Source organism: Pan troglodytes, chromosome 4 (assembly GCF_028858775.2).
Source record: "Pan troglodytes isolate AG18354 chromosome 4, NHGRI_mPanTro3-v2.0_pri, whole genome shotgun sequence".
NCBI classification, from domain to species: Eukaryota; Metazoa; Chordata; class Mammalia; order Primates; family Hominidae; genus Pan; species Pan troglodytes.
The window spans coordinates 59,112,303-59,689,018 of record NC_072402.2 but is presented as its reverse complement, the minus strand read 5'-3'; the positions used below and the strand labels follow the sequence as shown (position 1 = coordinate 59,689,018).

At 39.5% G+C, this 576,716-nt stretch overlaps 10 protein-coding genes, 2 long non-coding RNA genes, 3 other non-coding genes and 1 pseudogene across 33 annotated transcripts; 5 read left to right on the top strand and 11 right to left on the bottom strand.

Annotated features, from left to right (window-relative positions):
- Positions 1–5,583: 5,583 nt before the first annotated feature.
- Positions 5,584–13,676, bottom strand: ESM1 (endothelial cell specific molecule 1). Of its 2 annotated transcripts, XR_680185.5 has the most exons (4): positions 12,933–13,592; positions 9,713–9,862; positions 6,907–7,156; positions 5,584–6,531 (listed from the first exon to the last, which is right to left on the bottom strand). XR_680185.5 is itself a non-coding variant. In XM_518187.8 (3 exons), exons 1-3 carry the CDS (start codon positions 13,528–13,530, stop codon positions 7,053–7,055), a joined length of 852 nt encoding a protein of 283 aa, XP_518187.3. In that variant the 5' UTR covers positions 13,531–13,676; the 3' UTR covers positions 5,584–7,052. The 2 variants fall into 2 exon arrangements, 1 of the variants encoding a protein (XP_518187.3); XM_518187.8 differs by having other exon boundaries at positions 5,584–7,156; positions 12,933–13,676.
- A 35,228-nt stretch (positions 13,677–48,904) lies between these two features.
- On the bottom strand, positions 48,905–51,784 carry LOC104006447 (uncharacterized). Its single transcript, XR_680184.5, has 3 exons — positions 51,544–51,784; positions 50,231–50,319; positions 48,905–49,128 (listed from the first exon to the last, which is right to left on the bottom strand). It is a non-coding gene; the product is annotated as an uncharacterized LOC104006447 (long non-coding RNA).
- Positions 51,785–51,861: 77 nt separating this feature from the next.
- Positions 51,862–61,735, top strand: GZMK (granzyme K). The gene is made up of 5 exons (XM_527196.6): positions 51,862–52,001; positions 52,275–52,422; positions 58,034–58,184; positions 58,963–59,232; positions 61,366–61,735. Exons 1-5 carry the CDS (start codon positions 51,938–51,940, stop codon positions 61,525–61,527), a joined length of 795 nt encoding a protein of 264 aa, XP_527196.3. The 5' UTR covers positions 51,862–51,937; the 3' UTR covers positions 61,528–61,735.
- Positions 61,736–130,501: 68,766 nt separating this feature from the next.
- GZMA (granzyme A) lies at positions 130,502–137,797 on the top strand. Its single transcript, XM_001148261.5, has 5 exons — positions 130,502–130,608; positions 133,315–133,459; positions 135,341–135,482; positions 135,671–135,940; positions 137,566–137,797. Exons 1-5 carry the CDS (start codon positions 130,539–130,541, stop codon positions 137,725–137,727), a joined length of 789 nt encoding a protein of 262 aa, XP_001148261.1. The 5' UTR covers positions 130,502–130,538; the 3' UTR covers positions 137,728–137,797.
- A 2,719-nt stretch (positions 137,798–140,516) lies between these two features.
- CDC20B (cell division cycle 20B) lies at positions 140,517–200,397 on the bottom strand. Of its 2 annotated transcripts, XM_009449161.5 has the most exons (12): positions 200,158–200,397; positions 199,818–199,880; positions 173,899–174,127; positions 170,842–170,972; positions 167,649–167,742; positions 160,934–161,050; positions 155,940–156,136; positions 154,778–154,872; positions 152,321–152,546; positions 147,956–148,081; positions 147,333–147,450; positions 141,678–141,864 (listed from the first exon to the last, which is right to left on the bottom strand). In XM_009449161.5, exons 1-12 carry the CDS (start codon positions 200,218–200,220, stop codon positions 141,764–141,766), a joined length of 1,560 nt encoding a protein of 519 aa, XP_009447436.1. In that variant the 5' UTR covers positions 200,221–200,397; the 3' UTR covers positions 141,678–141,763. The 2 variants fall into 2 exon arrangements, with proteins under 2 accessions (XP_001147385.1, XP_009447436.1); XM_001147385.7 differs by lacking the exon at positions 147,956–148,081 and having other exon boundaries at positions 140,517–141,864.
- On the top strand, positions 187,396–192,205 carry GPX8 (glutathione peroxidase 8 (putative)). Of its 2 annotated transcripts, NM_001243871.3 has the most exon segments (3): positions 187,432–187,661; positions 188,255–188,516; positions 191,308–192,205. In NM_001243871.3, coding segments are annotated over 3 exon segments (630 nt in total). In that variant the 5' UTR covers positions 187,432–187,457; the 3' UTR covers positions 191,472–192,205.
- MIR449A (microRNA mir-449a) lies at positions 197,756–197,845 on the bottom strand. The gene has a single exon (NR_035802.1). It is a non-coding gene; the product is annotated as a microRNA mir-449a (primary transcript).
- Positions 197,870–197,965, bottom strand: MIR449B (microRNA mir-449b). The gene has a single exon (NR_035803.1). It is a non-coding gene; the product is annotated as a microRNA mir-449b (primary transcript).
- MIR449C (microRNA mir-449c) lies at positions 199,471–199,581 on the bottom strand. The gene has a single exon (NR_106656.1). It is a non-coding gene; the product is annotated as a microRNA mir-449c (primary transcript).
- A 51,380-nt stretch (positions 200,398–251,777) lies between the features above and the next one.
- MCIDAS (multiciliate differentiation and DNA synthesis associated cell cycle protein) lies at positions 251,778–261,229 on the bottom strand. Of its 3 annotated transcripts, XM_063810476.1 has the most exons (8): positions 260,806–260,907; positions 260,036–260,722; positions 259,852–259,948; positions 259,593–259,684; positions 255,968–256,040; positions 255,193–255,416; positions 254,031–254,141; positions 252,106–253,821 (listed from the first exon to the last, which is right to left on the bottom strand). In XM_063810476.1, the coding sequence occupies exons 2-8, from the start codon at positions 260,150–260,152 to the stop codon at positions 253,381–253,383; spliced, it is 1,155 nt and encodes a 384-aa protein (XP_063666546.1). In that variant the 5' UTR covers positions 260,153–260,722; positions 260,806–260,907; the 3' UTR covers positions 252,106–253,380. The 3 variants fall into 3 exon arrangements, with proteins under 3 accessions (XP_063666547.1, XP_063666546.1, XP_001147303.2); XM_001147303.5 differs by having other exon boundaries at positions 260,036–260,902; XM_063810477.1 differs by lacking the exons at positions 259,593–259,684; positions 260,036–260,722 and having other exon boundaries at positions 251,778–254,141; positions 260,806–261,229.
- Positions 261,230–264,239: 3,010 nt separating this feature from the next.
- On the bottom strand, positions 264,240–267,768 carry CCNO (cyclin O). The gene is made up of 3 exons (XM_001147153.6): positions 266,229–267,768; positions 265,447–265,632; positions 264,240–264,948 (listed from the first exon to the last, which is right to left on the bottom strand). Exons 1-3 carry the CDS (start codon positions 266,607–266,609, stop codon positions 264,463–264,465), a joined length of 1,053 nt encoding a protein of 350 aa, XP_001147153.1. The 5' UTR covers positions 266,610–267,768; the 3' UTR covers positions 264,240–264,462.
- LOC107974739 (uncharacterized) lies at positions 266,934–328,359 on the top strand. Of its 7 annotated transcripts, none has more exons than XR_008547985.2 (8): positions 266,940–267,103; positions 303,653–303,790; positions 306,854–306,990; positions 311,643–311,823; positions 312,588–312,704; positions 316,081–316,205; positions 316,823–316,881; positions 327,897–328,359. It is a non-coding gene; the product is annotated as an uncharacterized LOC107974739 (long non-coding RNA). The 7 variants fall into 7 exon arrangements; XR_008547987.2 differs by having other exon boundaries at positions 311,636–311,823; XR_008547989.2 differs by lacking the exon at positions 266,940–267,103 and adding an exon at positions 289,573–289,643.
- DHX29 (DExH-box helicase 29) lies at positions 289,306–340,497 on the bottom strand. 4 transcript variants are annotated; one of them, XR_010156924.1, is made up of 27 exons: positions 340,116–340,497; positions 331,642–331,715; positions 330,335–330,448; positions 329,278–329,407; positions 328,436–328,581; positions 327,074–327,202; positions 323,281–323,407; positions 322,330–322,488; positions 318,748–318,913; positions 318,345–318,468; positions 316,256–316,864; positions 314,422–314,565; positions 310,163–310,339; positions 309,323–309,463; positions 307,946–308,090; positions 307,694–307,811; positions 306,377–306,461; positions 305,172–305,260; positions 303,666–303,794; positions 303,500–303,575; positions 302,501–302,725; positions 300,756–300,892; positions 300,208–300,301; positions 295,623–296,005; positions 294,439–294,570; positions 292,894–292,990; positions 289,306–289,586 (listed from the first exon to the last, which is right to left on the bottom strand). XR_010156924.1 is itself a non-coding variant. In XM_001147019.5 (27 exons), the coding sequence occupies exons 1-27, from the start codon at positions 340,306–340,308 to the stop codon at positions 289,534–289,536; spliced, it is 4,116 nt and encodes a 1,371-aa protein (XP_001147019.3). In that variant the 5' UTR covers positions 340,309–340,497; the 3' UTR covers positions 289,306–289,533. The 4 variants fall into 4 exon arrangements, 3 of the variants coding, with proteins under 3 accessions (XP_001147019.3, XP_054540336.2, XP_024212376.1); XM_001147019.5 differs by having other exon boundaries at positions 295,703–296,005; XM_054684361.2 differs by lacking the exon at positions 307,694–307,811 and having other exon boundaries at positions 295,703–296,005; positions 306,377–306,510.
- A 22-nt stretch (positions 340,498–340,519) lies between these two features.
- On the top strand, positions 340,520–457,872 carry MTREX (Mtr4 exosome RNA helicase). Of its 4 annotated transcripts, none has more exons than XM_001145794.7 (27): positions 340,520–340,881; positions 355,058–355,195; positions 356,865–356,931; positions 360,417–360,479; positions 361,400–361,512; positions 372,724–372,898; positions 374,396–374,486; positions 376,050–376,174; positions 377,241–377,339; positions 377,813–377,915; positions 379,733–379,864; positions 382,290–382,369; positions 383,641–383,751; positions 385,875–385,976; positions 391,283–391,408; positions 399,450–399,600; positions 411,027–411,199; positions 411,840–411,908; positions 420,696–420,824; positions 430,210–430,320; positions 433,028–433,216; positions 438,206–438,369; positions 443,370–443,475; positions 447,082–447,138; positions 448,866–449,028; positions 455,763–455,867; positions 457,609–457,872. In XM_001145794.7, the coding sequence occupies exons 1-27, from the start codon at positions 340,748–340,750 to the stop codon at positions 457,659–457,661; spliced, it is 3,129 nt and encodes a 1,042-aa protein (XP_001145794.1). In that variant the 5' UTR covers positions 340,520–340,747; the 3' UTR covers positions 457,662–457,872. The 4 variants fall into 4 exon arrangements, with proteins under 4 accessions (XP_001145794.1, XP_054540338.1, XP_063666545.1 ...); XM_054684363.2 differs by having other exon boundaries at positions 340,651–340,881; positions 457,040–457,872; XM_063810475.1 differs by lacking the exons at positions 360,417–360,479; positions 361,400–361,512 and having other exon boundaries at positions 340,651–340,881.
- On the bottom strand, positions 457,743–567,879 carry PLPP1 (phospholipid phosphatase 1). Of its 2 annotated transcripts, none has more exons than XM_517759.8 (6): positions 567,334–567,879; positions 508,113–508,264; positions 500,766–501,046; positions 474,757–474,814; positions 458,752–458,928; positions 457,743–458,223 (listed from the first exon to the last, which is right to left on the bottom strand). In XM_517759.8, the coding sequence occupies exons 1-6, from the start codon at positions 567,389–567,391 to the stop codon at positions 458,095–458,097; spliced, it is 855 nt and encodes a 284-aa protein (XP_517759.2). In that variant the 5' UTR covers positions 567,392–567,879; the 3' UTR covers positions 457,743–458,094. The 2 variants fall into 2 exon arrangements, with proteins under 2 accessions (XP_517759.2, XP_001146001.1); XM_001146001.7 differs by lacking the exon at positions 508,113–508,264 and adding an exon at positions 523,743–523,897 and having other exon boundaries at positions 567,334–567,848.
- LOC104006445 (E3 ubiquitin-protein ligase RNF138-like) lies at positions 562,809–566,163 on the bottom strand (annotated as a pseudogene).
- Positions 567,880–576,716: the final 8,837 nt, after the last annotated feature.

Genomic DNA, 576,716 nt, shown 5'->3' with positions numbered 1-576,716 from the left:
GATCTATACCATGATATATAAAATGTGATATATATGATGATATATATCATGGTATATATCATCATATATATCATGATATGTATCATTACATATACTATGTATACACATTATATATCACATTTTATTTATCCATTCATTCATTGATGGACACTTAGGTTAATTCCATATCTTTGCTATTGTGAACAGTGCTGTAACAAACATTGGGATGCAGGTATCCCTTTGATATATTTTCCTTTGATTTCCTTTCCTTTGGATAAATAAATACCCAGTAGTGGGATTGCTGGATCATATGGTAGTTCTATTTTCAGTTTTTTGAGAAATGTCCATGCTGTTTTCTGTAATGGCCATACAGATTTATATTCCTACCAACAGCTTATAAATTATATTAAGTGAAATAAACCAGGCACATAAAGAAAAATATTGCATGTTCTGACTCATAAGTGGGAGCAAAAAAAAAAAAAAGTTGATCTCATGGAAGTAGACAGTAGAATGAGGGGTGGAGAATGGTTGGGAGCAAGTGGTAGGGACAAAGATTGAGGTCAGTTAATGGGTACAAACATAGAGTTAGACAGAATAAATAAGCCCTAATGTTGGATAGCAGAGTAGGGTGACTGCAGTTAACAATAATGTATTGTATATTTCAAAATAGCTAGAAGAGAGGATTTGAAATGTTCCCAACATATAAATATGATAAACACTCGGGATGATGAATACCCTAAATACTCTGACTCTATCATTACACTTTCTATGCATGTAGCAAAATATCACATGCACCCAACACTCAAGATGATGAATACCCTAAATTCCCTGACTTGATTATTGCACTTCCTACTCATGTAGCAAAATATCACATGCACCCCGTAAAAACGTACAAATACTATGTATCCATTAAAAAAATTTTAAAAGCATACTGAGTCTGCTGCATTTGTTCTCAAACCTGTTTGTGCAGTTATCACTGTTATATAACTTAATTAAATATTACATACATCAGTAAGCTAGCAATGCAAGAGAATTGTTATTTCCATGAATATTAAGGTGAATGTTTTAGGGAAATCTGATAAAAGTATTACTTTAAAAAACAGCTGCTCTCAAATTAGGGAGAGGGGAGTCATGAAAATCTAGGAGTCCACACTCTGATTGTGGTATAGTCAAGAAAGATGATGTGCACTCCTTCTGGCAGCCACACTACCTGACCAATGACCAGAACTCAGTATATGGCCTCTCTCTGCTTTGGAATTAACACATTGTACATCATCAATCATGATATATGTACCTCATGATTTTCAATATCTAAATTATATTCAATTATTGGCTATACTGTCTTTTTTTTTAACCAATGCTGTATCAATGACCTTTTCAGATTATTTGCCAATAGCAATTTTCCAATACTATAAAAAGGTTGTAACTTTTATTGTATATACACTTATGCACACTTTAACAAAGTATTTCCTTAGAATAAAATCATGGAAGTGGAATTTCTACACAAAAGAATGTATACTTTTTGGGCTGAGTGTAGTGGCTCATGCCCGTAATCCCAGCCCTTTGAAAAACCGAGACAGGCAGATCACTGGAGATCAGCAGTTCAAGACCAGCCTGACCAACATGGCAAAACCCCATCTCTATAAAAATACAAAAATTAGCCAGACATGGTGGCACATTCCTGTATTCCCAGCTACTTGGGAGGCTGAGGCACGAGAATCGCTTGAACCCAGGAGACAGAGGTTGCAGTGAGCCAAGATCGTGCCACTGCACTCCAGCCTGGGTGATGGAGTGTGACTCTGTCTCAAAAAAAAAAAAAAAAAAAGAATGTATACTTTTTAAAACCTACATATATGTGTGTATTTTAAGATATAGAATACATAAACTAAAAATGTTTAATATTTTCATTTTTAAAAATTAAATGGCTAAATGTGGGACGATGTTAATTAGTAGAATTTTCACCACCATGTACAAGATTTTATCACTGAATTTATTTGGATCTAGGTGTTTCACCTGTAAAATAAAAGGTTTAAACTAGATTGCCTTGAGGCCTCCTCCTGGAGTCCAATAAGACATTGCCATGCATGCCTATATTCTCTCAGGGGCTGGGAAGTGTATAAATGCATCTATTTTGTGAGTGTTATGTCTCAAAAGTCAATATAAGTGGAATTTTATAAACCAATTCAAGTAAGCAAATCAAACTATATCATCACTTACAGAAAGTCTCTATCTTCATTTCTGACTGATGGTCCTGACCTTAGAATGGTGTCTTTCTAACCATGGGGGTGGGGCTTTGGGGTGAACAGAAAGAAACTCCCTTTGTAACTCCATTTTCTCTCTAATTGCAAACTAAACCTTTGTCCTTCCCAGACAACCTTCTGAAAAAGTGCTCACCTTACATGCAGCATTCACACCCTTGTCTGGCTTTCACCCAATCTCCCCATGGACACTGCTCCACTGTGGTCACAAGGGACTACCTAAGGACTCTGGTTCTGCCTTTTCTTTCCATGACACATGACACCATTCACTCTTCTTGAATGTCTTTTTTTCTGTGAGACTATATTACTTCATTACTTCCCAAGTCTCTGGTTCTTCTACTTCCATCCTCCTTTTGTGTTCTTCCTCTATTTGTCCTCACAAAGTTCCCACAGTTTAGCTTAAAGTTTCTCTGACTTCTCAGCAGCTTAAACAGTTAAGAATCTTCAAACAGGCCAGACATAGTGGTTCATGCCTGCAATCCCAGTGATTTGGGAGATCGAGGCAAGAGGATCATTTGAAGCCAAGCATTCAAGACTAGCCTGGGCAACATAATAAGACCCCATCTCTATAAGAAAAATTTTTTTTAATCAGCTGAGTGTGGTGGTGTGTGCCTGTAGTCCTAGCTACTCAGGAGGCTGATGGGGAAGGATCACTTGAACTCAGGAGTTTGAAGTTAGCATGAGCTATTATTGTGCCACTGCACTCCAGCCTGGGCAACAGAGCAAGACCCTGCCTCCTCCTCTAAAATAAGAGTTTTCAAAAAAATTAAGTATACCAGCTAGTTATGATACATTGCAATGCATTCCTTCATAAGGCCAACAATGATTAGTTTTGATCACCCCTTAGTTTATCTCCTTTCTAGACAAATCTAGATTTTCTTATATCTCAAAATATAAATCCCTAGACCAGCAGCATCTGCACCACCTGAGAACTTGTTAAAATGGGAAATGCTTGGACCCCACTTCAAACCTACTGAATCAGCAATATGTGTTTCAGCAGGGCTTTCAGGTGATTCTGATGCATGCTAAAGTTTGAGAACCACTACCCTATGTCAGACACCCTTTTAATGCTAGCTCTCAGTTTAATGCCTAGGATAACTGATGGGAAATCAGAAATAATCACTTCTCCCTCTAAATTTCTGTATGGTGTTGAATGACATCTATAGATTCGTTACTCCTAGGGAGACCAGGATGAAAGAGGGAATAAAATGCAGGATGCAAAGGCAGTCCTCCCAAATTGCCTTTCACAGGAAATGACAACCTGGTCTGACTATGAGAATTACCTTACTGTTTTTGCTACCACTGGTGATATCCCCAATGCCTGAGGGAGAAGCACTTCCTGTCTTTGTTGTCTTGAACAGCCCTATTTGTCAGATTCACTAACTGTGTAGGCCCCCAACATTTTCAATCACCTCACAACCCAACAGGATGGATAAGTAGCTGGGCAGATGGGGATCTGACAGGTGAAAGGGAAGGAAAGGCTGTCTTCTTGAGCAGCTGCTGCTCTGGTGAAGACACAGGGCCTGTTACAAGCTTTATTTATTAATTCCTTCACCCATCCATCCTTTTACTCATTCACTCATCCATCCATCCCTTCATTCATTCATCCATCCTTCCACCAACCATCCCTTCAGTCATCCATTCATCCAATAGCCATCCATCCCTCTTCCCATCCATCTTTCCTACCTTCATCTATCTACCTATCCACCCATTCATTCATCCAATCATCCATTCATTCCAGAAATATTTATTATGCCTCAGCTTAGTTTCTCTCCAAAATCAAATGAGATTAGGCCCATTGATCTATGGAATTTTCTTGTTTCCCAAGTGTTTTCTGGAATGGTACATTGAAGTGTGGGAAGAAAATTTCAAAACTTCTATTTATATCTCTTATCTCTTCATTTTAATAATGTCTAGTTGGAGTGTATGTTTTATAATGAACGCAATATATTAATACGATAGTGTGTATATAGTTTGAAATTACATGCTCAAAAAAATTTTGCACTAGCAAAGTGTGCAGTCAGGGGTGTACAGATCCAAAGATTTTGGAGACCACAGCTATGAAGATTAGTGGTAAGACTACAGAGCAATTTGGGATAGACAGGTACTAGCTTTTGGGGTGAAAACCATGAAGAGCCCCCAGTACCATAAAGCTGGGCAGCTAGAAAACATGCCTGCCACTCAGAGCAAATGGGCCCACTTTCATCTGATTTTATTGCCCATGATTGCACAGGTGGTTACTGCAGCACCAGAAACAGAGGCCAGTCCTGCTCCAGTCTAGCTCTTTTTCCACACTTCCTCAAAGAAGCATTTGGACTGTGGCCCGGGCTTCAAACCAAGAGGGCAGATCTTTAAATAACCTCACTCCCTACCAGAGTAGCCTCAAACTTTCTTGCCCATAGGTGAAAATAGAGATTTTCAGTTAATGAAAATGTAAATATCTGACATTCATGTAACTTTGTATCTCATTCACACCCAATTTCTATCATCTTACAAAATATATTAATTCGAGCAAACAGGAATTTTTCTTATATAGACTTTTTTTTAGCATTTTTATCAATTCACCTAAAATGTTTCCATAATTTGCCCACAAGGCAGAATGAACATAGACTGTTCTTGAATATGATACTCAAGCTTCAAAGCTGTAAAATACTCTCTTCTTTCATAGGTACTGAAAGGTTTGTCTTTGGCTATGTTTTCTAAAAGCAACCCCCTTCAAAAATATTAGAAAATAAATGAAAATAAAATGCTAGTATTAATTATGAATGAGAAACTTAAACTGATAAAAGTAAAAATTGTTCGACATTTTTAGAGCTGTAATCTTCAGTAAAACAGCTAACAACTGATTGAGAGTTAATTTTAAGGGGTTTCCCCACAGAACATGGAAGAATGCAAAGGAGTACTCAGTAGCTGTTTAATGGCAAAGTTTCTACCATTGAAAATGTCAAAATCCAGGAAGAGAACACAAAACAAAGAAGAAAAAATGCTCTAAGTCTAGGACCTCAAGAACCATACAGGTAGCAAAATAGAAATGGTTATTTCAAGCCTGAGCTCTGCATCTAACTAATGATGTCAACAGAAGTGTTTACCTTTTGTTGTTGTTTTGCAGAATGAGTTAATATATTGGGACGTACTTTTAGGAAACTCTAAAAAATGAGTAGACCAAAAATGTGAGGCAGAGAAGCAAGTATCCTGACCCCCTGTTTTGATAGAAGAGGCTTATCCAGAGCAGAAAATTCTGTTGAAGAGCTTGTCCTTTAATATGAATGAGAGTTCTTATTTATTGAATGAATTGTTAAAATAACATTTAGCAATTTAACAAAATCACAAATCAACACAGAGAAGCTGTATCTTGTTCTTTTTTATTGAACAATAATAAACGTGTCCTTTTAAAACAAAACCTAACAGCTTATGCAGCTTTACATTCAAAGGCCTTCCCACACACATTCACAACTCTGTTGGCCAACTTCAAGAATAAAATACAGGTAAATACTGAAATAATTCTTAAATAAGTTCTTCACTTCAAATAAAATACTTCTGAGTTATTTCCTAACAACATCTAGTACAACAGTCCTGTTTGTGCTAAGATTCTTTCAAATATACTCCTAATTCCACTTATCAACCAAGTTTAAAAGAAAAAAATATGAAAATAAACTATATTTTAAAGTTGACATGTTTTCTGCTGAAAATTGATTCTTCTTTTACAAACCTCCTAAAAACTTATTTTCTACCTTAAATTGAAAATTCACCTAAGTCACAGCACTTATGTTTAAATAAGGACCCTCTGTTGCTCATTTTTTGACATTTTTGAAATCCAGAGTGACTCTGTTTTTCTTATGCTTATTAAGGTTATTATTACTATAATTATGGATAATAAATTTATCATGCCTCAGATGTTTGAAAACCTTATAGAGTCATAGCTTTATTCTAACCATTTTCAACAAATAATACTAGATTTCTTTCCTCAAGAGGATGATAAATATGGGTAGGGAGGATGACTTGCACTAACACATTTATTTATAAAAATATATAAATATTTACCTTCATACACACACAAACCACCAGTGGGTAAAATACTTCTTAGACTTATCTCTGAGGTGGCATACGTTAAAGCTATTTATGGAAGTGTATGTGTTTCCTCTGCCCCAGAACCGTCCTTCAGATACAGGTAACCCGGGAACTACATCAGCAGCCTTTTGAAATTGCTCTCAGTTCAAAGCTGTTTGTTACTCAAATTTCCATAAGCTTCAAACATCTTACTTCCTTCAGGGGTTTTCTGGTTGTTCTAGTTTGACTTTTCCCAAAGCCAAAAAAAAAAAAAAAAAAAAGCACAATTAAATTCTAGAGAAGCTACCTACCAAGGAAGGGCTAAATATTTTATTTCCCACTCCCACCCCCTCCCCATCTTCTCCTGCTCTTAAGTCTTCATTCCGTATCCCAACATTAATGTACATCAAAGTCAAAGAACTAATTTGACTCACTGCGGTCTTCAGCTTTGCCTAGCTCCCTCTTTGGTTGACCTGTCTCCATGTAAGATTACCTAAATTGCATTTTTAGTTCTTCAGTGTTACTATACACACACATTTAACAAATCTATATGCATTCAAATATTTAACAAATACATACAAGTGTTCAGTCATATGGATGTTATGGATTGTAAGTAGCCTACTTTTTGTTTTCTGGATCCACCATGCATCACATTTGGTCTTCAAAAATTACATGTCCTTATGCTATAATCTAGAAAGTTCCTAAAATGTTGGCTGTGTGTTGAACAATCACGAAAATAGAGCCTTCTCTCAGAAATCGCAGCCGGGATCAGCGTGGATTTAACCATTTCCTCATTACGGGAGACCCGGCAGCATTCTCTTTCACAACTTCTTCTCTCACAATATTGCCATCTCCAGATGCCATGTCATGCTCTGAAAGTAGACGGAATACAAATCATGTCCAAACATCTATAGCTCAAAGACAACACAGTTTTGCTTTATTTTTGTTTTACATGGAATTTACAATGAAATCTTTAATCAATTTAAGATTCCATGCTAACTGTATTCACTGCTCTATATCAGTGAGCACCTCTATATACAATAGCACCCCTTGAATTACTTATCTTTGTATACCTATCGTCACCTGACATTATCTTCTACATGTATTTGTCTTTTTTTCCTGTGTATTATTTCACTCCACCACTAGAATTCCAGTTTCACAAAGGTAGGGACTTTATTTTGCTCACTGCTATATCTCCAGCACTTAGGACAGTGCTTGCCACATAGTAGGCACTTAATAAATACTTATGGAATAGGCAAATGTTGTACAAACAGGTCTCAAGTTAGATTCTTACACTAACTGGTATGAAAGACAGATTAACTTTTGCTGCATCCAGAAGGCAAAAGGCAGACCAATGGGTAGAACGTTCATAAAGACACTTCTCACTCTACATATGAGAAAAGTTTGTAATATTTGAAATTTGCTAAAATGAAATTTTCTACTTCAAGGAGTAGTGAGGTGTGCTTGCTTTGGCAGTGCACATTCTGATATGGAATGCTTTAAGAAGATTAGCGTGGCCCAGCAGACGAATGTGTGTAAGTCCATGAAACATTCCAGATCTTACTCCCCCAAGACCCTCGTACACAAAAACTTACTTGTGAATTCCCAACTTGGGAAGCTCACTGCCAAAAAAAAGAACACCAAGTGGAACACTGTGGACAGGAAGCACATTTGACAAGAGTGCTGTAGCCAGCAGGTGGAAAGTTGGAGAAGACCATGCTCTGGGGGTCCTAGTGCTGGTGAAGCTTGCAGCCATTTAGCCTGCTCTCAAAGGCTGGGCCCAAACAGGTTTGTGCAGAGGTGATGTGAAGCCTGTGTCAGGAGTGAAGCCCAAGCCTTCTCCTGTAAACTCCAGTGCATGAACCTGGAAGTCTCATGTAGTCTCAAAGACACATGTAGACTACAAAGACCCCTAGGCAGCCTCCCCAAGAGGTCCTTAGGGTTTTCTGCTCTCCATCCTGAACCTGACTAAGGTTTACCAAGATCACACTAAAAATCATCTTTTGCTGGTTGCACCTTTAGCTAATGAAAGGAAATACCCTAGGTCAGAAAAGAGAGAAACTGACTGCTTTTTTCAAATATTTCTGATAAGAATTTCAATGCCTAACTTTGATGTGGAAATATTTTTGTGTAACCTATAATGTAAGTATTGTTATGGGCATCACCATACTTAAAACTAATAATTCACTTAAAAGCACGATATTTCCGCTTCATTTTAATGTGTTTAGTTGACCCATACGTAAGAAGGAGGCAAAATTAGAAAACAAGCACCTTTGCCAAATAGTTTATATTTTATTAACTTGAAATGCAAAAGACCAAAAGCAAAAACTAAATAAAATGGACTTGAATTGTTTTTTATAGTTGCGGTGGGAAAAAGTATATCATTTGTTGATACTAGCCATCTCTGTGACTATATGTTGGGCTTATTATTTATTTATTTTTTATAATTTTAAATACAGTTTTTAATTGACAAATAATAATTGTATATATTTAGGGTACAATATGATACTTTGATATATATCTCCACTGTGGAATGATGAACTCAAACTAGGTAGCATATCCATCACCTCATATACTTATTTTTTGTGATGGGAACATTTAAAATTTATTATTTTACCAATTTTGAAATATATAAGAATTATTAATTACAATCGCCATTCTGTGCAATGGAGGCCTAAGCTTTAGTGATGCATGTTGCTTTAAATGAGCTACTTTCAGTTTAATGGAACTCTCCTGTACAGGCCAGCTATTCAACAAAATAAACAAATATGTACATAGCACCATCTCATAGGTTGTGTATTCCTCACATTCTAACACCTGTATAAGAAATACACACGGACTAACAAGCAGCACGTATTACTACAGTTTCATTCATTTCCAAAATTTCAATCACATACTATTTCTTATCCTCTCCAAAATCCATAAAAACACACACTTGGAATTATTTCACTTAAATGCTTTCATTTGGTTAAAAAAAAGAAGCGTTCTATATTTTCTATCTTGACTCTTAAAGCTTATCCAATAAATTCCTCACAGTACTTTTTCTATGTGAAGTTGGGAGATAAATAGTTTTGTCTAGTAAATATATAAAACAGATCACTGAAGAATTCAAAGAACTTTATGTATCTCAGTTGGTTATTTTTTATTACAGATTTTTGGTAATCAATCATATTTATCCTCCTATAAATCATATTTAAACCAGGTAAACTTTATGAGAAATTATATGTAAACCTCAAAATTATTGATGGGCTCTTTTTAGAAAACAGCAACAGCAACCAAACTCAGCTACCACCCACCGTTCCCCTGAGTAAAGCAAAGGAAATAAAATCATTCCAATCCACATCTTATTCTACTCACAGATATTTTCTAAGTTATTCACACTGAAATGAGACTATTCTTCCAATGCTTATACCAGAATCAATGCTTACCTGTGAGAGAAACAAATCTGTTGGAAGACTTGGTTACTGAATATTGGAAGAAGGGGAATTTCAGGCATTTTCCCGTCCCCCTGTCACAGATGCCTGACTGGCAGTTGCAGGTCTCTCTGCAATCCATCCCGAAGGTGCCGTAGGGACAGTCTGGGGACAAAGGAAAGGTTGGAGAGGACGCTGCTTGTTGTAAATACGTCTCCATCCTAACAGCCCTGGGTGCATAGCCTTGCGATTTGAACCAACCTCATGAATCTTGACTGTAAAGTAAAATCCAATTCTCCAAACCCAGGATTTGAAAGTTGAAACTTTGAGTCATAAATATGAAATCACACATTAAGAACAGATAATGGATGCCTCGGGCTTAGTGTTGTGATGTAAAGTTAAGTTGAAGACAGCTACACACAGCCAGTCTCCTTGGACCAGTCTTCATTCTGGTGATGTTCTGCTTAGATACCAATAAATTCTCACAGATGACCCCTGTAACAGCTCAGCAAAGGTGGGAAATTGAACAGACATATATGCATCAGCTCCTCAAAGAGTTTTTAAAATGTGATGCTATCTTTGAATCTACTGTATTCACAGATAATTTACTATTTTAAGTGTATAGGAAAGGGCTTCAAACTAACCAGGGAGAAAGCTATCATCCTAGCTCACCATGAAGCAATCAATCTTCCATCTGCTCCAACCCTTATCAAGTTCCTTATTTGTCGAAACGGCATGTCATACAACTTGCCTGACTCCCTCAGTAGTTAAGAGGGCTCCCTAGTAAAATCCTCTGCAAGGCTAACATGCAAGATGCTAAATGAGCAAGAAAGCTCAGGGCTTATACACCCTGAGGGTTTGTACACCTACCAAGAACTAGAAGCTTTTAGACCTCCAGTGCTTACACTTATGCCAAAACATCCTACATTGAAATAAAGAGGACAAAGTTGTTTATTTAAAATGCGTAAAATTATTTAAAATGGTGTTTTTAGGATAAACAGCATCTCAGTAGACTAACCAACCTTTAAAAACCAGCAGAATAGATATAGAATATTCTCTTGTTGTGAAAATACCTTGTAAATGTACAATCACAGGTGGGTAAAGAACAAATTGTGAGCCATCTGAGTCTCTAGCAGTCTAATACTCCACTGACTGACCAAGTAGATCATCAATGAGCTATCTTTTTTTAAAGAGTTCTATGAGTGCTCTTTTCAATATGGTTCAGATCACAGAGGAACCTGGTTTTGAACACTGTTCTCTTTGCTGGGAAGAAGAGATCTTAAAAAGGGATCCTGAAAAGGCCTCTTCCAGAAAAGCACACAGGATTAGGATTTGACTGTGCCTGCAGCGATATTGAAAACTAAAACTTTAGCCAAATTCCCAGAGATACTTCTAGTGTATCCCCTGATGTACTGAACAGTGCTGGGCAGATAGTAAGTGTTCATTAAATATGTGTTGGCTGCTGATTGTTAATCTGGGCAAGATGTTCACAGACATCTGAATATTTAGAAGACATTTGGATACGCAGCTGAAGTTTACAGTTTTCATGTGGATGTTCTTTTAAAAAGCTGAAGAAGGGAGATGATTGCCAAATGTATTATCTCTATCTCGAGTTGCTAAGGCTCACAAAGTCTCCTATTTCCAGCAGAGAGAAAAATGCTTAAAACTAGATTCATCAGCAACCTGAAGAAAGCCAAAAGAAGCAATCTTAAAGATCTTTTTAGTGTCTTGATCATTCAGTAGAATACTACAGTGCTAAAGACTCCAGATGCCACACAGCTTGTTTCTTTGCCCATATGTAATGTACATTTACAATCACATATACAAAGGCATATTATGCCAAGAGAAAAAGCAATCCACTGCATATACATGCTATATCATAAGTATGATTGTGTTAACCACTTCCTCCCTAATTTCCTTATGTGAAGTACTGTTTTCTTGGTCAATAAGCCCCATAATTTACAAAATATACAGATCCTATTCAGTTGAAAGAAACATGCATATGTGTTCACCAAACAAAATATTTTCTCAATATTCTATTTCTTATTGTATATAAACAAAAATAAACTAAGCAAAAAATAAAACTCTCCTAATACTTAAAGAATTTGTTTTTTTAATTTTGTATGTCTTGCAAATTAAAAGATGATTAATTTATACATTATATGTCTAAGAAGTAGGAGAATTAATGAGATTAGCACAATACTGGATAAATATTATTCATAAAAAATATATTAAATACATAAAACATAATAATTATTTAGAAATTTCTCAGTCCTTTTTATAATTTTGAAAGCTTCCTGGTATTACACAACTGATGGATGGGGTTATAGCATGTGTTGCTTCTTAATAATAGCTCTTCATAATAAGATCATGAGATATCTATACGTAGAGTATTTTTAAATCATCATTCTTTTTATTCTAAACATTTTTAAAACGTTAAATATTTTAAACTAGTTACTATGTTTAAAATAAATTCTACAAATACTTAACTACATTATTTAGCTAAAATTTCAACCGACGAAGTTTTTCTTTAAGTGTACAAGTGGTCAACCTCATTCTTTACAGACTTCCAGTTTTTATTTTTCTCTATTGTTATTTTTCCTTGTCTTAACACCATCTGCTATTTTTCCAGATGACCAAAACCTTTATAAAGTCAGATGAGGTTTGTTTTATGCTTCAGGGGACCCTCTTTGAAGAATGAGTTATTTTGTTAGATGACTTAAGCTCACTCTATTCCATAAAGTGCATTTGTGTTTATCAGAAATATTTGATCTTGAGAGTGGCCCTCCATCCTGTGGACCCTTTCAAGATCAAAGAATCACTAAATCTGGGGGCTAGAAACCATTCCAAGAGGTTATCTAGTGCAGACCTTTGTAATCGCTGCCTCGCAGAGGAGAGAGCACCTAAACCATCCTTAACAGATTACCTGTCAAGTTTCTAAAGTTTTCCAGAAAAGGAGCCAACACAATCTTCCATTGCAGCTTTCTTTTTGCGATCTCCTAAGGCAACGAGTAAAATGCCACACTTCTTTCTGTGCCTTCCTGCACACTGGTTTCAGTTGCTACTTGGAGCTATCCTTCAGTCTCTACCCATGACAATACCTGTGTGGTGCCTTGTCAAGAATCCACCTGCCTTTTCCCTCTTACTCTTGAGGAGCAAAGCCACCTCACCTCCCAAGCTGGCTAAAAGCTCTCAGCATGCCCCGGGAGGGGAGAGGTAAGGGGTCACTCTTTACCTTTGCAGATACCAAACTCTTCACCAAAAGGATCCTCCCCATTAGAAGGCTGACACCTCAGCCCCGGGCCACACTTCATGCCATCCATGCCTGAGACTGTGCGGTAGCAAGTTTCTCCCCGCCCTGCAGCGCACACTCGGCAGCAGCCACAGTCGTCGAGCACTGTCCTCTTGCAGCGCGGGCTGCTTTTGCACTCACTGCTGTCACAGTGTTGAGGGCAGTCCACCGCATAATTATTGCTCCAGGCGGCCACCAGGTGTGCAGGCACGAGGAGCGTGGTCAGCAGCAAGACGCTCTTCATGTTTCCCAGCTGCCTCCGGCTCGGCTCCGCAGTCGTGGTCTTTGCTGGTGGGAAGCAGCCGTCCAAACTGGTAGCTGAGCCTCTGCCTACACGTTTATGAGTTTTATACACTGGGTTGCCCGCATGCTTTCCCGTCATCAATTTCCTCAACCCAGCAGCAGCGCTGTCCTCCTGCCAGGCTCTCTTGTTTTGGTTTATGAAATCCAGGATGAAGGCTGGATTAACACGCTGCTGCCATCCAGGAATTGAAAAGCCCAAGCTGATGTCATCTGTTATGTTTAGATGGTTGTTTTGCATGAGGACTGAAAAACTCACTCACATCCGTCTCAAGGGCTCAAGGACGTCTGTGAAGGAGGGATAAAGAAGGTTGCACACCCTCCTTCAGGACGGGAATTGTTCTGACCCTGGCATATCACTTGAGGTGTAGCTTTGTCTCAGAGCCTCTGTAGTCAGGAGGAAAATGATATCAACATGAATCATCAGGACCGAAGAAGCTTCTTCAAAAAAAATAATAAACATTTGGTATTTCCCCTCAACAAATAGCTATGAGATCATTTGAAAGAAGAAAGGGTTATATTGTGTCTTTTCAATACTTAGAAGAAAGAAAATATTTTGATAGGGCTATTTTTTAAGACCCTCTCTTCCTTCCTCTCACCCCTCTCCTCAAATGTTATTTCTAAAGCAATTCATGTCACATATATCTAAGTCTATTGTGGATATAGCTGTGCTTCCAGTACAATGTGGAACTGCCTCTGAGAATTTCTTTTAAAATCAATACAAAAAGCCACAAGAGAGGTAAGATCCTTTCGGCACTGCTTCTGGGTTACTCAATTCTGGAAAAACTTATCGGTTGGACTTCTGATCCAAAACTTCCTCAGGGGAAGGCTCATCCATCACTAAGTCTGCTTGTCCAATGACGGAGTCCACCCAGAGCCCTTCCCCTCACCTCCTGGCATCTATCAGAGCCCTCACTAAAAACTGCCAAGCGCGGCAGCCAGCCCAAGGCAACAAGTGGCTCAGCAGGAAAATCAGAACACAGCCCCCAAGAAACAAGTCACAGGGAAGGGAAACATTACCCCTCAGGAAACAAGGTCTGCATGCTAAGAGGGTTACCGTGCCTAGGTCCCTCTGGGAAAACAGAGTAGCCCTCTTAAAATATCAACTGTGCCAGGGTCTTATTAAGTAAGGTTAAAGAGGAGAGAGGGGAGTTCTTACACCAACCACATGCCGAATTCCATGCCCCCACCTCACTTGTCAAAAGAGATATAGACTCACTGTCACTTAGTAAATAACAACCCAGTAAAGTGGGTAATTCTTGGTCTGTCACAAATGAGCTGTAAGAAATTCACAGGACTTCTCTTGGCCTCAGCTTCCTCTTTTGAGAATTGATGGTGTTAGGCTACCTGACCTCTAAAATTCTTGTTTCCCATAGAAGATGAGGCAGAGCGAGCATTGGATGTAACTTGAAGATCGGCTTTTGCAAATGCAATTTTAGGGGGATACAGGGAGTAAATTCAGAATACAGAGAATTGAGGCAGTAGGAAATGAAAGCAAGCGTTTTAGCTTTCAAATTTTCCAAATTTTTCATGACAATCCAATTTGAAATACTCTATCTCCCCAGAAGCACTTACTTAGCAGGTGGCACACTCTGATGTTTTCAGTAATGGGTAATATTTGTTGAGTTAATAGCTTAAACACTTTACATGCATTAACTCATTTGTACCTCATCACAATATTATGGCTGCTATTATCATGCTTATTTTTTAAAAGAAGAAACCGAGTAAGAAAGAGGTTAATTTGCCTAAGGTCCCTATATTGAAGGGATGGATGTTAGTCTAATGTCAGAGCCACATATTCTATTGCCTATTACAATACATAATTGTGCTTTCATGGCCAATAGTTCCAATGGCCTAGGTCGCAATTTAGGCTGACCCTAGAAAATGTCCCTTGTTACTGAACACCACTTTCTGAGGAGTAGTTAACTGGAATAGTGGTTAATAATAATATCTAACCTTTACAGAGATCTGACTGTGTGCCAGATGCCATGCTAAGCAGTTTATGTAGATTACCACATTTAACTTTAAAAACAACCTCAAGAGCTAGGTGCTATTCTTATCCCCATCTTAGATATGAGAAAACTGAGGCCTAGAGAGGGTAAGTAACTTGTCCATCATCACACAGTTAGCAAATGGTGAAGCCAGGACTCCAGCCCTGAGACCAACAAGCTCTGGAGACTGGATTAAGGATTGTAAAATCAAATACATACAGGTGCCAAACAGGTGCCCAAGGTGGGTGACATGGTAAGCTATACTAGATGTAATACAGAAGGAATGGAGTGGATTTTGTCCTCCTGAATAGCACATAAAGACATGAAACTCTTCCACTATGGAAGATAAAGGGAAACCAAATTGATAATACCTTCAGTAAATGACAACTAAACGAATGTAAGTTGAGAGTACCAAATCCAAATAGTAAACCAAACTACAATGCACAGGTAAGTGCAGAAAATATGCCCAATAGAGTTCACCAGTGGTGGAACTATCTCAATACACAGTGCCTAACAACTCATTTTAGGGGAACCTTCAATCCCTCCAAGACCCAACAAAAACCATTTGTCCCAACACAATCCCTGTAAGATTTTTATCTAGTGATTTCTGTCTTCCCCAGAGCCTTGAGCCCAGATCAATGAATTCCATTAGGAAAGTTAGCAATGACCACAAAGGGTTAGGAAATGGGAGCACGAGCAACCAAGGAGCCAACTCTAAGCTGCATTAAAAAGCAATAAGATGATGGCAGAGCTGTTGATAGTGAGTGCATGAGGTCCACCCATTTCACTTGCTTTGTGCTGGGGACTGGAACATCTCTCATCTTGCTCTGCCTGTATATCAGTTGTCAAGTCACAGTGAGAAAGGGCAAGAGGAATTGCACAAGATTTTCACAACTCCTAAAATGTAAGTTCAAACTAAGGTGGGTCAAACCATACCATCTGTGGATCCAAATGTTACAGCATATGGTGTTTTGCAATGGGGACAGAGAAATGATAAAACCAAATATCTATTTAACCCAGTATACCCTGTATACTTAAAATGCCACTTTGATTTTTTTCTTAAAGCTGGTATTGTGTTAGGAAAATAAGCTTTGGTAATGTGCATTAATATTTTGTGTTTATTTTGTACATTATGATTGCTTCTAACCAAATAACAAGGATTTTTTTCTGGATAGGTAAAAGTAGTCCAGTGGAAAGGCTCTGGGCAGAACCCAGACTCTCAGAAGGTGGTTTATGGTAAAGCGAATTATACTGTACTTACTGTGCCTTCCTAACAAACCAGCTCTACCAGAGAAGTCTGGTTTAAATTGAATTACAAAGGCAGACTTGAGGGCATAAAGTTTGGAGGAGCAAGTGGAGACATTTACATGCAGATTTTAGGTGATTTGGTTTTTAGGTTAGTTTTGGTTGTGGTTTTTGATACCATCTGAAAGTCTTCCTGCTTTGACACTAGCTGATAGCAATTTTGCATGTGCCTACTGCAAGGTCTAGCCCACAGCAGGAGCTTAATACTTAATAAACACATAAAAGGAACCAACTGTTTCCCAGAATCATCTTCAGATGATAGTAAGTTAAACGGGCATCAATGTGTTCCCTTTCTTTCTCTTTCCACCAGGAGAAGCAAAGTGAGGCCCAGATTCTAGGGCAGGCTGGGTTAAGCTGCAGAATGTGTTTACTTCTGGGAATGAGGTAGAGGTGTCAAGAAACAGCAGAAGACATCGAGGATTGGATGGAGCCTGAGCAAAGACTGTAGTCCCATTGCGGCAGTTCCTTCACAGCTAACCAAATTTGTCCTGTTGACCTTGGGCTTGGCAATATCACATCCACCCTGGAAAGTTCATGGGAGCCCCTCATAGCCAATAGAACTTGGTGAAATACTTCTGCCAAACTGGCTGGGATTCACGGCAGTCACAGGTCAGCTGTCAAAGCCCAGGGCCTGAGGAATCTTCCCAGAGCCTCCTGCCCTGAGTACAGTTTGCCTAGAAACAGCTTTACCACTGCCAAGATATGTGATCTTAGGCAAGTCACATGCCACATACCTTAGACCTCTCCTTTCTCCTCAGTACCTCAATAATAAGAGGGCCAAACAGGGCAATAGATATGAAACCATCATGACTATTATTATCAAGAGTCTCATTTCTGAAGATTGGCTTCATTCTTTAAATGTGATCTTATGTCTTGGAGCAAATATTTTCCCAAAAGAAATCTCTCTAATTCTTTACGTTTCTATTTTTAATAAAGACAATTTTAATAGCAAAGTGAAATTGAATGTACCAATATATGATTTACAGGCAATTTTCAAAAACTACACCTGCTTAGAAGAGCAAAGTGAAATGCATCTGCTTTAATTAGGCTTCTTGCCCATATGGGGGCTCTCTGATTTGTCTTGATGAGCAGGTCAACCTCGTAGGCAGCTGGGGTGCCATCACACAGAGCTCTGCAGGAGCCCTGAGTGTGAGGGTGTGTGAGTGACTGCAAGAAGATAAGGACAGGACACCCACAGTGTCTGCTACAAACCCAGAATGTCTGGGCACCTCTCAGAGAACTTGGCACTATATCCAGATTTTTACTCCAATGGAGCCTCTGAGGAAGCAGCCACAGAGTCAGGTTGTTTTTTAACCCTGTTCAAATCTAGAAACTTCAACTTTGGGTTCACGCTGCTAGGAACTTTTTTAGAGCCAGGAAGTCTGGCTTGGAAACATGAAGAACTCTTACTCACTGAGGTGCCTTCTTCTCCTCTTTGCCCCCAGTTCTGGCAGTTTCTAATGTGGGGCATCAAGGCAAGCTTTTCTTTCTAACAGCTAGCTCCTTCTCAAATCAGGTTCTGAATCTCGGACTCCATCAGCAAGAGATTCCTGTTTCACACAGCATCCCTCTAGCTGCAAATATGAACCCACATCCAGAAGCACCATGTGCCACCCTGACATGAGAAGCAATGTGAGTAGCAAAAGTAGCTCTGAACTCAGGACCAGAAGACGTAGGTTGGCATCCCAGTTTCATAATCAGCTATGGGTAAGGCACCAACCAGCCTCCTCATTAACATTAAGTCATTTTCTTTTAATAAAATATAAGGGAGAGAAATGCCTTCCCTTTCTCAAAGAGATGTTGAGCTCAAAGGAGAATGTGGATTAAAAACATGATGCCAACTAAATTACTGTACAGGTGTAAAACATTATTACTTACTCTATAAGACAAATTAAACCATGAGAGAAAATAAACCAGTGGCTCTCTCAGGTCTCACGCATTCCTCCATTCCTCTCACATTCTGCAAGATGGTCTAGTTTCTCATTCACTTAATTCACAGCAAACCATGATGACTGAGTTTCAACATTCTTCCTTAGGAAAACTCCACCACCCCTCCTAGCAGCCTGCCTCACCCCATTCAAGCATGGGATGACTAAACAGCTCACTAAACTTCTCTGCTAAAAGAGTTTTTAAAAGTGTCACCAGTTTCCTACATGACTAAAGAATTACTGTAGGCATTGGAAGTCATTTAGACACTAGAACTAGAGAACATAGATTTTTAAAGTCATATTAGAAGTTATTGCTAAGATATTTGGAATTTCCACTAGGAATTTTAGAAAGATAGAATTTCTCATTAACACAAGAATCATAGGAAATGATTCTGCTACTTTGCTTCTCTAATGACATGAAATTTCCTTTGCCTAACCTTAAACTGACCCCTTTTATAATGTAATAAAATGTTAATCAGGACCACCCTCACCAAACTCATCAGTTTGTCCAGTGATAAATGGCCTTAGCCTTTTATATGACATGTGAGTTGAATAAATGATTGAATGTTCAAAAAAAAGTTAACCACTAGATGAAGAGAAATAAGAAACATAACTTCCAAGCCCCTTATTTAGGACATTTTCAGGATTTGGCAGTTTCAGACTCACTCTAATTTGGCGTCAAAATATTTTGGCTTCTTTCTTCCTAGGCAGTTCCTGATGAAGTCTTTTTTTTTTTTTTTGGCTGCCACAGACTTCATGAAGTCTCCAAGCCTGTGATCTGAGAGCTTAGTGCAGCACAGCTGAGGGTGCCTGTGATGGGTCTCAGCAAGTGTGTCTCAAAACAATTCTCCACACCACCTGCATGAGAGTGTCCTGGGAAGTTTGTCAGAAATGCCACAGCCAGGGATTCCAATCTGATGGGTTGGGGTAGGTCTGGGAGTTAACATTCTTAACAAATAAGCCAGTTGATTCTGACAAATCCAAAAATTTGAGGAACCTCTAAACTAACAGTTTTTCCCAGTCACATCTCTTCAGGTTAGTGAATTAGTACTTAACGTTACTCTGAAGACTTCTGACAGAAAAAGTCTGTCTCTGAGGGATTGACCTAGGATTTTTATTTATATTACACTCATGAATTTTTAGCTTATTTCACTAATACACATCTTCACATGTTAACATCAATGAAGATGAGATGTAATCATCATGATGTAATTGTTGCTGACTACATGTGCACATTAAAATTTGCAGGATGGGTGCCAGTCTCTGGGAAGAGAATCTTAAAGACAATCGTGGAGTTCTCTTTTTAAAAATGTTGTATCATCAATGATTTTGATGACCCAGAAGACAATACTATGTGAAATAAACATGGATGGCATTTACATGTGATTTAGGAGGATCAGATACGAATGTGGAGACATTTTAGGAATATTTTAACCAATTTGTTGAGTTTATATTTTTCTTTCTTTTGAAGGTACAAAAGTTCTAAATTATAAAAATCTATGTCCATATAAGCCCTAAAAGGGTCCTTTCAATAAGTATGAGTAAAAATTCTAGTGCTACACGCATGTTTACAGCTGCACATTTTGCAATTGCAAAAATATGGAATCAGCCCAAATGTGCATCAATCAATGAGTGGATAAAGAAGCTATGGTAGATAGATAGATGATAGGTAGATAGATAGATAGATAGATGATAGATAGATAGATGATAGATAGATAGATGATAGATAGATAGATGATAGATAGATAGATAGATAGATAGATAGATAGATAGATGGATGATAGATAGATAGATGATAGATAGATAGACAGACAGACAATGGAATACTACTCAGCCATAAAAAGGAATGAATTAACAGTATTCGCAGCAACCTGCATGGGATTGAAGACTATTATTCTAAGTGAAGTAATTCAGAAATGGAAAACCAAATATAGGTTCTCACTTATAAGTGAGAGCTAAGCTATGAGGATTCAAAGGCATAAGAATGATACAATGGACTTTGGGGACTCAGGGGAAAGGGTGGGAAGGGGGTGAGGGATAAAAAGCTACAAATTGGGTACAATGTATACTGCTCGGGTGATGGCTGCACCAAAATCTCACAAATCACTGCTAAAGAACTTACTCATGTAACCAAACACCACTTATTCCCCAAAAATCCATGGAAATAAAAAATTAAAATAAAAAAATTCTAGTGCTACAAAAGCATTATATCAGAGATTAATTGGAAGAATTTTTTTCTTTAATGATACACTTAAAATAATGGTACATATCACACTGATGCCATCTTAGATGCAATGAAATATGATAGTTGCCTAAATAGATAGATTTGTTTTTATTTTTGTTGACCCGTCATCAATTTACCTAGTAGTAGAATGTATTCTGTTTTATCAATCTTTAATCTCCTACTAGGACTTTACATGATGAAATCTAAGACCTTACTCTTACAAGCTGCCTAACAAACATCATCCTAACTTGATCTGACTAGAGGTATTTTGTGGTAAGATATATGTGCTGTAAAAATCCAAGTTTAATATTCTACTCTCAGTTTCAAATTGCACAAACACATACTCCCTTCAGCTAACATTTCTAACAGCATATCATGAGTCTGAGCGTACACCACCACTTACAGATAACATGCTGAGCCTGTCTTCCTCTGTAAACATATTTAGGAAGTACTCATTGAATAAAACACCAAACAATGACCCGAAGAATGAAAGGAATCCAAGGTGCTTTGAGCTTTCTCTATTCAGAGTGTTCTCCAGACAGCAAATAAAAATTTCAACCTTCATGTGGCCTAGTCTAGAAAGCTGGTCTATGAGAGATCAGAGTTATTACAAATGGATAATTTGATGACCCAGGCTATTTTTTTAAGCATTAATGTCTTCATTTTACTAATTTAAAATAACAAAACTTTAAATGAGGCCATAAACTTTCAAGTATCCCGTATTTGGACAAGAACCTATGCTAAAAACAAGAAAATGCAGGGCATCTGATCTTACCAGGGAATATTGAAGGACACTTTGAAGGGGCCTGAGGAAAAAAAATCACTGAGTAATGCTATTTGGAAGAGGGGTTAACATGTGTGGCATGCTTCCCATGGTAACCTCTTCCTAATTGCTTGAAATACATACATATACATACACAAACACACACAAACACACACCCATAGAAACAACAGCAGCAACAACAACAACAATAACAGAACTTTGAGGGATTCACTTGATCAAATAATCCTACCCATGGAGAGCCTTCAAAACCGTTCACTTGCAATGTGAAAGCCACACAAGCCTGCTGAAGGAGAGCGCCTTTCCCCTTTGAGGGATAGGATATATACCAGAGCATTTCACATTCAATTAGGAGAGTTCGAGTCTTCAAAACACAGAATAATGCTTCCTTCCACATACAGTCCCACTGCTAGGACAATTATAACATGCAGCTGATCAGAAACCTTCAATACCTGAAAAGAAGAGGTAGAAAGGAGAAGCAGGACCAATAAATGTGGCCCCAGAAAACTCCCCAAGCCCTAAATACACCAGAACTCTGAGCTTAGAGCTAGAAAACATCTAATTTAAGAAGTGGTTCAGGGAGAATTGTTTATTCAACTGACAAAAAAAAAACAGAGTTTTTAAATATTTGATGGCTTAGAATTTTATAATTTATTTTCAAGTAAATATTTTTAAACTTTTTTGTTCTTTTAAAATCTCTCTACAGTAGTATACTGTATTATATTAACATTAGTATTTACAGTCTAATAACTTGCTAAGGATTTCTTTTCATAAGAAAGAAAATGGACCAGAATGTAGGCAAATGTAACCATTCCTTGGTCAGTTTGGACTGCTATACTAAAATACCACAAACTGGGTGGCTTATAAACAACAGAAACTTATGTTTCCGTTTCAGAGGCTCGAAGTGTGAGATAAGGGTGTCAACATGGTCAGGGTCTGGTAAGAAACCTCTTCCGGGCTACAGATTGCCAACTTATCCTTGTATCCTCACATGGTAGAAAGGAAGCAAGAGAGGTCTCTGGGGCCCCTTTTATAAGGGCACTAATTCCATTCATAAGGGTTCCAACTTCATGCCCTAATTACCTGCCAAAGACCCCATCTTGTAATATGATCATTTTGGGGATTATGATTTCAACATATAGATTTGGGAGAAACACAAATATTCCATTCACTGTCATCTATAATTATGATAAATGTGGCCTGGGCCTGGGCCTGCTCCCCTTCATCCACCTGCTTAATCTTCTCCACCCATCAGAACACCTCACCCTTCAAGGGGCAAGGCTGGCATGCCAGTGTCTCTTTGATGTCCTCACCAACTTCCTCCAGGCCCAAATTAATCCCTTGCCCAACCCAAATTTTGCATTTCTGGACTTCTTGCACAGTCTTCTACATGCAGGGGCCCTCTAGTTCGCAATGAGCAAGAACCGTTTTATGATCATTGTGTGGTTTTCACAATGCCTGGCTTAGGTCTTACACATAGTAGATGCTCAATGAATGACATAGTGTCTAGAAAAAATATAAGCCAACTTCAAAGACCAGCCTCATAGAGCCCACCCCTCCATGGGAAAGTGAATGGGATAGTCCTCACCCCCTTCCTTTGGCTTCCTCCCACCTGCCCAAGGTCTCAAGGAGTGGTGTTTAAGGAGGGCTCTCTCTCTTCAACCAATTTTTTTTTGAGACAGACTCTCGCTATGTCACCCAGGCTGGAAGGCAGTGACGCAATCTTGGCTCACTGCAACCTCCACCTCCTGGGTTCAAGCGATTCTCCTACCTCAGCCTCCCGAGTTGCTGGAATTACAGGCGCCCACCACCACGACTGGCTAATTTTTTTGTATTTCTAGCAGAGGCAGGATTTCACCATGTTGGCCAGGCTGGTCTTGAACTCCTGGCCTCAGGCAATCTGCCCACCTTGGCCTCCCAAAATGCTGGGATTACAGGCATGAGCCACCATGCCTGGCCTCTTCAACTACTTTTAAAATTAAAATGCCAGAGGTCGCTGTAACATTGCATCACTAACACATTAGTGGGTGGGAGTTTATCAAGTCACCTTCCTCTCTACCACCCTCTCTTGTACCAAGTGCACCACTCCCTGTGACCCCTGCCTCCTCCATCAGGAATTAAAGGGAGGTGGAAGCAGCAAATTGATTTCACAATATAGAGCATACACTCTGAATGCAGACCATCCGAGTGGGAATCCTGAGTACACAACTTACTAACAGTACAAACTGAGCACAATGTTTAAATCTCTGGACTTCTATTTCCCAAGATGCAAAAAGAGACATACGAGAATACTTACTTCAATGCCTGGTAAGTAGTGAGCACTCAAAATATGTTGATGACAACATGGCCTTTGGCAGGGCCTCCAAGAGACATCCCTGCTGCCCCAGCTCCCCATGACCCCGTGATTCCTGGTCTCCTTAGAGCACCCAAGCAGATACACAATGGTCCCTGGGAATTGACAGAAGTTCAAGCTGTGTTTCCACCCACCAAACCCTTTGATTCAATTTACTTGGGAGCAAGGGAGGGAATGAAGCTTGAATCAACCCGTTGAAAAATCAATTTAACACCAAACAAAGTGGTTTGTTTCTACAGACACGGCCTTACATATTTGGAAAGAGTCCTCAGCATTCGTCCAGGATTCTAGGGGCTTTGAGGTCTGCAGAATCCAGTTGAGAGGCTGAAGTTCAAGACAGCTAGGAGTGGGCTTTATTTATAACAGTCCAACAGTTTCCAAGGGAGTGAAACAACAAAACCTTGTATGAGATGAGTCACACGGACTTGCAGGATCAGAGAAGTCATGGAGGATCAAAGAACGGATGAGCCTTCCAGCTCACTGCCCCTCTGAAACCAAAAGACGCATTTCACAGAGTCCTCTCTAATCTGTTCCAACTAATTTTCAGGGATTGAGTCTAAAGGAAGATTCAACAGGAGACTTAGTTGCTATAGCCACTTGGATCCCTGACAAAGTGGGCTTCAGTGCAATAGAAAAGCCACATTTTCCCCACAATACCTTCCCCCCAAACAAAATGAATGGAAGTCAAAACCTTATTTCCAATGGAGGGATGAAAGACAAAATTGAGCCACTTGCAAAACAGTCAGAAATAAATACGGACATCATTGAGCAACTTGCAGTGCACCATAAATAAATATTACTAATTTATTCAAGGGCAATTATGTAACTGTGTTTTTCATGGGCACGTCTATTTTGCTTTTCCTTTTTAATTTGTCAGCCCATTGTGAAGTCTGCCCACTGAGCCACAGGTGAGGGATTAATGCCAAACATGCTGGGTCACAACATTCAGTATTCATCCCACTGATCATCTCACTTTGCAAAACATCATAGCTGAGTGGTGTGCAGTCGTCTTGGCCCCATGAGCTGGCATGCAGTTGATTAAAGGAGGTGCTGGCTAGAGGTCTGGGGAACAGGAGAACTGTCCATGTCAGCTGTGGGAGCCCTGCTGCCACCCATGCTATCCTGAGCTTCAGCCCCAGCATCTTGCAAACAAGAGCAAATGGCAAAGTAGTCCACACACACAAGATCGGACAAAGCAGTTCCCAGGGGAGACAGGATCAGTTTCCCTGTGACCCACGTAGAGCAATGCACAGGGAGTCAAACAGAACTAGACTTTGGTCTGTACAGCTTTCCAGCTCCTTCCCTGGTGTGATCAGAAATGGGACACAAGACTAACATGACGTGTCAGTACCTAACTCCGGCCCTGTACCATCACTCAGCATGCATGCTTAGGAGAGGCTGCTCTTTCCCGGCACAGTGGGGGCTGAAACTGAGGCTTGCGGCTCCAGGATGTGTAAGCTAGCTGAAGAATACCCCAAGGCAGCATTCGTGGTGGGAGAAGCACCAGCCCCTCTCCTGGCTTGATCATAGGCTGACCAGGATTGTTTGTCATAAGCACTGGCGCATCTAGGCTTCCATGGAGAGGCCCATCTTTTCAGGGGAGAACAGCCAATCACATTTAACAAGCTAACCGTCACCTCTACCAGATGAGGGCCGCTCCATACAGTCACATACCTACCACCCACGTTGCCCACCTAGGCCCTGCCTATGGCCAGAGAAGGGATTTGGACTTTTCTATCTGAGCACAAATAACAAATTTCTAAAGTATCATGTGGGTTTTCTCCATTTGTCCCTACCCACCGCAAATCCAATCTCCACTCTTTCTTGCCCTGCCTTATGCCCTCTATGGACTATATCACCCAGGTACCCCTACCCTCGGCATCTGGCTGGGTTTGGCCTTTAGGAGACACCCACAGAGGATCAGAGGAGGAGACCGGGGCCATGGTATCTCTTCCCTATGCTCTGGCCTTCGTTTCTAGCAGGGCCTGTATCCCTCAGTGCTTACAGATCCTGCTGAGCAGCCCCTCCTCCACAGCTCAGCTCTTGCTGGGCTATCCGGAGCAGCTTCCTGCCTTTGCATGTCACTGGGTGCCTCAAGTCCCTCAGCCCTGCCTGACCGTCTGTGAGTTGTCCCCTTATTAAATCTCTTATCTGAACCACCTGAGTGAGATTCAGTTTTCTGACAGGGGCCGGGCATGGTGGCACACGCCTATAATCCCAGCACTTTGGGAGACTGAGGCAGAAGGATCACTTGAGCCCAGGAGTTTGAGACCAGACTGGGCAATATGGCAAAACTCTGTCTCTACCAGAAATACAAAAATTAATGGGGCATGATGGTACATCCCTGTAGTCTCAGCTGCTCAGAAGGCTGATGTGGGAGGACTGCTTGAGCCCTGAAAATGGAGGTTGCAGTGAGCTGAGATCTCACCACTGTACTCCAGGCAACACAACAAGACCTTGTCTCAAAAAAAAATAATAATAATGCTGACAGGATCTGACTGAAAGAGGAATCACAGTGGTTCTAACACTTGTGATCCATCCAGACATGTTTATGTGCTTTGTTAAAACAACATCCTGAAAGAAGTGTTGTAATGGACTTCCATGCTTAGGAAAAGAAGTGCTATAATTTGCTTCCATACTCAGGTGGGTTTTGTTCTGCCTGGAGAGTCATCCTACATGAGCTATTTCTTTAAATCAAGATGCTAAACAGTAAAAGGACCTATTAATAATAATTTAATCCATTTATATCAAGTTTACTAAACAATTACCTTGAAAAACACATATATAAACATACCCATATGTGTATATATACATACTCCAAAATAGTATAATGGTGCAGGTTCAGATATATACTTTGTATTCACTAACGAATTCGAGAAAACAGAGTTGGTATGGGTTGGCTGTGTCCACATCCAAATCTCATCTTGAATTGTAGCTGCCATAATTCCCACGTGTTGTGGGAGGGATTCAGTGGAAGATAATTGAATCATGGGGGCAGTTTCCCCCATACTCTTCTCGTGGTAGAGAATAAGTCTCACAATGTCTGATGTTTTTATAAGGGGTTTTGTCTTTCCCTTGGCTCTCATTCTCTCTTGGCTGCCACCGTGTAAGACATGCCTTTCACCTTCCGCCATGATTGTGAGGCCTCCCCAGCCACGTGGATCTGTGAGTACATTAAACCTCTTTTTCTTTGCAGATTACCCAGTCTTGTGTATGTCTTTATCAGCAGCATGAAAAAGAACTAATACAAGAATAATCCCTGTTGACTTGAACTCAGCTCTGCACCAAGCAGACCTCATAGACATCTACAGAACTCTCCACCCCAAATCAACAGAATATACATTCTTCTGAGCACCACATCGCACTTATTCCAAAATTGACCACATAGTTGGAAGTAAAGAACTCCTAAGCAAATGTTAAAGAACAGAAATCACAACAAACTGTCTCTCAGACCACAGTGCAATCAAACTAGAACTCAGGATTAACAAACTCACTCAAAACCAAACAACTACATGGAAACTGAACAACCTGCTCCTGAATGACTACTGGGTAAATAATGAAATGAAGGCAGAAATAAAGATGTTCTTTCAAACCAATGAGAACAAAGACACAACATATCAGAATCTCTGGGACACATTTAAATCAGTGTGTAGAGGGAAATTTAAAGCACTAAATGCCCACAAGAGAAAGAAGGCAAGATCTAAAATCAACACCCTAACATTACAATTAAAAGAACTAGAGAAGCAAGAGCAAACACATTCAAAAGCTAACAGAAGGCAAGAAATAACTAAGATCAGAGAAGAACTGAAGGAGATAGAAACACAAAACATCCTTCAAAACATCAATGAATCCAGGAGGTGGTTTTTTGAAAAAATTAGCAAAATAGGCCACTAGCAAGACTAACAAAGAAGAAAAGAGAGAAGAATCAAATAGATGCAATAAAAAATGATAAAGGGGTTATCACCACCGATCCCACAGAAATACAAACTACCATCAGAGAATACTATAAACACCTCTACACAAATAAAATAGAAAATCTAGAAGAAATGGATAAATTCCTGGACACATACACCCTCACAAGACTAAACCAAGAAGAAGTTGAATCCCTGAATAGACCAATAACAGGCTCTGAAATTGAGGCAATAATTAATAGCCTACCAACAAAAAAAAGTCCAGGACCAGATGGATTCACAGCCAAATTCTACCAGAGGTACAAGGAGGAGCTGGTACCATTCTTTCTGAAACTATTCCAATAAATAGAAAAAAAGGGAATCCTCCCTAACTCATTTTATGAGGCCAGCATCATCCTGATACCAAAGCCTGGCAGAGACACAACAAAAAAAGAGAATTTTAGACCAATATCCCTGATGAAAATCGAAGCAAAAATCTTCAATAAAATACTGGCAAGCCGACTCCAGCAGTACATAAAAAAGCTTATCCACCATAATCAAGTTGGCTTCATCCCTGGGATGCAAGTCTGGTTCAACATATGCAAGTCAATAATGTAATTCATCACATAAACAGAACCAAAGACAAAAACCACATGATTATCTCAATAGACACGGAAAAGGCATTTGACAAAATTCAACAGCCCTTCGTGCTAAAAACTCTCAATAAACTAGGTATTGATGGGACATATCTCAAAATAATAAGAGCTATTTATTACAAACCTACAGCCAATATCATACTGAATGGACAAAAACTGGAAGGATTCCCTTTGAAAACTGGCACAAGACAGGGATGCCCTCTCTCACAACTCCTATTCAATATAGTGTTAGAGGTTCTGGCCAGGGCAATCAGGTAGGAGAAGGAAATAAAGGGTATTCAATTAGGAAAAGAGGAAGTCAAATTGTCCCTGTTTGCGGATGACATGATTGTATATCTAGAAAACCCCATCGTCTCAGCCCAAAATCTCCTTAAGCTGATAGGCAACATCAGCAAAGTCTCAGGATACAAAATCAATGTGCAAAAATCACAAGCATTCTTATACACCAATAACAGACAAACAGAGAGCCAAACCATGAGTGAACTCCCATTTACAATTGCTTCAAAGAGAATAAAATATCTAGGAATCCAACTTACAAGGGATGTGAAGGACCTCTTCAAGGAGAATTACAAACCACTGCTCAATGAAATAAAAGAGGACACAAACAAATGGAAGAACATTCCATGCTCATGGATAGGAAGAATCAATATTGTGACAATGGCCATACTGCCCAAGGTAATTTATAGATTCAATGCCATCCCCATCAAGCTACCAATGACTTTCTTCACAGAATTGGAAAAAGCTACTTTAAAATTCATATGGAATGAAAAAAGAGCCTGTATTGTCAAGACAATCCTAAGCAAAAAGAATAAAGCTGGAGGCATCATGATACCTGGCTTCGAACTATACTACAAGGCTACAGTAACCAAAATAGCATGGTACTGGTACCAAAACAGAGATATAGACTAATGGGACAGAACAGAGGCCTCAGAAATAACACTACACATCTACAACCATCTGATCTTTGCTGAACGTGACAAAAACAAGAAATGGGGAAAGGATTCCCTGTTTAATAAATGGTGCTGGGAAAACTGGCTAGCCATATGTAGAAAGCTGAAACTGCATCCCTTCCTTATACCTTATACAAAAATTAACTCAAGATGGATTAAAGACTTAAATATTACACCTATAGCCATAAAACCTGTAGAAGAAAACCTAGGCAATACCATTCAGGACATAGGCATGGGCAAGGACTTCATGACTAAAACACCAAAAGCAGTGGCAACAAAAGCCAAAATAGATCTAATTAATGGGATCTAATTAAACTAAAGAGCTTCTGCACTGCAAAAGAAACTACCATCAGAGTGAACAGGCAACCTACAGAATGAGAGAAAATCTTTGCAATCTACCTATTTGACAAAGGGCTAATAACCAGAATCTACAAAGAACTCAAATAAAGTTACAAGAAAAAATCAAACAACCCCATCAAAAAGTGGGCAAAGGATATGAACAGACACTTCTCAAAAGAAGACATTTATGCAGCCAACAGACACATGGAAAAATGCTCATCATCACTGATCAACAGAGAAATGCAAATGAAAACCACAATGAGATACCATCTCACACAAGTTAGAATGGCAATCATTAGAAAGTCAGGAAACAACAGGTGCTGGAGAGGATGTGGAGAAATAGGAACACTTTTACACTGTTGGTGGGACTGTAAGCTAGTTGAACCATTGCAGAAGACAGTGTGGCGATTCCCCAAGGATCTAGAACTAGAAATACCATTTGACCCAGCCATCCCATTACTGGGTATATACCCACAGGATTATAAATCGTGCTACTATAAATTCACATGCACACGTATGTTTATTGCAACACCATTCACAGTAGCAAAAACTTGGAACCAACCCAAATGTCATTAATGACAGACTGGATTAAGAAAATGTGGTACATATACACCATGGAATACTATGCAGCCATAAAAAAGGATGAGTTCATGTCCTTTGTAGGGACATGGATGAAGCTGGAAACCATCATTCTGAGCAAACTCTTGCAAGGACAGAAAACCAAACACCGCATGTTCTCACTCATAGGTGGGAATTGAACAATGAGAACACATGGACACAGGGCAGGGAACAACACACATCACACATCAGGACCTGTCATGGGATGTGGGGAAGGGGGAGGGATAGCATTAAGAGAAATACCTAATGTAAATAATGAGTTAATGGGTGCAGCACACCGACATGGCACATGTATACATATGTAACAAACCTGCACGTTGTGCACATGTACCCTAGAACTCAAAGTATAATTTAAAAAATAAATAAATAAAAGAATAATCCCTGTTGTAGATTTGTCTGAATTATCTCTCGTCTCTTACTTGCATTGTCCACATTCTGATAATCCTTCTATGTATGTTCCTTGTTGATCTTGTTTTATGTCCGGGACTTACTTGACTCTCTCTCTATAGTATAAATTTCAGCAGGGATTGAGCCTTCATTGCTAAATTGCTACGGAGTCTTGGCTTTGCTCTGATTTACTTGGCAAAATGCTGGCTGCCTGCTTCTTTTATTCCTTGTTTTCCCATCAGAAGAGTAATCTTTATTTAGTAAGTTGAAAATATAGTTCAGGGTGCCAATTGTTGCCAGTGATTGTTATTACTACTTTAAAATTTGAAAATGAAGGGATTTCCCCCAAAAAGTTATTTCTAAAATGGAAGATAGGTTTACCATCTGCTAGTTTTTGACCCAGAGATTTCCCATCAGTTTTCTGACCCTTTTCTGCAAGTGTATTGGTCATTTGGATGCACATAATCTGCCTCATCAGCAGTCTCCCTTCCCTGGATCTCTTCTGACACATTCACAAAACAACATCTGGGAATAAAAGCCTTAAGAATAAACAATGGAAGTGTTCTAGATGTCTGGGATGGAACGTGACTTGTCTGCTAGAAGAGTTTTCCTTCCTCCCTGAATTATGAGTTGTTGAAAACTTCCTTGTCTTATAGAACACTTTGAGCACTTCGGTTTGGATTCCACAACAAGCATTCTCGGCTTTGATTTGGGTTGTTTTTGGTTTTGTTTTTTGCGAATATCAGCCAGTACTGTAACCTGCTGGCTTGGGTCCTTGGGTCCTATTGAGTGAGTCACGAGGACATTTTTCTGACTCTGACTCCAGAAGACTTTGTTCTTAAAGCAAGTTAGGAACATAGGGGAAGTACCACTCTGGGACTAGACCTTCTTCCCTAACATCACGCTATGCTACTGCCCGACTTCCATTAGTCTTATTATTTATTACATTGGAAATGGCTTGTATACCTGTGTGCGCTCATGTGTGCATGTGTATATGTGCATGTGAATGCAATCTGTAGACTGGATGCTCCATCCTCTGCCTGGGGACCTCACTCTTTAGGTTCTTTGCTTCTTCAGAGAGGTGTTTAAAACTGATGTTAGTGAAAATAGTACTTTCTGACTGAAATCCAAACTTTAAAATATTTCTCTACTCATCTTCCACATAACATACATACACATTGGGCAGAAAATGCATTTGCTTAGTCCTTCCAGTGTGACAGTTTTAAATATCCCCGGGCAACAACCACGCAAAGGCTTCTGGCTCATCTGTGACCCAACAACATGCAAAAACAAAACATCATGCCTAATGCCAGACTGTTACATACTCAAAGCAGGTGATGCCCATGTGGTGTGATTTAACAGGAACACGGAATATTCTCAATCCAAACTATCTCCATCCCTGTCATCACTCTGGGCATCTCATCAGTGGAAATCCTTCCTCTGAATTTTCAATTTTTTTAATATTTAAGAAACACTAAATAAAATGAGAATACACTGAAAAGTGACAACACTTTAAATTATTCTTGAGCAGTGAGATGTTGGTGGATATTTGCTGACAATTAAACCCTTGCAGAAGAGGACTGTTCAGAGAAACAGAAACACTGAGAGTGGAGATGGCAGGATTCATGACCTGCTTCCAAATTTGATCTTGAATCGATTTGACCAGTTCTGGTAATTCTGTGTTTTTTGGCAAATTTCAGAAAGCATGGAGGGAACTAAAAGACAGATATTGAAACTTCATTTTGTTTATTAAGAGAGAAATGGGCAGAAGTGGATTTTGAAACATGTTCTTTCCTGTTGACACATGTTCAAAGAATGTCTGGAGGAAATACTAAGTTAAAATACAGACTGATTCAACTATTGGCATCAAATCACTTACAGTGAAATATGGTTGCTATCTTGGACATAAGCAAATAGAAAAGAAGCTTCTCAACATTAAAATTTTGTTGAGGAAAACAATGAAAATCTTAATTTAGAATCTATTTTATGTTATTTTTATTTTATCATTGTGAATTCCCTTGGAGACCTTTATTCAGAATGACTCTATTATAACCCTAGTTCCTGATATTACTGGTGTAAAGAATACAGGGAGAAAAGGCTTTAGTATTTAGAATATACAATTAACAACTATAAATGTTCACCTGTGAATATTTCCACTGTAAGGTAAATTTTTAATCTTCCCCATAGAAAGTCAGGAAAGGTAGTCGACAAATGACAAGTTATAAAATCTTGACTAAATGCATTTGGCACAACCGTTTGTTTACTCACTTAGCAAGTCTATAGAATGTACAGTGTACTCTGTGGAGGCTAAACAGAAGAATATTAAGGTGTAACATATGCTATTCCCAACCTTGCTGATGGAACATTTATTTTGTTCATGTCTGTCTTCCTCAGTGATGATGACCCAAATCCCAACTCGGCTGATATGTCTAAGTCAGTCCAATGGAAAATTCTATTCCCTTGCTGGTGACTGGCTTCAGGAAAGCATGTGATGTTGTTCTGTCCAGTGAGATGTGAGAGGGGAGAGGTGCTTCTTGGGAAAATGTGCAATCCTAAAAGGCACCTATAGGAACAGCTGCTCCCTCCTTCCCTTTATCCTTGTTGTGGCCAGATGTGACACCTGGGACACAAGGTTAGTGAGTATGAGGACTGGGAAAGCACATCAGAGTCTTGATAGCAACATTGAGCACTGTATTGATCAACCCTGGTGCCACCTTCCCTCTGAGCTTCTTATTATGCGATAAAAGGAATTTCCTCATTGTTTAAGTCCATTTCTGTTAGATTCCCTGTTATTTTCAGTTCAGAGTATTTCTTGCTGGTACAAAGTGCATAGATGCAGCCCTCAGGAAGTTACCAATCTCAGAGATGAACAGAGAGATAAATAGGGAAAATATGAAAATATAATAATATTGTGCAAGATGTTGACTCTGTCACTTCTATGGGTCCCTACTACTTTTAGAAAAAGGAAAAAGCACTTCCATCTGGAATGATCAGAAAACACTGTGGAGAAAGTGGCATTTCCCATAACACGTGAGTAATAGGGTAAGTGCTTGACTGGCATGGAGTCAGTGAGTAGAAAATAATCAATTTTTACTTAACAGTAAGGAAGTAAGAGGAGAGCAGTAGAAGAAAAAGTTGTTGGAGCAATATTATGAAGAGAGGTCAAGGGAGAAAAAAAAATCCACAATGCAGTTGATGGTTGACATTCTGGGAGTGGGAAAAATCCTCACAGCGTCTTCCATCCTGAGTTCTGTAGAATCTGTGAAAACTATGCTCTATAAAAAGAACTGTTCTGTGGTCCGGAAAGTCCCAGAAACTTAGCATACCACATAACCCCTTGGTTATTAACAGTACACCTTAGTGTTCAAAGGCCCTTAGAAGTCATATACCAGAACTAAAGCTGGGCAAGATGGTATATGCCTACAGTCCCAGCTACTTGGGAGGCTTAGGCAGAGGATTACTTGAACCCAGGAATTTGAGTTCAGCCTGGACAACATAGTGAGAAACCCCATCTCTTAAAAAAAAAAAAAAAAAAGAGGGCGAGTGATCAAGATGGCCGACTAGAAGCAGCTAGGGTTCGTGGCTCTCACAGAGAGGAATGAAAGGGGCAAGTAAACACAGCACCTTCGACTGAAACATCCAGGTACTCGCATTGGGACTAATCAAGGAAGCAATTCGACCCACAGAGAACAGAGAAAAGCAAGGCAAAATGATGGCCCACCCAGGAGCAACATGGAGCCAAGGGAACTTCCTCCTCCCACGGAAGTGGTGAGTAAATGTGCAACCCCAGGAAATCACGTTTCTCTGACAAATCTTTGCAACCCTCAGCTCAGGAGATCCCTCATGAACCCACTCCACCAGGGCCATCAGTCTGACAAACAGAACTACATGGAGTCTCGGCAGATCAGCCTCTCAGGCATGCACAGAGGCCCAGGAGCTTTACATACTCCAGCTCTGGGCTTCCTGGCAAAAGTACCCGGGAAAAGTAACCCAGCAAAGTGGGAGGTTAGTCCTCTGTGCATACCTTTAGGAAAGAGGCTGAATCCAGGGGGCCAAGCAGTGACATTCTGCAGGCCCCACTTCCACAGTGCCTCACAGGATAAGATTCACCACTTGGAATTCCAGCCAGCCACCCGCAACAGTGTCACAACCACCTGAGATGGATTTCCTGGGGGAAGGGATGGGCCTCCATTTTTCCTGTTTGTGCAACTCAGCCGTTCCATCCTGGAGGCTTTGGAGAGTCCAAAACAACCAGGGATGGAAGGGGACCCCTGGCACAGCACAGCTACTTTACCAAAATGTGGCCAGACTACTTCTTTAAGCAAGTCCCCAATCTGTTCCTCCTCACTCGGCAGGACCTTCCAACTGGGGCCTCCAGCCATCCCTGCCAATGTTCTCTGGCCTACAGTGGTATGAATTCTCCCTAGGACAAAGTTCCTGGGGGTATGGGCAGGCTGTTTGGGAGACTTAGATGTTCCAGCCTGTTCAGAAGTGGTACCCCAGCACAGCACAGCTGCTCTACAAAGGCATGGCCAGACTGCTTCTTTAAGCAGGTTCCCAATCCCATTCCTCCTGACTAGGGCGAGAGGCCCAGCCAGGATCTCCAGCCACCTCCTACAGTTGCATTTGGACCAGCAACAAGTCCATACCTCCCTGGGACAGAGCTCCCAGAGGAAAGGGCAGGCTGCCATCTTTGCTGTTTCACAGCCTTTGCTTGTGATACTTCCAGGTACTGGAAAATCTGAGGTAACTAGGGACTGGAGCAGACCCCAAGCAAACCACAGGAGCCCAATGGAAAAGTGGCCAGACTGTTCAAATAAAATAAAAATAAAACCATCCAAAGGTCAGCAACCTCAAAGATTGAAGATAGATAAGCCCACAATGATGTGAAAAAATCAGCACAAGAATGCTGAAAACTCAAAAAACCAGAGTGCCCTCTTTTGTCCAAATGACTGCAGCCTCTCTCTAGCAAGGGTTCAGAACCAGGCTGAAACTGAGATGGCTCAAATGACAGAAACAGGCTTCAGAATGTGGATACTAATGAAGTTCACTGAGCTAAATGAGCACATTGTAACCCAATGGGGGGAAACTAAAAATCATGATAAAACATTGCAGGAGCTGGCAGAGAAAATAGTCAGTATAGTGAAGAATGTAACTGACCTGATAGAGCTGAAAAACACACTACAAGAATTTCATAATGCAATCACAAGTATTAGTAACAGAATAGACCAAGCAGAGGAAAGAATCTCAGAGCTTGAAGGCTGTCTTTCTGAAATAAGACAGGCATACAAGAATAGAGAAAAAAGAATAAAAAGGACCGAACAAAACCTCAAAAAACAGGAGAATGGGATTATGTAAAAAGACCAAATCTATGACTGATTGGTGTACTTGAAAGAGATGGGGAGAATGGAACCAATTTGGAAAACATATTTCAGGATATCATCCAGTGATTGTATTATGAAATTCTTATAGTGTGTTTTTCAGCTCTATCAGGTCAGTTACATTCTTCCCCAACATAGCTAGACAGGCCAACATTCAAATTCAGGAAATGCAGAGAACCTCATTAAGATACTCCACAAGAAGATCATCCCCAAGACACATAATCATCAGATTCTCCAAGGTCCAAGTGAAAGAAAAAATGTTAAGGGCAGCTAGAGAAGTCCAGGTCACCTACAAAGGAAAGCCCACCAGACTATAATAATGGACCTCTCAGCAGAAACTGTATAAGCCAGAACAGATTGGGGGCCAATATTCAACATTCTTAAAGAAAAGAAATTCCAAACAAGAATTTCATACCCCAAAATAAGCTTCATAAGTGAAGGAGAAGTAAGATCCTTTTCAGACAAGCAAATGCTGAGGGAATTCATCACCACCAGAAATTCCTTAAAAGAGCTCCTGAAGGAAGCACTAAATATGAAAAGGAAAGACCATTACCAGCCACTACAAAAACACACTGAAGCACACAGACCAGTGATGTTACAAAGCAACCACATAAACAAGTCTGCAAAAAGCCAGCTAATATCATGATGAGAAGATCAAATCCACATATATCAATACTAACCTTAAATGTAAATGGGCTAAATGCCCCAACTAAAAGACACAGAGTGGCAAGCGGATAAAGAAGCAAGACCCATTGGTATGCTATCTTCAAAAGACCCATCTCACATGCAGTGACACACATAGGCTCAAAATAAAAGGATGGAGGAAAATCCACCAAGCAAATGGAAAACAGAAAAAAGTAGGGGTTGCAATCCTAGTTTGTGACAAAACAAACTTTAAACCAACAAAGATCAAAAAAGACGAAGAAGGGCATTACATAAAGATAAAGTGTTCAATTGAACAAGAAGATCTAAGTATTCTAAATATATATGTACCCAACACAGGAGCACTCAGATTCATAAAGTAAGTTCTTAAAGACCTTCAAAGAGACTTAGACTTACACAAAATAATAGTGGGAGACTTTAGCATCCCACTGACAATATTAGACAAATATATTTAGGACCTGAACTCAGCTCTGGGTCAAGCAGACTTGATAGACATCTATAGAACTCTCCACCCAAAAACAACAGCATATACATTCTTCTTATGACCTCATGGCGCTTATTCTAAAATTGGTCACATAATCAGAGGTAAAACACTCCTCAGCAAACGCAAAAGAACTGAAATCATAACAAACAGTCTCTCAGACAGCAGTGCAGGCAAATTAGAACTCAAGACTAAGAAATTCACTTAAAACCATACAATTACATAGAAATTGAATAAACTACTCCTGAAAGACATTGGGGTAAATAATGAAATTAAAGCAGGAATCAAGTTCTTTGAAACTAATGATAAAAAAGATTCAACATACCAAAATCTTTGGGACAGCAAACACGGTGTTAATAGGGAAATTTATAGCACTAAATGCCCACATCAAAATGTTAGAAAGATCTCAAGTTAACAACCTAACATCACAACTATAAGAGCTAGAGAACCAAGAGCAAACAAATCTCAAAGCCAGCAGAAGACAAGAAATAACCAAAATCAGAGCTGAACTGAAGGAGATAGAGACATGAAAAAACATTCAAAAGACCAATGAATCAGGAGCCGGTCTTTTGAAAAAAATAATAAAATAGATAGCCCACTAGCTAGACTAATAAAGAAGAAAAGAGAGAAGATTTAAATAAACACAATCAGAAATGAAAAGGGGGATGTTACCCCTGACCCCACAGAAATGCAAACAACTATCCAAGAATATTATAAACACTTCTGGGCACATAAGCCATAAAATCTAGAAGAATTGGATAAATTCCTGGACACATACACCATCCCAAGACTGAACCAGGAAGAAACTGAATCCCTGAACAGACCAATAATGAGTTCTGAAATTGAGGCAGTAATGAATAGCCTACCAACCAAAAAAAGGCCAGGACAAAATGAATTCACAGCTGAATTCCACCAGATGTACAAAGAAGAACTGGTACCATTCCTACTGAAACTATTCTAAAAAATTGAAAAGGAGGAACTCCTCCCCAACTCATTCTACGAGGCCAGCATCATCCTGATACCAAAACTTGACAGAGATGGAAACAAACAAACAAACAAACAAAAACTTCAAGCCAATATCCTTGATGAACACTGATGCAAAAATCCTCAACAAAATACTGACAAACTGAATCCAGCAGCACATCAAAAAGCTTATCCACCACAATCAGGAAGGCTTCATCCCCAGGAAGCAAGGTTGGTTCAACATATGCAAATCAATAAATGTGATTCATCACATAAACAGAACTAAAGACAAAAACCACATGATTATCCCCACAGATACAGAAAAGGCTTTTAATAAAATTCAACATCCATTCATGTTAAAAACTCTCAATAAACTAGGTATTAAAGGAACATACCTCAAAAATGATAACAGCTATATATGAGAAACCCACAGCCAACATCATACTGAATGGGCAAACGCTGGAAGCATTCTCCTTGAAAACCAGCACAAAACAAGGATGTCCTCTCTCACCACTCCTATTCAACATAGTATTGGAAGTTCTGGCCAGGGCAATCAGGCAAGAAAAATAAACAGCATTCAAATAGGAAGAGAGGAAGTCCAACTATCCCTATTTGCAGATAACAGGATCCTATATCTAGAAAACCCCATCATCTCAGCCCAAAAGCTTCTTAAGCAGATAAATAACTTTAGCAAAGTCTCAGGATACAAAACTGATGTGCAAAAATCACTATCATTCCTATACACCAAAAACAAACAAGTCAAGAGCCAAATCACGAACAAACTTTGATTCACAATTGCCACAAAAATAATAAAATACCTAGGAATACAGCTAACCAGGGAGGTGAAGATCTCTACAAGAAGAGCTACAAAATACTGCTCAAATAAATCAGAAATGACAAAAACAAGTGGAAAAATATTCCATGCTCATAAACAAGAAGAATCAATATCATTAAGATGACCATACTGCCATTTATAGATTTAATGTTATAATGCAATTTATAGATTCAATGCTATTCCTGTCAAACTACAAATGACATTCTTCACAGAACTAGAAAAAAACTATTTTAAAATTCATATGGAACCAACAAAGAGCCTGAATTGCCAAGGCAATCTTAAGCAAAAAGAACAAAGCTGGAGGCGTCATGCTATCCAACTTCAAATTATATTACAGGGCTACAGTAACCAAAGCAGCATGGTACTGTTATAAAAACAGACACATAGACAGTGAAATAAAATAGAAAGCCCAGAAATAAGGCTACACACCTACAACCATCTGATCTTCAACAAAGCTGACAAAAACAAACAGTGGGGAAAGGATTCCCTTTTTAATAAATGGTGCTGGGATAACCATTCTACCCAACCATTCCATTACTGGGTATATACCCAAAGAAATATAAATCATTCTGTTATAAAGACATGTGCACACATATGTTTGTTGCAGCACTATTCACAAGAGCAAAGACATGGAGTCAACCTAAATGTCCATCAATGATAGACTGGAAAAATAAAATGTGATATATATACACCATGAAGTACTATGCAGCCATAAAAAAACGAGATCATGTCCTTTGCAAAGACATGGATGGAGCTGGAGGCCATTATTCTTAGCAAACTACAAGAACATAAAACCAAATACCACATGTTCTGATTTGTAAGTGGGAACAAAATGATGAGAACACATGGACACACAGAGGAGAACAACACACACTCAGGCCTTTCAGAGGGTGGAGGGTGGGAGGATCAGGAAAAACAACCAATGAGTTCTAGGCTTAATACCTGGATGATAGGAAGAATCAATATCATTTACCATTAAAAAGCCTATACTGCCCAAAGAAATTTATGGATTCAGTGCTATTCCCATTAAACTGTCATTGACATTCTTCACAGAACTAGTAAAAACTATTTTAAAATTCATATAAAACCAAAAAAAAGAGCCTGAATAGCCAAGGCAACACTAAGCAAAAAGAACAAAGCTGGAGGCATCACACTACCTGACTTCAAACTATGCTACAGGCCTACAGTAACCAAAACAGCATGGTACTGGTACAAGAACAGACATAGAGGAATTTAAACAAAGTTCAGTCTTGTTCTGGTCTTTTTATTCTTTTTTTTAACCTTTATTTTAAGTTCAGGGTTACAAGTGCAGATTTGTTACATAGGTAAACTTCTGTCATAGGGGTTTGTTGTACAGATTATTCAATCAACTGACTCATCAACCAACATTAAAAATTTAGAAGACTGAAGGGCAGTTCCAAGATGGCCAAATAGGAACAGCTCCAGTCTACAGCTCCCAGTGTGAGCAACAAAGAAGATGGGTGATTTCTGCATTTCCAACTGAGGTACTGGGTTCATCTCACTGGGGCTCGTCTGACAGTCAGGGAAGGACAGTGGGTGCAGCCCACTGAGTGTGAGCTGAAGCAGGGTGAGGTATCGCCTCACCCAAGGAGAGCAAGGGGTCAGGGAATTCCCTTTCCTAGCCAAGGGAAGGGGTGACAAACGGCACCTGGAAAATCGGGTCACTCCCACCCTAATATTGCACTTTTCCAATGGTCTTAGCAAATGGCACACCAGGAGATTATATCCCGTACCTGGCTCAGAGGGTCCCACGCCCATGGAGCCTCACTCATTGCTAGCACAGCAGTCTGAGATTGAACTGCAAGGCAGCAGCGAGGCTCAGGGGAGGGGCGCCCACCATTGCTGAGGCTTCAGTAGGTAAACAAAGAGGCCAGGAAGCTCAAACTGGGTGGAGCCCACTGCAGCTCAAGGAGGCCTGCCTGCCTCTGTAGACTCCACCTCTGGGGGCAGGGCATAGCCAAACAAAAGGCAGCAGAAACCTCTGCAGACTTAAATGTCCCTGTCTGACAGCTTTGAAGAGAGTAGTGGTTCTCCCAGTATGGAGTTTGAGATCTGAGAACAGAGAGACTGCCTCCTCAAGTGGGTCCCTGACCCTTGAGTAGCCTGACTTGGAGGCACCCCCCAGTAGGGGCAGATTGACACCTCACACAGCTGGGTACCCCTCTGAGACGAACCTTCCAGAGGAACGATCAGGAAGCAACATTTACTGTTCAGCAATATTTGCTGTTCTGCAGCCTCCGCTGCTGATACCCAGGCAAACAGGGTCTGGAGTGGACCTCCAGCAAACTCCAACAGACTTGCAGCTGAGGATCCTGACTGTAGAAGGAAAACTAACAAACAGAAAGGACATCCACACCAAAACCACATCTGTATGTCACCATCATCAAAGACCAGAGGTAGATAAAACCACAAAGATGGGGAAAAAACAGAGCAGAAAAGCTGAAAATTCTAAAAATCAGAGCACATCTCCCCCTGCAAAGGAACACAGCTCCTCACCAGCAAAGGAATAAAGCTGGATGGAGAATGACTTTGATGAGTTGAGAGAAGAAGGCTTCAGACGATCAAACTTCTCCGAGCTAAAGTAGGAAGTTCAAACCCAATGCAAAGAAGCTAAAAACGTTGAAAAAAGATTAGACAAATGGCTAACTGGAATAACCGGTGTTGAGAAGTCCTTAAATGACCTGATGGAGCTGAAAACCATGGCATGAGAACTACGTGATGAATGCACAAGCTTCAGTAGCTGATTTGATCAACTGGAAGAAAGCATGTAATGTAAAAACATTACAAATTGTAAAGACTTATCAATGCTAGGAAGAAACTGCATCAACTAACGAGCAAAATAACCAGCTAACATCGTAATGACAAGATCAAATTCACACATAACAATATTAACCTTAAATGTAAATGGGCTAAATGCTCCAATTAAAAGACACAGACTGGCAAGTTGGATAAAGAGTCAAGACCCATCAGTGTGCTGTATTCAGGAGACCCATCTCACTTGCAGAGACACACATAGACTCAAAATAAAGGGATGGAGAAAGATCTACCAAGCAAATGGAAAGCAAAAAAAGGCAGGGGTTGCAATCCTAGTCTCAGATAAAACAGACTTTAAACCAACAAAGATCAAAAGAGACAAAGAAGGCCATTACATAATGGTAAAGGGATCATTTCAACAAGAAGAGCTAAATATCTTAAATATATATGCACCCAATAAAGGAGCACCCAGATTCATAAAGCAAGTCCTTAGAGATCTACAAAGAGACTTAGACTCCCACACAATAATAATGAGAGGATTTAACACCCCACTGTCAACATTAGACAGATCAACAAGACAGAAAGTTAACAAGGATATCCAGGAATTGAACTCAGCTCTGCACCAAGTGGACCTAACAGACATCTACAGAACTCTCCACCCCAAATCAACAGAATATACATTTTTCTCAACACCACATTGCTCTTATTCCAAAATTGACCACATAGTTGGAAGTAAAGCATGCCTCAACAAATGTAAAAGAACAGAAATTATAACAAACTGTCTTTCAGACCACAGTGCAATCAAACTAGAACTCAGGATTAACAAACTCACTCAAAACCAAACAACTACATGGAAACTGAACAACCTGCTCCTGAATGACTACTGGGTAAATAACAAAATGAAGGCAGAAATAAAAATGTTCTTTCAAACCAATGAGAACAAAGACACAACATATCAGAATCTCTGGGATACATTTAAATCAGTTTGTAGAGGGAAATTTATAGCACTAAATGCCCACAAGAGAAAGCAGGAAAGATCTAAAATTGACACCCTAGCATCACAATTAAAAGAACTAGAGAAGCAAGAGCAAACACGTTCAGAAGCTAGCAGAAGGCAAGAAATAACTAAGATCAGAGAAGAACTGAAGGAGATAGAAACACAAAAAACCCTTCAAGAAATCAATGAATCTAGGAGCTGGTTTTTTGAAAAGATCAACAAAATTGATAGACCACTAGCAAGACTTATAAAGAAGAAAATAGAGAAGAATCAAATAGATGCAACAAAAAATGATAAAGGGGATATCACCACCGATCCCACAGGAATACAAACTTCCATCAGAGACTACTATAAACACCTCTATGCAAATAAACTAGAAAATCTAGAAGAAATGGATAAATTCCTGGACACATACACCCTCACAAGACTAAATCCGGAAGAAGTTGAATCCCTGAATAGACCAATAACAAGTTCAGAAATTGAGGCAATAATTAATAGCTTACCAATCAAAAAAAGTCCAGGACCAGACGGATTCACAGCCAAATTCTACCAGAGGTACAAGGAGGAGCTGGTACCATTCCTTCTGAAACTATTCCAATCAATAGAAAAAGAGGGAATCCTCCCTAACTCATGTTATGAGGCCAGCATCATCCTGATACCAAAGCCTGGCAGAGACACAACAAAAAAACAATTTTAGACCAATATCCCTGATGAACATCAATGCAAAAATCCTCAATAAAATACTGACAAACCAACTCCAGCAGCACATCAAAAAGCTTACCCACCATGATTAAGTGGGCTTCATCCCTGGGATGCAAGGCTGGTTCAACATACAAAAATCAATAAACATAATCCAGCATATAAACAGAACCAAAGATAAAAACCACATGATTATCTCAATAGATGCAGAAAAGGTCTTTGACAAAATTCAACAGCCATTCATGCTAAAAACTCTCAATAAATTACATATTCATGGGACGTATCTCAAAATAATAAGAGCTATTTATGACAAACCCACAGCCAATATCTTACTGAATGGACAAAAACTGGAAGAATTCCCTTTGAAAACTGGCACAAGACAGGGATGCCCTCTCTCACCACTCCTATTCAACATAGTGTTGGAAGTTCTGCCCAGGGCAATCAGGTAGGAGAAAGAAATAAAGGGTATTCAATTAGGAAAATAGGAAGTCAAATTGTCTCTGTTTGCAGATGACATGATTACATATTTAGAAAACCCCATTGTCTCAGCCCAAAATCTCCTTAAGCTAATGAGCAATGTCAGCAAAGTCTCAGGATACAAAATCAATGTGCAAAAGTCACAAGCGTTCCTATACACCAATAACAGACAAATAGAGAGCCAAATCATGAGTGAACTCCCATTCACAATTGCTTCAAAGAGAATAAAATATCTAGGAATCCAACTTACAACAGATGTGAAGGACCTCTTCAAGGAGAACTACAAACCACTGCTCAATGAAATAAAAGAGGATACAAACAAATGGAAGAACATTCCATGCTCATGGATAGGAAGAATCAATATTGTGAAAATGGCCATACTGCCCAAGGTAATTTATAGATTCAATGCCATCCCCATCAAGCTACCATTGACTTTCTTCACAGAATTGGAAAAAACTACTTTAAAGTTCATATGGAACCAAAAAAGAGCCTGCATTGCCAAGACGGTCCTAAGCCAAAAAAAAAAAGCTGGAGGCATCACGCTACGTGACTTCAAACTATACTACAAGGCTACAGTAACCAAAACAGCATGGTACTGGTACCGAAACAGAGTTATAGACTAATGGGACAGAACAGAGGCCTCAGAAATAATACGACACATCTACAACCATCTGATCTTTGATGAATGTGACAAAAACAAGAAATGGGGAAAGGATTCCCTATTTAATAAATGGTGCTGGGAAAACTGGCTAGTCATATGTAGAAAGCTGAAACTGGATCCCTTCCTTACACCTTATACAAAAATTAATTCTAAATGGATTAAAGACTTAAATGCTAGACCTAAAACCATGAAAACTCTAGAAGAAAACCTAGGCAATACCATTCAAGACATAGGCATGGGCAAGGACTTCATGACTAAAACACCAAAAGCAATGGCAACAAAAGCCAAAATTGACAAATGGGATTTAATTAAACTAAAGAGCTGCACAGCAAAAGAAACTACCATCAGAGTGAACAGGCAACCTACAGAATGGGAGGAAATTTTTGCAACCTACTCATCTGACAAAGGGCTAATATTCAGAATCTACAATGAACTCAAACAAATTTACAAGAAAAAAACAACCCCATCAAAAAGTGGGCAAAGGATATGAACAGACACTTCTCAAAAGAAGACATTTATGCAGCCAAAAGACACATGAAAAAATGCTTATCATCACTGGCCATCAGAGAAATGAAAATCAAAACCACAATGAGATACCATCTCACACCCGTTAGAATGGCGATCATTAGAAAGTCAGGAAACAACAGGTGCTGGAGAGGATGTGGAGAAATAGGAACAGTTTTGCACTGTTGGTGGGACTGTAAACTAGTTCAACCATTGTGGAAGACAGTGTGGCGATTCCCCAAGGATCTAAAATTAGAGATACCATTTGACCCAGCCATCCCATTACTGCATATATACACAAAGGATTATAAATCATGCTGCTATAAAGACACATGCACACATATGTTTATAGCGGCACTATTCACAATAGCAAAGACTTGGAACCAGCCCAAATGTCCATCAATGATAGACCGGATTAAGAAAATGTGGCACATATACACCATGGAATACTATGCAGCCATAAAAAATGGATGAGTTCAGGTCATTTGTAGGGACATGGATGAAGCTGGAAACCATCATTCTCAGCAAACTATCGCAAGGACAGAAAACCAAACACCGCATATTCTCACTCATAGGTGGGAATTGAACAATGAGAACACTTGGACACAGGAAGGGGAACATCACACACAGGGGCCTGTTGTGCGGTGGGGGGAGGGGGAAGGGAAAGCATTAGGAGATATACCTAATGTAAATGACAAGTTAATGGGTGCAGCACACCAACATGGCTCATGTATACATATGTAACAAACCTGCATGTTGTGCACATGTACCCTAGAACTTAAAGTATAATAAAAAAAAATTACAAAAAAAAGAATATAGTTTGGGATTATCTAGTGTAACTAGCAATTCAAATATATGATTGTATTTTCTATAATATTTACTTCAAAGCCTTAATTTTAAACTTATTTGCACATATTTCTGTAACATAACTAATGCACTGAATATTCCCATTCATATTGTCCTTATGTGGTTTTATGGTTAACAACTTAAGTCCTTCATATTTCCTACTGGAGTATGTATAGTCTGTGAACCATCTATGCATCTGGAATTTTTGTAATTCTCAATGTGATTTGCTTATACCTAGTAGAATAAGTTGAATGTGGTATAAATTTATAAACTAACTAATTCATTCATTAATTAAAAATAATAAAGAAGATACTTGGTAACTTCTCAAAAAAAATTTAGAAGATTATGCTTTTGTTGATAATCTCTTCTCAGCCTGCAGCCTTTTTATCAAATACTTGCTATAGCAGTTGTGTCCTTAGCATATCAAACTTATGTTTATTAAGCCTTGCAAAAATGTAAAATGTGCTTCATTATTCATCCTGTAATAGTCATCAAAATTATTTCTAAATATCATTTATATACCAGGTCCCTAGTGAGGTAGTTTAACTAAAATACTGTTTTATTTGTCTTCATATTGATTTGCTCACATTGAGCCCACTTATTGTTAATTTTATTTATAAGGACCCTTCACATATTAAAGATATTGTCTTTGGGGGGAAATGCTTTCAATGTAAGTGACAAGCATTTTGCCATATGTCTTTGGATATTGCCTATGGTATTTTCTACCTTACAAAAGTCTTCTATGCTCTAACTTATTGATAGTTTCCTTTATGCCTTCCCCTCTTAAACATTATTTTTAATTTACCATCTCATTTAGTGTATATAATTATTTCATTTACTAATAGAAAAAAGGGTGGGAGGGGAAGGTTGTGTGTGTGTGTGTGTGTATGTGTGTGTGTTGTTTGGTCACTTTTTGGAAAAAGTATTTATATCATATCTAGATTTCTACTTGAATTGATTCTCAATGGAAAATTAGTGAATACTGAATCAATTGATAACACTTGCTGTGTTCCAGCTTGACCATAGCAATTACTGTGTTTCCCTCATTAATGAATGTGTTCGTTCATTTTGAAATTCCTACTACTTTGCCTGCTGTGACTTCGTTTATTTTGTAAAATCATCCTGACTAGTTTAAACAATTTAATTGCTTTCAGCATGATGAGATTATTTCTTGTAATGTATCTGTTTCTATTGTAAAACAATGATAACATATTTGGCTTTGGGGCACAGTACTGTATCACAGTAGTGTATCTGAGATGTTCAAATATAAATGGAAGTGTTCCATTATAAGGCCTCCCATCCTCAATTGATCATTTTTCCTTCTTTATTCAACAGTATTTATTTTCTTCCCTCCCTTCCTGCCTCCACCTTTCCTCTGGTCTTTATTACCTGGTCCTTCTCTGGTATTTTTCCCTTAACTTGGCCTACATATTTACCCGTTTTCTCCCTATAATACTGGTAGGCTCATATAGTCCTCACCTTCCTCTGTGCAAGGCAAGGGTACCTACGAGCCTGGAGCTGAAAACCTTCCTTTGGCAGTCATTGCTGTTGAAAGGATTTCCACATGTGCAAATCTTTCAGGACAAGTAATTGCGGACAATGTGAGTGATCTGTCTTGAGTCCAGCGACATCACAGGGACCACCCCATGTGGCACTTTCCTCATCCCACCCATAACATTTGAACTTAGTTAAAATGAACATCAAAGCCTGCTCTAAAGAAGAAAAGAAAAAGAAGAGGAGTCATAAAAGGGCAGTGTAAGGCCTGGAGACAAAGTTGAGATAGGGACAGTGTATGACCAGGCAGCCAGCACCAGCAGTGCTGGGACATCCCTATTTGCCAAGTCCTCAAGGTATTTTCCTGATTACTCCATATGTGAGGATCCTGCACTTAAGGCAATTCTCATCCATTCCAGTCATTTCATAGCTGACGTGGAGAGGAGTAAAGGAAAAGGAAGTTGAAGTACTATTGTGTGACTCAATAATGATGGTTTAGAAAACGTATCTTCATATTTATGAAAGGAAGATTTAACATGCAAAATATATTCTGATTTAAAGTTGAGATAGAGGAAGACAAAACAAATTTCCCTCAATCTCACCTTTGCCACCACCATCATTCCACCAAGAAGAGGCCCTAGAGCAGCCCTCTGAAGTATTTACATTTAAGTTGCTTAGGAAAAGGCAGTATTCCGTGTGCCCCAACCCTTGTTACAGCCCCAGCTCTGAGTTGAGGGGTACTTTGCTTTCCTTGCCAACTGCCCTTAAGCTCATTCATTTTAAGGACCTAGTGGGAGGGATGGCTGTAATCTGAGGTGAGATTTACATTTTCTTGAGAACTTTGGACTTAATATCATTATATAGCACCCCAATATCCTTCCCAAGCCCAATTTTCAAATCTGCCATAGTTTCACTATGGGTGTTAGCAGATACATTTACCAAATTAGCTAAGCCATTACTGGACAGAAGTCAAGGCCTGGAGGGTGGTGGGCTACAAGGGAGGGATCCAGTGAAATTCTGCCAAATCCTGATGTCAAGTGCCAAGGGCTGGGGATGGTTGGATAGCCTGGGAAAACTTGATATTGAGAACATTTTTCAAAAGAATGTAAAAGGGAATAAATGGGAAGAGCTTGAAACAAATCTGCTTTGCACTTATGTCTACAGAGCAGTGTTTCTCAGACTACCTGTGGGAAAGACCAGCGTGTTTGGAGTTTTAGTTTGTTAATTTGTTTGTTTTTAGTTTCAGCCCATTGTGAACTGATACGTTTATACAACACAAATAAATAGAAAAAAGTAATTAAATAAAAAACAAAGGCATACAAAATACACACCCAATTTTTATTAGATTGGACAAATTTTATTTCATTAATAAAATAAATTAATACAGTGCCATGTTAAGTCGCTGTTACAGTTTCTAAACTCTGGCTCTCAATTTCTGTCCCCATCTTGCTCCAAATCGGTAACAAAGAGGTTTGGAGACTGGCACAGGTCTGCGGGCCATGCTTTGATTGGCATGGTTCTAGGGGGTGTGGCTTATAAATCTGACAGAGCAGGTGTCTGGGCTGTTGAAGAAAGGCAGTCCAAGGGATAGAACCACACGAGGCCTTTGGAGCAGTGGAACAGCTGTTCTATAAGGGTCTCCTGAAACACAGGAGAGGCAGAAACAACATCTCTAAGAGCAGCAAGAAAGACAGCTAAACACAGCAAAGAAGAGCCACAAGGCTATGACGTGTGAAGCCAGCCCTCCTCTGAGCACAGCCTTGCACTTGCTCAGTCCGGTACAGTTGCTGTAAAGCCATCCAAAGCAAACATGGCCCTCCCTGCAGCAGACTCAACAGAACAAAAACCAACACCCAGAAATAAATTAGATCGCCGAGCTCATCATGTTACACAGCCCACTGTTCTCAAATCCAGAATCCTGAATATAATAACAAATGATACTATTAACTGGCAAATCGGTCTAAAGCCAAAACCAAATAACTCATTACTATTAATCAACATGATTCTCAGAATTTTCTAGGTCAGCTACAAGAAAGAGTTATGAGACTCTTCCCAACTGAACTAAATCTCACCCATGTCTAATTACACGCAGTGTGTATGGCTAAATCCTTTTGTCTTCTGCACAGCCAGCTTGTGTCTCAGAGCCCCTAAACCCCCAGGGACTTCTCAAAGGAGGCAGGCATGTAGTCAGGTTGAAAGGAACATAGAGCCGGGAGCCAGCACATAGGAGCTTAAGGGCCACCTGCTAGCTCGGTAATCTCAAGCAAGTCCCTGAATTTCAGTTTATTTATCCATAAAACAAGACTAATGACAACCACTTCCCTAGAAATACAGCTTAAAACGTTCAGCAATTTGTACAACTCTATGTGGACATTAATCCTTACTACTCAGAAATAAGCAGCTGAGAGATGTTTGTAACCATTCCCATTTCCCCCGCCACACACACACACACACACACACACAAAGCTTCGTCCTTTACAATTTATTTCTTCCTTAGAGTTTGGATCACTTCTACCTGTCACACACCATCTTCCTTATGATCCCAGCATCACTGGAATGTAGCAGGGAACTGACGCCATCCTGTCTGCCTTCCAATGTGGAACAATGGCACACAGTAGAGCATCCAAGGTACATCAACAGTGACAAAGATGACTTGAAAATTCACAGGGACATTTGAGTGGGAGTAATAAGTTTGGTTTATTAAGCTTGTGGCTTTTCTTAATCTGGCTCCTCCTTATCTCACCTTCTGCTCTCTCTGACAGAAAGTCACTGCTCTGCGTTGGTTTTGTTCATTCTGTTTAACATGTAGAAAGCTTTACTGTTGCCACACCCCTGTACAAGGAAAGCAGGTTTTTTATAAAATTCTGTGTTCTGGGAGGGTACTCATTCACATACAACTTAACATACAGGGAGGTCAGGCAGGTGATTTGGTCTAGGTCATAAGCTGTGTTGCCTTGGGCAAATTACTTAGCCTCTTGGAACTTATTTCTTCCATTGTAACATAAATATAATAGTTGTCCTGCTTTCCTCAAAGACATAGACATGAAACCATAAATGATCATATAAAAAGAATTTTGGAAATAAGGTATTTTACTTATATATTATTAAGTTATAATGAATAATACATAATTATAGTATTATTTATTATTATTCCTACTCTTTGTGCTAGAAAACAATTTGAAAGGAGTCTCTTGCAATCTGCCGAGCATAATAGCTCTGGATTTTAATTCTCCTTTCTAAAATGAATGGAAGATAAAATGCATACCTCTTAAAAGAAAGATCTGTTGATTTAATGCAAATTTTGATCAGTGTTACTAGGAAGTGATTGGCATTCTGATGCGTGATCTGTTTGTATTCATTTTATATTTGCACTGCTGATCAGTGTCTGGCACAAACAGAATCTTGTAGAATCTTGAGTCTAATACCTTTTGTATTGAAGGCCTGGCAATGCATTGTCATCTGTTCCTGGGAAGAATTACAAAATGCAGTCCTTTATTTTTAAAAGACATTATTATTAAGTCCCTGGAAAAACACATGGCCATTTTCAATTAAAAATGAGTAAAAGAGAGACTCTGAATCAAAAATAGTTGCCAATGTTCACCTTTAACAACATTATGAAATCTCACAAAAATGTAACTAAAATTTAACCAAATTTGGGCAAACTTAGAGAAACGACATGAGTAGGGATGTTTGCTGCAAAACATATGGTTTTCTCTGGATGGTGCTCAGGCTTTAGCTAAGCCACATTGTGAAGTAACCATAATCTGTGCAAGGTCCATGTCTCTCTTCATCATAAGTCTATGTCCAAATGAAAAAGAGAGAAGAATGAAATATGATAGGCACCATTTTGTGCCAGGAAAAATAGTAAGTATTGCTTGAGAGCAATGGACATCTTTGAACTCTGTCTGCAACTTCATCACATTCTTATGGCATGGATATTTTTCATTTATAAATATTATATACACATATAGTATAAATTTTATTTATAGCATAAGTACTCTGATACAGGTATTAGAGATGGTATCTCCAGATATGAGTTCTTTATGGCATACATACCTCTCCCAAAAAAGTGCTAAAAGCAATTAGCCGGATGTGGTGGTGGGCGCCTCTAGTCCCAGCTACTCGGGAGGCTGAGGCAGGAGAATGGCGTGAACCCGGGAGGCAGAGCTTGCAGTGAGCCGAGATCGCGCCACTGCACTCCAGCCTGGGCGACAGAGGGAGACTCCGTCTCAAAACAAAAGAAAACAAAAAAGTGCTAAAAGCACAGACCTGAAAGTCCCCAAACTGATACATAACGTTTACACCTAGGTGTGAAAAAAAATCTTACCCCTAGAGCACCTGTGGTGAGAAAGTCAAAACTTACAAGAACAAAACTCAGTCTTCAGAATCTTCTTCCTTCATCACAGGATCAACACATTTCATCTGGGCTTCTTAAATCTAAATCTTTAAAATGACTAAGTTTTCTTCCTTTTCTCTGTTTTTCCTAATAGTCGGGGCTTATATGACTCATGTGTGTAAGTATCTCCTATATCTACATGTAAACATTAAATGAATTTCTACTGACTATATTGTTATATTATAGATGAAAATTATTTTCACAATCATTCCTATCTTTCTGAACTGTAATGTATTATACAAATTTTTCATCAGTAAAATTATTGTAGCTTTTAAGTAGGGTTATTGTTGTTTTTTAAGCTTTGAAAATAATATAGTGACTGTCATTGGAAGAATTACATGAAACAGTAGTTTAGATCTTTTGTGTGAAACCTTTTGGTCTACTTTTGTAGGTTTCAATATGGAAATTATTGGAGGGAAAGAAGTGTCACCTCATTCCAGGCCATTTATGGCCTCCATCCAGTATGGCGGACATCACATTTGTGGAGGTGTTCTGATTGATCCACAGTGGGTGCTGACAGCAGCCCACTGCAAATATCGGTGAGTCCTCCACACTTTTCCAGACATGTGTTTTTTCTGAAAGTTATTATAGGTACAAGAGAAGCTTACCTCTCCTGAATGAGAATTTGATCTACTGTTAGCTTCTGTGGTTACTGACCAACTGGTGGCGTTTATTTACCTTCTTCCACATCCATGCTTTCTGTCTTGGGTTTTCCTTTTCAGAGAGAACTGAGCTGCTTTTCCCAGCCAAGACATTAGACAAATTCAAGTCTTCTGTATAATGCAGGGAACACAGCAACAGTAATACTTGAAGCAGCAGTACTCTTGACCTTGTTAGATCACACTGCTCAAAAGGAAATCAGACAACCTGAGCTTGCTCTGTGCTCTGAGCTTCCCCATTTTACAAAGGGGTAATAATCATATCATACCTGCTTTGTGGGTTTTGAGAATTAAATAGTATCTGTTTAAGTATTTTAGCATGCTTGGCACATTTAGTAAGCACAAAAAAATTGCAGCTATTATCATTAGTATTATACGCATGAGAAGCCTACTTTGCCACTCCTAACAGTAGCTACCTAACAGTAGCTACTCAGCACTTACAACTTTCCTAGGTGGAAAAAAACAAGTTATTGATGACTTCTAGAAAAAGAAAGATAATGAGAGAGTTATTTTCTAGGATACTTAGAATGAAAGCTTTTCTGAAGACAGAGTAAAACCTTCCAAAGTCCATTTCAGCCTAGGATTCTCTTACTTCAGCTAATAAAGCACAAAACCCCTCTTGGGATGCTGCAACCATCACAAAAGGAAATGCCAGTAGAAAACTAATTTGGTATTTGTTGTTTTGTTTGTTTGCTTGGGTTTTTGGTTTTGCTTTTTGTTTGTATATATGTTTCCTTCTGTTTCTTACCTAATAAGCTGAGATGGAGCCTTCTCCTTTTCTTTCACTTAAAGATCTCTCTTAGCTGTAATGGTTTGCTCTGCAGGCATTGTCTATATCTAAACAGAACAATTGAATTGATTTGCTTTTCTATGCTTTGGGGGTTTTGTCTGATTACCCCATTTAAATGGAACTGTTTGATCACAAATTGGAAGTTTTGAAGCCTGCAAACTGGGAGATCTTCTGCTATCTCTAAATAGCAAGCCACTGATTTCCAATTTAATATGGTTACTTCATTTACACAGGGTTCTTGCCCTCATAGAAATCACACTCTCATCCCCATCACTTCTCTCTTCTCCAGGGCATTTGCCCCCTCGAGATCAGAGAGACAGAGTGGGGAACTGTCAGCGAATGTTCATTTGATGCAAAATATGCACATCTTCAAATATGCTCATAATACACATTCAAATGGTCTATAACCTCCCCAGACACAGAGCTTGACTTCTAAATGTTCAACAAACTTTGGATGGAAAGAAAGAAATACACTGAAAGATCTTTCTTTCTTTCTTTCTTTGGCTAGGCCTGAAACATGGTGTATGAAAAAGTGCTTCACTAGCCATAAAGTGTTATAGGAAATTAAATAATATCACTAAGTTGAATTTTAAATTTTGTCAAGTGGATTTAACTCACGAGAAGCGGATTCCCAAATTGGGGAAAGAGATTATTGACAAAAGACTGGAGAGAGGTCTTGGAGTTTTTTGTGTTTTTTTTTTTTTTTTTTTCTTAAAACAAACTATTGCTAAATATCATTTTAAATGGCTGGGGTATAAAGAACTCCAAAATATGTAGATCAAATTTCCTCTACAGGACACTTGGGTGTAAAAAGTAGGCAGATCGGTGGTTGGAAAAATATTAAGCTTTATGAAATTCAAAATATTTACAAAATAGCTCAATGGTGGCTTCCCACAAATGTACTCCCCAGTATCCTGTGGGAATAGTTTGCCCCAAGCCTCTCTCTCAGCAAAATTGTGAAGAGGGCCAAACCTGGGAGTGCTCCCTTCTCACCAGCCATCCACACGTCTCCTCCCTCAATATTCTGGCCCCTTTATTAGTTGCCATGTCAAATATAAAAGGAAATTGATAAAAAATGTCCTGTACAAACTTATTTTCAGCATTTTAACTTACCAGAAGCAAAACTCTCACCAGCTGTTGTACCCTGTTCTCCTGATTCTCTCCCAGGCCCCCCTCACAGAGCACTTCCTCCTGCCCCAACCTGCCTAGCAAGTTGTTAGATGGAACCTTCCACAGCCCCTTCCACATGGCCTCACTCCATCTCAAATGCTCAAGGCTCCTGGAACAAAATGGTTCAATGTTCAGGCTCTAGATTCAAGCCAACTGAGCTTTAATCCTGCCCGAATTTGCCTCCTGGAGGCAAAGGTCCTCAAGTTTATTCGTTTACCTGAACCTCACTTTCTTCATCTATAAAATGGGGATTGTCATAATACCTATCTCACCACGCTGTTGTGCGGTTTAAATGAGGGAAGCTTTGTAAAATGCTTAGCACAGAACACAAAGAACTTAATAGATGTTATCGAGTATTGTTATACAATTATCTGTGCCTTCCATGGTAATAACCAAGGAACTAATCTGATGTTGACGAGATAAGACTGGGAAGACCTCCCTCTCTGACAGCCAAGTTCTTCTCCCTCTCTCTTAGGCAAGAGAAATCTCCAAGACATAGGGACCCTGCCTTTGCTGCCAGACCTCAAGGGGCGGGTCTAAGCAGAAGCACTGTTGAGCGTCCAGGCGCGCTGGCAGAGAAAAGAAGAGGCTTGAAGGGGGTTGGCACGGGGTTCAAAGAGGGATTGAGGAAAGAGCACTGGACTGGGAGTCACCAAAAGCCAAATTTGGGTCCTGATTCCCCTATTTATGAGGTGTGTCACCTTGGACCAGTCAGAGAACAATCTTTTACTGGTAAGGAATACACAGCCCGTCAGCTTTACCAACCTTGAGAAAGGTTATTGTTAGGCTCAATGGAGACAATGTTTACAGATGTCTTCAGCAGACCCACTATAAGCCGCACTGTAGTTCTGCTCCATATATGATTCTCTTCCAGGAAAGCTCAGGGTGGGACTCCGGAAACCACATTTTAAACCAACACCTCCAGGTGATTCTGAAGCAAGTCTGAAGACTACATTTGGGGAAATCCTGTGCTGTGCAACTGAAAAACACTGGCATTATTACTTCCTCTTTGTGTGAATTCAGACTTCAGTTTAGCTAAGGAGGTGGCATCCCAGAACTCAAGTAATTCCAGGTATCCCGTGGGCAGAAAATTTGACCTGAGTAGCACAGATTACAGTTGAAGGATATCTAGAAATTGAAAGTTCAGAAGGAATAATGGTCTGCTTGGGTTGTTTTTGGTCTTAACATGTCCCAGTGGAGACAAAAATAACCAAAACATTTCAAAGGCAATAACTAGCCGAGTAAATTAGTAAAAGATGAAAGAAACCCAGACATTTTTTCAGCATCCCTCCCTTAGTGAGAATCCACCCTCCATACCTCTCATTTGTACCTCATAGCCTTCTTTGTGTGAGTCATTTAGGCACGTGCCCACCTTTCTGTTAGAGCATTCATCGTGAAGATTTTTATGTCATCCTTCTCCTACAAAGTTTTGGGTTTAGTGGGTATGTTGAATTTGAATTCAAATCAATCCTAGGAAATCCAGTCCACATCCTATGAGAAATTTCCACCCCGTCCTGACTTTGCAATAGGCAAACTTTTCAACAAATAGAGCTGGAATTCCCAAAATAAATAAAAATAAACTCTTTTGGTAGAAACCAAAAAGTGGTCATTCCAGGCAGTCACAGCTCTGCCATAAGCAAACCCACTCTACCACAGGCATTTGCTCATTTTCAAATCTGAAACAATCATGTCTTCCTTTTTCTGTATGTTTCTGTGCTCTTTGTAACTTTTATTAATCTTTATTAATCTATATGCATGAGTATGTGTGTTTTTACTGCAATCTACTTTGGTAGCTTTTCCAAGTAGCAAAGAAATAGTTACATGTAAACAAACAAATACAATTAAAAGATCTGAGGTGGACTTCATAAAGATAGACACTGTAATGGAATATATCTGTAGTATACAAGTGGCTCTGCGGTACTGCCAAAATCTCCAAAAAATTATTTCTACTTTATCACTGCTGTAAATGTAATTTTATCCAACAAAGAGTAAATCATATCAATTGTGGCGCTGTTGAAACACTGGTACTAGAACTGTGTATGACCAGAGATTTAAAAAGCAAACCTTGCCAGGCACAGAGACTCACGCCTGTAATCCCAGCACTTTGGGAGGCTGAGGCCAGTAGATCACCTGAGGTCAGGAGATTGAGACCACCCTGGCCAACATGATGAAATTCCGTCTTTACTAAAAATACAAAAATTAGCCGGGTGTGGCGGCACAAGCCTGTAGTCCCAGCCTCTCGGGAGGCTGAGGCAGGAGAATCGCTTGATCCTGGGAGGCGGAGGTTGCTGTGAGCCGAGATGGTGCCACTGAACTCCAGCCTGGGAAACAGAGCAAGACTCCGTCTCAAAAAAAAAAAACGTTAAAAAAAAAGCCAAAAAACAAACCTATTTCTTCACCTGACTCACCAGTTCGTATCCTCTAAATCTCCCCGATGGAATGGCTACTAACCTTAAAGTATCTTCATTTTAAATTAGCACTGTTTTCTTACCTTGAGGAAAGTTTTCCTTTCTTGTCCAAATCTTTGTTCTAATTGAGGGGACAGGACATATGGACATATCTGACTGTCATGTAATAGGCCTTACTTCCCCACATTGACCTGAGATGAAGTCTAGGCATGTGGGTGAGCAAGTGTAGGGTGGGGATCTTCATGGTTTTTGTTTGTTTGTTTGTTTTTAAGAGATGGGGCCTTGTTCTGTCACCCAGGCTGTGACACTTCAGCCTCCAGCTCCGGGACTCAAACAATCCCTCCTGCTTCAGCCTCTCAAACAGCTGGGACTGTAGGCATGCACCACCATGCCCAGCATGCACCAGTGTGCCCCTTAATGTTTTTTTAGAGATGGGGGTCTCACTGTATTGCCCAGGTTTCTCTCAAACTCCTGGCCTCAAATGATCCTCCCACCTCAGTCTCCCAAGTGGCTGGGATTATAGGCATGAGCCACCACACCTGGCTACCTTAATTATTAAAACACTTAATGTTGGGAAGATAAAAAAAGTTCTGGGGTTCTGGAGATGATAGTGGTGGATGAACAACAATATACATGTCCTTCATACCACCAAACTGTACATTAAAGAATGGTTAAAATGGTAAATTTTACCATTCTTATACCATTATGTATACTTTACCACAATAAACAAATTTTAATGGTAGTTGGTGTAAATCTCAAACTACAAACTCAAGAAATATAATTTGCTTTATTTTTACATAAATGAACATAATTTTGTTTTAAACTTGATCTAAGTCAATTAGGATTTCACTCCTTTTTCTTCCCCCAGTTGGATACAAGTTCTGATATTCTTTTGCAATGCCAGGGAATTGGTTTAGGGTGGGATTAAGGGCAAGTCATTTGGCCCTTAATATCAATTCATGCTGGGGTCCACTAAGACCTTTGTCACTCCACCTAATCTTAGGCAGGTTACCTTGGAGATAGCCCTTGTTTCTCTGTGTATACAACCCCCTCGACCATCACCACTCCCCACTGGGGGATTTGGAAATCATTCTGCTGCTTTCATTGTCTTTGCTTTTTTTAGGTTTACCAAAGGCCAGTCTCCCACTGTGGTTTTAGGCGCACACTCTCTCTCAAAGAATGAGGCCTCCAAACAAACACTGGAGATCAAAAAATTTATACCATTCTCAAGAGTTACATCAGATCCTCAATCAAATGATATCATGCTGGTTAAGGTAGGTAGTAGCATTGTCTTCCTTCTATTTTGTCAACATTTTTATACAGGATGGCTCAATTAGTTAAATCACCTACAAAATGCATTTTGCTAGCACCCTCCCCATGTTTGAGGTGATTATGATATATTTTATAAGGGCCCATGTTATTCCATATACTGTCTTGAAAGAAACAAGAATTTATCACAAATGCACCAGGGCTGTGTTTATACAAGGAAAAGCAACTCTGATACTCACATATGTAGGAGGGGAACATCTTAACAGGCCCAAGGATCCACACTGAAAGCTTTTCTCCCAAATGCTTTTCTCATTAGCAAGTAAAAAAATACAACAGTTGTTTATACAACAGAGCCAACCAAGTGACTTCAGGGGCTCAGCAGTGAGTTACAACTTAGTCTAGACCACACTTAATTTAGTCCAAACTTGGTCTAGACCATACTCAAGGGTCCTATCCGGCAGGAAGCAGCCCAGCCCTCAAAGTCATGACCTATGGATGTTATTCCACACAAAACCATCCAATGCAGGGCAAAGGCCAGTTTGCTCGAGACTGAACAAATTCCTGCTCTCTATAAGCTCCCGCCCCAAGCCTCAGTGAGCTCCTCGGGGAGTAGAGAGCATGGTCAGAAAAGCAACAACCACAAATGCAGCTGCAGGCCACCACCAAAGTAGATCCCAGAACAGGGACGCCCACCTAAGACAGAGGGACCACACATACAACGCACAGGCTAGCATCAGAATACTACTGGGAAAGAAATAATTCCATCTTTTTTCAATCTGTCAGCTTCAAACAGCCGCAAAACTCAATAAACATGTCAAGATGCTCCACATAAGATCCAAAACCTCTCTTAGATCTGGAACCAAATGCAAGGTTACTGGCTGGGGAGCCACCGATCCAGATTCATTAAGACCTTCTGACACCCTGCGAGAAGTCACTGTTACTGTCCTAAGTCGAAAACTTTGCAACAGCCAAAGTTACTACAACGGCGACCCTTTTATCACCAAAGACATGGTCTGTGCAGGAGATGCCAAAGGCCAGAAGGATTCCTGTAAGGTAAGAATCTCTCTTTCAAACAGGCATCTCGGAGCGCTGTACAGTAGCCAAGCCTCTATTGCTCACTGACACTGAGGAGGAGGGAGGGGCATGGAGAATACAAAACCACAATTCTAAACACTTTCTCTTCATTCCTGCACAGCATTCTCTATTCTTTTTCATCTACCAATGTGGATGGATTGTAAAAACTTCCCCAATACTTTATAAGCACCCACTAAATGTTTGTTAATCAGGATAATAGACCATATCTGACAACTTTTACAGGCTTCCTATGAGAGGTGTTATCCTCCTTACAAAGTCTACCAACCCTGAAGTCACTAGTGGTGATTAGAAGATAACTTATTTAAAGAACCACCTTGCAGATTAATCAATAAGGAGGCCTTATAAGACTCAAATGCAAAAAGCTCAAATATACAGTATGTGTTTCATAAGTAATGCTGACTGACTGTCTTCATCTGTTTGGGCTGCTACCACAAAATACCATAAACTCGGTGGCTTATAAATAACAGAACTTTATTCTGTTCAAGATCAAGATCAAGGCACCAGCACATTTGGTGTCTGGGGAGGGCCTACTTTCTGGTTCATAAACAGCTTCTTTTCACTCTAATCTCACATGGTAGATGGGATGAGGGGTCTCTCTTAGGCCTCTTTAATAAGGGAACTAATCTCATTCATGAAGCCTTCACCTCCATGACCTAATCACTTCCCAAAATCACCACCTCCTAATACTCTCACCTTGGGAGTGAGGATTGCAACATATGAATTCGGAGGAATCAGACTTTCAGACCATACCACTGACTAACAAAAAGGAGCAAAAGGCCGGGCATGGTGGCTCACACCTGTAATCCCAGCACTTTGGGAGGCCAAGGTGGATGGATCTGTTGAACTCAGGAGTTCGAGACCAGCCTGGGCGATATGGTGAAAACCCGTTTCTACAAAAAATACAAAAATTAGCCAGGTGTGGTGGCACACGCCTGTAGTCCCACCTACTCAGGAGGCTGAGGGGGGAGGATCACCTGAGCCCAGGAGGTTGAGGCTGAAGTGAGCCAAGATCTTGCCACTGCATTCCAGTCTGGGTAACAAAATGAGACCCTGTCTTAAAAGAAAAAAAGGAACAAGAGTCATTATGTTTTTCAAAATCATTTGTTTATTGAGATGGTAAGAAAAAAATAGGTGTTCATGTTTGTATGAACTATACTAATATATAGCACAAATGAATTACTAATTTTTAAAAAATTAGAATACAGTATTCATCTCATACTATATTAAGTATAATTGGGGGAGAGGATATGATGACTTCAAATGTCTTGTGCATCTGCAGTACCCAAGACCATCACCCTCCTAAACATCGGTTATCATGGTTGACCAAAGTATAAGGCACTGCAGTTTGCAATGTGAATATTAGCAAAGAGAAAGGCTGGTCTTCAAATGTAGAAGCCAGCTCTTCATCAAAAGGCCATGCCATCCCCTCTATAGCTCTTTCCCTTCACTTGATAGAATTTAGTTACATGTTTTGCTGTTAGAGTGAGTCTTCAAAAATCATTTCATTCACTAAGTATTTACTAAGTATGGTACATATACATAGCACTATGTCCAACCATGTGAGGATGCAAAAAATAAATAAATAACAGAGAACATATAATTCCTGCCATGAAGACATTTACTACAATACATTGCTCTTTTCTGCTAGCCTCAATAACAACTCAATTTTAGGTCTGTGAGCATCAAAATGAAATCTACAATTTTAAAAGATTATTTTATTTCAGTGGATTATTTAAAACTTTATCCATTCTTTAATAAATAGTCAATAGTCATTGATTCCCAGAGGAATGTAGACATAGATAGGGACAAAACAGAGATATAGACATGGACACTGAGACAGAGGCAGAGGCATAGTCATAGTCATAGATAGAGACATAAACAGAGAAGCAAGTAGGCAGAAACATAGTCCTTGACAGAGAAAGGCACATAGACAACCTATAACGAGTAAGAGGCAGTGTCAGACACTCTTCTGGACATAAAGAAAGCAAAGACCCAGATAATAATCCCTTGAGCAATCAGCAGTTGGTGGTTAAAAAACAAAAATATCCCAACAGCTTCTTACCACGTATTTGCCCTTTTTCTTCCTTCCAGGGTGACTCAGGGGGCCCCTTGATCTGTAAAGGTGTGTTCCACGCTATAGTCTCTGGAGGTCATGAATGTGGTGTTGCCACAAAGCCTGGAATCTACACCCTGTTAACCAAGAAATACCAGACTTGGATCAAAAGCAACCTTGTCCCGCCTCATACAAATTAAGTTACAAATAATTTTATTGGATGCACTTGCTTCTTTTTTCCTAATATGCTCGCAGGTTAGAGTTGGGTGTAAGTAAAGCAGAGCACATATGGGGTCCATTTTTGCACTTGTAAGTCATTTTATTAAGGAGTCAAGTTCTTTTTCACTTGTATCACTGATGTATTTCTACCATGCTGGTTTTATTCTAAATAAAATTTAGAAGACTCTCTGTTTGTCTTTTATCACATGAAGTAATATCTGCCCCCATTCCACCCACACTCCCCAAAGGGCAATAAGGTCACTGAATAAAACAGTAATGGTACCACCTTCAACCAGGTGTAACTTCTGCTGGATCATCCTAAGTTGTTGGGTTGTTTTCTTTTCATTGTTGTGAATACATTAAACATGAGATAGGCCCTTTCAACAAATGTTTAAGGGTACGATACATTATTGTTAACTATAGGCATGATCTTGCAGTGCAGATCTCTAGAACTGCTTCATCTCATATAAATGAAACTTTATGCCAGTTGAATAGCAGCTCTCTATTTCCCCACCACCCCCATCCTCTGGCAACCCCATTCTACTCTAAGCTTCTATGAGTTTGTATTTTTTAAATATAAATCATAAATATAAATATCCTAATTCAAGCAAGCAGCTTATACAAATATTTGGACAGTATTTCTTATTTATATATGTCATATTTTGTTCCAGAAAGGATTGAAAGCAATGTACAACAACGTCTGCAATAAAACAAAATGCAGAATTAAAAATAAATTGATGAAGGTATTGGGACAATGGGGAAATGAGAGTAAGAAAGAGAAGATGAAGGCCGGAGTGGTCACATGGTACTGATAGTGCCACAAGTTTCTTTCTGTACATTTGCTAGAAGGATTCACATTTGGCTCTATGCTTTGGCCAATGCAAGAAAGAGCAACACAATCAATTATATGAATTACAGTGTCCAGGAAATAAAAATAAATTGTTTACCCAGAAGTAGGACCCCTGGTGCTGGAACTAAAACTAGAGAGAACTTTTTTCCACGGTCCTCATAAGAAGGACGCTGTGACGGCCGGGCGCAGTGGCTCACTCCTGTAATCCTAGTGCATGGAAGGCCAAGGCGGGTGGATCACAAGGTCAGGAGATCGAGACCATCCTGGCTAACACAGTGAAACCCCGTCTCTACTAAAAAATACAAAAAATTAGCCAGGCTTGGTAGCGAGCACCTGTAGTCCCAGCTACTCAGGGGGCTGAGGCAGAGAATGGCGTGAACCTGGGAGGCAGAGCTTGCAGTGAGCCGAGATCACGCCACTGCACTCCAGCCTGGGCGACACAGCGAGAGTCCATCTCAAAAAAAAAAAGAAGAAGAAGAAGGACACTGTGCCATGTGTCCCATATCCCCACCAACTGCATCAGAACCACCTCTAAGATTATTTGTAATACAGGTTCCCTTGACCCCTTGCCTAGAAATTCAGATTGAATAGGCTTGGGGTGGGCCTGAAAATCTGCGTTTTTTTCAAAGCAACTCAGTTGATGCTGATAAATGGGCAAATCTGAAAGCCACTGATAATGAACATCCTTAGTGACTTCTTATAATAAAGACAACAATTGATGTGAAGGGATTGTTACAAATCTTTCATTGTGAACTGATGGCTTTAGACCAAAGTGCAATTCAGTAAGATCACTGGAGGATCTCAGCTGTCTTGGACTGTGGTCGTCCAGTGATTAGAGAAGTAACAGTTTCTAATTTGGGCGGAGGAACATGGTGGGAGATTGGTGGGGGATGGCGTCAACAGTCAGAAGCCAAAAGATTAATCTCAGCCTCTATATTTAATTTGAGTTTGGGGGGACAAATAGTTCTCGTTTCCAGGCAACATCAAGTTCTCTTACATGCATATAGAAATAGATGCTTTTGGTAGTTTGTTTATTTGCTTATCTTTTGTCATGGTTCTTAGAAACCATTAACCAGCACTACCCCGCACTATGAATACTTAGAGAAATGGAAGCACTGGGTTAAAAAGGCAACCTAACTAAAATTATTGAGAATAATAATTTTTAAATTATTGAGAAAATAGTAAAAGAAGGTTCTTTAAATATCTCATCTTGTGTCATTTTGATTTATTAAAAGTATACTGATTATGAGACTACATTTTACAACAAAAGGAAAAAATTGTAGATTCTCTGGACTTATTAAAAAATAATCCTGTGTCTATTTTCTCTAAATTTCAAATCCATGAAACATACCATTATAAATCTTTTTAACCAAAAGGACTATTGCCATTGTCCCTAATTCCAGCTAATAAGTTATCCTGAAAAGCTGTCACTAAAACTTGAGAGCTGTGTTTTGATTTTAGGCACCCTGTTGTTAATATCCAATAGTCGAACCTGATCAGATTGCCAGAGAAGGTTCTTTCAACAGCTGTGGCAGACCTGGCAACTCTGAAATTGGAAGATAAACAGTTTATTTTGACAAGCAGCTAATGATAGAAACTGCAACTGAAATGCATTCCTTATCCTTCAGGGAAGTAGTATTTTATTAAATGTACCAGTATCTCCCAAACATACCCTAAAAGAATATAGTATTTTATTTGGAAACTTCTGTCTTCGAGAGCCTATTTGATTCTATCTATGGCCTCAAAATGAAGTTGAGAGTCAAACTGAAGCAAATATCCAGATTTTAAAACTGCTCAAAGGTTTTAGAGCAAAGTGGTTTGCTGTTGTCATTCCAATCATTCCATTTCCTCCCTTCTTTGTGGTTGTGGACAGAGTATATTTGCCTTCCACACAGATGCAAAAGAAGGCTTTATGCTTTATTTTATGTCCACCCTGTTATAAGAGAAAGTGACAGCACTAAGTCCAGATATAATACATGAAATACATCAGTATTGATTCAAATAAGCAATTAAACCAGTCTAGAACCAGGTAGCAGAACTAGTCCTACCTTCTGACTCTCTTAGTTCTTGCACATATTAAATCTCAACTCACTCTAAAATGATATGAAGAGCAGTGCTTCAAGCTTGGTTGTTTTTAGAAAACTATCTGATTAAAGGAAGGTGCTGTTGGTCAATCAAAGAAGTGCTTCTTTTTTTACTAAGCTCTTAGTTTGGGAAAGAACACTGCTGTAGACTGAATCACGTCTGCTCCAAATTCATATGATGAAGGCCTAACGCTCAGTGTGACTGTTTGGAGGTGGGGCCTATAAGGAGGTAAATAAGGTAAAATCAGATCATAAGGGCAGGGCCCTGCTTCAATGAGATCCCAGTGTCCTTACAAGAAAAGAACTAGAGAGCTCAATTGCTCCCTCTCTCTGCTATGTGAGGACTTGGTGAGACAGTAGCCATCTACAAGCCAGGAAATGGGCCCTCCCCAGAAAATGCATTGGCCAGCACCATGATCTCGGGCTTCCAAGCCTCTGGAATCATGAGAAATAAATTGCTCTTGTTTAAGCCACTTAATCTGCAGTATTTTGTTATAGCATCCCAAGTTGACTAAGCCAGACACACCTGTGGTGAGGGAGAAAGGACACTGTATGCAACCTGCCCACGGGCAGTGCAGCTGATGTCTCAAAAGCCCTACAATTTCAAAAGATTACTGAGACGTGCCTGAAAAGCTATATGTATGTTGTCTGATGACTTATTTGAGGACCAAACGCATCCTGGCTGAACGGTTGGGCTGCTGTGTCAACTGATTCAGCCCCGCTTTCACGCTTTCACACATTGACTTCCTGTTGACTTCTCCAGTCTTTTTGCTGAATCTTACCAGTCAACTCTAGATTAACAAAATCTCCTCATCACTTCTTATGTTCTACCATGAAAGGATCACATTCTTTTTCTGGTTTTAGCCATAAATGTCTGTGTGACAGCCTGTTAGAGTCAGCATATGGGTTTACACTGAGGCTTTCCCTGAGAACTTACAAATACGTTGAATAAAATTGCTCTCTGAAAGTTAAAATTTAAACTCTATACATATTAGGTCAGAGCAAAGATACATAAAATCACTCTGAAGAGACATGGGACATTCCCAAAACTGCAAGACTACCTGTAATCTGCTTGAAGGTTAGAGACTACCAGTTTGCTACTCAGTCATCTCCTCTTTTTTTCTGGCATCAAAACTCAAATATTATTTGTTACCACAAATGTGCATAGCCAAAACATGGTATTTTCCAACCTCTCTCCTTGCGAGTAGTGGTCAATGAGAAATAAGTGAAAGTGATTGGCTGAGGGCTTCTAGGAAGTGCCTATAAAAGGAGCTGACTCAGCTGGAAGAAGTGCCCTTTCCCCTTTCTTCCTTCCTACTGCCTGGATTGCAGATGTGATGGCTAAAGCTCCAGCAATAATGCTGAACCACGAGGCAAACTTAAATAGAAGCCAAGTGCTACTGAGAGTGAAGTGGAAAGGAGCAGCTGATGACCAAGGAGCCTCCATGCGAATCCTGTACTTTTTCTTTTACACAAAATAAAAATAAAAAATATTTAATCCACTATTATTTGAAGCTTTCTGTTGTATACATCCCACCTAATCCTAATAATAAAATTGGGAACCTAAAACTTCTATGCCTGATATATGCTCCAAACAATGACAAGCATATGCCTTTATCCCCTCATACCCAGACCCTCTCAAATCCTAAATGGCTTTAGCTTTCCACCTTCCCTTATTCATACAAGAATCGATTAAGAAAAACTAACATTTAAATGTTATAATCAATAAACGATTTCCCCCTCACTGTTCATCTATAGCTTACTATGGAGAAACTTCCCTGGCCTACCTGACAAGCTATTTTTATCTTAACCACATACTGCTATATGGCAAACATTTTTGTTTCTATTATAAAAATGATACATAGCACTCAGTAGTCTGTAATACGTTTTACTCCGTTGGTGTTTTTGTGTGTGTGTGTGTGTGTGTTTTTTTTGGGGGGGGGGGTACAGAGTCTAGCTCTGTCACCCAGGCTGGAGTGCAGTGGCGTGATCTCGGCTCACTGCAAGCTCCATCTCCCAGGTTCACACCATTCTCCTGTCTCAGCCTCCGGAGTAGCTGGGACTGCAGGTGCCCATCACCATGCCTGGCTAATTTTTTGTATTTTTAGTACAGACGGGGTTTCACCGTGTTAGCCAGGATGGTCTCGATCTCCTGACCTCGTGATCCACCCGCCTCAGCTTCCCAAAGTGCTAGGATTACAGGCGTGAGCCACCGCGCCCAGCCCCATCCATGTATATTTTGTAAATGGATCTTGTAGAACTGTTTTTTGAAAAGTTGCCATGAAAATAATGTTTTCTGGCATTTCAGGTTATTGTTTGTTTTATTATTTCACAATCATTCGAAGTAATACAGCACTGTTTCCAAATCAAACTACAAAAGCAACTCTATTGGAAGACAGTTGATACAGTAATATCCTGAATATTAGCAGTGTTGTAGGAAATCAAAGAGTCCCATATGTGGTCAGTCAACAGCACATGAGATGGCCATGTTAACAACCAATTCAATAGATTCCAGAATCCCCACCATTTAGCATCTAGAGAGAGAGATATTTATTCATTTATTCATTCACTCACTCACTCACTCAACAAACACATCAAGCACTTCCATTTGCCAGACACTGACCTGGTCACTGGAGCAAGAGGAAAAGATACAATTCCTGCCCTGCAAGAACTCATAGTCTAGACATGTCCATGTTTACATGCAAATAAACATACATATGAAAATAAACAAATATACTATGCTTCAAAATTGGTTACAATGCAGATGTGCACAAAAATTATTATAATACAGATATGCACATGAGACAGAAAACCGACTTACCTCAGGCGTAAGTCAGTCATTCAGAATTCCTGGAGGACAAATAATTGGCCCTACCTGGCTAGACCTATGCAGATGAGACCTGATTCAAAAATTTCCTAAGGTAAAGAGAGGGAAAGATCTAGATCACCAGATTTGTACAAACCACTCCAACCGGATAAAAGAAAACACAAGCTACAGCAATTCCCATCGTAAAACCATGTCAATAAAGGTGAGCACATTTATTCCTTTTAAGAACTCAGCTCTCTCCCACACCTCTGTGGTCTTCCATAGAGACATCCAAGGCAAAACACGTGACCAGCAGAGATGTCTCAGGAGGAACTGTTCCATTTCCCTCAGCAACAGATGATTCAGCTTTTTCCATGAAGCAAGAATGATTATTGCCATGCTCTGTGGCTCACGCCTGTAATCCCAGCACTTTGGGAGGCTGAGACGGGAGGATCACCTGAGGTCAGGAGTTTGAGACCAGCCTGACCAACATGCAGAAACACTATCTTTACTAAAAATGCAAAAATTAGCCAGGTGTGGTGGCACATGCCTATTGTCCCAGCTACTCGGGAGGCTGAGGCATGAGAATTGCTTGAACCCGGGAGGCAGAGGTTGCAGTGAGCCAAACTCGCATCACTGCACTCTAGCCTGGGCCACAGAGCAAGACTCTCTCTCAAAAAAAAAAAAATATTCGTCTGACCTTTTAGAAGCTTTGGAGATTCGGGGAATGAGAAGAATTTGTGAACTCCACAAAGCACGGAAACTCTAAAACATACCTATCCCAAACTTTGCCTACCTGCCACCTCTGTTCTCTTCATTTTTATTTTTTTCAAATAAAGGCAACTCAGCAATATTAAAACAGAAGTGGGCTGATGTACTGGCTTCCATGGGCTGCTGTCCTGCCTTACCATACTGGAGGACTGGTGCTGGAGAGTTTCCCACCTTATAGAGTGATCAAACCGCAGTAACCTGCACAGACTACAGATTAGGGTTTGTCAGATTCAGCCATATTTACACAAGACCTGTGTTCTCTATCCAAGTGCTCTCACTTTCGAATCTACGTCATTAAAAATATTATACCTCAAATTAACTGTTTGAGTTTTAATTAGGAAAAACATATTTCACAAAACATTTTAGGCTGGTCTGAGTGCAATGGTGTTTAAACTAATTGATCACAATGTTATGGATTTCTTTGTTCCTCCTCCACTCCCATTGCTTCACTTGACTAGCCTTCAAAAAATTTTTAGATAGAAATAGTATCATCACAGAAATGTTACTAGAATTTGTGCTGTAGAATTCACTATGCTATTAGCTCCATGAGAGCTGGGGCCCATATCTGTTTTGATCAACACTGTACAGGCAGAACCTAGCAGAGGACCTCATATGCAGTGACTACTTAATAAATATTTGTAAACGGATAGACGGGGGAAGGGATGAATGGATGGATGAATGAAAGAATTTATTGTATCAATTAATGATTGATTTATGATTGAATGAGTGAATGATCAATTAATAACTCTGCTTCTGGAACCATTTAAAGACATATATAATAATTAAAACATCATAACTACTTCATAAAGGCAAGGATTGTGTTGGGCATAAAATAGAAATAATCTCATAATTATTTGATAATGCTTTGAGCTCCATGGTAGGAAAAAAGCACTATATAAACATTGAATATTATTATTATTTATTTGAAGGTTTCAATGAGCCATCTTTTATATAAGACTTAGTAAGTATTGCCATTGCTTTCCAAGGAGGAAAAAAAAAGATTAAGAAAATGATTAGTATGTTTGGTCTGAAAGAGATTACTTTCAAAGTTACTTGTTTTGGCCTTGTCATCGTTGTCTAAATACTACAGTAGTTTAGTCAGCTTTTAGCAATATTGAACTTTAAGCTGTAAATTACCTTATTAATTTTCCTAAAATGTTTGTCCTCTTCAGTTCATTGCATACTTAAAGGATTTAGAAATGTTAACATTTTCCAATTCTGTATAAAATTATACTTTCAGAGAAGTTTGGTGAATTTGCAGTGGTTATAATAATACCATCAGGGTCAGTAAATCTGAAGACAGGTATAAACTGCAAATCTTATAGACAGTGGTATTGATACAAGAGATGTCAGATAACTTACCTCTAGCCCAAATGGAACTCCCTGATGTTGTTTAGGAATTGGTTGTCAAGGGGATTGAAGTCTTGAACTCTGCAGAGAAATGGTGTTTTGACAGTTTTTCCCCTTCCTAAATGTCATTCTATATGGCACTGATAATCATTACTTCTCAATACCCACTTCCTTGCTACCCCAAGTAGAATGCAATAGAAATATTTGAGGACAACAAGGTGTCTGTTTCACACTGAAGTAGTAGCCGAATAATCCCTAAAATAGAAAAATAATATTAGAAAAATAATCTCTAAATTTGAGGATTGGAATTGTGGTTGGAGATGTGGGAAATTCAGAGAGGCAGAAGAAACAAGAGGCTGGGAGACCCCAGCCAAACACTTGGATGAGGCTATCTTGGTTTGGGCTCCCCCAAAAGCACATCCTGAGGTACAGATTTGGTGCAAAGAGTCTCATTGGAAGGCAACACCAGGAAACTGATAGGAAAGTAGGGAAGTGAGAAGGGAGAGAATAAAAAGCCAATAAAAGGTACATTTTCATGCATTTATCACTATGGGCAACTGGAGCACAATCCCACTGGGAACGCCAGGAGACAGTGTGGAATGCTCCTCAGAGCTATTCCAAATGAGGGACTAGGAAGCTGTGATCCTTACCAACCAACCTCCCACCATCATTGCTTGAGAGCCACTCCAGGGTCATTAACTTTCCAGCCCTTCCAGCTTGTCCTGCTCATGGGCTGTCATATGGTTTGGCTGTGTCCCCGCCCAAATCTCATCTAGAATTTTAGCTTCCATAATTCCCACATGTTGTGGTACAGACCCAGTGGGAGATGATTGAATCATACTGTTCTTGTGGTAGTGAATAAGTCTCACAAGATTTGATGGTTTTATAAGGGGAAACTGCTTTTGCATGGTTCTCTTTTCTCTCTTGTCTGCCACCAGGTAAGACGTGCCTTTCACCTTCCACCATTATTGTGAGCCCTCCCCAGTCATGTGGAACTGTGAGTCCATTAAACCTCTTTTCCTTTATAAATTACCCAGTCTCGGGTATGTCTTCATCAGCAGCATGAAAATGGACTAATACAGGCTGAATATACTCCCACAGCTAGGAAGAATACACAAAACATTCTCAGATAGAGCTGCAGGTTTGTTTTTGGTTTTTTGTAGCAAGGAGTTTTTGTTGTGTAGGCAAGTGCCAGAGGCACCAATGGTATCTGCTACACTGCGTTGGAGGCACTCACTACTCCTTGACCATGTTTCCTACCAGAAAGGCTTGACTGCATGACTAGCTCCCTCAGATGATAAGTGAGTTGGCTATGAGACGTGAATGACTTACATGATTACATTTGCTACTTCCAGATAACACACTGGATTGTAACACAGTGAATCCAGGGCTGAGACTTTCAGGCACCGAACTGGCTCTGGAAAGGAGATTTTTAACACCATGAAATCCTACCCTACAAGTAGGTTCAGCAAGTAGACCCTATTTGAAATTCCAAGATACCTACCAGTCTCATGTGTATGTTCTATTGGTCATGCCCATTGACGGCTCTTTGCATCCAGTTTCCCCTCTGAGATCACACACATTTCCTGCATGGTGCCAGATATTGGTTTAAGAATTTTACCTATCTTAACCCATTAAATATACACAATGAGACCATGATGTGAGTGCTGTTATTATCTTCGCTTCATAGATGAGGTACAGAGAGATTGCTAACTTGTCCAAGGTCACACCGTGAGTAAATAGCAGAAGAGCATGGGTTCAAACTCAGGTAATCTGACTCTAGAGCCTGCTTGTCCCATAACTTCCTTCATGGGGTCTGGCAAGCACAAACTCATGCAGCTTTCCTCATATGAAGCAAGAGCCACAATTTACCCTAAGGAGATTCTTTCAGCCAATTATACCAACTATTTTAAAATCACTACTCCCCCACACCCCAACACATGCCTCAATAGCCCCTGTCTCCCCCTTGTACTGAAATAACAGAAAATTCTACATTGCAGTAGCACATTGCTCCAGAGAATTCATGGAATAGATTCTAGAGAGTTCATACTAAAAACAAAGAAACAAATCAAGGTGCACCACCCCAGATGTAATGTGCAGAAAAGAGCACTGAACTCTGGAAATCAGTAAAATATGGGTTCTCGTCCCAAAAATGCTATTAGCTTTGCAACCTTGACCAAGTCACTTCATTTCTCTGAGCTTCCATTTCTTCACCTGCCACATAAGTGATTTGGACTAGACAAAATATAAAGTTCCTAAGAGCACTAAAAATCCATGATCCCGGATTCAAAAATGTTTCTCATTAATTATGCTGCTGGACGGAGGCAACATCTTCCATTCCCCTTTTTTGAGCAATTGACAAAGCCCTGCCTTTGGAGTTCCCTCCTTTTCTGATGCCATATCATTTCCAAGCCACAGCCACAGATGGCTGTTGGATATAAGTACCAGAGACCAAATGCAAGAAGCAGAGCTCTAAAGAGCTAGTCAGCAACCACAGGAGGCTCCTTGTCCCAGTCTCAGTTTCACAGGTTTGGCATCCCCCAATTTTTCTTATATGAGGGGAGTACATGGAAAAAGTATCTCAGCAAAGTAATTTTTCTTTTTATAATAATATTTTTCGGTATCTAAGGAAACAGGAACCACTTGACAGGTCCTAAACAGACTCAGACCAAGCCTAAGTGAAATCAGAGTGTAAACCTTATATTAAACAGGCTGCCTCTTTTTGTAATTAAGCTTTTATTATGAAAAATTTTTAACATATGCTAAAGAGCTTACTCTCATGAGTCCCATGAACCCATCACCTAGCTTCAACAACTTTCAATTCATGGCCAACCTTGTTTCATCTCTACCCCAGCCAGTCCCCTCAACTCTAGATTATTTTGAAGCAAATCCCCACCATTATGTCATGTCACCTGTAAATATTTATTATGTAGCTCTAAAAGACAAGAACTCTTTATGAAAGCATAACCATGATATCATTACTGTGATTGTTTAATCTTATTTAGCATCTTTTCTAAAATTAACATTAGTTATTTGATATCAAACAATATTCAATGTCCAAGTTTCTCCAATTGTCTCGTTTTTTAAACAAGTAATGTATTCAACTCAGTATCCAAACGTGACCCATATATTGAAACATATTAATGTGTCCCTTAAATCTCTTTGAATGTATAGGATTTTTCTGACATCATTTTGTTTCCTTGTAATTTTGTTGTTGAAGAAACTGGCCATTTTTCCTGAAGGGTTTGCCAGAGTGGATTCTGAGTATTACATCTCCATGGTGTCATTTAAAATGTCATCTCTCCATTCAATTTTCTGATAATTGGTAGTGAGTTCTAGAGGCTTGAGCAGATTAAGGTTCAATTTGGGGGCAAGGTAAAGTTTGTATTTCTGTTACGAGTACATTGTATCAGTGTCCGTTGGTGTGATGTTAGCAGCATTGATCACTGCCTAGATCCCTTAATTAATTCATTAGAATGGTCCTAGTTATTGGGTCAGTCATTGTTTCTAGGCCTCTTTGGGGGGTATAGCTAGGAAAGAAATTTTGGTTTTTTGTTTGTTTTTGTTTTGGGGAGCAGGTTGTTTGTTTTTTAAGAAAACATGTAAGTTCATACTGATTCTTCTTGTTGGAAATTGGGTCCACAGAATATTTGTCTAATTTCATTCTCACATTTATATCTCCGTTCTCTCATGTTGAAATCCCAGCTCTTAAGGACAAAAAGCATAATTACTCATTTCTTTTTTCAGAAAATAATACGTAATGGTCTCACAATGATGATATCAATACTATCACCAAAATATGATTACTGAAAACAGTTTAAGGGCATTTTATTATTGGGGGAAGTTTGGTTTGTCTTGCAAGAATTTTTTTTCCTTTAGGGTATGTCCCATTAAGGATTTACAGACAAATTCCTGTGTCACTTAAGTTTCAAATCAAATCCACAAAACAAGAGCTATTCAGAGAACTACAGCTTTGATTAGTCTTTTTCCTTCCCTTTCCACTAGACAATTATGTTTTTACTTTATTAAAAGTTAATTTTATCCTTTTTAAAAATGTTATTAACATTTGTTTTTCATTTAGCTTTCTTATATGATAGCATATTTAACATACTTTACCATCTCACTTTTTGTTCTTTTTCCTTTTTTTTCTTTTTGTTAATATTGTATTCTGAAGATATAACTGCATAGCAGCACAGTTGGCCTTTGAACAACACAGGTTTGAACTGAGCAGGTCCACTTATATGAAGATTTGTTTAAGTAAATGTGGATCAAAAATACAGTATTCATGGGATGTACACCCTGACTTTTAGTATAGGTGGATTCCACAGGGGTGACTACAGAGGTAGGAAGAGGCAGGGTCCTGGAACCAATCCCCCATGTATATGGAGAGATGACTGTTCCTCATCCCTTTTTACAGCTACATGGTATGCAATGTATAGATGTATCAATAATTTATTCAACCAGTCCTCTGGTTGGATGGACGATTGGATTCATTCCAGTGTTTTTCAATCCCAGATAATGCTGCAATAAATATGAGGTCTCATTTTTCTTTTTTTTTTTTTAAGTTTCACACATAAAGAATTGGAAAAATTCTCCTCGCTTCAATTTTCATCGCTTTGTGCCTTCCATATCTTTGTGTCTCTAAGTCTTGGTACAGATTCTGACAAAGAGTAGATGCTCAATACATGTTTGCTGAGTAAAGAACTCAACCATTTATGTGTGCAGTCTACAAGTAGACCAGTTAATTACATGAATGAAAATTGGAAAATGTTGGTGAGGTTAATGCAAATCTTATAACTTAGTGAATATTTTCTACACTCAAAGACTCATTTATCTATAAGGAAGGTAGCCTAATGTACTGTGAGTCCAAAAACTTCTCTGAGCTAATGCATTATGAAAATGCATTTTTAAAAGACACTCTCAGTGAAGCACAGAGTCTTGGGCTTCCTTTCTTGGCTAATTTTTTTACCAAGAGGTTGGAAGTGGTGGCAACCAGTATAAAAGAGAATAGAGTCTAGGTCTTAAGTGTTTGTTTCTCTGTAAGAATGTGGTAGGCACCACTGAAGGGTTAGTGATGATGTGGTTCTCTTATGGAAGTCTGTACTACTTAGTGGCACTGTGATTGTTTCATTGTGCTATAATTCATTCATTTCTGTGAAGTCTATCTCCCCTGCTAGGATGTAAGCTTCATGGGCAGAGACCATGTCTATCTGTGTCTGATGTCCAAATGTCCCACACTGAACCTGGCACGTGGTAGATACTCAATAAACATTTGCTGAATAAATTGATGAATCCAGGGTTTTCACAGGCAACACCTCTTTCCAGTGCAAATGAAAAAGTTACTGTGCAGCAAATCTGACTTTAAACCTGTCTTAGCTGGAATCCCCTGACACCACTCCAGCAAGGGAAAAGGGGACACCACCTACCTCATTACTGCCAGGTGGAAGCCAAAGTCCAGGTTTCCCACTCAGCCTCCATCAACACCCACAGGGAGAAAGTCCTTCATTACTGCTGGGAAGATGGGACAGTTCTGGCTCCCACTAGGCCCCCATGGGTACCTCCCAGAGTGGGAGTTTAGGAGTGCCTCATGACTGCTCCCCCATGTCCTCCAACAGCACCAACTGGGGACAGGCAGCTCACTACCACTCAGTGGGAATGAAGGTCCTAGCCCCCGGAAGAGAGATTGGGGAAGACTTATTACAGGTTGGATAGAAGTCTGGGATCCCCCACGTGGTTTGTGCTGGCATGGTGAGGAGGAGGGTACACAGCTTTATGGTATTTGGATGGAGTAAACTGGTTATTGTCTAAAAGTTTTCTGCCTTGCGAGGCTTCTCTTTTCCTGGCCCTTTGAGTACAAAGATCAGGCTTTCATTGAGGTTTATTTTCTTTGTCCATGAACGTTCCTTTTTCCAGGTTGCCAGCTTCTGAAGCAATAAGTCTGGGATCCATGCAGAAAAAAGAAAACCTGCAGAACTCACCACTGAGTTCCTTAGGCCTCAAGGTCCTATCTAGTCTGCCTTCTTCTCTCCAACTTTCGGAGTCTTTTTATGTTTGTTTTTTATATAATATCCAGGGAAGGAATAGAGAAAAGTATATCCTACTCGAGAAGAAATGAGGAAAAGTATATTTTCTCCAAAAGGAATAGGGAAAGCATCAATCCATCTTCCCAGAAGTTAAAGCCTGACATTGCATTTTTTAATCCCTCTTTTCTAACAGTGATGTCTTAGGCAATGTTTTGTCATTATGACATTGGGTATATCCTCATTCAATTGTTTGTTAATTTAATGAGAATTTATTGAGTTCTTCCCATATCCCCAACTCTGAGCTAGTCCCCAAAGGTACAAGGATGCACAAGATCCCACTTTCACAGTCAAGTATAGGAGACAGTACAAAGTGATACAGACTATAATAGAGATCCATACAAAGAGCTGTAGGAGACAGAGGAGAGAGCAATTCTCAGGGATGGGGTGGAGGTGAGGGTGGAGTAAATGTAGAAAAGTCTCCCCAGAGGAAGAGATATTTAAGCCAGGTTTAAAAATAAGAAGGAGTTTTCCAAGCATAAGGCAGAATGTCATTTTAAGCAAAATGAACAGCATGAACAAAGCCACAGAGGCATTTAAGAGAAGGGAACAGTAAGTAACTCTATGTGGCTGGAGCATGGGATGGGAGAAAACGTGATGAGAGATGAGAATGTAAAGTGATTATGAGACAGATCATATAAGGTCCCTATCACAAAAGGCCACAGCCACCGTTTTCCCTAAGCAAAACTTATGCAGGCTATACTGAATCAATGACATGCACTGCACACTTCCCCTTGGGTTGTGCCAGAAATGAATCTCCTCCCATACCTGGTTGTTAAGAATTACTCTCTTTATCTGGGTAGCTAAAATAGTCAAATGCATAGAATTAAAGAGTAGAATGGTGGTTGCCAGGGGCCAGAGGAGGGAGTAAATGGGGATTTACTAATCAACAAGCATAAAATTTCAGTCAAGCAAAATGAATAAGCTCCAAAGATCTGCTACACAACATGTACCTGTAGTCAACAATAATGTATTATACGCTTAATTTGTTAAGATGGTACATCTCATCTTAAGTGTTTTTACCACAATAGGATTTTTAAAATAAAAAAATTACCCTCTTTATCCAGCCAAAGCACATTTCACTCAACAGTTTGTCAATTCCAGGCTCCCCCAGGCATTGTCACAATCACACCCAAAAAAAGAAGGGACTGCTGCACTTCTCTTAACCAATTAGTGGTCCATTTGGGTCTGTCAGCAATTTAAAGTTCCAGAAACAGTCTGCCATTATGTTTATTTACATTTCTGCTGCCCTGAAAATGAAAATGATAGAAAAAAAGAGTGAGAAAGTAAGAAAATAAAGATAATAAGGCTGGCAGAAATGCCTTAAACTAAAGCTCCATACTAAATCTTATCACAGATGGGAGGCCCACATATGAAAGATGTAGGCCTGAAATTGAACGGGCCTTGGCCAGAAGAGCGTGTTCCTCTGACAGGCCACAGAAGCAACAGCTATAATCACAGGGAGGATCTGGCCCTCCAAAGTCAACCAACATTGCTTTTGGGAATTCTCTTGGACTGGCTGTCCCCCTATTGTGGACAGTTTGAAGACCCTTTGACCCTAAGCAGGACCACAAACTCAGCTCCTATTTGATCTGCTTTATTGCCCATGCTTTGAGGGAGGGGGAAGGGGAAATAACAACAGGACCTAGAGAATGTTTTCCCAGAGCTATAGGCTATACCTCTAACTTATGATGATAGTCACGTAACATCTGTTGAGTGTCCAAGTCATTTAGAAGACTCAAGAGAAGGAAAATCTATTGTACTTAGGCATATTTGGCCTTGCTATGTTCTTTCTTCCTGCCTGACGTTCCAAGATTCCTTCTTTCATCATTTTCTTTCTGTTTAGAGAACTGCATTTAGCCATTCTTTTAGGGTTGGTCTGCTGAAAACAAACTCTCTTAGTTCTCTTTCATCTGAAAATGTCTTGATTTCCTCTTTATCCTTAAAGACTTACTGGATATAGGATTCTGGGCTGACAGTTTTTTCCTTCAGCACTTGAAAAATATTGCACACTTCCAGCTGGCCTCCATGATTTCTGGTGAAAATCAGCTGTGATTTGAATTATTTCTCCCCTAAAAGTAAGGTGTTATTTCTCTCATATGGCTTTCAAGCTATTCCTTTGTCTTGAGTTTTAGAAGTTTGACTATGATGTATCTTAGTATGGGTTTCTCTGGGTGGGAATTTCTCAACTTCTTGAATTTGACCAAATTTGGGGAGTTTTCAGCTATTATTTCTTTGAGTACTTCTTCAGGCCCAACCTCTTCCTTCACTCCTTTTGAAATTCTGATGATACAAATATTAGATCTTTTGCTATAGTTTCACAGGTTCCTGAGGCTCTGTTCATATTTTCTCATCTATTTCTCTCTGTTGTTCAGGTCATAAAATTTCCGGTTCACAGATTCTTCCTCTGTTCCCTCCCTTCTTCTAGTAAGCCTGTCTATTGAGATATTTATTTGTTTATTGTATTTTCCAGTTCAAACATTTTCATTTGGTTCTTCTTTATATCTTCTATTTATTTGCTGAGGCTTTCTATTTATTAATTTGTTTCAAGCGTTTTGTAATTGCTCGAAGAATTTTATGATGGCTGCTTTAAAATTTTTGTCAGATAATTCTAATATCCATCGTCTCAGTGTTGACATTTTTGTAATTTTTCATTCAGTTTGAGCTCTTCCCACTTTTTAGTATAATGAGTTATTTTGGATTGAATCCTGGATATTTTGGGTACAGGTGGTGTTTTAGTGCATTCTCATACTGCTATGGAGAAATACCCAAGACTGGGTAATTTATAAAGAAAAAGAGGTTTAATGGACTCACAGTTCCACCTGGCTGGGGAGGCCTCACAATCATGGCGGAAGGCAAAGGAGGAGCAAAGACGTGTCTTGCATGGTGGCAGGCAAGCGGGCATGTGCAGGGAAACTGCCCTTTATAAAACCATCAGATTTTGTGAGACTTATTCACTATCATAAGAACAGCACAAGAAACTCCCATCCCTATGATTCAATTACTTCCCACTGGGTCCCTCCTATGACACATGGGGATTATGAGAGCTACAATTCAAGATGAGATTCTGGTGGGGACACAGCCAAATAATATCAGGTGAATTTCTCAAGATTGCATTTGATTCCCACTCATAATTGAGACATGAGTGAGACATGAGTACAGGACACATTTCATAATCCATTTATTTCAACTATAAGGAAAACAACAGTATAAGCACAATAATAAATGGTAAGTAGAGATCTCATTATGAAGAGACAACAGAGAGCGGTGGGGACTGTGGCAAACTGGAGGGTAATTGCTTGGTATAGGGTGGTAGCTACTACTTACTTCTTCCTGGTTGTTGATGAAGGAGATTTTAAGTCTAATGTTAAGAATATCTAATAGATATTCTTACCTTTTAGGAGAAGGCAGGCATCCAGATTTTTATATGTAATTTCTGTATTTTAAAATGATGAAAATGAATTTAAATTATTTAAAACAATGTATTGGTACACATCATGAAGACCAAACTAAACACAACAGTGATCAGAATATACTCTAGGTGTAGCCAGTCAACAACCTCCGCTTTAGAAAAATATATTTTCCTAAGCAAAGATATAGTGCCTGAAATTCATTTTCTGTTTTAGAGAAAGATATATGGCCTCATGTGAATTGCTCACAGGAAACTGCAAGTCAAGATATGAATCCTCACTATAGCTGGAACTGGAACTGAACCAATCTAGAAAAAGCTTAGTATTTTTGTCTTATTTGTGGAATTATTTAAGAATAAATTATCTAGCTTTGGCAAAATGAACTGATGAAGGACTCATAAACTGATAGGAGTGCTCTTTGGGGGCCTAAAGGTAAGACCACCTACAACGGGTGGGGGATGGGGTTTTCCCTGAAAGGGGTGTACATTCCCACTGTCAACCATCCTGGGAATGAAAGAGCCCATAAAAACAAATAAGAAGTTGGAGAATGCGCCCTAGACTGAGAATGGGAAAATGTTGCAAACTGACCTAAGCCAATGTGTGCTTTTCACATACATCAGGTTTTAATTGCTAAAAATCTAGTTTTGGAGCCTCTAGTTTTTAGGTGAATGGGAGCTGCATGTCTTCTTTCCTAGAACTTCCTACCAGACAGAATTCTGCCACATCTTTTTCAGTAAGCAGGAACAAAAATATTCAATGTGACTTGGGGGCTCAGAAAATCTCTAGCTGTCCTTTAGAAATTTGGACAAGCCCATTGCATGAAATATTACCTCACAGGCAGATACAACAAAATTTCTGACAGCAGTATTAGGACAAACTCCTGCCATTAAGTGGTACCACATAAGACCACCCAGTTTTAGCCCTGCAGTTCTTTCCTAAAGGTATTAGACTCTCCTGATTCTTATATGCCATTCATTCAAGGGTTAAGGTGTCTACATAATCTTTCTAAACAGTCCTATTACAATCATGTGCCACATAGACCATGTTGTAGATAACGCCAGAATGCATATACCACAATGGTGTGATAAGATTACACAGTAGTACCATAATTTTACTGCACTTTTCTATGTTTAGATGTGCAAATACTTATTGTGTTACAACTGCCTACAGTAACATGCTCTACAGGTTTGTCACCTAAGATCAATAGGATATACAATGTAGCCAAGGTGTGTAGTAGACTATACCATCTTAGTTTGTGTAAATACACCTGTGACATTCACACAACCAGACAATTGCTTAATAAAGCATTTCTCAGAATGTATCTTCATGATTAAGCAATGCATGACCGTATTTTCACATGACTCATTTCATCAATGAAAATGCATTCCCATTATCCTTTCTGCTACCTAACCAGTACGTTGATACAGATTTACATAATGAACTTTGAAGCACATCTGAGTGGTGACAACTCGTCATTAGAGCCCTTCAAAATCTAACTCTCCCTTGAGTGTGAATCGTCCCCAACCAGGATGTGGATGAATGTTAATGCAAACACACATACACTCATACATATGCACATGTACACACACACACACACACACATTCACACACATAAATATACAATATTGCACACACATACATACATGTACATATATGCATGCATGCACTCACACACACAAAAAAATACACATGCACATACACTCTCGTGCATCACATGGCTTCTAGAGCCTACTTTTGAATCTAGATGCACCCTTTAGTCAATGTTTGGCCTTAAATCAGTTACCTACCTTTTCTGTATTTCAGTTTCATCCTCTGTAAAATTGGTATGATAATAGTACCAATCTTACAGGATTGTTATAAGGCTTAAATGAGTTAATATATGGAATGCTTTATATAGTAAACTCTATAGAAGTATAAACTGTGGTTGTCATTATTATTAATGTTAATATTGTTATTGATCGATTTTAAAGTAAATGAATGATAATGTAGCAATAGAGAACTTCTTCCTCTCTGTTGAAGTTGAATGGGCGGCACAGGTCGCAGAGAACCTGATACTGAGGAGTAGAAATAAGTTTGTGGGGAGGGAGACATTGGCTGTTCTCCAGAACAGCAGGCTGGGTCTGACAAGGGACCAAGATAGAGGCTCCTGGGCTTGTGGGCCCCAAGGGCAGCCACATCCAGTAGCCAGTTGATAGTCACTCTTCATAATATAATTCCCTTTGTTTACCCCTGAGTTATTAAAAAATACAACATAGGTGAACAATTCTATAGGGAATTTAGGAGAAAGGATATGTATACACTCGCACTAGAGAAATGAAAGAGGCAGCATTAGCTGAGGATTTGGCAGTGGGGGGAAGGAGAGGCATCCAGAGCTATAGACACAGTGGCCTGTGGCTGAGCAGGGAGAGGCGGTCCACGTCTAAGTGACTGCAAAGGCTCAGATTCAGTGGGAACTGATGAGGCAACATCTGCCTGACCATCCCCCAGAACAGCTGGATAGGGGAGAACCTTGCAAAGAGGGAGTGGGGTCCTGCTCTCACTGAGTGGGAATATTTGCACAGCAGCAGATTTTGAGTTTACCTGCTAATGTAATCCCCTTTATATACTCAAATAAGTGAGAATGTAATCCCCTTTATATACTCAAATAAGTGAGAATGTAATCCCCTTTATATACTCAAATAAATGAGACTTAAGGGCTATTTGCTTCACACCCATTACATAGACAAGTAATATTAGCCCACAAGTGATAACAGTAATAGCAGCCAGTAAATAACAGAGCTGGCATTTGCACCAAGTTGGACTGACCTCAGAATCTATACTGTGTTTACTAAGGGAGAGAGGAAGTTCTGAAAAAAAATGCATGGAGGACTAGGCAGATTTAATTAAACTCTACAAACAGTATGAGAGGAAACTTTAGAAAGTGGACACTCTAATGATGCTACCTAGGAAGAAGACACTAGAAGCCTGCAATTGGAGACCAAGAAGATTAGAAGAGACAGAAATGTTTCTAGCCAGGGAGTGAATGGCCAACCAATCCAGACAGAGCTAAGTCCTATGATTACATAATGAAGCCACGTATGTTGCTTCAAAAACAATGATAGTCTATTAGGCAGCATCCATTGAATGCAGGCAGAGTTCATGATGTTAGAGGAAAAACAGAAAATGAAAAGCACACTCTACAGATGTTACCAGTGGAGGGTGTCCAGATTCTTGGCATTTTAAACAAAGAATTGGAAAAAAATCTCACAAATAAAGCAATGAAAGAAAAGCACAGATTTATTGAAACGAAAGTACACTCCACAGAGCAGGAGTGGGCTTCAGCAAGTAGCTCATGAGCACTGGTTACAGAATTTTCTGCGATTTAAATACTCTCTAGAGATTTCCCATTGGTTACTTGTAAATTACTATGTAAATTAAGTAGTGGCCCTCAATCAGAGGCTGAAGTGAAATTACAAAGTTATACTCCTATTTAGATGAAGACTTGGCCCCGACCAGCCTGATTGGTTGCAAGAGGGGACCAATCAGAGGTACTTTCAATTTTTCATCTGCCACCCAGAAAAGGGGCATGAGGGTTCTAAAGGGAGTAGCCTCTGGTCCTTTTGTCAATTGGGCATGGAAAGCTGGGGTTTTCCTGTTTATGTAGTTCTAGGAAGTCAGTGTGAATCGGCCTTAGGTTCCCTGCCTCCAGACCCTATTCTCCTGACTCACAGAGAGATCACACGAAGCAGGTAGACCCACAAGAATCATGATGGCCAAGTCTCTCAGTCTGACCTACTGGTTATGAACACAGCCTTTGTCATTCCTGACCACAGCTTCAATGTGGAGAGGAAACCTCTCTGAGCCAGCCAGTCAGCACCAAACAGACTATGCCAGTGACCCAGAAGCAAAACCTCTGTGTGTCTTGGTGTCCTGGGATCCCAGTATGCTGAGGTTCACTGCCTTGACCTTCACGATGACCCCCAAAACTCAGTGAAGGTGAGATGGAAGTGCAATGCCCTTGAAAGCATAGCAGTCAGTGGTGAGCTGGTAAAATGGTTAGCAACCAGCTCTTGGAAGAAAAAGCCTTGATTTGTATTGTTTGCTGATTTCCATTGTGTAAATATTGCCACCATAGCCAGTTTCAGGCTACTGATGTGACGTCACTAAATGTGATGCTGGGAAGAGATGCTGAGTAACACACCACTATATAGTGCAGACACAACAGACATAAGTGACCTCAACAGTATAGGTATTAGGAAAATGTGATAAAATAATTAAGAAGTATAGTTGGCCCCTGAATTACATGGGAGTTAGGGGCACCAACTCTCTGCAGAGTCAAAAATCTGTGTATAAATTTCAACTCCCTAAAACCTTAACTACTAATAGCCCACTGTTGACGGGAAGCATCACAGATAACACAAACAGCCAATTAACACATATTTTGTATAATATATATATTATGCACTGTATTGTTAAATAAAGTAAACTTGAGAAAAGAAAATGTTATTAAGAAAATCATAAGGGAGGCCGGGCATGGTGGCTCACGCTTGTAATCTTAGCACTTTGGGAGGTCGAGGCAGGAGGACCACTTGAGATCAGGAGTTTGAAATCAGCCTGGCCAACATGGTGAAACCCCATCTCTACTAAAAAAACAAAAAATTAGCTGGGTGTGGTGGAAGGCACCTGTAATTTCTGCTACTCAGGAGGCTGAGACAGGAGAATTGCTTGAACCCGGGAGGCAGAGGTTGCAGTGAGCTGAGATCATGCCATTGCACTCCAGCCTGGGTGACAGAGCAAGACTCTGTCTCAAAAAAAAAAAAAGAAAAGAAAAGAAAAAGAAAGAAAATCATAAGGGAAAAGAAACGCAGTCCTGCACTGTATTTCTCAATACTGTAAGTTTATATTGTCTGCTTATAAGATGAATCATGTGTCTGAAATGGTGAGCAAATGCAGCTACAGATCTCATCTATGGTACATATTAAGCAATTTAACTTTTTCTTGTAACGTCATGACTTTTCTTTACTAGTTGGGGGCACTTCAACCATCGTTGGTGACACTTTCTATGGGTCTCATCGTGTTATTGAAGGTTTACAGTATTGCATTAAACACATTGAAAAATACAAGAGAACAACAAAAGATCACCTCTTACTGCAATTTGTAATTTACTGGAGAGATGAACTGCTCACAAGAAGATGATGAGTGGCATATGCATTTTAATATTTATTTATTTATTTATTTATTTATTTATTTATTTATTTTGAGATGGAGTCTCATTCTTTTGCCCAGGCTGCAGTGCAGTGATGCAATCTCAGCTCGCTGCAACCTCTGCCTCCCTGGTTCAAGCAATTCTCCTGCCTCAGCCTCCCAAGTAGCTGGGATTACAGGCGCCCACTACCATGCCAAGCTAATTTGTGTATTTTTAGTAGAGACGGGATTTCACCATGTTGGCCATGGCTGGTCTTGAACTCATGACATCAAGTGATCTGCCCGCCTCAGCCTCCCAAAGTGCTGGGATTACAGGCGTGAGCCACCACATCCAGCCAGCACATGCATTTTAAATGGATACTTGCAACAATTGAAATCACTGCAATTGCAACAGGCGGTGACTACAAAATTATTACAGCAGTACAGTGTATAATACAGTTAATTTATGTAGTTATTATTTAATACTGCATCTTTATGTTTGGTGAAATTTCTGTCGACTGCAAATGGCAACATAAACAGTCTATATTTGCATGCATAAGTTTTGATAAATTTTAACTTTTTATAATATATTTGTGTATATTTTATAGTAGTGAGTGATAAAATAGACTAGTATCTACATATATTTTATGAATTCCTGACTTTTTTAAACTTTTCAACATTTCTAGGCTATGCAGTTTATCTTTGGATTCTTTCAAATTGTTGCAAATCTCCAAAAAATTGTCCAGTATATTTATTGAGAAAAATATGTGTATAACTGGACCTGCAAAGTTCAAACGCATGTTGTTCAAGGGTCAACTGTTGTTTTATATGATTTATTTAATTGTAAGTTTATCTAACTTAATTTTCAATATTGGCTAAGTAAACAACTGGCTTTCAAAATCCCTAAAAATTTAACAGTTGGCTCTTGTGAGCTAGGACAAGCCAGCTCCAGCATACCTCTGAGCCAGTGTTTTACTTTACGAAGAATTATTGACTGAAAGGTGAACTAGCAAAGGAATGCGATTTTTACAAAGGGGCAAGTCATCCAAGGAGGTAACACAGAAAAGTAAAGAAGTTTTAAAGCACTCTTAGAGGGCTTTTTCACTTCCACCTTGTCAGTGTAGGTTTGCAAATTTTTATCAAAATTTGCCATCTATTGGTTTCTTCAATGTTAATAATTTGTTGAATTGCAACTTCTCTTGTATAGTCACCCCTCTATAGAATATATTAAAGGTCTAACTCAGTCTTCTACACGTTCCCCTGTAATAAAATATAATAGGTATCATTTTTATAGTTGTATCTTCTCAAAAATAAATTTAGTGGGAGACAGAGGGTGGACGGGGGAAGACTGAAGATGAAGAAGATAAATTGGTGATTTAGCACCACTTCACTGTCCACAAACTCATATTACATTTAATATTGCTCCCCAAGATCAAAGAAACAAATGGATAGGTGAAAATCAACAGGATGCACCTGAGCATTTAGGATCAAAGACACAGATAATCCCTGCTCTTGAAGATTTTGTTCATCAGAGTTCCCCAGAGCCCACCATGGTATTTGGTATGTGTACAATAGATATCAGGTCCTTATTTATTGACTATTGGTTCCCCCAACCTTCAGAAGCAAGCTAAGTGTCCTCGGATGTGGTAAGACCTATCTAAAGAAGGGATTATTAAACAAAATGAATTTACCCTTTCAGAAAATTCAGCTCACCTGCCCAGAGTTCTAAGGAAGAGCCTGTTAGGAATGTTTATCCTGTTGGAAGGTTTACAAGGAGATTTAAGTTGTACACCTCACTTCTAAACAGCCTTGAATTATTAGGGAAGATCAATTTGCTGCCATCTATTTTGTAACAACCAAGTGAACAATGACAGCGAGGTCAGTTTCCCTTAGAATAATAATGATGTCACCTATGATGGGTTTAGTTTCTCTGAGGAAACTTTCATGTTGATTTATAGGATTGCTGGCCACCAACTGAGGCTGCCCAGTGCCTGCCCCCAAAGCTTTGAGGGAAATTGTGTTTTCCCAACAGAAATTACCTCTTTAGAGTCTAATATTTCTCCCTCAGTAAGACCTCTTTCCCTAAGCTCCTGGCTATACATTTCATCTGACATAAATGTTTGTACTGAATCTTCTGTGAAATCTTTAGACTGCCAACAACACTAAAAACTCAAAAACAACTCCTTGCCCACATATTTTTCATATTCCACATAAATCCTCACTTAAGAGATACAGAGAATACAACATATGGTGAGTCCTGTTCTCAAATAACCAGAAGTAACTTGAATAGGATCATTAAACTATCTTCCTTTCAGACACTAGTGAAAGTAACATTTGGGAATAGGAAATACAAAAGAATGATCCATCACAAGAAAACTAAAAATATTTCCTGTTACAATGGCATAGATTTGATTGGGTGAGATTTCCTGAAGTTTTGCAAATGAGATCTATTGGCACAAAAGGAAAAGGACATAAATATTTGTCTACATTTGTAAAGCTAAGAGAGTAGGACTTTAAACCCTATTTACCTTTTAAAATTAAGCATAGCTGGAAATAATAATATACCCAGGAGCGAGCAGGAAGCCATCTTTCCACAGTAAGGCACTGTATGAACCAGAAACATGCCATGTAACTTGAACCATCTGGGAAGGACATGGGTTGTACTCTAAGGATAACAGAGACATGACATTTTCAAATATATGCACAACGATGATCAAAGCCTTGAAATGCTCAAGGAAACTCATTTCTGTTATAATACGTAAATAACTTCACCAGGAAAACACACATAAAATGCCTCCATTGAAAATAAAACCAGTTTACATAAATGTATAGTCAGTTCTGAAGCTTATTTTCACATAAACGTAATTTTAATCTAGATGTAGTCTTTTTTAAATTTAGCATTCTTTTATAAACTCTTTACCATGTAACAAAAAAGTCCACATAGTCATCATCATAACAACTGTCCTGGGTTGGGTCCCTCCAAAAAGCAGGTGCTGAGACATGGATGTGAGTACAAATAGTTCTTTTAGGAGATAATCCCAAGAAACAGTTGCAGAAAACTGGGAAAATGAGGAAACCAGTGAAGGATATGTTATTGGGCAAGTTACCACTGTGAGTCACCAGGGCTCAATCCCCACTGGGGACCCCTGGGAGACAGTGTGGAACACATCTTAGAGTTAACCCAACCAAGGGGTGAAGCAGCTGGGGTATTTATTCACTAACTCCCATTGGCAAATGGCTGAGAGATGCTTCCAGGGGGTGTTAATCCTCAGCATTTTAAGGCTGCTCTGCTAAGGGGCTCAGAGGGCTTTGGCACTCAGAGAAAGCTCATTGGCAAAGATTTGCAGGTGCTTACAGTGGGAAGTGACTGGATAGCAAGCATATGAATGGGAAGTCCTGAGGTTGTGTGGTCATGGCACAAGAGAATCAGGTGAAATAACTGTATAATATTTCATCATATTACTATACTACCATTTTTCTATTTGCTTTGAGAACAGACTTTAATTGTCCAAGTTTTAGAAAGAAGTCAGTTAGTATAACACTCATGTGAAACTTAGAATAGGTACCTAAGAGTTGTATTAAATTGTTTTATAATTAACATTGTAGAAAGATGAATGCATTGTTTTTGTTCAAAAGTTGTTCATTCACTCTACACTCATTAAGATGACTATAATTAAAAGAAAGAAAGTGACAAGTATTGGGGAAGATGTAGACAGATCAGAACCCTTGCCCACTGTTGAGTGGGAGTGTAAATTGTGCAGCCACTGTGGAAAACAGTATGGTAGTTCAGCAAAAAATTTAAATTGAATTAGCATATGATCCAGCAATTCCCCTCCTGGGTATATACTCAAGAGAATTAAAAGCAGGGACTTAAACAGATAAATGTTTGTATTCCCCTGCTAAGAGTAGCTTTATGCACAGTAAACAAAAGATGGAAGCAACCCAAATGTCTATCAATGCGTGAATGGATAAAGTGTGGTATGTACATATAATGGAATATTATTCAGCCATAAAAAGGAAATATGGCATATTCTATTACATAGGTGAGCCTTGAGGATATTATGCTAAGTGAAATAAGCCAGTCTCAAAAGAACAAATACTGTCTGTATAATTCTACTTATATGAGGTACCTAGAGTAGTCAAATTTACAGAGACAGAAAGAAGAAGGGTAGTTTCCAGGGGCTGAGAGAGTGGGGAATGGAGAGTTATTGTTTAATGAGTATACAGTTTCAATTTTGGAAGATGAAAAAAGCTCTGGAGATGGCTGGTAGCAACGGTTGCCCAACAATGTAAATGGACTTAATGCCATCAAACTGTACACTTAAAAATGGTTAAAATGGTAAATTCCATTTGTGTAAGTCTTACTTTAATAAAAAGAATCCTGCAAAAAATTTAAAAATAAAAATAAGCAAATGAACTATTACAGGCCACAACATGAAGTTTTTTAAGCAAAAAAGATGTACATTAATTTCCTCAATATCTGCCATGCTGTACATACTTAGCTTTTTGAAATAGCATCTAGAGCCTGTGAAAATAGCAATAGACATTTTGGGGCTCTCTGATGTTCTTGCCATCCTTACTCTAAATTCATTCACACCCAAAGTCTTCCTCGTGCTAGAATAAAGCCAGCATTCAATCCAAAAATACAACAGTTTGACCTGAGCTCTTCCGCCAAGATACAGTTCACTTGCAGTTGTGTGTTTCTAATGTTGGTGAAGAAAAGCCAGGAGCCTTCAATGTCCAGAAAGAGGTGGCAACACGGGTTGGCCAGTGGTGTCTATGTTGAGAGCTGGTTCACCTGCCCTCTTCAGAATGGTTGTCAAAATCTGTTCAGGAAGCCCTCAAGGAAGGCAGTTTTCAGGCTAGCCTATTGGTCCCCTCCCCCAGAGTACGTTAGTTCAGCATCTTTCTCAGAACAAGAACTCAGTAAATATCTCACAAATTAATGAATAAATAATTAAACCAATGAATAAATAAATGAAATTCTACAAGAAAAGTCCAGCAAGCCTGGAAAAAAGCTGTGCCACCATTAGTTATTCTAATACCCCTGCTCCCCCATCACTGAAGGAAATAGATGCTGCACTGGGAGGACATGTCATCTTCATCAAACCCCTGCCCGGTGGAAACACCAGGCAGGCAATAAGCCCCACAGAGCCCTCTCTCTGCACATTCCCATCGCTGTGCCTCACAGTCCCTTCCAACATAGGAGCCTGAGGATAGATCACAAACTTCCCAGCTGTTCCCTAGAGCCCTATCACCCAAGAAGGAGAAGGAGCTATGAGGAGGAGGCTGGGGTGGTAAGACTTGGGACCCCCACATGTATACACACATACTCAGTCAGAGCAGCTCTGACTTTCGTCTATTTTATATTTTAGTTTTCCACAGAAGATTCAATGAGGGGGGCAAGTTTCCTCTCAAAAAAAAAAAAAAAAGAAAGAAAACACAGGTCTAGCCGCATGTTACATGACTATAATCTCCCAGAGGGCAAGAGACTGGAATTGTACCACCATCCCCTAATACCTGGTACAATGCCATGAACTTGATCGGGAAGTGTCTTGGGGCATCAGGCAAGAAGTGCCAATTACCTGGGTCCTAATCCCAGCTCCAACATAAACCAGCTGGGCAAGCTACATGATAAATACTGTTCCATCTTTACTCTTTAAAATAGTGCCACTCTGGAGATTTTTCTACACTAACATCTCCTCATGAATACCTCCTTCATGATTTTATCAGCTTAGTTGAAATGTTTTATTTTAGCTGAAGACATCTGAATCGAGCCTTCACTTTCACATTCGGTCAGCATCCTGCACACATGCATATGCACACGCTCTCACCCGCTCCATTCCCCAACACCGCAACCCACATCCCACCACACCCCGCAACCCATCCTGCCGCCCAGGGCACCCTGGGACTCCCCTGCATCCCTCTTTAGATGCCAATTAAGAAAATAAATAGTTCTTATTATCCACTTACCCTTAAATACCTTCCTTGAGAAGTACTTACATCGTTTTTAATGAAGTGATCTGGTGGACAAAGCAAAAACTGTAACCCAAATTGCCAAGTGCCCCCAGAAGTCCCAATAATTAGTTCTATTCTATTCTCCCATAATGTAAGATATGGTTTTTAGCCTCTAAATATTTACTATTTATTATAGTAAGATGTGGTGTATCTAACTCACACAGCTAGGGAGCTGCCACTCTGCCCGACAGCTGTGCTTTCAAGTGGTTCAGTACATAACCACAAACACTGTGGCTGTATTGCTCTCTGTAAACACTATAAAAAGTCAAATACGCCTATATGCTTCTCAAGTTCACTCAGACCAAAAAAACCTCACCTGTCCCATATACTATCAATAAAATAACTCCAAAAAGTCCAAATAAATACAGAATAAACATTTAAAATACTCTAGGCTGGATATCTTTTTACATTGTAATTCACTGCAATTAGTCAAATCCTGTCAGAATGTTGATACAGGATATTTGGTGAACTGGTCAAGTTTAATCATCTCTCTAAAATGAATGGCAAGAATATATTAATATATTATAAGGTAACTCTCCTGTCAAAGGTACAATTAATATAGACAGCACAGGTAAGCCACCAAGGACTCCAAAAGTACAGAGAATAATGTAGAAACCTTTCCATATCTGTCAGCCCCTATCACCAGTTAACTATCAAATTTTGCCAATTCAACTACTTTTGAAAGGTCAATTTATAAATGTCTTATACTATAATATTTTGTATGTGTGTTCACAGAAAATCAAACAGGCATGTGGCTGTTTGGGGGCAGAGAAATTAGAAGAGAGCACTATCCCCTCTGACGGGGCAGGTACTGCCTCATATGTTGCTTTGGGCTAAAACCCTGGGTCTCTAGGTGCTGAGAGAAGCTAGAAGGAAGGATGACGAAGTCTGTAATTCCTGGGAAATGAGACAGGCAGCATAGCCCATCCAGGCTCTGACTCACTTGGAGACCTTCTCTCTTCTGGCTCCATCCATCCCCCACGTCAATCGTAACAAAGAGGAAATCAGCTTTGCCCTCGGGGATGCATCTGGCAACAATTATGACTTGGGGGTGAGTCCAGGTTTAGTTAGGGTATAGGAGGTGCACTGACATTTGCTGAGTGCCAACTATGTGCCATGCAACACTTTACCTTAGTACCTCTCTACCCTGACAACCAGTTCATCATCACCTGGAAAACAGGAAGGAAACGTGGGAAGGCCTGGGACCACTCCAAACCAAGTATTTCACAGTCAGAACAATTACTTTACTGTAATCCTCTCAACAGCCTCATAAACTAGGTACTGCTGTGCTCAGATATGACATAGACATTAAACAGCAGGGCCAGAATTTAGATCCATGGCTATCTTCTTTCTAAAGTCCTACTCTTTTCCCTGACCGCAGCACTAGAGACTAGCTAGTCTGGTCCTCATTTAGACCATACAATCAATTCAGAAAGTAACTAGATCCTTCATATGTATTTTAAATGGAATAAATGAATATATCATGTTCTAAAACTTGAATTAGAAAGGTAAGTTTGTCCAAGTAGATCAGATTAATGAAACAAAGAATCAGACTGCAAATGTAGGCCCAGGTTAACAAAGAAGAGTGCAAAGCCTTTCATTCCTTCACTGTGGATAAAATGTTCACTCTATTCATCATCTCTTCAAATATTCTTCAGTCTCCTTGCCTGTTTTCTGACTGGGATTCCAGTTACATTACTGTTAGTTTGATATTGTCCCACAGCTCTTGGATAGTCTGCTCTGAGTTTATTTTTGTTTTGTCTTGGTTTTCACTTTTTTCCTTTGTGCTTCAGTTGGGGCAATTTCTACTGACTTGTCTTCAAGTACCCTACTTCCTCAGCACAGTCACGTCTACTACTGAGAATAACAAAGTTATTAGTCTTTCACTGTGTTTTTCATCTCCAGCATTTCCATTTGGTCCCTTTTTATGGTCTCCATCTCTCTGTCAATACCCTTTTATGTTCATCCATGCTATCCCCCTTTTCCACTGGACACTTTAATATATTAATCATTACTACTTAAATTTTCCTTCTGATAATTCTAACATCAGAGTCATATCTGAGTCTGATTCTTTTGGTGCAGGACAGGGGCAGCCCTACCCCCTGCATCTGGTGAAGGATGTATAGGAACAGGATTTCCCTGAAGTGGGGTGGGTGGGAGAAAGGTAATTGCAACTTGCTTGATTTTCTGACCTGTGGACTTAGAATGAACTTTGTCATGAGAACAGACTTTTATGGGGTTCCCACCAAATCTTTCTGGTTGCAATTTGGTCAGTTAGATGTGGTCTAGGACTGGAGGTTTCTATGTGGTGGGTTTTCTACGTAACGAAGCTGCTATACCATTCTGCCCACCCCTGCTCCCCAGCCCAGTGGAAGGTCTGCATCTCATGTCATCCCACGAGGCCACTCACTGCCTCTCACTATTCTGCGCCTCTCGTGATCACTTGCACAGTCCCCTCATTTCTTTTTTATTAACCACTTTATTGAGATATAATTTCCATACCATAGAATTTACCATTTAAAATGTACAGTTCAATGATTTGGGGTATATTACATTATTAATTTGAAAAATTGTTGTAAATGTAGGTAGCGAACTTTGCCATTTTAACCATTTTTAATTGTTTAATTCAGTGGCATTAATTATATTCACAATGTTATGCAACCATCACTACTATGTATTTCTAAAACTTTTTCATCACCCTAAACAGAAACTCTGTAATCATTAAACAACAACTCCTCATTCCCCTCTCTCTCTAGCCCCTGATAGCTTCCAATCTACTTTCTGTGTCCATGGATTTGCCTATTCTAGGTATATTATGTAACTAGAATCATACAATATTTGTCCCTTGATCTGGCTTATTTCACTTAGCACAATGTCTTCAAGGTTTATCACATTGTAGCATGGATCAAATCTTCATCCTTTCCTATGACTGGGTAATATTCCATTGTTTATCCACTCATCTGTTGAAGGACATTTGGGTTATATCCACCTTTTGGTTATTAAGAATAATGCTGTACAAGAGTCTGTTCTAGTCCTGGCTTTCAGTCTCTTTGAGTGTGTTCCTAGGAGTGAAATTGCTGGGTCATATGGTAATTCTATGCTTAGCTTTTTGAGGAACCCTCTCATTTTTTGATAATTTAAACCCTAGCTTATTGCTACTTTTTCTATCACTATTTTTGTCTTAATAATTGGTGATTTCAATATCCTTTCAGCACCTGGCCTTTCAATTCCTTAAACTCTTCTCCTTCACCTCGATAGCTTGTCCTTCACACTATTTCACTTATCTCCTACTCCCCTCCACCCACTGTGGTCATTCCCTAGACCTGTCATCAGCACTAAGGGCATCTCCGGAATCTCCATTTCAGTCGTCTCTCCAGTACCATGTAGTGCAAATCCTTCAACTCTGCAGGAACTCCAATTCTTTGACCCTACCACCTTTTCACACTTCCTTGGTCTTTTCATGTCTTAACTTCCCCCCACTCACCAAGCTTGAATTCCATAATCACTTATTTTCTTCTTTATTTATTTATTTAGAGATGGAGCCTTGTTCTGTCACCCAGGCTAGAGTGCAGTGGCACAATCTTGGCTCACGGCAACCTCCACCTTCCAGGTTCAAGCGATTCTCCTGCCTCAGCCTCCCAAATAGCTGGGATTACAGGTGCCTGCCGCCACGCCCAGCTAATTTTTGTACATAATCACTTATTTTCAATCACTGCTGTGCCTACACTTTCAATTCCAGGGTCCTTTTATCACTTGGTTGTGTTTGCTTAGAAAACTACCACCCTAGTTAAAATAAACTCTTCACCTGTAACTCATCATAGGCATCTAAGAAAAATCACACAACTCCTTGGCCTTATCTTAATTAATGACCATGAACCTTAAATGGGTCTTGAATGCCTCCTGGCAATCAGTATTACATTTCCTTAGTTCTTTCATTTTCCCTGTTCTTCTAAATGACTGTTTCATACTTTCTCCTCTCTCCACAAACCTGCAATATCCACTCCGCATTCTCACTTTGAGCTGATGACCTGGCTCCCTATGCACTGAGGAAATTGAAGTAGTCAGAATGGGACTTTGGCAGACTCCCTCCACCACATCCACCCACCTACCATGTCTACACTTGCACACTCCACTTCCCATCTATAACTGCAGACAGACTCTCCGCGCTCCCATCCAGGACCCGCTCCTCCACTCTGCACAGGACCCATCCCCCTCGCTTACTGGAACATTATACCACCAATTCTTCCTTTTTGTAAACCTACCTCTGTCAAATTTCCCTTTCTACAGAATCAGTCCCTCTAGCATCAAATACACTATTATTCCTCTCACCTTAAAAATAGCCTCCCCTTGCACTCCAGCCTGGGTGACAGAGCGAGACTCCATCTCAAAAAAAAAAAAAAAAAAAAAAAGAAAGTCTCCCTTGGCCTCACTTTTCTTCCCAATTACTTCCTGCACCATGAGGCAAGACAAGTAGAGAAGCCCATTGCCAGCCCCACACTCCAATCCAGCCCACTCTTTCCTGGCCCTGCCCCCAAATTCCTCTTGTCTCTTTGTGGAAACTCATTATCACTGAACAAACTAATTTTAACCCCTCTTATCTGTTCCTTCCCTTCCATCCCCACAGCCTCTGTTAGTACAGATCTGTTCTATAATTTCCTAACTAATTACCCTGCTCTAGCCTCACTTCCTCCTCCATCACTGGAAACTTTCAGCCTCCCCCTGCTAATATGAGTTTCTGTCATTCCCTCCCACTAAACACTTCCATCCTTAGCATTCACTCTAGGTTAAAATTGGGTATTGCTATGAAAACACTGCTCCAAGATAATTTCCAAATTCCCCCTTCCAACAGATTGCTGCTCCTTAAACCTCCTAGATACAGACATTCCAGAGCTGCCACTGCCTCCACATTGGTGTCAGAGTGGTCTCTCTAATGAAGACAGAATCCTATGCCTGCTTCAAACTCTTCACTGGCTCCCCATTGTCCTGTGAGAGTCTATCTACCTTATTTGCCATGGTGCTGAAATTTCTCCATAATGTTCCTCTCTCTCTAACCTCATCTCTTACTTCTTCCACACGTAGGCTCCTGAAACACTGAGCTAGGTATAGTTCCCAGGTTCTGTATATAATCCAGGTCCTTAGGCCCAGATTTATCTATTCATCCAGCACCGTACCAGCACATAAGAAGCACCTGAGCAAACACATGCTGAGTGAATACACTTATTGAAATCATATTCTATACCAATTCCATATGTTAGGAAAATTATTCCACATCAGCTTCAAGTGCCCAAGATTCATTGTGATAAGGCAACATTTACTTTTCATGCCTTTTGCAGTTTGGAACACAATAGACCATCATTAAAGACTGAGTGAGTGGGTGGATGGATGGATGTATGGATGGATGGATGGATGGATGGATGGAGAACTGTGAGAGAAGATAAGTAACATTAGGAGAACTTCCCCTCTCAATGGTGAGTTCTTGAGTACAGAGAACGTGTCTTAATTCTTTGCATTTTCAATGCTCAAAATACAGTCTAACACAAAAAGTTATTAACAAATATGAGAAGAATAAATGAATGTGAAATTACATGAATTATATACATATTATTTCAATTGTAAACCTTGATTTAACAGATATAGTGTTCGATTAACTATCTTATGTGAAATCACGTTTCAGATATAAAAAGTCCAAATATAGAAATTTCTACTAACTAGAAAAAAATTTCGATCATTAAAATAAATCTTCACATCTGAAACAACATGTAAATATTATAACTGCTACTATCACCTATCTTTAGGGGTATCAATACTCTAAAAAAAGGGTAAAATAAAATATATAGTAGATCATATGTAGGAAAAAATTTCATGATTAATATTTCTTAAAAACAAAGTTCTATTATTTTATTAACAATTTTTGTCCTTTAACACATTCATTGTAAAATGTTAAAGCTATAGAACTATAATTAAATAAAAGGAAGAAAATAAACAATCACCCATAATCACCAGGGATAACTCTTGTTAACATTTGGTATTAAAATATGTTCTGGCATGGACACAGGGAAGGGAAAAAAACACACTGGGGCCTGTCAGCAGGGGCAAGGGGAGGGAGAGCATCAGGATAAGTAGCTAATGCATGCTGGGCTTAGTACCTAGGTGATGGGTTGATAGGTGCAGAAAACCACCATAATACACTTTTACCTATGTAACAAACCTGCGCGTCCTGCATGTTGCACATGTATCCCAGAATTTAAAATAAAATAGACTTTTTTTAAAAAGAAAATAAATATGTTCTAGTATTCTTCTTCCTGTGTGTTTAAATGTATATGTGCATGTACATAATATAAACAAAATGAGAATATTATATAACCCGCTTTTTTTAGCAATTGTTTCTGAAAAGCAAAGCCTGAAGAACAAGCTGAGATGCTACTATTTTATTAAGCACTATGATACCAGAGAAGCAGGGCAAAGAAGGAGAGAGGCAGGGAAGAAGTCTCTAGAGGGTGCACTGCCATTATGGCCACCTCTGGTATTAAGTGCAGCGGATGCCTGAACTCATGGAACCACCCTCTGAACTGAGCTGCCCTGTCTCAGTCTAGTCCACCCAGGCAGGCAAAGGGGAATGTTTACACTAGCTTCTGTCTCTCATTGGTCAGATTTTACCCTGAAGGGCATTTACTGTCCCATCTCCACTTCTGAATTATGTGTGGGCACTAGGAAGACCTTTGGCATCTGACACTCCAGTGGCCATGAGGAAAAGAGGTGGAATATGAGAGATACGTAGTTAGGGCATAAGCTAAGGCGACATTGGGTGGTGTCTATGTGAAGTTGGTTGTAGCCTATGCAGCCCAAGGATTAAGTGGCCTAAGAACAGATGAGGCAGAGATCATCTGGTGTATACTTAAAGATGTGGGACATAGATTCATTAGTGCTGTCCCATTATAACTGACCTCTATAGTAAAATATGACATCTCCATTTTCATGAGAATAGCCTTGTCCTCACTTCTTCCCCACAGAGGTTAGGTTGGGGTGGAGTCAGCGTCCCCTCCAAGTTGGTGGCAAGCCACAATTTCTAAAAAAGCTTAAGGCAAGAGTGTTAATGAAAAAAAGCTACAGTCTCTTCTACCACAGTTATTCCCACATTGAAATATGTCATCTCCTTTCTCTGCCACTCATTCCAGAATTTTCTCAACTTTGGCCAGGAATTTGACTGCTCTTGGATTCTCTCCTGGTATAATCACCCACACTTTCATCCCCAGGGAGCCCAAGCCCTTCATTGCCTTGCCTTTATCAGGTCGTGATCGCTGCAACTGCTCATTTACCATTGTCCTTGGGCACAGAAAGTCCAGGCGATACCCAGTGAATCCTCTGGGTTCCATATATACTCCTCTCTGTTCACAGTGTGTGACAACACCCCTAGCTATCCTCTGCTTTCCTTTTGGTAAACAGGGTCAATTATAATCACCCCATCCCAGTATAATAAGTCTGTTCTTTACTTTCTGGTCCACTGACATGAGGGACCTAAATTGGCCATATTAGTCCCATCTTCCAGTTGGATGGAGCTCTTACTGTCTTACTTTGTCCTGGGAAGAAGCAGTTCTCCACCCTCCCTGATCCTGAACCGAGGCCTCTGTACCCATCAGAACCTAACATTACAGAGATGAAAAGGACAAATTGTACAAAAGAGTCACAGGGAATCTTCGTAAGAGGGACCATTCCTGCTCCTTTGCGCCTGTAGATTTGCATAATCTGGTTTCGGGAGACACAGCCCCATAATATTGGCCATTGCTTCAACATCTCAAACCACCAGAAGTTTTTTCTCAACTGCCACCTTTCCTACGCCTCTGTTAGGCTACTCTGCCCTTCCATTAGGTTGGCTATTTTTTCGGATAATGGATTACATGGGACCCAGTGGTCATTATCCCTGGTTTCACTTCCTCTGGGATAAAATATGTCCCTTGGTCTGAAGCTATGTTGTGTAAACATCATGTCAATGTGTCAATCAATGTGTTCCTAGATGCACTGCTAGCAAGGAAGGTAAACCCACATCTGGAGTAGGAATCAATTATAAGAAATGAGGCCTGGTGTGGTGGCTCACGCCTGTAATCTTAGGCCTTTGGGAGGCCAAGGCAGGAGGATCACTTGTGGCCAGGAGCTAGAGACCAGATAGGGCAACATAGCAAGACTCCATCTCTACAAAAAATAAATTTTTTAAAAATTAGCTGGGGACAGTGACATGTGCCTGTAGTACCAGCAACTCGGGAGGCTGAGGTGTGAGGATCGCTGGACCCCAGGAGTTGAAGGCTGCAGTGAGCTATCATCATACCACTGGAGCTCAGCCTGAGCTACAGAGCAAGATCCCATCTCTAAAATATATATATACAATTTTTAATTTTAGAAAAAAATAGTTGTTGCCCCTGTCAGGGTGTAATTGAAATGGTGCCATACTAAGAGCTGAGCATGAGTTTCTGCTGCCGGCAAGGGGGCACTCAGCAGTGGTGGTAGCTGGATTGCCTTGGTGATAAGGAGCCCCTACCACCAGGCACCTTGGCCTGAGGACAGGTTGTGTAAATATCATTTCAATAGATCAATCCCTCTCTCAAAGCCTCCAGCCCTACTACGTGGACACTTTGGTCATGGCTCATTGTGTCAGCACCAGAATGGCAAGGAAAGCCTGAATGATACCCACTTTATGAGTTTCTCTATTCATACATTGGACAGTGGAGTTTTAAGTTGTGTAAATAGAAGAGAGAGGAGAGAGTGAGAAAGAGTGAAAGGGAGATATGAGCAATGGTTTTGGTGTCCTGGTGGGATCAAAGGATCAGTAGTTGAGGCTACTAAAGAGAGTGAGCTGGAAATAGGGACAGTAATAGAGAAGGATCCATGAAAGTGAGATGAGGGAGGGGGTGCAAATGCTGGAGCTATCAAGGTCTGGGGTATGACCACAGGAATGAGTGGCTGAGGGAGGTTGGATCACCTTGGTCTCAAGGCTAGCACCCTCAAGACGCAATTGCACATGTGTTCTCTCAGTTTGGGCTGGTACAAACCCATCAGGTCCTGTAATTCCTTTGGCATATAAGCTACTTTCTCCCAGAGCAACAACCATAGTTCTCCACTCAGGTTATGCTGAGATTTGACTCCAGTTGTCAGTCTGGAGTCAATAGGGGTGGCAAGGGCAGAGCCTTTCAAAAAGAAAACTCCTCCTTCTGCAGATGCATGCACTGCATTGTCTCCAAGCCAAGGAATGCATACAGCCTCTGGGATCTGGAAAGGGCAAGGAAATGGATTCTCCCCAGAGCCCCTAGGAAGGAACACAACCTTGCCAAGACCTTCATTTTAGCCCAGTGACACCCATGTCAGATTCCTGACCTACTGAACTGTAAAATAATAAATTTGTATTTTTTAAGCCACTAAGTTTGTGGCGATCAACAACAGCAGCCATAGGAAACTAATACTCTTAACTAATTCCTTGTTTGGCGGCATTTTGATTATTTTCTACTTTTTTCTCATTATAAACAATAATACAATGAAACTTCTTATAGCTTAATTCTTTCACATGTCCACAATTTTTCTTAGTTCATAGATATAACTTGTTGGGTCAAAGACTCGATAAAATTTAATAGCCCTTTATATGTATTGCCTTCCAGAAAGACAATAGTAGTCTGAAATACCATCAGCACTTGAAAATTTCCAACAACATAAAGTGTCCTTCTTTTTGGGTTTTTTTCTTAACAATTTGAAAGGCAAAAATAGTACCTAAGTGTTTTAAATTGCATTTTCATTACTGATAAGCTTGTGCTATATGTTTAAGCATTCTTCTATAGAACAGGCACATAGCAGCCATTTTAATTTCTTCTTTTGTAGATTATTTCAAATCCTCCATTCATTTTCTTTTCAGGTGTTCATCTTTTCTTACTGCTTTGTAAAAATATCCATTTATGTCACACATATTGAATATAGCTTCAATTTGATTTTAATGTTTGATATTTTAAGATACAGAAGTTTTAACTTTTTATAATCAAATCTATCAATATTTTCCTTTATAATTTCTGCATTTAATATCACATTTAGAAGTACCTTTCTCATTTCTACATTTGTAAAATGTTCATCCATATCTTCATTTAGTGCTTTTATGGTTGAATGCTGTGAGTTAAGAATCTAACTTCAGTTTTTCCTCAATGATTACCAGTCTCAATAAAGAATGCATCAAATGTCTATCCTTTCTCTACTATAATAGATTTGAAGATGATATTTCAAAACAAATTGATACAGACTTGAATTCTCAGCTTTTAAATAAACTCCTACTTGAAAGTGAAAAAGTTATCAAAGAAGAGCGATTTGTTTTAATGTTTTAGATTCTCAGTCTCACAACTTCACATTTACATTTATGTAGCAGACCTCTAACCCCTGAGGAAATGATCTCACTTGTGAAACAAGTAACCACACCACAGACAAAATGGTTATATTTTCCAGTAATAAAACACCCAAATCTTCAGCAGCACAGCAGAGAAAGAGAAATCCCACATCCTTTGTGTTTCATTGTATATTACTAATGTCATACCTGAAACTGAAAGATCTCCATATGTGGATCACAGAAGCCAGGAAAATTTTTTTTCCCTTCTCTTTCCCTACTACCATGCTTCTCCTTCTGATTCCTGGAGATAAGACATGTTTTCATAGCTCTTCAGTATTGCTCATGAGAAAGTAGAATCCTATATTGGCTTAAATAATGTTTCACATCATGTAAAAAGGCAAAAGTAATCATAACTTAATTTCCAATCATTTTTAATGTTACCATTTGTCTTTCTAAAAGGAACATTGGCTTTTTAAGAAGAAAATATGCCCTATGTGTCTACAGCAAAAATATGAAAGCATCGACTATATCTGGTGGCTCTCATAAATTCATGTCAGATCTACAGAGCAAAACCTTTAAGTGAAAAACTGACAAAGCCATTAAATCAGGGATGTAAAAATTACTCACTAACTGGATCTTCCAGTTATACAAATCCAACTGAATGGTCATAGTCCTCTATAAATCTTTTAACTTTTGGTTTCATGGCTGGGTGCGGTGGCTCAGACCTGTAATCCCAGTACTTTGGGAGGCTGAGGCGGGTGGATCGCTTGAGATCAGAAGTTCAAGACCAGCATGGCCAACATGGTGAAACCCCATCTCTACTAAAAATACAAAAGTTAGCCAGGCATGGTAGCACACACCTGTAATCCTAGCTACTCAGGAGGCTGAGGCAGGAGAGTCGCTTGAACCCAGGAGGCAGAGGTTGCAGTGAACCAAGATCACACCACTGCACTCCAATCTGGGTGACAGAGATTCTGTCTAAAAAAAAAAACTTGGGTTCAGAATTTGTTTTTGACTATTTCCAGTGGTGAAGATGATAAAGAAAATAACATCAATGTGCACATGTACCCTAAAATTTAAAGTATAATACTAATAATAATAAAACAATGAACTATATGTACTATATATATACCTATAAATATTTGCCAACACTTAATAAAACTTTAAAATAGAAGTATTCTAAGTACTTCATATATATTAATTCATTTAATCTTCTTAAGTATTGTTGTTATCAGCCCCATTTCACATGTGAGGAAACTAAGACACAGAGAGGTTAAGTAAATGTAATAAGGTTTATCATCTGGTGAGTAGCAGGATTGGTAAATGAGCCCAGAGCTCATATTCTTAACCACACATTGTGATATAATTCAATGATACCTTCAGAGCCAGGGTTGTTCACATGAGATCCACGTGCTAATTCACAGCCATGGGTGGGCATCAGGAAGTCTGTGAATCTCCCAAAACTGTATGTAAATATTTACATGCACATGTATATCTATACTTCATCAGATTCTCAAAAGGCTCTGTAATTTAAAAAAAAAAAATGTAAAGAGCTACTACTTTAGGAGTCAGTGCTTCATAATGGAAACAGTAGGGGTTTTGCCTGATATGAAACTGGTTAGAACACCACTTTGCCATTTATTAGCTGTGTGAACTAGGACAAGTTAATTGCCCTGTCTAAACTTCATCTTCCTTATCTCTACATGGAAATAATAATACCTACCTTGCATTGTAATAATTAGAGCCAGTGTCTGACACTAACAGGTGCCTGGTAAGTCACAGCTGCTTTCATTAATGTTGTTTCTGTAGTTGTTGATTTTTTCCTTTGATTTTAATATAGCTTACTAAACTATCATCCCACATAATACTCTTGCCATGAAATATTATGAGTTTTTTTTTTTGAGACGGAGCTCAGTCTGTCACCCAGGGTGGAGTGTAGTGGCACACTCTCAGCTCACTGCAACCTCCACCTCCCAGGTTTGAGCAATTCTCCTGCCTCAGCTTCCCAAGTAGCTGGGATTACAGGTATGCACCACCATGCCCATCTCTACTAAAAATACAAATATTATAAGATTTTTAAGGCCCATAACATAGTGTCCAACTGAGACTGAGAAAATCCAGTCTAAAGTAGGAAGTGAATGGGAAGGAGTTAGGAGGAGGGGTCCCTTCCCACTCTACCCTGTGATGGTGGGTCTCTAATCTTTTTCTTTCTTGAGCTTTAAGAAATTTCCTGACATTCCCTAATTCCCAAGGATAAGAAGGAGATATATATTAGAGATATACATCACGTTAAAGGTGCTTTGAACTCTTAGGGCAGAGAAGTACTGTTTAAATTCAAGATACTATTATCCAGAGAGATTATGGAAAATTGTAGAAGCTCGAATAAACTTCACCTGAAAAATTAAAGAATGACAGCAAATCAAGTTGGAGATTTAAAAAATCACTTTGCTAACAGTTAAATTTTATGGACTGGCTGTAAGATACATGTCAAGTCTGCACTTTGAAAGTTTTAAACATAATGAATCATTAAGCTCAATTTAATATTCCTCTGTGGGTGATCCGTTTCATTCTCATAACCCTTGACTATATTGCCTTTTTTTATTATTATACTTTAAGTTTTAGGGTACATGTGCACAATGTGCAAGTTTGTTACATACGTATACATGTGCCATGTTGGTGTGCTGCACCCATTAACTCGTCATTTAACATTAGGTATGTCTCCTAATGCTATCCCTCCCCCTCCCCCCACCCCACACAGTCCCCGGTGTGTGATGTTCCCCTTCCTGTGTCCATGTGTTCTCATTGTTCAATTCCCACCTATGAGTGAGAATATGTGGTGTTTGGTTTTTTTGTCCTTGCCATAGTTTGCTGAGAATTATAGTTTCCAGCTTCATCCATGTCCCCACAAAGGACATGAACTCATCATTTTTTATGGCTGCATAGTATTCCATGGTGTATATGTGCCACATTTTCTTCATCCAGTCTATCATTGTTGGACATTTAGGTTGGTTCCAAGTCTTTGCTATTGTGAATAGTGCCACAATAAACATACGTGTGCATGTGTCTTTCTAGCAGCATGATTTGTAGTCCTTTGGGTATATACACAGTAATCGGATGGCTGGGTCAAATGGTATTTCTAGTTCTAGATCCCTGGGGAATCGCCACACTGACTTCCACAATGGTTGAACTAGTTTACAGTCCCACCAACAGTGTAAAAGTGTTCCTATTTCTCCACATCCTCTCCAGCACCTGTTGTTTCCTTACTTTTTAATGATCGCCATTCTAACTGGTGTGAGATGGTATCTCATTGTGGTTTTGATTTGCATTTCTCTGATAGCTAGTGATGATGAGCATTTTTTCATGTGTTTTTTGGCTGCATAAATGTCTTCTTTTGAGAAGTGTCTGCTCATATCCTTCGCCCACTTTTTGATGGGATTGTTTGTTTTTTTCTTGTAAATTTGTTTGAGTTCATTGTAGATTCTGGATATTAGCCCTTTGTCAGATGAATAGATTGCAAAAATTTTCTCCCATTCTGTAGGTTTCCTGTTCACTCTGATGGTGGTTTCTTTTGCTGTGCAGAAGCTCTTGAGTTTAATTAGATCCCATTTGTCAATTTTGGCTTTTGTTGCTATTGCTTTTGGTGTTTTAGACATGAAGTCTTTGCCCATGCCTATGTCCTGAATGGTATTGCCTAGGTTTTCTTCTAGGATTTTTATGGTTTTAGTTCTAACATGTAAGTCTTTAATCCATCTTGAATTAATTTTTGTATAAGGTGTAAGGAAGGCATCCAGTTTCAGCTTTCTACATATGGCTAGCCAGTTTTCCCAGCACCATTTATTAAATAGGGAATCCTTTCCCCATTTCTTGTTTTTCTCAGATTTGTCAAAGATCAGATAGTTGTAGATATGCGGTGTTATTTCTGAGGGCTCTGTTCTGTTCCATTGGTCTATATCTCTGTTTTGGTACCAGTACCATGCTGTTTTGGTTACTGTAGCCTTGTAGTATAGTTTGAAGCTGGGTAGAGTGATGCCTCCAGCTTTGTTCTTTCGGCTTAGGACTGACTTGGCAATGCAGGCTCTTTTTTGGTTCCATATGAACTTTAAAGTAGTTTTTTCCAATTCTGTGAAGAAAGTCATTGGTAGCTTGATGGGGATGGCATTGAATCTATAAATTACCTTGGGCAGTATGGCCATTTTCACGATATTGATTCTTCCTACCCATGAGCATGGAATGTTCTTCCATTTGTTTGTATCCTCTTTTATTTCATTGAGCAGTGGTTTGTAGTTCTCCTTGAAGAGGTCCTTCACATCCCTTGTAAGTTGGATTCCTAGGTATTTTATTCTCTTTGAAGCAATTGTGAATGGGAGTTCACTCACGATTTGGCTGTCTGTCTGTTATCGGTGTATAAGAATGCTGTGATTTTTGCACATTGATTTTGTATCCTGAGACTTTGCTGACGTTGCCTATCAGCTTAAGGAGATTTTGGGCTGAGACAATGGGGTTTTCTAGATATACAATCATGTCATCTGCAAACAGGGACAATTTGACTTCCTCTTTTCCTAATTGAATACCCTTTATTTCCTTCTCCTGCCTAATTGCCCTGGCCAGAACTTCCAACACTATGTTGAATAGGAGTGGTGAGAGAGGGCAGCCCTGTCTTGTGCCAGTTTTCAAAAGGAATGCTTCCAGTTTTTGTCCATTCAGTATGATATTGGCTGTGGGTTTGTCATAGATAGCTCTTATTATTTTGAGATACATCTCATCAGTACCTAATTTATTGAGAGTTTTTAGCATGAAGGGCTGTTGAATTTTGTGAAAGGCCTTTTCTGCATCTATTGAGATAATCATGTGGTTTTTGTCTTTGGTTCTGTTTATATGCTGGATTACGTTTATTGATTTTCATATGTTGAACCAGCCTTGCATCCCAGTGATGAAGCCCACTTGATCATGGTGGATAAGCTTTTTGATGTGTTGCTGGATTTTGTTTGCCAGTATTTTATTGAGGATTTTTGCATCAATGTTCATCAAGGATATTGGTCTAAAATTCTCTTTTTTTTTTTTTTGTGCCTCTGCCAGGCTTTGGTATCAGGATGATGCTGGCCTCATAAAATGACTTAGGAAGTATTCCCTCTTTTTCTAGTGATTGGAATAGTTTCAGAAGGAATGGTACCAGCACCTCCTTGTACCTCTGGTAAAATTCTGCTGTGGATCCATCTGGTTCTGGACTTTTTTTGGTTGGTAAGCTATTAATTATTGCCTCAATTTCAGAGCCTGTTATTGGTCTATTCAGAGATTCAACTTCTTCCTGGTTTAGTCTTGGGAGAGTGTTTGTGTCAAGGAATTTATCCACTTCTTCTAGATTTTCTAGTTTATTTACGTAGAGGTGTTTATACTATTCTCTGATGGTAGTACGTATTTCTGTGGGATCGGTGGTGATATCCTCTTTGTCATTTGTTATTGCATCTATTTGATTCTTCTCTCTTTTCTTCTTTATTAGTCTTGCTAGCGCTCTATTTTGCTGATTTTTTCAAAAAACCAGCTCATGGATTCATTGATTTATTGAAGGGTATTTTGTGTCTCTATTTCCTTCAGTTCTGCTCTGATCTTAGTTATTTCTTGCCTTCTGCTAGCTTTTGAGTGTGTTTGCTCTTGCTTCTCTATTGCTTTTAATTGTAATGTTAGGGTGTCAATTTTAGATCTTTCCTGCTTTCTCTTGTGGGCATTTAGTGCTATAAATTTCCCTCTACACACTGCTTTGAATGTGTCCCAGAGATTCTGGTATGTTGTGTCTTTGTTCTCGTTGGTCTCAAAGAACATCTTTATTTCTGCCTTCATTTCGTTATGTACCCAGTAGTCATTCAGGAGCAGGTTGTTCAGTTTCCATGTGGTTGAGCAGTTTTGAGTGAGTTTCTTAATCCTGAGTTCTAGTTTGATTGCACTGTGGTCTGAGACACAGTTTGTTATAATTTCTGTTCTTTTACATTTGCTGAGGAGTGCTTTACTTCCAACTATGTGGTCAATTTTGGAATAGGTGTGGTGTGGTGCTGAGAAGAATGTATATTCTGTTGATTTAGGGTGGAGAGTTCTGTAGATGTCTATTAGGTCCACTTGGTGCAGAGCTGAGTTCAATTCCTGGATATCCTTGTTAACTTTCTGTCTTGTTGATCTGTCTAATGTTGACAGTGGGTTGTTAAAGTCTCCCATTATTATTGTGTGGGAGTCTAAGTCTCTTTGTAGGTCACTCAGGACTTGCTTTATGAATCTGGGTGCTCCTGTATTGGGTGGATATATATTTAGGATAGTTAGTTCTTCTTGTTGAATTGATCCCTTTACCATTATGTAATGATCTTCTTTGTCTCTTTTGATCTTTGTTGGTTTAAAGTCTGTTTTATCAGAGACTAGGATTGCAACCCCTGCCTTTTTTTGTTTTCCATTTGCTTGGTAGATCTTCCTCCATCCCTTTATTTTGAACCTATGTGTGTCTCTGCACATGAGATGGGTTTCCTGAATACAGCACACTGATGGGTCTTGACTCTTTATCCAATATGCCAGTCTGTGCCTTTTAATTAGAGCATTTAGCCCATTTACATTTAAGGTTAGTATTGTTGTGTGTGAATTTGATCCTGTCATTATGATGTTAGCTGGTTATTTTGCTCATTAGTTGATGCAGTTTCTTCCTAGCCTCGATGGTCTTTACAATTTGGCATGTTTTTGCAGTGGCTGGTACCTTTCCATGTTTAGTGTTCCTTTCCATGTTTAGTGCTTCCTCCAGGAGCTCTTTTAGGGCAGGCCTGGTGGTGACAAAATCTCTCAGCATTTGCTTGTCTGTAAAGGATTTTATTTCTCCTTCACTTATGAAACTTAATTTGGCTGGATATGAAATTCTGGGTTGAAAATTCTTTTCTTTAAGAATGTTGAATATTGGCCCCCACTCTCTTCTGGCTTGTAGAGTTTCTGCCGAGAGATCAGCTGTTAGTCTGATGGGCTTCCCTTTGTGGGTAACCCGACCTTTCTCTCTGGCTGCCCTTAATATTTTTTCCTTCATTTCGACTTTGGTGAATCTGTCAATTATGTGTCTTGGAGTTGCTCTTCTCAAGAAGTATCTTTATGGCATTCTTTGTATTTCCTGAATTTGAATGTTGGCCTGCCTTGCTAGATTGGGGAAGTTCTCCTGGATAATATCCTGCAGAGTGTTTTCCAACTTGGTTCCATTCTCCCTGTCACTTTCAGGTACACCAATTAGACGTAGATTTGGTCTTTTCACATAGTCCCATATTTCTTGGAGGCTTTGTTTGTTTATTTTTATTATTTTTTCTCTAAACTTCTCTTCACACTTCATTTCATTCATTTCTTCTTCCATCGCTGATACCCTTTCTTCCAGTTGATCGCATCGGTTACTGAGGCTTGTGCATTCATCACGTAGTTCTTGTGCCGTGGTTTTCAGCTCCATCAGGTCCTTTAAAGACTTCTCTGCATTTGTTATTCTAGTTATCCATTCGTCTAATTTTTTTCAAAGTTTTTAACTTCTTTGCCATTGGTTCAAACTTCCTCCTTTAGCTAGGAGTAGTTTGATCTTCTGAAGCCTTCTTCTCTCAACTCATCAAAGTCATTCTCTGTCCAGCTTTTTTCCGTTGCTGGTGAGGAGCTGTGTTCCTTTGGAGGAGGAGAGATGCTCCGATTTTTAGAGTTTCCAGTTTTTCTGCTCTGTTTTTTCCCCATCTTTGTGGTTCTATCTACCTTTGGTCTTTGATGATGGTGACGTACAGATGGTAACATACAGATGGTGTGGATGTCCTTTCTGTTTGTTAGTTTTCCTTCTAACAGTCAGGACCCTCAGCTGCAGGTCTGTTGGAGTTTACTGGAGGTCCACTCCAGACCCTGTTTGCCTGGGTATCAGCAGCGGTGGCTGCAGAACAGCGGATATTGGTGAACCGTAAATGCTGCTGCCTGATCGTTCCTCTGGAAATTTTGTCTCAGAGGAGTACCCGGCCGTGTGAGGTGTCAGTCCACCCCTACTGGGGGGTGCCTCCCAGTTAGGCTACTCAGGGGTCAGGGACCCACTTGAGGAGGCAGTCTGCCCATTCTCAGATCTCAAGCTGAGTGCTGGGAGAACCACTACTCTCTTCAAAGCTGTCAGACAGGGACATTTAAGTCTGCAGAGGTTATTGCTGTCTTTTGTTTGTCTGTGCCCTGCCCCCAGAGGTGGAGCCTACAGAGGCAGGCAGGCCTCCTTGAGCTGTGGTGGGATCCACCCAGTTCGAGTTTCCAGGCCACTTTGTTTACCTACTCAAGCCTGAGCAATGGCACGTGCCCCTCCCCCATCCTCGCAGCTGCCTTGCAGTTTGATCTCAGACTGCTGTGCTAGCAATGAGCGAGGCTCCATGGGCATAGGACCCTCCAAGCCATGTGCAGGATATAATCTCCTGGTGTGCCGTTTGTTAAGCCCATTGGAAAAGTGCAGTATTAGGGTGGGAGTGACCCAATTTTCCAGGTGCCGTCTGTCACCCCTTTCTTTGACTAGGAAAGGGAATTCCCTGACCCCTTGCACTTCCTGGGTGAGGCGGTGCCTCGCTCTGCTCCGGTTCATGCACAGTGAGCTGCACCCACTGTCCTGCACCCACTGTCCAGCACTCCCCAGTGAGATGAACCTGGTACCTCAGTTGGAAATGCAGAAATCTACCGTCTTCTGTGTCACTCACACTGGTAGCTGTAGACTGGAGCTGTTCCTATTCAGCCATCTTGGCTCCACCCCCACCAAACATATTGCCTTTTACTTATACCTAAACTTGAAATCTCCTCTAGCCCCACCTGTTGAAATCTTACATATCCTTCAATCTTTTTCAGGAAAAAAAAGAAATGCCTTCTTCATGAGACTTCATGACCTCCCTGCCAGCAGCATTTTCTCATGTCTCTGAATTCCTACGGTTCCTTATTTATGCCCTCTCAAGGCGCTTAGCACACTGTTGGCCATTGTTATCATTTGTATATCTGTCCACAGCTTTGTTCTTTCTATCTTTCTACTACTAAAGCTCTTTGACAGCAAGAACAATGTTTCATTCATCTGTGCATCCATTTTAACAGTAGTTATTCAAAACTAGTTGTGGGATAATTGCATGGAAAAAATTGAATGAATATATAAGTTTTTTAGGAAAGAGATTCTATAGTAATTTCAGCCTGGAATTAGAAGTGTAAGCAGAAGTGCAGTTAATGAATTTGCTAATTCTCTTTCCCTGTTGGAGACACTCATCAACATTTGTTCTTTAGCTACAACATATACTTTATAGTCTCACCCCCTTTTTTTTGTTTGTTTTTTTGTTGGCTCACTGCAAGCTGTGCCTCCTGGGTTCACGCCACTCTCCTGCCTCAGCCTCTCTGAGTAGCTGGGACTACAGGCACCCGCCACGATGCCTGGGTAATTTTTTGTATTTTTAGTAGAGACAGGGTTTCACTGTGGTCTCAATCTCCTGACCTCTTGATCCGCCCACCTCGGCCTTCTCACCCCTTTTTAAAGCTCATCTACTTTGCCTCACTTTCTGCATAATAACAAAAAACAAAACAAGATAGAAATAAGTAAAAGCCATTAAATACCTACAACTTTAGTATTTATAAGGTGGACCATTGTATTCAGTGCAGATCTAGATAGCTCAGGAAGCTGGACTAACACTGGCTTCATAAAATCAAGAAAATGGGTTGGTTTCTTTATAGACTGATTGCCCCAAAGGACTCTTTCTCTTTTTCAGGTGTTAAGATGCAAAGGTGCCTTTACTTACACAATACATGTTTTACTAATAGGGAATTTTTTCATCTATGACAGTGCAAACAGACTCTCAATGTCCTGTCCTCTGAATCAGAGGGTAGAGAATTAGTACCCATGCAAACTGAGGAGAAAAAGAGTTATATTTGGCAACAAGAGCCAAGTCATGTGTGTTCTGCCAAGAATGCTGCAGCCCCAACCCACCTCATTTCACTGCAGCCCTCGAACCTTTCACCACTTTGTCCTCCTGGCTACCTATTCATACCTCTTACCAAATAACTTACTTCTAGTTTGTAATGCCTGCACAAAGGGGCAAAAGTAGGACAAATCACTGCTTTCCTAGACTTGGTCACTGTCTTACAAATCCCACAGATGTTCTGGGGACCACCTGTATCAGAATCACCTGGGGTGCTTATTTGAAATGCAGGTCTCCAGGTTCTGAACCAGACCCTCTGGAGAAGGGTCTAGGGCATCCGCATTTTAAGTAAGCACTCTGGGTTATTATTATGACACTAAAGTTTAAGAACCATTGCTCAAAAAAAGGAGCATTCCTACAAATTTATCATTGTTTACCCTGACAATTTCAAAGAGAGGAGAAATTCACTTAGACGTGTGGCCAAAAAAAAAAAAAAATCATTCAAAATCTAACATAATAGTAATGTTTGCTTAAAACAAAACTTACCCAAAAACTGAGTACTAAACTCATCATGAGAAAACACCATCAAGCATATAAGTGTTTCAGGGAACATAATTGTACATGAGAATGCTGCAGAATGAGGCACAAACCCTGCACCATCTGGACTGCTTTGAGCTACTCTCCCTTGCACGGAGCGCATGTCTGTGAACTCATGCTGACTCTTTTCATTATAGCCAAACTTTCTCAGTGTAAAACGTGTCTAGGTAAGACAGTATTTCAGTCTGTATCACTCTTTTAGTTTTTCCAGAATCTTGTAGAGGAAATGAAGTGCTACCTCATGCAAGATGCTGCAGGACTCTAACCAAAGGGCTGGAAATCTGTGCAAGGGCCTTTGATGAAATAAAACTGGGTGTTAATGGCTGCTCACTGTGACCTGTAAGTCACTCTCAGCTCCTCTCATTCTCAAGGTTATTTCAGGGAGGTAAAAATGACTACCAAGTCCAAAACCAAAATTAGGTAGGCATGGAAAAGAAAGCAAAAAAAGCACATTCCATGCTATGTTCTAATATGATATTCACCTTATAAGCAAAGGCCAGATCCTATAGAATAAGATTAAAATGCATGATCATTTTCTCATAAAATTTAAAAATCTTTTTCACTATAAATAGCAACATTGTTAACATTTTTAAGAACAGGAAAGGTTAAAAACAAAAAACACTCACAATATCATCAACACCTCACAATCACTGTTAGTATTTTGGTACATTTTGTTCCAGACTTCTTTCATCAGCATATTTTACAAAATCAATCATTTGAGCATCCTCTGTGATTATCACTGGTTTACGTATTATTTTATCAGCAGTATTGTTACATGTTAAATTGTGTCCGGAATTGGTTCCTTCTGGTAGGTTCTTGGTCTCGCTGACTTCAAGAATGAAGCCGCACACCCTCACAGTGAGTGTTACAGTTCTTAAAGATGGTGTGTCTGGAGTTTGTTCCTTCAGATGTTTAGATGTCTCCAGAGTTTCTTCCTTTCAGTGGGTTCGGGGTCTCACTGACTTCAGGAGTGAAGCCGCAGACCTTCGCAGTGAGTGTTACAGCTCTTAAAGGTGGCATGACCGGAGTTGTTTATTCCTCCCGGTGGGTTTGTGGTCTTGCTGACTTCAGGAGTGAAGCTGCAGACCTTCACAGAGAGTGTTACAGCTCATAAAGGTAGTGCGGACCCAAAGAGTGAGCAGCAGCAAGATTTACTGTGAGGAGCAAAAGAACAAAGCTTCCACAGCATGGAAGGGGACCTGAGTGGGTTACTGCTGTGGGCTGGGGTGGCCAGCTTTTATTCTCTTATTTGGCCCCACCCACATCCTGCTGACTGGTCCATTTTACAGAGCCCTGATTGGTCCATTTTACAGAGTGCTGATTGGTGCATTTTTACAGAGTGCGGATTGGTGCATTTACAGTCCTTTAGCTAGGCACTGATTGGTGCATTTACAATCCTCTAGCTAGACAGAAAAGTTCTCCATGTCCCCACTCAACCCAGGAAGTCCAGCTGGCTTCACCTCTCAATCCCCCCTCTAAACAGGACACTCCAACTGCTGTTGGGAATTGGGTGATGACTGCTTTAGCTACTTCCTGCTGGACAGGGGTGAAGAAAGGGCCCTGCAGTTGTAGTGTCCTCCAGAGGGGAACTCTTCAGGCCAGTGAAAGGGCCAGCAGGTCAGTCCAGGGGTCCTTGGTAGAAGTTGTTGAGCTCATTTGAGGTTCCATTTGTAAGACCATCTGTAGCTTGATGGCCTTGATCCTAGAGGAAACAAATTTGACAGGGAGGTCAAAAATACAGGGCCTGAAGGAAAGTAATGGCAAGATGGCTGTCACAGGACCTAGAAAGAGGAGAAGCCATGTCACCCAATTCCAGAGGTTGGTATAAGAGTTTGAAAGGCATTGTGTGATTTCAGAAGCCTTTTCCTGTAAATGCCAGGTGACATCTTGTACTGTCTCTGACTGCTTAGTGTAAAAACAACACTCTTCCCCTAAGAAAGTGCAGAGTCCTCCTTTCTCAGCAGTAAGGAGTTCTAGGCCTTGGCGGTTTTGGAGAGCCACTGCTGCCAAAGAGTCTATTTGGGATTGTAGAGTAAGGATGGATTTCATTATTTTTTGCAAACTGTCTGAGAAATCCTTTGAGAGTGTGTGGTAGTAGGATAGTATATGTTACACTGTTAACTTTTAACAAACTTTACTATTAGGCCTCTGAGCCCAAACTAAGCCATCATATCCCCTGTGACCTGCACATATACATCCAGATGGCCTGAAGTAACTGAAGAATCACAAAAGAAGTGAAAATGGCATGTTCCTGACTTAACTGATGACATTACCTTGTGAAATTCCTTATCTGGCTCATCCTGGCTCAAAAGCTCCCCCACTGAGCACCTTGTGAACCCCACCCCTGCCCACCAAAGAACAACCTCCTTTGACTAATTTTCCTTTACCTACCCAAATCCTATAAAACGGCCCCACCCCTATCTCCCTTCGCTGACTCTCTTTTCGGACTCAGCTTGCCTGCACCCAGGTGAAATAAATAGCCTTGCTGCTAACACAAAGCCTGTTTGGTGGTCTCTTCACATGGATGCGAGTGAAATTTACTTTTGTTGAAAACTTTGGGGATTTTAATTTTTCTTTTCTATTAATAAAACCTCGTTCAGTCCATACTAAGTTAGAATTGGTATAGATGGCTCCTTCCTGATTCTGTAAGTACTTTAAGATTTGGCTGAGTGCTGCAAACTATTGCAAGGACAAAAAACCAAACACCACATGTTCTCACTCATAGGTGGGAATTGAACAATGAGAACACATGGACACAGGAAGGGGAACATCACACTCCGGGGACTGTTGTGGGGTAGGGGGAGGGGGGAGGGATAGCATTAGGAGATATACCTAATGCTAAATTATGAGTTAATGGGTGCAGTACACCAACATGGCACATGTATACATATGTAACAAACCTGCACATTGTGCACATGTACCCTAAAACTTAAAGTATAATAAAAAAAAAAATTTGGCTGAGTGCAAACAGCTACCACTTTAGAGCAGATCAATTATTAGGCAATTTTCCTAACTCTGCTTCTACAAGAGTTTCCTTATCTCTTACTGAATGCCCATTGTGTCTTTTTCCCTTAATCACCTGGGAGGAACCATCTATCTTCCTGTCCTGAAGGGAGTTCCTCCTAGATCTGGTCGGACCTTTGTATGGTAATTAATTAAGATTTAGATCCCCTGTTAGGAAACCTGCTGGGTTAAGGATTTTTGATGGGAAGGCTATGGGTTGTCGGTGGCCTCAGTGCTTTCAGGCTACGCCCTTGTTTACACTGACAACAAGGTGGTATTGGAGTGTTATAGTGTTATAGAGAATACCTTCAATTATCAATTATAGGTTTTAAATTTACCCTGGCTTTTAAAGGACTAGGGTACACTGTTTTTTCTTTACTATTTCTATCTCTCTCTTTCTCTCTCTTTGACTTCTACTTTGTCTGTCTCTCTCTCTCTTTCTCTGTCTCCCTCTTTATCTCTTCCTCTCTTTCCTTTGACTTTCTCTCTGTCTCTTCCTCTCTCTGTCTCTCTCTTTGACTCCTTCTTTATCTCTGTCTCTTCCTCTCTCTTTCCTTTCTGCTGGTCTTTCCCTGCCTCTGCCAGCCGCTTATGCTGCTGTTCTCCCCTCTCCTTCCCCTTTTTGATGGCTTTGGCAGTGTAAGACTGCCACCTCCTTGGGTTTTTGCACTGCATGCAATAACTCCATGATTTCCTTGTGGTATTTAATGGAGGTTCCCCCAGAGGTTAGGAACTCCCTTTCTTTTCATATTGCAGAATGGGCATGTAGGATTAGATAAGCATACTTGCTATCCGTATACACATTTATTCTTCTTCCCTTTCCCAGTTCTAAGGCTCGGGTAAGTGCCATTAGTTCTGCTAATTGGGCACTGGTCCGTGGAGGAAGAGGCTTACTTTCAAGTGTTGTCACTAACTACAGCATAACCTGCCCTTCGTATCCCAGTCTCCACAAACTTTCATTGGTATATAGGTTAAGGTCAGGATTAACTAAGGGGACTTCTAAGAGATCCTCTCGGGCAGCATAAGTTTGGACTATGATTTGTTGGCAGTCATGTTCAATTGGTTCCCCATCCTCTGGGAGAAAAGTGGCAGGGTTGAGGGCTGCACATGTGCATATTTGAAGCACCAGTCCCTCAAGGAGTAGAGCCTGGTGTCTAAGTAGGTTATTGTCTGATAGCCATAAACTTCCATTGGCACCTAGTAAGCCATTTACATCATGAGTAGTCCAGACAGTTAGATCCTTTCCTTGAATTATTTTGATAGCCTCTGGCACTAAGACAGCCACTGCTGCAACTACCTGTAAACAGTGAGGCCAGCCTTTTGCTACTACATCAATTTCCTTACTTAGGTATGCCACTGGTATGGAGTTGTCCCATGAGTCTGAGTAAGGATTCCAAGAGCTATTCCTGCTCTCCCTGTGACATATAAAGAGAAGTTTTGTCCTGTGGGAAGGCTTAAGGCTGGAGCTTGAGTTTGTTCCTTCCAATGCCCAGACTTCGGGGTTGATTCCCTCCTCAAGCAGGGGACAACAAATGGGTAACTTGTTCCCCATATTCATGTAGATAATAACTCCAGGTTTGGCTAATATGTCCCTGGGACTTTCAGGCATAACAAGAAAAGCATGTGAAAAGAGCAAAGTCTCCCAATTACAACTGAGGAGGTGGGAGAAATACCTGGCTACAGGCTGTCCCAGGATTCCTCGGATGGTAACGGACCTTGAGGACTGTCGTCCAGGACAGGAGATTAACACTGAGAAGGCCATTACAGTGTCCAGGAGGAAGTCAATTTCCTGGCCCTCAATGGTTAAATGTACCCGGGGCTCAGTGAGGGCGATGACATGAGCTGGCGCTTGCCCCAGGCACCCTCAGTCCTGTTGTCGGATCATCTGGTTGGGGGCTCCTGGCCCAGAGAACCTTTGTCCTCTGGGGCAGTGTACCTTCCAGTGATTGCCTCAGCATAGTGGACATGGGTTAGGGGGCAGCTTATTTCTTGTTGGACAATCTTTTTTAAGATGTCCTTGCAAACCACACTGATAACAAGCCCTATCAGGTAATTGGCCTGCTCCATTTTCTGTCCTCTCCAAACCACCAAGATTTGTTTGTCTGAGGGCCATGACTAAGGCTGCAGCCTTTCTCTGACCTCACTTTTCCTTTTTGGCCTGGTCCTCTTGGTCCCTATTATAGAACACCAAGGTTGCCAGGTTTAATAATGCCTCCAGATTTTGTTCAGGGCCCAGGGCTCACTTTTGGAGCTTTCTCCTGATATCTGTGACTGACTGGGTAATAAACTTATCTTTTAGGATCAATTGACCCTTGAGGGAGTCAGGTCACAGGGGAGTATATTTCCTTAAGGCCTCCCATAGCCACTCGAGGAAGGCAGAAGCATTTTCTTCCTTTCCCTGAGTTATGGTGGACATCATTAAATAATTTCATGGGCTTTTTCCTAATTCTTCTTAGTCCTTCTAGAACACAGGCCAACAGATGTTTGCGACTCCAGTCCTCATGATCTGAGTTGAGGTCCCAGTGGGGATCCATACTGGGGATGGCTTGCTGACTGGTAGGGAATGTGTCCCTTTCTTTGGCTGTCATTCTATCATTTACTTGACTAAGACACCAGGTATCTCCAAACTCTTGGGCTGCAGCTAAAGCCATATTCTTTTCATTAAAGGCCAGGGTTTGATCTAACAATAGCACGACATCTCTCCAAGAGAGATCAAAGGTTTGCCCTAGACCCTGTAGGACATCTATGTACCTATCAGGATCATCTGAAAACCTCCCCAGGTCTACCTTGATCTGCTTTAAGTGAGAGAGGGAGAAGGGGACATGTACCCAGGTTGGGCCAAATTTCCCTCCCCCTACAGCTTGAAGGGGACATAACTGATAGCCTGGGGGGTTTTGTGGTCCTTTGGAGATTTCTTTGTTTATTTCCTTCTGGGTGGGGGAGATTAAAGGAGGCTTATCATTAATAGGAAGGGGAGCTACAGGGAGGCTAGGATATGGCAGCAAGCTGAGAGGTCCTCCTGTGGGATGTAAATTGCAAACTTTGCATAGTTGTGTATTCTCCTTCAATGAAAAGAAAGCTTAGACATAAGGTATTTCACTTCATTTGCCTTCCCTCTTACAAAAAAAGTCAAGCTGCAGGATAGTATTGTAATTTAAACTTCCCTCAGGTGGTCATTTTTCCCCATCAGAGAGAGAATACTGGGGCCAAGCTGTAGTGCAGAAAAAAATGAGCCACCTCTTTTTCAGGGTTTGTGGGTCAAATTGGTCCCAGTGGCTTAGGATGCACTTCAAGGGTGAGCCTGTTGATACCTGGGTGTTTCCCATCTGAAAGACAAAACCGCCTGCGGTTTTGGTTTGTTTGTTTCTCCCCCAGCCCAAGAACCCACAAGGATCCCTGGACCCTGCTGATCAGAATAGTTGCACTCACTGATGCAGCAGCAGAAACACCTCTTGCCCAAGAACCCACAACAGTCCCTGGACCCTGCCAATCAGAATAGTTGAGCTCACTGATGCAGCAGCAGAAACACCTCTTGCCCAAGAACCTGCAACGGTCCCTGGACCCTGCTGATCAGAATAGTTGCGCTCACTGACACAACAGCAGAAACCCCTCTTGCCCAAGAACCCACAACAGTCCCTGGACCCTGCTGATTGGAATAGTTGTACTCACCAACACAACAGCAGAAACACTAGTTTTCCTCCTAGACCACAAGGAGGACCAAGGAATGTCGGATTTAGTGGCCCTTACTGACACATTCTTGAAAACCTGTGCCCTTGCCTGTCCTCCTAGACCACAAAGAGGACCAAGAAAAATTGGATTTAATGGCCCTAACCGACACATTCTTGAAAACCTGTTAGAGTCCTAAGCATTCTCCTGTTAGTATTGGGACTTTACTCGTGTCCTATAAAGATGTTATGCCCCAAAAATGAAGTGGAGGGCCATACCCTGAGGGAGGGAAGGGATCTCCAGGGTTGGAAGAGTGACACCTTTTGTCCTCACTTGAATAGGAAGGATATCATTTCTGAAGCTCCCCATATCCTAGCTTCAGGAATAGTTTTTGTTAGGCCTGCTAGTCTGAGAAGGGATCCTAAAATTCCAGATAGTCCCCCGCCCCAGTGGGGCTTTGGGCAAAAATTATGTGTTTCTGATTGGTGAGCCTGGGTGCCTAAAGAAGGTAACAGAGTCCTGAAGTTTATACTAGAAATCATTCTTATAGGAGAAACTAGAAAAGCACCAGAGACAGGGAGTGGTTTTTAGAAGCAGGACTAGCCTCAGAGAAAAGAGGCAAGAGGAAGTTTGTCTGACAGGTGCTAGGACCCAGGAGGCAAGGGTCAGGATAGATAGGATAGATAGGTGAGTCTCACTTGGGAGACATGACTTTGAGAGTTCCACTCATGGCCACAGGGTCAACCAACTTGTTGTCAGGACCCCGGAGCTGAATGGCTTTCCTCTCTGTTGACCCTCGGCTCAGCCCAGAAGTACAAGAAAAGTGGAAGCTGGTTCCAGGCAAACCAACGCTCCCAACTCCGAAGAGTCGGGGGTTGTTAGAGAGCCCTTTCCCAGAAAGCCTGACACCCGTGTCTTTAGTCTGGCAGACGCACTAGTCGCTTTTAACTGGCTGAGAGATGCCGGGCATTTAGCCCCCAAATTCTAAGGAAAAATAGGATAGAATAGCAAGCAAAAGGGGTCCAATGGTACTCACCACTTTGCCAAGCATCGATAGGCAATGGTCCCTTTGTGGTCGCCAAAATGTGTCCAGAATTGGTTCCTTCCGGTGGGTTCTTGGTCTTGTTGACTTCAAGAGTGAAGCTGCAGACCTTCGCAGTGAATGTTACAGCTCTTAAAGGTGGTGTGATCGGAGTTGTTTGTTCCTTCTGGTGGGTTTGTGATCTTGCTGACTTCAGGAGTGAAGCTGCAGACCTTCACAGTGAGTGCCACAGCTCATAAAGGTAGTGCAGACCCAAAGAGTGAGCAGCAGCAAGATTTATTGTGAAGAGCAAAAGAACAAAGCTTCCACATCATGGAAGGGGACACAAGTGGGTTACTGCTGTGGGCTGGGGTGGCCAGCTTTTACTCTCTTATTTGGCCCCACCCACAGCCTGCTGATTGGTCCATTTTACGGAATGCTGATTGGTCCATTTTACAGAGTGCTGATTGGTGCTTTTACAAACCTTTAGCTAGACACAGAGCACTGATTGGTGCGTTTTTACAGAGCGCGGATTGGTGCATTTACAATCTTTCAGGTAGACACAGAGCACTGATTGGTGCATTTACAATATTGCTAGCTAGACAGAAAAGTTCTCCAAGTCCCCACTCAACCCAGGAAGTCTCATTATTACATATTCGGTTGATCCATAGGAAATTACTACTATTTCACTTTAAAAATAGCAATTTCTCATGGTTCAAACTAGTGGTTTTCCTAGTTATTATTCAAAAGGCAGAATAATGTTTATCACATGGATATGCTGCTGTTTTCTTAATCAGTACCTGTGGTTAGCAACCAGTACCTATTATTTCCGTATTCACTTTAACACAGATTGCATGAACAAAAGAACAGGCTTAAAAACTACCTTCTCACAAATATTTGAACATATTTACATTATACTGTTATATGAAGTAAGAATTTGTCAAATAAGAACTTCAGCACAATTTGCAGTGAAAATAAAGCTAGCCACCGGGATGATTAATTAATGGAACAGCTCAATGCAGTCTGCCCAACAAATCAGAAAATATTTTGCCCTCCTCTCCTAGAATAGCTACATAAGGTGCATAAACTAGATTCAGGTTTAGCCCTAGTTCATTTGTTTGCACGTGCATGAGTGTGAGTGTGTATGTGTGTGCGTGTGTATGTGTGTATGTAGAACTGGCTTTAAGACTACACTATAAAACCAAGGTTTATTTCTTCATTTCAACTTTTAAAAGCTTAACTGTGGTCAACTTTTCTCATCTTTGGAGACTTCAGCAAGGCACACTGCTTCCCAGAAGCATGGGAAAGTATACCTGCTACTTCTCTAGTTCTCAGGTTTGGTCTCTTCCATTAGGTATCAACAACCGAGAAGGCCACTAGGGAATGGGCTTTACTCCACAAATCCAAAGGAAGTGAAGAAATTGGCAGCTCCCCTTTCAGCAGGTGAATGGCAGAGCCCAGCTCCTCTACCCAGGCAGCCCCAGCTACCACTGGCCCAAGGGAAGCCCCGACTCCAGGTCCCAAGCAGACCTCTCCAGGCCTTTACAAGTCAGTGCTCTTGCCTCTGCCAAAACACCTGGGACTCCCTTTCCGTTGCTTCTTCCTTGAAAAGATGTGGTGAAGTTGAAGCAATGTATCATAACACACATCTTGGGAATTTGGGGTAACAGGTGCTAAAACACCAGAGGAAAAAAAAAGCTCCCTAAGTTCCTTCTGTCTTGCAGTGCTTGTTTATAAATCAGAAGGCATTTGAAAACACTGACCAGACTTGAGTAAATTAAGCCAATAGTTTAGTTTCATCCATTCTCTTACATAAGTTAGGTGGTGTTTCTTTCCAAGAGGGGCAAACTTCAAATTATTCTTGGGGCCCACTCTACATCCCATAAACAGAAACTTGACCAGAAAGTTTCCATTAAAAAGGCGATTTCCTATCCATGCTATGATCCACAGCCATTCATATGGGATCTTTAACTCCTTCAGATAAATATGTGGGGGGGTTTTGATAACTATTTTGAAATAGTAAAAGGTCAGTGCAACCTGAAACTTTTCCTATGTAATTTTTGTCTATATATAAGTAAACCTGCAGAAGTAGCAGGTTTACTTTCCCATGCTTTGGGAAACAGTGTGCCTTGCTGAAGTCTCCAAAGATGAGAAAAGTTGGCCAGAGTCAAGCTTTTAAATGTTGGAATGAAGAAATCAACCTTGATTTTATAGTGTAATCTTAAAGTAGGTTCTACATACACACAGACACACACACGCGTGCACACACACACACACACACATGCACTTGTGCTAATGCACAGAGTGGGCTAATGCCTGAAGTCTGGGGGTAGGAAGTACAGCCAGGCCTAGTACTGCTACCACAGATGTCCCTTCCCCCTTGTGAATTCAGTTCGTCAACAGCTGTTCACAAAAGTCCCTCTTGGCAATCTACAGTGGTGATGCCCGTAAATCCAAGACCACTGGGAATTCACCTGAAGTCAAACAAATTTATGTTCATTGATGCTGGCTTAGCAAGGGAGACTGCTCACTATGTGAAACCATGGGCTGGCTCAGTAAGAGGGTGTTGGTTGGGGCTTTTCACAAGCTTGGAGCTTGTGTCGGGCAGTTTGGGGTAGGATTCAAGGAAGAATGAGTTTGCTGTGAATTGGGTGTTGTCAGCAAGTGGAATAATTCTGTGATTCAGTCTCTTAATAAACGTCAATTATCTAGCAGACAGAAAGAATGGGAAGACTCAAACATGATGCCAGAGAGGACTTGTTTTTTTCTCACTTTATTAGAATCACCTGGTCTGACACTGATGCTCCATGAGAGTGTTTATGAGTAGCCAGAAAATTTGAATGCTTAGCTGTTAGTGCCAGCCTGCCAGAAATCAGGACTTGCTCCCAGACAAATAAATCTCCATCTCTGATCTAATGGTATTTTGTCCATCAGTTACAGAGATAACTAAGAAGAGGGCTCTATCTTGAGTACATGGGGAAGCTTCCTGGAGAAGGACAGAGTCAGCCAGGAGGAAGGGAGGGAGGGTCCTTACCAGCAGGAAGAAGAGTATGTACTGGAGGTGTCTTTCTGGACAATGCTTTTGGAGGAATTGGGGAGAAAAGGGAGTTAGCACAAGATTTGAGAAAGAGGGGTAGGCAGGACACAGACCACAAAGCCAGGCCTTGCAAACCTTGGTAAGAAGCTTGAGCTTTATGGGGAAGGAAATGGTAAAGTGTTTTGAGTAGGGTTGCAACATTATCACCCTTGTTGTTAAATGATCATTCTGGCTGCCATGCTGAAAGTGGAGTAGGGCAAAACAGGTCTGGAAGAAAGAGTGTAAACAGTTCACACTAGCCCTAAAGGGCTGATGATGATGGTCACCAGCAGGAGTTAGGAGGAAGCCTGGCATCCTGGCATGGTAGCTCATGCCTATAATCCCAGCACTTTGGGAGGACAAGGCAGGAGGATCACTTAAGCCTACGAGCTCAGATCAGCCTGAGCAACATAGTGAGACTCCCATCTCTACAAAAAAATTTAAAAATTAGCCAGGCATGGTGGTGCATGCCTTTAGTCCCAGCTTCTCATGAGGCTGAGGTAGGACGATTGCTGGAGCCCAGGAGTTGGAGGCTGCAGTGAGCTGTGATGGTTCCACTGTACTGCATCCTGGATGAGCTGTGATCACACCATAACTCTTCAGCCTAGATGACAGAGTGAGGCCCTAATTCAAAAAAAGAAAAAAGAGAGACAGAGAGAAAGCCCAGGGGTTGGCCCACTCCCATCATTGGGAGTAAAGAAAGGCCTTTAGGGTTCTGTGCACTTCTGGCAAAACCTCCATGCTCCTTGCCCCCTACCACTTACAGCCTGATTCCAACAGGGCGTCCTAGGCCCTGAAGGACACTCCCTTCCCTGCCCCTCAGAGGGCACTCCCTGGCCCACTCCCCTGCTACATTTTCCTCCATGGCATCTAACACACCCTGATATACTTTAGATGGTGTATGTCTGCCTGCCTCCCTCACTGGAACCTAAGCTCCACATAAGAGATACTTTTGTCTACTTACTTCTATGACCTCCAATACCTAGAACAACAGTATGTGATACATAATTAGGCCCTCGATAAATATTTCTTGAATAATTTTGAATAAGAGATGGAATTAAGCCAGACAGTGGCAAATGTAATCAAAAGCAGAGAAGGGATTCTAGACTCTGGTTTCAAGCAAGTGGTAGAAGCCAGGTCTCCTTCAGGACCTGAAAATCCTACCTTTAGAAGGGAATGAGGTGGGTACAGGAGGTGAGGGGCCCATGCTGTTAGAGCTGGGAAACTCCTTCCCACCTTTGACACTATGGCCAATAGTGTGATGCTGCGAGGGAATCCACAAAGAAGGTGTTAAGACTTCACCAGGGATAGTTAACTCTCCAGGGCTAAAACCTAATTGTGCGGCCATGGTAGTCCTATGCAGTTGACCATAAGAGAGCTTGAATGGGGACTGCTCCTTACAAACATGTGCTTCCCAGACTCTGATACATTCATTAAGCCCCAAAGTCCCTTTTGAAGTCTCCCTCCTCCTTGTCCTCAGATAGCAAGCATGCAGGCTGTGAGGAAGCATGAGTGGGTGAGAAGTCGGAAAGTTGCACATGCACATTTCAAGTCCTGTTCTATAGAAAGGCTCTCATCTGTGGCCATTTCACCTCACAATGTTAGCAAGGTGGCGGGCAGGAGCTTCAGTAATCAGAAGGAGCACCGAGGAAGTGGGGACACTCTAATGTCAGGAAGCATCGCCTGAAAGCAATGCAATCATAGCAATGTGACCATTGCTGTGGTGCCGTTGTGTTTTTAGCAGTTCCACAATACCAGAAGCCCCTGCAATTTCAAACTCAGCTTAAGGCAAGAAGAAATAAAAGAACTAGAATCACCTCCCTCTACCCTCTACTCAACCTGAATCATACTCCATACTCTCCCTGCCTTGACTTTGTGGAAAAAGAGAAATCAAGGTGGCGAGCAAAGAAGAGGACTTAGGGAATGAAAGAAAAGGCAAAGTATAGGTGAGCAACTGAAAGCAGGTGAAACCTGCAGGCTGGTTTTCTCATGCTCAAAAGTAGGGAAGACACATTTCTACCAAAATGGAAAATGAGGACACTGGTCCCTTTCCCACCCTGCCCCACTGCACCAGGATCCCGAGTTTTCTTCCACTGGTCACAGTACCAGTCAGTTCACGAATCTAAGACTGCCTGAATAAAAACGTTTGGATTCTCAGCACAGGTTTTCAACCACAGAACTGTCAGCCACCACCATATAATTTTATCACTGACAGGTCAGCTGAACTGAAGCTCACTTAGACTAGCCTAGCAAAGCACTTCTGAAAAAAGTGTCCTGTAACTTTTTAAAAATCAATTACCGATTGTCAATACAGGTTGGCACATGTCTTAAGCCATGTCCCTCATAAGACTACAGAAGCAAGTATATATTTCAATCAGGGCTATTTTGTTGTTTTTGTTACTGTCATACCTGCCCAAAACTCCATTTCCTGTCTGTTTTCTAGCTGGAAGTTAAAGCAACCATGAGCAAAGCTGTAGGAAACTTCATCTACCAAAAACAGGACAGGATGTAAAACTTCACACCAAGTGTCATGTGGCAGGATGGGGAAGCACAAAAAGAGACTCATGCAAAGTTTTGAAAACACCTTGAGAGAAGTGAACAAACATCACTATGATGGACCAAAAAACATGCAATGATGCAGAGCACTATAATTTCAAGCTGGTTGTTGAAAACTGCATGATCTGTGCTAGTGGTAGAAAAGGTGAAGATGCGGGGAGGCTTCCAAGATGGCCAAATAGGAACAGCTCCAGGCTGCAGCTCCCAGTGAGATCAATGCGGAAGACAAGTGATTTCTGCATTTCCAACTCAGGTACCTTGTTCATCTCATTGGGACTGGTTGGACAGGGTGGGCAGCCCAGGAAGGGTCAGACGAAGCAGGACAGGGTGTCGCCTCACTGGGGAAGTGCAAGGGGTCAGGGGAGTTCCCTTTCCTAGCCAAAGGAAGCCAAGACAGTCTGTACGTGGAGGAATGGTACACTCCTGCCCAAATACTGCACTTTTCCCATGGCCTTCGCAACCAGTAGACCAGAAAATTCCCTCCCATACCTGGCTCGGTGGGTCCCACACCCACGGAGCCTTGCTCACTGCTAGAGCAGCAGTCTGAGATCAATCTGCAATGCTACAGCTTGGCAGGGTGAGGGATGTCTGCCATTGCTGAGGCTGGAGTAGGTGGTTTTGTGCTCACAGTGTAAACAAAGAGGCCAGGAAACTCGAACTGGGTGGAGCCCACTGCAGCTCAGCAAGGCCTACTACCTCTCTAGATTCCACTTCTGTGGGCAGGGCATATCAGAACAAAAGGCAGCAGACAGCTTCAGCAGACGTAAATGTCCCTGTCTGACAGCTCTAAAGAGAGCAGTAGTTCTCTCAGCATGACGTTCGAGCTCTGAGAACAGACAGACTGCTTCCTCAAGTGGGCCCCTGACACCCATGTAGCCTGACTGGGAGACACTTCCCAGTAGGGGCTGACAGACACCTCATACAGGCAGGGGGCCCCTCTAGGATGAAGCTTCCAGAGGAAGGATCAGGCAGCAATATTTGCTGTTCTGCAGCCTCCACTAGTGATGCCCAGGCAAACAGGGTCTGGAGTGGACCTCCAGCAAACTCCAACAGACCTGCAGCTGAGGGCCCAACAGTTAGAACGAAAACTAACAAACAGAAGAAATAGCATCAACATCAACAAAAAGCACATCCACACCAAAACCCCATCTGTAGGTCACCAACATCAAAGACCAAAGGTAAATAAAACCACAAAGATGGGGAGAAACTAGAGAGCCTCTTCTCCTCCAAAGGATCACAGCTCCTCACCAGCAACAGAGTAAAACTGGACAGAGAGTGAGTTTGACAAGTTGACAGAAGTAGGCATGAGAAGGTCAGTAATAGCAAACTTCTCTGGGCTAAAGAAGCATGTTCTAACCCATTGCAAGGAAGCTAAAAACCTTGAAAAAAGATTAGACGAATGGCTAACTAGAATAAATAGTGTAGAGAAGATCTTAAATGACCTGAAGGAGCTGAAAACCATACCACGAGAACTTCGTGACACATGCACAAGCTTCAATAGCCAATTCCATCAAGTGGAAGAAAGGATGTCAGTGATTGAAGATCAAATTAATGAAATCAAGCAAGAAGACAAGATTAGAGAAAAAAGAGTGAAAAGAAATGAATAAAGCCTCCAAGAAATATGGGACTATGTGAAAAGACCACTTTGATTTGTGTTCCTGAAAGTGATGGGGAGAATGGATCCAAGTTAGGAAACCTTCAGGATATTATCCAGGAGAATTTCTCCAACCTAGCAAGGTAGGCCAACATTCAAATTCAGGAAATACAGAAAACACCACAAAGATACTCCTTGAGAAGAGCAACCCCAAGATACATAACTGTCAGATTCACCAAGGTTGAAATGAAGGGAAAAATGTTAAGAGCAGCCAGATAGAAAGGTCAGGTTACCCACAAAGGGAAGCCCATCAGACTAACAGCAGCTCTCTCAGCAGAAAGCCTACAAGCCAGAAGAGAGTGGGGGCCAATATTCAACATTCTTAAAGAAAAGAATTTTCAACCCAGAATTTCATATCCAGCCAAACTAAGCTTCACAGGTGAAGGAGAAATAAAAAACCTTTACAGAAAAGCAAATACTGAGAAATTTCATCATCACCAGGCCTGTCTTACAAGAACTCCTGAAGGAAGTACTAAACATGGAAAGGAACAACCGGTACCAGCCACTGCAAAACCATGCCAAATTGTAAAGACCATCAATGCTAGGAAGAAACTGCATCAACTAACGAGCAAAATAACCAGCTAGCATCATAATGACAGGACCAAATTCACACATAACAATATTAATCTTAAGTGTAAATGGGCTAAATGCCCCAATTAAAAGACACAGACTGGCAAATGGGATAAAGAGTCAAGACCGATCAGTGTGCTGTATTCAGGAGACCAATCTCCATTCAAAGACACACATAGGCTCAAAATAAAGGGATGGAGGAAGATCTACCAAGCAAATGGAAAGCAAAAAAAGCAAGGGTTGCAATCCTAGTCTCTGATAAAACAGACTTTAAACCAACAAAGACCAAAAAAGACAAGGCCATTACATAATGGTAAAGGGATCAATGCAACAAGGAGAGCTAACAATCCTAAATATATATGCACACAATTCAGGAGGACCCAGATTCATAAAGCAAGTCCTTGAAGACCTACAAAGAGATTTAGACTCCCACACAATAATAATGGAAGACTTTAACACCCCACTATCAATATTAGACAGATCAACGAGACAGAAGGTTGACAAGGATATCCAGGACTTGAACTCAGTTCTGCACCAAGCAGATCTAATAGACATCTACAAAACTCTCCATCACAAATCAATAGAATATACATTCTTCTCAGCAACACATCACACTTAATCTAAAATTGACCACATAATTGGAAGTAAAGCACTCCTCAGCAAATATAAAAGAACAGAAATCACAACAAACTGTCTCTCAGACCACAGTGCAACCAAATTAGAACTCAGGATTAAGAAACTCACTGAAAACCGCACAACTACATGGAAACTGAACAACCTGCTCCTGAATGACTACTGGGTAAATAACAAAATGAAGTCAGAAATAAAGATGTTCTTTGAAACCAATGAGAACAAAGACACAAGTACCAGAATCTCTGGGACACATTTAAAGGAGTGTGTAGAGAGAAATGTATAGCACTAAATGCCCACAAGAGAAAGCAGGAAAGATCTAAAATCAACACCCTAACATCACAATGCAAAAAACTAGAGAAGCAAGAGCAAACAAATTCAAAAGCTAGCAGAAGGCAAGAAATAATTAAGATCAGAGCAGAACTGAAGGAGCTAGAGACACAAAAAACCCTTCAAAACATCAATGAATCCAGGAGGTGGTTTTTTGAAAAGATCAACAAAAATGACAGACTACTAGCAAGACTAATAAAGAAAAAAAGAGAGAAGAATCAAATACATGCAATAAAAAATGATAAAGGGGATATCACCACCGATCCCACAGAAATACAAACTACCATCAGAGAATACTATAAACACCTCTATGCAAATAAACTAGAAAATCTAGAAGAAATGGATAAATTCCTGGACACATCCACCCTCCCAAGACTAAACCAGGAAGAAGTTGAATCTCTGAATAGACCAATAACAGGTTCTGAAATTGAGGTAATAATTAATAGCCTACCAACCAAAACAAGTCCAGAACCAGATGGATTCACAGCCAAATTCTACCATATGTATAAAGAGGAGCTGGTATCATTCCCTCTGAAACTATTCCAATCTCTAGAAAAAGAGGGAATCCTCCCTAGCTCATTTTATGAGGCCAGCATCATCCTGATACCAAAGCCTGGCAGAGACACAACAAAAAAAAGAGAATTTTAGACCAATATCCCTGATGAACATCGATGCGAAAATCCTCAATAAAATACTGGCAAACCAAATCGAGCAGTACATCAAAAAGCTTATTCGCTTTTTGCGAATTGTGATCAAGTTGGCTTCATCCCTGGGATGCAAGGCTGGTTCAACATATGCAAATCAATAAACATAATCCATCACATAAACAGAACCAACAACAAAAACCACATGATTATCTCAATACATGCAGAAAGGGCCTTCAACAAAATTCAACAACCTTCATGGCAAAAACTCTCAATAAACTAAGTATTGATGGGACGTATCTCAAAATAATAAGAGCTATTTATGACAAACCCACAGCCAATAACATACTGAATGGACAAAAACTGGAAGCATTCCCTTTGAAAACTGGCACAAGACAAGGATGCCCTCTCTCACCACTCTTATTCAACATAGTGTTGGAAGTTCTGGCTACAGCAATCAGGCAAGAAACAGAAATAAAGTGTATTCAATTAGGAAAAGAGGGAGTCAATATGTCTCTGTTTACAGATGACATGATTGTATATCTAGAAAACCCCATCATCTCAGCCCAAAATCTCCTTAAGCTGAAGAGCAACTTCAGCAAAGTCTCAGGATACAAAATCAATGTGCAAAAATCACAAGCATTCCTATACACCAATAACAGACAAACAGAGAGCCAAATCATGAGTGAACTCCCATTCACAATTGCTTCAAAGAGAATAAAATACCTAGGAATCCAACTTACAAGGGATGTGAAGGACCTCTTCAATGAGAGCTACAAACCACTGCTCAACGAAATAAAAGAAGACACAAACAAATGGAAAAACATTCCATGCTCATGGATAGGAAGAATCAATATCATGACAATGGCCATACTGCCCAAAGTTATTTATGGATTCAATGCCATCCCCATCAAGCTTCCAATGACTTTCTTCACAGAATTGGAAAAAACTACTTTAAAGTTCATATGGAACCAAACAAGAGTCCACATTGCCAAGACAATCCTAAGCCAAAAGAACAAAGCTGGAAGCATCATGCTACCTGACTTCAAACTATACTACAAGGCTACAGTAACCAAAACAGCATGGTACTGGTAATGGCTGCACAACTATGCAAATATACTAAAATCCATTGACTCATACATTCTAAATGGGTGACCTTTATGGTGTGTGAATTATGTCTCATAAAGTTGTTAGAAGTCAACATAAATGGAAGAGCAACCATTCACATAAAAATAAACAAAATTGTCAATGTTTTCTTTAAGAATTTTTCAGTAGGTGTAGTTAATTACAATTTGACTTTTTTAAGTCTGCACTAAAATTACTCACCAAAACCAATAGCAGGGTCCTCACTGCTGTTACTGAAAATGATTAACCTTTGATACACTTGTAATATCTGAGGAAAAAGAAACGCAGGGGTCTCAGCAGGGATCCCTTCTAAGGTCACTTGATTTCTAAAGAAGTAACCACTAGGTTTGAAGTCATCAGGATGTTAACTATGGGGATGGTTGGTTCAGTACCCAACATCCTGACAGCACATCTGACCATGTATATTGTATCGGAGACCACATCCTCAGCTCAGAAAAAGAGCTGAACTCATTTCAAATAGAAATCACACTGCATACTGTTCCTCCAGGGACTGAGGTTGACTCTTCTTAGAGTGAGACATTCCCCAACATTGGAACAAAAATGACTCCCACTTCTTTTCTCAGCTAAACCTGTTCAGAAGAAAGTAAGGAAGAAAGGCAGGAAGCAGGGGTCAGGGGGTGCGGGGAGGGAGGGAAACTCAGAGATACTTTCAGTATCTAAAGTTGTGAAACTAGACAATCAGGAACGCACAATCAGAGGGCTGAAAAGGGCCAAGAGCCCCTACCCTCCTCCAGCCCATGTTCCCACACCTGCCACAGACCAGGCAGGAGCACAATAAACACTCACCACAAAGTGGGGAAGGAAAATCCAGGCAGGAGCCTCTATGTAAATAAATCTCCCTCCTGTCCTCAGCTTGCACTTGGCCTACTAATTCTTATATAACCCAAGGAGACAGCTAGAAAGAATTTTGATTGGTGACCAATTTTGAGGACTTTTATTAAAATTCTAATTTAAGTCTTCGAGAGTTTCCAGTCATGGATACTACAGATAATATTGCAGATGATGAAAGCGTCTTCAAAATCATAGCTGAGACACTTTACAGTCTTCCCTGGTGTACTCTGATGGCAACAAGGTCCCTTGCCCCTCTCCCACCCTGTAGAATTCCAGCGCCCCCCTCAGCAGTCCTAGCAAAGGAAAGCCTGCCTGCTGGCAGTGAGCCATCATCCACCATTCTCACTTATTTGGATTTGGTTTCCTAATGCTAAACTTTGAAACTTGAAAAAAAAAAATGAAAGGAAACCACATCCTTTTTACTCTCAGTATATAGATAGAGGCAGTTAAGAACTGAAAACAGATTTTCAGGTTGATTGATGTGGGACAGCAGCCACAATGAGGAACTCCTATAGATTTCTGGCATCCTCTCTCTCAGTTGTCGTTTCTCTCCTGCTAATTCCTGAAGGTAAGGCTGATTCTTCTCATTTCCATTATGACCATGAAGCAAAATGGAGCAGACTTTCAATGAACTTTTGGCAATATTACCTTCCTATACTGAAAGAAGATGTTTTCCCCCAAGCCTTATAATGTTTAGCCAGGCACAATGGCACATGCCTGTAGTCCCAGCTACTAGGAACACTGAGGTGGAAGGATCACTTGGGCGCAGGAGTTTGAGTCCAGGCTGGGCGACATAGTGAGACCCTTTTTTTTTTAAATAGCATTCTTTCTTGGATTTTAAATATGTCTGTATTTTAGAAAAAAAATATCTTTTCTTCTCATAATTATTTTGCAAAGGATAGCAGAACCACCAATGCTTATTGCTGCCAATTTGTAACTTGAAAATTGCCAAAAAGGACAATGTAAAAATGAGTTAACAAAACTCTCTTGTTAGTAAAACAAATAGTACCTTCCAGGAAAGGAATAGTGGCAACTTAGTCAGCTCAGCCTTTCCTGCTGCAGAAAATGCATAGATAAAGACAATTAAGACAAATCTGACCTAGACACCAAAAGTGAATCAGGAATTATTAGAATTTTTATGCTTATTTCTCTGGTCTAGAGACTCTTTGGCAATAAATTAAGGCGTGAGGCCAGTTCCCTCATTAACTCTTTGGGTGTGCTATAGTATTTTTTATTAAGCTAATTTTTTGTCTACCAAATGGTAACCAATATTTCTGCTTTTGTGTGAGTTGCGCATGCATGGGTTAAAATGCTGTATAATTCATGGTATTACCACTGAAAGGGTGACAGCTCTTGGGGAGCTCTAGATTTCCCTTGAAGAACCTGCTAGGAAGTGAGGACTACTCTCAAGCTGTGGCAATATGGAGCCAGCCACGGTTTTTCCCAGGATTCATCAGCTTTTGGAGGCAGGGACTTATGTAATAACCTGCCTTGCCAGGAATTCCCAAAGAACTCTGGTTTATCATATTTAGGTGCATATCTGGTTTATGCACCTAAATATGAGAAGACTTTGGGAGGCTGAGGCGGGTGTTTCACAAGGTCAAGAGATCGAGACCATCTTGGCCAACATGGTGAAACCTTGTCTCCACTAAAAAAACAAAAATTAGCTGGGTATGGTGGCACGTGCCTGTAATCCCAGCTACGCAGGAGGCTGAGGCAGGAGAATTGCTTGAACCAGAGAGTTGGAGGCTGCAGTGAGCTAAGATCGTGCCACTGCACTCCAGCCTGGTGACAGAGCGGAACTCTGTCTCAAAAAAAAAAAAAAAGAGAGAGAGAGAAGAAATATAAAAATAACAAGGCTGCAGGACATTTGGGACAAAGGTTGGCTATGTTATAAGCAGGGCATAGTATGACTATATTCAGGCATGTTAAATCCTCCATAACAGAAAAACACAGGGCAGATAAATCCAGCCATATCTTTTCTTCAAAGGAAAACAACAAAAGCAACCTGCTGTGCTCCTCTTTGTTTCCTGTGTTCAGAGAGGGCAGTGTGGGCCCATATAAGGAACAGACAGCAAAGCAAGGCACAGTTGAAATCTATCTGTACATGAATCACCCTAGGAAAATTGGGATTGGGTGAAGGTCTTTTGTTTCTATAAGCTCTTTACCCTTTTGTTTCTAGAGGCTAGAATTTCTTCCTCCCAGTTTCCTTTTTAAAAGCAGAGACCTCTGCTTTTTCAAATCACACTAGCCACATTTCATGTGGTCACTCTCCTCCTTGCTCTTACCCTCATCAAATCTTACGAAAGGCTTCTATAGCTGTCATTAATACTTGCCTGTGAATTTGGCAATGACTTAGTCCTAATTATGGAACAAGAGGCACTGTGCCCTATTCAAGAAACCATGAGTCTCAGCAAAAGTATTTTGGGAGAATCCAAGAACATCTGGTGCAGGAGGTGGAGCACTCGGAGTGTATCACTAAGACGTAAGGTTCTCTCTATCAGCATGTATGGTTTGCCTTGTGTTTAGTTCTCACTGTTCCTTAACAATGGGTCTCTACTTCTAGACTATCATCAAGGAAATGTCACTTAGGCAGAATTCTTGGCATATGGTATCTTCTCTCTTCTCTTCCCTATCTCATTGGAAAAGACCTTAGATTAAACCCCATGGTTTGGTCTAGAGATTGAAGGGGAGGTGCAATCGATGTTATTTTCTTAACTTATGAGTGAGAACAGTGCAATTTAATAACCAAAAGTCTCATAATGACCAAAGGACTGAGGGGTAGGGTCATAGCTAAACGATGCTAATATCGGTTCATAAGCTGTATTTTTGCAATGGCTTGGGGTTAAAAGGGAAGTTATGAGGCTTCTAAAAGTCTTATCTATTTCCCCCAAATTAATAGTTAGCCAAAAAGGGTGGGAGCACTTGAGGTTGTCACTACCACTGGCATTTCCTGCAGCAACTGTTGATGGTAAAGACCAAGGCAGAGCTTTCTGCCCTGGGGCCTGGTTGCTGGTTTGTGACATCCAGCCTAATGATCCTGGAACAGTCAATGGCCTCGCTTCTGTGGGTGGAAGAACAGGACCCTAGAGTCCAACAGGAATAGGATTTGCATCAGATGTCTGCGGGTCTACATGGAGTAAAAGCAGGGGAAATGCTCTCATCCAGACTTCCTCTCTGAGTGCAAAAAGCATGGCTGGTCTTAGAAACATGACTTTGTGTAGAGCTCTTTGGGGGTGAGCACCAATCTGATTTGTCTTTTTCCATTGAACAGATGTCTGTGAAAAAATTATTGGAGGAAATGAAGTAACTCCTCATTCAAGACCCTACATGGTCCTACTTAGTCTTGACAGAAAAAACATCTGTGCTGGGGCTTTGATTGCAAAAGACTGGGTGTTGACTGCAGCTCACTGTAACTTGTAAGTGCCTGGGTTTTTAAAAAAAAGTTTGTAAAGATACTCTAATTTGGGGAAACATTAATAAAAAGAGTAGGCCGGGCACAGTGGCTTAAGCCTCTAATCCCAGCACTTTGGGAGGCCAAGGCAGGTGGATCACATGAGGTCAGGAGTTTGAGACTAGCCTGGCCAACATGGTGAAACCCCATCTCTATTAAAAATACAAAATTAGCCAGGCATGGTGGCGCATGCCTGTAATCCCAGCTACTTTGGAGGCTGAGGCAGGAGAATTGTTTGAACCTAGGAGGCGGAGGTTGCAGTGAGCCGAGATCGCACCATTGCACTCCAGCCTGGACAACGAGAGTGAGACTCCATCTCAAAATAAAATAAAATAAAATAAAATAAAATAAAATAAAATAAAATAAAATAAAATAAAAAATAAAACAAAATAAAATAAAATAAAGTAGATCCCACTGAAGCCATGGGAGGTTCATATGTATCTTCACATCGCTTAAGTCTTTGGGCACTTGCTTGAGCCTAAAAGGAAGTTAGGCCCACACTTGCCACAAAGAATCAGGCAATGAGGAAGCAGCATCCACAAGCTCTTTCTGTACATCTCCACTGAGCCATTGGGTACAGGTGCTGCAGAGCTTTGCTTCTGTCATGACTGCGTGACCAGGTAGAATTAGCCTCAGCATGGAAGGGTGAAACTTTCAGTGCCCCCTCAGAGCCCTGGGTGCAACCATCAAGTACAGAAAGCTTGTGTCCAATGACCTTCTTGTATGCCTCCGTGAATTCCTCTCACATCTTTGGCCATCTCTTCACTCCTGTCGACCACTACATTCAAACCTCTTCTCAGGCCTGGTCTTTTCCTACTCTCTAAATCAAGCCTCTAAACCTAGGCCATTCAATATGATAGGCACTAGCTACACGTAGCTATGTAAATTTCAATCAATTAAAGTTAAATAAAATCTCAAATTAGTTCCTCAGTTGCACTAGCCACATTTCAAGTCCTCAGTAGCCACATGTGGCTAGTGCAGATTCATAGAACATTTCATCATAAAAATATGCTCTACTGGAAAGCACTGTTCTAAGGTCTTTTTCTTTTATTTTTTAATTATTTACTTTTTATTGACATATAATAGTTGCACATATGTTGGGGATACATGTGATCATTTAAGTGAGACTAATCTCAGCTGATGTAATGGAAAGGAGGCAGTGTGCATAATCTGGTTGGTGTAGTTTATACTAGGTTATGAATGATGGCCTTAATCCAATCATCAGTACATCAGAAAGCATTTTGATTTTGATAACCAAAATGAACGTTTAAGAGAAAAAAAGACTCCTGGACCCCTCCTTCAGACCACCATCCCTTCAACACACTCAATGCCAAGCACACTCAATGCCAAGCAAATAGGGTCCTCCACGGGGCAATCTGTTTCTGAAAGTTTTCCCATTTGAGTTTGTTGTTTTCTTGAAAAGATCCCTTCAGTGCATTACTTTACAACTATTGGCTGCTTTTTGCTTCTGTCTCTGGACTACTGAGATCTTTGCTTCCCATCACAGCTAATAAGTAATTCTCCATCACAGCTAAATAAGGCAGGGGTAGAGGGGCAGATAAGCACAAGACTTGGCTTTGCTGCCATGGAATTCTCTTCTTTTTCAATGAACCTAGTTTAGCTTTTTATAAATAAGCTGGTGATGATGATGATGACGATGAATTCATAAACATTCTTTTATTCGTAAACATTCTTTTATTCTTTAAAGCACACATTTTCTTTCTGAGCCACAAAGAAATCTCCCCACCTCCATATTTACAAATGGGACAATGAAACTGATCAGTATATATGCTCAACTGCTAATACAAAGAATAAATCCAGTAAATAATGTTGTGTCTGTTCTCAGGAACAAAAGGTCCCAGGTCATTCTTGGGGCTCACTCAATAACCAGGGAAGAGCCAACAAAACAGATAATGCTTGTTAAGAAAGAGTTTCCCTATCCATGCTATGACCCAGACACACGCGAAGGTGACCTTAAACTTTTACAGGTACGTATCTTTGATTGTCTTCTCAAAAGTCATAGAACCTTCTACAATCTGGCCGCCGACGTGAAAACCTTTCCTTGGTGACCCTGTTGTAAAAACTCACATAAAGAGGATCCTGAAATTTTGGACTATAATTTAAAATGTAAATATTTATCTTATCCCATTAACACTTTATGTTTTTCTTCCAACAGCTGACGGAAAAAGCAAAAATTAACAAATATGTGACTATCCTTCATCTACCTAAAAAGGGGGATGATGTGAAACCAGGAACCATGTGCCAAGTTGCAGGGTGGGGGAGGACTCACAATAGTGCATCTCGGTCCGATACTCTGAGAGAAGTCAATATCACCATCATAGACAGAAAAGTCTGCAATGATCAAAATCACTATAATTTTAACCCTGTGATTGGAATGAATATGGTTTGTGCTGGAAGCCTCCGAGGTGGAAGAGACTCGTGCAATGTAAGTAAAATAAGATCCCACGTTTCAGCTATTGAATTAAGTCATGCAGACAGAGAAAATGTAATGTCATGTTTGTTTTGTCATGGCACTGGCTTCTACAGGATCCTAGAGCTTTTTGAAATAAGTTTAATAAAACCCCAGTCAAATAAATGAATGCTCGCAGCTCAAGTGAGTCATTAATCAAAAATAAGAAGTTCACTGCTAGTGCATGGGGTGACCTACTACATATTTTTGATTTTTTACAAAAATTACTAAGAAGCAATGTTTGGTCTCATTTTTCATGTTAACATACGTAGATCTAAACTTGAAGATATACAACACTTACGAGAGCTGAAGTCAGGGTTCCTCAAGGCCATTCAGTACTCTTTCCCCATTTCAGTACATTCCCTCTCCTTCCCCACTACGTTCCTCTGCCATTTAACATCGGCATGTCTGAAATGTCTGTCAAGCCTGGCTGAATATTTCCAGCCAGACCCCATAGCTTCCTAGAGCTTAGTTTAATCCGTAGCAAACTTCAAAGCATGACTCATACCAGAAAATGTGTAAGCTTCCATCCTAGAACCCCCTGAGAAGAGGTGGGATAGGGCCATGCTTAAAGATGAGAATAGAAGAAACATTTTGCAGATTTTTAAACTGAGTACTACCTTGCATTTCTCATTTGTCCCAAAGACCCTATAGAGCCTTACCTGAAGAAGGGTGTGCAGTATGCATGGTTTGGCAGTTACCAGAGATTGAGAAATCCAAAGGTCTCTGTCCTTCCCTAGATCTATGTCTTGCCTTCAGAACCAAAGCTTGCCAAATCCCAGGAAAAGAAAACATTTGTCTTCAGTACCTGTCCACTTTCTCTTCTCTGCCCTAGTTCCCCCATTCCCTCCCTTGTCCACCACCCTGGGCTCCCAGGAACCCAGAACCTTCATGCTTTTGGAACCCACATGCAGCATCCTAAGGCCACGGCAGCATCCCAAGACGCTAGTCCCCATCCCACCAGCCACCTGCCACCACCGAAACTTGGCAATCCTTGCCTGTTCTCTCAACACCCTGGAATTGGCTATTGATGAATTAAACCTAAAGGACTAATTCTGCAAATGCCAGTTACTGTAACAGGCAGGGGAAATAAACCTGTTCAGGGAGGATCCCGGGTTCCAACATGGTTCTTTATTTCATATCTTTATAAGGCCAACTTTTGCCTGAAAGGGACTGATTTGGTTTTGTTTCTTTTGGAAGGCAATTATCTGCTAGAAGAACCAGAAAACATAGTGTTTATTCTTTGCTTCAATGTACCATCTGCATTTGACTATTTTGCCCCTTGAGTTATTAAGCATTTTGAGAAAACGACAAATAAACAGGAGACTTTCCTTTCCAAAAGCAGAGCAATAGTCTCAAAATTAGCTGATAACATGTACAAGTTTCACTTCGATTTTCACTGGCTCATAAATAAACCAAGTGAACCAATTCAAAAATGTTAAAATATTTCCAAACATTTTAATTTTTAAAATTAAAGCACTATCTTCAATTAAGTCAAGGTTGGTCTTAACTGCATATTAAATGCTGCAGAATTTCTTCCATTTCACTAGTGGTAATGCTGAACACTGACCCCACACCCCACCCCTCTTGTTTTCCTCCAGGGAGATTCTGGAAGCCCTTTGTTGTGCGAGGGTGTTTTCCGAGGGGTCACTTCCTTTGGCCTTGAAAATAAATGCGGAGACCCTCGTGGGCCTGGTGTCTATACTCTTCTCTCAAAGAAACACCTCAACTGGATAATTATGACTATCAAGGGAGCAGTTTAAATAACCATTTCCTTTCATTTACTGTGGCTTCTTAATCTTTTCACAAATAAAATCAATTTGCATGACTGTACCTGTTTCTCTCTTGTAACCTTAGTGGGCAGATCTGCGCCAGCAAAGTGAAGCAGAGTTACATGGCAGCCTTGTAGATAATGCAAGGATTACGTGATCAATGTCACCAGAGTCATTTGTGAGTCAAGTGACATGGGAATGCTTCCTGAATTATTCATCTCTCTGTCTCCATGAAATCCAGCAAGAACAACCCTAAGATCAGGTCTAATAACAAATGCAGTAAAGGGCTCCACAATTCCACAGGAAACAGAAACAGCCAGTCTGGAACATTTGTGTTAAAAGGAAATATAGGGCATTGTTCCACATTAACACCTGCTTTTCATGTTATACACAAGAACCTGAGTCTATGGGAGAAAAAGAAACAAGCAATGCCTTACGGTATTTTCCAAATTCTAGGGCATACAAATAAAGTGCTTGGGCAGCCAAGAAAATTATACAATAGAGAGTCAGCCTTCTTTCTCAGTGCCTTGCATTTAAGCCTTGGATTACCTAGGTGATTTCTCAGTTCTCTTTGTTCTTGAGACGGGGTAGATCCAATCAACATGGTGGTCACAGTGGCTGCCATCCCATAGTAGGGAGTGAGTGTTGACTTGTATCCAGAAAGTTTTCTTTGGAAAAAAACCCTCATAATATTTTTTCAACATAGTGAATTTAGTAGGTAGTCATCAGCCTGCAGTCATTTCAAGATGTGATTATGTGAACAGATTCTTTCCATTTCTATAGTCCCTTTAGTAATATAAATTTTATATATGTATATTATATATTATGTAATACAAATTTCAATATATACATATATTATATATGTATATACACATACACACATATATATACACATATACACATATACACACACATATATACATGCATAATACATATTCAAACCAATAACATACAGCAACACAAAGAGACAGGCTCTTAAAGTGCAAAAAAAAAAAACCAACAACAAAGGAAGGAGCATAGCTCAAAGACTGGCTAAAATAATAGTACATTGGTTTTCAACCATGGTAGTTCATTAGACTCACCAAGCTCTTTAAAATTACCAATGCCTAGGTCCCACCTCTAGAGATTCTGATTTAATTGGTATTTGGTGGGACCCAGGATGTAGTATTCTTTGTATGAGCTCTCCAGTGATTCTAATATGCAGCCAGGGATAAGAACCCTTATACTAGAAAAGGAGATCTGGTGCTACTATATAAAAGAGAGGCTCTGAGAGAGTAACTACGATGATATTTTAAATACTTGCTACAATCCCTCATTGCTAGTTAGGATTTTAACTGCAAAAAGAGGATGGAATATTCCCTACTGTCAATATGTATTACAGATTTTGAACTCTGTTTAAAAAGTGGTTGTATGGAACCCTTGTTAATTGCTGGTAGAAGTGTAAATTAGTACAACTTCATAGGAAAATTGGCAGTGTCTACTAAAACTCAACATATATATAAACCTATGACCTAGCAATTCCACTCCTGGGTAGATCCCAAACACACATGAGTGCTTTTATCCACCAATGATGTGTTCTGGAATGTACACAGCAGCTTTATTCTTGGAAGTCAAAACTAGAAATAACTCAAATATCCACACACAATAAAATGGATAAACAATGTTACACAGGCATACAATAAAATATTACACAGCAATGAAAAAGAACAAACTTCAGTTTTATGCAACACAAATTTAATGTTGAGGAAAAGTGAGATAAAAAAGAATATGCATGATGAGATTCCATTTATCTGAAAGTTGGCATAAGGAAAAACTAATCCATGGGGATAGCAGTCAGAAAAATGTAGAGCTGCTAACTAGGAGTGGGTACGAGGGATCCCTTTAGGGTACTAGAGATGTTCATATCTTGATCTAGATGTTGGTTACACGCTTATTTATTCATAAATTTAAAACTCATCAAGCTATAAAGACTTATGTGCTTTACTATATGTGAATTATTGTTCTGTGAAAAAATTTTAATTACAAAATTTAAAAATAAATTGTAGCCCAGGCTTTTGTGTGCTATCTGAAAGCTTACCTTTTTCTTTATGAAAACCATATTCCAAATTTCCCAACAAAACTAATCGTAGTAACAGATATATTAATATTTTTCTTAAATGAGAGCCTCTTGTTCACATGCCAGTATTAACTGAGAGAAGTGCCCTTTGTTCATGACATAGTGTCATGAGAGTATTAAAACAGAAGTATCCAGAACAGAATGGCAGGGGACACTGGAAACGGTCTAATCATTTTGCTCATTTTCTTCTAAACATTGTCTTACAGTTAATACCTGGCGTATTAGGAAGATCAAATTAAAACCATTAAAGAAGAGTGTGCATTGCAGAAAACTATCACATCTGTGGCTTTCAGTGGCCTAAAATTTTCTAAGGCAAGAATTACTAACATTACCAAACAGATCGAAATTTAAAAAACAGGGAAAATAGAAATATATATTGACAAATTAACACTAATTTAATAGAAGAGTCCTAAACTCCCCTGGTATATACTATTCTACTTTTGAATTCTTAAAGTTTTTGTTTTGTTGTGTTGATTTTGGGGGCATAGGGAATAGGTATGTATTAGTAAAAAAAATTCATGTCAAAGCAAAAAAAAAAAATCAACCAATATTTGATATCTGGCATATGCAGAACATATGAAGGAGCACCAAAAAATATAACGCATGCTCCCTCAAGCCCTCAATTCAAACTCCTCAGGATGTTAAAACAAAACAACCAACGATTCAAACAGTAATAAAAGATTTTTTTAAACAGCTATAATAGTATAATAATACCAAATAGATGATACAGGCTAATGCCAAGAACTCAAACCCAGGTAACATAATTTCAAAACACTTCCTGGAGAGGTTAGGACTTGTGTGGGTGTGTAAAGGAAAAGGAGAGAGAAGCAAGAATTCAGATTAGAAGAAAAGCTCCAATAAGGCAAGAAATCACAAGACTTAGCCAAAGTCTTAATATAGGAGATGAATGGGAATTAACATTCAAAAGACAGAACAGCGAACTGATCAAGTTTGAAGGAACCTTAGCAGTGATCAAATTCCTATCCTTGCAGATGTTGCAACACATCCAAGGTTACAGGGTGTATTTATGGCAGAGCCAAGGCAAGAACAGATCTCCTAACTTCCAGTCCTGGGCTGAGAACTCCAGAGGTTGAGGTCAAAGGTGTTTGGTAATAGGTTGTCCTTGAGAGTTGATGAGCAGGGGACTGAGAGGATCAGCACAGGACTTTTAGATGTTCAACCTAGCAGTGGTGTGGAGTCAAGAGGATCAGTTCTAAGACAATTACAGCAGACTGGCTGTCAGGCACACAGGATGTGACTAGGTGAAGCAAAAGAAAAGAGAGCAAAGGGTGAACTGAGGAAGCACAGAGCAGAATAATCAGGAGGTTCCCTGAGTGGGAGACCAGGATAAGGATGAGACCATCAGGAGGGGAAAGGGATTCCTACAGAACTGATTTTTAGAGAGAGCAATATGCATGCTTAACATACTGCCTAGCATATAGTGAGATTTTAATAAGTGTTTTTCAAGTGAATGAGTTGTGTTTTCAATGTGTTGAGATTGAGCTAAAGACAGGAAAGTATGTCAAAAGGGAACTATCCTGAGGCAATCAGAAATATGAGGTTTGGAGCTGGGGAGAAAAGTCATACGGGAAAGAAGTAGAAATCTTTGCTATAGATGTTATTCTGAATAAAGTAGTGAAAATGAATCTCTAGAAAGGGGTAAGAATGGGAGGAAGAAGAGGAGGGGGAGGAAGAGGGGCAGAAAGAAGAAAGCAGAGAAGAAAAGAAGCGGATCTCTGGGAAGCAGAGCAAGTAAAGCAATCTGCAAAAGAAGAACAGGAGAACAGGCATTCACATCAAGAAGAGTATTTCAACTTGTTTGATACTCATAAAAACCCCATGGAGAAGACATAGCCAACATCATCATCTTCACTTAGAAATAAGGAAACTGAAACCTAGAGGGGCTGGGTGCTAGTAGCAATTCCATACAGAGGCCGTCCCATCAGCTGCAGCAGAAAACACCCGGGTCTGGTCTGGACTCAAAGCCAGGTGCAGCACTCTGCCCCTGTGGCCTGGGGGAAGAAGGAAAGACAGTTCATACTCCTCCACGTTACATGGGCTGCTGCTCAGGATTGTAGGCAATGTAAGTTGGGGCCATGAGTCCCATCCCAGGATAAAGGGCTTTCCCACACCCACCAGGTTCAGAGCTGCCACCAACTGAGCCATGCTGGGAGACAGCAGTCAGGGCCGACTGGGACAGTTTTCTCCCTCAGTGCTCTTGCCCCTGTATCAGTGTCCTGTGGCTGCCATAACAAATTACCACCCATTGGGTGGCTTAAAACAACAGAAATTGATTCTCACAGTTCTGGAGATGGGAAGTCTGAAATCATGGGGTCACAGGGGCTGTGCTCCCTAGGGAGGCTCTCGAGGGGATTCCATGCTTTGCAGCTATTGGCAGTCATTGATTTGTGGCCACATCACTCCAGGCTCTGCCTCTGAGACCACATCTCCTCCTCTTCTGTGTGTCTTTTCTCCTCTGTGTGTCTCTCACAAGGATACTTGCCATTGGATTTAGGGCCACCTGGATAATCCAGGATGATTTTATTTCCAGATCCTTAATGACATCTCCAAATGCAATATTTCTAAATAGGTCCCAGTCTGAGGTTCCAGAGATTTAGCATGGGTATCCTTTAGGAGACCATTTATCAGCCTACCACACCCTTCATGCCCTATACTGTTGTTAGTTCTGTCTTCTCTAATCCAACCATTCCTACGAATGACAGTGCTATGCTCCTGCCACATATCCCAGCCCTCCCCCAGAAGTATCCCACTGGGCCCCAGGTTTCAATAAACTAATCAGATAAACTGAAGCAGCTTAATGAAAAAGGACTCAAAAAGCTCTCCCACAGAGCATGCATGAGCCACACTTAGGAAATTCTGGAGACAATACTTCTCCTTCTGTTAAATTATTATTTGCCAAAGAACATTCTATGGCACAGTAGTCCTATGGGAGGTTAATAGGTATTAAAAATGAAAAGACTGTTTAATGTTCATACTAATTTGGAAGCTTTGAGTTAAGAAAATTAAACATTTCCTTATTTCAGGATTTCTTCATTTTAGGACTACTAGAAGCATTACAAATGTTTCAGAGATGAGGCAACAATAGGCAGTACTTCTCAGATTTATCTGACCACAGAGTTCTTTTAATTTGAGCATCTCAAGGGCTAGTGCTCCTTGGAAAATGCTTTGCAAAATCTGGCCCAATCCAACAGTGACTTTAATGATCAAAACTTTAGGCCAAAATAGGTGAAGCTGACTCTATGAAAGGAGCCTGAGGCTAGGAGAATGAGGGAGGAAAGGAGGTCAGATATGGTTTTGAGTGGGTAGGTATTTGTGGGCACAGCTGAAATCAAAGTAGATGGGTGGTCACTGCTCAAAGGACCAGTACTGCCTACGACTCAATTGAGAGCTGGAATTTCAGAAATGATCGTGTACTCTGATACAAGGTTCTCAGCAGAAAGGAGTGTGAAAACACTATTCCACTCCCAAGAGAGACATATTTGAGATGCTTATTCTTCTACACACATCACTCCCAACACTCTCCTTTATGCCTGTCCACGTGCATGCGCATGCACACACACACGCACACACACACCACACACACGCGCACCAGTAAAGGATGCCTCCAAGGGGACATGGGCTTGGCCCTGGGTGTGTTGGGACATAAAAAAGTTTACATTTATAACGACAATGCAGGCCCCTTATTTTATAGGTGAGGGAAAAGATTTGGGGATACCAAATGTATTGCCCAAGGTCACACAGCTAATTCATGACAGAGCCAGAACTAGGATCCAATTCAATGCTGTGACTATTCAGACCACACTCCAAACCCTGATGAAAGAATCTCTTTTTTTTTATGGAAGACCACTGTCTATTATTTAAAAAATAATAAGCCATATAAATGAAAAGCAACTTGATTTAGTTGTTTTAAAAGGATAAATATAGGAGACGGACACAGTGGCACACGCCTGCAGTCCCAGCTACTCAGGAGGGTCACCTGAAGCAAGGTGTTTAAGGCTACAGTGCACTATGATCAAGCCTGTGAATAGCCACTGCACTCCAGCCTGGGCAACATAGAAAGATCCAGCCTCCTAAAAAGAAGAGGATAAATATACAATAGAACATTACTCTAATGCTTTTATTTATTTATTTATTTTGAGACAGGGTCTCACTCTGTCACCCAGACTGGAGTGCAGTGGTGCAAACACAGCTCACTGCAGCCTCAACCTCCTGGACTCAAGTGATCCTTCCACCTCAGCCTCTCAAATAGCTGGGACTATAGAGTGTGCCACCATGTCTGGCTAATTTTTGTAATTTTTCTAGAAATGGAGTCTCACTATGTTGCCCAGGCTGCGCTAATGCTTTTAAATTAATAAGAAAGAAGTCTATTCAATAAATGTAATAGGTAATAAATATGCCTTCACTCTTTTGCGTTATGATGAAGAAGAGAAAAAGGGAAAAGGAATAACGGTGGGGGGAAATTCCAATCTTTTCCAAAGCATGTACTGAAAACTATCTTGACTTAAAAACTGGAAAGCTACTTCTAGAATTTGTTAGGAAAATGGCATTTGGACTGGACGCAAAGACATTCTTGAAGTTTTTCTCTCACATCAGTGACAATCTTAATTTACCAGATAGTGAGAAATGTCGTCTTTATCTCAGACAAAGGTCCTTTTTAGGGTTTATTTTCTCAAGTTCTAAGAATACAGACACTGAAAGCATGAAAACGTTGTCTTCTTTCTGCAACTATAGTCATAAATGAGACCACATATTGATACATGGAATGAGGAAACCAAGCCAAAGGCCAGATCTCACCCTATAAGCTAAAAAGCTACCTACTCCTATTTCAAAGCTTAAAAATTACAACTCTTGAGTAGGTGGGAATAATCATAAGTTACCTTTCTTCTGTAGTCAGGTGGATGAGGTCTCTTTAACTGAAATTTTCCCCCCAAAAAAAAATCATGACTATGGTTAACAGGGTACAGCTTAGTAAAGGTGTGACCAGAATCTAGAATAGTTTTGTTCCAAACTTTGTGACCACAATCCACAGCCAAAACTATATTTTATGTAGCAACCCCATACACAGGCATGTACATGTACTACATAAGTTTCATAAAATACTACTTAATTTTCCATTTTCCCATCCTATACTATTCTATTTCACTTTTTATTGCTGATCTTGACTCACTACATTCATAATCCAATGGTCATGACCCCCAGTTTGAAGACCCTGATCCAGATCTCAGTCATCAGGTGTATGTCAAGAGCGCTGTTCTTGACCCACAATGGAAACACAGCCTCACAACGAAAGCCATAAAAATTAAATACCTAGGCCAGGGGACACAGCAGTGCTCCCTCAGTGTGTTCATGGAACAAGTACTTCAAGATGTCCCCCACTACAGATTTCCCAAATGTGTTTGGGAAACAACAAATGCTATCACCTTCTCTTGGTGATGCACAACACACATAATCTATCCAAGCCTTTGGAAGGTCCTTAAGAAAGAAAACAGTGGCCAGGCCTGGTGGCTCATACCTATACTCCCAGCACTTTGGGAGGCCGAGGTGGGTGGATCACCTAAGGTCAGGAGTTCGAGACCAGCCTGGCCAACATGGAGAAACCCCATCTCTACTAAAAATACACACAAAAATTAGCCAGGCGTGGTAGTTGGCGCCTGTAGTCCCAGCTACTTGGGAGGCTGAGGCAGGAGAATCGCTTGAACTTGGGAGGCGGAGGTTGCAGTGAGCCGAGATGGTGCCATTGAACTTCAGCCTAGGCAACAGAGTGAGACTCTGGCTCAAAAAAAATAAATAAAAAGAAAAAGAAAAGAAGAAGAAAAAACTGTTCTAGCTTAACCCCAAATTTCCAAACTTACTGACCATATGGTATGTTTTTGTATTAACAACTTTGTATGTATGTTTTGTATAACTGTTAAACACTTTTGAGAAATACTGTATGTAGAAGAAACTAATGGGTTAGAGATGAAAATGAGTGTCTAAGAGCTCAAAAGTAACCTCATCTCCAACTATAAGCATTTTAAGAGAAAAGGTTAAATGCACTCTTGGAAATTCTAATATTAATGAAAAAATTCGCAAGGAGTTAAAACTAAAGTACTTATAGCTTGTAAGGACCAGAGAAACAAGGAAATACACCTGGTAAGTACATTCTTTATTCTAAGCATCAGCAAATTGATTTGAATATCCTATCACATGCCCCCACCTAGCTGAAGGGCATACCTAGCTGCTGGAATTAGTTTTGTAAACAACCAGGTTTTAAGGCTTGATTTACAATACTTCTCTAATCTGAAAAGGTCCAGGGAATTGCATGTCTTCTGATTAAAAATATGAGGATTGACTCATGCTCTTCCTACACTTGCACCTGATCACCAAAATGGCTCTGCTAAGAGTTCCCTGTATTCTGATCCAGGCCACAGAGTGTGACAGCTGAAGAATACAAAGGTCATTCTGAGGCTGAGGTCCAGTCGGGCTCATCATCAGAGGCAGGAAGTCTATCTGATAAGGCTGTTTCATTGTTGCCCATTAATATTCTCAGAATCTCCAAAGAGAGTCATGGTATTATCACTACCTAACATTGCATATATTTGTTTTCTGCATGTCTCCTCTCACAAAAGCGTAGGCTCCCTGAGGGCAACAACATTGTCTCTCTTGTTCACCTGTGTATCCCCAGCACCCCAAAAAGTACCTCCCACATAATAGATGCTTCATAAATAAATAATCAATAAGTAAATCTCAGGGATTGGCCAGGAGGCCAGGTGAGTGAACAGAGGAAAAAGACGGGATATATAATCAGAGTTCTACAAGAGATTGGATGCCGGTGCCCTGTTCTTGCATCGACCACCAGTTTTGTCTTCCTGTTTCCCTGGGCTGGGTAGAGGAGATATTCTACTCACCCTTGAGCCCCCTTTAACATTCTAGATTGCACAAAAGAGGATTTAAGGCCCAGAGGACAGGGCCTGGGTCTTGCTCCCCATCATGGGGTCTTTCTCTCAAGAAGTACCCAGTAAAAGTTTGTAGAACGAAGCTGAGAAGAGTAGTGGTCTATCTTGAAAGGGCAGATGTTCACAGAGGAAGCTCATGGTCATTAGTGGCCTCCTGACACATAATGTCTTGCCCTTTCAGATCGCTTTATCTTCCACCCATTCTACACCGCTGGTTTTTCTTCAAAATAAGATGATTTGTGATGCTAACTCGAGTTCAAAAACTGCCCAAGATCACCACTCCATCATTCATATACATATGCAAGGAGGAGATGACTTAATTTAAAGTGATGAACAATCTTAGGCAAATTCAGAAACATTCAACTATACGCTCTCTGAGGTAGGGTGGATGTAGGACTTTTTCCTCTGATGAAATATGTACTTAGAAAAACCAGAAGGAGAAAATCTTTCATTCAGGGCTTTTCCCCCCAACAACAGCTCACTTTGCTATAGGTGCATGGCATTTTACTCACCCATTTGCTTACCAAAAAACCCACCTGACCTGGACACAGTGGGACAGGTCCACACAGTCACATCATTCTTGGGAGTACCTTGGCCAGTTGCAATCTCCTTTGTCTTAGGTAGCCAGATTAAGGAACAAATCTGTAATAATGATCAAAAATAGAGAATTCTTGCAATTTCTGATTCCTTATGAATATAGTTAAACTGGTTACAGGCAGTATGCACTGTCCATGACCCAACCTCCAGTACAGCTGGGGTAGGATGTTAAAGAAATTACAACCATTCTAGGAAAGTTTATCCCAAGGCAACAAAGGACCAAGTATACAAATAGGCTTAGGTGCAATAAATTGAAGAATTTAAGTGAACTGTGATCATTGGCCAGGAAGAGCCAGCCTACTCTCAAAGTTCATGGTCAAAGCAGTGATGGGAAAGAAAGGAAATGTGAAAAAAAGAAAACACAAATTTTATTAACTTTGAACTCACAAATGAAGAGGTTTTTACAATAAAAAGAAACTCTTGAGAACTCAAATTCCTTATGGACTCAATAGAGAAAGAGAGCTTGTTGGGGGCATAGGCTCTGTCATAAACTATTTTCACAAGATTCCAGAAGATCAAAATGAAGATGAAGCCCAGAGGAGATATTAACCTGTGAGTTTGTGCTTGGGGTCTGGATGCTCTTCCCAGCATTTATATCCAAGATGTGTAAGCATCCATCCTTCATTCCTCCTCCAATGGCAAGGACCCCAGACTGCCAGGGACACCAATCCATGGCCTTTAAAATTTCACATAATAGCACAGACAGGTCAGCTTCAAAGAAGGTGCACTCATGAATGTGATGCACTTAGGTAAGCAGCAAGTCCCCACGTCTGCACCTGTCACAGCTCTCCTGGGCCTGCTATCTAAAGGCAGGAGCAACTGCACCCTCCAGAGATTACTCCTCAGGGACTAGCAGTCACTTCTGGAAGGGAAGGTACCTAATACGACTCAAATGATGATAACAATTGTGGATTTTTTAACATAGACTATGCAATAACAGTTGAAAAACTACATGCAATACATCCTATGGGGCAAAAATCTGCTGCTGGGATAGTTCACATGTGCCCTTGCAAATTGGCTCTGAAAATGCAGGCTTTCTCTGATTTGTCTACCTGTGTCCTTATGTTCCAGGTGGTGGTCAGATAAGAGAAAAGAGAACTATATGTGATTGCTCACAACTCAACAGTCTCAAGCACTTCAAATCTTAAAGCAGTTCAGAAAATAAAATTGCCTTCTATTTATTTATAATTATAGTTAATTCTAAAAAATAGGATTTAGTATCACACATTTATATTGATAATTGAAATTACTAATAATAATCACTTTAAAGGACATTTTAACAAATACTACAGTTATATGTATCTGTGTATCCTTATCAATCATCTTGGTAACTACCCTCATTTTTGCATCTTCTCTTCTACACATAAAAATATTTTATAAAGTAGCAAACATCGTGTTTATACTATTTGATTATTTTCTGTTGTTTTCACCTATCGTATAAACAGTTTACCACATTTTAATATACTTTTCACAATTATAATTTTTAACAATCCCATAATATTCCATCATGTTGTTATATCCTGATTAATTTTTGTTCTGCTAATGCTGGACCTGTTTTGGTTTTTTGTTGTATTGTGGTTTGATTTGTATTGGGTTGGGTTAATTTTTTTTGGAAAGGAGTATTTTTTTTGTTTTTGTGCGTGTGTTTTATTTGTTGTTTGCTCTCATAAAGTACATTGTAATGAATATATTCTACATGTCTTTTTTTCTAACAAATTTTTTAAGTAAATTCCAAGGTTCAAAAGAGTTGACATAAAGTTTTCCAAGCAGTTATAACTTTTTACAGCACCAGCATCCAATGAGTATACTAATTTCACCCTGGCTAAAGGTTACATGAAGTTAAAAATGTTATTTTACATCTAGTGAAATTAAAATAATTACAAAACAGATTATAAGGGTAATTTATTTTCTTCTTAGCAAGAATGAACTTTTTTCTGTGTATTTATGTTCCTCTAGCACTTCCCACCATGTGAATTTTTTGCCATTTAAGCACCTACATCTTAACGCTTTTCTTACAAGTTTGAGTCCATTTTTTAAAAACATACATCTGAATATACAATAGTTGCTCTCATTCTTCATTTAACCAACTTGCTAAATTTACCAAAGTTCTCCACTCCTTCTGTAAAACATATTTACTCCTACCCATAGCATGCTAGTCTTCTGTTCTCTAGAATGCTCCACACTTCTGCTCCCACTAATTAAGCTGTGGGTTTATAGGGCCCACTGTGTTTTGCCAAACCTGTTTATGACAGGTGAACTTGTTATTATAACTGTGATTTCATCAAATTACATGTAAATGTTTAATTAAATCACCTACTTTATTTGGACTAAAGATGATTGTTACTTCTATGAACTAAATTAAACAATTTGGAAGCCTTTTCTCTTTTTTTTTTTTTTAAGACACAGTCTCACTCTGTTGCCGAGGATGGAGTGCAGTGTTACCACAAAGGGCCAATGAAGCCTCGATCTCCCTGGGGCTCAAGTGATCCACCTACCGCAGCCTCCCAAAGTGCTGGGATTACAGGCATGAGCCACTGCACCTGGCCTCACTCTATTTTAAAGATTCTGCGGCAGATTGTATTTTCCAAAGATAACTACAACACTGTCTTTCATCCACCAAGTCTTTCTAAGCCTCGCCCATTCCCTCCATCAATAGGTACAATCTAATTCCTCTACCTTTGAATGTGGGACTTGTGACTATCCTGGAACCAATAAATGTGACAAAAGTGACACTGCATGAATTGCAAAATTGGGTTATATTAATAAAAGGTGTTACCGCTTTCACCTTGCTCTCTGAAGCACTGGACCTATTGCCCTGAAGCACAAACTCCAACTGGCTTGAGGCAACCATGTTGTGAGGAAACCCAAATCAGCCCACACAACATGAAGATGCTCTGGAATTACAAGAAGGAGCATGCCCAGGCAGCCGGCAAACAAGTGGTCCAGCCTCCCACACTTTTAGCTTCCGATGCTGTCTGACTGCAACCTCATGAGTGATCCTGAGCCAGAACTACTCAGATGACATTTTCCCAGAATCCTTACCCAGGAAACCATAAAAGATAATGAAATGATTATTGTTTTAAGCCACTAAGTTTTTGAGTAATTTGTTGCACAGCAATAGATAACCAGACAGATACCACAAACAGAAACCTTGAACAATGAAATATGGTTATAGTTCATACAAGAAAGACAATGAGGAATTCTCATCAGCCTACCTACACTCAAAGTAGAGGTCTTGGTCTCATATGGTGAATTAATGTACGGTTTAATAAATCTGGTGAATGTAATGTTTTCAGTCAAAATAAAATATCTACAATATATATCATAAGTTAAAGTTCCCTGCTTTAATTGTCTTTTTCAAATAACCATTCTCCACCTCTGATTAGGCTGGAGAAGAGGGCTATTTCACAGAACACAAAATTTTGCAATTTCAAGAGGCTCAGAAATTCCCCTGAGCCCATGGGCCCCAGTTTTACCATATGATGGATAATAATTTTTTATATTTATTAATAATCATTTCCTTAAATATCCTATACTTCCAGATAGCTTTTATAATAAATATTTTGGCAAAACTAGAAGCTACACCATGAGAGGAATCACGCACATGTCAACCTGCAAAGTCTACTCCTGCTCCACCAGTTGGTTAGCTGGTGACTGAAGAGACACGACTGGTGACTGTTCAGTGATTCCCCAGGTGCTGACTGCCAGGAGGCTTGGCTTGCTCTGGTTTCCGGAGACTCTCTCTTAGTGAAAAGGATTCCCATTTAGTAGTTCACTGCATCAGATTTTTGACAACAAGGCATTTAAAAAGGTAACTTGTCTTGCTTGGCTTGGGTTTTCAACTATTTTTTTGTTTTGTTTTTGTATGTTGTTTTCAGACAGCGTATTTTACATATATTTTGCCTACTTTCTTCAAGTCATGAATACTGGGAATTTGGACCGATCATCATTCTCAATATCCTGTAGACATGAAAAACTACAAGCCAGGAATATTGGGCCAGCACAATGTAGTGGCAGCAGTCACTATATATTTCAACCTATATTAGGAAGCCCTGTAATAACTTTTAAATCCTCTTGTAATAAATTTGCTTACTGTTAATAAGGTAGAACCATTTCTTTGCTCTGTGAGTGACATATATTCTGGGACTACGTTGAGGTCAAGACACATCTGCGTCACCAAGTCCTCAAGAAGGAAACTATGGAATTTTTTTACTAGAAATAAGAATTTAAAAGAGAAATAAATAATTATGCAGAACATGGTGGAGCATTGATCTAACTCCACAGCACCCTGCCATCTTCTGACAGTTGATCTCTTTTCTTACGTGTGAGCTTGTGACCCAGGCCCATCAGTGTGCCCATCTCTCTGGCCACAGTTATTAACTGAGAGATGAGAATGTGACCAAAGGCAGACTAGGGTCCTCCCTGGCACATTTCCACCAGAGTTATAAGGAAAAATGGCTTCTTATCCAGCGCCCATCTGGAAGAATCTGAATCTGAAGCTGCCAAGAGCCATCTTGCCCAGAAAATGAAGTCTGAAGGAAGAATGAAACCAGAGATAAGCAGAGCCAAGAGCTAAAAAGATGGGCCCAAATGACATTACTCAAAGCCTTAGATCCAGCTGATATTTAAAACCAGCTGTATGTACCCAGGACTCCAAAGTTACAAGAAAAAAATAGATTTACTTTTTTGCTTAAGCTTAAGTTCGACTTTGGTTTCAGTCACCTACAACTAAAAAATCTGACCAGTGGAAAGTATAAATAGGGTTGTCTTTCAGGAGAGTGATGACAAACTCCAAAGCAAATTCTAGAGAAAGAAAAATCTCAAAATATTGGCTTAATGATTTTCTTTTTATATGTGAAGGATACCCAGTGGCCTCTGCGTAACAGGAAACCTAGAAATCTATTGGGTTTCTTACCTTGACTGCTGTAGACTGGGGTATGACTTTCAGCGGCTGGCCCTGTGCACTGGCACCTGGATCGTGGGGCCATATTGTCAGCAGTCCATCACTGCAGCCACTGGAAAGCAGCCTGCCATCCGGTGACCACTTCAGAGCACACACAGCTTGCTTGTGGCGAAGTGTTCCAACATGATGCTGGGCTACCCGAACATCGTGATGATAAACACGCCCCAGTCTTGACCCACTGCGAGTTTACGTAACAAAAAAATTAAGCCCTGTTGCTACATAAACATTTGAAAACATGGAGGAAAGCATAGTTCAAAGTAAAACTTCTGAAAGACCCCTAGGACAGATTCAAAACACAGGTGGAGATTCCTTGGGTTAATAAGGATGGAGTGTTCTGCCTGGAGTATTCTTTTCACAAGTGAAATTGATTTGTCTGGCAGAGTTTGAAATCTAGATTTTAAAATATCCTTTGATAGATGTTTCTAATGACTTTAATCTGATGTAAGCAGAGATGGAAAAATAAGCTGAGAAGATTACCAGATTTTCCCAAATAGTAGTTTATATACGGGACCTAGGAAATATTAACACTTTTCTGCAACTTTGAATATTTCAGATTATCTCAACAAAATGGCTTCAGTATATATTTATAGTAAAATGTTAGACATAGAAAAAGGAAATAAATATCTAACAGGTAGAGTCCTATTAACCTATAGATCCATTCTTAGTTTTGCTAAAGAACTAAACTTCTTTGTAAAAGAAGTTTAAAACCAATTGAATGTCACAGCAAACTGCAATATGATTCCTAATCAGTGGATAATGTCTCCATTCATGCTCAGTGATGTGAATCTAAACAACTAAAGATCACATCACTTTTTCAAAGATAATGAACGCTTTCTGGATTAATTTAATTTTCTCTAAGGAGTAAGTAAATGATGTTCCACAATTATTTCAGACATTTCTCAAAGTCCAGTGTCGCATTGTTTAAAACTATGCAATGCTGAACAGCATTGTGATTAACAATATAGGCTCTGGAGCCAGACCAGCTGGGTTATTCCAACTCCATCACTTACTAACCATGTGACTTCAGGCTAGTGTCTTAGTTTAATTTGAAAAAACAAAATTGAGGATAAGAGACCACCTTATCATGTTACTGCAGTGATTAAAATGAAATTACACACATAAAAAGTATAGCACAGTGCCTGGCACAGAGTAGTCTGAAAATGTTAGCTGCTATTATTACAAGAAAGGATCTGCTCAGTTTCCTCGTGGATAATGAAACTAAATTTTAACAATGCAGATTAGAAAAGGAGCTTGAGTACATAATTGACTGCAATAACTAAGTTGTTTTAAGACCGGCCAAAAACACAAGATATTCAAGTCTCAAGTTTACATCAAATTACTTAAATACATTTTAAAAGTCTTTGGGATGGCCAGGTGTGGTGGCTCACGCCCGTAATCCCAGCACTTTGGCAGGCCGAGGCAGGTGGATCACAAGGTCAGGAGTTCAAGACCATCCTGGCCACCATAGTGAAACCCCATCTCTACTAAAAATACAAAAATTACCCAGGCATGGTGGTGGGCGCCTGTAGTCCCAGCTACTCGGGAGGCGGAGGTTGCAGTGAGCTGAGATCACGCCACTGAACTCCAGCCTAGGTGACAGAGTGAGATTCTATGTCAAAAAAAAAAAAAAAAAAAAAAAACAGTCTTTGGGATTTATCTAACTTAAGTCTACCTTAACCTTAAGAACTACAATATGAAAATGAATGGCTATGATTAAAAGCTATATACATTTAGACCAGTTATGTAGGCTCACAGGAAAAAGTCCCTTAATTTTTCTGGTTAAAAAGAAGCAGTTAAACTAAATCACTAGTTCTCAAAGGGATGTATCATCAGCATCACTTGGGAAATGAGAAATGCCAATTATCAGCCCCTCAAGACCTAATGAATCTGAAGTCCCTCAAGTGAAGCCAGCAATCTGCATTTTGAGGAGCTCTCCAGGTGATTCTGATACATGTTCGAGTTTGAGAACTACTGAACAGGATAATCTATGAGGTTCCTTCTGCTCCAATTTCTGTGGGTCTATGAATTGGAAATGTGCCCCAGAGAGCTTAACATATTCCATAGTATAGATACTGATAGCAATAAATACTTGATTTCAGCAAAATATCCCTTTAGTACCTATTACTTAGCACAGAGAAACCTTTTGCTTGAAGGGATTTTCACATTTTATCTGAACAATTTAGTGAATCCCATGCAGAAGGCACACATGATACATGTGGCCACCAAGACACTTACATGACCAGCAGATCTGAATACCTGAGAGGGTGGGGTCATACCTGATATTAAGTCCAATGGCCTATTTTGTTTTATTTTTGATTGGTTTAGGTTTTGAATATTACAATTGTTTACTCAGGCCCCATAATCAATTGTTAATACAAACATAACTGTCTCCAACAAGACGCTTCTTACCTGCTGAGGATAAAGTGATTCCAGCTCAGAGCCCCAACTACTGACAAATGACCAAGCATATTTCTCAGCCGCTTTTTAGTTACCACATCCCATAACTGAAAAAATGAACAAGGAGAGTTATGTAGCATTGGAGTTTTCACAGCCCACTGTCTTCTCAAAGGCCTGAGAGCCAATTACTGCTGATATTGTTAGTTTTTGTACTAAGTGAAAACCCAGCACATCTAGCCAGCAGTTCTCAATTCTGACTGTGTATTAGGATCAGCTGGGGAGTCTATAACACTATGGATGCTGATGTAGTTGGTAGAGTAGAGCCTGGGGATATATGGCAGTTGTTTTAAAGCTCCCCAGGTGAATTCAATGTGCAGCCAGGGGTTGAGAATTATTACCACATTTCTAGCTCCTTCTAAATTGTGAGAATTCCAAATCTGGAAATCTACCCACAGTTACCAACAAATGTATTAATAAGATGTGGGTACCCGGACACTTCCTAGAATCAGTAATTCCACTTACTGCTAAGAGACTCCCTTCCTGCCAGCTACAGATAATATTCTGATCCACATGGGGAATGACAACTTTGGTGTAAGAAGAAATCATGACATAGACTTCACAGTATTCATTATCATTGCAGAGATGAGAAAGCAGTGAGAGAGCCATCTGTGGCCCTCCTAAGTCATTTGCACATGAGTGATATTGTTTATTCTATTGGTAATAAACAATAATAATGATACATGAGAAATCAGATAGATTGATGGAAATTTGATAAATCCCCATCTCAAGGAGCCTATCAGAAAAAAAAATTCACTCATTTTCTATAACTGTACTCTTAATCATGGCTTCAGGTGAAAAGGAGAACTGAAAGTATCTTCCTCTCTCCAAAGCTCCAAAACTGGAGATTCTACAAGCCCAACTTTAGTCTCAGAGAAAATATATTTTTAAATATGACAGAAAGATTGTGGTGGGAACTAACCAGAGTATCCTTCCGTTTTCATTAAAAACCATTCAGAAAAAAAAAAAAAAAAAAGCAGAATGTCATCTCCTTTTATTCCCCATACTTCAAGAGCCACACCTAGTTTCTCTATTTTACATTAACTTGTTATTAAAAGTCAATTATAGTGTAATAATACACAGAGAACATGATGAGAAAAAAAAAACTGGCCAGTACTTGCACTTCTCCCTCGCTGGTGCCAACTGCCAGGCAAGTTCCCTCTTTTATCCAGGACACAGAAGAGATATAGTTACAAGTGAGACTTAAGTCTATGTTTTCAATCCCATTGTCGTTCTCCCCATTCCAGATGTATACAGCAGAGCCCAGGGCTATGGCAACAAGATTCTGAAAACTCCAATCTAGGATATTCAGATCTATAAGAAAAGCACTTCAAATTAGTATAAATATACAGCCACATGAAAACATGTTCAAATAAACAACTTTATAGGTAGGGGGAAAAGACTAATACCATCCCCATGGTTAGCTGGAAAATGGAAACATGGAACCAAGAAAATCCTTAAAAGTTCAAAAATGAAAAGTGGAATAGAATCTAGTGTCAACACTCACAGTCTAATAAGCAATAATGCTTATTATTTACACTGAAATATACTTATTTAGAGCCATTTAAAGAACTTGGCAGATTCATCTACCGTTATTAGTACATGTAGACTTCGTTTAACAGATCAGCAAAAGTTAAAAGCATATGATTCTTATGGAGACACTCTTGGACCTAGGATATCTATATGGGAGATGCCACCATCATTTCTAACCAAAAACACCACGCAGCTAGAAGAGGTGGTGGTTCATGTATGATACCTACATGTTCTCAACAGTATTCTATAGCTTATACTAATAAGAAACCTTTGACTGCTAAGAGAAAACATATTTGTATGACCATTTATTAAAATATACCCTATCTTATTTCTTATCAGTCAGAAACTCCTGACTGACACGTATCAGTATAAAAGTAAGTAGCACACCAGTTCCCCTACAGTAGTTTAAACCCCTACAATACATTCCGTCCCCATGATAAATATAAACTCTGAATGAAATATAAAAAACAAACACCTGGAGACCCTGGAAAGTAAGGAAAAGCAGTAAACTAAGTAAGGGAGTCAAAATTTGGAGAAGCAACCTGGCGGAGGGTAAGTTTCCCACTTTTCTTCTTTCACACCTTTGCCCTGAGGACAGGCCCCAGTCATGGAGTGCCAGCGAAGACTCTGACAAAAAGGCCACCATCTTTCTGGTCAGAGAAACCATGGAAAAGAGCCTGAGGCATAGAATTGATACCAGTATGAGGGGAAAGTCCTAGACATGGGAAAGCCAAAAGAAAGAGATCCTCTGAGTGTAAGTATATTAATTCACACACATCTCAGCCTTATCCCTAAATCATCTACATGCAGAAGAGACTCAAATCACCTTAGCAAAGGCTTTAAGAAACGAACTGAGATTTGAAACATCCATACAAGTCTCAGCCTAGGCTCTGATCCACATGTATGAGATATAGACCCAAACCAGCATGGTCAAAGTTTAAGAAACTGATCTAAGATTTGAAACACCACCCACAAATGGCAAGACAAAACTTAAAATGTGAACCTAACTAGAACAAAAACATCAACCAGAACAAAACATCAACATTCTCCACAGGACCCAGTGACTATAACATAACATCTACAATATCCAGACACAATTCAAAATTACTGGATAAATGTAAAGGCAAAACATAACCAATAGATGAAAACTCCAAGGTGACCTAGGTATAGAAATTATCAAACAAAGACTTTAAAGCAGCCATTATATTCTCCATGAAGTGAAGAAAAACACACATGAAATGAATGAAAATTCATATGAAACTTTATATGAAGCTTTAACAGATAAACAGAAAAATCAAAAGTATTTTCTAAGTAAAGAAAATAGAAACCATAAAACAAAGCTCTAAAATGTAAATCAAATATACAAAAACCACAAAATACAAACTTTAAAATGGAAAAATATAATATCTGAAAAATTCCTTGGATACACTGAATAGCAGGATAGAGGTGATAGAGGAAAGAGTAAACTTGAATATAGATAACAGAAATTATTCAATCTAAAGAATGTGGAGAAAAAATTTGTTAAAGAATGAAGCCTCAGCGAATTATGGAATAATATCCAAAAATCTAACATATGTGTAAGTAGAGTCAGGTCCTAGAAGCAGGATAACAAGATGACCATGGGGTTCTCACCAGATACCATGGAGGCCACAGTCAATGGAACAACATCTCTTAAATGCTGGGGGTAGGGGGCAGTGGTGGATCTTTCAACCCAGAATTCTATATCCAGCAAAAATCTCATCAACTGGAAGATGGAAAATCTAACAGAAGTCTGTGCCAACTGACCTGATCTGCAAGAACTGCTAAAGGAAGCTCTTCAGGCTAAAGGGACATTATATGAAAGAGAAACTTGGATCTTCAGAAATGAAGGAGAACACTGAAATTGGTAAATATTTGGGTGAACATAGGAGCCATTTTTTCCTCTTAAGCTATTTAAATACTTTTTAAATTTTAAAACGTTTACAATTGGATGGTTTTCAGTGTATGTAAATATAAAATGCATGACAGGCCAGACACAGTGGCTCACACCTGTAATCCCAGCACTTTGGGAGGCCAAGGTGGGAGGATCACTTGAGCCCAAGGAGTTCAAGACCAGTCTGAGGAGTAAAGTAAGACCCCATCTCTACAAAAAATCAAAAAATTACCTGGGCATGGTGATATGTGCCTGTGGGCCCAGCTACTTGGGAGGCTAAGGCAGGAGGATCACTTGAGCCCAGGAGGTAGAGGCTACAGTAAGCCTCTACAGCCTCCAGCCTGAACCACTGCACTCCAGCCTGTGTGACAGAGTGAAAACCTCCCTCAAAACCTCCCTCAAAAAACAATAACAAACAAACAAACACATGACAACTACAGTAACCTAAAAAGTAGTGGGGAGTTTGAGAGACCTATGTGATTGCAAGATGTTTATATATTGTGTGACGTGTACAATAGTAACTCTACGTAGACTAAGAAAGTTAAAATTACGTTGTAATCCCTAGAAAAATGACGACAAAACACAATACAAAGAGATATAGCCAAAAAGCTAAGATCAATTAAAATAGAACAGAAGTAAAAAAAGAAAAGATGTCCAAGGAATAGGCCTTGGGTACTCCAACATTTAGAGGTCAGGGAAATGAAAGAGAAACACAAATCAGCAAAAAAGGATGAGAAAGAGTGAACAAAAAGACACTCTTGGACAAAACCCAAAAGAGTGGGATATCAAGAAGGAGGGATTGATCAGCTGTCTCAAATATAGTTGTTAGGGTTCGGTATGAAATCTAAGAAGTAACTGTTGGATTTAACAATGAGGAGTTCTTTGGTAATGTTTGGAAGAGTAGTTTCAATTGAATGATGAGACTTAAAACTTGACTAGAGTGGATTTGAGACAATATGGGGAGAGAAATAGAAAATTATAAGTATAAAGATCTTTTGAAAGTTGTACTGTCAAAGGGAGGAAAGAAAGAGGGCTGTGCGTCTGGGCATGGTGGCTCATGCCTGTAATCCCAGCACTTTGGGAGGCCAAGGCAGGCGGATCACTTGAGGTCAGGAGTTCGAGACTAGCCTGGCCAATATGGTGAAACCCCATCTCTACTAAAAATACAAAAATTAGCCAGGCATGGTGCATATGCCTGTAGCTACACGCCCAGCTACTCAAGAGGCTGAGGCATGAGAATTGCTTAAACCCAGGAGGCGGAGGCTGCAGTGAGCCACTGCACTCCAGCCTGGGTGACAAAGCAAGACTCTGTTTCAAAAAAAAGAAGGAAAGAAAAAGGGCTGTGGCTTAAAGGAAAAATGGGAACAAACATTGTTTCTTTTTAATATGAGTATAACAGTTTTTTAACATTTTTTGAAAATGCATCCTTCTTAGTTGGTCATGACAATACATTCTCTTGGAGAAGGAGCTGAAGGAATAGGGAGATAGAGAACTGTTCCCTTCAGGGATTTTTCTTTTTCCAGCTCATGCCTCTTTGTAGATATTCCATGGAGCCCAGACCCCTTCCCTCTGCTCCTCTCTCCCTCATCTAGGGAGCTTACACTGGCTCCTGGATTCAATCATAATCATCTGACCTACGGGCTAGTCCATCCTCTTTCAACTACCAGCATTCGTTTCAAATAATCTGCCAAGCTGCTTCTATGTCTGATTGTCTCCTTTAAAATAATATTCAAGCATAGTCTTTCCTCTCCAAATCACCTCCTCTGCCAATCTGTCTTCTCAGTGACACCACCCTTCTCCCGCTTCAAAAATTTGGAATAATCATGAATTCATTTCTCATCCCATTTCTTTTCTTCATGGAGGAAAAATAAGCCTTTACTCTATGGCAGCTCTTTCCTACTAAGTGCATTCTGCATACTCTGCCATGAATTTTCCTTTGATGTTTCTCTTAGTCAACAACTCCCAAAACAAATCTAAATTTCTGAATTTGAATTTTTCTCCATGATCTGTACCCACCTATTCACCAGTCCCCAATGTATCTTCTTCATTGCCATTAAATATCTTAATTACCAACATCCTGACTTCTTCATGCTGTTAACAATACCAAAAATGGTCCTTCTCCTCTATACCTTTCCAAGTTCTAACGATCTTTCAAGACCCAGCTTAAGTATAAATATCTCCACAACGTCTTTCTGGACAACACCGAAGCTCACTAAGCTCCTTCTAGTCTTTATAGCTCCTTATATCCCATGATTTATTATTTATAATCTACCTTGGCATATGGTATCAGTTCTGTGTCAGTTAGTCCTGTCCTCCAAACTAGACTACAAGCTGGGCACATAACAAGTAGACCCAATGCAGTTGTTTGACTGATTCGATTTACCCATATTTAAAATACATACATAAGAATAGACCATCATTAGTACAATTCTTTCTAATGCAGTAACATAAAATGTATATTTCCCACACCATGCCAACATTAACAATACCATCCCTGAACATGAAAGTTGCACCAGGAAAAAGTATATTAGCCATATTTGGATGCTACACTATTTGGATATGAGACATAAAGGCCATCTGGTTTAATCAAATTTCAAGTTTATACCAGAGCACAGGATGCATTTTGTCATTTCAACTTTTAATTCCCAATCTAAATGATAACTTACAGTAGTCATTTCGAAGACCAGTAATATGAATCTTCACCTCTGGTTGGAGTATGGAATCGTTTATATCACCAGACCTTTTAAGATGGAAGGATTCATCTCTGACTCCATCTTTGCAGCCTACAAGAAACAAACACTTCTACACAGCTCTAAGATCCTGAAAATATAATATTTATTCTTGTGGGAATTAAGAAATAACATTAAGTGGAAAAGCTTAATTAAGTGGAAAATAAGTAGTCATCATGATAAAACTACAGTACAAAGAGCCGGGGAAGGAAGGAAATGAAGAGCACTTCAGTATTAATTTAAACAAGAAGATTAAAATTTTTTTCAATGACACTTCCTACTAAAAAGCACATGCATACAGACCTGAATGTAGAAGATAGATCTTGTGAGGAGTACACAGAGATACTACATCATGCTTTGAATATTTATTCTGTTATTTGGGATTTTAAAACCAAAGTGAATTTTGCTTTTCCACACCAAGACTTACCTGGTACACCTATGCCCTACTCTGAGACTTCATCAATAAATATTTATTGATTCATTGATTTTAGCTCTTTCTCTCAATATTTCAGTATCGGAGCACACAGACTTACTACTTTTGGTTAATTTTACCCATGACTATCTAAGGTCAGTATTCTATCTTTTGTTCAGTTCTCATCAAAAGACCATACTAAGTTCAAACCACAGGCCGCTGTCTTTTCATCTCCAACCACTCAGCTTGTGATCAAACTGAGAATGATAAAATCAAAAGAAACCAAGACCACCCAGGTGACTTGTGGTGTCTATGACCAGATGGCTTCTGATAAAAGCATGAGAGCTTCACAACGCTACACCAAGAAACCAAATTGTTACTCATAAATTCCTGCTTCCGTGTTAGCTATGAAAACCTGCAGTTGAGGGCAAAACTGCAAGATTACTAAAAATACTTAGGCTTGCTGATAAAGTATCAACAAGGTTAAAAAAAAAATCAATACCCAAAGAATGAACAAAAAAACTCCTGGGGCTGGGCACGGTGGCTCATGCCTGTAATCTCAGCACTTTAGGAGCTGAGGCAGGCAGATTGCCTGAGCCCAGGAGTTTGAGACCCACCTGGGCAACACGGCAAAACCCTGTCTCTACAAAAAATGCAGAAATTAGCCAGGCATGCTGGTACATGCCTGTAGTCCCAGCTACTTGGGTGGCTTAGGTGGGAGGATCACTTGAGAGCCAGGAGGTCAATGCTACCATGGCTGCACCACTCCACATCAGCCTGGGTGACAGAGTGAGGTTCTGTCTCTGAAAAAAATAAAAAATAAGACATGAAGAAACCTTAAATGCATATTACTAAGTGAAAGAAGACAATCTGAAAAAACTAAATATTGTATGATTCCAACTATATGACATTCTGGAAAAGGAAAAACTATAGATACAGTAAAAGGGTTTCTATGGGAAGGGGAGAGACGGATGAACAGACAAAGCAGTGAGCATTTTTAGGGAAATGAAACTATTCTGTATACTATAATAGTGATACATGTCATTATACATTGGTCAAACCCATAGAATACATAACATCAAGAATGAACTCTAATGTAAACTATGGACTTTTGGTGACCATGATGTGTCAATGTAGGTTCATTGATTGTAACAAATGTACCACTCTGGTGGGAGATGTTGATAACGGGGGAGGCTGTGCATGTGTGGTGACAAGGGATATAAGGGAACCTGCACCTTCTGCCTAACTTTGCTGTGAACCTAAAACAAATCTAAATAATAAAGTGTATGTGTGTGTGTGTGTGTGTGTCTATATATATATACGTATATATATATATATATACGTATATATATATATATATACGTATATATATATAGACACACACACAGAGAGAGAGAGACTCCTAAAATATCAGAATAATATAGGTACATTATCTCTGGCTTCATAGAACATATATTTTTTATTCTAAGCCAAATACTCAGCACCTTACAAAAACAAAAACTTGTTGCTGTTTAGGACAAAAGAAGATGAGAGAGCTGAGGAAAGACGTGACCCCACATATTTTATTTTGCCTTTAAGAAAATATCATTCTAAGGAAAAGACAAGGTTCACACTCTCATCCCAACCATATATTCCCAAACCCCCAAAAGAACATTTAGAAGGCCTGAAATTTTGTGCCTATTTTTATGCATCTAACTCAATTTTTTTTCCCTTTTTACTGCTGGGAAACAGATGCTTGAGGAATAAACATGCACAAAGTTCTAGATAGAAGCTTGTCCAATCTGCAGCCCACAGGGCACATGCAGCCCAGGAGTGCTTTGAATGCAGCCCAACACAAATCTGTAAACTTTGTAAAAACACTGAGATTTTTTGTGAATTTTTTTTTTTTTTTAGCTCATCAGCTATCTTTAGTATTAGTGTATTCTATATGTGGCCCAAAACAATCCTTCTTCCAATGTGGCCCAGGGAAGCCAAAAGATTGGACACCCCTGTATTTAGAAGTTAAAAGTGTGTATCTATGTGTTATCTACATAATTTTTAAAAGAAAATTTCCAAAAAATATATATATTTTTTTTTTTGAGACAGAGTCTCACTCCGTCACCCAAGCTAGAGAGCAGTGGCACGGTCTCGGCTCACTGCAACTTCCCCCTCCCGGGTTCAAGCAATTCTCCTGCCTCAGCCTACCAAGTAGCTGGGACTACAGGCACCTGCCACCACGCCTGGCTAATTTTTGTGTGTATTTTTAGTAGAGACAGGGTTTCACTATGTTGGCCAGGCTGGTCTTGAACTCCTGACCTCGTGATCCACCTGCCTCGGCCTCCCAAAGTGCTGGGATTATAGGCGTGAACCACCGTGCCCAGCCCCAAAAAATATTTTTAATAAAAAATTGGGACACAACAGGTGCAGTGGTTCACACCTGTAATCCAAGCACTTTGGGAGGCCACGGTGGGCAGATCATTTGTGGCCAGAGTTCAAGACCAGCCTGGGCAACATGGTGAAACCCTGCCTCTACTAAAAGTACAAAAATTGGCCAGGTGTGGTAGCACAGGCCTGTAATCCCCACTATTCAGGAAGCTGAGGCAGGAGAATTGCTTCAACCCGGGAGGTGGAGGTTGCCATGAGCCAAGATCACACTACTGCACTCCAGCCTGGGCGATAGAGCAAGACTTCATCTCAAAAAAAAAAAAAAAAAAATTAGGACAAGCCATAAAAACAGAAGTCTACTTTAGCATTGAGGATTTCTGTCTCCTTGTTCACATTTATATTTGAGACCTTGCCAAAGCACCCCATGGATATGCTTACCAGAACTTATTCCAGAGGGGAAATGTAGCAGGCAAGTTTCCTTGGCATTTGTGAAATGAACCACACTAGTTCTCTCAAGAGGATTCTCACACAGAATTCTGGCTCCCAAACAATTATTTTCCAGCCATGACAATAATCTCATGAATAACACAAAAACGTCCATGATGGCAACAGAAAGTAGGAATGAAAACACGTGGGGCTCAGGGTCAAAAGACTTTGGGAGGCCAAGCACAGTGGCTCATGCCTATAATCTCAGCATTTTGGAAGGCTGAGGCGGGTGGAGCATCTGAGGTCAGGAGTTGGAGACCAGTCTGGCCAACATGGTGAAACCCCTTCTCTACTAAAAATACAAAAATTAGCTGGGCATGGTGGTGTGTGCCTGTAATCCCAAGCTGAGACAGGAGAATCACTTGAACCCGGGAGACAGAGGTTGCAGTGAACTGAGATCGCGCCACTGCACTCCAGCTTGGGCAACAGAACGAGACTCTGTCTCAAAAAAAAAAAGAAAGAAAGAAAGCACTGAGAGCTCCAAATGTAGCATGGAACAGGACCTTCTAGAAATTGCCACAGGCAATTATCTCCCCACTGCATGGCTACAGAGCTTCCCTGATACGCTCACAACACCACCATCCAAAGTTTCCTACCAGCTTTGGGCAAAGAGGTACACCTGAAAGTTTACAGGGGCTGCCTGCTGTAAGGTTTCAGAGTCATTAGATATGGACAAGGCATAAAGAATTACTTTATATACACAGCACCTGGATAACATTTGTCCCCGTGATCCACTGATGAGCAATTACTTGGCTTATGTGGGATCTGTTTCATAGTTTAAGTTCCCTTAAAAGAATCAACAACTGAGCCTTGCATAGAGTATTCAGAGGGCCTCTCAATTAGTCTTTGCCACCAACATCCTCCTGTTCAAATCGTTTCTTCATGCTGCCACTAAAGTGATCTATGGGAAGGGGAGAGACATAGGTAAGTCAAGTCAAATTGGAGGAATGGCCATGTAAGTTTATTTCCTCTGCCTCCTATTTTCAACCTAAGTACAGCAAATGACTTTTTTAAGGGATGAAGACACAAGAACAAACACTATGGGAGTGAATATAGCAGTGGGCAAGAGAGCCCAATAATTTTCTAGACAGTGGATAAAGGATTAATAACTGACCAAGAAGAGCATAAGAAACTACCCCTTAAGTGCCTGCAAAGGGAGACAGTGAAGAGAAACAAGCTGATTTGCCTTGCAAAATCCCACAAGGGCTCCAAGGCACAGAGAAGACTGAGAGGTGGGTTAGTTAAAAGACTGTCAAGTTCCCACACATACACACACACCCTGCCCAACCAAGTAAATACAGACACACATATATGCATATACCAGAAGAAACCAGATGTTTATTCTCTGGATAAATAAAAATGACAATTTTTTAATTCAATAGCACCAGGCACCATGGAGATGTATGAAACAAAAAAATAGATTTTGAGTTAAAAAAAAAAAAAAAAAGACAGAGCTCACTCTGTCGCCCAGGCTGGAGTGCAGTGGTGTGATTTCGGCTCACTACAACCTCCGCCGCCCAGGTTCAAGTGATTCTCCTGCCTCAATCTCCCAAGTAGCTGGGATTACAGGCGTGAGCCACTATGTTCAGCTAATTTTTGTGTTTTTAGTAGAGATGGGGTCTCACCATGTTGGCCAGGCTGGTCTCGAACTCCTGGTTTCAAGTGAACCATCGCCTCGGCCTCCCAAAGTGCTAAGATTGCAGGCTTGACCCACCGCGCCTATACTAATATCTTTATACTGAATTTACCCTGGTACTCTTTAACCTAGGAAAGGAGAACTAAGCTCTTTACCCTAGTACTATTTTTAAAACAGCACACCTTTCAGGAAAGTTTTCACTCTGAAAGAGAGAAGCCAAAGTAAATGCGGGGTTGGAGGGAGAGAAAACCAAAGCAAAGGAAAACAACATAGAGAGCACAGAAGTACTTCCAAAAATCTATAAAATAATATTGTCAGAGATATAGGAGAAGATAGTATATCCATGAAGCATGAACAGGATGCTGTAAAAAAAAAAAAAGGAACAGAGTACAGAAATTGCTTTTAAAAAATTAAAAGTAGGATAGCCAAAATAAAAAGTTTCATAGTGAGGTTGGTGAACAGAGTTGAGGAAATCACTGGGCTTTTGATTTACAATGAGTTTTTTTTTAATGCCAAGCTTTATCATCATGAAATCTTAGAACACTGGTGATAAAAGACTTTTCTAAGAGCATCAAGAGAGAAAAAGCAAAGTTGAAGTCAAATTAACACATGACTTCTCAACAGCAACAGTGGATACTAGAAAACCATGAAGCAATATTGTCAAAATTCTGAGTGAGACTAGAATTTATAGCCAGCCAAACTATGAATCAAGCATAAAAGAAGAATAAGGACATTTTCAGACCAGCAAACCCAGAAAGAGCACAACACAGCTGCCCAAAAATAGTGGATCTAATATTGATGAAAAGTCCCAGAAGACAACTGTGCAACTGGCCAAGAAAGCAGCCTGTTCAGCAGGCTCTGAAAGGGAGGACATCAAGGAAAAGAAAAAACTGGAGTGAGTGAGTGCATGGAAAATGTTATTGACAGCTACGGAATAAAACATTGGAGCATTTAGAGGAAATATTAATAGTGTCATAGTTATCTAGTAAATGAAAAATAAGGCAACTTTTAATACTCAGCAAAATAATTATACTAGAAAAGAAGCATAATTATATTATTTGGCTTGATAGTGAATAATAGTTGTGTAGTAATATGATGTAAACATTAACTACTAATTTTACTTTTTTAAAGTGTGATATAAGCATGTCGAGAAACTGATGAAACTGAATGAGGCAGGAAGAGAACTAAATTCTTATCTACTATGCCTGTAATCCCAGCACTTTGGGAGGCTGAGGCAGGAGGGTCACTTGCGGCCAGGAGTTCAAGACCAGCCATGGCCAACATGGTGAAACCCAACTCTACTAAAAATACAAAAAAATTAACCAGGCATGGTGGGGCATGCCTATAATCCCAGCTACTCAGGAAGCTGAGGCATGAGAGTCCTTTGAACCCGGGAGGCAAAGGTTGCAGTGAGCCGAGATCGCACGACTGCACTCCAGCCTGAGCAACACCAAAAACAAAAAAGTCATGATCAAGTCTAAAATCACAAGAAATAGAAGTTTACCAATATTATTTAGAAAATAGATGTAAATACCAGGAGGACAGCTGGAAGAACTAAAGGTGGTCACCTATAGAGAATGGGACTTGGAGGTAGGGGTAGTTAGAACAGAGGATTATGAGAATTATTCATATTTTACAATTAGGTTGACTTAGTCTAGTAAATATTAAAAATAATATATATTAAGATTAGGAAGAAACGAAGGAGGCAGAGAGAGAGGAGCGCAGGAAAGAAGGACAATGTCTTGATCCTGTACCTTTCCAAACACATTGGGATTGCTCACAGAGCTGCATTTTTCCATTAGCCTGCTGAACCACGTTCTGGGTTACAAAGAGTTGTTTTAGGCATTTCTGAAAATAAACACACATAAGGAGAATATTTCTTTAAAAACATATATGTACAACTAAAATGTAATGTATAATATAGAATTATAACTGGTAATTCACTAAGGAGTTCAAAGATTCCATATTGTCAAAGCCAACACCACAATAATCGCTATTATTTATTAACTAAACAATATATTATGAACAGTGCTGAGCATTTTACATATATTATTTCTCAACTATGGAGTTCAACAACTCCATAGAGCAGGTATTTTTTGGCTAGAATAAAATCTTTTTTTATTCTTCTAGCCTAAAAATCTGTTTAGCCTATACACCATAGGCCAGTGATATCAGCAAAGCCTGCTACAGCTGAATGGCCATCTTAAGGTCCTTTTTTGTTAACACCTTCACAGAGCTCTTAAGTAACTTTACTAAAATTCCATGTGCACAAAAATCTGGGTCCCATCCCTTTGGGCCAATATATAAAGAGCCCTTCTGACACTCTTACATCCAACTTCAATCAAAAATGCCCGGGAAAATTAGTTAATAAGTGGAAAGAAAAATAACTGTTGGAATTTCCTAAAAACATAGTGATAAATGATTCAAGCAGAGAAGATTCTGTTTTGCTTCTTCACAACAAAATATTTGCTCTCCCAAATATGACAAACACTGTGTCAGGTTCACAACTACGCCAAAGGTCATGTTGAGGTCTGGAGGGAGTGGGTGGATGAGCAGAAAGAACACTTTGGGGGGCCGTAGGCAGGTGAATGATTTTATTCAGCAGCAGCTCTCATCAACAGCTTTCTTACACTAGCTCTCTACACTGTTCACCTTTATCTCGGCTGCTTAGTTGATGACCCACACACACAGCTGCAGGACTGGCTCTCCCTTGCCTTCAGGGTCAGCAGCTTAACACTTTCTTTCTCTGGGCACGAGCAAGCCAAGCTGTGTCCTGGCTCCCCTCATCCATCTGCAAAGACAGCTCTGGCTTTCTCTTTCTCCAGGTGCCAGCTTCTGCACAGTGTCAACAGGGCAATTATACCTTTTACGGACAATAGTGGCTTAGAGCCAAGTGATGGCCTTCCCGGTGATAACTATAGTGGTGAGCTTCTCTATGTTGTGTCTACATGGCTATGAGGACAAGTGGAGTTATACGCCTGTGCTCTATACTCACTGAGTCACGAAGAATGTAAACATCCTACCTCGGCCTATCCTTGACCAAAGCACAGCCATGTTCCTTACACTCTGGGTCCCCACAGTTCAGACAGAAGTCTCTCTGACAGACAACATTTTGGTATTTTGTTTTTCTTCCTTGATGTCACATAATTGGCATTGCTGTCAATGAATCGTGGTTTTTAGTTATTCAAGGTAAAACAACTAACTAGAAAGCAGGGTTTCCCAATCTTGGCACTATGGGCAACAGTTCATTGTTGTGGGAGCTGTTCTGTGCATTGTAGGATGTTTAGCAGTAACCCAGGCCTTCACCCACAAGATGCTCTCCCCCTGAGTTGTAACAATGAAATGTCTTTAGATATTGCCAAATGCCCCTTGATGAGTAAAATCACCCTGAGTTGAGAACCGTTAGTATAAAATAATATTCCTAAAATGGCCTGCTCATCAGTAGTTCAATGAACTCTTCACAGACTCACTTCTTTAGAATCCCACAGTTACCACAAAGCTGATCACAGCAAGGTTTAGCAGGCGCTTCTGTTCTGTGGGTGCAGGGGTGCTCTTTCCTAGATGAGATCGACTTACTACTTTAATCAGCAACTTAATATGGAGCTCCTGGAAGATGAATTCTGAAAGTCTCCACAGCTATGCAGGCCCTCGTTGTGGAAACACCCTCCAGATGATCAGTGAGGACCACATGAAGACACACATTTACTCTACAGGGGAAAGACCTCGCTTTGTGTCTTCACCACTCTCGACGCTATTTGACTTCTAACTAATCATGACAAAAAATGCTCTCCTTAACACCATAGAACAGCTTCCATTATCCCCTGCCCAGGTTCTTCAGTGATGCTGGGGTGATGTTCCAGCTGGTATAACAATTGCTAAGGAGTATCTTGCCAACACCATCATGAGCCCACAGATGGAGCCACTAACCTTGCTGCCACCAGTTACCAGAAAGGATAAGAGGAAGGAAAAGGAAGTCTTAAGGGGTAGGGCAGCAAAAACTCCAATCAGCAGTAGAGGGTGGAAAACACAGGAGTGTTAATAATCTGGCCCAGGTTTGAGGCCACCAGTGCACCCTAATTATCTCAGTAGGACTCCCCGGCCATTCCCTATCCCCCAAACCCATATCCAACAATAAAGCACACATCAAAATACCTGCTCTAAAACATTCACTTCCAATTGCATATGAGTTCAGATAACTAAAATTTATATGAACAATATTTTATTATTCTTCTAGCAAAATAGCCAAGCACAGAAAAAGGCATACACTGAATAAGTAATTTTGCCTAAATTGAGAATTTATGACTTTTCTAGTTCAAAGCTTTCGAACTGAAACATGGATTCCTTCAAAGACTCTTCATTGGATTTGATAAATTCAAAAACATGCTGTTGATATTTAATGTGCCCAAAAGATTTACGTCAGACTCCTAAGATCTTAAAACTATAATAAATAAAAGATACCTAAATGTAATAAATGTACTTAACCAAGAAAAAAACAAACAACAAGAAAGGCTTAAGGGAAATATTTAAAAGACCATCATATAGAGCAATAATTCAACTTTTCCTAAGAGACCCCAAAGGACAGATCACATCATCAAATAGTTGGAAATCATGACAGCAAGAGATCCTTAGGCTAAGAGGAAGCATACCGTAATAAGTATAATTTCATTATATTTTTAACCTTTACCTGTTTGTAAAGATAAAATAGTTATTCTCATTTTCACTTTTTTAATTAATCCCAACTCAACATTTTCTCATATATTTGGGGGATATCTTCTTTATTTTACAAAGTGGCTCTATTCATATCCTTCAATTATTCATTTTTTATCAGGAATGCATCATTTTCTTATTGATTGGTAAGAGAACTAAGCAACTCTTCCCTTACATTTGCAACTAAGTTGTCTCAGCTTCTCTAGATGTGGGATCTTCAGTTTTTTTCTCTTTACCTACCTGCCCTTTTGAGGCAACACTTTCTTTCCAGTCTCTGTCCATTGCATGAGGTGCCTTGCAAAAACGGAGAGCAGAGTTACTTGTTTCAGAAATTCCTTTGCTGGGGGTCTTCAGTTGTTCTTTGCAGGATTCTACAAGAAAGACATTTATCTTTGAATTTGGTTTTTAAAACAAGATGATCACTTTGATTGTAGGTCTGGCTGTGGCATCTTTCACAGAAGGACAGAGTGAAAAAGCCCAGGCTCTCGTCGCTCCAAAGTCCATTGCAGAGAGCAGGACAGAATCCAATCCAGACTGCTGACTTCATAAGGTTGTCACTCAATGAGAAAGCTGTCTCAGTGGCCTCTAGAGCGGGGAAGAGGTGCCAAGATTAAAGACCTGACTTCATTTGCTGCTGCAGCAGTGTGAATGCTTTATCTCTGTACGGAAAAAAAAAATCAACCAGATTTGCACATTTGAAGAATGGATAGAAACAGTTCCATAGTTTTAAATGATAGTGGAAAGAGTATCTGGTTTGCCCGAGCTATGGTCATCCTGCAAGGAAAACATTATGGGATGCTTGCTTTGCCAGCATTGACATTCACTACATAATCATGAGCAAATCACTTTGCCTCTCTCCCCCTTTCTATTGCAGAAAGATGTTTTAAAGATAGTTTAAGATGGCGTCAGTGAAATACTTTCTAAGTTAAAGTAATAGAAGGGTCAATGTTACTTGCATCAATATTATTCCTATCTACTCTCTTCTCAAGATTGAGAAAGCCCTTTACCAGACTTTCAACTGCCCTGGAAACCTATCAAGTCATTCTCTAAAACTAAATATCTGCCATATCACTTGTTCATCACAGGAGCCAAGGGACCACTGGAAAATCTTAGCCTTTTGCCATGTGACAATCTCTTCTTCATTTGGACAACCATGGGCTTGATAAATTCTCACTAATGTTCCTAGAGCCTAGTACCTCAAGTACTGGGACATTCAAAATTTAAGCAATATATATTACATTTAGGGAGAAGAAGGATAAAAATATGAAATGCTGGTCAAAGTTTTAGATCTTGCTCTTTGTCCTGAGAAATTATGCATGCTTGCTTTCTCGTGCTATTTGTAAAAGTGTACAGGGGAGAAAAAGCCAGCTCTCAGAACTTCAAATGAGAAAGAAAAAATTGCAGTCAGAGGCTAGTACTGACAATCATCACAGTTATATACAAAGAGGTCAGGTCCATCAGCCTAAGAAAGAAGGGACCTCTCAGGTTCTGTCCACAGAGCATGACTGAAAATGAACCTCTTTGTAAATGTCCCTTTGGAATGGGAGGATCTTCAGTATCCGCTCTTCTAAAACAAAAAGAAAGAAACCCCACCAGCAAAGCACTGAGAAACCAGTAGATCTGATTAATCCCTAGTATTAACTTCAGTAGAAAATAAAATGGTCTTTCTTGTAAAATCCTTTTTGTTAATATCTGATTTCTGAATTTCTCACACAATGTCATACTTCTTTAAAAAATCAATAAATTAATTAAGAACCTAGAAAGTAAAAGGGAGCCCCTAATTTTAGCCAGAAATTCTTCCAAAAACAATCAGCATCAAAACTGTCCCTCAATTGCAATGAGATACAAAAGATTTATTTCAGAAGATAGTCATAACAATGACGTTTTTCACAACCCCTTATCTCCTACTGCTTCCCTCCTCGGTTATTAAATACTTCCAGTATTAAAGCCTGTCGTTACATGGGAATTTCATTGATTTGAAAAAAATCTGGGCTCCCTTTCAATCTGCAGAACTGCAATGCATCATCGTGTCTGATGTCATTGAAAAGAGTTGGCACTTCTATTAACATTTGTCTTAATAAATACGCTGATAGTCAAAAGAATTATGTTGCCTAGGATTCTCAAAAGAAAGAATGGGAATTACATCAGCTGATGATAGGTGGCAAATTTTGCTTCTGAAGGATGGGAATGAAAATGTCTGTGCCCAAATGAGAATTACATATTTCAGAAAGAGAGTTTGTGTTTCGGGGCTCTGGCAGGTTGATCATGGATCCTGCCCATCACACTGGTGGTTTGGAGCCCACTCCCCCATCTCTGCCCCAACATAGGCATCAGACTGTCTCTCACTCTCCTTTCCTTCCCTCTTCTTCTTCCCTACTACTCTTGGAGGTTCTTCTTTCTTCTTTCTTCCTCCTGCTCCTCCTCTGTCTCCTTCTCCTCTCTTCTCTCTTTCTCTTTGTCTCTCTCCCCTCATCCATCCCCTCATCCCTCTCTCTTGCTTCCTTCCTCTTACTTTCTCTTCCTCTCATTCTCTCCTGCTTCTTTTTCTTCTATTTCACATCTGATTATTCCATAACTAATGCATAATTTTTTCTGACTCTGTATACCAGTAACCTTACCAGTCATTAAAATTCTATACTTTGCAAAACAAAAGCACATATATATGTGTGTGTGTGTACATATGCATATATACATATACATTCATACATACAATCTTTACAAACGTAATCATCTAACCAATGCAAGTCTCAAAAACATATTAAAATTAAGCTAAATTTGGCCTGAGGATGTAGGATGAGTCCCTACATCTTAAACTGCAACCTAACTTGGGATGTAAACTAACTGAAAGCCTAACTTAGCTGAGTCTCCGCCAATCACAGAAGCTGAGCTTCAGTCAATCACAGGCGGCCAACTAATCAGACCACGTGCAAATAAGGCGAACTGAGCTGTAGCCAATCAGGCCGGCTCCTACGCACTTCCAGTTCCTATCCATAAATGCTGCCCGCCCCCACATGGAGTGGCTCTCTGGTTGCCCATTGGCCAACGGTTCTTTGCACAATTAACTTTGTAAAATTTAATTTGTCTAAAGTTTTGTTTTTGTTTTTAAACACATACAGTACCTTTCCTTTGTTTTTGTGTCATTTCTCCCCACCTTGGAAATTTCTTATTCAAAGGGAGAAAAAGAGAAAAGAGTTGACTCAATGTGACACTCCTTAGTTCTACAAGACAAAGATTCTCTCAGGAATATATCTTTTATTCACGTTGCAAAACGGGGCTGTGGCGTTTGGGGCACCTCACCTAGAGTCAAGGTCTCTTTCTCAGGCGGTGTCTTCAGCACTGATCCGGAAGCTTCTGGGAGGTAGGTGGTTGACTGCTCTTCCCCAAAGGAATCAGAGGACAGAGCCCTAGTTTGACTTTGCTGCCACCTTGTGGTAATGGGGCTACTCGCAACAGGAACCTCTGCAGACAGCCTCTTCGCAAAGTTGCTCTTAAAGTCAGAATACGTAGCATTAACTGAATCGAGTACCTGTTTAACAACAAAAATAGCTGTAACTCCACTGGCCTCAGTGATGCAAAAGTAAAAATTCCCTATAAGAGAATTACAAATGACTCATCTAGTACAACACCAATAAAATATATATAATGAGATTTTTTTAATTTTTGTAACCCGGATGTTATTTTATATATTTATATATATCTTTGTATATAGTTATACATAAAATGTTATATTTTATAGTTACATATTATATAAACATAAATATGTTATGTTTTATATATTTATATATTATATAAACATAAATATGTTGTTTTATATATTTATATATTATATAAACATAAATATGTTGTTTTATATATTTATATATTATATAAACATAAATATGTTGTTTTATATATTTATATATTATATAAACATAAATATGTTATGTTTTATATATTTATATATTATATAAACATAAATGTTATGTTTTATATATTTATATATTATATAAACATAAGTATGTTATGTTTTATATATTTATATATTATATAAACATAAGTATGTTATGTTTTATATATTTATATTTATATATAAAATATGTTATATTTTATTTTTTTTATATTGATATTTATATACAAAAGTTATATTTTATGTTTATATTTATAAAACATGTTATTTTATATGTATTTATATATAAAAATGTTACATATTTTTATATATTTATGTGTAAACTGTTACATTTTTATATGTATTTATGTGTAAAATGTTATTTTTTTATGTTTATATGTGAAATATATTATTTTATATGTAAAATAGATATATATTTCTTCTATCTAAAGAACACCAAAATGCCACTACTTACTTAGAGCCTCTGCTCAAGGGTCTGTAGGTATACCAATGTAGTTTAGGGAGTAATTACATTTATAAATATTACCATTACATATCAGTGTAAAATATGACATATGATATAACACTATGTACTGAACATGCAAGATGTTTGTATGAAATGATAAAATTTCAAATCTGGATATAAACAGCAATTTTCTAGTCCAAACCCTTCATTTCACAGGTGGGGAAGCTGAGGCCTAGAGAAAGTAAGTGATTTGCTCAACATCTGTCCATCCTCTCTAAGAAACACCAGGAGTTTGATATTTATAGAGCCTGTAGTAGTGAACCATCCCATGTAGCCATGTGAAATTAAAATGCAAGTGACAAACTGGAATTATCTTTTAATAAAATGACAGACAATTTAGATTAAAATCCTAGTCATAAAGAGCTCTTATAGAAATGGACAAGTTTACCAACTCAACAGAAAAACTGGGCCATAGGACATTAAAAAGACAATTCATAAAAGAGATATATAAATGCCCAAAAGATATTTAATCTCACTAGCAATCAAAAAAATGCAAATTTAAAACAGCAATGAGATGTTAGCAATAATTTTTTTGTGACAATCCCTGGTGTTGAAGGTGCCAAAAACAAACACTGGCATACACTGCTGTGGAGGTTAAATTAGTATCTGGAAAGGACTTTTGGACAATGTGCGTCAAAAGCCTTCATATATGTGCATAACTTTTACTGACCCAGCAATATCACCTCTAAGAATTTAAAAAAGAAATCAGCCGGCCGTGGCGGCTCATGCTTGAAATCGTAGCTCTTTGTGAGGCTGAGGCAGGCAGATTGCTTGAGCCCAGGTGTTCGGGACCAGCCTGGGCAACAAGACAAAACCCTGTCTCTACAAAAAATACAAGAATGAGTCGAGCGTGGTGGTGTGTACTTGTAGTCCTAGCTACTTGACGGGGCTGAGGCAGGTGGATTGCTTGCTGCAGTGAGCCGCATTGGCGCTGCTGCACTCCAGCCTGGGTGACAAAGTAAGACCCTGTCTCAAAATAAAAACAAAAAAATAAAAAAGAAATCTAAGATATGAGCCAAGATGGAGAAAACATCCAGCATTTATTGAGTGGTTACTATGTATGAAACCATATGTACAGGGTTTTACACGTTTGTATTTAATCCTAAGAAACATCTGTGAAGCAGATCTTATTTACGCCCATTTTATCAGTGAAGAAACTGAGGCTTAGAGGTCAAGTGAATTGTCCAAGACTACACAGTAAGTGGAGATGCCACACCTGAGGCTCACCTGTCTGACCCCAGAGTCCAGGCTCTCAACTGAGAACATGAGGGTGTGTACTGCATTTTACATGTTTGTAAGTACAAAAAGATGTGAGACAGAGACTAAGTGTTTACCAGTGGAGAACTGACTAGGCAAACTAACAGGACATCTCTAAGAGGGACTGCTCTGCTGCCATCAGAAATGACATATATTAGGGAAATGTAAACTAAACCACACCAAAGCACCACTTCACACCCACGAGGAAGGCTAGAATTTTTTTAATGGAAACTATTAAGCATTGGTAAGGATGCGAAGAAACTGGAATCTTTGTACATTGCAAGCGTACAGAATGTGAAAGGATGCAGTCATTGTGGAAGATTAGTTTGGTGATCCCTCAAAAAGATAAACCTAGAATTACCACATGACCAAGCAAGTCCACTCATAGGTATATGTACTCAAACTCAAATTCATGTGCACATATGTTCATAGTAGCACTAATCACAATAAGAAGGTGCAGACAGCCCAAACACTCATCAACAGATGAATGCATAAACAAATCATGGGACGTATCTACATATGCAAGTGATCTACATATCACTCCCAAGAGGAATGAGTTGCTGATACATGTCATAATGTGCATAAGCCTTGAAAGCATTATGCTAAGTGAAAGAAGCCAGACAGGAAAGGTCACGTATTGTGTGATTCCATCTATATGAAATAGTCAGCACAGGAAAATCCATAGGCAGAGAACACAGATTGGTCATTGTCAGGGATTAGGGGAGGAGGAAATGGGGAGCAACTGCTTAATGGGTATGGAGTTTTCTTCTGAGGTGATGAAAACATTTTGGAACAAGAGAGAAGTGGTGGTTCCGGAACATTGGAAATACACTAAAGACCACTGAATTGGTGACTTAAAAGGTTATTTTTGGCCAGGTGCAGTGGCTCACACCTGTAATCCCAACACTTTGGGAGACTGAGGTGAGTTAATCACCTGAGGTCAGGAGTTCAAGACCAGCCTGACCAATATGATGAAACCCCATCTCTACTAAAAATACAAAAATTAGCCAGCCGTGGTGGCATGTGCCTGTAATCCCAGCTACTTGGGAGGCTGAGACAAGAGAATCACTTGAACCCAGGAGGCAGAGGTTTCAGTGAGCCGAGATCGCACCATTGCACTCCAGCCTGGGCAACAAGAGTGAAACCCCGTCTCAAAAAAATAAATAAAAAATTAAAAAATAAAGGTTTTTTTAAATATGTGCATTTCACTTCAATAAAAGAAATCTTTTTAAAAATGGTAACAGGATAATAGTGAATAAAACATGCAAATGCTTACAATATATTGCTAGCTGTAAAACAGGGACTATAAAAGAGTATTCCAATACAGTCCCACTTCCTAGCTCTAAATGAAAGATAGGAAGGGAATATGCTAGAATGTTGAAGCAGTAAGCATTGGTTCAGTTTGGGTTTTTTACTAAGCGTGTGCGAGGGTGCTGGCCCACCCTGCCTGCAGCTCCCAGGGGGCGAGGCCGGCTCTCTCTCCACTGCTGCTCTGTGCTCTCCCCACCAACTGACCGAAGAGAACTTCTTTCGCAGAAGACAGGAGCCAAGAGGCTGAGGCCACAGCTGTTGTAAGGTGTTGTTGGGGGTCAGTTTTTCTGTCTTGTAGTTCTTGGTTTTTGAGTAGGAATGGGAAGGATGAAAAGAGGCTGTACATGTCAATCAGGCATCTCAATCTCAGAAACCTTGACTAGGGGGCAGCAGGTAAGGTGATGAGTAATGCCAGCCTGGATGAGAAGCATGGCCCACTCTGGCCTTCTTTTTTGTTTTGCTTTGTTATTTTGAGGCAGTCTCACTCTGTCACCTAGGCTGGAGTGCAGCGGCACAATCATGGCTCACCGCAGTCTCGACCTCCCAGAGCTCAAGCGATCCTCCTGCCTCAAGCTCGCCAGTAGCTGGGACTACAGGTGTGCACCACCACACCTGGCTAATTTTTGTGTTTTTTGGAGAGACGGGGTTTCACCATGTTGCCCAGGCTGGTCTTTAACTCCTGGGCTCAAGCAATACTCCCACCTAAGCCCCCAAAAGTGCTAGGATTACAAGTATGAGCCCCCTCACAGGGCCACTCGAACTTTCATTTCCCCACTTTTTTATTTCTCTCCGCTAAGAAAAAAACCGCAGTACCAGCTCAGAGGCTTTGGGGTCTCAGCCCCAGAAACTGAGGGAATCTCTCAAACTTTAATGCTTGTGTTTTAGCCACAGCAAGAACACATTGAGACACATTGTCTCATTTCATAAAAGATATTAGAAATTAAGACTTTTCATATGAATTTTCCCACTTTTTAAAGTGTTCAACTGATTCTAATTTTTCAAAAAGACTGGAGGACTCAACAGAGCATGTCTGTGGGCCACATTCAGTGGGCTACATTTACAACAGCTCCACTATGTCCAGGTAGCCCTTACCCTCACAGGTACCAAGAAAGGGAGGAGACACCGCATTGGAAGATAAACTTAGTTTGCAGAAAACATGGCAGAGGACAGAGACACTTGCTCAAAAGTTTCCTTAGAGCAAAATTCCAAAGAAATTCTAAACTTTAAATATACATTTTTAAAATTCTGGGTTTAAAAGAGGAAATTAAAGAATAATAATTGGATGCTATGTCAGCTATGTCTGCGAAAACAACATGAGAAGTTGCACGTTGACAATATCCTACTGCCTTAGCAGGTCTGAGTTTCTATGATTCGTCTACCGTCACTCTGTCCACCCCAAATGTTTCCCACTTAGGATGTTCATCCCCAGTTTTCTGCCAGGGTAAATCCCAGCCACCTTCACTTCTGGGTTCGGCCATCAACTCCTTCAGGAAGGTGTCTCTGACATTCCCTTCCTCCCGATTCCAAACTAGATTAGGCAGCCAATGGTAGCTAAATAATGGTCCCTAGAGAGATCCAGATCCTAACCCCTGGAACCTATAAATGTTACTTCATATGGCAAAGGGGCTATGCAGATGTAAGTTCAGGATGAAGTTAAGTTGAGGTGAGGAGACTATCGTGAATTGTCAGGATGAGCCCTAAATGCAATCACATGTATCCCTGTAAGAGGAAGGCAGAGGGAGATGTGACTGCACACAGAAAAGGAGCAGCAATGTGACCAAAGAGGCAGTGACCGCAGTGATAGGGCCACAGGCCAAGAAATGCTGGCAGTCACCAGAAACCAGAAGAGGCAAGGAATGGATTCTCCACTAGAGCCTCTGGAGGAGGCCAGGCCCTGCTGACACCCCAGCTTCTGTCCAATGAAACTGAGTTTGGACCTCTGGCCTCCGAAACTAGAAGAGAATATGTGTGTCTAAGCTACAAAGTTTGTGGTAATTTGTTGCAGCAGCCCTAGGGAACAAATACTCAGCCCTGTGCTTCCACACTCACTGTGCATGCTCCAGCATGACCACCTTGTGCTAATAACATTTACCAAACACTTATTCCGTGCCAAGCCCTGGGATATATGAATTAGAGGGAGTGTTTATTTTAGTTTCATCACAACCCTCTGAAAGAGGTACTAGTATTATTTCAGAATACAGAGTTGGAAGACAAATCTTAATGAGGTTAGGTAATTTTAGCAAGGATATAGAGCTAATAGGCAGCTGTATACTACATACAGCTGTATAGATCATTGTCTCTATGAATGGCACCCTCTGGAATATGCAGTGCACAACCCTCACAACCAACCAGAGCAACCCTGCCACGGTTTGAACTCTGACAAATCAGTCTAGTCTAATCCCTATGCTAAAAAGCAGGTCTGCTCATATTCCACTTTTTTACTTTCTCTCCTGCTATATCATACACTCCTTAAGACCAGGGACTTTGTCTTTTTTATCTTACTATCCTCGGGACATTGGTATCTAGGAACCCCATAATGAATAAACAGATGAATCTCTTCCCCTAGAGGCAGATAGTACTAAAAAGGCACAAGGCATTTGAGAAAGAATCCAGAGGCAAGGAAATAAGCTGTTTTCATCCTTCTCCATTAAGGAGAACAATTCTCAGGCCAGGCACGGTGGCTCACGCTTATAATCCCAGCACTTGGGGAGGCCAAGGCAGGTGGATGGCTTGAGCTCAGGAGTTCAAGACCAGCCTCAACAATGTGGCGAAACCCCATCTGAACAAAAAATACAAAAATTAGCCGGGCACGGTGGTGTGTGCCTATAGTCCCAGCTGCTCAGGAGACTGAGGTGGGAGGATGGCTTGAGCCCAGGAGGCAGAGGTTGCAGTGAGCCAAGATCGTGCTACTGCACTCCAACCTGGGCGATATAGCCAGACCTTGTCTCATAAAAAAAAGAAAAGAACAATTTTCAAATTGTACAGAGTAAAATAAACATTTCTGCAGAAATTAGAGAATGAGATAAATGAAACAACAAAAGTGTATCTGGGCTTTTAAAACAAGTTCAAGTCTGTAGGGCCAAATAAATAAAACCCAGAGTAATGACAGCACTTTCAGAACCAATACTTGTTAGTGATCTATGAGCAAAACATGACAAATAAGAAAAATACATGTCCTCTGATAGATATATGTATTATTTTTCATGGTTCTCCAATAGGAGAAGCAAGTAACTAGTAATAAATTTGCTGCCAGTGTCCTAGATGGCATAAGTCAGCAGATCCACATTAGCCTGAATAAATCCCCCCGGGGTGGACTGAAGGGTTTAGTCTCTGGCCTTCTGCTATTCAACTTGTTATCAGCAACTTGAATGGAGATTTATTTATCAAAATTGTTGATTACTCTAAGCTGAAAATATAGTTAAAATACTAAAGGACAGAATAGAATTCAGAATAAAGTCTGGGACAAGGGCCAAAGCAGCAAAATTTAATTCAATAAAGTTGCATGAACAATATTCTTATTTAGATTTTTTTTCTTCATTGCACAGGCATAAGATGGAAGAGAATCGACATGCAGTGAAAAAGATTGGCAGTGTTAGGCAGACCCCACTACAATATGAGCAAAGAGTATGGTGAAATTATTGTAAAAAGTCAGTACGATTTTAGGTCCCATTAACAGAAAAATAGTGTCCAGAACAGGAGCAATCTAAACTCTGTGTCTCTGCACTGCTCAGAACGCATCTGGAGAACCATGTCCAGTCCCAGAACTGTTCTTCAAGAAGGGAGATGGACAAGTCAGGATTCAAACCCTGAGTTCACTTGGAGGAAAGAGACCACAGTGACAGGGGTCAAGGTAAACACCGTAATGGGACAACACCCCAGCACATCCAAGGGTGGAAACCTGGGGTGCTTAGTCTAGGAGAAAGAAGACTCAAAAGGGTCTGGCGCAGTGGCTTACACCTGTACTCTAAGCATTTTGGGGGGCCAGTGCAGAGGGGGAATCACTTGAGGCCGGGAGTTCCAGACCAGCCTGGGCAAGTGAGACCCCATCTCTAAAATAAAAATCAAAAAACTAGCTGGGCATGGTGGCACGCACCTGTGGCCCAGCTACTTGGGAGGCTAAGGTGGGAGGATCGCTTGATCCTGGGAGGTCGACGCTGCAGTGAGCCATGAGCATGCCACTGCACTGCAGCCTGGGTGACAGAGTGAGACCCTGTCTCCCAAAAAAAAAGAAAAAAGAGGAAAACCCAAAAGGAACTGTCTTCAAATATTTAAAGGGATGCAATTTATGAATAAAAGAAAAACTTACTTTATATTGCTCCCTGTGATACAACCAGGACCCATGAAGGGGTAGATTCAATTCAGAGAACTTTGAAAGAGAGCACAGTTTGAATATAAAGTAAGATTCTGTCAGTCCCTGCACTAGGGACATATGGTTCATAGTGGTATAGATGAACACTAATAATTATGTATATAATGTCATTTTATAATTTTTGAGTTTTGATGTAAAGTTTTCCTTAGAAAAATTAATTTTAGAAAAATAAATTGTATTTAAATACTCATTTGTCAGTATGAGTATTAAAATGTTAAGCAAATAAACGATATACAGATATGGCAAAATCACAGAGGTGGTATTCCTTCAATGACTGCAGTGAAGGAAACACTGCTGCAGATTGTGCTATTTCATCTTCAGTATTTTTAAACTTCTGTTCCAGGATCTATCTCCTGCCAAGGAAATGCCTGTGGCATAGTTTTGAATGACTCAAGTATTTATTAATAGAAAGGAAGAGGAAGATAAGAAAAGTAAGACAAAGAAGGGAAAAGGGATGAATGACTCGGTACTCCAAGCACATCAGTTCAGCTTGTTTACCTGTAGAGTTCACATCATAGTGACATTAAACCAGGAGGAATTCAGAGCACCAGTGCCAAAAATAATTAGAAAAGAACCCAGAGGGGTTAAAAATAAGGTCAGGAAGTAGCAGAATGAAACAACTGAGAAAATAGAAACAAATATGTCTACTGACAAATGATTTGACACACAAATATCCAGTGGGTGGGAAAAACCTAGACATCCCAGAAAAGACCTGCTGGCGATGCTAGTCTTGCTAGAAGCTCAAGAGAAAGATAAAAGTAGCAAAGACAGCCCAGGTAGCTCTGAAGCATACCCCAACCCCGTTCCTTAACCTCTGAGTGTGTGCCGCTCCCACCCACCACCAGCCCAATGCAGCAGCATTCTGTCCACAAGATGTTTCAAATGTAGGGTCTCAATACTATTTCAAATTAGTCATGAAGACCAAAATGTTCATCATCTCATGTTTGAACTTTCAATGCCTTCCCATCCTAGTAGGCAATATGACACACACACTGTCAAGGTCATTTTCAGGTAAACATCATCCTTTATCTCTATCGCCAGCAGCTGCCTGCAGGGTCTACAGAGCATCTTTAGCACCCACCCCCTTCCTTCCATCATGCTGGCCAAGGCTACCTTCACTAAGACTCTTCATCTATCATCTGGACCTGCTGCTCTGCAGACCTCCCGTGGCCCCTTCCAGATAACTTCAGTACACACAGATAAGCCTTTTGTTGGTGTTCTCCATGCCTTCCCCTTTTTGGGCGCTTATACAGTGATTTCTTATAAAACAAAATGCCTCCTGACGAATGAAACCCCTTGTATTAGTCTGTTCTCATGCTGCTAATAAAGACATACCTGAGGCTGGGTAATTTATAAAGGAAAGAGATTTAATGGACTCACAGTTCCACATGGCTAGGGAGTCCTCACAATCATGGCAGAAGGTGAATGAGGAGCAAAGGCATGTCTTACATGGCAGCAGGCAAAAGCTTGTGCTGAAGAACTCCCATTTACAAAACCATCAGATCTCGTGAGACTTACTCACTACCACAAGAACAGTATAGGGGAAACTACCCCCATGATTTAGTTATCTCCATCTGGCCCCACCCTTCACATGTGGGGATTATTACAATTCAAGGTGAGATTTGGGTGGGGACACAGCCAAACCATATGACCCCTCCACCAGAGTACTACAGCCATCTCACCTACAATGTTTTCTTCTAAATAAATTTATTTACCTATTACACAGAAACAGTTTCATGAAGTTGAAATAATTTTGGTTATGAAGTCGAAAGTTCAAAACTCTATTCTTCATTGTTCCATTCACTAATTCTGTGATCTTGGCTGAGTTAACTGCTCCCTATTTCAAAGAATTACTGTGAAGAAAGTAATGTGTCTACTAAAGAAGATTGTGTGCAGTATAAGGCTCTCTAAAAACATAAGTCACTGGCCAGGCATGGTGGCTCATGCCTGTAATCCCAGCACTTTGGGAGGCCGAGGCAGGCAGCTCACGAGGTCAGGAGTTCATGACCAGCCTGACTAATATGGTGAAACCCCATCACTACTAAAAATACAAAAATTAGCCGGGCATTTTGGCGCGTGCCTGTAGTCCCAGCTACTCGGGAGGCTGAGGCCGGAGAATCACTCAGACCCAGGAGATGGAGGTTGCAGTGAGCCGAGGTTGCACCATTGCACTCCAGTCTAGCCGATAGAGTGAGATTCTGTCTCAAAAAATAATAAAAATAAATAAATAAATAAGTCATTTATTTAGCACTCAGTTATTTACTGCCTTGTAATCCTTCCGTTTCATGTGTGTTCTCATGTTTCCAAAATTGATTTTACAGTTGCATGAGGCTGGCTCCTTCCCTTGCACCTTATTTGTATCCTTTCCAGTGCTTGAGTTGGTTGATAACTGAGTCAACTACTTTATCCCTTTCTTGACCCAGTAGCTTCCTCTTGACTTCATCATGAACTCATCAATCTCTTCTCCTCCTGTAGAAGCCTTCCTTCATTTACTGAAAGAGCGCTGGTGGTTTTTCTAACATACTACCCCTTATGCAGAGAAATGTGCCATTTTGATATATGTATAGTCTGAGAATAGAGTTAGTATAGACAGAACATGAAAACAATGATGGCGGATCCCCAGAAGGCTGAGAGATGATGACATCAAAATGTGTGCAGAGAAAGACTGCCAAAACAACAAAGAAGAGGTGTGACAGGGCCAAAATCTGTGTTCATCCAATGCTGTCCAGCACACAAGTTCTCCAAAGTGCTATCTGAATGTTTGGTTAATGGGCCAGTATGAAAATTTATATATCATGCCTTCATTATTTGAAGCTCTTAAGCCTTAGGAACATTAAATTAACAAACTGGCTCTGATTTCACCCTTGACAGGAGATATACACGTAAGTTTTCAAAGTTGTATTCATGTAATATGGAATTTTGTGGTCAAACCAACCTCAACATCAGGCCTGCATAATGTTTTATTTCTGGTGTAAAAACTGGCTTATTCAGCAATCACATGCAAGTTTGTAACAGCATAATTTTGGCCTTTTCAAATCCATTCATCTCTGGATCACTTGATAAGAGTTTCTGTACTGATAATACAATGGACTAGAAACTATCACAGTGATTTTATCAAAATAATATCACCCTATGGGGCCCTGCCTAAGCGGTGGTCAGTCAACATCCCTGCCAAAGATAAATCACTCTCTTTCCACCTCAAAACACAGTTATAATGACTTGGGTTTACACGGCTCAAATTATAGCAGGTATTCTATGAATTAATTTTAAAATGCATGTTCCTAAGCCATTTGCTTGTACAGCCTGAGGAGTTAAAATATCTCGTGTATTCATAGAGACATGAAACACATCCACTATGGAAAACAAACACAAACCAAAGACTCTTGTTGCTCTGAAACCAAAAAAAGGTTGAGGTCTAAAGCTTCTCAAACTTAAACGTGTGTATGTGTCATGAGGAGATCCTGTAAAAGTACAGATTCTGACTCGGGAAGTCTGGGGTGGGGCCCAAGATGCTGTGTTTCTAACAAATGCCCAGGTGATGGTACTGTGGAAGGTCCCAGATCCCACTTAGAGAGCAAGGCCAGAGAGCTTAAGCAACATAGCAGTGTTCATGTCATATAAACACAGGGACTTTGACTTTTTAAACAATTCAGCCAGAGAACACCAAAGTAAAATTATGAGGAAGTGATACAACACATCTTACATACATTTTTGTTCTTTACTAGGAATTATGTTTAAAAGGGAGTACTTTCTGCATAATCATTGCTTTTTCTACTGTATCCATTCTTACTGGGCCATGAGAGTAGGAGTTGAGTGGTTCCTCTCACAAGTTTTACACAGTAGGCTATGGGCTTTGCTCAGCCACCCGAAAACACACATGCCACAGAGCGGGCACCAGAAGAGCAGGCAGCACCCTGAGCACCCTCTCTGAAGCTCCACAAGCTAACAGTGACAGGAAGGGCACTCCACAAACATCTCAGCTCATTCCCTGCACTTTCTGGAAACACATCATGATCAAATGGCATAATGCCCCTTCATCCAGATCTTGCCGTGAGTCTTAAACAGAGCAGAATTGAAAGTGAATGGCTTTTAGGATATACAGCCCTCAATTGCCTCCCCATACCCACCCCTAAAATTCATGACCGTTAGCAACAGCAAAGTTAGGCCCCCTGTGCCAGGCAACAGCCAGTGGAGGGAAATAAAGAGAAAAAACGAAGCAATTAGATGACGTGCCCAAGTAGAGGTGGGTTTTGCAGGGTTTGTTTGTTTTCAGGGTTTTTTTTGGTAGAATTGCCTTATTTAACTGTTAAATTACTACTTTATTATGGAGTTCAATTTTTGCTTTTTTCCCTCTTCTTCTTTTGTTCTGATTTTAAGACAGTCTCACTCTGTCACCCAGGCTGCAGTCTACAAACACGACTCACTGCAGCCTCAACCTCCTGGGATCAAGCGATCCTCCCACCTTAGCCACCTGTATAACTGGGACCACAGGCATGCGCCACCACAACCAGCTAATTAAAATTCTTTTTTAGAGACAGGGGTATCGCTTTCTTGCCCAAGTTGGTCTTGAACTCATGGGCTCAAGTGATCCTCCCATCTAGGCCTCCCAAAGTGCTGGGATTACAGGCGTGAGCCACCATGCCCGGCCTCAGTTTTTTCCATCTTCAGGTTGTAGTGCATCGATGAATGATGAAATCATTTTGATAGGTCAGAACTGGGTTGTTTAAAAATGCAACAGGTGGGGGTGCATCACAGTTCAAAGGAGAAGTGTTGTTTCTCAGTTGTGTGTTGTTTGTACCTGGGTACAAACGTTGTAAAGTGCACTGCTGACTGGGGGTCATGAGTAGAAATTTGAAAAACACTGGACTATAGTTTGCTTTACGATAGAGAAGGGTTTCTTTTAACACCTTCACTGTTTTTAACATATTTATTTTGACTGTATTCACCTGGTATTTGATTGCCTTAGCTAGATGAATCAGGGTAAATAGCCTTTTTCAGATATTTCCCTGCTCTTTCCACTACAAATTTCCTGAATTCATATAGCATGTTTAACCCATACATGTAATAGTAACGTCCTTCAGGGTATACATCATATGAGTAGGTCACATTTAATCTACATTCTAAACTATTGCTGAGCATCGTACTCCATCCTCTGCATCCAAACAGTTGCTCAATAAATACACAGCTTAGCATGGGGAAGGAGCCCTCCGTAGCTTTCGAGTTACAAGAGCACCATCTTCTGGCGAAATATTTTCTTTGTAGGGAGAATGTCAAAGACCTACCAAAAATGTCCTGATTTTTCTAGCAAAAATTATAATTACATCACAAATACTTTGAAATTCTGTAGAGCTCCTTGCTTCATTCAGGAGTTTCGCTTCATTTCCCCTCTGAGAAGTGGTCTTTCTGTTCCTTAGCAGTGAAAGCAGTCAGCCTGTCCTTCCTGGTTTTCCGTTAAACTAAGCCGGTTTCAAGTTTCAGCTCCTCCTTGAATTCCAGGCTGCTGAGACTTCCCTCTAGAATCCTCCAACATGGAGCCTCTTGCAGCTTACCCGCTAAAATGTTCCGGGCCCAGAGCAAAGGTATTTGCAGTTTTGCTGTCTATGGTTCTATGCACAGTAACGCTATTTCTTCTACAACTAAAATTCCTCAAACCTAAAATCAACAGCTTTTATGCCTTTGAAGTGAAGGATGCAAAAGGAAGAACCGTTTCTCTGGAAAAGTATAAAGGCAAAGTAAGTTGCATCATCTGATTTTTATTGTTATCATTTTTCCTTGTCTCTGTTTATTCCTCTTAATAAAATCAATTTTTTGCTGTTACATGGTCATAAGTTGGAATTTAGTCTTCAGAGTAATGGTATTAGTACATCACTTTAGTTATTACAGTTCTGATAGTTTGCTTCTAAATAATAAATTCCGATTATCTCGTTTTCTTTAAAATGCTTTAATTTTGTGCTGAATTGACATGTAAAGTTGTTTGGAAAATACAGTTAGTAATGTGAACATGATGACATTTATTAATAAAAGCATTGGTTCTATAATCTAATAACTTTAAAAAGAACTTATCAAGGATCATAGTTTTATCTTTAATTTAAAAATAAACTTTCATGAGTATCTAATGCTTTTTTAATGGCAGTACTATTTCAGGGCCTTAACCCAGGCATCTAGGTTACAGTTTTCAATAGAACTGTGTATGTCCAAAAATATGAAAAAAACATCAATCAGAGGTTATAGTCCCCCCCAAATTGTTTAGGATTTTAACTACTTGCAGAATTTTTAAAAATCTTTTGCTTCACTTTCCGGTTGGATTTTTTTCTTTTTCCGGGAGGTTTCACTAGTTGTAAACGTGGCCAGTGACTGCCAACTCACAGACAGAAATTACTTAGGGCTGAAGGAACTGCACAAAGAGTTTGGACCATCCCACTTCAGCGTGTTGGCTTTTCCCTGCAATCAGTTTGGAGAATCGGAGCCCCGCCCAAGCAAGGAAGTAGAATCTTTTGCAAGAAAAAACTACGGAGTAACATTCCCCATCTTCCACAAGATTAAGATTCTAGGATCTGAAGGAGAACCTGCATTTAGATTTCTTGTTGGTAAATATCTGCCTTGCATATATTGTTTTAAATTGCTTTTCATTTTTAAACAATTATACCAGGACAATACTTTCCTATTTCATTTGAAACGTTGTATCGGGAAAGCTTCATAAAACTATCAAAGAGCCAGAATCTCATCCTTTGTAACTTCTAGGAGTTATGCTCCCCTGAAATCAATGTTTTAGCTTCTCAGATGGTAAAAGAATTCTATTCCAATATATTTGATTCCTTATTACCATCTTCCTGAAGAATTTACTTAAAGTGTGCCCATGGCTATTTTCACAAAATATCTTAATTCTCCTCTCTTGTAACTAGCATCTGGAGAAATGTCCCTTCCCGTCATTATAGCCACACAGCTCTCATGAATAGTGCTGGGCATTATTAGTTAACATATGTTTGTGGCTAATTTTATGTTGTCTTTCTTATCTGAAACAATATTCTCAAAGATGAATATGTCAGCTTACCAGATTTTTGCTAAAATCCAAAAACATATAACTTGGTTTTTTCAGAGGGCAGTAGTGTTAGGGTATTTCTCCAATTAAGCTAGCTACAGAAATCTGTTTAAAGACTTGCCAAGGTCACTTAGCACAAAGGTCATGAGGCATAGAGACAGCATAGGCTTTGGCCTCAAGCTACCTGGGTTCAAACCACTGCTCTTTTGTTTTTGCTATGTGGCTTCTTAACTTCTCTGTGCCTGTTTCTCATTTGTAAAATGGGCTATCAATAGTAAGGACTTCTTAAGATTGTTTGGAATTAAGTCTGTTAATAGTAAAAATAAAGTACTTATACACTGCTTGCTCTGTGCCAGACACTGTTCTAAACCATATTAGTCAAAAAAAAAAAAAAAAAGAGGCCGGACGCGGTGGCTCACGCCTGTAATCCCAGCACTTTGGGAGGCCAAGGCAGGCAGATCACTTGAGGTCAGGAGTTAGAGACTAGCCTGGCCAATATGGTGAAACCCCGTCTCTATTAATAATACAAAAATTAGCCCAGTGTAGTGGTGGGCACCTGTAATCCCAGCTATTCAGGAGGCCGAGGCAGGAGAATCGCTTGAACCCAGAGGCAGAGGTTGCAGTGAGCTGAAATCGCGCCACTGCACTCCAGCCTGGGCGACAGAGCAAGCCTGCATCTTAAATAAATAAATAAAGGACATTAGCTAATATTCTCTCATCTAACTTATTCTGATGACATCTTCAGTCCTATTTTCACTGTAAATAAGTTGAGTTTTGATCAAACTATTACCTCACTCAGGCAATCAAGCTTCTAATCCAACAAACCAAATAGTGATCTATAATATTTCACATAAATGTGAAGTCAGAATCTTCTAAAAACATTATATTTAATTTCTAGGGAAAGTTGATATAATGCCTAACGCCATAAATGGCAACCACAGTGAGGTCTTTATTCCTCTTATTTTGAAGGTCCACTGAGGAAAGAAAAGCCCAAGCACATGCCATTGAACTAATCATTCTTCAGTTACAGCAGCCAGATACGTGGGTGCAATAGCTCATAGGTTATTTCTGTTTATCACTACAAACCTTCTAAAACCCTTCTTAGCCTGTGTAATCAAAAAGGTAACAGTGAGTTAAGGTTTCATTCCACTTAGATAGGAAGGATCATAGAGCCCAAAGGTTAAGAGCATGAGCTCTGGAGTAAAAGGCCCGTATATCAATCCTGGCTCAACCACTCATTAGCCACGTGACCTTGTGTCTAGGCTTCCATTTATCTCATCTGCAAAACGGGGATGATAATAATACCCACCTCATAGGGTCCCTGTAAGATTAAAAGAGAGGATCAATTTGAAGCACAGAGCGTACATTACTAGGCACATAGTAAGCACTTCATAAATTTTAGTTATAATTATTATATTTTTTCTCATGTTAGTCAATAAAATGAACATAAATCTTGAGTGGTATAAATAGAAAAAAAATCTACATTTCTTGCATAAATTAAGATTTATCAAAAGGATATCATGGCTGGGCATGGTAGCTCATGCATGTAATCCCAGCACTTTGGGAGGCCAAGACAGGAGGATCACTTTAGTGCCCAGGAGTTCAAGCCCAGCCCAGGCAACACAGCGAGACCCTGCCAAAAAAAAAGTTATTGCTTTTCAAAATAAGGTGATTATTCACTTTGGGAGGCCAAAACCCTATCTCTACTCAAAATACAAAAATTTGCCTGGTGCGGTGGCACACACCGGTAATCCCAGCAATTTGGGATTACAACTTTGCTTCATTTTTTTTGGCTCTTAATTTTATTTGACACAGAGTTTCACTCTTGTTCCCCAGGCTGGAGGGCAGTGGCGTGGTCTCAGCTCACTGCAACCTCCGCCTCCCAGGTTCAAATGATTCTACTGTCTCAGCGTCCCGAGTAGCCGGGATTACAGGTGCACACCACCACACCCGGCTAATTTTTTGTATTTTTAGTAGAGATGGGGTTTCACCGTGTTGGGCAGGCTGGTCTTAAACTCCTGATCGTAGGTGATCCACCTGCCTCAGCCTCCCAAAGTGCTGGGATTACAGGCTGAGCCATGGCTCCCGGCCTACTTTGCTTCATTTCTTGATACTAAGATCACATACTAGATGAGTAGACTCATAGGTGAAGTCATCAAGTATATTGAAATCTGGTTACTCTAACCTTGAGTTTCACTTTGTTTGGGTGTTTTGTTTTTTATATTATGACAGTCCTAGAACTTGATACTAAAGTTGTCATTTATGCAGATACTAATAGAAGTGAAAATCTTGACAAAGAATAAAATTATGCTCATGAAAATATGTTCTGGATATTTTAGATTCTTCAAAGAAGGAACCAAGGTGGAATTTTTGGAAGTATCTTGTCAACCCTGAGGGTCAAGTTGTGAAGTTCTGGAGGCCAGAGGAGCCCATTGAAGTCATCAGGCCTGACATAGCAGCTCTGGTTAGACAAGTGATCATAAAAAAGAAAGAGGATCTATGAGAATGCCATTGCGTTTCTAATAGAACAGAGAAATGTCTCCATGAGGGTTTGGTCTCATTTTAAACATTTTTTTTTTGGAGACAGTGTCTCACTCTGTCACCCAGGCTGGAGTGCAGTGGTGCGTTCTCAGCTCATTGCAACCTCTGCCTTTTTAAACATGCTATTAAATGTGGCAATGAAGGATTTTTTTTTAATGTTATCTTGCTATTAAGTGGTAATGAATGTTCCCAGGATGAGGATGTTACCCAAAGCAAAAATCAAGAGTAGCCAAAGAATCAACATGAAATATATTAACTACTTCCTCTGACCATACTAAAGAATTCAGAATACACAGTGACCAATGTGCCTCAATATCTTATTGTTCAACTTGACATTTTCTAGGACTGTACTTGATGAAAATGCCAACACACTAGACCACTCTTTGGATTCAAGAGCACTGTGTATGACTGAAATTTCTGGAATAACTGTAAATGGTTATGTTAATGGAATAAAACACAAATGTTGAAAAATGTAAAATATATATACATAGATTCAAATCCTTATATATGTGTGCTTGTTTTGTGTACAGGATTTTGTTTTTTCTTTTTAAGTACAGGTTCCTAGTGTTTTACTATAACTGTCACTACGTATGTAACTGACATATATAAATAGTCATTTATAAATGACCGTATTATAACATTTGAAAAAGTCTTCATCATTTTCAGTATTTCTCTCTGCATTATTTTTTAGAAGCAACTCAAATTCTGTAATCATATTACCAAGTAAGTCAGTCTTTATTTTTGCATGAAAATCCCAAGTGTAGAAAAAAGGACATGAGTATAAGATCATTTAACTTGATTCCTTATAGGCTGATTTGGGTTGCTAATGTATTCATACTAGATTAGCCACTTGGGAGGAATTCAATGCTGCATCATTCTGATAGCTGAAATAGTAAAAGTCAACTCCAAACAGCCTAAATTCTAGTATAAAAAGGGGGTGATCATACAAGTCCTAAAGTGTAGATCAGCAGTCACTGAACCTCTTAGAGTCACAAGGCATTTCTTCTCCCAAAGTCATGACCTTTATATTTTGTTAGCCTTATAATGACTAACAAAGCAACCTGCCAAGTTGGCGAAGGTTAATTACTGCCTCATGAAATATACATTCATCGCATAAAAGAATTAAATAGGAAGATGGCCAAAAATGTTAAAAAGTCATATAAATTTGTCTAAGAAGAAAAAGACCCAATTTAAGTAGTCTGTGACTTGACTCCCAAATTCTGACCTGATGGATGAAAGTGAAGATGTTTCGTATGGCAAATGCAGTAATGCTACCTCAGTATATAGTTCTGTATACGTATTTGGACCAAAGTTATTAGATAAACCAAAAATATTTCATGAAGCATCTTCTGCTTCAGAGTACATATCCAGCCACCCAGCTATGAATGTATTTAGAAAGATATTTGGTGGAGGTGGAATTTCTACCAGAGGTCAAGAGGGATATTTGTAGGGATAGCCTCAAGAATGCCAGAGGAGTGTGTCAGCAAGCATGCTCCTACCTCTCGCCAGCTGCGTGACTTTAGGCAAGTCACTTAAGTACCTTATTTCAGTTTCCTCACCTGTAAATTGAACAGGGGTTGAATGGAATAAAAAGCCCTTTGCAACTCTAAACGTCAATTAACACACTTACTAAGGTGTTTTAAGTGACCAGGAAGGAAATCAGAACTAACCTGGATTGTTAGCGAAGAAAACAGAAGCCACCAACAAGCCTATCTGTCCTTTGCAATTTTGCCCCAAGAGCCTATTAGCAATTTGAATTCTGAGCCTCTAAGAAAACTTTTGCTCAGGCGGCCCCTCCAAGTGTTGCTGCCAGAGCACTCTTGCGTTGTATCCTCACCTACGCCTTCCATGAGCTCATAGCAGTGCTGTGGCACTGCAGGGGTGTTTTATGCATTCACGTTAGGGGCATGAGCAGAACTGCATATGCCAGCACCACATGGGCAGCAGAGACTCCCCACTGCCAGATGGATGACAATGGAGCTGCACTGGGAACAACCAGGACTGTCCCAGTCAACATGATACAGATGAACATCCTGCCTTAAGTCACTAGCTCTCTCCAAAGCCAGATAAAGTGGGTTTCTTCACTTACATCTCTCTAATCTTGGCTGCCTTATTCAACCTACAGACTCTGTCAGTGCTGGATTTTCTCCCCTTGCCCTTTAGGTAAGCAGAGTAGGCAGGAGGAGATTTGAAAGCGTGTCATACATATTGCCTTGAAAGAAAGGACATTCAGGTGTCCCTTCGGGGTTCTGTAACAATTAGGCTATGTGTGCTGAGAGAGGGAATGGAGTCATTTGCTGATGTGCTGCTACCTGTAACTCAAATGCCTCATAGGAATACCAGCAGACAAACACACAGAGGAAAAGTTGAATCTTTCCTATATTGGACAATCTTTCTTCAGTCTTGTTTCTGCATCAAAAAGTCTGGGACACAGAGTGCTACAGGATGCCTGGGCTAAGGACTGTAACAGAAAAATATCAACATCAGAGCCTGGCACAGTGGCTCACACCGGTAATCCCAGCACTTTGGGAGGCCGAGGCGGGTGGATCACTTCAGGTCAGGAGTTCGAGACCATCCTGGGCAACATGTTGAAACCCCCATCTCTACTAAAAATACAAAAATTAGCCGGGCACAGTGGCACGTGCCTGTAATCCCAGCTACTTGGGAGGCTGAGTCAGAAGAATCACTTGAAAACAGGAGGCTGAGGTTGCAATGAGCCAGGATTGCACCACTGCACTCCAACCTGGGCAACAGAGCGAGACCCCATCTTAAAGACCTTGTCTCAAAAAAGAGAGAAAAAGAAAAATATCAGGCATCACATGAAAGAGTATTCAGCTGTTTTTCTTGTGAAAAAGGAAAAGGACAAAATCAAATGCATTTTAACTGTGGTAACTAATTCACTGACTTGAAGTTTGCTTTGTTTGTTTTCTTTGGTGCGTAGAGAAGAATACTTCATACTAACTCCTGATCATCTTACAGCAGACATAACAACAGAGTGTTAGAGACTGGAATAAATATGAATTTGGCTGAAATGTGCCCTGAAAGTTGTATTTCATTTTTTTAAATGTTTAACAATTACACTGTATCAATAGTATATATACATGTACATATATATAATTCTTAATAACTGCAGTGTATCTAGCATATATATAATGGTGGCTGGTACATGTTTAATAGCAGACTCTGGAGGAGGAATCCTGACATACAGCATTTGCCAGCTCAATGTAAATGCTCATGCTCCCTCATGGTCAATTTCAATCTACCACTGGTTTAGTAACTAGGATGCAAAATTTCTAAAAATGGGATAATTGGCGATGGGCATGATGGCTCAGGCCTGTAATATCAGCACTTTAAGCAGCTGAGGTGGGAGGATCACTTGAGCCCAGGAGTTAGAGACCAGCCTGGGGCAACATGGCAAAACCCTGTCTCCACAAAAAAAATCAAAAAATTAGCTGGGTGTAGTGGCACATGCCTCAGGTCCCAGCTACATAGGAGGCTGAGGTGGAAGGATTGCTTGAGCCCAAAGAGGTCAAGGCTGCAGTGAGCCAACATGGCTCCACTGAACTCCAGGCTGGGCAACAGAGCGAGACCCCATCTCTACAAAAAAAAATTTTAAAATTAGCCAGATGCGGTAGCACACACCTGTGGTTCCAGCTACTCAGGAGGCTGAGGTGAGAGGATTGCTTAAGCCCAGGAGGTAGAGGCTGTAGTGAGCCATGATTGCACCACATTGATTTGTGGTGTTCCTTTGAAAGAAAAATGACATGTTTGGGTGGAGCTGATATGAGGACACTCTATCCATATTTAGTCCTCTGCTTGATTTTATCTTTCCCATCAAATAAAGTTCTAATAATTGTTAGGCCTAGAAACTAATCCACCACACTCCTTCCCACTCTTCCCTTCCCCTCATCCAGCTGAACTGTTAAGGCTGTCTCTTGCAGAGCAGTGCAGGGGAATAAAAAGCAGCAGAGAGAGAGAAATTAGAAAGCTATCACTATAATAGTGACAGGTTCAGAGGGCAGCAATTGGAAGTAGTGACATTCCCAGCACCAGTGAACAGCCAAGAGACTGCCCCAAGAGAAAACACCTGGGAGAAAATAATTTACCATCAGCAGAACCTCCCTCCTCTTTTTACCACCCCTTTTCCCTCTGCTTGACCCTTGACATCCCAGTGTGTATCCCTTTCTTTCCCTCTCCCACCTATGGAAACATTTTCTCTTTTAATTTGTATCTTCACTTTCCTCCTAACCCATTCATCTCTTTAACATATTTTTATTTCATTCCATTCCTTCCCCCTTTTCTCATCATCTCAATAATATGAGATTAAACCACAACTTTAAATATCTTCTGTTTATTGAATATAAAGTTGGTTTCCCTACAGAATCAACAGTTCTAAAAAAGAAAACTTAAAAAAATTTAAGTTGGCATTTTCAGAAACAGAAAATCAATTACGGCATGTTCCTCACTTCTAAGTGGGAGCTAAACAATGGGTACACATGGACACGAAGATGGAAACAGTAGACACTGGGGACTCCAGAAGGGGTAGAAGGAAGGAATACAAGGACTGAAAAACTACCTATTGGGTACAATGTTCACTATTTGGGTGATAGGTTCACTAGAAGCCCAAACCCCAGCATCGCCTATTATATTTATGTAACAAACCTGCACATGTGCCCCCTGGATCTAAAATAAAATAAAGTTGGCATTTTATGTCTTGCTCTTTAATTTAAAAAAACTAAAACACAAAAGCCAAAGCTTCTAAATTTAGTAGATTTTATTTTTATCACTAGGTCAGTGATTCTTTATAGAAAATAACATGTTGAAATTTAACCTTAAAAAAGACAAGATGAAAATAATATTTACGTGGAAGATATACTTAAACATAAATCTCCTGAAAGTGAATAACACTGGGCAACATCAAAAAGAGGATGTGATTTGAAAGTAGTAAAATGCGTAAGAATCAAATTATAGATATCTATTTAACCCATGTTCTAGAAATATGTTTAAATAAGGAAAGCATAAAAATTATTTTACCAATAACTTATAATCCAGTACAGTAGAGAATGCGAAATATTTCTTATATCTCATCTATGGCTTAACTAACTGATGGCACCACCAAAGTCAGTTCCACTAACTGGCTGCAAATGTCCGCACGAGAATACTGCATGTCTGGAAGCCAGCACATATCTATGCTGCTTCATGGGTCAAAATGCCTCCAAGGTAATGAGAATATATTTAAGGTCATATCGTATGGTCAGTTCTTCCCACTTCACAAGTTGTTAGATCTCATGCTGTCTTCCAAATATTTCATGAACCTGTGATTTTACAGAAAATGAAGTGAAAGGATTGAGGTAGATCTTCCAAAAAAATTTAAACCATCCCCCACCCAAAAAAATTCCCCAATATTCTTGATATTTCAAGTGAAAAATGTTTTAGTTGACTGACTCATCTGGAAAATTACCTCAACTTTCCCTTCAGCTGGTACACATACAGTCACGGCTATAGAAACCAATTCTAATGCTGTATTTAGAAACTAATGATGCAGAGGCCGGGCGCGGTGGCTCACGCCTGTAATCCCAGCACTTTGGGAGGCCGAGGCGGGGGGATCACGAGGTCAGGAGATCGAGACCATCCCAGCTAACACGGTGAAACTGCGTCTATACTAAAAATACAAAAAAATTAGCCGGGCATGGTAGCAGGCGCCTGTAGTCTCAGCTACTCCGGAGGCTGAGGCAGGAGAATGGCGTGAACCCGGGAGGCGGAGCTTGCAGTGAGCCGAGATCGCGCCACTGTACTCCAGCCTGGGCGACAGAGCGAGACTCCGTCTCAAAAAAAAAAAAAAAAGAAACTAATAATGCAGAAAGAATCCTAAAGACTTCACTGAAAATTTGGGGACACATTGTAGGTCCATTCCACATTGTTATTACATTCTAAACCTTATAGTTAAAAACACGTAATTTCATAAATACTTAAACACTGTCTACTCCGAAAGACTCCAAAGACTCCAAAAATATTTCTCAAAAATTTTTAGTTACGGAAAAGCAGGCATAAGTAAATTTTTCTTAAAAGGAAAAAATTTAAGTAATTATAATACTTTCCTTACCATTATAAAGCTGTCCATTGTAAGTATTACTGTATTATAAGCTAATGGCAATAATATATTATGGTAAATAGTGGCTTGCTTCATAGCAGAAAGTACACATAAACACACACTAATTACAGATTCAGTTACACTCTGATGTTCATTGTATATGCAATAAGACAGCAGTTGCATGTTAGCCGATGCCATTCACATATTCAACGAGCTAACAATACACTGCCAGCTCATCACACACAGGTATCCAGAGCACTTCATTGACAAGAAGAATTTATCCAGAAGCAAGTGGCAGGGTAGTTGTGGCTGCTGACTTGACCCAAGCAGCCAGCTAACAATACACTGCCTACCTGATTCAGGTCACTGCCGATTCTCGTGGCCCAGGCAGTCACTGAGGCTAAATTTGTAACATGAAACATAGTGGCAGAACTCTAATCTTAATAGTCACATTAAAGAAAACTTATACACAAAATGTATTACTTCAAGACTATAAGAAATAAAATCAATATTTGCTTGAATCTAGTCAAAAACATAAAAGTTAAACAAAAACTTTAAAACTTTCAGAATACTTACATTTAGGTTTTCCAAATTAAATGCTTGGATTAAAAATATGTTCTACAGTACAAATGAATTTTAAATGTTACTTAACTGTAGGCTGGGCACAGTGGCTTACGCCTGTAAAGCCAGCTCTTTGGGAGGCCAAGGTTGGCTGATCCCCTAAGGTCACAAGTTCAAGACCAGCCTGGCCAACATGGTGAAACCCCGTCTCTATTAAAAATACAAAAATTAGCCCAGCGTGGTGGTGCTGCCTGTAATCCCAGCTACTCAGGAGGCTGAGACACGAGAATCACTTGAACCCAGGAGCTGGAGTTTGCAGTGAGCCGAGATTGCACCACTGCACTCCAACCTGGGCAACAAAGTGAGACTCTGTCTCAAAAAAATAAATAAAAAGTTACTTAACTATAGCTTTTCAAATCACTTCTGTTTACTGATCCAAAGACTACTTGTCTGTATTAGACAGTAAAATATCTAGGAGTCGTGATAATACATAAGCTGTGCACGACACAAAACTGCAGCAGTGTTTGGGGGAAAAAATCAACATTAAAGTATTTAAGAAATGTAAGGGCTTAAATGCAATTAGTTTTCTCCTACTAGAAATGACATTAGTAATCGAGTTCTGAAAATGCAATTATGTATTCAATATAGGATGTTACCACTTGAATATTGAATTTTTTTTTTTAAGAGGCAGGGTCTGGCTCTGTCCTCCAGGCTGGAGTGCAGTTGTGCAATCATAGCTCACTGCAGCCTTGAACGCCTGGGCTCAAGCGATCCTCCTGCCTCAGGCTCCCAAGTAGCTGGGACTACAGGCACATGTCATCATGCCCAGCTAATTTTTGCAGTTTTTTTATAAAGACAAGGTCTCCCTGTGTTGTCCAGGCTGGTCTTGAAGTCTCGGCCTCAAGTGATCCTCCTGCCTCAGCATCCCAAAGTGCTGGGATTACAGGCATGAGCCACAGTGCCTAGTTGCAAAATTTATATAAGATCTAGAAAAATCTATTAAAATGGTGGTGGATTTGGAACTAGAATCTCTGCGTACAGGTCAAAGGAAGATGAACTATTGAGCCTAGAGAGAAGCATGGTAAATGGTGACAGAGATTTAAAGCAGATGAAGGCTGTTTATGAAACACGTTTATAAAACCATTTAAATTTGTTTCCTTTTACACTGATTACAGGAGACACTAAAGACCTTTGGGTTTGGTCTTTCAAGGAGAACAGGTACTACATTGGATCAACTTTAAATTGCTCATGTTAAGAACCACGGTTTATGCCACTTCTCCACATTGTCCACAAGATGGCACCATTTCCATTTCTTTGGGGGGCGTGCTTCTGAATGCAACAGAGAGGAGTGCAACTAGCAACTGTTAAAATTATTAACAGCCGCTAGCAATACACTGCCTACCTGACACATCCCAGCTTTATCCTTTGCTGTGGAGGCAGAAACTAGAAAGTACGATTCAGATGCAAACGATTGCATTATTTGTCTGGGATCTTCAGTTTCATAAAGAAATTCTTTTTAGTATGTAATAAGATACTGTACTTAAATTCTCATATTTTCAGACCAGCTCAAACTTCCTACAAATACATTATTTACCAAGAATACGTTTGTTCAAGATCAGAATTAAAACAGAGAACAAGAACAAGCCCTGGACTCACGTTGGCGGAGTCTTGACTTCTCTTCTGCTTCAAGTCTTTGGAGAGCACACGCATGATACTTTCCTTTGAAAACACAGATAACATATTGAGAGAGAAACTATTTAGGAAAATCATAATTTCAGGTGTGGAATTTTTCTAGATCTTGTGCTTGTCAGATTACACTTTTTTTTTTTTTTTTCGCAACTAGACACCTTCAGAATATAACTAAATTACATCACTCAAATTTACGACCAGGGCTTAGAGTTTCGTACCACCTCTTGGTCCTAAACAGATATTACGAACGGGGCCTTCGGCCCCGCATTAGAGAGTTAGGGAGAATGCAGAAAAGGGTGTTACTCACCCACAGCACCTCCTCTTCCGTGCGGACCCTCCGAGGCGCGGTGCGCTCCAGTTTCCAGTCCATCTCCGGCTGACTTCGCCCTGCCTGGCGTTTGGCCTCTCTGCTCGACTGCCTCTGGTTTTCTTCCCAGGTCTAAGTCAGTCTTGACGCCCAATCGTCAAACCCCTGGAGTCCCGTCCCCCAGGACCATTCTATTTCACCACCTCCCTCCAGGTCCCCCACTCCTCCCACCGCCGCTGCAAGGTGTTCCCCAGGGTACCATTTAAAAAGCCGGCGGGGCGGCAGTCGGCGCGGGAATCCCCCTCACCGGCTTCTTATTGGCCGGCGCCGCGGTGACGTCAGAGCCCGGGTGGGATTCCCCGGCGCGCGCCGCGGCCCCGCCCCTGCCGGCCCTCTCTGGGCCCCGCCCCGCCACCGCCTCCGGCCGAGGCGCGCACCCGGGCGCCAAGCTTTGCCGCGAGCCGTGGCGGGCCTGCGGCTGGGCCTGGCGCCGGGGGCTGCCACCGCGGCAGGAGGCGGAGGGGTTGGCGGGCGAAGAAGCGGGTTCTGGGAGTTCACGATCTTTCCATTTTCAGAAACAAGAATGTTTCCTTATAACGGCCCTGATCCCTGTTCTCGGCACCCACTTCTCTTTCTCCAACCACACCCTGCCTTTGCAGGATCCGAGCGTGCACAGCTCTCTGGCCTCTGTCCGTTGGTAATCGCTGTGTCACCTATAGATGTGAGGCGTGTTTGTCAGCTCTTCGTTTTCAGACAGGCAAGAAAACGTGGCAAGATTTCTATGCCGATCAAAAGGGAGAGCGTTGACATATTTATGCAATAAATTATTCCCTGCTCTACACATTGGGAAGTGGTCAGGTCCTCTCACTCGGGCTTCTGAGCCCTGTTCCTTAGCAGGAGATAGGTGAGAGAGGTGAAGAGGTAGTGAAAGAACTAGTGACAGGCAGGACCTCATAAGGCGTGAAGAGGGGGCCAGAAAGCTGAGCACACTGGGGACTCCGTGATAAAGGGGGAGAGGAAGATATTGAGGGTTGAGGAAGAGGTCTGGCGGGAAATGACAGGGAACCAGATGGGCTGTGCAGCCTTAGCTGCCCATCTGAGCTGCCAAGAGAGCCGAGTTGTGCCATATGGCAGGAGGGGACACTGCATCTGGGAAGCCTCTGACAGCCTGGCAGCCTGTTTGTCCCTCCCTTGCTAACCCCCCAACCATTTTTGACATTGGATTGTATTTTGCTCTAAGGCAATGTGAGTTTGTGTGTTTTTCTGGGGAAACAGTTCATAGATAGCAGATACTCAAAAGGGTCAGTGATCCAAAAAAAAAAAAACCTAAAACTCACTCCCCTGCTTTCCTTCATACTGAAAGCAAGAAAAAATGGCATTAGAACTAAGACCCAATCTTAGACCAGTTTTCTATGTACAATAATAATGCTGCATAGGGTAACTTAATCTGCAAATGACATATATCAAAATGTTTGATAGTCAAATAACTAGCGGATTAAAAGATCTCTAAGTTTCACCCACAAGAAGTCTATTTTCCTTGCAGTGAAGTACTCATTCCAAATTCCAGTAAATCCTTTCAGCAAACATTAAGACTAAATAAAAGTAAACTATTATTGGATGAGAGTCAGATGCATTGTTAATTTAAATGATCAGTTTTGCAAATGCCAACTAAAACTCAAAGTATATTGGAAATAATATGAAGGACATATTATCTTTGTTCTATTTTTAAATATAGTTTACATTTAACCATTTTGTATAAACACAGAATAAAAGCAATTCAACTAATAAGCTCATAAATCCATGTAAATTGGGATTTTTAGAATCCAATTTCTTACAAGTACTAAGAGTAGTGAATCATTCATTTAGAATGCAATTATCTGTAAAAAATACATTTATAAATTCCATTCTAGCCATTAATTCCACAGCATACATATACACAGCCTCCAAATGTCTTTTTTTCCCCTAGTGTGAAGTAGAGAAAGTATTAGTCAAATATCTTTAGAAAGTAATTATGCCGTTGAATATTCAGATTAAAACTTAACTTCAGAATGATGGAAACAGAAACTCGCCACTTGGCAAATATTACAGTAATAACTGTCAAGAATACTAAAATTACCTTGCATATGATGAGAATACTTTCCCCTATAATTAAACACAAAAAATAAAATCACAACTTTTCACTGGCCAAAACTGGCAGAGACCACCTTAACCAAGTGATCAAAGTTAACATCACCATTAGTGAGACATGTTGACATACTGTGCCTCATGAGAAGGACACATCACTTCTGTGATATTTTTGCCCCACAAAATGCATAACCTTAATAGTGAGAAAATACTAGACAAACCCAAATTAAAAGACTTTCCACAAAATTGGCCAGTACTTTTCAAAAGTATCACAGTCATCAATAAAGAAAGAGTAAGAAACTGTCACAGATTAAAAGAAACAAGACATGCCAACCAAATGCATTGCGAGGTCCTGGATTGAATCCTGGACCACAAAAAAGAAGATATTGGTTAGATAACTGTAGAAATTTGAATTGATCCATATCTGCAGATTAGTTAATAGAGTAGTACTAATGCTGATTTCCTAGTTATGAATATTGTACTATGGCTATGTAAAATGTTAGGATTTGTGAACGCTGAGTGAAGGATATAATGGAATTATTTGTACCATTTTTGTAACTTTTTTCTAAGCCTGAAATTATTTCAAAATGAAAAATATTTAACATCATGTGGTCATTCTATTAAAAAGGACTTTGGTAAGACTGTTTGGGGAAAACAGAAACATCCTGTAAACATATTATCTTAATTTTTATCAAATATGGTTTAGGAACAATGTCCAATTCAAATATTTATGCGCCTGAGAGTAGCTTTACTATCTTTCAAATGTTTCCTCTTTGAGAATGGGTTTTGCAGGGAGGATGTGACAATGAGAAAGGCTGTGAGGAAGACTCCTGGACAAAGGCCAATAAGAAGGATTTTGAGGAAAGAAAGGCGACGGGAGCGAGGGGAGGTGGGACTAGTGGAGGAAGGGAGAGAAAGAATTTGGAAAAGCTTCCCTTAACTCTCAAAGTCGCCGGTGCTCTGAGAATCTGAGTAGGTCCCTATCAATGGGAAGCAAGAGGATATTCAAGCTTCCCAAATGCGATCTCTTTTTTTTTTTCAATTACACTTTCATTCTAAACATCAAGAATGTTAAATATCTCAAAAATATGCCATATACATGGGCTCGCTTCAGCGGCATATGCACTGAATGTGCAGTATACCGAGTACACTCCCTTCAATCCGCTCTCCCAACCTCCTCCTTCCCCGAGCTTCGTCAGACCCTTTTCAATGTATTTGCACGTGCACACATAGAGTCTGGCCCTGTGGATCTTTCCCCACAAATGAGATCTCATTATACTTATCATTTTTCAACTTGTTTTCTCTAATTCACTGTATTCAACTAATTTCCGAGCAGTGCAAACCGGAGAGCTCCCCATTCCCAGCGCCAACGGCAGGTTTGCGCGCCCCTCCGGCCCGCGGTTACTCCCCGCCCGGCTCCAGGCTGGTGCCGCGCCCTCAACCCGCTCGCGCCTGGCTACGCCCGCTCCCGCCCCTAGCTTCTGCGCGCCGCCCTGCAGCCCCTGCGCGCCTACTGGGCCAAAGGGACGGTTGGGAGTTTGCTCCAACTGTCCCTGGGGCACGCCTTCCCCGCCCAGCAGGGGTTGGGGAGCGCGAGCTGGGAGTGTGAGGGAAAGCGCCACGCCAGTGGGGGCTGATACAGCTCCAGCCTGTGCGGGGCAGGCGTTAGACTGCAGAAGGGGAGAGCTTAGGATAACCGCACTCAGGTGGCGCAAGGAAGTCAGCCACGAAGAAAAAGAAAGGGAAGGAAAAACATCGTCCCAGACTGATAAACTCTCTGCTCCCCGGTGTAACGTCGCTCAGTATAGCGAGCGCATGGATGGACGAATGAAGCCCTCTTGATGCAGACTATCCAAAAATTTAATTTACAAAGGGCTCCAAAAATTTAAATTGCAAAGGTTCCAGCAGTGTAAAAGCCTCAGTCAGAAGAGGGTCAATAAAGTAGCACATCACCTCTGGTTACATGGCTCATTACTTATTTTTTCGATTACAAGTGGTTCGTGTATATGCATATTTTTCTATTACTGCCTGATTTCTAAGTACAGTACAGGGTCTTTCCTTTAAAATTATTTCTCCATTCATACCCCAATTAACAAGGATAGAGGGAAAGGTTTGCCCAGCTTCACTGCATGAAAATCTGAAGATCACTTCCAACCACTTATTTCCTTTAAGGCATTTTTCCTTTCACTTCCTCCTTAGGGTCGTTCTTGCATAGGGTAACTGCCCAAATAAGGTAGTTCTCTACCATTTTAAGGCAATGCAAAGAAAATTTTAAAATGAAATTAATTCAAATCTGTATAAAACAATGGATGAAATCAGGCATATGAAAATGATCCCCTCTCAAAGAAAAGCTGGTTCATGAATGCTCTAGATCTGAAAATCTGTTTTCACTAGATATTCTTCCAGAACTTCAAATGCAACATAATCCAAAACAGAATTGAGAATCTTTCCTTATTCCCATTCTGCCCAGACCATCTATCTATTCCTCCCTCTGTGTGCCCTGTTGCCAGTATCACCATCTTCCTGGTGGAGCAGAGGCAAAGTCAGCTTTCCTTAACTCTTTCCCTTCCCCCATATGCCCAAATCCACCTATCAAATACATTTTCCCCTCTGCTGTGTTGATTACACCTGCCCTCTTCTTAAACAATAACGATAACCTGACAATCTCCATCTATTCCTTCTCCAGTCCGTTCATTTAACATATGTCTTTGCACCCAGCAAGTGTCATGCACTATGCAAAGAAGTAGAGATCCAATAATAAAGCCATAAAAGGCAATAAGCTTTATCTTAAGCTGATCATATTTCTCCCCTGCCCCAAGTCCCTTGAAAAGCCTTCTTTTTTTTTTCTTTTCTTTTTCTGAGACGGAGTCTTGCTCTGTCGCCCAGGCTGGAGTGCAGTGGTGCGATCTTGGCTCACGGCAAGCTCCGCCTCCCGGGTTCACGCCATTCTCCTGCCTCAGCCTCCAGAGTAGCTGGGATTACAGGCGCCCGCCACCACGCCCGGCTAATTTTTTGTATTTTTAGTAGAGACGGGGTTTCACCGAGTTAGCCAGGATGGTCTCGATCTCCTGACCTCGTGATCCGCCCGCCTCGGCCTCCCAAAGTGCTGGGATTACAGGCGTGAGCCACCGCGCCCGGCCTTTCAACACTTAGAATTAAGTTCGAAGTTTCTAATTCACATAAAACCCCTTTAGGACTTAACTTCTCTCTGCCTTTCTCTCATAATCTCCCACAACACCACCAACACCTCCTATCTTCAGATGTACTTGATACTAGCACTCTCTTGCCTTCAGGTCTTTGTTGAGGCTGCCTTACTTTTGGATTGTCTTTTTTCTTATCTCTTCCTGGCAAATTCTTATTCTCAAATTTCAGCCACCTTTTCCAAAGAGCCTTCTCAAATCAAATCGTGCTAGTTAGAATTTCTTCATCTTCCCTCTGTTCCCATACCATATTGTTTGTACTTCTAGTCTGCTTACTTCCAGATTTTGTGTGTGTGTTACATACATTCTCCAGTATATTGTAAGCTCCAAGAATACAAGAATCTTGTGTTTTTCATCTTGATTTCCTCTTCAGAGATCGGCTCAGTGCTTTGCGCATAGGAAGTTTTGCACTTGGTTGGTGATCAATAATTTGTTCAGTGAGCCAATTTGTAGATGAGATTAGAACATTTTCCAAATCATGAAAGTGGCAATATAGAATCACAAAAGAAAGACTTTCACATGCCACATTTGGAATGTGATAAACTCAGTTTTAAGAAATATGTGAGTTAAAAAGTATGCAGGTCCTAGGCCTGACACCTGCTAATTGTATAACTTGAAACATGTTATTCTACCCCTTGAAGTCTCAGGTTCCTCAACTGTAAAATAGGATAATTATTATCTACTGTACAGATTTATGATGAGGATCAAGAGAGAAAATACAAAGCTTCTAAAAGTATACATTTCTTTCTTTGAGAATGAAGTGGTGGAACTTAGATGACTAAGTAAAATGAGTATTTGGATAATAAATATGTCTTTATAAAGCACTTCCAGAAGACACTATCCTTAGGTCCAGAGCCATATACTAGGTACGTGGCACATAGTAGGTGGTCAATAAATATAATATGAGTGAATTCTAAACCTCCAACTCAGTTCCTTAACTAGTAATATACTAAATCAAGAGAAATCCATATGGCTAATCTAGTTAGATGGTTATGTCACCAGAGAATAAACATTTGCATTTAAATGTATTCCAATTCTGTGCCCACCAAGCAACCACTTGATTTATGACTTAAGGTTAAGTCTGGGAAGACTTGCTTCTGAAAGGGAAGGGTCCTGATTCTAGATAGCTACATACCTCCAATTGTAAGTGAATTGGATTCTGGCTTACCTACCAGACTCGAGCTTAGTTAATGTAAGTCAGTATCCAATGATTGCTATGTCTTGATAATAGTTCTGGAGAAGTAGATTTGAACCAGAGTGGTGAATTAAACAATGGGGTTCTCTCCGGACCAGATATTCTTGCTCTGCCATTAACTTGCAGTATAATTTTGGTCAAGTTACTCTTCCCCAGAAGTCTGGTTACTTATAAAATGAAGACATTAAACAGAGGAAGCTCTAATATTCTTTCTACCTCTGTATCATAGTTCACGAATTACCAACCAGAGTGACCTCAGCATGGAACTTCCCAACTGGGAAGCTATCTGGAATCACAGCCAATCAGCCTCTCAACATGTCTGATCATGGCAACACTAAAGTCCACAGAAAGAGTACCCACGAACACATAAGAAATTAGTTTTCTAGAGCTTAACATGCAGTGAAGCAGAGCAACACCAAGGGGCAATTTGGAGTTTTAAGCCCTAAAACCCGGGCTCCTTTCCAGAGGGTGAAATGTTGAAGAAACAGTTTAGATAAACTCATACACAAAAAAGTTGACTAATTTAAAGATCAATACTTGTCCTTTTTTAACTTATTTTATGATTGCTCTTATGCCTTCTTTTTCCAAGTTTTCCAGGGACTACTGATACTTTAGATATAAATCTTCTGCTTTTATAGTAAGCAAAAGCAAGGTTGCTTTTTGTCCCAGATCCCCTCAACCTGTAAAATGGCATGCTGCAAACCAATTCTGAGCCCAGATAAAGAGTCATCAAGATTTCACATTCTTAGCATGTCCAGCAAGACATGTAGGAACATGAGAGACCATGGAGGAGTGTCTTCCAAAACAAATGTTAGGGCTTCTGCCCCTAGTGAATTTTACTTTTAGTGATTTTTATCTCCTCTAAACTCAGAATGACATAAAATATGCGCCCTCTTGCCCCTTTGCTTCTTTGTAGCATAGAGCTGTGGGAAGAACACAGGCTTTAGAGTCAGAGAACCTGTTGGAATCCTGGCTTTTCCATCTACTAGCTGTGTGAACTTAGCCAAGTCATTAACACTCCCTTCCAGAGCCTCAGCTTCCTCATCTGCAAAATACTAATAATATCTATTTCATATGTTGCTGTGAAGACCAGATGGAAAAGAAATTGAGGCCAGGAGCGGTGGCTTACGCCTGTAATCTTAGCACTTTGGGAGGCCAAAGCCGGCAGATCACCTGAGGTCAGGAATTCGAAACCAGCCTGGCCAACATGGCAAAATCCCTTCTCTACTGAAAATACAAAAAGTAGCCAGGCGTGGTGGTACACACCTATAATCCCAGCTACTCGGGAGCCTGAGGCACAAGAATCACTTGAACCCAGGAGGTGGAGGTTGCAGTAAGCCGAGATTGCACCACTGCACTCCATCCTAGGTGAGAGCAAGGCTCCATCTCAAAAAAATAAAAAATAAAAAGAAATTGAGAGAAAACTTTGTAAAAGGCAAGAAGCAATCACTAAAAACTGGAAACAACCCATATCCACCAAAATGCCCTTCGTCTGTTGAATGAACAAGCAAACTATAGTAAATCCACACAATGGATTCAACAATACAAAAGAATGAACTATTCATACAAGCAACATCATGGATGTATTGGGAATGCAATATGCTCATTGAAAGAACCAGACTCAAAAGGCTACATATTATATGGTTCAACTTATAGGACAATCTGGAATAGACAAAACTAAGGGGACAGGAAATAGATAAGTGATTGCCAGGGAGGAGCTAACTACAAAGGAGCATAGGGAATTTTTTTAAATGATGGAACTGTTCTATATCTTGATTGTGGGGTGGTTATAGGACTGTAGGCATTACTCTACACTCATAAAACTATTCACTAAAAACGAGTAAATTTTACTCTATGTAAATTGTACCATTATTTTTAAATGGTTTTTTAAAAGGAAGAACCATATCAAAATTTGTTGTGTTTCTGCAACTTCTTACACTCTACACACATGTTCTGTATTCTGATTTTTATTTCAGTATTCAAGACCAATGAATGAAATATTTGGGTCAAGATAGAAGAAAACAACAGCTGAATTGCTGTAAGAATGCCCATGCTAACTTTGCCATATACACTGCTTACTGGTGCCATATTCCAGAACTACGTTGTAAAGCCCCAAGACACATAGACTATTTATAGAGCTCTATATGCAACCACAGAGGGCCATTGCCCCACGTGAGTACATCAGTGGATGATGTTCCCTCCATGTTTCAAGAGACTATTCTCTATGTAATTCTCTCCTTTTACCACATCAACACCCAAATTACACATTGTAGGGAGAAAATTCAATTCAACATACCATGATATAATCAGTTCCCACTTATGTGCTAATAGAGGAAAATTGCTTTAGATATTATATAGAAGCAATCCTGAAATCTCATTTAAGCAATAGTTTCATCCATGTCATCATTCTACCATCATTTGTCAGAATTCCAAATGCAATTGATATCTTTTGTATAATTTTGCTTTTACCTCCTCCCTTGTTCATCTTGTTCATTATTTTTTTGGATGCACCAAGAAACAATAAAACACTAGACAGGAGGCATCAAAAGAGAAGCAGATCTGTATATAGCCCACAATAGATAAACCCACAGGTACTTAAGAATTTACACTAGTAAGTAGACTTCCGAGCTTCAGCACTGCCCTGAACAGATGCCTTCATTTCCTCATGATTCTACAATTTCCCCTCAAGTCAAAAAAGTCAGTGCATGATGTTCTTTTAGTTATTTTTAAATGGGACACTGTTTAAAGAAAAACATACTCAAGAGATTCTCACAAGCCTGGGATTTTTAAATTTAGTGACCAAGGATGAATTTTCTCTCTTTAACTCTTCATATTGTCTTCGTATTCTATTATTGGATATTTGCTAAGTCACCACAATGTACTTAGTAATGTACCAAACATAAAAGCTTTATAATCTAACTTCTGACTTATCAACTCAGTGCAATTTATTATTGACTTTTTTGTTTTTATTTTTTACCTTTTATATTTATTTTCATTTAGACCCATCAGCAGGAGGCAGCTCAGTGCAATTTAATGGAGCAAGTGTAGGCCAGCTGAAGCCCTAACTTTTCCTATATGACTTTAGGCAAGTTTCCTCACCTGCAGGGATTAAATGGCCCATATAGTTATGAAGTTCTGAGACTAACTCTGTCATATGAGGGGTTCGTGAAAGAGGGATAGCCAAGGATTCCAACGTGAATCTCAAGAGTTAAAATAAGTCAGAGTTGAATAGTGGTCTTCAGATTTTCTAAGGTACAAAAGAGGCCACTATTACTTCATTATATTTTAGTCCTTTTATTTTATTTAGTCCTTTCTCAATCCTCATCAAATTGAATCTTTAAAGAAAAGATGCTAGACCATTTGGGGTTCCCATACACCAGTACACAATAATAGTGGCAGCTTCTATACAAGAAAGTGGTATCATTTCTTGCAAATAGTGTAGAAAGTATTTGTGTCAGTGTATCACTAATACGAAGAAATAAGGTTTTATAGGTAAATTGGAAATACTGTATTGTTCATATCTACAGGGAAAATATTTTGCTTTTTTGGTTGATTCCAGGTTTTTAACTCTGTTAAAAAATGATATAAGTAAATATGTACAGAGGCATATATGACATATATATATACACACACATATGTATAAACATCTGTTGCTGGTGTTAATATTACAATGAAAAGGGTGACTTTCAAGATACCTTAGGAATTAGCTCTGATTTTAAGAGATGACAGTTAATTTATTATTTAAATAAATTGGGCAATGCCTATAAATACAAATTTAAACTAAAACTCTGCTTCTTTTGGTGCTTATTAGTCACTTCTGCATCCATAACTAAAATACAAAATAAGAGTAAAGAGATTCATAGGGGTCAAAATGGCTTATTGGAGTTTAATATTAACATTTATTTTGCTCTCAAAGAATCTTTGCCTAATTAGTCTGTTTATGCTACTATAACAAAATACCATAAACAGGGTAGTTTATGAACAACAGAAATATCTTTCTCACAGTCTGGAGCCCAGAAAGCCCAAGATCAAGTTGCCAGCAGATTCAGGGTCTGGTGAGGACATTTCATGGTCTTAGATGGTGCCTTCTTGCTGCATCCTCACATGGTGGAAGTGACAAGGGGCCTCTTTTATAAGGGCACTAATCCCATTCATGAGGGTTCCACCCTCATGACCTAATCATCTCTCAGTGGTCCCACCTCCTAATACTATCACCTTGGGGGTTAGGATTTCAACATGTGAATTTTGGGAGAATCTAAACATTCAGAACATAGCGCTAATGTAACTTTTATTTCAATGCTACTAGAAATATAGTACAATTAAGAATTTTTGACTTATGTGAATGATTCTCTTCCCACACTCCAGTTTGTTAAAAGGAAAACTGAGACACAATGAAATTTTAAAGAGTTTATTTGAACAAATAACAATTAGTGATTGGGATAATCAATATCTCAAATTTCACCTTTGAAAAAGTAAAGGCAGTATTATTATAGAGTCCACTTATTAAAGACTTTCTTCACTAGCCCAATAGCCATTATGGGCTTATCATTTGTATTTTGTAGTTGTATTAGTTGCTTTTAAGATATCTTTCCATCATCTAAAATACTCAAAAGATTTGAAAAAGAGTCAACATATCTGTAAGCATTAATTCCATGGTATCAAAATCCAAAATTACCTCTACAGTTTATAACAATGCATCAATTACCAAAATAATACTTCATTAGACTACATGTAAAAGCTATACATATTCTAAAAGCAAAAACTCACAAACTAACAAAAATCATATCTTCCAAGTAAAGGATGCTTATGGTGGAGAGTGAAAAGTGATGATTAAAAAGGACCACCAGCTGGGTGCAGTGGCTCACCCCTGTAATCCCAGCACTTTGGGAGTCCAAGGCGGGTGGATCACGAGGTCAAGTGATCGAGACCATTCTGGCCAACAGGGTGAAACCCCATCTCTACTAAAAATACAAAAAGTAGCTGGGCATGGTGGCACACGCCTGTAGTCCCAGCTACTCGGGAGGCTGAGGCAGGAGAATCGCTTGAATCCGGGAGGCGAAGGTTGCAGTGAACCAAGATTGTGCCACTGCACTCCAACATGGCGACAGAGCTAGACTCCTTCTCAAAAAATAAATAAATAAATAAAAGGACCACCATAAAATAAAGAATTGGGAGTTTTAATTTATTGCAAGCTAGTATGAGTCAATAGGATGATGTTGATAAAACTACCATAAACATTTTAGACTTTATTAATAGAAATGTAATGTCCCCAAAAGAGAAATGATTTTTCTTCCTTTGTACTGGACAGACCCTAACTGTAGATATTACACTTGAGTATAATACTTTATAATGGATATTGAGAATCTCATCCAGAGAAACCTCACAAGTATATTAAAGTATCTAAAGGTCATGTCAGAAAAAAAAATTACATTAACTAGGAAAAAATCATATTAACTAGAAAGCAAATCTCTCATCCAAGTACTAACCAGGCCCAACCCTGCTTAGCTTCTGAGATCAGATGAGATTGGGCACATTCAGGGTGGTATGGCTGTAGACTAGGAAGCAAATCTGAAGAAAATAAACCCAAGTCTGACTTCTGGGCAACCAAACCTGTAACACCATCCATCTGCACTTCTTCCTCTGCAATAGAGAAGATATCCCTCCTCCTAAGGTTAATTTCTCCAAGAACTTTACCATTTTCTCATGGCCCATGCTGTAGTAGTACCCTCCATCTCTCCTCATCTGCAAGCTCTCCCTCTTTGTTGGATTCTTCCAATAAGCATTTAAATGTTTTCAAATCTCCAACTATTGTTCCAGGCTATCCTTTCCACAGCTAAGATTCTCAAAAGATTTGTCTACATGCACAATCTCAATTTCCTAACTTTAGCTCATCCTCAATCTATTCACCATCATTTCCCCATTGCTACCTTCAAAAGGTCTCATTTTTCATCTTACTTGATGAAAAAGGAATATTGCTCAGGAGAGAAATGATTTTTCTTCCTTTGTACTAGACAGACCCTATCTGTACATATCACAATTGAGTGTCATACTTCATAATGGATATCAAGAATCTCGTCCAGAGAAACATCACAAGTATATTAAAGGAATTCATCATCTTCCTTGATGAAAAGGAATATTGCTTCCTCCAAAGGAGGAATTCACCACTTCTTCCTGCTTAAAATTTTTTCTATTTTTTAAATCAACACTACACATTCCCAGTTTTCCTCCTTCTCAGTAATCATTACTGGTTTATCCTTCTTGCTAGGCTTTGGAAATGTTTAAGTTTTAAATGGTATGCTGGTAAAACAGCTTTGGGGCACCAGGTTAGGCGGGAGGAGGAAGACCTGATTTGAAGCAATTGACAATTTCTGTGGTGTAAATACTCCTACCATAGCTGATTTCAAGCTCCCAACATTATATCACTGAACAGAGTCGGGAAGAGAAGAGCCGAATTGGCTCGTGGAACGGTACAAACCAGCTCCAGCTCAACACTAGAGGGCTTTTTTTTTTTTTTTTTTTTTGAGACGGAGTCTCGCTCTGTCGCCCAGGCTAGAGTGCAGTGGCGCGATCTCGGCTCACTGCAAGCTCCACCTCCCGGGTTCACAGTATTCTCCTGCTTCAGCCTCCCGAGTAGCTGGGACTACAGGCGCCCACCACCGCGCCCGGCTAATTTTTTGTATTTTTAGTACAGAGGGGATTTCACCGTGTTAGCCAGGATGGTCTCGATCTCCTGACCTTGTGATCTGCCCGCCTCGGCCTCCCAAAATGCTGGGATTACAGGCGTGAGCCACCGCGCCCGGCCAGAGGGCTTCTTCTAACACTGTACTCCATAAGCAGTCTCGACCTGGTGCATAGTGTCTGTGATCCATACCTAATCCAGACCAGTAGGCTTCCCAGGCATCTCAAACTTCTATTCACACTGAACCTTCCTCCCAAATCTTGGCCTCTAATGTCATCCAAGCTGGAGTACAGTGGTGTAATCATAACTAACTACAGCCTCGACCTCTTAGGCTCAAGCAATTCTCCAGCCTCTACCTCCTAAAGTGCTGGGATTACAGGCTTGAGCCACTGCATCTGGCCATAAAGCTTTCTTAAGAGCACATAGTACAATACCAGACACGTGGTATGTGCTTAGTAATCTATGATTATCATGGGGGCCGCTTCCACTATAATTTGTATGCCCTAGAGCATAACTGCCCAATAGAAGTATAATGCAAGCCACGTAAGTAATCTTTCAAACTTTCTAGTAGCCACAGTAAGAAAATTTAAAATAAATAGGTAAAATTAATTTAAATAATATATTTAATTTAATGTAACATATATGAAATATTATAATTTCCACATGTAATCAATATAAAAAATATTGAGATATTTTATGATTATTTGGCATTAGGTCTTTAAAATCCTTTATGTGTTCTACATTTATAGCAAATCCCGATTTGTACTAATCTGCATCTCAAGTGCTCAATAGCCACATGTAACTAGTGGCTACCTAAGACAATGTAGCCCTAGAGAGTTCTAGGAGCTCTTCCCCTCCTCTTCCCAAGGTTGTTTAATCTGACCCATGCTGACTTCCTATACCAGTTGTTCATCCATTGGGTACTATTTCAAGCACTAGAATTTATTGTTTAGTCCCATTTTTAATTCAATATAGTGGATAATTTTCTTATAAGATTGGTTAAAAGAACCAATTATCAAAGGAGATTGTTAAACCTCTTGGAGATATATAAAAATTCCATAATTTACATATGATGATCTAAGTATGGTGTTGCAAAACAGAATAAATAGGAAATTATATGTATTTCATTTCTAATCAAATTTTTAATGCCCCATTTCAAAATTTAAAGGCTAGCAGTTTGTCTTCTGCTTTGAACACAACCAGGCAGAAATCAGAGTAAACATGCTCATGACAGTCAAACTTAAACATCGTCATTAACACACCTGATCTTTAGGTACTTGGCCCAACCTTCTCCAATAAAGATGCATTTGCACTAAATTAAAACGAACACTTTCTTTCCTGAAGGTGGCACTGTGAACATGGAAAGTAATTAGCTCTCTTCACATTATCCAGGATTGTGGGCCTATTTTATCAGATTGAAAAAAAAAAATGCAAAATAGGCCAAGCACGGTGGCTCACATCTGTAATCCCAGCACTTTGAGAGGCCAAGGCAGGAGGATGTTTTGAAGCCAGGAGTCAAGACTAGCCTGGGCAACAGAGTGGGACATCATGTCTACGAAAAATTTAAATAAAAAAATTAGCCAGGTGCAGTGGTACATGCCTGTAGTCCCAGCTACTTGGGAGGCTGAGGTGAGAGGATCATGACCCTGTCTCAAAAAAAAGAAAAAAACAAATTATATACATCTCAGTTATTCTGATGTCCTTGATAATTTAAATTGCTATTTTCCTTTCATTTTGATTATTCTTCCTTCCTTTTTGAGATCAAATGTATTGTCTATACTAACTGGGCCCATTGACTTTTTGAGTGAGTTTTTATATTAAGATGTTGTTTTCTTTTTTTAAAAAAAAAACCTAACAGCTAAAATTTATTGAATGCTGTTTTCAACCACAATACTAAGCACTTTAAATACTTTATAGCATTTTTGTACTTCAGTGGCAAAATGAAGGCAGGAACTATTTTAAAAGAGTAGTTAATTCCCACAACTCCAACTGACATGATTTCGCTAGGAAAATTTAGAGTTTATAAACTTGTTTCTCTGCTTTTCTTCTGGGACAGCATATAGGGAGACAAGATATGATGGTTGTCTTTATTAACTAGAGACTTGACTAAGAGCTTTTATTTTGTTACCTGCTACAAAAAAAAAGAAGAAGAAGAAGAAGAAAAAGAAGAAAAGGAAAAGAAAGAAAGAAATGAAGATCTAATTGGGACATTTTCTGTTTTTTTGTTAACAAACACATACCACCAACCCTCACCAGAATCAGATCTAGTTTAGGAAGGCACAAGCCAACTAAAATATTTTGTCATCAACTGTGGGAAGTTATGACTCAAACAACCTAAAAGTTTGCAGTGACCTTACTGCTCAATAGGCTAAAATCTTAAACATCCCTCAAAGGTTGAGCCCGCATAATTTGAATACATGAATTTGGTGTGTGCCAAAAGTGTGCTATCATTCTCAACTTTCCTATAGAGATTCTACAACTTTATCGCCTAAATGTTGAGTAAAAAGCAAAACAAAACAAAATAGAAAACTTGAATCGCATCACTATTATGGAAAACTTACCCATCAGCTTCACCGCCAAATTGTCAGCTCATCATATTTAAATGAAACACTTCCAACTGTGCTTACCCAGTAAGCAAACATACCTGTGTAAATACAGAAGCATTTAGCTAACATTTCATACAGTTCAACTTAGCCAGTGGGACATAATTTCAACACAATTATGTTTACATTTTAGTAATAGGATACACAAGGACCTGATTTACTAGAGTAAGACAGTGAGGAAAAGCCCTTAAATTCTTCTTTATAAGAAGAAGAAACAAACAGTAGCATACTAGTAAAATGGATAGAATCACATGGCTGGTAATCCCTTTAGAAGTTTACAAAAATGAGCATAGTGACTATAGGCAGGACTAAACTATCCCGGTCTGCTCTCTCCTCTTTTGAAATGTCGTGATTATATTCAACTTTAGTTCAGAAAACATTTTTTCTTTAAACAGCACACACGACTGGGGAAATAGATCAATTAGATAACTTCCTCTGGGAGCTCTCAGGCTAGATGGGAAGAGGAGACATACACAATAATGACCCTAACACTGACACACTGTGAGAGCGATATCATGAAAACACAAGGTCCTACAGGATATTCTTTCTATGTAAATAAACATAAATGTAGCCATTCTTAAGCTTTCTCTTCTTAGGGTTAAATAATTTCAATTCCTATTTCCCAATGCTTTGTTTACTGTACACCTCTGAATCCTCAGGTTTCAATATTTATCTTAGATTATAGAACTCAAAACTGTACCACCATTATAAATGCCCAAAGGCTGAATTTGGGAAGAAATGCTTTACTTCCTTTAGTTTCCTCGCATTTTCTTCACTTTTGAAATAATTGTAGGGAAAGTTAATGATCCAGTGCATATTTGTTGAATATCCAACCACGAGGTATTGGTTAAATAAATTACTCCACGTCTATATAATGAAATCAAGTCATTAAAATATTTCAGAAATAAAAATCATAAAAGAATCATAAATACTATTAATTAGAAGAAAAAGGAGGCACATATCAGGTTATAATTCTTATTTTAAGTACATATTTGTCTGTATATATATATATATATGTATATATATGCAAAGGAGCCTGGATGCTCCCATTAAGTGGGAGAAATATGGGTGTTTTATGTACACTTTTGCTTGCAGTTATTCATTTTGTAGCAAGAAAAACAATAAGATGTTTCACTTGTAATATAATTATCAAAATTAAAGCAAATTTTAGAATCTCAGTTTATTAGCATAAGAGATTTTATCTAAGAAATGAAGTATAAATTGTGTGTATGAGAGTATTCTTATATTCTTAGGACTTTTTTTTTTTTTTTTTTTTGAGATGGAGTTTCACTCTTCTTTCCCAGGCTGGAGTGCAATGGTGCAATCTTGGCTTGCTGCAACTTCCGCCTCCCGGGTTCCAGCGATTCTCCTGCCTCAGCCTCCTGAGTAGCTGGGACTACAGGTGCGTGCCACCATGCCCAGCTAATTTTTGTATTTTTTAGTAGAGACGGGGTTTCACTATGTTGGCCAGGCTGGTCACAAACTCCTGACCCCGTGATCTGCCTGCCTCAGCCTCCCAAAGTGCTGGGATTATAGGCGTTAGCCGCCGCACTGGGCCCATTTTTAGGATTTTTAAGCTAATTTTAGAAAAAACAAAATGTACCTGCTACATCATAGGCTACTCGTCACAAAAATCAGAACCTAGTCTATGGAGTAAGAAGGACGGGCTGTCTCCTGAATGGTGTGATTGGAGATTTGCCAGTCCTTTGGATTCTACAGACCCTTTTGGTTTTTAAGATTTCTCTTTTAACATGGACATTTTCTTGGCTGGGTCCCATTTTTAAGTGTTATTTATTGGCATCTTAGCAGAAATTAGGTAAAAGCAAGAATCAAATAATGATAAACCCTGGGTATTATGGAGTGGAGGAGAGGTAGAGAGAGTAACAAATACGAGGAGGGTTTCGAGGGCCAAAAACAAGCTGCTCAAAACTTTACCGAGGCAGAAGGAATGAAAATTTCCCAAGTACTTGTGTTATCAAGTGAGAAAATGTGTGTAAGAGTACTTTAAAAATGTTAGAGCACTCTACAAATAATAGTTAACATTTATTAAACTCTACCCATGAATGTACATGGGCTCATTCACTAATGCAGTTATGCATAAAGCCTATGTACATGTGCCTATGAATGAAGTAGGTTCTGCCAGGATCTTCATTTTCCAAAGAGGAAACTGAGGCACAGAGAGGCTTAATAACATACCCACATCCCACAGCTAGTAGATGGCGGACCTAGCAGGAAAACCCAGTGGTCTGCGCCAGAGCACCTCTTAACCACTCGGATACTTTTTATTGAATGCTGCTGTTAACTAGGTTTTCTTGTCGCTTTCTTCAAAGGCACTAGGTTTTTTAAACAGCTTTATTAAGATGTAATTCACGAAGCATAAAATTCACACTTTTAAAGTGTACATTTTAATTATTTTTAGTACATTCATAGTTATCCAACCACCACCACAATTAATTTTAGAATATTTTGATCACCCTAAAAGGAAACCCCTTACCCTTTAGCAGTCACTCTCCATTCTCCCCTCTCCCTATCCCTAGGCAACCACTAATTTATTTTCTGTCTCTATAAATTTGTCTATTCTGCAACAGTTCACATAAATAGAATTATGCAATATGTGGTCTTTTGTGACTGACTCATTTAGCATAATGTTTCCAAAGTTCGTTCGTGCTGCACCCAATACTTCATTCCTTTTTATTGCTGAGTAACATTCTACTGTATGGACATACTACATTTTATTTATCCATCAGTTGATGAAGATTTTAGTTGTTTCCACCTTTTGGCTAGTATGAATAATCTTCCCATGAATATTGTGCAAAAGCTTTTCTGTGGACTTATGTTTTCATTTCTCTCGGCTAGATACCTAGTAGTAAAATTGCTGGGTCATATGGTGATTCTGTCAACCTGTTATGGAACTGCCAAGCTGTTTTCCAAAGTAGCAGCACCATTTTGTCTTCCCACCAGCAGTGTATGAGGATACTAATTTCCCTGTATCTTGTCAACACTTGTAATTATCTCTTTATTGTAGCCATTCCAGTGAGTATGAAGTGGTATCTTGCTGTGGTTTTGATTTGCGTTTTCCTGATAGCTAATGATGTTGAACATCTGCTGTGGTTTAAATGTGTCCCCAAAATTCATGTGCTGGAAACTTAATCCTCAATCAACGTTATTGGGAGGTGGGGCCTTTTGGGAGGTGTTTAGGGCATGAGGGCTCCACCCTCATGAACGGATTAATGCTGCTTTAAAAAGGGGTTACGGGGGCAGTGAGCTCTCTCTCTCTCTCTCCTCTTTTGCCATGTGAGGACACAATGTTCTTTCTCTCTGAAAGACAGAGAACCAAAGTGGCACCTGTGAGCCAGGGACCAAACCCACTAGCACCTTGATCTTGAACTTCCCCAGCCTCAGAACTGTGAGAGAATAAATTTCTGCCCTTTATAAATTACCCAGTTTGTAGTATTCTGTTAATGCAGCATAAAATGAATGAAAACAGCATCTTTTTCAAAGACACTATGTTTTGGTTATTTCCAAAACATGGCAAACAAAACTTGAACTGATAATAATATGGGAAAGACCCTAACCTAGGAAAGATCAAGTTCCTGACACTAGGATCCTGGTCTCTTTCATCTTGGAGACATTCTCAGCACAAAGCACCATTTGTACACAGTAAAGTTAGTTATTCCATGTTTGTTGAATTACACTCCTGATGTTCTTTCGTAAGTCAATTGCACTTTCCAACACAGTTCATTTTAAGTAGTACTTAACTTCTGAAATTAGTTCACAAAAGCCTTTTTAACCTATAACGTAGCAGAGCCATGGTATTAGTAACACAAGTCTGAGTCCTAGGTCCTATTAACAGAGCAATGCAGTATAGGAGAGTGCAGGAGAAGCAGAACTTTTTCAAACCTCTCCTACCTTGGGCAAAGGGCCAACCCTAGGGGGAAATACTTTGACTTTTTTACTGATGCATAAAATACATAAAGTGCACTAATCTTAAGTGTATAGCCTGGTGAATTTTTCATATGAATACACCTGTGTAATCATCTTCCAAATAAAGACATAGAACATTTCCACCACCCCAGAGAGTTTCCTCATTCTCTTTTCCCAGTCACTACCTCTCACCATAGGTCACGCGACTCTGAGCTCAACACCCCAGCGAAAACTTTATATATCATTTATTTTTGCCACCCTCCCACCTCTGCTTCTGGACCCCTTTCTGTTGTTATCTTGGAGGACAGAATTGTCATGTTTTTCACAGCTCTGTCCCGATTTGTCCTGTCTCCCAAAGTACTTCAGGGGCCAAGTGTCCCGTCTCCCTTCCCTTTAGTCAAAACTCTCACCCTTTTGGTGATACAGTTTTTCCCAAGCAGACTGTGAGCTCCTCAGGGCCAGGGACTCTACTTTCCCTGACTTCAGGCACAAACTTGTTTAGTGTGCCTATCAAATAAATAAACAAATGCATATGACTTTGGGTAGGTAGAAGCAGGAAAGCAAACCAGCATATCAAATTTGCACTGAATCCTGAATGCTACACTGTCCTATATTCATCCCAGAAATCATCAAAGAAGCTGCTTATTCATGGGGAGGGAGTTCATGTTGAATAAGTGGAATAAAGGAGTCAAATGCTATGAACTGGATGATTATAACTATGAGAAAAATTAAACCAAAAATAACCAAAGGTTATAAAAAAGCAGAATAAATCCACCAAAATATGAACAATGGAATATTTGGAAGGTAAAACTACAGGTAATTTCTCATTTTCTAAAACTAAATTAATGAACACTTACAACTGATATAATAGGAAAAAAACATATTGTAAATGAGGCTACTTATTAACCCAAATTATTCTCTAATCAAAGGAAGCTCAGACCATGTATCTAAGTGAAATGAAAAGATTTGGGGGAAGACATAGGAGTAGGGCAGGAGACTTCCCTGGTTTGCATCAGCTGTCCTAATCTAATTCTGTTTTTTACAGTTCTTTGCCCAATTCCATTTTTGAATCTGAAAATGACCAAATGCCCACCTGTTTCTGCACATGAATTCATTTTACAAGTTGAAGATGCCCTGGGCTATAGTAATAATAGAGATATTCTATACTTTTATTTAAAAGATAAAATTAGGGCAGGGCGTGGTGGCTCACGCCTTTAATCCCTACACTTTGGGAGGTTGAGGGGGGCAGATCACATGAGGTCAGGAGTTCAAGACCAGCCTGGCCTACGTGGGGAAACCAGGTCTCTACTAAAAATACGAAAATAAGCCGGGCATGGTGGCGCATGCCTGTAATCCCAGCTACTAGGAAGGCTGAGGCAAGAGAATCGCTTGAACCTAGGAGGCAGAGGTTGTAGTGAGCCGAGATCATGCCACTGCACTCCAGTCTGGGTGACAGCAAGACTCCATCTTAAAAAAAAAAAAAAGAGAGAGAGAGAGAGATAAAATTAGAATAAATAAGTTAAAATCCATTTTTAAATACCTTAGATGTTCTCTTTGTATAGAAAGTTAGAGGGATCACTAAAGCAATTTTCAGAATTTTGTACATCAAAAATTGCTTTTACTGGAAACATCCAGAAAACAAATTGCCTCAATTCTCAATTTCACTTTGCATGCAAATAAATAGTCTTAGTCTGTCCAATTTTACATTTAATTTTTTTTTTCTTAGACAGGGTCTTACTCTGTCACCCAGGTTAGAGTGCAGTGGTGCAATCTCAGCTCACTAAACCCTCGACCTCCCAGACTCAAACGATCCTCCTGCCTCACTTGCTTCCATCAGTTGTTCTAGTGCACAAAAATAAAATTGCCTATTTTGAAAATAATAATAAAATCTTAAAACCAAGATAACCACGTATTTTCAAATGTCTTTTTACTTACTTACTTATAGCGATCATTAGTTTGCTTTGAAAGAAAAAGAAAATGTTTTCTGCTTTCCAATAACCCTACCCTTTTTTAGATTCATAAGGATTTTCTATGAATTTATCTATGATCATAGAAGCTGTAAGCCTAGAAGGGCCCAGCCTCTTTCTGTCCTTTCAGAGGGAACAAACCCAAAGAAGGAGTTTACTAAAGTACATGATCTCCTAAATAATAAAAAAGAATATTTCAGGTAATGTTGAGCCTGAAAGATTCTGTTTTTCTGAACTAAAGCCAAGACAATTTATAAAACTTCTTGTCATGCAGCAGTGATAATATACTAAGGACTGTGTTATAGAAGATATGCATAAATATTAATAAGTACTTCCAAGTAGAATACAATTAAAGGATTGGGATGCTGAGGTGGGAGGATTGCCTAAGCCCAGGAGTTCAAGGCTGCAGTGAGTTATGATGGCACCACTGCACTACAGCCTGGGTGACAGAGCAAGAGTCTGTCTCTGAAAAAAAATTGATTAATTAATTAAAGGAGAATCACGTCACCTAAATGTCCTACATCATACCAATTTACATAATAGAAAGTGAGAACAGAAACAGCCCACATCACGGATTATAACTAATGGAGTCTCCCTAGTTGAGGTGGAAAGTCTGTATTTGAAAGACTGAACCATAGAGCAACTGACCACAGACCAAAAATCCAGCAATTGGCCTATCAATTCAGACACAAATAACTAGTCAATTTCAAATGGTCTATCAGAGAATACAGAAATAGGCCAGGGAATGGTATTGACTAAAGAAATGTTTCAAAGAAGAGGATCGATCAAGATCAGGTGATATTCAGCAGTTCTGGTCCAGGGCTTTGTCATCACCCTCATGGGAAATAACTGGTTAAATAACTGCAAACACACACTGAGGCTATCAGCCCTTCTTCATCTGCTGTATTCATGCATCTACTTGTTTGTAAATTATACATGATTTATTTTATAGAGTGTTATTTTCCAGTCAATCAGCCTTCTTTATAATCTGTCAAGGTAAAACAATCTCTTCGGTATTTTTAAGGAGAAGCATTTGAAATGAGTTGACTCAACAAGTATTCATAGATACTATCCTAGGCAAGACCTTATGTTCGGTCAAAATCTTCCCACTATAACTGTACCTCCAAAAATTAATTAACCTAAGCTGAGAGACTATTAGACCTCTTAATAAACCACTAGTTACCCAATTAATTTAAAAATCACCCGTCAACAATACAGTAGATCCCATAAACTGGTCTGATAAAAATGTGACACCAGTAAATATAATACATTTTGTTTGTTTGTGTTTTGAGACAGGGTCTCCCTCTGTTGCCAAGGCTGGAGTGCAGTGGCGGGATCACGGCTCACTGCAGCTTCAACCTCTCCGGCTCAAGCAATTCTCCCACTTCAGGCTCCCCGGTAGCTGGGGCCACAGATGCATGCCACTACACCCCACTAATTTTTGTGTTTTTTTGTAGAGATGGGGCCTCACTATATTGCCCAGGCTGGTCTCAAACTCCTAGGCTCAAGCGATCCTCCCACCTTGGCCTCTCAAAGTGCTGGGATTATAGGCATGGGCCACTGCACCCAACAAATATAATACATTTACTAGGATAAGGACATTATTGTTTATATAACAAAAACTAGTTCACATTTTTACATTTTGACAGTGTGATAATGATGTTTTAATTTGACATTCTTCTTTGATCTAGTTCCATTTAGTTGATGGTTTTTCAATCTAGCTATAAAATTTTTACCTATTAAATCTTTCTGGGCTGTGCATGGTCGCTCACGCCTGTAATTCCAGAACTCTGGGAGGCCAAGGCAGGCAGATCATGAGGTCAGGAATTCCAGACCAGCCTGGCCAACATGGCAAAACCCTGTCTCTACTAAAAATACAAAAATTAGCCTGGCATGGTGGCACGGGCCTGTAATCCCAGCTACTCGGGAGGCTGAGGCAGGAGAATTGCTTGAACACAGGAGAGGAGGTTGCAGTGAGCCAAGATAGTGCCACTACACTCCAGCCTGGGCAACAGAGCAAGACTCCATCTCAAAAAAAAAAAAAAAAAAAAAAATCTGTGCCTTCACAGATCTAGCTTTAGGGTACTTTACGTTCTTTGTTCAAAAGATAAAATGCTTCTTGGGTAAATAATTTTCTACACTAAATTCAGATACAAATGTCATTCTCCTGTTATACAGGTGGCTTTAGATGTTCAAATTTATTCATATCACAGTTACATAAAACACTTTTTAAAAATGTGTAGGCTGGGCATGGTGGCTTACTCCTGTAATCCCAACACCTTGGGAGGCCAAGGCAGGCTGATCACTTGAGGTCAGGAGTTCGAGAACAGCCTGGCCACATGGTGAAACCCCATCTCTACTAAAAATACAAAAATTGGCCAGGCGTAGTGGCACGTGCCTGTGATCCCAGCTCCTCAGGACGCTGAGACCAGGGAATCATTTGAACCTGGGAGGTGGAGGTTGCAGTGAGCCGAGATCGAGATCGCACCATTGCACTCCAGCCTGGGTGACAGAGCAAGACTCCATCTAAAAAAAAAAAAAAAAAAAAAAAGCTATTTTCATTATTCGTTTAACAACTTTGAATTCATTTAAAATTCCCACAGTAGTAAGTTTAACACATAGCTCCATTTCTTCAACCTTCCGTTTTACCCCAAGCTCCTCTGCCACTTGCACTTTTCTCTCCCTCCTCTCCACGTAGCAGAGTAGATACTCCATTCCTGGTGTACACCTGTTATGGTTAAGCCACTTACTGTGGAGTATTTACTTTTAAGACTAGGTATCAGCAAAACTTTCCAAATTTAAATGCAAACATGTCTTGTTTTCAATCCAGAGAGAAAAGAACTTAAAGCTAAAGTTCCTCTAAGTAGTAACACCTGTACGTTCTCTATTTGTTGTCAGATTTGTAGTTTCCATTTGCTTTGTTCAATACTGGTGCTCATCCTGCTTTCCAACTAACATACTAATTTTACTTTGTAGTTTTTGCTCTTTGGTGGTTTCCTAAGCATTGCAGAAAACCCTAGTTGTAATTTCTCCCCTTCAGTCTAAAGTATGTATAATGTTCATTATGCAAAGACAGGGGAAAGTTTAAACTAGAGATCAAAAACGAGAAACAACTAGGGGGAATATTTTTTCTTAAAAGTCTTACAATTTACAAAGAGATAATTAAATGTAACAAGGCCCAGTGAAGTGGGATCAAAGCTAAGAATCAATTGTAGAGGCAGCTCATCCACTGATCTGCTGTAAGAACTTAGTAAGGGCTCTTAACCACCTTGTTCCTTCATCTGTAAAACAAGGCTAATGGCCGTAGCCCACAGGCTAAACTACTTCTTTATAACAAAGAAGTATAGAGAATTTTGACATTTAAGTAAAAGCCAAATATTAGTCAAAATGAAAGCAAATAAAATGAACATCATTCTGCTTAATTAATTGTGGCATAAAGAAAAGACATATCACTTTAGATTTAGAAATAATATTGAACCTTACAGAGCAAGATCATTTTTACTGCTTTATTGAACCTAAAAAGAAAACAGCAGATATAGAAAGATGACAGATAGATAGATAGACAGTATTACAATATAAATGTTATGGGGAATAAGACACAAATTTCCCTTGCAGAGTGCCAAACAATTTATGTGGACATTCTTCTCCCCACAAATGCAGGGTGCACATAGTGACCTCCTTCCAAAGAGTACAGTATGGGGTGTGGAGAGGAGTATTTTTACGGTGGAAAATCTGACAAATATTATATCACCTATATCACATCAGCCAGGTGATCAAGGTCAGCATCAAGTCATAAATCGTGTTGATGTAACCTTGCTATAATATGATTGTTCTCCAAAAAATATATAATCTCACTCCAATCATGAGAAAACACATCAGACAAATTTTAACAGAGGGGAATCCCACAATATACCTGATCAATACTTTTCAAACTGTCAAGGACAACAACAACAACAAAAAAAAAGTGTTAGAAACTGTCACAACCAAGAGGGTCCAAGGAGACATGACAACTGAATGTAATTGGTATCTTGGGTGAAAACCCAGAATACAAAAGGACATTGGGTAAAGACTGAGGAAATCTGAATAAAGTATGGGCTTCTGTTAATAATAAAGTATAAATATTATTTCATTAATTATACCATACTAATGTAAGATAAGTGTTTATATTAGTACATTACTAATACAATGTAATAATATGGGAAACTGTGTGCAGGGGTATATATGAGAATTCTCTGTGCTTTTTGTCAATTTTTCCATTAATCTAAAACTGCTCTGAAAAATAAAGCCTGTTTAAAAGTATATATAAATGTTACATGTGTCAAACCAAACTAAATTATGTCAAAATGTCATAGTCCAAATTCTACAGATAATGTCTATCTATTCAGCTCATTTATGTCTGTATGTAGTTGATACCAAAGTAAAGTAAGAGAATATTAAGTAAAGCAAAAGATTATTAAGTTAACCATCTCAGTCAGATGCAGGATGTGCACTAAACATCTGTGTGACTGGCTCCTTTTAAAAGTTTTCAAAAGATTTAGCCAGGCACAGTGGCTTGTTCCTGTAATCCCAGCCACTCTGAAGGCTGAGGTGAGAGGTCCTCTTGAGGCCACGATGTTGAGACTAGCCGGGACAACATAGCAAGACAATTGTCTGTAAAAAAAAAAAAAAAAAAAGGTTTCAAAAGATTTAATATTGTGTTTAGAGAAATTAGCTTGGCTGAAATAAGAATAAAACCACATTCACCAGTTTTCTTTCTTCTTCCTTTCTGATCTTTATGACTTTTATTTCTTTTCCTTGCCTTATTAAACTGGCTAGAATTCCAGTATACTGTTGGCTAGAAATGGTGAGCATGGGTATCCTTTCACCATTAGCCACCGTGTTAGCTGTATTTTTTTTGTAAATGCTGTTCATCAGAGTGAGGAAGTTCCCTTCTATAAATAGTTTTCTGAGAATTTGTATGGGGGGGATACCCTGGATTGTTGGGTTTATAACTTACAATGATGAAATATATATGACAACGGTAGCAGAAAGATGATGGGATGATCAATAGAATTATAGTGTTAAAAGTTTTGTAGATTTTGCCTGAAGTCATTCAATATCAACTCTAAGTAGATTGTGAGAAATTGAAGATGCAGATTTTAATCCCTATGTCAGTAACCACTAAAAAAGTGATGCAAAGAGACATAACTGAAAGATATGCATATACAATAGAGAAATTAAAATAGAATACTAAGAAAACATTTTATTAAAACAAAAAAAAAAGGGCAGACAAAAAGAAACCAACCAATTGAAAGCAAATGGCAAAATGGCAGACCTAAATCTACCTATAACAAGTTATATTAAATGTAAATAAACTAAACACTACAATTAAAAGTCTGAGATTGCCAGACTGGATTTAAAAAGCTGTAATCCCAGCACTTTGGGAAGCCAAGCCGGGAGGATAGCTTGGGCCCAGGAGTTTGAGACTAGCCTGGGCAACACAGGGAGACACCCCATCTCCACAAAAAATCAGCCAGCTGTGGTGGAACACACCTGTACTACCACTCCAGAGGCAAAAGCAGGAGGGTCACTTGGAGACTGAAGCCACAGTAAGCTGTGACTGTACCACTGCACTTCAGCAACAAAATGAGATCCTGTCTCAAAAAAAAAAAAAAAAACCTCAGTATCTGCTCTCTGTAGAAGTACTTTAAATACAAAGATAAATTGAAAGTAAAACAAGAGAAAAAGATATATCATACATACAATATGCATAAGAAAGCAGAGATAACTATATTAATACCAGGCAAAATAAACTTTGAGACAAAGATATTACTATAGACTTCATAATAAGAGTCAATATCTTAAAATATATATAACATTTATAAATAAATGTGTGTATAATAATAGACTTTATTACAATACATGAAGTAAAAATTCATAGAACAAAAGAAAGAGACAATTCCACAGTTATAGTTGGGGATCTTAATAGTATTTGATAAGACAAAAAAGTAGTAACAATATAGAAAATTTGGACAATAATATCAACCAGCTTAATCTAATTGACGTTTAAAGATGACTATACCTTGGGCCTGGATGTGGTGGCTTACCCATGTAATCCCAACATTTTGGGAGGCCAAGGTGGAAGAATTGCTTGAAGCTAGAAATTCAATACCAGCCTGGACGATAAAGTGAGAACCTGACTCTATGAAAAAATTTAAAAATAAAAAAATTAGTTGGGTATGGTGGTGGTGGTGGTGGTGGTGGTGTATGCCTGTAGTCCCAGCTACTCAAGAGGTTGAGGTGGGAGAATCACTTGAGCCCAGAGGTTTGAGTTTACGGTGAGCTATGATTACACCACTGCACTCCAGCCTGGATGACAGAGTGAGACCCTGTCTCTAAAAAACAAAACAAAACACAAAAGGCAGAAAAAGAACGGAAGAACAAAGTGGAAACAAAGAAGAAGGGCAACAAATAGAAAACAGTAACAATTACAGTAGCTATTAATCCAACCACATTGATAATCGTTTTAAATGTCAGTGGTCTAAATACACTAATTAAAATATAGATTGTCAGAGTGGATCAAAAAACAAGACCTAACTATATGTTGTCTACATAAACCTACTTTAAATATAAAGACATATATAGATTAAAAGGGGATGGAGAAAGATATACCATGCTACCACAATCAAAAGGGAGAGTATAGTCAACCAATATTTGACAAGGATGCCAAAAATACTCAGTGGAAAAGAATAGCCTCTGCAATAACTAGTGCTGGGAAAACTGAATATCCACATGCAAAAGAATGAAATCAGACTCTTACCTTATACCACTCATAAAAATTAACTCAAAATGGATTAAAGAGTTAAATGTAAGACCTGAAAGTCTAAAAATCCTTTTAAAAATATTGGAAAATCTCCTTGATATTGGTCTTGGCAATGACTTTTTGGATATAACACCAAAAGCACAGGCAACAAAAGCAAAAACAAATAAGCGGGGACTAAAAAGCTTTTGCACAGTAAAGGAAGCAATCAACAAAATGAAAAGGCAACCTATGGAAATGGGAGAAAATCTTTGCAAACCATATATCTGATAAGGGATTAATATCCAAAATATATAAAGAACTCATACAACTCAATAACAAAAACACAAATAATCTGATTTTAAAGTGGGCCAGGGATCTAAAAGGACATTTCTCCTTTTCCTGTCCAACAAGCACAGGAAAAGATGTTCAACATCACTAATCACCAGGGAAATGCAAATCAAAACCACAGTGAGATATTATCAAAAAGAGAAAAGATAACAAATGTTGGTGAGGATGTGAAGAAAAGGGAACCCTTGTACACTGCTGGTGGCAATGTAAATTGGTACAGGAATTATGGAAAACAGTGTGGAGAGGTCCTCAAAAAATTAAAAATAGGCCAGGTGCGGCGGCTCACGCCTGTAATCCCAGCACTTTGGGAGGCCGAGGCAGGCGGATCAGGAGGTCAGGAGATCGAGACCATCCTGGCTAACACAGCGAAACCCCGTCTCTACTAAAAATACAAAAAATTAGCCGGGCATGGTGGTGGGCGCCTGTAGTCCCAGCTACTTGGGAGGCTGAGGCAGGAGAATGGCGTGAACCCGGAAGACGGAGGTTGCAGTGAGCCGAGATTGCGCCACTGTGCTCCAGCCCTGGTGACAGAGCGAGACTCCGTCTCAAAAAAAAAATTAAAAATAGAACTACATGTGATTCAGAAACCCCTTTTCTGGATATATAATCTAAAGGAAAAGAAATCAGTAGCTGGGGCCAGGTGTGGAGGCTCACACTTGTAATCGCAGCACTTTGAGAGGCCGAGGGAGGGTGGGGGCAGGTGGATCACAAGGTCAGGAGTTCAAGACCAGCCTGGCCAACACAGTGAAACCCCAACTCTACTAAAAATACAAAAATTAGCTGGGCATGGTGGCAGGCGCCTGTAATCCCAGCTACTCGGGAAGCTGAGGCCGGAGAATTGCTGGAACCTGGGAGGCGGAGGCTGAAGTGAGCCAAGACTGCACCACTGCACTCCAGCCTGGATGAGAGAGCTAGACTTTGCCAGAAAGAAAGAAGGAGAGAAAGAAAGAAAGAAAGAAAGAAAGAAAGAAAGAAAGAAAGAAAGAAAGAAAGAAAGAAAGAGAGAGAGAGAGAGAAAGAGAGGAAGGAAGGGGGAAAGAAAGAAAGAAGAAAAGAAGAAATCAGTAGCTTGAGAGGATATCGGCACTCCCATGTTCATTGCAACATTATTCACAATACCCAAGGCATGGAAACTACATAAGTGTTCATGGACAAATGAATGGATAAAGAAATTGTGGGGGGGAGGAGCCAAGATGGCCGAATAGGAACAGCTCCGGTCTACAGCTCCCAGCGTGAGCGACGCAGAAGACGGTGATTTCTGCATTTCCATCTGAGGTACCGGGTTCATCTCACTAGGGAGTGCCAGACAGTGGGCACAGGCCAGTGGGTGCGCGCACCGTGCGCGAGCCGAAGCAGGGCGAGGCATTGCCTCACCTGGGAAGCGCAAGGGGTCAGGGACTTCCCTTTCGGAGTCAAAGAAAGGGGTGACGGACGCACCTGGAAAACTCGGGTCACTCCCACCCGAATATTGCGCGTTTCAGACCGGCTTAAAAAACGGCGCACCACGAGACTATATCCCACACCTGGCTCGGAGGGTCCTACGCCCTCGGAATCTCGCTGATTGCTAGCACAGCAGTCTGAGATCAAACTGCAAGGCGGCAGCGAGGCTGGGGGAGGGGCGCCCGCCATTGCCCAGGCTTGCTTAGGTAAACAAAGCAGCCGGGAAGCTCGAACTGGGTGGAGCCCACCACAGCTCAAGGAGGCCTGCCTGCCTCTGTAGGCTCCACCTCTGGGGGCAGGGCACAGACAAACAAAAAGACAGCAGTAACCTCTGCAGACTTAAATGTCCCTGTCTGACAGCTTTGAAGACAGCAGTGGTTCTCCCAGCACGCAGCTGGAGATCTGAGAACGGGCAGACTGCCTCCTCAAGTGGGTCCCTGACCCCTGACCCCCGAGCAGCCTAACTGGGAGGCACCCCCCAGCAGGGGCACACTGACACCTCACACGGCAGGGTATTCCAACAGACCTGCAGCTGAGGGTCCTGTCTGTTAGAAGGAAAACTAACAAACAGAAAGGACATCCACACCGAAAACCCATCTGTACATCACCATCATCAAAGACCAAAAGTAGATAAAACCACAAAGATGGGGAAAAAACAGAACAGAAAAACAGGAAACTCTAAAATGCAGAGCGCCTCTCCTCCTCCAAAGGAACGCAGTTCCTCACCAGCAACGGAACAAAGCTGGATGGAGAATGATTTTGACGAGCTGAGAGAAGAAGGCTTCAGACGATCAAATTACTCTGAGCTACGGGAGGACATTCAAACCAAAGGCAAAGAAGTTGAAAACTTTGAAAAAAATTTAGAAGAATGTATAACTAGAATAACCAATACAGAGAAGTGCTTAAAGGAGCTGATGGAGCTGAAAACCAAGGCTCGAGAACTACGTGAAGAATGCAGAAGCCTCAGGAGCTGATGCGATCAACTGGAAGAAAGGGTATCAGCAATGGAAGATGAAATGAATGAAACTAAGCAAGAAGGGAAGTCTAGAGAAAAAAGAATAAAAAGAAATGAGCAAAGCCTCCAAGAAATATGGGACTATGTGAAAAGACCAAATCTACGTCTGATTGGTGTACCTGAAAGTGATGCGGAGAATGAAACCAAGTTGGAAAACACTCTGCAGGATATTATCCAGGAGAACTTCCCCAATCTAGCAAGGCAGGCCAACGTTCAGATTCAGGAAATACAGAGAATGCCACAAAGATACTCCTCGAGAAGAGCAACTCCAAGACACATAATTGTCAGATTCACCAAAGTTGAAATGAAGGAAAAAATGTTAAGGGCAGCCAGAGAGAAAGGTCGGGTTACCCTCAAAGGGAAGCCCATCAGACTAACAGCGGATCTCTCGGCAGAAACCCTACAAGCGAGAAGAGAGTGGGGGCCAATATTCAACATTCTTAAAGAATTTTCAACCCAGAATTTCATATCCAGCCAAACTAAGCTTCATAAGTGAAGGAGAAATAAAATACTTTACAGACAAGCAAATGCTGACCGATTTTGTCACCACCAGGCCTGCCCTAAAAGAGCTCCTGAAGGAAGCATGAAACATGGAAAGGAACAACCGGTACCAGCCGCTGCAAAATCATGCCAAAATGTAAAGACCATCAAGACTAGGAAGAAACTGCATCAACTAACGAGCAAAATCACCAGCTAACATCATAATGACAGGATCAAATTCACACATAACAATATTAACTTTAAATGTAAATGGACTAAATTCTCCAATTAAAAGACACAGACTGGCAAGTTGGATAAAGAGTCAGGACCCATCAGTGTGCTGTATTCAGGAAACCCATCTCACGTGCAGAGACACACATAGGCTCAAAATAAAAGGATGGAGGAAGATCTACCAAGCAAATGGAAAACAAAAAAAGGCAGGGGTTGCAATCCTAGTCTCTGATAAAACAGACTTTAAACCAACAAAGATCAAAAGAGACAAAGAAGGCCATTACATAATGGTAAAGGGATCAATTCAACAAGAGGAGCTAACTATCCTAAATATTTATGCACCCAATACAGGAGCACCCAGATTCATAAAGCAAGTCCTGAGTGACCTACAAAGAGACTTAGACTCCCACACATTAATAATGGGAGACTTTAACACCCCACTGTCAACATTAGACAGATCAACGAGACAGAAAGTCAACAAGGATACCCAGGAATTGAACTCAGCTCTGCACCAAGCGGACCTAATAGACATCTACAGAACTCTCCACCCCAAATCAACAGAATATACATTTTTTTCAGCACCACACCACACCTATTCCAAAATTGACCACATAGTTGGAAGTAAAGCTCTCCTCAGCAAATGTAAAAGAAAAGAAATGATAACAAACTATCTCTCAGACCACAGTGCAATCAAACTAGAACTCAGGATTAAGAATCTCACTCAAAGCCGCTCAACTACATGGAAACTGAACAACCTGCTCCTGAATGACTGCTGGGTACATAACGAAATGAAGGCAGAAATAAAGATGTTCTTTGAAACCAACGAGAACAAAGACACAACATACCAGAATCTCTGGGACGCATTCAAAGCAGTGTGCAGAGGGAAATTTATAGCACTAAATGCCCACAAGAGAAAGCAGGAAAGATCCAAAATTGACACCCTAACATCACAATTAAAAGAACTAGAAAAGCAAGAGCAAACACATTCAAAAGCTAGCAGAAGGCAAGAAATAACTAAAATCAGAGCAGAACTGAAGGAAATAGAGACACAAAAAACCCTTCAAAAAATTAATGAATCCAGGAGCTGGTTTTTTGAAAGGATCAACAAAATTGATAGACCGCTAGCAAGACTAATAAAGAAAAAAAGAGAGAAGAATCAAATAGATGCAATAAAAAATGATAAAGGGGATATCACCACCGATCCCACAGAAATACAAACTACCATTAGAGAATACTACAAACACCTCTACGCAAATAAACTAGAAAATCTAGAAGAAATGGATACATTCCTCGACACATACACTCTCCCAAGACTAAACCAGGAAGAAGTTGAATCTCTGAATAGACCAATAACAGGAGCTGAAATTGTGGCAATAATCAATAGTTTACCAACCAAAAAGAGTCCAGGACCAGATGGATTCACAGCCGAATTCTACCAGAGGTACAAGGAGGAACTGGTACCATTCCTTCTGAAACTATTCCAATCAATAGAAAAAGAGGGAATCCTCCCTAACTCATTTTATGAGGCCAGCATCATTCTGATACCAAAGCCTGGCGGAGACACAACCAAAAAAGAGAATTTTAGACCAATATCCTTGATGAACATTGATGCAAAAATCCTCAATAAAATACTGGCAAACCGAATCCAGCAGCACATCAAAAAGCTTATCCACCATGATCAAGTGGGCTTCATCCCTGGGATGCAAGGCTGGTTCAACATATGCAAATCAATAAATGTAATCCAGCATATAAACAGAGCCAAAGACAAAAACCACATGATTATCTCAATAGATGCAGAAAAAGCCTTTGACAAAATTCAACAACCCTTCATGCTAAAAACTCTCAATAAATTAGGTATTGATGGGACATATTTCAAAATAATAAGAGCTATCTATGACAAACCCACAGCCAATATCATACTGAATGGGCAAAAACTGGAAGCATTCCCTTTGAAAACTGGCACAAGACAGGGATGCCCTCTCTCACCGCTCCTATTCAACATAGTGTTGGAAGTTCTGGCCAGGGCAATCAGGCAGGAGAAGGAAATAAAGGGTATTCAATTAGGAAAAGAGGAAGTCAAATTGTCCCTGTTTGCAGATGACATGATTGTTTATCTAGAAAACCCCATTGTCTCAGCCCAAAATCTCCTTAAGCTGATAAGCAACTTCAGCAAAGTCTCAGGATACAAAATCAATGTAAAAAATCACAAGCATTCTTATACACCAACAACAGACAAACAGAGAGCCAAATCATGAGTGAACTCCCATTCACAATTGCTTCAAAGAGAATAAAATACCTAGGAATCCAACTTACAAGGGATGTGAAGCACCTCTTCAAGGAGAACTACAAACCACTGCTCAAGGAAATAAAAGAGGATACAAACAAATGGAAGAACATTCCTTGCTCATGGGTAGGAAGAATCAATATCGTGAAAATGGCCATACTGCCCAAGGTAATTTACAGATTCAATGCCATCCCCATCAAGCTACCAATGACTTTCTTCACAGAATTGGAAAAAACTACTTTAAAGTTCATATGGAACCAAAAGAGAGCCCGCATCGCCAAGTCAATCCTAAGCCAAAAGAACAAAGCTGGAGGCATCACACTACCTGACTTCAAACTATACTACAAGGCTACAGTAACCAAAACAGCATGGTACTGGTACCAAAACAGAAATATAGATCAATGGAACAGAACAGAGCCCTCAGAAATAACGCCGCTTACCTACAACTATCTGATCTTTGACAAACCTGAGAAAAACAAGCAATGGGGAAAGGATTCCCTATTTAATAAATGGTGCTGGGAAAACTGGCTAGCCATATGTAGAAAGCTGAAACTGGATCCCTTCCTTACACCTTATACAAAAATCAATTCAAGATGGATTAAAGATTTAAACGTTAGACCTAAAACCATAAAAACCCTAGAAGAAAACCTAGGCATTACCATTCAGGACATAGGCGTGGGCAAGGACTTCATGTCCAAAACACCAAAAGCAATGGCAACAAAAGCCAAAATTGACAAATGGGATCTAATTAAACTAAAGAGCTTCTGCACAGCAAAAGAAACTACCATCAGAGTGAACAGGCAACCTACAACATGGGAGAAAATTTTCGCAACCTACTCATCTGACAAAGGGCTAATATCCAGAATCTACAGTGAACTCAAGCAAATTTACAAGAAAAAAACAAACAACCCCATCAAAAAGTGGGCGAAGGACATGAACAGGCACTTCTCAAAAGAAGACATTTATGCAGCCAAAAAACACATGAAAAAATGCTCATCATCACTGGCCATCAGAGAAATGCAAATCAAAACCACTATGAGATATCATCTCACACCAGTTAGAATGGCAATCATTCAAAAGTCAGGAAACAACAGGTGCTGGAGAGGATGTGGAGAAATAGGAACACTTTTACACTGTTGGTGGGACTGTAAACTAGTTCAACCATTGTGGAAGTCAGTGTGGCGATTCCTCAGGGATCTAGAACTAGAAATACCATTTGACCCAGCCATCCCATTACTGGGTATATACCCAAATGACTATAAATCATGCTGCTATAAAGACACATGCACACGTATGTTTATTGCGGCATTATTCACAATAGCAAAGACTTGGAACCAACCCAAATGTCCAACAATGATAGACTGGATTAAGAAAATGTGGCACATATACACCATGGAATACTATGCAGCCATAAAAAATGATGAGTTCATATCCTTTGTAGGGACATGGATGAAATTGGAAACCATCATTCTCAGTAAACTATCGCAAGAACAAAAAACCAAACACCGCATATTCTCACTCATAGGTGGGAACTGAACAATGAGATCACATGGACACAGGAAGGGGAATATCATACTCTGGGGACTGTGGTGGGGAGGGGGGAGGGGGGAGGGATAGCATTGGGAGATATACCTAATGCTAGATGACGAGTTAGTGGGTGCAGCGCACCAGCATGGCACATGTATACATATGTAACTAACCTGCACAATGTGCACATGTACCCTAAAACTTAAAGTATAATAAAAAATAATAATAAAAAAAAAAAAGAAATTGTGGTGCACATATACAGTGGAATATTATTCAGCTGTAAAAAAGAACATCCTGCCATTTGTGACAACATGGATAAATCTGGAGGACATTATGCTAAGAAATAAGCCAAACAGAGAAAGACAAATACTGCATGATCTCACTTATATGTGGAATCTTTAAAAGTTGAACAAATTAGGGAAGAGGAAACAAAATTGTCTTTGTTTGCAGGTGATAAGATTATCTGTGTAGAAAATCTGAAAGAATTGACCAAAAAAACCCTCTTGCAACCAATAAACAATTATAGCAAGGCTGCAGGATACAAGGTTAATATTCAAAAGTTAATTGCTTTCTAATATACTAGCAATGAACAAGATGCAATAAACAAGTGGAATTTGAAATTAATAACACAATATCATTACTTTAGCACCCAAAATACATACAAGATCTTCAAGAGGAAGACTACAATACTTGGATGAAAGAAATCAATAAAGAACTAAATAAACAGAGAGATATCCTATGTTTAAGGTTAGGAAGACTCAATATTGCCAAGATGTCAGTTCTTCCCAAGTACTGAGAAGATTCAACTATTAACCTATAGATTCAATGCAATTTCAATCAAAATGTCAACAGTTATTTTGTAGATATCAACATACTAATTATAAAGTTTATAAGGATACAAAAGATGCACAACAGGCAACACGATATTGAGGAAGATAAAGTTGGAGGACCAACACTACCCATATTCAAGACTTACTATAATATTACAGTAATCAACAAAACGTGGGCTGGGTGCAGTGGCTCACGCCGGTAATCCTAACACTCTGGGAGGCCAAGGCTGGAGGATTGCCTGAGCCCAGGAGTTCAAGACCAGCCTGGGCAACATGGTGAAACCCCATCTCTACCAAAAATGCAAAAGTTAACCGGGCGTGCTGGCAAGCATGCCTGTAATCCCAGCTACTGGAGAGGCTGAGGTGGGAGAATTGCTTGAACCCAGGAGGTGGAGGTTGCAGTGAGCCAAGATCACGCCCCTGCACTCCAGCCTGGGTGATAGAGTGAGGCTTCATCTCAAAAAAAAAAAAAAAAGACATTGGAGATATTGATTAAAAAAATAGATGAATAGATCAATGGAACAGAATAGAGAACCTAAAAATAGATCCACAGAAATATAGTCAACTGATCTTTGACAAAGGAGCAAAGGCAACACAATGGAGAAAAGACAGTCTTTTCAACCAATGGTGCTGGCACAACTAGACATCTATGCAAAAAAAGTAACCTAGACACAAACTGTATATACTTTACAAAATCAATTCAAAATGGATCATAATTCTAAAGTAAAATGCAAAACTATAAAACTCCTGGAAGATAGCATGGGAGAAAATCTAAATGATATTGAGTTTGGCAATGATGTCTTAGATACAATACCAAAGGGATGGTCCATGAAAGAAAGAATTGGTAGGTTAAACTTCATTAAAATTAAAATTTCTGCCAGGTGCAGTGGCTCACGCCTGTAATCCCAACATTTTGGGAGGCTGAGGCAGATGGATCACTGAAGTCAGGAGTTTGAGACCAGCCTGGCCAAAATGGTGAAGCCCTGTCTCTACTAAAAATACAAAAATTAGGTAAGCAACTGTAATCCCAGCTATTTGGGAGGCTGAGGCAGGAGAATCACTTGAACCTGGGAGGCAGAGGTTGCAGTGAGCCGAGACCGTGCCGTTGCATTCCAGCCTGGGCAACAGAGTGAGACTCTGTCTCAAAAAAAAAAAATTAAAATTAAAATTAAAATTAAAATTTCTGCTCTGTTAAAGACACTGTCTACAGAATAAAAATACAAGTCACAGATTTGGAGAAAATGTTTACAAAGGACATATTGGATAAAGAATTGTTATCCAAAATATAGGTAGAACTCTTAAAACTGAACAATAAGAAACCCTAATTTAAAAATTAGCAGAAGACTTTAACAGACATCTCAGCAAAAAAAAACACAGATGGCAAATAAGCATATAAAAAGATGCTCCACCTCATATGTCATCAGGGAAACACAAATTGAAACAATAATGTGATACAACTACACACCTAGTAGATTGGCTAAAATCCAGAACACTGACAATACCAAATGCTGGAGAGGATGTGGAGCAACAGGAACAACAGGAACACTCATCCATTGCTCGTATGAATGCAAAATTGTAGAGTCATTGTGGAAGACAGCTTGGCACTTTCTTACGAAACTGAATATACTCTTATCATACAATCCAGCAATCACATTTCTTGGTTTTATTCAAAAGAATTGAACACTTATGTCCACACAAAAACATGCACACAGATGTTTATATCAGCTTTATTTGAAATCAAAATTGCCACACTCGGAAGCAACCAAGATATCCTTCATTTGGTGAATCGATAAACTGTGGTATATCTTAATGGGATAATGGGATATTATTCAGCACTAAGGAAATGAGCTATCAAGTCATGAAAAGACATGGAGGAAACATAAATGCATATTACTAAATGGAAGAAATAGGCCAGCTGTGGTGGCTCACGCCTATAATCCCAGCACTTTGGGAGGCCGAGGCAGACAGATCATGAGGTCAAGAGATTGAGACCATCCTGGCCAACATGGTGAAACCCCGTCTCTCCTAAAAATACAAATTAGCCGGGGATGGTGGCAGGCGCCTGTAATCCCAGGTACTTGGGAGGCTGAGACAGAAGAATCACTTGAACCTGGGAGGCGGAGGTTCCAGTGAGTCGAGATCGCGCCATTGCCCTCCAGCCTGGGGAACAAGAGCAAGACTTCGTCTCAAAAGTGAAGAAGAAGAAAGAAGAAAAGAAGAAAAGAAGAAAGAAGAAAGAAGAAGGAGAAGGAGAAGAAGAAGAAGAAGAAGAAGAAGAAGAAGAAGAAGAAGAAGAAGAAGAAGAAGAAGAAGAAGGTCTGAAAAGGCTATATACACTGCATGATTTCAACTACCTGACATTCTGGAAAGGGCACAATTATGGAGATAGTAGAAAGATCAGTGATTACTAGCAGTTAGGCGAGAAAGAAGGCTGGATAAGTGGAGCACAGAAGATTTTTGGGACAGTGAAAATATTCTGTATGATACTGTAATGGTGGGTACATGTCCTAATACGTTTGTCCAAACCAATCAAATGTTCACCACCAAGAGTAAACTCTAATGTAAACTAAGGACTTCAGGTAATAATGATGTGTCAATAGGTTCATCAACTGTAATAAATGTACCACTCTGGTGAGGAATGTTGTTAATGGGGGAGGCTATACATGTGTGGGGTCAGGGAATATATGAGAAAACTTTATACCTTCCACTCAATTTTACTGTGAACCTAAAATGACTCAAACTTAAAGTCTACTTTTCAAATCACAAAATATCTCCAAGCAAAAAGGAATTTGGAAAAAAGCTATAGAAACAATATAGTTAATAACATTATATGGGGGTTCTTTCCGCTCAGAGACCCCTCTCTCTATAGAGAGAGCTGTTTCTCATTCTCTTCTCTTCTGTCTATGAAACCTCTACTCCTAAACTCCCTGTGTGTGTCCGTGTCCTAAATTTTCCTGGCGCGAGATGACAAACCCCAAGGTATACATCCCAGACAACGTAGCCCCTTCATATTGGGCCCTTGTCCGGGATACCAACGTACAACATTCATCCAAACGGTGAGTAGAGCAGCGGACTCCAACTCTGTCATTTCACTTTAAGGTTCTCGGCCTCCATTTCAGAAACAAATCAAACCAAATACTGGGCCCCCTTCAGCCATTTAAAAACGATTAGCATGGCTGCCAGCCTTGAAAGACTTGGGGGACAGGCTTGCTGGGGAGAACATGCAGAATCCCCAGCACCCACGGCTTGCAGGGCGTGTTGGCCATGTTTGAAATAGCTTCCTTTCACGGAGGACTTAGCCCTCGTGTGGGGCTGGAAGTAGTCCTGAGGCAAATGAGGATTTCCGGCGGGGGCTACCCCGTGGCGTTATCCAAAGGCTTCTGGACTGACCTCAGCCTCTGACCGCCCAATGGCGTGTCGGCAACAGGATCTCCAACTTTTCTATATAATTTCCTCCTTTACTGTCCGTGATCTTCGAATAAAACCCAGTGCATCCACTGCCAGCCGATCCTTTCCGCTGCGAGACCCCTCTATACAGAGAGAGCTGTTTCTCTTTCTCTTCTAAAGATCTCCCGTCTCTTTTTACTAGGAAAAAGAAGAGGGGCTGTATGCTCCTTAGTTGTTGGAGTCCTTTTGCCCTATACCCTTCCCCACTTGACAAAATGACTGTTCCTTTGCATGGAGAGTTTTAGTTGCTTCTCTTATACACACGCAGCTCTTCCAAGGTTCAGGGCTCACTTCCCTGATGGTCACTCACCACCTGGAATGCTCCTCCATAGCCCCCACCCTGAATGATGCTTACTTGCAAAGTTTTCATCATGTTTTCAAGTTTTGGATCATCTCCCAGAATTTTGACATTAAAATGACTACAAGTCACTAAACCTCAGTTCCAAGTCAGAGTTTTCCCAGGAAAGGGAATTACTAATTGGTTTATCTTGCATCAAGAATCTCCTGGATCCAAAAATCAATGTAATATAATGATAGCATAAAGGAGAAAAGCAACACGATTATCTCAATAGATGCAAAAAAGTTGGCAAAATCCAACATGCTTTCATGTTTAAAAACACTTAATAAACCAGGAAAAAAAGGAAACTTTCTTAACCTGATAAAGGGTATCCATGAAAAACCCAGAGCAAACATCATACTTGATGGTGAAAGGCTGAATGTTTCCCCGCAAGATGAGAAAAAAGACAAGGATGCCTGCTCACCCCATTGCTACTCAACATTGCACTGTAGGTATGCACATGGGCAATAAGGCAAAGAGAAGAAAGAAAAAGAAGGAAGAGGAGGTGGGCAAGAGGAGGAGAAGGAAAACAAGGAAAAGAAAAAGAAGAAGGAGGAAGAGGAAGAAGAAGAAGAAAGGAGAAAGAGAAGAAGGAGCAGCAGCAGCTATTTAGATTGGAAAGGAAGAAGTAAAATTATTTTGTATACAAAAAATCCTAAGGAATTCATTTAAAAGACTACAAGACTTAATGTACTAATTTAACAAGGTTGAAGGATACAAGATCAATATACAAAAATCAGTTGTATTTCTATGCATTAACAATGAACAATCTGAAAATGAAACTAAGAAAACCATTCCACTTACAATAGCATCAAGAAAAATAAAATGCCTAGATATAAATTTAACAAAAGAGATGTAAGACTTCTACACTGAAAACTACAAAACATTATTGAAAGAAATTAAAGAAAATCTAAATAAAGAGAAAGATATACCAAATTCATGTATTAGAGGACTTAGTATTGTTAAGAAGGCAATATTGCCTACATTGATCTACAGAGTCAATGCAACTCCTACCAAAACCACAGGTGACTTTTTTTTGCAGAAAAGGATATGTTAATCCTAAAATGTATGTGGCACTATGAGGGACCCAAAATTGCTGAATCAATCTTGAAAAAAAGAACAAAGTTGGAGAATTCACACTTCCTAATTTCACATTTTACTATAAATCTGCAATAATCAAGACAACATAGTACTACTTTAGGGATGGATACACAGATCAATTGAGTAGAATTGAGAGCTCAAAAATAAACTCTTACATTTATGTTCAATTGATTTTCAAAATGGGTGTCAAGACAATATGCGGGAAGAATAGTCTCCAACAAACCATCCAATGCAAAAAGATAAAGTCAGACATCCCATGCTATAAACAAAAATTAATTCAAAGTGTATCATAGGCCGGGTGCAGTAGCTCATGCCTGTAATCCCAGCACTTTGGGAGGCCAAGGCGGGTGGATCACTTGAGGTCAAGAGTTTGAGACCAGCCTTGCCAACATGGTGAAACCCCGTCTCTACTAAAAACACAAAAATTAGCTGGGCATGGTGGCAGGCGCCTATAATCCCAGCTACTTGGGAGGCTGAGGCAGGAGAATCACTTGAACCTGGGAGAAAGAGGTTGCAGTGAGCCGAGATTATGCCACTGCACTCCAGCCTGGGCGACAGAGTGAGACTCTGTCTCAAAAAAAAAAAAAAAAAAAGTATCATAGACCTAAATTAACTAATAAAACTATAACATTCTTAAATGAAAGCATAAGAATAAATATTTATGACTTTGAGTGAGGCAATAATTTCTTAGTTATGAGATGAAAGGCATAATTAGCAAAATAAATAAATTGGACTACATCAATATGAAAACATTTTGCTGTAAATGATACCTTCAAGAAAGTGAAGAACAAACCACAGAAAGGCAGAAAGAACACTTAATTCAACAATGAAAAAAAGACAAAAGAAAAAAGAAAAAAACTAAAAACAAGAGAAAAAGGAAAAAAGAAATTTAAAAAAAATTTTAAAGAACAAAAAAAATTCAACAATGAAAAGACAAACTAATTTCTATATGGGCAAAGGATTTGAAAAGACATTTCTCCAAGTAAGATATACAAATGACCAATAAGCACATGAAAAAATATTCAAAATCATTAGCCATTAGGGAAATGGAAATGAAAACCACAATAAGATACCACTTCACACTCACTAGCATGGCTGCAATAAAAAAGACAGACAATAACAAGTGTTGTTAAGGATCTGGAGAAATTGAAGCCCTCATACACTGCTGGTGAGAATGTAAAATGGTGCAGCTGCTTTAAAAAATAGTTTGGCAGTTCCTTAAAATGTTAAACATAGAATTACTATATGATCCAGATATTCCACTCCAAGGTATATAGGAGAGGTATTTTGTTTCCAAGAGAAAAATATATGTCTAAATCCTTAACTGGGGGAGAATATATATATATATATATGCACTCACACACAGACAAAAAAAAAAGCTTATACCAAATGTTCATAGCAGTATTATTCATAATAGTCAAAAAGTGGAAACAACTCAAACATCCATAAACTGATGAATTGGTAAATACCATATGGAACATCCATAGATGAAATATTATTTGGCAATAAAAAGGAATAATGTACTGAAGCAGGCTATAACATGAATGAACCTTGAAAACTTCATGCCAAGTGAAAGAAGTCAGTTACAAAAGATCACGTATTATATGAGCTCATTTATATAAAATGTCTGCAATAGGCAAATCAATAGAGAAAGAAAATAAATTAGTGGTTGCCTAGGGCTACAGGATGGGGAAGGAGAATGAGAAGTGATTGCTAATGGGTACACAAATTTCTTTTTCTTTCTTTCTTTCTTTCTTTCTTTCTTTCTTTCTTTCTCTCTCCTGTCTCTCTCTTTCTTTCTTTCACTTTTATTTTATTTTATTTCATTTTATTTGTCTTACTCTGTCACCAGGCTGGAGTACAGTGGCACAATCATAAATCCCTGTAACCACAAACTCCTGGGCTCAAGTGATCCTCCCACTTCAGCCTCTCGAATAGCTAGGACTACATCTGGATAATTCATTTTTCATTTTTGTAGAAATGGGGTTTCACTATGTTGCCCAGGCTGGTCTTGAACTCCTGGCCTCGAGTGATCCTCCTGCCTGAGCCTCCCAAAGCACTGGGATTATATGCTCACTCCATCCCAACCAGCCCAGGTTTTCTTTTAGGGAGGACAAAAAATTATAAAATTAGATTGTGGATATGGTTGCAAAGCCCTGTGCAAATACTAGAAATCCTTAGGGAGAAAAAAATTGAATTGTACACTTTAAATTGATAAATTATATAGTGTGTGAATTACTTCTCAATAAATCTGTTTTAAAAAGTAATCTCCTGGCTCAATCAGCTATTGGTGGTGATGGGGACGATGGGGAGGTGGTAAGAGGAAGGGGGGTGACAAGTCCAAACCAAACAAACCCAACCCAGAAATGGGGGACTCATTATAAGTTTGGAAGCAATGCCAAGAAGTATCTTCTACATTGGGAACTTTCATTTTAAAGAAATACATGCAATATAAATCTTGAAACCTTAGGAGCTAGGCATGACCTTATGCAAGTGCTCAAAGCTATTATTATCACCCACAGAATATGGTATTCATCTGTATTTGCTTTAAACCATGGCATGGCTTAGAAATAATCGAATTTTCCACATTCTATAACTAAATGCAATTTCTAATTATTACTTGACTGCTCATATAAATCCTAAGTAAATCTGTGGAGTTTCTTTTCCCAGTACAATACAAATAAATGTAAATAACTGTCATGTCTGATTTACCTAGTATTTTGTTAACCAGCTAAAAGTAAATATTGAAAATAGCTGTTAGCTATGCAAGTTTGAACAGGTGTTTTCCTAAGGAAGGTTATACATCTTTAAATTTAGGAATGATTGAATCAAAGCAAATTACTACCCTGTCTAACCATGCTGATTTTCTTACGTTCAATAGTACTCATTTTAAGTGTTTTGTTTCATGTAAATTTTTATTACAAATGGTTTCAGAATTATTTTGGATGTAAGTGGCAATAAAATGTAAACAACTAGATGAAAACAATATACATTGCCTTGATAAATAAATGAGTGAATCCAAGTTCACTCCAGACAAGAATGAGGCACTGGATGAAAATGGCATTCCTTAATATGAGACAGGAGTTTTCAAAGCAAGATCTGTTAGGTAGTTAAGAGGGCAATAAAAAAATTGTTAAACAAATGAGTCAGAAAAAAATGTAAATCTTTTAAATAACATTTTTTAATAGGCTGGTGGTGACATTATAAGAATGCATTTCAGGCCGGGCATGGTGGCTCATACCTGTAATCCCAGCACCTTGGGAGGCCGAGGCGGGTGGATCACTTGAGGTCAGCAGTTCGAGACCAGCCTGGCCTACACGGCAAAAACCCATCTCTACTAAAAATACAAAAATTAGCCCAGTGTGGTGGCAGGTGCCTGTAATCCCAGCTACTAAAGAGGCTGAGGCAGGAGAATCGCTTGAACCTGGGAGGTGGAGGTTGCAGTAAGCCGAGATCTCACCATTGCACTCCAGCCTGGGCAACAGAGCAAGACTCCATCTCAAAAAAAAAAAAAAAAGAATGCATTTATAGACTGGGCACTGTGGTTCATGCTTGTAATCCCAGGACTTTGGGAGGCCAAGGCAGGTGGATCACTTGAGATCAGGAGTTTGAGACCAGCCTGACCAACATGGTGAAACCCGGTCTCCACTTAAAAAAAAAAAAAAGAATGCATTTCTAGGCTTGGTCAGATTTCAAGACATTGAGATGTGCATAAAATACTCTCTTCTCGGCTCAGTGCACCTTTTCCAAAGGTAAAGTTTTACACAGCATCAAGACCAAGATGCCTCCAGGACTCTGGCGTCTTTTCTTCCATAATACAGTCTGAGGTACCTTGAGGCAAGGAATTCCACAGGGAAGCGAAAACTGGATTTACTTCCTTGTTTCTGGGTTTTCTCTCCACAATTGCCTAAGAGTGTTAAACTGTTGTAAATGTCTTCTAGCACTTATAAATAAAGCTACTCTTTGGATTTCCTCCATCTGACAAATAAGCTCCAGAATAGAGCTGTGGGCAAGGACACCACTATTGCTCTCCAGCTAACCCATGTCCATACCTTTGACATTAGACTCATACCTATATTTTTAGTTTTGAGCGATTTTCTCCACTTGGAGGCAAAGGGGAGATATAGCACAAGGAAAAGGAAGTCAGATTCCAGGCCTTAGTAAGATTTGACACACCGCTGCTGGCTTCAGAATACAGAGGCCCATGTGCAAAGACCAGAATGATGTCTCTGGGAGAAAAGACAGGCCCTAGGCTTACAACAAGCAAGGAGATGGAGACCTCAGTACTACAACAGCAGGGAACAGGATTCTACCTACCAATGAATGAGCTTGGAAATGGAGTCTTCCCAGAGCTTCCCAATAAGAGCTCAGCCACACCTTGATTTCCAAGAAACCCAGAGCAGAGAAACCAGCTGAGCCAACATAGGCTTCTGACCTACAAAACTGAGGTAGTAAATTTGTGTTATTTCATACTAAAAAGTTTATGTTAATTTGTTACAGCAGTCCTACAAAGCTGATACAAACAGATAACATGTGTTGAGTCCCAGATAATTAAAGAAAATACACCAAAATGTTAACAGTAGTATCTTCAGATAGTTAAAAAATATATAATAGTTAAAAAACATTGTTACTTTGTTAGACTTTTCTGTTTGTCTGAATTATTTTTACAATGAGCATGTATTGCTTACATAAAATTTGGATTTCCATTTTTAAAATTAAAAGGTCAAAATGACAATGTATCAAGGAGAATGTAATTAGGGTGCCAACCATTTCCTACATCTCATTCCCAGGAGCTCCCACATTCAAAGACTCTCATTACATACACAGGCCTCTGGCTCCAGGCTGCCGTACGTGGCTGTGAGTTCTTCCTTCCCTGTTGGTCTCCCAGGTCGCCAAGGGAGGCCCTGAACCTACCCTGAACCTCTCTAAGGATGAAAGCCCACCTCACTCCCTGCTGGGGAGGCCAAGCTCTAAGAGAAGGCCTCTTGTCTTTTCCCTTCAGGCTTCCATACATATTGAGACCAACTAAACCTCTCTGGCAGACACTGTTAATCGAATAACACAAGAGTTTTTCCCAGTCTCCTTTTATCTTGCCTGCCTCCTATGGTAATGGCAAAAAGAGTGAGACTCTAGATTCCCTGCCCCCCTTGCAGGTAGGGATAAATATGTAACTCATGAGACTGGAGTGAGAGTCCACGGGGGGCTTCCTGGGAAAATGTTTCACTTCCCTATTAAAAGTGACAGAAGGCCAGGCGTGGTGGCTCACGCCTGTAATCCCAACACTTTGGGAGGCTGAGGCGTGTGGATCACGAGGTCAGGAGTTCGAGACCAGCCTGGCCAATATGGTGAAACCCTGTCTCTACTAAAATACAAAAAATTAGCTGGGCGTGGTGGCACATGCCTGTAGTCCCAGCTACTCAGGAGGCTGAGGCAGGGGAATCACTTGAACCCGCGAGGCAGAGGTTGCTGTGAGCCAAGATCGCACCACTGCACTCCAGCCTGGTGACAGATCAAGACTCTGTCTCAAAAAAAAAAAAAAAACAAAAAAAAACGGACAGAAATAGTGCTCAAAGCTCCTTCCCCCTTCTTTCTTCCTACTTTGAATGCAGGCATGATGTCTGAAGGCACAGCACCAATCTTCTGATCATGAACTATTAAGCATGAGGATAAAGGGCTAACAAGGTAAGGGGATAAAGCAGAAAGGTGAAGGCTGGTTCACCGACAGCATCATTAGCAGCTGAATCAAATGTTAGCAACTCGTGTCTCAGTTTACCATTAGACAGGTGTGAAAAATAAGCCCTTATTGTTCTAAAACTCAAGCAAATGCAGTTGCCTCCATCCATACCTCAACTGTCTGGCACAGAATTTCAGAGTACTGGTGCTGTTTTCTGTGAGATGCAGAGATGAAGAAGGGAAAACAGGGGAGGTAGGAGGAGAAAGAAGTATTTGAGAAAACTTGTTTACATGTGTTTTCCGCAGGTACATGCCTTCACATCTCTAATTTTGTCATGTCCCATAAAGCTCTATGCTGAAGCTGAGACATCATCACTTATGACACAGATTTCAGCCCAAAGCATGCACTTCAAGGAGGACACAATAAGATTAACAAGTTATATGCAATCATATGGGGTACAGGATCCCCCAAATGATTCTTCTTACATTTTGCTCCAAATAGCTTTTAATTAACAATTATTTTACTGTCTTAGTTCTCATTTAGGTAAAACATCAGAGCACAAAAGTATCATTAGTTATTATTGTAAATTAATTATTCAACCAAAAGTGTTAAGTATACAGTATTCTTCTTCTTCTTCCCTTTTTTTTTTTTTTTTTTTTTTTTTTTTTTTTTTTGAGATGGAGTCTTACTCTGTCACCCAGGCTGGAGTGCAGCGGTGTGATCTCGGCTCACTGCAACCTCTGCCTCCTGGGTTCAAGCAATTCTCATGCCTCAGCCTCCCGAGTAGCTGGGATTAGCATTACAGGCACCCACCACGCCGAGCTACACTGGCTAATTTTTATATTTTTAGTAGAGACAGCATTTCACCATGTTGGCCAGGCTAGTCTCAAACTCCTGACCTCAAGTGATCTGCCCTGCTTGGCTTCCCAAAGTGCTGGGATTACAGGCGTGAGCCACCCCGCCTGGCCTTACTCTAATCTATGACCTTTCAGTTAATGAGAAGAATTAGAACTAGATCCTAATCTCTTTGGCCGCATATAAAGGTCAGTTGGATTGAGCTTCCTGAACACATTCCATAAATAATTTTATTCAGACTCTTCACATGCATCTTTAATATCAATACTTTCATCATCATTGAAGCCCCTATCAGAGTCATTTAACATCATTTTCAAAGCACACTATTGTCACTTTCAACTGTTTGAAATATAGCTCTTTTTCAGATCACCTAAGGTCAGGAGTTCGAGACCTGCCTGGCCAACATGGTGAAACCCCATATCTACTAAAAATACAAAAATTAGCCGGGCGTAGTAGCAGGCACCTGTAATCACGGCTACTAGGGAGGCTGAGGCAGGAGAATCATTTGAACCCAGGAGGCGGAGGTTGCAGTGAGCCAAGATCGCGTCATTGTACTCCAGCCTGGGCGACAAGAGCAAAACTCCGTCTCAAAAAAAAAAAGGAAAAAGAAAAGAAATAAAAGCCCTTTTTGGATCTGAATATGAGTTTATTATTAAAAACTTAATCCTAAATCACAAGAATATTTGAAGAACATTAGGTCAGTTGGTTTTTGCTTTAATCTTTTTTTGTTTGTTTTGAGATGGAGTCCTGCTCTGTCACCTAGGCTGGAGTTCAGTGGCACAATCTTGGCTCACTGCAACCCCCGCCTCCTGGGTTCAAGTGATTCTCATGCCTCAGCCTCCCCAGCAGCTGGGATTACAGGTGCCCACCATCATGCCTTACTAATTTTTTTTGTATTTTTGGTAGAGATGGGGTTTACGCCATGTTGGCCAAGCTGGTCTCGAACTCCTGACCTCAGGTGATCCACCCGCCTCAGCATCCCAAAGTGCTAAGATTACAGGCATGAGCTACCAGGGCTGGCCTGCTTTAACCTTTTAAAAATAATCTTTAAAAGGCTTCTTTATAACACTGGGTCTCAAAGTGTGGTCCCAGACCCCAGCATCACCTGGGATCTTGTGAGAAATTCACATTCTTAGGCCTTACTGCAAAATTACTGAATCAGGAAATCTGGGGATGGGCCCAGAAAGCTGGGTTTTAATAAGCTCTCCAGGTGATTCTGATACACACAGCAGTTCGAGAGCCACTACTTTACAATAACATCTCACTGTTGCAATTATGAGGCCATGTCATTAATAATAATCTAGTTAAAATGTGTGTACCTCTTTTTTTTTTTTTTTTTTGAGACAGGGTTTTGCTCTTGTCACCCAGGCTGGAGTGCAATGGCGCAATCTCGGCTCACTGCAACCTCTGCCTCCTGGGTTCAAGCAATTCTCTTGCCTCAGCCTCCAGAGCATCTGGGATTACTAGCATGCGCCACCATGCCCAGCTAATTTTTGTACTATTAATAGAGATGGGGATTTACCATGTTGGCCAGGCTGTTTTCTAACTCCTGACCTCAGGTGATCACCCGCCTCGGCCTCCCAAAGTGCTGGGACTACAGGTATGAGCCACTGTGCCTGGCCACTGTACCTCCTTTTTTAAACTGATTTTACTTTCATAGAAACTTCTAGAAATATCCTGTGTTAGCTAAAACAGTAACTCCTGTCACATCTTGTCTCTATACCTTGCTTTATTTTCTTTATAATGTGTTAAATATCAGACATCATCTATCTGTTTAGTATCTGTCTTCCCCTACTAGAATGCATGCTTCATGAGGCAAGCACTTGTTTTTTGTTCCTGGTTGTCTTCGCAACAACTAGAACTGTACCTGGTCCTATTGGAAATGAAGTGATTATTGAGGTAATTTCAGGCTAACACATATTCCTGAACTAGGGTAGACCACATAGGCCCAAAGACTACCTACTATCGCGCTGAGCTATTTTTATTTACAAGATTCTGACACCAAATATGTCGGGGGTTTTTCCACACCAACAACCAGTTCTCCAATTCTCCGGATACAACTGGGTATCCTGTAATTCAATTCAATTCTGACACTACCTAGAGTTATTGTCAGATTCCACACATTTAAGGGCTTAGTCCACAAAACTTCCTTCACTTCAGATGCCAGTCAGGTGCCTAGCATGCCCACATTTCTGACTTGGCTACAAAGTCTAGGGTTCCCATAACACCCCATTAGATTTAATAATTTGCTAGAATGGCTCACAGAACTCAGGAACTCATTTTTTTACTATTATTTGTTTATTATAAAGGTCACAACTCATAAATAGCCAAATAGGAGAAATGCACTTGGCAAAGTATGGTGAGGGGGGCACAGCTTCCATGTCCTCTCTGGGCACACCACCCTCCCAGCACCTAGATAGCTTTACCAACTTGGAAGCTCTCTGAACCTTATCACTTAGGGGATTTTATGGAGGTTTCATATTGATTAAATAAATCATTGGCCATTGGGATAACTCAATCTCTAGCCCCTCCCCTCTGCCCAGAGGTGGGGACAAGAAGCAGAGGCCGAAAGGCTGAAAGTTCCAACCCTCTAATCATGACTTTTTTTGTTTTTTAGATGGAGTCTTGCTCTGTCACCCAGGCGGCTGGTGTGCAGTGGCATGATCTCAGCTCACTGCAACCTCTGCCTCCCAGGTTCAAGTGATTCTCCTGCCTCAGCCTCCCAAGTAGCTGGGACTACAGGAACTCACCACCAAGCCCAGCTAATTTTTGTCTTGCTAATTTTTGTCTTTTTAGTAGAGAAAGTGTTTCGCCATGTTGGCCAGGCTGGTCTCAAACTCCTAGGTGATCTGTCCACCTTGGCCTCCCAAACTGCTGGGATTACAGGCAGCGGCCACCATACCCAGCCATTGCTTGGACTTTCTAAAGACTAGCCCCCATCTTGAAGCTCTCTAGGGGCTCTCAGACACCAGCCATCTCATTAGCACACACAAGACACTCTTAGCTGTGTAGTGGCTCAGGCCCATAACCCCAGCCACTTGGGAGGCTGAGGGGGAAAGGGAGGATCGCTTGAGGCTGGGAGTTCAAAACCAGCCTGGGAAACATAGCGAGATGGCACTCATCACTGGTTAGAGTCCAAGGATTTTAGAAGCCAGAAGCCAGGAACCAGAGACAAAGACCAAATATGTATTTCTTATCATGCCACACACAGAATTCTCTAATTCTCTATCCTTACTCTTCATAGCATGTATATATTTATTTGTTTGGTAGTTATGTCTTCCCAGGAGAAAGTAAGATCCATGAGGGCAAGATTTTTGTGTTTTGTTATTTTGCTGTTTACTTAGTATCTGTATTACTAAGATTCTCGGTAATAATCAATAAATATCTGTTAAATAAACAAATGAATCTAATTTGTAAATTCTACTACTGCTAACTAATTTAGTCACTTGTGCCATTAGTCCACAAGATGACGCCCCGACCTCCAACCTCCCACCCCAACCCCTGCCTCAGAAGTGAAAGATACTTAAGCAGTTCAAGTTACCAATGGCTAACATGACAATTACAGGGATATAATCTTAAAGGCAGGAAGAAATGTAATTTTAAAAACTCCAGTCATAAGACATACAGAAAAAAACCTATATATTGAAAACTTTTTGGTTATTTGTTATTAAAGCATTATAAGAATACTCATTAAGGAGAGAGGAAAAGACATGACAAGCTGATTGTTTTGGGGGACAGGTTAAGAGGTTGGGGGGAAGTGATTTTTTGTTTTTTCTTATCCCGAACTGTGGTGACTTTATATTTGAGCTGATGAAAAAAAATTCTGGGCCATCCACTGTACTTTTTAAGAGTCCATTTGTTAGACAAAATATGAGGAAATATGGTCTATTTTATCAGCTTTTTTTTGGTTTCTAAATGGCTATTTAAATACAGATAGCAGTACATACATGACAAACTGGAAGAGCAGGTTCTGCCACGCTGCCAAGTCACCTGTTACCTGATATCTCCTCTCAGAGGGCAGAACCAGCAATGCAGTGTGGCGTAACACAGCTGGAAACGTGCCCAAGCTGGGCCCCCAAGTGCAAGAAGTAGACCTCATGTTAAGAACTGTGAAGGTCAGGACAAATCACTACTTGACATATGCCACTCATATAATTTCAGAAATGAGTAGGAAAAAGAATCCCAGACAAAAGGGAACAGAAGTCAAGTCAAAGTGAAGGCACACTGACTTTTTATAGTTAAGTTTTTCTTACAAGTTATATAAATCAAGCCAAGAAATGTAAAATATGATTGTGCACCCCAGTTTTATCTGTGCAGTTCAAATAGGTAGTTTTACTTTGATCAAGACTTCCACACTTGATTTCTGGCAAAAAAAAAAAAAAAAAGGAACACTCTTTTTCATGCGGTATATGCTATTTTCTTAAAACAATATATATTTCTCATTAACACTGTTTGCTTGTAGGTGGTTATTCTATTTGCACAAATAGAACTGTATGGATAATGAATATAAACTGTTACCATAAATCTTCTAAATTATATGAATGATCATTACAAACAAATGTGCTTAGCACCTATTTTGTTGATAGCCCATTGCCTCTGAGAATCTGCCTTTTCCTAAGACAACTGTTTGGGTTACCTCTCCCGATTTCGTATTCTGGCCACCAAAATAAAAATTTTCAATAGTAACAAAATTAGGTGTCCTTTTAGGACTGAGGGAAGTTGAGTGACCCAGAAACCAGGCTTCTGGGCCTAGAGTCCTTAAGTGACTAGTTAAAGTGATTGAAAGGTTCCAGTGTTTCCCATTGCAGGAAATTACTTAATCTCTTAGAGCCTTCTTTTCCTTCTTATAATATTAGAGCATTACATAATTATAAAAGTAACTATGGTTTCTAAATCCTTCCCTGCTCTAAAAATACATAATTCAAAGCTGCTAAAAATAAATACTTTTAAAATTGGCTGTGACATATGTGACATATACATATATACACAGAGTTTCACTGTGACAAGGGGAGGGGCTATACAATGTTTTGTAGCAGAAATTTACAATGCATCGGTATCAAGATGCTTTTGTTCCTGAAAAAGTGTTTCAGGGTGGCATTCAACCTGAAGTCAAAGTTCTGGGAAGCCTCCAGGCACTTCAGTGGAAACACAGGGCAGTGTTTTGGGGGACCACATCACAGCTCAACTGGGGACCCAGCGGAACTTGTAACCCCCGTTGGCTGTTCTGATGGTGAAGGCATTGCCCTGGGGGAAGGCGAGGGTTCGGATGGTGCTGTGGCTGCGGATGCGGGTGCTGAAGGAGCGGCCCTCCTCCAGCTCACTGTGGCTCAGGTTCAACGCGCTCCGGCTGCAGTCTGTGCGCAGCCCCCGGAAGGCGCCATGCAGGTTCCCGGGCCTGGTGTCAGTATTCGCGGGCTCTGGCAGCAGTCGGGGCCGCTTGGGATCGCGGCTCTGAAGGGCTTCATCGCAACGCTCGGAAATCTCCCTCAGGATGGCGTCCACTTCCGCGCAATCCTGCCCCGCAGCGCTGACCAACTCCTCCAGGCTCCTTTTGGCCTTCGCCTTGAGCAGGAAGGGCTCGGCCGCCGCCCCACAATCCCGGGACTGTGTGATCATCAGCTTCTACGAAAGACAGGGAAGAGCGCCGCCCTGGGGCCTGCCGGACCCTCCGGGTTCGGAGCGTGCAAAAGGTGACCTAGGCGCGCTACGCACCACGCACTCAGCGGTACTCTCCTCTCCGGGGCCCCCACGGGTCCCGATGCTGGGCGGGGATGCACTGAACTGTTCAGTTCCGACGTGCTGCAGTTCCCACACGCCCGCGCCCCACTTACATCCAGCACCGAGGCCAGGTGCCGGGTTCGGCTGGCGAGTTCCTTCAGCTGCACGTTCCGCTCCTTGAGCGAGGCGATCTCCTCCTGTTTCTGGGTCAATGTCACGTGCAGCTGCAGGAGGAGACCCAAACATTCAGGGGTAGGTACTGTGCTGGGTCTCGTCTGCATATCTGGCATGAATCAAACCCAGATCCTGACGTCTCATCAGGAACTGGGGACGCACAGGCATTTACGCTAGTGAGAATAATAATCAATTTACTTTTTTTTTTTTAAACAAAGCACTTGGACAAAATTTATCTCCATTAATCCTCGGTGTAGCGTGCTGATAAAGAGTACTGACTTGGGCAACAGGCAGATCTAGGTTCTGTCACCGAAGTTCAACAATCCTATGTCTCGATTTCCTTGTAAAACGGGGCTAGTAAGAGTATCTAGCTCAATGATTGTGAGCATTAAGTGGGAAGAAAAAGTATAAATTGGTAAGTCCAGGGCCAGACACATAGAAAGCCTTCAAAAAATATTGGCGTCCCTATTAAAAATCTGGCAGGCACTATGCAATATATGTATGTAACACAACTGCACTTGTACCTCTAAATCCCCCCAAATAAAACTATTTTTAAAAATAAATAAAATGGCCAGGTGCAGTGGCTCACGCCCATAATCTCAGCACTTTGGGGGTTGAGGCAGACGGATCACCTGAGGTCAGGAGTTCCAGACCAGCCTGGCCAACATGGTGAAACCCCGTCTCTACTAAAAATATAAAAATTGGCCAGGTATGGTGGCATGCGCTTGTAATCCCAGCTACTTGGGAGGCTGAGGCACGAGAATGGCTTGAGCCTGGGAGGCGGAGGTTGTAGTGAGCCGAGATCATGCCACTGCACTCCAGCCTGGGCGACAGAGCGAGACTCCGTCTCAAAAAAAAAATGAATAAATAAATAAAAATTAATTAATAAAATAAAATAAAAATCAGGTGGGGTAGAATTATTCCCACTTAATGAATTTGGAAACAGGTGGAGCCACCGGAGCAATGGCAGCTACGTGAACCACCAGTCAGTCCGCTGGTTCCGACTCACAGGACCTCATCCTCTCCCTTGCAAACCCCACTTCCACCCTCTATATCCTGTCCCTGCCCCAGGATTCCTGGTCGCCAGACCGGTGTCCCTACTTGATTATTCTCAACAAGCGCGTCTCCCAACGCTCTCTGGTTCTGGTCCGCCACCTCCTTCCAGTATTGCTCAGGCGGGGGCACGTCTGGAGGGCGCAGCGGTGGTGACTGCAGGGCCCGTGGGTCCAGTGGCGGGGATAGGCAGGGCCCGAATGGTGATATGTCGCAAGGAGAGAAGGGGAAGTCTCCGCTGGCCAGGGTAGGCGACATCATAGAGGATGAGTCTGGAGAAGAGCAGGAGCTGGATTTGCAGCCTCAAATTCATGCCCAGCTAGTTACAGGAGCAAAATGCCACTCTCGGTGTAGGGTGTATGTAGAGATTTTTCTTTATTAAATTAAGCACCCTTACTCCTAAACGCCTGATTACGAGGCCCTTCCTGATAGCCTGTACATACACAGCAGGTATCCAACATATGCCTGTTAAGTTTACCTGAATTCAATCAAGAACACTTCCCTGGGCCTGCACGTCACACAGGCCTTCGATACCCTGCACACTCGTCACTCAACCTCCCCTGCCACACCACAGCATAGGGCTCCCTCTCCCAGAACTCACACCGATCCCAGATAAAGCGCTATGTAGATCCAGCGGTTCGACTTCTCCACGGGGGAGAGAAATGTCCTAAATATGGAAAAGGCTGACTCTTTGATGAGTTGCTGGAGAGTCGTTGACAGTTGGCTGGGTTTACCACCTTCACGACCACGAAATCTGAACTAGTCTGATTTGGGAGTGGGGGACACCCCCGCTGTTATTTAACTGCCAGGAGACTGCACTTGCCTGAAATGAGATCATCCACCGTGTCTCTGAAATCCTGCAGATTGAAGTCTGCTTCCGTTTGGTGGGAATGGTTCTGAAAAAAACCAGAGGTGTACACTGGTTAACGAGTCTGGCGTTAGAAAGCCTTCAATAAATATTGGCGTCCCTGTTAAAAATCTGGCAGGCACTATGCAATATATGCACGTAACACAACTGCACTTGTACCCCTAAGTCCCCCCAAATAAAACAATTTTTGTGGCGGGTCCGGAACCCTTTCTAGACCAACAGACCTCCTCCCGGGCTCGGCGGCGGTCTGCTCGCACTTACGTCGCCAGCCCAGTCTCGTACCCGAAAATTCAAGCCCCATCCGAGACAGGGAACCCAGCAGGCTTGCACTGCCACGGTGGGGAGCGGGACGCACGGAGCACGACACTGACTGGGGGAAGGGGGCAGCAGTTCGCGGCTCCTGCAGAGCAGCTGCGTGGCGGGAATGGGTCCTTCCACCCGCGGTGCGGCGGCCCTGCGCCGGCTCCGGGCAGCCGAGTAGCCCGCCACCCACCAACTAGCTAAGCAGCCGCCTCCGTGAGGCTCGGCGGTTCCCTGTGCGCCTGCGAAATTTTAACTCCGACTCACCAGCGACCGGCCACCGAGCCGCCGCTGTAGGAGCTGAGAGCACGTCTTGAACACCGGATCTTTCCACCCAAGACCCGACAGCCTGCAGGGGCCTCGAGCAGTAATTTGAGGCCGCGTTTCCCGCCAAGGTTTGGCCCCAGCTAACCGCCCCACCCCTGCAACCGAGCGGGAAGAAAGCTGTGATTCGAGGGGCCAGGAGAATATGGGAAATGCTTCTGTTCTGCGCACAGCCAGTGCGGCCTCCATTGCTCTTTCAGTTTCCCAAAAAGTTGGGAGTAGACTTTTCTCGTACAGCCGGTGCACCTCCAACATTATGAACTGTACTCTCCCGGCCTCCTGCAGAGTGTCTGGGTGTGTGAGGGGAAAGGAGACCCTAAGGGGCTGGAGGCGCATGGGCCTTCTTGTTCCCTTAATTCATGGACATTTAGAGTTGATAAAAACGCTTTTACACAGTCTCTCAGTTCATCCTCATACCAGTGTGGGAAGCAGCCGGGGCCTAACTGATTCCTCTTTGAGGAAGAATCTGAAGCTCAGAGAGTTACCCAGTCACCCAGCTCTGAAGTAGTGGAATAGGGCCTCCTGCCTCCATACTTCATTTCCTCTAGCTTTTCTCTCTTTTTAGGAAAGCTGGCTTCCACCGAAGACAGCACTGGGAAGGGGACAGGAGTCTCAAGGGCCATGGTAAGAGAAGATGCATCCAATAGCCCACCAGAAAGACCTTATTATACTGAATGCACTGTTGATTCATTCCTTTGTGCTCATCATACTGTTATCCCCAATGCCCTTCTTTACTATTAAAATATTTCTGGGAAGAGGAACTTACTCTGCCCCTAACTTCAAAGAATGTACAAGTATCAGTTTTCCCTTGGGAGAAAAGAGTCAAGCAGGGAGGCCTCTAGCACCTCTGCCACTAGTTGGATGCTGAGACTATAAGAGAAAGGAGATGAGAAAGGAAGGGCTGAGGGCCCCAGACAAGTCCTGGAGCATGAGTGCTGCCCTGGTTGAAGGGGCTCATTCTTCAATAACTGGAAGGTCTCCTCCTGGGTAGGGATTTGAGAAAAGTCTCATGAGGAGACTGGAGGCCAACTCAGGAACTGGGGCCCTGGAAATGCTACCTCTTATGCCAATCCAGGTGTTGGCCCATTCTGAACCTCAAACATTTCTAGAGCACTTCCTCTCTCTGTCCACCTTTCCCAGCAGGAAAGGAATGGGGAAATGTGATCTGAGTGTCCCAGGGGTCTCCCTGAGTGTTTCTCCCCTGGGGGCCTCTTTCCTCTGAACTAGCTCTGTCTTTCCCAGGAAAAATCCTGGATTTTTTGGTCCATCTGATGTGAGCTCTGTCCTTGAAACTTCGAGGCTGGGCATAGTGGCTCATGCCTGTAATCTCAGCACTTTGGGAGGCTGAGGCAGACAGATCGCTTGAGCACAGGAGTTCAAGACCAGCTTGGGTGACATGGCGAATCCCCATCTGTACAAAAAGTACAGACAAACCAAAAACTAGCTGGCCGTGGTGTGTGCACCTGTAGTCCTGGCTACTTGGGAGGCTGAGGTGGGAGGATCGCCTGAGCCTGGGAGGTCCAGGTTGCAGTGAGCCATGATCATGTCACTGCCCTCCAGTCTGAGTGACAGAGTGAGACCTTGTCTCAAAAAAAGAAAAAGAAAATAAACAAAATGAAACTTTGAATTCTACCTCCCCAATTAGATAAATCTGGCATTTCTCCAACTACAAATGCAAGAAAAAAATTCTAACAAAGAGCATGATGCCAAATGTAGAATCTCTATACTTAGACAAACATCCAATGAGAGCTGCTTGGGTTTTGTTACTTGCACAATAAACATGCTGGGGTAAGGGAGTGACCTAGGCCTCTGGGTCAGTTGGAAGATGCTCAGGCATTATCTTTCCTTATTTGATCATCCAGATCTAAAAAGAACAATTAAATGTCCTCTGCAGTGCAGTGCCCACTCCCAACTCTTGCCTTAACAATCTCTGCTCTCAGCAGCCACCTAAACTGAGTGTCTCTGGGCTCTAGCCCAAGGTTCTAGGAGGCCCTTGGAGGAGGGCTGAGTTTTGCTCCACCAGCACTCCCAGTTCTGGGAGGTGGTCAATTCTTTGTAGAGTTCCATACTGGGCCTGTCTGCGAACCCCAGACCTATTGCCAGCAAGCTGAAACTGGCACTTTTCCTCGGGGTTGCATCTGTTTAAGACCTCCTGTCCCTCTGGGCACTTCGTGTCCTACCCATGAGCCAGGCTTCTGGCCTCCCAGACACCAGTGCTGGGAGGCTCCCTTCTCTGCCTGGGAAGCGTCAGCACCAGCAAGTGGTGGAAGTGGGATGGGAGCAAGAAGACAGGTTTTGGGGAAAAGAAAAAAGTCAAGTGCCTTTTTGCCCCATCACGGCAAGTGACTAGAGCTTTTCGAAGGGCTGAACAGGACTTTGAAAAAGCGCCCAATTGCTGAAGGACTGTCTCTGCAGAGAAGAACATTTTCTGCAAGATTACTTCCAGAGTCCTTTGTCCTTCCTGCTTCTTCCAACTGCAAATTCTCTTGCTCTTTTCCAGTCCTGATAGAGAAGTTATCCATCAACCTCCACTCTTCTTATATACCCACGGAATGAAAATGGCCAGGAAGGGGGTGTTGGGAGAACTGATAGGAATGCAACAGGTTCCCAGTGCGCAACTTTGCTCCCACCCACCCGCCTGGTCTCTCAGTGCGCAATCTTGTCACAGCTCCAAAGAGTAGATGGGGTGGGAAATAGGAGGGGAGGCCTCCAGATGAGCCCGACTGTATCAAGTTGGTCAAATCAGCTCCGGTGGATATGTGGCCTTCATAACATACTAGGATGCAAGTAGAAGTTCTGATCTGGGAGGCTCAGGTGCCTGCACGATGCTTCCCCTCACCAGCTGAGTGTGCCTGCGCTCCCGACCCGAGAGGAGCTTTTGGGGAATTAAAACCACCACCCCGGAGGAGGGTTTGGGTTGCGTGAAACCACGAGGCTCCACGAGAAGGGGAGGTACCTGCGAGGCGGCCAGGTCACCACCAGGCGGCGCGTCGGACCCGAGTAGCGAAGAGCAGTCAGCGAGGTCCTGCAGGTCTATGGTGGTGAGGGCTGCGCGGGGAGACCGGGAGACACGCGCCGGGCGGGCCCTGAGCCTCTCCGCCAGGCTCGCAGCTAGGACGTCAGAGCCCGGGGGAGAGAAGCTCCTCCGAGCTGTGCGCGCCACACCCTCCCGGCGCGGGGAACCCGAGGGATAGCGTGGGTGCCACGGGGCTCACCTGGCAGCGCTGTGGGCTCGGCGTCCGGGGGATCCTCGTACACCGACACCGGGCTCCCGCCTGTGCATCCGGGGAAGAACTTCCGCGGAGGAGCGAACTGGCCGGGCACACAAACGTTGAATGCGGGTCAGCCCTCGGGGCACGGAGCGCGCAGACCCCGCCCGGCCCGAATCAACCGCCCCACCTTCCTCTCCGGCTTCCCCGGCTTGCAGAGCAGCCGGCCCGGCAGTGCCAGCATTCTGTTGGGGCAGATGCTGTCGAAGGCCCGACGGCCGGCCGCGCCGCCCCCGCACGCCTGCATTGTGCCTCCTGCCTCCCGGTGCCGACTGCTCGGAGGCGGCGGCCCGGGCTGGGGCAGCGATCCACACCCTGCACTCCCTTCAGTGCCTGCAGGCTCCGAAGCCAGCCAGAGGTTGGGGCAGGCGCGTGGCCGAGAAGGAGCCGAGGGGCTGCCGAGGAGGTGCTGAGAGACGGCGGGGGAGGGGGAGGACCGCCGCGCGGGAGGGGTGGCTTGCGCCTGAGCGCCAGAGGTGGCGCCTTCAGCCCGGGACAATCTGCGCGCGGGCGGAGGCGTTAAACCCAACCTGGCAACCGGGCTTCCCCCGGGAGCCGCCAGCGCGGGGCCCCGGCCCGCCAGCGCCGTTTCGGCGAGCTTTGGCGCCGCCGCCTCCCGGACGCGCCAGGCGAAGAGAGGGAGAAGGAGGGGCGGGCAAACGCCGGTCTCCCTCGCCCTGGGTACGGTCTTCCCGCTTACGGACAGGGGGAATGGCAAAGTTAACGATTATTTCCTTTTCTTCCCACTCCAGCCACAAGGCGCACGAAATAAACGTGGAGTGACACCCGCCAGCGCTAGACTCCGGCCTTTGCGCTCCTGCAGGATTTAGTAAGGATGTAGAATACCGGCAGGGATGCCCTGGAACAGCCCCCTTATTACAGAAGCCCCTTCCCTCAAACCTGAACCTTATCCTGGGTCCTGACTTATGGATTTCCACGTGGTCTCTTTTGGCCTGACGCCAAGAGCCCGCCCCGCTCCCCAAGCCCCGCACTCTTCTCGGCAGTGGCGCGTGAGCACAGCCTTTAAAAGACCGTCCGTTAAGAAAAAGTGACACTACGAACCCTCCTCCACTTTCTGAAAACGCCACAGTAGAAAGTACCGAATCCCCGAAAACCCTGTTCCTGTCTCTCCTAGTGGCCTCAGCGGCCCATCGCCACGTTTGGCTGGTCTCTTCGCAGTCGTAGTTGCCATTCCCAAGCCAACACCTCTCCAAGGAATGGGCATTTTCCTGAGTCCGAGGCATCTCCTAGGGAGGGGCATCCTTAGGCGAGGGACCTTTCTCAGTACCACTCATATTCATCCAATTTGAACAGTCGTCTGAAATTGGAATCTTTGTGTACCCACCCCCCTATGTTGGGCACCTTGTTTCCCCCTTATACCTAGTAGTCATAGTGAAAGAGCCTCTAGTAAGAAACAAGATACCCTAACAGCGGTGGAAGGTAATCCAATGGTAGAGCTGGAATAGACTGAGAGACCCTCTGACCCACGAGTAGATGCAGAAACTGAATTGATGTGAGGTCAGCCAGCTAGAGTTGGTGTGGTATGGCTCATGGTGAGGAGCTCTGGCTTTAGGGTCAGAGTGCCTGAGGACCAGGTCCATGAGCCCTAGGTCTTTAGGAAAAAAAGTTACACTGGCCTCAATAGAGTTGCTGTGAAGATGAGTGAGATTATTTATGTAAAGTGATTGGTGCTTAGTATGGGTAAATTAGTGATTTTTTAAAAGCCTTTTCAGCTGTATTTCCAGCTTCCCACAACTTGTTCCTAGCTCTGTCTCCTGTTTCCTCTGGTTTCTGAGTAGCACAACCACTAGCCAGTCCATCTCCATCTCCATCCCCATCCTCACCCACTTTCCAGCCTTTAAAATGAGTAGGGAAGCTCTTAGCTGAGTTTTGGGGAGATCTCCACACATGCAGATCGTCACAAAATTTCCAGGATAGGCCCATTTTCCAAATATTCGTCAATGAGTTCTAAGTTGGAGTAGACAAAAATATGGGCATTGCACATTATCTGTTGTAACAGGAACTGGAATAGCATGATTATATGACTCCTAGTGTGGATGATTCTGGAACCAGTAACTCATAGCAGTCTTGGCTGATTAATGGAGCAGATACTGGTGAAGACAACTCCGCGCAAAGTCACTCTTTTGCCTGGGGACCAGACCCCAACCTCTTACAACCAAGCAGAGGGCCCTAATAATTTGTTATTTGAAACAGGTGATATGATCTTCCTCCTCCCTTTTCACCATCACAGAGCAGCTTTTACACAAATAGCTTGGGGATCACCACGTCCTTCTTCCACAGCCAAGGAGGAGAAAGTTCCTAGAAAGTTTAGCATAGCAATATGTCAGAAGAGGCATTCAAGGGGCCCAGAGTAAGGCACTCCTGGCTCCGAGAACACCTGGAAGGCACACTTTGAGAGAAGTGCAAAGAAGTTTCTCTAAATTTGAGTTTGCTTTTTATTTGTATTTGTCATACATTTTGATATACCCTAGGTGCAGGGGAACATGAAAGATTTTCCCCCAAAAAATTATCACTTTTTTCAACCATACAGAAAATTTGAAAAAACAGTACGATGAACAACCATATGTTCAACCCCACAGAAAATTTGAAAAAAACAGTACGATGAACAACCATATGTTCAACCCCACGCAAATTGTTATTTTCCCATATTTGCTCTCGTTTCTTTGCTCCAAGTTTTTCTGCATAGCCCCTGTCCTCCCATCACTGTGCAGGTTACCACTAGCCTTTATTTCTTGAGGGCTTCCTATGTGCTGGGGGACCTGTGCTGGGGGATCAGTATGGACCATCTCATTAGAGCTATACTTCCACCCTACTAAATAGGCCCTATTGATATTCCCATTTTTATTTTTATTTTTTTATTTTGAGACGGAGTCTCGCTCTGTCGCCCAGGCTGGAGTGCAGTGTTGCAATTTCGGCTCACTGCAAGCTCCGCCTCCCGGGTTCACGCTATTCTCCTGCCTCAGCCTCCCGAGTAGCTGGGACTACAGGCACCTGCCACTATGCCCGGCTAATTTTTTGTATTTTTAGTAGAGATGGGGTTTCACCGTGTTAGCCAGGGTGGTCTCGATCTCTTGACCTCGTGATCCGCCCGCCTTGGCCTCCCAAAGTGCTGGGATTACAGGCGTGAGCCACCGCGCCCGACCGATATTCCCATTTTATAGATGAAACGTAGGCATAGATATGTGACTTGCTTAAGGTCACCTGGCAAATTGGATACAGAACCCACTTACTGAATCACTATACTACCTTATAACACGTAAACTTAATCTCATTTAAGCTTTTCAATCTCATTTAGACTGACAACAACCTTGATATCAATTGTAGAGCTCAGAGAGGATATGAAATTTGCTAGAGGTGACAGAGCTGAGAGATTCAGTGCCTACATCAGATTCGTGACAGTGAGACTGAAGACAATATGACAGGCGGAGTCAAAACTCCAGCAAGCCTCTGTCTCATTTCTCAATTTGGTTTTCTCATCTGTAAAACGATTCCTGTAACGTGACTGAGGTACAGACTGCGCTGGCTCTCCAGATGTGTTCTCTATAGTCCCTACTGAATGGGGAGCACTGAGTAAATAACTGCCACCTATCTCAGGAAGAGGGTGTTTTGAGAATTACCAGAAACCTGTAAGTGGGGGACATTTAGCAGTGTGGCTAAGAGTGGGACTCTAGACTCAGATCCCGGCTACTCCACTGTTGTTTAATGGTTCTGTGCTCCAGCATCCTCCTCTGAAAAATGGGATAATAGACTCTGCTCCATAGAGTTGCTGGAAGAATGAAATAAATGCTGAACACAGTACCTAGGACATACTTAATGCTCAATATAGCCATTATGACTATTATGCCAGTTACTTTGGGCTCACATGTCGTAGCATGAACAGTTGGACCACGTGATTGCAGGGTAAATGGGCTCAACCTGCAATGGCTGTGACCACAGTCAAATCCTTGGTTTCCAACACGCTCCATTTGAACACGGGATTCCTCATGCCTGGATATGGCTTTCCCCCACTTCTGCTTGTGTGCCTGTGTGGTCCCCAAAGCTTCCCAGCCCCACATCTGCCTCACCAGCAAGTGCAACCCTCTGGACAGCATAGAGGTTCTATTCGAGGGTCACAGGACCCAAGCCATCAGGTAAGCCTGACTCCACTAATCTCTGGAATTCAGTATCCAGGACCTCACCTGACCTGGTGTTTCCACAGAGATCCCAATTACAGAGTGGACCCAGAGGGAAGGGAAAATCCCGCAAACGTTGCCAACCACCACCATTCCTGAGCTGAATTTACCTTCCCTCCCCGCAGACAGACACTTGCAGGATTTAGACAAACCACAACTGTTTATTGGTGAAAGACTCAGCTTCCTCATGTGCTCGCTGCAAAATAAATAAAATACCAGATGCTAGTATCGTACACTATTTACAACCTGCAGCTGACCAAGCAGGTCCTGAAGCCTTCTCTGTGGACCAGTACTGCACTCTTCTGAGGCTATGGGAGAGGTCCAGCAGCCGGGCCAGGGACTAAAAGGAAACGAAGGATCTGTTTTATTTCGAGCTCGGGGGCAGGCTGCACTTCTCGCAGATCTGAACGGGCAGCATGTGAGTCAAGGAAGTACTGTTTATGGCCACCAGCAGCTGCAACTTGCCCATACAGTCCTCCAGCGCCGCCTCCGGGTGGTCTCCCAGTCGCAAGTCCACGGGCCGCGGGACCCGCAGCATGCGGTCCGCCAGCGCCAGGCAGCAGATCGCCAGGAGGGAAGGGGAGTAGCTGGTGAAGGCATAGTCGGCCAGACTCAGCTCTGCCACCCCCCGCGCCAGGGCTTGCGCTTCCAGAGCTTCGGAGGCCTCAGCCTGCCCCGCCTCCACGCGAGCGTGCGTGAAATGCTCCAGGAAGAAGCTAATGGTGGGCGCACCCAGGGTGAAGTGCAGCTTGTGCAGCACGATGCACTCGAGGTTGCAGAGCTGCTGCCGGGAGAAGGCGCCGCAGCAGAGGGCCAGAAGCTGCTTCACGCGCGGCGGGTGCACCTCCACCTGCAACACAGGGCGCACTCAACCCCGCTTTGCGGCTTCCCGGGCCCCAGGCCCACCCTAGTATGACGCCCGGACTTTCCCCATCCCTTCCAGAGAGACAGCCGGGGCTCTGCCTCTCCACTGCTTCCACGTAAGTGACCTAGAGCGTACTTCCAGCGCAGTTGATCTAACTACTGTCCAACTAAAAAAAAAGCTTGGGAAATTTTGAAGGCTTTTTAGGAGACTAGACTAGAGGTGCCAAAAGAGCTATTTGGGACTGATTACAGCTATTAGTCTATTAGGCTATTTCTTTGGAAGCCGAGTGACAGGATTGTTCGTTTGTGGAGAAATTGTGAAGTTAAGGCTAAGGGATATATGCGTATGCAAATGTCTGATAAAATGAGTTCTGGGAACCCATCACTGAATCGTGCGCGCTGGAAAGACGGGCGGCCAGGGAGTGGCGGGGGAGTTTGGCTGCGTCCCCAGATGCCGCGTGTACCTGTTTGATACCCCAGGTACCTGTTTGCAAGCGATGAGCAAGGAGGTGACCCCAAGCAGCTGGAAGCAGTCTGCAGCCACCGGCGTGGTGGTGAGGAAGCGGTCCAGAGTGTTCACCGTCAGGCACAGCGACTCGAACGAGAGGCCGAATTGGCGGTGCACCGGGATCAGCCAGCTGAGCAGCTTACAGCGGGATTCCGCCGTCACCTGCCGGGAAGGAGGGGGGAGGCGGGCCCGCTGGGCTTAGGGTGGAGAGGGACTGTGGAAGGGAAGGAAGGGCCAAGAAGAATCGGGGAGCTTCCCAGGAGAGGGGCAAGAAGATTTCAGAAAGAGAAACGCAATGGAAACTGGGAAACGCGTGGGCCGTGCTGAGCCGGAACACCGGGATTGGGACCTGGCGCTGTGCAGAGAGCGTCGTACACATTACCTCGCGTAATGGGCTCAGCAATTCAAAGGAAGGGGAGGGGTTCCATTTTGCAGATGAAGAAAGAAGCTCAGGGGTGTTAAATAACTTGCCCGAGTTCGGTAGGAGTCCAGACTCAACCCAGAAACGAATTCCTCTCTACCGTGCCCCAGTAGCCAGCTTGGGACGGGGCAAGTCCCTCAAGCCGTCTACGCCCCACTTTTCTCCATCTGTAAAATGAGGCCGGTGACGCCCCTCCACGGCCCCTTGTGCTTCGACTCGGGGCGGGAGCTGGGCTGTCGCGGGCCCGGGCGCTCGGAGGGCCGAGCCGGCAGGAGAGGAGAGAGCCTGGGAGGAGAGGAAGAGCGGCGGCGTGGAGCTGGCTCTACCAGCACCTCACTTGTGGCTGCCGTGCCAGCGCCTCCCGCGGGTGGAAGTGGCTCTCCCGCGCCTTGCGGAAGGCGTAGCAGCTCTGGCCGTAGTCGCGGAAGGTCTGTAGATCTAGCTGCGCCACGGGCTGGGCCGGGCCGGGCAGGGGGCTACCACCCCGCGCCGCAGAGGGGCTGTCTGCGCCGTCTGAGCCGGAGCTGGGGGACTCGAACAGGTCGCAAATGCCGGAGTCTCCTGGGAGCGGGCACGGGTTCAGGGGATGCAGCGGCTGCTTCCTCCGGAGGCGCGGACGCCTGCTCTTCTTCACCGGGGCGCGAAGGTTCTGGTCGTTGTCCCGCCTCCCCGCTCGGGCGGCGGGGCTCGAGGGGCTGGTGGGACAGGGGGCCACCATGATGCGGCCGGGTGGCCGCTTTACTACCTTCAACGCCCGGGCTGCGGCGGGCAGCAAACGCGCACTCGAAAGTGCGAAGGAGGCCGGGCTCAGAGGCTGGCGCGGTCCTAAGTACCTGGCCGGCTCCTTCTCTCTACCACACCCCCGGCCTCTCACTGGCTGAGCCCAGAGCGGCACCGGAGCCGCGATTTTCCGGCTGGAGAACCACTCGCCTCAGGGCGCAGGCAGCGCGTCGCCTCCGCGGCCCGCCGGGGGGAGGGGGAGCTGCAGCGCGCGCCAGGCACCCGCCTTTCGCGCCTGCGTCCTGCGTTACCTGGGCAACCGGAGCCCGGGTCGCTGCGGCAGCCCGGGTCACTGCGGAGCCCGGCGCACGGAGTAGGGCTGCGGCGGGCGCAGCCAAGCGGCTCCGCTGCGCCGGTTAAAACATTCTCCCAGGGGGCATCTCTCTGTCCTTGGCCAGATGGTCTCGACACGTGCGGGCACCTCTAACCCAGGTCGGTAATTTTGTAAAGGTCTGATCCTGAGTTCCAAACGAAAGTCGGGCTAGAATTCTGTCGACACAGGAAAAGTTTTCTTCAGTGACCCAAACAAGCAATAGTGTTAATTCGGTTGCGTTTGTCGGTTTTGTTTCGGTGGGTACCGGAGTAGCCAGTGCCCTTCCTTCCGCCAGCCTCGGGGAGCAGAGCCTCAGAAGGGCCGTTTGTGCTGCGGAATAGATTGGAGCTCCACCAGCCAGCCACGGCTTTCGCGCTCAAAACAAAACGGAAAACTGCCGGATCAACCTCAGTCGGCAAGCAAGTCTGCAGGCCGTGAAGACTTTCTCCCACACTTTTCACCCCAAGCCAAGCAAGCTGGGGCTACAGCGGTTTAAGAACATTGTTGGAAAGTTGCATTTCGAGTTTGATCGAATTGCTCACAGCCTGTTCCGTTTTAGGTCATTAGCTTCTGGCCTTCTGCCCCGCCGGCAGCCCAGTCCTTGGTTTTTCCCTGCTTCCTGCGTCCGCTCCTTCAGGGTGATAAACTCAGGGAAATTAAAGCTGGAATGGGGACGCCCAGGCCGACCGGGCGTGGCAGTTTCCTCAAGGCGCCTCGGGTTTAGTCCACAGACTCCTGTCCTGGTAGAAGCTGGAGCCCTTCTGTGGCCTGAGTGAATCTTCCTGAGGGTCTCTGACCCTATAGGAGAAGGGGCTGCAGGAGCACAAGTAGCCCATAATCAACCTCACAGGCACTTAGCAACGGCAGAAAGCTCAGGTACCCTCAACCCTGGTGTTTTCCAGAGGCGAGGCTACTGGGTGCCAAACCAAGAGCAGGTTCAGCCACCTAACCTCATTCCAGAAGAAAGCTGATAAATGTGTCTGCTGAAAGTGCAAGTTTCTGTCTATGAAAATTTAGTAGATGGTGGGATGGTGTCTCCTAGAGATGCAGGTGAAAGAAAAGGAATGGATTTTGGGTTCTGACCACTGTTCCTCCTATTTCCCCATAACTCTGAGCAAGCTCTCTATTCTGCCCTAAATAATGTCATTTGGGCCGGGCGTGGTGGCTCACGACTGTAATCCCAGCACTTTGGAAGACCAGGGCAGGTGGATCACATGAGGTCAGGAGTTTGAGACCAGCCTGGCCAACATGGTGAAACCCCATCTCTACTAAAAATACAAAAATTAGCTGGGGGTGATAGCACACACCTGTAATCCCAGCTACTTGGGAGGCTGAGGCACGAGAATCGAGAATCGCCTGAACCTGGGAGGGGGAGGTTATAGTGAGCCAAGATCATGCCACTGCACTCCAGCCTGGGCAACACAGCAACACTCCGTCTCAAAAGAAAAATAAATAAATAAATAATCTCATCTCTAACATGGGAGACGAGCTAAGAAACACTGGGAGTGGTGCCAGGCCTTACTGTCTCTCAGACTATTGTTGGGAGGAGCAACATTATGGGAGGAGCAATTGAACCTGTGGAGAGGACTCAGATACCAGACTTCTTCCTAGAGAAGCTTTCTGGGTGAGAAGAAAGAATCCAGGAATTCTGATTTTTTCATATTGGCCCAGGTGGCTAGTGTGGTAAAGTGAAAAGAGCAGGAAGTCAACTCCTTTTTCCTTTTTTTTCTTTTTAAATTCTAATTATGCTTTCATCTATTTTTTTTTTCTTTTTGAGACAGAGTTTTGCTCTTGTTGCCCAGGCTGGAGTGCAATGGCATGATCTCAGCTCACCGCAACCTCTGCTTCCTGGGTTCAAGCGATTCTCCTGCCTCAGCCTCTCTAGTAGCTGGGATTACAGGCATGCGCCACCGTGCCTGGCTAATTTTGTATTTTTAGTAGAGACGGGGGTTTCTCCATATTAGGCTGGTCTTGAACTCCCAACCTCAGGTGATCCTCCCGCCTTGGCCTCCCAAAGTGCTGGGATTACAGGCGTGAGCCACCGTGCCCAGCCATCTATTTTTTTCTTTTTCTTTTTTTAAGACGGAGTCTCACTCTGTTGCCAGGCTGGAATGCAGTGGTGAGATCTGAGCTCACTGCAACCTCCGCCTCCCGAGTTCAAGTGATTCTTCTGCCTCAGCCTCCTGAGTAGCTGGGACTACAGGTGCACACCACCACACTCGGCTAATTTTTGTATTTTTAGTAGAGACCAGGTTTCACCATGTTGGCCAGGATGGTCTTGATCTCTTGACCTCGTGATCCACCTGCCTCAGCCTCCAGAAGTACTGGAATTACAGGCGTGAGCCACCATGCCTAGCCTATTTTTTCTTTTTTTTGAAAATCTAATTAGTGAAGTCAACTCCTGAGGGCAAAACTGTGGCTCTTTTATTGGTTATCTTAGGCAGGACATTTCCCCCTCTGAGTCTCCATTTCCTCATCTGTTAAATATGGATATTATTTGCCTTGAGGGTCAAGTAAAATAGATGTGAAAATTCAATGTCCTTTTTGAACGTAAAATAGTCGGGTCACCTTAAAGCTGTCATTGGGGAGTCAACAGTATTATCACACTGGAGCTATTCTTTTTGTTTGTTTGAGACGGAGTGTTGCCCTGTCCCCCAGGCTGGAGTGCAGTGGCATGATCTGGGGTCACTGCAACCTCCGCCTCCCAGGTTCAAGCGATCCTCCTGCCTCAGGCTCCTGAGTAGCTGGGATTACAGGCACCTGACATCATCCCTGGCTAATTTTTGTATTTTTGTAGCGACAGGGTCTCACCATGTTGGCCAGGCTGGTCTTGAACTCCTGACCTCAGGTGATCTGCCCGACTCGGTCTCCCAAAATGCTGCGATTACAGGCGTGAGCCACCGCGCCTGGCCACACTGGAGCTATTCTGAAAAAAAAGCACCATCATTTGATCCATCTGTGGACGTGAGACTGTCTTTGCACCACGCTGAAAATGCTTTGCACTCCCAGGGAGTTTGCCTATAGTTAGAGTCAATTCCCAACAGGTGGTGCTTGAGCTTTGGCTTGATGGATGTATTCCTCAGTCTTCTGGAATGCCTGCTGTGCCAGGTGCTGGGTCTAAAACTGTAAGACTGCACGGCCCTGCCCTCACAGAGCTGCATAGTAGTTGGGGGAACAAAGAACCACTTGTTGCACTTGTTTAAATGATTACTGCGTGGTAAAGGATTACTGATAGAGGATTTACTGGATTTAGGGTTGATAGATAAAATACAGGACCCAGGGTTAATTCGAATGTCAAATAAAAAAATGTTGAGCATTGAGTATGTCCCAAATATTGCATGGGACATATTTATAAGAAAAAACTATTCATTAGTTAGTATATAATAGCAGGGAACATATTATACTAAAAGATGATGTGTTGTTTATCTGACATTCAAATTTAACTGGGCATCCTGACATCTGGCAGCCCTGATGTCACAGAAACCCATAGTAGGAGCAATTAGCCTGGCCTGGAAAGGCTTCACAAAGCAAGTCATAGTTAACTACGACTTCCCAAAGCAAGTCTTTTATTTAAAAAATTACTTTAAGGCTGGGTGTCCTGGCTCACACCTATAATCCCAGCACTTTGGGAGGCTGAGGCAGGCCGATTGCTTGTGCTCATGAGTTTGAGACCAGCCTGGGCAACAAGGTGAAACCCTGTCTCTACAAAAATACAAAAATTCGCTGGGAATGGTGGCATGTGCCTCTAGTTCCAGCTATTTGGGAGGCTGAAGTGGGATGGTGACTTGAGCCCAGGAGGCAGAGGTTGCAGTGAGCCAAGATCATATCACTGTACTCCAGCCTAGGCAACACAGCCAAATCTTGCCTAAAAAAAAAAAAAAAAAAAAAAAATCAAACTACTCTAGCTGATATGTGGAAAAGAGATTGGAGAAGCAAAGGTCGAAGCCCAGTTAGGTGCAGTAATTCAGGCAAGAGACAATTGTGGGTAATGAGGATGGAGATAGGATATTAGATTCTAAAGATTTAGGAAATAGATTACAAAGGGGGCTCCATGTTGAAGGTTAGGTGAATTCAAGGAGGTCTGTGAGTCTGGCTTATGTACTTAGGCAAGTGGGTTGGCAGTTAAAACAATGAAATCTGTCAGTCTGTTTAAGGTCAAAAAGAAAGTTCCATGTTTCCATTCAATTAAGTCTTCAATGTAAAGATGGAGCTTAATCAGGATGCAAGTACCAAAAGACATTATTTAAATAATGAATGAACATATGTAAATACCAGTGGTTACCTTTTGTTCTCAAATGTTGCTTAGTTAAAACAATATCCCCAAGATTTTGACTGATTAATGAAAATATTCAATATAAACTTGTATATGGCTCCACTGTGCATCATGGAATTTAGCAAAACAAACCTTGAAAGGAGCTTTTCTTAGTATAGCATCTCAGTTGTAAGCAGTCTTTTAATTCAGGGGATGGTTTTTACATTTTTTTCTAACTCTTAATATTGGATAAAACCTATTTTAATTGATTTAACTTGGATATAAAAGCCTTCTTAAATTTATCTTCAAAGCTCAGGGCTAGGTTTTATATCTAGGACTCCTGTCCACTTCTTCCAAGAAAAGGCATAGTTTATTTCCCCTTGGTCGTTTCTCCTCTATAGATAGAGTAGGAAAGGAAGGAATCTCAGCCATGTCTTCATTAAATGGTCATCATGACATCCTTACCTCTTTCCTCTGCCTTCTGATGTTATAGCTTGTGCTCATTGTTAAAAGCAGTGTTTACTTTTAGTCATTTGTTAATTTATTCATCAAATATTTTTTGAGTTCCTGCTATGTATTAGGCACTTTTCTAGGTGCTGGGAATACCACAGTGAATAAAATAGACCAAAATTCCTTCCCTAATAAACTTTATGTTTTAGTGGGAGGAGACATAATAGTCAAATAAATGTATGTTTATGTTAGATGGTAAAAAAGAGCTAAGAAAATAAAGCAGGAAAGGGGAATGGGAACTTTAGGGCATGGGGTTATAGGAATTTTAAATAGGGAGGTCAGGAAAAGCCTCACTGAGCAGTTGACATTTGAGCAAAGACCTGAAGGAGTTGAGAGAGTGAATCATGCTTATTCTGGGGAAAGGGCATTCCAGGCAAAGGGAAGAGCATGTGCAAAGGCCCTGAAACAGGAGTGTGCCTAGAGCAGAGTAAGGGGGCAGAAGAGTGGGAGATGCAGACAGAGATTCTGACAAGAGGTGTCTAGATTTTATAAATTAAATATATTATTACAATTAACTTCATCTATTTCTTTTCAGTTTTTAAAATGTGATTTCTGGGCCTGGGACAGTGGCTCATGCCTGTAATCCCAGCATTTTGGGAGGCTGAGGTGGGCGGATCCCTTGAGGACAGGAGTTTGAGACCAGCCTGGCCAACATGATGAAACCCCATCTCTACTAAAAATACAAAAATTAGCCAGGCGTGGTGGTGTATGCTTGTAACCCCAGCTAGGGAGGCTGAGGCATGAGAATCACTTGTACCCAGGAGGCGAAGTTTGCACTGAGCTGAGATTGTGCCACTGTACTCCAGCCTGGGGGACAGAACAAGACTCTTTCTTAAAAAAACAAAAAGTGATTTCTGGAAATTTTAAATTTACATACGAACAGCCTGGGCAACATAGTAAGATCCCATCTCTACTAAAAATTTAGAAAAAAATGAGGCATGGTGGCTCATGTCTGTAGTCCTAGCTACTTGGGAGGCTGAAGTGGGAGGATCACTTGAACCCAGGAGTTTAAGGTTATAGTGAGTTATATGATCGTGCCACTGCACTCCAGCCTGGGTGACAGGGTGAGACCCTGTCTCAAAAAATTAAAAAAATTACATATGTGGCTCACATTGTATTTCTGTTGTACAACACTATTTCAGAAGAATTGGGCCGGGCGCGGTGTCCCACGCCTGTAATCCCAGCACTTTGGGAGGCCAAGGCGGGCGGATCATGAGGTCAGGAGTTCAAGACCAGCCTGGCTAAAATGGTGAAACCTGTCTCTACTAAAAATACAAAAATTAGCTGGGCATGGTGGCGGGTGCCTGTAATCCCAGCTACTCGGGAGGCTGAGGCAGAGAATTACTTGAACTCGGGAGGTGGAGGTTGCAGTAAGCCGAGATCATGCCACTGCACTCCAGCCTGGGCAACAGAGCGAGACTCTGTCTCCAAAAACAAAAACAAAAACAAAAAAAAGAAAAATAGAAGAATTAATCAGGCTGAGAATACATGTGGGTGGCAGGAGAAGGATGCAGGCAGAAACGGAAAACACTTAAACTGAAAACAGAAAACACTTAAATTGAAACTTAAGAAACTATTAAAATAATTCAGGTGAGAGATGATGGTGCCTTGAACCAGGATAGTAGGTAGTAGAGATGGTGAGAAGTGATTAGATTCTGGATATATTTTGAATATAGGCCAACAGAATTTGGTATAAAGATACAGGGGCTGGGCACAGTGGCTCACATCTGTTATCCCAGCACTTTGGGAGGCCAAGGTGGGAGGGCTGCTTGAGGCCAAGAGTTCAAGACCTGCCTGCGAGACACTGCCTCTACAAAAAATCCAAAAATCACAAAATTAGCTGGGCGTGGTAGCTGGTGCCTGTAATCCCAGTTGCTTGGGAGGCTGAGGTGGGAGGATTCCTTGAGCCTAGGAGGTTGAGGCTGCAGTGAGCTATGATCAAGCTACTGCACTCCAGCCTGGGTAACAGACCGAGACCCTGTCCCAAAAAGAAAGATACAGGGTATGAGAGAAAGAGTCAAGGATGATCCCAGATTTTCTGACATGAATAATTGAAGATATGAAGTTGTCATTAGCTGAGATGGAAAGGATTGAGGGAAGGAAAAGGTTTTATGGAGAAGATAAGGAGTTTGAGTCTGTTATGCTTGAGACATCTTCCAGGCATCCACATGGGGAGGTAAAACAGGTATTTGAATACACAAATTGAGAGTTCAGGTGTGAAGTCTGGGATAGAGATGTGAATTTGGGTGTTAGCAATGAATAAGGGTAAATACCATAATTGACATTAAACAACGAATTTTATGTCTCCCTCCATCTCACTACAGTGTTTTTCTCATGTTCCACTGCCTCTTTGTAGAATGCACTGTTGAAATCCAATTCAATGTAGTTTTAGACAGGACATATAATGAAGTGATATTCCTGCACATCTCTTGGTCCTGTGCTCCACCTTCTAGAGATTTTAAAGCAAGACTGTCAGAGATATCAGTGCCACGTTTTCCTCTCCTCAGTATTTGTAGTTGGTATGAACAATATGGTCCAAGTTAAAAGCATTTTATTTTCCCCATGAAAAGTCTTTAAAATTAATTTCTGTTTACTAATCTCTCTGGGACCTGGGCCCAGTGCTCCTTAAATGCACTAGGTAAACCTAAAATACTTTAAAAATGTAAAACCAAATTAAACTCAGGCTTCTACATCAAAAGCTGCTTAACCACGATTTGACCTGTTTGTTTTCAGGTATGGTTTATGAAATCTGCAAGGCAGTATTAACATGATGGAACCAGAGGGTTTTTTTAAATTCCAGTTTGGCACTTCAGTTTGAGACAAAAGCCCCCACCCTCACCGTGTTCCAGCTCTATGATGGGGGCTGAAGTAGGAACAATGCATTTACTGACAGTGCCTTGTTTTAGCAAACAAAGTAGGTTGCCATCTAAATGTGAACGTTTGCTAGCACCTTAAAATAATGTTTAAACTCAGTTTTGATGTCACTAAAAATTCTAATATTTACTTAAGACTCTATTTTCTATTAATGTATTTAAGCATCAAAATTGAGACATATAACTTGAAGTCAGACAAGTTTTGCTGGTATTTAGTACACAAAGGGCAGGCATTTTTAGCACATTTAAAAAACCCGGACGTTTGACTTACACGTCTAAATGTCCACCTGGGAAAAAGGCTATCTCTTTGTTACCTGCCTTCCTGGAGTTTTGCCAATCCCCAGTTCACTAAAAGTTCAGCACACACGCTCAAGTGCACTGCTTCTCTCCTCATGCATAGATGTGCTTTTTCTCCCAACTCTCCTCAGATTCCCTCCTATCTGTGGCAATCTGCCCGGCACAGGCAGTACTGTGCAGTGGTTAAGAGCTTTGGCTCTGGAGTTTGACTTCTGGAGTTCAATCCTGTCTGCAGTACACTAGCTCTGTGAATGTGGGCAAGTTATTCAACCTTTTTATTTCTGTTGCTCTAGTGTTTAAAAAATTGGGATAGTAAGGGTATCCTATAAGATTGTTATAAGGATTAATGAAGACATATAATACGTTCATGTAGTTTTCAATATCAGTTGCTGCTATAATTATGGTTTTTTTTCTAGCTAAGGTATAAGGTATATGTGTCTTTGTCATCCAGGGTGGTTGGAAAACTAATACCTGTTTTTTGGTTTCTTATAGGGAGTGTGTGTATTTATTATAGTTGCAAAGAGGCTACTATTCATCTTATAGTTCCACTGGACTTTGAGATCTGAAGCTGGTCTTTGAGTACTGAACTAAAGGTCTAGCCCTCCAAATAAACATCACCTGGTGTAACATTTAAGTTTTACTTCTTTGTTTTTTTTGAGACAGGGTCTCACCAGGCTAGAGTGGCACCATCAGGGCTCACTGCAGCCTCCTCACCTGCTCCCCCCAACTGGGCTCAAGCAATCCTCCTGCCTCTGGGGACTACAGGCACATGCCACCATGCCTGGCTAATTTTAGTTGTTTTTTTTTTTATAGACGGGGTCTTGCCATGTTGCCCAGGCTGGTCTTGAACTCCTGGGCTCAAGTCATCCACCCACCTCAGCCTCCCAAAGTTCTGGGATTACAGGCATGAGCCACTGTGCCTGGCCCAAGAAATTTTACTTCTGTAAAGGTTAAGTCTCTTTGCCATATTCAGATGCTGGGTGGAAAGGTCTCCAGCAGCAACCTCTGTCCTTCCAGGGTCTGGATCAGAAGAGCACATCAAGAACTAAAAGGTAGTAAGCACTGCAGCATAATTATGCTTGAAGCCAGCCCAGGCCTCAACTCTGTTATGGTGTGGGATACTAAGTGATTTGTTTCAGTGGGCCTTGCAAGCATTTCGTCAAACTGTGATGGTAGCCTGATGCTTACTCTGCTGGATTCCCTTTAGATGGTGGTGTTGCCCATGTAGACTCAGGGCTGTGAGGAGCAAGGAACCTTCCTGATACTGTGTGTGTAACATTTAGTGTGTTGCAATTTACTTATGATATGGTCAAGATTTTGTTACACTATCAAACTTGTTTTGGGTATTATGTAGCTTCATTATACCATACACCAGGATATAGGGAGCAGAATCTCATCTGAAGAATGAGGTCATTCTTGGTGTCATTTGCTTGGAGAAAAAGTGAGCTTTCTAGAAAAGGAGCCAGAATAAAGGGAAAGATGGTTGGTAATTTGCAGGAAGGAAATCTCTTTCTTGGATTTGCCACTCCCCTGCATCCCCATACCCTACCCTGGTATTGGGGTATCCAGGAGATTTGCTCTTCATTGTCAATGGTGAGTTTGAAAGTGATAAGCTGCAGATTTTGTGATATTCTCAGAATAGGGAAGTATGACACAAAACCAAGAGACTGTTAAAAAAAAAAAAAAAGATTTAGCTGGGCACAGTGGCTCAGGCCTGTAATTCCAGAACTTTGGGAGGTCAAGGTGGGCAGATCACAAGGTCAAGAGATTGAGACCATCCTGGCTAACACGGTGAAACCCTGTCTCTACTAAAAATACAAAAATTAGCTGGGTGTGGTGGCGCATACCTGTAGTCTCAGCTACTTGGGAGGCTGAGGCAGGAGAATCGCTTGAACCCGGGAGGCGGAGGTTGCAGTGAGCCGAGATCATGCCACTGCACTCCAGCCTGGCAACAGGGTAGGACTCCGTCTCAAAAAAAAAAAAAAAGATTTGTAAATTTGATTATGAAAAGTAAAAAAAAAAAGTCGAAACTAGAAAAATACTTTAACTTATATCACAGATATAGGCATAATTTTCTTTACCTTGATCTTAGCCAAAAGGCCGAGAAGCAATTGACATAATTTTCTTAAGATATAAAAAGCTCTTATAAATCAGTATGAAAAAGTGTGACACTCTAACAGAAAAATGAACAAATTTTGAATAGTTTACAAGAAAAATGTCCTATATGAAAAGATGCTGAAACTCAGAAAAATCCAAACTTTTATCATAATTGATAACAATCCAAACATTTGATAAGAGGATATAGGTTATCAATATGTTGTTGGTTGCAATATAAATTACAACCATTTGGAAGACAATTTGGCAAGATCTGTAAACATTTAAAATGCACCTAGTCTTTAGCTCAGCAGTTCTACTTCTGGATAGTTAGTATACATCAATGCAAAATGACTTTATAAAACTATATTTATTGCAACATCCTTGTTAGAAGTAAAACATTGATTGTCTTCAATAAGAGACATCCAAAAAATAGAATATTATGCAGCCATTGAAAAGAATGAGTCAAATGTTTTTGTACTGATGTGGAATGATTTTCGTGAGGTTTTTGGTTGTTGTTTTGTTTTGTTTTTGGTTTTTTGAGATGAAGTCTCGCCCTGTTGCCCAGGCTGGAGTACAGTGGTGTGATCTCAGTTCACTGCAGCCTCACTGCCTCCTGGCTTCAAGCGGTTCTCCTGTCTTAGGCTCCCGAGTACCTGGGATTGCAGGCATGCACCACTACAACTGACTACTTTTTGTATTTTTAGTCAAGATGGGGTTTTGTCATGTTGGCCAGGCTGGTCTCGAGCTCCTGACCTCAGATGATTCGCCTGCTTCGGCCTCCCAAAATGCCGGGATTACAGGCGTGAACTACCGTGCTGGCCCCAGATTTTCAAAATAGAGGATTGAAATAAAGTAAGGTGCAAAATAGCATGTCTAATATGTTGTCACTTGTATAAAAGATATATATGTATATATGTGTACATGTATATACACATATGCACACATCCTTGCATGTGCATTGAATCTCTCTAGACAGATACACAAGTAACTGGTTACACTGGCTGTCTTTGGAGAGAAGATTTGGCAGACTAGGAGACAGAAATAAGAGGAAGAGGGACTTTTTACTGTGTACCTTCATGTACCTTTTTAATTTTGAGCTGTATGGATATGTCATTTGTTTTAAAAATGACACTGTTCATATGCAGCTGGCTGAAAGTTAGAGAGCAGGGACCCTAGGTGAGGCCTTTAAGGTGGTAATAGCTATTATATATGGACATCAGAAAATAGTGGATGGAATAAAACAGCACCTGGGCACCCCAGGAGCAAAACTGTAACTTTGTATGCGAGACTGTGCTATAGTGTGGATATTTGTCCCTGCCCAAATATCATGTTGAATTGTAATCCCCAGTAATAGAGTTGGGGCCTGGTAGGAGGTGTTTGGATCATGGGGGCAGATCTTTCATGGCTTGGGGTGCTGTCTTTGTGATAGTGAGTTCTCATGAGATCTGGTCTTTTAAAAGTGTGCAGCACCTCCCCCACTCCCACTCTGTCACCTCTCTCTCGCTCGCTCACTCGCTCGCTCCTGCTTTCACCATGTGATGTGCCTGCTCCCCTTTGCCTTCTGCCATGATTGTAAGCTTCCTGAGGCCTCTCTAGAAGATAAGCAGATGCCAGCACCATGCTTCCTGTACAGCCTGCACAACTGTGAGCCGATTAAACCTCATTTCTTTATAAATTATTCTGTCTCCGGTATTTTTTGAAATAGCAATGCAAGAATAGCTTAATATAAGCTGGTTTTCCTTTTTGTTTTGGAACTTGGATTATATCAATGAATAGAACAGACAAACATCTCTGCCTTTGTGGAGCTTATATGGGGTAACGATGCAGGGAAAGATAACCAGTACAGGCTCTGGGGCATTGGGAATGCCAGTGGGCAGGTTGTGGCATTAAATAGGCTAGTCATTGGAAAGGTAACACTTGAGCAGAGACCCCTAAGAAGTGGAGGAGTTGGCCATGTGGACATCTGTGGGTATACTAGCCAGCGAAACTAGCCAGTGCAAAAGCTCTGAGGCATGGGCAGCCCAGGGTGTGGAAGACCAGCAAGGCGGCCAGTGTGGCTGGAGTAGAAGTGAAAAGAGTAGCAGATGAAGTCAGAGAGGCAATAGGGCAGATCCTGTAGATGCTGTTATCATTAACATTTGCTGGGTTCTTTAGCTTATAAAGTTGTACATGATATTTTATTGTAGCTTTGCATCATTATCTCAACCATATGAGATAGGTATGACTATTGTCCTCATTTACAGGTGAGAGAACAAGTTCCGATTAAGGAGCTTGCTTGAAGATGCAGCTAGTAAGTGGAATATTCGGTATTTAAATTCAAGTGTATGATTCCAGTTTGGACATTCACCCCTGTGCTGTTCTGTATTTATTAAATGTGAAGGGAGAACTAAGGAAAGGCTTTGAGTCCGTCCTCAGGCCACTGCTTTGAAAGGAGAGCTTTGCCAAGGGACAGAGCCCCGAGAGGAAGGAGAAGCCAACAGGGACAGAGCTGGTTGCACTTTCTTGTGACAAATCTGGGAGGCTCTGAGATATGTTATAGCAAGACAGGCAGAATCCCCTTGCCCAAGTATGTGCTGGCAGGTAAAAATTGAGCTAGACTTGGGCATAGAGTAAAGGAAGCAAGGCTTTAAGGCCAAAGAAAGCATAAAGCTATCTGGAGTGAGACGACCACAGAGTGCCATCTAATTTCCATGAACCAGCCACCTTTTAGGTGGTGATCACATAAGGAAGTGACAGTTTACTTCACTTTTCAGAGAGAGCTCTGGTGCTGAATAGATGAGTTTAAATTGGCCAAAGAGTGCAAATTCTTATATCTGGCAGTCTTGCTGGGAGTGAAGAGAAGATCTCTGAAACCAGGCTGGCCTCAGGAGTGAGAGAAGTTTGTGCCGTTGTTCTTGAACCATGGCTATTAGCCTGTTGAAAAATACAGCTTATCTTTCCACCTTCCATTTCTGGTACAAATATATATTTTACATGAAGTAGAAGATCTAAGATATAACATGAAAGGAAGCTCTTAAAAATTTCTCTGGTTACTAGAATGTAACTGTACTTGGACACTATAGTTGTCTATCTCTGTTCCTCCACAACCAATATTTAATGAGTACCTGCTAAGTACCAGGCATCGCTCTAGGTTTGCAGCAGTGGATAAGACACACAAGGCCCCTGCTTGCATAGAGCTGGGAGTGGATAGGCTGAAAATAAAAAAGTGAGCCATATCAGACAGGAATACATTCTTAAAATAGATTTAAAAGTGTGGTGGCCTAGAGTGTGAATGGGTATCTACTTTAAATTGCATAGCCAGGGATGCCTCTTTGAAGAAGTTCTTGTGTGTTGCTAGTGTTTGCAAGTCCACATGTCAGTTTTTTTTCTTTTAATGTTGTGCAAATCTATTCCCTAAGTGAGATTTCTCATAATGTTGAGAATATGTTTTTGTTTGGGGAGCAACATTTTCTGGTGGGCAGGAATACTACAAATATTTAGATACTGATACTTAAATCCTCTAAAAATAATTACTTCAAGGTAACCTGCAAAGGAGTAGTAGTGGGAAGTGGGCTTACTGTATACAATGAATATCCCAACTAAATGCAAGCTAAAGCTAATGCATCTCTGTGTTGTTGTTATTGATAATATTTATGATGATTTTAAATAATGAGCATCCAGAGATGTTCAAGGAGAAAGAACTCCTTATACCCAGGGGGGCATCATATATTAACATAACCTCAGCAGATCTATCCTGTCTTTTATTTCTCTACCACACAGAAAACAAAGAGGGCAGCAATTAGTATCTTCAGACTATGGTAAGATAAACTCCTGTTCCAAATGTAAAGCAAAGCCGTCCTATTGAAAAGCAACAAAAAGGAAGGCTGAAGGGCAGCACACAATGTGTAATGTGCCTACTTGGATGTCAAATCATAGGGTACAGATCAAAACAGAGCAGCTGTTGAGGGCTGCCTCGTCATATGCTGCTTAGAGTTTATGAGAAAAGGCATCAAGGGCCTGCAGTTAACAAAAGCACTCAGCGTGTGGCAGATTGGGCCGCTCTGTTGAGAGGTAGGATTTGGTCTATAGTTTGTTCAACTATACAGATTTGAAATAAATGGATGGATGGAGTGGCTAGGCTTTCTTTTCCTGTGGAAGATCTGGATGTTAAAGGTATATCATTCAGGAAAAATATTTCCCAGTACCTTCAGAGTGACTGAAAAATTCCTAACCTGCATTTCCATATTATTATCATATCTGCTGTTTCTGTATCAGCTTGCTGGAATACACATATGAACCATTTAGGGAACTCTATTCTGTCCTGTTGGTCTATATGTCTGTCTTTATGCCATACCATACTGTTTTGATTAATGTAGCTTTGTAATATGTATGAAATCAGGAAGTGTGAAGTCACTAGCTTTATTGTTGTTTCTCAAGATTATTTTGGCAATCAGTCTTTTGTGGTTCCATATACATTTTAGAATTGTTTTTTTCTATTTCTGTAAAAAATGCCATTTGGATTTTGATAGGGATTGCATAGAGTCTATAGACTGCTTTGGGTCATATGGACAATATTCAGTCTTCTAATCTGTGAACATTTCTGTTTATTTGTGTCTTTAATTTCTTTCAGCAATATTTTGCAGTTTTCAATGATAACTCTTTCTCCTCCCTTGTTTAAGTTTATTCTTAAGTATTTTACTCTTTTTGATGCTATTATAAATGGGATTGCTTTCTTAATTTCCTTTGTGGATTGTTAGTGTGTACAAACAACTAATTTTTGTATGTTGGTTTCATATGCTGGAACTTTGTTGAATGTATTATTTCTAACAGTTTTTGTGGAATCATTAAAGTTTTCTACATATAAGATCGTGTCATCTGTCATCTGTGAACAGAGTTTTACTTCTTCCTTTTAAATTTAGATGCCTTTTTTCTTTTTCTTGCCTAATTGCTTTAGCCAGTACTCCAGTACTATGTTGAATAGCATGGCAAGAGTGGGTATCCTTGTCTTGGTCCTATTTTTACAAAAAAAGTTTTTAGTTTTTCATCAATGAGTGTGATGTTACCTGTGGGATTTTCATATATTATTTTTATTATATTGATGTAATTTCCTTCTATTCCTAGTTTGCCATTTTTAAATAGGATTGTCTTTTTATTATTGAGTTGTAAGAATTCTTTATATCTTCTGTATACAAGTCCTATATCAGGCATATGATTTGCAAGTATTTTCTCCTGTTTTGTGGGGTTGTCTTTTCACTTTCTTTCTTTCTTTCTTTTTTTTTTTTTTTGAGACAGAGTCTTGCTCTGTTGCCCAGGCTGGAGTGCAGTGGTGCAATCGTGGCTCACTGCAACCTCTGCCTCCTGGGTTCAGACAATTCCCATGCCTCAGCCTCCCAAGTAGCTGGGACTACAGGTGCATACCACTATGACTGGCTAATTTTTGTATTTTTAGTAGAGATGGGGTTTCAGCATGTTGCCCAGGCTAGTCTCGAACTCCTGACCTCAGGTGATCCACCTGCCTCAGCCTCCCAAAGTGCTGGAATTGTCAGAGGCATGTGAACCACAGCAACTCCATAATGAATGGGTAAAATGAGGCTGAAACCTACTGGGCTGCATTCCCAGATTGTTAAGGCATTCTAAGTCACAGACTGAAATAGGAGGTTGGCATAAGATACAGGTCATAAAGACCTTGTTGATAAAACAGGTTGCAGTAAAGAAGCCGGTTAAAACCCACCAAAACAAAGATGGCAATGAGAGTGACCTCTGGTCATCCTCACTGCTACACTCCCACCAGCACCATGACAGTTTACAAATGCCATGGCAACATCAGGAAGTTACCCTATATGGTCTAAAAAGGGGAGGCATGAATAATCCACCCCTTGTTTAGCATATCATCAAGAAATAACCATAAAAATGGGCAACCAGCAGCCCTCGGGGCTCCTCTGTCTATGGAGTAGCCATTCTTTTATTCCTTTACTTTCCTAATAAACTTGCTTTCACTTTACGCTATGGACCTGCCCTAAATTGTTTTTTGCGTGAGATCCAAGAACCCTCTCTTGGGGGTCTGGATCAGGACCCCTTTCCTGTAATAGAATTACGGATGTGAGCCACCGTGCCCGGCCCCTTTTCACTTTCTTGATGGTGTCCTTTGAAGAACAAGTATTTTTATTATATTAATAATTAAATTGTCTCCAGCTTTATTGAGGTATAACTGACAAATAAAAATTATATTTATTCAAGGTGTACAAAGTGATATGATCTATGTTTACACTATATAATGATTACCACAATCAGAGTAATTCATCGTTTGCCACACAGTTAACATCTTTCATGTATGTGAGATGAGAATACTTAAGATTGCTCTCTCAGCAAATTTCAGGTAAACAATATATTGTTATTAACTATAGTCACCATGCTGTATACTAAATCCCCAGAACGTATTCATTTTATAACTAGAAGTTTGTACCTTTTGATCAATATTTCCCTATTTCCTCTACCTCCTGGAAACTGTTCAACTCTGCCTATGTGAGTTTGACTTTCTTAGATTCCACATATAAATGGGATCCTTCAGTATTGGACAATTATTTTTAATTTTGATGAAGTACCTTTTTTTTTCTTTTGTTTCTGGTGCTTTTGGTGTCACATCTAAGAAATCACTACTTAATCCAAGGTCCTAAAGATTTACTCCTATATTTTCTTCTAAGAGTATTGTAGTTTTAGTTTTTACACTTAGCTCTTTTTTGTTTGTTTTCGATGTAGTTGTTGTTTGTTTGTTTTTTTGAGACAAGGTCTCACTTTGTCACCCAGGCTGGAGTGCAGTGGCGTGATCTCTGCTCATTGCAACTTCAACTTCCCAGGGTCAAGTGATCCTCCCACCTCAGCCCCCCAAGTGGCTGGGACAACAGGTGTGCAGCAACACACCCTGCTAATTTTTGCACTTTTTTGTAGAGATGGGATTTCATCCTGTTGCCCAGGCTGGTCTCAAACTTATGGGCTGAAGCAATCCACCTGCCTTGGCTTCCCAAAGTGCTGGGATTACAGGCATGAGCCACCACGTTCAGCCTACACTTAGCTCTATAGTCCACTTTAATTTCTGTACATGGCATGAGGTAAGGGCCCAAATTCATTCCTTTGGATGTAGCTATCCAGTGGTTATCCATAGCTATCCATGGTATCCACCATTTGTTGAAAAGATTATTGCACCATTGACACCCTTGTTGAAAATTAGCAAACCATAGACACATGGGTTTGTGTCTGAACTTTTAATTCTATCTACCAGTGCTCCTCAATTTACAATGGGGTTATGTCCTGATAAAGGTATCATCAATTGAAAATACTGTAATCATACTGCATATCACTAGCCTGGGAAAATATGAAAACAAAATTTGAAGTACAGTTTTTACTGAATGCATTTCACTTTCACGTCATTGTGAAGTCAAAAGATTTCAAGTCAAACCATCTTAAGTCAGAGACTGTATATGTCTATCCTTATGCCAATATTTTACACCCCCCAAATACTTTTTTTTTTTTTGAGACGGTGTCTCAATGTCATCCATACTGGAGTGCAGAGCAGCATGATCTCAGCTTCTTGCAATCTCTGCCACCCTGGCTCAAGTGGTCCTCCCACCTCAGCCTCCTGAATAGATGGGACCACAGGTGTGTACCACCACACCCAGCTACTTTTTTCTATTTTTGGTGGAGACAGGGTTTTGCCATGTTGCTCAAGCTGGTCTTGAACTCCTAAGTTCAAGTGATCCTCCCACTTCAGCCTCTCAAAGTATTAGGATTATAGCCATGAGCCACCACACTGGCTCCCAAATACTTTTTGGCCATATTTCAAGATGGCAATTTGGAGGGGCTGCACACTACAGGTAATTGCTCTGAAAAACTGTCATTTTATGGGGGAGATTTGCATCTGTAGAGGAAATCTATATTAGTGAAGTAAACCCCAGATGCAAACAGGCTCTCTCTGAGGCCCCTCCTTATCTGCCTTATCTAGATCTAGGAAAGATTACCTCACAGGAAAAGGAGACTAAAAATCTGACACTTTTAAAGGTCTGACAAAAATGTTACCATGGGCTACCCTCTATTCTTTCTGAGGGCTGCTACCCTTGAGACTTCATCTACATACAAGATGTAGCCTTTGCTCCCCATGCTTTTCCTTTCCTCTCCCTCCCATAACCTGTCTTGCCACATTCTAAGCCTCTATTCTTTTATACTATATAAACTTCATCTGGCCCCCCTCCTCTGAGCCTCATATTTTGTATAGCTCCCATGTTTATGCACATTAATACATTTTTATGCCTTTTTTCCCTGTTAATCTGTCTATAGTCAGTTTATTTTATAGAGAAATTATAGAACTTTCAGAAGGATGGAGGGAAGAAAATTCCCTTTACCCCACAGCAGTAGACTGCTTAGGTTATTTTTGAATGACCTTTTCATTTATTCCCCGTTAGCTGAGTGACCTTTAGCATCGGTTTTCTCGTTTGTAAATTGAAAATATATTACCATCTTGTTGTGAGGACTGAACAAGAATATAGTAAAGCTCTTAGTTCAGTGCTTATCATATAATGCTCAATTTAAAAACTGGAAATATACTTTCCCTTGGTAATACTCCCTTTCCTTCCCACTAATCCTCTCCAGTGAAGACTTTTCGTCTACTTCTTTTTTCTTTTAGACGGAGTCTTGCTCTGTCACCAGGCTGGAGTGCAGTGGCGCAATCTTGGCTCACTCCAATCTCCACCTCCCGGGTTCAAGAGATTCTCCTGCTTCAGCCTCCCGAGTAGCTGGGATTACAGGTGCCTGCCACCATGCCCAACTCACTTTTGTATTTTTAGTAGAGATGGGATTTCACCATATTGGCCAGGCTGGTCTCAAACTCCTGACCTCAGGTGATCCACCCGCCTCGGCCTCCCAAAGTGCTGGGATTACAGGTGTGAGCCACTGCACTCAGCCGACTCTTCATCTACTTCTAAATGTCTCATGCATAAGAACGGATTTCATGAAAACAGGCAGGCATATTCCTGAACTACCACCAGGACTCAACAACTTATCTGAAGAGTGTGATTTTCTCATATGACACTTGATTTTTCTTACCACTGTATGTTAAGATCGAGGGCACCCGCCTCCTTTTCCTAGTGACTGTAGCACCTGGCCTGGTCTTCTCCATCCTTTTCCTGCATCCACACTGATGAACAAATATGCTGTTCATCCTGTCCCTACTTTAAATTCTCCCCACATCCATTTTGCTATCCATCAGCAGGGAAACCCTTTAGGTTTATTTATTATTGAAACAATTACATCTCAAGATTTTAAATTCTGAAATTCTCTCCTCTAACTGGCCTCCCTACCATTGACTTATTCATAATGAATTTGGGATTAGATTCTGACGTCTCCATTTTCCTGGTCCATGGCCTCTGATCTGGCCCCATTTGCCTCTAAATAAGCGATTTCAGTCACCCATTTCAATGACACAGTCTATTTCATTCTAAGATCCCATAGTCACTTCAATGCAAAAAACCCCAGAAACCAAAAAATCCTATCCACTGTCAACTTTATCAGCTTATCCGAAGCCAGTAAGCATTGCTGGGGAAAACCAAAAAGCCTTTCCAAGTTGATCCCTATGTTATTCTGTTTTAGTTCTTTGTTGAGCCCTCTCTGATGTTAATATTATCCTCACTTTATGCTGGTTATTTCTATTTTTGCCTGCAAATCAGTGAGGGTCTTCAACCTTTTGTGAATATATGCATATTCAACCTATTATGCATTCTGTTCCTTTATAACATCCATAAAGAATATTCTATTTGCTGCCCCACCTTTTCATTTTTATTCACTCCCTAAAATTATGACTTGTACTCATGCAGAAAAGAGTTAACATAGCAAGCCAGAGGTCTTTAGAAGAGACTGCTTGTAGGGCTGGCCCTTGGCTGGAGCCTGGGAACTTGACTTGTGAAAAGTCCTCTGCTTTTTGTTAACACTGTTTTGCCTGCTAGAACACTTAAATGCCTGCTTTCCTTCTGGGAGCCTGGGATTTTGTTATGCCTGGTCTTTGTGCTTGTATGACCTGCCCCTAATAAAAGTCCTTGCACTCTGATTCTGTAGTAGGTTTCTCTGGGCAGAAACTGCATAGCACATAGGAAGCCTGTGTATAGATTTCTCCAGACTCCATGTGATGTGTCTTTTCCCCTTGCTGATTCCATTGTATATCCTTTCTCTACAAAATCAACTGTAGCCTCTGAGTCTTGCAAGTCCTTCTGGTGTATCATTGAATGTGCATGTAGTTGTGGGACTTCTGAGAGTCCTTCCTTGCCACCCTCCATTCAAACTGATCTCAAAAGGTTGATGTATTCATTAAACCTTGGTAATCTTTCCCTACTCTGTAACATCTGTTGACAATACTTTTGCTTTCAAAAATCTTCTTCCTTGGCATTAAGATAGCCCTACTCTGATTCTCCTTATCCTTCACTCATTCAGCATTTATTGAATGCCTATATATGCAAGGCATTGTGTTAGGTATGTATCAGCGAAACAGTCCTGGTGCAGCATATGTTCTAGTAAGAAGAAGATGAAAAGCAAATGGTACAAGCTGAGAAAAGTACCGTGTTATGAGTAAAAGGGGATATGCACTTCAGTAGGGTGGCCTGTGCGGAGGGCTTTAGAGCAGGAAAGTCTGCTTGGCAAAGAACTGGAAGCAATGTATTATGGCAGAGAACGCCATGTGTAAATGCTCAGAAAAACCGCTTGGCATCTTCTAGCAACTGAAAAGGAGCCTAGTGTGGCTGGAGCACCATGAGACGAAAGAGTGAAGATGAGACTGGAGGATAGCAAGGTCCAGATCAGTTAGAGAGCTTTGGAGGTCATGTTTAGAACTTTAAATTTTAAGAGCAATGGGAAGCCAGGTGACACAGATACCCTTTAAAAATATTCTTTTTCGGATTAGAGGTATAAAAAGGAGGAGAAAGCCTAGTTCAGAGATTACTGCAGTGGTGTAAGTGAAAGATAATGGTGACCTGGGTCTGAGTGACGGCTGAGAAGATGAAAGACGAAAGGGACTTTGATCTTCTTACCCCTTTGCTGATTACCTCAACTCCCACATCTTTAATTATCATCTCTGTGTATAAGACTCTAACCCTATGACCTTACCTTATGTGAGTCACTGTTTCACATTTCAAAGGAATAATGATTACATTTCAGAAATCTAAATAGTACTGGAGCCATAATGCTTCTGTTACTATCAGTGTGATCTCGGACATGCTATTTCACTTCTCTGTGCCTCAGTTTCCTCATTTGTAAAATACAAATAGTAGGTTAATACAGTACCTACCTCGTAGGTTGTCTGTAAATGAGTTAACAGACAAAACAATTTGGAGTGAGTACTAGCCTCCATGTGTCCCAAGAGGAACTGCCTTCAACACCCAATCTAGCTCTTTCTCCTGACATACCCATTTTTATTAATGGCACTAGAGATTTCAAACCATGGTCACATTTGACTCCTTGCTCTAAATTCCCTTGCCACACTGCAAGTAGAAACCTAAAATTAGAGATTGCTACTAAGTATTGTTTTTACTTCCATTTGCATATAAGGTAAAAGTTACGGTTTAATTTGTTCATCAAAAAATATTAAAATTATATACCTGTTATGAGAGCCAAGCAGTTATACTAGGTTCCTATTAAATTCTAATCTTTTGATCTTCAGATGCAATTTCTGCCTTTTGATCTAAAAGAGACTATATTTGAAGTTTATCAAAAATCTATTGATAAGAAATGAAGAGAAATCCCTCTAAGTAATAAAAATGGAATTTCAAAAGATTGTTAGTAACCAAAACAAATAGGACCAATGAAAAATACCTACGCATACTTTACTATCTCAAAGTTACTGACCTTACCAGTTCAATCGCGTATATAAAAAGGGTTCAGGGGCAGGGATATCACAGCGGTAGCCTGAGGAAAACAGTGCAAGCTATCCATCCCAAGGCTGACAGGAGTATTAGTCAATCTTGCCTGTCTTCCAGAACTACATGTTTATGCTTTTTGAATGTTACTGAAATAGGTGGCATCTATTAATAGTGCATTTATTTAGGTTCTGAAATTGACTATCAAATATTAAATAACTGACTTCTGAAGTTGTTCCTTTTCATGGAAATTTAATTATAATTGGTTTTGGAGATTATTTTCCCTTCTGGGTCTATAGGGTTTAAATTCTGCAGACATCAAGGACTGACAGGGGATGAGGCAGCTACACAGGGAATCACAACATTAAGCTACAGATACCACAGACATAGGCCTTGCCCTTATTAACACAACGATGAGCAAAACATGCATAATACCAAAGAATTTATTGTAAATGTAGTGGCAAATACATTCAGAATAATCATAGAAAATTATACATGTTTAAAGTATGTGCTTTTTTCCCGCCACCTTTAAGTTAATGGCTAGTACCAACATTTTAAGTAATGAAATACTTAATGTGATGACCCATTTTCAGATAATTTCATGACTGTATCTTCATCTTAATTTTTAAAGCAGTTGACCATGAATTTCAGTTTCAGTTATTCTCTGTTTTTATCAATTCCGTAATGATCTGCAGAATCCTGTCATCTGAGTGGAAGAAAAAAAAAAGCCACGAATAAATGCAACATTGTCTAATTTTCCAAGGTATGCACATGTAAATAAGAGGTATATGTCACTAAAAATTTTTACATTAGAATACAGAATTAACACCAGTAATAAAACTAGAGACACCTATAAAATATTTTTTGCCCTACATAGATCTTATTGCTGTAGGTTATGCCATACCTAGTTTGACAAAAGTTAACATTTTGAAAACAGATAACATTTGTATAGGCTAAACCCCAAAGAGATAATATGATGTGAAATGTTACTTCTTTATAAGGAATTATAAATTTTATTCTATAAAAATTCCTTGAAGAAAGTAAGTTTCTCAACTTTTTCACTTGGCTGCAATATACTGAAGGCTCTACTGACTCTTCAGTGTTCTTCAGAGTATGGCAGAATTTCCAAAGTATGAGCAAGGAAGAAAGAACTGTTACCAGTTTCTCCATGTTTAGTCCAAAGGAAACAAAAAATTCTAACAGGGAAGCGCTCTTGGAGAGGTGTCAATGGGGAAGTGACAGACCTCTCTACACAACAAAGGAATCAAATACCAATTAATTTGACAAACAGAGCAACAGAGGCTGCATTATTTGCTAAAGGGGTTTTGTTAACAACTGCTTCTACTTAATAGTTAACTCTGAAATTGTGACTTCCTAAGAACCTCACAACCACTCTTTAGAAAGTTACAATTATCAGGGCTGCAAAACTGAAATTCTACATTTACGTTAGATACTCAGAGAATGCTGTCGCTTTCAATGGTTGCAATGGTTACAGTGGCATTAGAAACAACAACAAAAAAGTGGGAGGGAGGGGAAAAAGAGAGGTCACTTGTTTGAAGTTGGAACAATGGCAGGTCTAGAAAGAACGTTTTTCTTTTTTATTTTTTAAGAGATGGAGTCTCACTCTCGCCTAGGCTGTAGTGCAGTGGTGTGATCACAGCTCACTGCAGCTCTGAACTCCTGGGCTCAAGCAATCTTCCCATCTCAGCCCTCTGAGTAGCTGGGATTACAGGCGCAAGCCACCATACCTGGCTCCAAGAACCATGATTTTTAAATTGAGGAAGAGAGAGTAAAAGAAAGTACAAGAGTAAGTTCAGTTACTGTTTTTCAAATGTTTGGCATTCTACCAACTTTTTGTTATAAATCCAAGAGAGAGCACTAACATACCTCTTCCTTCCTCCCGAGTCAAACGTATATACTACACCCAACTTGGTAAGTTCTGCTCTCTCTCTTATGGCAAAGGGAAACACTGATATCATTTCAAAAAATCATTTTGCTTAATTAAAAGCTGAGGTTCAACCTATACTTTATAAAATGTAATTCCTTCTAATGCCAAAGTTGTAATGCACAAAGCTCCCTGAGAAAAGAGCCCACGTCTTAATATGTTAAGACTTGATCTGTTTCCAGCAGTATAGGAAAATTAATACATTTTAATGCTTATGCATTCATATTTAGTTATACAAATAAACACAGAGTATGAGGCTTCAGGGTAGTAGAACTAGATCAGTAGCTCCCCCAACTTGCCTGTGACTGTTGAGAATAAACTGGGGATACTTTGTTCAGTACAATCATACTGAAGTCACTGATCAATTCTTAACATTAAAAGGACAACCAAATTTAAGTGCTTCCTGGTGTGATGCAGTGGGGAGAATACAGCACCAACTAGAAAGTATTATTTTCCTCAAAACTTATTCTAATCATACCTCCAAATATAACTACCAGTTTATAGGAAATACATGAACATGTTAAAGCATGAGTATGTAACTAACCAAATCCTAAATGTGGGACATTCTACCAGAAAAACAACTCAGTTTATTAAAAATAATTAACTGCATTTAAAAACGGGATAGCCTTAGAGGGGAAATGTTACAGAATAAAATATTTAAAAAATAATATAGCCACAGGCCTCACCCATAGAGATCAGTATGTCTGGGGTAGGTCTTTGGACCTTGTATTCTTTGCAACTGCCAGGATGATTTTGATGATTTGGCAAGTTTGAGAAACACTGCACTGGGCAAACTGCAAACTCAGGTGTCCATTTCAGATTTCTCTCTTATTTTTTGATGTGGGGTCTTGCTCTGTCACCCAGACTGGAGTGCGGATACTCGCCTCAGCCTCCCAAGTAGCTGAGACAACAGGTACAAGCCACCAGGCCCGGCTAATTTTTTTTAATTGTTTGTAGAGATGGCATCTCCCTATGTTACCGAGGCTAGTCTTGAACTCCTGGCCTCAAGCGATCCTCCTGCCTCAGCCTTCCAAAGTGGTGGGATTACAGGCAGGTGTCACCATGCCCGGCTCATTTCAGATTTCTGTTGAAGGATAATGTGTTTATTTTATACAGAGAAATAGCTCTGCATTTGAAAGAAACACATGGTGGAAAAACCATGCTGAAATAAACCTAACAGAAAGTCCCTAAATCATACAAACACACACAAATACATATATAGGTATGTGTATATATACATATATTTCTTAGAGACAGAATCTCTCTATGTTGTCTAGGCTGGACTTTAACTCCTGGGCTCAAGCAATCTTCCCACCTCAGCCTTCTGGGTAGCTAGGACTACAGGCATATGACACCATGTTTGGCTTATTATTTTTTTTTAAATAATAGCTATGTTACCAGTTTACTAAAATGCTAATAAGTAACAAAGTTTACTATGCTCAGTTTTATTAACCTTTTTTTCTATGAAATGGCTAGAAGTTTAGAAATGAAGTTTAAAAGAGACAGGAGTAAACTAAACCTTAAGAGGATAATTAGGCTGTGAATAATCACTAATTGAGTTTGATGGAATTCAGCATAAAGTAGATGGGATTTTTTACGACTTCAGTGTGCTTTAGTATACTCCAATGTTACAAAAAAAAATTTCTAGAATATTTCAGATTTTCTCTTACAAAGTTTCTTTTTTTCTTTTTTGAGATGGAGTTTCGCTCTTGTCGCCCAGGCTGGAGTGCAATCATGTGATCTCGGCGCTCACTGCAACCTACGCCTCTCAGGTTCAAGTGATTCTTGTGCCTCAGACTCCCGAGTAGCTGGGATTACAGGTGCCCGCCACCATGCCCAGCTAATTTTGTATTTTTAGTAGAGACAGGGTTTCACCATGTTGGCCAGGCTGGTCTCGAACTCCTGACCTCAGGTGATCTGCCTACCTTGGCCTCCCAAAAGTGCTGGGATTATGGGCGTGAGCCACCGTGCCTGGCCTCTTACAAAGTTTTTCCACACATTAATACATAGGTATGTGTACACATACACATATGTGTATATGGTCTTTCACTTATAAGCAAACACTTACTTTCAAGGGACATCTTTGGATTTTCAAGCTTTTTTCTTAAAACTGAATCAATGAGAACTCTCAGCTGCTTGAAAATGACAGCTATCTTTACAGGGGCCTGTTAAGAGGAGTTGAAAAAATGGACAAAGTCAATCCAGGGGAGTGTGAATGTGTTTAAGTAAATCAAGGCAAGCATATATTACAATCTGCCGTAGCACATCTTGCTTTTAATGGAAAACACAATGGGAAAAATACAAATTATTTCTGCTAGCTAGGCATGCAAACCTGTCAATTTCCTTATTAAATCTGGTAACTCTTCCCAAAATAAGGCAACTATTACTCCAATAATTGTTTTCTTCTCTATTTATATCAACTCTGTGGAAGTTAAGACTACAGTTTTGGGGAGGGAAATTTTTTCTTTTTGAGATGGAGTCTCTCTCTGTTGCCCAGGCTGGAGTGCAGTGGCGCAATCTTGCCTCACTGCAACCTTCGCCTCCCAGGTTCAAGCGATTCTCCTGCCTCAGCCTCCGGAGTAGCTGGGATTACAGGTGCCTGCCACCATGCCTGGCTAATTTTTTGTATTTTTAGTAGAGACAGGGTTTCACCATGTTGGTCAGGCTGGTCTCGAACTCCTGACCTCATGATCCACCTGCCTCGGCCTCCCAAAGTGCTGGGATTACAGGCATGAGCCATGGCACCCGGCCTGGGGTGTAAAATTTTTTAAAACAGCTTTATTGAGATATAACTTACCATAAAAATTCACTCATTTTCACTAATTTCAATAGCTTTTAGTAAATTTATAGAGTTGTGCAACCATCACAATCCAGTTATAAAACATTTCCACCACCCCAATTTCTTTGCAGAAACTGCATATAATTGTAAAGCTGCACTTAAAATTCACCTCTCCAGTCCTAGACAAACAGCTATCATAGAATAACCTAACAATGTAATAGGTTTGCTTAGTTTAAGCTGGTCAATCTTGATGGGAGTACAGAGAAACAGATAAACTTATTGCCAGAAATAAGCATAGGTTGGTCTAATTTTTCCAGAGAAGAATTCAACAGTATGAATTATAAACTATAAATCTGTTTGGTCTTTTTTATTCCTTTTTATTCCACAATGTAGTGGAATGAGAATAAATTTGGGTATCAAATAGTCCTAGATTTGAATCTTGCTCTGTCAGTAACAATCCACGTAAATCCTGGGAAAATTATTTAATTTCTCACTGTGTTTGAGTGTCTCTATGTAAAAGAAACTATAGAAATTACCTAACAAGGTTGCTAGGATATTAATTTGGGAAAATCCACATAAAGTTAACTATTGAAGTACCCAACACATAGAAAGCTAGAATTGTTATTAATAATAAATAGAATTTGTAATAGCAATATAATTTGATTTTCAAATTTAACAGATTTAAAACCACAGAGGCAAGATAAAATAAGGAATTCTACTTAACTCATATTAAGAAGAAATTATGCAAACTCCAATAAAATTTTTAAAATGTACCTCAATGGTACTGGAAGTTGAAAATTTTTAATAATCAATAAAATCAGTTGTACTATGTACCTGAAAATAGATCCAGCCATCAATAGAAAGAAGACGTTCTCGGTGCTGAACTTCTATATCACCACCAAAAAGTAAAACTGGAAAAGGGGTTATTAGGGTAGTTTCTCTCAAATACACTCTGGCATACCTTATCTACATGGGAAAAAGGGGGGAAAATAACTTCAAAATATAAAAATAGAAGGAGGTCATTTATCTTTTTCAAGTAAGCATTTTTCTACAATTTGTTATTCTACATTTTAAGCCCAGAGTATTTGTAAAGCTACATTTTCATTTTCTTATGTGCATAATTTATCAATTTTATAATAATTACTATTACCACCTGTGCATTAATGCTATGAAAAGGCATTTTAAATATTATTGCTAAGGCTGAGTTATATACTTTGAACATAAAGGAAACTAGGTACAAGCAATTTTATATGCTAATGATATTAAATAATTAATGTTAAAATTATGATTTTCAGTTGCTGGTTTCTAAACCAACATTCAGCTATGGGCATCAATCAGTAATTTCTCATGTTTTACATTTAAGTTTGATAAATGTTGAGAGTTATTCAAGCCAGTGCTTGAAATTACGGATCTTTGTTATTTTAAAGGTCAAGAAACAAAATGGAGGCACTTTTTGAAAAGGGAGAAGAAATATGTTTCAATTCTTTATGTTCCCTTTTCTTCTCATACTGCCTTAAAAAATGTGTGAATGAGACAGGAAACAAAAACCCAAAATATGAAGAGAAAATGCCATCTTAACCTTTACCATATGTTAAAAAATAAGAAAATGGAGTGGTCATGCAGCTCCAATTCAAAAGGTTGTTTTCATTGTAATCTATAAATATTTGCTATTAAATTATCTTAGGTGATACTTGACCGAAACTGTTGCAAATCATCCACAGTTGTACTACACCATCCAATATTCCCCTTATTTGGAAATAGCACATACAACTTGTCTTTTATTCCCTTCTGAGGCAGCACCTTTTAATGAAATACTAAGGGGATTGATACATTATTAACCAACATCAATTTGCTATTACTGTCTTTATTCCAAGTAGAAAAGATGATGGGCAGAGTAGAAACCTTACTATTTGTTTTTGAAGAGAAAATAAGCATTCTTTTGTTTGAGAGGCTATGTGCATCTTGATTTCAAATATTAACAAAAATGAATAGCTCAATTTGAGAACCAAATAAAATACCTGTTAGGGCATCCTAACTTGTTATGAATGACTTGCAGAATAATGCTCTGAATACTGGAATTTAGGAATGAGTACTTCACCTTCTCCTGGTATAAGAGCCATCCATGAGTTTGCAAATCTCGATTTACTGAGGATGGGTGTACTTGTGCTTTGCCTTGGGCCGTCTCCACAATGCAAGCCAATTTTTCTGTAACATCCACTGACTTTGTATAGATTATCTTCCCCACATTGTCATACAGTCCAGCCACCAGTACAGCTTTAAGAAGGGCAATTTCTTGGAATGAGAGGGTCTGTGAGGCTCTGTTTCCTTCCCAGCTGGTAGAAGTTGTGGAAGATGAAAATCCTGCTGCCTTAACCAACTTTATTAACTCCTGCTTTACATCCTAGATTGGTTTATGTTAAAAACACAAATAATCAAATTGATTAGAGGAATTTCCAAATAACATTGTAGTTTATATTACTGCTTCCTATAAAAATTGACAGGATGCTAATGATTATTTAGCTAACGATAGCCCAAATTACCTTAGGGAAAAAAAAAAGATACTGGAAAGTCAAGAATTACAATCAGCTATTCTCCTCACCCAAAGACTTCAGATGCCTCAAAACATAAGAATGTCTAAAATTTGAGAGCAAGAAAAATGTGTCTGAACACATTTTCATTCACTACATCTACTTCCATAGTAGCTCTCCTTTTTCTCTGGAGATTTTTACTCAATGAGGATGGTCAGCATTGAGAAAGAATTGACAGAAATCTTGATCCTAGATTGCAAATACCTTCTTTATTTGTTTCTGGAAATCTCATCTTAATTTCTTAAAGAACTTTGAAAGAATTTATTAATGGCAACTTCATTTAATCTAAAATTGTTGCCTAAAATGTTTTTCTACGTTTAATATGTGCTGATCAGCAAAACTAGCACAGGAAGGGTGGGCATTTTTCAAAGTACACAGGATACAAGCAATTAAAAGGTGATGTTTACCTTTAGGATATCCTTTAAGTTTGGGGCTTAAGGGACTTTGATTCTAGGGGAGAAAAGACCAAACAGACAGCTGCCATAACACCACAGGGTTGGTGAAGACATCTAAAACTTTGTAGTCTCAGGGACGTGAAGAAAAGGCTCACAGAAGAAGGGGTGGAAAGCAATTTGAAGATAAAGGAAAAGGGGCTAAATTGAAGAAATAGCCCCCTCTGGGCCAGCTGACTGGGATTTCTACATGTTCCCAGTCAGTTGGCCCAGAGGTGGCTATTTCTTCAATTTAGCCCTTCATGTGCTTCGAGAAGGACAAAGTTCATTCCACTTAGAGAAGTCTCTGCTGTCATCCTAGCAGTTTTTTTTAATCACAAAAAGCAGTGTGTCAAATATGGGAAAAAAACCTTTTTACTTTTTAAAATATGAGTATATAAAGGGGAATTATGTGAGAGATACATTATTTTCTGAATACTTTTATAGCATATCTGGGCCAAGTGAGGTGGCTCACACCTGTAATCCTAGCACTTTGGGAGACTGAGATGGGAGGATCGCTTGAGACCAGGAATTCAAAACCAGCCTGGCCAACACAGTGAGACCCCATCTATTTTAAAAAAAACTTCTATAGCATATCGTATTAAACATCATTTCCTTTTAAATAAGTATCAATAAAAAAACAAAAAGACAGTATTTGTGGGGGAGCCCTGCTTTTCACATTCACCTGTCTTTACATTTTAACTACACTTCTACTCTCTCTCCTCCCAGAAATAAATCTACTCCTGAATGGCAACCTGAGTAATGGGCTAAACCATCTAGTTTCCCTTCCTAAGAACAGACTGATAAAGTTGATCACAACCAGCCACTAAGTATGATGCTTTGAATGCCTTTTCATAACTAGCCATCCCAGGCTGTAGCTAAATAGCTGGCCAATATTTAGGGACATATAATAGAATTTCCTGAAAAGGAATCAGAGCTCTTTGGAAACATGACTGATTCCAAGCCTGGAGCATAAAATACACTAGAGAAGCCTTCCGTACGAAAAGCAAGGAAGCCATCAAAGATTGCTAAGATTATATGAAAAGGACTCAGCAGCCAACCCAAAGGGGCTCTCACTTCCCAAAGAGGGGACAATTTGAGTATTAAAAAATTAACATCTGTAGAGAACTAAAACACATCAAATATATTTAAATCATTAAGTTCATAACAATTTTTTAAAAAAACAAGATTCACTGATAACTCGTGGAGATGCTTAGGAATCAACTCATTATGAAAACTGCTAGGTAGAAGGAAACAAGCATTTATCCTAATTTTCTTGTATAGACTGTACCTCAGGGTATTCAAATATTGATAAGGAAAAAGTAGTTCTTCATGAAATAATTCTAGCTAACAAGTAGAATTATAATACCATCATTTGCAACCCTAATGAAACAACAGGTCCGAGTGTTATCAATGGCTGCTAAAAGCATTGCATGAAAAGCCAGTGGGAAATTTTGTAATGGATGAATCTAGCTGGCCCCATTGATATATCTTAATGTTACAAAAAGGGAGATGACTCTGAAAAAAAGAAAAAAGAAAAAAAAAAACAAAGATGAAGCTGAACTGGATTACTCTCTCAATATAACACCCATTTATAAGAAATACAGGACATAGAAGAATATGTTAAATAATACCACAAGAATACAATCAACCATATCCAGACTCTAATGAAACAATAGGTCTGAGTGTTATCAATGGCTGCTAACAGCATTACATGAAAAGCCAGTGGGGAATTTTGTAATGGATGAACCCAGCTGACCCCATTGATATATCTTAATGTTACAAAAAGGGAGATGACTCTGAAAAAAAGAAAAAAGAAAAAAAAAAAAACAAAGATGAACCTGAATTGGATTAAACTCTCAATATACCACCCCTTTATAAGAAATACAGGACACAGAAGAATATGTTAAATAATACCGCAAGGATACAATCAGCCATATCCAGAATGCAGGAAACTCTACAGGACAATGTATCTGGTTTCTTCAAAAAATAAATGGCAAATAGGAAAAAACTGAGAAAGTGGTAACTATAGGTTAAGAGACTTTATTAAAAAACATATGAACCAAATTTAAAGTGTGGGCCTTGTTTGGATCATCCTTTGAACTAGCTGTAAAAAAAAAAAAAAAAGCCAGTAATGAGGTAACTGAGGATATTTAAACACTGTCTGTATCTTTGATGGTATTAAGGAATTGAGTATTTTTGGGTGTGATAATGTTTTTAAAAAATCTGATACCTTGGATACGCTTCAAAATCTAGAGGGCAGATAGTAGAATAAAAGGAGTACAAGTAGATTGACCACAGGTTGGTAATTATGAAAGTGGGAAATGGGTGAAAGTTCATTATGTCCATATAATTTGATGTGTGTTTGAAATTTTTCGTAATTAAATAACCACATTTCAGAGTTGAGAAATGTAGATTCTCTCCTTTCAACTTTTTTTTTTTTTTTTCCCTTTTCTTTTTTTTGAGACAGAGTCTCGTTCTGTCACCCAGATTGGAGTGCAGTGGTGCGATCTTGGCTCATTGCAACCTCTGCCTCCCGGGTGCAAGCAATTCTCTGCCTCAGCCTCCCGAGTATTTGGGATTACAGGTGCCCGCCATCACACCTGGCTCATTTTTGTATTTTTAGTAGAGATGGGGTTTCACCATCTTGGCCAGGCTGGTCTTGAACTCCTGACCTCATGATCCACCCGCCTCGGCCTCCCAAAGTGCTGGATTACAGGCATGAGCCACTGCGCCCAGTCCTTGTGTTGTTTTTGTTTTTTTTTTTTTGAGACGGAGTTTTGCTCTTGTTGCCCAGGCTGGAGTGCAATGGCGCGATCTTGGCTCACCACAACCTCCATCTCCTCGGTTCAAGTGATTCTTGTGCCTCAGCCTCCCGAGTAGCTGGGATTACAGGCATGCGCCACCACACCTGGCTAATTTTGTATTTTTAGTAGAGATGGGGTTTCTCCATGTTGGTCAGGCTGGTCTCAAACTCTCAACCTCAGGTGATTTTTTTTTTTTTTTTTTTAATGAAAAACTGAGACTTCTAATTCCCAAGATAGTGTTTATGAAATCGTGTTGCATCTTTTTTCTTTTCTTTCTTTTTTAAAAGAGATAGGGTCTCACTCTGTACATAGTGGTACAATTGTAACTCACTGCAACCTTGAACTCCTGGGCTCAAGCAATCCTCCCACCTTGGTCTCCTGAGTAGCTGGGACTACAGGCGTGTGCTACCATGCCCATTTAATTTTTTTATTTTTGGTAGAGACGCAGTCTCACTATGTGCCCAGGATGGTCTCAAACTCCTGGCCTGAAGCCATCTTACTGCTTCAGCCTCCCAAAGCACTGGGATTACAGGAATGAGCCAGTCTTTTTAATTATTTCTTGAACATATTATGATTATTAAATACTATTTTAAATCACTGTGTAATACGTACAAGTTACTTGCTGGAAGAAAGAAGTACAATCACAAATGTACTAATTCAACAAATGTTTACTAAGCCCTTACTATGTGACAAGTATTTTCCTAGGCATTCTTTTTTCCGGAATAACTTATTATAGTTACCCATGACTCTGAGTGAGAGATCCATATTAAGAATTACCTCTAGGGTTAACAGTGATGTTCTATTAAGAAAGTTCCTCCGGCAGTATGTGATTTCAGAACGATAACCTCCTTCTTGTCGTGCTTTCTTCCATCTAGATAAATAAAATGTCAATTAATGAATAAAGTTCACCATGTTCTCTTTCCAAACTCTTTTTCAGAGCTAGTAACCAAAGTAAGATTTAATTAAATTATAATTTTAAAAGGGGAGGGATCTTGCTTGTAGCAGCTACCAATTGTATATAAGAATATTATTAACAGATCTGTTTACAGCATTAACAGATATTTTCCGTTTATGTTTAACAGTAAATTATTAAGTTACTTCAAATATGAGTTAATATGCATATAATACCAAATATATTATTCTTAAGTTTTAGGAAGGATTATAAAACACATGAATCTCTAACATAATTATACCTTGACAGATGAAATAACTAAAAATAAATTTAAACCTCAGATGTACAATTTTAATAAGTCAAAGGTAATATATTTTAAAGTAAATAACCTCAGGTAATTGGCTTACTGATAACAGCCAGATTACGTTTTTACCCTAGATATGCATTGTAGATCGTCAGGTGGTCTGAATCCGCCATGGCCAAAGCTGATTTTGCAAGATCTGCTTCATCTTTTCGACCAATTGGTGTGGTAAAAGGAGACTTCTCTGTCATAACTGCAGCTAGTGTTGCCTATCCATAAATCATAAATGACAAAACAATTTATCATTAAAGAGCAATACAGTGAAAGTTAACTTATAAAAGAAAGCAAATCATAAAACAATCACACTTTAAGTTGCCTGTTTATTTTCAATATTTTATTATGTTTATTAGTATTATTATACTAATTAATGTTTAATATAAAATATTCTGTAGCTAACTTATATTTTCATTTTAAACAGTTATTTTTTGTTTCATTTTAAGGAATTTCAAAAATAAATCCTTTTATAACCTTTCTGTGAGGTAAGGAGGCAATTATCACCACAATCAGAGAAAAAAAACTGAACATTTATATAAATGATTTATAGTCTGTCATACAGTTAGAGGCAATCTGGGAATCCTAACTCAGTTATCTTGGCCTCAAGACCACTGAATTTCCACTCTTAGTCTGCCGTGATCTTTAAAAATAATTTGGACTACATAACAATCCATTTGTTGTTGTAGGTTTTCAGATAAACTATCACGGAAGAGGTTATTTTTTGAACTTGGCAAAATTCCAGTGAATATCTATTTCAAATACCAAACAAAGAGAGACTATAGTAATGTCACATTTTCTTCATTCTGTTTTTATTTTTATTTTTGGGTTTTTTAGAGACAGAGTCTTGTTCTGTTGCCCAGGCTGGGGTACAGTGGCCCAATCATAGCTCACTGCCCCCTCCTACTCCAGGGCTCTAGCAATCCTCCCACCTCAGCCTCCTGAATAGCTGGGTCTACAGGGGTGCACCACCATGCCCGGCCAATTTTTTAATCTTAATTTTTTTGCAGAATCAGGGTCTCACTATGTTGCCCAGGCTTCCATTCTGTATTTAAATAGCCTTTATTGGTAATCCCAGAAAAGGCCATAGCTTGATAAAGTTGTAAAGCTGGAATGGCACAGTAAGCGTATGTGCCCAGAGACTCAGACAGATTTGAATTTGTTAATTCTGACATAATTTGAGAAAAGAGAACTCTGCTAATTATTGGCTCAGAGAGAGAGCACAAAAAAGGAAAGAAAAAAAGTTTTTAATTTTACTTTTCAAAGTTGGTAGTGTTCAAAGCTTCCTAAGTATCATCCACTACATATTCCATTAAATATTTCAAGTGGGTTGAAAACAAAAGTTTAGACAAGCCAAAATCACTCACAAAATAGTACTTACAGAACACTTCAGTAATGGATGAACAGATTTTCAAGTATATAAATATAAAAAGTTAAATATTATATTAAAAAATTCTTATCCAACCTGGCCAACATGGTGAAACCCCATCTCTACTAAAAATACAAAAATTAGCCAGGTGTGGTGGCACGTGCCTGTAATCCCAGCTACTTGGGAGACTGAGGCATGAATTGCTTGAACCCCGGAGGCGGAGGTTGCAGTGAGCCTAGATTGCACCATTGCTCCCCAGCCTGGGCAACAGTGCCAGACCCTGTCTCAAAAAAAAAAAAAAAAAAAAAAAAAAAAATTCAAGCATTCAGGCCCTCTCGGTTTTAATGTTAGTATAGACATTCTATTTAGTTAAAAAAATTTTTAATTAACAATTGTTTCCAAACTTGTAATTTCCTGGATATTTAAAGTAAAGAAGCAGCAGCATTGTTTGACTTACCACTGGGTCAAGGCAGCCAAATATGGCACCAAAAATAAGCATCTTGCCAATCTTGACATTCACAGGTAAAGCTGCAAGGTGTTGGCCCAATGGAGTCAGTTTAGGCTCATTTAATTCACAAGCTCCAATTTTTCGGAGCAAATTCATTGCATTGCTGATCACTTGGAGCTGAGGAGGATCTAAGGCTTTGGAGAGGAAATCTTCAGGAGAACCAAGATTACATTTCTGCAGATTAAAAAAGCAATAAAATTGGTATAAAATCAAAGAATGAACACTACCCAATGAGATGTTACTGGAACTAAATTTGACTTCAGTAAAATTTTGAGCAAAGAGGGTAAAATGTGAAAGTAGGGCTATCCTGTTATTTTTTTTATAATGGGGGTAGAGGAGTTGGGGGGAAGAGTGTATGAGTGTATGTGTGTGTTTGGGTGGGGAGGGAATAAGGATTAGATTTTCCAGTCCACATTTTTAGTTTCTTCATTCCTGATTTTGATAGGAGTCAAAAATCTAAGAACTGAAGGATATTATAGATCTTTCAGTCTAAGAAGACCTTTGTTTAAGTCAGGGTTTCTCAGTCTCAGTACTACTGATATTTTGGGCTGGATAATTCTTTGTTTTAGGGAGCTGCCCTGTACACTGACAGATGTTTAGGAGTATCCCAGATCTCTACCTACTAGATACCATTTACCCTCCCTGTCCAATTATGACAACCAAAAATATCTCCTGACATTGCCCAATGTCCCCTGGTAGGTAACAGTGCCCCCAGTTGAGAACTACTAGTCTAGATTATGAGGCTGTATTTTAATCTATAAAGTGTAAGTGTCTGGCAAAATCAAAACACAGTGGATTTACTTATAATAAGATGGATAAGGGCATATATTAAAGAAGAGTAAAAAAGTTGAAAATCTAAAGCAATATAAGGTAAGTTTAGGTGTTCATTTTTTTTCTTTTCTAGAAAGGGGCGAAGGACAAAATCCATCCGAGTTCCCTTGAGATTACCATAATATGAAGGCATAATTCCTCCAAAGGTACACGTAAGATTTCAGGAACAGAATAATCCATAAAGCCTTCAAATCTGAAAAATAAAGTAATACTAAATACATATTATCAGAAATGTCACACAATACTGGTTTATGTGTTTTACATTTCCAGTGCTACGCCATACCTTTCTCTTGTGTACATTCGGAAACAGAAGCCATCTCTGACCCGCCCAGCTCTTCCCTGGCGCTGCAAAGCACTGGCTTTACTGACAAATGTCTCCACCAAAGAACTCATCTGACTGCTTTCATGGTACCTAAAGAAATGTTTTAGGAGAGAATATGTAGATAATTGACTTAAGTCAAAATTGGAAGAAGCTGGATTTGACTCTTACAACTAAGTTAAACACAGGCTTAAAAAGTCCATTATTGTGGACCAATAGTTCTCAAATTATGCTTCATATTTAAATAATTTAGTAAACATTGCATACTAAATATACTACAAAGTCTGGCAAAAGAAAAAAAATTATTTAACTTATCCTTTCTCATACTAATCTGATCATAGAATCTTTTTTAAATTTAGTAGAATACCTATTAATTATGCGACGATAATTTTTGAAATATTTTGAGAAGTGTTACTGTGAACATTACAATTCAACATACCTTTCACGATACAGTTAAACCCTGAAAACATTTTCTCTAGAGGTACAATTCAAAGAATCAAGAATCTACTTTTTATTGAATGGTGGTACTCTCTTGCAAATATTGCTATGGTTTCCTAAAACAGGGGTAGTGTATCTATATTATAGTAAATTACTAAAGGTGGTCTGTCCTATTTATTCAATATAAACATTATTTATACAGTAGTAATCTTTTTGTTGAAAATTCAGTTACAGTTACCTATTAGGTTCCAGTTACTAAACTAGGCACTTTCAGTTATGAAATTTTCATTTTGGCTGGGCGAGGTGGCTCACGCCTGTAATACCAGCACTTTGGAAGGCCGAGGCAGGCAGATTGCCTGAGGTCAGGAGTTCGAAACCAGCCTGGCCAACATAGTGAAACCCTGTCTCTACTAAAAATACAAAAAAATTAGCCGAGTGTGGTGGCATGGGCCTGTAATCCCAGCTACTCAGAAGGCTGAGGCAGGGGAACTGCTTGAACCAGGGAGGTGGAGGCTGCAGTGAGATTGTGCCACTGCACTCTAGCCTGGGTATCACAGCAAGACTCCATCTCAAAAATAAAATAAAAGAAATTTTCATTTTACCCATTTACAAATGAAGAAACTGATTAGAGAGGTTATATGTTACATTACTTGCTCAAGAGATTTAAATTCAGCTCTTACTCCAAAAGCCATGTTTCTTTTTAAAATAATGACACAAAGAATGCTTTTTGTTAAACAATTTATTTTACAAATAAAATATCTATAAACATTTATGTTCTGAAAATTTTTCTCAGCACTTTTCTAAAAGTAGCAGTATACTGGTATTACTTATGGGAAAACCCATGAAATGAAATTCTGACATTTACTCTCAGATATTTTAAAGTTTCCTATAGTTTCTCTAAGGCTTTTGCTTTGGACAGAACTAGGACATTTAGGATTTTCCTTAAATAATTTTAGGATTTCTCCCAAGAATTCAAGAGCCCCAACCTCTTTCCAGGTTAAAAATGTTTTGATTTGGGAAATTTAAACTTACTTATTTTCTTTTGTTCTTCCAGTATCAATTACAAATACAACATCAGGAATAGTGATACCCGTCTCTGCAATATTGGTTGCTAAAACAATCTGAAAATAAACAAAAAGCTTAAAACATTTAGACTACTTTCATGAATATATCATTATTTAAATTTCTTTAATTTGAGCTGATGAAATTTAAAAACTGAATTTCAATTTCAGTCACAAAAATTTACAATCTATTTGCTATTACTGTGTGATTTTAATTTACTCTAGTTTTGTCAGCTTAGCTTACTAATTAGACTAAATCTAAAATACAGATTTTTATTCCAACAAAAATACCACTCCCCTAATTCTAGTCAATCTCTTAAAAATGATATAAGTAGGGCTGGGTGCGGTGGCTCACGCCTGTAATCCCAGCACTTTGGGAGGCCGAGGCGGGAGGATCATCTGTGGTCAAGAGTTTGAGACCAGCCTGGCCAACATGGCAAAATCCTGTCTCTACTAAAAATACAAAAATTAGCCAGGCTTTGTGGCAGGTGCCTGTAATCCCAGCTACTCAGGAGGCTGAGGCAGGAGAATCGCTTGAACCCAGGAGGCGGAGGTTGCAGTGAGCCGAGATTGTGCCACTGCACTCCAGCCTGGGCAACAAGGCTGGAGTGTTGTTTTGAAACTCGGTCTCAAAACAAAAAAACATAAGTAGAATGGGGAACTGGGTAGAGAATGGAGACAGCTTAGCACAACCCTTCACTATTATTAGGAAAAAAAAATCACATTAATGAGAACTAGGTTGTTGTCCTGGCTCTGTTACTTATTAGCTTTGTGACCTACCCAATGTTTATGTACAATAAAAATCATCAGAGAGGATCTGCCTAGAGAACAAGAAGAATACTCCCAGGATTTAAATATCCAATCTCCTTTGTGATGCCTTCTTGGGAAAAAGTTGTGACTTTTTTTCCTCAACAGGCAACATCCATACTATGTTTTTCAACTAGCACTCCCTCAATGAAGTCTTTTCCCTTAAATAGCACATAATGTAAATATTCAAATGCTTGAATTGTAACATTGGGTTCACTTCTGATGATGGCAAGGTGCCGAACACTTGGAGTTCGCAATGCGCTATAAGGCACTTAATGTTAACAACTGTCTTTGATGATAAAAAGTTATACGGCCATCATAAAATACTCTCAGGTGGATCACATATAAATTTGCTGTACTAAATTTTACCTTCCTGACTCCTGGAGGGGGAAGTGTGAATGCTGCAGCTTGATCTTGGGTTGAAAGAATAGAATGCAGAGCTATCACTTTATATCTGAAAGTTAAAATCATAGTTCTTAGCAAGAGTTTCTCTTTAGAAGACACTGCAAAGAATAACAAAATTTATTTGCATATAGCAAGCAACTTTAAGATTTTTTACTATGAAAAAATTTAAACATACACAAGTGTTTACAGAATTGTACAATGAAACCTCATATACATGCATCACAAAGAATATAAACAAATTATGCGAATAGGATTAAATTTTTTTAATGTTCTTTCTAATGTTGAAGTGGTTTATATGGTTTACTACAGTAGTAATGAACTCTATCAAAACATATAGTAAACAGCTGATTAAATATATATGGATGATAAACTGCAGCTTGGTTGGAGTTTTGCACGATTTAGCGGGTTGGCAGGAGTCACCATCTTACTTTTTAACCACAGGATTCCCTCTGCTTAATCCTAAGAAGATGAAGGCTGGCCAAGTGCGGTGGCTCAGGCCTGTAATCCCAGCACTTTGGGAGGCTGAGATGGGCAGATCATCTAAGGTCAGGAGTTTTGAGACCGGCCTGGTCAACATGGTAAAACCCCATCTCTACTAAAAATATAAAAATTAGCTGGGCGTGGTGGCATGTGGCTGTAGTCCCAGCTACTTGGGGAGGTTGAGGCAGGAGAATCACTTGAACCCGGAGGCAGAGGTTGCAGTAAGCTGAGATTGCACCATCGCACTCCAGCCTGGCCAACAGAGCAAGACTCTGCCTCAAAAAAAAAAAAAAAAAAGATGAAGGCTACAGGCAGTGGCTCACGCCTGTAACCCTGGCACTTTGGTAGGCCATGGTGAGAAGTTCCCTTTAGCCCAAGAGTTTGAGGCCAGCCTGGGCAACAGGGGGAGACCTTGTCTCTATGAAAAAAATTTTTTAAATTAGCTGGGCGTAGTGGTGCACAACCTGTGGTCCCAGCTGCTCAGGAGGCTGAGGTGGGAGGATTGTTTGAGCCCAGGAGTTTGAGGCTAAAGGTGCAATCGTGCCACTACACTCCATCCTGGGCAACAGAGAATCTGTCTCAAAAATAAAATAAAATGGAATAAATGCAGAATATAGTACCTAAAAATTTTTAGTAGATAACATGTTATAATGGAAGTGTTTAAAGAAAAAAATCTTACTTCCCCATAGGTAATTTTAACCCATGGTGAAAAGACTTTGAAAACTCTGATCAAGGGTTTTAATGTACCAAATATTTTCCTATTTTAAAACTACCAGGAATATAATGAAGATGAGTAGTTACCGTTCAGAATAAAATCTTCTATCATTTGATAGAAGATCATACAACTGCTGAATATGAGCAAGGCCTGGTAAAAAGATCAATACTGCTCCTTCAATATTTCTGAATTGGGGACTTTTATCTGAAATTTTTAAAAAGATACAATATTCAAAATAAGAAGATAAGGAACAGCATATAAAATATTAATAAAACATCTCCAGCTAGTAGAAATGTTTTATCAAATCAAATGGAGACACATTAGAAATAGAAATATACCTAAGTATGCAAGAAGTTCCAAAATGAGATCCAGGTTGATTTTATGAGGATTCATGTATAGAATAGCATGCTGAGTGCGGCTGCTGTACTTTTGGTAAAATGGATTTAAATCAGCATGTGCTCCAGTCTGAACTGGGATGTATTCCTAAAAGAAATCCAACCAGAGGGAGGTGAATAAAAATATTAAGTATTTTTGTAAGACAAAGAAGGAAAAAAGGCGGTATTTGCATTCATTCAAATCTATATTTTTCTCATTGTCACCATTACTATTTTGTTAAAATACAGGAAGAGTATACTTTTTAATAGTGGTGAGAGTATCAGAAAATATCATCTCTGTCCTATAATTTAATGTCATCCAGCCCTTAGGTATAGCAAAACCTTTTTATCTTGGCATATACATACTAAAAGAATTGTAGAAAAACATACTGTAATCATGTATGCATCATTCTGTGGCAACTAAAAAGCAGCCAGGCCAAGAGAGGTCATAACGTTAGTAAGTAGTTTGTACCTGGCTCATTCCTTCTACATTCTACTTTGGCTCCTGAATTCCAATCATCTCTTTTGAAATAACTATATTCTAAAGTCTTTCTTTAGTTTGTAATTTTTACCTCTGGGGTTTTAGGGCAAGATTTTAATTTTTGCTTTAAAAATTTAATTTTTGTCTATCTGCTTAATTAAAACATAAAGATAACTTTGTTTTCATCAAATTGGAAACATGCATGAAATATCATGGCTATGACAAAAATGCTGGATCTAGTACTACTGGCTAAAATGCAGGATAACATTGTTTTTGTGATATTTCTGAAAACATGTCATTGAGACTAACTTCCCAGGAAGAACTATGCCCTAGACAGCTTCACTATGTATGTATGTATGTATGTATGTCTGTCTGTCTGTCTGTCTGTCTGTCTATCTATCACTATCTACCTATCACCATCTTGCCTCTGCCCTGCTCCTGCCAGGACAGAGGCTAAGAAAACCAATGGCAAGGATCTAGATTTGGGACTTGCCCTATCCTGAGCACCTATGGTGTTGAGAGGAAGTAGAGAAAAATCACTACTAATGTACTCCTCAATAACTGATCACTGTTATAAAAAGAAGTTGCTTCTAATTTGTATGGTCCTTGATTTTGTATGCGTACCTAAGATGGCCCAGAATAGTCTAAGAGGACAATCAAAGTATCACAAATCAAAGACTACAGTCTATGAAATAAAGATTAAAGAAATGACCTTTAAAATTTGTTCATTCTCAGCTCTGTTCCTCATCTATCAAATTATACTCAAATTCACTGTGTTAACCACATGATTTTGAAACTCTTGTGGCAGGTTAGGCCCTGGATATCATTATCTGATATCTTTCAAAATATTTTCTTTTTACCTGATATTTTTTTATTCCCCCTGCTTTGCTTGTAACATTAATGGTTACTTCTTCCTCCTCTTCCAGAAACTTCTGACAATATTCTGAGTCTTTTTCCAGTACAAAGCCTGTTTCTTCTATTATATCTTCAAGATGAAAAACCTGCATAGAATAAGGCATATAAATGGGTGAATTCAAATTCGTTTCAGTAAATATCATTTTAAAGAGAACAGGGGACACCACCTTTTGAATGTCACCAAATGTTAATTTAGAATATTATGAAAAAAAATTTTTAGTATTATTTGGGAATGAAGACTTGGTTGACATAGAGGGATTGCCTCTAAAATCTCAGGACAAATTACATTATGAGATATATTTATGTATATACATATAATGTGAAACAGTTAAGAATAGATTGTATCAGCTGAACTGAAAAGGTAAGAATCAAGAATGGAATATGTAGAAAGGAAGCTTCAAAGACAACCCTAAATTTGAGGGGTGGGTGAAAAAGGAGTTCCTTATTGCCAGGTAGCCACTCTTTTTATTTTTTTTTCCCCTAGCCATTAGATGACCAGGGAAGGGCAGCAACTCTTAATCTGAATATAATGATTTTCACGTGAAAATAGGTTTATGTTCTTTAGCCCTCACTGCTGTCTTGAGTCAATACCCTCCTTTCTCTCCTATCCAGCCTCAGGCAAGGCAGTAACAGTCATCTGATTCTTAAGGCTGTGTCCAGCTCCTCTGTTGACTCACTGTACCTAGGAATAGTTCTGGCCTCTGACTACAAGTGCCCATCTTCTAGGGAAAGAACCTGGTGGGAATGCAGTTTCTGCTTATACACACATTATAAAGAAAACTTACCTCAACAGGATAACTTCTTCCTGAAATTCTGAGAATGGGGCAGTGTGTGAAATATGTAGAAAATTTTTCGCTGTCCACAGTGGCACTCATTAGAATCAAGTGTAGATCAGAACGTTTCTGTAAAATTTCCTTCAAGATAATTAGTAGGAAGTCTGACTGGACACTTCTTTCATGAACCTAGTTTTAAAAAGGGAATAAAAAAGTTCATCATATATTGTATAAATTCTAGTAAGAGGCTTGAACAATCAGACACCCAGATTTACTAAAAGTTATTCAATATCTAAGTACAGTCAGTGCATGTGCGGGGAGGGAGAAGCTGTATGTTTTAAATAAGACAGATCTTCAGAACTGAAAATAAAGTCATTCTCTAAAATTGGAAGTCACTGAAAATCATATAGTGAACTAGATTAGCCATGACAGCATGACTCTACCCTAGGAGACGGTTTGCAAATCAGATCAGATGTAGCTGATAAGGCTGGGTGCAACCCTAAGTTTGAGGGGTGCATGAAAAAGGAGTTCCTTATTGCCAGTAGCTCATACTTGTAATCCTAGCACTTTAGGAGGCCGACGCGGGTGGATAACCTGACATCGGGAGTTTGAGACCAGCCTGGCCAACATGATGAAACCCTGTCTCTACTAAAAATACAAAAATTAGCCGGGTATGGTGGTGTGCACCTGTAATCCCAGCTACCCGGGAGGCTGAGGCAGGAGAATCACTTGAACCGAGGAGGCAGAGTTTGCAGTGAGCCAAGATCACACCACTGCATTCCAGCCTGGGCGACAGAGTGAGACTCTGTCTCAAAAAAAAAAAAAAAAGATGTAAGGTATATCCCAAATTTCACTTAGAAGCAAGAGTGACTCCTAAACCTCTGCCACTAATATAAAACTATACTGTCACCATTACAAGACAGATGGTTTATCTACTAGGTAGAAAAAGAGGCATTAACTAGCAGGAATCCGACAGAATCTCTATCACTGTCAGAAAAAAGGGTTTTATGCTCTTCCAACACATGCATCTTAGGGAAGAGCACGGATGAGGTATACTGTCAGAACTTTAGTATCTGTGGACTATACGAGTCTGTCTTCCAACTTTCTGTACTGTGACTTATTTCTACTCTATTTTATAACAGATTTAAGGTAGCACAAAAGGATAAAGTGTATCAAGATAACAAAACAGGTTTTATCATTCATTTGTTTGGAAGGGAGGCAGTAGGGGTTAAGTGTTCAGACTCTGAAATCAATTGCTAGGGTCCAATTCTTGGCCACTTACAGTGTGACTTAGGAAAAGTCATTTAAATATTCTGGGTCTATTTCTTCTATAAAAGGAGAATACAAATAATGCAAATTTCATAGAGTTGTGACAATCAAATGAGATAATGCAAAGCCCTTAGAACAAAGCCCAACAATAAGTACTCAGCATTGTGCTAGATGCTGGAGTTTAAAAAGCAACCAAGAGAGTTCTCTTCCTTTGAGTTTTCAGTGCAGTAAGAAGATACTGTATAGGATGGTTTGAAATTATATTTGAAGCATAGCTAATCCAGATGGTCAAGAAGGCTACTAAGACAAATGCCACTGATGCTGAGGACTGAGGAATGAGTATGAAAAGAAAAAGAGGAGGAAGAAACGGGATGAAAAAAGGAGAAAAAAGCCGTCATGTCAAGGTACACAGTGTGTATGAATTCATGGTAGAAAGAAGGATCATACTAACTTTCAGAAACCAGAGAAACAAAAACAATGACTTGAGCATGGGATGGGGAATGGGTCAGAAATAAAGCTGGTAAGATACTCAATAAACTGCCCTGTAAGGCCTTGTCAGCTGTGTTAAGGAGTTGTGATTTTATCCCAATGAGTCAGGAAGAGCAGTGATTAATGCATTTTAAAGCAGAGGAATCATGTGGTCTGAGTTTTATTTTAAAAAGGATAATCCTGGCTACAATGTGGAAAATGTGGTGGAGGAGAGCAAAATAAAGCAGGAAGTTTAATTCATTAGAGACTTTTGTAGTAGTTAAAGAAATAATCGTGGCCTCTCCAAGGGTAACGCCAGTGAATACGGAGAAAAGTAAATGTACTTGAGAAAGGCAAAATAAAAGGACTATATGACTGGATTCAGGGGATGTGGGAGAAAGAAGGAAAAATCTTAAAGACATTTTTACTTTGGTGGTTTGACCAGGTGACTGGGGATCATTCAGAGACTGAGAAGAGATGAGAAGGGGCAAGTTATAAAAGATGAACAGGGAGGAAAGATGTTGAGTAGTGGAACTGCTGAGTTTGGAGTTCTGGAGACTGACGGTATCTAGACGGTAGCTAGATATTTAAGTCTGATGCTCAGAAAGGAAATCTAATGGATGGCATAGATCTGGAAAATTTCATCAAATAGATAGGAATTTATACAAATAAGGATTTTTTGTTTGCTATTTTGAGACAGGCTCTCGCTCTGTTGACCAGGCTGGAGCGCAGTGGCGCTACCACAGCTCACTGCAGCCTTGACCTCCCAGGCTCAAGCAATCCTCCACCTCAGCCTTGCAAGCAGATGGGACTATAGGTGAGTAGATAGGACTACAGGGAAAAGCCATTAAACCTAGCTAATGTGTGGGGTTTTTTGTTTTGTTTTGTTTTGTTTTGCTGTTTTTGTTTTTTTTTTTGGAGAGAGGGGGTCTCCCTTATATTGTCCAGGCTGGTCTCAAACTCCTGGGCTCAAGTGATCCTCCCCCCTTCAGCCTGCCAAATTGCTGGCATTATAGGTGCAAGCCACTGCTCCTGGCCAGATTTTTTTTTAAAAGGAAAAAAATAAGGATAGAACATAAAATAGAGCAAATAAAAATGCATACTATGAAGTATACTTGTTATAGATGGGCAGAAAATTTGGCTGGAAGCACACTAGCAGCCATCAAGAAAACCTACTCAATTCACACACTGACTACAAACTAAAATCACACAATTCCTAATAGTAAGGCCAGAAGGAGCATTATCCTGACTGTCTTCATAAAGAGGGTCCTGTATAATGTCATGGACTTTGTCCTGACATCTCTTACAATAAATACTTAACATGACGATGAATTTCACTTCTAGGCTTTTTTTACTTGCTGTAGTGTCTAAGAGGTTGATGGCATCACAGTGGAGCTCAATTCAGTTAACTGTGTCTACAAATGGCTAATACAAAACCATGAAAGAACACAACTTCCTGAAGTTGGTCTGGTTTTTAGAGTTCATCCTGATCTATATTTACCAAGCAATTTTCTGGTAATAATTTGGAGTTCAACAGAACTTATTAACTGCTACAGATGTTTCAACTTACCTAACAGTAAGAATTTCTCACTATAAATATATTGTAGCTTAATTTAAGAATGGTAATAAGAAAAAAAAATTAGCATTTTGGCTCATGTTGACCCTTGATGATACTGATTAAATCTAGGTCTTGGTCATACAAAGCCACAATGTGACACCTTACCCCTACTCCCTTCCCGCAGGAGCCCATGGGCCAGATAAAAAAGCAGCCATTCAGCCTCTTTCTCTTTGATATCTTAGTGATAAGAGTGAAACCATGCCTATAAACTTTATAAAATTAATCAAGGAAGAAAAACAAACATAAACCAAGCTTGCAGCACATTCAGCATTCATCATTAGGTCTGCTTGTTCTCTGACCTGCTTCTTCATAGTAGTTCACTGCCTATTGTCCTAGAATCACACAGACCCTAGATTATCGTTCCCCTTAACTACTCTATAGATAACTTGAACATTATGAAATGCTACATTTTCCATTTGAGAAATTCCTTCAGGTCCTATGTGCCAGTGAAACTACTGACTCAAAGCTGGTCTGAAGGACCCCACTGATGCCAGCTGGTATGAAGGACCCCACAAAGACCTGACTCCCCAAATAGTGCAGTTTCTACAGCCTGATGATTTTTATACATGTATATATATGTATACACACACATACACATGCTATATGTATATACACACACACACACGCTATATATAACCCTTTGAATAGCAATATATATATGTACACACACACACACACGCTATATATATACACACACACAAATATATATCCCCTTGAATAGAAAAGCATATAGCAAATATTATATAGTATTTATTAAACCAACTAACAGGAGATACATTTGTTACAAGAAATTATTATATATAAGGTATATAATAATTTAGTAAGCATAAAGAAAATGTTATCTAGTATTAGGAGTAACATCTTTTTAATACAAAAATATTTCAAATTTTTGAATACAACTATAGAATCCACTCACCTCATCTACAATAACATGAGACACATTACTTAGAAGACCATCTTCTTGAAGTTTCCTTAGCAAAACCCCTGTTGTACAATAGAGTAACCTGGTAGATTCACAAGCTCGAGATTCCATCCGGATCTGATATCCACACAAGGAATTCTAAAGGGAGAACATAAGGCCTTGATTAGATTCTCATGAGTAATATGGGAAACAAGCTTTAAAAAGTGAAGCAGAGGTGCTGATCTTGCTGTTAAATGGAGCATTGTAAGTAATCTAGTACAATTTATTATATTAGTAATTATTAGTTTATTAACAAATATTAGCAAATCTATTTAGTGCAATTTATTATTAAAAGCATTTTCCCATGGTCTTCAACTATATAAAGCTATAAAATATATTTCATATTTTGGCAAATTTGAACAGAAAAACTTTTTTTTTTTTTTTTTTTTGAGACGGAGTTTCATTCTTGTTGCCCAGGCTGGAGTGCAGTGGTGCAATCTCAGCTCACTGCAACTTCCACCTCTTGGGTTCAAGCGATTCTCTTGTCTCAGCCTCCCACATAGCTGGGATTACAAGGGCATGCCACTACACCCAGCTAATTTTTGTATTTTTAGTAGAGACGGGGTTTCACCATGTTGGCCAGGCTGGCCTCGAACTCCTGACCTCAGGTGATCCCCCCGCCTCAGCCTCCCAAAGTGCTAGGATTATAGGCGTGAGCCACCACACCCAGCCCCAAAATTTTTGTTCTTTTCAAGATGTTGAGAAAAAAACTGTTCACTTTCTTTAAATACCATTAATATGATTATTAAAACATTAATAAATGTTGAATTAATTTCTTCCTAAATAATCATGGAGCAAAATATTGAGGTACTCAGGAATGGAATTTTAAGCAGCTTCTATAATTTGGTCTACTTTTCTATCAAGATCTCATAAAATTTGCCACCATTAAAAAGCAGCTAGTATCATACTAGGGGTGCCTAGTGGAATTTTAATGTAACATTCCTCATCACATTTTCTTTCTTACTCCTTCAGTCATTCCGTTGTCTTATTTGTGTATATGTCTGTCATTCTCTAAGAGCAGAAACCGTGCCTTTTTTTTCCTCCTCTATTCCATGACAGAAACCCAGACAATTTGCTAAATAGAAAACTTTTAATGAAGGGGTACCCAGTTTAGAGATAAAAATATAATATGCCATCTCCAGAAAGAACAATTCAAAGTATAAATAATCAGAATTACATGAACTTGCAATTTGTCATATTTGGTTCTAACTAGTTTAATTAATTAAACTAATTCCCATACTTTGCCGTCACTCTGGTTAAGGTTTGGCCAGTTTTGCATATACTTGCATGGCAAAATGCATGACAATAGATATTTAAGTATTTTTCTCATTTTTTTTAAAAATATGGGGTTGGAAAATACTAACATTTTAATTTATACTGTTTTTCCCTTCTGCTCACTGAAAAGAATTAATGAAAATCATTCAGGAATATATTCCACAGAAAACGTTTGCAAAAACTTGAGATATATTTTAGTAGAATTTGAGTTTGTCCACATTCTTTGGCTGTTCAATTTAGTGTGTAACATATTTGAATATTCAATTATTATAGTTAATATATTTTTTCTTTTATAAGAGAATTTTAATGACAGAACTCTACTGATAATCCTTCTCATAGGACAGTGGCATACTATCACATCTATCAAAGAAAATGTGAAAAGTGCCTGAAATGTGCTACTGATCAACCAATAGCAGTGAAAACTCACATACGGTACACATTCCATTTGGATCACAAAAGCAAAGGTGAGTAATGTCACCATCATTCACTGAGGTGGAGTTGAATGACAGCTTACCCTTCCTCCAGGTCCATTTTCACAGCCCAATTCATCACATACTCTGTTGGCTAAACTAACTGCTGAGATTCTTCGGGGTTGGGTACAGACAATGTTACATTTACTTGCTTCCCACTCATTTAGAAGCAAATCTTCCAATAGAAAATGTGGTACCTGAGTACTTTTACCACTCCCTGTTTCACCTGCCACAACCACTACCCGATGCCTTTTAAGAGTTTCAACAATTGAGTCCCGATGTTTAAATACAGGTAACTGTTGTCTTTCCTTTAGAAGTTTCTGATACTTAGGTGTGCTTTGCAACTTTCTAAAGAGGTTTCTAACAGGTTCCAAATCTTCCACATTTGCTGATTCCAAGGACAGTGCAGAAAAATCCTCATCCGAAACTAAATTTTCCCAAGATTCCTCGGGATCTTCAGAGTTTTCTCTCTTATTTTCAGAATGCTGTTGTTGCTGCTGTTGCTGCTGTTTCAGTTTATTCAGAAGTTTGGCAATAAAAAGATCACGTGGTTTATTGGTTTCCATTTTATTTAATTCTTCCCTTTTCTTTTCTGCATCACTCCACTCCAGCCAAACATCTCGGTAAGTGGGAGGAAGTAACTGATGAACTGACTAAAGGAAAAACAGAGGTATGTTATTTTCACTAACTATTTAATATGGAAATTCAATAGATTAGCACTTAAAAGGATAGCTATATTCATCTTAAAATATAATTTGACTCAAATTATTATTACTTTAATATATGTATGTGTATGATGCAAATTCAATTGATTAGCACTTAAAAGGATAGCTATATTCATCTTAAAATATAATTTGACTCAAATTATTATTACTTTAATATATGTATGTGTATGATGCAAATTCAAAAACAGCACATCATATTCAGGCTTCTTGACTGACTAGCTGTGTAACCTTGGGCAATTCACTTAATCTCTATGTGTCTCAGCTTCTGCATTTTTAAAATGGAGCTAGTAATTGTACCTCCCTTATAGGCATATTCTGAGGTTAAGATATGTGAGGTGCTTATTCTCGGAATATGTTGAACTACTGAACAAATGTCTATTACTTATTCCTGCAGTGGCACTATATAAAATGTTAATGAACCACAAAGCAGTTCTTTTGAGATTCTGGCAGTTGTATAATGTTACAGGTCAAAGTATTTTAAATGAACTATACTGGATAGAATCTAAGTTATCTCAATTCTGTGCTATAAAGAATCCACAATTCTCTCTCTGACATTGATAGCCATTTTTATCAAGCAAATAGTTCATAGTGCCTTATTTTGCAAAATAAGGGAAATAAAGACATTAAGAACTTTTACTGGCAGAAATAGGAAAAGAACTACTGTCCAGAGTTCCACTTAATCAGTGTCTAAAATTTTCAATGGTTCTAATTTCCTACGAAGAAAGAAACACATTTACTGTAAAAAGGAAACACTGACAATCCAAAATTTTAAAAAAGAGCATTATGTTCTCTTAAAGAGCTTCCTTCAGTAGCACTTTATTTTAATCTTTCCTGAAACTGGAAGTGTATTGTTAATATAACCTAAAATTGAAAAATGGAAGCAATGTCTACATAATTTTTTTAAGTTGAGCGAGACAATATAACATTAAAGGAAAACAAAAAATTTTCAGCCTGGGAAATATAGTGAGACCCTGTCTCTATACAACTTTTTAAAAAAAAATTAGCTGGATGTGGTGGCACATGCCTGTAGTCCCAGCTATTCGGGAGGCTGAGGCAGGAGGATCACTTGAGGCTTCAGTGAGCTATGACTCTGCCACCACACTCCAGCCTGGGCAACATAACAAGATGCTGTCTCAAAACAAAAATTCTCCTTAATTCAACCACACTAACAACTGTTTTTAGCATAGCTAAATTAGCATAGCTCCAAAAGTCGGATCATCATACTCTCTCTTTCAGACTTCTGGCCTAAGAGGAAAGAAAGATCAAACTATGTTTAGGGTTGAAAGGAAGCCAAATTAGGAATAATGAGAAAGGATTAATCAGAAGAAACAGTCAATAAAGAGAAAATTGAACCATAATTAAATACTGCCTTCCACATACAGATATAGTTAGGCCTAAAAAGTCTTACCTGCCCTTTAACCAAACGATAAAGGGCTAAAGTAGCTCCCAGGTGCTGAGCTTGCATGCCATCTTCTGTTAAGATTGTAGGGCATACTACCAGGACATCATCTTCAGACTTGATTACCCTAACCCTACAAAGAAGCAAACGCATTTTAAAAAAATAAAGTTGACAAAGTCAGATAAAAAAAACTCAGAATTCCATTAACATTAAACTCAAGTTTGTTAATTATTTAAATATTTCCATGGAAGGCATTATTAGATAATGATAATCTATCAGACAATAAACCTGAGATGTAGAATTGAGAGCTTCCTAAATGTCTGCTTACCTCACAGGGAACAAAAAGATTTCCACCTTAAATTTTTCTAAAGTTCATTCAGTTAATTAAAAACAACAACAACAAAAAACATACCTACATTTCCAGTATCTACCTACTGGAACTTTTTCAAAGGAAGGATTTGGACTCTTGGGAAGATTCTTCCTGACCCAATCAATCAGAAATTGTTTGGGAGATTTTCCAGTCCAACTTCGAGCAGTATAGTCAAAATTTCTTACATCATGAGGTTCTTTCTTTTTATCTAAAATGGTAAACAAAGATTGGTTCTTTAAAAATGGTCAAGCATTCTCTTTTCAGTGATCAAAGTCCTCTCTTGCTTTGGAGAACAGCACTTTTAGAAGATAATACTTGAGGCCAGGTGCAGTGGCTCATGCCTGTAATCCCAGCACTTTGGGAGGCCGAGGCGGGTAGATCACGAAGTCAGGAGATCGAGACCATCCTGGCTAACACAGTGAAACCTCGTCTCTACTAAAAGTACAAAAAAATTATTTGGCGTGGTGGCGGGCGCCTGTAGTCCCAGCTACTCGGGAGGCTGAGGCAGGAGAATGACGTGAACCTGGGTGGCAGAGCTTGCAGTGAGCCAAGATTGCACCACTGCACTACAGCCTGGGTGACAGAGCGACACTCCGTCTCAAAAAAAAAAAAAAAAAGAACAGGTGAAGAAAGGACAAATAGAAAAGCTTGATTTTCTCTATGTGACATAAGGAAATCCTCTTAATGGATAGAACCCGGGAAAATTCTCAATCTTTAAAAATAATTATCTTGAGGAACTTATGTATTCTTGTAAAATATGACACTGCATGTGATGAACTTAGGATACTACAAATTGCAACATTTGGAAGGCTACTCTGTAGTTAAACCATTAAGAAAATAGAAATCAGATGTCATTTCTAGGTTTATCAGCTGTCTGCCACCGGCACCAGCACTACCCTCAACAGCTTCCTGTTACAGATAAAGTCCAAATTCCTTACTATTCTTTGCCTATTTGTTGCCACTCTTCCCTCTTGCTTATTATGCTATAACCACAATGGCCATCAGTCAATTCTTCAATGCTCTAAGTATGCCTGTCTCAGAACAGCAGACATAGCCACATGTGGTTAAATGTAAATTATTCAGTTTCTTAGTTACATTTCAAATGCTTCTTACTCATATTTGGCTAGCAGCTATGACACTGGATAGTACAGATATAGAACATTTCCATCATTGAAAATTCTGTTGAATAGTGCTGCTTTCTTTTTTACCTTAGATATTCCAATGTACCCTCTCCTTCTTGGAAGGACTGTTCCACCAACTTGTCACCAGGCTAACACCTAAACATCTGTCAAATCTCAGAGTAAATGTCATTACAGCAAGGTCTTCCCAATCCAAATTAGACCCCTTTGTTATCTATATTATTAGAAGCTACTTCCTTTGATAGTACACATCATAATTTGTAATTACGTATTGTATATATTTGAAGCTTACTTTTTCTACTGTACACTTGGAAAAGGCAGAGACTAGGTTATTTTGTTCATTACTGAACACACAATAAATACTACTGAGGCCAGGCATGGTGGGTCACACCGGTAATCCCAACACTCTGGGAGCCGAGGTGGGTGGATCACCTGAGGTCAGGAGTTCGAGACCAGCCTGGCCAACGTGGTGAAACCCCGTCTCTACTAAAAATACAAAAATTAGCCGGGCATGCAGGCATGCACCTGTAATCCCGGCTACTTGGGAGACTGAAGCAGGAGAATCGCTTGAACCTGGGAGGCGGAGGTTGCAGTGAGCCAAGATCGTGCCACTGTTCTCCAGCCTGGGTGACAGAGTGAAGGTCTGTCTCAAAAAAAAATCCCCCACAAAAACAATAAATACTACTGAAAGAATGAATAATTTAAAAAACTGACAATTTAGCGTGGGACTAAACTAACTATAATGCAATCTGATAAATACTATACTTGCTATATCAATAATTAACTCAGAATTTTTTTTAAAAAAAAATTAACTAAAAAACTTCTACAGTTTTTAGAAGACCATCCAGTCTTGTCTTCTAAAAACTATAATGTGTGGCCAGACGCGGTGGCTCATGCCTGTAATCCCAGCACTTTGGGAGGCCGAGGAGGGCAGATCACCCGAAGTCAGGAGTTTGAGACCAGCATGGCCAACATGGCAAAACCCCATCTCTACTAAAAATACAAAAATTAGCCAGGCGTGGTGGCACACGCCTGTAATCCCAGCTACTGGGGAGCCTGAGGCAGGAGAATTGCTTGAATCCAGGAGGTGGAGGTTGCAGTGAACCGAGATTGTGCTACTGCACTCTAGCCTGAGCTGGAAAAAAAGAAAAAAAAAAAAGAAAGAAAGAAAGAAAGAAAAAGGCTGGGCACAGTGGCTCACGCCTGTAATCCTCGGAGGCCAAGGTGGGCAGATCACCTGAGGTCAGGACTTCAAGACTAGCCTGGTCAACATGGCGAAACCCCATCTCTACTAAAAATACAAAAACTAGCTGGGCAAGGGGGTGCATGCCTGTAATCCCAGCTACTTGGGAGGCTGAGGCAGGAGATCACTTGAACCGGGGAGATGGAGGTTGCAGTGAGCTGAGATAATGCCATTGCACTCCAGCCTGGGCAACAAGAGTGAAACTCCATCTCAAAAACAAAAAACAACAACAAAAAAGCTATAATGCAAATTATAGTATTATGACAAATACTATAAATATTATCTGACAAATACTATGCTTGATGGTCTTCTAAAAACTATAATGCGATGTGATAAATACTATATGTTATACTATTTACTATTAGTAAATAGTATACTATTAAACTATAGTATATAATACTATACTATTTACTATATACTATTATTTTAAAAAAATAATTAACTAAAACACTTCCATAGTTTTTAGAAGACCATTCAGTCTGGTCTTCTAAAAACTATAATGCAAATTATAGTATTATGATTAACACTAAAATATTATTTGATCCTATAGTGAATGCTCTTCTCAAAACCAAAATGCAATCTGATAAATACTGTACTTGCTATATCAATAATTAACTCAAAAATTTTTAAAAAAAATAATTAACTTGGGAGCACAAAGAAGTACATGATTACTTGTCTGGTGGTATGGAAGGAGTTAGGGAGGGCTTAGGGAAGAGGAGCTGTTTGCATTAAGCCTTGAGCTGGGAACAGGTTGGCCAAGTAGGGGGTAGCAAGATGAGCGAAGTAATGAAACCATAAAACAGCCAACGTCTTCAAGAGTAAGGTGGCTGGAGTAATAAGCCAATGAAATAAGGTAGAAAGGTAGATTGCGGCAGAATGCAAAAGATCCAGAATGCCATGCTAAAAGATTTGGACTTGTTACTGATGTCAGTAGGCTCATAGCCATTAAAGGTGGCAGGAAACTCACATTTAGATCTGTGTTATAGAAAGATAACTCTGGCAGCAGTCTGGAGATGAATCAGAGAGAGATGAGACTGAGGCAAGATATTTATTTGTAATTACAAAATGCTGTACATATGTAATCATAATTATTAATACTTTTTCAAGACAGCTTATAAAGTGTAACTTCACTGCCATCTTACATACTTTGCCAGAATGCAAAGTAACGAATTTTACCATTATATATTTCTTGACATTTTATTATTTACAAATTACACCCTGACCATCTTCCCTTAATTTTACCTTTCTCTTCTTCAGTAGCAGCTGCAGATTTTTCAAATAAATTAAAATTCAATGCACCTTCTCCTTCTGTGGCTACAGGAGGCTTTTTCCTTTCATTTTGTTGATGTGAAATCTTTATGGCTGGGTTAAATACTGGATGGTCTTCTAAAGTTTCCATTTCTACCAAGAAAAAATATAATGTTTAGTTTCACGGTTTTAAAAAAATTGTTATTTATCTTTTATTTATTTACTTTTTTGGTATTTATACACCAGGAGTTTCATGGTTTTCATGCCTTATTTTTTAAAATGATTAAAAAAAACTGCATTCCTTCTTTTTCCTTGTAGCCAATTATTTAATAATTCCTGCTAGGAATCTGTGCAGGAATCAGAGGCAATTTATTAATTTTCACAACATATACAAAAATTTTAAAATAAATTATTTAATAGGTGCAATAAGCCTGGAAAAACAAACATCTTCATTAAAATAAATACTCATGGAATTGTATTCACCTTTCTCTCTTGAATGACCACGATATTTTATGGTATAAAAATCACAGGTTGGCAAACTATGTCTTGTAGGCCAAATCAAGTCCACTGGCTGTTTCTGTATGGCTTGCAAGCTAGAATGGTATTTACATTTTCAAGTAGTTATAAGAACATTTGGTGACATGATACAATTATTTGAAATTTACAGTATCCATAAATAAAGTCTGATTAGAACATAGCCATTCATTTTTGTATGGTCTATGGCTGCTTTTGTGCTGTAACAGCAAATTTGAATAGCTGTAACAGAGGCTGTATGGCCCATGAAGTCCACAGTATTTACTACTTATTATTTTAAAAGTTTGCTAATCCCATGTATAAACTGTTAGAAAAGGGCAGACATATTAAAAGGAAGCATCATCCATCCCAGGAAGGCCAACAAATAGAAGACAATTACATTTATACATCTAAGTATTTGAAAGTGTTTACCTCTTTGAAATTTCCTTATTTTTTCCTGAGCCTCTTTTTGGCCTTGCTTGTTTTTTTCTAGTTTAAAGGTAGCTGCTTGTTCTTTTGCATCCAGCAGTTTTGCTGCAAGATGTAAGTACCTTTCGTTCTGTTCCAAATAAAACAATGAGGAGGGGGAAAAAAAAAGAAGAGCAAGATTAGTTTATCTATGGTCAATAAACTGTATCAAAATCTGTGATATTTTTACCTTATCCTTTGATCCGGCAAATCTACTTTTAGGAATTTTTCATAGATAAATAAAACAAATGCACAGATTTGCAGGTGCATAGATGTTTGGTGAGGCACTGACTGTAAAAGAAAAACTGGAAATCATATATGACACATCTCTACAGAGACTATTCAGTCATTAGAAAATAAAATAAGGTTAGCAAAAGAAAGAGGGTGACCCACATGGAGAAACTTCCTTGACATGTTAGTAAACCAAAGCAAACTGCAGAATAAAAAGTAGAGCTCATTTCTATAAAAACTGTTTCAGCCAGGTGTGGTGGCTCACGCCTATAATCCCAGCACTTTGGGAGGCCAAGGTGGGCGGATCACCTGAGGTCAGGAGTTCAAGACCAGCCTGGCCAACATGGTGAAACCCCGTCTCTACCAAAAATACAAAAATTAGCTGGGTGTGGGGGTGGACGCCTGTAATCCCAGCTACCCAGAAGGCTGAGGCAGGAGAATCACTGGAACCTGGGAGGCAGAGGCTGCAGTGAGCTGAGATCGTACCACTGCACTCCAGCCTGGGTGACAAAGCAAGACTCTGTCTCAAAAAAAAAATTGTTTCATAAGTATGTGTATTTAAAGGATTATTCATGCAGTAATAATACTCATCTGAAAGTTAATTTCACATATCTCTTATCTTATGGAAGACAGGAAAAAAATGGCTTTTGAGGAAAACGGATGTCATAACCCTCAAGGACATGACTTGACTCCTGAGCAAAAACTAGGAAGAGTTTAAAGTTAAACTCAAATTACTGTTTTTCTCCCCCTTAGGTTAATAAGTGACAGCAGATTAGAAGCATAAAACTATGGACTGCAGAAGGAAACACAACTGTTAAAAGAAGGAAAAAGAGACAATTAAGCAAGCATATCTAGCCGAATTTTGGTACCATTTTGTGTAAAGACAAATATCAATACAGTGTAACAGACAGGAGGGTTAGCTACCACCTCAAATTCACCCAAATAATACTTATCCTTTCCATCTTTCCTGTACTTGGCAATGATACCACCATCCCTCCACTTATGCACCTCTTGCCATCTTTGGCACATTTTTCCCCCATAAAATTTGTCATCTTAACCATTTTTAAGTGTACAGTTCAGTGGTATTAAATACATTCATAATGTTGTACAACCAGCACCACCATCCATTTCCAGAACCCTTTTTATCTGGCAAACATGAAACTCTATTCCCATTAAGCATAACTACCCATTCTCCCATCCCCCACTAGCCCCTGGCAACCACCATTCTACTTTGTCTCTATGAATTTGACTTAGGAACCTCATATAAGTGAAATCATATGGTATCTGTCTTTTTGTGATTGGCATATTTCACGTAGCATAATGTCGGTCAAGGTCCATCCATGTTGTAGCATGTACCAGAACTTCCTTCTTTTTTAAGGCTGAATACTACTCAGTTTGATGTGCATGCCACATTTTACCTATTCATTCATCTTATTGGTAGGTACTGGATTGCTTCCATGTTTTAGCTATTGTGAATAATGCTGCTATGAACACAGTGTACAAATATCTCCTCCAAGACTCTGCTTTCAATTCTTTTGAGTATATACCCAGAAATGAAATTACTGGATCATATGGTAATTCAATTTTTAATTTTTTGAGGAACTACCAAACTGTTTTCCACAGTGGCTGCACCATTTTACATTCCCACCAACAGTACACAGGGTTCCAATTTCTCTACATCCCTGTCAACATTTATTATTTCCAGTTTTTTTTGATAGCTGACATCCTAACGGGTGTGAAATGGTATGCCATTGTGGTTTTGATTTGCATTTCCCTAATGATTAGTAATGTTGAGCATTTCTTCATACACTTACTGGTGATTTGTATATCTTCTCTGAAGAAATCTTCCTTAGCCTTTATATTCCGTAAATCACCAATTTCTACTGATTCTTGCTTTACAAATGTCTCTCTTCCTTTCCAATTACCAATATGAACCTTTATTATCTCACACCTGAGCAAGTGCAATAGCTACCATAATGGCCTCCCTACCCTTTCCAAATTGCTCTAAACATCACTCAATATTCCAAACCACCTCAAATGCTACTAAGCTTGACCTAAAAATTCTTGTCAGTTACCTGCCCCTAAATCTGTAGTGGCTCTTTACTGTCAAGGAAAAGTGTCAAAATCACCTTCTGGACATCAAAATCTTCCAGTCTCAGGTGAACTCACCTGTTTACTCCTATCTACCAGTACTCATCTATACATCTTATCTCTATATATGCTCATCCATTTTTTACTACTGAAAGACTCCTTGTACAATTCCACAGCTGTACCCTTGTTCACACTATTTCACACATGTGGACCATCTTCCCATCTTTCTTTGCCTGTCTGAACTCTGTGCATCCTTTAGGTCCCATCTCTTTGAAGTCTTGACTTAATGCTCCAATCAGAAGAGACCTCTTCTTTCTCCAAATCTCAAAGTAGACTTATACTGCCCTAAATATTTTACTTATATTAGTTTAATACAGGAACATGGTTTAAAAAAACTTGGATATACAGAAGAATATAAAAAAGAATTCTCCATCCCACCCTACCACCCTGGTCCTAATCACCAGTAACAGCTTCTTGTGTCTCTTTCCAGATGTTTTCTTTGCTTATGTAAAAAAGCAAATACGTAGCTATATATATTCTTTTACACAAATGAATTCATCAGATTACACATGCTGTTCTACAACTTCTACCATTTGCTTGTTGACAGACATATGGGCTGTTTGCAGTGTTTGCCTAATATAAATAAAGCTGCTATGAACATTTGTGTACAAGTCTTTGTGAACAAATGTTTTAATTTTTCTTAATACCTAGAAATAAAATTGTTGGGTCACATGATAAGTATTTGTTTAACTTTTATGAGAAAGGACCAGTTTTCCTAAGTGGCTGTACCATTTTACATTTCCATTAGCTTTACACTCCCATTAGCAATATGAGTATTCCAGTTGTTCCACATTCCTCCCAACATTTAGTATTACTGATCCTTTTAGTTTTAGCCATTCTGATGGATATATAGTGTATCTCATTTAAGTTTTCATTTTCATTTCTCTAATTTAATCTACTTTTGTGAGGCGTCTATTTTTAAAGGTTCTTTATATAATTATTTATAGAAGTCCTTTGTCAGATATATGTATTGCAGTATTTCCCATACCTTGCTTTTTTGACTTAGTATATTTTCTGCCTTATATTTCTATCTTATATATGATGTCTATGTTTTTCTCTCTAGACCGTGAACTTCTGTAAAGGAACGTGCCTTATCTTTTTTTATTACCTAAAGAATTTAGCATACTCCTTACTCATAAAAATCATTTTAAAATATTTGATGATTATCTCTTTAAATATGAGAAATGTTAATTAACATCTTTTGAGCAGTTAACTTTCTGCTAAGTTTTTGCCTAAGTGTTATTTTATTTAATCTTCACATCAACCCCTTGGAGGTACATTTTCAATTTACAAATGAGCAAACTAAGGCTCAGAAAAGGAAATATATCTTGCTTAGGAGCATCCAGTTAGAAGCCTAATACAAATTTCTACTCACAGGGTCAAATTTTTCCTCCTCTTCTAAACTTTTAGAATTCTCATTCTTTTCTTCTTTATTTTGTTGTTCAGCATATCGTAAAATCCACTCTTTCATATTTACTTCCATATTTTTTTCTTCCTTTTTTGGCTAGAAAGAGAAAACAAATATCTGAAAAACCAAAGTTAGAAAAAGGTGTCAAAACTATCTTGTCACTGCTTTTACAATTTCCTCACACTCAAAAGCAGCAGACATATAAGCTGTTATTCCTTATTGCTCAGTGAAGGACAAATAAATTGACCTTAACATTAAGAAATTTACAATTGCGAAATCCAAAGAATATGTTTACATAAAGCGGTAAAAAAGAATGAAAGGAGAACTGTTAAAAACTAGTGTTGGCTGGGTGCGGTGGCTCACGCTTGTAATCCCAGCACTTCGGGAGGCCGAAGCGGGCGGATCACAAGGTCAGGAGATAGAGACCATCCTGGCTAACACGGTGAAACCCCATCTCTACTAAAAATACCAAAAAATTAGCCATGCGTGGTGGAGGGTGCCTGTAGTCCCAGCTACTCGGGAGGCTGAGGCAGGAGAATGGTGTGAAGCCAGGAGGCGGAGCTTGCAGTGAGCCAAGTGAGTGCAGCGCCACTCACTCCAGCCTGGGCGACAGAGCAAGACTCTGTCTCAAAAAAACAACAACAAAAAAACTAGTGTTATTCCTTAAAAACAGTGGTTTTATGAGGATTATTTTTTCGTAGACGTTTTACAATATGCAGAGTATTTAAGTGTAATGCCCTAAAGAATTACAGTCCCATTATTCACACTCATCTGTAATTTTCTTCCACAGACTCTGGGCTTGGTCATGTGACTTACTTCAGTCAATGGGACATTAGCAAGAATAATAAAGCAGGAGTTTGATAAGAGTTTGTACATTTTGGCTTATCATCTTAAAATATTCTTGGAAGCCAGATGCAATAAGAAGTCCAGCCACCCTAAGACCACTATATGTGAGGAAACCCAAGCTAGTCATGTGGAAAAAACATGTAGACAGAGGGATGCCTGGCTAGTCTCCAGCTTAGTCATGGGAGTGAAGAAGCCACTTTGGATGTTCCAGCCTTGGAAGATACTTCCTGGAACCAAAGAAACACCTTGCTGAGCCCAGCACAGACTGCAGAATCATGAGAAATAATAGTTGGTTTAAGCCACTACATTTTGGGGTGGTTTGTTATATAACTAAAACAAACAATGATAGAAAAGTCTAGCAAACCAATTAGTTATTTGTAAGAAGTAAAAATGTTATAGAAACCTAATATTTATACTCTTTGAACTGTTACATGTGCTCCATTCTGATTTTATACAACTTTAAATGCTTAATTCTCAAATTACCTTACTCTTAGGGTCCTCTTCATATGTTTTTGTTTTAGGTTGCAATGGAGGTGAAATAGTGGCTTGTATTTGAGGAGACTGAAATTTAGGCCTACTTTTAGGTTGCTGCTCTTCAAATTCCTGACTGAATCCTTCAGGAAGTGCATCTTAAAATAAAAGAAACTATGTTGAAAATAAACAGGCATATGATACATAAAACACACAAATATTTGTTAAGCATTTGTAAACCTTGCCTAGACTTAGAGCACCTAATTTTCTTCTATTCCCTCATCTCCTAAGAATAGAAATCTTAAGATGAACCTGGTTTTATCTGTCAAACTAGAAGTGAACATACTCATCAGATGATAGCTAGCCCTCTTGTATTTGGCCATTATTTCACCCTGAATGTTAGGCTCCTAAATTGTCATAAGATCTTAATCCTTCCCACTCTTTGGCTTTCTGTCACAGCATGTGGTAGTATCCTTAGTCACCACAAGCCATTTGCACTCCAGATTCTTGCCAAAGATTACAATCATGATCCTCTGCTTAATAAAATACTATATATTCAAGGACAGTCCTAATTTCTAAATGAAAAACCAGGAGACATAGCTTACTGAGAGGCAAACCTTGTATTAAGGACATAGCAAAATAACAATCAACAACTGAACACAAAACATAATATTTTCTTGCATAGGCCACAATCTCTAAGGAAAATATCCTGAAAAGAACAGAAGGTAAGAACACTTTAAAAGTAAATAATTATGACAGTGAAAAAATATGAGTATGAGCCAAAAGGTTGATACAAATACCAAAACTACTTCAAAAGGTTTTAGAAACTGAAAGAATTTAATGATATTGTTTACCATCTGAAAGGTTTAAACAGAGCCAATCCAAGGCAGAATGAAGGTCACCTCCATATAAGAGTGTATTGGTCATGGCATCTTCAATGTCCTTTGTCTTAAATGAAAATGCTTGTAAAGCCATGTATAAATCCTATGACAAGCAAATATTAAAAAAGTCACATTTGTCAAAGTTCCCTTCCTGTGTTACTAATTATCCCATTCATTTTAAACCAGAAACTTTGACACAAATTATATTTCAAAACTATCTTTTTTTTCCCAGTTAAAAATGAAATGTGTTTACTGAATTAAGAATTTGGAAACCAGAAATCTTTAAAAAAGAGAACCAGGAGAAATTATCCATATTCTCACTATCCAAAGATACTAAATGTAGTACATTTTTTTCAGTCATTTTTCCATAATTTTGTAAAAAGAGATTTCACTTAACATTATAACATAAGCACCTTCCCAAGTTAGTAGAAACTCTGCATCATCACTTTGAATAGTTACATAATATTCCACTGGGTGGACATATCCTAATTTAATTTTATATTTTTCTATGGCTGAACACTTAGGACATATTTTTTTTTATTACAAGCTGTGCTTCAGTGAACATCTTTATAGATAAAGCATTTTAACATACTTTCTAAAGCATAATCATTATGGTTAGGCAGAGCTGGGTTCAAATCCAGACCCTGTTTACTAGTAACCTTAGGGTATAATTTATGGCATCTTTGCAAGCCTCAATTCTTTCACTTGAAAAAATGGGGCCAAATACATTTACTTCATAGGACTGTTGTGTCAGAGAAAATGTAAACAAAGTGCCCAGCACAGAATCTAACATAGTAGGTGCTCAATAATATAATTCTGGGGATATACCTTAATTTTCATATCACCATTTTAATGTGTGCACTTGTACCTTCTTGATTTAAGGTGTGCACAATTCTTTCTCTATTCTTAGAGATGGAAATGATCTACATAAAATCTCAATGGAAGTTGTAAAGCCATTTTTATCTCACATGAGGAGCTGTCTAAAAATGCTTCACTAAAACTAAGGAACTTAAAAAAGTTTGCAAAATACCTGCAATTTTTTGGCAGTAAGTCTTCCAGAAATCATTCCTTTGTCACTATTTTGCTTTTTATGCTCATTGATCACTCCAATAATTCTTTGCTCTAGTTTGTTATTAATTACCACCTGTTGAGGCCAAAAAGGTCATATCATTTAGAAGCTAAATTATTAAAAAATTAAAAGCCAATCATACAGTTTTCTATATTCCTGCCAACCAAGCCCAAAATTTCAGCTAAAATCAGAAACAGTAATTATCATTTTTTGGACTACCACCCATTTGACCACATTCCTATCATTTCTTTAAGAAAAAATGTGATATGAAAAAAGCAACAAGATAACACATGGCAAGAAAAAGCCTCTTGAGGGCAATGTCACGAGACATTGTCCTTGGACCACCCTTGGGTTGCTGTCACAAAGATTCCTAAGTTCTATCCCAAACATACTGAATCAGAATTCTTGGAGGGGTTTAATGTAAACCAGTGCAAGCACACAACCTAAAACAATGAACACTACACTAAAAACGGCTATAACAAGTAAAACTGAAAACTAAATATGTAGTAATAAGCTACACAAATTCTTTTGGCTTCTAGACTTTGATTCCTACTTTTTCCTACTAGCCATTTTATTTTCTGTTCTTTTGTTATTTTTGACCTAAGAGTACACAACCATCTACTTACAAAAATATCTTCCCTTTGTTACTTTTTAACTAAATGCCTACTATAAACTAAGCACAAAAATATAATTCAGAAATTCACAGTCTAGCCCAGAAAATATATATAAAGAGACAAATTATAACCCAGCATGGCAATTCATCAAAAAAGATACATCAAGTAATAGTAGAACCACCAAGAAAATCAACTTGGCGGTTGATAAAGGACTTCATAGAGGTCACAGAGGTGACAAATAAAAAGGGGAAATAAGGGTACTCTATGCAGAGAGTACATGGGTAAAAGCTAGAAGTTGTAAAATCACGGATTTAGAAGAACAAATGAGATATTCATGAGATGTCCCATGAACTAAAATATTAAGTAGAGATCAGAGTAGTAGAGAGGAGGGTGAAACGGTATTCTAAGACAGACCTGAAAAAATGTATATGCCATGCTTAAGAAGTTTAGATCTTAACCAGGCCTTCCTTCATTTCTTACTGTCTCTCAACATATGTGTATGATTTACTTATTTTTAGTAGAGATTAGCTCTTAGAGTACTATTTACAAAAATTTAAAACACCCCATCATTTTCTTACATTTAAGGATACATCTTTTTTGGGGGAAAAAAGGGGGAAACATTTCTTGAAATGACTCAAAACCTTGGTTACTTACTTTCAAAATAGATTTATCCAGATTTGCAGGACCACTAGAATCATTTGTAGAATTAAAACTATAAATTTTTGGACCTGTAAATACAAATAGACAAGGCAATTTAATGATTAATATCTATTACATTATTTTAATTTTCCTCTAAAGAATGCTAAATATTAAATATTCGATTTCAGCTTTTTTCCCCAATACTTCACCAAATAACTCAATCTAGTAGCTAGCAATATCCTCTCTAAATTTTCAACATTTTACCAATTAGCATTACTCCATGTTAACCAGTTTCTCATAAAATGCAAATGCCTACATATCTTTTAGGTTAAATCTATCTTTATCCTCATATCTTTTAGTCAGATGCTTTTCTCCTGGCACTTAGCTGAGGCAAGTTCTTCTAAGATATGATTGTTGGCAGAGTAGATGGACAATTTTAAAGAGAAAGCACTCTTTCTTGAAGGTGGTATGCTAAGTGAAAAGGGAGGTGGGAGTTCCTATCATCTTTTCTCCTTGAACTCAAGTCCAGGGTTGCTATAGTTTCCTAGGGCTGCTATAACAAATTACCACAAACTTGATGGCTGAATACAGCAGAAATTTATTCTCTCACAATTCTGGAAGCTAGAACTCCAAAATCATGGTGTGAGCAGGACCATGCTCTCTCTGAAGGCTCTAGGTAAGAATCGTTCCTTCCCCCTTCCAGCTTCTGGTGGCAGCATAACACCAGTCTCTGCCTCCTCATTCACACGGCCTTCTTCCCTTTCCCCGTGTCCAAATGTCCCTCTCCTTTCTCTTGACATTCATTATTGGATTTAGGGATCACCCTAAATCTAGTATAATTTCATCTCAAGATCCACAGATCTGTAGAGCTTATTTCCAAACAAGGTCACATTCTGAGGTTCCAGGTGGACATGAATATTTGGGGGGACACTACTCACTCAACCCACTACAGTTGCCAAGTCTGTTCCAGTGAACAGAAACGCTGTCTAGTCTCAGTCCTTTAACAATGAGTAACCAGGAAACAACACACATTATTTTCAAACTTTTGGTCTCATGACCCCTTACTCTCTTAAAAATTACTAAGGATCCAAATAGTTTTTGTTTATGTGGGTTATGTCTATTGATGCTTAGTATATTATAAATTAAAAGGGAAATTTTAAAACATTCATTCACCAAAAATAATAAATCTGGCCAGGCGCAGTGGCTCATGCCTGTAATCCCAGCACTTTGGGAGGCTGAGGTAGGAGGATCTCTTGAGCCCAGGAGTTTGAGACCAGTCTGGGCAATATAGTGAGACTTTGCCTCTACAAAAATTATCCAGCTGTGGTAGCACATGTCTGAAGTCCCAGGTACTCAAGAGGCTGAGGCAGGAAAACTGCTTGAACCCAGGAGTTCAAGGCTGCAGTAGTAGCTACAGTGAGCTGTGACTGCAACACCGCACTCCAGCCTGGGCAACAGAGTGAGACCCTGTCTCTAATAATAATAATAATAATAGGCCAGGTGTGGTGGCTCATGCCTGTAATCCCAGCACTTGGGACGCGGAGGCAGGCAGATCACATGAGGTCAGGAGTTTGAGACCAGCCTGGCCAATATGGCAAAACCCCATTTCTAGTAAAAATACAAAAATTAGCTGGGCCTGGTGATGCATGCCTGTAATCCCAGCAACTTGGGAAGCTGAGGCAGGAGAACTGCTTTAACCCAGGAAGCAGAGGTTGCAGTGAGCCGAGACTGCACCACTGCACTCTGGCCTGGGAGACAGAGCGAGACTCTGTCTCAAAAAAACAAAAGAACCTCAACAAAATAATATTAATAAAAATAAACCTGTTCCGTTAATATAAATGATGCTTAAGATGAAATGTGACTATATTTTTCAAGACAAAAAATAATATCCGTTTTTGCAAATCTCTTTAATATCTGGTATCTTAGTCTGCTCAGACTGCCACAACAAAATACCACAGACTGCTGGATGGCTTCACCATCAGAAATTTATTTCTCATAGTTCTGGAGGTTGGGAAGTCCAAGATTAGGGTACCAGCAAGGTAGGTTTCATTCTGAGGCCTCTTCTCTTGGCATGTAGGTGGCCATCATCTTGCTATATGTTCAGATGGCTTTTTTCTCTGTGCTTACTCAGAGAAACTGAGCTCTCTCAGGTATCTCATTTTATAAGGACACTAATCCTGTTGGATCAGGGCCCCATCCCTGTGATCTCATTTAACCTTATGTACTTCCTTAGAGCCCTTATCTCCAAATATAGCCACACTGGGGGTAAGGGTCTCAACATACTAATTTTTCGAGGACACAAACATTCAGTTCGTAACATCTAGCTTCTGCATTCAATCTGCTGTAACATTACACATCATGTAGCCAACTGGACAACCTCACTGCATAATCATGAGAAAATGAGCGTGAAAAATGGCAAAAACATCTCAGAATTATTATGAAAAGTTTTCACTTCATGGAGCCCTTGGCAAACAAGTCTCAGGTTCCTTAGGACCTCCTGAGCACACTTTGAGAACCACTGCTGTATAAGAATGATCCCAGGCCAGGCGTGGTGGCTCACACCTGTAATCCCAACACTTTGGGAGGCCAAGGCAGGTGGATCACCTGAGGTCAGGAGTTCAAGACCAGCCTGACCAACATGGAGAAACCCCATCTCTACTAAAAATACAAAATTAGCCAGGCGTGGTGGTGCATGCCTGTAATCCCAGCTACTCGGGAGGCTGAGGCAGGAGAATCGCTTGAACTCAGAAGGCGGAGGTTGCAGTGAGCCGAGATTTCGCCATTGCACTCCAGCCTAGGCAACAAGAGTGAAACTCCATCTCAAAAAAAAAAGAAAAAAAAAGAATGATTCCAGAATCATAAATCTAGTTGCATGGTTTTTATACACCTTAAAATAAGAAAAGTATTTTTTCTACTTTGAGACATTTAAACATTAAATGTTCTTATGATTTTAAAGTCAAAGACTTTGCTCTCTGCTGGGTTACATTAGGTTCTTCATTTTAAGATGGTAGTTAATATAACTAGATATTTTAAAAGAACAAAAGTTTTTGAGAAAAACTACTTGAAATTAACTTGTACATCTGGGCAGTCTGAAAGAGAAACATTTGTGGTTCTCTGTCAATTACTGCTATGCTATAGTTATATCGGAGGTACCCAAAGCTACATGGCATATGTAAAAAGATAATAACAACTCTGGTATAGTATTGTTAGTTTCCTTATCGTCTAGTCTCAAACTTTACCTTAATTCTAGTAATCTCTCCTATAAATTCATGTCAATGGTCATAAAGGAGAGTATATATTTAGTAGTCTTTAACTATTTCTGGGGAGTCTTATCAATTATAGTAAGCTTGTGCACAAATTTAGCATGCAGTTTTAGAGGTCCCCAAACACATCAAGAGGCCCCAGCTATAACCCTTTTAAAAAGTTACAGATAGATGAGCAGTACATTACCAAGACTACATGGAGAAACAGTTCAAAGTTCATATGCTACTGACAAGAGTAAGACTGTAAATTCCTTTAAAAATGCCAGCCGGGGCAACATGGTGAAACCCCATCTCTACAAAAAATACAAAATATTAGCTAGGTGTGGTGGCTTGTGCCTGTAATCCCAGCTACTTGGGAGGCTGAGATGGGAGGATTGCTTGAGCCTGGGAGGCAGAGGTTGTAGTGAGCCACTGGGCGACAGAGTGACCCTATCAAAAAAAAAAAAAAAAACTGGTTGGTTTTTAATTTACCCAGTTGAAAAGATTAAAGTAAAATTCTCATTTGTCTCCTCCAAACATTTCACCTAAGAGTTTCAACTGTATCACTTCCTTGAAGTTGGCTTATACTGCAAACTTCCAGAGGGTAAACAAAAGAGCTGAGTTTCTGAAAAATGATCAGAGAAATCAAGGAATCCTGCTCAACATTCACTGGGCCACGTTCACTTTTGCCAAGTAAAGTGCGTAAGATTTATGACAACTACTTTCCTTATTGCCTGGAGACTTTTACAATTTTTGGTTTTGTGTTTAAGATGGTGGAAGTTACTGGAAATCTGACTGGAAGTAAGGATATTAGTATGCAATATCTCCAAGGCAAAGTATTATGAATTCCAAATTTATAAATGAAAGGTCATGGAATGATGCAACATATATAGCTGGCTCTCAAAAATATTTATTACATTAAAGTTGAAGCACAGACAAACTGATTTCCTCAAAATGACTCAGCTAATTAAAAAAAAAAATCAACCAGAATCAGTTTCTTATTGCCCAATAATCTTTTCTTTTGCTACATATTCTTTTTATACTGTATTTTAAAGGAAAAAGCAATGCTAATGACCCACTATGACTAAGACATTGACTTTGAGTTGTTAGCACTCTGATTCCCTTCTGATCGACAGTGTGTACATCTGCAGAATGGTTAATCAGGCAAGGGACCCAAACAGGGACTCTGGTGGTAAACAGACCCAGTGCCTGTCCTCAGGGAGCTTATATTCTGGAACAGTAATATAATTAGTAAGCAACTAATACTCAGATGAGTAATAAAGGGGAAGTGCAGAGTGCCAAGAAAATAGATGAGGGTGAATTGATGTAGTCTGAGCAATTAAGGCCTGTGAGGAAGTACACACTGCCAGGGCCGCCTGACTAATCATTTTGAAATGTAAACCAGCTAAAGTTTCTCCTCTACTTAATACCAACACCGGCCCCCACTTCCCATTGAACTTGCTCTGGCTCCTTCCCAGACTTCCAGCCACATTTTAACTTTTTCTTTCTTCGCTCCAGCCACACAGCACTATCTTCTTACAACATGTCAAACTTGTTTCCACCTTAGGGTTTTTAGGCTTGTTTTTCCCTCTGCCACAAATACTCTGCAGATCATCTCTGTTTAAATGTTTTCTAAGGGAAGCTATTCCTATTTCAAACCAAAATAGACCCTCCATTCTCCATTTAATGTTTACCAAGTCACTATTTTCTGTTCCTCATAGCACTTTTTCTATTTTAGTGACCCTAAAAAAAAATTTATAATGGCTTTCATAAATTTATGACATCCATTCCCAATTCTTATTCCCCTCTTAAAATTTTAAGCCTCAACTAGGTTCAAGGATTTTCAGAAACACAAGCCTCTTGGTTGGAAGAGAAAACTTAAATTACTGAACCTCTTATTTTGGTCTCAGTCATAACATGATAAAGCAGCTTAATTATACTTAGGCTAAGGAAGTGGCACTTCTAAAGCACAGGAATGGAAAGAAGAAAGAAGAAAGAAAAGAAAAGAAAGGCAAAGGGAAGGACAGTAAAAGAAAGATGGGGAAAGGTCTTGCTATTCCTAGAACACTCCAGGCTTGCATCTCAAGGCCTTTCTGTTCCCTCTCCCCAGGAGACTCTTTACCCAGTCATCTGTGTAACTACTTTACCTGCCTCCTTTGCTTGCTCAAATGTCACTTTTTTTTTTTTTTTTGAGACCGAGTCTCGCTCTGTCGCCCAGGCTGGAGTGCAGTGGCACAATCTCAGCTCACTGCAAGCTCCGCCTCCCGGGTTCACGCCATTCTCCTGCCTCAGCCTCTCCGAGTAGCGGGGACTACAGGCGCTCGCCACTATGCCCAGCTAATTTTTTATATTTTTAGTAGAGACGGGGTTTCATCGTGGTCTCAATCTCCTGACCTCGTGATCCGCCTGCCTCGGCCTCCCAAAGTGCTGGGATTACAAGCGTGAGCCACTGCGCCTAGCCACCTTCTTCTATGATGCCTTCCTTCCCTGACCATCCTATTTAATACTGAACCTCTCCCCACCCTCCTCCTTATTCGGCCTCTTCAGAAATTCTTTCATGAGCAAATGAAATAAAAAAAAAACAAGACTGGTATTACTTGTTGTGCAAGCCATTTGGTGATTCTGAACCTCTACAATAGAGGACAATTTTGACCAGCTGTGCCGTCAAATTGGAAAGATAAGGAGGGACGGAAGTAGAGTAGAACCATTACATCTACATTAGGAACTACACAGAGTTGAACATTTTTCCACTTTTTTCTCCAAAATAGGTTTATTGTACGTTATACTATATATTAAAAGCACCCTAAAATAAACCCAAAAGTTATGTGCAAATTTAGTAGATAACCTCTAGTTTTTTTCTCTTGATTTCTTGGTCTTAATAATTCCTTTGAACTTTCCTTACCAGTTATCCAAGTAATTTTCTTCATGACGATATGCACAGCACTGGAGTAGATACTGGGGAAATGTTAACACATATCCATAAAACAGTTCCTACCTCCTGTAATTTTGTTGGATATATAAAACATATAATTCTTTACATATCATAAGGCAAGAACTAACTATCAAAAAGAATGATTTAAACAACTATGATACGTCAGTTGTGAATAGCAGGAAGAATTCAAAAGGAAGTTGTTATCTGAAATGGGTATTTTAAGGTTTTGGTAGATGATGTTAGGGACAGATTGCACTCCATGAAGAAAAACATGGCAAGAATAAATACGAGGAAGGAGAAAGCTAAGAGCTCCATTTGGAGAAATGAAAACACACCAGACTTGCTATAGTTGAATAGAGGAATTATTAAAAGGTTAGAAAGAGGGTTTTAGAAGCTAGCTAAATGATTTGTATTTTATTGCAAAGTCAGTGAGGATGCCATGGAAGAAAATAGGAAGTGTTAACGACCAAAGCAGCATTTCTGGAAGATCAGTCTGATGTTGATATGCAAGACCAACTGGAGGAAGCAAAATGAGCACAGCTATGGAGCCCTATTAAAAGACTTCGTTGCTACTCCAGGAATTCACAGGTACCGAGACTAGGATGTGAACTACACAAATGCAAAGTGAAATATGGAAAAACAGAAACAAGGAAGTCGAAGGAAAAGTTACTTTGGGGAAAGAAGAGTGGTTTAGTACTAGCCCTGTTAAATTTGAGATGCTTGCAAAAAATAGGGTCAGAGAATCCAGCAAAATGTATAAATTGCCAACTTGAGCTTGGAAGAGAGGCCATCTACAAAGGAAAAGATAGAAGTAATGGAAATAGATGAACACTCCTAGAAGGGCTTTAGGAGTGAACTATACTGTCAAGGATTGACACCTTGAGAAAGGGTCACATTTTGGGGCTGGAGGAAAGGGAATTCAAAGAATATAACAAATGACTATCAGTTCAAATAATTCAGAGGAATGTCAGTAAAAGACAAAGGAAAAGTAAAAAAGAAGCTGATCCACAGAATAAAACTGCCATAGTTGTCAGGGAGAAATTCTATGTATTTGTAATTACAAGTATGCTAACCCTGTAGCTAACACTACAATAAATCGCAGGGCAAAGAACTGTTTCCACCTTCTAGGTAAAGGTCTGGTACCTGCCTACTTTTTCAGTCTCATCTCATTTCATCCTTTGGCGATGCTTTATGTTCTGTGAATTCCTCAAGAGCCCCAAGCTCTTTCCTGACTCAAAATTTTTACACATGATGTTCATTACGCCCGCCTGAAATACTAATTTCTGCCATGCTTCACAGAGTTAACTCCTTTTTCATTCTCCTCATCTCAGCTTAACTGTTACATTTCCAGACACCATCCATGATACCTGCTCATCCCGAGAAAAATTAGATTACCCTGTTAAACTGTCTTCCCTGGCTTTTCTTTGTGGCACTTATCTATTATAAGGCTATAAATATGTCTGTGTGCGTTATCTATCAGTTAATACCTATCTCTGACATTAGACTGGCAAGCTCCATGAGGTGATGTCTCTTTTTGCTCATCACATTCCTCACATCTTATCAGACACATACTAAATATTTGCATATATACACATAAATGCTCAGCAAATATTTCTTGAATACTCCAATAAGTACAAGCAAACAACCCGAGAAGAACACAACAGAATGTAATTGTTCATCTTTTGAGCTCAACCGTAATATGTGGCCGCTCATCTGCAGCAGGAATCGGCCATCTATAAGTTGAGTTGTCAAATCAATTTGTACAGTAAGCAAAACTGCATGGCGGCAGAAATGAGGGCAGACAATTTTACAATAGGTTACACGTAACCAGTGTGTAACCAGTGTGTAAGTCCTGTAATTTTTATTAAGTATTGATTTTTCCAGAACGCATGGAGACACTAGATTGTTGCTGAAAATGATATGAAAAACTGACAGAAAATGGGGCTGGCTGGCACCAGGTCAGGAACTCCACTCAATACTCGTCTTTGCGTTAGCCTAGCTAGCTGAGATGGTGCTCAGGATGGATTCCTGCTGAAACAGGAGCTAATGCAATTATTTTGTTTTTAGAAGGGGGAGAAGTGTGAGTTAAAAGAGAAATGCCAAGCTGCAACAGGGCTACTGTCAGAATTTTGGAGGCCCAAAGAGCTTAGACTTTTTAAATCTAAAACAAGGCCACCCCATGGGGAGGTAGCAGCTCGAGTGTTGGGAAATAGAAATGTTGGGCCCGAAGCTCCTCCCGGGTTCTAAGGCCCTTTCCTCAGGACAAGCAGCAGGGTCTCAGGGCAGACAGCCAGGGGCTGGGGGACCTCTCGTACCTTGCTTGACACGGGGCTCCCTGGAGCCGGCAGCGGCAGCGGCAGCGGCAGCGGTGGCCGGCCTGGACACTGGCTTCTTGCTTTGGGCCTCCCCGGCAATTCCAGCCTCGGCAGATTTGGCTCTGGAAGCAGACACGGCGGCCCGGACCACCGCGGGCGCTGGAGCCTTGTGTTTCTTGTTCTTGCCGCCCATGTTGCAGCTGTGGCAGAAGATCCTTCGCGGCCCAGGCCCCGACGCTACCACTGCACAGCCGAGAGCTCTTCACATTCCCCGGCTCCGGGGCTGCCACCCTGCGCTTCGATCCGGGCTTCTCGGGCCGGGGCGACCGCTGCCTCGCAATTGGTCGAATTCAGCAGGCTCCGCCTCCTTGAGTCGCCAGCTGCCTGCCACACGCCAGGCGCCACGCGCCGCCCTCGCTCTTTATCCACTGAGCAGCTTATCCACTTTAGGTCGGAAAGGAAAGGAAAGAAAAGCAGGAAAAAAAAAAAAGTCAGGGGAACATTTTTGTCGGCTGCGCGACTCGACTACTTTTGTCTCCTGCGGGCCACTGTTGAGCCTTCACGAGACGTCACTGTCTTCGGTCGCGGGGCATCGTGGGTAGGAGGGAGATTCGCTCTCACTGCTCCCAAAAATGGCGGACGCATTCGGAGATGAGCTGTTCAGCGTGTTCGAGGGCGACTCGACCACTGCGGCGGGAACCAAAAAAGACAAGGAAAAGGACAAGGGGAAATGGAAGGGGCCTCCAGGGTCTGCAGACAAGGCAGGGTAAGGAAGAAGTTCCAGTTGTTGCTTTTATGTTTTTTCTCGGTGGCGAGGAAGAAAACACTACTCTCTTAGGAAGAGCACGAGAAAGTGAAGTGTACATTGAGTGGCGTTGGAAGTGAAGGGGTTCCAGAAAAAAGTTGGAGAGGGTGGAAGAATGTTGGTTCGTGGAAGGGGGGTCTTGGCGTTTCCTGGTGTCTGCAGGCAGCGTGATGTTCTGCTTCACTTCCTTTACGTCGATGTTACTGATTCTGTCCCCATCTTCGCGGTTGTCTCCTGCACCAGCACAACACCTGGCACATAGTCGTTAATAAACAAAACGAATGATTAGTTGAGTAAAAGGTGAAAAGGTTTAGAAAAAATGATATGAATTGATTTGGAGGGGAAAGGGCAGATAATAACATGAGAAGGAAGAGACATTTAATCTCCAAGATGTAGTAGTTTTCTCTTCCGTAAAATGGAGATAATAGTGCCTACCACTGGTGGTGATATGAGGATTCAATGAGATACACGTGTAAAGTGCCTAACAGTGGTTAGCTAGCTATCACTAATAAATGGTAGCTATCGTGAGTTTATTGAGAAAAAATTTAAAAATTACTGGACCCTACCCATATGTTTAGACTGGTGCATACAGCCACCAGAAAGTGTACAGATCTGTTTATAGTAGAACAAGGAAAAGCTATTACTTGTATTAAAGTAAGATGATTAATTAACAATCAACAAAATACACTGTTGGCATTGTGGGGCCAGATACCCAATAGATGCTTGAAATTAAATTAGACATGATTTTGCTCTCAAGGAATTTTCGGTGTAGGGAAAGAGAACAGGTACCCATTAAAGAGTTACAGTATAGGTGAGGAGGTCGTTAACTTAAAATGAATGATATATACAATTAAGTGTTATAAAAGTTCAAGAAAGGGAGATACCTATTTCTGACTTTCAGGAAGGCTTATTTATATACAAGAGAATATTCTGAGTTAAGGAAATTGTGTTGTTAATGGTGCCAAGTTTGTTTTTAGGAGCACAAATTGAGCAAGAGGAACTGTTTCATTTAGGGACTACAAGAGATAAGACTGGGAATATACATTGATTTGAGAACATGAGGGGCCTTCAATATCAAGCAGAGGAGTTTTGATTTCATTTTTAAAACCCTGTTGAACAAGGTGATTGGATAAGTAGAATGATAGTTTAGGAAAATTAATTTGGCAGTGGTTGGCAGAGTACTATAATAGTATAGGGAAAGAAGATAGACACTCAATGAGAAAGTAAATTAGGAAATTATGTTAGTTATCTGGTTGTAAAGATGAAAAGAACCTCAACTCAGGCAGTGGCAGAGGAATGGAAAGGTACGAACATGTTAAGGAAAAAATGGACAGGCCTTCATTAATTAAGGAAAACAAGGGAAAGGAAGTCAAAAGAGATGTTTAATTTGCATGTCAGGGTGAAAAAAACAGGGACGTTCAGAGGTTTTGATATAGTGATAACATTAATTTGGCTTGAGACAATGTGAAGGGATGCTAGTATATCTGTAGGAAAATGTCCACTGGGTAGTTTTAATAGGGTTTTGGAGAGAGACCAGGACTGGAGGTGTATATTTGAATATCATTTGAATTGGTCTCCTTGAGATAGAGATCTCTGTGGGGAAGTAAGTGACACAACACAGAACTTCTGGAGAGGGTACATAAGCCTAAATAAGAGATTAGAGGGATAAGAGAAAATTCTATCAGGAGTGCGAAATGAGTGGAACAAAGTGGAAAAATAGTCTACTCGCATTAAGTTGGATTGGGAGAGTTTGGGGAAGCTTTTCAGAGAAAATAGGAAAGGAGGACCAATTATTTTTATTTCTTTCAAGAGAGGAAGTAATAGTTGCTAGAGTGTTTGAATGGGCAACTATGATATTATGAAGACAATACATGTATAATTTACCATGTTAGTATATACTTTACCTCAAATTTGCTAGGATAAAATGAGTTTTATTTGCAGGTTAGTTGGGGTAAGCTGTTTGACAGCCTTCCAAAGTGAAAAGAGGAAATAAAAATCTAATTTACATTTCATTATATTAGGAAATGAATATTAGAGAAAGGAAATAAGAAAACACAGGAGAACGTTAGTAGCTTAAAGGGTTTTGTTTACTACCAACACTTCTAGCAAGGTCTTCTAGATATTTTTAAGAAAAAAATCCTGGCCGGGCGTGGTGGCTCACGCCTCTAATCCCACTTTGGGAGGCGGAGGCGGGCAGATCACCTGAGGTCAGGAGTTCGAGACCAGCTTCACCAACATGGCGAAATCCCATCTCTACTAAAAATACAAAATTTAGCCATGCCTGGTGGCAGGCGCCTGTAATCCCAGCTAGTTGGGAGGCTGAGACAAGAGAATGTCTTGAACCTGGGAGGTGGAGGTTGCAGTGAGCCGAGATTGTGCCACTGCACTCCAGCCTGGGCGACAGAGCTTGACTCCATCTCAAAAAAAAAAAAGAGAAAAAATCCTATTTGCCTGATTGCAGTGGCCATACTAACATTATGCATAGTGTGATTCTCATCTGATCTGTGTAACATAGGAGGGCAAATCATGGAACTTCAGAGGAACTTGCCCTTTATTTAGTATTCTAGACCAAGTGGATGCTTTTTAAAAAAATAGTTTCTTTACCTTTTAGAGATGGGGTCTCATTTTCTCACCCAGGCTGGAGTGCACTGGTGCTTAGCAGCTTATGGTAACCTCGAACTCCTGGCCTCAAGCATTCCTCCCACCTCAGCCTCCTGAATAGCTAGAAGTACAGGTACACACCACCATATCGGGCTAATTTTAAAAATGTTTTGTAGAGACGGGGGTCTCATAGTATGTTGCCCAGGCTGGTTTCAAACTCCTGGCCTCAAGCAGTCCTCCCACCTTGGCCTCTCAAAGTGTTGGGATTCTAGATGTGAGCCACTGTGCACAGCCAGTGAGTACTTTTTTAAAAAACTTTATGAGAATTGTCAAACTATGTATTTTATGTATAAAACAGTATGAAGAGCTTCATGTACTCATAACTCAGCTTCATCAATATCAAGTCATGATCAATCTATTCCTACATCTTTTTTTTAATCAAATGCAAGTTGTTTTTTCTCCCTAAATATTTCATTATTTATGTCATCCAACAAAACTAACAATAATTCCTTAATATCGTTAAATACTGAATCTGCAGTGAGATGTCCCCAGTTGTCTCGGATGTTTTTTGATCATTGGTAGTTGAATCAGGATTCAAACAAAACCCTACACTGTTTTTATTGTTATGTCCCTTAAGTATTTTATGCTACAACAGCCTCCCTCTTTTTTCTTTCTGCCATTGATTTCTATTTTGGAGGGATGAGTGAAGGGAGAAACCAGGTCATCTATTCTGTGGAGTTTCCCACATCCTAGATTTGCTTTCTTAAACTGCCATTTAACTTGCTCCTGTATCCTCAAGTATCTTCTGTAAACTGTCCTCATCCCTAGAGCTGCATTTTGTGACATAATAGCCACTATCCTCACGTAGCTGTTGAGCACTTAAAATATGACTTGTTAGAATTGAGATGTTCGGTGAGTGTAAAATTCACACCAGAATTGGAAACGTTAATATGAAAATTGTAAAATATCTCCTTAATTTTAATTTGGTTATAATTAAAATGATAGTATTTTGCATATATTGGGTTCAATGAAAGATATAAAAATTTATTTCAACAGTTTCTTTTTACCTTTTTAAATGTGGTTATTAGAAAATTTTAAATTACATATGCAGCTTGTAGCTTGTATATGTATGTATATATACTGGACTGCTCTGATCTAGTGGCTTGATTAGATTCAGGTTCAATTTACTTCCTATTTCATTACATCATAATGTCTGAATATTCTACTGTTCTAAGATTGACAAGTTGGCGAAAATAGTATCACCCTGATTCCTCATCAACCTTTCACATGACGGCTTTAGCACCTAGTGATAATTGCCCAGGTCCATTACTTCACTAGTACTTGCACAGTGGCGATTTTCTGTTTTTATCATTTCTCTCTGCATTTATTACCTGGAATCCACCTATTAAAAAAGGCATTGTCTCATCAGCTGTTTACCTTGAAATACAGTTCATAACGAAAAGGCAGGATAAATGCTTGATCCTTTAACAATTTTTAAGGAAATGAGTTGTGCCCTAAGGAAGTTTCAATGGTGACCAACATGGGTGTATGATTATGTTTCGTTTCTGGGTAAATGAGTGGATTTTTATATATTTACTCCTTTGCACTTATTTCTTCTTCTTTTTTTTTTAATCTTATTGGGGTATAACTGAAGTGCAGTAAACCACCACAATCAAGATAAACATTTCCATCACCCTCAGGAGTTTTTTTGTGCCCCTTTTTAATACATCCCTGTCGCCACCTATCTAGAACTTATATTTTCTAAAATTTTATTTAAATACATTATGTATTCCTTTTACATGGCTTCTTTTACTCAACATAGTGCTTCTGAGATTCAGTCATGTGGTGTATATCAATAGTTTGTTTTTCTGGCTGAATAGTATTCTGTTTTATGCATATACCATATTTGTTTATACCTCCATCTGTTACTGGACATTTGAGTTGTTTCTGTTACATTTTCTGAAACTTGGATTTCCAATCTTTTGAACAGTGAGTGCTCTTGAGGTTGGTTCTTGTGTCTTTTTGACAAGACATCATAAGTCTTTGATAGCTTATGTGTTTTTTGGATTTTCTGGACTCACTATACACTTTCAGTGCCAAACTTGGAATCAGCCACATCTCTAAGGAGTCTCTAATTTCTTATAGTGAGAAATGTTATTTTGTGCTTAGGGTGCACAATGCTACTGGATTTCATTGCTTTTAGGTTTTTACAGTACAAAGAACTAGGGAATCTTTGTTTTTATAAAAAATAGAATTCATACTGACATTTCCAATACAATTAACATCACAGGGTTTTTATTTAACTTTTTGGATTTTTATAAATGTATCATTTCTCGGTTTTGTTGAAAATCCTCATTCCTAGGCCAGGCACATGGCTCATTTCTGTAATCCCAGCACTTTCGGAGGCTGAGGCAGGTAGATTGCCTGAGCCCAGGAGTTCGGGACCAGCTTGGGCAACGTGGTGAAACCCTGTCTCTACAAAAAAAAAAAAAAAAAAAAAATTAGCTGGGTCTTGTGGCATGCGCCTGTAGTCCCTCCTAGTCAGGAGGCTGAGGTGGGAGGATTGCTTTAGCTCTGGGAGGTTGAGGCTGCAGGGAGCTGTGATCATGACACTGCACTCTAGCCTAGGTAACAGAAAGAGACATGTCTCAAAAAAAAGAAAAGAAAATCCTCATTCCTGCTGACAATTACATAATTAAACTTTTTCTTATATATACTTACAATAGTTTAAAAATAATTTTGCAATTAATAAGATATTGAATGCAATTGTGGTTCTTTTTGCCCTCAATATATTGTGGTAACAGTGAAAATACTCTGTAGTAGTTCTTTTCTCTAAATGTTTATGCCACTAATTTGATATTTATTGTGTTCATTTGTTTCAGTGTATTTACAGTTTTTAAGAATTGCTAAAAATTTAATTTTTAAGAAATTATGTAAAAGATTTTGTAGTTCCAAAATCAAAAGTTTAAAACAGTACATTCTTGCTTCCATCCTTGCCCCTTCTTCCATTTCCTCCCTCCCCTTTAGTTTTTGCTTTGTCTCTTTTCTTTTTGAAAATATCAAATAGTGCGTACATGTGTGTCTATCAGATGTCTCCATTTCTCACTTCTTGTGCAAAAGGTAGCATTAAAAACTGTTCATCTTTTTTTACTTGATATTTTGACCAAGAGATCATCGTATATCAATATGTAGAGAGCTGGTTTTTTTTTTTAACAACTGCATAGTTGCAGTCCTTCAATCAATGTTCTCTGAATGAACATGGTACTGTTTTCAGTCTTTTGCTGTTACAAATGATGCAACAATGTCTGTTTTGTAGAAGTCTGTTTCTTGTTGTTGTTGTTTGCCATTTTATCTTTGGAATAGATTCTTAGAAGCGAATTACTAGGTCAAAGAGTAACTAAGTAGGCATTTTTGCTAGATGTAGCCAAATTCCTCTCCACAGGAGATGTACCATTTTGTGTTTTCAACAGTGTGGTAGCAATGACAGTCCCCCAGTGATATTCATGTCCCAATCCCTAGAACGTTTGAAATTGTTAGGTTACTTGGCAAAGGAGAAAGTTGCAGATGGAGTTCATGCTGCTAATCAGTTGACCTTGAGGTGGAGAGAGAATTCTGGATCATCCAGTTGGGACCGAAGTAATAAGGGTTTATAAAAGTGAAAGAAGGAAGCTGAAGGGAGAGAACCAGAAAGACAGCAACATTAGAAGGGCTCTGGCTGACTTTAAAGGTGGAGGAATAGGGTCATAAGCCGGCAAATGTGGGTGATCTCTAGAAGTGGAAGTGGCAAGGAAATGGATTTTCCCCCAGAGCCTTCAGGTAGGAACACAGCCCTGCCAACACAGCACCCTGGTTTTGGTCTTGTAAGACCTATATTGCACTTCTTTCTTTCTGAACTATAAAACAGTAAATTTGTCCTATTTTAAGCCAACCGTCGCCAACCTTTTTAGCACCAGGGGCTGGTTTCATGGAAGACAGTTTTTCCACAGACCAGCAGTAGGGGGATGGTTTTGGGATGAAACTCTTCCACCTTAGATCCTTAGGCATTAGATTCTCATAAGGAGTGCACAACCTAAATTCTTCACATGTACAATTCACAATAGGGTTTGTGCTCCCATGAGAATCTAATGCTGCTGCTGATCTGACTGGAGGCAGAGCTCAGGTGGTAATGTTCACTCACTCGCTGCTCACTTCCTGCTATGCAGCCTGGTTTCCTAACAGGCCATGAACTGCCCAGGGGTTGGGGGCCCATTTTAAGCCACTGGGTTTGTGGTAATCTGTTACAGCAGCAATAGAAAGTTGATACAAACAGTAATGTGTGAGAGTACTTTATGGCCTTTTTCACAGTGTATTGAACTTGGATTTTTGTCAGTGAGATAGATGAGAAATTGTATTTCAATTCGTGTTAATTTATATTTCTTTTCATCTTTAAAAAAATTGATAGTTGGTCCTTCTTAATTTTTGGACCTCTTTATAGACTAGGGATATTATTTCTCTAACATAAATTGCAAATATTTTCCCCAATGTTTTGTCATTCAGAAAAATTTTAATATAGTCACGTTTGTCGTTCTTGTTGCTCTTGGATTTTTCGTCATGTTTTCTTCAAATCCTTGTATGGTTTTATTTGTTACATGTGCATCTGATCTGTTTTAAACCAGTGCTTTTCATTGTGTTAAACAGATTGCCCAGATAGTCTAAAATCATTTTGACAAATATTTGTAATTATTATTATTATATATATTTTTCGAGACAGACAACAACAACAACAAAAACCCATATTCCATTGCGGCATAGAGCAATAGTTAATCCACTGGAGATTACTATCAGGTTAACGTCTTTGTAGCTCTCAGAATAGAACTATTTCTGAGTATATGTGTACTTCATACAAATCTCCATCAACTAAGAAGGTGGTTGTTCTACACTAGCATTTTAAAAATAGTCTGTATTTATACTTATGTATAATTGTACAGTGAAGTATAAGACTGTGGAGCTGGGGGCAGTGGCTCATGCCTGTAGTCCCAGCTAGTAGGGAGGCTGGGGCCACCCTGGATGATACAGCTGGGACCCAACTTGAAAAAAAAAAAAAAAAACCTGTGGAACGCTCACATCATTGTTTTATACCCCGGCAGAAATCAAATAAACACAGTTAGAAGTTACAACGGAAATGTTACTACTGACTCCACAGAAATAAAAACAACCATCAGAAACTATTATGAACACCTCTACACACACAAACTAGAAAACCTACAAGAGGTGGATAAATTCTTGGACACATACACCCTCCCAAGACTGAGCCAGGAAGAAATTGATTCCCTAAACAGACCAGTAGCAAGCTCCAAAATTAAATCAGTAATAAATAGCCTACCCACCAAAAAAAGCCCAGGACCTGATGGATTCACAGCAGAATTCTACCAGATGTACAAAGAAATGTTGGTAGCATTCCTACAGATATTATTCATAAAAATTGAGGAGGAAAGACTCCTCCCCAACTTATTATGTGAGGCCAGCATCATCTTGATATCAAAAATGGGCAGAGACACAACGACAAAAAACTTCAGGCCACTATCCTTGATGAACATCAATGCAAAAATCCTCAGCAGAATACTTGCAAACCAAATCCAGCAGCACATCAAAAAGCTAATCCACCATGACCAAGTAGGCTTCATCCCCAGGATGCAAGGTTGGTTCAACATGCAAATATCAACAAATGTGAGTCATCACATGAACAGAACTAAAGACAAAAAACCACATGATTATTTCAATACATGCAGAAAAGGCCTTCGATAAAATTCAACACCCCTCCATGTTAAAAACTCTCAATAACCTAGGTATTGAAGGAACATACCTCAATATAATAGAGCCATCTATGACAAACCCACAACCAACATTATACTGAAAAAGTGAAAGCTGGAAGCATTCCCCTTGAAAACTGGCACAAGGCAAGGCTGCCCTCTCTCACCACTTCTATTCAACATAGTATTGGAAGTCCTAGCCAGAGCAGTTAGGCAAAAGAAAGAAAGAAAGGGCATCCAAATAGGAAGAGAGGAAGTCAAACTGCAGACAACATAATTCTATATGTAGGAAACCCCATAGTCTGGGCCCAAACACTCCAGCTGACAAACAACTTCAGCAAAGCTGCTGGATACAAAAATTAGTGTACAAAAAAGGCTAGCATTCTTATACACCAACAATAGCCAGACTGAGAGCCAGATAAGAGAAGCAATCTCATTCACAATTGCCACTCACCTCCCCCTCCCACACACACACCCTAGAAATACAGCTAACCAGGGAGGTGAAAGATATATGCAATGAGAATTACAAAATACTGTTCAAAGAAATCAGAGAAGACACAAACAAATGGAAAAACACCCCATGCTCATGAATAGGAAGAATCAGTATCATCAAAATGGCTATAGTGCCCAAAGCAATGTACAGATTCAATGCTATTCCTATCAAACTACCAATGACATTCTTCACAGAACTAGAAAGAACTACTTTAAAATTTATATGGAACCAAAAATAGCCAAGGCAGTCCTAAGCAAAAAGAACAAAGCTGGAGAGGCATCACATTACCCTACTTCAAACTATACTACAAGGCTACAGTAACCAAACAGCATGATACTGGTACAAAAACAGGCACATTGAACAATGGAACAGAGTAGAGAGCTAGAAATAAGGCCGCACATCTACAACCATCTGATCTTTGACAAAGCTAACAAAACGAAGCAGTGGGGAAAAGACTCGCTATTCAATAAATGCTGCTGGGATAACTGGCTAGCCATATGCAGAAAATTGAAGGTGGACCCCTTCTTTACACCATGTAGAAAAATCAACTCAAGGTGGATTAAAGACAAATGTAAAACCCAAAACTACAAAACCCCTGGAAGACAACTAGGCAGTATCATCCTGGACCTAGGAATGGGCAAAGATTTGATGACAAGGACACCAAAAGCCATTGCAACAAAAGCAAAAAGTGACAAATGGGATCTAATTAAACTTAAGAGCTTCCATACAGCAAAAGAAACTATCAACAGAGTAAACAGACAACCCACAGAATGGGAGAAAATTTTTGCAAACTGTGCATTTGACAAAGGTCTAATATGCAGCATTTATAAGGAACTTAAATTTACAGGAGAAAAGCAACCTTATTAAAAGGTGGACAAAGGACATGAACAGACATTTCTCAAAAGAAGACATACGTGGGGCCAGAAAGCATATAAAAAAAGCTCAGTATCACTGATCATTAGAGAATTGCAAATCAAAACCACAAATGAGATACCATCTAACACCAGTCAGAATGGCTATTACTAAAAACTAAAAAAATAGCAGATGCTGTCAAGGTTGCAGAGAAAAGGGATCACTTACAACTGTTGGTGGGAGTGTAAATCAGTTCAACCGTTGTGGAAGGCAATATGGCAATTCATCAAAGAGCTAAAAACAGATATACCATTAGACCCAGCAATCCCATTACTGGGTATATACCCACAGGAATATAAAGCATTCTACCATAAAGACACATGCATGTGGATGTTCATTGCAGCACTATTCACAATAGCAAAGACATGGAATCAACCCAAATGCCCATCAATGACAGATTGGATAAAGAAAATGTGGTACGTATACACCATGAAATATTATGCAGCCATGAAAAAGAATGAGATCATGTCTTTTGCAGGAACATGGATGGAGCTGGAGGCTATCATCCTTAGCAAACTAATGCAGGAACAGAAAACCAAATACTGCATGTTCTCGCTTATAAATGGGAGCTAAAAGATAACTTATGAACACAGAGAAGGAAACAACAGACACTGGGGTCTACTTGGAGGGAGGGTGGAAGGAGGGAGAGGAGCAGAAAAGATAACTGTTGGGCACTGGCCTTAATATCTAGATGATGAAATAATATGTACAACAAACCCCCATGACGTGTTTACCTGCGTAGCAAACCTTCACATGTACCCCCAAACCTAAAATAAAAGTTTAAAAAGACCAAATACTTCTGCTTGGCACATGTTCTTCTCTAGGCGAGATACAATGGTTGTACACAACAGTCACTGCTTAACTTTTATTACAAGTAGTACTAAATGTCATTTCAGGTAGTGTGAGTACTTAAAAAAACTTCTTATTTGACATAATTTCAGACTTAGAGAAAATATATAAGAATGGCACCAAAATTCTTGTACATCTTCACTCAAATATTCTAAATTTTAACACTTTACCACGTTTACTTTATCCTCCCTTCCTCGTTCTTCCCATAATGCATATGTATATGTGTATGTTTGTGGATATATAATTTTTTCTGAACTGTTTAGAGTAAGTTGCAGATATGTTGCCCATTTACCTCTAGATTTCTAAGTTGCTTAGTGTGTATTTTCTGAAAATGAGAGCATTCTTTTATGTAACCACAGTTTATAGTTATCAAAATTAGGAAGTTATATATTGATACAGTACTGTTACCTAATCAGACTTATCCAGATTTTGCCAATTGCTTTAATGTCCTTTATAAGAAAATAATTCTATATAGGATTAAGTGATTTGGTTGTCATGTCTTTTTTGTCTCATGTAATATGTACTAGTCTTTGAATTTCATGACCTTAACATTTTAGAATGTGTTGCTAGGTGTTGCCAAATTCCTCTGTAGGTTAGAGATTGATTTTTATCCTCTGTAATTACAGGCTAGTTATCCCAGTTTGGGTTTGTTGGCCAATAAGTTATAATTAGATGTTGGCCAAATTTGTTGTTTGGGCTTAATGGCCAATTTGGTGCTCTTTCTTGTGCTATGTATAGAGCATGCTACCCTTATGAACTAAGAAGAATAACATTCTCAGATGGTTTCAATAAATTAAAACCTTATCCTTAAAAAGTAAGCTGGTTATCTACAACACTTCATTTCCAGCCTTTCTGGATAACTCAGATGTTTGTGTGCAAGTTCCACATGTGACATACATACCAAGCTATGAGAGAAATAAATAATTAGAGTCCTAAAAGTCTGACATGCAATATTAAAGAATAATGTAGCACTTCTGACCAGAAGTGTTCTACTATGAATTTCAGTTTCTCAAAGGTTTGGGAACTTTCATGTTTCTTTGTTTTATAGACTTTAACCAGCTCGTAATAGAATGTTTTAAATATAGTGGCTTAGTTGTTGCTTACTCAGAGATAGAATAATAGAATGTTACACCTAGAAAGGATCTCAGTTATTGTCCAAATGTCTTGTTTTCCTGAGGCCCAAGGATATTGATGACCTGTCCAGAAGAGGTTCACGTAAGTAGTCAGCAACAAAAATGGGACTAGAATGAATAGCTTTTTCGCAAAATTGGGAGTGACAGAATTTACAAATTTTAGGTTTTGCTAGGTATCAGAGAATGGACTTCATTATGGAAAGGTTGTTCAAGCATATGGATCAGTATTGTTTTACCCTTTATTAAAAAGTCTTTTTTTTTTTTTTTTTTGAGAGGGAGTCTTGCTCTGTCGCCCAGGCTGGAGTACAGTGGCGCGATCTCAGCTCACTGCAGGCTCCACCTCCCGGGTTCACACCATTCTACCTCAGCCTCCCGAGTACCTGGGACTACAGGTGCCCACCACCACACCCGGCTAATTTTTTGTATTTTTAGTAGAGACGACGGGGTTTCACCATGTTAGCCAGGATGGTCTCGATCTCCTGACCTCGTGATCCGCCCGCCTTGGCCTCCCAAAGTACTGGGATTACAGGCATGAGTCACCCCGCCCAGCCTAAAAATTGTTTAAATAAAACATAAAGAAAAGTGTGCAGATTATGGGATGGATTTTTAGAGTGTGTGGAACACATCCATGCAGCCACCATTCTGTGCAAAAAAATAGAATATTACAACCCCTCTGTGTCCCTTAGAAAAATAACTGTCCTGATAACAACATGTGTTAGTTTTTTTGTTTGGGACTGTTATGTAAGTGGAATCATACAAAATATATTTTTATGTTTGGCTTTGGCTCAACATCGTTTGCACAATTCATGACTGTAAATGGAATAGCAGTTCTGAGTGTGACTGTTTTGTTACGGGATCAGAGGGGCAAAGTCACAATTTTCCGAAAAGTCTATTAAAATACCCTGTCCTTCTTTAGATACATTATCTGTGTAAGGCTAGATTTTTCTTCATATGCTTTGACCAAAACAATGTGTCATAGCAAGTTGAATACAGAAACAGGTGAATCCTGCTGTTTCTGTTAAGCCAGACATGAGAGATTTGGAAAAATATAAAAACTATGCCATTCTCGTTAAAATTTTTGTAGAAAATACTTATTTTTTACCAAAAATGTTACTCATGTTAATATGTAGTGGTTTGACTGTTGCCATTTTAAAGTGAATTAATAAGTATTTTAAAAATTTTTAATCTTAATATCTAATATTGCAAATATCAATAGATACAACCACATAAAATTCATTAGAGTTTCTTATAACTTTTAAGACTGAGAAAGGATTCTGAAACCAAAAAGTTTGAGCCACTGACCTGATATCTGATTTACAATTCTGTCATAAGTAATGATGTTGAGCTCCTTTTCATGTGCTTGTTGCCCATTTGAATATCCTCTTTTCTAAAGTGCCCACTAAGTCCTTTGCTCATTTTTTTAATTGGGTTATCTTTTAAAAATTGATTTATAATCCTCACCCCTAATTTTCTGTCCTGGTTAAGAAGTCCGGAAGATCATTTTCTCATTTTATCTTCTAGATTCTTTGTTGTTTTTGCCTTTTCACAGATCTAAAATTCACATGGAATTGATTTTTGTGTATGATGAGGTAAAGGTCAGATTGAATTCCCCTATGGATATTCAGTGTACCAAACATCTATTTCTTTTTTTTTTTTTTTTTCCTGAGACAGTCTTGCTTTGTCTCCTAGGCTGGAGTGCAGTGGCGCGATCTCAGCTTACTGCAGCATCTGCCTCCTGGGTTCAAGCAGTTCACCTGTCTCAGCCTCTCGAGTAGCTGGGACTACAGGCATGCGCCATCATACCCAGCTCATTTTTGTATTTTTAGTAGAGATGGGATTTTGCCATGCTGTCCAGGCTGGTCTCTAACTCCCGACCTCAAGTGATCATCCACCTCAGCCTCCCAAAGTGCTTGGATTACGGATATGAGCCACCGTGCCCGGCTCCAAATGTCATTTATTGTCACTACTTTTGACCAGCAAATCTAATCACAAAAAATTTTCTTCCAAATAGTGGTATCATGCCTTTAGAGAAAGCATTAAATGTTTGTTAAAGGTAACTCATGTTAATGTCTAATGATGTTTTAATTTACAGTTTTAAAGAAAATATATTTAATAGTTATGTTAATGTGAATTTTAAGATAATTTTAAACCGTCAAAGAAAAATGAAATACAAATGCAGTAGTATTCAGTTTTACTAGTTATAAAGTTAAGGTATTCCGGGCTTCAGCCAGTTGTTGTTTGTAACATTCATCTATTTAAAACATGACTTTCTGTTAATGGTATAGAGCAGTATTTTATGATGTTGCCCTTAAAGTAAAAGTGGATACTGCAGAATTCATTCCAAACTATTTACTTTTCAGGAAACATTTTGATGGTAAATTACAATCAGAATCAACTAATAATGGAAAAAATAAGAGAGATGTAGATTTCGAAGGTACAGATGAACCCATTTTTGGAAAGAAGCCCAGGATAGAAGAGTCAATAACTGAAGACTTAAGGTAATATTTCCAAAGTCCTAAATGTTAGTAACTCATAATTCAGGTGGTTACATGAGGTTTTAAAAATTGTCTCCATGTTGCTACTTAGATATATGCCCGTATTAGAGAAATGAAGATATTCTTTCTATTTTTACACAGGCACGTAAATGTAGAACACTTACCTAAGTTTGGGGAGTTGGAAAGCAATATAGAAAATACTCATCTTTTAATACTTTAGAATCCAGTTTTGAGAAAAAAGTCTTAAAACCTGATTTAAAAAAATACATTTTCTTTATTTGTAATGCCTCAGGAGGAGGATAACTGGAAGAGTGGAATAAAAGGAAAAAATAAAGCTAACTCAGTGGAAGGAATAAGTGGGAAGGAACATTAGAGCGAATTAGATTTTCATTGTTGCATGTGGAGTAGAGTGGCTGTGCATCTCAAGACTCCTGCTATGGGTATCTGTGGCTGGAATCGCTGGTATTTATCTGATTTTGGAAGCTGGAGCTTTCTAAAAGTTGATGCCAGTACCCTTGGTTGACCTGTTTTGTATTGTGGTAATGATCTTTACAACTTTGCTCCTCCCTTCTAATGTTCCATATTTGAACTTGGCACTACCATGAAGAGTTTACAATTTCTGTGATTTTTTTTAAAAACCAGTTAACTTTTGTTACAGTTAGTAAAATTATCTCCTATAAATGGTGATAGATGTGTCACTGGAATATTTAAGATGCACCATTTTCCCAGGCTACTATAATAAGTTACAAAGTAATATTTGTAGTTTAAAGTCATTGTTACTTGTTTGTAACTTTTGAGTTTGTCCAAAGTAATATTATTGACTTAAATCTCAGAAGTACGATAAGTAAGATAATAATCTAGCACAGAAATACATCTATTTTTCTTCATTTTATCCAGTTTTGCCTTTTCAGAGTCTAAACAGAGGACCTAGATAGCATAATGTAGGATTTTGATGAGAATAAGGAACTTTTTTTTTTTGAGACATTGTCTCACTCTGTCACCCAGGCTGGAGTGCAGTGGTGTGATCACAGCTCACTGCCATCTCAGCCTCCCCAGGGTCAGGTGATTCTCCTGCCTCAATGTCTTGAGTAGCTGGGACTACAGGCGCGTGCCACCACGTATGCTAATTTTTGAGTTTTTTTGTAGTGAGTTTTTGCCGTATTGCCCAAGCTGGTCTTGAACTCCTGGGCTCAAGTGATCCACCTACTTCAGCCTCCCAAAGTGTTGGGATTACAGGTGTGAGCCACTGTGCCTGGCCAGGAACACTTCTATAAATAATAGCAACAAATCAATTGGGCTAGTTTACTTTATACTTTCTATTGTGTAATGGTTTATAACCAGCTTATGTTTTGAAGTGGTGACAGTGCTTGGTAGAGGTACTTTTTATTCAAAATAGTTATTGGAACTAAGCCGACATAATTATTTGAATAATCACTCAGCAGTCTGTTCTGTATCTGTAATAAAAGATGTTAACTGGTCATTTTTAATTTTCAGCATATATTTGCATAATGTGAAAACATTTCTATGTATTCTTAATAGCCAAAGTTTTTCCTATTTGGAATACTGATGATTGGACAGTGTCATTTTCCTTAACAGTGCAATGTGAGGCTTATTATCAAATTATAGAAAAGTAATTTGTTTTTGTGTAACTTTAAACAATTTTTTTTTTAAGTTTGGCAGACCTGATGCCCAGAGTCAAGGTACAATCAGTTGAAACTGTTGAAGGGTGTACACATGAGGTAAGCACAAACAGCATACAGAAGGTTAGTGTTACAAATGGGATTTTTCTTTGGACTATCTAGTATGATGATCAGCAAACAGTTTAGCCATGAGGACCTTGGAAACAATAAATAGTTTCCATGGGGTACTTAGTGGAAGAGTTGGGGCTTTGTAATTAAACTTGGGTTCAGATCCTCCCCTAGCATTTTTCTTAACTATAATCTTGGGTAAATTTCTTATTTTAACTTTTTTTTTTTTTTTTTTTTTAAGGCAGAGGTTCGCTGTTGTCGACCAGGCTGGAGTGCAATGGCGCAATCTCGGCTTACTGCAACCTCCGCTTCCCGGGTTCAAGCAATTCTCCTGCCTCAGCCTCCTGGGTAGCTGGGATTACAGGCGTGCGCCACCACGCCTGGCTAATTTTTGTATTTTTAGTAGAGATGGGGTTTCACTATGTTGGCCAGGCTGGTCTCAAACTCCTGACCTCGTGATCCACCTGCCTCAGCCTACCAAAGTGCTGGGATTACAGGCGTGAGCCACTGCGCCCGGCCAATCTTGGGTAAATTTCTTAACCTCTTTGTTTATTTAAAAACATTGTTTTTTTGTAGTTTTTAAATTTGCAATAAAGGGATCTACCTTGTGGTGTGGTTGTGAGGATTATAGAAGTACATTAGGTAAAGTACCTAGCACAGAGTAGGTGTTTAGAGCATTCATACTCCTAAAGTTAAGTAACAGTGCTATTTTTGGAGGTTACATGCTATTTCATGTCTTGCTCCGATGACTGATAAATTGCAGTTTCTTTGTTCTGCCACAAGATGGTGGTCAGAGATAGCTTGTATCCATTTAGAAGTGAGAATTTATACACATTAGGGACATGATGGAACTATAACACTATTTCCTTCTCAAAATTTTTTATTATAAACATTATAGCAAGTTATTTTTAGAGGTAATTGGAGAATCTCATTAAAAGTCTGTTGAATAAGCAGAGTAATCCAAATTAACAAAAAGACTTTCAATGTAGGTTTAGAACCTTATCTTTTTTTTTTTTAACTTCAGATTCAGGAGGTGGTACATATGCAAGTTTGATTTTTTCAGGAGGTGGTACATATATGCAAGTGTTGTTTTTTTGGGGGGGGTTTTTTTTGTTTTTTTTTTTTTAAGAGTCTCACTATGTCGTCCAGGCTGGAGTGCAGTGATGTGATCTCGGCTCACTGCAACCTCCACGTCCCAGGCTCAAGCAATCCTTCTGCCTCAGCCTCCCAAGCAGCTGGGATTACAGGTGCGTGCCACCACGCTTGGCTAATTTTTTTTTTTTAATTTTTTTTTTTATTTTTAGTAGAGACTGGGTTTCACCATGTTGGTCAGGCTGGTCTCAAACTCCTGACTTCAAGTGATCCAGCCATCTTGGCCTCCCAAAGTGCTGGGATTACAGGCATGAGGCACTGTGCCTAGCCATGTGCAGGTTTGTTACATGGGTATATCGTGTAATGCTGAGGTTTGGGCTTCAGTTGAACCCGTCACCCAAATAGTGAACATACTACCCAGTAGGTATTAAATAGTTTTTCAACCCTTTCCCACTTTCACTTCCTGCTGTTGGAGTCCTCAGTGTCTGTTGTTCTTATCTTTATGTCCATGTGTACCCTATGTTTAGCTCTCACTAAACGTAGTGAGAATATGCGGTATTTGATTTTCTGTTTCTGCGTTAAATCAGGATGATGGCCTCCAGCTGCATCCGTGTTACTGCAAAGGACATGATTTCTAGAAATTTATCTTTTAAAATATTTTTCTACTGAAAGTCTCTTATGTTTCTTTAGAGGTAGTACATAGTGTCTGACAGGTGTGATGTCCATTTGATTATTCAGGATATGTTAGACCCTATTCAGTTATCTGGGCTTATAAAAGATGGAAAAACATAAACATGGCTGGGCACAGTGGCTCACGTCTGTAATCCCAGCACTTTGGGAGGGCGAGGCAGGCGGATTGCCTGAGGTCAGGAGTTTGAGACCAGTCTGGCCAGCATGGTGAAACCCCGTCTCTACTAAAAATACAAAAAAAATTAACCAGGCATGGTGGCATGTGCCTGTAATCCCAGCTACTCAGGAGGCTGAGGCAGGGGAATTGCTTGAACCAGGAAGGTGGAGGTTGCAGTGAGCTGAGATCACGCCACTGTACTCCAGCCTGGGTGACAGAGTGAGACTCTGTCTCAAAAAAAGAAAAAAGAAATACAAACTCTATTCTCAGGAGGTCAAAAGCCCCTTCTGTGCTCCATGATTATCTTCAAGCCCACCTTTCTGTCACTTCTTCCCACTTTCTCAGCAGGGTGACTTTTCCTCTTCACAGGCTTGAGGATATCAAGTTGAAATGTCCTCTGATTTTAACCTCCATCACCAAGGCTATTTGTACGTGTCACATTCCCCTTCCAGACTAAGGATGGTTGTTCTGCCAGTATTCTTGATTGTGTCTTATCCTATCTCCACAAAGACTTTATTTATTTATTTTTAATTATTATACTTTAAGTTCTGGGGTACATGTGCAGAACATGCAGTTTTGTTACATGAGTATACACCTGCCATGGTGGTTTGCTGCACCCATCATCCTGTCAGCCTTCATTAGGTATTTCTCCTAATGCTATCCCCCCCCAGCCCCCCACCTCTCTACAGGCCCCGGTTTGTGATGTTCCCTGCCCTGTGTCCATGTGTTCTCATTGTTCAACTCCCACTTATGAGTGAGAACATGGCAGTGTTTGGTTTTGTGTTGTTGTGATAGTTTGCTGAGAATGAGTTTCCAGCTTCATCCATATCCCTGCAAAGGACATGAACTCATCAACTTTTATGGCTGCATAGTATTCCATGGTGTATATGTGCCACATTTTCTTTATCCAGTCTATCATTGATGGACATTTGGGTTGGTTCCAAGTCTTTGCTATTGTGAATAGTGCCGCAATGAATATACGTATGCATGTGTCTTTGTAGTAGAAAGATTTATAATCCTTTGGGTATATACCCAGTAATGGGATCCTGGGTCAAATGGTATTTCTAGTTGTAGATCCTTGAGGAATCGCCACACTGCACAAAGACTTTATTAATTTCCTTTTCCCTTAACTATTTCTAGAGTCTCTTTTTTTCTAATTGCCATTCCCTGTCAGCATATGAGCATTCAAAAGTTTCTCTTTCTGTTCTATGTTGTTTTCTACCCACTGTGTTGTTATTCTTCTGTTTTGTAGTAGTTTCGACTTTAAAAAGTACACAGTTTCCTCAGGGAGATAAACATCAGCTTTCAATTATTACCCTTAGACAAATGCGAGTAGATGTAATTTCTGAGTGTTGAAACTAGCTTTTTGCCTTGTTCTTAAAGACAGTTATTTGATTTACAGTGTCTGAGACAGCTAAAGTTCATCACTCTAGTTCATCAGTTTTATTTTCCAAACCATCATTCATTATGGAATGCTAAATACATCAGTTCTCAAATAGTTGGTGAGGTTTTTTTTTCTTTTTTACTTTGTTGTCAGGTTGCACTTCCTGCAGATGAGGATTATTTACCACTGAAACCACGAGTTGGAAAAGCTGCTAAGGTCTGTACTTTGGGTAATACAGTTTATATAGTTTCGTGAGACTCTCTTTTTCTTAAAATTCTTATTTCAAATGAGATTTTTATATTTCCCACAACATGTATATGTATGTATCAAGAACAAGCCAACTAAAGACAAATATAATGAGAACTGAATCAGTTAACAACTATGCTGGAAACCAGCCATCACATGATGAGATTTTAAAATATTAAAATTGTGATTCTCAACCTTTTAAAAGAATGTAATGAAAGTTATCAACCTTTCTCCAGCAAAAAATACATGTGTACTAGTTTTTGCCTATAGTTTTAGGGTTTTAACAGGCTTCTAATGAAACCGGAACTCTGTGCTTTTTTTAGACGGATTTGGAAGGCCTGATAGACCTTAAAAGGCCAAGAAATTTTTAAGGTTTAATTTTCCAAGTAATTTTCTTAAATAAAAAAGGCGGTATGGTAGAGTATGCATGAACTCTTAAAGTCTAATAGATGTAATATTCTGCCTCTACGGAGTGAACTTTACTGAGAGACTTTTAGAGCCTCAGAGTTCCTACCTATGAAAGGAAATAATATCTATGATAGGGGTTGTTGTGAAAATTAGTAATAATATATGGAAAATGTGTTACACAGTGCCTGGCCACAGAGCTTGTTTTTGGTAAATGGTAATGATTATTTTATTATTAATATAATAGACACCAACATAATGTAATGATTGAAAGATTAGAGAGCAGAATTAGCTTCTATGTTGTTTGGGCAAAAATGTAGTGTACTCTTCCTTATTTTCACTAGTGTGTAGTATATTTTCTAAATAAAATCATAAAGGAATACTCCCAGAATGCTTTGGGGGGTAGCCTGCTTGTGTTTTGATTTTAAGTATGCTTTGATACAACTAGATGTTTTTATGCAGATATTAATGTTTTGTTTTTATAGGAATACCCATTCATTCTTGATGCTTTTCAAAGAGAGGCCATTCAGTGTGTTGACAATAATCAGTCTGTTCTAGTATCTGCACATACCTCAGCGGGAAAAACAGTATGCGCCGAGTGAGTAGCTTTCTTTTTAAAGTCACTTTGTTTCTTATTTCACTCTTTAAAAGTTTCTTTTTTGCTGTTTGATTTCTGCTAGTGAAGATGGTTTTACTTGTCCCTTTTGAACAATTTCTTTTTCATGTCTTATTGAACCTCTAATACAATGTTTACTTGAAGTAATAAAAGAGGACATTCTTTTCTTGTTCCTCATATTAGGAGAAAAACACTCAGGCTTTCATCGTTAAGCATGATATTACCTGTTGGTTTTTCACAGATGCTTTTTATTTATCAGTTTGAGGAACTTCTGTTCTTAGTTTGCAGAGATTTTGTTTGCATATGTATTTATGTCTATGGGTATAAAATATTTAGATACTGGATTTTGTCAAGTGCTTTTTTTGCATCTATTGACATGATTTTTTTTTCTTCTGTGCAGTCAGGGCTCACTGCAGCCTTGACCTCTGGGCTCAGGCAATCCTCCTGCCTCAGCCTTCCTAGTAGATGGGACTAAAAGCATGCACCATCACACCTGGCTAATTTTTTTTTTCTTTTTTTTTAGAGGCAACACAGAGTCTCAAACTCAGATAGGCTGGTCTCAAACTCCTGGGCTCAAGCAATCGTCCCACCTTGGACTCCCAAATTTCTGGGATTACAGGCATGAGCTACCATGCCTGGCCATGTTTTTGATATGTTTCTTAAATAATTTGACACGTCTGATATGTTTGATCTTGTTTTCTGTACAGCATCATTTCCCTTCTTTCTGAAGAAATGCCTTTAGCAGTTTATTGTAGTGCAGTTCTACTGATGAGAAAATCTTTTAACTTTTGTATGTCTGAAAATCTTTTACTTTTTTTTGAAAGGTATTTTCCTTTGGTATGGAATTGTAATTTTCTTTTAAGACTGCCTTTTGACTTGCATAGTTTATGACAAGAAATCCTAGTATACCTTTGATCCTCTGTACATAATGTGTCTTTTTTCCTCTGGCTGCTTTTAAGATTGATTTTTATCATTGATTTTAAGCAGTTTGTTTTTTATGTACCTTGGTGTTGTTTTTGCATTTTTTTCTTGTCTTTGGGTTTGTTTTTGCAGTCCTCAGGGCTCTTGTTCAAGGACTCTTTTGGGCCACTTAAAGTTGTCTCACAACTCACTGATACTATATTCATTTTTTTTCTTTTGAGTTTCATTTGTGGGTCATTTCTAATGCAATGTCTTTAAATTTATTAATCTTTGCTTCTGAATTTTCTAATCTGCTGTTAATCTTATTGAGTGCTACTTTTTTATTGGTTGGTTTGTTTTTGAGGCAGGGTCTTGCTCTGTCACCCAGGTTGGAGTGCAGTGGCACAAACAGAGCTCGTTTGCATTCTCAAACTTGTGGGCTCAAGCAGTCCAACTCAGCGTCCCTAGTAGCTGGGACCACAGGCATGTGCCACCATGACTGGCTAAGTTTTTGATTATTTGTGGAGATGAAATCTCGCTATGTTGCCTACACTGGTCTCAAACTCCTGGGCTCAAGTGATTCTCCTGCCTTGCTCTCCCAAAGTGCTGGGCTTATAGGCATGAACTGAATGCATTTTTAATCTCAGATATTATATTTTCTTTGCTAGAAGTTCAATTTATTTTTGTTATCCTCTGTGTCTCTTAACTTTTTTTAGCTTCCTTTTTTTTCTTAATGTTTTCTTCTATTTCTAGTTTATAGAAATCCTATCTGCTTGAACAGATAGGGTACAGTTACAAAAACATTAAATGTCCTTGTTACTACTTCGTTTATCTGGTTACTTCCTGGTCTCTTTGATGGATTGACTTTCCTGCCTCTTTGATTTTTTTTTAATCACTGACTTCTTGATTATAATGTGACTGAGATAGTTTTTTTTTTTCCCCATGTTTCTTATACTTGAGTTTGTAGGGTTTCTTAGATGTGTGGATTTATTATAGTTTTCATTATATTTGGAGAAATTTCAGACATTTTTTACTGCAAATATTGCCCTTTATTTCTTTGAGGACTCAAGTTATACTTACAGCAGGCCCCTTTAAGTTGTTCACAGCCCACTGAAGCTGTGTTTATTTATTATAATTTTATTCTTGGTGTTTATTCTGTTTCATTTTGGATAGTTTCTGTTGCTGTGACTTCAGGTTTATTCACTTTTTTTTTATTGCAGTGTCTTAATCTGCTTTTAATACTAGCCAGTGTGTTTTTTTAATCTCAGACACTCAGTTTCCATCTCTAAAATTTTGATTTCGTCAGTGTTTTCCGTATTTTTACTTAACGTGCTGTTTAATTTTCCTCAGCTTTCTTGAGCATATAGAGTACTGTTATAGTAACTTTTAATATCCCTGTTTACTAATTCTGTCATCTGTCTCATTTTTGGATCTGATTTTATTGATTAAAAAAAAATTTTCATTACAGACTGTGTTTTCCTGCACCTTGACATACCTGATACTTTTTTATTGCATGCCAAAACATTGTGAATTTTACCTTGTTCGGTGCTGAATACTTTTGCATTTTTGTACATATTTGTGAGATTTGTTCTGAGGTATAGTTAAGTTACTTGGAAAAAATATCCTTTTGAGGCTTACTTTTATGACTTTTTTAGGCACGACCAGAATAGCATTTAGTCTAGGGCTGATTTTCCCCACTACTTAGTCAGTATTCTTCTCAGTATTCCATGCAGTATCTTGTGAATTCTGAGGTTTTCCACTGTAGCTGGTGGGAAACCACGTTTCTGCCAGTCGTGTATAAGATTTGGTAATTTTTATCTCTTCTCCTCTTGGTTGGTTTTTCCCTGGCCTCATAATTTCCTAAGACTTATTCACGGATCATTACTACCTGAAGACTTGCAGATGCTCAGCAGATTTTCAGAGCCTTCTCTTTGCAGTTGTCTCCTCTGGTATTCTGCCCTGCAAACTCCAGCTGCCCTGGCCTTCACAGACTACGATCTTGGTCTGTTCAACTTAGGGAAACTTCCAGGGTTTACCTTGGTTGCCCATCTTAGAACTGCAGTTTGGAAAATCTAGGCAGTAATTTTGGATTACCTACTTTGTTTTCTCTCTCTTGGGGCGTACTGTTCTTATATCCAGTGTATGAAACCACTGTTTCATATATTTTGTGCTATTTATCGTTGTTTCAGGTGGGTGGGTAAAGCCAGTTTCTGTTACTCCATCTTGGTGTAAGTGGATGTTTTCTGTATTATTTTTAATGTACATTATGTATTACTACAATAGTGCACGTATTTTGGTAGGTTCCTGTTCTCTAAAATATATTTAATAACTAAGATTGTGTAGTCTTGCTACTCAAAGTATAGTCCTTGATACTACCTGGGAACTTGTTAGGCAGAATCTCTAGCCCCACCCTATAACTGCTGATTGAGAATCTACATTTTAACAAGATCACCAGGTGATGAATACTAATGTTTGATGGAACTGGGCCATTCTAAAAGTGGATGGATGGTGCTCATTAATGTGGATGGCATTTTGCAATCTGTTGTAGATTGACTCTTTTGATTTAACTTTTACAATTTATAACATATTTCTCTATGACCTTTCCAGTTGAGTAGCTGAATTAGGTACTCTTAACAGGGGATACCTAAAGAGTAAAGAAGACTGTAGAGAAAAGAAACAGATTTAAAAAATGGCACCAATCATCCCGTTCATCAGCCATTTTACCTTGGCATGGTGGTTGTCTTAGTCTGTTTTCTGTTGCTGTATTCTGCTTTAACAGAATACCACAGACTGGGTAATTTATAAAGAAAGGAAGTTTATTTGGCTCATGGTTCTGGAAGCTGAGAAAACCAAGAACATGGCACAGGCCTCTGGCAAGAGTCATCCCATGGCAAGAAAGGGAGAGGAAATTGGGCCTAACTTGTCCTTTTAACTGGGGCCCACCCCCTTGATAATTCCCTCCCAAGATAATGTAATTAGTATATTCATGAAGATGGAGCTTTCATGACCTCATCACCTCTTAAAGGCCCTACTTCCAAATACCATTACTTTGGCAATTAAATTTCTACATACATTTCGTAGGGGTCATCTAAATCATAGTAGTGATCAAAATAATTCATGAATCCTGGAATATTTTTTTCCTTAACAGGTTATCTTATCTATTATTAGTTCCTTCCAGACCTTGGCTTATCTGGTCATTGTGTTATTAATTCCTAATTCCGTCATCTGTCTCATTTTCAGATTTGTTTTTATTGATTTTTTTCCCTTGTCATTATAGGTTATATTTTCCTGCTTCTTTGCATACCTTTTATTGATACTAAAACGTTGTGAATTTTACCTTGTTGGGTGCTGAATAATTTTGTATTCCTGGTCAGGGCTTATCTGGTCACTGTATTCATTCCTTCCAGACCTTGGCTTAGCTGTGTAAGTCTCAGTTTTTCTCTTCGTTGAGTTAGAGGAGTGAAGTTTGTATCTTATATTGTCATCTCAACAGTATCAGCCAGTTGCAGAATAGTCTTTATCTCTTTCTCAGCCTTAAACACATTATGGTTCTCTATCACCCTAGTTATGTTCAGTGGAATTTCTTAAGAGTCCACTCCTGTTCAGAAGATGCTTAATTCACAAACCAGTTTCCTCCTAAGGCACAGGTATAGAAGAAGAGATTTGACTACTCTTAGTTCAATTATTTTTTTCACTATTTAATTGTGGTATGTTTGGTGCTTTATGCATTTAAAGCCAGCATATGTATAATAATTTGAATTTTGGCCATTAGTGTAACCTTGCTTTCATTTTTCCTACAAGAGGAGAGATTTTTCTGTAGAGGAAGTTTTCATATAGATATGCTGAAACCTGCTCTAAAACTTGGGCTAGGAAGTCGTAAAGGGAATTTAAGAAATTCACCAGGATTGTAGATACTTGAAAACCTGATGAGGTTGGCTGTGGAAAACAGTCTGGCAATTCTTCAAAAAGTTATAATGTAGAGTTGTCATATGACCCAGCAATTCTACTCCTAGATTTGTTATAATGTAGAATTTGTTATAATGTAGAATGTTATAATGTAGAATGTAATGTATTTGTTATAATGTTAGAATTATCATATGACCCAGCATTTCTACTCCTAGATTTGTACCCCCAAAGAATTGATAACAGGTACCTAAACAAATCTTCACAGCAGCGCTATTCCCAATAGCCAAAAGGTAGAAACAATCCAGATGTCCATCAGTGGATGATGAATGGATAAATAAGTTGTAGTATATCCAGACAGTGGAATATTACTCTGCCATAAAAAGGAATAAAGTGCTGATACATGCTTAAAAACATTATGCATACTAAAAGAAGTTGGAGTCAAAAGATTGCTTTATGATTCCATTTATGTGAAATATCCAGAATAGGTAAATCCATAGAGAAAGACAGCATATTGGTGGGGGACAGGGACTAGTGAGAGGAGGGGAGTAAAGAATAACTGCTTAGTGAGTACAGAGTTTTTTGGGAGGTGATGAAAATACTAGAATTAGATGGAGGTACTGGTTGCCTAACATGAATGTACTAAATGCCACTGAAATATACACTTTAAAATGGTTAATTTTATGTTATATGAATTTCACTTCAGTGAAAAGTAAACCTGATGAGGTACCTAATTGTATATGCACACCAGATGTTGCACACCAGATCTCACATATTTTCCCTAGTGATAAAGGACTTTAGGTAAACTCCTACTTCACCTGTTAACTATAGCAGGGTGCAACATTTTATTTATAAACCTGGTACTAGGACTAACATGTTGGTATCAGGTTGTTTATATATGTAAACCAAATACTTTTTCTGACACTGCTGATTTTTTAAGTCTATGTGAATAGCTTTATTATATAATTTACTTACCATTAAATTTATCTATCATAAATATGTATTTGAGTGAGTTTTAGTAAATCGGTACAATTGTGCAACCCTTACCAGTTTTAGAAGACTTCCATCTATTTAGTTCTCTTATGTGTGTTTACATTCAAACCCATTCCTATCTCTAGCCACAGGCAAACACTGATCATCTTTTGGCCATTATAATACTGATGTAAACATTCATGTGCAAGTCTTTAAGTGGACCTATGTTTTCGTTTCTCTTAGCTAAGGTAGATACCTAGCAATGTGATTGCTGTATTTTATGGCAAATATGTATTTAACTGTTGAGGAGACTGCTGAACTATTTTTTAATGTGGCTGTACCATTTTATATTCCTACCAGTAATGTATGAGGGTGCCAGTTTCTCTGCATCCTTCCCTACTCTTGGTATTGTCTTTTTTTATTATACCCATTTCAGTGATGTCCCAAAGTAGTTTTAATATGCATTTCTGTGATGACTAAGGGTGTTAAGCATCATTTCATGTTTATCATTTCTTTATATATCTTTGAATTGTTTATTTCAGTCTTGCTGATGTTTTAAATTGGGTTGTTGGTCTTAATTGCGTTGTAAGAAGTCTTTATTAGCATACAAGTTTTTTTAAAAAGCAGATGTGATTTATAAATATGTTTTTCATTCTGTGGCTTGTCTCAAGTTCCTTTTGTAGAGAAAGCATTTTAATTTAAATGTTTAATTTTTTAATATTTTATAGATTGATCATGCAATTGGTATACCTAAGAATTACCTAATTGTGATTTTGCCTATCCCAAAATCACAAGTATTTTCTTCTTCGTTTTCCTCTTGCAATTTCATAGTATTAGTTCTTCCATTTAGATCTGTGATTCTTCTCAAGTTAGTTTTTCTGTAAGATGTGAGGAAAGGGTCTAAATTTAGCTTTTTGTATTTGGATATCCAATTGTTCCAATTCAAAGTACTATCTTTTCCCATTGAATCGAATTCCCGTAAATTACTCGTAAATTGTGTAGGATTGTTTCTGGACTTTGTTATATCTTTACACTAGTACACTATTTTGATAACTGTGGGGTTATAATAAGTATTGATACTAGGTAATGAGAATCTTCTAACTTCATTATTTTTAAAAACTGGGCACTTCCAGGTCTTTTGTATTTCCAATAGTATTTTAAGATTGGCTTGTGAATTTCCAACCAGAAAGCCCATTTTAATTTTGATAGGGATTTTGTTGAACTTAAAAATTAATTTGGAGAAAATTGTCATTGTAACAATATTGACTCAATCGATGAAAATGATGTATTTCTCCATTATTTAGGTCAACTTTAATTTCTGTTAGCAACACTTTGCAGTTTTCAGTGTATAGGTCTTATACGTGTTTTCTTAAACCTATTCCTAAGTATTTCTGTTTATGCTATTGTGAATCACATTTTTTCTTAAGGTCATATTTGGATTGCTAATAGCTTGTATATTGAAATACAGTTGATTTTTATATACTGGTATTTTATCCAGCAACCTCATCATGTTTCCTTAAGTTTTATTAACTTTTTTGTACATTCCATAAGACTTTCTATATAGATGATAACATTGCCTGTGAAAAAAGATGGTTTTACTTCCTTTTCAATATGTGTGTCTTATTGCATTGTCAATATCTAGTACAACGTTGGATAGTACTGAGAGTGGACATCCTTGCCTTATTTCTGATATGAGGAAGAAAGCATTCAGTCTTTCAACATTAAGTATGACGTTAGCTGTTTTTTGCTGGTTGCTCTTTATGAGAATGAAGTTGTTTCTTTCTGTTCTTGGTAGGGAATAAATGAAAATAAACAAAAAAATTGAGAATTTTTACCAAGATATGTTGTATTTTGTGAAATGATTTTTCTATCTATTGAGGAAATCGTAGTATTAGCTTTTTATTCTCTTAGTGTACTATATTAAATTTTCTGATTTTAAACCAACCTTATATTCCTGGAATAAATCTGGTTGTTTATGGCAGATGATCATTTGTGTATGTTACTGATTTCAGTTTGCCAGTACAGTTGTCATTCATTTTCCAAGGAGGATTGGGTCCCAGACCCCCTCATATAGCAGAATCCACAGATGCTCAAATTTCTGCAGTAGGCCCTGTGGAACCTTCAGATGTGAACAGTTGTCTCTCCGTATCCATGGGTTCCTCATCTTGCAAATACAGTAGTGTATTTTCAATCCTCAGAACCTGCATGTGTAGAGAGCTGACTCTGGTTTATTCTAGACTTTTGTGTCATCATGAGGAATAATGGTATGTGATTTTCTTATGAAGTCTTTGGCATTGGTGTCGGAGTAATACTGGACTCTTAAAGTAAGCTGGTAGTGTTGCCTCCTGGTCTGTTTTCCATAAGACTTTGTGTATTTGGCATACTTCTTAAATGTTTGATAGAATTCACTAGTGAAGCCATTTAAGCCTAGGCATTTCTTTGTGGGAAGATTTTTAATTCCTAATTTAATTTCCTGTTTTTTAAAGCCAATTTTGGTAAACCGTGTCTATCTAGAAATTTCTTTTTTTCTTTTATGAGACAGGGTCTTGCTGTCAACCGGGTTGGAATGCAATGGCATAATCATGGCTCACTGCAGCCTTGACTTCCCAGGCTCAACTGATGCTCCCACCTCAGCCACCTTAGTAGCTGGGAGTACAGACATGCGCTACCACACCCAGCTAATTTTTATATTTTATTTATTTATTTATTTTTAATTTATTTTTTGTAGCGACAGGGTCTGTGTTGCCCAGACTGGTCTTGAACTTCTGGGCTCAAGCAGTCCTCCTGCCTCAGCCTCCCAAAGTGCTGGGATTACAGGAGTGAGCCACTGTGCCTGGCGTAGAAATTTCCTGAGGTTTTAGATAATTCTTTATGTTTAATGTAAGTGTTTATATAAAACTATAAAATTTCCCTCAGTACTGCTTAAAATGCATCCTGTAAACTGATAATACTGTGTTTCATTTTCATTTAATCCACTTTTTCATTTCTCTTTTGGTTCCCTTGTATGTTGTTTACTTTTCAAACGTGATTTTCCATACACTTAGCCATTTGTTATTTCTAACTTAATTTGTGATTAGAGAAGATACTTTGTGAAATTTCAGTAGTTTAATTTAATGATTGATATGGTTGGATTTATATTTGCCTTTTGTTGTTCGTTTTGGGGGTCTTTTGGTATATTTCTCATGTTTTTTTTTTTTGATCCTTATTTTTCCTCCACTGCCTTCTATTTTGTTTAACAAATATCTTTTAGTGTACCATTTTAATTTCTCTTGACTTTTTAGCTTTCTTTGAGTTAGTTTTTAGTGGTTATTTTGGGGCTTACAGTATGCATGTTTAACTAAATCACAGTCACAATTTATGGAAAATATTGAAAACTTGCCCTAGTATTTTCTTCTCATTTTTGTACTATTTAATACTGTCATATATTTCAACTACATATGCTATAAATCTAATAATACAGTATCTGTAATACAGTATAATCATTGCTTTAAATTGTGTTTTCTAAAAATATTAAGTGATAAAAATTTTATATATACCTTTACATACATAGTCTTAATTGTTCTGTTTTATGGTATTGTTTCCTTTTAGTTTGAAGGGTTTTTAATAAATATTTCTTACAGAGTAGTTTTATTTTGCTTTCATTTTTGAAGGACAGTGTCACTGGATATAGAGTTCCTGGTTGACCGATTTTTTTTCCCCTTCAACTCCAGATACATCATTCTACTGATATCATTTCATTCTACTCCATTGTTTCTGATGAGAAGTCAGCCTTAATTATGTTGTTCTCTTATGTATTGAGTTTTTCTGTTGTGGTTTTTCAAAGACTCTCTTTGCCTTTGTCATTTAGCAGTTTAACTATGATGTTTCTAGGTATGGTTCTTTTTTGCTTTTTCCTACTGTGTTAATTGAGCTTCTTGGATCTCTGGATTAATGTCTTTTAAACAAATGAAGTTTTTTATTGTTTTTTTTTTCCTACCTCTTTCTTATTTTGGAATTTCCTTTGAGATACTTGAGGATGTCTTGCAGATACCTGAGTGTCTCTTATTTTTCTATTTATTTTTCTCTTTAGATTTGATAATTTCTCTCAATTTATCTTCATGTTCATTGATAACAGTCATCACAAATCTGCTTATGGGCCCATCTAGAGAATTTTTTCTTTTGATTGTTAATCTGTAGACTTTCTTTTTCTTTCTTTTTTTTTTTTTTTTTTTTGAGACAGAGTCTCACTCTGTCACCCAGGCTGGAGTACAATGACATGATGTTGGCTCACTGCAACCTCCACCTCCTGGATTCAAGCAGTTCTCCTTCTTCAGCCTGCCAAGTAGCTGGGATTACAAATGTACACCACCATACCTGACTAATTTTTGTATTTTTAGTAGAGACAGGGTTTCCCCATTTTGGCCAAGGCTGGTCTCGAACTCTTGGTGTCATGTGATCCACCCACCTCAGCCTCCCTAAATGCTAGGATTATAGGTGTGAGCCACTGCGCCCGGCCTAATCTGTAGACTTTCCATTTGATTATGTTGTTAATAGTTTTGGTTCCTTTTTGAGACAGTCAGTTTCTTGTGACTGCTTCTTTTTTCCTACATATGGTCATACTTTCCTGTTTGTTTTTATATGTTGCAATTTTTTTCTTGAAAAGTTTAGATAATGTATGTAGCATTTCTGTATTTTCTTTTCGTGTATGTTTCTTGTAATTCATATTTGATGTTTGGACAACTTCTGATTTTTTAAAAATTGCTTATTTCACTGGCTGGGATGAATGTTATTTTTATTTCCCCAAATACATTATAATAAGCCTATTCTGGGCAGGAGCTGAATCTTAAATAAGGAGGATCTACTACAATGTTAAGTTTAATGCTGATGTCATTGTCTATATTTAAAGAAAAACAAAACTGCTCTATTGTGTTCTGTTAATAGCTATGAAAGAAATTTTCCATAATCAGAACCTACCATAATTTTCAGAGGACTGACTTGTTAACTGTTATATGTGGGAAAAGAATACATATAGATTAACTTATTTGTGAAACTTGAGGAGGAAACACTTCATTTTCCAGGGGCTATAAGCACTTGATCATCTGTATATGTGTGAACTCACAGACAGAGGCTCTGAATTTTGGAAGCCCGTCTTAGAACCAAAGGTGTTTTCCTTGCAAGAAATAGGTAACTGTTAGTAATCTATTGCTATTAGTGATTAAGTTGCATTAACTCTGAGTGACCGGAGTTAAAATGATTTTAGATCACTCTATGTCATATTTATTATAATTATTAGTATAATAGATATGGTGTTACTGTTCTTCAGAGTCCATTCAAGATAAGTAATTAGGGAAAATTTGGACACAATTTAAATATTAACAGAATTTTTAAAGTCATAATTTAAAGGAAAAGTTTTATGATTATTTGTTTTCACATTTGTAGGTATGCCATTGCATTGGCCTTAAGGGAAAAGCAGCGTGTAATATTTACCAGCCCAATTAAGGCTCTGAGTAACCAAAAATACCGTGAAATGTATGAAGAATTTCAAGATGTTGGTTTGATGACTGGTGATGTTACTATTAATCCTACGGCATCTTGTCTTGTTATGACCACAGAGGTAATTCATGTAGTGCCTCATCTGACTTTTTGTTTTTAATTAAATTAATGTGACTATTCAGTTAGAACCTGGGAAGTTTTATTGGTTGCTCTACTTAGGTAAAGTATAGTACTTTATTTTCTGATTAGACTTAGGCAAAATGGATAACATTTATCTTAAAGTGTTCTGATAATATTACATTTCTAAATTACCATACTTTATTATTTGTCTCATAGATACATTTTTTTCTTCAGGTATTTTTAAAGTTTATTTCTGTCAGTGACATGAAAATATTTTACTGGTTTTATGTACATAGTTTTAAGGATTTGAATATATAGTAATAGTGACTCTTCATTTCATGTGACTTTGCCTTCTTCTATATCTAAGTGTTGATACAAGTAGATGAGTAACTGATTTTTATTTATTTATTTTTTTTTTGAGATGGAGTCTCGTTCTGTCTCGCAGGCTGGAGTGCAGTGGTGCAATCTCTGCTCACTGCAAGCTCCGCCTCCTGGGTTCACGCCATTCTCCTGCCTCAGCCTCCCGAATAGCTGGGACTACAGGCGCCCGCCACCATGCCCAGCTAATTTTTTGTATTTTTAGTAGAGACGGGGTTTCACCGTGTTAGCCAGTATGGTCTCTATCTCCTGACCTCGTGATCTGCCTGCCTCAGCCTCCCAAAGTGCTGGGATTACACATGTGAGCCACCGCTCCCAGCCAAGTAACTGATTTTTTAGAGTGCAGTATTATGTTTACCTTCTTCCCATAATTGCAGTTAAGTTTTGCATATACTTAGAATATCTTAAGTTTTGGACATGATTAGTTATCTTTACTAAGTATTTTTGTACATACTTTAATTATATCTTTGCATTTAACCCCAAGGATATGGTATAATGGTGAGCATAAATTAGCTTCTGATTTGGAGAACCAGCCAAAAGCATTGCTCACTTTTCATTTTGTCGCCTCATGGAAGTTTATTTTCCATTTTCAAAACTTTCTTTCATCTGTGGAAGGTTTTCATTAACTCCAAAAATTAGGGTAACAGTTGCCAGGAAGTATCCATGTTGCAAGAAAACGAGGCAGAAAAAATGGGCAAACAGTCAGGGATGATCCAGTGTTTTGAATAGAGGATAATTTAAGTTGTACTTATGTTTTAGAAAGTGTGAATCTTGGGACGGTGCTGTGTATAGAAGGAAGTTGCATCATGTTCTAGACATATGGAGAGTAGGGGTGATAATTCTCTCTGTGGATTGTATCTGATTAGTAACTGTTTAGAAGCCATTTACTTTGCTTTTTATGAGAAAAGGAATATACAATATAATATACAACAATGTAATATTGAATATTACTTTTGTTAATATTTGTTAAATAGTAAGTTCTGTAACCCCTTAAAATTATTTTAATATTTCCATTTAATAAAGAATATCCATAATTCCTTGTTGGAAAAAACAACTTTTCTCTAACTATTAGCTGTTATGTCAGAATCCAACTAAATACATTTTTTACTTTTTTCTTTAGATTTTGAGAAGTATGCTTTACAGAGGTTCCGAAGTTATGAGAGAAGTTGCTTGGGTTATATTTGATGAAATTCATTATATGAGAGATTCAGGTATATTCAGTGTTGAAATGTATATCATGTATTTCCCTTCAGAATGACATTAGGAATTTTGAGCAAGTTATTGTTAAACTTTGCTTCTAGTTTTTGTGTGGCTAGGGTTCTAATAAACTGTTGTTTCTTTATTTTTATTTACCTATTTATTTTTGAAACAGAGTTTCACTCTGTTGCCTAGGTTGAAGTGCGTGATCCTAGGTAGGATCCTAGGTAGGATCATGGTTCGCTGCAGCCTTGATCTCCATCTCAGTCCCCCAAGTAGCTGGAACTACAGACGTGTGCCACCATGTCTGGCTAATTTTTATTTATTTTATTAGTAGAGATGGCGTCTCACAACGTTGAGCAGGCAGGTCTTGAACTCCTGGACTCGAGTGATCCTCCCACCTTGGCCTCCCAAAGTGCTGGGATTACAGGCGTGAACCGCACCCAGCCTTGCTTCTTTAAATAGTGGACAACATGATATTATTTTTCCATTAAGATTTCATTCAAGTACAGCTCTTTAATAGTAACTTTTGCTGGGTGAGAAATGCAAATTCAAATAAAGCAAAAGAAATTAAAAGATGGCGTGCTTCTAATAGCTCACCAGTAGAACTAATGTTACAGAATTTCTAAAACTTCTAGCTTGCAAAGTTAACTTTCCTGATTTTTATTTAGTTCAGTAACTATGAAATATGTGTTTATGGTAAAAAAAAAAAAAAAGTGAGGATTATGAAATAAAAATGAACAAAAAGAAAAACTTACAAATGCCCCTTACTTAGGCTGTTACGCTCTCGTAATGAAAAAGTAAGTATGCTTGGAATTTGTAGGGTGCTGGCAGGGCTAACATTAACAAACACATTGAAAAGTTAAATGTTTAATATGTACACGCTTAAAATAAGATTTAGTTTTTATTTAAACTAGCTCACTAAATCAGCCTGTATTTATGGAGAAAGTAATAGAATTTAAGAAATCATTTACCCTTTGAATATTTCACCCTTTCCAAATTTATAAAATTAAGCTCTTAACAGAGTTGTTTTGGTTTTAGAATCAGAAATCCTTTGTTGATTTGTCTATTCTAGGAGGGAAGCTGTCAAACTTTTTCCGTTTTAATAAAAAATGACTTACGGTTTTATCATTCATCAAGTCTTTCTTTCATCTCCAGAGGATCACAAGGATAATTTGGGTGAACGATGCCGTCTGGAATAGGAATAGTATCTTCTAAATGTGTTGCTATAACTTTCTACAAGTTAGTAACCATTACTTTTCAATGTGCAGTAGAAATACTGTTCCGCTGCCTTGTCATTGAGGCTCTTGTTAGGTTGTTTGGAAAGATTAACCCTGGAATTGCTCTTTGTAGGCTATTTCAGAGTACATTGTATTTATAGTGGTTTAGTCTACTAATTTTCTACTGGATAGATTAATGGTGAGAAATAGTTTTCAGTAAGGTTCTGTGGCTTAAAATATTCTTAAGTAAAGTCTGCATTTCTAACTATAAAGCTTCGGAGAATATAATTTTAGATATTATCACAGAGTGACACTGTAGTCCAACTATAGTCCAAAGTATATATTTATTTTTTTCAGAACGTGGTGTAGTATGGGAAGAAACTATTATTTTGCTTCCTGATAACGTCCACTATGTCTTTCTTTCGGCTACTATTCCAAATGCCCGACAGTTTGCTGAATGGATTTGCCATTTACATAAACAGGTATTTTTCCCTCCTTTTTTGGTGTCTTCAATATTCAAAATGTTACAGATTAGTCTTGCTTTACTCTCCCTTTGCTTTTCTCCTGATGTTGTCCAGAATAATAAAAAAAACATTTTAATGGTAAACTACTTCTCAAATCAAGCAGCTTTTCAAAATCAACTGACTGACTTTTTAGAAATGTTGATTTCTGAGCCCCATCTCAAACCCGCTATATCTAAATCTCAGGTAATAGTGCCTTGGGAACTCCAATTTTAAAAATTCCCCAAGTTGATCTGATGATCTGCCAGGTTTGGAAACTACTGCATTTACTCAAATAGTTATCGATGAGTACACAGAATTTCCCCTAATGCCTTGGTGCCAGGAAAACCTGGGCATCTCTGGAGCATTTGATTTGATTTTTCTCATGTAAACACAGACTTTTTACTGACTTTCTGTTATTGCCTTTCTAGTCTGACTTTAGCGTCTGTATATGCTTGTAATAGGCATTTGTTTATGTATACTGAATTTATTCTTGCTTTTATTTTTCTGCCCTTAATTTTCCTTTACACTGATGTTCTCATGAACTTATCTGTTTATAAGCTCCCTGATCATGTTTTTATGGCATTCTCCCATATTGCTTCTGTAGGATAGAAAAATCCAATGGATCTTGGGGAGAAGCTAGATCAAGTGCTGCTTTATACTAAGGTTTTGAAAAGCCTGAGTGGGGCAGAAAAGTTCCATTTTACTTCATGGATCCTTTGTATCACCGTATACCTCCTCTATAGAAAAATAAGCATCTTTCCATAATTACAGCATTCCAGGGCTAGGTAATGGGTAATTGATGCTCAGGTCATCTATTTAGCCCTGGTTAGGGAATTGGTAAGTTGGGAAGATGGTAGTATAATTTCATAGACCTAATTTTTCTACATTTTTCTCTTGCCTGGGTTTTAGTGAATTTTTTGAAGTGTTTTCTTTTTGAAATGTTGAATTCATTACTTGATTTTCTTAAGATCTTTTAGGTTGGACTAAGATACAGTTTTATTTTGAGGAAATAAAATTTTGTATGTTTAATTCTTTCTTTTTACAGCCTTGTCATGTAATTTACACAGATTATCGGCCCACTCCATTGCAACACTACATTTTTCCAGCAGGGGGAGATGGCCTGCATCTTGTGGTTGATGAAAATGTAAGAGAGTAATTGTCCTTTTTAAATCTATAATGTCATACTTTATTGTTAATATCTTGTTGTTGTTGTTTTTAAATTTTGAATTAGAGAAGAATGGAAAAGATACATTTGTTTGTCTTAGTTTTAATCAATCGATCTTGATTTTTTTGTGTGTTTTTATTTCAAACATTATGTTTGAGACTTGTGTTTTTCTTATGCATGAATCAGATTTCCCTCCTTTCCCAGTATTTAAAAATACCTAGAGAATAGGGGTTCTGGACATGTTTCAGATATCTTATGTTTTGCTTTTCTTCATTTTTTATTCCTTCTTTTTCACCTTTTAATACCTCTTACCACAGATCATGTTTGGACTATTTTAGTGGCTTTCATTATTATACTAAATTATTTTTATTTGGGGAAGCCTTATGTATGAAAAATGTTTGAATTATGATTAAGTATTAGTGAAGTTACACAGAAAAAATTTGTGATTCCAGGGTGACTTCAGAGAAGATAATTTTAATACTGCAATGCAAGTGCTTCGAGATGCAGGTGATTTGGCCAAAGGAGACCAGAAAGGGCGGAAAGGAGGAACAAAAGGTAATTTGGAACTTTGCTTTGAGAGAATTTTACATGTAAATTGTATATTCAGATTACTCTGATATTTTTTGTCTTAGTTTTTTTTTCTCAAGCTATGTAAAGGTCTAGACGATATGTGATAAAATTGGATAAATATTTATCTTTTTTGTATGACATTAAGTATAATTTACATACTATAAAATTCACTCATCTAAGTATACAATTCAGTAGTCTTTAGTATATTTACAGAATTGTGCAGCCATCACCACTGTCTAGTTCCAAAATATTTTCATGAACCCAAAAAGAAACCCTGTACACATTAACAGTTATTCTCCCTTTTCCCCCAACCTTTCCCTTCTCATCCCGCAGACCTAGTTAATCATTAGCCTGTTTTCGATCTCTGTGGCTTTCCCTTGTCTGTGCATTGCATGTTTGGAGCAACTGGCTTCTTACACTTAATGTAATGTTTTCAAGGTTCGTTACTTTTAATTTTTTTTTTTTTTTTTTTTTTTGAGACAGTGTCTCGCTCTGTCACCCAGGCTGGAGTACACTGGTGCTGTCTTGGCTCATTGCAACTTCTGCCTCCTGGGTTCAAGTGATTCTCCTGCCTCAGCCTCCCAAGTAGCTGGGATTATAGGCACCTGCCACCATGCCTGGATAATTTTTGTATTTTTAGTAGAGACGGGGTTTCACCGTGTTGGCTAGGCAGATCTCAAACTCCTGACCTGAAGTGATATGCCCATCTTGGCCTCCCAAATTATGGGATTACAGGTGTGAGCCACTGTGCCCGGCTAGTTTGTTCATTTTATGCTATATGTACTCATTCCTTTTCATGGTTAAATAACATTCCATTGTATGGATATACCACATTTTGTTTCTCCATTCATCATTGGATGGACTTTTGGGTTTTTCTGGTTTTTGACTGTTAGGAATGCTGTTGTAAACATTGATGCATGTACTATTTAATACAAGTTTTTGTGTGAATAGGTGTTTTCCTCTGGATATGTACCTAGGAGTGGAATTGCTGCGCCATGTGGAAAGTCTATGTTTCACCTTTTGAGAAACTGCCAAAGTATTTTCCAAAGTGGCTATACCATTTTACATTTCCTTCAGGAATGTGTGAGGGTTCCATTTTCTCTATATCCTTTGTATCACCGTACTCCTCCTCCATAGAAACAGAGGCATCTTTCTGTAATTACAGCATCCCTGGGCTAGGTAATGGGTAAATGAAACAGATTATGTATTTTGCCCTGATTTCCCATTTGGGAAGATGGTGGTATAATTTGATGGATCTAATTTTTTCACATATAATTTTTCCACGATACTTAGTATTGTATGTCTGATTATAGTCATCCTATTGAATGTGAAGTGGTATCTTAATGTGGTTTCAGTTTACATTTCCCTGGTGGCTACTGATGTTGAACATTTTTTCATGTGCTTATTGGCCATTTGCATATTCTTTCTCTATTTTAAAAGTATGTTTTTTTATTGTTGTTGTTGAATTATGATAGTTCTTTACATATTCTGGATACTAGACCCTTATCAGATAGATGATTTGCAAATATCTCCCCCCATTCTGTTTGAGGTTGTCTTTTTACTTTATTGATGGTATCCATGAAATCACAAAAGTTTTTCACTTTGATGAAGTCCAGTTCATGCATTTTTTTCCTTATGTTGGTTATGCTTTTGTTGTCATATCTAAGAATGCTTTGTCTAACCCACGGTCAGGAAGATTTATTCCTATATTTTCTCTTAAAAGTTTTATAGTTTTAGCTTTTAAATTTAGATCTGTGATCTATTTTGAGTTAATTTTGGTGTGGTGTTCACTGTTTTTGCAGGACCATCAAATGTTTTCAAAATTGTGAAGATGATTATGGAAAGAAATTTCCAACCTGTGATTATTTTCAGTTTTAGTAAGAAAGATTGTGAAGCCTATGCACTTCAAATGACCAAATTAGATTTCAACACAGGTACTACATCATTTCAGTATCATTTTAATGTTATGTGAAAATGAGCGTAAAATATATTTCTAGTAATATTTTTATCTGTTACATATTACTAGGATATGCCATTCACCTTACAGTTACAGCAGTACTCAGCACATTTGTAAAAGCTTTAAAGGCCTTTGACTTATACTTTCTTCCCTTTCTTCTCCTTTTATTGAAAGATATGAGTACATTGTTCTATTTAAAATTTGGAGAACCCTATGAAAAATATTAGAATCATGCCTTCTTATACTTTGTTACCGTAAACTCCTCAGTTATTGTGGCTCTCTATTTGACCACTTAAGGGTAGGTCTCATAGCTTGGTTAGACCACCTTCTATATAGAAAATACCATGCTTCATTCTCACTGAAGTCTAAACCAGTAAGACCTGCCCTTTGCTTAACTATTTTGTAATTCTCAATCAAAGTGATATAACTTCTAGCAAATCGGTAAATTATTCCTATACATTAATTGCAAAAGTAATTCACCTGAAGTCACACAGTTAAGACAGTAGCACAACCTGGCTGTCTTAGTCCATTTTGTGTTGCTGTGACAGAATAGCTGAGACTAGTCCATTTTCACGCTGCTGATAAAGACATACCCAAGACTGGGCAATTTACAAAGAAAATAGGTTTAATGGACTCACAGTTCCACGTGGCTGGGGATGCCTCACAATCATGGTGGAAGGCAAGGAGGAGCAAGTCACATTTTACGTGGGTGGCAGCAGGCAAAGAGAGGGAGCTTGTGCAGGAAAACTCCCATTTTCAAAACCATCAGATCTCATGAGACTTAGTCACTATCACGAGAACAGCACAGGAAAGAGACACCCGCATGATTCAGTCATCTACTGGGTCCCTCCCACAACACATGGGAATCATGGGAACTACAAGATGAGTTTTGGGTGGGGACACAGAGCCAAACCATATCACTAGGTAATTTATGAAAGGCAGAAATTTATTTCTTATAGTTTGAGAGGCTGGAAATCCAATTTGAGGGACCCAGCACATCTAGTGAGGGCCTTTTTTGTCGTGGAATCCCACAGCTGAAGACAGTAGGGCAGGAGAGCATGCAAGAGAGAGGGTGGGAGAAGGGGGCTGAACTCATCTTTTTATCAGGAACCCATACCAGTGATAACTAACCCACTCCTCTGATAAAGGCATTAATCCATTCATGAGGACCCTGTCTCTTAAAGGCCCTACCTCTCAACACTGTTTCATTGTGGATTAAGGGATCAGCACATTAACTTTAGGGGGACACATTCAAACCAAACCACTGGCCAAGAATTGCAGTGTGCTGAATACCAACCCGATTATCTTTCAACTCTGCCTTTTGCACATGTAATCCAGTACAGTGAAAAGTAAATAATATCTTAAGCCATCCAAATTTAAATTTCAGTTGTATTGTTTTCTTTATCAAGGCAGGTTTTGTTTTTTTATCTGTGCATTTTAAAGCTAATTCCTACTTTTCCATGAGTAAAAGTAACAAATGACAGATAGCTGACATAGCCTTCTAAAGCCACTAATAGTTTGTGTTTTTTTAAAGACTGAATTGTTCTGCCCATAAATGTTTTCTCTTACCTACAAGTGCCGAATAAACTTAAAGTTGCAGGGTTGCATACTGATTAACAAATATTTATTAAGTTTAACAAATGCTTAGTATATATTATTTGATAGACACTGTACAAGAAGGCAGTGCAATGGTTAAGAAAGAGCATGGGCTTTGGAATTGTTTTTCTCACAGTTAATAGTGGTGCTAATTATTAAAAACTAAGCTTCACTTTACTTAGTAGTAAAATGTAGATAATAATAGTTCCTGTGTCCTGTAATTGTTAGACTTAAATGTTGTATGTAAAGCACCAGATGTGGTTATTGTTACTATTTTTGTAAGATAGTACTTTTTTCATGAATTAAGTCTACTAGATATGTTTTGAAAGGCAGAGAATTATATTGATTATGTGGTAATTTTTATCTACTTTCTCCTTGACCATCTTAAATGCCACCTCTTTACTTTTGCTCTTTAAAGACTCTTTTTTTTTTTTTTCTGAGATGGGGTCTCACTCTGTTGCCAGGACTGGAGTGTAGTGGTGCGATCATGGCTCACTGCAGCCTCAGCCTCCTGGGCTCAGGTAGTCCTCCTGCCTCAGCCTCCCAGGTAGCTGGGACTACAGGTGCACGCCGCAATGCCTGGCTAATTTTTTTGTATTTTTTGTAGAGACAGGGCTTCACCATGTTGCCCAGGCTGTTCTCAAACTTCTGGCCTCAAGCCAGCCACCTGCCTCAGCCTCCCTAAGTGCTAGGATTACAAGCTTGGGACACCATGCCTGGCCTTTAGATTCTTATTCTTTGTAATGTGTGAAGTTTGGTATCACTAACTCATTTTGATATTTCTGTACCCTTGAATTTTCTCCTAGATGAAGAAAAGAAGATGGTTGAAGAAGTATTCAGTAATGCAATTGATTGCTTATCCGATGAAGATAAAAAACTCCCTCAGGTGAGTTTTCAGTATCAGTAGATAAAAGTGTAGATAATAATAGATTGCATATATTCACTTTACATTGCTTGGTTTTATTACTCTATTGCACTTTTCACACACTGTAGCATATGGGTTGTGATATGCACTTAATGATACTTTGACTTTTACTTTAAACTTCAAAAAGGCAATAGGAAGAAAGATTTGCTGTCTGAAGGAACTTTTCTCTGAGAGCTAGTATGGTGTGAAAATTACTGCTAGTGTTCTCAGTATTACAGAATTTTTAATGCTAGTTTTAAGTCATTAACTTTTTTAATCCAGAAGTCTACCACATAAAATAAAAGAGAACAGTTACTGAAAATCATGTGTTTAGTGAGGAATTTAACATACCTACTTTGCCTTAATCCAGTGTATTTTTGCTTTGACTGTTGAAACAGCCTGGGAATTCCAAAATATGCTGATGCTTTTGTGCCACTTCCAGAGATTCTGATTTAATTGATCTGATGTACATTCTGGACATCAGAATCTTTTAAAGGCCCCCCAGGTGATTCTGCTGTGCATCCAGAGCTGAGAAATAGTGCTTTAGACTGGTATGAAAGTTTTGTTGAGTGAAAAGAAACATTGGGAGATCATCATACTCTCCTTTACAGATGAATGCCTTGATTTGTAAGGGATTTTCCATAAGACTGTGATAACATGTTTCTTGCTATTTGAAAAGGGTATTTAATGTATAAACTTTTTTGTAGTTTTTCTTCCTGGCTGAATTATTAGTATCTAAGGGCTGAGCCATGTTTTTATACATCTTTGTTATAGCGCACTTCTAGTAGTAAGTATTTAAATGGCGTTTGATAGATTGTTGAAAGAATTCTTCAATAATTGATTTATTTTTAGATTAAGTACATATTCATGTTAAATATGTGTTACAGTGATTTATTTTTTGGGGGTTTGAGTTGCCAGTATCTTTTAAGTTTATTTTCTACAGGCAAAAACTCTGCCCCTATAATGTGTAATTGTTTTTTGAGGAGATGAAGTGATGCTGGAAAATTTAAGACAGCAAAGCATTTGTAAAGTATACTTACTATATGCCTTTCCTATGAGCTTGGCCAGAATTATATTGAATTTAATAATCCGTGAGAATATAGGTTTGAGTTTTGCTTTTATTCTGGAAAGATATTATTAAGTTTCTTTAAAGAGAAAGCACTCTTTACTGTTTTTCTTAATTGAGTTAGTTTAACATTTTAAAAATCCTTTTCTCACATCATTATAAAATCAGTGTTATTCCAAAATCACAGGTAGAACATGTACTTCCTCTTTTGAAGAGGGGAATTGGTATTCACCATGGTGGTTTACTTCCTATTTTGAAAGAAACTATAGAAATTCTCTTTTCTGAAGGATTGATAAAGGTATGGTTTTATTTTTATTTTTTATGCCCCCATATCGTGTTGTATGAAGAGTTTGAAAATGAGAGAACATTGTTTATAGGCAATATGTGTGTTTTTAACAAGGCTTAATGAAATGACTTAAATAATGAACTTGATTTTTAAATATGATGTTATACTTAAATAAATCTTGAAGTGTAGGTAAAAAAAACCATTTGTTTCCTTTCTTCAAGAATGTAGTGGTGGCAGGGTACAGTGGCTCACACCTGTAATCCCAGCACTTTGGTAGGCTGAGGTAGGTGGATTACCTGAGGTCGGGAGTTCGAGACCAGCCTGACCAACATGGAGAAACCCCATCTCTGCTAAAAATACAAAATTAGCCAGTCGTGGTGGCAAGCACCTGCAGTCCCAGCTACTAGGGAAGCTGAGGCAGGAGAATCACTTGAACCCAGGAGGTGGAGGTTGCAGTGAGTGGAGATCACACCATTGTACTCCAGCCTGGACAACAAGAGCAAAACTCTCAAAAACAAGAACAAAACCAAAGAATGTAGTGGTAACACTATTGGATACCACAGAATGTTGCAGAAGGTGTATTTAATTACTAAACCCGGGGTTGTAAACTTCTTTCTGCATACAGAATAAAAGGATTAGTTTAGAGAAGACAAGGAAATTGCTGGTTAGACTTAGGAAAGAGAGTTTTTTTAATATTCTAATTTAAACCAAAGAGCATCTGATTTACTTTTTTTAAATGATATTGATATTTATACCAAGAAATGGGATATTAAAAATGGGAAACAACATCAAAATGTAATCATAAGTCTATATATGACTCATACTTTTTTTTTTTTTTTTTTGAGGCAGAATCTTGCTCTGTCACCCAGGTTGGAGTGCAGTAGCACCTCTGCCTCCTGGGTTCAAGCAATTCTCCTGCCTCAGCCTCCCAAGTAGCTGGGACTACAGGAGCATACCACCATGCCCAACTAATTTTTTTTTCTTGTTTTTTGTTTTTGTTTTTGTTTTGTTTTGTTTTTGTTTTTGTTTTTTTGTAGAGATGGGGTTTCACCATGTTGGCCAGGCTGGTCTTGAACTCCTGACCTTAAGTGATCCTCCCACCTCAGCCTCCCAAAGTGCTGGGATTATAGGTCACCATGCCCAGCCTCATACATTATGTTTAAAAATTATTAGAATTTTAAAAATCAAATGTGAGATTTATCATGAGAACCTCAGCACTAAGTAGAATATTTAAGATAAATTTACTTATCTTGAAGAACATATTTGAAGTCACTTAGATAATGAATTTTATACTTACTTAGATCCTGGTATGTCCCTTCTAGATTGTATATTTTGCTGAGCCCTACTTTTTAAGGATCTTTTAAAAAATACACAAGCAGTACTTGTTGGGTGTAAAATTCAAATAGAGCAGTTGTATGTAAAGTAAAAAAATGAAAGATCATCCCATCACTTGCCAGAAATATCTACTAGTATACATACAAATAATGCATTAGTCATTTTGTAAACAACAAAAAAAGTCATTATACTACCCCTATTATATAATTTCATCATATGTCAGATTCTTCTTCATTCTTTTTAATGAATGAATAGTATGCTATTGAGATGATGAACTAAAATATTTTTACTTCTTTCCTAGAGAATTTAGTACTTCAGTGACTTTACTTATACATATATCCTTTTGTACCTAAACCACTATTTTTGTTGGTCTTAGAAGTGAATTACAGAGTCAGTGATTCTAGTCTTCCTTGAGAGATCTTCTAATACTGAAGTGGTCCTCAAAATCACTGCGTCGTCAGTTGCAAAGGCCAGGAAATGTGTTCGTGTTTAGAAAAATATTCTATGACCTAAAACTTTGTTCGTAAGACCAGTGTGTATTCTCTCTAGTTGGCACTGTTAGAATTTAAGAAAGTCTGTTTTCCCTGAATTACCAAACTTCTGGGCTACGAGAGACATTAAATGTTAATTAATAATTTTATATATAAAATACGAAATAGGTTTGAGAACATATTGTTTGTTATTTTTGTAGGATCTCATTAACTAATTTTAAAGATTAATAATGCATTTACTTAAAAATTATAAAACCAGATTTTCAGCTTAAAATACATGTTTAATTATAGAGTTACTTATTTACTTAGGCCTTATTTGCCACGGAGACCTTTGCTATGGGAATTAACATGCCAGCTAGAACTGTTTTATTTACAAATGCCCGCAAATTTGATGGGAAGGATTTCCGATGGGTAAGTAAAGCAATTCATATATCAAAATAATTTTTGTCTTTGTTATACTATAGATAACTGGCTTACATAGTCTTTGAGATTTTAAGTCCCACCTACTTAAGAACTTGAACCTGAGCTAATACAGTTTCATCAAGGTTAAACCTTGGCTTTTGGCCATTTGTGGTGGCTTAGGCTTATAATCACAGCACTTTGGGAGGCCAAGGTGGGAGGATGATTTAAGGCCAGGAGTTTGAGACCAGCCTGGGCAACATAGCGAGACCCCATCTCTACAAAAAATGCAAAAATCACCTGGGAGTGGTGATGTGCACCTGTAGTCGCAGCTACTTGAGAGGCTGAGGTGGAAGAATCACTTGAGCCCAGGAGGTCAAGGCTCCAGTGAGCTGTGATTGCACCACTGTACTCGAGCCTTGAGGACAGAGTGAGACCCTGTCTCTGAATAAATTAATTAATTGAACAAACCTCCGTTCCCTTAAATTTTTATCCTAACTCCTTCACTCCTACCTCTCCTTCAAAAAAAAAGAGATTCCTTTAAGTGAAGGAGTTTGATGATAGGAGGTTAAGTGTGCAAGTGGTTTATGAATGCTTTAAATCATTTTAAATATGTCTAGAGTTTTCATTTCTTAAAGTTTAAGGTATTAAAGCACCACTACAGTGGCTGTACTTGCATCTATTTTGCCCTTCAGATTTAAAAAAGAAGTTCTAACAGGTTTGCACACATGTCCAAGGCAGAAGCAAAGAGAGAAAGTTGGGAGCATAGGCGAAACAATGAACTGGGGTAAAAAGCAAATCCTTAATCCCAAGGCAAGTACTCCATTTAGTAAACAATTACCAAACTTAAAATATGAATTTAGAACTCTGTAGGTGACTGGGATGCTGAAGTAGAAACAGAGCAAAAAGACAATCCAGACTCGTTTCTCTTGACAGATATACAATAAAATGTTATGCTGTAAACACTCTTGAGAAGTATGTTCAGGGATATAGCATAAGAAAGGAAGTCATTTGGGGGTCAGGGAATGCTTCATTGAAAGGCAGTCCTTAAAATAAGTAACAGCAGATGAGAATTTGCTAAGCAGAGAGTAGAATATTGGCGGGGGTGAAAGGAAAGTGATGGAACAAAGATTTCTAGTTTGAATTCACATAGCCTGGCTTTGGGGAAAATAGTCCTTTATTTAACCTTTTATCTTTGAAATTGGTGATTCTCTCTGCTTGGAGAAGTTTCTGAAAGGAATTACAAATCATCAAAATGCTGAAAAGTGCCCTCGCTGAAACTGTAAATAAAGGCGAAACATTTTTCATGATGTGTTTTATTTTAAAATGTTGGATGCTCTACAAAAGAGGAATACGAGTATGGTGAGGCAGTGACATTTCTGGGCCAGAACTTCTTGGGTCAGGAGGGCCTGGCCCAAGGCTGCCCCTGGGAAAAGCTGAGTAGAGCTGCTGAGTGGGAGCCAAACCCTCTGTGCTAGCAGGGACTCTGCAGTCTGGCTAAGGCTGGGCCCTAGCCCCTTCCTACCCAATAAAGGCAGCTGTGGAGAGAGGGAATTTGGGTTCCGGCCTGGTTTGTGGTGGGGGGAAGGTACCATGACAGATTTGAGGATGATTTCTAGTGGACAGCAGTCAACCAACCGCACCCACCTCCCACAGGGACTCCCTCTAGCCTGAGACTCATCGGGGTCCAGACTGGAAGGCTAATGCCATGAGAGGAAGCAGGCACAGGGTGGATTGGGCAAGGGAAGCTCTGAGAAGGTCAGTGCCCAGCCACCCAGGGTTCAGAGACATTTCACACAATATGATTAAGTTTCAGGGAGAGATGCGTAGAAGCTCAAGAGAAGGAGAGAGTTAAGCAGCCTGGGACCCTCCCTCACAAAGCAACCCTTTCCTTCCTGCTTCCTTGTGGAGGACAGTGGGTGTGCATGATGGGTGTGTATGATGGATGTGCAGTGATCACTCCCAGGCTCTCTATACTATGCCAGATGCCAGATAGCACCTTCATGCCACTGTAGAAGAGGGAGCACTGGAGCCTGATGGGAAAGGGCTATGGGCCATATCAAAGGATTGAACCAGGGCTGACAATGGAATCCTAATGGTGAACCCCCTGCCCTCTGCTTTGGCCCTCAAGGGTCCCATTCCCCAGGTAGCAGCAGTGGGACTCCCTTTAACCCCTCCACTGTTAGGAAGGAGGCACCTGGGGGATGGAATGGACATCCAAGGGGGAAAGGGAGGTAATAGTGGGCTCTGCAAAGAAGGCATTGAGGGTGGTAGGCTGGTGGGCCAGGGACCCTCTTATAGTCAGAGATAGGCTGGAGCCTGGGGCAACCCTGCCACCAGCATGGCCACACCATCTAGAAGGGTTAAGGTCCATGCTGTTGCCCTACCACCAGAGCTCTTGGCGAATCCTGGGGCCAGGAGATGTCTTCGTGGGGGCACCATGAAGAAAGAAATGTCTTGGCTGGGAGGTAGGGGACTGTTTGGATCTAGCCAGGGGCTACGAGTCCAGTCAAGGCATAAGCTTTGTGTTTACCTGGGCCTCCTACTGGAGCATAATCTTAAGGATCAAGATGCCTTGGAATGTAGAGAGTCAGGGAAGAAGGCTCTGTGGAGGAATGGGGGGTAGTTCTAGAATTAACTGTCCCAAAGGGTCCTGAGGCTATAGAACACTCTTCAGCCAGCACTGCTGCCCCCACTTGTTCTGGGGAAGAGTCAAAGGGTTAGGGAGACAGTGAAGGCCAGGTTCTGTCCTTTCTCCAACTCATACCAGAGCAGTTTCCCACCAAAATGAGTGTCAGTGCCAGACCAGATGCCTCATTCAGGGAGTCACAGACAGCCCCCTGTGCCACCTCTACTCTTGTCACATATGGCCCAGGCCCATGGCAAGGAGTGGGGCTGCTGAAGGCACAGAGAAGGAAGTGGGACCAGACATTCTTCACCTTTTGCTTGCTGTATAGACCTATTTCCAGAGAGGGTAACAGTCCTAGATGGTACAGCAATGAATGGCCAGGCTGAGATCATGCTGTGTCTGTACCAAGCCAGGTGGGTCAGCCATTGTACTGTTGGCTGGTAACGCAAGTTTGAGTTTCTGCAGCTCACGCTCTTGCATGTGACTCAGCTTGGAGCCTGTCAAGTGGCTTTAACACGTGGACTGGGCATATTTGGTGCTCTGGCAGTGTGAGGAGGCACATTTGAGGAGGTTTTGGGAGATGAACTGGTGCAGATTCTTCGTGGATGAAGAGGCTGCCGTGTTTACCACCCACAAGTGTCTCAGGGCCTGCAGTGTAGTCATATGAGCTCCAGGGTCCGCTGTCAGCAGGCAGTCAGTGAAATCCTTAGCCAGGTTGGACATACTGGGTAGCCAGGGCTCATTCGAGTAACTATACTTGTCTCTGAGGCATGATTGTTGTCCCTAGAGGGCATAGTGCTACTCAGCAGGATGTAGACGATGATGCCTGGGACCCACACGTGCACTGAATGGTGTAGTACTTGCAGGCCAAAACCTCTGGGGCACGGTATGCTGGTGTGCCATAGGTGGTCTTCATCAGGCCTTTGTAGTTGTTGCTGTTCTTGCGGGCACTGACCAGATTGAAGTCAGTGATGATGATCTTGGAGTCAGTGCCTGGATGGTGGTAGAGCAGATTGTGAGGCTTGAGGTCTTGGTTTGTGATGCCCAGTGCATGCAGATACTGGATGCCATCTAGCACCATCTGCAGCATTCACATGGCATCATGCTCAGTGAAGGAACCCTTGGTGATGATGTGGTTGAACAGCTCTATGCTAGCAGGGATCAGTTGTATCAACATGTATACATGCTCCTGCATCCTAAACACCTCCACCGGCTGGACAATGTTGGCGTGACGCACCTGGTGCAGCACGCACAGCTCTGACTCCCACACCTCCTACCCCTCCTGGTACTTGATCTCAATTATCTTGGTGTATGCTGCCAAGTGGCTCAGTGCTCCATGCATACCACTTGGCAGAATCTCCTTTGCCAATTGGGGTCTTCATGTCATACTTAACTGTCATATATGGGTTGAACTTGGCCCTGTATTTAGCCACCCTGGCTGTGTGATCACAAGGGAGGCTCTTCGTGGCCGGTATTGGGGACACTATGCATATTGACTGGCTGCTGGAAACCTGCCTGCCTCTATGATGAAGTGCTTATACATACCACTCTGAGTGCCACTGAACAGCTGCACCTTCTTGACCAGATCCAGCTAGACATCGTTGGATGGCTTGGGAAGGACCTTGCTTTTCCCTCAGCCCATCATGGACATAAAGGCATCTTCTCCAGTGAGGCTGGTGGATCTGCTCTGTAGGCAGTGTTCCATCTACCTCATACAGGCAGTGGGCTTTCAGCATCTCAGCAGCTCTGCTAACCATGTCTGAGCTAGGACTGCCACCACCATCCTCAGGCATCAGCATTGTGACCTATAGTGGTTTTTCACTCTTTTTGAGTTACAATTTTTTAAAAAGAATCTGGACCCTTTCCACAGGAGAAGAGTACACATGCACTTACAGAAAAAACTTTGCCCAGTGTTGAAGTGGTTCAGTGGTGCCCTGAAAGCCTGTATACAGGTGGCTTACTAACCTTCTTCTATCAGGTTGTTCCTGGTGACAGACGGACTCAACCAAACTCCAAGCATACATACCAAGAAAATAGGAGAGAATTTTGTTTTTTCCAAAAGCATGAATTATAGTCATCTCATTTTGCAGATTCAGAAAGTTAATTATGATCAAGTCAGAATTGATACTTGGTTGAGTTTGAGTCATTGCATTCTTAGATTTTGCTGTTTTCGCTGGGCGTGGTGGCTCATGCCTGTAATCCCAGCACTTTGGGAGGCTGAGGCGGGCGGATCACGAGGTCGGGAGATCAAGATTTTGCTGTTTTCCAGAATATCCAGCTCAAAGGTATTTTTTACTGCCAGTGAATTAGCCAATATTTCCCAGAAGCTGTCATATATTTGTAAGCATAATTAACAGTAATTGGCTTACGTGGAAAGCCAAAATTTTTAAAAGCCTCAATTTTACGCTTTAAATTTAGATTAAAAGCATAAATTTTCGATCCAAAATGATAATAAGTCTAAAATTTAGTTTTGTTATGTCAGTGTGATGTGGGTTTGAAACATTATTCTCACATGTTTTGCATTTTTGTGCTTTGACTTTAACTCTTCTCAAACTTCATGTTGTTTTTAATCATGTTTCCTTTCTTAGGGTTTATAACTTGTTATAAATTTTACAAAAAGAGAAATTTTAAGAATATGTTTTTTACCAGTTTTTTTCCTAAACTCTGAATTTTAACTATGTTCATTCAGATTTCTTCTGGTGAATACATTCAGATGTCTGGTCGTGCTGGAAGGAGAGGAATGGATGATAGAGGAATTGTAATTCTTATGGTAGATGAAAAGATGAGCCCAACAATTGGAAAACAATTACTTAAGGTAACTACATTAAGATTGTGTACCTTTACCAAGAATTCCAGAAATATACTTCAGGAGCCATTTCAGAATTGGTTGTGTCAGTCAGACACCTAAGTGAAATGAGTTAATATACTGAAACTATCTGGGCTTGGGAAGATGGAAGGGTGTGATTACTCAAAATACTAACATCTTGTATCCTACTTCACCTAATAGGTGGAGAGCAACTCATGTAATGGATAGGGTGTGAAGATCTCCAGAGAGGGCAGAAATGTTTACTTTGTCCTCCAAATTTAAGAAATCTCTTTATTTGACCCATCCACTGCACAAGTTGTTCTTTACCTGGTAGAACAGGAAGTGGGGCACGTGATTGATAATCAAGTGTTTTGGGCAGGCAATGAGCTTCCTCTACCTTTGCAAGCGCAGATAGCTTAATAGGTTAATTCAGCAATCTGCGTTTACACTTTACCCTATTGATTATAAATATCCCAATCAAAAAGGACACATTTTAAGCTTTATTGCAGATTAGACTTTTATTTTGCTTGCTTAGTATTTGTGCTTCGGATGGTCTAGGATTTTGTTTTGAAGAGCTTCTCAAGGAAGATTGGCCTGGTTGCTTTTTTTCTTCTTATCCATATAGAGAAAAGTGTTAATAAGATAGGAAACTTTAATTAAAAACACAAAATTAATTGCCAGCTTATTAGTTACTTAAAAGTAGCTACTTCAAAACATGTTAAGACACACTTAGGTCAGTATCTATGAAACAGATTATGTGTCTAACTTTTTAGACTTGGGAACTTTGTGGAGAATTTGAGATATAGTCATAAGCTTGGTATGTTGAAACAAAATTGATGAAGGTGTGTATATCTTTATATGTCTTTACATGAGTGAAGACAAAGCTTGTCTGTACATATTCATAATAATCGTATGGTGTCTTATTTTCAACTTTAGAGATTAACACTTGGAAACCTCTTTAGTGCTTCATGAAAGGAAAATTAAACAAGGCTGAAAATTTGTATTTTTATTCTTTTCTCTAATTGTGCCAGATATAGCACATGCTATTTTTCTTTCCTTGTACTGTGTGTGTGGAAAGAACAGAATCGGATTGCCAGATTATAGGAGGTAATATTTTAATGACAGCATCTGGTTCCTTTAGTGCAGAGTTTTCATTCCATTTACTTGACGTTTCTGGATTTGTTACCTTGTAAGTGTAAAGTTCTATCACCTTTCATTGCATTTTTAAAATTAACTTTTCTAATAGACTTATTGAGCTATAATTCACATACCATACAAGTCACTCATTTCCATGGTTTTTAATATATTCATAGAGTTTTGTCACCATCACCACAATCAATTTTAGAATATTTTCATCAATCCAAAAAGAAACCCCTGTACCTATTAACAGTCACTCTTCTTTCTTCACAAGACCACCCCTACCTCAAGCCCTAGACAACAACTAATTTGCTTTCTGTCTCTATGGATTTGTCTGTTGTGGACATTTCATATAAACAGACTCGTATAATGTGTACCCTTTTGTATCTGGCTTTTTTTCACTTAGCCTAATGTTTTCAAGTTTTATGCATGTTGTAACATCTATGAGTACTTCATTCCTTTTCATTGCTGAATAATATTTCATTGTATGGGTATGCCAAACTTGATCTGTTATCAGTGGATGGACATTTGGATTGTTTCCATGTTTTGGCTGTTGTGAGTAATACTGCTGTGAACTTTTTTTTTTTTTTTTTTTTTTACAAGTCTTTACTTGAATATGTGTTTTCTTTTCTCCTGACTGTGTACCTAGGAATGGAATTGCTGGGCCATAGAGTAAATCTATGTGTAACCTTTTGAGGAACTGCCAGACTGTTTTCTTTAGTAGTTGCACCGTTTTACATTCCCACAAGCATTATATGAGGCTTCTAATTTCTTTACATTCTAGCCAGCACTTGTTAGCTGCCCTTTTGGTTAATAGCCATCCTTGGGGTATGAAGGAGAACATTTCACTTTGAATATTATACAGTTTGACTGATTGAAAGGAGTACCTGTTTTTGTGTCTGCATTTCTAGGCATATTTCTTTTATCAAGACTGGCATACAACCTTTTTCCTCTAGGTTTTTTTCCAGGTGGTTTTACTATCATTAAGGAATTTATAAGTAACTTATTCAGTATTTGTAACAACTAATACTTATTGAATATTCAATATGTTCCAAATGTTAATTACAATAATTATGTTATTATCTCCATTTTATAAATGGCATGCAGAGGTTAAAAAATTTGTCCAGAGCTATGTTGTTGTTAAATGGCAAATCCTGCTTTTGAACTCAGGCAGTCTGATTTCAGAGTTTATGCTTCTAACTACTATATGGTACTGCTTCTCAGTACCTCTTGCAAATAGATTTTTCAACTATTAGTTTAAACACTATTTGACATGAGACAACAGTTTGTTCTTTGATGTACTTAAAGTAGATAGACTAAAAAATAGTCATGTCAGGTATATTTTCTTATAGGCAAAAATAATTGATCATTCTTAAGTAATTTCAGAACTTTAATAGAAATACTGAGTACTTAAAGTCATTTTCTCAAAAATTAAAATACGTAGCTTCTTCATAGTCACCTTATATGTAGAAATAGTAGGTTTACTTTATACATTAGTATAATTCAAGTCTATTTGTCATATTTAATTATTTTTCCTATTGGTGTTAGAAACATGGCAAAATACATGTGTTTGTTGCTGGTTGGAGCTTTCAAAATCTCAGTACATTCATACACACACACGTATTTATATATTTGAGTGTGTAAATAATGATTGTGAATTTGAAATATTTTAATAATTTGTTTCCTTCATTTTTATGGCTTGAGTAATTTTTTAACTTGGTCACTGCAAGCGATTCTCCTGCCTCAGCCTCCCAGGTAGCTGGGATTATAGGCACCTGCCGCCACGCCCAGCTAATTTTTGTATTTTTTTTAGTAGAAACGGGGTTTCACCATGTTGGCCAGCCTGGTCTCGAACTCCTGACCTCAGGTGATCTGCCTGCCTCAGCCCCCCAGAGTGCTGGGATTACAGGCGTGAGCCACTGCATCCAGCCCCTTTTTTTTTTTTAATAGAGACAGGGTCTCCCTTTGTTGCCCAGGCTGATCTCGATCTCCTGGGCTCAAGGGATCCTCCTGTCGCAGCCTCCCAAGGTGCTAGGATTACAGGCGTGAGCCACCATACCCAGCCTTGTTGTTGTTGTTTGTTTGTTTTTTTGTTTTTGTTTTTGTTTTTGTTTTTGGAGACAAGGTCTTGCTCTGTTGCCCAGGCCGGAGTGCAGTGGTGCAGTCTCGGCTCACTGCAACCTTGACCTCCAGGGCTCAAGCGACCCGCCCACCTTAGCCTCCCAAGTAGCTGGGACTACAGGCATGCACCACCACGTCTGGCTAATTTTTTTTTTATTTTTTTTATGTTTGTATTTTTTGTAGAGACAAGGTTTTGCCATGTTGCTAAGGCTTGTTTTGAACTCCAGGCTCAAGTGATCTGCCCACCTTGGCCTCCCAGAGTGCTGGGATTACAGGCATGAACCATCGTGCTGGCTGGCTTGGCGAATTTTTAAAGGAGCAATAGAGAAACCTTTTCAACTTTTCCAGTCCTGCTATTGTTGAAGTATCTGCTATTAGCTTAAACAGAATTTGACATAAGGCAGCAGTTTTTTTGTTTTTTTTGTTTGTTTGTTTTTTGTTTTGAGACAGTTTCTCGCTCTGTCACCCAGGCTGGAGTGCAGTGGTGTGATCTTGGCTCACTGCAACCTCCGCCTCCTGGGTTCAAGTGATTCTCCTACCTCAGCCTCCCAAGTAGCTGAGATTACAGGCATGTGCCACCATGCCCAGCTAATTTTTGTATTTTTAGTAGAGATGGGATTTCGCCATGTTAGCCAGGCTGGTCTTGAACTCCTGACCTCAGGTGATCCACCCACCTTGGCCTCCCAAAGTGCTAGTATTTCAGGCATGAGCCACCACGCCCAGCCAAGACAGCAGTTCTTTTGATACATTTTTGATTACTTGATATGAGCTATAAAAAAAATCAGTTTTCATAATGTGTGTTCAAATGAAAAGTTGAGTAAATGAGAAAGTGTGTATTATTAAACAGCCTTTCAGAAAGACTGGTGAATGCATCTTTTATTTGTTAGCGGTTAGGTATTATATTTTTCCAGTATAACTAGAAGAAATACATGCTCCAATATAGTGCCCATATTTTCCAAAGAATGTAAAAATATCACAGTACTTTGAGTAAATGTTATTATTGGTTTTATCAAACTAAAACCATTTCTATAATTTCTGAAATTACTAAATAAACATACTAGTTACTTAGAGTACATAAAGTGCTCATTTCAATAGTGTGATACTTCTAGTCAGTGGTGTGTTCTTTTCAACAATGAATCAAATTTTCCTGAATTGAAGGAAAAATAATTTTGACCTTACTGGTTATTTAAATTATTTGTAAATTTAAGAAGCACATACCTATTCTATTAAAGTTAGTTCTGTAACTGTACATAAGATAACAATGTACAGGCCTTTTTTGAAGAAGTGGGAAGACTCACATTTATTTATTTCTTCATCTTCCACCTTTATGGTTCATAATGCAAAAATATTTAGCCTGTTAATTTTTAGAACTACTTGCCTAAATGAACCATATATTCTAAAATGTAAGAGATCATTATATTAATATTTATAAAATATTACAAAAGCTTTTCTAGAAAATTGGTATGTTTGGCTCTCTCAATCTTAGTATCTTTTCAGTAAGCAAATCGGCAAAAAGGAATTCTTCGAAGTTTTCCTGGAATCCTTCAAAGTTTACATAATGTCTTTATCATTGGTTACCTGTCTTGTTTCAGTTAAATTTTAGGTGATCCTCTTATTAGGCTGTCTCTTGATACATTGTTTTAGTTAACTGATCAAATTAAATATGTAAAAAGAGTACTTGATCAACACTTAAAGAGTTCTTATATTTTTAGTAACATGAGGGATGTATTGGATTGATAGGTATATAAAGTAAGTTCCAATATGACTTGCCCTCCATGAAGACTTTAAGCCTAGATACTCCTAGATTTTAGCTCCTATTTGTTTAGTCTTGGCAGGTCCCTGCACCTCTCTAAGCCTCTGTTTCTTGTTTAAAATGGAAACAGAAAACTGTTATGAATGTTGTGAATTGAAGATTTAGTATTTATTTAGTACAGTGAGTGGCATATGCTAAGCCCTCAGTAAATGGTGATCATTTCTAAACTTAAGGAATATATCTACATTCATGCATAGAAAGTGAACAGGAAGCAATATATGGCCCAGTGCTAGAATATAAGTTCTGATAATTCTAGTTCAGGGAAATTTGAGATGATTCTGGACTAGATGGTTGTGGTTTAAGGCTTTATGGAGGAATGTAGGTGGGGCAAGCTCCAAAGGAATGGAATCAGAATGGGGGTAACATTTTAATTTTCATGGCTAAAAAGAAAGAATGATACTTTAGGAAACAGGAGAGGCTTTAGCATCGAGAATTAACATGTATTTGGATTTCTTAGTTTTGCTAAGACAAAGGATTTGTGTGGATACTTATAGATGAGAGACATAAGCTTATTAACTTGATTGCTAAATTGGGTGTTCAGTTCTGAGCCTCAGTATTTTCCATTTTTACCCTTTTCTTTAGAAAACAATAGAGTTTACAACATGTCCAGTACACTTCTGTGTGGTGTGTGTTTGAGAAATAAAAGTTTCTTAACACACTTCTGCTATGATGTATTATGTTATTTTCCATTCTATTTCGTTGGGGGAAAATAAAATGAAATTTGGTATAAACTATGAAACTGATTTCAGTACCTACAGGGACTTTAAGTAATCATATATTATTGCTGAGTAGGGTAGTATGTCACAGCAAAAGCATGTTTAGGAAGATTCATCTGGCAGCGGCAAGTCAAACTGGAAAGGACATTGAAACAAGAACAGTTACGATGGTAGTTATGGTAATCTAGGTGTTAGGATGGTAGTTGTCATAATCTAGGTTTGATTTGATGAACCTTTGGACTAGAGTGGTGGCAGTGGTAAAGAAACAAAAGGACTAATCTAAGACAAATTGAGTAAATAGTCTGCAATAATTGATTAAAAAGGGAGAGATAACGCAGAATAAACAAACTCCTAAGCTGGAATTTAAATGAGTAACTCATTAACCATCAATATATGTGAAAGAGAAAGTTGGTCAGAAATCAGGAAGAGCAAGAGAGAGAAATTTCATTTTAGATAGTATAGTGATGTTATTTATCATCCAAATTGGGATACTGTCAGAGTGAAAGAGGGGACTATTAGTCATTACACTGGTACAGCAGGTGTAAGTTGGAACTATGCTGGGCTTACTTGGGTAGAATGTCAAAAAGCCATGTTGAGTTTCAGGTGACTGAGAATTTACATGGGTGTTTGTACAGCAGTTGGGAATATAGAAGCGGAGCATGGGGTTAGAAATAAACATTTCTTATATTGAAACCCGAGATTTCTTGGTGGGCATAATCATAGAAGAAAAAATAACAGGAAAGTCTGCAAACAATGTGTTTGCAAAATTATAAAGTAGCTGAAGTTCTTTAATCTCTCTTTTCTCCAAGAATCTGGTTTTCCTACTAACTTCACCACTCCTTTTGGCCCTATTTTTAAGGAAAGTGGGTAAAGATCAAGGTTTTAGGGACTTACTAACTATCCTCCTAAAGTACATGGCTCTTGAGTTTTCAGGAACTAAGAAATATCCTTACTTGAGACACAGATGAGAAGTCTCCCCTTTTTCTGCATAAAATCCTGACTGCATACATTTAAAATTCTGGATTTCATAAGGTTGTCCTGTGGACTTCAATTTAAGAACCCAGGAGTACTCTACGAGTATTTGTGTATTTTGCTATGCCATTTAGAAATATGTGGCCTACATAGTGATACTGCACTTCTAAATGTTTCTACATGTATCCTCCGAGAATTTGGTCATTCTCTTATTTAAATAACTACACAACCATTTTCATACTTCTGAAGCATTTTTATTAAAATATACTTCTGAAGGCCCGGGCGCGGTGGCTCATGCCTGTAATCCCAGCATTTTGGGAGACTGAGGTGGGCGGAGAGGTCAAGAGATCGAGACTATCCTGGCTAACACAGTGAAATCCCGTCTCTACTAAAAATACAAAAAATTAGCTGGGCCTGGTGGCACGCTCCTGTAATCCCAGCTACTTGGGAGGCTGAGGCAGGAGAATTGCTTGAACCCGGGAGGCAGAGGTTGCAGTGAGCTGAGATCATGCCATTGCACTCCAGCCTGGGCTACACAGCGAGACCCCATCTAAAAAAAAAAAAAAAAAAAACTTCTGAAGAGACACTGCTGAAAGAGAAGTTTATGTGTGAAGGAACTATTTTGGATATAAACCTTGTGAGTTTAGGTTGCATTATTCTACAATAAAATTCTACAGTATAACTTATTTTACAATAAAATATTTTATACTGTCTAGTCATTAGTCTAGCTCTTGAGTAACAGCCACAGTTAGGAAGACAAAAAGGAATTAAAGTGTAGATAAAGAATAGTCTGCCTATAATCCCATCATTTTGGGAGGCTGAGGTTGGAGGATTGAGCCAACCCAGGAGTTCAAGACCAGTCTGGGTAATACAATGAGACCTCTGTCTCTACAAAATAATAAAAAATTAGCCGGGGATGGTGGCACATGCTTGTAATCACGGCTACTCGGGAGGCTGAGACTGGAGGGTTGCTCGAGCCCAAGATTTCAAGGCTGCAGTGAGCAGCCTTGCAGTGGGGGACCACAAAGAGCAATCCTGTCATATGCTTAGAGGGCAGAGAGCTACACATTTGGCAAACAGTATTTTAAATACTTTCATACTGATTTTTTTTTTCCCTTCACTTTCCCAAAGACCCGTGGTTTTATTTTATATTGGTTAACTAAAGGGTAGAACTAATACATTTCTGTAGTATTTCTTAATGTAGACTGTTATTGAGCATTATAGTAGGTTAAAGGTACTTGTGTAAATTTATTTGGAAAACTACAAAATTGACATTTTTTTTCTCTCTTAGGGCTCCGCTGATCCTCTAAATAGTGCTTTCCATTTGACCTACAACATGGTTTTGAACTTACTACGTGTAGAAGAAATTAATCCTGAGTACATGTTGGAAAAATCCTTCTACCAGTTTCAGCATTATAGAGCAATTCCAGGAGTAGTAGAGAGTAAGTATAAAATACCATAACAGAGCTTAGTGTAGTTAGGAGACTGACTAGCAAAATGTCTGCATTATTGGCTGCTTTGGCTTTTGTTTTTGCAAGGTAAATTTTGGTTCATACGTAATGGACTGCACAACTGTAGTCTGGTCGTTGTAACTGAATAGAACATTTCAAAATGAAGGAAAGAAAACCCTGGCAGGAAACTTTTCTATAGTTGGCTCAAATTTAGTATAATTCTTGTCTTGTGCATATATGTCATATAACTCATGGTCCTGAATAATGAAATAACACAAAGCCTAGTATATTAAAACTTGACCTGTAAAAAGCACATGCGGCTGGGCGCAGTGGCTCATGCCTGTAATCCTAGCACTTTGGGAGGCCGAGGCGGGTGGATCACGAGGTCAAGAGATCGAGACCATCCTGGCAAACATGGTGAAACCCCATCTCTACTAAAAATACAAAAAATGAGCTGGGCATGGTGGTGGGCTTCTGTAGTCCCAGCTACTTGGGAAGCTGAGGCAGGAGAATCACTTGAACACGGGAGGCGGAGGTTGCAGTGAGCCAAGATTGCACCACTGCACTCCAGCCTGGTGACAAAGGGAGACTCCGACTCAAAAAAAAAAAAAAAAAAAAAAAGAAGCACATGCATATTAGCCTTGTCCTTTCACCATTTCTCATTATAAAAGAGTGCCCTGGCATAAGCCTGTGAATGTTTAGGGAAATATAATGCTTTAACTTGGATTAGAGTTTAGCTTTTTGGAATTTTCAGTTCTTAATATTAAGGTAATGCTTACTAAAGCACAAAAAGTAAATGTCTTATGGTAATTATGTTCAAGTGGAATTGTACATTGATTCTTACCTTAGAGGGTAGTGTGACTGATGGTCATAAGAGCTGATTAAAAGCTAAAATGGAGGCAACGATTTAAAGTACTGGTTTTCACTTGAATGTGAAAAAGAATAAACCACTGGTTTGGATAAATCTTATAAAAATATTGTGCGTAGTCATCGTAAAAAGGAGAAAGAAAATGTGACAAAAGATAGAGGAAAGTTAAAATCATTTGTAATCTCACACAGAAATAGCTACCCAACCACTGTTAACACTTTGGAGTTTTTCTATTTTGTTTCACGAATAAGTTTGCTTTTTAAAGGCAAAATTTAGATGTGGAGTTTTTGTAATAATGATACTGGTAATGATAATGCTTATAATTAATATCATTTGTTAAATATTTACCTTACGCCTAGCCTTTTATTAAATGCTTTGTATTTAGTAGCTCATTGATTCTGACTTCTGAAGTTTTAATTTCGGCCAGGTGTGGTGACTCACACCTGTAATCCTAGCACTTTGCGAGGCCCAGGGGGGCAGATACTTGAGGTCAGGAGTTCGAGGCCAGCCTGGCCAGCATGATGAAACCCCATCTCTACTAAAAATACAAAAAAATTAGCCGGGCATGGTGGTGGGCACCTGTAATCCCAGCTACTTGGGAGGCTGAGGCAGGAGAATTGCTGGAACCCGGGAGCAGAGGTTGCAGTGAGCCGAGATTGTACCACTGCACTTCAGCCTGGGCGACAGAGCGAGACTCCATCTCAAAAAAAGAACAAAAAGTTTTAATTTCAAGAAAGCATGATTTTTAATGACTGAATAATGTTTCAATTTTATAACTATCATGATTTATTTAACAGGACAAATTGGAGATTCCTTTCTATCATGAGTATATAGGACAATTCCACTCTTATTTTACTTTATTTTAGATGGGGTCTTGCTCTGTCGCCTAGGCTGGAGTGCAGTGGTACGATCACAACTCAGTGCAGGCTCAGTTGATCCTCCCAGCTCAGCTGGACTATAGGCATGTGCCACCATGCCTGGCTAATTTTTGTATTTTCTGTAGATACAGGGTTTCACCATTAATAAAGTGATGAGAATAAATGTAGTAACCTCTCTAACTGAAAAAAAAAATCGAAGATGACAGTTTCTTAAAATGTGAGCTGGATGATCTCAACACTCACCTTTAGTAAATTTCCATAAGCAGATTTTTGAATTTTTTTTAAAAACCTTATAACATGACCAATGTATAATTTCAAATCATAATATATTTTATTAATTTCTTGTAAAAGTTATTAATAATGCCCCTCGTTTGGCTGATAAACTGGTCTTAGCAAAGAGATAGAAAAGTATGATTCTAGTCTCAGAGAAGTGTATTTTTAAAAGAGCTATAAATCCCTTTCTCCCACCAAAAATTGTATTAATAATAAATTTTATTTTATTTTATTAAAAATAAAATTAATAATAAAGATGAACAAGGTTTAAATACACTTTGGATTTGAGTGTGAATTAAGGAGGTGTTAAAATAAGATTAGTACTTATTATTAATTTTACCTTATGGAAATTTCAGATGCTGTCATTGAAACAGGTGTAAGATTACAAGCTAGTTTAATACTTAAAAAAGGAAATTAAAGTATTCCTCCTAAGCAGTTAGCACAGTCATGCATGAGTAGGATAATTATACATACACACACAGCTAGCAGTTAGACTGTTTTGGAGACTGAATAACCAAGTGAAACAGAAGTGTGTATTGGTGCACCTACCTTTGTTTTGTTTCTTTTTCTTTTTACATTCTGATAAGCAGTAAATTACTTTTTAAAAGCATCCCTGGTACAGTGGAGGATAGAGGGAAAACTCCCAAGTATTATCCCATTTTTTTAAAGCCTGTTTTCTGACTTCTGGCTGGACCCAGAGATTGTTCAGTATGACTTAGAGCAGGATTCTACTGCTCACTCAATGAACTTAAACATTCCACCATTTCTCTGAGAAATTAAAAAGAAAACCTTTTACCTGAGGAATGGGAGCCCCTTTCAATTTTCAGGCCGAGAAAGTCATTTAAAATATAACCGAAGTCAAGTCTCAAGTCTCCTACCCTTGGAACTAAATAATTACCTTTTGAAGCCACTGTATAGCCAGTCACTAACCCGTGTTATTTCTTTTTACCAATGAGAATTCCTGACAGCTTTTGTAATCTAGCCGCTCTTCTAATTCATCCCTTTTTCTTTTCTTTTTTCTTTTTTTTTTTTTTCTTTTTTTGAGACGGAGTTTCATCATTCCTATTGCCCAGGCAATGGCAACAATGGCACGATCTCGGCTCACCCCAACCTCCACCTCCCAGGTTCAAGTGATTCTCCTGCCTCAGCCTCTCAAGTAGCTGGGATTACAGGCATGCACCACCACGCCCAGCTAATTTTGTATTTTTAGTAGAGACGGGGTTTCTCCATGTTGGTCAAGCTGGTCTCAAACTCCCAACCTCAGGTGATCCACCCACTTTGACCTCCCAAAGTGCTGGGATTATAGGCATGAGCCACTGTGCCTGACCCTGATTATCCCTTTTTCTTTAGAAATTGGAGCCCCTCTTTTTTCTCTAGAGCACTTCCTGAACTTAGAAGTATATCTCTGGCTGCAGTCCTCAGCCTTGGCCCGCATAAACTGTTAATCTTGCCTCGGTTTCTTCCCTTTAGGTAGACATTTCCATCTCATGTCCTCTGTCTTCACAGTCCCCAGCTTTTGTGTTTTGTTTTTTCAATGTGGTTCTGACTTACCTTTTAAAAGGATTGTGAGTAACATGATCTTTGCTCACTGGCATTGCCTCTGAATACTTGTGTCTACTTGGAATTTAATTATTCCTGCATTTCTCTACCTCTGGTTTTAAAGGGGCAGGCTCTGTTTTTCTAACTTCCTGAAACCAGTAAGTAAAAATACTGTCAAAAGTATAACATACTTTTTAATGGAAGAGGTAGGAATTTGAGTGATGAAAGAGAAATAAGGGAATTGAAAAACCTCTAGTACAGTTTGCAGAGCTGAGTGTTAATGATCAAACAGACCGTGTAGTGTGAGAGAATGCATCCTGAATGGAGTTCATTCCTATTTTCACTCATTACTTGCAGGAGTATACTTCTTTTGTTGCAGGTACTACTAGAGCCTTTTCAAGGCACTGGTATTATTTTTACCACCTTAAATATAACAAAATTAAAATGTGGGCTATTGTGAAGTGTAGAATTGGTAGAATGTTTTATTCATTGTAACAAATAGATGGCTCACATACATGAGATGTTTTTCATTTTGATTTATCTAATCAACAGTACATTTTTCAGTGAGCCATAAGAGTAGAGGTCCTTGGATTTTACTCTACCCTTACTGAAACGAAAAATGCATACTTAATCTTAGTCTTTTTATTTAGTTTCATTAATAATGCCAGTGGTAATAGGAAGAGCTGTGCAGTTAAATGAGGGTTTGAATCAGGGCTACCTGAGCCTTAGTTTGTTTATGAAGTTGGGATAATATCCAGTACATTCAAGTTCTAAGAATTAAATGAGATAATCTATGTTAAATGCTCAGTAAGTGCTTGTTGCAAAAATGATAGTATTGCCATAGAGCAGTAAAGCAATCTATGCTTTTACTTGTAAAATTTGCTTAGTTCTGAGCATGGCAGTTCATTTCCTAGTCACTCCCAGGCTTATCTATTGTATACACTATTATACACTATATTATATACTATAAATATGTTTTTGCAACCACCATCTCTCATCTTCCTCGAGAGGAAGAAATTGGTTGCAAGCTGTCTTAAGAGTTTGTGGGCATATTTTACATGCTATCTTCTGAAATTCTGAGGCTTTCCTATGGCAGTGACCCATGAGGTCTTCTCATTTGCACTGCAGTTAAACTAGCTTCTTATACTAAAGTTCCTCAACTGTCTGATTGGGGTGGAAGAGGTACTATCCTTAAGTTAATTTGCTTCATAGTGGCAATCTCACAAACAAGTTGCCTCATTAATTTATGTCTTTGTTTTCTAATTTGTTACATGTATATTATCAATTTTGGAAGACATAAAACCAGTTTTTTTTAACATGAGAAAAGATTAGAGAAACTGATTTTTGTTTGTTTAATATGGAGAAAAAAGACTGTACCTAAAGTTAATAATTTTCTGGAGTGGTATGTAGCTGTAGTTAGAGTCCTGGACTCTAACTACAAAATAAATGTGACTTCTTAAAATGTCTTTCAGACTTTTGACTCACTAGTTAAATAGTCTGAGCACTGAAGTGATTTGGAGTGATATAAAAAAGAAAATCTTCCTGGATGCTTCCCTGTTATCCCCCATAGATATTTCCTTATATCATTTTCTTAAATTCCTCCGGTCTGTGCTGCCTTTAGTGCTCCCCTGATTCCTACAAATAGAATGTTATATGTAATTCTGGGCGGGGCAGCAGGATCATCATTTCAGTGTGCAGTCTTCATTTTCGTATAACTCTTAATGACTTTAGTCTGTCAAATATTCTTTTATAGGGTTTAATTTTTTTTCCTGATAATGTTTACTGCCATAATGCGTGTTGTTACGGATGGTATTCTAGTATTTAATGACTGAAATACAGCTCCTGTAAGCAGTGATGCAGTTCATTTAAAAATAACCAGGATGATGCAGTATGCCCAAGGTAGTACAAAAGACTAGAACTTAGAGCTCTAGGAACAGTCTGTGAAAAGGTTGATGATGATAATAAACATAATAACAATACAGTAGCAATATCCTTTCTGTTTACCATGAGCTATACTGTTAGCTAAGTATATTCTGTGTCTTTCATCAGTCCCTAGGAAAGCTTTGTGGGGATACGTGCACTATTGTTATCCTCATTTTGCAGATTAAGAAACTGAAGCACACTGGTTACATAGAGCAGTTTGATAAAGATCAGTGGAGTAGAATTGTGAGTCCAGAAGTAAACCTGTACATCTGTTGTCAATTGATTTTTCAACAAGTAGTGCTGAAACAAAAGGATTGCAACATGCGTAATAAAGTCGCACCCTTACCTCACGCCATATACAAAAAGTAACTCAAAATAGATAAAGAGCTAAAAATTTAAAACTCAGGAAAAAACATAGGTGTGAATTTATGTAATTTTGGATTTGGCAGTGATTTCTTAGCTGTGACACCAAAAGCATGAACAACAGAAGAAAAAAAGAAATTGGATTTTACCACAATTTAAAACTGTAATGTGTGTGTGTGTGTGTGTGTGTGTGTGTGTGTGTATTTGTCTATGGTTTTTGGCTTATAATTTTTATACCCTTTGTTATATATAGTCTTGTTAAAATGTTGGGGCACTTTAGGCCTTAGAAATAGGCCTTAGAAATTAGATTTTTTTTAACCTAGTTTTGTTTATTTATTTATTTAAGGCAGGGTTGTTTCTTTTTATTTTTATTTTTATTTCTTTTTTTTTTTTTTGGTCTTTTTGTCTTAGATCTGTTCATAATAAATTTTTTTGACTTATTTTGTCTTATTATAGGTCATAAGACCACCATTTTAAAGGGGATTCTGTATTATGTCTTGGAGGAAGAAATGTTATATAGAGAGACCCAAAAATTTTAAATAAATGGGCTTTCTTGGGTTTTTTTACTCCATTAGTATTAGATTATGTATTTTTTTGTTTAATTATATATAGTTGTGAATTATGTCCCTCTAATTAAAAGTCACTATGAAATGTCCAGGGAGGACAGGATTTGGGGAACTTTTGGATAGCTAAATATGAAGAGACTTATAGGAAGGAAACAAAAATTTATTTGTTGAGGAAGATGGTGCACTCCATCTCTGTGTGGACAAAAGCTCTTGTGTTTAGGACCTTTTTAGATTGTCTTATTTTTTTTTATCTATTTTTAAAAATATTTTTGTAATAAACTGATAAATGTGTTTTTTTGAGTTTTGTGAGCTACTCACACACACAAAAATAATCAGACATAAAGAGGAAGTTGTAAAAATTTCAATTTGTTAAATTTTTTGGAGGCCCTAAGTGGTGACTAGTGTCTAAACTTATGACTTGTGACTAGTGTCTAAAATTTTGGAGACCTTAACTTGTGACTAGTGGGGGTAGGGGTGGGGGCAGTCTTGGGGACTGAACTCTCAACCTGTGAGACCTGATGCTGTCTCCAGGTGGATAATGTCAAAATTAAATTAGAGGACACCCAGCTGGCATCCACTGCTTGGTGTGTGGGGAAGAAAAACCCTCACACATTGAGTCACAGAAGGCTTCTTCTGTGTTAGTTACTGTTATGTGACATAAAAAATACAAAAAATGCCAGGCATGGTGGCTCATGCCTGTAATCCCAGAACTTTGGGAGACCGAGGTGAGTGGATCACTTGAGGCCAGGAGTTCAAGACCAGCCTGGCCAACATGGCGAAACCCTGTCTCTACTAAAAATACAAAATTTAGCCACATGTGGTGGCGCACACCTGTAATTCCAGTTACTCAGAAGGCTGATGCAGGGAATTGGATGAACCCAGGAGGCAGAGGTTGCGGTGAGCCAAGATTGTGCCACTGAACTCTAACCTGGGCAACGGAGCAAGACTGTCTCAAAAAACATTTATTTATATTTATATATATATAACAATTTTTTTTTTTTTTGGAGGCAGGGTCTCACTCTGTTGCCCAGACTGGAGTGCACTGGCAAAATCATAGCTCACTGTAGCCTCAACCTCCTGGGCTCAAGGAATCCTCCAACCTCAGCCTCCCAAGTAGCTAGGACCACAGGTGTGTACCATCACACCAACCTAATTTTTTATTTTTGTAGAGATGGAATCTCACTGTCTCTCCCAGGCTGGTCTTGAACTCCTGAGCTGAAGGTATCCTCCTCCTGCCTCAGCCTCCCAAGAGTGTTGGGATTATGGGTGTGAGCCACTGTGCCTAGCCAAAAAAACACTTGTGTTTCTTAAAACACAGTACCTCAAAAGAACAACTTTGTTTCCTTCTTTACCTGATAGAATGGTCCTAAGACCAGGGCTACAACTACAAATGCTAAAAAGAGATAATTCCTAAACAGAAAACTGCAACTATATATTTAACCCTTTTATCAAAATTCCTAAGAGCCATATAGGATGAATTGTACCTTCATCCCATCTGACAAAATAGACTGAAAACCAATACAACTATTTGCCTAATTATCAGGGAACCTGCCCCAATATTTACATAGGTTCTTTTCTATTTTCCTTAAGCGTTGGCCAGCTTGAGAAATAAAGGGACAGAGTACAAAAGAGAGAAATTTTAAAGCCGGGCATCCAGGGGAGACATCACATGTCGGTAGGTTCCGTGATGCCCCACAAGCCGCAAAAACCAGCAAGTTTTTATTAGGGAGTTTCAAAAAGGGAGGGAGTGTGTGAATAGGTGTGGGTCACAGACATCAAGTACTTTACAAGGTAATAGAATATCACAAGGCAAGTGGAGGCAGGGCGAGATCACAGGACCGCAGGACGGGGGCGAAATTAAAATTGCTAATGAAGTTTCGGGCACCACTGTCATTGATAACATCTTATCAGGAGACAGGGTTTTGAGATCAACCGGTCTGACCAAAATTTATTAGGCAGGAATTTCCTCTACCTAATAAGCATGGGAGCACTATGGGAGACTGGGGTCTATTTCACCCCGGCAGTCTCAAACATAAGAGACAGGTACGCCCCAGGGGGGACAGTTCAGAGACCTACTCCTAGGTGCGCATTCTCTTTCTCAGGGATGTTCCATGCTGAGAAAAGGAATTCATCGAGATTTCTCCCATTTGCTTTTGAAAGAAGAGAAATATGGCTCTGTTCCGCCCAGCTCACTGGCGGTCAGAGTTTAAGGTTATCTCTCTTATTCCCTGAACAATTGCTTTTATCCTGTTCTTTTTTCAAGGTGCCCACATTTCATGTTGCTCAAACACACATGTTGTACAATTTGTGCAGTTAATGCAACTATTACAGGGCCCTGAGGCGATATACATCCTCCTCAGCTGACAGGATTAAGAGATTAAAGTAAAGACAGGCATAGGAAATCACAAGGGTATTGATTGGGGAAGTGATAAGTGTCCATGAAATCTTTACAATTTATGTTTAGAGATTGCAGTAAAGACAGGCATAAGAAATTACAAAAGTATTAATTTGGGGAACTAATAAATGTCCATGAAATCTTCACAATCTACGTTCTTCTGCCACAGCTTCAGCTGGTCCCTCCGTTTGGGGTCCCTGACTTCCCGCAACATCTCTCCCTTTCTTTTTATATAAATGTGCCATGGTGATGAAGCCTTGTTCGTTCTCTCGATTTTGACGCAGGATTCCTTGACTGGTCTGGCACACTAAAATCAAGCCGATTAAACAGAGAAACATAGTTCCAAAATTTACTATAGTGGAGCCCCCAGTAGACTTAATCCAAGTCGTGGAGTTTAATCCATAAAGATTTTCTGCCACCTGATCTAACGCCTCAGCTCTAGGCACAATGGATAAGTGAGCTTGAGGGGCTTCAAAAATTTGTTGCTTTAATTTAGTTATGTCCAGTGATAAATTATCTTCTCTACCTAGAAGATGTCCTTTGACCATTTCCCATGAATGATCAGTCATATAGGAATATGGGGTGATGCAGAAATCCAAAGTATTCCAATCACACTGCATTTGCATGCGACGTTCAAGACTCATTACCCGATCTCCAAGCCAAATAACAGACTGTCTTAAATCATTGATTTGCCAATTTTTGATCGATGCCTTGTTGAGAATTCCACATTTGGGTGGAATTGGCTTGCCAATCATTAACAAAATGAGCCGTTTGAATGGATTGGTGTAATGCCATTCCGGCAGTGGTGGCCATTGCAGTGACTGCAATGAGGCCCATGATAACAGCGATTAAAGTGAAAACAAATCTCTTAGATCTTTTTAGAATTCGCTGTAGCACTTCATTAATGAAATGGCACTAGTTCTGTACCTGTATAACCTTATCACATCTAAATAGAATACAATGTGGAGGACATAGTGCTAGGCTACTCTTGCTGCCTAAAATCTAAACCAACATTGTGGCCAATTCTAATGTCCCTTCCATAGATTTTTTTTAAAAAGAAGGAAGGGTATTTAAAAACTATAGATTTTATAGGTCGGGTGTGGTGGCTCACACCTGTAATTCTAGCACTTTGGGAGGCCAAGGCAGGTGGATCACTTGAGGTCAGGAGTTCAAAACCAGCCTGGCCAACATGGTGAAACCCCTGTCTCTACTAAAAATACAAGAATTAGCTGGGCATGGTGTGGCACGCCTATAATCTCAGCTACTCAGGAGGCTGAGGCAGGAGAATCACTTAAACCTGTGAGGCTGAGGTTGCAGTGAGCCAAGACTGTCTCAAAAAAAACAAGCTAAAGGCCGGGCTTGGTGGCTCATGTCTGTAATCCCAGCACTTTGGGAGGCCGAGGCGGGTGGATCATGAGGTCAGGAGATCGAGACCATCCTGGCTAACATGGTGAAACCTGTCCCTACTAAAAATACAAAAATTAGCTGGGCATGGTAGTGGGCGCCTGTAGTCCCAGCTACTCGGGAGGCTGAAGCAGGAGAGTGGTGTGAACCCGAGAGGCAGATCTTGCAGTGAGCCGAGATCACGCCACTGCACTCTAGCCTGGGCGACAGAGCGAGACTCCGTCTCTAAAAAAAAAGAAGAAAAAAGGCTATGGATTTTAAAAACGGAATTACACATTTTAAAAATCCAGTATTAGTTAATACCTCTAAAGAAGCTCAAAACAGTTATATCCTAGTTCAATTATACCAAATGCCTAAAAATATGAAACTATATATTTGCCAAGATGACTCCTACTTTTAAAACCAGGCAAGATCAAATAAAAGCCTGCAAACCTGCATGGCCTCACCCTAAGAGATATATTCATATCATTTAATGGTAGACTGATCTAATTAATGACTAAATACAAGTCTAATAATATGCCAATATCTTTGAAATTATATATCCTGTTAATATGAGTTCCATATTAACAAAAAACCAGGGTGTGGCCTGTGATTTATTGGTTGGTTTTTGTCCATGGTTCCTGGTTTATAACTCCCATAGCCTTTGTTAGTCTTTTGTTATAATGTTGGGTCAGAAGCAGGTCCCAGAAGATAGATTCTGACCTTCTGCTGCCTTCCTTTCACCTGCTGCTTTTTCTCCCCAAGGCAGGAATCATCTCCAGCTTTTCTGTTTTGGAGACTGACCTAAAAAAATTCTCTGACCTACCTTGTCTGATTTTAGGTCACAAGGCACTCATTTGAAAAGAGATCCTGAGTCATACCTTGGAGGAAGAAATGCTATACGGAAAGGTGCAAAAAAAAAAAAAAATCATAATGGGCAGATCTTGCTGGGTTTTCCCACTCAGTCTATTAGTAATAGATTGTAACCAACCACATTTCTTTGCAGTTGTCAGTCATGTCTATCCAATAAAGCCTCCATAAAAGGCACAAGAGGACAGGGTTTGGGGAGCTTTTGGATAGATGAACACATAGAGACTTACAGGAAGGTGGAAGGTAAACAAAAACCGCAACTACACTTGCACCAACCTAATAGAAAAAATCCTATGTCTTGGGTATAATTTAAATAAGATGTATAAGCTTTTAATTTTGTACATGTGTTCTATTTACAGAGGTAAAGAATTCAGAAGAACAGTATAATAAAATAGTAATTCCCAATGAAGAAAGTGTGGTTATCTATTATAAGATTAGACAGCAGCTTGCCAAATTGGGTAAAGAAATTGAAGAATATATTCACAAACCAAAATACTGCTTACCTTTTCTACAACCAGGTCGTTTGGTAAAGGTATGTCATTGTTTCTTCATAAAATACTTGAATAATTCAATATTTAAACATATTTTTGTTAAAGATTCTAATTTATTTTTTATTCTGATAAAATGCTTCCTGCTACAATAGTTGATCTATATTAATCATATTATTTTACCTGTTTCACATGGCACTAACTTAGGGGCTTATGCAAAGGCCTTTTAATCACCACTGGTTTTTGTTTTGGGGACTATAAATTGAAGTAGATAGTTTTGGAATTAACATATAAAATATTTCTAGTTATGAAATGCTAACTATAGCTGTTCATATAACTATTCATATAGCTATATGAAAAATAAGGCAATTTTAAGTTCTGGATGAATTCATTAGATATAAAAGATTTATATCCTTGGAACATTCTGTCATTTTCAGCATTCATTTGCCAACTGAGAGATTCCTGTTATTGCTGTCCTAGGGGCAATTTCTAAAATGAAATTTGGCATTGATTTTTTTCCTGCAGGGTTGATATCTTGTTTCTTAAATTTAGCAGTGCTCTTTCAAAGATATTTTATCAGAAAATTCAGAAAGCTTTATTAGTCTAGAATGTAGGTGTGAAAGGCTGAAATTGCCTTGTAGATATACATTTGATTCTTGCTTACTTGCTTTTCTTTCTTTTTAGGTAAAGAATGAAGGAGATGACTTTGGCTGGGGAGTAGTGGTGAATTTCTCAAAAAAGTCAAATGTTAAGGTAAACTATTATCTTTAAATTAGAATTGTATATCAATTTTTAGTGAAATGTTTTTTGAGGCTTATGAAATCGATCTAAGAAGAAATAATATTACCTGAAGAGAAGCCGTAATAAATGCTGCCATGAGGAATTAATTTTTGGAATACACCCGGCTAATTTTTGTATTTTTAGTAGAGATGGGGTTTCGCCATGTTGGCCAAGCTGGTCTTGAACTCCTAACCTCAGGTGATCCACCTGCCTCGGCCTCCCAAACTGCTGGGATTACAGGTGTGAGCCACCACGCCAAGCCAGTCCTTTATATTTTCTGTGTATCACCTCAACCATGAGAAAACTATTAAATGGTGGTGGTGCTTTCCTTCCTCTCCCCAAATCTCCCTGACACACACACACACACACACACACACACACACACACACTCAGAGAGACACATGCATTGTTTTCATGTAGCTGTGATCTTCCTTGCAGGAGATGAGGTTAACTGGACAGAGTAGTCTTTATTGAAGCCTCTCTGACAGCTATTAAATTCTCTTTTTATGTGGAGTTGGAAGTGTGACATTGAGTGCTAAATACAGTGGTTTCATGGACATTTATGTAACCCAAGATGGAAAAGCTAGCATGCCTTTGCCAGTTTACTCATTCCATAACTTGTTTGTAAGAGAATTTTGCTAAGGCAGAATATTTTTACCTATACTGAAGTGCTGTAGATTCCTTTCACCTTAGGTTTTACATTTTTTGTTTCTTTTTTTTATTTTTCTTTTGAGACGGAGTCTCGCTTTGTCGCCCAGGCTGGAGTGCAGTGGCACGATCTCGGCTCACTGCAAGCTCCGCCTCCCGGTTTCATGCCATTCTCCTGCGTCAGCCTCCTGAGCAGGTGGGACTGTAGGTGCCTGCCACCAAGCCCAGCTAATTTTTTTTTTTGTATTTTTAGTAGAGACGGGTTTCACCGTGTTAGGCAGGATGGTCTCGAACTCCTGACCTTGTGATCCGCCCGCCTCGGCCTCCCAAAGTGCTGGGATTACAGACATGAGCCACCGTGCCCGGCTTGTTTCTTTTTTTAAACAGTTCTATGGAGATGATACACACTCTACAATTTTCCCAGTTAGGGTGTATGACTCAGTGACATTTAGTATATTTGCAGATATGTGCAACCATCACCACAGTCGATTGTAGAACATTTTCATCATCTCAAAAAGAAACCTATGTCATTCACCTGTCCTTCCATATCCCCCAGAAATAGAGAAAATTTCCTTCTGTTCCTGGTGTGTTGAGTGTTTTTCTCATGAAAGATAAATATTTTGTCAAATATTTCTTATGTGCCTATTGAGGTGATCATGTGATTTTTGCTTTTTATTCTATTTTGTATTCTGATAAGATATATTACATTAACTGGTTTTCAGATGTTTACATGACTGGATTTCTGAGATAAATCCCAGTTTGTCATGATATATTATTCTCTTTATGTATTGGGATTCAGTTGGTAGTATGTTTTTGAGGATTTTTTATGCCGTATTCTTAGGAAATACTGAGGATTTTTCATGCCAGTATTCATAGGAAATGTTGGTTTGTTGTTTTCTTGGTGACATCTTTGTTTGGGTTTGGTATTAGGGTAATGCAGGCCTCATAGAATGAGTTAGGAAGTGTTCCCCTTTTCTTCCATTTTTTGGAAGAGGTTTTGAAGAACTGGTATTAAATATTTTTTCCCCAATATCTTCATCACATTCAAAACTTCTTAAATATTTGGTAGAACTTGGCAATGAGGCCACTTCGGCCTGTGCTCTTCTTTATGGGTACTTTACTAAGAGATTACTAAGTCAATTTCTACTTGGTATGGCATGTTCTTCAGATTGTCTGTAATTTATTGATATACAGTTATTCTTAGTATTATTTTATAATCCTTTTTATTTTTGTATGGTCATTAGTAGTGTCTCTTTCATATCTGACCTAGTAGTTTAAATCTTTCTTCTGGGTAAAGTTTGTCAATTTTGTTAATCTTCTCCATGAGCTTTTGGTTTTACTGATTTTTTTTCCCTCTGTTTTTCTGTCTCTATTTCATTAGGTTATGCCCCATCTTTTTAATTTTCTTTCTTCTGGCTACAGGTTCAGTTTACTGTTCTTTTTTCAACGTGTTAAGGTAGAAGATTAGGTTATTAACTTGAGATACCTCTTCTTTTTAAATAGAGCTTTTACAATTATAGAGGTTTTACAATTATAAATTTCCCTCTACAGACGCTTTAGCTGTATTCCATAAATTTTAGTATATTTTATCATTTTCATTAATCTCAAAGTATTTTCTAATTTCCCTTTTGATTTCTTCTTTAACCCATTGGTTATTTAGGAGAGTGTTAATGTTCACATACTTGTTAATTTCCCAAATTTTTGTCTTTATTATTTCTAATTTTGTTTTTGTCAAGAATGTACTTGGAATTCTTTCAGTAGTTTTGAATTGTTCTAAGTTTGCTTAATGGCCTGACATGGTCTGTCCTGCAGAATGTTCTATGTGCAGTTGAGAAAAATGTGTATTCTGCTGCTTTAAGGTGGGATGTTTTATAGATGTCCTTTAGGTCTAGTTGGTTTAGAACTTCAGGTCTTAGACTTCTTTCTTTACAGACTGTTCTGTCTGGTTGGTCTATCTATTATTGAAAGTGGAGTATTGAAGTCTCGTAACTATTGTTGTTGTATTATCTATTTTTCCCTTCATTTCTATCAGTTTTTGCTTCATGTGTTTTCAAGCTCTGTGAAAATGTATTTTGTTTTGTATCAGCATAGCTATTTGAGCTTTCTTTTGATTATTCTTTGCATAATATTTTTTCCCATTTTTAAATTTTCAGTCTTGTTTATATCAGTAAATTTAAAGTGTGTCTCCTGTACACAGCATACACAGCAGTTGGATTTTGGTTTTTTTAATCCAATCTGAAAATCTATTCCTTTTTTGGATTGCTTAATCTGTTCACATTGAGTTTTATTACTGATATAGTTGGATTTGCAGCTGCCATTTTAATTTTTGTTTCTGTGTCTTGTGTCTTTGTTTTCTCTTCTTTTACTGCTTTCTTTTGTATCATGTGAATTTTTTCTAATGTGGCATTTTAATTTTTTAAAGATTTCATATACATACACATGTATGTATGTATGTGTACATGTATATATATGTATATTTATATAGCGAGAGAGAGAGATTTTCTTAGTGTTTGCTGGGGCTTTCCATATACGTATTATTAGAATAAGCTTTAGGTTTACACTGACTGAATTCCAGTGTGATATAGAGGTGTTATTTCTGTATAGCTCTATTCTATTTTCTCTCTTTTTATGGTTATACATATTACATCTATAAATGTTACAAATCCAGCAATACATTATTATGATTAATACTTTATGTACTTTTTATTACTTTTTGAAAATTTTTTATTTTTGAAAATCATTTATGGTTTTTTTTGTTTTTTTGTTTTTTGAGATGAAGTCTCACTCTGTCGCCCAGGCAGCCTGGAGTGCAGTGACACAATCTCAGCTCAGGTCAACCTCCGCCTCCCAGGTTCAAGTGATTCTCCTGCCTCAGCCTCCCAAGTAGCTGGGATTACAGGCTCACGCCACCACACCCAGCTAATTTTTTGTATTTTTAGTAGAGACAGTGTTTCACCATGTTGGCCAGACTGATGTCAAACTCCTAACCTCAGGTAATCCAGCTGCCTCAGCCTCCCAAAGTACTGGGATTATAGGCGTGAGCCACCATGCCTGGCCACTTTTTATTACTTTTAAAGCTTATAGAAGAAAGGAAAGCAAGTGTGTATATATAGCTTTTGTTATATTAACCTTCTTATTTATCATTTTTGGTTCTATTTGTTCCTGTGGATTCATGTTACTACCTGGAGTTACTGCCTTAACCTTAAACAGTTTTGCTCCCACCTACTTCCATTATGTTGTTACTGCCAAGATACTATATTTTGGTATGTTACAGGCTCAATAATACAATGTATACATATTGTTTTATACAACTGCTTTTTAAATCATTGAAGAGAAAAAGACATTTATTTCTATCTTTTATAATTATATAATTACCTTTACCAGTGTTCTTTATTTTATTATGTAGTTTAAAATAAATGTCTAGTATTACTTGATTTTAGCCTGCAGAACTTCTTTTTGTGTTTCTTGTAAGGTGGATCTGCCAGAAACAGATTTTCTCAGTTTTTAGTCTATCTGAAAATGTCTTTATTTTGCCTTCATTTTTGAAAGGTAACTTTGCTGGATATAGGATTCTTGGTTAACAGTTGTTTGTTTTTTTCTTTGAATATGTCAACTCATTGCTTTCTGGCCTCCATTGTTTCTGCTGAGAAGTTTTTGCTGTTAGTCTTGTTGAAGTTCCCTTGTAAGAGATTAATCTTTTTTTCTCTTGCTGCTTTAAGATTTTCTCTTTTTGATTTGGCTTTCCACATTTTTATTATGATAAATGTATCTGCATAGAAAGTGACCGAACTTCTTTGCCTTTATCCTACTTGTACTTTATTGAATTTTATGGCTATGTAGATGAATTTTTTTTTTCCAGTAAATTTTGAGAAGTTTTCAGCCACTATTTCTGTTTTTGTTTTGTCATTTTTAGAGACAGGGTCTCACTCTGTTACCTAGGTTAGAGTGCAGTGGTGCAATCATGGCTTGCTGCAGCCTCAAACTCCTGAGCTCAAGCAGTCCTTCCACCTCAGCCTCCTGAGTAGCTGGGACTACAGGTGTGCACCACCATGCCTGGCTAACTTTAAACAATTTTTGTAGAGACCAGGTCTCATTACATTGCCCAGGCTGGTTTCAAACTTCTAGGCTCAAGCAATCCTCCCGCCTTGGTCTCTCAAAGTCCTGGGATTACATTTGTGAACCACTGTGCCCAGGCCATTATTTCTTTGAATATTTTTCTACTTCTTTTTCTAAACCTCTCCCCTGGAACTTCCATTATGGGTATGTTGCACTTAATGGTGTCCTATATTTCTCTGAGGCTTGGTTCATTTTTATTTATTTGTTCTTGCTCTGTTCTTGGGATTGCATAATCTCCATCAATAGTCTATCTTCAGATTCACTGTTGATATTATCTGCTAGTTCAGATCTACTGTTGGGCTCCTCTAGTAATTTTCCTCACTTCGGTAAATAGACTTTGAAACTCTAAAATTTGCTTTTGGTTTCTTTTTGTACTTTCTGTTTCTTCATCGATATGTTCTATTTGATACAATATTGTTATTGTACCTTTTACTTCATTAATTGTGATTTCCCTTGATTCTTTGAATATATTTATAGTGGCAACTTTTAAGTCTCTTTAGCCTAACATCTGGTCACTATTACAGGCAAATTCTGTTGCCTACATTTTTCCCTGTTCTATGGGTCATAACTTTCCTGTTTCTTTGCATGTCTCTTTTTTGATAATATATTGTAGTAACTCTAGGTATTCCCCTCCCTGCCTCCACCTCTTGCAGGCCACTGTTGTTATTTCCTTGTTTATTTGTTTAGTGTCGGGCTGGATTATTTGATTGTAAGTCTCTGTCCTGTCTACCTCTTACCCCCTATAGTATGTAGCCTTTTAGTTTGTTTCTGGGGTGGAGTTGGGGGTCACAGCCTTGGTTATGCCCACAGTCACCCTGAGATGACAATGGTTTGGACAGGGGTCTCTGTGACTTTACCTTTCTCTGGGCATACCCAACTGTTAAGCTCTGTTAGCAGGAGGGCTCCTCCCACTATCATTTTTAAAACCAGGTTCTCTTCTGCAAACTATCTGCTGTACAATTTAGCCTATACCTCCAATGAATACAGATCTACCAATTGCATTTCACCACAACCTCTGCTGTTTCTGAAAGTTATCTTAGTCTTGAATTTCCTCAGGCTCTGTTACAAATAAAATCTGGTCCTTTGGGAAGATATTAAGAGTTGTCTGTTTTAAGGCGTATTTCTTCACCCAGGCAAAGTCTCTGAGTCAAAATTCTAAAGCTGGGGGTGGGGAGAATGCACACTTTTCTCTGAGTAACATCACCGCTTTAGAAGCAGGGGCATAGGTGGAGGGTTGGGGTGTAGCCTCAGGTATTTTCATCTTGCCTCTCCCAACATGGACCCATTGCCTTATAAACCAGGGGAAGGGCTGTTGGGGCCCTTTTTCTCAGGAGCACCACACCAAGATAGAGCCTCTGGCCAACCAGTAGAGGCTAGGTGAACGAAGGGGAGCCTCTACCTTTCAGCCTTACTTGCAGAGGACTTAGCAGCAGCAAAAGGTAGGTGGGAGGAGAATGAGAAATGTTGACATCCTGCCCCTCCTAAAAGCCCTCTCCAAGCAAGAGCTGCAGGGATACTGAGCCCTTCTGTATTTTTGGCTTCACCAGTCTGGAGTTTCTGTTTCAGTGAAGTGGGAAGAGTGAGGAAGGGAGCGATCTTTTTTCAGATATCAAAGACTTTACTGAATTTTAGATTTTTTTTTGGACTACATCTTTCTTTATTTGATATATTCTCTTAGGACTGTTTCCAGAAAATTTAAATGATTGGTTTTTCATAATTTTCTTCAGTTGCTGGGGAGCAGGCTTGTGGATCACACTGTCATGATCTGGTAGTCAGTCAAAGGTTCAGGAGAGAAAAATTATAGCTAACATAGTTACAAGTATGCATACACACACACAAGACATATTTTTAAAAAATTACTTGCCTCTTTTGATCCTAAATTCATTTCTGTGACTGCCTAACTATAAAGGTAGAATCAGTTGATGAGAGTTCTTTTAGGCAAAGATAGAATGAGGACTAGAGAGGAACACATTCATTTTTTTCTGTTTCTATTGATGGTGAAACTAATTTTTCCATTGCACTACCTGAATTTGTTCACTAAAAATGTGAAGTACATTTTTATTAATTTTGGGATCTAGGTCAGAATACAAATCCAAAGATTTTTGTGGCCAATAGAGCTTGCCAGAGGCAGAGGGCGTATCCAAACCGACGAAGAAAACTGTTAGAAGCATTTTAAATAAATAAAAATGTAATTGTAATTGTCAATGTTATTTTAAATTGCTTGTTTCTTTGCATTCTACAAGCTTGGGATTACCAAATTATGTTTTAATTAGGTAATTTCAGTTTATAGCAAGAAATTAGCCACACTTTAAAAGGAATAAAGAGAAGCTAGGAAAAAGAAGTTCAGTTATACTGTTAGGAAGTAAAAATTAGGACTTAAAAACAAAAATCTAAATTAAGATAATAGAACACTTAACTAGTTTTTTTATCTGAAAGTGGACATTGATCCATCTTTACAGAGTGCAAAACTAGAGTAAGTTAGCTGAGAAAAAATTTATAATCTTAGGAAATACTTTTAACAGCAAAATTTTCATTTAATGTTACAATTTAGAAGGCTTCCTATTGTGTTTCCATAGTAACACTTGAGAATATTTCCATAATGCTATAAGTTGGTTTTAGTAGCTCTGCAAAAATAGATGATTATGTATGATATACTTGAGTTATAATAGTCACTTCTGTGATTGTTATATCTTACAGAGAATATTAAATTTATTAATCTACAAAATTGGAACCAAATCCAACAACAGAGTTATCTAGAAACATTAAAGATTGCACATACGCCTGTGGGGTTTTTTTGTCCAGATACTCACATCTTCCTAACACCTTGGAGCTAATTCATCTATCACATTGTGTTATGCATCTTATTCAGAGGGTTTTTTTCCTCCTCTGTAAAGCTAATGTGATAATCCTTGAGTCTTCTTATAATCATTGACTCCTTAGGAAGACTTGATAGTTGATCATAGCTATTTGTTTAGCTCATTGTTTGTAAAACTCATTTCATAATGACTGAACATAATCTTTGCAGATAAAAATAATCTAATCAAACTATCTTCATTTTTGCTTTGTGTTTAAACTAAGGAATGTTTTGCAACTTCCTTTAAAATAACCACATTTTGAACTAATGTATGCTGAGAAAAAGTTTTTCTTTCGTATTGGAAAAATAGAGTGTATGCTTTCTTTGAGGAAATTTGAACTCAATGATTTAAAATAATTGTGATTTCTTTTTTCTTCAGCATTTGGAAATATGTTTTATTCTTGTTAAACAATTGGTAGTTTATTGCAGAAATAGATTGTAGAAATGGATTCATTGTCATTTATTGACAGATTTTCACTTTTTTAGTAGGAACTGTCCTGGGTGGAGTCCACATAGTCAAGTCTTTGCCGTATAACTTTCCTTTTGTGTATTTTATGCAAAACAGATTATTTAAATATTTTATTTAAAAATGCAGCATTCTGTACTGAAAAAATATCTTCTGTTATTGCTTCAAAGATGCTACTCAAACATACATTATCATAGTGCAGAAGTTGTGAGATCTTAGTAGTTGTTAGATCTTCAGAATTATAGTTTTATTACAGAATATTAAAGACTAAAAGACAATAAAAATTGGAACCACATTATAGAAATGCTAGCATAATAAGCAATAAAATAATCTATTCTCAATCTATCTTTTATGTTAGAGTGATTTGAAGATGCAAATTAATTTTCTGACACTGAAAATTTTAGTTTCTTAACATTATTAGAAACATTCTGTGACACACTTGACAGTGCTTGTACTATTAAATTAGAATTTATAAAGTTATTTCTGTGTTTTCTCATCCAATGGAACATGTTGAATCCAGAGAGACAGTTTTCATTTCATAAAATAAGTATGTATTACACAGTTTGTGTCAGTCATAATGCTAAATGCTGAGAAAATAGTTCCTATACAGATGGAACTTAAAATTTATGGGCCAGTTTCTTAAGAATGAATGAACATCTTCTGTTTTGTTTTTTAGCCTAACTCTGGTGAACTGGATCCTTTGTATGTAGTAGAAGTACTTCTGCGCTGTAGCAAAGAGAGCTTGAAAAATTCAGCTACAGAAGCTGCAAAACCAGCTAAACCTGATGAGAAAGGAGAGATGCAGGTTTGTACATAACTTTCTGTCTTCTGATTTCAGATATTCTGTAACTTATTTGTCATCACCAAAGTTCTCCAATGTGATGGTAATGAACATACTATCATGATTTCTAAATTAGAAGTTTTCAAGGTATTTTAAGGTATATTAGTAAAGCTATCTAACGTATCAGTAGGATAATTAATGAGATTTGTTTTTATTTTTCTTTTATCAAATTACAACAAGATAAATCATGACAAAGTGAAAGAAAAAGTATTCAGTCATTGAAATTTTACATGAAGCTGGATTTTGCCAGGGCCATAAAGATTTTTCATTATCCTTGCTTGTGACTGAGTGATTTTACAGTTTGAATCCATTCATGCTGTTTATTTCCCATTCCCATGGAAATAGAGGCAGTCCTGATTTAGGATTTTTAGACTTTACAATAGTGCAAAAGTAATACATTAATGAGATATTTAACATTTATTACAAAATAGGCTTTGTGTTAGATGATTTTGCCCAAATGTAAGCCAGTGTAAGTGTTCTTAGCACATTTAAGGTAAACTACACCAAGTTATGTTTGGTACATTAGGTGTTCATGTATTAAATACATTTTTGACCTAACGATATTTTCTACTTACAACTAGTTTATCAGAACATAACCCATTTTTAAGGAGGAGGCTCTGTAATGACTGAAGCATTATTTTAACAATGAAAAATTTCTACCCAAGTTTCCTTAGTTAAAATCATTTAATTTACATGTGCTTCTAATTGAATGTAAAACATGGCGTATTAGATAGGTCTTTTACAAAATGTCATTGTAATGATATTTGTTATTATAAGCATGGTTTGTAGAAAGTAAAATCTGCCACTGTAGTATCATAGACTGCTTCTTTGGATCAATAAATTATTATGGGTTTTGGAGTTGGCAGTATTTTTAAAAAGACAATTCACTGTAACATTTTTAAATGACGATTTAAATGTTTATTTATAATTCTGAATATTACCTAAACTTTGGTCTCCTTTTCTTAGTATTCTAATTTGTTCACCTCTAGAATTCCACCACCAAGTGAAACTTGTGTGATTTTTATTTTTTTCTAACATTTATTTTACTGATTGACTGCCTAACTATAAATAAGGCTAAAACTCCCACAGTTAGGCATATACTCTTTGTCCCCAAAGGGCCTTTAGGAGTTGTTGCAAGTTGGAATAGCAAATGTGTGCCACACATCTCAACATTCTCCCTTTCTCATGGCAGACATTGATAGTAAGTCATAGCACTCTTACACTGAAAGCTCAGATTCTTCCAAGAAAATTATATAGGAAGTCATGAAACCAAGGCAAACTGAGGGCCTTTCCTCTGCTCCTGTAGCATTTTTTGTTACGTTTATTTCAGTCTACGCTGCTAAGGAAATTGGCAAGGGGTGGGGGGTTGTTAACATGAATTTTACAGATAGTCTGTGACTTTAAGGGGATGCAGCTTAATAAGGAAGCATTTTGTGCTTCAAAACTGCTCAGGGTGGGTAATTAGTAAAGCTTTATAAAGGAAGTAGTGAGATTTTAACAAACTTTTAGGAACATGAGTACCTTTACAGACAAGAATTATATTCCTAGCAAGGGAAGCCATATGTACAGAGCATGAAACCCCCTCTTTAGAAAGAACTTCACATTTTTCTGTTCCTTGTGGTTAATGACAAAAGGCATGAAACAATGTACAGAGAGAGGGACTATAGGTTAAGAAACCATATTATATATATTTACATATAATTATATAAATATATAATTATATATAATTATATATAATTATAATTATATATAATTATATATTTATATAATATATATTATATAAGTATATGTTTTGTAAATATATTGTTTGCCTTGTAGATTATCTTGAATAGAAATCCTAGACAGAGAAATAGTTATGTGGGCAGTTTATAAGGAAATATTAGCTCTCAACTTCATTGATTGTGTAGCATTATTCAGGGTAGGTTAAAAGCAGGCTTCCATTGCATAAGGTAAGTAGGATTTCCATAATCATCCTTGCCCTGTCTGACTTTGAGTGGATATGATGCCAAATTTAGCTTTTTATCAGCGTTTATAGAAGACTACTTTCTTTTTTCTTTTTTTTGAGATGGAGTCTCGCTCTGTCGCCAGGCTGGAGTACAGTGGCACAATCTTGGCTCACTACCACCTCTGCCTCCTGGGTCCAAGTGATTCTCCTGCCTCAACCTCCCGAGTAGCTGGGACTACAGGTGTTCGCCGCCGTGCCCGGCTAATTTTTGTATTTTTACTAGAGACTGGGTTTCACCATGTTGGCCAGGATGGTCTTGATCTCCTGACCTCATGATATGCCTGTCTCAGCCTCCCAAAGTGCTGGGATTACGTGCATAAGCCACCGCACCTGGCCTTGAAGACTACTTTCTGAAGTGACTTTTCCTTGTATCTATAATATTCTTGAACTTACTTTTCTAAAAAAAGGCTTAGAGTGTGTGTGTGTCTGTGTGTAGAGGGCAAGAGCACTCCAGCTCTGAATTACATTGATTAACAGAGGTGAACAGTTTAGTGTGTTCTAAAGATCACTTGCAGTTTTGACACTGTTGCTTTGCCAGCTCCCATGTGTCTGACCATTTCCCCTTATCATGGCCACGTCATGATAGTTAAATGAGACTCAGCGTCAGGGAGTGAAGATAAGGGAGTTCTGTTTTGTTTTTCTAGACCAGGAACTAGGTGGAATCATTCCTCATTAGATAAAAACATCTATAAAAGGACATGGAATAGAAGATTACAGATTAGAACTGTACACTTATAAAAATTTGAGGATTAAGATACCAGTACTTGTCATGGAATAATATTTGCTGTTTTGGCAGGTTTCAAGTTTACCTTGAAGATGTTCTATGGAAATCAGATTTTTTGAGGGGGTCAACTTTGAACGTATTTTAATTGCTGATTTAAATCCTTTGTCTATTAAGTCAAATTTCTTGGCTTCCTCAGGATATTTTCTATTAATTACTATTTTTCTCTGTGTATAGGTCATACTTTATTAATTTATTTACATGTCTCATAATTTTTCATTGAAAATTGGACATTTTAAATAATGTAGTGAGATGGATTAGGGATCCTTCCTTTAGAGTGCACCTAGCTTAGACCTAAAAAATAAATAAACAAGGCTGGGTATAGTAGCTCATGCTTATAATCCCAGCACTTTGGGAGACTGAGGTGGGAGGATTGCTTGAGCCCAGGAGTTCAAGACCAGCCTGGGGCAATATAGTGAAACCCTGTCTGTACAAAAATAAATAAATAACAATTAGCCAGGCATGGTGGCATGTGCGTGTAGTCCCTGCTGTTTTGGAGGCTGAAGTGGGAGGATCGTTTGAGCCCAGGAGGTTAGGGCTGCAGTGAGCCGTGACCATGCCACTGCACTCCAGCCTGAGCAACAGAGCAAGACCCTCTCAAAAAAATCAATCTCTTTGTCTAAAAAAACATAGTAGAGTTGAGCTTGTTTTATTCCCTATAAAAACTAAAAATAACATCTTCACATATGTCCCTAAATTATGTTTCAAAAACTCAGACATACACCAAACGGATATACTGGCACATAAGCCTCAAATAAGGAGGAACACAGGACTAAAACTCTGACTGCTGTTCTTTGTTCTAAATTTCTTCCTGAGGGGCCTAAAAGAGCCAGAATGAACATTTTTTTCTACTGATCCCAAATTTTTAGACAAAACTTCTCCTTAACCAATTACAAATCAAAAATCTTTAAATCCACCTATAACCTGTGGGCCCCTGATTTGAGATGTCCTGCCTTTTTAAATCAAACCAGTATATAACCTCCATATATTGATTTATAACTGCTGTAACTTCTGCCTTCCTGCCCTTAGAAACCCTTACCTTAAGCCATCTGGAAGGTCAGGACTTAAATATTAACTACCTAATCCTCCTTGCTTGGCACCCTACAAATAAACACCTTCCTTTCTCCCACTACAAACCTCAATGTAGATATCTGGTCTTACTGCAGCAGGCAAGCGGGCCCCAGTTTGGTTCTCTAACAGTAGCAACTCTGTAAATCGGAGTTTTCCTGCACCCCCAGAGTTTATTCTTGTTATTTGTTGTCACTGGTTTGTGTTGTCATTTCTGAATTATTTTAAGTCTATATTTTTTAATTGTGTGTGGCCACCAAGGTCTCTGCTTGGTTAGTTTCCTGGTCAGCTCATAATTGTGCAGAGACTTCCTTAAATGCCTGCAATCATTAAGTTCTCCTATCTGGCCAGGCATGGTGGCTCATGCCATAATCCCAGCACTTTGAGGGGCTGACGTGGGTAGATGACTTGAGGTCAGGAGTTCGAGACCAGCCTGGCCAACGTGGCCAAAACCCATCTGTACTAAAAATACAAAAATTAGCTGGCATGATGGTGTGCGCTGGTAGCTTCAGCTATTCGAGAGGCTGAGGCAGGAGACTTACTTGAACCCAGGAGGTAGAGGTTGCAGTGAGCCAAGATTGTGTCACTTCACTCCAGCCTGGGTGACAGAGAAGGGCTCTGTCTAAAAAAAAAAAAAAAAAAAAAATTCGCCAGTCTTTACTTAGAGGCTTTGTATGCATATTGCAGCAAGCCATCAACCCTCAGCTAGGCAGTTAACAACATTACCTTAGCCGCTTCCTGGATGTACAGTTTCATGGTCAGACAGAAGTGAGAGCTTAGAGTCTTTTCAGGTCTTTCTTGACTATGCACACAGCCCTGTACATGGCCTTCTAGATTTCCAGAAATGTGTGGGAGCTTTTCTAATTCCCCATGAATGTCTTACTCCCCAGCCTTTCCTTTTAAGCTTTCTGGTTAACCTGTTGTTTCTCCCACCTGTCATTCACAACCTCAGGCAGCCATGGTGTTAAGCAGTTGCTTCTTACTATTTTTGAGAAACACAGCCAGGAAAAAGGTTTGCACTGGTAAGCTCTCAGTCAGGTCAAATAAAAAACAGCCTTGTGAACGGAGTCTTCCGGGGAACCACCAGACTGCAATAATGACAATTCTATGGAAATAGGCCTTCGAAGAGGTTCCAGCCCTATTCTCTCCCCTCCAGTGGCTGCCATACTGGTTTTCAGTGGGATTTGCTCTTTGATTTTCAGGCTATTAGGAAGCTAAGGAGTGGGAGATGGAGTAGGATAAGTTAAATTTGCCACAAAGCTTGTTATTCTTACCAAAAGTCAGCATTTTTCTTGAATATATGCTCCCTGGATTCCTGCAAGCCTTTGGTTAATTTCCAGAATTTTGAAGAAGTTGATTTTGACAAGTTTTCTCAGTGTTGGCATTGCTTTTATGGAGAAAAGGATTTTTGGAGGTCCTTACTCCACCATTTTCACTGACACAAATCCAGTTTTTTAATTGCAAATTAATCAATAGCATGTTGGTTAAAATAACTGTGTGTGCCATGACTTGATTAAAATTCAGTTGGTTCAAAAAACAACTTGCTTGTTGAATGAAAAATTCAAAAACCATATTTTGTTTCAGGTGATAGTCTTGATTTGAAGAAATTATATAGCTTGAAATGTATTTAGAATGTATTGACTTAAAACTTGCTTCTTATATTGTCTACCACATTTGCTTATTTAGGGGAAAATTAAAAAGATTTAAAAGGTCTAAGGATAAAAATACTTCCTGTTATTGGTATTCTAGCAAGTTTCCACTGATTGCTCACATGGTTATTTGGACTTACAAAGACCAGTGCTGCATCATGTTGAACCTGAATTCTGAGTTATATCATGAAGGTAATTAGGTTTAGAAAATTGAATAAACTGCCATATGCAAATATTATGATGTTTTTAAATATCTGAAATTTGATATTTATAATTTCATGACAACTATTCATTCAATTTTTAAACATTTAACTTCTTGTTTATAAAATGTCATGTTTCTAGTTAGGGAACTCTTAGGATTTCCCTTTTCTGTGCTTTAGGAGGCATTTATAGAATGGCCTTTGTAATCTGTTTCCTGTCATTAAAGTGTTAGTTGACCATTTCTTGGATGGAGTTTATTATGGAAAGCAGCCTTTGAAATAGGACAGTTTTTGTCTTCTTTCTGAGTCTCGTCTTCACAAAATAGTGTTACTCTGTTTTGAAGGAAATTCACAGATACCTGTGCATATTGAATTCGACTACAGGTATATAAAAATACTCTTTCTAAAGCCAAGTGAATTATTTTTAATTTTTCTACCTTTTTAGATGTAGTTAAGTGCATACAAATTGTGCATCTTTCACTCTGGATGTCGGCTATGTGGTACTGATAACTTTTCATGTCCTGAGTCTTCTCTGTCCAAACAGTGCATCAACTGCTGGTTCACAAATTGGTGGCCCAAGACCCAATGCAGCTTACAGAATGTTGTTTCTAAAATGAATTAGACCAGCAGTCCCCAGTCTTTTTGGCACAAGAAACTGGTTTTGTGGAAGATAGTTTTTCCATGGACCAGTGTGGAGCAGGGGTGGTTTGGGGATGAAACTGTCCCACCTCAGGTCATCAGACCTTAGATTCTCATAACGACCAGGCGACCTAGATCCCTTGCATGTGCCATGTTTGCACTGGTATGAGAATCTAATGCTGCTGCTGATCTGACAAGAGGGGGAGTTCAGGTGGTAATGCTCTCTCCCCCACCACTCTTGCTGCATGGCCTGGTTCTTAACAGGCCACAGACTGGTACCATCCCGGGGCTTGGGGACCCCTGAATTAGACAGTTTGGAAGTAAAAATAAAAATGATAGTAAAGGGCCGGGCGTGGTGGCTCACACCTGTAATCCCAGCACTTTGGGAGGCAAAGGCGGGCAGATCACCTGAGGTCAGGAGTTTAAGACCAGCCTGTCTAACATGGTGTAACCCCATCTCTACTAAAAATACAGAAATTAGCCAGGCATGGTGGCAGGTGCCTGTAGTCCCAGCTACTCGGGAGGCTGAGGCAGTTGAATCACTTGAACCCAGGAGGCGGAGATTGCAGTGAACCGAGATCGCACCGCTGCACTCCAGCCTGGGTGGCAGAGCAAGAATCCATCTCAAAAAAAAAAAGATAGTAAAGGATTTATAACCATATGAAAATAATCCATGAATCCAGAGAGAGATATATAAAATATAAAGGAAATGGCTGGCCGTGGTGGCTCACGCCTTTAATCCCAGCACTGTGGGAGGCTGAGATGGGTGGATCACTTGAGGTCAGGAGTTCGAGACCAGCCTGATCAACATGGCGAAACCCCGTCTCTACTAAAAATATAAAAATTAGTTGGGCATGGTGGCACACGCCTATAATCCCAGCTACTCAGGAGGCTGAGGCAGAAAAATTGCTTGAACCCGGGAGGTAGAGATTTCAGTGAGCCGAGATCATGCCATTGCACTCCAGCCTGGGCGACAGAGCAAGACTCTGTCTCAAAAAATAAAATAAATAAAATAAAATAAAAGTTAGAAAAGTCACCATTAGGCAACTACCACAAATAGTAATTTACTATGGCAAGAATCATCCATGGATGCTGAAACTGGCAAACTGAAAGTTTAATGAAGAAAGGATATTTACAAAATCTCTAAAGGCTCTCCCTACAAATTTCTTAATTGTAGAGAGTAAAATAGTAAATAATACTATAATAAAGAATCCTGCAGATAGCACCTTAATTGAATGATCAAAGTGATCAACATTATCTCTAATAATGTTGACTAGTGGACTGAGTAGAACAGAACATGACTTCCACCAAAAATGGATAATCTGAATCTTATGATTCCTCATAACTAGAGAAACCCAAACTGAGACTCATTTTATAAAATAACCTATATTCTTTTTTAAAAATCAAGGTCTTGAGAGACACAGAAAACTGGAGAACTGTTCCAGATTAAAGAAGAAAGAAATGTGACATCAATGCATGATCCTAGTTTGGTTCCATGGAGTAGTGGTGGGGAAGGTACAGTGGTATAAAAGACATTATTGTGAAAGAGGACAAAATCTTAATATGGACTACAGATTAGATGATATCATTGTCTCGACATTAGATTTTCCTCTTTTAATACTTGTACTTTATGTGTGTAGAAAGAGAACGATGAAGCAAATAGGCAAAATATAACTAATTAGTGAATTGAAATAAGGGTATGTGGGATTTATTTCATTCTTACAAGTTTTCTGTAAACTTGGAATTCTGTGAAAATGTCAGTACCATGAAAGAGCAAGAAAGGTGGGGTATATTTTTAGATTAAAGAAGACTAAGGAGACATGACCACTAAATCCAGTTTATGATCCTTGGCTGGACCCTGAATCCAAAAGTATGATGGTAATAGTAATGTATAAAGGTCATTAGTGGGTCAGTGGGGAAATCTGAATAGGGATTGTATATGATATTTCCTTAGATCTTACAACATTGTAGCTTTGCAGGAGAATGTGCTTGTTCTTAACATATACATGTATTTGCTGGTCAAGTGAAGTGATTGTTGTCTGCAAGTTAATTTCAAATGATTAAAAAAGGAAGAGGAGGAAGAGGCAGGCAGGAAGAAAGAAAAAACACCCCACCCCAAAAACTTTAACTAGAAAGAGAAAAACTGCTGTTAATGGTTTGACAAACTAAACCTTTCTTGGCAAGTTTGGCAAATTATCGAACCTTTCTACCTGTACTAGAAAATCTAGAAAGGTTAGATAATTTGTGCAAGGTCACACAACTAGCTGAAGACTGAGTTCAATCACTGTACCGTTTTTGTTCAGTAAAGCACTATGAATGTATTTGCTATCAGCAAGCCAGTGAAAATTGTGTTTTCATCAGTGATCAGTGTAAAAGTAGCCATGGAAGACAGATTTGGACCTGTGGAAACATTAACTTTGCCTCAGTTTATAGAGGCTCTCTAGATTCAAGAGCAGTTGAAAGGAAGCAAAATTTGATGTCGATAATGTGCCATTTCGACAAGAGAAAACATGGAAGAAAGTTTGCAGATAGGTGTTCTTCAAGATTATGTCTAATGGAATATGCTGCTTTCTGTCTTTGAAATACTTCTTCATTTCTGCCCATCCAGAACTTACATGAATCTTTCTTGACTTCCTAAACCTGTTAACAAGAGTCTTTCATTCTTAGTACTATAGTACCTTTATGTATTAATATTTTTGAACTGCCAAATATCTGAGACCATAAAAATGAGTAAAGTGTGGATTCTGTATTGAGGGGAGCTCTTATTTTTATGTACCATTTATTTACCTGTTATTTAGAAGTTTGAACTGGTTTTTATTTTTTAAATACAGTCTCTAATAAGAAAAGCTTCAGTGTGGGAGAATGCTTCACGGTGATTATTATGTACTTCTTATACCTGTTACATACCGTAAATGCAACTTCCTCTTTAGGGATCCAAGTTTAGGAAATAGTAGAATATGAACATGTGCAAATTTAACTGTAATACTGTATAACTTTTTGGTCATAGGTTGTCCCAGTTTTGGTGCATCTCCTGTCTGCTATCAGCAGTGTTAGGCTTTACATTCCTAAAGACCTTCGGCCGGTGGACAATAGACAGAGTGTTTTAAAATCAATACAGGTATGTGTTAATTTTATAAATTAAGTATAAATTTTATGTAAATACAGATAGTGTTTATAAAGAGGCAACTGAAATGCTTTTAAGTATATTGCTTTCTTTCAGAATACCTATAAATACTACCAATAGTGGCAATTATTTTTCATAAAAATAAAGGCAGCAGACCTTCATGTGGATTTGTACTCTCTTTGAATCTACCAACAAAGTGAGTTAGTAAAGGAGGACTCACAAGGAAAACCATTCTGCTTTATTCATTATGAGTGAAAGCTATAGACTGTATTACAAGTTTTATGTATAAAATCATGTACTGACAGGACGTTTAACCATTTTTTAATATAGTTAATAAATACATGAAATTGTTTTATTTTCAATAGGGAAAATTGAGATTTTGTAGTAAATTTAATTTCCTAGTAGAAAAAAGGTGCAGTGGCTCATGCCTGTAATCCCAGCTCTCTGGGATATCACAGCACAAAGGATCACCAGAGGCCAGGAATTTGAAACCAGCCTGGGCAACATAGTGAGACCCCCATCTCTACAAAAAATGTAAAACTAATTTAAAAAGAAATTAGTAGGACTCAGTGGTATGCATCTATAATCCCAGTTACTCAGGAGGCCAAGGCAGGAGGTTCACTTGATCCCAGGAGTTCCAGGCTCTACAGTAAGCTGTGATCATATCACTGCACTCTAGCATGGGCAACAGAGTGAGACCTTGTCTCTTTTAAGAAAAAAAAAAAAAAAAAAGGAAGTGATTTTAACGAAGTTATTTAGTTAATAGTTTGAAGAGCATTTACTGTGCAGTGAAGGCTCTGTACTAAAATCTGAGAAAGCAAAGATAAGTAGGATGCTTTCAGAGTAGAGTAGGAATTTTTAAGCTGTGTTCCAATGGTGGGCTTCCTGAAATGAGTGATTCTCTGACAGTTTTACAAAATTTTTATGTAGATGTGGATATCTTTTCCAAAACAATCACTCCTAGAAGGTTTTTATCACTATTGGTCTGGTAGTAAATAAATATCTTATAAGTTCATTGAAATTGTTTTTTCTAATATTTTCAGAATAGCACAGTTTTGAGCAGAAATACACATTAATCATTATTAACTTAGCATTAAGTAATGCCATTATTTTGAAAAAAACTAATTGTTTTGTACTTCTGGGTTAGGTCAGTTGTCATTTTGCTAAAGTGAAAATTGAAATTAATTTTTCTTTGTCTATTGGCAAATGTCAGGCTTGTCTGTATTTGTCTTAAACATCCCTGTGCTGTATCTGGTGTTGATATATTTCAGCTTTCACATTAATTTCATGATAATCTGAGTCTCAGTTTTGCAACATGTTTTAAACAAAGTTAGACTATTTTTTTCTTGGTTCTTCATAGTCGTTTACATCATTCACCACATAGTGAGAAGCCACAGGAGGAAGAATCGGGGAAATTAGCCTGCCAACAGGACCCTTCACATAATAAATAAAGATTTCCCTTTAGCTACATTAATTATACTTTTTAAACTTCAGAACCGCAATTTTAGTGTTTTCTCTGTTCTGGAACCTCACACCAGTGACTCAGTTTCTTTATATATAAAACTTGGCCAGGCTCGTGTAGGATTTTTGTGCTGACACTAGCCTGCTTTGATTAGGGCAGACATATATCCTGAAACTGTACCATATGCACTTACCAGAGATATCAGTCTTTTGAAAGAGCTTGCCTTATTTGCTCATTTAGGACATAATGTGCAAATGTCTTTGAACCCTTTACATTTGTTTGTCACTCTTAATGTGTTTCTCCTCCCCAATTCCCAGTTCCTAACTAGCCAAATCCTATCTTATCTTTAAGGCTTATCCAAGACCCTGAAAGTTTCTCAGTAGGATACCAGCCTACAGTGAGCTGTTTCTTCTCTGTATGAATATGTCTATTGCATTTAACCATTAATCATGTTTTTTTTTTAAGCTAAAGGTCTCAGGACCTTTTATTTTTTATTTTTTTATTTTTTTGAGACGGAGTCTTGCTCTGTCGCTCAAGCCAGAGTGCAGTGGCGCAATCTCGGCTCACCGCAAGCTCCACCTCCCGGGTTCACGCCATTCTCTTGCCTCAGCCTCCCTAGTAGCTGGGACTACAGGCGCCCACCACCACGCCCGGCTAATTTTTTGTATTTTTAGTAGAGACGGGGTTTCACCGTGTTAGCCAGGATGGTCTCGATCTCCTGACCTTGTGATCCGCCCGCCTCGGCCTCCCAAAGTGCTGGGATTACAGGCGTGAGCCACCGCGCCTGGCCCTCAGGACTTTTTTTAAAAAGTCTATACTTTACAAGTCAGTAGTGCCCTCCCTAGGCATCAACACCAAGGAAATAATCTGAAAACAGTTTAAACATAGATGCTCAATACAAGATTACTTTTGATGGCAAGAAGTTACAACAATGTAAATATACAATAATGAATTTAGCAATAAGTTGTGCCACGTTCAGGACTATGATCAAATTATGACTTGTAGATTTATTAACAAATCATAATACATCTGTAAATCATAGTATAGCGTTGAAAAGGAGTTTTCAAAAATAAATGCAATGGGAAAATGCCCTATAATTTAAATTGGCAAAAGACAAAATTATATATGTAGTATACTTTTTATGTCCATGTGCATAGAAAAAAAGGGAAACACTGATTTGGTTTGGTCTTAACTAATTTTGACTATAAGATGAAAATGAATTTTGCATATTTTTTTCAGGAAGTTCAGAAACGTTTTCCTGACGGCATCCCCTTATTAGACCCTATTGATGATATGGGCATTCAAGATCAAGGGCTGAAAAAAGTCATTCAGAAAGTAGAAGCTTTTGAGCATCGAATGTATTCTCATCCACTTCACAATGATCCAAATTTGGAAACTGTGTATACGCTTTGTGAAAAAAAAGCACAGGTATGGCAGAAATTTGGTTTTTATAGTAGAATTCTATATGTTTCACTGAATAAATATGTGTTTGTCATTTTCTTATCCTGTTGGTTTAATTGGCTAAAACAGGAAAATGTGAGCTATCTTTTAAATAAACTGTCAGCTCTGAGCCTGTCAGCTCTCATCAGCAAGACAAGATAAAGTTCATTTTGCTATAGTTTGATATTTCACATAGGATGTTCTGTTTTTTCTTCTTTTTTAAATTTGAGATATAATTTACACAGCATAGCATTCACCCTTTTAAAATGTCCAACTCACTGGTTTTTAGTGTATTCACACATACTTGCAACCATCACCACTATGTAACTTCAGAACATTCTTCTCACCCTCTGAAGGAACTTTATACCCATTAGCAGCCACTCTCTGTTTCTCCCATCCTCCAGCCCTTGGCAATCACAAAATCTTTCTATCTGTATGGTTTTGCCTATTCTGGATATTTCTTATAAATAGAATCATGTAATATATGATGTTTGTGTCTGCTGTCTTTCAGTTAGCATGTCTTCAGGGTTTATGCCTGTCATAGCATAAATCAGTACTTCATTCCTTTTAAGGCCAAATCTTGTGTGTGTGCGTGCGTGTGTGTGTGTGAGACAGAGTCCTGCTCCGTCACCCAGGCTTCAGTCCAGTGGCGTGATTGTGGCTCACTGCAACCTCTGCCTCCCGGGTTCAAGTGATTCTTCTGCCTCAGCCTCCCTAGTAGCTGGGATTACAGGCACGCACCACCATGCCCAGCTAATTTTTGTATTTTTAATAGAGACGGGGTTTCGCCATGTTGGCCAGGCTGGTCTTGAACTCCTGACCTCAGATTATCCGCTTGCCTCAGCTTCCCAAAGTGCCGGGATTACAGGCATGAGCCACCACACCTGGCCTGGCTAAATTATATTTTGTTATGTGGATATGCCATATTTTGTTTACCCATTCATCAGTTGATGGACAGGACATTTGTTTTTTTCTAACTTTTTGGCTCTGATGAATAATGCTGCTGTGAACATTTGTATACAAGTTTTTGTATGGATGTTTTGAGTTCTCTTGAGTGGAATTAGGTAGGATTGATGGATCACATGGTAACTCTATATTTACCTTTATTCTCAGAAACTACCAGACTGTTTCCAAAATGGCTACACCACTTTATGTTCTCACTAGCAGTTTGCAAGATAACTGCTTTCTCTACATCTTCGCCAGCATGTGTTATTGTCTGTGGTTTTTGCTGTAGCCATCTTAATAGCGTCAAATGTTAGTAGTTCAGCTTTTTAGGATAATTAGCTGTAATATCTAACCAGTAAAACCATTATTATAAGCATTCTGTATAGCAAGTTTAGAAAAAGCTTTTTGACGTGAACACAATCCTTTCCACTACCTACTTTTTTTCAACTGGAATGTATTATACTATACAAACCTCCTTTCCTCCATGAAACTTACAACTCCTTGCTGTTGTACTTTTTCAACTTTTATCACATACCACTTTTATCAGTACATTTGTCTTTGTGTCTCACAAACTAGATTTTAAGCTCCTTAGAGTCAGATGTTTCATTTTAACTTATTTACATTTTCTCATAATGGTCTGTCTTTATAAAGTAAATGCCCAGTGTTTGTTGGATAAATACATGAGTAGAAACTCCTTTAATAGAGTAATGTGTTCAGTTCATAGTTTTAAAGCACTCTCCCTTTCTAGCTTTTTGTGAACTTACATCATATGGTGCTGTAGCATATACACAATACTGGCTGCATGCTCAGTGAACACATCTATGCTCTGACCCACCTTCAAGTGCTGCTAGGCAGGAAGCTTGCCAGGTACTTCTCAAGATGAGGAAACTGGGACACAAGAAACTTTCATTACTTACACAGATATCCAGTTGTGATTCTCACCTGTTCATCTCTTAACCAGGACCATTGCAGCAGCTCTCTCCCTGCTGTCAGTCCTTCCATGGCCACCAGGGTCAGCCTTATGTTTTCACAACACAAGAACAGGTAGACTTGAGCGTGATTGAATGATTGGAAAGCATCCTTGGAGTTGAAGGCATTATCTGAGCTGCTCAAATATACTGAAAAAGACCTTGTCTGGCTGAAGGGACTGGCTAAATAAAGTTGTTATGGAGACTCTCCAATAACATGTAAGAAAGCTCATGCATAAGCATAACATGAAAAAAGGATCTGAAATTGAAGTGGACTACGATTACTATTTAGCAAAAATATAAAATACACCAGAAAAGACTGAAAGGAAAACTTTAAGTGGTTGTGTTACAGCAATAAGATTATAGTGGTCTTTTTTTTTTCTTTTCCTGCCCCCTCCCCATCATTGTCTATAATGTGCTTATATGTATATAAGCACATGATATATACATATAACCACATTATATGTGTGTATGTGTATGTATGTGTGTGTGTGTGTGTGTGTGTGTGTATATATATATATATAATTTCTTTTTTTTTAATGGAAGAAAAATACAGCCTGGGCACAGTGGCTTACTCCTGTAATCCCAACACTTTGGGAGGCCAAGGCGGGAAGATCACTTGAAGCCCAGAAGTTTGAGACCACCCTGGACAAGATGATGAGACCCCCATCACTGCAAAAAAAATTTTAAAAATTAGCCAGGCATGGTAGCATGCACCTGTCATCCCAGGTACTCAGGAGGCTGAGGTAGGAAGGTCACTTAAGCCAAGGAGGTTGAGGCTACAGTGAGCCATGGTTGCACGGCTGTACTCCAGCCTGGGTGACAGAGTGAGACCCTATCTCTTTAAAAAAAAACAAAAACAAAAAAAAGTGTACATGTACAGTCCAGACATTTTTTTTCCCAATATTTTTGATCCACAGTTGGTTCAATCCATGGATGTGGAACCCACGGATATGTAGGGCCAACTGTATATCTGTGTTCTTTTATAAATATGTTGGGAAAGATCTTGTACAGCATTGTCTGGTGTCAGCCACATTTAAATTTTTTAGTAGCCACATTTTAAAAAAGAAAGAAAAAACCAGTGGCATTAACTTCAGTAATATTTTTATTTAACCCATTTTATCTAAAATATTTCACGTATTTTTATATTCAAAATACAAACATTACTCAAGAAAAAATGTCTTAAATATTGGACTCTCTTCTACCTTCTAAGCTTTATAAGCCTCACAGTTATTAGCACGATGCTTTGCTCTGCTCACATAGGCATCCTCAGTCACTTCAGTCAAAGAAACCCTAAAAAACAATGGTTTGTTCCTTTTACTCTGGTAGGCCTGATAAGTCATGCTAGGTAGCATAGCATTCATTGTCTAGCTTGGAAAGCATTGCTTCCTATGACATGGCATTGTGACTACACATCTGTTCATAGAAATATAAATAATCACTAAGAGCTTGCATCTAGGGTCTGATATCCTGGGTTTGAACCCCATCTTTATCACTCAGTAGCCCTGTTCACAGCAATATAAATAATTGAAAAGAGCTTGGATTCTAGGGTCTGCTAGCCTGGCTTTGAACGCCATCTTTACCACTCAGTAGCTCTGTATTCTTGACCAATTTACTTAGTAATCTCTCCGTGCCTCAGTTTTCTCGTCTGTAAAATGCAGATTTAATATTAGTTCCCTACCTTTTAGGATTGCTATAAGAATGAAATAATGTAAAGCACTAGAAATAGAGGACATAGGTAGTCTCTGAATAAATATCAGTTGCTGATCACCTTCATAATTTTTCCTCCTTAGTAGAAGTTTAATAAACAGTCTAAAAAATTCCATTATCTTCGGATTTCAACTTATCAAAATTTTTCTGTTGGTGTTTTTCTGAACCACCACTTCAGGATACCATTGTTTTTTGTTCTTGTACTACTGTATGCTTGTCATAGTCAGAAAATATGTAATATTTACTGATTAACTAAATTTTAAAACTTATCTACTCTAAAGGATGACATCAAGGTGATACATTTTCATTTTAAGGTTTCATCTATGTTTTGAATAAAGGCCTATTCTCTTTGCTAAAACCATTTCCAGCCTAGGCAAATTCGTGATTTAACTTAAGGGCAAAGAGAAGGAATAGTTTTCAGGACATCATGGGGGAAATATAGATAGTCAAGAGAAAAGATTTCTGTACCCTCATTTTTCTTTCCCTGTTCTCTAAGCTACCCCCTGATGCCCTAAGGATGAAAAGCTAGAGCTGCTGGGATTGGTACTTTTGGACCGTGATTAATTGTCTAGTGAATCCTGTCTTGGGAGAGCCTATCCTAAATTCACCACTGACTTTTTCTACTCTTACAGCCTACCTTGTCTAGCTCACAATATCCAGCTCACTCTCCTCCTTCTAGCCTTCCTCCTTACCTCTCTCCATTTAAGCAAGAGCTGTGCTCTGTTCTCTTTTTTTTTTTTCTTTTTTTTTTTAAGACGGAATCTCGCTTTCTTGCCAGGCTGGAGTGCAGTGGCACGATCACGGCTCAGTGCAACCTCTGCCTCCCGGGTTAAAGCAATTCTCCTGCCTCAGCCTCCTGAGTAGCTGGGACTACAGGCATGCGCCCGCCACCATGCCCAGCTGATTTTTTGTATGTGTGTTTTTAGTACAGACAGAGTTTCACCATGTTGGCCAGGAACCTCGTGATCCACCCACCTCAGCCTCCCAAAGTGCTGGGATTACAGGTGTGAGCCATTGCGCCCGGCCTCTGTTCTCTGTCTCAAGCTTTTTACACTTTCTAACATCTGCCTGCTCTGCCTCAAATTTTTCAAATGGACATTTTGTATTTTCCATGTACTTAATATTTTAGGTAGTATTTAATAACTTTACAGATACATCATTACTCTTGTATAATGTTCCGGGAATGTATCTAAGAAGCTCCAGTTTCCCCAGTCTCCTCAGCACTGAAGCTTTAACCCAGAAGTATACTGTAAGATGTTCTTTAAAAATATTTTTTGTTTGATTTCATGAATAAATCTCCTTGTACATTGTTCACTTTATTATTGAACTTTCTTTATACTTTTATGTGCTTTAGATTGCAATAGATATTAAATCTGCAAAGCGAGAACTGAAGAAAGCAAGAACAGTCCTACAAATGGATGAACTCAAATGTCGCAAACGTGTTTTAAGAAGGTTGGGATTTGCTACTTCTTCTGATGTAATAGAGATGAAAGGACGAGTGGCTTGTGAGATAAGCAGGTAAAATCTGGTTATTGTTCTAGAAAGTTCATTTTTTTTCATTTTTAATTTTAATTTTTGTTTATTTTTTTTGAGATGGAGTCTCACTGTTGCCCAGGCTGGAGTGCACTGGCGCAATCTCAGCTCACTGCAACTCCGCCTCGCAGTTTTAAGTGATTTTAAAAATAACCATTATCTTTAGGAAAAAAGAGCTTTCTTAAAAATATAAAGTTTGTACAATATATTCCACACTAAATACAGTTTTGAACCATGAAATTGAGAAATTAGAAAAATCTTAGATCTCAGTAATTAACACAAGCGCTCCTAGCATTTGTATGTATTTCCTTTGACTTTTTTTAATGCCTTGTGGGATTTTTACATAATCTTAGCTTATATATAATTTTGTATACTTTTTAAAAATTATTAACATTTTCCCACCTTGAAACTTAGCCTAGTAACCATTATCTTGTTACGTGCATAGCAAATTGTAATGAGATTTTGGGCTAATAATAGGATTTTACAACAGAACTTATTATAAGCCACAGATTAAAACTGGTTATATTATTATCTGTTTCAGTAATCTTTTGTCACAAATGACCTCAAAACTAAATTATTTACAACATCAACAGTGACTTTATCCTCTTATTGTTTTTATGGGTCAGAAATTCAGGAAGAGCTCATTTGGATGGTTCTGGCTCTGTCCCCCAGGATTGCCGTCAGACAGGTGGTTAGGCTGAAACAGTAGGAGTCCGGAGCGGCTGGGGAATGTTAGGACCTCTCTCTCTCTGTTAGAGCTTCTCCATGTGGTCTCTCCATGTGGGCTGGTTTGGGCTTCTTCACAGTATGGCAGCAGCCTCAGGATGCTTACATGGTAGCTGAAGGCTCCAGTGTGAGTCTTCTAGCTGGCTAAGGTTGCCTTTTCTGACCTAGCTTTACCTTTTGTAACCTAGCTTTGTTATCATACACCATCATTTCCACCACATTCTCTTGATTACAGGTGAGTCATAAACCCTCCTGGCTTCAAGTGGGGGATAATTAGATTCCAACTCTTGATGGGGAAGTGGCTATTGTTCAGTATGGCTTTCTGTGATAATTGGATTGTTCTGTATCTACACTGTTCAGTATAGTAGCCACTATTTAGCATTTGATGTGTGCTTAGACGAAGGAACTGAATTTTATAATTTATATCATTTTAATTGAAATTGAAATTTCCACGTATGCACATGGCAGTCTTTATAGATCAGTGCAATTCTAGAAGAACATGCGGTATAGGAGATGCTGTTGTGGCCATCTTTAGAAAATACAATTTATGATACTGTTCTAAAAAATGTGTTCGTTATTTCCCACCACGAGGAATGTCTCCTGCCTTAGGAGCCAGCTTGCCTCTGTCCTCCTTAACTGGAAAGTCATAAACTGGTAGCTCAAGCAATATCCAGTCTGAAGATATATCTTGTTTTGTCCATATAGTGATGATCATCATTCTCAGTGAATATATAAAAGACACTTTTGAAACAGTTTTTTATGTACTCAGCATGGCCAGGATGGACAGGACTAGGGAATTACAGGCCTTGTAAATGATTTCAGACTTTCTTGGTAAAAATGTAATTATATCGTTCATCTGTCCAGATGTTACAGACTCAGATGTCTTCATAGAACCAGGAGACTGTGGTGAACAGGACAACTCTTAGCCACCAAAAGGGGGCAGTGACTACCCAGCCCTAGTTAGTTGTTATCACAGGATAATGTGCTATTGGATTTTAATTAATAACATATCCAGGATTAAATCTAAACTGCAGTACTGGTCTACTGATTCATATGCTAATGTTATTGGGATTATTTCCTTCTAATAATTACCTGTTTTACAATTAATATAGAAATTAATTTCCTTTAGATATCTACAACTAGATTTTGTGTTGAAAGAATGGAAATTGATTTTATTCCAAGGTGCATTTTTCATTTATAGTAATAACAATATTATATCAAAGTTTGTTAACTTTCCCCCAAATTTGCAAAAACTGGGGCATCATCCTAGACCCCTTCTCTCACCCATTTTGCCTTTTTAAACATTGCCACTGGCTAATGTGTATCCCTCATTATTTTTGGCCTCAATTACTGCAGTTGCCCTCCTGATTATTCGTTGCCTCCCTTCTTGAGTTTTCAAAACCCAAAGCACAAATCTGGTATGTCGTTCCTCTTCCCTTCTTGAGATGGGATTTTGCTCTGTTGCCCAGGCTGGGGTGCAGTGGTGCAATCTCGGCTCACCGCAGCCTCAACTTGCCAGGCTCAAGTGATCTTCCTGCCTCAGTCTCCCAAGAACCTGGGACTGTAAGTGTGTGCCATCAAGCCTGGCTAATTTCTTTTTTAAGTTTCTGTAGAGATAGGGTCTTGCTATGTTGCCCAGGCTGGTCTTGAACTCCTGTAATTAAGCAGTCCGCCCACCTTACCACCCAAATTGCTGGGATTACAGGTGTGAGCCACTTCACCCAGCACCCAGCCCCTTTGTGCCATTCTATTTGGTAAAAGTCCCTCAGTGATTCCTTATTGCTTTTAGAATAGATTCCATAATTTAGTATATTCTTACTCTCCCTCTCCAGCAGTCTATTGCCACACCCCACACATGCTTTTCCTTTTGCTTCATATGACCTTTCACCCCCACCCCATATCCTGCGATTCTTGCATATTTTTGCAAAGAACTTCGAAACTTGCTCTGAACTTCTTCAATCTGGTTTTAGGCTCCTCACCTTTTTTCCCTCATAACCACTTGTATAAATCAATTATTAGAGCACTCTGTTAAACCACTGTTCTGTGATTATCACCTTACTTGTCTGCCCCCAACGTTAGACTGTAGCTTCTTGAAATAGTCTTTCCTCGTTTGTATTGTTGCACTCTTTGCTTGACTTAACTCTTAAGCTTAACACTAGAGACCCAAATTTAGTTTTTGACTTTTATTTATAAATATTTTAACTGTTAGTAAAGATTATAATAGTTCATGGCTTTATTCTTTTTTAAAGACTTTGCAAAAAATAAAGGCAAAGTTTACTTTTTTAATAATACAGTACAGTTATTGTATGGGTCAATTGAACCCTGATTATAGAAGTCTAGAAACATCATCTTTGTAGTGTTTCTTTTTAGCTTGAATTGAACACAGTTGCGAATTCAGAATTTTTCATTTTCCACCCAAGAAGAAAAATAAGTGAAGATATTTTGCAGTTATTACTCAAATCAGAAGATAAACACAAAGGGACAAAAAGCACTGTAGTCAAAGTGATAATGGTGAGATTGATTATATAAGCAAAGTCTCAGACCCTAGGTAAATTCTCAGACATAATAACTAGTGCATGAACCATATTTTTATTTATTTATTTATGTATTTTGAGACAAGGTCTAGCTCTGTCACCCAGGCTGGAATGCAGTGGCAAGATCATGGCTCAGTGCAGTCTTGACCTCCTGGGCTTAAGTGATCCTCCCACCTCAGTCTCCTGAGTAGCTGGGACTACAGGCGTGTGCCACCACGCTCAGCTTATTTTTGTATTGCTTTGTAGAGACAGGGTTTTGCCATGTTGCTAGGCTAGTCTTGAACTCCTGGGCTCAAGAGATCTACCTGTTTCAGCTTCCCAAATGAGCCAGGAGCCACTGTGCTCTGCTGAACAATATATTTCTAGGGATATATATATATATATATATATATATATATATATATATATCCCTAGAATATATAAATATATATGAATAATTACATGAATAATAATCTCATATATATATATATGAGATTATTATTCATGTAATCATTCAACAGAAAGGACCTAGTTATGTAATGTCTATGATAAGAACCTGGACCATCTCATTTTGCTAAAAGGACTTGTAATAATAGTCTTTCATCTTTTATTATTTGTGCACCAAAGTTTCCTTATATGGTCCACAAGTGGTCAAATACACAGTTGTGTATATAAGGAAATTGGAAAGAGATGATGAAGAAATTTTTTAAAACCTGTTGAATTGATCATTCTAATCTTTGTAATAATAAATATATTGTCCTTATAAGTCTGTATATGAAAATGTTTCACAATTATGGAGCAAAGAAGATGACCTTCCTCTCAACAAAATCAAGTTGTCAGCTTAAAAAACTGTATTTTGATGATGCAAAACAGGAATCAAAAGTAATAAGCTAGAACTTAAAAGAGATGTAAATCTGGACTTGTACATTTTGACAGTGCAAGTGCAAGAAGAAACAGACGTAGTGATGAGCTAGTACCTACCTGTTAGAAATGTACTTGAAATCTAGAATTGTATTTCCTAGATGGATATTTTTCAGATTTGTGGATGACAATTGGTGAGCAGCAGTTTGTTGCATTTAAAGGCTCTTGCCCATCTTGGTTATATACACTTTCAGCCTTTGGAAAATATGAATTAAAATGTGAGTCTTCTGGCCAGGTGTAGTGTCTCACACCTGTAATCCCAGCATTTGGGGAGACCGAGGTGGGAGGACTACTTGAGCTCAGGAGTTCTAGACCAGCCTGGACAACATAGCAAGACCCCATCTCTACTATAATATAAAAACTTTAAAAAATTAAAACATAAAAATAAAAAATGTGGTTCTTCTTATGAGTACATTCTAATTAAGATTTCTAATAAAATTGTTTTTCATTATCTTTATTCTACAGATTATTTGTAAAATAACTGAAAAATAATTAAAAGAGTCCTTTGGCCCTAGAAAATAAATGACAGTGATGATTTTTCCTAGCATACTAAAGGTTAAGAAATTGTTCTTATTTCATGAATGTGTGCATTTTGATATTTGGAATCTTTATGTGAAATCCCCGTTTTACATTGATTATATAATATATTGGTAATTATTAAAGATCTACTATGTCCTTAAATAAATCATTGTCATTCCTCATTGATTACTCCTTAAGGTCAAATAATATATTTTATTAAAAACTACACGTTAAGGGCATATGTGTGTGCATGTGTGTCTTTATATTCTGACATTTTAAATTTATTCTTTTGTTTTGCCATTGTAGTGCTGATGAGCTCCTTCTAACTGAGATGATGTTTAATGGCCTTTTCAATGACCTTTCTGCAGAACAGGCAACAGCATTATTAAGCTGCTTTGTGTTTCAAGAGAATGTAAGTTAATTGATTCAGCACATCTTATTTATTAATTCACACATCATGTAGTTAATAGTGTTATGGCTATATTATCAAATATTACTAATATTTACATATTATAGGGTAATGTTAATTGGAAATCACAGCAACTTTAACACAAATGTACTAAGAAAATTAAATGATTAAATACGTATTATTAGAAAGGAGAATAAAATAAGATTTGTCAACAATCACCATTAATTAGATTTTAAGTTTTAAATTTGTTCTGTAACCCAATTCATTGAACATTTGGCCAAGTCCTAGACAGTCCTAGAAATAAAAAGATGAGTGAGAAGAAAACTAGGAAAGTCTGATAAAAATAAAAGGGGGGAGTGAGGTTGAATTAACTCTCCTCCCCAGTGTTGAAGAATAATGACGAAGCAGTCCATCCTGCTAGGAACTGAAACATTAGTTTTCATGGGCACGGTTTGAGGTAGTGAATATAAGATCCTTGTTGGTTTGGCAGCAGTTTTTTTCATATGAGTAATTAGTTCACTTTCAACAGTTCTTAAGAAATCAAAAAACGAAGTGCTGGATGGAACACATAAGAACACTAATTATCCTTGTACTGCATTCCAAAAACCAGTTTGATTCATTTTTAAAAGTAAGATATATTGTTTTGCATTTCAAATTTAAGACTTTATTTATTGTAGATGAAGTGGATAGAATGAGAATAAGACAAGGACATCTGCCTTCTAAAAATAATTTAATATTCTAAATTTTTGGAGGACCTTTTACTATACATACTTAGTTTAACTTTTAAGTAAATTGTGTAGAACAAATTGTTGAGTTTTTTTTTAAGTTCCACAGCTCTTAAATCTTGGGGCAAGATGTCCGTATATGCAGTTAAGATGTATTCAGTGAAACCACACTTAATACATGTTTACCTGTTAACTGTTTCCCTATTTATTAATCAGATCAAATATATTACTTCTTGAAGTAGATGGGTACTTTTCTCAGGTCCCTGATTACTGATTAGAATCACAGCTGTTAGTGGCAATGATAACAAATAGGACAATAATCCAAAAACAGTTTATGCTTTCCTGGGATTGCCTACCATGCATCTATGAAATATGCATACAAAAGGAAGGCATTACTTTACAAAATATTGTGTTTGTTTTTCCTTAGGCTCAAAATTTTATTATATCAATTTCCAAGATAAAGATAATTAAGAACATTTGTCAAACTTACTTGGAATAGGAAGGTTCAGAGATGTAGGTTTGTAAATAGTTTGGGGATAAGTGGTCTTCCACCCATGTCAAATTTTGTCTTACTTTTCATTATTTGCATGTTCTTGTTGTTTTATATTTTGGCACTATTAAAATAGTTCCTTTTTCTGAGAAGCCAATTATATTCCCTCTTCAAAGGAGTTGGTTAAGCTAAACCACAGCTCTTAAATCTTGGGGCAAGATGTCAATATATACAGTTAAGATTTATTCAGTGAAACCACACTTTTTTATATACAGTGTCATCAATTCTTGTGGTGGCGCCTTTTAACATTGAAATGGAAGATTGTACTGATTGTCATGTGGATTTTTCTTGATGCTTTTAACAGAATGTTTTCTGCCAAAAAGAACATTGTCTTCTAGTAAATATAGTAAAATACTTGTTATAAGTAAGATGAAATTTGCTTGATATAATAACTTCTATTTTAAAATGTATTTATAAAACTGTCTCTACATTTTAAAAATAATATTTAAAAGGTTACGTAAATCTTTATATTATAAAGATCAATCTTTATAATATAAAGATCAGTTTCATTTGAAACTGAAAACTGAAACTGAAAATAAAAATTTATTAAGCACCCAATGTGGGCAGTGTACAGATCTAAGCACCAGAGATGCAGCAGAAATGTTTGCTTTCCTGATACTTACATGTTAGTGGATGAAGATAAAGAAATACAATACACATACATTCTGTCAAATAGGGGTGAAGGTTTTTGGAAAAAAGTGAGAAGAATCAAAGATCACTGGGGAGATGGTGTTACTATTTTAAATAAGATGATTAGAAAAGGCCTCACTAATGAAGTGAAACTTATATTGAGGCCTACAGGAGAGATGAGGGAACAAACTGTACATACCTGGTGGGAGAACATTGTTAAAATCACAGTTAACCTCCTCATATCAGGACTGGTGCCTTCCACCTATAGTGAATAGCAGAGAGGAATGTGATGAGTAGCTGTTGACCATGAATAGACATAATATCAAAGACATTTCGCAGTCTTGGGTTCTTTATTAAACTGAGATGTTAAGGTCATTCTGGCTATTTTGCTTTTTTGCCATTCATCAATAATTTCTGGTTTTAGCAGCAATAATATGGAATCTGGTTCTTGATTTATTATACATATATACATGTTGCAAATCAAAATCAAGTCCTTTATAAGTACTGGTGCTTAAAATAAAGGCAGATATGTCGCAACTAGCCTACAATTGCTTTAAAAAAAAAAAATTAGCGATCGGGCACAGTGGCTCATGCCTGTAATCTCAGCACTTTAGGAGGCTGAGGCGGGCAGATCATGAGGTCAGGAGTCGACACCAGTCTGACCAACATGGTGAAACCCCGTCTCTACTAAAAATACAAAAATTAGCTGGGCGTGGTGGCACTCCTGTAATCCCAGCTACTCAGGAGGCTGAGGCAGGGGAATCGCTTGAACCTGGGAGGTGGAGGTTGCAGTGAGCCGAGATTGCACCATTGCACTCCAGCTGGGCAACAGAGCGAGACTCTGTCTCAAAAAAAAAAAAAAAAAAATTAGCCATAATTACTTTAAACCCTGTCTCATACATACATACATACATACCATTCTTATAGTAATTTTATTTTTGTACAGTAACTACCTTTGTCAAAAATTTCTTCACAAATAATGTCTGTTATTCTCATCATAAGCCTACTCATTTTGAGGATCTGGTTTTATTTTTCTTTGACAGGGCAGAAAACCAGTACACAGAATTTAAGCAGCTTGTCCAACTTAATTTGGCTACTTAGTGTAGACCTGAAACTCCATTATCTAATTCAGAAATTGACAGAATTTTCAGCTGTGGGAAAGCAATACTAAGAATACTGAAACTCAGATTAAACTTTTAGCTGTCTTATACTTTGTTAGAACATCTGGGTAAAATAAAAATTAGGGACACTATTTTTAACGTACTTTATCCTGAGTTTTCAGTTTCAAACTTTTCAGTTTCTACAGATTGAAAGTTGCCTAGAAACTAAAACTGTTTCAAAGTTAAACTATGATAATAAAACCCTTTAATGTTGATGTAACTGAACTACTATGTATGTTTACAATATTTACCCTCCCTCAGTTCCATATGTAATCACAAAAAGGAGCTAGCTAGCACACTTTGCAAATTTAGCAGTGTATTTTCCTCTGAAATGTAATAACAGAATATTATAATTTGGGATGAGAGGAATAGTGATTTTGCCTGTGTAAACTGAATTGATTAGAAACTCTAAATGCTGATGACTAAGGTCTTATAATTTGATATGTGACTATCTTGCAAGCTTTAATTTGTTAAAACAGGTAGTGTGAAAAACCAGTAACTTTAAACGTGGGTTTTTGTATCTTGTTTTCCTTTTCTTTTATAGTCTAGTGAGATGCCCAAATTAACAGAACAATTAGCAGGACCACTTCGTCAAATGCAGGTAAGGTTTTTTTTTTTTTGGAACTACATATTTTATGAATAGTAGATTGTAAAATAAACATTTTTGATAATCTAATCATAGTAGTTTATCATTTCACAGAGATAACCTATAAGGATTAAATGTTACTTGATGTCAGTCATGTAATTTAATGTTACTCTGATAACATCTCTTGTGATTTTTACTTTAATAATTAAACAGTATTTCTTCCCATTATTGTAATGAACTGTATAGCATTGTTGTGAACAGAGATTAAAAGCTTCATAATGTAAATAGGCTGTATTGACAGCTCAGTGCATGTGTCATTTTCTTCCTCAGTACTGATAATGGTATCTTGAAGGACTAGGATTTAGTTTATTTTTAATTTTTTGCACATTTTTTCATTCTGGTTTATAACAAAGTTTGGTTGTTTTATTGTTTTGTTTTTGAGACAGAGTCTCGCTCTCTTACCAAGGCCTGGAGTGCAGTGGCGTGATCTGGGCTCACTGCAACCTCCACCTTCCACGTTCAAGCGATTCTCCTGCCTCAGCCTCCTGAGTAGCTGGGATTACAGGCGCCCGCCACCACACTCAGCTAATTTTTCTATTTTTAGTAGAGACGAGGTTTCACCATGTTGGCCAGGCTGGTCTCGAACTCCTGAGCTCATGTGATCCTCCCACCTCGGCCTCCCAAAGTGCTGGGATTACAGATGTGAGCCACTGTGCCCAGCCTATAACAAAGTTTTAAAATCTGTTTTATCATAAGAAATTGTCTCTGGGTCCTCAAAGCCACAGTAGTTTATAGTAATAAATTTCTCTCTTACTATTTTCATAGGATAAGCCGATTTTTTCTGTCTGTTCAACATTAGACAAAGACAAGGAAAGATGAGCTAAGGAATTACAAGAGAGGAACAAAAAAATGTGTCATAAAAAGGCCCCTTCAGAACAACAGACACTGGTGCCTACTTGAGGGAGGAGAGTGGGAGGAAGGAGAGGTTGAGGAAGAAAAAAGAAAAAAAAAACCTGTGGCATATTATACTTAGTACTCAGCTGACTAAATAATCTATATACCAAACCCCTGAGTCACAAGTTTACCTAGATAAGAAACCTGTACATGAACCCCTGAGCCTAAAATAAAAGTTAAAATATTTTAAAAATAATAATTCAAAAAATTCTGATTAAAATTAAAAGGCCAGTTCAGTGGAACATGTAACATGCCTTAAAATCACTAAGAAATTTAAATTTCTAGAACCAGCAAAGTCTTCATAGGCCTAGGAGTTTTTGGCCTTTTAGATTGCCAAGTAAAGACGAATGAAGTTTCTCAACTTAGAGGAAAACAATATGAAGATATGTACATTTTTAAGCATTGTTGTGGAAAAATGTATTTTGCTCTAGGATTTGTATTTCTCTAAATCTGTTTTGTAATGAAATAATTAGAGATTAGTTAAATGCTCCTCTTGAATAATTTTAATGAAGAGTTCTGTTTCTTTTTTGAAAAGGTATCACTGGCTGAAAAGCATGCTCTTGATACATTTTTCTTAGTTAACTACCTCAACATAATGGGAAAGATTGGCCGTTTAATCACTTAGCAATGGAACAGGCACTGTGCCTACTTAGGAGCAGAATGTCCACATTGCAGACATAATACCTAGGAAGAAAAAGGGACCTCCTGGAATATTGGCTTGGAAACCTAAAGAATAAAGTGATATGGGAGATCATAAGTAAGGAATTTTAACTCTTTTATCTTTAAAGGAATGTGCTAAAAGAATTGCAAAAGTTTCAGCAGAAGCCAAATTGGAAATTGATGAGGAAACTTATCTAAGCTCATTTAAACCTCACTTAATGGATGTAGTATATACCTGGGCAACTGGAGCTACATTTGCCCATATCTGCAAAATGACAGATGTCTTTGAAGGTATGGTTAAATTTTACACATATATATTTACAGTATAAGAAATACAGTTAGGATGGTATTGTTTTAATTAAACAAGTATAATATGTATTTTTAATATTTGGTAACTAAATGAAATCTTCTCCCTATTATATAGATTAAAAAATATTCTCCCCAAATTCTTTGTATTATTTAATAAGCATAGTCTGTTCATTAGAAAGTCCTTTAGAAACTATTTTAAACTGTATAATTCTGTGCAGTTGTAATTCTATGAGTTTCTACAGTCACAAGCAGATGACCCTAAGAAGTCATATTTATGTGGGTATTTTTCCTTTTCACTTTTGTTCTCCTGGTGAGCTATATAATTCCACTAAAAATAGCAGAGCTGAAAATGATCAGTCATTGCATGTGTAATTGACTTGGCTTTAGTCAGACTGTTATTGCAGCATGAATCAGATTAAATTTAATGAGCAGGATTTTAAGAGACTGAAGAATAATTGTTACTCAACTGAAGAGAAATTTTAAATGAAAAAATTAAGGCAAAAGAAATATAAGGAATAATTATAAGTGAATAATAAGAAGCAAAAAGTAAGTAGACTGTTTAAACGAAACCATATTTTAAAATGCTGCATTCAGTAGGAAAAGATTGGCTTGTGTGTTTATAAATGGCCAGTTGTATTTACTGAATGAGATAATTTACATTGAACTTTCTTAAAAATGAAAATAAATGAGTTTGTTCTGTATAGAGATTATAATAAGAACTGCTACTATTGCTTATAGGTTTAGTTTGAGAAAAATTACATGTTTAACATGCCAAATATTATAGGCCTTTCAACTGATATTATTAAAGAAGTAATAGATTACTGATTTTATGAATAAGTTATTTTTATGATGCATAGGTTAAACTTCTCTGCAACAGAATATTAAAAACTTAAACTGAGGGCCTTTACTACATTGAACTTTATGGGTTTTAAGGTTTTTAATGTTAAAGTTTATAGCACATTTTTAAATTATGGTGTTGTATCTTAACATATTTTTTCTAAGGTTTATAAACTTCTCAGCCTCCTCTAAATGATCATTTAGTCAAACAGTCCCAAAGCATCCTTTGAATTCTGTATTCTGTTACTGGGAAAGTCATTGCCCAGTAAGTACTATATGCCGAACACTATGCTAAGAGCTCTGTATAATTTACATGTAATCACCAAATAGCAATTCAGGGTAGATATTATCTCCACTTTGCACAAGGAGACTATGGTAAACAGTTTGGCCAAGGTGATGTGAGGGCACGATGATTTAAACTCTGGTCTCTGTAACTACATGTAACTTCAGTTAAGCACCATACCACCTTATCCTTAAATTTTGGATCACCTGAAAATTTCTTAAACCCTACACTAGACTATACCATCTCCATCCACAGAAAAGTCATGCTTGGAGTAATACTAAACAGGTCTTAATCCTAGATGATGTTTAGCAACATCTCTAATAGTTAATGGTGTTTAGCCGAGTCAGTGAGAAGAGGGATGTTGTGTACTCACTGATGAAAATTGCTTAAAACAGGAGCACAGGTTGGTGTATGACAATTGTGTTTCAGCAGCACTAGGGCGATCACATAGAGCACCACCAGTCTTCAGTCTGACATCTTTTTGGAACATAAGGATGAAACTAGTAACTGTTCAATGCCTAATAATAAGACTTGATAATACAATACTCATATTTGTATAATATCTGCTTCTCTGAAAAGTCAGAACACAGTGACATAAAACAATAGTGGTACATGGCAGAGAGTAGCTTTTTATTTTTTATTTTTTTATTTTTATTTTTATTTTTTATTTTTTTTAGAAAAGTAAAAAGCAGGCCAGGCACGGTGGCTTATGCCGGTAATCCCAGCACTTTGGGAGGCCGAGGCGGGCGGATCAGGAGGTCAGGAAATCGAGACCATCCTGGCTAACACGGTGAAACCCCATCTCTACAAAAAATACAAAAAATTAGCTGGGTGTGGTGGCAGGAGCCTGTAGTCCCAGCTACTCGGGAGGCTGAGGCAGGAGAATGGTGTGAACCTGGGAGGCGGAGCTTGCAGTGAGCTGAGATTGTGCCACTGCACTCCAGCCTGGGTGACAGAGCGAGACACCATCTCAAAAAAAAAAAAAAAAGAAAAAAAGAAAAGTAAAAAGCAAGGGCAGTAGACCTGGCCTGTCAGATGAGTATATTTTTTTTTTAATCTAGGAATTCATATAAAATTGTCTTTATGGATTATTTTTTCTGTTCTTTCTACCTAAGTAGAAGTTATCACAGTATGGAAGATAAATCCTAAACTGCCAAATTGAAGATGGTTTGTAGCTCATACTAGATGCCACCTATGAGTTGACTTTTTCCACAGCATACCAGCATTCCTGAAGTCTGTTCTGTCCTCTTTCAGTTACTCAGGGGCTATTTCTACATCACAGTTTGCTTGAAATTTCAGTTTGAAAATTTGAGAAATTCAGTTTTTTAGCTCTAACTTGAAATTAGATCTAACATCTGCATAATTTTTATGTTTTTCTTGTGTGTGAGCCAGTAGATGAGCTTAAACCTTTCTAAAAATTGGGATATACTATGTATTCGCCCTTAAAACTATTTTTTGATTTAAGTAGCAAAAAATGAGAACCTTCATTTTCTTAGGATAGTATTTCTCTCTTTTGTTTTTACAGTGTTACACAGTGCTTCCATTTCAAGAATAGCCATTCCTTCCTCATCTCGTTATTGTATGTGGTTGTTTTTTATTTTTTGCAACAGGGTCTGGCTCTGTCACCCAGGCTGGAGTGCAGTGGCTTGATCTTGGCTCACTGCACCCTCCATCTCCCAGGCTTAAGTGATCCTTCCACCTCAGCCTCCAGAGTAGCTGGGACCACAAGCATGTACCACCATGCCCAGCTAATTTTTGTTAATTTTTGTAGAGATATGATTTTACCATGAAGCCTAGGCTGGTCTCAAACTCCTGGGCTCAAGTGATCCACCTGCTTCAGCCTCCCAAGGTGTTGAGATTACAGGCATGAGCCACTGCAGCTGGCCTACACATGTTTTATGATTGGAAAAATACTGTAATCAAAGCTGTAGCACACAGTACAGTGTGTCTGTTTTTACAGGCAGACAGTAATTGCATTGGAACTTTCTAATGTGCTGTGTGCAAACCATATTTGTTCCTAATAAGATTCTTAATTTTCTTTTCATATGAAAATAAAAGTGTCTGGTCATTTCATATCCTGAGCCTCAGAAGTAGTTTTAAGTATTCTTCAAACATTAACTGAGGCTAGTTAACACTGTAATGATTAAAACCATGTGTTTGGGGGATGTCTAATGCAAAAGAAAAGTTCATATTGTGATTCAGTTGAGAAATTTTGAAGACTAAGTATTTATTCTGTTATCACCCTGGAAAAAAAAATGACAGAATTTAGCTGTTTTTTATTTCCATTAAACTAAATTTGAATGACAGTTTAAACAAACTATTTGTATGGGCTGATGCCTAGGGTTTTAGTCAAGTAATCCAGAGGCTGTTACTATTTATTTCTGACTCTACATAAACAATATTGTACTCTTAACTATGAAGGATGACAAAGGATTTGCTTTCCACTGAGCAAGTGTCATTAGGAAAGCTTCTATGATGAATTATCTCTTGAAACTATTTACTGTACCTCTGCCTGCCATATGCTTTTTATTTTTTTTCAGTCCTGCTCCCTCTGTATGCCACATGTTTTGAAAGCAAATACTGTGAATTGCATTCCTCAACTCTGTCCCCACCACACACATTCTCTCACATGCCTTTCAAGTAGCAGTTTAACCCTTTCTTAGCATCATCAGTGTCATGAGTGGTTTTCCAGTGGATTTGTCTTTTAAAAGTATTCTTGCTGATAATAATAGAGTAATAATTTATTAGTAATTGTTTCTGTCTTTACATTTTGGCAATACTTATTTAATGAATAATTCTGAGACCCTAGTGGGAATCAGGCACCATGCTAGTTACAGTGTGAGCAATAGTCTCTGCTCTCAAGAAGGGGTTCAGCCTAAGCTGGGGTTTAGCGGCAAGTAGTTGCAAGATACATGTGTGATTCTAACCTCAGGCCAGGCTGGATAGGAGTATTAAATTCGGGTCAGAGCATGAACTGTGGGAAACTGCTTTAGGGTATGCCAGAAAGCTGAAGGCAGAAGTTCTGTTCGGGAAAATCTGCTGCTTTCTCTCCTTAATGAGAATGATGCTGTTTTGTTCATCAACCGGGTAAGGCTGATGTTTATTAAAATGCTCTTAAATAAAAGCATATAGTCCCAATTGTCCATCGATAGATGAATAAATTGTGGTATATATTAGGTTGGTGCCAAAGTAATTGTGGTTTTTGCCATTTTTAATGGCAAGGTGTTCCATTCTAATAAAGATTAAATGGAACAGCTTTCAGTTAGAAAAGACATACTGACTCATGCTACAATATGGACAAACCTTAAACACATTAAGTTGAAAGAAGGCAGACACAAAGGCCACATAGTGTATAATTTCACTTATATGAAATGTCCAGAGTAAGCAGATTCATAGAGACAAAGCATAGAAGTGGTTGCCATGGGCTGGAGGGACAGGAAGACATGTAACTGCTTAATGGGAACAAGGTTTTTTGGGGGTGGTAAAAATGCTCTAAAATTAGATAATGATGATGGTTACACAAGTCTGAATATACTAAAAACCACTCAGTTGTACACTTATTTAAAATAATTTTATGGTGTGTGAATTCTGTCTCCATGTGAGTTCTTCCAGAATGTAGTAAACCTGAATATAAAAAAGGGCAGTAACTGAACTGTATATTTAACATGGTTAAAAAGGTGGATTTTATGTTTTATATTTTACCACTATTTGAAAAATTTTTTAAAGACAATAACTAGAAAGAATTGGATTTCTCTTTCTACTCTGGCAGGACCAAAAAAAAAATTTTGTAACAAACCAGTAGGTTAATGTGGTTTTGTTTTGTTTCGGTTTTGGTCAGCTTCATTTAGCCTATGATGGGTCATGGCTTTGAAACTTTTGTCTAGCACTTAGTCAGGCTGATGAGGCAGGATGACTTATAAAGGTGGGTGTAAGAAGAGCCCTTGGATTACAGAGAACTGTAGTAGGTAGGAGAGATGCTAGACAATTCACTACTTAATCGTCAGTCTTCATTAATCCCTGGGGGGAGTAGCCTCTATGTTTCAGGCAGCTCTGGACAGTTAGTGTTTGTGCACATACCCAGTGATTTGTTGATGAGACTCTGTGGGCAACAACCACAGTCATTGTATATGCAACCTTGTGCCTACTGGCCTAATTTGCTTGTTACCTGAAACTGTGTCGAAACTAAAGTTTCCAGAAATTGAGTCGAAATGTTTACAAAATGTGACATGACAGTGCTCTCTGGCCTGAATGTGCATTTACTTGCCTTAGTTTATTCTTTATCTTAGTAATTTACTTCGTATGGTTTGGTCTCTGATAACTTTCACAGATTCTGGTTAACACGAGTTACTAAAATTTGTGAAATAATAATATCACATTGTGTTTCTTGGTACACATTTGAAGTCATTCAAAACAATGTTTGAGAATGTGTCTGGCTCTTTAATGCCCTATGCAGCAGAGGACTTTGTAAAGGATTTCATTTCAATCCTAAATGACCTGTGAGAATCTGGTCTCAGGTAAAAATCTAGTTACATTTTGAGCCACTACCTAATTTAATTATCTTTGGATATACTTGTTTGCATAAACATTTAATATCTGATTGCATAGGTAATATGACATTACCCTCTCTATCCCAATTCCTACCCTCTCTCTTGACACCCAGAAGTTTCTGCAGTTGGATTTCCTGTTTCATTGCAAGGCAGTATTGGAGCCTGCATTCCTAGCAGCTGAGAATAGAAATAACAAATAATTATTATTAATTTAATAATAGTGTAAATAGTTCATTGTTCCTACAGACTGCATTTTGAGAACTGGTATTCCTAATGTATTTCATATATTAAAAATGAAGTCAAGCGTTTTAGATTTAGGCAGGTAGCACTTAGAGAAAGGATCTCACAATCTCTGCCCCTCTTTGCACAAGTCTAGCAGAAGTGAAACTATGTTTATAGCTTCAGCTTTGATACAAACACTTTTCTCAAACAGATTCTAGACCCATGGGAAAAGGCTTCTTTCCTTGTGCTCCTTGAGAACACTGTGTAAAGAACGTACTAATGAAAGAATCTAAGGTCAAGAAGAATGAATGCACCTTTAAAATGACAAGTTTTATCTTGTTACTCTGCTGCTAAAAACAGTCTGTTGCATTCTATGAGATGGTATGGATGGTGTCCAGATGCCTCACTAGGCCACACTCAGGGTCCTTGAATAGCTGCGGTTTGCCAGGCTTTTCTGCATTGTCGTGGTGGTCCTTCCCTTGTTGCTGCTGCCTGAGAGATACTGCCTGGTTCTTAGAGACACAGATTATGTCATCCTTGCAGCCTTCACCCAAAGTTGCTCCCTCCTTCTAGGGCATTTTGTTTTCCTACTTAATACCAAGTGTCAGCATGTTAGTAATAAACAGGTGTCTCTACCATTAGTCAAAGGTGGGAGTTAAGCCTTTCATCTTTGTAGCTTTCTCCAGTACCTAACCATGATTTACTTCATGGGAAGTCCCTCAAAGTACTATTAATTATCCTGTGTTCTCCTGCCTTGCCTCTTAACAAAAATTCTGCTGTTCCTGATTATTTCCATTTTACCAGTGTTTTGTTTATTTTCTATCCAGGCAGCATAATTCGTTGTATGAGGCGCCTGGAAGAATTGCTTCGACAAATGTGTCAAGCAGCAAAAGCCATTGGAAACACTGAGCTGGAAAATAAATTTGCAGAAGGTCAGTATCAAATGCATAAGCTGTTTCTAATTTAGACAAATTTGGTGAAGCAAATCTTGAGCCCTGGACCACAACCTAGGAGGACGTTTTGAGATGTTCTTCACTGCATTGTCATGGAGAGCTATCTACTAGTGTTTCTATAAAATTTAGTGTGTTGGGGGAAAAGTTGAGATTTTATATATACATGCATTTACGTATATTAATTGTACGCTAACTACATGCCAGGCATTGTTTTAAGCACTAGGGGATATAGTGAACAAAAAGACACCCCTGCCTTCATGGAGTTTACATTCTAGTGTGGGGAGATAGACAATAAGTCAACAATTAAATTTATCAGATGGTGATAAGTCTGTAAGATAAAAACAAAGCAGAAAAGACAATAGAATTGGCAGATGGATATGATGGTCTAGGGCCTCCACAGGGAAGGTGGCAGTTAAGGCCTTTGGTGTATGCTTGATGTACGTGAACACCAGCAAGAGGCCAGTGTGGCTGGAGCAGAATGGGCAGTGAGTAGAGGAGTAGGGGTTGAAGTGAGAAAGGAAATGATTCCATAGTTCCCAGCCCCAGGCTTCTCAACTCTGCAGTGATTGGAGGTGTGGAGTTTGGGAGTGACCTGCCCTAACTTGGACTTTACAAGGTAATTGTTGCTCTTACATTCAGGGCAAGTCTGTAGAGTAGCACAGTAGATGTGGGGAGAACAGATCAAGAAAGGATGGCTAAACCAAGGTGGTAGTAATGGAGTGGTGGTGGGGGGGCAAGGGGCATAAGCTTCAGTCCTGACTCTTGACCAAGAAAAAGGACTAAGTTAATCAAAGAATAGTAACCACATTGTTGCTGAGTCAGTCAATGCTAGTGATTTCTGCAAACAACTTAGTGTCCTAAGAAGAGGTTTGCAAAAACTGGCTGATATTTCCACATTGTTGATAAATGTAGGCCTGTTTAATGACTCAGAGTTTAAGCGTAGGTGTCAAAGTTTTAAAAATAATTTGTAATCAAAATTTGTATTTGTCCTTCCTTGGCCTAGAAAGAATTTCACATGGGAACTGAAAAAAAAGTGTCTTCTGATATAGGTTGAAAATCCAAGTCTTTGGATTTTACATTTCTTTAGACAGTTTAGTCCTTCCCTATAATTTTTTTTATTTTTATTTTTATTTATTTATTTATTTATTTAGTGTGTGGAGACAGAGTTTCGCTCTTGTTGCCCCAGGCTGGAGTGCAATGGCGCAATCTCGGCTCACCGCAACCTCCACATCCACCTCCCAGGTTCAAGCGATTCTCCTGCCTCAGCCTCCTGAGTAGCTGAACTACAGGCATGCGCCACCACGCCCGGCTAATTTTGTATTTCTAGTAGAGACGGGGTTTCTCCATGTTGGTCGGGCTGCTCTTGAACTCCTGACCTCAGGTGATCCGCTCGCCTCGGCCTCCCAGAGTGCTGGGATTACAGGCATGAGCTACTGCGCCCGACCTAGCATTTATCTTTTTAAACAGTTCTAGACACCTCTTTCCTGGCCAGCCCCCGTGGACTATTTCAGAGTCAAAAGAACAGGGGTCTGGCTTGTATGTTTTCCACCTCACAGAGGTGGCTGCAAATTCCTCTAGGTGTTCAGCAAGGTGTTTGACTTTCTAGGCTGCTCGCTCACCAGTTGAATCAGGGTTGGTATACTGGCTTTAAAATTTCGGTAGAGACAAGTTAGGTGTTTTGTGGTCTTGAAAGTTTAAACCTTACTTTCTTTTCTCTTAGGAATCACCAAAATCAAGAGAGATATTGTGTTTGCTGCCAGCCTCTACTTGTAGAGTCAGCTAAAGGAATGTGAGATTTTAAATTATTGACCACCTGTTTGATTACAGTTGACTACAAATGCCTGCAAGTGTGGATTTGGTTCTCCCATACATTTTAATATGTATTATATTTAAATCAAACATCATTCATAGAAAGCATATTACATACATGTTTATACATAAGCATTACATTTTTTTAATAAAAATGTATACAGGTGGGGCACTGTTTCGGTGGAAGGCTTGGAGTTTTTTTAATGAGTTTAGAGCTATTAGATAACCACTGAGTTAAAGGTAACTATGTACACACAAAGTGTGCATCCAAGAGGCATAGCAGCAGCAGCAGTCTTTAAAGGCTTGTACACTGGGAAGAAAGATGCATCCTCTTGCCTTGTGGCAATCATTTCCCTTTAGAAAACAGGCCAGCTTCACCTGGGCACCCTGCTGCCTTTCAAGGCTGGTGATTGCTCGGATAGTGATTCCCAGTTGTTGGTGTTTCATGCAGAGTTGTATGAGAGTCCTCCTCTTTTCTTTCTTTAAAAGTAGTTCTTTCTTTGAAGAAATCCGATACATATACAGCCTACAGTGCAAAATATTTAATGGTATAATTTAGATCAAGTTAAAAACTACATACAAAGTTGTGATCAACAGCATCCTAAGATAAATATAAACAAAAGGATATACTTTGAGGCATACAGATTAAGCATATAAAAAATTAGAGACTAACTGGGATTTTTTAAAGATTATTCCAAATTAAGAGTTGCTTTGTTATGCCTTCAGCAAATAGCTTCATTTTGCCAATACTGAATAAAAGAGTTATTTCTACATGTGAATTAGTTTTTTCAAGTCATAACCACCTAAAAAAACTATTTCTAGCCAGAGCCTTTCACAATAAAAATACTAAGATTTTACAAAAATACTAAGTTTTACAAAGAGCAACCTAGTTTTTAACCTGCTGTGTATCCTGAAGTGACTTTTAATAACATTGAGATTCTTGTCCACTGCATAGTCTTCTCCTCAGCTGGGGATTTTTTGGATTTTTTTTTTCTATTTACTTATCTAAATGTTTAGCAATATCAAGATGTAGGCTGTTGACCTGTATACTTACAACTAATATTGCAACCAGAGCTCCCTGAATGAGTCCAGTCAACACATCACTCCAGTGGTGTTTATAATCAGAAACTCGAGAAAGGCCCACATAAATGGATACGGCAACAAGACCAAATTGCAGTGTGGGGCGTAAGAGTCTTGCCCAGTCTCCCTTCATCCTGGCTTGAAGATAAAGCTAAAAGAAAAGAATAAAGAAAAAAATAGTTGATTTAACATAACGCAAAACTTTTATATTAAGGAAGGGTTGGCATTTGAAATGATTATCAAAGTATTATTATATAGGGAACAGGACTTCTAGGCAAACATTCACGTACGCATTATTACCTAAATGTTAATCCTTTAAAGAAACAAAACTATTGCCCTACTAACTTGTTCACAAGAATCTATTGCCAACCTAGCTATACCACCCTTCAAACTGTATACAAACAGGTGTTTCCTTGTTTATGGCTTTCTAAACAGGATTTCAGGGACAGTTCCTCCCCTTGCAATTTGGGTTATAATTCTGATAGTCAAGACCAGTGCTGCCATTGGTTTTTTTATTGTTTTCCTTAAAGAAATGGGGCGTTGCTCTGTTGCCCAGACTGGAGTGCAGTGGTGGTGTAGTCATAGCTCACTGCAGCCTCAAACTCCTGGGCTCAAGCAATCTTTCCATGTCAGTTTCCCAAGTAGCTGGGACTAGAGGTACATGTCACTGAGCCCAGCTAATTGTTTATTTTTTTTTAATTTTTTATAGAGATGGGGGTCTCACTATGTTGCCCAGGCTGGTCTCAAACTCCTCGTCTCAAGTAACCCGCCTGCATTGGCCTCCCAAAGTGCTGGGATTACAGACATGCGCCACCATGCCTGACCCAGTATCGTGGTTAGTTCTGAGTCTTGGGATAAAGTGCTAGCATTCTGGGCACAGGTTGCCATTGCTCTGGGCCTATCTAGGGACTATTTCATTAATTAACCAAAGAGAGCTCTTCTACCCTCAAATTGTTTAACAAGGCAACTGAGACTAAATAATCTGTATTTGCAAGTAATATAGGTTGTAGTTTAGTTATGATCCAGCCAAGAAGTGTATTCTTTCAACAGTACCTGTATCCCCTTTAAGTTAAGTTCTATGAGTTTTCTGTACACTAATCGGACCTAAGAAATTCCCCTTTCTCATGTCAGTCTGCCTTTGACTTTGGGTGCATCTCTGAAGGTTTTATGTAGAAATGATTCTTTTTAGGGAGTCTGCTCTCATTAAAAAAGAAAAGAAAAAACTACCTAATTTCTATCCAATAACAATATAATTTATAACATTCCCTTTAAAATTCTGTTCAATAATATATGACTCGTAGACTTAATTAAATGCAGTCCTTAGAAAACAATATACATAGCTCTCCCCATGGACACTGCCTATTTAAAATAGATGACACAAATCCATTCCCAGCTCTCTGGGCACTGCCATGGGTGTTCAGTCCCCAAAAGCTGGCAAAGACCCAGGGCTTATCTAATTTTATCAAGTACTTAGTATAAACCATCTAGTTCTAAAAGAGCACACCAGCTGTTTAACTGAGTCTGACTCATCAGCTAGTTTAAGTACCACTGGCTTTCTGCAGAATCCTTATTTTTGTTTGTTGTTCAAGCTGTGAAAAAAGTAAGTAGTCAAATCAAAAATAGCAACTCTAGAATGGACTTAAGCTAGTCCCATGCTACTTCCAACCTGAAGGAAACTCAGAGCTAGGACTTCAAGGTCTTTCCTCTTTTAAGATTCTAAAATCCCTGTAGCAATATTTCCATTCTAAAGAACCCTGACTTTCACTGTAGGTAGCCTGCAAACTCATATTGAATATTATTTTCTCCAGATTTCTTCCCCAACATGCCAGTGAAAAGAATTAACATTTACTTAACATTATCAATAATCAACTAAGCTCCAACACTTTTTTTGGCGGGGGGATGTGGGAGGGGGAAGCAGGGAACAGAGTTTTCCTCTTGTTGCCCAGGCTGGAGTGCAGTGGTGCAATCTCGGCTCACTGCAACCTCTGCCTCCCGGGTTCAAGCAATCCTCCTGCCTCAGCCTCCCGAGTAGTTGGGATTACAGGCGCTCACCACCACTCCCAGGTAATTGTCTGTATTTTTAGTAGGGACGATGTTTCACTGTGTTGGCCAGGCTAGTCTCAAACTCCTGACCTCAGGTGATCCACCCACCTCAGCCTCCCAAAGTGCTGGGATTACAGGCATGAGCCACCACACCCAGCTCGCTCCAACACTTCTAAGTGAAGTCTTTCCCCCTATAAATAGCTGTTTTTCTCCTTACACATCTACCCAAGAATAGAGGTTTCCCCCATCAGTGAAACTCTGACCATGGACCCAGAAATTATTTCACCGTGAGAATTCTGGATTCCCCAGTTGTGGTTCTGTACCTAACCTTGTGCTCTAGGCTTTGGCTTCTCTAGTGACAAACAGGCATGGCCTGAGTGTGCTTCCTATGTGCCCATACTGCATTTCCCTGGGTCAGGGTACTCGGTGTAGCTCTGTGAAGACTTCCATTTCTGTAGAGCTCAAGAAAGTGGACACCCTGAATTTCTCAGACCTTGGGTAAACTTGAATTCCACAGCTGACATGCCCAGAAATCCGGACTGGCTTTTCCCCTCCCACCTTGCCAGCAAAAGTTTCCTATATAAGTTCAACAAAGCTAAAAGGTAGTGTCTTTCTGGTGGCTCTACTTTGATTCTGGGCAAAGCAAACACTTGACATGACTTCCTTTAAAAGAAAGTCTATTACTTTAGCTTTCCCTAACTACCACTGAAAAGTTGAATGTCTGAAGCTTCTCAATACTGTTCTATTAGAACTAGATACAGGGGACATAGCTCATGCTTCAGTGCCAAGGCTAATAGTAAAAAGGCTGTATAGGTTCCTTCCTTTGCAGATTCCACTCTTCTCTCCTCCCCATACATGCCATTTGCCAACCTTATCTATTAAACCCATTCTAGGTAAGGCATTCAGTTACTTCTCTTTTAAGAGTAGGAACTTAACAGAGCTGTATGTCTGGTACAGTGTGTGGTACCAGACAGGCTCGGCAGCAACATTTATTACTTTTAATTCCCCTTCTAGGTGGAATTGCCCATTCACAGTCAGTCCTATTTGGACCACATAGCCCTGCCTTCTCCTTGCATACCCACATCTCCCTGCACTGACTAGATGACTTACACCAGGCATCACCCAGAGATCTGCTGGGCTGTATTTTGTCTCTGGAATTTATACCAGAAGTATGAAGGCGTTCTCTAATTTCAAAAGTAGTAGGAAGGATGCCTAATGGGTACATAATAGGTTATTTGCAAACTAAAGTTAGGAGGAAGCAAAAGCTATGGTCGAGGACAGCAAGCCGTTTAGTACAAAACAATGGAGTGGTTTCAAGATGGCTGACTAAAGTGCCCCTGGTACTTGCTTTCTGCTTGAAGAACCACCAAAACAGTAGTAGATAAATCACACTTTGAATAGATCACCTAAGAGAGAATGCTGGAATTTAACACCAAAATGACAGGAAACACCTGAGGCAAGTAAGGAGAGGGAAGCAAGGCAGGGTACCTGGCAGGGATTGGTTGGGGAGGCTTCCCCCATGCTGGAGAAGGGTAAGTGACCCCCAACAGTCAGCATCCGCATTCCCATTGTGAAGTCCTGCAATCCCAGCCATGGAAGAAACCCTCAACCCACACAAACAGGGAACTTGGGGACTGCATGATGGCACTGCTCCAGAGAGGGAGCTCATCCCCCCCCCCCCACCCAGTCCTAAGCAGCTACAGCAGGGCACCATTTTGAGAGCCCCGCCCCCAGCAGACTGCATCATTCCCTGAGGCCCAACAGCCCCTGCATATCCACATCTCTGAAGCCCCATTAAAGTCCCCCACCCACAGCTGGGTGCTGCCGCAGGGCCAAAGTATACAAGCTACTGGCAGTGAGCCAGCAGAGCCACTGTGCATTGTCAAGCCTGATTACAGGCTACCCTGTCCTGCAGATACCATCTGGGGCCAAAGTGCATGCTCCCAGCCCACCTGTTTATGACTGCTGCCACACAAAAACACCCCTACCTACCACAGCCAAGCCCTATACACACCACTGAGGGACCTATCCAGCCCGGCTCCACCTACCCCTATGCCCAAGCACACCATCGGGCGTTGGAGGGTGCACCTATCATTAACACCTGAGCACTCCTCCCAGGGGCCTCAGGAAGGGACCATCCAACCTGCTGCTACCACCACCCACATGCACCACCTATGGGCCTGGGGACTAGCCACCCAGCCCATCACGGTCACCACCAACACCAGCGCAAACCACTTGGGAATCAGAGGGTTGTCCTGCCATTGCCCGCACCACACCTGCTGTCTATGGGCAGCAAGCCCAAGGACCTTCCCACCGTGCTACTGCTGGCATCCAAGCAAGCTTCCTGGAGGCCCAAGAATTAGCCCACCTGGACCCTCTAACATCAGTGCCAGCATACACTGCCCCAGGGCCCAAGGACAGGCATGCTCAGCCTGCTGCTGCCACTCCTGGGGCTCGAGGATGGGCCCACCTAATGTTCCCATCTCCAGCAAATGCTTCATTGCAGCAATTAAAAACTGCAACTTAAGTCACTGAGGAAATCACACACAACTGATAACTTTACAGCCAAAGAAATCATACTGAGACTACACTATTGCATGCATCTGGAATCAAAGCCAAAGTGATCTACCCGACCAACACCACAGATACATCTTAAGGAAAATCCTCCCCTATGAAGGCAAATTCAAAAAATTGGAAGAAGTGACTGTTAAACCGGATGTACAGATACCGAAATACGGATTCAAGAAACATGAAGAAGGAAATATGACACTTCCAAAGGAACACAGTAATTTTCTAGCAACAGATTCCAATGAAGAAATGTGTGAAATCTCAGAAAAAGAATTCAAAATAATGATTCAAAAAAAATTGAAAAAGCTCAGTGAGATACAAGAAAACAGCAATCAGAAAAATAATACAAAGAAATCAGAGAAACCATTTAGGATATGAATGAGAAAATTCCCAAAGACATAGATATAAAAAAAAATTCTGAAATTGATGAATTCATTGAATGAAATATAAAATAGATCCAACAGTTTCAACAATAGACTGCATCAAGCAGAACTTCAGAACTTCAAAAATTAGGTCTTTTGAACCCAGACAAAAATAAGAAAGAATGAGCAACAGCTATGTGACATATGTGACACCATAAAGTCATCAAATATTCAAATTTTTGGTGTCTCAGAAAACAAAAAAGGGATAGAAAACGTATTTGATTAAGTAATACCCAAAAACTTCCCAAGTCTAGCAAGAGATTTAGACACCCAGGCACAAGAAGCTTAGAAAACCCCAAATAGATGCAATTCAAAAATTCATGGCATATTACAGTCAAACTGTCAAAAGTCAGAGAATAAAACAGCAAGAGAAAAGTATCAAGTCACTTAGAAGGGGAACACCTATCAGACTAACAGTGAATTTCTCAGCAGCCACCTTACAGGCTAGGAGAAAATGGGATGATGTATTGAATGTGCTGAAAGAAAAATAAACCCCACCAGCCAAACTATTCTCAGATCGTGATGGAATAAAACTGGAAATGAATAATGAGGAACTTGGGAAATTGTACAAATGCATGAAAATTAAACAACATGCTCCTGAATGACCACTGGGTCAGGGAATAAATTAAGAAAGGAATAAAAAAATTTCTTGAAACAAATGAAAATAGAGGCAGGACATACCGAAACCCAAAAACAATGCTAGGAGGTAAATTAATACCAATAAACGCCCACATCAAAAATCTAGAAAGATTTCAAGTAAATAATCTAACAATGCAACTCAAGATAGTAGAAAAACAAGAACAAACCTAAAATTGGTGGAAGAAAAATACTAAAGAGCAGAGCAGAACTTAACAAAATGAACTCTTAAAAGTACAAAGGATCAACAAAAAAAGTTGCTTTTATGAAAGGATAAACGAAATCGACAAGAGAAAAAGAAAACCCAAATAAATTCAGAAATGAAAAAGACATTACAACTGATAACACAGAAATACAAAAGAACATCTATCTCCAATCATCTATTTGGAGATAGGGTCTCACTGTCACCCAGTCTGGGGCACAGTGGCGTGATCATCACTCACTGTAACCTCAGCCTCCTGGGTTCCAAGTGATCCTCCCGTCTCAGTCTCCTGAGTAGCTGGGACTACAGAGCATGCCAGCATGAATAATTTTTATTTTTCTCTTTTTTTTTTTTTTTTTTTTTTGGTAGAGACAGGGTCTTGCTATGTTGCCCAGGCTGGTCTTGAACTCATGGCCTCAAAGGATCTCCCACCTCGGCCTCTCAAAGTCCTGGGACTACCGGCATAAGCTACCACGCCTAGCTATCAGAGACTACTGCTAACTGCTGTGCATGAACTGGAAAGCCCAGAATAAATGGATCAATTCCTGGATACATACAATCTTCCAAGATTGAATCAGGAAGAAATAGAAAACCTGAACAGACCAATAATGAGTAATGAGATTCAATCAGTAATAAAATGTCTCCCATTTGGTCCCAATCCAGGACCAAATGGCTTTATTATTGAATTCTACCATACTTACAAAGAAGAACACCCATTCTCCTCTAACTATTCCAAAAAATTGAAGGGAATTCTCCCTAACTCATTTCATGAGGTGAGCATTACCCTGATACAAAAAACAGACAAGGATGCAACGTAAGAAACCCATAAGCCAATATCTCTGATGAACACAGATGCAAAAATCCTCAACAAAATGCTAGCCAGCCTAATTCAGCAACACATCAAAAAGATATTATGCCACGATCAAGTGTGATTTATCCCAGGGATGCAAGGAGGTTTCAACATAGGCAAATCAATAAATGTGACACATCACATTCAAATGTGATGAAAGTCTTTTAATAACATTCAACATCCCTTCATGATTTAAAAAAAAAACAACCTGTCCACAGGAACTACGCATGAAGGGGACATAACTCAACATGATAAATGTTACATAAACACACAACTAACACCATCCTAAACAGGGAAAAGCTGAAAGCCTTTCCTCTAAGAACTGGAATAAGACAAGGATGCCTACTTTGACCCCTCCTATTCAGCATAGCAGTGAAGACCTAACCCTGAGCAATGAGGCAAGAAAAAGAAATAAACGGACCAGGTGTGGTGGCTCACACCTGTAATCCCAGCACTTCGGAAGGTCAAGGCGGGCAGATCGCCTGAGGTCAGGAGTTCACAACAGCCTGGGCAACATGGCGACACCCCATCTCTACAAAAAAAAAAAAATACAAAAAATTATCCAGGATTGGTGGCATGTGCCTGTGGTACCAGCTATTTCGGAAGCTGAGGTGGGAGCATCACTGCTTAAGCCCAGGACAATGAGGTTGCAGTGAGCTGAGATCGTGTCACTGCACTCCAGCCTGGGTGACAGGGAGACCCAGTCTCGAAAAGAAAAAAAGAAAAGAAATAAAGGCATCCAAGTTGTATAACAGGAAATCAAACTGTCCGTCTTCGCAGACAATATGATCTTATATGTAGAAAAACCTAAAGACTCTACCAAAAAACTCTTAGATCTGATAAATTCAGTAAAGTTAAAGGATATAAAATCAACATACAAAAATCTCTAGCATTTTTTTTTTTTTTGACCGAGTATCACTGTGTCACCCAGGCTGGAGTGCAGTGGCACGATCTTGGCTCACTGCAACTTCCGCCTCCCAGGTTCAAGCAATTCTCCTGCCTCAGCCTCCCAAGTAGCTGGGACTACAGGCGCGTGCCACCACACCTGGCTAATTTTTTCCATTTCCAACAGAGATGGTTTCACTGTGTTAGCCAGGATGGTCTCGATCTCCTGACCTCATGATTCTCCTGCCTCATCCTCCCAAAGTGCTGGGATTACAGGCGTGAGGCACCATGCCCCCAAATCTCTAGCATTTCTATACAACAATAGTGAATTAGCAGAGAAAGAAATCAAGAGGTCAGGCCTGGCATTGTGGCTCACGCCTGTAATCCCAGCACTTTGGGAGGCCGAGGCAGGTGGATCACTTGAGGTCAGGAGTTCAAAACCAGCCTGGCCAACATGGTGAAACCCTGTCTTTACTAAAAATACAAGAATTAGCCGGGTGCATGCCTGTAATCCTAGCTACTGGGAAGGCTGAGGAGGGAGAATCGCTTGAACTTGGGAGGTGGAGGTTGCAGTGAGCCGAGATCGCACCACTGCACTCCAGCCTGGGCGAGCGACTGAGTGAGACTCTGTCTCAAAAAAAAAAAAAAAAAAAAAAAAAAGCAATCCCATTAACAATAGCTACAAAAAAAGAAGAAGAAGAAAAAAAGACACCTAGGGATCTATTTAACCAAGGATGTAAAAGAACTCTACAAAGGAGACTGCAAAACACTGGTGAATGAAAATGCAGAAGACAGAAACAGGTGGAAAGATATCCCACGCATAAGGATCAGAAGAATTAATATGGTTAAAATGACCAGACTACCCAAAGCAATCTACAAATTCAATGCAACCCCTGTCAAAACAACAATGACATTCTGCACAGAAATAGAAAAAAAAAATCCTAAAATTCATACAGAATTAAAAAAGAGCCAGAAAGCCAAAGTAATCCTGAGCAAAATGAAAAAAAGCTTGGAGGCATCACACTACCTGACTTCATATTACAAGGCTATAATAACCAAAACAGCACAGTATTGGTATAAAAACAGACTCGTCAGCAACCAATGAAACAGAATAGAGATTCCAGAAATAAGTCCACGTATTTACAGCCAACTGACTTTTGACAGAGGTGCCAAGAACATACAATAGAGACAGTCTCGTCACTAAATGGTGCTGGGAAAATTGGATATCCATATGCAGAAGAATGAAATTGGACCCCTATCTCTCAAGTAAGTTGGATTACAGACTTAAATGTAAGACCTGAAACGATAAAACTAACCAAAGAAAACATAGGGGAAACGCTTCAGGATATTGGTCTGGGCAAATATTTTATGGCTAAGACCTTGAACACAGAGGCAATAAAAATAGACAAATGGGATTATATTAAACTAAAAACCTGCACAGCAAAGGAAACAATCAGGAGAATAAAGAGACAGTCTGTTGAATGGGAGAAAATATTTGCCAAGTATTTATCCAGCAAGGAGCCAATATCCAGGACATATAAGGAACTCAACTCAATGGTAGAAAACCAAATACTCCCATTGAAAAGTGGGCATGGGGCATGAATAGACAATTCTCAAAAGAAGACATACAAATGGCCAATAGGTATATGAAAAAATTCTCAATATCACTAACCAGGAAAATGCAAGTCAAAACCACAATCTTACCTCAGTTAGAATGGCCATTATTAAAAAGACCAAAAAAACATTAAGAGATGCTGGTGAGGATGCAGAGAAAAGGAACTCTTCTACACTGCTGCTCGGAATATAAATTAGTCCAGCCACCAGAGAAATGCAGAAAAGGGGGCCTAATCCAGGGAAGTATGCTGAGGGAGATGTGCAGTGGTAACTGGGCTTTTTAAAAGGTATTAATACAAGAGATCACCTAGAACAGGGAGAATGGATGCGGGAGAATCTCCAGTCAGCTGCCCATACCAAAAAATGCTTTCCTTCCTTGATTAAAAAGGATGACTATTTCTAGTATTTATAGTCTCTGCTCCCAAATTTGGAGGCTATCCTGATACACATCAAGAGTAAATGTCATTTATCAAAAGAACACTTGAGTGTGCCACTAGTGTGATCCCTGCTGTAACGTACAGGAACACAACTCTAGAACTGGAAAGGAAGAGACATGGGTTTCCAGGACACACAAATTTTAAATGAAGATTAATAGGAAAAACAAAGATACATCATATTCTTCGCCTGACCTTCACACTCCTCCCTCCCCCATTTTCATCTATTAAAATGGGCTAGATATACAAATACCACAGGAACACAACATATGACAACCCCGACGCCTCAGAAGGAAACCACAGTTAGGCTATTTCTATTCCTCCCTGTCTCTTTGTACTACAGTGTGCGCCTGTAGTCCCAGCTACTCGGGAGGCTGAGACAGGAGAACTGCTTGAACCCAGAAGGCGGAGGTTGCAGTGAGCCGTGATCGCACCACTGCCCTCCAGCCTGGGCGACAGAGTGAGACTCTGTCTCAGAGGAAAAAAAAAAAAAAAAAACTTCTTAGCTGGGATATTACTAGAGATTCATACAAGCAATTTCCTATTTCTTAGAGCAATAAGGACACCAAGCATCACATTGCTCAAAATAACCAGGTGTTCAAGCCCAGAAAGGAGGGTTGCAGAAAGCTGGCCATTCCACCTGCAGGCAGCAAATGCTTCACTGAGAAGCACAGAGGCCTTCCTCCCAGTCCCAAATGATATGGCTTGGCTGTGTCCCCACCCAAATCTCATCTTGAATTCCCACATGTTGTGGGAGGGACCCAGTGGGAGGTAATTGAATCATGGGGGCAGGTCTTTCCCATGCTGTTCTTGTGATAGTAAGTCTCATGAGATCTGATGGCTTTATAAGGTGGAGTTTCCCTGCACAAGCTCTCTCTGCCTGCCGCCATCCACGTAAGATGTAACTTGCTCCTTCTTGCCTTCCGCCATGCTTGTGAGGCCTCCTAAGCCACAGGGAACTGGGAGTCCAATTAAACCTCTTTCTTGTGTAAACTGCCCAGCCTTGGGTATGTCTTTATCGGCAGCATGTAAACAGACTAATAAACCAACACTCCAAAACGTGTGGCTCTGCTTGTGAAGAGCCTCATGATAGTTTTATAAAGTGCACAAAGAAGACCTGGTCAAAACAAATGGAAGACTCTTCATTACACAGAGCCACATCAGGAACAAATTACAAGGTATGCCCATTTTTTCTTTTGTTTAAAAATTAATATTAAAAGAAACTAGAAAATTCAACATCTGTGATACTGCTTAGGCATTCTTTCATTCTTTCACTATCACTGAAGGGTGGTGCTATTGCCTGGATATTTGTGTTACCCCAAAATTTGTATACTGAATGCCTAACCCCCACAAGGCAATGGGATTAGGAAAATAGGACTTTTGTGGGTGATTAGGTCATAAGGGGTTAACCCTCATGAAAGGGATTAATGAACTAATAAGAGATCCAGGGGAGCTCCCTTGCCCCTTCCACTGTGTGAGGACATTCTACAACCTGGAAGAAGGCCCCACCATTACCCAACCATGCTGGCACCCTAATCTTAGACTTCCAGCTTCCAGACTGAGAAATTTGTTTTTTATAAACCACCCAGTCAGCTGCAATTGGTTATAGCAGCCCAAACTAAGACAGGAAGGATATATAACCATTTTTGGTTGAAATTTCTGAAACATTTAACTTCCATTAAAGGATCTAATTAGAATATCTCACCTTTAAAATAAATAATTGTTGAACGAGATATTTTTTGAAGCTGTTTTGATTTTGCCTTTCCTTGACTAATCTTGTTAACACTTCTTAACTGTAAAATGTTGTTATTGTCTCATAGCCTCTGAATATTCTATTGTTAATAAAGTAAGAACTTTTTTTTTCCATTTTAAACTAGAGTCAAGGGGTTGGCTTGCAAGCTAAGAACATTTTTAAGGAGTTTTTTTTTTTTTTTTTTTTTTTTCAAAAAAGAATATGTGACCTACAAAGCCTAAATATTTATTATCTGACCTTTCACTGAAAAAAAAAAAAAATACCAACCCCAGAACTAGACTAACAACAGCAGGCTCAATGCAAAGAAATATACCTTGGTCTACTTATTTTGAAATAGTGCTTTTATGACTAGCCAGGCAAGCCAAATTGATTGCTCCACCTACATTTGATGACAGATCTGTCCAGAAGAACACTGGAAAGCAGGCCTCAGTTTAGTCTTCTTTGGGTTTTAATTTCACCATTTTTAGGATTCACTGAGGCACTAAATTTAGATCTTAAATCCCACCTCAAAATCAGACAAGGTTCGTAGGCTATGGGCCATGAGTTGTTCATTATTTGCCCAATGTTCAGCAATAATCAAGTTTGGAAAACATCACGAAGTATCAACAATGCTAGGTAGTATACAGTGAATGCTAAATGAGGGATTATATGAATCTTAAGGAAAGTGGATAGTATGAAAGAGTCTGAGTGGATTTAGATAGGTGGGCAGCACTGTCTAAACACAGGGCAGGGGCAAGGCCCAGATAAGAGGCATTTTGTGGCAGGGAGGAGAGTCTGGCTGAAGCATAGATACAGGAATTTCATAACAGGCGGTGATATAAACAATCTGGGGTTACAGCCTCAATAGAAGGGTCTCAGGAAAAGTATTTTAGCACTCCTCACTGTATTGAAAGAAAATACAGACTCATACCATGGCTGTTCTCCTGAATCATCAAATAAATTTGGAATCTGTGGCATTCAGCCAAGTTCACGGGGAGTCACTAAGCATATAAACTGGCTATGTGCAAAGCAGCCCTGCCCTGAGCTCCCGCAGGCCTGGGAGGTTTTCACTGATGCTGACTCTCTCTTGGCACAGTTAAGTGTGCAGGGCTGCACTGGCTGCCAGAGAAGAACAATGGTCAGGGTGTTTTAAGAGCCATTTTTAACTAGAAGTTAATTTCTGGGTGTCAGGAATTGACAGGGAAGTTTTGGCTATCAAAGACTGTCCTAGGAGAGGATTTAAATGACTACGTCTCTACCCAAATCTGAGACTGACTCATGAAGCCAAGGTGCCCAGAGAAACAAGATGAGTCACTGCTCAAGGAATTCGGGGGTGGGGCTTAGAGGTTAAATGTTGTACATAGGCCAGGCGCGGTGGCTCACCCCTGTAATCCCAACACACTGGGAGCCCAAGGCAGGCGGATCACGAGGTCAGGAGATTGGGACCATCCTGGCTAACACGGTAAAACCCTGTCTCTACTAAAGATACAAAAAATTAGCTGGGCGTGGTGGCGGGCGCCTGTAGTCCCAGCTACTCTGGAGGCTGAGGCAGGAGAATGGCGTGAACCCGGGAGGTGGAGCTTGCAGTGAGCCGAGATCGCGCCACTGCACTCCAGCCTGGGTGACAGAGCAAGACTCCGTCTAAAAAAAAAAAAAAAAAAAGTTGTACATAAATGTGAAAAGCAAGGATCTGTGTATTCAGGGCTGAAATAAAAGCTGGGGCCTACATCCACATCAAGCAAATATTTCCACTACCTAGAGTCAGTAAAATGCAGTGCATGGTTGCTCTGGCCTGCTTTCTTCTCCAGAAAGGTCTTGGTCTACAACAAATCTATTTAGGCTGCTTTTTTTGCCATTATAACTTTACATCTGTTAAATCAAACTAAAATCTGGCCTGAAAACCCCCTGCTCACATACTTGAGTTCTTCTGTACAAAGAACAACCTAATTTGGTAAGTAGCAAACTGGGAGCCTGACTCAGGAATGTGCTTCTGTAACAGCAGCTGAGTCTCAGCCAGTCCCGGCAGCCATATTTCAACCACTCACAGCCATTCAAACCACGCTCAAATAAAGCTCCAAGGCCGAGCTGTAACCAATCCGGCAGTTTCTGCACCTCGCTTCCATTTTCTGTACTCACTTTCCTTTTTCTGTCCATAAATTCTCCCTGACCACTTAGAAGCAGTGGAGTCATTCTGAATCTGCTGTGACTCTGAGGGCTGCCCAATTTGAAAGTCGTTTCTTCCTTGCCCAGTGACACCCTTAAATTTATCTAAAGTTGTTCTTTTAACACAGTTGGTTCAAACTGACCCAATTACCACACTATGGTTGACATCATTTTCCCGAGTTGATATCCTTCATATGTGGCTGCATGTCCACTGAGCAGGCCTGCCACTGAGGCCCTCTATTATATCAATGTCATCCTCTCTATAGTAATTTTAATCTTTCACAAAACAGCCCTCAGTACAAGTTACTATTTGACCAATTACACAGACGTTAATGGGTGTTTTGAGAAGGGTCAAGGAAGAAGAGCAGAAAATGATAAAGTATGGAATATGTTATAGCTGAGAATTTTCTTTAAAATTACAAACAGTGGGTCAAAGTTATGTGTCAGTCACTTCCAGAATGCCATTTTACTTCCAGAGATCTGCATCAGCTGACCTTCAAAATAAATGGACTAGGGTTCAGACCAAGTAATCAATCAATCAATACAGCATGGGATCCTGATTATCAAGAAACCCCACAGAGCTCACAGAACTCAGCAGCCCCCTCCCAAGGTGCCTATTCCCTCACTTGTAAAACAGTGGCAGTCATCCCTCATCTTTTCATGGAAATTTAGTCAAAAATAAAAGTAGTGTAAAATGCAAATCATCATCAAGATCAATCAAAACTCAGATTTCTAGATTTCTCATAAAGAGGGACTTGGACACTAACACACACAGGTGAGCGAAAAACAAACCACAATAGCTAGTGAGACAAAAGCTAGACCTAGTGAGGTCTAGCCCAGGGCATACAAAGCACGCCCACACATTCAAACGCCCTTCAGTCCAGTCACAGGCCCATGCTCTGGGAAGAGCTCTCAGGATAGTAACGGCTCTAGCTATTGCTCAGCCTTCTGGGTCTGCCCTGGTCCTCGTGCTCTAATTAAAAAGAAAAAAATATGTTGTCTCGCTTAAGAAAGAATGCTGATTTTTTTCTAATAGGATAAATGAACAGAAGATGTCAGAATAGTATTTGCTGCTAACTACCTTCAGATAAGTCACATTTTCCATGCCGCATCTGCAGAAACATTTGAGTGTGTGTCTTAAAAAGGAAGCCCTAAATTCTGCTGAATCATACTCTTGTGCTTCTTCACAAAATTTAATTAATGTAAGAAGAAAGCTTTGAAAATTAGCTGTTGTAATGGCTTGAGGTTCTGACTTTGAATTTTATATAACACATCTACAATTTACATATTCTTTTAATGTTTGGAATTTGTTTTTTCAAATAAAAGCAAGATTCTAGTAAAACATTTTAAATTATCTCTGAGACTAATTCCCATTAGTTTACCCTTAATGTTACATATTGTGCATTTTAAGTCTAAGCATTAAATTATCATACAGCACTTAATGTGATCAAAGGGAAAAACACAGGAAATGACAAATTTACACAGAACACAACTGTATAAAAATCCCCTTATAAAGAAAATTAAGACAAAAATTATAGCTGATCTATTAGGGTACAGATTTTCTAACCCTCCTCTCTGTTCCCCCTAAATATTGATAATGCAGGACATATTAATACACCCAAATATATAGTGTTTTATTAATACTTTATATGTAAAGAAAACATTATAAAAAAATAAAAATCAAGTAAAATTGACCTTTAAAAATCCCTTGAATGTGTCCTGAAGGCTGGTCTTGCATTAGTTACTCTCAAAAAACTACATATTCATCTCTAGTATGATAATGCAAAATGTGGGTGCAAATCTTCGTAAGGCCTCACTGCCAGCTTTGTATGATGCAAATGCAAATTGCTATGCTGCTGCTCTACAGGTTGGCATCAGAACTGGACCTGGAAGTTGTATAGATGACAGGCTCCAGAAGTGGCAACTGCCTTTCCCAACAGTTGAAACCTTTCTGGTCCCTTGCAGAGCACTCTGGGAATGTTTTAGAAAATGGGAGGAAAACAAAATCTGCTCAAATAGGAACAAGGACAGCTGCCTTCACTTAACAATGATCAAAACCCAACTCCTCACCACAGCAGAGCCCAGGAGGAAAGAAGCTCTGCTGCTGTTCGCCCACACTGAGCAGATGAGGAGAGTGGCTCCCAGTTAGGGAGGAGGTTAACAAGCAACAGCAGCCCGTTGTCCCAGTCCTTCAGATTAGTTACCTGCTGTGATTACACAGAAGCTGTGTTCCAGAAAACCACTTCAGGAAACGTCCCAAAGTAAGGGCACACATCAACTACTTCTCAGCATGAAACTTACAGATTTGCAGATCGTCTGTTTCACCTTTTGCTACTGGCTAATTTATTAGGACAGGTGAGGACACTGATGCTGAGCACATTAATTCCATGCAGCACATAACCTAACCGTCAACAGACACAAAGTACTTACTGCCACAAACAGCATGCAGTACATGGAAAACGAAGAGTGGCCTGAATAGAAGGACAACCTGGAAGAAAAAGAAGACAAATGTTACTTTTCTCTCTTAGGAGCCAAAAGTATTCTTGATTTCATAAATCTGCTCCTTAGCTTCAGAGTGTACACAACTGCCTCCCTCTACTTTGAGAAATTAGAAGGGTACGGCAGGGGGACAATTAGGACACGAACATTAAAGAGTGCAAGAAGGATCTGAGGTCAGATCTCTATACAGTATCATTTTATTGAAACCTTCAGGATGGGTAATGTGTCATGAAAATAAACTTGCCAAGCAATTCTAAGATGTCAGAAGAATGATACTTGACAAGTCATAACTGGCACAAATTGCCTTGACTTTATTACATACACACTTATGTGACCATGATTTAAGTTTTATTTTCCACTTGCAGGATTAGTCCCTGAATAATGTCATACCTCCTTGGGAACACTCAGAAGTTGATTGCTTTTTTCCATCCATATTAATATTTTAGTATTTTGGCCCAGCACAGTGGCTCAGTCCTGTAATCCCAGCACTTCAGGAGGCCAAGGCGGGCGGATCACGAGGTCAGGAGATCGAGACCATCCTGGCCAACATGGTGAAACCCCATCTCTACTAAAAACACAAAAATTAGCCGGGCGTGGTGGCGTGTGCCTGTAGTCCCAGCTACTCGGGAGGCTGAGGCAGAAGAATTGCTTGAACCTGGGAGGCGGAGGCTGCAGTGGGCCAAGATCGCACCACTGCACTCCAGCCTGGGTGACAGAGGGAGACTCCATCTCAAAAAAAAAAAAAAAATTGGTGTTTTAAATGGGCACACATCTTGCCTTACATTTCCCACCAAATTCAGTGCTTTTGTTTCTTTCAATATTAGAGTCTATAAACATCTAAGTATCATCTTCCCCACCTAAAAATGACAGAATGCTTACAAAACTTAATTTTGTGGCACTTCTGAGAAAAGAAAAATAGAGCTAACATTAAAGATCTAAGATTTGCTTATACAGAATGAGCCACTGATGCAGAAGAGGCAAGCACATCAGGCACAGTGAAAGTATGCCATGAAAAGATGCTCATGCAAATAACTAGAATGCATCTCCCAACCACTTTTCCCTACGTAAGAATAAGAACAAAAACAAGAGGGACTGGCTCTTAAGTAATTTACTTATTACACTCTGCCTTGTTCAAAAGGAATTTAAGGGAGATGTTGGTTCCCTGAATTCAGACAGGAGAAAAACCTCCTCACACACATACTGGAAAGTCACGTGTGTATGTTTGGCAGCTGCCAGTGGGTGGGAAAGAAAGGATTACTTAAAAAAAAAAAAAAAAATATATATATATATATATATACACACACACACACACACACATATATATATGATTCTACCAAGAATTTTGACTTCTTTTTGTAATCAGATACATGCCTAAGAAAGAGAATTCTGTAAATTCCTGTGCCAACCAGGAATTATGTAATTAAACCCAATAATTATTCTGGGTTTAGTCTACGTAAAGGAAGAAAAATAAATCACTTTTTAACCTTGCTATTTGACCACACAGAATGGATCAATACGAATAGTAATTTTAAATCAGATAATTAGAGCACAGCTCTGCATATTTTATAGTTTCAATGTTTTATTGAAGAGCCTACAAGTTAATAAAAGCCAATTTCAAGGATTGTCAAAGCCCACCAAGCCAACATATCCATAATCACAGAAATACTCTCAAAGCCAAGCAAGTGAGGTCTCACTAAATCCTTTACACTGTGCTATAAAATCATGAACTGCAAACTAATTTAGGTAATAGTTTTAAACAGCTCTGAATCAGCCATAGAATGATTTCATTTGTTGGTTTCCATTTTTTACACTGAATACAAAAACAGATATTTTATTCAGTATAGAATTTGTGAAGAAGTCTGGCTATGACTTTGACAGACAGGGATTAAAAACAAAGGGGTAATTCTATTCAATCTCAGTGTCTACGTCTTTATCCATAGTAATTTACCAAACAGATCATAATATGGTCTTTTATTTCTATTAAGCAAACAGAATAAAGCACAAAAAAATGGAAATTCAAAGCATTCATATTCCATATAAATCTAACTCTTTATCAGAGTCTTTAGGAGATACAGCTCTTACAGATATCTTATTATGACCAGAATTCACAAATAGACTAAATATCTGTATGGGTGGTTTAATAAATCCCAAGGAGTAGCCCAAATGCTTTTTTTTTTTTTTTTTTTTGAGACAGAGTCTCACTGTATTGCCCAGACTGGAGTGCAGTGGTGCATTCTTGGCTCACTGCAACCTCCGCCTCCCGGGTTCAAGTGATTCTCCTGCCTCAGCCTCCCTAATAGCAGGGATTACAGGCTTGCACCACTGCGCCAGCTAATTTTTGTATTTTTAGTAGAGACGAGGTTTCGCCACGTTGGCCATGCTGGTCTGGAACTCCTGACCTCATGTGATCCGTCGCCCTCGGCCTCCCAAAGTGCTAGGATTACAAGCGTGAGCCACCGCACCCGGCCCCAAATGCAGTTTGTTTTCATCATAGTGACTTCACTGAAATGTTTAAGACTATGGCCCTGGCCTAAGAACCCTGCCCTTAGACTTTAACCAATTCTAGATTTTAACCAATCCTAGACTATCATCTCACTTCATTATAGCCTCTCTGATGAAGGCAAGTACAGTACAGTAACAATGTGAGCCAGCTTTCCAACCAAATCTTACGAAAATCTTCTCAGGAAGAAAATTTACGGAGAGAAAAATGTATTTTGAAATGCTGCTGTTTTCACTGACTCTGAGGAGTGGTCTACTGAACAATAAGCCAGCTTCAATTATTAAGTAAACTGATTTTGACTACATAAATCACTATGAATGGGATTCTATTTTGTGTGTGTGTGTGTGTGTGTGTGTGTGTGTGTGTGTGATGGAGTCTCGCTCTGTTACCCAGGCTGGAGTGCAGTGGCGTGATTTGGCTCACTGCCACCTCTGCCTCCTGGGTTCAAGCGATTCTCCTGTCTCACCCTCCTGAGTAGCTGGGACTACAGGTGCGCACCACCACGCCCAGCTAATTGTTGTATTTTTAGTAGAGATGGGGTTTCGCCCTGTTGGCCAGGCTGGTCTTGAACTCCTGACCTCAGGTGATCTGCCCGCCTCGGCCTCCCAAAGTACTGGGATTACAGGCGTGAGCCACCGCGCCTAGCCTGGGATTCTATTTCAAATGGCAACTTTATGATGTTTTTTTCCTCACATTTGTCAGCCAGGGCACCCCCTTCTCAGAGCTGATTAAACTTGGCCTGATCCCCAATATCATGGCATTGAGAGCATTCATAGCCATCTGCCTGCATCTGCCTGCCCCCATGCATGTGAGTTCCCTCCTCGACTGAGCATTCTTCTATCTCTGTGCTCCAACATCCACATCCATGTTCAGCCTCATAAATCGCAAAGACACAATCAAATCCATCCTTCATCAGCATCAAAAGCAATCAACTCATATAAAGCATATCTTAATTTAGTATTTTGGGGCTCAGAAGGAGGTTAAATCACAAAGAACCCAGCTGATCATCTCTGATCTCTTCCCACCACCTTTCTTCCTTTCCTCCTCCCTACTCTCCAAAGTTAAAAAGCACAAAACAGATACACCTTTAGCTGTTTTCATTTGAAATATATTTATTTTGCATTCTTTTTTTTTTTTTTTTTTTTTTTTTTGAGACAGAGTCTCACTCTGTCACCCAGGCTGGAGTTCAGTGGCCCAATCTGAGCTCACTGCAACCTCCGCCTCCTGGGTTCAAGCAATTCTCCTGCCTCAGCCTCCCAAGTAGCAGGGATTAGAGGCGCCTGCCATCATGCCTGGCTAATTTTTGTATTTTTAGTAGAGACAGGGTTTCACCGTGTTGCCCAGGCTGGCCTCAAACTCCTGACCTCGAGTGACCTGCCTGCCTCGGCCTCCCAAAGTGCTGGGATTACAGACATGAGCCACCGTGCCCAGCCTACATTCATTCTTGAATGATGGTATTCCTGAGTACAGAATTCTAAATTGATGACTTTTTTTCTCATCGCTTTGAGGCTATCATTGCGCTATCTTCTGGCTTCTGCTTTTGCTGTTAAAATATAAGCCATCTGTCAGCCAGTTCTTTCTGGGTAATCTGTCTTTTCTCTGTAACTGCTTCCTCTCCTCCTGCCCCCATCAATCAATATTCTAGTTTTACTGCGTTGTGTCTAGTACTAGGATTTCCTTTTATTGCTCTAGTTTAGTATTCGTTGGCTTCTTCTATCTGAGGACTCACCAATTTGTAGAAGTCCTCAGCCACCTTTGCATACTGGGCATCCTCCATCCTCGTACCTTTCTATGGGATGCTGATTCAACACGTAAGACCTTTGCATTCTATTCCTCCAGATCTCTTACCCTTTCTTCTCTATTTTTCATCTAGGTCTCTTTAGGTGTATCGTTCATTTTGTCATCCCTTTCACTGTATCTAATCTGCTTAATCAATATGTTACACTGTAAATTTTAAATTACCATTTATGTATCATTTACAAATCCCTTTGGTTCCAAACCTACTTGGCCAACTTTGATTCTCTTCATCCCACATCATATTTTCTATCTCCTCTGATTTTAGTCTACACCTGGTAATTCTAATATCTGTAATCTCTTTGAGAGTTTAGGTAATTTGTTGTATTTGCTGACTGTCTCTTAGGGTAGCTTGTTTCCACATAGGTCCATTTATATCAGAATGAGGTCATGTCCTTAGGACTCTATCTGAGGGGAATCTTTGAGCCTTGGTTTAAGGAGAGTTCCTCCAGAGAAGGTCTGTGTTCACTTATGCTGGGTTCACTACCAATACACTTTAAACTTCAAGCTTTTTTTCCTTTTCCTTCCTAAACCAAATAGTATGAATTCTCACTCCAGACCAGTGTGAGTGTGGTCCTGTGTTTAAGAATTCTTTTTAATAGCTCCCACGGGGAGGATGCTGCCACTCTTCGGGAGTTCTCATATTATCCACATGTCTTTTGTGTCCTCTTCCCCGGCCTCAGCCTTTATATCTGTGCCCCATGTTCACTGCCTATCAAAACTCAGTGTCTATGCCACTGGGAACCGGCAGATACTTTCAACGACCTCACTGGATCTACAGCACTAACTGACGCAGGCCTCAGAAAAATCCCTTTACTCTCCCACCAGCTAAACTATTTACTAAAAACACTTAAATGTGTTTCAAGATGTGTATATATAATTTAAGATACAGTATACACAAGTGTGTGTGTAACGTATCATGTAGCACGTTTAGCTGAACTATTATCAGTAGGCACTTCTAATCCTCCATGTTACCAGAAATAGAAGCAGGCTTTTTTAAAAGAACACTTAGAACTAATGAAATGCTATCTAAAATCAGTCACTTTACTAACAGACACAATAGTTTCAGCAACAGTGGTTTGTTTTTAATTATACAGTGACCAATGCTCAAAAACGTTTCAAATTATTACTATACCACCATTTCCCCCAGGTATGCCAAAGTTGGTTCTGCTACAAATTAGAATTTCCTTTTTCCCCTAAAAATCATCCTGAAATTGATTCCCAAAGCATTATAAGGCAGAAAGGTTGTTTAAAGACTTATAATTGTTACAAGTTACTGAGTATGTTCAGGTACTTAATACACAGCGTTTCTACTTTTCACAAAAACTCTCGTGCTCACACAGAGATAATGATTCTCAGACAGGTTCAGTAACTTGCTCGAAAAGTCCCATGTCTCTGCAGCTCAAATCTGAGTCTTCCCAACTCTTTCTGTGCCATGATTTCACTCTTGTCAATGGTAGACAGACAAAGAGGAACTTTAATCCTGCCATCTCCAGGCAGGGGAGTTCCATCACAAAGTACAGTTTACATGTGGCAAAATGTGTAAAGTAAATATACGAAGAAGAAATTAGACTTAATCCATGAAGAAATAGATGTTGTCAATGTAAAAATAGTCTTTGTCTTCTTTAGAGACAGGGTCTCGCTCTGTCACTCAGGCTAGAGTTCAGTAAATAATCATTTTAAGTGAATACCAATTTGTCTTTTTTGTACACTCTAAATGCAAAAAAAAAGGAAATCAAACCATAACATGAGGCATTTTCTCAAATGTTATTTCCTGATTATAAAGTTTATATAACAGCAGATTAACCTGAAGTATAGCATAAGTTCCCCTGATAATCTTTAAACATGGACTGATCCTATAAAAAAGTTAAAATGTCCTGTACAAATGCTACAAATGGATATATGAGCAATGACCTCTTAATGAACATAAACTTTTCCTAAGTATATTAGTCATAGTTTATTTCAGAAAGATTTTGACAATCGATAACTGTGCTAAATGATTTGGCAATGAGATATCAGATTATTATCTACAAGAATCTCACATCTAAGATACTTGAGGAATCAAGTAGGTGATGAATGAGAAAATGAGCACTCTCATATTGCACACTTTCTGGAGGATGGTTTGGAAATATCTATCAACATGGGAAAAATGTATTATGTAACCCAGTAATTCCACTTTGAGGTATGTCTCCTAGAGAAATGCAAATGTTTACTGCAACACTGCTGGAAACTCAAGGACCCAAGGAAGATTCTAGCACCTTTTTTTTTTTTTTTTTTTTTTTTTGACAGAGTCTTGCTCTGTCGCCCAGGCTGGAGTGCCGTGGTGCAATCTTGGCTCACCACAACCTCCACTTCCTGGGTTCAAGCGATTCTCCTGCCTCAGCCTCCCAAGTAGCTAGGATTACAGGCGTGCGCCACCACACCCAGCTAATTTTTGTATTTTTTGTAGAGATGGAGTTTCACCATGCTGGCCAGGCTGGTCTCAAACTCCTGACCTCAGGTGATCCACCCACCTCAGCCTCCCAGAGTGTTGGGATTACAGGCATGAGCCTCTGCACCCGGCCGATTCTACTAGCACTATTCTGAATACTGTCGCCCCATGGTATCTGTGGGGAACTGGTTCCTGAACCTTCCAAGGATACCAAAATCCATGGATGCTCAAGTTCCTGATATAAAATGACACAGTATTTGCATATAACCTACACACATTATCCCATATACTTTAAATCATCTCTAGATTACCTCCAATACCTAATACAATGTAAATGCTATGTAAATAGTTGTCCTACTGTATTGCTTAGGGAATAATGGCAAGAAAAAATCTGTATACGTTCAGTACAGATGCAATTTTTTTCACAAGTATTTTCAATCCACAGTTAGTTGAATCCACAGATATGGAGAACTGATTGTACAACATATTAACTAAAATGAATAGCTCTATGTGAACTGATACAAGCTGTGTCTCCAAGACATATTTTAAATGTTACTTAATCCACACAAACTATACAATTTCACATTCAATATAAAAATACATAGCAAAATGACTGAAAGGAAATACAAACTATTAACAGCAGCTCCAGGGAAAGGTATCAAATGGGGGTTAAACTAAACTTTCACATAACACGGTGATAATACTGGAAACACAACTTGATGTAAAAGGGATAATATATATGTGACAATATTTTAAAGTAATGGTTGTCAAAATATCTGACATGCCTGCTACAGATTTCTTACAAATCTCTTCCCCGCCAAATACACACACACAGTCTACATTTCTCTTCCTAATAGTTTCCCCAAGAGTTTCTTGGCTAAAAGTGCCACTACTCCGAGTATAAACGCAGCTCCCTACCTACAAACTCATGCCCAGAACCCAGCAGTGAATCGGGCCCTGTTCTCACATCTTGCAGTTAAAATGTTTTAACATATATATGTATTTATAAATATCGCATGTTGTGTTTCCAATAAAAATATACAATATACATATAATTTAAAAGGAAGTCAAATTACAACATGAGGCATTTTCTTCAAATGTTTCTTCAAATGTTTGATACCCTGAAATTCAGTAAATTAACTCTGCCATTTTTATAACTAATGCAGCTAATAAATATACTTAAATACTGAATGTTTAGGAAGGGGAGGCTTTTTAAAGAAATCATATTTCTAGAAATGTCTAGAACTATAAGAAACACAGGGTACCTCTCCCAAAGGGTACAGAGATGAAGGTAATAAATGGTAAAGGAATATAAAACGGTCCCCACCAAAATTAACTAAAATATAACAAAAAATTATATAGACTCATCTTATTTCCTTGAACCACCTAGAAAGTGAGAAATTGTTTCATTTGCAGCAAAGAAATCCTGTCATATACTCCTTGAATTATTTTTACAATTATTTTAATACATTTCCATTTAAAGCTACTCTATTATATAGGTCAATTTTAACCAACCCACATTACGTAGAGAGACACATACCCATCTGAAATAAGACAGAAGTGACTATTCTATTTTAGTCATTAATTCCTCAAATATCACTCCACAGCCACTAACATCTGTGAATCACATGCCGAGTGACTGACATCTACAGATATTAGGTCATAAACCTTAAAGGAGAGAAACTAGCAGGAACATGGACAATGAAAAAAGAGTGGGGAAATGTAGGACACAGTAGGTATGTGTGTAGGGTATTTAGAACTTGTTATCATGTGTGTCTTCTGTTTCTGGAAGAATCTTGCAAAAAAACGAATCTAGAAAATAGGAGGTTGCTGAGAATCTTAAGATAAAGGAAAGCAGAACTCGGTGTATCTTGAAAATAACATGAATGGGAAAGAAATGCTTCCAAACTCTCAGCAGGGAAACTTGGTGACTACTGTAACAGATGAGGAGAGATTAGGCTGTGACGAAGGCTGCTGACAAAAAGGGTAAAACACATACAACTACTAACCAGGGGAAGGAAAGATCATAAGTTTCCTTGGTTATTAAGGAAAATTCATGACCTCATACAAAAATACTCCAAATCACCAAAGCCACTTTACCTAACAGTAAAACTACAGTCAAAAAGGAAACAAGGGACAAGCGGTGGATGAAACGAACGACACACTGTGTGTCACTCCTTTGCAGGCAACTATAACACGTTGCCCACCACCCACCCCCTTTGTAAAAACACTGAACAAGAAGACTCCCTTGCTAAAAGGTAAATTCTTTCAGAATAATACAGAAGGAAGAGACAATTTTAAATCACTTTCTAAAGTACACATTGTTATTGTTTTAAGAGGCAGGACTGCTAACTAGAAACGAGACCCTGAGACTTCTACTCTAAGCCCTCACTCCAAAAGACAACAACAAGGCCAAGAACATCTACTACAACCTGGCAGTAGGCTCCACTTATGACTCTCCTGCAGATAATGAAATCATCACTCTTGGTGACTAGGGTCAAGAAAGATAAGCCTTAGCTGGTGCAGTAGCTCACGCCTGTAATCCCAGTGCTTAGGGAGGCCAAGGTGGGAGGCCCACTTGAGCCCAGGAGTTTGAGATCAGCCTGGGCTACACAGTGAGACCCTGTCTCTACAAAAAAAATTTGTTTTAATTAGGCAGGCGTGATAGTAAAAAAGAAAGATAAGGCTCAAGACACCAATAAAAGTGTTTTTAGTATTATGCCAATACAGAAATTTAGATTTGAGTTGAAGGAGACACCACCAATGGCAAGAGAAGGCAAAAGCCCACACAAATGTAAAATTACTAGAGCCCAGTAGGAGGCTGCCAGACAGGTCACCTCCTATTCCTTTAAGATTAAAACCAGACGATGTCACTACAGCTCATGTTACCAGGAGGACTAACACAGTGCCGCAATAATTCACTTAGAGAAACCTTTTTTTTTTTTTTTTTTTTTTTTTGAGACAGAGTCTCACTCTGTCGCCCAGGCTGGAGTGCAGTGGCATGATCTCGGCTCACTGCAACCTCTGCCTTCCGGGTTCAGGCAGTTCTCCTACCTCAGCCTCCTGAGTAGCTGGGATTACAGGTGCGCACCACCATGCCTGGCTAATTTTCTGTATTTTTAGTAGAGACGGGGTTTCACCCTGTTGGTCAGGCTGGTCTCAAACTCCTGACCTCGTGATCTGCCCACTTTGGCCTCCCAAAGTGCTGGGATTATAGGCATGAGCCACTACCCAATAGACAAAGGCAGAAAAGTCACATTTCCTTCAGTATCCCAAGCCCTTCTGCTGTTAGAGAAAAGAAACCAATTCTTATCGTACAACATTTAGGTGCCCATTTTAGTATATTTAAAGAGTGGAAAGCTGAATAATTTTTACAAGTATAGGAAAACAAACATGAGCTTGTTACTCTCCTGCTTCAAGTCCTTCACTAGAACAAACTGTTGAGCAAAGAGTAAACACACTCTTCCTAAGCCCCAACAGCTCCAGAACCATCACTTGCCAACAAACTACTTGATATAGTTTGGATGGGCATCCCCTCTAAATCTCATGTTGAAATGTGATCCCCAATGTTGGAGGTGGGGCCTAGCGGGAGGTATTGGATCACTGGAATGGATCCCTCATGAATGGTTTAGTGCCATCCCCTTGGTGATGAGTGAGTTCTCACTCAGTTCACATGAGATCTGGTTGTTTAAAAGAGTCTGGGACCTTCTCTTTCCCTGTCGCTCATGTGCCATGTGGTATGCCTGTTTCCTCCTTCACCTTCCACCATGACTGTAAACTTCCTGAGGCCCTCACCAGAAGCCAAGCAGATGTTGGTGCCATGCTTACACAGCCTATAGAACCATAAGCCAAAATAAACCTCATTTATTAATTACCCAGTCTCAGATATTCCTTTATAGCAATGCAAAACAGTGTAATACACTACTTACAGTTCCCAACATATCTGTTTCATGTTGTTTATTCAACACCTTTGCCTGAAATCAGCTCCACACCTCTCTTTGGCAATTATTACTTAAGAGTCAATTCAGCCCGTTTCCTCCAAGAAACCTTTCCTAAAAATCTAGATTGAATTTATGGATCACCCTTTCTCTGAAGAGCACTCAATTAACATATCAATCATAGCCCAACCTGTTATGTTAAAATCATCTGTTACTGAACCTTCTTCCCCAATTACATCAAAAGCTGGGCAGGCTGGGTAGAATAAGATGTTTTAAATAGGTTTGACAGTATATTTTTAGTTGCATAAGATATGTTAATTATTTTTAAAAATCAGAAGGTACACCAAAACAAAAGAAAAATTACTGGCAAACTCCCATCCTCCCTGATTGAGATCACATCTTAATTCATGTCGTACTCTTAACACCCTGCAGCATTATTGAACATAGAGTAGGTATTCATTGTGGTTTTCTTCCTTTTTTGCTAAAGTAGAATCTAAACTATTGAGTAATAAAGTTTTATTTAATTATCCAAGATAATCCTTACACTTTTCAAATTTAAATGTCATAAACAATTTCACCTTCTCTCCCACCCACATGCATCAAGAGTATCAGTTTAAATGGCTTCACAAGAAGTATACTTTAACAACTTATGTTTTGACAGTTATAAAAATACATTAATAAAACTAAGGAATATACTTTATCATGTAATTAAATGCTATATACTAATAAATTACATCAAGCCACTAAATTATCTAATTTAGACACCTTACTGCCTGATGTATTTTCCCCTTTCAGTGATTAGAAATTTGGACTTCCTCATCAAAACCGAGGAGCATTAGGAAGTCCAGTTTAACTTCCCTCTCTTGTCATTCTTTTGTCAGAAATCTTGGGCAGTGTCAAAGAACATTAGCTTAAACAAGCAGAACTTAATGCATCTTCCCCAACACATCTGGCAAGTATTGGAATAATGTGTGCAAAATGCCTCAAATTCCTTTTTCCATTATGGTCAAAGGCAGTCAGATTAACTGAGTAAATAATATTCATAATGATTAAATACAGATGTATCCTGTTATAAATTTTTTAAAATTCAAGTCTTAGGCCGGATAATGTTGGCTCCCACCTGTAATCCTAGCAATTTGGGAGGCCGAGGCTGGAGGATCACCTGAGTTCAGGAGTTCGAGAACAACCTTCCAACATGGTGAAACCCCATTTCTATTAAAAATACAAAAATTAGCCGGGTGCAGTGGCACGCACCTATAATCCCAGCTTCTCAGGAGGCTGAGGCAGGAGAATCGCTTGAACCCAGGAGGTGGAAGTTGCAGTGAGCTGAGATCATGCCACTGCACTCCACTCTAGCCAACAGAGCAAGACTCTGTCTCAAAAAAAAAAGAAAATTCAAGTCTTAAAAACATGCTCAAAACAAACGTAAGCAGCACAATAACAAACCACAAACCATAAGAAGAAAGGACTTAGGGGCTGTCTGAATTCTATTTCCCACTGCCTATGTGAAGATTTTCTCAATTTTTACAGGAGTATTTCTGTTCTTCCAGAAACCAAAAGTCTTCCAAATTGCCCATCTTCACATGCAAAAGTTTATAAACATTACCCCAGAAGGAAAACATTGCTTCTGAGTTGCAATATATTATGTAAGAAAAAATAATTGATTAACATAATATAAACATAAAAGTTAGCCAATCCTATATCTCCCTCCTATATCTCCCAAGTTTATTATATAAACGAACAGTACTGTTGTTAGATAATATTATCTAATGTCTCTGCAAACCTCATTCTCCCAGAAGAGTGGCATTAGAAATTCTGTATCAACAAAAGCTTTTTCTGTCTGTCTGCTCAATAGAGAATGACATCACAGGAAATCAAGATCCAGACAGGTCAGTAGGTTACTGGTCAGTAAATTAGCTGGTCCAGGCGAAGCTGGTGCCATTTTGGTACAGCAAATTTCTGTACTCCTCAGGGGCTATTATTGGTTTTCTTACTCACATATTCCCTGGAGACTAAGTAGCACTGCTTTTTGCCTACAAGCCTAAATTGTCAGGTACTGACATTAAGAACAGGGAAGCTGGAAAGAGGTACTGATCTTTAAGTCACATTCCTGTTAAATACAATAATAATATCCTCTCACAAAGTGAAGGATCTTTTTAAATCATCCCCTTCTTCATTTCATATGTTGCTATTCCTACACAGGTATATGATTTAAAAAGCTGTCTAGTTACTGACATACATATGCATGAGAAATACAAGCCTTAACAAATGAATCCTTTAGCATCATAAATGCTTACCCAGTAATGTCTACAATTAGACCATATTCTTCTTCAGCCATTTTCTCAAAATGTAAAGCCAGTTGTACTAGGTACGTAAGTACCACACCCAGCCAGTCTAGTTATAATGAGTTTTCCTATGATAGAAGGCATTTCCTCAAACTTCAGCTTTATTTATCTGCATGTGGGTTGCATTTAAAAAAGGAAATTTATTTCTCACACTCAATCATATATATTGCAAGTAAGCATCTGAAGAATACAAGGCTTCCATAATCCAAACAAAAATAATTTTGTATTTAAATCTGATTCATACAGCCAGAGATCAGTTACTCAGAATGGATCAGAAACACTGGGCCTGTGCTAAAACATACACAATTTAAATAAAAGCCAGAAAAAAAGAAAAAAAAAGCAAATCTCTTCAAGCAGCCAATAGTTTCCATACTGTACTATCACAAATAGACCAGCTAGGCCGGGCACAGCACGGTGGCTCACACCTGTAATCCCGGCACTGTAGGACACCGAGGCAGGCAGAACGCTTGAGCCCAGGTGTTTAAGACCAGCCTGGGAAACATGGTGAAACCCTGTCTCTACAAAAAAAAATACAAAAATTAGCCAAGCATGGTGGCTACACCAACAGCACCTATAGGTGCCAACAAGCACCTATAGTCCCAGCTGCTCGGGAGGCTGAAATGGGAGATTGGTTGCACCCGGGAGGTCAAGGCTGTAGTGCGCTGTGATCGTACCACTGCACTCCAGGCCAGGCTACAGAGCAAGACCCTGTCTTAATTTTTTAAAAATAACAAATAGACTAGCTAGCTGTGTATGCCCTTAAATTCATCCTAACGGTAAATATAAACCCTTGTATCCTGAAGTAGATGTCATCCAAGGTCATGTTTTCATAATCCAGGTAATCTAAAGTAGTAGTTCTCAAGCTGTGGTGCCAAGATCAAGAGCAGCATCTGAAACTTGTTAGAAGAAATACAAATTCTCAAGCCCCATGCTAAATCTTCTCAATCAGGCACTTGAGGTTGTGGCCCAGCAATCTGTGTTTTAATAAACCCTCCAGATAACTCTAATGAACCATTAAAATTTAAGGGCCATGGATCTAAAGAGAATCTTGGCCTGGGAAGGGAGCTACAGATGTGAACTACCTGGGCTCATTAGTTTTTTTTTTCCCCAGAAAATCTTAGAGGAATGGTATTCTCATTGGCATTAGTAATGGCAGTCCTAGATAACTGGATGTTCTAATATTGCAAGTATATAGCCCCTTTTAATTTACAGTAAATTCTCATACATTAATTCTAAATTATGAACTCTAGATATTAAAATTAGTAAGTATTCTATTAAAGTCCACTTATGCTCTTAGTTCTATGTTTAGGACCTAATGGTCACTACAACTGAAGTCCAGTAAAAGGTTTATAATATCAGTAATAGCAGACAGAGCGCAAAAGTGTGCTACGTGCAAGAGAGAGGATGGCGGGGAGAAAAGAGAGTCAATGGGAAAAAATCAAGACCAAAAACCAAAATTGTAGGAGGATATTCTCATCCTTACATGTAACTCTGACTCATTTATACAGTCAACAAAAATGACTCATTATGGGTGCTTATGTTCCTTTCTCCCCAATGTCAAGCATCATAATTTTATAATTAAAAGCTTATATGGTGGCAGGCTGTAGAGATAAATAAAAGAGCAGATTACACTATAATCCTAAAAAACTATAGACAATATTTAGACTGGATTTTTTGCATTTTTAGCTTTCTGACTTTTAAAATTCAAGAGAAAAATAATAGGAAAGTATGTATCCAGCCAAACTATACTCCACAATAGAACAGCAATGCATACCCACAGTTATGTACCACTATTATACAGCTCTGAAATTGGCAACAACTGACTCATTCTGGAAAGACAGATGGAAATTACATTTTTCTAGGAAGATACAAAGTCTTTCTAAAACTTTTTCTACATTTGATTTTCCTTGCTCCTTGCTTCAGAACCCCAAAGCTTACTAAGGGAGCTTATCTTAAAAGCTATAAACAGGCCTGGTGCAGTGGCTCACGCCTATAATCCCAGCACTTTGGGAGGCTAAGGTGGGCAGATCATGAGGTCAGGAGTTTGAGACCAGCCTGGCCAACATGGTGAAACCTCGTCTCTACTACAAATACAAAAATTACCCGGGCGTGGTGGTGCAGGCCTGTAATCCTAGCTACTCTGCAGGCTGAGGCAGGAGAACTGCTTGAGCATGGGAGGCAGAGGTTGCAGTGAGCAGAGATCACACCACTGCACTCCAGGCTGGGCGACAGAGTGAGACTCCGTCTCAGACCAAAAAAAAAAAAAAAAGCTATAAATAATAATTACTTTCAACATATATAGCTCTGCAATTTCAGTTATCCAAAATTAATTCTGCTTTTAAAGAGGGTGCTTTCCCAACCCTTACACAGGACTGTAAGCGGACACTTGCATATGGATGGCTGTAGAAATTTTAAATAGGTAAAAAGCCTAAGTATACTTAGGTTAAAAGTGCAATCAAAGTAACAGTATATGGCAGCCAATTTATATACACCAGGAAGAGACAGTGAATGAGTATGACATGTATATATCACAAAATAATTATTTTTATACCATTTTAAATCAATATATTTCACATTTTGTCAAAATGGCTTGTGCAAGAAACAAAAATATCATCAATAAGAAATATCACAAGAAAATTCTCAGCTAAAACAAAATAAGATTTATGTACCTGAACCAGAGAAATAATATATGTATGAATAATTTGCAAGGGGGCTCACGCCTGTAATCCCAGCACTCTGGGAGGCCAAGGCGGGCAGATCACAAGGTCAGCAGTTCGAGACCAGCCTGGCCAATATGGTGAAACCCCATCTCTACTAAAAATACACAAATTAGCTGGACGTGGTGGCAGGCGCCTGTAGTCCCAGCTACTCAGGAGGCTGAGGCAGGAGAATCGCTTGAACCCGGGAGGCAGAGGTTGCACTGAGCCAAGATCACGCCACTGCACTCCAGCCTGGTTGACACAGCGAGACTCCATCTCAAAAAAAAAAAAAAAAAATCATTTACAATGACATTTTCTAGACTTTAGGTACACTCATCACCACAATGACTTTCTTAAATTTGCTGGCTGAGAGAAAAGATTAGAGTTTTCCTGCCTAATTTATTAACATGTTGGTTGATCCAAGAGAGATATTAGAGACATAGGCATGGCATTTGGTGGAAAAGTACAAAACAGAGAATCAACACCCTGATACTGAAGTCCCACCTCCATTTTATTAAGTTTCTAGAATCAAAAACAAGTTGCTAATCCTTACTGTGCTTCAAGTTCTTTATTCATAAAAGTGGGACAATATTATTGTCCATGCCTATGTTACAAGAATGCCAAAAGGATGAAAATGAGTAACAAATGGTCAGCATGCAAAAGCTTGGATATTTATGCCAGAAAATAAGAAGATAGTTAACTCCCAGGTTAATCTATGATCACTGAAAATAAACACCTTTCTTCATTTGGTTATAAGTAAATAATAAACTAATACATATATGCTTTTTTTTCCTGTAGCTTAGTCATGTATTAACCTTAAAAAAAAAAATTAAATATATGAAGATGTATATTGTAACCCCTAGAGAAACCACCAAAACAACAGATAACATGTCAGTAGGATACTTAAATTGCTACACTAAAAAAAAAATTGTTTCATACAAAGGAAAGCAGTATAGGAAGAACAGTAACAAAGAGACGAAACATAGAAAATACATAGCAAGGCTGGGCATGGTGGCTCACCCCTGTAGTCCCAGCATTTAGGGAGGCCAAGGTGGGTGGATCACCTGAAGTCAGGAGTTCGGGACCACACTGTCCAACATGGTGAAACCCCATCTCTACTAAAAATGCAAAAATTAATTGGGCGTGGTGGCACATGCCTGTAATCCCAGCTACTCGGGAGGCTGAAGTGGGAGAATTGCTTGAACTCAGGAGGCAGAGGCTGCAGTGGGCCAAGATTATGCCACTGCACTCCAGTCTGGGCAACAGAGACCCTGTCTCAAAAAAAAAAAAAAAAAAAACACATAGCAAAATGTCAGAAAAATCCAGCCATATTGGTAATTACATTAAATTTGTGATCAAAGGGCAAAGATTTTTCAGTCTGGATTAAAAAGAATAAGCAAGATATGACTATATATTGTCTCTAAAAGATACACTTTAAATTCAAAGATTCGAATAAGCTAAAAGTTTTACTTATAGAAAAATATATAACCCAAACAATAAGCATAAGAGAACTAGAGTGACTATATATTAATACCAGGCAAAATAGACTTTAAAACAAAGAATATTTCTAAACACAAAGAAATACATTGATACCAAAAAGGAGCAATACAGCAGAAAAAAAAAAACGTCATTTGTAAGTGTTACATATTGAACAGCACGGCCACAAGATAAAAAAACAAAGTTTACGCAAATGAAAAGACAAAAAGACAATTCAACAATTATAGTTAGAGATTTCAAGCTCCCCAAAAAATAACTCAAAACATGTTGGTTAAAAAAAAATCAGTAAAGATATATAAGATTTGAGTAACACTATCAATCAACTTGACCAAACTGATTTCTACAGAACATTTCACCCAGAAAACACATGCTCTTCAAGTGCACATGGAACATTCTCCAGAATAGACTGTATGTGAAAAATGTGGGGGCCCAGGGGGATGGGAATCAACTAATTTGAAAGAATTCTAATCATATAAAGTATGTTCTCTAAACACAATGAAATTAAATTAGAAATCGATGACAGAAAGATAAATGCAAAATCCCCTACATAATCCACAGATCAAAGAGGAAGACGCAAGGGAAATTAGAAAGTATTGTTAGCCCTTGAACAAATCAGGTTTGAACTGTGTAGGTCCATTTACATGCAGATTTTCTTCAATAACAGCTACATTGAGCATGCCTGCCTTTCCTGCCTCCCTTCTACCTCCCTCACCCCTGAGACAAGACCAACCTCTCCTCTTCCTCCTCCTCAGCCTACTCAGTGAAGAAAATGAGGATAAAGACCTTTAGGATGATCCATTTCCACTTACTGAATAGCAGATACATATTTTTGTCTTCATTATGGTTTTCTCATTTTCTTTTCTCTACCACACTTCATTGTAAGAAGATAGTATATAATAAATATGACATACAAAATATGCATTAATGGACTGTTTACGTTATTAAGGCTTCCAGTCGACAGTAGGCTATTTGTAGTTAAGTTATGGGGGAGTCAAAAGTTATATGTGAAGTTTTGACTGCACAGGGGGTCAGCGCCCCAGTCCCTGCATTGTTTAAGGATCAACTATATTTTCAGTTAAATAAAGATCCAATATATCAAAATTTGTGACACAGCTAGTGATCTAAGCATCTACTTTATGAAACTAGAAAAAAGAAAAGCAAACAAAACTAAAAGCAGGCAGGAGAAAGTAAATAAAAATAAAAGCAAAAATAAATGAAACTGAACACAAAAAATAGATAAAAAATCAATGAAATCAAAAGAAACCCTTGAAACTAACCAAAAGGTTAATAAAATTGATAAGTTTCTAGCCAGATCAGTCAAGAAAAAAAGACATAAGACACAAATTATCAATAGTAAGAATGTAAGAGAGGCTATCTCTGCAGTTCCTACAAACAATACAAAGATAGTATAATGACATGATGAACAACTTGATGCCAATAAACTTGACAACTTACATGAAATGGACAAATCCCTTAAAAGACAAACAACCAAAGCTCATAGAAGAAAACACAGATAATCTGAATAGTTCTATATCTATTTAAAAACTTGAAATCATATTTAAAACCTTCCCACAAAGATTATTCGAGCCTGAAGGCATGCACCTGTAGTCCCAGCTAAGTAGGAGCCTCAGGCAGGAGGATCACTTGAGCTCAGGAGTTCAAGGCTACCATAAGATATGACTGGGCCACTGCACTCCAGCCTGGACAACAGAACAAGACTCCATCTCTAATTAATTAAATAAATGAATGAATGAATATAAATATTTTTTAAAACATTAAAAAATAGGCCAGGAGTGGTGGCTCATGCCTGCAGTCCCAGCACTTTGGGCACCAAGGTGGGCAGATCAGTTGCAACAAGGAGTTCAGACCAGCCTGCGCAACAGGTGAAACCCTGTCTCTACAAAAAATACTACAACAACAACAAAAATTAGCTAGGCGTGGTGGCGCACACCTGTAGTCTCAGCTACTCGGGAAGCTAAGGTGGGAAGATCACTTGAGCCGGGAGGTCAAGGTTTCAGTGAGCCAAGATCACGCCACTGTACTCCAGCCTAGGTAACAAAGTGAGACCCTGTCTCAGTTTTAAAAAATAAAATTAAACTTAAAACCTTCCCACAAAGAAACTTCTAGGCCCAAATGACTTCACTGATGAATTCAACATTTAATACCAAATGTTTGACACTAAAGCTAGACAAAAACTTTACAAGAAAACTACAGACCAATAACTCATAAACACAGATGTAAAAATCCTTAATAAAATATTAGCAAACCAAATCCAATTAATATAAAAAGTATAATACTCCATGACTAAGTATATACCCCAGGGATAAAAAGTTGCTTTGATATTCAAAAAACTAACATAATATACTATATTAGAGAATAAAGAAGAAAAACAATATAGCCATCTTAACAAACACAGAAAAAGCATGTCACAAAATCCAATACCCATTCATGATAAAAATCTAACAAAAAGCATCTACAAAAAAAAAACCACACACAGTTAACATATTTGTGAAAGGCTGAGTGCTTCTTTCCTAAGGTCAGGAAGAAGACAAGCAATCTGCTCTCACCACTTCATTCAACCTGGTATTGCAGGTCTTAGCCAGTGTAGTAAGGAAAGGAAAAGAAATCTAAGGCAATATAAAAGAGAAAAGAAGTACAGCTCTCTTTATTCACACACAACATCAATGGGAAAGCAAAAAACCTTCAGGAATCTATAAAATCACTCCAACTAATAAATTAAATTAGCAAGATTGCAGGATACATGATTAATATAAAAACAAATTCTACTTCTACACACTCAAAACAATTGGAAATTGATTTAAAAAAAAACTCACAATGGCATTAAGTTAGTAATATACTTAACAAAACGTATGCAAGACCCAGACCCTGAAAACTAAAAAACACTGGCATGAGAAACTAAAGAAAACCTAAGTTAATGGAGAGATACAACATATTCATGGATTGGAAGACCCAATATTAACATGGCAATTCTTCAAAAATTGATCTATATATTTGAAGCAATCTCAATAAAATTTCTGCCCTTTCAAAGAAAACACAAAGAACTTACAATAGACAAAGCAAGCTTTAAAAAGAAGGACAAAGTTAAAAGCTTCCAATTACACCTCATTTTAAAACTATTACAAAGCTGCAGTATGGTATTCGCATGAGAGGCATATAGAGCAATGAACTAGACTAAGTGTCCAGAAATAGACCCACATTTATGTGGTCAATTCATTTTCAACAAAAGTGCCAACATAATTCAATGTGAAAATGTTTTTTTTTTGGTCAATAAATAATGTTGGAACAACCAGATATTCAATGGAGAAAAAGTAGATATTGACCCTTTTTGTCACATTATACACAAAAAAATAATTCAAATGGATCACAATACTAAACAAATAAATCATAAAACTTATTTTAAAAAATAAGAAAAATTTTGGAACGTTGAGGCAAGTAAAGATTTCTTAGGACACAGAAAGCAAAAACCATAAAAGAAAAAAATGATAAATTAGATTCTATCAAATTTAAAACTTTTAAGCTTGAAAAACCACCATTAAGAAAATAAAGCAGCCAGCTGGGCGCAGTGGCTCACACCTATAATCCCAGCACTTTGGGAGGCCAAGGTGGGCGGATCATGAGGTAAGGAGAGCAAGACCATCCTGGCTAAGACGGTGAAACCCCATCTCTACTAAAAATACAAAAAATTAGCTGGGTATGGTGGTGGGTGCCTGTAGATCCAGCTACTCAGGAGGCTCAGGCAGGAGAATGGCGTGAACCCGGGAGGCGAAGCTTGCAGAGAGCCAAGATCGTGCCACTGCACTCCAGCCTGGGGGATACAGCGAGACTCCATCTCAAAAAAAAAAAAAAAAGAAAAAGAAAGCAGCCATAAAAAAGAATGAGTTCATGTCTTTTGCAGGGACACGCATGAAGCTGGAAACCATCATTCTCAGCAAACTAACACAGGAACAGAAAACCAAACGCACATGTTCTCATTCCTAAGTGGGAGTTGAACAATGAGAACACATGGACAGAGGGAGGGAAACATCACACACCGGGGCCTGTCAGGGGGTGTGGGGTAAGGCATGGGGAGAGCATTAGGACAAACACCTAATGCATGTGGGGCTTAAAAACTAGATGACGGGTTGATAGGTGCAGCAAACCACCATGGCACATATATACCTATGTAACAAACCTGCATGTTCTGCACATGTATCCTAGAACTTAAATTAAGATAAAAAAGAAAAAGAAAATAAAAAGTTGGGCCAGGAGCAGTGGCTCACGCGTGTAATCCTAGCACTTTGGGAGGCTGAGGCGAGTAGATCACTTGAGGTCAGGAATTCAAGACCAGCCTGGCCAACATGGTGAAACTCGTCTCTACTAAAAATACAAAAATTAGCTGGGCATGGTGGCACACACCTGTAATCCCAGCTACTCAAGACGCTGAGGCATGAGGTTGCAGTGAGCCGAGATTGTGCCACAGCACTCTAGCTTCGGCGACAGAGTGAGGCTCTGTCTCAAAAAAAAAGAAAAGAAAAAGTTGATTGGGCATGGTGGCTCATGTTTATAATCCCAGCACTTTGACTTTGGAAGGCCGAGGCAAGAGGATCGCTTGAGCACAGGAGTTCAAAAACAGCCTGGACAACAAAGCAAGACCCTGTCCCATAAATAAATAAATAAATAAATAAATAAATAAATAAATAAATAAATAAGAAAGAAAATACATAGCAAGCCACAGATTGAGAGAAAATATTTTCGAAACATATATCTAACAAAGGACTTTTATTCAGAATATATAAAGAACTCTTACAACTCAGACAAGCAACTAATTTTTTTTTAATGGGTAAAAGAATTAACATTTCAAAAATGACAATCTGAATGGACAAGAAACACACGAAAAGATGTTCAGCAACACTGGTCATTAAGGAAATATAAATTAAAACCACACTGAGATACCATAACAAAAACCCTTAGAATGGCTAAAATAACAAAGACTGGCCATTAATAAATACACACATGCTATATATAGTCCAGCACTTCTACTCCTAGATATTTGTTCAAGAAAAAATAAAAGTATATATTACTGTACTGGTACACAAATGTTCAGAACATCTTTTTTTTTTTTAGAAGCAATCTTGTTCTGTCACCCAGGCTGGCATGATCTGGGCTAACTGCAACCTCCACCACATGGGTTCAAGTGATTCTTGTGCCTCAGTTTCTCAGCCTCCCAAGTAGCTGGGATTACAGGTGTGCACCACCACACCTCCCTAATTTCTGTTATTTTTAGTAGAGATGGGGTTTCACTACGTTGGCCAGGCTGGTCTCGAAATCCTGACCTCAAGTGATCCACCCAGCCTTGGCCTCCCAAAGTTCGGACATTACAGGTGTGAGCCACCATACCCAGCCAGAACAGCTTTATTTTTAATAGCCAAAAATTGGAGACAACTCAAATGTCCATCAATATTTGCATGAATGGATAAGTAAACTGTGTTATATCCATACAATCGAATATACCTCAGGGGGAGAAAAAGGAACAACATGGATGAATTGCAAAACTAACATGTTAAGTGAAAGAAGGCAGACACAACAAAGTACTCACTGTAGGATTCCTTTTATATAATACTCTAGAAAACACAAAACTATAGGCAATGAAACTTGACCCTCCGGTTGCAGATGGGAGTGTGAATTGACTGTAAACACTCAGGGACAAGCTTTTCAAATATCTGAAAACTTGACTGTAACGGTAAATAACTTTACAAATTTATTCAACTGTACACTTAAAATGGGCAAAATTTTATGTCATGTGAATTATACCTCAAAAAAGCTATTTAAAAGAGTAGTTCGACTAGTATCCTATTTTTTTCCTTTGTGATTTAAATCCTATAAGTGTTTTTTTATGTGGGGCGGAGGTGGTTTTTTTTTTTTGAGACAGAGTCTCATCCTGTTACACAGGCTGGAGTGCAGTGGCGCAATCTCTGCTCACTGCAACCTCTGCCTCCGGGGTTCAAGCGATTCTCCTGCCTCAGCCTCCCAAGTAGCTGGGATTACAGGTGTGCGGCCACCATGCCCAGCTACTTTTTGTATTTTTAGTAGAGACGGGGTTTCACCATGTTGGCCAGGCTGGTCTTGAACTCCTGACCTCAACTGATCTGCCTGCCTCTGCCTCCCAAAGTGCTGAGATTGCAGGCATGAGCCACCACGCTAGCCGTACTCCTATAGTTGGTTTTATCATTGCATTCATAAATATGTATGGTATTTTTTAAAGGTTATATGGTTAAGTTATAGATGGAAGAAGAAATCATGATAATTTTATTCTATTAAATCGGGGCGTCCAATCTTTTGGCTTCCCCGCACCACACTGGAAGAAGAACTGTCTTCGGCCACACATAAAATACACTAACAATATCTGATAATAAACAAACAAACAAAAATCATAATGTTTTAAGAAAGTTTACGAATTTGTGTTGGGCTGCATTCAAAGCCATCCTGGGCCACATGTGGGCCACAGGTTGGATAAGCTTGTATCAGATTTTGTTTTACATGGTATGTTTTTACCCAGCTATTTGTTCTTCTTTATAATTTGTTTTAAATTTCAGTCTCATTTTCAATAGGCTTCCTCTCCTCCACCCAAGCCATTTGTTCATCCCCTCTGTTCCTACTCCTCCACTGAACACTCTGGAATTCTGGCTCTACTGTTAAAGTCTTCTATCTTTCCCTGTGTCTCCAAACTGTTCCCTGAAGGCTCTCTGTACCTCCTAGCCATCCAATTAAAGAGGCTTTCCCTAGGATACTGCTTGCCCTTGCAGGGAATGAGATCTACACAGCCCATACACCTTAAGAGTCCAGTATTGATGTTGGTGTTTTCATCATTCCTCAAAGCCATTTCTGGACCATTCTTCCTCTAGCCCCTTATAAAAATGCTTGTTCACCTGAGCTCGAATCAACACTATCACCTTTTACCAACTATTTCTCAACTGTCTACCTCTTCAGTCACTTTTCCCTCCTTCATTAAGACTTTACACCCATATCAGTCCTCCTCACCACCTCAAAGTTTGCCATTTAACAGCTTGATCTTTCTCTTCTTTGACCTCATTGTCACCAAGCAAGTTCTCTTACATTCTCATCCTTTGTTTAATGTAAATCTTCCCTGCCAGACTAAGGTCCATGAAGATGGGGACCAGAGATGTCTTGTTCACTGCTAAACCCCAAGCAAATACCATAGTATATACTCTAGTTAAATAAGATTTTTTTCATCCCCACTAAATACAAAAAATTGAAGCTACTGGCCGGGTGCCATGGCTCATGCCTATAATCCCAGCACTCTGGGAACCCGAGGCAGGCGGATCACCTGAGGTCAGGAGTTTGAGACCAGCCTGGAAAACATGGTAAAACCCCGTCTCTACTAAAAATACAAAAATTAGTAGGGCATGGTGGCACGTGCCTGTAGTCCCAGCTACTCGGGAGGCTGAGGCAGGAGAATCGCTTGAACCCGGGAGGCAGAGGCTGCAGTGAGCCAAGATCATGCCACTGCACTCCAGCCTGGGTAACAGAGCAAGACTCCATCTCAAAAAAAAAAAAAAAAGAAAAGAAAAAAAAAAATTGAAGCTATTAGCAGGCCCACGTTGCTTTCAAGAATACCAACAAAGACAATGAAGTATCTAGAAATCGTATCTAAAAAAAACAAACAAACAAAGGATGTTTTACCCAAGAAAGTATTTGCACTTTGAACAACTAAAGGAAATTAAACTTGATATATAAAAAGATAAGGCTGACAATTTTGAAACTTGAAATGAGGAACTGGCTCTGCTACTAATTAGTGGCTTTACTTAGTGTTCTTGGTTCTCTATTTTTTCCTCATCTATCAATTTAAAAAGTTGGATCTTCTGAGTTCTAAACATTCTGTTTCATTCATGTCTAAAGGTGTCCCAGCATGCAGAAAGGAGCCCAATAAGGGCGTTATAAGACAGCAACCTGATGACCTAGAGCTGTCACAACCTGAACCAAGTTACCTTATAAAAAAAATCTAAACAATAATAATAATCTAAGAATACTAAGATCTAGCAGAGCTTCATAAATAATGGTGGGACTAGATCAGGGTTCGGCAAACTATGACCCCTGTGGCAGCCGCTGTTTTTGTGAAGTTTATTGGAACATAGCCACATTATTCATTTAAGTATTGTCTATAGCTGCTTTCTTGCTATTAACAGCACAGTTCCATAGTTGTGAAAGAGACTATATGGCCCAGAGAGCCTAAAATATTTACTATTGGCTGGGTGTGGTGGCTCATGCCTGTTACCCCAGCACTTTGGGAGGCCAAGGTGGAAGGATCACTTGAGCCCAGGAGTTTGACACCAGCCTAGGCAACATAGTGAGACTTAGTCTCTACAAAATAATAATATAAAAATGTAAAAAAAAAAAAATTATATATATTATATATGTTATCTGGCATCTTAAGAAAAAGTTTGCTCACTCTAGCCTAAATGATCTATAAGGTTCATTTAACATTCTTACATGCTGGCGATGAAAAAAAGAGCTGCAATAAAACACTTTTAAATGGAAGACAGCAATAAAAAAGGAAAAAGGCATGATGAGAGAGAACAATTCATACAAGATCAAAATTCACCTCCCAGTGATAACACTAACTTCTCTTTTTAAGTGCGTGGCTTATCTTCCAGTCACTGAAACCTTCTATTCCAAGAATATACAAGATTAAACAAGCATTAGCGATTTAACACTCACCTGCCTTCCTTAACTCTTTCTGCATTCCCTCGACATATGTAGTATTCAATGTAACCATCGCTGCAGTTGATTTTTGACCAATCTGGATCACAAACATCCAAGAAGTGAGGCCGCAGTCTGCCTATTGAATACTTGGCAATGTCAGTCAGGGACTGACTAGCAGCTGCACCAAATAAAAAGGTTCCAATGGCTTTGTAAATAGTGGCTATGTAGTTATTCCTGATAAAGGAATTTGAGTGCAAAAGGTTACAGTAAACAGACAGGGTTTCTCCAAGAATAATCTGAAAAAGAAACAGAAAAATAACATGTTAAAGTAGCAAGCAGGCACTTTAAACAAAACAAAACATAGGGGGAAAAAAGGAAATGGTAAATCACAAAAATATCTTTGTTTCAAAAACAGTCCCAGCCCCTTTTTTCTTTACAATGGAGAGTCAACTTAGGATATCCAATTCTAAACCACAAAACAGGTGTCATATCAACGGTGGACATTACTTACAAAGTCATGGCTGGGACAAAATTATATCATCACTTACCTAAAATAACAAGATCTTATTTTTTTTTCTTGTATTCAAATAAACAGAGCTTTAAAAAGCAGACAGTGATATATCCTGGAGGACAAAAACTATGGCTTGTCCAAAAAACAAACTTCCAGCCGGGTGTGGTGGCTCATGCCTGTAATCCCAGCACTTTGGGAGCCCGAGGGAGGTGGATCACCCAAGGTCAGGAGTTCGAGACCAGCCTGGCCAACATGGTAAAACCCTGTCTCTACTAAAAATACAAAAAATCAGTCAGGCATGAAGGTGGGTGCCTGTAATCCCAGCTACTTCGGAGGCTAAGGCAGGAGAATCACTTGAACCTGGGAGGCAGAGGTTGCAGTGAGCCGAGATCGTGCCATTGTACTCCAGCCTGGGCAACAAGAGCAAGACTCTGTCTCAATAAATAAATAAATACATACATACATACCTACTTCCCCAATCAGAAACTCCTGTGTATAAGTACTTTTATCTGACAGAGGCTTCATTTTTCTCAAATATTCCTTTGAATCAAAGACATCCATCATATTAAAAAGAGTAAAATCATTTCAGGGAGGATTGCTGGAGGATACAGAGGGCAGGGATTTAGCCTTCCAGGTGACCTCTGCTGGGGTCCCAAGGGGTGGGACGGGATTTTTAGTCACTAATTTAAAAGTATAAAAAGGTTTCCAATGCTTTATAAGTTAACAAACCCATATCCTGAGAATTCAAAGAATACTGAATGGCAACATTATAAATAGTAACATTTGCTATTAAAAAAGACAGTAAGACTCTAGCTACCTGAAACCAAAATAAACAGTTAAGGCCGGGCACTGTGGCTCACTCCTGTAATCCCAGCACTTTGGGAGGCCGAGGCAGGTGAATCTCTTGAGGTTAGGAGTTCGAGACCAGCCTGGCCAATATGGTGAAACCCCATCTCTACTAAAAATACAAAAAATTAGCCAGGAGTGGTGGTAGGCACCTATAATCCCCAGCTACTTGGGAAACTGAGGCGGGAGAATCAATTGAACCCAGGAAGTGGTGGTTGCAGTGAGCCGAGATGGCGCCACTGCACTCCAGCCTGGGCGCGACACAGCGAGACTCCATCTCAAAAAATAATAATAAAAATTAAAAAAAAAAAAAACCACTTAACCACAGAGCAGCCTGAACAGTGGGTTTGCTAATCTGTGTGGAGAGAATATAAGTAGCAAAGCTTGACTTGAGATACATTACTAGCTTCTCTGCTTCACCTTAAATTTATATAAACAATTTTATAAAGCATTCAAACATTTCCATTTAATGAGGATCAACTGTCTTCAGAGTAAGTCTTACCATAAGTAAAATAAACGGTTGCTTCCCGAAAGGGATTTCAAGAATCTGATACCTAAAATCCTTTCCTTACCTGGCTCAATGGCTCCTAGAGTTCCATAATTAGAATGTTTTAACTTTGACAATGAGACTATGAACTCTACAAGGTAAGGAGGATTTCTTAATTGTTGAACAGAAAACCTCATATCACCAGAGTGACCTAAACAAAGTAGGTGGTCAATAAATTTTAGTGAAAGGTGCTGCCTTGGGTAAACAGCAAATGCCCTTAGTTTACACATGTTAAGCCCCATAAAAATACAGTTCTAATTATAGTCCTTAACGTGAATGAATTAGTCAGATTCTTTTCTGAGAACAGGTCACAGGAGAGGTAAACTATATGTACTTCCAAGAATGTCATTCCTTTACAGTTTTGCTTAGGGTTATCCCTGACTGCCAACAGAGGAACCCTTTCCATTTCAGTACACATTGCCTCCTTAGGCCATTAAGGGGTCCCAGTAATTCCTCACAGATCAGCAGCCAGAAAGAACTTATCTAACATTTCATTTTGGAATTAATCTTTGATTCTTGAAAACATATCAAGTATATTAATCAACCACAGTTTCAGCAGTTGAAACTTCCACATCTCAGGTATGAGCTGTTCTTAGGCACTGAACTATTTTCCAGAAACAGGTAGTATGTTTTGTGAGTCTTCCCAGTCATAATCATCATAGTTTATGGCCACCCAAATCCTGGCTCTTGCCAGTGATGACAGAAAATGAGTTTGCTAGGAATATTCAGAATACTGGGCACAGATTAAAAGCTGATCTTCAGAAGTAGTGTAAGCTGAAACTTAACCATTAATAATGGGAATGCAGGGGAGTCTCTAAAGCCAGCAAATGCTAGGTCAACTCACATCGCTGAGAGAAGCAGACAATAAAGAAGTTCTAAATCAATTCTTCTGAATTAAATGCAGAGATGCGTCTGCCCATTTGATCCACACAAGATAACCATATTCTTTTTTTTCATTTTAATTCCTTACCCTAACCTTTGAGCCATTTATGCCAATTCTTAACCTTTCATGAAGTTTACACCTAAGCCAAGTGTGGCCTAATCCTTAAACTGAGACTATTTATAATGCATTATTTACTTAGATTCTGGGATATGATAAATTATCAAAGAAATAAAAATGTTTGGAGGAGTAAAACAATACTTATGAAGTTCAAAGCTAATAATTATCTAAATCAGAGTGATTCAACCTTTTTAAGCCTATCTCCCACAGTATTCTCTTATCATCCCCTTTAAATCTCCATCAACCAAGATCATTTTATATGTTTCTACACTGTCCCTATGATTTTGTGTCTTTCATTCAGGGCCCACCTTCCCAAAAGAATTGTCTAAAATCAATGACACATCTCCGCATCTTCTTCTCCCTCCTAAATATCTCTAACCACTTCCATTTCCTTTATTCTACTGATTTTTTTCTCAAAAGTCAAAATTGTTTCATCAGATCAGATTTTTTTTTTTTTTTTTTGAGACAGAGTCTTGCTCTGTCGCCCAGGCTAGAGTGCAGCAGCGTGATCTCGGCTCACTGCAACCTCCGCCTCCCAGGTTCAAGTGATTCTCCTGCTTCAGCCTCCAGTGTAGCCAGGATTACAGGCACCCACCACCGCACCCAGCTAAATTTTGTATTTTTAGTACAGAAGGAGTTTCACCGTCTTGACCAGGGTGGTCTCAAACTCCTGACTTTGTGATCCACCCGCCTCGGCCTCCCAAAGTGCTGGGATTACAGGCGTGAGCCACCGCACTCAGCCCGATCAAACAGATTTTTATCAACTCTCACTTACTTTAACTTCTCAGTGTATTTGACTTCACTGACCATTTCCTCCTCATTGAAATTATCTCATGTCTTCTCAGAAACTATAATAATCCTGGTTCTCTACCTGCCAGCTCCCTCAATCACTCATTTATTAATCAATCATTTGCAACTCATGTCAAGGCCCTGGTATGCAGTCTTAATCATAGGGATTTTTTTAAATAAATGATTTACTTTCTAGTAAATAAAGTTAAATGTATACAAGTCTAACCGAGCATTGCCTGAAAGAGGCTGAGTTAATGAGTAAAATTGAATTATTTTAAATGAGCACATAAGGCTGAGCATGGTGGCTTACACCTATAATCCCAGCACTTTGGGATGTTGAGGCAGGAGGGCTGCTTGAGCCCAGGAGTTTGAGACACAAGCCTGCGCAACACAGAGAGATAGTTATCTCTTTAAAAAAAAATGTAATTAGCCAGATGTGGTGGTGCACACCTGTGGTCCCAGCTCCTCAGGTGGCTGAAGCAGGAGAATCACTTAAACCCAGGAGGTTGAGGCTGCAGTGAGCTCTGATCACACCACTGCACTCCAAGCCTGGGTGACAGAGAAAGACTCTGTCAATCAATTAATCAAAACATACATACATAAAACCACTGCCCTAAGCAGTGTTTGTTTTCAGTGATACTGTAGAGATGAAAACAATACCTTTAAACAATCTGTTCTTTTTAAAGCAGTCTGCATTCATCTATTAATTTGCTTGCCATTTTATTAAATGTAAAGATAACTTTCTCACAGGTTATGTTGAGACAGTAGAGAATAGGCCGGGCGCAGTGGCTCACACCTATAATCCCAGCACTTTGGGAGGCTGAGGCAGGTGGATCACGAGGTAAGGAGCTCAAGACCATCCTGGCCAACATAGTGAAACCCCATCTTTACTAAAAATACAAAAATTAGCTGATGTGGTGACAGGCACCTGTAATCCCAGCTATGTGGGAGGCTGAGGCAAGAGAATCGCTTGAACCCAGGAGTCGGAGTTTGCAGTGAGCTGAGATCGCGCCAGTGCACTCCAGCCTGGGCAACACAGGGAGACTGTGAAAGAAGAAAGAAAGAAAAGAAACAAAGGAGAGAGAGAAAGAGAGAGAGAAAGACAGAAAGAGAGGGAAAAAGAGAGAGAAAGAGAGAGAGAAGAGGAAGAGGAGGAAGAGGAAGAAGAAGAAGAAGAAAAGAAATAGAAAAGAATTCCAAGTTAATGAAATATAATTCATGAGTTTCTGCTAACTAAGCATTTTGTCAGGCCCTGTGTAGGCCGTGCACATCAACACAGTGCCCAGCAATCAGTGTCCTGCTCTACTGCAGCCCTCCAGGCTAGAGCAAATTCCTGTAGTTCTGCTAGCATGGCATCCTTTTTACTGAGACCAAAAAACAAGGCAGAATTGAAAGACAGGTCTATTTCTAGCACTGTTTATTTGAATATTTGAATCCTGTCTGAAATTGGCTATTTGCAACTAAAAGTCCTACTAAAAATGTTATATTTAATTACTTAGCAATCACTCAGAAACATATATACTTTTTTAAAAAAGACCCTACTCCCTCCTTAATGGAAGAATTATAGACTTGGCTTTCTTCTAGCAGAAAAAATTCAGTGTAAAGATTTGTTTAGATTAAAAGAATACCTGATTTCCTAAAACTTCCCCGTACTTCAGGAGAGTCACCAACATTACTGCGTAATTACTCTATAGTTTCCTTCATACAGTTTCATTCAGGCATCTAGGACATGCTGGGCTCCATGCCAGGCGGTGGACACAAAGATGAACAAGATATCATCTCTGCCTTCAAGGAGCTCACAGTCTTATAAAACAAATATCTATATACAAAGGTTTCCTTTTATTAATTATGCACCACAAATTACAAGTTAACTTTCATTGCTAATAAGGTATTACGATCATTCTTAAGACATTTCTAAATTAAGAAGCTTTTCTTTTTTTAAAATAAACTCCAAAAACAGACATGATATACATGCTGTCATCTTTGGCCTATCTCCTGGATACAACTATATATATTTTTTAATTAAAAAAAAAAAAAATCTTGTGTGTGTGTCTGTGTGTTTGAGAGAGGGTCTCACTCTGTTGCCCAAGCTGGAATGCCGTGGTGCAATCATGGCTCACTGCAGGCTCAACTTCCTGAGCTGAGAGGATCCTCCTGCTTCAGCCTTCTGAGTAGCTGGGACCAGAGGCTCCTACCCACCATACCTGGCCTTTTTTTTTGCGAGGAGGGGGATGGATATAGGCAGGGGTCTTGCTATGCTACCCAGGTTGGTCTCAATACTTCAGGGCTCAAGTGATCCTCCTGACTTGGCCTCCCAAATGCTGGGATTACAGGCGTGAGCCACCACATCCACCATATTTTCTGGTTTTTTTTTTTTTTTTTTTCAGACGGAGTCTCATTGTGTCAACCAGGCTGGAGTACAGTGGTGCAATCTCGGCTCACTGCAACCTCCGCCTCCTAGGTTCAAGCGATTCTCCTGCCTCAGCATCCTGAGTAGCTGGGATTACAGGTGTGTGCCACCACACCCAGCTAATTTTTGTATTTTTAGTAGAGACGGGGTTTCACCAGGTTGGCCAGGCTGGTCTCGAACTCCTGATCTCAGGTGATCTGCCCGCCTCGGCCTCCCAAAGTGCTGGGATTACAGGCGTGAGTCATTGCACCCAGCCTTCTACTTTTAACTAACATAAATCTTGTTTATAAAGTCACAAGTTATGGTCAGCAGAGCCATGCAGTGGAAGCATGCTGGAACCATAATATTACAAAGCTATGGAGCACAAAACTGTTAAGTTACAGAATTTTAGTAGAGATTATAAAAATCATGTAGTCCAGTCAATAGTCTTATCCCTAGACACATTCTTTAAGCATTTCCACCTGAAATACCGGAAAACAACAGTTACTATTTTAGTTTAAGACTCACTCTTGCATTCAGTACCAGTAAAAATTCTTTCATATTCACTACTAATCATATATAGAACTATAGCTTTTCTCTCCTGTGTATGATATTATCTAAAAATTATTTAAAGTAGGCATGCATTAAAGTTTTAACATCACTTAGCAAAATTTTTCTTTTCTAGAACTCAGTACAGAGGGAGAATCAAAAATGGTAGGTACATACATACAGATACAATAAATTATAAAATGATATCCTATGTATAAAGTATGCTAGAATCATATTGCTATAACATTCAACTATTGATCACGAGATTATTAAAACAATAAAATTAGAGCTCTAACAATCACAGTGACATGGAAAAGATTAGCATAAAATCTATACATAGCCAGCAAGGTTCTTTTCGTGTTTTTTTTCTGTTTTTTTTTAAGATGGGATGTTGCAGTGTTGTCTGGGCTGGAGTATAATGGCTATTCACAGATGTGATCATCACATATTATAGTATCCAACTCCGAGACTCAAGCAATCCTCCAGCCTCAGCCTCTCGAGTAGCTGGGACTACAGGCATGTCACCATGCCTGGCTCTTATAATTACACATTGTTATTTTTTGACTCCACTTAAAATAGCTGAGATTCTCTTGATCAAATAAAGCATCAATTAAAGGTTTAAAAAGCATACATTGTTTTTGGAGGATTACACATTTAAGCATTAAAAGAGTAACAGAAAATTAAGCCAAGTGCCCAAAAGTTATAAACTTGGAAAAGTGGATTTAACTTACAACGATAATACTGAATGGAATGATTATTCCACCTAATAACGCATAAGGTATGGTGTCTTCTTTGTAAGGGTACTTGATGGACTCATCATTACAGAATACTCCTCGTTGGAAGGGGGTATGCCTTGAAGTAAGAATTGCAAAAGGCAATCCAGCTAGCAAAAGGGAATAAATGAAAATATCATTAAAAAAGAAATATCAAAACTAATTAATGGCAATAATTATCCCACAGACTCTGTCTAAAAATGCATTTGCCATGAAAATAAATGAGAGCACATGTAAAAAAGGAAATGCAGCAATGCATGCAACAGAAGTTAGAAAGATTACAGTTTTAAGATAAAGATGTTTTGTCTACAGCAAACAAAGTGTTCAAATCCTCTATTAACCAATTTAACAAAGAGTTATCTTTCCTTTGTTTCTGTCCAAACACACTAAATGGATTTTGGAAAAATCTCTTCTCACGTTCTTGTTGTCATTTAATCACCAGGTTTTTAACGCTACTTCCAAACCAATTTTTCATGGGCTTTGCTTCCAAAAAGAAAACATTTTAGCATTCCATATTTGGATAGGTCATTGTCATTGGCTAAGCTATCAGAGTATCTAAATAAAACTTTATCCACTCATTTCTGTATTGTCTATAGCAGGCTGAAAGCTGCTATAAAAAGGAATCTGAACTTAAAGTTTCTTTTTTTTTTTTTTTTGAGACAGGGTCTCATTCTGTTACCCAGGCTAGAGTGCGATGGTGCGATCATAGCTAAGTGCAGCCTTGATCTCCTGGGCTCAAGCTATCCTCCCGCTTCAGCTTCTTGAGCAGCTGGGACCACAGGCACGCACCACCATGCCAAGCTGGTTTGTTGGTTTTTTTGGGGGGTTTTTTTGTTTGTTTGTTTGTTTTTTAGTAGAGACGAGGTCTAGCTATGTTGCCCAGGCTGATCTTGAACTCCTGAGCTCAACTGATCCTATAGCCTCAGCCTCCCAAAGTGCTGGGATTACAAGACATGAGCCATTGCACCCAGTCCTGAGCTTAGTTTCTTAAGAAAAGATGACAATGGAGTCAAGCATAAAGGCACCTAACAGAGAGCGCTGTTTTTATCATCAGCGTTTTCTGTAAAGATCATGTCTTATACTCACCTCCTAAAACGCCAAATTTTTGCCTAAATGTGAACTTCAAGAATTCAATTCTCCTTTACTTCACTGAACTTGACCTACTGATTAATACTACAGCATACTGACTAGTACTGTGTTGTAAGAGATGCAGGTTAGCAGAAACCCTCCACATGAGATCTGCTTTAAGACTGACCCAAGCCTGAAACGCTCTCTCCCTAAGTGATCCATGTCCCTGCAGTAATACCATAACCACTAAGCTAACACACTCACTGTAAAAGTGTTGCTTTGCACCAAGACTTGATGACCATTTGCAGTTCTCATTAACTCCACTAAGGCCCTAAAGGCTAAATGACCACCAAGCCTCTGTCACTCTGCCTGAGTGTATTTACCACAAATATCAAATCTGTTCAATCTATTATAAGAGCTAAAAAGGAGAAGCACATGAAATCACATTTCATTCTTAGCTCTTTTATCTTCCCATTTTTCATTTAGACATTGAATACATGAACCAAAGTTTAGTTCTCTGTATTAGTCAATTTGCCAATAGCTGTCAACCCTTTAAAAGTCTTTAAGATGCTACAAGGTTCCCAAAGCTATACTTCTAGTAATGCTACGCCTTAAAAGAAAAAAAAAAAAAACTAATCTAGAGCTGACTTTGCTAACTGACACTTATACTGGCCTTCATATCCCAATTCAGACTATCCTCTGATGCACCAAATAGTTTTCATTCATAGGAATGGGGTAAAATGGCCAAGTTTTCAATACATATACCATGGTTACAATATAACTTCAAAAGAATTTGCACAAACCTTTTGCACTTATCAGCACACACTGTGGAGGTAAATACACAGGGCTGTGATTTTATTATTGGCTGCCCCATGCAGTAACTAAATGCTTAGCCCCCTAATCAATAACCATACTCTAACCCAATGAGCAAATTTATTTTGTACATAAAAAGAACCACTACTTCTTTTTTCTTTTCTTTTTTTTTGAGATGGTGTCTTGCTCTGTTGCCCATGCTGGGGTGCAGTGACACAGTCTCGGCTCACTGCACACTCCACTTCCAGGACTCAAGCAATTATCCTGCCTTAGCCTCCCAAGTAGCCAGGACTACAGGCACCCACCACCACGCCCAGCTAATTTTTGTATTTTTAATAGAGAAGGGTTCTGCCATGTTGGCCAGGCTGGTCTCAAACTCCTGACCTCAAGTAATCCACCCAGCTCAGCCTCCCAAAGTGTTGAGATTACAGGCATGAGCCATAGTGCCCAGCCAAAGAACCTCTATAATCTAATTTAGTCTACACAAAATAATTGAAACTTTCACTGTCTACAAAGCATATTTCTGAATTGGTTGCATTTTCCAATAAACATTTCTTTCTTTTGGAATAGTATATTTAGTATAGAAATTAAATTCACAGGTGTGGTGGCATGCACCTGTAGTCCCGGCTACTTGGGAGGCTGAGGCAGGAGAATCACTTGAAGCCAGGAGGTAGAGGTTGCAGTGAGCCGAGATTGTGCCACGGCACTCCAGCCTGGGTGACAGAGTGACACTCTGTCTTAAAAAAAAAAAAAAAAAAGAAAGAAAGAAAGAAAATTCACATATAATAGGATTCGAGTCCAAAACTCACTAGGCTGTGTGTCCTTATTCTCAGAGAAAACATATAGGCCCTAATACACATGCCCAAATGTATTTAGAAATGCTATTAACATGTATGTCCATTAATATTAACGGGTTTTGTTCCCCCCGACCACAAAAACCATGTTAGCAACTATTCTTAGATTTAGAAAAAAAGTTTGTGGGTATTTTTCAGGATAGTAGGGGAACAAAATAAAACCCCATACAAAGGATAATAGCCCATTTTAAAAAATAAAAATATTCATGTGGGCAAATACTAAGTAAACCCACTGTGCAAGGAATTCCGCTAGGTGCTACCAGGAATACAAATTGAATAAGGCACAGTACATAATTATAGCAGAGAATAAACTGAGGTACAAAAAATTCTGAATGTTCGAAAGAAAAGGAGAGTTGGTGATACCCCTGAGTGTGATATTCGATAAGCCAGTAGTTATGAGAGACTCCATCTCAGCAGAAGGGGTCTAGGACAGAGACAGAGATTTGGGGATAGAAAGGGTCTCTAAAGTCACAGAGGTACAAAACACTGTACAGGATGTATACAGAGAGAAACGAAGTGGAGGATGAGGCACAGAGCAACAGCAGAGGAAGATGAGGAGAGGAAGAAGATCCACTAAGGCAGACATGAGTGGGGTAAGGGCAGGTCAGGAGACAGTGACCTCACCGTGGCCACATCAGAAAGAGAGGGCATACAGGAGGTGGAGATTGGTCCACAGTGCCCAATATGGCATCCAATGGGATTTCAATTGCCAGTCTTAGTAAAAGAGGTTTTAATAAGAAAGGGTAATATCCAGACTTCAAGTTTTGGTAAGGAAATATAAGAAAATAAGCACGAATCTACCACAAATGTACACTATTCTGTTGAGAGAATCAAGAAAAGAGGCTGCCACCACCAAAGGCCTTAGAAATATTTTTAAATTGATAATAAATAATGGCCAATATTTGCCATTCCTCATATAAGCCTATGAGATTTTGTTTTTTTTTTTTTTTTGAGACAGAGTTTCACTGTTGCTGCCCAGGCTGGAGTGCAATGGTGCAATCTCGGCTCACTGCAACCTCCACCTTCCGGGTTCAAGCGATTCTCCTGCCTCAGCCTCCAGAGTAGCTGAGATTACAGGTGTGCACTACCATGCCCAGCTAGTTTTTTTGTATTATTAGTAGAGATGGGGTTTCACCATGTTGGCCAGGCTAGTCTCAAACCCCTGACCTCAGGTGATCCACCTGCCTCAGTCTCCCAAAGTGCTGGGATTATAGGCGTGAGCCAGTGTGCCCAGCCAAGATGTATTGAATCAATGTCATTACCCAGTGCCATTTCATTTTCACTAACTATCTAAACCTAAATACAGACCCCTGGAAGGGGATGAAGAAAAAGACCAAACCACGGGTTGTTCACTGACCCACCTAAGGCTCAAAAAGAACAGCTCTTTCAGATTCCTGTTCTGGAAATATGTGAATTTTAACAAAAACTGAGTAAGTCCAAGGTGGCAAACAACACTGAGCCATGTACAAGGAAGACTGGCTGAAGAAGAAGCTGAGAACAAAGCAGGTCTACAGAGGAGGAAGCAGTGACTAGCCTGGTCCCTGAACGGGTGAAATGGGAAAGTAGCTCTGGCTCCCCATTGCCAAAAGGCCTCAGTGATCTTGCTGTTTGGGGTTATTAGAGCACCTTTTACCCTTTTCAACAAAGCCCAATTTTACTTAATCTAGTTAGAATTTCTACTCCTTGAAACCAAGAGAGACAAAGCAAAATCAATTATAATTTAACCATTCCTCCTACTTTGAGAGCATGTAGGTTATTTTTAATTTTTTGATTACCCTATGTGATGCTATAGTGAACATTTCTGAATACAAATTCTTGTTTGCATTTCTAGTTATTTCCTTAAGATATATATGTATGTGGAATTAAAAGATACAAACATTAAATCCTTGATAAACTATTCCAAAAGGGTTAGTGCACACCATCAACTTACTTCACCAGACACAGTGTACAAAAGTGTGGAGAAATGCAAACATTTAAATAGATACTTGATGTTAACTTTGACATTTACTGAAGATTTCAAGGCAAAAGTGAAAGAGTTCCCTTTCTTCGTTTATCAAATCAAGTCAAAACCCTTTTCCTTTCACCTGAAAGATTATATCTCTAAATCTCTTTCATCATTTCTCAAATGACTACCCTTGTCAAACACTGTTTCTTATTACTTGAGCTGGCAAAATTCATTTTCACGCTCCCTTTTTTTAAATTGAGGTATAATTTACATACCATAACATTCATCCATTCTAAGTATATATATAATTCAATGGTTTTGGTAAATTTATATAGCTATGCAACATCACCACAATCTAGTTTTAGAATATTTTCATTACCCCCCAAATTCCCTTGAGCCCATTTGCATTTAATCCCTGCTTCCACCAAGAAACCCAGGCAACCACTCATCTGCTATCTGTCTCTACACAAATTTGCCTTTTCTAGACATTTCATATAAATGGAATTATACAATATGTAGTATTTTATATGTGGCTTTTATCACTCAGCATAATGTTTTCGAGGTTCATCTGTGTTACAGCATGCATTTTGTTCCTTTTTATTAATGAATAGTATTCAGTTGTATGTATATACCACATTTGGTTTACCCACTCACCAGTTAATGGACATTTAGATTGCTTCCAGTTTTGTGCTATTATGATTAATCCTATGAACATTCATATACAAGTATTTTTGTAGATATGTTTTCATTTCTAATGGGTAGATACCTACAAGTGGGATTGCTAGGTCATATGGTAAGTTGATGCTTAACTTTTTAAGAAATTGCCAAACTGTTTTCCAAAGTTGTTGCACCCTTTTACATTCCCACATTCCGCTTTTTGATACATTCACTAGTCAGCCCATGACTCAGGTTCTCTGCATAGTAAACTCATACTCAGCTATAAATAAACACAACTTTCTATATTTTACCAGTGAATATTTATAATGGTTCAAGACAGAGTATGTGATATGGTAACTTACTGCTTCCACAAACCAAATACCACAAGAACACTTCGCCGTCCTTTATTAGAGACAGGAAAGGACAACATATGAACATGGTCACACCACATCTTCTTTAACTTCCTCTTGCACAAATGCTCAGGATCTTGGAACCATAATACAAATACTAACAGTTTTAGTTAGAAATATTGGTGCTGGGGTATCCAGCAAATCTGGGAAACTGGTTAAAAACTCTTTTACATGTGAAGGGAACTCTTCTAATATTAGCGAAAATTACAAAACTGCCTTCACAAAATAATGTTTTAAGGATCACCTATATAGCACCATGGATATATTGTTCCTTTTTGTTGCTGAACAGTATTCCATTGTATGAATCTAAAACATACCAGATGCCCAGGAGAGAGTGGCATGCAACTTTAGAGACCACAGTAGCAAATCACTAAGGGATACACTGCCTTGGGGATGACAGCAGCTGGCAACAGTCTGAGAAATCCTGACACACAGATGGCAGGTGCCTTGGGATTTACTGTGAGATCAAGTACCACCTCAATAGTTTGGAAGAAAAAAAGACCCCATAGGCAGACCAAAAGACCCACGGAATAGAAAGAACTGTGTCCACTTGTGAAATATTTCAGGAAATACATTCTTCTCTTAATGCCTGAACAAGTAGAGAAGAATGTGGATGTAGGCTAGAAGCCTGAAGAACCCAGACATATAGGTCAGACTGTCAAATAATGGAGCTATTACTATTTTGTTAATAAAATTGCTCTTAAGAATTGAGAATCAGTACTTTCCACAATGCTGTGGATAGGAAATGCAGCTACACATGAGAATAAGTAAACAAGAAAATAAAACTTTTTTCCAACCTAAGAAACCAATCTCCACAGTACTATATTTCTACAATTCTAACAGACATTTCCTCCATATTTTAAGATATCTCCAAAGAGGGAAATACATATATATATTTTTATTTTTATTTTTATAAGATCTATAAATATATATTTATATAAGATACATCCAAAGGGGGAAAATAAATATTTATAATTATATATTTATATTTAAATATTATATTTAAGTATTATATTTAAATTTTATATATTTATATTTCCCCCTTTGGAGATATATATATCTCATACATATATATATAGTATATAGTATATACACACACAGACACACACACACACACACATATCTCCAGTCAGGATACGCATTCAATGTAAGTCTCCTTTTTCCCCCCTCACCCCCGAAAAACTGTTTTAATGAGGTATCTGATAGCAAGAGATGACTTGGAAATATGGTCAGTTTCCAGAGTTAAGCTGAATTTTCATGGTAGTAGTCATTATCAAACATAAACAACAATCTTATTCTATTTAACATTTTGTAGTTTTTCATAAAATTTTCTACCTCAAGTTATTAAACACCTATTACATGCCACTAAGGTTACAATGGTGAGCAATACAGACCATTCCTACCCTAGTGAAGATTATTGTCTTACTGCCTATAGAGGTGAAAATAAGAAATGGCAGCACAGCGCCTATGTCCCCATGAAAACAAGGGAGAAATGACAAACAAATGTGAGCAATAGACTGTTTGGATACCAGCTTCCTGCACCAGTACAGGAAAAGGACAGCAAGAGAGATGTGCCTTGCCATAAAACCTAACCAACTCCAATCTCCTCTGCTATGCAGGGTAAAATTCTAAAGCCACTTCGCCATAAGAACACTTTACTTATATAGTACTTTACACTTTATAAAAATAAACTTATTAACCCACTCATTCTTTCTTCCTCAAGACTAGCAATTTCTTATTACCATTTAAGTAAGCTATTCAAAATAATAAAAATTATACCTCAGTTACCTGCTTTGTGGGCAGCCTCTCTAAAAAAATATTATTTTTTCAAACAATGTACCAAAAACAAAGAACTTCAGAAAATCCACATATATATAGTAAATAATCTCCCTCATCTTCCAAAACATTATCAAATCCCAAACTTTTCAAATGTGGTATTCCACAACAATTCAACCCAAAAAATGTATCCTGTGTTACTTCCCCCAGGTGTTAACAAAGGGAGTAAAAGTGATTTTTTAAAATTAACTTAGGAGCACTTAGACTACCAAAATTAATAAAAAATATTTCTTAATATTTCTTAAAAAGTCGTATTTTATCCTTTAAAATTGTGAATATTGTCTACTTAATATATTATTACACTAGTAATATTTATAGTGAAAATCTGATTAATCAATGCCAGAAAAATACAAGTGCTTAATGGTATACAAAAGCTAGACATTTTTCATTATGCTAACACACAAACAACATCAGTTGAAAAGGATAATTCAAAGTACATTATTCGAGGCTAGGTGCAGCGGCTCATGCCTGTAATCCCAGAACTTTGGGGAGGCTGAGGTGGGCAGATCACATGAGGTCAGGAGTTCAAGACCAGCCTGGCCAATGTAGTGAAACTCCGTCTCTATTTTGTAAAAATACAAAAATTAGCCAGGCATGGTGGCACGTGCCTGTAATCCCAGCTACTCGGGAAGCTGAGGCACAAGAATTGCTTAAACCCGGGAGGCAGAGGTTGCAGTGAGCCAATATCATACCACTGCACTCTAGCCTGGGTGACAAAGGGAGACTGTCTCAAAAAAAAAAAAAAAACTACATTATTAGAAATTTTGGGTTGAGAGGCTATTTCCATTTCTGTATTTTTTACACTTAGAATGACTTTGCAAAAATCTCCAACCAAAAACTATAACAATCCACATCCTAGAGTAAAGGAATTTTAATAGACCAATACTTGGTCTATTAAATGGAGATATAATGGGATTTTAAATAATGCATATTTCTGAATTAACCTAGAACAAAGGTTTTTTGCATATTAAGATATGTTTACATAGATGTTCTACGATGAGCTACTAACTCACTATGCAATGCACGCTTAAGATAAAGTTCATCATTAATAGACAGTGACAAAGGCTCTTTAGTTGACTAAACATTAGTTAACCAGCTGTGAACCCTCTTCTCAACTAGGCCTCAACCTTGGCCTTTCATGTCAGCCTGTCCTTGCATGGTGTGCAAGGACAGGACATGCCCAGTCTTAGCAAAAGTCCTGCTAAGTCAGCTAAGCAAGAAGCCCCTCATCATTGATATATGATTAAATTCCTCATCTCCCACCTTTGATACATAAATCTTTGGCCTGCCTTAACAAGAATCTCCTACCTTTGATGTCTCCTCTTCGTGATTTTCCATCCACTGATTCCCCTCACCCATAAATCCACCCCCTTCTCCTTGTTGTAGTCAGAGTTGAGCCCTCCGCTATTGCACTAGGTGCAATAGTCTTGAGTAAAGTTTTCCTTACCATTTTAACAAGTATCAGAATAATTTTTTTCAACAATAGAAACCCATATTAGATGGAAAGTTTCCAACTCCTAAGTAAACTTGGGTTGGCAGATTGAAAGGAAACAACGAAAACTTTTTTAAAAAATATTAAATTGTATCAAACCAACAACTGAGTGCTTTAAACACTTTCAAGGTACCAAGGCTATAGAGTAAAAAATACAGAGACTGGGGTCTGTAACAAAGAATGTGGCCTTTGTCCCTGGGAGAGAGACTCGAAAATCTTACAATTTCCTGAGTAATAGGAGGGTCTTTGTTATTCTTGAGCCCCTTGGTTCACACCTGGGTTTATGCTAATGAATGACTCAGGATGGGGGCTGGTCACACTAACCATGTGACTAGGGGGACAGGGCTTTAAACCAGCTCAACCTCCAGGTAGGTGAGGGGAACTAGAGATCAAGTTCAATTGCTTGGCATGATTCAATCAATCATGACTACATAATAAAACTCTAATAAAAACAATGGACACTGAAGGTTGGAGGAGCTGCCTGGTTGGTGAACATATCAATGTGCCAGAAAAGTGACACATCTTGATGACATTGGGAGAGGACAGAAAAGTTCTACATTCAGGCTGCCCCCCACCCTGAGACCTTGACTGTGTATCTTAATTTGGCTCATTCTGATTCTTTATAATAAAACTATAATCATAAGTAAAATGATTTCCTGAGCTCTATGAGTTGTTTTAGCCTATTACCGAACCTGACAGAGTCACAGGAACCCCCAGAGTTGCAGCCTGGGGAACTTCAAATTTGCACCTGAAAACTACAGTGAAAGTAGTCTTATTGGGGACAATGACCTTAAATCTGTGGAGTCTCATGCTAACTCCAGGTGGTTAGTGTCAGAATTGAATTACAGCATGCTGCAACACAAAAGACAAACTTTCCACATTCAAGGAGTTACATGGGTATGTGTAGATCCACTCAGGTTCACGGACAACCAATCACTTCTAAAAAGCCTAGTCAGCTACGTAGACTGCTGAGCCACAGGACAAGGAGTGAAGTTTGATTTACTGTGAAATCTCAAAACATAGTTATTTTGATCTTTTTTTTTCTTTTGGCACTTTCTTAGAAACAGACAAAATCCACACACGTAACAGTTAAGCTTCCACAATGCTATGTAAAAATGGGTATATAGTCAAGGCATTTAAACTTCAGGTATATGAAAATGAAAACAGAAAAACTTCTAATGGGTTTTTAAAAAATAAAAATAGGCTTCCTTATTTGAAAAAACAATGTTCAAGGGAGGGGAAAAACAGAAAATATAAGAGACCAAATGAAAATATCTCATATACTAATAATCCCACTATTCAGAAAGAACGATTACTATTCTTCTCCCTCTCAATATATTACAAAAATCTTTCTATGTCAAGATTATCAAAAATTATGAAATATCATAATATTTCATCACTAGAATAAATCATAAAACAGTCCCCTACAGCTGAACTTACTTATTTCCAATTTTCTTCTTAAAAAGTACTGTAATCAGCTGTCTTGCAACTAATTCTCTACATGAAACTTTTATTTCCAAGATAAATTCCTTCCAGTATAATTTATAGGTTCAACAATATACTCTTTTTAATGCCAATTTATACCCCTGCCAGATTTGTGTATGAGAACACCTGTTTTCTATGCTTGATAAGCTGGGAAAGTTCTTACCTTTGCTACTGTGACAGGCCAAACTGTGTTCTCAGTGTTGCTTTAATATAAACTTTGATTTCTTAAGACTTAGTCTTAAGAAATGTTAAATGTTAAAGCATTTCTTTATATTTCTTGGCAATTTTCTTCCACTGACAGCTTTCTAGTCATGCCCTTTCCCCATTTTTCTTTGAGGTAGTCATCTGTTTTTCACTAAGTTATAAAATATATAAAGTGGCTGGATGTGGTGGTTCACACCTGTAATCTCAGCACTTTGGGAGGCCGAGGTGGGTGGATTGCTTGAGGTCAGGAGTTCAAGACCAGCCTGGCCAACATGGTGAAACCCCATCTCTACTAAAAATACAAAAAATTAGCCAGTTGTGGTGGCACACGCCTGTAGTCCCAGCTACTTGGAAGGCTGAGGCAGGAGAATCACTTGAACCCAGGAGGCGGAGGTTGCAGTGAGCTGAGATCACACCACTATACTCCAGCCTGGGCAACAGAGCCAGACTCCATCTCAAAAAATACAATAAAATAACATAAAATATATAAAGTGATTAAGCCTTGGTCGGGCGCCGTGGCTCACGCCTGTAATCCCAACACTTTGGGAGGCCGAGGCGGGCAGATCACGAGGTCAGGAGTTTAAAACCAGCCTAACCAACATGGTGAAACCCCATCTCTACTAAAAATACAAAAATTAGCGAGGCATGATGGCACACCACTGTAATCCCAGCTACTTAGGAGGCTGAGGCAGGAGAATCGCTTGAACCCGGGAGGTGGAGGTTGCAGTGAGCCAAAATCGCACCATTGCACTCCAGCTTGGGCGACAGAGCGAGACTCCACCTCAAAAAAAAAAAAGTGATTAAGCCCTTTTCACAAACATCCATGTACATTTCCAGTTTAGGTCACCATAAGTAATACAATCACTCTTTAGAAAAAGTTTAATAAGTTGGTCACAAACATTGGCTATACTGTTATTTTAGGCTAAGTATTTTTGCTAAAAGGTTATGCCATACAGTAATCATCACTTAAGAAAAGCAACTACCTACAGTCAGTACTCAAGTCGATTTAAAATAGCCTATTAAACATAGGTAAGTTTTCTATCCTGAAACTACAAATTTTTAAATTTAGACAAAGTATATTATTCATTGCAACATATGGATTTGAGATTTAATACTAACTTTATTGTTACTATCATTACTCTGAAAGTTTGTACATAAAAAGTCTTGCCTTTTTCTAGAAATATAAGAATTTATAAAAGTAAATGTATAATGAATTACCAAGGGAGAAGGTAGAACTACACAAAGCCAAAAATGATGGAAAAAAAAAAGTCTGGTGTCAAATCTAATATGGATCATTAAAACCCAAAAACAAAAAAAAAAATGTAAAAGCCAAATAATGCAGAAATCTATAGTTTTCTGAATATGGCACCTTTTTGGATAGCTAAAGAAGAAACAGTAAAGAATATATTTCTTAAAAAGATTATGAACCTCGCATTGTAAAAATAAATCACTGCTTTAAAATATAGATTTTCTATCACCCCAAATCTTAATTCTGATCAAATTATAAGGCACATTATATGAAAGTTATGTTAAGCATAATTCATTTTATAGAAAATTATTTTCTATATATAACAAGAGATGTTATACACAAACTATTAAAACAAACAAATCTACCCTAAGAATTTGCAAGAATTCCTTCCTGCACATTCAAGCACATTTAAGGCCCAGAAACTGGCCAAATACTACTTCTTTAATTAAAAATAAATTGGCATTAGGTCGGGCGTGGTGGCTCACGCCTGTAATCCCAGCACTTTGGGAGGCCGAGGCTGGTGGATCACCTGAGGTCAGGGTTCCAGAACAGCCTGACCAACATGGTGAAACCCTGTCTCTATTAAAAATACAAAAAATTAGCCGAGTGTGGTGGTATTGCACGGCAGTTGCAGTGAGCCAAGATCATGCCACTGCACTCCAGCCTGGGCAACAGGACAAGACTCCGTCTCATAACAAACAAATAAATAAATAATTGGCATTAAAATATTTTTCCAGGTCAATTCTAACAGCAAACTCACAGGAATTAATCAAAGTTTGATACTAAGATTGATACAAAGATTGATACTAAGTCTTTTTCCACCCCTTTAAAAAAAAAAAAATTTAGCCCTATTGCTATTTAAGCTGCTTGATATTATAATACTATAACTAAAAAAAAAAAATTGTTATAAAGATAAGTAAAAAAACAAAGCACAAAACTAAATCTGTGGTGTGCTCATAATGATATAAAAACTGTCAAACTAGATTGGGTGCGGTGGCTCATGCCTGTAATCTCAGCACTTTGGGAGGCCGAGGCAGGTGGATCACCTGAGGTCAGGAATTCAAGACCAGCCTGGCCAACATGGTAAAACCCCGTCTCTACTAAAAATACAAAAATTAGCCAGGTGTGGTTGTGTGTGCCTGTAGTCCCAGCTACTCGGGAGGTCAAGGCAGGAGAATTGCTTGTACCTGGGAGGCGGAGGTTGCACTAAGTCGAGACTGTGCCACTGCACTCCAGCCCAGGCAACAGAGTGAGACTCCATCTCAAAAAAATAAAAATAAAAAACAAACAAACAACAACAACAAAAAAAAATGTGTCAAACTAAAGGAAACATCAAAATGCTACCAGTAGTTGTCTTCAAGTAGTAGAACTAAGGGCTATTTATTTTCTCTTTCTACTTTATAATAATTTTTTTAATTAATAAAAGATTATGGGCCAGGGGCATGTTGCCAGGTGGCCAACACAGCGAAACCCCATTTCTACTAAAAATACAAAAATTAGCTGGAAGTGGTGACAGGCACCTGTAATTCCAGCTACTTAAGAGGCTGAGGCAGGAGAATCGCTTGAACCCGAGCTGAGGCAGAGTAGATTGCTTGAGGTCAGGAGTTCAAGACCAGCCTGGCCAACATGAAGAAACCCCATCTCTACTAAAAAAAATACAAAAATTAACTGGGCATGGCAGCGCACGCCTATAGTCCCAGCTACTCAGGAGGCTAAGGCAGGAAAATCACCTGAACCTGGGAGGCAGAGATTGCAGTGAGCCAAGATTACACCATTGCACTCCAGCATGGGCGACAAGAGCAAAACTCCATCTCAAAAATATATATGTGTTATTATTACAATTAATTTATTCACTCTCAAGCAATTATCTCCTCAAATACAGGGGCAAGTTTTTCTTAAAAAAGAAACTTTATCTGGCAACAGTTGCTCAGAATCATGGCTACCACAACTACTTAGTACTTCATATAGTACAGAAACACCATCTATTGTCATCCAAGTGGCAGTACTTCCCTGCACATAGTTTCTCCTAAGCTGAATAACTAAAATTTAAGTAACCAGTTATGGTGGGATGTATTTCTTAGAAAAAGAAGTATCCCCTTAAACTAAATGCTAGATTTTTCTCATTTTACTCCCATAAAAGTAGCTATAATCAAATTAGAATTATATGAATATATTAATACTTATACCTCTTAGAACATAATAAAATCCTGGACCCCTTCACCTTCAAAATACTGAGCTGCAGCCCATTAGAAAAAAATCTACCAGACAAAAAGGCAAAATGAACTCAGATATATAAGCTGAAAAAACAAACAACTAGGTTATTATTCTTAGCCAATTTGGAGGCAAAATAGAGAGAGAAAAGCCAGCCAGTCCTACGGCAGAACAAGGCTACTGAGTTTACTGAGACACTAAAGTTTTGTAAGTCATATATCTAGGAAAGGCAAGTAACAAGACAGGTGGCCAGAGGAGAAATAAGGTGTGATATGCTGCACTGCCAAGACACTCAAGGAGGTAAATCTTCACCTTGCTCCTTCCCTTCTATTTCCAAGTCACATAAAATGACAATGGCAAGATTTAGGAATGAGAGCCAAGGGTAAAGAAAGTAGGCATAATATCCCAAGTGGCAATCTTAACCTAGTTTGTGAATCTTAAACTAGAATGAAAATTTTTAATTATTTAACAGTGAAGCCCAATATTGTCCTACAAACTGATGAACTATCTGAAGGACAGTACAAAGTAAGAAATAGTGACTTTTCTTTTCTTTTTTTTTTTTTTTTTTTTTTGAGATGGAGTTTTGCTCTTGTTGCCCAGGCTGGAGTGCAATGGCATGATCTTGGCTCACTGAAATCTCCACCTCCTGGGTTCAAGCGATTCTCCTGCCTCGGCCTCCCGAGTAGCTGGGATTACAGGCATACGCCACCACGCCCGGCTAATTCTTTATTTTTAGTAGAGACTAGGTTTCTCCATGTTGGTCAGGCTGGTCTCGAACTCCTGACCTCAGGTGATCCGCCCATCTCAGCCTCCCAAAGTGCTGGGATTACAGGTGTGAGCCACCACACCCGGCCAATAGTGACATATCTTAATGTATTCTGATAATTTTATTTTGCACATATATTTGTGGTCTTTCTGCTGAGTTTGTTTTCTCAAATTTAATATGCAAACGTTTTCCTTTTTCATGGCCTCAATTTCCACTTAACAGTATGATAAAGCAAGCATAATCTTAGTTTCAGCTCTGCCATACGATAGCTTACTGGGCTTTAACAAGTGTCTGGACCTAAGTTTCTTCATTTGTTTACTGAGAGGAGTTGATCCAAATGACTCAAAAAGACTCTCCTATTCAAAAATAATCATTCTATCATTCTTCAGAATGACATCAAGTTGTTCTGGGTAACATCCACCTTTAACTGGAGAAACACTGCCTCTGGACTAAAACAGTGGGTATATTCCTCAAGCAATCATTCACCATATCAACACTGGTGAAGACAGTACTGTGGATTTACCCCCGCCCCAACTCCATGCTTCATCCAACCTCCAGCACAACAAACCCATCACTACCTACTTATTAATTTACTTACAGAGGAAATGGGCAAGCCAACCCCCACTAGGATGAGGACAGTGGATGTGACGGTACTGTCATGGTACGGATAGTTGATGCTGTTGTCTTTACAGAAAAAGCCTCTCTGAAATGGATATATTTGGCCCAATTTTAGAACAGCCATAGGCATGGAAGCTGTTGGGGAAGGGAAAAAAAGACACACATGATTAAATTCAATTCACTTCATTAGGAAGTAAAGTCTACTGAATGGGATGCAAATCCTAGCCATATTTTGCCCTCTCTGGAGATGGATCTCCAGTATACCCAAGGGCAAAGATTAAGGAAATCATGCAGCATCATTTGCTTGTCCATATCAGCCCCACCTTTTTCCAAGTATAAATACTATTACTTGCATTGACCTCCGATTTTAGAAATAAACAATAAAAGAGACTTCCACAAGGAGGAGAGCAAAATTGGCCCATGGAAAAATAAAGCTGAGAAAACAGGAAGGTTTTCCATTTTGCATTCTGTAGTTAATTCATTTTTAATTGAATTGCTTTACATTAAACTGTGTTTAAGAAAAAAGGCAAAATTCCATAAATAAATTTAGTAATTAATATCATAACAACCAAATGTCATCCAGGAGAAGAAACATGTAAAAATTTAGGTGGCTCATGCCTGTAATCCCAGCAGTTTGGGAGGCCAAGGTGGGCAGATCACTTGACATGAAGAGTTCAAGACGAGCCTGGCCAATATGGTGAAACCCCATCTCTACTAAAAACACAAAAATTAGCCAGGCATGGTGGTATACACCTGTAGTCCCAGCTACTGGGCAGACTGAAGCAGGAGAATCGCTTGAACCCAGGGGACAGAGGTTGCAGTGAGTCAAGATTGTGCCACTGCACTCCAGCCTGGCCAACAGAGCAAGACTCAATCTCAGGGGAAAAAAAAAAAAAAAAGAAAGAAAGAAAAGAAAGAAAAAGAGAGAGAAAGAAAATGATAGAAACCACAAGTATATATTCAGTAATAAAAATAGAAAGAAAAAGCCTTTTGTTTTCCAAAGACAAACAAACACCCGGTTTTATTAGCCCTGGCAAGGCTCCAAAACCACTTTTAACAAGTTATACCGAAATAATTTTCAGTTGAAATTTTGCACCTAAATAAAATGACCCTGAAAGACCAAAGTTAAATAATTTAAATTAGTGGCTTCTTAAGATATTCAAATTTACCATGCTTTTAGGCTTTGTTTTATACAAACTCACTCACTATATGCGCAATACTAAGCCATACTTAGGGAAGACAAATTTGTATAAAACCAATACTAAATTCAAGAACCTAAATTGTATATGTAGAAAAATAATGTATACCCAGTAAATTGTTTAAAAACAAATCCCAAGGTAGATTTTTTGGGGAAAATGATGAAACTGTTCTGTATCTTGATTGAGATGGTAATTCCACAACTCTTTTATTGCATGTAAAGTTAAGAAGAAATACCATAAAAGGCAGAAATATGCCATAAAAATAGGAATATAATTACTAAAATGGCATAGAAGGACCTATAGGAATTCAGAGGTCAACACAGACTGGAGGAGTTAGAAAAGACTATTAAAGAAGAGGCAACTGAGTTGAACGTGAAATGACAGGTAAAACACAAGCAATAGGGAGGAGCACAGGGAGACCATTTAGTGGTAGAGGGAGGCAGGGAAGCATGAGAATTGCATCAACAAGAGCACAAAGGGAATGAGCAAGAAGTTTTCAAGGTACACGCATTTTGTAGCCAACATGTATTGCATGCTTGCACATGCTGGGAATTAGGCCACATAGATTAACTCAATCCTTACCTCACCTCTGTGAAGTAGGTATTATCACTACCTGCTTTTTTCATATAACGTTGTTGAAGCTTAGAGAAATGAGGAACATTGCTGAAACTAGGAAGTGGTGGAACCAGGATTCCAACACAAGCTATCTCTTCCAGAGTTAGGGAATATACGGCCTCCCATGGAGACAAGTGATCTGGCTAGGTTAACAGGTTAGAATATGACTGGGAGAAGGGGAACCTGTCCTTTAAAAACCTCACTCAGTATAATACATGTTGTGTTCACGATAAGAACTCAAAGTAGGCTGAGTACGGTGGGTCACACCTATAAACCCAACACGTTGCAAGGCTGAGGCAGAAGGACCCCTTAAGTTCAGGAGTTCAAGACTAGCCTGGGCAACATATTGAGACCTCGTCTCTACAAAAGAAATTTTTTAATTGGCTGGGCATGGTGGCATGTGCCTGTAGTCCCAGCTACTCAGGAGGGTGAGGCAGGAGGATCCCTTGAGCCCAAGAGGTAAAGGCTTCAGTAAGCCATGTTCACACCACTGCACCCCAGCCTGGGCAACAGGACAAGACCCTGTCTCAAAAAAAAAAAAAGAAGAAGAAGAAGAAGAAAAAACTGAAAGTTAATGGAACAGTGTATTATTTGCTATAGATTATCTCTGAATTCTGCAATTCTATGGTTTTTCATGGGAATAACAGTGCTTGAGATTTCTGTGTTTATTAAAAGATTATAGGACTCAGGCATGGTGACTAACACCTGTAATCCCAGTAACTCAGGAGGCTGAGGCGGGAGGATCACTTGAGGCCAGAAGTTCAAGACCATTCTGGGCAACACAGCAAGACCCTGTCTCTAAAAAATATTTTTAAAAATTAGCTGGGTGGCTGGGTGAGGTGGCTCATGTTTCTAATCCCAGCACTTTGGGAAGCCGAGGCGGGTGGATCACAAGGTCAGGAAATCAAGACCATCCTGGCTAACACAGTGAAACCCCATCTATACTAAAAATACAAAAAATTAGCTGGGCGTAGTGGCTGTAGTCCCAACTACTTGGAAGGCTGAGGCAGGAGAATCACTTGAACCTGGGAGGCAGAGATTGCAGTGAGCTGAGATCGCGCCACTGTACTCCAGCCTGGGCGACAGAGCGAGACTCCATCTCAAAAAAAAAAAAAAGCTGGTCATAGTGGCACACACCTATAGTCCAGACACTTGGGAAGCTGAGGCAGAAGGATCACTTGAGCCCAAGAATTCGAGGCTACGGTGAGCCATGATTATGCCACTGCATTCCAACATGGGTGCAGAGCAAGACTCCCAACTCCAAAGAAAGAAAAAGGATTATGGGTTTAAAACACTTGGAAAGGATGTAAGTTCGTAGGAAATAAAATATCACTGTCCTCTTTTGCTCAGGGTCAGCAACATGGTAAAATGAGGAATTTTAGAAATTAACTTCCAGGAAAAAAAAAAGGGGGGAGAGAGCAAGAAGAAACACAAATATTTACAGTTTTGAAATTATCTACTAATTAGGTGATAAGTAGTGTGTAGATAGTGGAAACAGAATAGGATGCACAGAAGAATGTTTTGAATATAGAAATGATACAAAGCTTGAGCACTGATCACAAATGCTGAGGCAGACCTGAAGATGGCACTTCAGGGTTTGGACATATGAAGAACGAAAGTTCCATTGATAGAAATGAGAAGTTGCCAGGAGGAGCTCATTTATGGTGGTAGAACATTAGTTTAGTATTGAGAACACTGCCTTTGGGGCAATCTGGCACCTCCCTAAATGCTCAGCCTCATCTTCCACTGTCCCCTTAAGGCTCCAATCACACTGAACCACTTGCTGTTGCCGAAACATACTGTTTTCAAAACCCTAGGTTTCATAGGTATTTGAAATGCTCAGCCTTCTACTGTGGATAGTTGCTCTCTCATTTCTCCTTCAAGTCCAAGCCAGGTACTCCCTTCTTATCTGTCCCATGGCACCATGTACATATGTCTATCACACTGTACTTTAACTTTTTATGTGTGTGTCAGCAACTCTGAGGGCAAAGGCTACCTTTACCATTTTTGTATCCTTTGTACCAGGCACACAGATCTGAACAAAAATTTATTGGCCAGGCGCAGTGGCTCACGCCTGCAATCCCAGCACTTTGGGAGGCAAAGGCTGGCAGATCACGAGGTCAGGAGTTCGAGACCAGCCTGGCCAACATGGCGAAACCCTGTCTCTACTAAAAAAAAATACAAAAAAAAAAAAAAAAAATAGCCGGGCATGGTGGCGGGCGCCCAAAATCCCAGCTACTCAGGAGGCTGAGGCAGTAGAATCGCTTGAACCCGGGAGGCAGAGGTTGTGGTGAGCTGAGATGGCGCCATTGCACTCCAGCCTGGGCAACAAGAGCAAAACTCTGTCTCCAAAAAAAAAAAAAAAAAAAAAAAATTTATTAAATGGCTAAGTGAATAAAATTCAGGGTAAAGATCAGAAGTAGAGAAAGATGTGTAAGTTGTTGGCATTAGAATTTGCAACTTAAGCTAGGAGAATAAAACAGTTCTTACAGAAGGCAAATCAAGACTAAAAGAAACAAAGCAATTAGCTAAGGACTAATATCCACAGAGAAAACATGAAAAGAGGCTATAGGAGAAGAAGAAAGGATGCTCACAGGCTCCAAGGGGCAAGGGCTGTGTCTGTCTTGTTCAGCAGCATAGTCTGGCCATTCTTTAAACAAAAGAATGAATGAACAATAGAGAAGTAGGACAATGTTGTGATACAAAAACCAAAGCTCAGAGTATCTAGTACATGGCAAATCTAATATATCAAATGCTAAGACATCAAGGAGCATGAGAACTGAGTAAAGACTGAGGTCTTTACTGAGAATATATTATACCGTCTCCACTAATACAACAATGGTATCTTCATAAAAAACTTAGTATTGAGCATTGTTCAATATCGGGTTGTCATTGTCTAAGCATGCCTTTCTTCAAGTTAAATATGTCAAAATTATGTCCCCTATTGTTCATATGTATTACACACACACACACACACACACACACACACACACACACAGAGGCATGTCCATCCCTCCAGAGTAAACAGGTATCACTATTCCAAAAAGCAATGGAATAGTCTTTATCTGCTACTGAGATCATTTTTGTTCTGTTTTGTTTTGTTTTTGTTTTTGTTTTGAGACAGAGTCTTGCTCTGTCGCCCAGGCTGGAGTAGTGCAGAGGTGCGATCTTGGCTCACTGCAACCTCTGCCTCCCAGTTTCAAGTGATTCTCCGACTTCAGCCTCCTGATTAGCTGGGACCACAGGCACACGCCACCAAGCCCCGCTAATTTTTGTAGTTTCAGTAAAGACGGGTTTTCACCATGTTGGCCAGGCTCATCTTGAACTCCTGCCCTCAAGTGATCCACCTGCCTCGGCCTCCCAAAGTGCTGGGATTACAGACATGAGCCACCACACCTGGCCAAGATTATTTTTAATGTTAATTTTTTAGAGTAGTGATGAGAGTTCTGTGTTAAAGTTAGTGTTCTAGGAAGACTCTTCTCCTTATAAACACTTTCTTAGGACAGATACACTTTTTCCTTAATACCTAAAGAACATAGATACTGTTTTGACCCTAATCATAGTTCTAGGATATTTTTCTCTTAATTAAAATTTCCTTAAGAGGAGTCACTTTTAAAACTATGTAATAACCGCCGGGCGTGGTGGCTCACCCTCTACCTGGGACTACCGCTGCTATCAGGCAGCCTTCTCCACACAGCTCTCTTTTTGAGGTAGCACTCCTTCTCTTTGCACTTCAGGTCTATGGGGCAATATTCCCATCCTCTCTGTTGCTAGCCCAGGATACTACAATATCTCTTGTTGATTTTCTAAACTCTGCCCACCTATTTGTGAATACTTGTTTCATTTAATCCTCTTCAAATTATCCAGCTTGAATATGCCATCTGTTTCCTATCAGGGCCATGGGTGACAGTACCACATACATATTTTGATCTTGCTAAACACAACTGTTAGGCATGTATGTCTGCTCTTAGTGCACTACTCCTATGATATGTTGAGGAAAACAGACACATGAATACCTGGATAGATGTAAACAGATGTTCCCATATTCTCCTCAATTCAGTGATAATTGAAACCTCTTCCATTTTATTAAATATATGTCATACATACTCCCTCAAATATGTGCTATTACAAAATATTCCAATGGAATAAATCTAAAATGCATTTTACAAAGAGAAAGACTAAAGTAAATCAATGTTAATCCCTAATATGTAGAAGGTAAAGAAAAAGTACTACATTTATTTTGAAAACAATGAAATAAAAATCAAGTTATTAAAGTGACTACACGGATTCATGTACCCACTCCCTCAATTTTCTCTAAAGATCTCATTTCAGACATTTAAATGAATATTATGCTATACAACAGGGAAACTCAGATGTCCATCCCCTCCTTATTCATTCAAACATTTCCACTGCCATAATATGGCAGCTGCAACACCAAGAAAGAAGAAAGGAAAAAAGACTAAAAGAGGTGAAGAATGAAAAAGACCTCAAAGAAATTTTTTTTTAAGAGACTGGGTCTTACTCTGTCACCTAGGGTGGAGTCCAGTGGTAGGATCATAGTTCATTGTAACCTTGAACTCTTGGGCTCAGGCAATCCTCTCACCTCAGCCTCCCAAGTAGCTGTGACTACAGGCCTGTGCTACCATTCCTGGCTAATTTTTTTTTTTTTTTTTTTTTGGTAGGGACAGAGTCTCACTATGTTTCCTAGGCTGGTCTCAAACTCCTGGACTCAAGCAATCCTCCTGCCTCAGCCTCCCAAAGTGCTGGGATTACACATATAAACCACCATGCCCAGCCACCACAGAACTTTTAATAAAAGAGGGAAATCAGTACTACAGGAAAATAACACAGCTGTAACTGCAAGCATGACTGACATTTAGGTTTGGGCAACACAGCCATCAGGATCCCAGCAGGAAACAGACAGCACCCCCAAACTGGGTAATTTAAGGAGAGTTTAAGAAAGGGACTATTTACAAGGTGTGAAGGGTGTGGGCACAGTCAAAAGATAGTGCAACCTCCTGAAGCTGCTATCATCTACAGACTTGAAAAGACAAAGAGGGCCCCATGATATGAGCCATGGCCTCTGGGAGAGCCAACATGACATGATCTTGCAGGAGGAAACCAGGAAAATAAACACAGCAACTCTACTCTCCTCCTGACAGTGCTATCCATTGTCCAAACCCATCTAGAAGCCAGTCTCAGGCTCCTGAGACTGAGGGCAGGGAAGGCAATGACAGAAAGCAGGTCCACAGGGGCAATGGAAGATAAGCAGAACCAGGAGGGAACAGAAGGTAAAGCCAGTTGGGGTCTCAGTAGGGAGCTGAAACCTAAAAGTGAGTAATTCAAGAGAGATTAATAAAGGGGCTATTTATAGAGTCTATATTAAGACTACATATTAAGAACATTGGGTTTTATTCTGTGGGTAACAAGGAGACACAATTCCAATCTGTGTGCTAATGGAGGGGCTGTGAAAAGAGCTGTGTAAAGAAAAAAAACAGTGTGAAGACAGAAATACTAGTGTATATTAGAGATGTTAAGGGCCTGAAACAAAGAAATAACAGTGGGAACAGGAAAAAGAGGTAGATCCTAAAGATGTTTAGGAAGTTATTCCTACACAACTGTGGATCGTGTCTCTGTGTACATATAGATGTGTGTGTATCTAAAACACACATACACACACACCTCTTCAGCCTTTGTTGTATCTGCAAAATATAATTTCCATTTTTCCCTTTCCCTAATTACCACCTAATAACATGCCCTGCATAATCTTGCTTACAGTAAGCATTTCAAGGAATATTTATGAAATGAATGAACAAGTGAGCAAAGCTTCTGAAACATATAAACAATAATCTTATGTAACCATAAACTTAGATCCTGAAAAGCTGTATGTGACTTGTCACACCAAAGGGCTCAAGTTCAAACAAACAAACCAAGAAGGGACAAAAAAAAAAAAAGGTGAACAATCTGAAGTCCAAGAACACACTAGGGAAGCACTTACAATTCTATACTCTAGCAACTCTTTCTCACGCTGTTTTCCATTGGGAACACAAACTGCTAACAAAGATAAACAAACTGAATATACCCATGTTAACTGCTCAAACAAATTTGTAAATCACAAACTACTGGAATCTTGAAGGCAATTTGTGTACGCTCCAGCATTACCTCTAAGCAAACCTTCAAATATGGCTACTGTAGAAGCACTTCTCTCAGCAGCACCCCTCACTCTTTCCTCAATGAGAAAAGAAGTTGAGGCCCCAATTGCATCCTCTTTACTGATCCACCCAAAACAAACTCCCTGCAGGAAAGTAGAGGGATAAGATTTCCAAAGGAGATGCTGAAGAGTAAAAAGCAATCACACTTCAAAATAGGACTTTACAAATAATTAACAACAGCTCCAGATCCATCCTGTTCTCTTCTCTAGAACCACTAGAAACTCTCAGATCTGAAACTGTATCATAGATTACACACCTACATATCCCACTCCATGATACACATGTTGAACTTCCTATGTCCATATCCATCCTCCACATCCTCAGAGTTAGCAAACGAGTTAGACATCTATGACGTTGTTCCAAGATTCCCATGTAAAAAGTTTTCACATACTATACAAGTTTACAGTATACAATATACTATGCACTCTCAGTAAAAAGGACAAATTATAATGTGGTCTCTTATTCACCAGTAAAAAAATATCTGCTCTTACTGGAAGCACCTAAAATAATCGGGCAGCCTACCTCACAAGACTCTTAAACAGCAATCCTGCTAGTCTCAGAGCAATTTATAAACCTAAATGAGAAAACACAAACATGCTCCAGAGAAAGGTTTGCTTTATAACTAAAAGATTCATAACATTGTTGTTCATGGATGTGAACAACTCCATGAGTCCTCAGACTGTGAGTCTTTAGAGTTTCACTACTCAAAAAAATAAATAAATAAATAGTTAATAATCTTATATGGCCCTTCTCATATATGTCCAAGAATGGAAACAAACATTGACTGACCACCTATTATAAGTCACCACAATGCTAAGGTACTTGCATATATACCTGAAATATATTCTTATAGGAATACCATAAAAGAATATATATTTCAAATATCCTACCATAAAATCCGGTAGAATATATTTATATTTCACATATATATTTATATCTCAGATATAAGAGATATAAGAATATATTTATATTTCAGACATCCTACCATAAAATATGGAAAAATTAAAAATTAAAACAAAAAAATATAATCAATGAGTATAGATCATAAAACCAAGCAAAATAAGTAAAAACATCATATATGGTATAATTTGATTTCTCTAAAAATTTTTTTTTTTTTTTTTTGAGACAGAGTCTCGCTCTGTCACCCAGGCTGGAGTGCAGTGGCGCAATCTCGGCTCACTACAAGCTCCACTTCCCGGGTTCACACCATTCTCCTACCTCAGCCTCCTGAGTAGCTGGGACTACAGGCGCCCGCCACCACGCCCAGCTAATTTTTTGTATTTTTAGTAGAAACGGGGTTTCACCATGTTAGCCAGGATGGTCTTGATCTCCTGACCTCATGAACCCCCTGCCTCGGCCTCCCAAAGTCTCGGGATTACAGGCGTGAGCCACCACGCCTGGCCTAAAATTATTTATGTTTATATATAAATAAACATTGGGAAGTCTGGAAAAACATATGACCAACTTCTAAGTAGTTATCTTCAGAGATGGTATTTTTTTTTAAGCCAGTCAAATTTAACAGTGGGAGTTAAATAGCAGAGATGGTACTAATACAAATCAAATCAGGGAGAAAACTTATTTTCTACTGTATATACTTCCATGTTTGAATATTTTATAATAAAACAAAAGACCAAAATCATCACATTTGAAGTTTTATTCTGCGGGTAGCAGGGAGACACACAATCCAATCTGTACTCTAACTGAGGGGGCTGTGAAAAGAGCTGTGTAAAGAAAAAAGCAGTGTGAAGACAGAATAGACGGCAAGGCCAGAGGCAAGAAATACCAGTGTATATGAGAGATGTTAAGGGCCTGAAACAAAGAAATAACAGGGGGAACAGGAAAAAGAGGTAGATTCTAAAGGTGTTTGAGATGCTCTATCACAATAAAAACATTTTTTGTTTCTTGAAATTATGCCTATAACTTACCTGAAATCATCCATACTATCCTTTTCCTGAAATTAATCATACAATTTATCTGAAAAAGTCCTACCTATATTAAGAAGATTGAAACTAGACCAAAGGAAAAGTCTATTTTCTTACTCTGTTAAAACACAAAGCAGGCCAGGCATGGTGGCTCACCCCTGTAACCCCAGCACGTTGGGAGGCCGAGGCGGGCGGATCACAACGTCAGGAGTTTGAGACCAGCCTGGCCAACATGGCAAAACCCCATCTCTACTAAAAATACAAAAATTAGCTGGGCACAGAGGCGGATGCCTGTAATCCCAGCTACTCAGGAGGCTTTGACAGAACAATCACTTGAACCCAGGAGGCAGAGGTTGCAGTGAGCTGAGATCATGCCATTGCACTCCAGCCTGGACGACAAAAGCAAGACTCCGTCTCAAAAAAAACAAACAAACAAATAAACAAAAAAACACAAAGCAGTAAAAACTAACCTATAGCCTTTATGCCTAATTGATAGGTTCTCAGAGAAGTAGCCCTACAGCAAAATAATTACTTTTGGCGATTTTCCCTCTCTTGCAACTTTAGAGATCTATGATGATTTCCTTAAAAATGTACGAAACAACGCTAATTTATTTATTTATTTTTTGAGACAGAGTTTCGCTTTTGTTGCCCAGGCTGGAGTGCAATGGCGTGATCTTGGCTCACTGCCAACTCTAACTCCTGGGTTCAAGCAATTCTCCTGCCTCAGCCTCCTGAGGAGCTGGGATTACAAGAATGCACTACCAAACCTGGCTAATTTTGTATTTTTAGCAGAGACAGAGTTTCTCCATGTTGGCCAGGCTGGTCTGGAACTCCTGACCTCAGGTGATCCACCCCCCTCAGCCTCCCAAAGTGCTGGGATTACAGGCGTGAGCCACTGTGCCCCGCCACTAACTTTTTAAATTGGAAATTTTGTTATAACATTTTGGGCCCTTCCAGACATGCTTACAGAGAGAGTAGAAATAACCTTGAGACTCAAGAGTTCAGTAGAAGGGGATAAATACAAGCCATAACAGTGCTTTGATTTAGTCACCACTTCTTGAAAAATCTTATAAAATAATGGCACTCAGGCAGATCATTATAAAAGAGTGGCACTGTCTTTTTAATTATGTAAAAAGCAAAAGAATATTACTCTAGTAAGCCTTTCAAGTTTTTTACTTTCAAATATCAAAGTTAATTACGCATTAATATAAACCAGCTTTAGTCTGATGGGAGAAAAAGGAAAGAAAATACATAATTTTATCTAGGGCAGTGCTAGCCAATAAAATTTTCTGTGATAAAAGAAATGTCCAGGCTGGGCGTGGTGGCTCATGCCTGTAATCCCAGCACTTAGGGAGGCCGAGGCAGGCAGATCACGAGGTCAAGAGATCGAGACCATCCTGGCCAACACGGTGAAACCCCGTCTCTATGAAAAAGACAAAAATTAGCCAGGCATGGTGGCGCACACCTGTAGTCCCAGCTACTCGGAAGGCTGAGGCAGGAGAATCACCTGAACCCAGGAGGTGGAGGTTGCAGTGAGCCGAGATCGTGCCACTGCACTCCAGCCTAGTGACAAGAGTGAGACTCCGTCTCAAAATAAAAAAAAAAAATGTCCAATACAATGTGTTGTCCAGTGCAGTAGCTACTAGTCACATGAGGCTACAGAGCTCTTGATATATGGCTAGTGTGACTGAAGGACTGAACTTTCAATTGTATTAAATTTTAATTAATTTAATTTTAAATTGCTATATGCAGCTAATGGATCTCATGCTGGATAATGCAGATCTAGGGGGTTAAAAATAAACTGACAGGTTGAGCATTAAATTTCCAAAACATATTAACACAAGGCACTAATTTTGATTCCAGAAACATAAGAGGGAATAATTATAAAGTACTCGAGTAAACACAGGTTTTATTGTGAGCCAGTGCTCAGAAAAAAAAACTCCCCCACGGGCATACATTTAGCTGCTTCCTCTGAAGAACCTATCACTGCTTCATCCTTCAAATTTTAGAATCCTGAGCTAGCTTCTCTTTTCAGGCAATGACGCCTTCATGTAAAGGGAAGCAAGAGGGCCAGTCAAGTATGACTGGGTACCCTCCTACCTCTCTCACCAGCCTCAGGTCTTCCCTATTCTTTTGTCCTGGGGTAAAACCTTTCATCTCTAACCCAACAGTGTCTTCTTGTCTTCTGGCTGTCCAAAGCTGCCTTTTACAGTATCGCATCTCCACTGCAGCTACCAACTGCTTCCTCTTACTCCCAGAACTGTTCCTACCCTCAGGTGAGGCCAAAAATGCTTGGCTTAGCTGTATCAAAACTTTACTAATCAAAGGCATTTACAGTTTTGTAATTCATACCAGGTATTACAATATTTATGCTTATAACATATCATGTTCAGTAGTTTTAAGTTGCACTACATTAAAAGTCAAATCCTGATCTTAGTATATTGCCTGGTCATCTGGCTGTAATGTGAGGAATTATAAGGAACACCAAATCTCACTCAAGTGGGAAGTAGTCATTACTATTAGAGCAGGAAAAAATAAATTACTTCCTGTTAAGCTTCTCAATTTATCTCAACTAATGAAGTCTAAAATGTTGTTTCTTGGCTGGGTGCGGTAGTTCATGCCTGTAATCTCAGCACTTTGGGAGGCCGAGGCAGGCAGATCACCTGAGGTCAGGAGCTCAAGACCAAACTGGCCAACATGGTAAAACCCCATCTCTGCTAAAAAAATACAAAAATTAGTCTGGCATGGTAGCATGTGCACCTGTAATCCCAGCTACTCAGGAGGCTGAAGCAGAATTGCTTGAACCCAGGAGGTGGAGGTTGCAGTGAGCAGAGGTCGCGCCACTGCACTCCAGCCTGGGCAACAGAGAGAGGCTGTCTCAAAACGAAGGAGAGGAAGGGGAGGAAGGGGAGGGGAGGGAGGAGGGGAGGAAGGGGAGGGAGGAGGGGATGAAGGGGAGGGGAGAGAGGAGGGGAGGAGAGGGGGCAGGGGAAGAAGTAGAGGGGGGAGGAAGTAGAGGGGGGAGAAAGGGGAGAGGGGGGAGGAAGGGGAGAGGAGGGAGGGAGGGAGGGGTGGTTCTTAATTTCTTGGGGATTATGGACCTCCTTAAGACTAATGGAACGGGTGCGGTGGCTCACACCTGTCATCTCAGCACTTTGAGAGGTGGGTGGATTGCCTGAGATCAGGCAATTTTGTTTAAAAACACAAAAATTAGGCCGGACGTGATGGCTCACGCCTATAATCCCAGCACTTTGGGAGGCTGAGGTGGGTGGATCAGGAGGTCAGGAGTTTAAGACCAGGCTGGCCAAGATGGTGAAACCCCGTCTCTACTAATAATACAAAAATTAGCCGGGTGTGGTACCAGGCACCTGTAATCCCAGCAACTTAATAGGCTGAGGCAGAGAATTGCTTGAACCCAGGAGGCGGAGGTTGCAGTGAGCAGACAGTGCCCTACTGCACTCCAGCCTGGGCGACAGAGACTCTGTATCAAAAAAAAAAAAAAAGCCGGGGATGGTGGTGCACGCCTGTTGTCCCAGCTACTTGGGAGGCTGAGGCAGGAGGAGAAGCACTTGAACCCAGGAGATGGAGGTTGCAGTGCGCCGAGATTGTGCCACTCCACTCCAGTCTGGGAGACAGAGCAAGACTCCATCTCCAAAAAAAAAAAAAAAAAGACTAATGAAACTAGGGACCCTTTCCCCAAAAACAAAATTTTTGTTGCCATGCAGGGCAACATGCACCTACATACACATACACATACACACTAAAGGTCATCTAAGGACGCTTCTATTACTAAAGTGTAAGAAATATAATCTAAAATAATTAGTATGTAGAAGCCCACAGACTAAACTGTTCAGCAGAATATGACTTCACAGAAGACTGGAATTAACACTTGATATTTCCACTTTTTTCCCTAACTTTCCTTTTTTTTTTTTTTTTTTTTTTGAGAGTGTCTCACTCTGTCACCCAGGCTTGAGTGCAGTGACACCAACATGGCTCACCACAGCCTCAACCTCTGAAGCTCAGGTAATCCTCCCACCATAGCCTTCTGAGTAGCTTGAACTATAGGTGCACATCACCACGCCCGGCTAATTTTTGTATTTTACGTAGAGACAGGATTTTGCCATGTTGCCCAGGCTGGTCTCAAACTCCTGGTCGCAAGTGATGCATCCGCCTTGGCCTCCCAAAGTGCTAGAATTACAGGTGTGAGCCATCCTCTCTAAATTCTAGAGAAAGAATTTGGAAGGGCTAAATTTCCTTCTCTCCCTTACCTCCTCCCAATTTTACCCTCTTCTTATCATCCCCCTATATTTTCTATACTTCATCTACTCAATTGGCTATCATGCAGAACTAAAGTCACTTTTAGTATTATTTACACTTATTGGCAATTGTGTATTTCCCATTCTCATTTCAAAAGTAGACGTTAGGCCAGTTGCAGTGGCTCACACCTGTAATCCCAACACTTTGGAAGGCCAAGGCAGGAGGATCACTTGAGGCCAGGAGTTCAAGACCAGCCTGAACAACATAAGGAGACTCCCATCTCTACACATCTATACATACGCAAAAAAAAAAAACAAATAGCAGAGGTTTATTTCTTTAAGGAAAAATGAAAACATTTATTGAGTATCTACTATTTGCCTGATATTTGCCTACATATTATCTCTAATCTTAACAATTCTGTAACGGAGAAAAAAAAAGGTCTCCCCAAAATATCTATGTTTGAAAACTTAAGAGTCAATGAGTCACAGGTCAAGAAAAGTCAAAAGGTAAATGACAAAATAGTTAAAAGTGAACAAGGAAAATACCACAAGTCGAAACTTAAAGGATACAGCTAAAATACCACACATGAAAATTGTAAACCCTTAAATTCCTGCATTAGAAATTAATAAAACTGGCTGGTGCAGTGGCTCACGCCTGTAATCCTAACACTTTGGGAGGCTGAGGTGGCCGGATCACTTAAGGTCAGGTGTTCAAGACCAGCCTGGCCAACATGGCAAAACTCCATCTCTACTAAAATCACAAAAATTAGCCAGGCATGATGGCGCATGCCTGTGCTCCCAGCTACTCTGGAAGCTGAGGCAGGAGAATCGCTTGAACCTGGGAGGCAGAGGTTGCAGTGAGCTGAGATCACACCACTGCACTCCAGCGTAGGCAACAGAGCAAGACTCTGTCTCAAAACAAAACAAAACAAAACAAAAACCTTATTTTTAAAAGCTCAAGAAACTAAAAGCAATATAGAACAGAAATTAAAGAAATGAAAAATAAAGGAAAAGACTATCAACAAAACCAAATGCCTTTTTTTAAACAGGCTGATGAAATGGTCAGTCCTACTTTAGCTTAAGAATATAAAAGAAGACACAAATACAGCAAATTACTAAAAAAAAAAAAGGCACTAATTGTATCTCTGGGCTAAATTTCATCAAACTCAGAGACACTAAGTAACTCACCCAAGTGCACAGCACTTGAGTGTATACTAAGGCAGATAATCCAGTATTACACAGTTGGTAAGCAGGGAAACCAAAACTTTAACAAAAAATTTCTCTTCTTTTCACCACATTACACAGCCTCTCTCTTAGGAAAGGAGCCTAACTTCCAGGGTCTCTATGTGATACACACAATAAATCTTAACCCTATTAAATTTGGTTAAGTAGCCATCCTGCTGCAAACTATGGAAGAGAAATGTTGAAACCTCAGCAAAATGTATAAGAAAAATAAACAGTGTGGGAGTTGCTTCTAGGAGCTGATTTTTTACCAAAAAGGTAATAAATAAAACTAATATGTAAGAAACACATTCCATTCCCCCCAAAATTCCGGCATATGTAAATTTAACCATGTTTGTACATTTTTCTACATGTATATTTGGATCTGACAAGTTAAGTCTACAGTTACTTTTGTGAAGTTTGCTTCCATGAACCCTTTCATTTTCTCCTTTTAGTAGTCAAAGGTTAGAAGTAAATAAAATTTTTTTTGGCTCTTTACTACTTTGTTACCTGAGCAGTTTTCAGAAAGTTTATTTATTCCAAACTTAAGGAATGTTCTCTGTGTCCAATTCAGTTTGGACAAAATACATTTTGGGGAGAAAAATATGCAATATATTTCTTGCTTTCTTTGGAAAGAGGTGTTGCAAATTCTTTCCAGAATCACATGAAAAATTCTCCTACTAATCAAGTTGTGTGTTATTTCTGAACAGAAAGGGTTCTCTTCCCCTTCTTTACAAAAGATCATTAGATGTCCAAGAGTAAAGAAAGTCATTCAAAATTTTACCAACTTAATAAGCAAAACTAAAAAGTTTGCCAGATAAGACAGCTTGTTTCCTCTGTAGGTCAAGTATACAGACTCCATCCTGATTATCATTCCTGATCATTTGGCACATGTTTCATGTCTAGCACACACCTAGACATTCATATCTGGCACTCAGAAAAGAATACAGACTGAAGATGAATATCTGGAATTATCAGTTATAAAGGAAATAGCTGAAGCCATGAGACTTTAAGATTGCTCGGAAAAAGTGGCATGAGCCATAATCTTGGAAAGAAAAGAGAAAGTCAACAGCCAACTAAGAAGAAATGAACTACCAGGAAAGTAGGATGAAGAGTATGAAAGGGAGCAGGGAAAATGAAGGAGCACTTTTCAAAAATGTTAATAGTAGCTACTTTTTACTTAACCCCCACCTTATGCCACGACAGCATGCTAGGTGTTACAGCTTTCCAATCCTTCAATAAGTTTAAAAGGTAAATATTATTGTATCATTTTGAAAATGAGGAAACCTGCCCAAAGCCACGTAGGCTGCAGAATTGGGATTCAAACCCAATTGAGTCAATGAGACCGAGAGCCCTCTGGGTTCACCTGGTCTTAGTGAATCCAACAGGCTCTCAGTCTCATTGAGTAGTAAAAGAACAAAGTACAGATAAAAGGTCACTGATGATTTTTTTAATCCACCTATATCTGCACACTGATCACTGAAAACTTTTTTTTTTTTTTTTGAGACAAGAGTCTCACTCTGTTGCCCAGGTTGGAGTGCAATGGCACAATCTCCACTCACTGCAACCTCCACCTCCCAGGTTCAAGCAATTCTCATGCCTCAGCCTCCTGGAGACCTGGGATTTCAGGCATGTGCCACCATGCCTGGCTAATTTTTATATTTTTATTAGAGATGGGGTTTCGCCATGTTGGCTATGCTGGTCTCAAACTCCTGGCCTCAAGCAATCCTCCTGCCTCAGCCTCCCAAAGTGCTAGGATTACAGGCATGAGCCACCATGCCTGGTCTAATAATTTTTGACAGAAGGCCATGCCCGGTTCGCAAGACCTCCCCAAAGGGACCCAGGGCCTGCTACTCTCCACAGCTATACAAATGAAATATGAAGTTTATTTCTTCCCACTTCCCATTCTCTTTGGCCCTGATGGAAAAGGTATGGCAAGCAGGAAGAAAGTGAGATAAGACACTGTGGGCACCTCTATGTGTCTGGCACCGTATTGAATATTTATTTTCATTTAATTCTCATAATTCTAAAACACATGATCCAAGAAGGCACAGACATTTCTGTTTTGTTCACCAATATATCCCAAGTACTTAAGTCATTGCCTAGAACAAGGCAGGCCTTCAACAAATATTTGATGAATGAACAGTCATCCTGCAAAACAGGTATTATTATCCCCATTTTAAAGATCTGGGAGTGGCTCAGAAAGGACAAGTAACTTAATTAAAATCATACATATAATAAACAGGGTGAAATTAAAAATACTTAATAACTCATACTTGTACCAGCATCGGCCACTCAGAACAGACACTAGCTGGTGCTAGAGGAGCTGGGTTCTGCTTAAACTTTTAGCTGAGGTATCATAGGGAGGTCCATAGAAGGGACTAAGACAATGAAGAGTCATGGGGCAGGGGAAGGGAAGATCCAGGTGTACACTGGCTGTCAGCCTCAATAGTTAAGTGGTGCACTCAGGATTCCAACCTGTACTTATTTGACCCTAAAACGTTCTAAATAAAGTGGGTACCATTTAGAAGATTTCAGAGTCAGATAAGTGAGGAGAGCAGAGAACAACTAGAGCTTTTAATAGAGTAGAAAAAAACTAGTCAAAACAACTACAATGGGAAATGGAATTAGAACTGAATTTAAAAATTGGTAACTGAACTCAATCTGCTGTTAGACAACTAAAAAACAGGATGATTTCACTAAAGTAACGTAGAGGGGAATGAGTAACAAAGAGAAATAAATGTGAATGGGCAAAGCAAAACTACAGCATGAAGGTTTTCAATTTCAGGTAAACAATTTGTGTATGTTTCAATAAGAAATGAAAAATCAACACTGGTTCTTGAGAAAGAAAGCTGTGCTTCAGGACAATGAATTTGTGCAAGGTATTGGTAGGGAAGGGGCAGAGCCTGGTGGCAGGTGAGAGGTATCAGTGATAGCACTGTACAGTATATTTGAGTGTGATTCACAGAGATGTTATGAAAAGTGTTAACAGGCAAGAATTCAAAGAACCGTGCACCCTCAACTTTTAGAGGCACCTACATTCTGGTCACTTAGCTTACAGTCACCATCTCTCTGTGGCTGACATGGTTTTATTATAAAAAGTACTTCGTTATCTTTTTTTTTTATTTTAAAATTAGGATAAAAGGGAGAAAAAGCAGTTGGGATATAGGATATAAGTGACACTTACCAAAGATGGTTTTTACATTTGTAGTTTTACGTCAGTAATTGCCTACAATATCCTCAACCTTGGAGTAGCTTAGTTCATTAAGACACTTAAAATAAATTTGTGTATATATTTAATGAGCTTTTAAAAAACCACGAGCTATCAGGGCAGGTTACTTCACTATGGACTCTCACATTTCCACACAAATAAAAAACAAGTTAACCTATTTATTTATACACTAACAAAAACAAAAAGCAAACCTTCTCACCTGTTGTTCCCTTCCCAGAAAGGCACAAGAAAACAGTGCCAACTGGCCAAGAACAACATTAATTCCTTCCACTCCCTCATGGTACAGCTGTGCGCTTTCTTTCTCTTCCCTTTTAAGATGGCAAAGGTCACAATCAGTAGTAAACCATCCACGTGATTTTTATATGTCAAAAGCAAGGAGATAACTGAGGTAAAGGGTACTGGGAGAGACAGCTGATTTTTTTCAATTGTACTTTCTCCTGGCCACTTATCGGGAAACTATTTAGGGCTTCCATGGTATTTGAAGCTATAACTTAATAACTTCTTTGCCAAAAAACATTCTGTTTACATGGAACTAGGGTTAGAAGTGATATAAGCACATTTAGAAAGGGACAAAAACCTACAGCAAAACTGTACAGTAACATTTACATCACAGTACTTGGCATAATCAAAGACGCATTATGCTATGTGAAAGAGACTAGACTCAAATGGCTACATACTATATAGCCTTTATGATTCCATTTATATGACATTATATGACATTCCATTTATATGACATATAGGATAGAGAACACATCACTGTTTGCCAAAAGTCAAGGCTGGTGGGAGGAGCTGACTACAAAGAAGAAGAATGAGGGCACTCAGGGAGGTAACAGACCAATTCAGTATCTTGATTGTATCTGGTTACAGGACTAAATTCCATATTATCTGAATTCACAGAACTGTACACTAAATGAGTCAATCTTACTATACATACATTTTTAAAACACAACAATCAAATGTTAGCTTAAGCCTCATCTCACCTACTCCTCATACCTATTTCAAACCTCTTGACATGCTCTATGCAATGACCCCACCCCCTCCACCTAGCTAATGCCTACTTGCCATTCTAGCTTCCATTCAGCTACTGGTGGAACCAATCCTTTGGTGTGCCAGGGTGGAGTACTGGACAGAGTTGGGTAGTCAAGTATATCTGGCTGGGTTTACTTCTGGCTTTCTCCCAGTTACTACTTGTGGGAGCTTGGGCAAATTACTTACCTGTCTGAGCTCAGTTTCCTCATCTGGTAAGTAAGAATAATACTGTGTACGTACCTCCCAGAACTGCTGCAAACTAAGAGCCTAGTAATGTGCCTAACTTAGTGCCTGGCACATTAAGAGGATTAATAAATGCTTACTCCCTGATCTTTCTTCCCTGCCTACTGCCCTCACAACCCCTGCTCTCTTTCCGAGCCCCCATGGACCTTATACATATATAAACCTATCACAACACTTAGTTTATTATTGTAATTCTTTATCTCTGCAAATAAAATGTGTCTATGTATCTCTTTAATCCCAGAATTCACAGAAACCAGCATATTCATTGCCTAATAGTAAATTGTTTGAAGAATAATCTGTCCACCTGATCTGATCTTGTTGTTAAAGGAGTTACTGGAAAAGAGAGAGAAGCAGGCTGAAAAGGACAGAGTATAGTGAGAGAGTTTGAGATGGACAAACCAAGGTTTGCCAAAGTTTCCACAAGGACGTTGTACACAGCATAATAGCACAATTGCAAATAACCTAAATATCCAAAAATGGGGGCAAAGTGACTTCTACCAAATACATACAGTGAAATACCATATAACCATTAAAATTTCAGAGACAATTATATTGAAAATTACAAAATATATGTATACATGCAGTAATATCACAAGTTTTTTTTTCTTTTAAAGCATGGGTTTAAAAAAATGTGGGTATATGGACATTAAAAAGCACTGGAAAGATAAGCAACCAAACTGTTAAAAGGGGTAATCTTTGGATGATGGTGAGAATATTACTAATGATATTTATTTTCTTTTCTGGGCTCTTTAGACTTTAGCGATTTAACACGTGTTGAGTTTTTTTTTGTTTTTTTTTTTTGAGATGGAGTCTAGCTGTGTCGCCCAGGCTGGAGTGCAGTGGCGTGATCTCTGCTCTCTGCAAGCTCCACCTCCAGGGTTGACGCCATTCTTCTGCCTCAGCCTCCAGAGTAGCTGGGACTACAGGCGCCGGCTACCACGCCCAGCTAATTTTTTTTTTATTTTATTTTTAGTAGAGACGGGGTTTCACCGTGTTAGCCAGGATGGTCTCAATCTCCTCGTGATCCGTCCACCTCGGCTTCCCAAAGTGCTGGGATTACAGGCTGAGCCACTCTACTAAAAATACAAAAATTAGCTGGGCGTGGTGGCAGGTGGCAGCCTGTAATCCAAGCTACTCAGGAGGTTGAGGCAGGAGAATCGTTTGAATCTGGGAGGCGAAGGTTGCAGTGAGCCAAGATAGTGCCATTGCACTCCAGCCTAGGCAACAAGAGCAAAACTCCTTGAAAAAATACAAAAGAAAAAAAGAAACTTCAGGAATCAGAATATTTTTTAAGAAAGCAAGCTGGTCAGGCGATGCAGCTCAAGCCTATAATCCCAGCAATTTGGGAGGCCGAGGTGGGTGGATCACCTGAGGTCAGGAGTTTGAGACCAGCCTGGCCAACATGGTGAAATCCCGTCTCTACTAAAAATACAAAAATTAGCCAGGCGTGGTGGCAGGTGCCTGTAATCCCAGCTATTTGGGAGGCTGAGGCAGGGAAATCACTTGAACCCGGGAAGTGGCGGTTGTAGTGAGCTGAGATTACACCACTGCACTCCAGCCTGGGCAACAGAGCAAGACTGTCTCAAAAAAAAAAATAAAAAAGAAAGAAAGAAAAAAAGCTAACATAGAACTTACTAATGACAGTATTCCATATCATCCAAGGTTCAAACGTCTAAAAATTAGAGTTAAAAAGTGGATTGTGCCAAATCTATACAATGAAACACTATGTATTTCCAAAGTCAAAAGAGTAAAATACATTATAAACTACACACACACACACACACACACACACACACACACACACACACCCCTTTGGGGAAAGAAACAAGGTATGGGGAGCTCCTCTAATGGAAAAGTAATTTTTAACTTGGAAAATCTGTAACAGATGTATGTACAAGAACATTTCACCAAATATTAACAACACTGTATTTTAGTGGTCTTTCTTCAAACGCTTGTCAAAAACCAATAAATTTCAGAAGACAAGGCAGGATAGTGAATCAAGGAGAAGGTTCCCCTTTGAAGTACAGTTTCTACAGAGTTTATTAAGTCTTTAAAGAACTTGTGACCTGTAGAGTTTTGTCCGGGTATTATTTAAGCTTGTAAAACAAAGCATCCTATATTCAGGTGAGAACACGTGGTTAACTTATTTCTCTCTTTGAACCAACAATGAGATTTCTAGTCTTAGCAATTCTACCCACAAAATTCCCTTAACCAATGAAGTCTCCCTTATTAGTAACTGGGAAAGAAATAATTTCTCCTATTCCATAGTAAGGCCCATATTCCAAAGAATACCAAGTATGTGTTTACTATAGTATTACTACTATAACGACTCCTTTTTTTTTTTTTTTTTTTTTTTTGAGACAGAGTCTTGCTTTGTCGCCCATGCTGGAGGTACAGTGGCATGATCTCAGCTAACTGCAACCTCTGCCTCCAGGGTTCAAGCGATTCTCCTGCCTCAGCTTCCAGGGTATCTGGGACTACAGGCAGGTACCACCACACCTGGCTAATTTTTGTATTTTTTTTCTTTTTTTAGTAGAGACAGGGTTTCACCATGTTGTCCAGGCTGGTCTCGAACTCCTAACCCCAGGTGATCCGCCCGCCTTGGCCTCCCAAAGTGCTGGGATTACAGGCATGAGCCACTGCGCCCGGCCTATATTAACTCTTGAAGAAAGCTGGCAAATTCTAATGCTCTTATAAAAATTCTAGGGTAATCAACTTCTGTAAAGGTTCATACATAGGCTAGGAGTGGTGGCTAATGCCTGTAATCCTAGCACTTTGGGAGGCAGAGGTGAGAGGATCTCCTGAGCCCAGCCTGGACAACACAGTGAGACCAGGACTCGACAAAAATTTTAAAAATTAGCCAAGCATGGCAGCGCACATCTGTGGTTCCAGCTACTCAGGAGGCTGAAGTGTGAGGAATGCTTAAACATAGGAGGTCAAGGCTACAGTGAGCCATGTTTGTGCCACTGCACTTCAGCCTGGGAGACAGATGTTGTGTAGGGTGGGGATTGAGAGCACATTTTAACACCTTTAAGGAGACTGCTTTAGCAATCAAACTTACGGAAATCAGACTGACTTCATTTCAGTCATTTTGGTATACAATTAGTTATCTCAGTGTTCAAAATATGTGTAGAAAAAAATTCAAAAATCAAAAATACAAACAAAAAATTTTAAATGGCCAGGCACATGGCTCATGCCTATAATCCCAGCACTTTGGTAGGCCAAGACAGGCAGATTGCTTGAGCCCAGGAGTGCAAGACGTGCCTAGACAACATAACAAAACCCCATCTCTACAAAAGAAACAAGTATAAAAATTAGTCAGGTGTGGTGGCATGCACCTGTAATCCCAGCTACTCAGGAGGCTGAGGTGGCAGGATCAAATTGAGCCCTGGAGGTCAAGGCTGCAGTTAGCTGTGATCACACCACTGCACTCCACCCTGAACAACAGAGTGAGGAAGACCTGGTCTCAAAAAAAAAAAAAAAATTAAACAACCAAATAAAATCCAGACCTGACACCTAAGCTGGTTTTGAAAGTTCATATGCCCCCACCATAAAAAAAAATTTTTAATCTTTAAAGTATTTATGTGGGTCCATCACATCTAGTTTGAAGTTATGCCAAATGGCAATGGCCCAGAAACTAAAATAAAGTTATACTAAGGTGTGTCTCAGAAGGAAAACATAAAAACTCTTACTCTGGCAGGAAGTTACCAAATTGGCATATCTAAATTAGTAAGCTTTGTTTAAAACACACACGCTTTTTTTTAAAAGGCACACAAATATAAGGCATACATGCCAAAAACGTCTGGCAAAATATTTATTTATTGGTTATTATTGCAGTAGCAAATCATATTTCCATTTCCCCAGAAATGTATGCTTGTATCACTCAAGTTATTTTACACAAAAGATAAGATGAAGAAGGAAGGATTCCCACAAATTATTCCTTTGAGGCTAAGAGCAAACTTATAATGCTGAAACTACACAATAAACAACTGTTACCATGAGAAGCAAGAAAACAGGTAGACATCAGCTTATTGAGTGCCTACTAAATACCTGCTACTTTATATACACAGATTGTCATTTAATCCTAACAAATCCGTGAAGTAGACAGTATTCGCTCCATTATACAAATGAAGAAATTGAAGCTCTTTAGGACTAAATAATCAACTGTGCGACCTAACACAAGAAAATAGCAAAGCAGGATTACCAGGCTCCAATCCCAGACTCTTTCCACTATACTTGGTGATAGTTGGAAAACAATATATCAAATTCTCAGCAATGAGGGTTCTGTAAGGGTGGTCAACGATTCCTATACCATTGTTCTAAAAATGACATTTCTCCTTCTGGCAAGATTCTTCTTCCTTCATCTGGCACATCATAGGAAACACAAAAAACTATGATCCCAGACTATTCATGTTTCAGCTGATATCCCTAACAGGTCCTCCTCCCATCCTCCTCAGAGATGATCCTGCTAGCCTGTGCTTGTTATTTTCTAAAGGAGGTTCATGTTGCACATGTATTCACTCAGCCAATATTTGAGTGTCTTCTCCCTTAAGCTACCACATTCTCCCTTCTTCCTCAATCCAACTTTTTCAAAGAATAATCTATACCCGGCAATATCCATCTCTTTCAGCTTCCAACTCACCACTGAAATGGCTTTACATAAGGTTATAAATGATCTTTGTGTAACTAAACCCAGTGGACACTCTCCAGTCTTTATCTTGTTTGACCCTTCAGAACAAAGTAGATCGTTACCACTCTCTCCACTTGGCTTCCCAGAAACACTCTCCTAGCTTTTAAGGAATTGCTTCTCAGTCTTGGTGGTCTTAATTCCCTCCAACCAATCTGAAAAGTCAGTGTTTCTCAAAGCTCAGTACAAAGTCTTCTTCCTTTTCATTTTATAACTTCTTCCTGAAATTTCATCAATTCTCATGGCTTCAATTACCACGAATATGCCAACAATTCTCAAAAGTCTGACCATTCCTCTGAGCTCTAGAACCATTATCCAAACAAGAACTTGGTACTTCCACTTAAATATTTCAAAAGCATCTTAAACTTACATGCCCCAAACCAAACTATCTCCTCCCCATCCCCCTTCCTATCAAACCAGGTTCTCATCTAGCACACTCCACCTCAGTAACTGGCAGGAACCAACATCTGTTCAATTATACAAGCCAGAAGCTTCAGAACTATTCTTGACATCTCTCTCTCTCCTACCCTACACCTTCAACATGTCACCAAGACAGATATCCTTTACTTCCCAAATACCTCTGAAATGTATCTACTTTTCTCCATTTCTACCACCATCACCACCACCTCTTTAGTCTCACTGCCTGCCTCACTTGGACTGTTACAGCAGTTTCCTAACTGATCTCCCTAAATCCATTATTTCTTAGCTCTAATCTATGATTCTACCCTGCAGCCAAAGTAATCATTTTTAAAAGCTACCTCATTCTCCTTTTTTTTTAGACCCCTTATTATAAACTATCATAGCACCCATACTTCTCCTTCACAATACTTATTGGTTCATTTTTCATATTTATTTGTATGATTACTTGTATCTCTATTACCTAAGACAGTGCTTGGCACACAGTATATGAGCAACAGACATTTGTGGAATAAACAAATGCCCACTATGTAACGGTCAGTGGGCCACATGCCAAGGAGAACATACAGATTAAGACACAGTCCTTTTCAGATAAAGAAACTAAAGCTGTGAACTCAGGTGAGTTACCCAAGCAATAGGTGACAGAACTGAGATTCAAACTCAGACCTGTATGCTTCCAATGTCCATACTCAAACTTTATGTATCCCATGAACACAAAAGAATTCTGCAAAATATCTATATATTAGTAAAAATGAATGGAAATTTGTTTCGTGTCTTAATAAAATACAAAATCTGCAGTTGAAATTGCAAGGTAAGAATCATCCTAGCATTCTAAGCTCTTTTAAAAGGTACAACACTGTTTCCCTGTTATTTTGGGTAATTATAGCTTACACAAACATAATGGTAGCCCATTCAAATAGTATCCATTTACATTCTTTATTGCAGAAAGTATTAATATGTCTTTATCTCATATAATTCACTAAAGTCTCCTATAATTCACTATAAGTCAGATAATTCACTAAAATATGTCTATGGCTAGCCTCATAGCAACTATAACACTTCTGCTACAATTCTATTTGACAGTCCAAAATTTCAAACTCCTCTGCTTTTACTACAACTTTAATTTACAAAATATTCAACCAAATTACGCTATCTTTCAAATCAAATATTTCTTTTTTTACTTTTTTCAAGACCCTATCTCACTCTGTCACCCAGGCTAGAGTATAGTGGTGCAATCACAGCTCATTGCAGCCTTGACCTTCCCAGGCTCAGGTGATCCACCTCAACCCCCAAGTTAGCTGGGGACTACAGGCCTGCACCACCAAGCCCAGTTAATTTTGTTTTGTTTTGTTTTTTTGGGTAGAAACAAGGTTTTGCCATGTTGCCCAGGCTGGTCTTGAACTCCTGGGCTCAAGCGACCTGCCCACCCCTGCCTCCCAAAGTGCTGGGAATACAGGTGTGAGCTACAACACCAGGCCCAATTTTCATCCTTAATCATGAAACATGTGAGGACATGAAATAAGAGCAACCACCACAAAGCTCTTCAAGTGAGTTGCTCCTTTTTCTAGCAAATCTAGAATACGGACCTAATTAATTGACCAACCTAAAGAGCAAATTCCCTACTTCAGGCAATGTAAATCACTATCAATGTGATTCTAGACTTAATCCAACTGAAAATAAAATCTCTACCACAATCTCTTTACGGGACAGCAAACTCTGGCCTTCCAAAGCATGTCCTCATGATTAATCCTCTTTCCTCTCAAAAAAGCCTCATTCTCTTCAGAAGTGCTCCTGAAAGGCAAAAACAGAGCTACCAGCAATATTTACTTTTTTCTTTTTTGTTGTTGAGACATTGTTTCACTCTAGTTGCCCAGCCTGGAGTGCAGTGGCGCAATCTCGGCTCACCGCAACCTCTGCCTCCCAGTACAAGTCATTCTCCTGCCTCAGCCTCCTGAGCAGCTGGGATTACAGGCATGAGCCACCACACCCAGCTAATTTTGTAGTTTTAGTAGAGATAGGGTTTCACCATGTTGGTCAGACTACTGATCTCGTGATCCGCCTGCCTCGGCCTCCCAGAGTGCTGGGATTACAGTCATGGGCCACCGCACCCAGCCCTAAGACTGCATTATAAACAAGATCCCAGGTGATTCCTATGCACATTAACTCTAGAGAAGCACTCATCTAGAAATTTCCCAAATCTCCCTAATGAGAAGAATCAGCTGAGATGCTTGTTAAGTATGTAGATTATCCAGCTATTTCTTAGAAATTCTGATTCATTAAATCAGGTAATTTGAAAAATTACTCTGGGTTAGTCTCATACAGCAGGTCCTTGAAAAAACCTCATTTCATTATAATGTTGATAAGAAAAAAAAAATTGACACCCAGCTGGGGCCTCAGCCTCCCAAAGTGCTGGGGTTACAGGCATGAGAGACTGCGCCCGGCCTTTTTTCATTTTTTAATTTTCCTTTTCCTACTCTCATCTTTGCCTCCTCTTTTACCAGAAGAAACATATGTAACCAAAGCCAGGCAGGAGGCCTACACTACTTTGTGTCAGGGATCATTTTCCTATATTACTACTTTCTAAATACTTCAGTCTTCAACTTTTTCCTATTTTATGCTGACAGTAACACTCACCGCTTTCTTAGCCAGGCTAAGTTTATAATTGATCTCCCACAAGTCCACTGCAGTTGCTCAAAATAGCCCCTTATATACCATGTGCTCCTTGTCTTACTACCTGAATCCATTGGTGTCAACTGCTGCAAGATGACTCTCCTTAATAACTGAGGTTCATTTACCACTATGATCCTGAGAGATAAACAAGGAATACATCATTCTCATTATAATTTACAATCAGTAAATGAAGCAGCCATGGGATCTTGTCCATGAGATCACAGAGAATAACAGAGGCAAGACCGGAATCTGACTTCCAAACCAACTGTTTTTACTACTAGATTACACTTTGAAGTCTTTAAATAAAGGGTTCAAACTAATTGCCACTCACTAAAAAATCATTTACAATGTCAAATCCTGAGGAAAGGGGGGAAATCCATAAAAAAACTTCAGAGGGTAATTACTGGTTTTCAGATTTGGTTAATAATTATATTCAATGGCAACACTGAGAACTGCATTCATACTGTGGGACATAAAGTAAATTTTAATATAGATATCCACACTAGCCATAAAGTTGAACATTATCCATAACCTGCCCAACAAGTTTTGATAACATCACAATTTAAGAAACCTTTTCTCCAAGTGGCTACTGGGCTAGGCAGAGACAATAGTTGAAAAGGAGCACATTTAAAACTCCTTTCTCTTATCCATGCCCTTTGAAAAATAGTAAAATACAACAAATGTCACTTGCCTCTGCTACACTGCATAACTATGCTAGTGATACTTTCTAGATCAAATAGAGATATTCTCTTAAAAGTGTGTTTTTTAAAAATTTTAAGAAAAAAGTGGCCAGGCATGGTGGCTCACACCTGTAATCCCAGCACTTCGGGAGGCCAAGGTGGGTGGATCACCTGAGGTCAGGAGTTCAAGACCACCCTGGCCCACATGGTGAAACCCCATCCCTACTAAAAATCCAAAAAATTAGCTGGGCATGGTGGTGAGCACCTGTAATCCCAGCTACTCAGGAGGCCGAGGCAAGAGAATCACTTGAACCAGGGAGCTGGCGGTTGCAGTGAGCCAAGATCGCACCATTGCACTCCAGCCTGGACAAGAGCAAAATTCTGACTCAAAAAAAAAAAAGAAAAAGAAAAAAGTATAAAAGTATGAATTTTAATTACATTTAGTCATCTATTTAACAAGTTACCTTTCTGAAGACAGTTACCTAAAATTAGGACAACCCCAGAATACTATAAATGACTGTAATCATTACATACATCTATTTCTTAAACTCTACAGAAAAAATAAAGAATAAATTATTCATCAAAAGAAGTTATGATGAGAAGTGGCAATGTTTAACTCATTCAACCTGTACTTTAAGTTAGCTCTTGACAAGTTTATATTCAAGAAATAAAATCTTCATGTTTTAGGAGCTGAGGACTAAGAGAAGTTATTACTATCCAAACCATGCCATTCTCACCTCACACACATCTTTATTTATTCATATTTCTAGTTTGCTCTTCTCTCTCCAACCAAGAACTTCATTTAGGTACCTTGCCTATGAGCTGTGGGAATACTGTTCACCTAGAAGTACAATCAAAAGATCTGAGGTATCTGATTCCAGAAAGAAATAGGTTAGAAGTAATCAAAACATTTCCCATCATGATCTGGGCACCAGGAACTGAAATACAAACCAGGTTCTGACTTCAATGCTGTTTAAACTGCAGCTAGGACAAATTAAACAAACAAATAAAAAGTCACCAACACATGAAATCACATTTAAATAGCAGACTGTGTCAGTGGTACCAAATTGGCTTATTAGCTTAATAATGATAATAACAAAAACAGCAAAAATATTTGAGTGCCTACTGCAGGCCAGGACTATGTTAACCACTTCACATACATTGTCTCATGCATTATCTCATCTAATTTCACAGCACTATGAGAAAGGCACTATTAGCATCATCTCTTTCCTCATTAGATGACAAACTCAAAGAGTTGAGGTGACCTGCCCAAAGTAACACAATAGTAATAGATGGAGCTAGACTTTAAACCCTGGAAGAATGGTTGACTCAAGTTTATTGCCCAGTCATTCATATAACAAGTATTTGAATGGCGATACACTTCCTAAGCACCAATATTAGAGTGTTTTCACCTATTAATGTGGATAGACTCATATCCTTCTGAACTATCTACAGGAATTATTTCAGAATTCAGCAGTAGCCAAAAGTAATGTGCCCAAAAGTTTACATTATCTCTGCTGTACAGCAACAGCAATGGTTTCAGGGGAAATTGTTCTGAAATAAAGACAGACTTCTGGCCCAGTACAATGGCTCACACCTGTAATCCCAGCACTTCAGGAAGCTGACGCAGTAGGATCACTCGAGTCCAGGAGTTCCAGACCAACCTGGGCAACAGAGTGAGACCTCATCTCTACCGAAAAATCAAAAATTAGCCAGAGCTGGGGGCGGTGGCTCATGCCTGTAATCTCAGCATTCTGGGAGGCTGAGGTGGGCAAATCACTTGAGGTCAGGAGTTCGAGACCAGTCTGGCCAACATGGTGAAACTGTCTCTACTAAAAATACAAAAATTAGCCAGGCGTGGTGGCGCACACCTGTAATCCCAGCTACTCGGGAGGCTGAGGCAGGAAGATCGCTGGAATCCAGGTGGCAGAGTTGCAGTGAGCCGAGATTGCGCCACTGCACACCAGCCTGGGTGACAGAGCAAGACTCTGTCTCAAAAAAAAAAAAAAAAAAAATTAGCCAGGCATGGTGGTGCACACCTGCAGTCCTTGCCACTCATGGAGGCTGAGGTGGGAAAATTACTTGAGTCTGGGAGGTCAAGGCTGCAGTGAGCTGTGATCATGCTACTGCACTCAGCCTGGGCAACAGAGTGAGACTCTGTCTCAAAAAAAAAAAAAAAAAAAACAAAAAACTTGATTAAAATACCTGCCTATCTCACCTTCCAAAGCTCTGTGTACCTTTTGAGGATGGAGACCTTGTCTCACTCATTCTTAGTAATCTCAGTGCTAACAGGCACTCGATAACATTATACAGTTTTATCATTTTTCCTATGAGTCTGTCTTCTACCATAAGTAATAAGCTAGTAAAAATCCATGGGTTATATTTTTCCCTTGATCGAAAAATGCATACCTATTTTTGGTATCTCCAGTGGTAGGTAGGGCATAAAATGAGGCTAATACTATGTACCTCAGAGTTTTGTGATGATTACATGAGTTCATGTGAAACATTTACCAAACGCATATACTAGGCATTCAATAGATAATAGCTTTCTTCTCTACTCATTTACCTCTCCAGCACCAAGCAGCAAACCCATCTCTCCTACTACTGACGCAAATGAACCAAAAGGCAAGGCAGAATCTGCCGTGACAAGCTGCCAATTAACTGAAGGGCTCATCCGCTACACGTTTCCTATATGTCATTTTCCTGGACACCCCACCCTGAAAAAGACTCAGGAAACATTTCCAAGCAGTGACAACTGAGGACTAAATCACGAGGTTCTAACTATATCTGCTAGAATGCATTACCAAAGGTCACTCTGAACTCCATACACGATTCATCTAAAACACAGGGAGAGACAAAGATCTTCCTTTCCTGTGAAAACCTGAAAGGAATGCCTATAACAACGCTATTTGAAGAAAAAGTCTGTGAGCATGTTACTGAATAGGGGAAATTAGTTACATCTTCCAGTATGATATAGCCTCATTGCTAATGCTTAATAGTTATTGGGAGTCTGAGATATGAAATATTAAAGTGCCTCTTCTTTTTGTTTGCTTTTACAGATACAGAGTCTCGCTCTGTCACCCAGGCTGGAAGTGCAGTGGCACAATCACAGCTCACTGCAACCTGCAACTTCTGACCTCAAGCAATCCTCCTGCCTCGGCCTCCCAATGTGCTGGGATTACAGGTGTAAGCCACTCCTCCCAACTTTAAAGTGCCTCTTTTAGACAGCAGATATACTCAAAATGGTAAGCAGAAACTGACTCTGAAACTACATCATAACTAGTTAAACATAAAACTAAAATAGTTACAAAATATTTAAGCCATCTAAAATAATCATTTTGTTTTGTTTTGTTTTGTTTTTGAGACGGAGTCTCACTCTGTCGTCCAGGCTGGAGTGGCGCAATCTCGGCTCACTGCAAGCTCCACCTCCTGGGTTCACGCCATTCTCCTGCCTCAGCCTCCCGAGTAGCTGGGACTACAGGCGCCCGCCACCACGCCCAGCTAATTTTTTGTATTTTTAGTACAGACGGGGTTTCAGCGTGTTAACCAGGATGGTCTCGATCTCCTGACCTTGTGATCCACCCACCTTGGCCTCCCAAAGTGCTGGGATTATAGGCATGACCCACCACACCAAGCCCAATAATCATTGTTTTTATAGACAATGAATTCCCACATTCTTGCCTTTCTCACCCTCTCCATTTTTTTTTTTACTTTTAATTTTTGTGGGTACATAGTAAATATACATATATATGGGGCACATGGGATATCTTGATAGAGGCATATAATTTATAATCATTACATCAGGGTAAATGGGGTATCTGTCACCTCAACCATTTATTCTTTGTGTTACGAACAATCCAATTATACTGTTTTAGTTATTTTTAAATGTACAATTAAATTATTATTGACTATAATCACTCTGCTGTACTATCAAATACTAGATCTTATTCATTCTACCTATTTTTTGTACTCATCAACCATCCCCACTTCACCCTCTCCATTTATTACAACCTTTCCCAAATACACACTAGTTAATCTGCATTCAAAAGTTATAATCCTCAAAAATGCACTTCCCAATTCCTAACTATACCATTGTTAGCCAGGTTGCCTTGGGTGAGTTTCCCAACTTCCCCAGGCCTCACTTCCGTCATCTACAGAAAGCAGATGACCAAGCTCCTAAGAGAGTTGTTGAGAGACTGCACTGGTTGTACCAAGCCTAGAGAGCACTAAATAAATGTCAATTATTATTTTTATCCATTCTGGCATTTAGAAATAAAAGTTACAAAATTCACTATTAAAAATACCATTGATACATACCATATTCCAGCCACACTGGCCTCTTTTCTGTGACAAAATGCCCTTTTCTTCTTTTGCCCTCAACACCTGCTCCTCCCTATGCTTGGAATTTTCCCCCAGCTCCCCCACGGCCAACTCATTTTGTTCCTTAAATCTCAAGTCCAATACCTCTCAATTCAAATATTCCCCCTTTAGAGAGCCTTCATTGAGACTGCTATCCCCAAAAGTCTAACTTTCTTATAATCTTGCTTTAATTCTGTCATAGCCTTTACAAACATCTGTAATTGTCTTACATACACTGGTATGGAGATCTGATCTTTTTTGCACTGGTATTTGCAGCTCCTAGCATTGTATTACAGCAAATAATGTGTGCTTAATAAATAAATAAAAAATGATGCAATGTCAAATACTTTAAAATAACATTGTGCTCACACAACTTTAAAAACAATTTGCATTTAACATATGTCACAATGTTTGAAAAAGAGTTTAGACGCAGCAGTGTCCAATCTTTTGGCTTCCCTGGAGTACACTCGAAGAAGAATTGCCTTGGGGCACACATAAAACACACTAACACTAACAATAGCCAATGAGCTTAAAAAAAAAATTGCAAAAAAATCTTACAATGTTTTAAGAAAGTTTACAAATTTGTGTTGGACCGTATTCAAAGCCATCCTGGGCTGCATGTAGCCTGTGGGCCATGGATCGGACAAGCTTGGTTTAGGGAGAGAGAGGATATAAAGAAGTATTACACAACGGTTTTTCCTTGCTGCCTGTTTAATCGCCAAGAGCAATTCAAATAACAGAATTTATACAAATGAGGATGTATAATTAAGGTCATTCAAAAGTTTTGGGAATATTGGGCCAGGTGCAGTGGCTCATGCCTGTAATCCCAGCACTTTGGGAGCCAAGACGGGTGAATCACCTGAGGTCAAGAGTTTCAGACTAGCCTGGCCAACATGGTGAAACCCCATCTCTACTAAAAATACAAAAATTAGCCCAACGTGGTGGTGGGCACCTGTAATCCCAGCTACTCAGGAGGTTGAGGCAGGAGAATCGCTTGTACCTAGGAGGCAGAGGTTGCAGTGAGCCAAGATCATGCCGTTGCACTCCAGCCTGGGCGACAAGAGTGAAACTACGTCCCCCCGCAAAAAAAAGTTTTAGGAATATTAACTCTACTTTTTTATAAGTGGAGTAATCATTCCCAAGACCTCAGCAATAAAAAGGTGACTAGAGTGTAGCTAACTCCACTTTCTGGAGTAAGCTGAAATTCAGGACTTATCACTGTATAAAATAACAGTTTTTCCATTTGTTTAATTACACTCCACCACAGACCTACACAGATCAATTTTCACCATGGCTGGAATTACCACTACTTAGAAATCACGTATGTGGCTTTCACACATGACTAATAAAACACTAAGTTTCAAAAGCATTCCATGAGTACTCATGAGAAACATTTTAAAGTTTGTGTTTTTGTCCCTAATACAAAACTAGTTGATGTTATTTCTACTAATATAATTATTATGTTACAGGTAGTAGGATTATAGAGAATTATTTTACTTGACAAACGTACATCATGCATATTAAGTGCAAGGCACTTTACATATTGATTCATTTAAGTCTCATTTAAGATAACCATAGGTACTTTCATTATATAGCTAAAGAATACAGGCACAAAGAGAAAACTTTCCCAAGGTCACAGAGTTCAATGGAGGAGCTAAAATTTGAATCCACAGTCCATCACTAGACTATGCTGCCTAACATTTTAAAGAAAAACATAGACTAGTTTTTCATAGCTTATAAGGAACAAGTCATTCCCAATTTTATAATTTTTGTTTGTTTAAAAAAATAGAAATGGGGTCTCACGATGTTGCCCAGGCTGGTCTTGAACTCTGGGGCTCAAGAGATCCTCCCACCTCAGTCCCCCAAAGTGCTGGGATTACAGGCATGAGCCACCATGCCTGGCCCCCAATTTTTGACTAGTTTCAGTTGAGTAAAAAGGCAACCTACCTAAACCATTTGCACATTAAACCTAAACAGCAAGAAGACTGAAGGGCAGATGAGCAGAAGGAAGGGAAGTACAGTGGGGAGGAAGGAATGACAATGAAAAAGAAGGTAAAAGGAGAAAGAAGGATAGAAAGATGAGAATGCTACCTGTAACCACTATTCATAATCTCTGGATGGCAAATGCTTTTTTTTTTTTGAAAAGAAGAGACAAGACAGTATCTCTATAATCCCTAATTAGCTGATTGTACAGACTGTATGTTTCCATTTCAAATGTTGAATTAAGGCACCTAAATTAGGAGGAAGTAGACAACATTCCAAATTTCTTTCCATAAAAACTGAAATTACATGTTAATCAGTTCACTCAAAATCTGGGAGTTTAGTGACTTTTGCTGCCAACTTTTTTTTTTTTTAAATAGGCAAACATTGACAATTTTAACCTTAAATTTCTTAACCAAAAGAATCAGAATAATTCCCCAAACTGAGTAACACATTGGAAAGTTTGGTAGAGCTCAGCCAAAAATGACTAAATGAGAAAGAGATTAACAAAGATCCATAGCACATTCTTGAGTTTCCAAAGGATGTAATTCAAAGAGAATATAAAGGAAGAATTTACATTTCATAAAATCTATAAGGGGAAAGTTTTCTGAACATTTCTATATTTTATTCCACGTAAGGTAAATTTAAGCTAAAACTCAGCTGAATAAAACCAACTAGAGCCAAATAGCAGCAATTTCTTCCAAGCCTCTGCTTTTGTTCCAAACTACCCATTTAAAGAAAGAAAAAGCCTTGCAATAGGATTCTAGACTGACCCAAGAATATGCCAGTTTGACAAATTTTTGTTCGTTTTTTGAGATTCCTTCCCTCTCTGTGACTAGAATAGAGAAAAACAACAACAACAACAACAAAAAACAGAAAAACAAGAAAACTTTCATCAGAAGCAAAATAAGTTTCCTAATAGAAGTTAAATAGAAGAGGCTGGGCACGGTGGCTCACGCCTGTAATCTCAGCACTTTGGGAGGCTGAGGTGGGTGGATCACGAGGTCAGGAGATCGAGACCATCCTGGCTAACACGGTGAAACCCCGTCTCTACTAAAAATACAAAAAATTAGCTGGGCATGGTGGCACACGTCTGTAGTCCCAGCTACTTGGGAGGCTGAGGCAGGAGAATGGCGTGAACCCGGGAGGCGGAGCTTGCAGTGAGCCAAGATCGGGCCACTGTACTCCAGCCTGGGCGACAGAGCCAGATTCCATCTCAAAAAAAAAAAAAAAAAAAAGTTAAATAGAAGAAACAGCAAGTGGTCAGGATAGGCACCGTGTCCTATTTGTTTACTTATTTTTATCTTCAGTGCCTAACACACTGCCCAGCACCTATGATACAGTTAACAAATGTGTACTGAACATGAGTGAATGAACAAATAAATGTTACGAGAAAAGGGAAGGCACAAAATGCTGGAAACTATTTAGCAAGTGAGAATCTTCCCAAAATACTTGTTTTTTCCCCCTTTGAGGAAGGGACCCAGATTGAGGCTTAACAAAGGGACCGCTCCTTAGGAGTATCCTTAAGGGGTAAAATGATGTCAGCATTATGGTAATAAGAAATGGCATCAGTATTTGAGATAATTACTGGGCTAAAACAAGCAACAGGGACCCCACAACCATCTAGCATTGGTTGCAAATGTTTTTGCAGCCAGATTTTACTCTATACCCATTGACTTTGATTTGGCATAATGATGATACCACATTTGGAGCATGCTGAGGGAATCATAACCCCCTCCCTCCCAAGAAAGCCAAGATGGCAGCCCATGGGCTCCTGTTTGCATTTGCCATTAAGGACACTGTAATTGGTGTTTAATGCAGAAACGAAAGCTACCTCAAACCTGTTTTAGACATAGATGGGTATTATCAGTAGGGTCCTGCCAAGAAAAGCAGCACACTCAAATGAAGTATTCAAGAAAACTTAATGAAGGAACCATTTCAAAAGATAGAGGCAGGGTTTAGGGAAAACAGCAACAGATGGTGGTATAACTCCAGGTTAGCAACGTCAGGAAGCATTATCATCTCCAGGTCTAAAGGGGCTAGGGAAGGGTTATTAGAACCCAGAAAGATGTGTAACTATAGATGGCTGGCAGAGAGGGCCATTATTGAATACAAGTTGTGAACTACTCACAGAACAGCTTTGGCAACACTAAATCCAGCAAGAGGGAACTAGCTTTTAGGGAGATCCTTTCTGATGTCCCTCCCACTGGGCAAAGCTAATCTGAAACCAAAAAGGAAGGGCTCAGTTGATGTAGCCCATGTAATTCATTTCCCAGAAGCACAGAGCAGAGTGGAGAAAAGATCTGGAAGGGCAAATGGAACACACACAGCACAGAAAGATATTCTAAATGATTGTCAAACAGCAAAACACAGGTATAAGGAATCAAAGTTTTGTCAGTTCCATCTAAATCTTCTAGATATTGTGGGACTGCCCGCAAATAAGTCATAAACATTGGTACTTACTTGGGTTCCTACTGCCCTATATCAAGTTGGAAAAGAAAAAAAAAAGCAGCAGCACCTACGAGTAATTCCAGGTAACTTCTGACCTTTCTGCATCTCTAAGAGTAAACAGACAAGTCATTTATCTACAATGGAGCAGATCTAAGACAAGGCCCTCGTCTTTGCTCAAAGGGAACATATTCCAAACCTCCATTATTGTACTTATCATGATGTATTATAACCACTTGTTTATTTCTTCATCATCAGACTCTGAGCCCTTTAGGGCAGGGATTATCTTATTCATCTTTGTATCCCTAGAACCTAACACGGTACTGGCCACGAAGCTAGCCTTCAATCAATATGCATTGAATAAATTAATGGACTCAGTGTCCATTAATCGACAGCCTAATGCCATAGTGGCTAAAATCTGAAATGACCCTTAGCAATTAAACACTAATAAGTTGTATTCAGGATATGGTTTAATACACTGGGCTAAAACATCGCGCCTTTTCCAAAATTAACATTTTTATTAAACCAAGTTAAAAAAATGTTCAGTGTAGAACAAAACCAAAATATACCTTTTTATACAATATATGTATATATTAGTAGAAAACTACTGAGATTCTCTTTTATGTTCTTTTAGTTATTTTAAAGAAAGCATAAACAATGTATATTAGTATGGAATGTCAGTGAATCCACTCTTAGTCCTTTATTCTGTGATTTGGGCCTTCTACAAAATATGATTCTCACTAATGAATACTAAGAACATACCCAATTTTGACTAAAAAGTAGTGAAACAGTGGTTGGTAGAATCTTTCTCACTATATCACGGTCACACATTATATCTGAGAATAAGAAATGAGCACCATACAAACAGGTAATTGTGTGTGTGTGTAAACTCAATTTCTAAGGTGTAATAGCAGCCAACTAGATCACTTAGCACTGTGACTATCACTTTTTAAAAATCTGGTTATATACAAAATTTTAACAAATCAGATAAACACTTCAACCCCCTATTGCTTGTCCATTTAAAAAATCCTTATAGAAACTCTTATATATAACCTGACAAACTGCATACACACATACCTGTATATATACACACAAAAGTATATATATATATACATATACATCTTTAGCTTTGAATAAATTTCTAAACTGAGATGAAGCCAAACCTCTCATTTATATCTTCTAGAATACAGTATCACCATCTGAAAGTTTCTAATAAGAGTTTCAACTTAGTTAATCAGAAATACTGGCTACTGAAAATTCTGAGGCCAAAGAGCTGCTATTCAGCTTAGTATATTCTAGGCTTACAAATCAGTCAAAGACTGAAATTACCAAATGCCCATGAAAGAAATAAATTTTTCTCTTTGTATTTCCTTCTAATAACAAAAAGAAAATATCTTTACAACAAGCTTTCACTTTTTAAAGAATTAAAATTATTACTAGTCTTCAAAAATAGTAAATGTTATATAAATACAATTTTCTTATAGTTGAATTTTTCAGCTAGAATCTGCATTTTAAAAATTTCCTTTGGATTTTTCCATTTAGCACTTCAAGTTTCTATTCTGCAACTCTAATAACTGGCTCAGATTTGTTAGATTATATCAATCACATCGTTCAAAATTTGCTACTGTGTGTTAAATGTGTACAATAATAAAGTAAATGGGAGGAATGTACCAAATTTCAAAAGCAACATAATGAAAAATTCAAGAATATTTAATATTACAAAAAGATAAAGTACAACAGGGATTCTCTTTCACCATTACATTAGTGAAACATCTTTTTTACGCTTTTAAAGCTAATGTCATAACTTTCATTTTTTAACTTACCAAGAGGACGAAGTTTTTAGAAGCCCTACCTTTATTTTCAATCAAAAACTAAAATGACTGAATTACTTTTATTAATATACACATCAAGTTACTGAAAACGGTGACTTCATGTAGTTTCCCCCTTAAAGATGGCACTTGCAGGTACAAAGATGCAGAGATGTCTACAGCCTTCAGATGTTTACTTGAGAAGATTCTTCAACAGCAGTTTGACATTGGGTTTCTTCATCTAGCTGAAGATTCACAAATTCTCCATAATCAAACTGATGTCTCTGATTTAGATGACTAACGAAATTTCTGGTAATCTGGCTAGGATCTCCCCAAGGAAGAGACACACAAATAGGACATGTCACAGGAAGTATCTGAAATAGGTGATTACTGTTAGAGTGATCCAGTAAACGCTCTTTGGTAAAATCTGATTCTTGACACAGGGGACACTTAAAAGTAGGATGACCAGAAGAACTTGTATTTTTTGGTAAGTTTCTGTGTTATCAGATGTGGATGTTTCACTCCTATTGCTGTTCCCTACTGAATCTTGAGAGATCTGAAAGTTTGGAATGATAGAAGAAACATCATATTCATCCTGATACTTCTTACAAGATTTGTAATGATGTCTCATGCGATAGAACTTAATCTGTTTTGCACAGCATCTACAGCTACCAGAAAACTTCCTCATTATATTTTCAAGGTCTAAGGCCCGTTCAGGGCATGCTCTCTCTCTTCTAGTCACATTTCCATGACACAGGGGACAATGTGCTCCGCTTTCCCTCATTGCAGTCAGGAAACATTTTCTACAGAAAACGTGCTGACAGGCCGCGGTCCGCACGGGCGTTTTGAGCACCTCCTGACAGACGGGGCAGTAGAAATCATCTTTGGTGTAGGATGTGGCCGCGGAGAGGTCCTCAGCCATGGCGGGGGATGGGGGAACAAGGCGATGGTGACAGCGGCAGCGGCCGAGGTGACGGTGACGGCCCGGGGCTCGATGCCCTACAACAACATCGCGCCTTTCATACCAGCCTACCACCATTCTCTGTAGAGCTTTTCTCATGCGCTCAGATAATGTATATGGCCTGTTCTATAGTCACAGAACCAGTCATAAAAAGAGCCAAAGACAGATGGCAAGACTATGTTCCATTTCAGAAAGGAATCAAATATACATTATCTCTCAAAATTCTCATTCTTTTTCCAAGAATTTACCATATCCACTTGAGGAACTAACACACATTACTTCTCAAAATTCTCCTTCTTTTTCCAAGGATTTATCAGATCCACTTAAGGAACTAATAATTCGAACGTGTATATAGAGGAAGTCGTGTTTCACACTGATGATAAAGATGACATACGGACAGAAACATATACACACACACACACTCACACAGGCATGTTTAATGATCACTTCAACACACATCACCCACAGTAAAATTATAAAGTAGTTGTATAACAGGTTGACGTAACATCATCATATTAAAATGGCTATACTGTATGATGTTGAGGTGGTCATTAACAGAATCTGGAATGTATCCACATTATAATTATGAACCACTTTCACAAAACCCTGCACTTACGAAGTGCTTAATCATCTTTTTGTTCTAACAGTCAATTCTTACCTGTGGATTCCTCACAGAAAAAGGAAATTTATGCCAGGTTGAAAACTCTCTTGAAGCTACCATGATTTTAGGCTACCAATCTCCTGCTGTCAGTAAAATGAATACAAATCAAATTTAATATAAAAGACTCCACCAGAAAGGCGCATTTGCTATATAACACGTGTCTTCCAAAAGTAAGCGTGAAAAAGTTTTGTATCTCCTGCACCACTGGTCTCCTTCACTGCTGTTTGCAATGGACAGTTGATGTTGTTAAATGTAATGTAATCTTACATTTTTAAAAGTCAGTAAAATAGGTCACTTTCTATTTAGGAAAAGGGAATTCTGAGCTTATAGTGATAATATACTGAATTACTTTAAAAGAAATGCCAGTAATACCAAAACATAATGTTGTAAATAGATTAAATGCCTTTTCCTAAAACAAGTCCTCAAAGCTTTCTCCAAAACCACCAAAAACACAATTTTATCTTATTGACAGCTATTGTACTCCTGCAACTGTCAGGTCAATGTAGCAATGAAATTAACCTTTATAGGATAATTATGTGATGTTTGTATCATGTTAAAACTACAGGCTACAACAACCCATAATTTATAAAATTGTACTGCATGTCAGTTCCTCCATTATATGTGATTTTTTTTTAATTGCAGATCTACCATATGGCTTTGTGTTTAATACCATTAGCTTCAGCTACCTCAGAGCAGTATTATGTTTCAGCCATTCTAATCACTGTTTGGCCCATAGAAAAAAAAATATGTTGTTTTACAAATTGATCGAACTCCCACAGTAGGAAAAGACGAAGATGATATGTAATTCTGATAGTGCACAATATGTGGCAATGATAGGATAATATTCAATACATTAGAAATATATTTTTTTCTGATCGAACATTTTCCTCTCCTTTCACTAAAATATAAACAAAGTTTAACAAAGTTCCAATGACATCAAGTATAAGTTAAAATATATTTTTTAATGTAACATTTCTATGAAAGGTAATTTTTTGTTGCAAATAAATTTGAAAACATTTAATTATTAATAAGTCCCGACATCTGAAAGGACTGTGTTTTTATAAAGACAGTGTTCAGTTGGGCGCGGTGGTTGACGCCTGTAATCCCAGCACTTTGGGAGGCCAAGGCGGGTGGATCACAAGGTCAAGAGTTCAAGGCCAGCCTGGCCAAGACGGTGAAACCCCGTCTCTACTAAAAATACGAAAGTTAGCCAGGCACGGTGGTATGTGCTTGTAATCCCAGCTACTCAGGAGGCTGAGGCAGAGAACTGCTTGAACCCGGGAAGCGGAGGTTGCAGTGAGCCAAGATCGCGCCACTGCACTCCAGCCTGGGCGACAGAGCAAGACAGTCTCCAAAAAAAAAAAAAAAAGGCAATGTTCCAAAATTGTGTTCCACTTTCCTAAACTTAATTCCTAAAACTCACTGTGGACCTAAACAGGAAGTGTCTTGGGAAACAACAAAGATGCTTCATATTAACAGGTAACAAAATGCAGTTTTAGGGCCCAGCGCTGTGGCTCACACCTGTAATCCCAATACTCTGGGAGGCTGAGACAGGCGGATCACCTGAGGTCAGGAGTTCGAGACCAGCCTGGCCAACATGGAGAAACCCTGTCTCTACTAAAAACAGAAAAATTAGCCGGGCATGGTGGCGGTGCCTGTAATCCCAGCTACTAGAGAAGCCAAGACAGGATAATCACTTGAACCCAGGAGGCAGAGGCTGCAGTGAGCCGAGATCCCGCCACTGCACTCCAGCCTGGGTGACAGAGAGAGACTGTATCCAAAAAAAAAAAAAAAAAAGATAACAAAATGGAATTTTTCCTTACAACAACAACAAAACCTGGTAACAGAATTTATAAGAATTCCACAAGATTGCAAGGGCCTAAATGACCCGGTTGGAAACTGGAGAGTGGAATAACTAGGAACTAGTGGATTAAAACCGAGGGAATCTCCTGTCACTGAGAAACAATTATGCAGACTTTCATCCAGGTGGCTAAAGCCACAGATCTCCCACCCTGAGAACTTGCCAATACTACTACTATTCTGATTACTTCAACATCAGTAGGACTATCCAAACCTCCAGCAGCTCTTGCTTTGTTTTTGTTTATTCCATCATATATAAATAGTTCACAGCATAACTGCCTTATACAATACATAAAAAGTGAAAGCTACTCCTTCCAACGCCCATCCCTTATCCAAATGATTCCAGTTCTTTCTCCTCAAAAGAAAGGAGTAACTGGCAACCAGAAGCCTCATAACTGAACTCTTCCAATCAGGAAGACAATGCGAAATCTGCTGCAGCCAAAGAATGTCTACTGCTCCTTGAGACACTGTCACAAGAGATGGAAAGCTACACCATGGCAAGGTCTGGGCAGACAAGGAAACAGGTCTGGGGCACCGCGTCCTCCCCGACCCCCAAAACTTCTTTAGACCTATACGCAAAAACTTGGCGTGCTCATCCCTACTTGCAACCTGACAATTTACAACCTGGCACACCTTCTAATTAGGAACTAGTTCTAGCCTTTTATAGCCGAAATATTAAAGTGCTTCTCACGATAAATCAGGCACTGGCGCCTGCTACTGAGAATCCCCTGTGCATCAAACCTCCAGTTTCACTACTGAGATGGGCCAGTGACCAGGCTCCTCTACCGTACAGAGAGGAGGAGCCCACCCTGCTCTGCTAGAGTGGAACTGCAAACAGAGGACAGGAGCAAGGCATGGAGCGCACAGGCGTGAACAGCGTCCAAGCAGGGCTGGGCTCAGCGCACCGGCGGGCGACAGACAGCGGCGGGCACGCGGGAGCCGGGGTGCAGGCTGCAAAGCGGGGTCCCTCGGCTGCAGAAGCCGCCCCCGTGTGTCGCCCCACAGCGGCGCACGCGTCAGGCAACACACCTCCGCTGCCCGTCGCGGCTCTGCGCTAAAGCCCTCCCGGGACAGCCGCACACGCCCCTCGCGCCCGGCGGCGCGTACGTACCCAGCAACACGCAGAGCACATCGAGGGCCACGTACGGCAGCCGCGTCTTGTCAAACATGGTCTCTGCCCGGGCTGCCCGGCAAGGGCGATGGACTGAGCTGCGGGACGGCGGCCGAGGCCCTCGATTCTCGAGCCCGGGCCGGGGCTGGCGACGGCCCCGAGCTACGGCCCCTCCCAGCCGGAGGAGAAGAGCAGCCGAGGGCGGGCTGAGACCGGGCGGCGCTCCCACCGCCAGCAATGGCGCCCGGGGCCCTCCCCTCACAGCCCCCGCGAACACTCGGTTAGTGCCGAGGCGCTCGTGTGCCAGCCGCGGCAGCTCTGTAGCCTCAGGACCTCCTCGGCCGGCACGGCCTGCCCCGATTGCTCCCCGTCCGGATCCCGGCGCCCTCTCCCACAGGCGGGGCGTCCAGACTCTCGCTTTAAGGATGGGGACCGGCAGGGAGGAGGAACGCGGGGTCCAGCCCCTCCCGCTGGGCAGCGCAAGACCGGGCGGCGCGCGGCCTCGCGGGCGGGGGGAGTGCAGCAGGGGCGGGGCCGGGGAAACCCCAGGCCGCGGCGGTCAGCCAATCAGCGCCGTCGGCCTCATCCCTCCCGACCTGCGGCATCCGCCCAGAAGTGCGGCTCTCCGCAGCCGGGCGGGGCGTGGGGGCGGCTCCCGTTCCGATCCAGGGGGCTTTGCTCTGGACCGCAATTGCTCAGGTGGTCTCCGAACTCGGCCTCGGTACCCCCACTAGGCATTGCTGCTTTCAGAGAGCTAGGCTCCCTACCCAACGATCCTAGAGCACCGGCTGCCTGCCACTCCCCACCCCTTCCATGGGAATGAGGTAATAAACAGGTCAGATTGTTACCACTGAGTTTAAGGGGGGAAAAGAGGTCAGAGTAGGCAGGAACAGAGATGCTCTCCTTTAGTTTGGTACTTCTGAGCCCTTTCTCACTTAGGCCTCAACGTTGACCTCCCTGTGTCCTGGCTGAGCCCAAATGTTAGCAAGAAGCATGCTATCGATACCTGATCACCGTTGAATTCTTGATATTTAATATCGGATTAGATTCCTTATATTACACCTTTGTTGTAGAAGCCCTTGACCTGCCTTGAGCCAGAATCCCTCTACCCTTGATGTCTCCTCTTAGTAATTTTCCATCCACCGTCACCTCCCTCACAGACACGGTGCCTGTTCCTTGGCTATAAATCCCCTGCTGTCTTTGCTGTATTCTGAGTTGAGCTCAATTTCTCTCTCCTGTTCCAATAGTCATGACCCTTATTGTAATAATCTTGAATAAATTATTCATGTGTTTGACAAGTGTCAGGATAATTTTCTTTAACAGCAGCAAGCACTCCCCCTGCCCCATTCCCAGGAGGACCCTAGCCCACATTTAGTAATCTCAGTTTCCTAATATGTAAAATGGGGATTTTTTGAATAAATACCTGATACTCAGACATCACAAGTACTTTGAATTTATTGTGACCTTGCAATCTGAGGCCCTTGTAACTCTGGAAGTAAAGAAAGCCACATGATAAACAATGGCCCATCTTTCTCAGGTGTAAATTGCTTAAAGCTTTTACAGCTTTAAGCTGCCCAGTGTTCCAGTCTGGAGGAAGAAGTGAAACCCAGAAAAGATTATATGAAAGTGGCTTTATCTAGAGTTAAACCGTCTACAGATGTTAATGATTGGTATATTTTCTCTTTAAATATGTAAAACACAAATCACAAAATGTGCCTACTACTTCTTCGACTTTTCCTGCAAAGCACTCATAAAGCCAATGGAAAGATAACATTAAACACAGAGTCTGGAGATATAGCCCCAAGTAAGCTCTCAAAAACAAAAAGTACATTTGAAGAAAGATGTTTTTCTTTAAAACGAATGCGAATGTTTTATTTTGCCTCTTGTTTAAATAGCCATAAAAGCTTTAAGCAATTTACACCTGAGAAAAATGTGCCATTGTTTATCATGTGGCTTTCTTTACTCCCAGAGTTACAAGGGCCTCAGATTGCAAGGTCACAATAAATTCAAAGTACTTGTGATGTCTGAGTATTAGGTATTTATTCAAAAAACATTTGTTGAGCACCTATTGTGTTACAGTCTAGTCTCAGTGTCTTAAACAGCTTTTGAAATATTTACCTTTTAAAAGTAATTTTTAAAAACATTTACTTTTTAATATTTTTTTATTTTTACTTTTTGTGGGTACATAATAGGTGTATATATTTTGGGGTACATGAGATGTTTTGATACACGTATGCAATGTAATAATTACATCATGGAAAATGAGGTATCCATCCTCTCAAGCATTTATCCTTTGTATTACAAACAATTCAATTATACTCTTTTAGTTATTTTAAAATGTACAATTTAATTATTAACTATAGTGACCCTGTTGTACTATCAAGTACTAGATCTTATTCTTTCTATTTAAAAAAAAAAATTTACTCTTAAAGTGCGTTTTCAAAAATAAGCATTCAAAAAAACCTTACTGATTAGTGATTTTTTTGTTTATTCACACATTCATTAATTCAACATTTATTGAGCCCCTAATGGATACCTGGTACACATCTGTGAAGAAGCTAAAATAAACAAGAGAAGTTCTCTGCCCACAAGGGGAATCCTGAGGCCCACTTAGAAAGCATGTGATTAGGGCCGAGCTCGGTGGCTAACGCCTGTAATCCCAGCACTTTTGGAGGCCGAGGCGGGTGGATTACGAGGTCAAGAGATCGAGACCATCCTGGCCAACATGGTGAAACTCCGTCTCTACTAAAAATACAAAAATTAGCTGGGCATGGTGGCACGTGCCTGTAGTCCCAGCTACATGGAGGCTGAGGCAAGAGAATCGCTGGAATCCAGGAAGCGGAGGTTGCAGTGAGCCGGGATCATGCCACTGCACTCTAGCCAGCCTGGCAACAGAGCTAGACTCTGTCTCAAATAAATAAATAAATAAATAAATAAATAAAATAGATTAATAAACCAAAGCCCATTAAAATGCATTGTCATTTCCTGTTATTTTAAATGGGACTTGTGCCATGTGCAGATTATAAGCAATTAATAAGGCCAGGCACGGTGGCTCACTCCTGTAATCCTAGCAATATTTGGGAGGCTCAGGCAGTCGGATCACTTGAGGTCAGGAGTTTGAAACCAGCCTGGCCAACATGATGAAACCCTGTCTCTATGAAAAATACCAAAAAGTAGGCTGGGCGCTGTGGCTCGCGCCTGTAATCCCAGCATTTTGGGAGGCCGAGGCAGGCAGATCACCTGAGGTGGGAGTTCGAGACCAGCCTGACCAACATAGAGAAACCCTGTCTCTAATAAAAATGCAAAGATTAGCCAGGCCTGGTGGCACATGCCTGTAATCCCAGCTATTTGAGAGGCTGAGGCAGGAAAATCACTTGAACCCGGGAGGCAGAGGTTGCGGTAAGCCAAGATTGCGCCATTGCACTCCAGCCTGGGCAACAAGAGTGAAACTCCATCTCAAAAAAAAAAAAAAGGAAAATACAAAAAAGTTAGCCAGGCATGGTGGCAGGCACCTGTAATCCCAGCTACTCGGGAGGCTGAGGCAGGAGAATCGCTTGAACCCAGAAGGCGGAGGTTGCAGTGAGCCAAGATTGCGCCACTGCATTCCAGCCTGGGTGACAGAGGGAGACTCTGTCTCAAAAAAAAAAAAAAAAAAAGCAATTAATAAGCCCTTATTTGTGGAAAGAATGACTATGATACATCATTTTGTTTTGGAATGGGGAGCTTTCATTCCTTTTTGGGGGGATTTTTTGTTTGATTGTTTTGGTTTGTTGTCATAATTGGATTCTGGTGTGATCATTGGAATTGAGAATGAGTTAAATAACTTTGAAATGGTGATGAAAATAATTAAAAAAGGAAACACGAATTAAATGGTAACACCATTAATACCCCCGGGGGAGGGGGGCAGCTATGAGTGTGTCCCTGGACTGAACATGAAACCTCAGAGGTGAGAGCACTGACTCCATTTCTCTGGAGTTTGTGCATCCCGGAAAAAAATACTTTAAAAAAATAAAGAAAGAAACCTCAGAGGCTTGCATAAATGCTTAACAAAGTTTGTCCTTGGGCCAAATTTTTCTCCCTGTAATACAGGCATCAAACAAAAGCAAAGTAGGGTGGGCTTCCAAAGAACAGTCCTGAAGCTCCCTGAAGAAGAAAGAAGCTAATTTCCTCTCTTCTGTCATTACTAAACTTCTTGAAAAGGAATCTGCAATTTACATGCTGCATTTCCACTTTCTCTTTCGATACCTCTGCATGCTCAATTCTGTCCCCGCTCCTCTACTTGCACTGCTCTTTAGCATAATATTATTGGTAAGTCTCCCTCTCTCCATTCTAACAGCACTTACTGTCTCAGCAACTTATTTATTTCAAAAAGTGTCTGCAAAGTAATAAGACTCAATTCCCGGGCCGCCATCCCATCTAGGAAGTGAGGAGCGTCTCTGCCCGGCCGCCCATCGTCTGAGATGCGGGGAGCGCCTCTGCCCCGCCGCCCCGTCTGGGATGTGAGGAGCGCCTCTACCCGGCCGCGACCCCGTCTGGGAGGTGAGGAGCGTCTCTGCCCAGCCGCCCCGTCTGAGAAGTGAGGAGACCCTCTGCCTGGCAACCGCCCCATATGAGAAGTGAGGAGCCCCTCCGCCCGGCGGCCACCCCGTCTGGGAAGTGAGGAGCGTCTCTGCCCGGCAGCCACCCCGTCCGGGAGGGAGGTGGGGGGATCAGCCCCCCGCCCGGCCAGCCGCCCCGTCCGGGAGGGAGGTGGGGGTGTCAGCCCCCCGCCCGGCCAGCCGCCCCGTCCGGGAGGGAGGTGGGGGGTTCAGCCCCCCGCCCGGCCAGCCGCCCCGTCCGGGAGGGAGGTGGGGGTGTCAGCCCCCCGCCCGGCCAGCCGCCCCGTCCGGGAGGGAGGTGGGGGAGTCAGCCCCCCGCCTGGCCAGCCGCCCGGTCCGGGAGGTGAGGGGCACCTCTGCCCGGCCGCCCCTACTGGGAAGTGAGGAGCCCCTCTGCCCAGCCACCACCCCATCTGGGAGGTGTACCCAACAGCTCATTGAGAACGGGCCATGATGACAATGGCGGTTTTGTGGAATAGAAAGGGGGGAAAGGCGGGGAAAGGATTGAGAAATCGGATGGTTGCCATGTCTGTGTAGAAAGAGGTAGACACGGGAGACTTTTCATTTTGTTCTGTACTAAGAAAAATTCTTCTGCCTTGTGATCCTGTTGATCGGTGACCCTACCCCCAACCCTGTGCTCTCTGAAACATGTGCTGTGTCCACTCAGGGTTAAATGGATTAAGGGTGGTGCAAGATGTGCTTTGTTAAACAGATGCTTGAAGGCAGCATGCTCGTTAAGAGTCATCACCACTCCCTAATCTCAAGTACCCAGGGACACAAACACTGCGGAAGGCCGCAGGGTCCTCTGCATAGGAAAACCAGAGACCTTTGTTCACTTGTTTATCTGCTGACCCTCCCTCCACTATTGTCCTATGACCCTGCCAAATCCCCCTCTGTGAGAAACACCCAAGAATGATCAATAAAAAAAAATAAAAATAAAATTAAAAAAAAGACTCAATTCCCTTAGGATATTTGTGTTTCCATGTGTTTTTGTTCTTTCTCCCCAAATTGACTGAAGCAAATACAGTTTCTATTATACTCAAATAGCACTGTAAAACTAAAATAACTAAAAATGTCGATGTCTGGTTCCCCAGTACATGTGCTCCAAAAAGAAAATTTCACAGGATGGTGTATTTTAATCCTTTTTACACTTTTTGTCAAAGCCATTTGCTTCATACCTTATTAAAGTTTTTAATCGGCCGACCACAGTGGCTCACGCCTGTAATCCCAATACTTTGGGAGGCCGAGGCGGGCCAAGATGGTGAAACCCCATCTCTACCAAAAATACAAAAATTAGCGGATGTGGTGGCACACGCCTGTAATCCCAGCTACTTGGGAAGCTGAGGCAGGAGAATCACTTGAACTCGGGAGACGGAGGTTGCAGTGAGCCGAGGTGGTGCCACTGCACTCCAGCCTGGGTGACAAAGCGAGACTCCATCTCAAAAAATAAATAAATAAAAATAAAAATAAAATAAAAATTTTAATCATGTAATGTTTGATACATAAATATATAACATATAAATAAGTTATGAAAGGCCAGGCATGGTGGCTCACGCCTGTAATCCCAGCACTGTGGGAGGCCGAGGCAGGCAGATCATTTGAGGTCAGGAGTTCGAGAGCAGCCTGAGCAACCTGGTGAAACCCCGTCTCTACTAAAAATACAAAAATTAGCTGGGCATGGTGGCACATACCTGTAGTCCCAGTTACTGGGGAGGCTGAGGCAGGAGAATCGCTTGAACCCAGGAGGCAGAGGTTGCAATGAGCCAAGATCGTGCCACTGCACTCCAGACTGGGTGACAGAGCGAGACTCCGTCTCAAAAAAACAAATAAATAATAATAAGTTATGAGGCATAATAAAATGGGCAACTATGAATCTACAATTCTATTCAACTGAACACCTGGATCATTGCAGAATCTTTGAAAGCACCTGAATTCTATATTTACCTTTCCCTAGCTTTGTTTTTTCCATATCGTTTAACCACGTGCATATGTATCTCTAAAAATATATATTGTTTCACTTGCTTGTTTTTTAGCTTTTAAAAATATTATGCCGTAGATTTAATCTTCTATCCTTGATATTTTTTCACTCAATTATATTTCTTACATTCATTCATGCTGCTGCAATAGTAGGTCTGTCATATGAATACATCATTTTATTCATTCTTCTGACAATAGTCATCGGGGTTTTCATTTATGCAAATAATGCTTGCTGCAGGCATTTGTGTACATGTCTCTTGTGTGGAATTACTAGCTGCATTATGTAGTATGTCCACATTCAACTTCATGAGATAATCTCAGATTGTTTTACTAAATGGTTATACCATTTCATCCACACCCCCACTAGTGGTGGATGAAACTCCACATTCTCATCAATGCAATATTCTGAGACTTCTTAACTTTTGCTAATTTAGTAGGTATAAATGTGTATCTCAATGTAGCCTTAATTTGCATTTCCCTGGTCACTAATGTGGTTGGATGTCTTTCCCTAAATGTATTCACCAAAAATGTTTCCTCTTCTATTAACTGCCTCTTCATGTCTTTTGCCATTTTTCTGTTGTGTTTTCTTTTTTTTTTTCATTTTTCTATTGTTTTCTATTGTATATCTTATTCTTATTTAATTGTGGAAGTTATTCATATACTCTTCATAATAATTCTTTGTGTGGTAAATTTTTTCTCCGAGTATGTGGCTTGTCATTTCACTTCCTTTATTAGCAGCTGTGTGATAGAGTTCTTGTAAATGTAATGTAAGCAGATATCTACTGGCAGGTTTCTTTAACGTTTTTGCTTTCCTGACCAAAGGAAAAGGCTGAATTCCCTTCCCTTCCTTTCTACCTTCTTTGAACATGGACCTGATATCTAGAGCTACAGCAGCCATCTTTTGATTATGAGGGACAGACCAAGAAATGCAGTGTCACTGGTCTTTATAATGTTGAGCTCTACTAAAAATAACCAGCAACTGGTTGCCTCCAGATTTCTTCTTATGTGAGAAAAAAATAATAATAATATGTTTAAGCCTAAAATATTCACAACAAATACAAGGCTCAAGAGAACTTTGATTGGTATTTCTGAGAAATTTCATGTCATTATTCTAAGAAAACCTTTTACTTGAACTAATTTAATTGAATTTCTGGTCCTTGAAACTTCAAAGCCCTGAATAAAACAATTTGAGTCAATAGAAAAGGGTGCTGAGGAAGAATAAACTTTGAAGATTGAGCAATGGTTAAAGCATAAAGGAGGCAAAACAAGTGGCTTTTTTGAAGTCTTTGAGTAGGAAAGGCTGTGAAACTCACATTGGGGATTAGCGGAAGATAAGATTGGTTCTAGAAGGTAGGTTATAACAATTTGTAACTAAAAAGTACAGCTGGGGTAAAGAAAAATCACTCAAAGTAGGTAGAGACATACTAACAACAGTCATTTAAAATAAGTACTCTGGTAGTGAAAAGAAGTCATAGTCTCTGCAGAGGACTCTAAATAAAGGTGGGTAAACTTTATCTTGCAAATCAGATTATCTAGATTCTGGTCTTTTTTCATGTATATATCCATTTTATTTCCTATCTTTCCTAAAGGTATTTATGGCTTCCAGTCCTTTTTCAGCTTTGCTACAGAGTATTAAAAGGGGAAAGTCTTCTGTTAACACTTGAGCCAATTCCCAAGTGTGAGGTGTTTAGTTACAATCTTTAGTGAAAACCCATGAAAAGGAGATGAGTGTGTATCTAGGATCTGATTTGGGGCCCTGTGGATGGGCAACCCAGCTCCAGAAAGATACTTTCCTTCCACCAATCTCTCCTTCCGTGTCAAGGTTGGAGGGCCTGGATTCTATGTTGTTGTTTTTTAGGAAGTCAGTGTTTTCTAAAAAAGGTTCTAGTAATGAGCAAATAAAAAAAATAGGTGCAATTGCCTAGCAAATGTCTGACATATGCTGACACACAATGCATGTTTTTTCAAAAACAAAGATTTCTGCGGATCCATATCCGTTGTTTCTGCTTCCCTACCACCCACTCAACCCACTACCTACCATGGTTCCTTAATCTACCAAAGAAACAGTGATGATTTGTCATGACTTGTTCTTAATAACTCCACACACACCTGGCCCTGGTGATCACCAGTTCCTTTCTGTAGGATGCTCACAAGTATTTCTTTTTTTCTTTTTCTTTATCTTTTTTTTTTTTTTTTTTTGACGGAGTCTCACTATGTCACCCAGGCTGGAGTGCAGTGGCGTGATCTCTGCTCACTGCAACCTCTGCCTCCCGGGTTCAAGCGATTCTCTTGCCTCAGCCTCCCGAGTAGCTGGGACTACAGGTGCCTGCCACCATGGCTGGCTAATTTTTGTATTTTTAGTAGAGGTGGGGTTTCACCAAATTGGCCAGGCTGGTCTCGAACTCCTGACCTTGTGATCTGCCACCTTGGCCTCCCAAAGTGCTGGGATTACAGGTGTGGGCCACCGCGCCTGGCCCACAAATATCTCTTTTAACAATCTCTTTAAAAATCTATCACCAGAAATATGTAAATTAATTACCTATAAAGTATCTATAATCTTAAAGACATCACATTTTTTTTTTTTAAATCTTGGACAGGCTGGGTACAGTGGCATATACCTCTAGCCCCAGCTACTCAGGAGGCTGAGGTGGGAGGATCACTTGAGCCCAGGAGTTCAAGTCCAGCCTACACAAATAGTGAGACCCTGTCTCTTAAAAAATAAAAATAGGCTAGGCATAGTGGCTCATGCCTGTAATCCCAGCACTTTTGGATGTCGAGGCAGGTGGATTTCTTGAGCCCAGGTGTTCA

Bases quoted from the DNA above. Each gene is read 5' to 3' on its own strand.
- GPX8 (XM_016952751.4), top strand. From the start codon at position 187,458: ATGGAGCCTCTTGCAGCTTACCCGCTAAAATGTTCCGGGCCCAGAGCA. The intron at 187,662-191,307 runs GTAAGTTGCATC...TGGATATTTTAG, and splicing joins TGGAAAAGTATAAAGGCAAA to ATTCTTCAAAGAAGGAACCA.
- MCIDAS (XM_063810476.1), bottom strand. From the start codon at position 260,152: ATGCAGGCGTGCGGGGGCGGCGCGGCCGGCCGTCGGGCCTTCGACAGC. The intron at 259,949-260,035 runs GTGGGGCGGTTG...GTGCCCGGCCAG, and splicing joins CGGGGAAGCCGGAGAGGAAG to TTCGCTCCTCCGCGGAAGTT. The intron at 254,142-255,192 runs GTAGGGACACCG...CTCCTCCTGCAG, and splicing joins CGCTTGTTGAGAATAATCAA to CTGCACGTGACATTGACCCA.
- ESM1 (XM_518187.8), bottom strand. From the start codon at position 13,530: ATGCAAAACAACCATCTAAACATAACAGATGACATCAGCTTGGGCTTT. The intron at 9,863-12,932 runs GTAAAGAGTGAC...CTTTGTCCCCAG, and splicing joins AGAGTTTGGTATCTGCAAAG to ACTGTCCCTACGGCACCTTC. The intron at 7,157-9,712 runs GTAAGCATTGAT...GTCTACTTTCAG, and splicing joins CAGATTTGTTTCTCTCACAG to AGCATGACATGGCATCTGGA.
- CDC20B (XM_009449161.5), bottom strand. From the start codon at position 200,220: ATGGACTGGAAACTGGAGCGCACCGCGCCTCGGAGGGTCCGCACGGAA. The intron at 174,128-199,817 runs GTGAGTCCAGGG...GTTGTTAAACAG, and splicing joins GAAGTCAAGACTCCGCCAAC to GTACTCGATTCAGTTAATGC. The intron at 170,973-173,898 runs GTGAGGTGCCCC...TCTTTCTTGTAG, and splicing joins GAAAGAGACCTTGACTCTAG to AATCCTGCAAAGAACAACTG.
- MTREX (XM_054684363.2), top strand. From the start codon at position 340,748: ATGGCGGACGCATTCGGAGATGAGCTGTTCAGCGTGTTCGAGGGCGAC. The intron at 382,370-383,640 runs GTGAGTTTTCAG...CCAAAATCACAG, and splicing joins AAGATAAAAAACTCCCTCAG to GTAGAACATGTACTTCCTCT. The intron at 430,321-433,027 runs GTATGTGTTAAT...TATTTTTTTCAG, and splicing joins GTGTTTTAAAATCAATACAG to GAAGTTCAGAAACGTTTTCC.
- CCNO (XM_001147153.6), bottom strand. From the start codon at position 266,609: ATGGTGGCCCCCTGTCCCACCAGCCCCTCGAGCCCCGCCGCCCGAGCG. The intron at 265,633-266,228 runs GTGAGGTGCTGG...CCTTCCCGGCAG, and splicing joins CGCTGGCACGGCAGCCACAA to GTGACGGCGGAATCCCGCTG. The intron at 264,949-265,446 runs GTACCTGGGGTA...CCTGTGTTGCAG, and splicing joins TGCTCATCGCTTGCAAACAG to GTGGAGGTGCACCCGCCGCG.
- GZMK (XM_527196.6), top strand. From the start codon at position 51,938: ATGACTAAGTTTTCTTCCTTTTCTCTGTTTTTCCTAATAGTCGGGGCT. The intron at 52,423-58,033 runs GTGAGTCCTCCA...TGCTTTTTTTAG, and splicing joins GCAGCCCACTGCAAATATCG to GTTTACCAAAGGCCAGTCTC. The intron at 59,233-61,365 runs GTAAGAATCTCT...TCTTCCTTCCAG, and splicing joins GCCAGAAGGATTCCTGTAAG to GGTGACTCAGGGGGCCCCTT.
- DHX29 (XM_001147019.5), bottom strand. From the start codon at position 340,308: ATGGGCGGCAAGAACAAGAAACACAAGGCTCCAGCGCCCGCGGTGGTC. The intron at 331,716-340,115 runs GTACGAGAGGTC...TTGTATTTACAG, and splicing joins GGAGCCCCGTGTCAAGCAAG to GTCCAAAAATTTATAGTTTT. The intron at 303,576-303,665 runs GTATGGCGTAGC...TTTATTTTTCAG, and splicing joins CGAATGTACACAAGAGAAAG to ATTTGAAGGCTTTATGGATT.
- GZMA (XM_001148261.5), top strand. From the start codon at position 130,539: ATGAGGAACTCCTATAGATTTCTGGCATCCTCTCTCTCAGTTGTCGTT. The intron at 130,609-133,314 runs GTAAGGCTGATT...TCCATTGAACAG, and splicing joins TCTCCTGCTAATTCCTGAAG to ATGTCTGTGAAAAAATTATT. The intron at 133,460-135,340 runs GTAAGTGCCTGG...GTCTGTTCTCAG, and splicing joins ACTGCAGCTCACTGTAACTT to GAACAAAAGGTCCCAGGTCA.
- PLPP1 (XM_001146001.7), bottom strand. From the start codon at position 567,391: ATGTTTGACAAGACGCGGCTGCCGTACGTGGCCCTCGATGTGCTCTGC. The intron at 501,047-523,742 runs GTAAGTAAATTA...TTTCTTTTTCAG, and splicing joins TTGGCTTGCCCATTTCCTCT to ATTATTCTTGGAGAAACCCT. The intron at 474,815-500,765 runs GTGAGTGTTAAA...TTTTTCTTCCAG, and splicing joins GAAAGAGTTAAGGAAGGCAG to GTTGTCCTTCTATTCAGGCC.